The sequence below is a fragment of the Bos mutus genome, chromosome 6 (genome assembly GCF_027580195.1).
Source record: "Bos mutus isolate GX-2022 chromosome 6, NWIPB_WYAK_1.1, whole genome shotgun sequence".
Lineage (NCBI taxonomy): Eukaryota > Metazoa > Chordata > Mammalia > Artiodactyla > Bovidae > Bos > Bos mutus.
Genome location: NC_091622.1, coordinates 29,404,196 through 29,938,303, shown reverse-complemented (window position 1 = coordinate 29,938,303; position 534,108 = coordinate 29,404,196). Strand labels below are relative to the sequence as shown.

Sequence of the window (534,108 nt, the reverse complement as noted above, 5' to 3'; positions counted from 1 at the left end):
GGGTCTGGCCAGGGAGATCACTGAGGGTGCTGTGGATGCACAGCTGGGCAGAGTCCAGCAGATGTCCCTCCACACACTAACCATGAGCGGACCCTGCAGCTGGAGTAAGACAAACCAAAATGCAGCTCCTGAAACCAGAAAAGAAGCCCCCTGACTTCTGCAGTATTCCTTCAGTTTCCTTAGCTGACAAAGCTTCACGCCATGCTCACTGGAAAGGAGAAATGTTTGAAGAGTCCATGCGCTATCATGGAGCAAGTACTGAAGGGTAAATTTGGAACTAAAAATCAATAAACTGATAATTGGCATATATGAAGTGAAGTGAAGTTGCTCAGTTGTGTCTGACTCTTTGCAATCCCGTGGACTGTAGCCTACCAGGCTCCTCCGTCCATGGGATTCTCCAGGCAAGAATACTGGAGTGGGTTGCCATTTCCTTCTCCAGGGGATCTTCCTGACCCAGGATTCGAACCCGGGTCTCCTACATCGCAGGCAGACACTTTAACCTCTGAGCCACCAGGGAAGCAGGAGCAGGCTGTGGCCCACATCATCAACTCCTTATTGCCAAATTCAGACTTAAATTGAAGAAAGTAGGGAAAACCACTAGACCATTCAGGTATGATCTAATCAAATCCCTTATGATTATACAGTGGAAGTGACAAATAGATTCAAGGGATGAGATCTGATAGAGTGCCTGAAGAACTATGGACAGAGGTTCATGTCGTTGTACAGGAGGCAGGGATCAAGACCATCCCCAAGAAAAAGAACTGCAAAAAGGAAAAATGGTTGAAACTTCCATTATCCTATTCATCGAATGCCTATTCTTGATGAATCAGAAAGTAGAACAAGATATTCTAACTTCTTTATTGTCAAAATCCTCTGATAATTACTATACCATCAGTTTGCAAAGTAAACATATTGGCACTGACTTTTTTTTTTCAAGAGCTGCCATCTAAGTATGCAGTGCAACTGAACAGCTCTGAATATTTCAGAGATTTAGTTGGTACACCAGAGTTGGACACTGAGCAACTGAGCATGCATATCCTAAGATATAACCAAAAGTTTTTTAATGAATTTGTTTTATTATACTAATACTTGCCTGTGGTTTAAACAAGTAAAACATTCTTAATTTAAGGTTTGTGTTCATTAGAATTTCAGTTAATAGAAGTTTTCCTGTATAAACCTAAACCCCTATCAAATATTAACAGAAAAGGTTGATTGTTTTCATATTAGTAATAGAAAGCAAAGAAATTAATATTTTCCTCTTCACAATAAACCATGAAAGGTCAAGCCCAGTGGATCTATAATAATAACTTCTATTTATTTGTATAGTCATTGTAACTTGTATGGTATATTATCCCTTACATGAGGGTACACATACTCTCGAAGTTTCTAATAATTGGGGAAACTGAGAATCAAGTATTTTTAACTTGCATATTACAGATGAGAAAAAGAAAACTCAGAAATGATTCTCTAACAACATAGACTAAGACATTTTTAAAGATTAGGGAGAAAATTTATTATTTCATCCACATTCCTTTAGAGTTCCTCTTACTAACAAGGAGAATGCTGATATATTCCATTGGTAAGGACAGTTTTAGGAATTACTTAATTTTGATAGAATGTGTAAAACTTAAAAGCCATATCCATCTGACTTATACAGTTGCCTGCCACACAGATGTCAATATTTGGGAGGTTTGCAATTGGACCATCTGTTTTTCAAGGGTATCTGTGATGCAGTAGCCCCCTCTGCAATGCACCATTTGCTGTTCTGTGTGCTGCTTCATTTCAGAGAAGCACAGGAATAATGAGAGTAAATTATGTTAGTATGAAGTGGAGGAAACACCCAATGTGATACCAAACAAATCAGAAGGCTATAGGAAATGCAATTTCCATTACTTTCACACTCAGAGGTCAATAATAACTTATTTTTAACATCTTGGGAAACAGGTCAGAGTGGTTGACACCCAGTTCATTGTTACCTTTGCGGTGTGATGAAGTTAGTTCCAGGCCAAGAGTAAAGAATGGAATGTGATAAAGGTGAGAACTTGGTGAGAAACTGCATATACATCCAATTATGCCGACAAGGTTACCTAAGATTCTCATTTGAAATAAAATCTCTCTGCTATGTGGTAATGGCAGGCACCACTGCTAAGTCCACTGAAGCATAGCTGGAAAATCCAGCTGCCCTCACATCTGTTTTGCATGACCTTTCAATCATCAGCAAATACTTCTGCCTCTAGGAATGGAGGACTGGGTAGGATATGGCTATGTGACTCTCTAAGCTATCACTATGGAAAGCATATTGAAACAAAATTCACGCATGCCATGTACTGTGCCCAGAAATTAGAGGCTTGTCTGGATGGTGTTAAGGTTTTGACCTATCTAGAGTGTTCACACCTGCTTCTTACATTCATGCTGTTAATCCTTTGTTCACAAAATGAGACATATTATGAAATATGTGAATGGACTTCTCTGGCTGAAGTCTTAAATGTTTAGGCTCTTAAACTGGTTCAGACTAAAATAACATTCATGAAATAGTGTCTTTTAGACGTCTAATGATTATTATATGCAGAAGGCTGTGTGATTTGACTTAACTCTCTGCTTCCATGAGAGCCCTGACTTGATTACAGTACTTGAGTTCTTGGTAATCACAAAATGTTCTGAAAAGAAGGGGGAAAAAAATGACGAAAGAATCCCTTGAAAGGATTGTCATGAAGTTTACTCTTAAACTAATAAATTTCATTCTCACACTAATTTGATGAGAAGCCAGTAGTGGAAAAGGGGCAAGAACACAGTTTGGTTTATATCAAGACCAACTTTAGCTGTTGTCAAAGAGCAGCAGTTATACTGAACACAGTAGTTATCCATAAATATTTGAATTGAGCATTTAAAGAGAAGGAACTTTGTTTAGGAGGAATATTGTAGGTGCTGGAGGAATATTGTAGGTGCTGGCATTTGATAAGTCTCTCTGAGCTGAATTTTGATTACCCCGGGCTGAACTTAGGGCTTCCCTGGTGGCTTAGATGGTAAAGAATCCACCTGCAATGTGAGAGATCTGGGTTTGATTCCTGGGTCAGGATGATCCCCCGAAGGAGGGCATGGCAACCCACTCCAGTGTTCTTGCCTGGAGAATCCCATGGACAGAGGAGCCTGGTTAGCTGTAGTCCAAGGGTCGCAAAGAGTCAGACAATACTGAATGACTAAATACAGAACAGATTGAACTTATTTGTAGGATTGCCAGAGGCAGACTAATAATTTGGATAAATCAACAGTATTGCTTTTTAAACTTTTATCCAATATTTATGTGGAGGGAAGGTTGAGTACTTTGTTCAGGGAGAAGAGTAGGTCCAGGATCCCTAGAGATCAACCTTCTAGGATGCTCTGATCCACTTAACTCTGCCCCACACTTGCCCACCCTGCTCAGCAAAGCAGCCTTCAGCCAGGACTAGCTGGTGTTGTTCCAGAGTCTCTCTAAAGAGTCAGTCCCTGACGCTGTGCTACTTATTAAAGTATCTCATTCAACCCCATGAAGTTCTCTCCTCTAAAATCACCTCCCAAAATCACAGTCTTCTCCCCCTCACAGTGTTTCCAGTGATGTTCATAGCTTCTCATGGATGGGCACTCTGGACAACTGGCCAGCAGACCAACTTCTTAAACTGGTGTTCCCTCCACTGAGGAATCACTGATCTTGGAAAAGCTACAGAATTGGGTTGAGTCTATAAGACAAGAGTGAAAAAGTTGGCTTAAAGCTCAACATTCAGAAAACGAAGATCATGGCATCCGGTCCCATCACTTCATGGCAAATAGATGGGGAAACAGTGGAAACAGTGTCAGACTTTGTTTTTTGGGGCTCCAAAATCACTGCAGATGGTGATTGCAGCCATGAAGTTAAAAGATGCTTACTCCTTGGAAGGAAAGTTATGACCAACCTAGATAGCATATTCAAAAGCATTGCCAACAAAGGTCTGTCTAGTCAAGGCTATGGTTTTTCCAGTGGTCATGTATGGATGTGAGAGTTGGACTGTGAAGAAAGCTGAGCGCCGAAGAATTGATGCTTTTGAACTGTGGTGTTGGAGAAGACTCCCCTTGGACTGCAAGGAGATCAAACCAGTCCATTCTAAAGGAGATCAGTCCTGGGTGTTCTTTGGAAGGAATGATGCTAAAGCTGAAACTCCAGTACTTTGGCCACCTCATGCGAAGAGTTGACTCATTGGAAAAGTCTCTGATGCTGGGAGGGATTGGGGGCAGGAGGAGAAGGGGATGACAGAGGATGAGATTGTTGGATGGCATCGCCGACTTGATGGATGTGAGTTTGAGTGAACTCCGGGAGTTGGTGATGGACATGGGGGCCTGGCGTGCTGCAGTTCATGGGGTCCCAAAGATCGGACACGACTGAGCGACTGAAATGAACTGAACTGAACTGATGCTTTATTTTTTCCCCACTAGTGTGTCCTACCTCTTGGAGAATGATTATTCTCCAATGTCTTGGACAGTTGTTGAAACACATATGGGATAGTACATGTGAACATACTAGAACTACAATCCAGTCTTTTTTTTGAGGAGACAATAAGAGATATTACTCAAAATACAAATTCACATTTCTAGTCCTTTGTCCAGAAAATGAGATGTATTTTGTAATATCTGGATGGACCACTATAGCTTAAATCTCAGCTGTTCTCAAATAGGTTTGAAACTTGCCATCAACTGTCTCAGAGACTCACAATGCACATTGAAAAATCTTGCTGTGAAAAAGAAAAATAATTAATAGTTTAAACTATGTTTTACTTAAATATATTTGACCATGAACCCTTTTACTTAAAAAAAACTTTTAGGTATCCTACATAATACAATTTGGGAAATACTGGCTCATCTTTTTTCTTTTTGGGGTGAATACCCTTAGTCAACACCAAAACCAGATTGATTGCATTCTTTGCAGCCGAAGATGGAGAAGCTCTATACAGTCAAAGACCAGGAGCTGACTGTGGCTCAGATCATGAATTCCTTCTTACCAAATTCAGACTTAAATTGAAGAAAGTAGGGAAAACCACTAGACCAGTCAGGTATGACCTAAATCAAATCCCTTATGATTATACAGTGGAAGTGAGAAATAGATTTAAGGGCCTAGATCTGATAGAGTGCCTGATGAACTATGGACTGAGGTTCTTGACATTGTACAGAAGACAGGGATCAAGACCATCCCCATGGAAAAGAAATGCAAAAAAGCAAAATGGCTGTCTGGGAAGGCCTTACAAATAAGCTGTGAAAAGAAGAGAAGCAAAAAGCAAAGGAGAAAAGGAAAGATATAAGCATCTGAATGCAGAGTTCAAAGAATAGCAAGAAGAGATAAGAAATCCTTCCTCAGCGATCAATGCAAAGAAATGGAGGAAAACAACAGAATGGGAAACACTAGAGATCTCTTCAAGAAAATTAGAGATACCAAGGGAACATTTCATGCAAAGATGGGCTTGATAAAGAACAGAAATGGTATGGACCTAACAGAAGCAGAAGATATTAAGAAGAGGTGGCAAGAATATACAGAAGAACTGTACAAAAAAGATCTTCATGACCCAGATAATCATGATGGTGTGATCACTCACCTAGAGCCAGACATCCTGGAATGTGATGCCTCAAGTGGGCCTTAGGAAGCATCACTATGAACAAAGCTAGTGGAGGTGATGGAACTCCTGCTGTGAAAGTGCTGCACTCAATATGCCAGCAAATTTGGAAAACTCACCAGTGGCCACAGGACTGGAAAAGGTCAGTTTGCATTCCAATCCCAAAGAAAGGCAATGCCAAAGAATGCTCAAACTACTGCACAATTGCACTCATCTTACATGCTAGTAAAGTAATGCTCAAAATTCTCCAAGCCAGGCTTCAGCAATACATGAACCATGAACTTCCAGATGTTCAAGCTGATTTTAGAAAAGGCAGAGGAACCAGAGATCAAATTGCTAACGTCTGCTGGATCATGGAAAAAGCAAGAGAGTTCCAGAAAAACATCTATTTCTGCTTTATGGACTATGCCAAAGCCTTTGACTGTGTGGATCACAGTAAACTGTGGAAAATTCTGAAAGAGATGGAAATATCAGACCATCTGATCTGCCTCTTGAGAAACCTGTATGCAGGTCAGGAAGCAACAGTTAGAACTGGACATGGAACAACAGACTGGTTCCAAATAGGAAAAGGAGTACGTCAGGGCTGTATATTGTCACCCTGCTTATTGAACTTATATGCAGAGTACATCATGAGAAATGCTGGACTGGAAGAAACACAAACTGGAATCAAGATTGCCGGGAGAATATTGATAACCTCAGATACGCAGATGACACCACCCTTATGGCAGAAAGTGAAGAGGAACTCAAAAGCCTCTTGATGAAAGTGAAAGTGGAGAGTGAAAAACTTGGCTTAAAGCTCAACATTCAGAAAACGAAGATCATGGCATCCGGTCCCATCACTTCATGGCAAATAGATGGAGAAACAGTGGAAACAGTGTCAGACTTGATTTTCTTGGGCTCCAAAATCACTGCAGATGGTGACTTCAGCCATGAAATTAAAAGACGCTTATTCCTTGGAAGGAAAGTTATGACCAACCTAGATAGCATATTCAAAAGCAGAGACATTACTTTGCCAACTAAGGTCCGTCTAGTCAAGGCTATGGTTTTTCCTGTGGTCATGTATGGATATGAGAGTTGGACTGTGAAGAAGGCTGAGCACTGAAGAATTGATGCTTTTGAACTGTGGTGTTGGAGAAGCCTCTTGAGAGTCCCTTGGACTGCAAGGAGACCCAACCAGTCCATTCTGAAGATCAGCCCTGGGATTTCTTTGAAAGGAATGATACTAAAGCTGAAACTCCAGTACTTTGGCCACCTCATGTGAAGAGTTGACTTATTGGAAAAGACTCTGATGCTGGGAGGGATTGTGGGCAGGAGGAGAAGGAGACAACAGAGGATGAGATGGCTGGATGGCATCACTGACTCGATGGACGTGAGTCTGAGTGAACTCCGGGAGTTGGTGATGGACAGGGAGGCCTGGCGTGCTGCGATTCATGGGGTCGCAAAGAGTTGGACACGACTAAGGGACTGAACTGAACCCTTAGTCATGAAATTAAAGTCTCTTCTTACTCCTTGGAAAAAAAGTTATGACCAACATAGACAGGACATTAAAAAGCAGAGACATCACTTTGCCAACAAAGGTCCGTTTAGTTAAGGCTATGGTTTTTCCAGTAGTCATGTGTGGATGTGAGAGTTGGACTATAAAAAAAGCTGAGCACTGAAGAACTGATGCTTTTGAACTGTGGTGTTGGAGAAGACTCTTGAGAGTCCCTTGGACTGCAAGGAGAGCCAACCAGTCCATACTAAAGGAAATCAGTCCTGAATATTCATTGGAAGGGCTGCTGTTAAAGCTGAAACTCCAATACTTTGGCCATCAGATACAAAGAACTGACTCATTTGAAAAGACTCTGATTTGGGGAAAGATTGAAGGCGGGAGGAGAAGGGGACAATAGATGATGAGATGGTTGGATGGCATCACTGACTCAATGGACATGAGTTTGAGTAAACTCTGGAAGTTGGTGATGAACAGGGAGGCCTGGCCTGCTGCAGTCCATGAGGTTGCAAAGAGTCGGACAGGACTGAGCAACTGAACTGAACTGAACCCTTAGTCATGCTTGCCTTCTCATTTTAAACCAGGAGTTCTCAAAATTCTGTGCATATTAGAATCTCTGGAGGGTCTGACTCCTGGAGTTTCTGACTCAGGTCTGGAGCTGGTGAATATCTTTACTTCTACCAAGATCCAGATGAAGCTGATTCTCACCACTTGGAAGACCAGTCTATGAGTAGCACCTGTTTCAGATCTCGGACCCACGCTTCTCGCGTTAATATGCAAATAACCCGAGGACGTTGTGCCTGAGCCCGCCCTCAGAGATTCTGATTGGGTAAGACTGGGATGGAGTCAATAACCTCGCATTTCTGAGTGGCTCTGACGGTATTGCTGGCCCACAGACCACGCTGGAAGGAGGTGTTCTCTCGCTTGGACCTCTCTGAAGGTGAGGGACCTTAAGAAAATACAGGTAGAAGCCAGCGTTGTTTTTCTTCCTCTTGTCTAAGACCAGAGACACCCACTTCAGTTTCTGAAAATTAGATATGTTAGGAAATTATGCCCTACTCTGGGAATCCTGCAAGTTTCTTTTACCCTTTTTTCTTTGCAGGATTTTACGGCACTTGTGGAAAGCAGGGCAGAGACAACAGCTCCTACGCAGACCTGGCTTTTGGCCGAAACAGAACACTTTAATGACCCAGTGAGTGCGCAGCCCGGCGAGTAAGTGAGGAGTTAAATTAAATCTCAAATGGTAGAGGTTTCTCCCATCATTCCATATCGGGAGTGTTAATTTTCCTAACCTTTAAAGATAAACTTCATGGGAGGTGAGGGAGTGGGGTAATAAAAGAGCACGCAGGGAGCCAGGTGTAATGCATTTGGGTGTTTGGTCTGGTTGATTACTCTTTCTCTGATGCTGGAAATTGGCCTGAGTCCAAATCCTGACTAGACCGTCCTTCTCTATAAGAATTAACCAGGTCAGTGGCTCCTACATTTTTATCGTGTTAGTAGCTCCTCTGAACCAACTTCAGAAGCTTACACGTAGAATAGCCCACAGGTAAGCATTTCTCACGTTAATTTTTTAGTTTTTCTCTCTTTCTTTTTTTTAGTAAAAGATACTTTTAATTCACAAAACCACTAAAGAAACTCAGGGCTCCTCATGTTTTCAGGAACAGGGTTTGTAAGTCAGTTAACCAGAAGGTCGCCTAAATTTCTTCTGTTGCAACATTCAAGCACCTGTGAGGATTGCAGATTTGTTCTGGTTGATACACATCCATTGACATTATCTGCAATGACTTTGACTTGTAAAGAGTAGTTTGTTTTTAATCATGATTCGTGTCTTCAGTGCTTCCCTCTCCCCCAAACTAACAACCAGCGTTGTTTGTTGTTGTTACTGTTTTTTTTTTATTTTCAAACTATCGAAAACTATTTGGTCTGGGGGTGGGGGGCGCGGAGGAAAGATTGTCTGCAGCCGCTCAGGGAGGTCTGGGAGTTGCTCTGTTTTCTTAGCTGTGCTGTGCAAATGAACTGAAGGTTTAACACTTAGGTGCTGTTTGAAGATATAATACAACAGAGCCCAGAGGAGGGAGTCTGGGCCCGCCATTGCCGGCCTGGCCCAAGGCCCCTCGGTACAGCTGCTCTGGGGGCTGCAAAGCTAGAATTTGTTGCCATGGCTTAGACCTAAACAAACCCCTGCCTGTTCTGGTATGTAGATTATGTTCTTCCAGGACAGTCCTGCTCACTCATTTTGCGTCCATCTGTGGGACACACGGGTTTCAATCATTCCTTCACCGTCTCCCATTCTAAAGCTGCAGTTTGTTATATGATATAGTGCCTTGTCACTTAGCAGCAGACGCCACGGTGCTGGAATCGGCCTGTTCCTCCAGCTTTTCCCCAGCTATACTGGAACCTCTGTCCTCAGGGACCTTGCTGTGGGACCACCTTGCAGGCGTTAATACTTTTCCCACTAAACCCACTTGGCCAGAGGCCAGCCTGAATGCTGTTCTCAGTGGAGTAATTGAGATTCCAGAATACCTTTAGGTTAGTTTGGAGGCAAGAGAGCAGAGTATTTCTTCCCTCTTCCATCAGGGTCATCCTCTTTTAATTTCCCATTTCTCCCTCCCCATCTCAGTGTGCCTCTCTCTCTCTGCCCACCCTCTGGGAAATGACTCTTCTCTTGGTTTATTTGAGTACAGTGATATTTGGCATGATTTTTTATTTCCCTCCATTTCAGAGGACTCAAAAGCAATTTAAGAACCAGAAGGTCTCCTGGGAGACAGCAAAATAACATTTCTTCTAATTCCATGCAACATAGTACGGAGCAAGAAGATAGCATACATGTTTTCTTATCAATATAAAGTGTAAGAGCAAGTGAAGATTATAAAACTTAGAAAAAGCACAGATACTTTTAATTAGAATAACTGTGCACGTGGTTTCCCTGTATTCGTAACAACAGTGTTACTACATTGTTTCCCTGGCAATTAAGAGAAAAGTGGTATGTGATCTGTATAGTCAGACTGAAAAGATGCAGATACATCTCATGAGAAACGCTCTTGGCCCTGGGTTCTTGAAGGACCTTGTGTTGATCCTTGGGCCATTTTGTTCCCCAAGTCTCTTGCACATGTTTTCAGTCTTGAAATGAGTAGAACCATCATTTCTATAAAGTCATGATTTTATCAGCCTTTTCCTTAGAGCAAAATATGAACTTTCATCCCAGAAAACATTCTTGCAGGGGAGTTTAATATGGTCCGTATACATTGATGCCTCCTCCACCCTTTCACACGTGTGTTTATGGAACAAACATATATTGGAGCACCTAGCACTTACTGGGAGAAGGCAATGGCACCCCACTCCAGTACTCTTGCCTGGAAAATCACATGGACAGAGGAGCCTGGTAGGCTGCAGTCCATGGGGTCTTGAAGAGTCCAACATGACTGAGCGACTTCCCTTTCACTTTTCACTTTCATGCGTTGGAAAAGGAAATGGTAAGCCACTCCAGTGTTCTTGCCTGGAGAATCCCAGGGACGGGGGAGCCTGGTGGGCTGCCGTCTATGGGGTCACACAGAGTCAGACACGACTGAAGCGACTTAGCAGCAGCAGCAGCACTTACTGGGCACCATTTTAGTCACTGGGCATTTAGCACAAGTGTCTTCCCTCCAAAAGCTGACATTCAGTCAGAAGAGGCACAATGGACAAGGTAGCAATTGAATGGATAGAATAACAGATAGTGAAGCAAAATAAAGAAGAGGGAAAGGCAGGTTAGGTGTGGGTAAACCAGACAGAAAGGGCGGAAGGGAGTCACATGGATCTTTGGAAGAAGATTGTTCCAGGCAAAGGAAAAATCTTTGCCATGTTCAGAGAACAGTGAAGAGCCATTGTAGCGGGAGCAAGTCGGGGAGAGAGGGGTCTGGGTAGGAGGATAGAAGGGGATTGGGAGGCCCCAGAAGGGGGACCTGGGCTTTTATTTGAGTGGTAGGTAGTTAACAAGTCCTTTAAGATGGCATCTATCTCCCCTCCCTCCCCCGACTCCTCTATCCCGCCTTGTGAGGCAGGTCATTGGCAAGTGGAGGACCACATTCCAGTGTCTGAATGAGTGAAGTCCTGAGTGTCTGCAGCGTTACTAACCACCTTTGACTTTTACTATGATTTGCTTACAGGGCAGGGCTTCCTGAATACTCTATTTTGGGCTTGTATGAGAAATTATGTAGTTCTCATCTTGATGAAATTTCACAAGTCTGAACTCACTCTAATTTCCGTAATACAGAATTTAGGAGTCTCCAACTTTCCTTTTCTTTCTTGCTGTGTCTGGGCCTGGAGGAAGCTCTTTCTCACGGGGCTACCACACTATGAGATGAGCCTTCCATGACTGTCTGCTCAAATTGGCCCTTAAGCACAGGGAAGGGGCTTCTCCTCAGTTTCTTCGGGCCAGGATGATAGGGAAGTAGGTGAAACTGATGAGTTGCTGAAGGCCCAGGAGGTAAGTAGATGTACCTGCATCCACAGGTGAAGGGAGTAACCTCTGGCTTCTCATGACCCTTCAAAAGAGGTGTTACGGAACTTCACTTGGAATCATGACTCTTGTAGTTCGTTTTTCACTGATTACCTCTTCAAGTGTTGCTAATCACTGTTCTAGAAATCTGCAAAACTTTGGGGAAATCAGTGTAATGTCTACCCCCAAACATTTTTGTCCAGGAGAAATAACTGTCAGGAGCAGTTTAAAGGTAAAAGGGAGTCCCCTAAACAAATCTGGAATGTATGCATGTTAAGAGCATGAGGACTTGAAGACTGCCTCAGTGTTGGACTTGGTCAGTGGCGGAGGCTCTGAACTGGTGGTGTGGCTTGGTTAGCAGTGTCGAGAAGGTGGCTTCCTTGGCTGCCTCTTCCACCCTGCCCTCTCCTCCATCATCTTGAGTTACTGTCAGCTGGACAACATTCACCTCATTCTTCAAACTGCTTTCTGCCCACGCAATAGAGTTTTAAAATGTTCACAGACAGTTCTCTCTACACACACATAACAATGTTCTATACTCCGGACATTTGTGTTTGTTCCTTCCGAAATCCAGGCACATTGGATGCGACTGCCAATTTGTGTAGCTTGTTTTTTTGAGCTTCAGATTACAAACCGTTGACACGATCATTTGTCCCAAGTAGAAAGGCTCATTGGTATCGCGTCCTCCTTTACCACCCTCTTTGACCAATCAGTCATCAGGATGATTCCCCAGACACGCCTCTCTCATTCTGTTTCCATATCACCACCTCTGTGTGACATCATGGGAACTTAGTGCAAATAAATCTCCAGAGAAACCTGTGCTGGACAGATATTGAAATGGATTGCCGCAGAAGAGCATTGCTTATCTCCTTAGAGAGCAGGGTTTATCACTAAAACAAGGCTTTGACAAAAAACACTGCTAGGGCTTCCACCATACCTCAGTGTAGCCAAAGCATTTCACCATCAAGTCTGGACACAGCCCAGAGCAAGATGAGACAGAATCTTATTAGCAGCTCTGAACTAGGACTGTGTTTGGAGGACAAGAGGGAAGTAGCTGTGACAATACATTCTAATTATTATTGATACTATTGATGTTCAACCAGCAGGGTAGAAGAGGTTCCTAGCTGTGGCTATTGAAATTTGGTCCTTGAAAAAGTCAGCTGTTAAAAAGATACCTTTCTTCCCAATCTCTGAATTACCCTGAGTGGAAGTTTATATCACTGCAGTGGGAGTGTATGGTGTTTTATAGGATGATGCTTGAAAGTGAAGTCAAGTCGCTCAGTTGTGTCCGACTCTGCGACTCCATGGGCTGTAGCCCACCAGGCTCCTCTGTGCATGGGATTTTCCAGGCAGTAGTCCTGGAGTGGATTGCCATTTCCTTCTCCAGGGGATCTTCCCAACCCAGGGATCGAACCCGGGTCTCCTGCATTGTAGACAGACGCTTTACTGTCTGAGCCACCAGGGATGATGCTTAGGACTGATCAAACTTTGAAACCTATAGGATTTCTGAGCACGTCCTCTTTTCAAATAATTTCAATCTTTCTGAGGTTTTAATTTGAGAATGGGTGTTATTTTCAACACCTCCTCTTAAATCCAGAATGAGACAAAGGAACAACAGACAAAAAATTTAGGGGAGAGAGTGGTGGCAAAACTGAATATCTGTGGAGGATAAGGCTGAGAAGTCACTCCACATTTAGCTGGTCTGCAAGGACTGCCTAAGAAAGTGGGATAGTCAGGCCTTAACATTTTTACAAAATCCAGGAGAATGGGTGCAGAGAATACAGGACTGAAAGTGAAAGTCACTCAGTCGTGTCTGACTCTTTGCGACCCCATGGACTATACGATCCATGGAATTCTCCTGGTCAGAATACTGGAGTGGGTAGCCTTTCCCTTCTCCAGGGGATCTTCCTAACCCAGGGATTGAACCCAGGTCTCCCACACTGCAGGCAGATCTTTACCAGCTGAGTACAGGACTGAGATGTATCCAAAGATACTCCTAGTCTGGAAGGAATAGGGAAGTGTAAGAATTGGTGACTTTATTTTAAAGCTAGAGGAAACTGAGGTTCAAAATAGGTTATTATTTTTCCCAAAGTAACAAATGACAGTGGTACCCCACTCCAGTACTCTTGCCTGAAAAATCCCATGGATGGAGGAGACTGGTGGGCTGTAGTCCACGGGGTCGCACAGAGTTGGATGCAACTGAATGACTTCACTTTCACTTTTCACTTTCACACATTGGAGAAGGAAATGGCAACCCACTCCAGTGTTCTTGCCTGGAGAATCCCAGGGACGGGGGAGCCTAGTCGGCTGCCATCTGTGGGGCCACACAGAGTCCGACACAACTGAAGCGACTTAGCAGCAGCAGCAGCAAATAACAGAATCAAAACTTTCATGGCAGTCTGTCTTCAAAGCCTCTGTGCCCTTCCTTGTCTGTCAGAAGTGTTGAACTCACTTGCTCGTTCCAAGAACACAATGAAGAGAATGTTTGGGGCCCAGTAGAAGTCAGGGTAGGAGAAGGCAATGGCACCCCACTCCAGTACTCTTCCCTGGAAAATCCAATGGATGGAGGACCTGGTGGGCTGCAGTCCATGGGGTCGCTTAAAGTCGGACAAGACAGCGACTTCACTTTCACTTTTCAGTTTCATGCATTGGAGAAGGAAATGGCAACCCACTTCAGCATTCTTGCCTGGAGGATCTCAGGGATGGGGAGCCTTGTGGGCTGCCGTCTATGGGGTGGCACAGAGTTGGACACACTGAAGCGACTTAGCAGAAGTCAGGGTTATATGACAGTCTTGATCAGAAATTTTACCCTTTGTGTCAGAAATTGGAAATAGATAAGCAGTCTGCTTGCGAGTTGGAACCCTTATGTGGCCATCAGGTTAAAAATTTTAAACCTAGTTGCTGCTGCTGCTTAGTTGCTCAGTCGTGTCCAACTCTTTGCAAGCCCATGGACTGCAGCCCGCCAGGCTCCCCTGTCCATAGGATTTCTCAGGCAAGAACACTGGAGTAGGTTGCCATTTCCTTCTCCAAGGGATCTTCTCCATCCAGGGAGTGAACCCACATCTCCTGCTTGGCAGGTGAATTCTTTACCACTGAGCCACCTGGGAAGCAAATGTAGTTGCCCCCTGTAAACTCTAGACATTATATACCCAGAAGTCAGAGTTCTGTCTTGGCTCTAAAGACATAGCAGCTTTTGGCCTTCCAGGTGGGAAGGTGCTGGAATCAAGTGGCTGCTGTCCCTTCTTTCTCAGTTTGCTCCTGTGGCCCTGCAGGCTCTTCCCTCATCTTCAACATCTGCCTGACCAGGCAACCACTTGAGTGCCTGGCCCCTGATATAATAATGAAGAGCCATGGAGGGCTCTGAGTAGGAGAATAACATGATTAAAGAATTTTAAGAAGCAGGAGAAAAGAAAAATTGAAAATAGGTGAAAATAGATCTTCAAATTTGGTGCATATGGCACTTTATGCAGCTGCTGGCAGTCATTAATATCACCATCCTCCATTCAAATCTCCCCCTGAACAAGCTGTTCTGAGGAGTAGAGTATTATTTGTTAGCCTTGGGAGGTACACTAGCAGCTGAGTTCAACCCTTGTTTTACAGTTGAGGACAGAGAGGCCTGTATAGGAAAAGCGATGTCACCCAGGGTTGTTTAGCATGAGAGCTGTTCTCTGAATATATATGAGAAAATCCATTTATTCAAAATGATAGAAAATGATGCAGAGTATCAGATCTTGAGTAAAAGTCTCATTGGAACTATACATTTGATAATGTGCCTGCTTTTTTTTGTAATCTTTCATGTTTCCTTATAACCCTTCTCAGTGGATTTCATGGTGGGCTGTGGCTCTCTCTGCAAACCTGTTTGCCTTGAGATTGTGTCTGAGAACATGGAGAGGATATAGGCACCCTCCCCACCCCCATTCTTTGACAGAGGGTATGTCAGCTTTGTCTATGTCAGAGCAAACCAGTGGCCTGGAAAATAGAAACTACAGTCAGTCTTTGGTTCTGGTGCCTTTGGATTTTATGTAGCATTCACATTTCTTTTTTTTTTTTAATTTTATTTTATTTTTAAACTTTACATAATTGTATTAGTTTTGCCAAATATCAAAATGAATCCACCACAGGTATACATGTGTTCCCCATCCTGAAAGCATTCACATTTCAAAAAAAAAAAAACCCTGAGATTTAGAGGGTTCCAATTTTTAAACTTTTCAGATTGACAACTATCATTTCCTTATGGAAATCATTACGTAAAAGAATATTTTAACATCAAAGGTGAAAGACATGATATCAGAATAACCAACAACTTTTCCTCAGTAAAACTTATTGGCAATCTAGCCCTGACACATATGTAAAAACAAATGTGTATATGTACTTGTTACGTGTATAAAGTTATCTGATCTTGCTCTGAATGAGTGAACATTTTAGCAGAGTCTGGTATTTGGGAACATTTGTTCTAAACAGCACCCAACTACAAATTGAAATACTTTATGGCCACTGTGACTGAATTTTGATTATTGTTTTGTTTTCATGTTAAGCCATCTGCCAAGTTTTTTTTTTTTTTTTATCTGAAAGAACCTATTAAAGCCATGCTCAGAGCATTTCTCTGCTTGTAGAAATTGATGCATATATTTATAGTCTGAGCTCTGTGCCATTTCTGAATATACTCCAAAACCTTGCAGAAAAGGAGCTATCTGCCCTGTGTTCTCAAATTCACAGTTCTGTCTGGTTGTCGTTTGATTCCTTCTAATATAAGCTGTGCTGTTGAGGTGAATTTTGCTTGCTGGTGGTCATGGGTAAGGCAATTACAAAGTCTGACATTATTCTTGGAACGGTTTTAAGTAAAATATCATAGTTCATCAAAACCTGTCTGCAGAACGCCAGCAAGTTAATAGTCATTTATGTACAGAAGAAAAAAGTTACGGCTGCCAGACCACCTTCATGTGGGAGATTTGGCCATAATTTTAAATATCCATTGTGAGAATTACATTATGTGTAAGGAAATCAGCATCCTGCAGTTTTACTAGTAGGCCTAGAAGGGACTAATGTACAAGAAGTGTAAACAGGATAGGCAACTGAGGCGTCTCCAAAACTTCTGGTGCCTTCTACAAGGCTTTTGGAAAGAGCAGCGTTCCCAACACTTTTTTTTTTTTTTAATACAGAATGGTGTTATGGGGTCCTGAATGTTTTAAACTCTTTGCTACAGGATTTGAACACTTTCTATGTGCTGAGTATCTCTTTGGACCATCTAACAAAAGCTTTGAAAGACCCCCATGAGTTGTAGCTACTGAGGAAGCTGAAGTTCACTGAGATGGTAACTTGCACAGATTCTCAGTCTATAGGCTAGACTGTATCTGGCCATTGTATCAAATCAAAAGGCACCATCTTAAGGGTAGATGAATTACAGAAAGGTACTCCACTGAGCACCAGAGTTACAAAAAGGTGCCTGTCGGTCTATGTCCCTATAGCCCAGCAACAGGGATTCAGGTAAGACTTCTTAGGAATGTGGGTATTATCTTCATAACAAAGAGATGCCACTTCCTCAAAGCAAACACAGTCTTTCAGCAGAACACAAGGCTTTGGGAGCAGTGGGCTGAGTTATAGCTCCACTGACTCCAGTCTGGCCTAGCTTCTGCTGCAGCTGTGGTTTATTTTTTAATTGGAGGATAATTGCTTTACAATGTTGTGTTGACACATTATATCAATTCTTCCAGTTAGACCACATGGCAAGTAGAGGGCTTGGGAGTCGTACCTGGGTAGGACGATGCTAGAGGCACATGCTTAGGTGCAGTTTTCCCTTTCTTATCTTTAATACGGAGTTCGGGCCAGTGGGCAGATACCTCTGCATTCATGCTGAGGTCCCCAGAGTCGTTTCTCCTTTCTTCCCATCCTATTCCATGTACCTGGGTTGTGTATGCATGTGCATTCCCAGTGAATGGGAAATGAGCGCTGCCCTCAGAGAATTCTTGTTCTAGAGGCATCACCGTTTCCCAAGTCATTACATGAGTTGATGGTGCCAGTGGCAGGTGCAGGTAGAGGGAACATAAAAAGGAGCCATGAGCACACAGGGCAGGGGCCAGACCCTGACTCGACATCAAAGGACTTCTGGGAGCAGCTGCGGCTAAGCCTGGGACTTGGGAAGGAAGAACAGGAATCCAGCAAGAGAACGATGTGGATACGAGCAGTGGGTGTGACAGAGGCAGGCTATGGACGGAAGCAGGACACAGGTCTCAGAGGACTTCTGGGCCGTGTCAAGGAGTTTACACGTTATCCCAGGGCTAAGGGAAACCACTGAATGTTTTTAAGCAGAAACATGTCTTCTAAAATAATAGTCCTGTATGTTCACATGGTCATATTTTAAAATGACTTTACAACTTTGCTTTTACTCTGTTCTTATTCAGTCGCTCAGTCATGTCTGACTCTCTGCAGCCCCATGGACTGCAGCACGGCAGGCTTCCCTGTCCTTCACCATCTCCCACAGTTTGCTCAAACTCATGTCCATTGAGTCGGTAATGCCATCCAACCGGCTCATCCTCTGTCGGCTCCTCCTCCTCCTGCCTTCTATCTTTCCCAGCATCAGGATCTTTTGTAATGAGTTGGCTCTTTGCTTCAGGTGGCCAAACTGTTGGAGCTTCACATTATATACTAAGATCTCATCTCATTTTCAGTGTTTTTGAAAATGGTTTGAAATTAGTTCCTAGTGTTCCCCCAAGGGCTAAGTGACTTATCCTGGGTCTCCAGACTAGGTTTGACCCGTCACTGTCTTCGTCACAACATGTAGCATGATTACAGTGATGTATGTATTCCTATAGTGCTTTATTTGCTGCCTTCTGTGTCTGAACGTAAGCTCTGTGTGGACAGGGACCTTGTCTGTCTTGTTCACATAATACATTATCCAACAAACACTTAGGTGATGAATTAATATCCCATGTCAAGGGGCCCTTCTGCTCCCTGATATTTAGTGGCTCCCCAGCACTCCAGTACTCTTGCCTGGAACATTCCATGGATGGAGGAGCTTGGTAGGCTACAGTCCATGGGATCACAAAGAGTCAGACATGACTGAGCAACTTCACTGGTTCAGCATCTTCAGTCTTTGGGAGCTGGTGCCTGAGACATGAATTGTGAACCCCCTGTCACTGAGAGTTTACAACAGGCTCTTGGGTTGTGCATGGTTAAAATTGTTTAGTGCAGCCTTTCCAAAAATTGACATTACGTTGTCATCGTAGTTCCTTTTAGGAAGCCCATTCATGGAAACCATGAATGAATTCATGGTTTCCATGAATGGGCTTCCTAAAGAATGAAGTAGAAGTTACTGGAGGTTACCACCAGTCTCTGAAAACTAAGGCTTTAGTTACTTTAGCAGAGGGATGCCCAACATCATCCTGTTTGGGAGCACCCTAGAACTGAGGTCTTCACAGCTCATAATGTCTTAATATCTCTTTACACCTCATGTTGTGGGTCAGTCCAAAAAAAGTTCAAGTTTGTGTGTTTCTAGACATTGACTCAGGTTCTGAATTAATCATGAGCAGATAGTTGTTCTCTTTAGACTATGTGTTAGTTTCCTTTCTCTGGTATAACAAATTATCACAAAATTTAAACTAGTACAACTTTATTACCTTACATTTGTGAAGTTATAAGTTATTACATTTTAATATATAATATACATTCTTTGTCTGGCACAGGACTCCTAAAACACTTAGAATTTCCTTAGGAAAGATATCTTTTGTTAATGAGGGGACTTTTGGAAGGCACTTAAGGGAGGAGGGTGCTGTTTGCCCAGGGAACCAGCTGTTGAAACTTTCACTCCCACCTCCCTGCACCCAGACCTCTGAGGAGAGAAGAGCTAGAGATTGAATTCAATCACCAATAGCCAATAATTTAATCAATCATGCCTCTGTCATGAAACTTCCATAAAACCTCAGAAGGATAGGATTCTGAGAGCTTCCAGGTTGGTGAAGACAAAGATTTGGGGAGAATGATGTGCCCAGAGAAGGCATGGAAGCTCCATGCCTTCCCTCCACACATCCTTGTCCTACACATCTCTTCTATCTGGCTGTTCCTGAGATATATCCTTCTATAATAAACCCATAATCTAGTAAGTAAACTGTTTCTCTGAGTTCTGTGAGCCACTCTAGCAAGTTCACTGAACCCAAGCAGGGGATTGTTGGAACCTCCAATCTGTAGCTGGTCAGTCAGAAGCACAGACAACCCAATCTTATTTGGCATCTAAAGTTGGGGGCATGGGTGCACTCTTATAGAACTGAGCCCTTAACTTCTGGAAACCGATGCTATTTTCAGATAGTGTTAGAGTTGAGTTGAATTGTAGGATGCTCAGCAGGTGTTGGAGAATTGCTTGGTGGCATGGGGAATAAAATACACATGCATCATAACTGATACTGGTACAGTTGAAGTTCAAAATAGATCTTAGCTAAAAGCACAGGTTAGGCAGGGCTATGTTATACATCTGGAGGTGCTAGGGAAGAAGTCATTTCTTGTGTGTTTTTCAGCTTCAGGTGGCTGCCTGTAATTGATCACGGTGTTAATCTCTCCAGGACGTATCTTCTCACACTTTTGCCTCTGTCTTTAATGCATAAGGATCCTTGTGATTACATTAAGCCCATCTTCATAATCCAGGCTAATCTTTCCATTTCAAGATCTAGAATCTAATCACACTTCTAAAGTCCCTTTGCTGGGTAGGTACCATGTTCCTAGGTTTTAAGGATTAGGATGTGGGCATCTTTAGAGGATTATTCTCTGCCTACCTCAGCTGCTATGTGGTGCATTCACCCAACTGGTATAGGAAAGAACAATGAGTCAAACGAGACCTAACTCCAGTTCACTTCTCCCACTTACAGAAATACAGTCTTAGGAAAGTTACTTCGTTTGTTTCAGCCTCAGTTTCCTTATCTGTCAAATGGGAAAGATATTGTCTCACCTCAAAGAGTCACGAAGCTTATAGACAATTGTACAGGTATTATTTACTGCCTCTGTCTAGAAAACACTTAAAATGTTAGATGTTATCATTATTACCTTGTTTTCCTTGAGAGGGCATCTCTGATAGCACATGAGCCTTTTTGACTTGGGGAGATTTTCAGAAATTTATCATGGTATGTCACCATTCTCTTAAAGATTTTTGTTAACTTGAAATGGTACCGTTTTCATAAATGGAAGTTACAAAATACTCAATAGTAAGTTCAGAAATAGTCACTGAGAGCAATACAGATTTTGAAAAACAGCTTTCAATTCCAACAAGAAATTAATTTAGAGACTGGGTATGCCCTCAGAAATATTTTAAAAGTACGTCATTCCAATTTCAGTGGGTGCAAGGATCGATCAGCCTTGGGTACCTTGTGGTCTTTGCCTGCTTTCCTCTCTTTGAGCCTTGACAGAAATTGCTTCGGGACTCTTCCTAGAAATCATCATGACATATAGGGCATTGTAAATTAGACTGTGCACGCCCTGCTCGCCTCTAAAACTAAATTCCCATAGAATAAGACTCATTTCCTGGTGCTGCTTTCCCAACTGACTTTTGGATAATCAGTTTCCTATAAATTCAAAATGAGATGCCAATTTGCCATAAAATTTTTAAAAAGCTCCTCAACAGCTGCCGGAGCTTGCCTTGAGGCAAGGTTCTATCGCACCCTTTCATTTCCTTTCTCCTACTTCCTGAAGACTAAGTCTGCCTGCCGCAGTGAGAGCTCTGTTCTCCGCTGACAATGGGCATTGTCTCTACACAAAAAGCTGAGGTCTATGAGCATATTTTGAAAAACTTGAGTAGGAAAACAGTATGAGAATGGTAAATCCCCCCTCCTCCAGCACACCTGTTCACACATACATACCCATACATACACACACATACTCAGGAATTTATGAAGAATCCCCTGAATCTTGGTGCAGACTTGAATTGCCAGAATGCAAGAAATAATGTCTTTGTTGAGGCCATTTCTAGAGGCTCTGAGCTTTGGACAGGGACAATTCTTGGCTCATACTTTTGCCACAGAATTAGAAATCAAAAGTACAATTATTGAGTAATGAAGTTGTTTCTAAAAAAAATGCCAGAAATTCTGCGTTCACAGGTTGTCAGTCTTGCACTTAAAGGTATTGAGTTCAGTAGATATTGTTAAATGACCAGAGTTTTCACCCATGAGAAGTGTTAAACACTATAATTACACAATAAATGTAGCTTATTGCTTCTTTTACAGAATAGATGATTCCTGAAATACTTTGTAGTTAGATTTTTTACAATTAAGTTGTTAATAAAGTCCTAAAGGATCTAATCATTTTAAAACTCCTTGCAGTGAATCTTTTTATATAACCAATATGTTTTATAAAACAGTAATCGGAGTAGTGTTGACACAAGGATAGACAGACAAATCAGTTGAACCAAACAGAAGGTCCAGATTCAGATCTATGAACACATGAAAATTGGATCCATAACAGAGGTGTCTTTGCAGATCAGCCAGAGGAAGTCATCTTTTCAAATAACAACGCTGCTATTGGTTGGCCATATACAGGGAAAATTGGATTTCTATTTCTATATAACACAAATTTCAAGTGTATAAAGATGGAAATGTGAAAAGTAGATCTTCAAAAGTGCTAGAATAAAATAGAGACAATTTATTACTTGGAAGTAACATAAGAGTTTTAAAATATCACACATATATACACACATAAAGGAATTGCTACTGCTGCTGCTAAGTCGCATCGGTCGTGTCCAACTCTGTGAGACCCCATACACAGCAGCCCACCAGGCTCCCCTGTCCCTGGGATTCTCCAGGCAAGAACACTGCAGTGGGCTGCTATTTCCTTCTCCAATGCATGAAAGTGAAAAGTGAAAGTGAAGTCGCTCAGTTGTGTCCAACTCTTCCTGACTCCAGTCTCCTCTGTCCATGGGATTTTCCAGGCAAGAGTGCTGGAGTGGGCTGCCATTGCCTTCTCCACATAAAGGAAAATATTAATAAATTATCTTCCATTAAAATACAAAAGCCTAGTTTTGTCTAAAACCATTTTTAAAAGGTGAAAAAATAAGCCACAGTCATGGAGAATATATTTGCAAGGCAAAACTCAGCAAATCAATTAGAAGCAGTGTATTTTATAGATAATGGGTATGTACTAGAAACAAAACATGTAAATAATACTATAAAATATGAAATTAGGGGCTACATATTTTTAAATGCTGACATTCTCTATAACTTGATATATATGAACTAGGTGAAAATTAAATTCTGTGATACGTTCCAACGCACATGAAACATGAATGCTGAATAGTAGTTATAAGCATTTTATAATATTTTTTCAAATTTACTATACAGAAAAATCACAAGTTAACTTTAATAGTTGCTATTAACCTCCTACGTGTTTTATCCGTGTAGGCTCAAATTATTTCTTTTGACACAGGTCTACCTTATTCTCTTGAATTTTTAAACACAAGATTGAACAAAACTGAGAACTTGCAAAACCACAATTTTATCATTAATAATTATAATTTAAAAAAAATTCTATGTGCTTAGCATTGTGCTAAGAACTTCAAATGGAGTATCCCTTTTATTTCCTACAAACCTATTAGATAGGTACTGTTTTTAACAACCCTTTTTAACAGATGGTAAAACTGAAACACATGGATTATGTAATTTGCTTGCAATGGAATATCTAGTGAGTACTATTATTTAAATGATTTTGGTATGTTAGTGACTCAGTCGTGTCCGACTCTTTGTGACCCCTTGGACTATAGCCCACCCAGCTCCTCTGTTCATGGAATTCTCCAGGCAAGAATACTGGAGTGGGTTGCCATTTTCTTCTCCAGATTTTTGTATAGAAGATATAAAAACTTCCATTGTTACACTCCTCTCTGACATCCTTAAGTGAAAGAACTAAGAGCAACAATGAAATAATTACTGTTTTTCAAAACACTTGTTTGCTAATTCGATATATTCTCTTTGCATGACTGCTGATAGGTCTTTAAATCACATTGATTTAAAAAACGAGGAAAAATTTTAAAAGTACTGTTTTCTAGTTTCAAATAACTAATAGATGGACTCTTACAGAAAGTTCCTGTTTAGATAACTTCTCTGAAAGAGAAGAAACTAAGATGGAAGATAATGTCTTATTCTACCCTGCTGTGACTTCTTCAGGTGGGCAATCAAATTGAGTCCTTTTAACACAGGTCATGTGCAAAAAAGGAAAAGAGATGTTTAATGAGATGTACTAGACAGAGAAAAATGAGGGAAATGCCATGTACCTCTCATCCCAATTTATTCTCTCCAGACTGAGGTTCAGCTCATACACCCCAAAAGGTAGCACCTACTCCTAAATTGAGGTTAGTTCATGCTGGTTTGAAAACAGTCGTTGCATATAAATCTTCTATAGGCTCAAGCTTGATTTCTGTTTCCTTCATCTGGAAAGACCATTAAGAAACATTTGCATATAATGGAACTCTTAAAAGGCATCAGCATATTATTAAAACTATATAGATGTTGAAGTGCTTTTTATTCTGTGCTATTTAAATTGTGAATTGTATTTGGAAGTAATTAAAAGAATAGCAGACACAATCAAGGAACATGCTTAAGTGTCTGTGTTGTAGATGCAATTAGAAAACATCTTTTATTAAAAACAAGCACTAGCAAGTGGTAAGTTCAGGATTCAAGTCTAGAAAGCCTGACTCCAGAGCTTATCTAAGTTGGATGGATGCAAAGAAAAGTTAATCAAAAGACCTGCCCCTTCTGATGGTAGAAACTGGTTCCATTTCTTCTTTTTGTTCTTGTTTTTAAATTGAAATGTGGTTGATTTACAGTGTTCTGTAATTACTGCTGTACAGCAAAGTGATTCAGTTCTACATATATATACACACATTCTTTTTCATATTCCTTTCTCTTATGGTTTATCATTGGATATTGAATATAGTTCCTGTGTTATTCAGTAGGACCTTGGTGCTTATCCTTTCTATATATACTAGTTTGCATCTGCTAATCCCAGCGTCCCACTCTCCCACCTTGACCACCACAATCTATTCTCTCTGAACCTGGCTCTATGAGTTCTATTATTTTTATATACCTATTTCTACACACCCTATGCCGTTCTGAGAATACTGTCGGAAAACTCAGATTCCATGTGTATTCTAACAATAAAGCCCTCCTTAATTTAGTTCTTTTTTTTTTGAAATTCAGCATCTAATAGAAACAATTCATGAATTTTGTTAGAGAAGTCTTTTACACTGTGAATATTTGAATAAATGACTGTCCTCTTTAACATTTCACAAGTGGATCACATAAATTAGTACATATTTGATTCACAAATTAGATTCACATTCTTCACAACATGATTTGATTTTCTTTACCTCATTAAGAATACAAATAACTTTAAAGCAAATAAATTGTGCATCATACTCTTAAGTTTGTTTTAAAGAATAAAGATTTTCCCTAGTTCAATTTTATCTTGAATTAAAACATCCTATCTTCAACCCTTGTTTTCTGCTTATCATACACAACAATGCAAGTAGGTATAATGTGCAGAACATCAAAAACACTTATTTTCTCATCCGTGACTAAACCATTTTTATTCAATAAGTCTGTCCTGTAAAATTTTCTCTTTTTCTTTAATTGTGGGAACTTTGGTACTATTGGCTCTTGATCTAATGCTTATAAGAGAATATTTAATGGTTGGTGGCAGTTTTATTGCCCCTTAAACATTTAATTGGTTTTCTGCATAATTTCTCAGTGTGTTCTTATTTGTTTACATTTTTACACTTTTTGGTATAAAACTGAAAACTTATGGTATTGAATTTTATGACATTGGCAGAATTCCTCCTCCACAGTTGTAGTATATACTTATTTCCACTTTATGTACTCTTATTTCTAGGAGCCAAAATATGAACTTAACAGTGCAACATGGCCTTGATCCATAAAGTTTATATTTAGATCACTATTACAAATCAAAACCTTTTTCTTTTTCTTCTTTACACGAATAAGATTGTAGTTTCCTTTTCTTAATTTTCATTTATTATAAGTACACTGGAAAAATTTGAAGCTACATTTTATTATAATTTTTTAAAGTTCAATGTAAGTTTCATCAGTTTTGTTTTCCTTGCCGAAGTATGTTCTAATAGAAATGGCACCAGGGAGGAAGTCAGGAAATTCAGATTCTAGTCATAACACCACCGTTCATTTAGATGCTCTGTGATCCTAAGCCTTAGTTTGGACAAGATCAGAGATTTCCAAATTTCTTTAGGCTAACACTCTGTTTAAACAAATCTTACAATATTAAAATCAGAACACAGTATCTGAAAGAGTGTAATTTGTGTGTGTGTGTGTGTGTGTGACTTTATAATCCTAGAACAGTACAGTTTACTTGATGAAGGAAATAAGTCCTGCCAGCAACTAAGGAGAGGTTTTTCAATTGTTTTAAATGACTAGTTTGCCCTTCATGGCAATTTATTTTACAAGCACAGAAATTAGAAGCTTAGAAAGTAAGATATATTTATAAAAACTTTCTATTAGTCTGTGTCCCCCAGTCATTCTACTGGTATTTATATTAACAATTTAGTGAAATTCAAAAGAAGCAGTTTTCAAAAGTCCACACTTTAAATGGGGCAAAAACCAGAATGATGATACTGTAAAAAGTTTTTACTCTCATATTTAGACTTTATATAAAGTGAAGAAACATAAATGTTTTTGTTCTTAAATTACATGTATGAGAAAATTCATTATCATTTCTTCTGTCTTTGGGGAAATGCTCCCAAGGAACCTGTCTGCATCTCACAGTTGATTTCAGAAGGCCATTTCACGCACAACTCAGAACGCACTGTCAAGAGACAGAATGACATAACTGTTTTACAGAAAAACTGAGAATGAATGCCCACTTTATCTTTTGCTCACACTCTCTGAAGTCGAGCTGTGACCAGCCCCCCTCATATCATTGGTGCCCCACTTTGGCCCATCTAGCCCCAGTCTCCACTTGCCTCCATAGCCATTCCCATAAGGAGGCCCTGGGGCTGCTCCTTCCTCTGGGAACAGCTACCCTGTTCTTAAGTGAAGTGTTCTTAAGTGAAGTGAAGTTGCTCAGTTGTGCCCGACTCTTTGCGACCCCGTGGACTGTAGCCTACCAGGCTCCTCTGTCCATTGGATTCTCCAGGCAAGAATACTGGAGTGGGTTGCAATTTCCTTCTCCAGGGGATCTTCCCCACCCAGGGATCGAACCCAGATCTCCCGCATTGCAGGCAGACTCTTTAACCTCTGAGCCACCAGGGAAGCTGTTCTTAATTTCATAGCAAATCTTGTAGGTTTTTGGTGCCTCCTTTGTTCTAGTTGTTTCAGCCTATCCTTGTTTTCTGATTTGTTTTGATGCTCCAAGCCTTGGTTCAGCCTCCCTCTCACCCAGGACTCCAAACGACTTTATTGTACTTGACTTGATCTTGGCCAGAACAGCCCCAGGATTTCCCTCAGTTCAGTTCAGTCGCTCAGTCATGTCCAACTCTTTGTGACCCCTTCAGCTGAAGCACGACAGGCTTCCCTGTCCATCACCAACACCAGGAGCTTGCTCAAACTCAAGTCCATTGAGTCCGTGATGCCATCCAACCATCCTGTCCTCTGTCGTCCCCTTCTCCTCCTGCCTTCAATCTTTCCCAGCATCAGGGTCTTTTCCAATGAGTAAGTTCTTCCCATCAGGTAGCCAAAATATTGGCACTTCTGCTTCAGTATCAGTCTTTCCAATGAATATTCAGGACTGATTTCCTTTAGGATGGACTGATTTGATCTCCTTGCAGTCCATGGGACTCTCAAGAGTCTTCTCCAACACCACAGTTCAAAGGCATCAATTCTTCAGTGCTCAACCTTCTTTATGGTCCAACTCTGACATGCTTGCATGACTACTGGAAAAACCATAGCTTTGACTAGATGGAGATTATTGGCAAAGTAGTGTCTCTGTTTTCCGATATGCTGTCTAGGTTGGTCATAGCTTTTCTTCCAAGGAGCAAGCATCTTTTAATTTCACAGCTGCAGTGATTTTGGAGCCCCTCAAAATAAAGTCTCTCACTGTTTCCGTTGTTTCCCCATCTATTTGCCATGAAGTGATGGGACCGGATGCCATGATCTTCGTTTTCTAAATGTTGAGTTTTTAGCCAACTTTTTCACTGTCCTCTTTCACTTTCATCAAGAGAATCTTTAGTTCTTCACTTTCTGCCATAAGTGTCGTGTCATCTGCATGTCTGAGCTTGTTGATATTTCTCCCTGAAATCTTGATTCCAGCTTGTGCTTCATCCAGCCCAGCATTTCACATGATGTACTCTGCATGTAAGTTAAATTAGCAAGATGACAATATACAGCCTTGACGTACTCCTTTTCCTATTTGGAACCAGTCTGTTCTATGTCTGGTTCTAACTGTTGCTTCTTGATCTGCATACAGATTTCTCAGGGGGTAGGTAAGGTGGTCTGGTATTCTCATGTCTTTCAGAATTTTCCACAGTTTGTTGTGATCTACACAGTCAAAGGCTTTGGCATAATCAATAAAGCAGAGTAGATGTTTCTTTGGAACTCTCGACACAACAGATGTTGGCAATTTAATTTCTGATTGCTCTGCCTTTTCTAAATCCAGCTTGAACATTTGGAAGTTTTTGGTTCAGGTACTGTTGAAGCCTGGCTTGGAGAATTTTGAGCATTACTTTGCTAGTGAGTGAGATGAGTGCAATTGTGTGGTAGTTTGAACATTGTTTGGCATTGCCCTTCTTTGGGATTGGAATGAAAACTGACCTTTTCCAGTCCTGTGGCCACTGCTGAGTTTTCCAAATTTGCTGGCATATTGAGTGCAGCACTTTCAAAGCATCATCTTCTAGGACTCAAAATAACTCAGCTGAAATTCCATCACCTTCACTAGCTTTATTCGTAGTGATGCTTTCTAAGGCCCACTTAACTTCAGACTCCAGGATGTCTGGCTCTAGGTGAGTGATCACACCATCGTGATTATCTGGGTTGTGAAGATCTTTTTTGTACAGTTCTTCTGTGTATTCTTGCCACCTCTTCTTAATATCTTCTGCTTCTGTTAGGTCCATACTGTTTCTGTCCTTTATTGTGCCCATCTTTGCATGAAATGTTCCCTTGATATCCCTAATTTTCTTGAAGAGATCTCTAGTCTTTCCCATTCTGTTGTTTTCCTCTATTTCTTTGCATTGATCACTGAGGAAGGCTTTTTAATCTCTCCTTGCTATTTTTTGGAACTCTGCATTCAGATCTGTATATTTTTCCTTTTCTCCTTTGCCTTTCACTTCTCTCTTCTCAGCTATTTGAAAGGCCTCCTCAGACAACCATTTTGCCTTTTTGCATTTCTTTTTCTTGGGGATGATCTTGATCACTGCTTCCTATACAATGTCATGAATCTTGTCCTTAGTTCTTCAGGCACTCTATCAGGTCCATCAGGTCGACCTGAATGGTCTAGTGGTTTTCCCTACTTTCTCCAATTTAAGGCTTAATTTGACAATAAGGAGTTCATGACCTGAGCCACACTCAGCTCCCAGTCTTGTTTTTGCTGACTGTATAGAGCCTGTCCATCTTTGGCTGCAAAGGATATAATCAGTCTGATTTTGGTATTGACCATTGGTGATGTCCATGTGTAGAGTCTTCTCTTGTGTTGTTGGAAGAGGGTGTTTGCTATGACCAGTGTGTTCATTCTCTGGGCAAAACTCTGTTATCCTTTGCCCTGCTTCATTTTGTACTCCAGGGCCAAACTTGCCTATACTCCAGGTGTCTCTTGACTTCCTACTTTTGCATTCCAGTCCCCTATGATGTAAAGGACCTAAAAAAATTTTTTTTTTGGTGTTAGTTCTAGAAGTTCTTGTAGGTCCTCATAGAACCACTCAACTTCAGTTTTTTCGGCATTAGTGGTTGGGGCATAGACTTGGATTACTGTGATTCCAGGACTTCCTTGGCCGCTGCCTACACAGTAGGAGTCCCAGCTGAAGTCCAGTGTCCCACTGAATCAGAGTCCCTTATAATCATGACATCACTCAATTCTAGACAAAAAATGAATTTATATTTTAAAGTCATTTTGTATTGATTTAATTCTTTTAGTCCAAAGGAGAGAAGACCCTTCCCGCCACACAGTTATTTTCATCTTTTTTCCCTTTTTGGTTTCAATCATCTAAAATCCTAAAAAGAAACCTTGCTTTTCAAAGACAATCTGATACAGATCCTTTTGAGATGAAGTTGGCCAATACTCAGGTAACAGTTTTGGACCCTATTTTATGTGTATACTGAATTAATTAAACATATTTTTATTCTTGATGAACTGACAGATACTTCATACACAGTTGTAGGATTGAAAGTATCTTGGATTTATGTAGGTGGGCAAGCGTCTAAAAATGCTAGAGTATTCTTTCATTGTTTGATAAAAACATTTATCAGGCATTTACACTCTACAGGATTCCATAGGGAAATGTTTGCAACCTAATGAGCAGATCAAGATAGTAAAAGCTCATACAAACAAGTATATTTCCTTCCTTACACAGTTATTATATGTTTATTTTTCTTCTTACAGTAAGGACAAAATCCTGTTTAAATATACTGTTTTCTCTAAATTGTGAAGTATTTTATGGTATAATTCCACATAAAAGCTTCAGTTCTTACACTGTAAAATATAGTATTATACCTTAAATCCTAAACATTCTTGCTTGTGAGCTGAAAATTAAGAATCGGGATCCAGTCAAGCCCTTCCAATTGCTTTTGGAACAGGTGCTGGGGCAAAGCTGTGAAAACAGAAAGCTGAGCGCCAGGAATTCCCATGGCTTTCAAAAATGGAACTGACAAAACCATAGGGTGGTCCAACAGTCACTGCCAAATGACATAGCTCACTCTAATCACTGTATATTTTGAGAGCAAATGCACTGGAATAACGAAACTTTTTTCCCTTATTTTTGTATTTTGGAAAATAGGAACTAGGACAGTTGTGAGAATTTTCTGTGTTGTAAAGAGAAATTATAGGGAGAGTCTGAAACTGGTTTTTCATTAGGAAAGCAAATGAAAGGCACAGGTCCCACTGCTGGAAGCTCTGAGTCTCCCAGAGCCTCACTTTCGGTTCCTGGGAGTCCTTCCCAGCCGAGCACACTTCTGGGAGAACTCAGGGACTGGCCTCTCCATGTGCTCTCCACATCTGCCATCACCCTGGGGACTGCTGCCCCCTTCTGGTGCCACAGCCTTCTGGGTATTGCGCTCTCCCCCTCATGCTACTGGAGCCCTTGGGGTCTCAAAGCTGCAGGGGCTCACTGTTAAGAAGCCCCCAGTCTTGTTTTGCTCCTTTGATCTGTCATATAACATCTCTGGGACTCAATTTCCTTTTCTGAATTCAGGATAAATAACAGGCCCCGTCCACACATAACATCTAAATGTACGTGCTAACTCAACATGCACTACTTTACAGGGTCCGATAAAGGAATGTGTACGAATGTGCTTCAAGAAGCAGAAATCTAAGATGTGAAGCTTGATATCTTAATTTGCACTGTGAACTGCCTGTTAATATAGTAAGATGTGCTTAGAAGTTTGAAAGTGAGAGTGATCATGAGCACAAAAAAGGTATTAAGATAAAATAATTGTGTGAGTTAAGACCAAAATAAAATGAGAGAATATCAAGTGGAAAATGGACAAGACGTCAGAAGTATGAGGTGAGCTCTAATGCCCTGTATGTACAGGTTGTCCAGTTACAAACAGCACACCCAAATTCGGATGACGCTACCGGAGTAAGGAAAGTAGACAGCCATGGGGAGCCAGGAGCGTGAGCAAAGGAGCTCTTAAGAGGCAAGAATTTATCAGTGATAAGCACATCATAAATTCCTGAAACAATCAGTTTCATCTATTGTACTTCACCTTGTACAGACAGGTGCTTCACTGGGTATAAAAATGCTTTTTTCTACTAAAATTAAGTTTTAGATTTTACAAAGTAAAAAGACATACACCTCTGACAATCTTAAGGAAAAGAAAAGGAATTGTTCATTGGAAAGATACTGAACAGCACACAGATCTAAGGAAGAACTGAAAGATGAGATTTGGTTGCAGGAATGACGGGAGAGTCTCTTCAGAGCACCATTAGTGGCAATCAAAATGCAGAACACTGGTCAAATTCAAACTTCTTTCCTCCTGCCTGGGATAAACTGGAAAGGAGAAAGAGCCCAGAGACCTTGTTTGTTTAAATTGCATGATTTCTTTTAATTTTTCATTTAGGAATAGTTTAGACTTAACAGAAAACTTGCATAAATAGTACAGAGCATTTCTGTATACCCGTCGCCCTGCTTTCCCTAATGTTGCTGCTACTGCTGCTAAGTCACTTCAGTCGTGTCCGACTCTGTGTGACCCCATAGACATCAGCCCACCAGGCTCCCCCGTCCCTGGGATTCTCCAGGCAAGAACACTGGAGTGCGTTGCCATTTCCTTCTCCAATGCATGAAAGTGAAAAGTGAAAGTGAAGTCGCTCAGCCTTATCCTACTCTTAGCGACCCCATGGACTGCAGCCCACCAGGCTCCTCTGTCCATGGGATTTTCCAGGCAAGAGTACTGGAGTGGGTCCCTAATGTTAGGATCCTGTATAACTGTAGTGCAGTGATCAAACCAAGAAATTGGCATTGATGCAATACTAATAACTGAACTGCAAACCTTATTCGGGTTTCACCAGTTTACTCAGAAATGTGTTTTATCTGTACAAAATCAAGTCTAGGACTGGACTATCTAACTATCAGGTCTCCTTAGTCTCCTCCAGTCTGTGATGGTTTCTCAGTCTGTGCTTTTGTATCATGACCTTGACATTATTGAGAAGTGTGGTCAGTTATTTTGTAGACTGTCTTGAAATTAAGTTTGGCTTTTTTTTTTTTTTTTAGTTTGAAGCAAAGAAAGGTTTATTGTAGGTGACTCATGCTCAAAACTCCCTGAACTATCTGGCATTTTATAGGAAAGCTTGTGGTGGCTCAGACAATAAAGGATCTGCCTGCAATGTGAGAGACCGGGGTTCAGTCCCTAGCCTGGGAAGATTCCCTGAAGAAGGGATGGGCAATCCACTCCAAAATTCTTGCATGGAGAGTTCTATGGACAGAGGAACCTGGCAGGCTACAGTCTACAGGGTTGCAGAGAGTCAGATATGAGTAGAAGAAGGTGACTAACACTTTGACTTTTCGTGTATCTTTGGTAAGAACACCGTAGGAGTGATGTTGTTCCCTTCTAGGTGTATCACATCAGTTTATATGACACTAACTTATCTTCTTAATGGTGATCTTTGTGGCTTTGTTTAATGTGGCATCTGCCAGGCTTCTCTAACATAGTTATTTTTCTCTTTGTTATTAAAAAAGTCTTGTGAGGAGATACTTTCTAAGGATGCAAATATGCTACATCTCATTATACTTTTGCTCACTAAATATGACATTGGTTGATGGTGTTTAACTTAACGCTTGCCTGCTGCTGCTAAGTCACTTCAGTTGTATCCAACTCTGTGTGACCCATGGACTGCAGCCTACCAGGCTCCCCCGTCCCTGGGATTCTCCAGGCAAGAACACTGGAGTGGGTTGCCATTTCCTTCTCCAATGCATGAAAGTGGAAAGTGAAAGTGAAGTCACTCAGTCATGTCCAACTCTTAGCGACCCCATGGACTGCAGCCTACCAGGCTCCTCCATCCATGGGATTTTCCAGGCAAGAGTACTAGAGTGGGGTGCCATTGCCTTCTCCCCAGTGCTTGCCTAGTGGTGACATTTTTGTTTCTCTTATTCCTTCTCCATTAAGAATCCCATGATTTCTTAATCAGTACTTGATTGGAGCATGATCATGATACCCATATTTAGGAAAATAGTATTTCTTACTAACACTAAGATGTGGTTATAGAAATCCAGGTTGCACTATTGAGACTTCATGCAGTTAATTGCCTCCAGTGCCTAATCAATTAGTTAAATACTCCCAACTGATTTAGCCTTATGAGATTCCATTTTAAGTATCATATAGAAACTGGGAATTTTATAATACTATTTTGTGACAATTAAAAGACTTACAGCTAGGGTAATTTGGTATAATGAGATAAAAACCACAGAATTAGAAAACTGTTGCCTGAAAAAACCTGGGTTGAATCAGATGCTTGTTTAAATGAGTTAATTGTTCAGTTTTGGTTGACATGGTATAGGAGGAAATATATTTTAAATGTATGTAAATAGATATAAAAAGGATATAGTCCCTTTAAGAAACCAGAGTGCCAAATGTAGGAAATATTCCAAGAAACAACTCTCAGGGTAGGGCAATCTTTTACATCATTTGCCACAATTTTGATAAAAGCAGAAAGTACACAGAGGCTCCGAGCTCTAGCCTCTAAGTCAGGAACAGCCCTGGGGGAGAAAAATTAAGAGCCTAGAGTAACTAGAAGGTGTTAAGGAGGCAATAAAATTTTTTCCTCTACATGGCAGCCAGGAACTGGCTGAAGGAGAAAGTGCCAGGGGCGATGAAAAGGTCCAATGACTTGAACCTGTGGCATTATTTCAGATAACAAAGTTTAGTTGGTACAACTGGTGAACACTGTGCATACAATTAAGTAAATATTCCTAACTTATAGAGTCATGGGGGAAATGAAATAAGCCATACTTAAGGATGACTGGTGTACAGTAAACAGTGAATAAATATGCATTTTCACAACAAACTCCACTGAGTTTCCATGTAGTTTTACACTAAACCATTTTGAACCTTAGTTTTTTTTTTTTTTTCAATAGCTATAAAAGTGATCATACTAACAACCTCTAAAGTGCCTTTTCACTTTAAAATGCTATGAATACACTGCCATAGGTGGATAATTTTAAACAAAAGTGCACATTTCACTTTTATAAAGGCCTAACTGCCTTCATTTATTTATTTATTAAGTACTGGCTATATAGCAAGCACTATGCTGAAGACTGCTGCTGCTAAGTCGCTTCAGTCGTGTCCAACTCTGTGGGACCCCATAGACGGCAGCCCACTAGGCTCCTCTGTCCCTGGGATTCTCCAGGCAAGAACACTGGAGCGGGTTGCCATTTCCTTCTCCAATGCATGAAAGTGAAAAGTGAAAGTGAAGTCGTTCAGTCATGCCCGACTCTCAGCAACCCCATGGACTGCAGCCCACCAGGCTCCTCTGTCCATGGGATTTTCCCGGCAAGAGTACTGGAGTGGGGTGCCATTAGAATATTTCAATGAATAGCAGTCATTCCCTGACTTAGCTCAGCCTCACGTTCTGTTCTGACAGATGACTATGCAAACTGTTAATATGTAGTATGGTAGAATAGTGGAAGAAAGGGTAGTGCTTCCTGTAGGAGCAAAGGCTGCCCTCGGAAGTGAAGACAGGAGCACTGTTCTGTGTAGAGCAAGAAGAAATTTACCAAGCAGAGAATGGTGCATAAGGTAGAAGAATTGTTTGTACAAAGAGATGGAAGTATGGAAGTGTGTGGTCATTTAGGAATGAGTGTGTTATACTTTGGGTGGAGAAGAAAGTGATTGAATATGAGTCAAGTTAGGATAAGACTAGAGTTTGACTTCTGTAAGCAACAGGAAGCCGTTGTTATTTGAGTCACATGACACATCATTGTTTTACGATGTATTTGCCAGCAGGGTAGAAAATGAAATTAGAATGACTGGAGGCTGAGAAAACAGTTTAAAAGACAATTCAGGTAAGGAGCAATGGTTTCAACTAGGGCAGGAATCATAGGTATAGAAGAGGAAGAGATGCCATAAATATTTTGAAACTAATGGTAGCCTCTAGGAGTTGCATATCTGTAACATGGCCATCAAAGTATTTATACTAACCTTTTCATTGAAAATATCTACAAATGTCAGTATGCTTGTGAATTTTTAAGCATCAAAATGCAAAAAAGTAAGAAAACATCAAGCCAAAAATCTATGTAAAAGACAGTACAGATAGGTTCAGCACAGCAGCTCTGCTTACCTAACTTAATTTATCGAGGCTTTGGGGAGAGTAAAGGGCAGAAGACAGAGCCCTTTTAATGTGAAGCTGGGAAGTCTAACAGATAAATTCCTTTGGGACCTCAAAGGGTTATGCCACATGTATAGGATATTAGGCTGAACTAATGATAAACTCTCTAAGTTTCTTCCATTTCCCCAACATCAGAGGATTGTTAAGAATTATAAGGAAAATCGTTGGACAAAGCAGGGTGTTGGGGAAAAAAAAATAATGCAATTCTTTAAGTTGTAATCACAAGCTTGTCCTAAAAGTATTTGATAGGTAAAATTCACATTTCCTGGGAGGCCCCCAAAAGTTTAACCTAAAGTGTTCCAGAATTGGTAGTACCCTAGAATACTTGAGTGAAGTAGATATCAATCCCCTATAGAGAAACCCACCTACATAGTAGGCCTCAAAGATTTTCCACAAAGAATTATTCAAAGGAAAAGTGTGTATGTGTGTCATACATGTCTGACTCTTTGTGACCCTAAGGACTGTAGCCAGGCTTCTCTGTCCATGGGGATTCTCCAGACAAGAATACTGGAGTGGGTTGCCATGCCCTTCTCCAGGGGATCTTCCCAACCAAGGTATCGAACTCAGGTCTCCCGCATTGCAGGTGGATTCTTTACTATCTGAGACACCAGGGAACAAAGATAATCAAGCACACAGGAAACAAGATACCATGGACACGTACCAGTAGAAACAGGCAGCAAAAGCAGACCTATATAAATGTTAATATGAGACAGATTTTTATATAAATATAAATTTCCACTTTAAAACAAATTGTGTTTAAGCAAAGAAAGACAAACCTAAAAGTACCTGAACCGAAAACTAATATTAGCAGATTTTGGTTGGTTGGTCAGTCACTAAGTTATGTTCAACTCTTTGCAACCCCATGGACTGTAGCCTGCCAGGCTCCACTGCCCATATAGTTCTCTAGGCAAGAATGCTGGAGTGGGTTGCCATTTCCTTCTCCAGGAGATCTTCCTGATCCAGGAAGGATTAAACCCATGTCTCTTGCACTGGCAGGCAGATTCTTACACCACTGAGCTACCGGGGAAGCAGATTTTTAAATAAACCAAATAAAACTAAACAAATGATAATTGAGTTAAAAACTCAGATAACTTTAACTGCAACTACAGCTGAAAACATAATTAGTGAAATTAAGGGTCAGGAAAGGCCTATTAAGAACCAGAGTTTACAAAAATCTAGGGCAAGAGTATTAAGATGGAATAAGCTTACATGTCAGAAAACAAAGGTGGCCAGGGATCTGGAGCATAGTGAAGGAGAAAGTGGTAGAAGTTGAGGCCAAAGAAGGAGATGGGGGCCAGAACACACAGAACTTCATGTGCCAAGGGGATTACTGCCGTATGGAGCTGTGTGTTATAAAATGTGATGGGAACCATTGAAAAAGAGATTTAAAAGCAAAGTCTGAATTACATTTTAATAATAACATTCTGATTATGTGTGTAGAGAAAGAGGACTATTTAGAATCCTATTGCAATAGTCTTAGATGATGGCTATACTGATGAAGATGGAAGCAAAGAGAAATTTGAATGTGATTTATGGTGGGAGACTGGGAGACAGTTCTTTCTGAGTTTTAGTTTTCTGCATGTCTTGCAAGAAGAGTCACTGATTGTTTTTGCTCTGGACTGTCTTTTCTGGCTTGTATCCCTGTGTAGGGTACAATCTTGGAGACTAGATAGTCTTCCAGTGGAAAAAGGGCAGGCATGCTTACTGTAGTTTTCCAAGTTGAAAGCAAACTACTGTGTTTGTAAGTATACTTGGCCCTCTTTACATTACCCTGTAGGAACTGGAGCTTCAGGTAAGAAAATGCCAATATTATGGCTATTTGTTGTTGTTCAGTTGCTTAGGTTTGTCCAACTCTTTGTGACCCCATGGACTGCAGCACACTGGGCTTCCCTGTCCGTCACTATCTCTGGGAGTTTGCTCAAACTCCTGACCATTCGAGTTGATGATGCCATCCAACTGTCTTATCCTTTATATAGGTCCATTTATATAGGTCTGCTTTTGCTGCCACTTCTCCTGCCCTCAATCTTTCCCAGCATCAGGGTCTTTTCAAATGAGTCAGCTCTTCCCATCAGGTGGCCAGAGTATTGGAGCTTCAGCTTCTGCATCAATCCTTCCAATGAATACTCAGGATTGATTTCCTTTAGGGTTGCCTGGTTGGATTTCCTTGCAGTCCAAGGGACGCTAAAGAGTCTTCACCAGCACCACAATTTGGAAGCATCAATTCTTCAGTGATCAGCCTTCTTTCTGGTCCAACTCTCACATCCGTATATAACTACTGAAGAAATGATAACTTTGATTATATGGACCTTTGTCAGCAAAGCGATGTCTCTGCTTTTTAATATGCTATCCAGCTTTTCTTCCAAGGAGCAAGCATCTTTTAATTTCAAGGTTGTAGTCACCGTCTGCAGTGATTTTGGAACCCAAGGAAGTAAAATCTGTCATTGATTCCATTCCCCCCACCCCCATCCATTTGCCGTGAAGTGAAGGGACCAGATGTCATGATCTTAGTTTTTTGAAGTTGAGTTTTAAGCCAGCTTTTTTATTCTCCTCTTTCACCTTCATCAAGAGGCTCTTTAGTTCCTCTTTGCTTTCTGCCATAAGGGTGGTATCTTCTGCATATCTGAGGTTACTGATTTCTCATGGCAATCTTTGATTCCAGCTTGTGCTTCATCCAGCCTGGCATTTTGCATGATGTACTCTGCATGTAAGTTAAATAAGCAGGTGACACTATACAGCCTTGACATACTCCTGTCCCAATTTTGAACCAGTCCACTGTTTCATGTTCGGTTCTTACTGTTGTTTTTTGACCTGCATACAGGTTTCTCAGGAGGCAAGTAAGGTGGTCTGGTATTCTCATCTCTTTAAGGATTTGCCACAGTTTGTTGTGATTCATACAGTCAAAAGCTTTAGCATAGTCAATGAAGCAGAAGTAGATATTTTTCAGAAATTCTCTTCCTTATTCTATGATCCAATGGATGTTGGCAATTTGACTATAGGTATTGGTTAATAAAGTCCTTTGTCTCTAACTCAAAACTCATGTCTTATTCAAACATCCATAAAACTGAAGCAGGTTAACTTGATAGCTTGCAAGTAGACTCCAGTACTAGAAGTGTGCTGGAATGCTACATTGGGTATCAAATTACTTAAAAGGGGAGAGCATGAGAAAACCCCAGCTTCATGAACTAAGGCATGCAGGGGCAGGGAAAGTCAGACAAGGAAACTCAAACTTAGAAGTAAATGTAGGTTTATAAGAGGTTGATCAATGAGGCAAAATGTCAAAGAGGTGAACATGCTGTGTAATTGTATTTGGCAGTGAATAATGAAAATGGAGAGCCAGAGGCATACAACTGGGACACCCACTGTAGGAATAATGTGGGGATAGAGTTTCGACCTAGGGGCACTAACCTTGCTGCAGGTGAAAAAAGAAAGTGTTGGTATTTCCCTTCACTAAAAGGGGAGGCAGATTATGGCTGAGGTTGTTTAAGTACTTATTATCTACTTCAAATCTGGATTAATATTAAAGCTAAGGGTGAAATGGGCAGATCATTTGTGGGATATAAGAAAGCTAGAGGTGTTAGAGGTCAAAGCTGAGTCAGAAAAGTCCTTTTTTATTCCCTCTTCTTGCATAAATGTCTTTCATGTTTCTCAGCATTGCATTCTACAAATCTTCCAAATTTGCTTCTTGTTTCTACCTTTCACATATTGTAAACACTTGATAAAGACTATGACCTGAGCCCTTTTTGACTATTGCTAAGGCATATTATAAAAACATTTCTTAAATAAGTTATCAGTTAATTTTGTTAGGAATACTTTCAACAAGAAGTAATAAGAATACCCAACTAACTGTGGCTTAAGCAGTAGAGACATTGGATTATTTCACACAGTAGGAACAGTGAAGGTAGGAAGGTTTCAGGAAGAAATGTCTGTATCACCAATGACTCTGGTTCTTTTTGCCCTCTAGTCTGCCACCTTCTATCATGATAACAATTTGGCTCTTATTGTTCCTCATTCAAGTGGTTCAAAGCAGGAAGAGAAGGCCCTGGCCTCATGAGACTGGATAGAAAATGTGTTTTTCAGAAGTAATGAGCTGTGGTTAACATCTCTTTGGCTAGAACTGGATCTATACATGTTAGCCCAAACTGGGTCATGTGCTCGTGCAGACCAATCACCAGCAAAAGGAAAGGGATTATCGTGATTGACATAGGCCAGCATATCTCAGATGTCACTGCACACTGAAATCACATTGGGGGCCTTAAAAACACTGACGCCCGGGTCTTACCTCCAGAAATTCTGATGCGATTGTTCCAGGTGTGACCCGGGCATCAGGTCTATTTGTTTGAGTTTCCCAGGTGATTCTGTGTGCAGCCAAGGTTGACAACTACTACTGAATACTTAAAATGCCAATTATGATCCCTTAGGGTTGGCGTAGGGGCCTAAGTCTACAAGTTCAAGGGATCTCAGCTGCCAACTGAATGAAACTGAGGTAGCAAAATGGCTGCTGGTAGCCTCAGACTCACATTTCTTTCAATCCGGCCAGCCCAGTGGGAAAAGGTCTCTTTCTTTTCCAGTATTTCCAGTAAAAGTGCAGAATTGAGTCCCACGGGGCTGTCTTTGGGTCTCTGCCATCCTCGAACTAATCCTTATGGCCAAAAGGATAGGAAACACTAGTAGACTGATTGTGGGTCACGTGCCAGAAACAGAAATCACACCAACAGAACCAAGTAGACTGAGTAGGAAAGGGGAAGAGGTTATTCCCCCAAAGGACTGTGTAGGTGCTGGTACTGGAAAAGGAGGAAGAAAAAACCAGAGGTGCACTTGTGTTCAATATACTGAATTTATTGAATGAATGAGCGGAAGAATGATCCTCGTTTTTTCCATTCCTAAGCAAGCAAAGGGAATAATTAGTACACTGCCCTCTCATTTAGTCTGACTTCTGTTCTTCAGAGGAACTCCATTGATGGTCAACATAAGGATCTTTGAAATATAATTTCATGTATTTAGGATTATTTCTATTCTCACACTGTGAACTAACTTCCACTAAATGGATAATGAGGAGAGATGTGTAGAAGATACACACATTCAGTAGGAAATAAACTTGAGTCTTTTGGCCCAAATTCACCGTGATCATTACAGTGCCAATTTTGCATATTTAATTGTCAAATACGTGGTATTAGAGAATAGCATACATGACTATCAAATCATCAAAATTAAGGTGTCTTCACCTGAAAATAAATAGTCGTTCAACTAAATCAAAGCATGACTTTATTGCTAACAGTGTATTAAAAACAACAAACAAAACCCCAAAGTAGGTATTATTGTGGCTTGTTAGCTTGGCTTTGTAGTCTCTTTGAATATTAGCATACACCAAGTTACAACCTTAGCAGGTGCTGTAGGATATCAGAGAACACGTGATGAAGAGTCAAAAAGAAATGTTAGGAGGCCAGAAGTGGTTCATTCAACCTATATCCTGACTCTTGACTTTCTACTTATGGATTAAGCATTAGCTTCAGGGTAATTATTTTCCAAAGGATATTAAAACACCAATTTCCATAGCCACCCTTACATGAGAGGGCAGTGAGGTGCTTCTTACAAATTGCCAGGAAGGGAGAATGGGGGAATCTTAGTTCCTGGACCAGAGATTGAATCCAGGCCAGCTGTGAAAGTGCTGTGTCCTAACCACTGGACTGTCAGGGAACTCCCTGTTTTATATGCCCAGGTTTATAATGTTATCATTTTGTTCTACAGAACACATGCCCATTCTTACTAAATCTATGTTTAAATTTATTTAGTGCTTCCATCAGCTCTTACCAAAACTTTCTTATCACTATATTCTGTATTTTGATTCAATTCTTAAAGGCTGGTTTTTATTGTCAAGTAATTTTTTTTTTCCAGTGGGGCTCATAGGGCTCTATTAAGTTTTTTTCTTTATTTTTGAGAATTATGACTGTTGTATTTATATTTAACCATTTTGGCTAACTATGGTAATTATGGGTCATCCTTTTCCTTAGAACTTGACAAATATTGTTTCATTGACTTCTAGCATTAAATCTTGTTATAAATTAGATGAGTCTAGAGTAATTTTCCCTCTGAATAGAAAATTTGTAAATATATATTCTTTGATATGTGACCTGAAGCCCTATAACTTAGGTGTGTGTCAGATTGGGTACTTAAAATTTCTGTATCAAACTTCCCTGAAATACAGTTTGTATCCTGCAAATATTGTTTTTCCCTTCACTTTAGAGACATTTTCTTGTATATATTATCCCTGAATATATCTTTTTTCCACTGGGCTCTTTGCTTCAGAGATCTTGATTATCCTTATTTTGGAACTGATTTCAGTTTTAGTCCCTGAAGCTATTAAGTTTGTATCATTTCAACTGCCATATTTTTAAACTGAAGTATAGTTGATTTACCGAGTGTTACTATCTACTGTACAACGACGTGAATTAACTATTAGTATACTCCATCCCCCATGAGCCTCCCTCCTTCCTGTCGCCCATCCCACCCATCTAGGTCATCACAGAGCACTGGGCTGAGTGCCCTCTGCTATACATCTGCTTCCCACTAGTTATCTGTTTTAAACATGGTAAAATATATCAACGCATTTATAGCATTTACATATATCAATGCTACTCTCTCAATTCATCCCAGCCTCACCTTCCCCTGCTGTGTCCACAAGTCCATTGTCTGTCTAAGTCTCTATTCCTGCCCTGGAAATGGGTTCATACATTCTTTTTCATTTTGTCTTTTCCATTTCTTTTCGTCTCACTTTGTGGTATAACCACATTTTTAAGTTCTTTAAATGGTTTGTATTTTGAATGGTTTGTTCCCATCCTTTTGCTCTGTTTTGCTGGTGGGTTTTCATTGCTTCTTGCCATTTTACTGTTAGCAAGTTGCAGGGTTGTCCTGCTGTTTCTTCTTCTGTTCATGCCTGAGTGACTCTCCACTCTATTTGCTCTGCTAATGTGAAGAGTGATTTCTTAACTCTTCCTACAGTATTTGAGGGTTTGTGGGTTTTTTTTCCCCTCACTTCCTACCTACAGCTTGAGATTCTGTATGTCCTTAACCTACCTGCCCCCCTTTTTTTCCTGTGTACTAAAAGAGTGGTGGGGAATGAGAGTAGTGTGCAGGCTGTGTCAGATGACCTGGGGTCTTGTGCTTTTTTCCTGAGATTTTATTACATATCCGGTTCAAGAGTTCATTTTAGTTAATTAGGACTCAATACCATTCACACTGGGGAGTTCTTCTGGGCTTTGCATCCCCTTCTGTTTCACTCATTTCTCCCCTTTAGTTCTTTTCCACTGTTCGTCAAATGAGGAATAGGATAATAAAACCAACTCAATTTCCTTTTCTCCATATTTGGAGGTATTTTGTGGGAATTCTCAGGCTTTTGTGAACCCACCATCATAGTTTCTGGAAAACTGAGGGCTGGATTCTTAGCCAAGCTACGTCTTTCATTCTTGTTTCATTTCAAAATAGTTTCTTACTGTAATAGATTATGCCTCTTTCCTTATTTGGTGGTTTGAATTTTTCTTTTTGTTGGATTTTACTTTTTTAAACTAGAAAAGGCAACTTAAGTAGAGTGCATAAGGCATGAACTCTGGAGTCATACTGCCTGGCTTCAGGTCTCTATCACTTGCTCATTCCGAGATTTGAAATCAGGTAAAGAGCTTCCATGGTGTTAGTTTCCCAGTCTGTCGTATCTTTCTCAAAAAATTTATTAATATTTGTTAACACAAGTAGAGCTTTTAAAACAGTCTCTGGCATATAATAAGCACTTAATGTTAGGTAATCTTTTTATTTTTATTATGGCTAACTTTGTTAAACATTCAGCCATGGAGAGTTCTTCCCAATCTACCCCCTTAAACCAAAATCTCTGATTCTGTTCTTCAGGTCAGTGTTTCCTAAAATTTTGAATCTATAATACACATGTTGCCTGTCTAATGTGCTCAGTGAGGCTGTTCTGTTTCCATTAGTCCAGACTCTCTGTTTATAAACTCAAATCAGATAAACATGCCATTTTTTTCCTCCGTCTTTTCCTTTTCTCAAATCTTTGACTTTTAGGAGCTTATTAAGCACTTATCAATATCTGGTGCCTACTAGGCACTGATCAATGTTTCTAAATAAGGATACCTAAGAACTGTTGCACACTTGGGTTTTTATGTCCCCTGGTGGGCTTCCGTATATGGGGTTGCACAGAGTCACACACAACTGAAGCGACTTAGCAGCAGCAGCAGCAGCAAGGGTCATTTAAGAGTCCATGCCATTCTTTCATATATTGAACATCCTGGAAAAAAAAAAAAAAAAACTTGATATCTAGACATTATCTTTTATTCTTGCATAAGTTAACATGGTATATTTTAAAATATTTATTTTTGGTTTTATACTTCAAAATACCTGATTTCTGCCAATGATTCCCAAATAATGGGTCCTACAAACTGGTTGCATGTAGGTGGTAATATTGATTCCTTTTGGCGGCTGGGCCGAGCCTGAAAAGCTGGAACTACCTGCCCTCAACATTCTCCGCTTAGCTCTACAACAAAGATCATCTTCTGTGTGTGCCACAATATGGAATATGTTGAAAGGAACGATACTCTGCAGAAGTTAGTTACAATAAAAAGTAACACCCCCCGCTATATGGACCCATGCACCGTCAGCTTAGAGGGCAAATGATGGGTTTGAGAAAGTCCACAAAACCCCTAGAATTGAGTGCAAAGTTTGTGTGTTCTTCTGAGGTAAGGCTATATAACTCTTAAAAAGTCTTGGAATTTTTCAGAATGCAATTTGAGATTCAGAATCATCTGAACAAAGCTTTATCAAAGATATGGACTCCCAGGACTCATCTTACTGAATATAAATGACTAAAGTAAAATCCTTTACTTGTCCAGGATATTTGAAATTTTTTTCTGTACAAATGTCATTTTTTTTTTTAAGTTGAGGCTGAGCATAGTGCTTGTGGCAAAATTGGGGAAAAATTATGCATTGTGTTTGACAGTAAGTTCTGGATTTATTGATAATATAAAGAGGTGATCATAAGTTGATAAGATCATCTGCTTTACTGACAAGAGTTTATATGTAGAAGAGATAAAAATGGCCTTTACTACTTCACAGACTATATCACACATAGGTTGTGTTCTCTCTCAGAAACTTTCTTTTATATTGCAGTTTTAATTGAGATAATTATAGATTCATGTGCATTTATAAGAAATAATAGAGGAATCTCATGTAGCCCTTACCTAGTTTCCCTCAATGGTAATGTTTTGCAGAACTCTAGTATAAATTCTGGAGAAGGAAATGGCAACCCACTCCAATGTCCTTGCCTGGAGAATCCCAGGGACGGGGGAGCCTGGTGGGCTGCCGTCTATGGGGTCACACAGAGTCGGACACGACTGAAGCGACTTAGCAGCAGCAGTATAAATTCAGTTCAGTTCAGTTGCTCAGTCATGTCCGACTTTGTGCGACCCCATGAACCGCAGCATGCCAGGCCTCCCTGTCCGTCACCAACTCCCGGAGTTCACTCAGACTCACGTCCATTGAGTCGGTGATGTCATCCAGCCATCTCATCCTCTGTCGTCCCCTTCTCCTGTCCCCAATCCCTCCCAGCATCAGAGTCTTTTCCAATGAGTCAACTCTTTGCATCAGGTGGCCAAAGTATCGGAGTTTCAGCTTCAACATCAGTCCCTCCAGTGAACACCCAGGACTGATCTCCTTTAGGATGGACTGGTTGGATCTCCTTGCAGTCCAAGGGACTCTCAAGAGTCTTCTCCAACACCACAGTTCAAAAGCATCAATTCTTCAGTGCTCAGCTCTTTTATAGTCCAACTCTCACATCCAATTGTTGACAAAGTAATGTCTCTGCTTTTTAATATGCTGTCTAGGTTGGTCATAACTTATATGTATATATTGCAAAATGATTATCAGAACAAATTCAGTTAACATACATCATCCCACATAGTTACAAATTGTTTTTCTTGTGATGAGACCTTTTAAGACCTATTCCCTTAGCAACTTTCAAGTATATAATACAGTGTTGATAACTATGGTCACCATGCTCTACATTACATCCCCATGACTCGTTTATCTTCTAACTGGAATTTTATACTTTTTGATCACCTTTACTCATTTTGCCCACACCTGCCTCTGGCAGTCATCAATCTGTTCTCTGTAAATATGAATTCAGTTTTTTAGATTCCACATACAATTGATTATCATATGATCTCTCAAACTTTGAAAATTATAGAAAACTAATTTCAGATCCTATAAAAATAACTTTCTCTTAGTCAAAGCTGCTTACTGATGGAATGGGCCATTTTGCAGAGCACTAAGTTTCCATTTTACTGTAGAGGGATTGAACATAAGGACAACTGTAGAGGGAATTCAAACATAGGCATATTGGGATTCCACTGTTTTAATAATCTACCTTGCCCTGCCACTCCAATATTTTAAAATGTTTTTTTTACAAAAGTAACATACTTATTGCAGAAAATTTAAAAATTAGAGACCAACAGGAAAAAATAGGAAAAAAAAATGTAATCCTATGCCATTCATAGATAATTGCTGCTAGCATTTTAAAGTCTTCTAGTCTTTTTATAGACATATTAATATAAATATATAGAAATATTTTATAAAATACAATTAAATTGTGCCTTATATATTATATAATATTATAAATTATTTTTTCACTTAATATTAGATATACTGTTAGAAACTTATTTAGAATAGTTTTTAACATCTACCTATTTCATTTTATGGATAGTCATACTCTATTGACTTTTTTATACTGAATGTTTAGATTTTTTTCTTTTTATAAGACAATATTACAGTATACATCTATATAGTCAAAGCTTTGTATATATCTGTATTTTCTACTGCTGCACTAAAAAACTATCCCACACTTAATAGTTTAAAGCAACAAACATTTATTATTTTCTGAGTCTGGAATTAGAGGCACACTGGGTTTTTTTTTGGCCCACGGTCTTTCATAGGTCATCAGGATGTCAGCCAAGGTTGTAGTAATCTGAAGTCATTTTTTAAAACTGTCCAGTACAGTGTCATTAACTATAATCACTGTTGTATATTAGATCTCTAGACCTTATTCATCTTATAACTGGAAGTTTGACTCTTTAACCAGCATCACTCGTTCCTACCCACCCCAGGCCCTGGTAACTACCATTCTGATCTCTGTTTCTGGGGGCTTGGCTTTTTTAGATTCCACATATAAGTGAAATCATATGGTATTTGTCTTTCTCTGTCTGAGTTATTTCACTTAGCATAATGTCCTCAAGATCCATCCATGTTGTCACAAATGAAAGAATGCCCCTTTTCATGGTTGAATAATATTCCATCAAGCATCTTCTTTATCCATTTATCCATCCACTGAAAGATGTTTCCCTATCTCGGCTATTGTGCATAATACTGCAGTGAACATCGGAGGGCAGATATCGCTCTGCTATCTTGTTTTCATGTCCTTTAGATATATACCCAGAAGTGTGACTGATGAATCACACTGTATCTCTAGCTTCAATTTTTTGAGGAAGCTCCAGAGTGTTTTCCATGGTGAGAATGTGCATTGCTGCAGCCACTAACACTGCAAAAGTATTCCCTGATCTCCACAGAAATTTTCTAACACTTGTTATTTCTTGTCTTTTTGATGACAGTTATTCTAACATGTGTGAGGTACGTCTCATTGTGGTCTTGATTTGCCTGATCATCAGTGATTAGTGATGTTGAACACCTTTTTATGTACCTGTTGGCCATTTGTATAATTTTTTAGGAAAATGTCCATTCACTTCCTTTGCCCATTTTAAAATTGAATGGTTTGGTTTTTCTGCTATTGAGTTGTGAGTTGTTTATACTTTTGGGGTATTAACCCCTTATAAGATATGATAGATTTCCTTTTTGTTTTGTTGATAGTTCCCTTTGCTGTGCAGAAGCTTTTTAGTTAGATGTGGTCTTGTTTGCTTGCTTTTGCTTTTGTTGCCTTTGCTTTTGGTGTCAATCCCAAAAATTCATTGCTAAGACTGATGTCAAGGAGTTTAGCCCCTACCTTTTCTTCTAGGATTTTTATGTTTCAGATCTTATGTCCAAGTCTTTAACCCGTTTTGAATTTACTTTTTTGTTTTTGCTGCAACACATGGCATGTGGGATCTTAGTTCCCTGACCAGGAATGGAATCTAGGGCCATGGCAGTGAAAGCACCAAGTCCTAAACACTGGACCAACCAGAAAATTCCTGAGTTGACTGTTGTTGTGTGGTGTTGGATAGGAGTCCAGTTTCATTCTTTTGCACATGGCTCTTCAGTTTTCCCAAGGCCACTTATTGAAGAATCATCTGATATCTCATCAGAGGCTGAATGCTGACTTTCATGGCTCCCTCTCATGGTCAACAAGTTAGCCAACTTGGGTTTGGGCGGCAGGTCATGTGGGCTCCTCCACAGGCTGCTTGAGAGTTCCTCCAATATGGCAGCTGACTTCCTGCCCCAAAGCAATTGATTTGGTAGAAAGCCAGACAGAGGTTGTTCTCCTTGTGAGCCAGCCTTAGAATGCATATGGCAGTCCTTCTGCCACACTCTTTCTGTTAGATGTGTCTTCACTGAATCTGGTTCATTTTCAAGACGAGAAGCATAAGGTTCCATCTTTTGAAGGGAGGAATGTTAAAAAAAAAAAAAAAAAAGTTTTTTATGAACACGTTATAAAAATCACCACACCAACTAACCTTAAAATAGATTCCTAAAGAAGGGACTTGAAGGATCAAAGGATACAGAACCTGTTAAGGTGTATACGTATTTCTAAATTGCCTTTCAGACAATTTATACTGATTTTACTCACATATGAGTTCCTGTTCTCCTGAACCTTAGCAAACACTGAGCATTCTCTTTAAAGCAGGGCCCCTGCTTGCCCAAGGGGCACCTTTGTAAGAATTAGAAAAAGATGCCTCTTTTCTGGGCAGGCACAGGGCCCCTCCAAGGTACATGGCTTGGCAAGAGGAGTGCCCACTGGATGTCAGCTTCCCTGGCCTCTTGGGCTGGATGCCCTTGTGTAGGCCACAACATGCATAATCATACTCCATGGCCCTGTTGAAGATTTTCCTTTTTCTCCTAAACTACAAATCTGTGTTTTTCTACTCATTAGATCTGATTTTGCTTCTCATTCTAATCAGCAAAGAATTGCACTAATTTACAGTTTAAATTTATTATGTATACCTGAGAATGATAAAAATTTACTTTCTTAACAAGTTATTCTATACATGTTTTATTAAACTGGTTTGGGTTTCTTATCCCTGCTTGGCGTGCCTCTCACCATCCTTCAAAATGGGGATTGGACTGTCACTGTATTAGGACAAAACTGTTTGTAGGTGTGATTTCAGTTTGTAATGATACAGGCAAGCTTATAAAATGCCAGCCAGGAAAGTTAAGTGTGTACTTATAAGCATCAATTGCCCTTGACCATATTCACAGCTTCGGCCTTTTTCTTTTTTTTTACACTTTCATTTCCTGTAAGGGGAGATGTGATAAACCACAAAATTGGCCATGAATCCTACACCTGCTCCAACTAGCCATTTGGATCCTGGCACTTATTTTTCATAAGAATATACAAACATATTTATGCCAGTTTACTGGAGAATACAGCAGCCTATTCACATGTTCTGTTAGAAGGAAATGTTGAAATTACGATTTTTATGCTGCCTAAACCAGGCTATAACTACCATCCATTTTAATATACCTCTTTCTGTTCTTGTACATCAGGCATCAATTTCTTTTACTGCTCAACTATCACTCATCTCATGTCCTTTTAAGACTGAAAATTTTATTCATTAACTAGTAAAAGAAACATTTGATAATTAAAGGTTTGGGAACCTTGACTAATATAAATGTGGATGATACTGTTAAACAATTTGACTGGTTTAACTAACCACAGTGGTGGTCTTTTTACATTAAATTGACTATTCCACTTAATCATAAACAGTAAAGTGGTTTATGTGGTTAGAGTTGAAGCCAGAAATATAGCTGCTGTTTTTCACCCTAAATATTTGGGTGTGATATTATCATATCTGATTCCTCACTAAATCTATGCTTGGTGGTAGGTTTAGGAAGCAACAAGAGCTTGGATTTACTTCCACAGGCCTCATGGGAAGGATAATTGGAACATTACTTAAAATGTAATTGCTTTTCCATCAAAAAATTTAAACAGATCACTTTTCCAGGTGTCTAAGCACTGAATTTTTTTTAAAAAAGTGAGTTGCTAACACTTACCAAAATATACTCTTTATATCAAATAAAAATGAGTTCCAGTCACTGCAGATGGTGACTGCAGCCATGAAATTAAAAGACGCTTACTCCTTGGAAGAAAAGTTATGCCCAACCTAGATAGCATATTCAAAAGCAGAGACATTACTTTGCCAACAAAGGTCTGTCTAGTCAAGGCTATGGTTTTTCCAGTGGTCATGTATGGATATGAGAGTTGGACTGTGAAGAAAGCTGAGCGCCGAAGAATTGATGCTTTTGAGCTGTGGTGTTGGAGAAGACTCTTGAGAGTCCCTTGGACTGCAAGGAGATCCAACCAGTCCATTCTGAAGGAGATCAGCCCTGGGTGTTCTTTGGAAGGAATGATGCTAAAGCTGAAACTCCAGTACTTTGGCCACCTCATGTGAAGAGTTGACTCATTGGAAAAGACTCATGCTGGGAGGGATTGGGGGCAGGAGGAGAAGGGGACGACAGAGGATGAGAGGGCTGGATGGCATCACTGACTTGATGGACGTGAGTCTGAGTGAACTCCGGGAGTTGGTGATGGACAGGGAGGCCTGGCGTGCTGCAATTCATGGGGTCGCAAAGAGTCGGACATGACTGAGTGACTGAACTGAACTGAAGCACTGAATTTTTTTAAAAAAGTGACCAAAATATACTCTCTATATCAAATAAAAATGAGTTTCACTAAAAAGCAAACAACCTCACTCATAAAAAATTTGTGTGAGTGGTTACCTGTAAATAGATATGTGATATAATGTTCATGAAGATGAACAAATTCTAATATGACAAAAACAGCCTACTAATGGCTTAGAGTCCATTCTGAAATAGTCCCATTTGATCATTAGATCAAGTAAGACTATTTTAACTTTATGGCAGTCTCTACTCTCAATATCCTCTTTACCATATTGTCAGAAATATTTTTGCCTCTAAAATGTTCCTGTCCTTTCTAAGTTGTCAACCTGGATTTTACATCAGTAGAGAGAATGGTGCGAGAAAAAAGCTTTCAGTGGGCCAAGGGTTTTGCTTAAATCAATTTCTGTTAAAGTGCTTTGCCATTTATCACCTCTGAAAGGACGTTTAACAAAGGCCCTCTGACGTAACTTTTGTCAGAGTACCAGGTAAACTGCTGCTTAAACATTAGCTTGGTCTTGAGACTGAGTCTTGGAGAGGGAGGGGCAGTCTTCAAACCTCAGTCTATATGAGGAAATGAATTTATTTGTGGAGTTGTTAGCTGCTTGTTTTAAAATGTGTTGCTTGGAACTTAACAGTTTCATGTCCACGGTGAGAATTCCCATGTGAAGCATGATCTAGGGGATTATGATACTTAAAGTTTAAAAAAAAATAGATGGGTGGATTGCTGGAAACATCCTTTCCAATGCAGCAGTATAAAAGGTTTTATGTGTACTGTGAACCTGGGATATTTGGATCTTGTTGGGGAAAGTTGACTTTGCTGGCAGAATGTCCTGATTTTTTTTTGCTTGTTTTTATGTTGTATTGGTTTGTAGCGTTGAAGCTGGACTTCAAAGTAAAATAGAGATTTTTATATTTGTGGAGATTAAGTCACTTCTATGAGGCATTTTCATAGGTTTAATTACATTCATGTAAGTGAATCAGAGTCCTAGGACAAAACAAGAATATTTAACAGAAAATGACACTTGTATTAAATGATGTTAATATTTACAGTAGAGTTGTTTTGAGGGTAAAGTGTGTCTGAGTTAGTCCCTCCCTTCTCAACAACACCTTTTTGGCGGTGACATTTTTGTGAATAGACCAAATTAAAGGTAGGCAGTAAGTTGCAACACAAAAGCAAAGATTACGCCTCCACCAAACCTGGCCACACCACCAATGTTTATTGGAACGTTTTGTTTTTCTAATACCACTTGGAATTTGGAAGGAGAGAGAAAATCTTTTCTGTTGTATCACTTATGCTGGATGTAGTCAGGTAAAAAAGAGCACCCAAAGGGATTTTAGTATTTATTTCTGTTAAATGAAAATATGAATAGGGCGAGAAAAACCTGGATGTGTTTGTGTGCACGCCCTTCTCCACCTTGGAAGTAGCTGCTGCTCAAAATGAGGGACTCATAGGATGGGATGCTGTATGGAGGGAAGTCTGTCCTTGTGGACAAGACTTCAGGGTGAACTGTGTTGACTTTTTTGATGTTTCTGGAAAAGGCTCTCTGAGAAATACATAGCACAGTATTCTGTCTCATTAGGTGCTCAATAAGTTTTTGTTTTTCTTTTGAAATAAATTATAACCCTAGACTTTGCCAGTGGCTCAGTGGTAAAGAATCCACCTGCAGTGCAGGAGATGTGGGTTTGATCCTTGGGTCAGGAAGATTCCCTAGAGCAGGCCATGGCAGCCCGCTCCAGTATTTTTGCCTGGAGAATCCCGTGGACAGAGGAGCCTGGCAGGCTACAGTCCATGGGGTCGCAAACAGCGGGACCAACTGAAGCAACTGTGCACACATAACCCAAGATCGTCTAGGCCCCAACTGTTAGGCCAAAGGCAGTGACTTGTTCTGTATGCTAGTTACAGGACCTTCAAGCTCCTTGAATGTTTCATATGGTGATTTCTAGGAGTCTGAAAGGAGCGTCTTTTTGAGTTGAAAAGCAGGCCACAGGTTAGAAACTGCTTGAGAGGCTCAACATGGCAATGCTAGCTTTCTGATCTTCCCTACAGGGCCACTGGAAGGCCTGTGTAGGACCGTAAAGGTCATGCTCCCCACAGCCTCAGGGAGCATGATTTCCACGTGCTCCAAAACGAATGACGCTGCCTGGAATTTTGAACAATTCTTTGCTTGCTCTCCTACAAGGCTTTGCTTGCATTACCTCTGAGTATCCAAAAAACGGTGCTGTATTTCAGAGAGTTCACGACGTGCCAATGGCGAGTGTTAGTGCAGAAATGCAGAGTGCACCCTTTGCTTCTCTGCTCTGACATGCTTGGACACCTGAGGCCTGAAGTAGCACTGCTTGTGTCCTCTGCTTCCCGTTAACAGCAGCTTCTGGAGACAGCCTCATTCTATACAAGTGCAGTGGGACCAAGATTTGAGGAGGATGAATAGCCAACCCCTTCTAGTCCTGACTCTCTGTGCCCGTGAAAAACTTTCACTCAGCTCTTAGGGACCCTAACACATTTACTTATTAAGCATGCTTGTCTTGGTTGATTCTGTGCTGGGAATCAGGTGTGGACGCTTGCTAGAGTTTGAGTATGTGAATAAATTCATGAATGACTGGATTTTAGTATCCATATATATATATATTTATTAAATTGGGTTTATGATGGGAAAAATCTGTATGTGGTATTAGTTGCCATAGTGGAGTTTGAACCCGAGATCTCTCATCAGGGTCTGTTGGAAAGATAAATTACTCATTCCTGTGTTTTTCTTTTTTAATTTAGTTAGATCCTCTCTGTATGATTTAATGGGAAAAGCTTTGAGGTTGATACAGAATCCTCACTAAACTTCCCAATAAACAAGCCATTAAATGGACAATGGGGGACAGCCTAACACATCCTGGAGAGGAATTCTAATAATTTCATAGTTCTGCTTGGTTTGCTTTAAATGATGCGTACCTAATAATCACCAGGGCATCTTTAACATAAATAACTTACTGTTAATTTTAAAACAAAACCTTGGTTACCCTTAAGCCACACAGGAAATTGTGGTTTTCTGTTCCAGGATGAATTAACAGTTCAAAGCACCCTGTTTCCAGGGTCTGTAACTCCCAGATGCAACGTGTCAGAGCCTCTAGCCAGAACACAGTGATCTACATACCTCCTCTCCAACACCACAGTTCCACCTCAGGCGAAGAGTTGACTCATTGGAAAAGACTCTGATGCTGGGAGGGATTGGGGGCAGGAGGAGAAGGGGACGACAGAGGATGAGATGGCTGGATGGTATCACTGACTCGATGGACGTGAGTCTGAGTGAACTCTGGGAGTTGGTGATGGACAGGGAGGCCTGGCGTGCTGTGATTCATGGGGTTGCAAAGAGTCAGACACGACTGAGCGGCTGGACTGACTGACTAACTGACATACCTCTTCAGCCCGAGGTCCTGCATCCAGAGTCTAGGGATGCAGCTTCTGGAGGATACAAAGGTTTTGTTTTGTTTTTCTCCTTTCCTGTGTGGTCTGTTTTTAAGAACAGCAGTTCTAGCCAGTCTCAACAACTTCTTTAATGTCTCCCAGTTAGAATGGGATACACTGATTGGATTGATTGAAACCTTTTGAAAGTATGCTCTGTTACTGATGGATAGAAATCTAAACTCCTCAATGTGCTAACAAGGCCCTCAGCCACATGACCCCAGCCCACCTTTCACACTGTTCTCTAACATCTCTGGCTGTGTAGACCATGCCCCAGCCTACAACAAATGCAGCACCACCACCCACATACATTTTGTGTATATCACGATTTTGTGATGGTGTGCAAGCCATTCCATCTGACTAGAACTTTCTGCCTCCTTTCGATAGTCACCTTCTTTCTTAATAACTGGCCATCTCTGGGGCTGTTTACAGATGATCAGTTTCTCCTGCCTTCAGGGATTTGGTAGTGTTCTTCCCCATCCCGTTTTAATTTAGGTATGGTCCTATGACTTTTTCCTTCCAGTATGTTGTGAGCAGATGTGCTGGGCTGCCAGAAATCTCCTGGTAGGAGTTGAGAGGAATGAGAGGTCCTGAATCCAGCCCCGCCCTCTGCCCCAGCACTCCTCCTCCCTGCTGCAGCTCTCAGGAAGGTACCTGTTGAGATGAAGTCTCTGTCAGCTGGTCCCCTGGCGACTGTGCTGGACAGTGCCTCCCAGCTAACTAGACCTTGATGTCTAATATGAATGAGATATAAATGTTTGCATCTGTGTTAACAGAAATATCTGTGGTGGTGTTTTCCATGGCTTAGCCTTGCCTATCCTGGCTAATAATCACTACCAAATTGAATTCATATCTTAGCTTATCTAAGAACTAAGATTTGCTGTTGCCCACCTCTCCTGGAAAACCACATTGATCACAATTCTCTTGGGCTTTCATGATGCCTTAGACATAACTTCATCATTACACTTGTCACAGTACATGGTAAGTTTTATTTACATGACTGTTTTCTTTGTCATCCTTTGAATCACCACGGAAAAGACTATATCTTAGTCACCATTACTATCTTCCCCTACGTTCTAACTTTTCTCATTTTCCGACCCACTGCCTGGCACTTGATTGATATTTAATGACCATTTTAAAATAAATGAGAAAAGGACAGTGGGAAAACCCACTTACCTTTTATGATTAGAAGAGGGTTTTTTAAACAGCTCAAACAGGGAAAATAAGCTCATCAAGTTATCTGGCCGAGATTTTTTTGCTGTTCGTTTGAAGTCAAGAATGTTAAGTTTATTTAAATATGGATTTTGTCCTAAATTAATTTCACAGGAGGAGAGTAAATCATTTTATTGGTAAAGTTCGCAATCAGCACCAAAATCTGCATCTCATATAATCAAGGTATTTTTAACTCTAGTCACATTGTTAATCCTCAATATTGTGTGTTTGCTTATGTTTCAGTCATTCAGTAAATATTTAATGATTGCCCCTATTGTGTCTGACACTATGCTAGGCACTAGATATGGTGAGTGAATAAAACACAATCCCTAACACTAGGGAGCTGATAGCTTAGTTGGACAACGATAGAAAAGGTAATTATAATACAATGTAGTATGGACCATAACACACACGGGGCATTATTTATAAACACAGAAGCATTCTTACAGCCTGAGGAGTCTAAATCAGAATGACATGATCACATTCACAATTCTGCTGTTTCACTCTGGTTGCAAGATGGTTTTTTTTTGCTATGTTGTATGAAGTGCCTGACCTTATGCAATGCTGGTAAAATGGACAAGAGGTAAAGCTGAAAATCTTCATGTTTGGGTTGAGGTCGGAGTAAGGAAAGGGAGGAGTCAGAAATGACATCCAGGTGCTGTCTCGTGGGATTGGGGGTATGATAAGCCCACATGAGTAGAAGCACATTAAGATAAAAGTTAATAAAACCGTTTTGACATACTGAGTTTGAGGTATGCATGGTTATATCCAGGCACTATAGCCTGCAGAAGGTTAATGATACAGTTCTGAGCTTGAGATACATCTGTGCTGGACATGTGGATTTGAGTTCCCAGCATTCAACGTGTCCTCAGAGAAGTAAGGAGTGGCAAAGAAATCCAGAGAATTGAGGCGTAGAGTGGAGCCATGGTTCTCATCAAGGGAGAAGGAGGCTGATGCCTAAAAGAGGGACAATTTCAGCCATCACAATGATTGGTAGTGCCCTTGGCATTTATTGTCCTACAAAGAAAGGACCGTTCTACACAGTAAAGAATAGTACATGGTTTTTTGGATGTCCTGCTGGACACTGATGCGGGTAAAAACTTGTTCTGAGCCTAGAAATTGACCCCATTTTATATGTAAGTAAGTTTTTCATGCTTTCTCTCTCTCTACATACACACACACACACACACACACACACATATGTATGTTAGTTGCTCAGTTGTGTCCAACTCTTTGCAATCCCATGAACTGTAGCCCACCAGGCTCCTCTGTCCATGGAATTCTCCAGGCAAGAATACTGGAATGGGTTGCCTTTTCCTTCTCCAGGGGATCTTCCTAACCCAGGGATCGAAACTGGGGTCTCCCGCATTGCAGGCAGATTCTTTACCACCTGAGCCACCGGGGAAGTCCTGGTGGAATGCTTTCAATATACATTGTTATATTTTTTAGCCTCCAGAAATGTAACTACCCAATAATTATACTTATGTTTGGAATTTTACCAAGAGTTGTTACCATTTTTGTAAATCATACAGTTGAAGATATCAACCATGGTATTTGAGTTATACAGCTATATAAATCTACATTGTAATTGTCACAATTGGTAATGAAAGAGGTTTAGGGATCTGATTACTTAATTATGGCTTACAGTGCTATTGAATCAAAGTATTTACATATTGGAATATGTACTAATTTAATATAAATTCTTATTTATATTAGAATATTTTATTTTACTTAATGTCTTTACATATGTGTTATGAAGATATACTATATTTAGCTTCAGGATCCTAAATGGGGCATTACATGATTATAGAGAAGGGGCTTTGGGGCTGAGGGATTTGGTGAACTATTTCCAAAACCTGTAAAGGCCTACAAAGCACTGTGCTTCCTTCTTAGTGGTGGCAGATATAATACATAACTTTTATTTTTGAGAGAATTTCCTTACATGCCCTTTAAAAAAAAAAGTCACTGATGCTGCAGACTTCTGAAACTTCATAGGGATTATCTCCCATCCTTTGGAGTTTATCCCATCTTGTAAGACAGAGACTTCTGACTCATGTTTAAAGAGGTTTAGGAATGCCAGCCTTCAGAGGAGAAGAGTGGGCCACTTTTACAGGGCCTACTCAAAGGGCCTGTAGAATCTGAAATTTCAAAGGCCTTGAGTGCACTGGCTGAGATATTTCTATCTCAAGTCTCACCCTTCCCCATCAGGGCACTGTAATTGAGCTCACTTGTCAGACTTGAGAATTCACACTTCTGGACTTCACTCTTCCTAATTAAATTTAAAGCCTGGTCCTTAGTGTCTTCTGTTCTCCAGCTGCAAGAGGTAAACTGCTTCATATGCTGCCAAGGAAGGTCTCCTAATCACACTTTTAAAATTGGTGATTCATCACCATTGTGCTTATTGTCGTTGTCTAGTGCATCAATAACACCCAGCAATAGCCATCTAAATCTGTGATCATTAAATCACTATTTCCCCCATAGTGCTGACATGCCCAAGATCACAGCCCCTTTCAGTGCATTCCCTTCCACTGGCATCCTGTACTCCTTCACAGCTGGTGAATGATTGCATTGCCAAGGGCTTGAGTATTCTGCCTCTAATCCCCCTCCATGGCTCTATTATAGAATTGTTTTTAGGACACTTCCAGTTTTAAGCTCTAGGTTGGATTTCCTGGAAACAGATTCTGAGATGTAGTTTTGCAAGTAGCAGGTTTATTGGGGAGTGTTTTATGGGCTTCCCAGGTGGCTCAGTGGTAAAGAATCTGCCAGTCAATGCAGGAGATTTGGGTTCCAGCCCTATGTCAGGAAGATCCCTTGGAGGAGGAAATGGCAACCCACTCCAGTATTCTTGCCTGGAGAATCCCAGGGTCAGAGGATGGGGCACAGTCCATGGGATTGCAAAGAGTTGGACATGACTGAGCAACTGAGCACACACATTTCTGGAGTAGCACCTGTCAGAAACTGAAGAAGTTGTGATTAGGGAAAGAGAGCAGTTGTGTCAGAGGCCCTAGCTGACCTCACAGGGAGCTCTGCAAGTTGAGATATCCTTCAGAATTGTCCCACGGTGAAGCCGGGGGCCCAAGGGACTGTTAAATACCACCTTGCTGCTGCTGCTGCTGTTAAGTCACTTCAATCATGTCCGACTCTGTGCGACCCCATAGACGGCTGCCCACCAGGCTTCCCCGTCCCTGGGATTCTCCAGGCAAGAATACCACCTTAACTAGTGTTTAAATGCAGGCAATCCCTGAGGATGGGATTGGACCTTGGATGAGGCAACTACCTCTGCTCAAAAGTAATTCCCCGAGAGGAATGCCATTGTGATCCATAGGCCAAATTATTGTTAAATTATTAGCTGCAGCATTGGGGGAGGGCAGGGCATGTGCCTTGGTCCTAAGGGGTTGATCTGGGTTTTGCAGCACGATACAGTAGAGTTCAGAAGTGCCATTTCAGAGGTGGTAAGAGAGGGAAGGGACAAAAAGATTCCAAGGAGGAAAAGATGAACAGGTTCATATCCCTCCCTGCTCGCCTTTTCATTGTTGTTGTTCAGTCGCTAAGTCATGTCTGACTCTCTGCAGCCCTATGGACCTGCAGCACACCTGGCTCCTGTCCTTCATGGCCATATTTTATTGCCACTTTCTAATTCAACCAAGATGTAGGGGAACGAGCACTAGCTTTGGAGCCAGGCCTGTTTTCAGATTAGAGTCTGCAACTTGCTAGCTGTGTGACCCTAGGCAAGGTATTTAAACTTTATTCTTTAGTTCTTTCATATGCAAAATGAGGTTAAGGTAGCCCCCTTTCGCATGCTGCTACTGCTAAGTCACTTCAGTCGTGTCCGACTCTGTGCGACCCCATAGACAGCAGCCCACCAGGCTTCCCCGTTCCTGGGATTCTCCAGGCAAGAACACTGGAGTGGGTTGCCATTTCCTTCTCCAATGCATGAAAGTGAAAAGTGAAAGTGAAGTTGCTCAGTCGTGTCCGACTCTTCGCAACCCCATGGACTGCAACCTACCAGGCTCCTCTATCCATGGGATTTTCTGGGCAAAAGTACTGGAGTGGGGTGCCATTGCCTTCTCCGCCCTTTCACATGGGGTTATCATAAAGATTAATAGTTAACATTTCTGGCATTCTTAGTGTAGACTGGGTGTTCTTTTTGGTATTTCATTTGCTAACGCTGCCAGGGAGGAATGATTACTAGTCATCTCCCAGATGAATAGACTGAAGCACAAAGATGGTTGATACCTTGCCCAAGAATTTCAAAACCAGTATGTAACAGAGTGGGAGATTTGAACACCCATCATCAACCTTATATACTTGATCTTTGATTATTGTCCTGTACCATTTGCTTTCTTTAAGTGAAATGTTTTATCAAAAGAGCTCATGGGTGTAGAGGACCTGTCACAAAGTAGGCACTCGGTAAATGTTAGTTTCTTTCCAGTCACCTTTTGGATGGATTTCTGGAATTGTCTGTCTAGATTGCTCTTCTGGTTCTGTTCTCTCAGGCCTCATGTGAGTCTGCATTCAAATGTTCATGAGAGCACTGTTTTATTCGTGCAGCGTGCTCATATATTGTGTGTGTGTGTGTTGCAAAATAGATCCTCAATTTTTTTAAATGAAAGAACAAATGACACTGGATATTTAAAAAAATAGTTTCTAGAGATATTGTAACATTATTATGGTGGTTCCACTACTAAGTACATTTGTCAAAACTTATTGCATTATACATTTAAATGGGTAAATTTTATTATATGTAAATTATGCCTCAATAAAGCAGATTGAAAAATAGTTTCAACTCTTAGTAAAACGAAAAAGAAGCCCCCTGGAATACATTTAATCACTATGGGATACTGAGACGAGTTCTCTACCACCAGAAAGGGACTCGAGTACAATTAGGTCATCCATTGTAGAAAGATTAAGTTTCTAGTTCAACCAAGATAATGTAACAACTTGGCTCAATGTTTCTTTAATTGATTTACTCTTTCCTCCCTGCTGCTTCTGTTATTCTGAGAATACTTTGAGTAAATTTTAATTTTAAACATGAGTTACCAAATTTTTTAGGAAATTGGGCCTCTATGGCACTGTCATATTGACCATATCCATAAAGCACAATGGCCAGGAAGTGGCATATTGGTTTACAATCCCAAATAGTCACATATAGTAATCTCAATCAGCCATGTTAACATGGGCAGAAATTCCATATTAATGATATGAAGTCTGGAGTAAGAAGACACATTCAGATGGTGGTTTTAATTTTCTGAGGGTTGGGGAGAAGTGTTTCAGCAAGCATATTTATGTCATTTTCTTAAGTTGTCAAACCCTAGAAATTTATTGTGGCTACAAAAAATATCTTTTATAAATATGTCATTATAAATACAAAAAAGATGTTAAAGTAATCAGATACAAGAATAAATCTTGACAGTTTCTATTTGCAGGGCTTCTCTTGTGGCTTATATGGTAAAGAATCCGCCCGCAATGCGAGAGACCCGGCTTTGATCCCTGGGTTGGGAAGATACCCTGAGTATTCTGGCCTAGAGAAATCCATTGACTCTATAGCCCATGGGGTCACAGAGTTGGACACGACTCAGCGACCTTCACTTTTATTTGCAAGAGCAACTTGGTTTTCAAAGTATTCAGTCCTTCTGCTATTTCTTTTCATATTGGGTCTTTCAAAAAACCATAGAATTGAGGGAAAACTTTCTTAAAATTATTGAGGGCAAAAATGTATCATAGTGTACTGAATTCCTGGTTTTTTGGTGTCTCCCATGTTTTCACTTATTTTTAAGCAGCAGAGCTACATATTTTTCATCTTTGTTTTCCTAGCCATAGTATAGCGCCAAGCATGAATTCGTGCTTGTTCACTAACTGAGGTGAGTGCAGTGGGCTGTCAGGTGTTATTTCAAGGCACACTGAAGACCACGTGGTCACCTCTTCGCAGTGGAGAAGCCGGGTTATTGCTGAAGAGGCTTTAGAAATATCAGGCAGATAAGTACAGCTAATTGAAAACAAAACAGGTCTAGAGAGGTGGTGGCAATTTGTTAAAGGTTATCTAGCAGAACCAGATCTAGAATTTAGGACTTCTGAATTCTGGTTCATTTATCTTTCAAATACCTGATATTGGCCTTACGGGTTTTTAAAATCATCAGACAAGCATTCACTCATTCAATAGTAAACAAATACTTAATTACCCTCCTATATGTCAGATACTGCCCTAAATATTTGGGATAAAATAGTGAAAGGTATCTATACCCTACTCTAGTGAAAGAGCTGGGAAGGAGAAACAAATACAAATATGCAAATGAACAATTACTAAAGATTGCTTTATTATAAAAATGATTGTAGCAAGCGTTTATTACTTATTCAATTAATTACTACATGTTCCAGGCACTATGCTGATGCTCAGAGAACCTCATTTAGTCCTCACTGGAACTCTTAAGTAGTTACTGCTTATCTGTCCTTTGAGGGTGGGAGAGGGAAGGTCCCTCAGGACGGATAAATTCCAAAGCACTGAGTTTGTTAGATGCCCTCCCCAGGTGGTATAGGCAGGCCCTGAGCCGGCACTGGAAATCTCAGTGGAGAGGAGGACTGCAGTCTGGGGCTCCAGAGAGTGAATATTCTCTTAGGCCACCAACTGTCCTCTGCCCTCAGTCCAGAGACCTCGTGTTTTTGCCCTTTCCACAGAGCGAACTTCAGTTTTAGTCTTTATTTTCTTTGCCAGGATGAGGAAGGAACAGTCACCTGGTTGAGTGGTACAAGTGTAAGGGGTGGAAACTGGGAAGCAAGCTGCTTCCTAAAGTGACTCGGAACCAGTCTTCCTTTCTGAGGCTTCCTCCTCCCATCACCTGTGCTGCCCCAGATAATAGTACATGTACGGTACATTGTGATCATTACATTTCAATATTTGGTATGTTTAATTATTTTTATTAGCTATTGGAAGTTAATATTTATAACATGTTGTAACAGAAATAGAATTACTATGGTAAAAGAACATGACAATTTTCAAAATTATTGGTATTGTTTGCACTTTCATATTTTCCTAAAGATAGTATGGGCTTCCCTGGTAGCTGAGCTGGTTAAAAAGTCCGCCTGCAATGCAGCAGCTACTGCTGCTGCTGCTAAGTCACTTCAGTCGTGTCCAACTCTATGTGACCCCATAGATGGCAGCCCACCAGGCTCTGCCCTCCCTGGGATTCTCCAGGCAAGAACACTGGAGTGGGTTGCCATTTCCTTCTCCAATGCATGAAAGTGAAAAGTGAAAGTGAAGTTGCTCAGTCGTGTCCAACTCCTTGCGACCCCATAGATGGCAGCCCACCAGGCTCTGCCCTCCCTGGGATTTTCCAGGCAAGAGTACTGGAGTGGGGTGCCATTGCCTTCTCTGACTCCAGTATATTCTGGCCTGGAGAATTCCATGGGGTTGCAAAGAGTTTGACACAACTGAGTGATTTTCACTTTAACAAAGATGTTGTTACCTATTCTGAAAATAATCTCCATTTTGTGTTCACATTTAAGTTTTAATCTATCTGGACTTTGTGATTAAGTAAATTTCTTCTTTCTTTAACTCATTCTTTCTCTGTCTCTCCCCTGTTTCTTCCCTTTTTTCCTTTTCATATGTCTGACTTATAGCCTTGACAGCATTTGCTATAAATCTATCTTTTCCCCAGTATTTTCAGGGCAAATTCTATTTAAAATCAAGTTTCCACAAATGTATAGGTTTGTTTCCTAATTCTTTCATTCTGTTCTGTAGATTACTTTTATATGATTGTGCTGCATTAGTTCCTGTAGTTCTATTAATATTAGTTACCTAGTAGAACAACCCCCACTGCCCACTCCTCAATTAGTTGTTTTTTCTTTATAGTTACTTGGTTCTTTTCACCTCCATGTAAATTCAGAAATGGCATGTCAGGTTCATGAAGTCTCATATTTTGAGTATTGATTAGATGGTGGTACTAACCTGCCTGCCAATGCAGGAGACATAAGAGACACAGGTTTGATCCCTGGGTGGGGAAGATGCTCTGAAGGAGAGAATGGCTACCCACTCCAGTATTCTTGCCTGTGGAATCCCATAGACAGAGGAGCCTGGCAGGCCACAGTCCACGGAGTCACAAAGAGTCGGACACCACTGAAGCGACTGTGAGCATGCATGTACGTAGATTTGTATTTAACCTATAGATTAAAAAGGAACATCTTTGTGATTCTGAAGCAATCTATGATCATGGTATTTTTCCTTAATTCCTTAATATCATACCAGAAATCCCTATGGTGTTCTTTGTAAAGACCTCTTAAAGATTTATTTCTAGGTACTTTGTTTTTTGATGGTATCGTAACTCTTTCTGACTCTTCTTGATGGTATTGTAATGGTATCTTTAAAAAATTGTATTTCTATTTGTTTGCTGGCATATAGGAATATAATTAACTTTTATATGTTTTGTATCCACCAGTCTTATTAATCTGTGACTTTTAATAATTGAAGATTCTTTTGCATTTTTTATGTAGGCAATGATAGCATCTGTGAAAAATTGTACATTCCATTCTTTTCCTTCTAATTCTTATCCTTTTACTTTTTTCTATTGCCTTATTCTGCTGGCTTGGACCTCTTCTGAGTATGTTTAAAAATTTGCCTTTCATATAAATATCTAAAATTTAGGGACTGGTTATGTGAGATCAATGAACTGACTACCATCTGATAGATTAAGGATTACCTGTCATTAACTTGGTGGTCCCTATCTAAAGAGAACATAGTAAATCAATTCAGACATAGCTCATGAAACCACATAACCCTTACCTTTTGTAAATCTGGAAAGCTGTATAATTATTTAATGATTGGCTTCCCTAACAAACCTTAAGAAGAGGAAGGAGTGGGGTGCTCTTCTGTTCATCATTGTTTTCTCCAAAGTCTAGCATATTTCTGGCACAGAATGAACCTCTAATAAATAGATAATGTATGTAAGAAGTCTTTTTGAGGCTGGTAATTAGACTTTCAGCTTCATTGGCTACATGAAGGCTGTAGATTTATCCCACGCTGATTGTCTTTATTCATCCTGCTCAAAATGATGTTGTTGGGCCAGCAGGATCCCCATCATCTTGGAGTTTGTTAGAAGTACAAAACCACAAACCCTACCCCAAATCTACTGTATCTGCATTTTAACAAGATCCCCAGGCAATTTGTAGGCTTTTAGTGTGGGAAGCCTTGATCTATGTGATGCCTGCTGGCTTACCTGCTCTAGGATCCTTTCAGAAGTTTAATCCCTATAGTTTTAGGCTGTGTCTGACTCTTTCCTGAGGAGGTCTGAAAATCCTCCTGCAACCAGTCACTCTGCCATCTCTCATGCATGCTAGAAGTTCTTGGAATTAAGTTAAAGCTCTTGTTTTCCTGTTCAAAAGACAAGGATTTCCTTCAGGAGCACAGTCAACGCCAGACAGAGATGTTTTTAGACAGGCCTGAAAACTTCCCCTTTTTATATCCATCAAGAAGATGCTGGGAATATTTGGCAGATAGTGTGTTCAAACGCATCATCGTCTGTGTGATTCCACCTCTTTGAAATGCATTAATGTTTGCAGTAAGTGGTAGAATGTTGGCAGTCTTTCCTGTGTGCTTGAAAATAATGTGTGTGCTACATTTGTTGAGTGCAAAGTTCTATGTATGTTTATTAGATCATGCTTTCAAGCTGTCACATTCATATTCCAGCCAGCAGTGAGGAGGATGGCAAAAAATTGGTGTCTCCAAACTTTGCTACTTTTAAGAAGTCTTTCTAGAAGCCTCATACAACACTTCAATGTATATCGCAGGGAGCAGGAATTACTCATATACCAGTATGTAGCTGTGTGGGAGGCAGGAAAATGCAGGATTTATTCTGGGTGGCAGTATGCCCAGTTAGCAATTGGGGTTTCATTCCAAAGAAGAAAGATATTTGTATTCATAGACGAGTAATAGTACTTGCTATATATAGGACAGAAATTCCCTCACCTCATTAATACAGTATTTATGTTTCTGTTTTTTGCTAGTTGAAACCTGGCTCTTCTAGAAGACACTGCTTCTGCAATAGTCCCCTTGCATCAGTTCAGTTCAGATGCTCAGTCGTGTCTGACTCTTTGTGACCCCATGGACTGCAGCACGCCAGGTTTCCCTGTCCATCACCAACTCCCGGAGCTTACTCAAACTTGCATGCATTGAGTTGGTGATGCCATCCAACAATCCCTTCCTCTGTCGACACCTTCTCCTCCTGCCTTCAACCTTTCCCAGCATCAGGGTCTTTTCAAATGAGTCAGTTCTCTGCATCAGGTGGTCAGATTATTGGAGTTTCAGCTTCAGCATCAGTCCTTCCAATGAATATTCAGGACTGATTTCCTTTAGGATGGACTGGTTGTATCTCCCTGCTGTCCAAATGACTGTCTAGAGTCTTCTCCAACACCATAGTTCGAAAGAATCAATTCTTTGGTGCTCAGTTTTCTTTAGTCCAACTCTAACATCCATACATGACTACTGGAAAAACCATAGCTTTGACTAGACGGACCTTTGTTGGCAAAGTAATGTCGCTGCTTTTTAATATGCTGTCTAGGTTGGTCATTGGAGAAGGAAATGGCAACCCACTCCAGTATTCTTGCCTGGAGAATCCCAGGGACAGAGGAGCCTGGTGGGCTCCCATCTGTGGGGTTGTACAGAGTTGGACACGACTGAACTGACTTACCAGCAGCAGCTAGGTTGGTCGTAGCTTTTCTTCCAAGGAGCAAGCATCTTTTAATTTCATGGCTGCAGTCAGCACCTGCAATGATTTTGGAGCCCCCCAAAATAAAGTTGGTCACTATTTCCATTGTTTCCCAGTCTATTTGCCATGAAGTGATGGGGCCTGATGCCATGATCTTAGTTTTCTGAATGTTGAGTTTTAAGCCAACTTTTTCACTCTCCTCTTTCACTTTCATCAACAGGCACTTTAGTTCTTCTTCACTTTCTGCCATAAGGGTGGTGTCATTTGCATATCTGAGGTTATTGATATTTCTCCCAGCAACCTTGATTCCAGCTTGTGCTTCTTCCAGTCCAGCGTTTCTCATGATGTACTCTGCATAGAAGTTAAATAAGCAAGGTGACAATATACAGCCTTGACATATTCCTTTTCCTATTTGGAATCAGTCAGTTGTTCCATGTCCAGTTCTAACTGTTGCTTCTTGACCTACATACAGACTTCTCAGGAGGCGGGTCAGATGGTCATGTATTCCCATCTCTTTCAGAATTTTCCACAGTTTATTGTGATCCACACAGTCAAAGGCTTTGGCATAGTCAGTAAGACAGAAGTAGATGTTTTCCTGGAACTCTCTTGCTTTTTCAATGATCCAACAGATGTTGGCAGTTTGATCTCTGGTTCCTCTACCTTTTCTAAATCCAGCATGAACATCTGAAAGTTCACGGTTCATGTACTGTTGAAGCCTGGCTTGGAAAATTTTGAGCTTACTTTGCTAGCGAATGAGATGAGTGCAATTTGAACATTCTTTGGCATTGCCCTTCTTTGGGATTGGAATGAAAACTGACCTTTTCCAGTCCTGTGGCCACTGCTGAGTTTTCCAAATTTGCTGGCATATTGAGTGCAGCACTTTCATAGCATCATCGTTTAGGATTTGAAATAGCTCAACTGGAATTCCATCACCTCCACTAGCTTTGTTAGTAGTGATGTTTCCTAAGGCCCACTTGACCTCGAATTCCAAGATGTCTGGCTCTAGGTGAGTGATCACACCATCGTGATTATCTGGGTCATGAAGATCTTTTTTGTATGATTCTTCTGTGTATTCTTGCCACCTCTTAATACTTTGTTTCTTTTAGGTCCATACCATTTCTGTCCTTTATTATGCCCATCTTTGCATGAAATGTTCCCTTGGTAACTCTTATTTTCTTGAAGAGATCTCTAGTTATTCCTATTCTATTGTTTTCCTATATTTCTTTACATTGATCACTGAGGAAAGCTTTTTTATCTCTCCTTGCTATTCTTTGGAACTCTGCATTCAAATGGATATATCTTTTCTTTTCTCCTTTGCCTTTCACTTCTGCTCTTTTCTCAGCTATTTGTAAGGCCTCCTCAGACAACCATTTTGCCTTTTTGCATTTCTTTTTCTTGGGGATGGTCTTGATCACTGCCTCCTGTACAATGTCATGAACCTCTGTCTGTAAGATCTAATCCCTTGAATCTATTTGTCACTTCTACTGTATAATCGTAAGGGATTTGATTTAGGTCAACCTGAATGGTCCAGTGGTTTTCCCTACTTTCTTCAATTTAAGGCTGAAATTTTGCAAAAGAAGTTCATGATCTGAGCCACAGTCAGCTCCCGGTCTTGTTTTTGCTGACTGTATAGAGCTTGTCCATCTTTGGCTGCAAAGAATATAATCAATCTGATTTCGGTATTGATCATCTGGTGATGTCCATGTTTAGAGTCTTCTCTTGTGTTGTTGCTGCTGCTAAGTCACTTCAGTCATGTCCGACTCTGTGTGACACCATAGACGGAAGCCCACCAGGCTCCCCCATCCCTGGGATTCTCCAGGCAAGAACACTGGAGTGGGTTGCCATTTCCTTCTCCAATGCATGAAAGTGAAAAGTGAAAGTGAAGTCGCTCAGTCGTGTCCTACCCTCAGCGACCCCACGGACTGCAGCCTTCCAGGCTCCTCCGTCCATGGGATTTTACAGGCAGGAGTACTGGAGTGGGGTGCCATTGCCTTCTCCATTGTGTTGTTGGAAGAGGGTGTTTTGTATGACCAGTGCGTTCTCTTGGCAGAACTCTATTAGCCTTTGCCCTGCTTCATTCTGTACTCCTAGGCCAAATTTGCCTGTTACTCCAAGTTTTTCTTGACTTTCTACTTTTGTATTCCAGTCCCCTGTAATGAAAAGGACATCTGTTTAGGGTGTTAGTTCTAGAAGGTCTTGTAGGTCTTCATAGAACTGTTTCACCTCAGCTTCTTCAGCATTACTGGTCGGGGTATAGACTTGGATTACTGGGATATTGAATGGTTTGCCTTGGAAATGAACAGACATCATTCTGTCATTTTTGAGATGGCATCCGAGTACTGCATTTCAGACTCTCTCGTTGGCTATGATGGCTACTCCGTTTCTTCTAAGGGATTCTTGCCCACAGTAGTAGATACAATGGTCATCTGAGTTAAATTCACCCATTCCAGTCCATTTTAGTTCACTGATTCCTGAAATGTTGTCATTCACTTCTGCCATCTCCTGTTTGACCACTTCCAATTTGCCTTGATTCATGGATCTAACATTCCAAGTTCCTATGCAATATTGCTCTTTACAGCATCGGACTTTACTTCCATCACCAGTCACATTCACAACTGGGTGGTGTTTTTGCTTTGGCTCCGTGTCTCCATTCCTTCTGGAATTATTTCTCCAGTGATCTCCAGTAGCATATTGGGCAACTACTGACCTGGGGAGTTCATCTTTCAGTGTCTATCTTTTTGCCTTTTCATACTGTTCATGGGGTTCTCAAGGTAAGAATACTGCAGTAGTTTGCCATTCCCTTCTCCAGTGGACCATGTTTTGTCAGCACTCTCCACAATGACCTGTCTGTCTTGGGTGGCCCTACACAGCATGGCTCACAGTTTCATTGAGTTAGACAAGGCTGTGGTCCATGTGATCAGATTGGTTAGTTTTCTGTGATTGTGGTTCTCATTCTGTCTGCCCTCTGATGGAGAAGGATAAGGAGGCTATAGAAGCTTCCTGATGGGAGAGACTGACTGAGGGGGAAACTGGGTCTTGTTCTGATGGGCGGAGTCATGCTCAGTAAATCTTTAATCCAACTTTCTGTTGATGGGCGGGACTGTGTTCCCTCCCTGTTATTTGACCTGAGGCCAGACTATGGTGGAGGCAATGAAGATAATGGTGACTTCCTTCAAAAGGTCCCATGCATTCACTGCTGCACTCAATGCCCCCAACCCTGAAGCAGGCCACTGCCAACCCAGGCCTCCACCAGGCACTCACGGGCAAGTCTGGGTCAGTCTCTTATGGGGTCACTGGTCCTTTCTCCTGGGTCCTGGTGCACACAAGGGTTTGTTTGTATCCTCCAGGGGTCTGTTTCCCCAGTCCTGTGTAAGTTCTGGCAGCTTTATGGTGGGGTTAATAGCGACCTTCTCCAAGAGGGCTTATGCCATACCCAGGTCTGTTGCACCCAGAGCCCTACCACTGCAGCAGTCCACTGATGACCCATACTTCTGCAGGAGAAGCTTCAAACACAGTCCTTTTGTATAAATACTACTTTCTCTCCTAAATACCACCCACCAAGGGAGTGGAGGTATGCCCTGAACTGCTCTCACTTCTGTAAACTATTTCAAGATCACTCATTAATTCTATCCCCCCCCCCACCTTTTTAAAGACCTCTTGTCACTTGAGCCACGTGCTACTCAGCTACATCAGACTTCCTGTCAGTCACTGTCAAGGTCAGTTTCCCAATGACGGCCATATTCACTAAGGAGTTGAGTTCCTGGGTCTTCCTTTCCACTCCCATTGTGATCCATCATCTCTTTTGACTTAATGTACACAGTGAACAGTAGTTTTCAAAGGGATCCTGGGTTTCTTTGAGACCTTTTCAGGGGTTCCATGAGGGCTAAACCATTTTTATAATAATTCTAAGATGTTATCCTTCTTTTCACTGTCATTTTTTCACAAGGACACAGTAGAACTTTCCAGAAGCTACATGGTGTGTGATATTGCAACACACAATGTATCCATAGAGGCAGCAATGAGACTCCAGCTGTCTCCTATTAAGCCAGAAATTCATAAAAAACAAAACAATGCTACTTTTATCTCTACTCTTTTAAGGTTGTTATTCATAAATATATTTTGTTTATGTTAGCATGTATTGGTTGATTTTGAAGTGAATTAATATAATTTTTGGTTTAAAATTTGAGTTTAAATTTATCACATGGTAAATATACATGATCGGAATCTTTTTAGGGTTCTAAAAAGTCTAAGACTGTTAAGGTTTCCTGAGACCAAAAAGTGCTGACACAGCTCCCCCTCCCAAAAAAAAGCCAATCCAGTATTTCAGCCTCTGAGTTCTTTGCCTTTACTGAAAGCACATTTACCTCGTATGCGTAATGTTCAGAACAAGGGGCAATGATTTGTGTCTGATCTTCACATTCAACTGTCCAGTACAGCAACTTCCTTTTTAATGTCTCCAATTAGATGTCTCATGGGCACGCTTGGGCTCATTGTGTCGAAGCTAAATTTCATCACTTCTTCACCAAACTAGTTCTTCTTCCACTTATACTGTTTCAGAAAAATGGCATCATGACCCACCCATTGCCTTAAACTAGAAGCCTGAAAGTAGTCTTCCGTGTCTCTTTCCTCCAAACTCATATTTAATAATTACCAAGTTACATCATTTCTATTGTCTGTGTGTGTTCATCATTATTTTGAAATTTTTTTATTTTAATTGAAATATATTTGACATATAGTAAAAGTTTAAGGGATATAGCATGTTTATTTGATATACTTATATATTGCCATACAGTTGCCCTTGTGGTGTTAGCTAACACCTCTGTCATGAATATAATTATCATTTCTTTTTTTGTGATGGGAATCATTAAAGTCTTGTCTTTAGCAGGTTTGTTTATAATACAGTAGTGTGGTCTATAATCACTTTGTTTTGCATTAGATGCCCAGGATTTATTTATCTACTAGTTACACCTTTGTATCCTTATGAACATCTTTCCTATTTCCCTAATTGCCAGCTCCTTTTTTTACTCTCTCTTTATGAGCTTAGCTTTTTCAGATTCTATACATAAGTGATATCATACAGTGGAAATCTTGCCATTTGTGACAACAGGATGGACCTTGGGGCATTATGCTAATGAATGAGTCAAACAGAGAAAGACACTTCTAGATTCTTAATGACTCCTGAATCTGTCCACTCACCTCCAATCCCATTGTCACTACTTTAGGTAAGTTCGCCATCATCTCAAATTCTGACTGCTTTGACAGACTGCCAGGTGTCTCCTTGTTCCCCTTAAGTCTGTCTTCCACATCTCACTCAAGTTGTTGTTCTGAACTAATTCTTGTCACATCACTTCCTCATTGGCAATCTTTTATTTCCCATTCACCTCAAGGTAAAATATAAACTTCATAAGGTAATGATCATTTTGTGAGCATACATTATTTCCTCAAGACAACTCCATAAAGTAGATACTGTTGCAACTTGAAATAAAAGTTAAAGTTGCTCAGTCCTGTCAGACTCTTTGTGACCCCATGAACTATACAGTCCATAGAATTCTTCAGGCCAGAATACCAGAGTGGGTAGCCTTTCCCTTCTCAAGGGGCTCTTCCCAACCCAGGGATCGAACCCAGGTCTCCCGCATTGCAGGCAGATTCTTTACCAGCTGAGCTCACCAGAGCTTACTATTGTAACTTATCATCCCCTTTTAAGATAAAGAAACTAAGGCATAGAAAGGTTATGTAACAAGTCCAACGTATCAGTCAGTGAAACAGACCCACTGTGAGTTATGGGATAAGAGGTTTAGAAGGCAATGGCACCCCACTCCAGTACTCTTGCCTGGAAAATCCCATGGATGGAGGAGCCTGGTAGGCTGCAGTCCATGGGGTCATGAAGAGTCAGACATGACTGAGCGACTTGACTTTCACTTTTCACTTTCATGCATTGGAGAAGGAAATGGCAACCCACTCCAGTGTTCTTATCTGCAGAATCCTGGGGACGGGGGAGCCTGGTTGGCTGCTGTTTATGGGGTCACACAGAGTCGGATACGACTGAAGCGACTTAGCAGCAGCAAAGTATAATGAGATGTCTTAGAGGAGAAGCTAGAAGTTAGTGAGAAAAAGAAGTTAGTGGAAAAAGCACACACAGCCCCTGTAGTGGGACTATGAGGAGGCTGGCGGGGGCATCTGTGGGAGCTGTCACCTCATGGGTCTGCAGTCAAGCATCTGGTAATTGTCCTGGGGCTGCGCTTGGTCAGTGGAGCCAGAGCTGAGGAGAAGAGCTCAAAGTGGTGAAACAGAGGAGGGTGAGGACCAGCTGGAACCCTCCAGGCTCCTCTGGGTCTGCCACCACCTCCAACCATTAGGACCTTCAGAGGGTAATGACTGCCACTTCACTTCCATCTCCTAAAATCTCTCAAGTTCCTCATCTGGCCAATAATAACAGAACTATCCAGTAATGGAAAATATGAAGTACGATTCTCAAGTTAACCATGTTGATAATGGAATGGTTAAGCACCCTGAAAATCACCAAAGCTTGTAAATACTTGAACCAGGCTTTGAACCGAAGCAGCCTGCTTCAGCTTCTGTGCTGGTCCACCTTCTTGTGGCTTTCCTGTTCTTATTCCTGATTCCTTTGGTTTCACAGATGCCTGCTGTACATCCTCTACTTCAGCCACATTGACCTACCTCTGGTTCCCTAACTTTGGGATGATTTTTAACTTTAGGACCTGTGCACCAGAACATTCTGCCTTTCCCTCGCCTTTGTCTGGCCAAGTAAAAGTTATTTTACTTTTGGGTCTCAGCTAAGCTGTCACTGACTCTAGAATGACTTCCTTATCCTCTAAAGACTAACTTAAGTACTCCCTGTGCGATAGGATCTAATGCTTAATGTTATCTTAGGACTCTTGACACACACCCTCTACCATAGCAGAGGCCTATGTGTCTTTCAGATTGCTGTATACCTAACACAATGGCTAATAATCCATGAGTAAATAGTCACACCTTTGAGTAGCTTATTTACTAAATTCCCTCCCTGGACTATAAACTCAATTGAGATGGGTTTTTGTCTTGCTTAATGTAACCTTAGCATACAGCATAATGTCTATTTATTTAATATATTTTGAATTAATGAGACCAAAAAATAACTGCAGAAGCTTACAATTCCAATAATCAATTGAATATGTTCTCTTCTTGGTAAATTAATAGAATATTATTTAGCTTAGATGATTAGACTCATTAATCACTCTGTTCATCTTTATAGATACAGTTACTAAGGTAAAATTATACTATGCAGTTCTAGTTATTTGTTCAGGTTTTAGTGATAACACAATAAAACCGACTTCTTTAAAAGATCTAAAGATAGCCAACTGTAAGGGTAAGAATGTGAATAAATTGTTATTATTAGAAAATGACAGAAACACTGACTTCTTTGAACATTTTGCTGATTATCCTGATAGACTTGACTACTGGGAGAAGGAATCTAACAGTTCTGCTTGCTCATGAATTCTGATAAAGTCCAGGGAGTGAAGTAATCATGGTGTTTCTTCAGAAGGAGGCTGCCCTCCAGATGTAGGATAGAAAGGTAGAGTTACTAATGTGTTTTCTATGAAAATACACTGGCTTCAGTAGGAAAACCAAAGTGAAAGAATATGCTGCACATTAAAGTGAATCCTAAATCTTCTAAATCCCTCTATAAGGAAAAAAACATGGAGGAGGAAGTTAAATGAGTTAGAATATGAGCTAGGAAAAGATATGTAATGTATATTTAATGGTCAGTGGTATGCCACAGGTGAAGGATACTAGCATTTCTAGAGGTGAAATCAACTATCAGCTGCCTAAGCCAGACATTAGGAGCAGATAAGTCTTTGAGAGATAAAGGAGAAAGTTTTAAATAAATAGCATGTCATGAAGTTTTACTTCTTTTAACAAAAATGTTGATCAGTGCAACTAGAAGTGTTGATTAGCAAGTTTATGAATCTGGGTTCTGTTTATATTCTCTTATGAAGGACAATTATTTGTTAGCATAAGATTTATTCCTTGATGATGAATGTTAACAAGCTCAAATATCGGCTGAGTTTGGGTAAAAGATGAGATGTTTACAATATGCCCACAATTGTGGAAATTAAAATGTAGAACTTTTAAACAAATGATTATAGTTAAAGTAGAAGTGCAAACAGAGCTATAATTCATGACAAGTCAATTCTTTTTCCTGCCATAGTCACAAGTTTTTCACCTTCCTAGTAACACCCATATGACTGCAACAAAATAGATCAGGACCAAAGGGTTTGGTAAGACCTTGCTTTGCAAGAAAATAAAAACAAAAATAGACAAGACATTAAGAAAAAGACTATTGAGTTGCTGTTTAATGAATTCCCTATACTTTCAGGACTACAAAGCTAGGCTATGGGAAATTGAACTGTTTGAATCTTCTTTTGTTTCCAAATCTGTTATACATTTATTGACACATTCCATGTATACATTATATAGATTAGACCCCGGACCTAAATGATTTCCTGGGAATTAAGTTTAAAGAAATGGAGATCTTGGTAGTAGGGCTTTCCATCTGTTACTATAATCAAGACCTGTATTATATGTTAGGAGTGTGTGGAATACACTTTAGCCTGGTTATGGCTATACAGAAATGAATGCTGCTTCTTAATAACAGAGTAAAATTCAGGAATCTTCAATTCAGAAGTCCATTATCTCAAAGGTATACTCAAATAATATCTTCAAATTGTTATTTATTAATTAGAACTAGAGTGACAAAATAGAATGGTAAGAAATTCTGAGATCATCATTGGTATAATAGATAATAAAGTTCGTATGTAATTGAATTAATTTTGACAGCTCCTGGGTGCATCACACATGAACCCTGGTCTGTCATACTCCCATGGCCATGCTGTCCTCCAGTGTGAAGGTCATTAAAACAATAACACTCTTAATCATCTATATGGGAGAAGTATCTAAAAGAAAACCAGGAAGTGGATATATGAATATGTATAACTGATTCACTTTGCTGTATACCTCAAACTAATACAACATTGTAAATCAACTATACTCCAATAAAAATTAAAAAAAAAACCCAAAACAATCAACATCCAAATTGTAGACAATTGGAAAAAGTGAAAGAATATAGTTAAGGAAAACAATAGCATCCACTAAAACAGTGTCTTGGTCAATACGTTGAGTGCCTTTATACTAATTTTATATATATTGTACACTTATATGTCCTCAGAGTACTGTACCAAACACAACTGTGAAGTTACTAAATATAGAAATATGAATATCAGTAATTTCGAGATTGTGGTGAGTTGCAGATAGAGTAGTTCTTGTGAAATGTTCTGTTGTATAATCTGGAAGTCACTAAAAGCTCTCGTAGTCATTCACTTTTTGGTCAGTTGCCTCAGGTGCTTTCTGTTTAAAAAGGTGCAGTGACTTGGGCAGCATAAGGTGGCAGCTTTATTAATGAGTAGCCTTTCTCCAAGTGGTTTTCTCATCACTCAGGGGAAATAGGCTTTATGAGTGTTAACACCATTCAAACTATTGTCTTTGGTTTTCATTTGTGAACAGCAGACTATTGTCACCCAATGTACCAGGCTTCTTGTCAACTTTGAGACCTCTATCTTGCAGAGCTAATACTTGAAGTCTGAAAGATAATCTGTCCTTATTTCAGAATTCATGTTATAACATCATTACAGCTGAACTTCATTTATCTTTTTCATTATGACACACACATACCTTCAACACATATAGATCAGAAAAATCAGTATGATGCTAAATTGAGACCAGAAATATGTGATTTATCTTTGTATTCATTAACATGTGAAATACTGATTAATATGATACAAGTATGCTAAATGCTGAGAACACCAAAATATACAGTCCTGACCTCAAGAGGTCAAGGGCTTCCCTTGTGGTTCAGCTGGTAAAGAATTCGCCTGCAATGCAGGAGACCTGGGTTCGATTCCTGGGTTCGGGAAGGGAAAGGCTACCCATTCCAATATTCTGGCCTGGAGAATTCCGTGGACTGAATAGTCTATGGGGTCTCACAGAGTCGGACACAACTGAGCAACTGTGACTTTCAAGAAGTTTAGCAACTTGTAGAGAAAGATAAAACAAAAGCTTAACATTCAATATAATTTCAGTGCTTTAAAACCTTTAATAAAACGAAAGGGGATCCTAAGTTAAAGTATTTCCTCACTCCCTATTAATGTTGGAATTTTAATCAAACATAAAAATGGCATCTTTAACAGTAAACGATGCTGATGGTGCTGTGTTGTCTGCATGGTAGTCTTCTCATAAACATTTCATGGTCCGTGATACCACATCCAAAGGCAATGGCAGTGAAGTAACTTTAATACAGAAAAAGGGTTAAAAACCTGCAGTCCTTAACAGTTTACTCTTTTTGGTCCCCAACAGAACAACATTCTAAAGTAAGTCCATGGTTCTAGAAAGATCTTACTAACAGCAAGGAGAACTAAACAGTAGATTCAGTTAGAGGTATTTTACTCAACCCATGCATCAGCCTGCACTTTTGACTTGTGACAGTATTTAGAAGATCTGGGGTAGAGGGTGTTCCGGTTAAGAATGTGAGCTCTTTGTCCTAAAAAATTTGGATTTAAATACTCATTCCAAGGTATGCTAGCTCTATATCTTAGCAAGTTAATTGCTTAAAACCTCAATTCTGGACTTCCCTGGCAGTCCAGTTGTTAAGACTTCCAGCTTCCAACGCATGGAGTGTGGGTTCAACATCTAGTAGGGGAACTAAGATCCCACATGCTGTGTGGCACAGCCAAAAGGAAAAAAAACCAAAAACCCGCACACCCAATTTTCTTCATCTGTAAAGTTATGGAAATAATAGTGTCCATGATTAAATTAGATAAATTGCTATAGTACCTGGTACATAATAAACAGTGAACAAGTAATAGCCATTATTTATACTGTACTATTACTGTTCTTATTCCAGCTCATCTCTAATTTTATTTGACCTATAATAGGAGCATGTGTGAGAGAAGAATTTATCTGTTCTTATACTTCCACAAGAACATTTGGTGGGTGCAACAGTAATGTTATAAAATTGATGCATGTTTTCATGTTATATTTATTCATTCCTCATATATTAATCAAATGCTGAATATGTTCCAGGTTACTGATTGTGTGTCTGCATCCTGAAGGATCTCCTATTTACATCAGAAAGTATCCTGAAACACTCTGTGTTCAGATACAAGTGCTCTGAAAATTTGATAACATTCTCAGCAAATCATCAGATTTGCTGGCCGTTTCTTACCATTTAGAGATGATAGTGATTATGGTCTGAATGTCTGTGTCCTCCCAAAATTCAGATGTTGAATCTTAACCCTTAATGGTAGTAGAGGTTGGATCTTTGGAAGGTAATTAGGTCAGGAGGGTAAAGCCTTCATGAATGGGATTAGTTTCCCAGGTGGTTCAGTGGTGAAGAAATCATCTACCAATTCAAGAGACTTGGGAGAGGAGGGTTCAATCCCTGGGGTTGGGAGGATCCCCTAGAAGAGGGCATGGCAACCCACTCCAGTATTCTTGCCTGGAGGATCCCATGAACAGAGAAGCCTGGCAGGCTATAGTTCTTGGAGTCACAAAGAGTTGGATGTGACTGAGCACGCACACACACGTGAAGGGACCAGAGCTCGCTCGCTCTTTTTTCTTTGCTATGTGAGACAGTCAGTCAGTCATCTGCAACCTGGAAAAGAGCCCTTAACCTGATCTCAGCGTTGCTAGCTCCCTGATCTCAGACTCCAAGCCTCTAGAACTCTGAGAAAGAAAATGTTGTTTAAGCCACTCAGTCTGTGATATTTTTGTTTTAACACCCTGATTGGGCTAAGATAATAGTCTCCGAATTCCTGAGCAAGGACTGAAGAAACTTTGCCCCTGAGACAGTCACTCCCACACCTGACTGAACTTCCATTATCTGGGCTCTCCCAATCCGACACTCAATCCAAATTGCAGATTGGTCCGCCCATCGCTTGCCCCGATCTTACAGTTAATAAACTTGTTTTTTTCCTTCTTTTGAAAATCTTTTCCTATTTTTAATTTTTTGTTTTGTTTTTATAAATCCCTAGCAAAACCCCATATATCCTGCTTCCCAAACAACCCATGTGTGGGATGTTACTTGTTATTTCAGAACCTTTGAGTGGCTGATACAGTTGGGAATCTATGTATGGTTCTAAAACCTGGTCTCATGAGTCTGACATAATTGTGAGATTTCATAGTTTTGTCTTCCTTTAACAGCAAAGATACATGGAACATCTATTATTACTAGACACTGTGCTATGTTAAGAATATAAAAAGGTATAAAATATGAGAGTGGTAGTGCCAAAGCTTGAGAAGATGTGACTAATATGCATGGGGAAATAAAAACATGTTTTGTGGGAAGGAAAAAAGACATTTGACTGGGACCTAGAAGGTGAACCTCAGATGAGGAAGGGATAGCAGTCAGGGGGCCTGATGATATACCAGGAGGGAGAGATGGTGGGAAGTGAGAAGATACTTGACAAGCAGCCTTGGAGGCTGGAGTGTTTGGCAAGAGATGTGGCTGGCATGGGATGCTGAAGTCAGGTTGTGATGAGCCCTGAAGTTTCTATTGGGATGCATAATTTGTAGGCAAAGGAGAATCCCACCATTTTGTAAGCAAGTGCGTCACAAGATCATCCACATTTCATGTGTTCAGACTTAATATCTAGCTTAACTTAATGAATGGTGCTACTCGACAAAATCACAAATGCTGTGTGCTAAAACAGAATTCTGCCAAAAGAAAAGAGATATTTTCTAATTGTATTTATTTTTGACGGTGCTGGGTCTTTGCTGCTGTGTGGACTCTTGTACAGTTGCCGAGCGTGGACTTCTCCTTGCAGTGGTTCCGTTTGTTGTGGAGCACCGGCTCTAGGGCACAGGGCTTCACTTGTAGCACATGGGCTCAATAGTTGCAGCTCCCAGACTCTCAAGCACACATTCATTCAATAGTTGTGGCTCAAAGGCTTAGTTGCTCTGTGGCATGTGGGATCTTCTCAGATCAGGGATCAAACCCGAGTTTCCTGCATTGGCAGGCAGATTCTTTACACTGAGCCACCAGGGAAGCCCTGAAAAGAGCTATTTTAGAACGTAATTTTTTCTTGTTTCCTCCTTGACCTTTTGCTTCCTCATTCTTGCTATTTTTTGTTACTTGGAGGACTTGTTTTCTCTTTAGTCCTTTCCTCCTTAAACTTCAGTTCTGTCATTTTTCCTTTCCATTAATAGTAGTGTGAAATTTCCAGGATTTATTGAAGACTGCCAAGGAAAGCTGTGGCTTTACCCTGCAGTATGCCCTAGAAATAATCAACCTAGCTATTTGATTTTGTGGTATAGAAATCTGAATAGCTTTCAGTGTTCCAGTATTGATGTCTTCACATTATGTGATTTTAAAGCATAGATATTCTTGTAATTAGTAATGTTAATAAGAACTTCGTAAAATGTCATCTTTTAGTTCACAGGGTTATATTCAATATTGTTCTGACATTAACACAGTGTTAAATCTTTATGAATTTATTGACATGTAAGGCACAAAACTCTGAATTCCTGGAACAGAGGTTAAACTTCACTAACTTAAAGCAGTTCTGTTTATTGGAGAATATATGACGGAAAGAATAGGCTTTTCAGGTAGTTTAATTGGAGATTTGCTCTTCATATGTTTTCATTTCCTAACTTTTCTTTTGTCTAGTATAAAAGGAAATAGTCGCCGTGTATTTCTTCCTGAGATACATGCTGTAAATATACTGTGAGTCATGAAAACACCAAGAGGTTCCAAGGCTGGCAAATCATTTTAGAAGGAAAAAACCATTGGGAACATGAGGCTCCAAAGAAACAGATGTAAAAATTTTTATAAGTTTCATTGCAGAATTTTTTCCTAATTTTTCAGTTTTAGGAATTATGTAGGTGTATGGGTCAGAGTGGTTCAGAAAGAAAAGATGCTCAGGCTGTAGAAATTTTTAAAAATTGAAATGCAATAACATTGTATTCAAATCCAATTTCAAAGGGATTAATTTATATCAGGCCCTGGATAATTTGGCAGCATATAAATAGGTATATATTATATCTGCTTTTATTAAGAAAAATTGGAACAATGCTGACAGTAAAAGAAAGTAAAATCATTTTAGCATTTCTACTTCAGATTTTTTTCATGGTTTATTTCTGTTTCAATTGAGAAATTCTATTTTTCTTGAACTTACATAGTAGACAAAATGAATTTAGTTCTAGTTATAGAACTTGAATCTGCCTTTTTCCTGTATGTAATCACAGTTGTTTTAAATAAATAAAGAGAACAGCAGAAAATACAGTAGATGTTTCAGGATACAGTATGGAAGTAATCTGTGTATTTTAATTGTGAGATTATCACAGACATGCATCAGTGAATTATCAACATATTCATTCATATTAAAGTTATTTAATAGCCATTTCAGTACTATGAGCCTTAATACTTATGTGAATTATATATGTCATATTTATGTTGTATTTGTGTTACTATTTTAAGTTACTAACCTAACTACATTAAATATAGACTTGGAAAGTAGAGAGGGGTCTTAGAGATTTTTGACTTTCCTTCCTACCCACTGTAGGAACCTTTTCCACAATATTCCATCTCCGCCTCAGCCTGAAAGCTTAGGAAGGGACTCTCACTACCTTATGGTGTAATCTGCTATCCCATGTGAAAACTTCTGACTTGTGCTAAATACACTCATATCTAGCTAGCAAAAGTGGTTGTGTTTTAAAAAAACATGTGGTTGCAGAGAGTAGTGAAAGACAAGAAAGGGATCCTCAGGAAGTTTACAGTTTGGCAGCTGGCCTAGCCAAAAGCTTTAAATGCTGACCCAGAGAGCGACATTTCAAAAGCCGCAGACCCTACTGCTTCCCACGTTCCTGGCATCGTCGGCTTTTAGCCCAGGTGCTAGTCTCTAAGAAGCTTGGGAAACTGTTTAACAAAATATAAAGGACTCAAGTGCTTTACTTTTCCATCCGTTCTAGGATCTGAATCACAGCTTATCTAACATTCAAGATCTTTAGGTATTTTTGTCTCGTATCTGATCATTGGATACTTAAAAATGTGCTCACTGCTCGAGTAGTTTAGTAATGCCGAATAAGCCTGAAGTGCTGTAGTGACATTGCCTGGGTTCATATCTTACCTCTCCCACTTGGTAGCGTGGCCTTCAGCATGCTAACTTCTCTGTGACTCAATTTCCTCATTCGTAAGATTGGGAAGAAAATAGTACCTACCTTATTATAGACTGAAATGTGTTCATATGTATAAAGTACTTTGTAGTATGCCCAGCACACAGTAATTAATAAATTGGGCTTCTATTATAGAAGCTATACATGTTGCCAGTATTTACATTTTTAAGTTGGGTTTAAATACTCCAGTTGAGAGGTTTAATCTCTTATTTTGTGTATGTAGTCACTGCATTAGTAGTGGATTCTAAGAAAACCACAGTAGTATGAATTATAGGGAAAGAAAAAGATTTCTTTTTCTGGAATATTTCTTTCATCTAATTCCTAAGGTAACTCAAGAAAGAGACTATTTTATGCCACATCTAGGGAGAAATAACTTAAAAACACACACTCCAGAATGTTACTTATGATGGTATACCTTTCTTAGGATAAAATAATAATGGTCAGATCCCTTATAGTTACGGAAGGGGGGAAATGGAAGAGGTAAAGATGTGGAAGTAGCGAAATCCATGAAGAGGAAACAGTTGGGAAAAAGGGAGGCTGAGATCACAGAAACAAGCTTACCAAATCACTTTCTCATGTGTATCCTATTCAGTTGCATGTAAATTCCACAAATAGGTTTGAGTCCAACAGAGCTGGGTAAATGTCTTATTCAATGGGAAATAAGCCAGCAAATTCCATGAGAGTTCTTGCTTTTGCTGCCCTGGGGTCCTCTCCTGAGATCCTAGGAACTTTTCCTTTACCTTTACATTTGGATAAAAAGAGAAACTGTACTTATTCTTAGATTTGTCATCTCACCAAGTAGCCTTTCCTTCCTCTTCTCAACAGCTTCTCCCTGAGTGGTCCCTGTTGCCTTTAAAAGGACCACCAGCCCAGGTTGCAAGGCCAAGGAATATGCTTCTACAGCTCAATGTACTTGAGATAAAGTATTTTTCCAAGTCTGCTGGTGATCTTGGTAGCCACATCATTATCTTGGTTCGGATCTTTACTCTTTACACAGCAGACCCCTAACTGGTTCTGTGCTTCCATTTCTCCTTCTCTAGGTACTTCAAAATGATCTTCTGAAAGTCCCAGTCCACTATTTAATTCCTTGGTTTAAAAATCTTCATTGCTTCCACATTACCTGATAAGGAAAAATCTATTTCATTGGCTTATCTGACCAGGTCATTCCTGAACACTGAGATTCATCTCTTGTACCTTCTCCTGATAACTTGGGTAGCAGCACTGAGCTACCAAGCTGTGCCCTAAGTGTACTATGCTTTTTCATTCTGTTCCCTTTACTTAGAATGCTTATTCTCTGTCTAGCTGCTTTTTGGTCTCTGAAGATCCTTCAGGGCCCTGATAAAATGTGGCTGTTCCCTGCAGTTTTTCCTGCCATTCCCAAGCAGAATAGTTCCTTTTCCTGTGTACCAGTAGATGTACATTCATATACTAATTACTGTATTTCTCTCAGAATATTCTAATTTAAAAAATATGTATGTATGTATGTTGTCTCTTACAGGTTTCAAGAAGGGACAGACAGAATTTAAAATCTGAGACACCAGTGCATGGCATACCATGGGTACTCAGTGAAAGTAGATTGTTGAATTGCTTATACCCCAGATTCCTCATCCCTGCTTATTGAAATGCTACCTTCCAAGGTGTACTTCAGTTTCCTTTACTGTCCTCTCTGATTCTCTCTCACCCAGAGTGCTTTTTAAAAATTTTTTAGATTTCTTCATTCCTCTGATTTGGAATTTTAAAAGTATGTTATTTAATCCGTCTTCCCTACCCAGAGATGCATATACTCTTTGAATTAGTGTGTTACGTCCAGTATACTGTTTGTTTGCAAGGATATTTGCTGAATAGATTTGAGTCCATTCTTAGCACAGTTTCTGAAAAGCTGTACCGTAACCCACACACTCTCTGCTCCAAAACTTCTTTAATGTGTCATTTATTTCACAGTATTTTGTGAGGATTGAAACTCTTAAGAGGAAAAAATAGTCAAATCAAAGTTACCAGTAATTCACACAGTAGAGGGGATCGATTTAATCAGATTTATTTCCTCTTTAAACCTAGTTAATGTCAGAAGATGGAGATGATAGGAAATTTGAGGACACTGAGGAAGGTAATTTAGGAGCACAGAGAATTTGGTAAGGGTAAAATGTGTGGATTCTACCTTGGGATTCTGGGGAGAGTAAGATGATTACTTGTACTAAGGACTAGAATGTGGATTGAGTAAGAGGGGTGAGGCGATGCCAATGACAAATGTTTTGGAAAATTTCTAGTGTTATACTCAGCAGAACTTTCCTCATTCAGTCTGGCACCAAGAACCAGAACGCAGGTTAATCCTGATAATATCATGGTCCAGATATGTATTGGGGGCAAATAGACTTCTGTGGGGACCTTAACATGTCCTTGGGGAAAATATGCCTACATTTTACAGGCTCATCAATACATGCCTGGATGATACATCCAGGATGTATCATGGATGTATCCTGGATGATACATCACCTGCTCTTGAGTGGGAGTTGCATAAAATGTATTTATATATAGTTGAAATTCTTATAAGTTCAAAGGATTGTATTTAATGTTTAGCATAAAATCATTTAATGGGAATAATTTAAGAAAAGGGAGGAGGTGAAAAGAAAATGGTAGGCTAAGAATTAGACAATAGAGACATATGAAAAAAGTTGGAAAACTACGTCAGAATGAAATGGTATTAAATGATTTGAATCACACCCTTGGTGCCTAGAGAAGGTTTATCAATATATATGGAAGATGGAAAAATTTTACAAAAGGAGGAAATTAATTCTGGAGGGTAAATAACTGAAAGACACTGGGAGGAAAAAAGTATTTGGAAGTTATTATATGTCTCCCTGGAAAATACTGTGGACAAAATAGCTGATTTTAAAAAGTTAACTCTTATCCCCAAGGTTCCTGAAAGACTAGCTTAATTTATATTTACCTCCTTAGAAAATACTTCAACACTTAAAGATTTAGCAAGGAAATAACAAAGTAAAGAAGTTACATACTTTCCTGAAGTAAACATGCTGATTGTAAAATTTCATCAAATACAAATGGAAGATGTTTCCTTTTTTGTTTTTGACAATTTTAAAATACGTGAAGAAAGGAAATATTTCTTTTCCCTAGGAGGCCCACCTGTTTCAGGGTTCCTACACTCCTCGTCCAAAACTGCAGGCATAATTTGCCGTGTAAGTGTACTTTTTACGAGGTGTTTTAAAGTTTTTATCAACTTCTCCAAAGTGTCAATGGCCTTGATGAGTTTCAGTCCACTGAGCTAGATCAGTTTTGGGAGCCCCTTCCAAGCTCTCGGTGTACAGTAATCCCACCTTTGTTCCTCAAACTTGTTTTTTTTTTTTTTTAAAAAACCCCTTCTTACACATGACCGAGAAAGCATCTGTGATTGAAGCCGAGGTGAGGCTCTGAGAAGCAGACCGAGCTGGGAAGTGCCCCGCCTCGATTCAGGGGATGCGGGGCAGTAGAAGGGCGGGAGGCAGCCGGCTCCCCAAGTCCGCTCGCCCTTCCAGACACAGGCGGCGGCGCTGGGGCAGCTCCAAGTGCGTCGAGAAGTGTAATCCCTCCGCTAAGTACTTGGCTCTCAGGCTCCAATCACTAGTGGGAGCTGGAGAGGGCAAGTGAAAAAAAAAAAAAATTCCAGAGGCAGCAGAGGAGCTAGAGAGAGAGAAAAAAAAAAGTCCCGAGGCGGCGGCAGAGCGGCCACGGCGGCCAGAAGTTGACGGCGCGGCCGTGCGCGGGGCGCGGAGTGGGCGCGGGCCTGCGGGGCGCCGAGACGGGCGGGGACCCGGGACTGCGGGGCGGCGGCGCCGAGGACGCCAGTGCCGGGGCGCGGCGGCGGGTAAGGCGCGCGCGGGCAGAGGACCGGAGGGCGGGAGCCCGGCTCGCGTGCGGGGGGCCGTGGAGCCGAGCCCAGCCAAGCCGGCGCGATCAGGCGGGCTGAAGGCGGTGCGGGACGGGCTGCACCCGGGCGCAGGGCTGGGCGGGCTAGCCGATGAGCGGAGAGCTAGCCGCACGCCGTGGGGGCGGCGGCCGCCCAGGGGGCTTTGTGCGCGGGCAGCTCTGCCGGGATCCCCGGCCCCAGTGCCTCAGTCCAGGGGCAGAGGCGGCTGCGGGTGGGACACGTGCTCGGGGTCGGGAAGGAGGGACGCACCGAGGCGGGGAGTCGGGACCTGTGCGCCCAGGGAGCGGAGGGATGGCGGGCGGGAGGGCAACCCTGGAGTCGGGGAGACCGGGGGAACCTAGCCGCCGCTGGAGGCGCCGAGCCCGCCGAGACTGGACTTGGGGGCCCCAGCTCCGCGTGGAGCCACCTGCCCCGGCTGCCTCCCGAGACAGCCTGCGGCGGGAGAAAGTGCGCAGTGGGCCGGTCCAGTCGCCTGGGACCAGGCGACACTGCCCCTGGTGCCCCTCTTCCTGTCTGTTGCTCTCTTACAAGTTCTCAATGTTTCTCTGCCTTCTTCCTTCCATTCTCCCTCTATTTCTTTCTTCCTCTCCCCACCCACACTCTCTCTCTCCCCCTGTTTCTTTCTTGTCATCGTCTTTTCTGTTTCTCAGTGTGTCCCTGCCTATCGCTTTATCTTCCACCCAGCCTCCCAGACTTTTGCCTCTCTCTCATTTAGAGGCTGACTTTCTGCCCGTTGTCTCACTCTCTCCTCTCCGCACCCATCCATCTACTCTCCCGTTTCTGTCAGGGCTCCGTATTTGTCAGTCCCTTGCGGTGTTCGGATTATTTGACACAGAGAAGATCCTCTGGAAGTTGTCTGGTGTGATGCCTTATTCCTTTTGAGCCGCACCTCTTCATCTGGGTCTTGGACCCTTCCAATTTGTTCTCCACGGAATGAGAACACTGGTTTCCTTGAGTTATTAGGAATTGTTCTTAGTTTCCTTCTCACCAAGGTGAGGTCAGTGACAGAGCAGACACAAAGGTGCCAGTGAAAGAAAACAGGAGAGAGCTGCTTACTGCCCCTGACATATAAAGAGAATGTATCAGATGTATGCACAGTGAAGCAGATCCACCTGAGAAAAGGCTCCTAGATTCTGGAGAGAAACACAAGAGGCTCCATCAGTAACGAGAGGAGTTAGCTAACAAGTATTTGAAAATAATTTGAAAGAGCGCTTTAGGAAATTTCTCCCTGTCCTAAACTGTTGCCAACTAATAACTGTTTTTCTTACATACTTTTTTTAGGATCCTAGTGACAGCTCTCCTAATTATTGTTTTGGGAAAATCATGGGAAATGTCCTGTGTCAACTGAGACATTTGTCTTTAAGAAAATATTCAGTCTTTGTACTCCTATACCTCTTTACACTCTAGTGATCAAGAAGAATTATTTCTAACTGCAAATAAAATAGAAAAGGATTTGTCAGTCCTTTTAAAACACGAGACATTCCAGAGATCAATAATTTCTTTGGAAAACTTTCACTACAAGGATGTTTTGAAGGATATTACATCTTAGTGAAATATGCAAGTTATTACACACTTAGATCATTGTACGATGCCAAAAAAAAAAAAAAAAGATTGCATGCTATAAGCAAATCATAGCAGTGATGGTTTTTTTTTAAATTTTTATGGGAAACATAGCTGGAAATTAATTGCTCTGATTTTCACTGTTTTCTTTAGTCATGCATAATGTACCTTTGTTTTTAGCAAAATATGGCCTAGGGCTACAAAACTTGATACAGTGTGTTATTTGTCCAATCTGAATTACCATTTAGAAAAACCACCTTTTCCTTTTGGTCACAAGATATGAGTTGATACGATCTCATTACTCATGTGCTGGGGTCTGTTGATGAATTTTAATGGCACTGACTTGTGATTTTAAATCAAAATGTTAGTTTTTGGTGAGTTAAAGTCTTGATTTATGTCATGTTAGTGAATCATCACTATTTATAGGGGCTTTGCCACCTTGTCTGCCAGGTGCTACACAGCGTTCAGCCTGGGCAGGGTTGTCTGAAATTGCCTGTTAGATCCGTGCTCCTGAGTGACGTGCTGCCTCTACTCATGGTGTGTTCATATATGCCCTTCAGAATGTTCTAGTTGTTAAAGATTTATCAAAAAGAAATTGACTTATTTTTTTCTTCATAAACTTTGAAAACTGTGTGAGATGGCCTGATAACTTATTTTTATTACAGTAAATACTGATTGTATTATTTACTTAAAAGAATAAGGCAGTTTAAAATGTGATTTGTTTTTGAGGGGGATACATAGAGTGCCCTTCACTTTTCCTCAGCACTCATATTTATTTAAATCTAAAATCAGTTTTCATCTACTCCAACCTAGCACAGCCTTCCCTAATTTTTTTAAGCCACCTTATCTCTGCCTCTCTGAGATGGGATATTGTCCTTTTCTTAGCTTCTCTGGGTTTCAGATGGCCCAGCACAGTACCTGCCACATGACACTCAAAAAATCCTTCGAGAATGATTTGTTCTCTTCCAATTTGTCTCTAACTTGTGATGCTTACATTTTGTAGATGGGGTAGCTCCAGGGAAATACTTTAGCATGGTATAATAGAGCATAGACTGAGGGTTGAGTCCTCAAGAGCATCTCACCACACGTTAATATTAACATTGAAGCAGACAAGCCCCAAAGAATTTGAAAACCATGCTCAGAACTAGACAGTGAAGTCACGTGGGCCATAGAACTGAGACCTTATATTCACTGTGCCACAGTTTTGTTTCTTTTTTTTTTTTTACTGGACTCATGCCTGGCTTTTTCCACTTGAAATGAGTATATCTGTCTGTTATTAGAAGCAAACAGTTACTTAAACTCTGAAGATTCTTTCTCAGGCAAACCAATAAGAGTCATGTCTGAAATGTATCAATTTGCAATAACTTACAGTCATATTCTACATATGCATGGAGGTAATCTTTCAGAACATTGCCTAAGTGCTCTTAGGTGTTAAGCATTATTTTGGATGCTGTGTCAGCTTGTGCAGACTGATTATTTCTACCTGCAAAGATGATTTAAGCTCTCTGGACTTAAACTGTCTCCTCTGTAACTTCCAGTGTGTATGTTGAAGAGGGCCGAGGAGAAAAGAAAGGAAGTTTGGACCAGATTAAGGGCTCTTTTTGAAGTCTCTTCAGAGACCACCAGTTGAACTCCCAGAACAACTGCAGATTCATCTGTTTTACATATCAGACTTCTCTGTGAGCTTTTGTTTGAAAGAAGGCTAACACAGTTTTAAAAAAAATCTTGAAGACCGCTTCACTTGATGTTTTCCAATCTTCCTTCCAGTTCTTTAATTTAATGATCAAGATCATTTCTGGGTTTTAATTCTGGGTATCTGAAGGATGGTTGATAAAAGTGTTAAGAGTAGAAGGAGAAACTGCGTTTGCCTGAAGGATACTAATTTCAGGTTTCCATATGCCAAATGTGATGTGATGGCAGAAATTGAAGTAGAAGTGTTGCAGTATATAGAGGCAGGCCAGAATTCAGGGAGAGGAAGGGGCCAGAGCTAGACATAGAGATTTAAAAGTCATTCACACTGAATTAATAATTAAAACTAAGGAAAATGGAAACTTTTTAGGGGTAGTCTGGAGAGAAAAATGAAGATTTGGAGTGGAAAAGAGGGACATTTTATATTACTTCTGATTATTTTTAAAGTTCATCTTTAGTATTAAAAAAGCCCTTTGCTGTCCACCTGAAACTATCACAACATTGTTAATTGGCTATACTCCAATATAAAATAAAAAATTAAAAAGTAATTCATGGTTTACATCCAGCAATAATCTGTTTTCATGAATTTTAGAACATCCACATACATGCTAATCATCTTAATTACATTCATTTTTACTTAAATGTTTGTGCCTGGCATTACTGTATACTTCGGGACATTGCAGCCAAGAGAGACATAAGACCCTTGCTGTCATTGAACTCTCATTGTAGAGAGTGAAAACAGTGAATTATAAACAAGCACATAAGATAATTTTCAGTGGTATAAATTGCCATTATGAAAATAAGGCAGGGTGATATGATAGTTCAGTGACTGGGGCTGCTTGGTGTGAGGTGGTCAAGGAAGGCCTCTTTAAGGATGTTTCTGAACAGGAAAGAGCCAGCCCAGTGAAGATCTGGGAGAACTTCTGTCAGTGAACTTCTGGGAATCATAAGGCTTTCACTATAGCAGCAGCAGGCTGGGCACCCTGGCAGTCAGGGGAAATGGTAGAAATGAGGTCAGAGAGATTGCCAGGGTGGTGTTAAAAAGTATGCATTTTATTCAAAGTACATTTTATTGACCTACCCAGGAGGATTTTAAACAGAATTGAATGAATGTGACTGTAGTGTGAGCAAGCATGTCTGAAGATGATGCAGAAAGCTGTGAGAAAGATCTGGCCGAGTTTGGTGGTTTGGCCAAGGGTGGAACCCTGAGAGATTGATCAGACATTGTTCTTATCACTGAGTAAGAGTCGCTGGGTTGAATCATGAGTCATAATGTGTGGCCTCCATCCACTCATCACTCTCCTGCCCCCACCGTTGATCTATACTGCAGCAGTCCACTGGTTCAGTAGTTGCTTTTGCTTTGAAATTGCAGACCTTAGTACCTCACAGTTCCCACATGTCACCTCTTTGAAAAATGTTAGTTGCTCAGTCATGTCTGACTCTGTGACCCCATTGACTGTAGATCCCCAGGCTTCTCTGCCCATGAGATTCTCCAGGCAAGAATACTGGAGTGGTTTGCCATTCCCTTCTCTAGGAGATCTTCCCAACCCAGGGATTGAACCCAGGTCTCCTGCATTACATACAGTTTCTTTACCATATGAGCCACCAGGGAAACTTCATGTCACCTCAAGACCTTCAAATATGTCCTGGGCTGGAAGCAAGCTTCTTGACTCCAAGGCTGCAGAATGCATTGGGAAGTGTTGTGGCGGGGTTCTTTCAGACTCAGAGTGAGCCTTGGACTTCCTGGGGATGCTCAGCTAACCTCTCTTCACTTCAGTATACATCAAGTTTGTGTTCCGGTTACAAACGAAAGGAAGCAAGTTGGAATTTCTCTGATCATGTTAGTGTGTCATATTTTTCTGCCCCTCAGCTTTGAAAACTTTGTCTGCTTCTTGAAAGACTTCACTGTGAAGTCCACATTTTAGATTTGGGTCTCATCTGTCATACCCCAGCCTTTGCAAAGAGCATACAGTAAACATTCAGTAAATATGTGTGGAATGCCGTTGGATGCAATCTACTAGAGACCCCTAGTTTTGATTCCTCTGACTTTATTTTTCCTGTCTTTCAACAAGTATATGGCTGCATGTGCCTTCAGCTTACAAGGTAATAAGTAGCAAGTTTGGAAATGATTTTTCTGCAGTTTGCATTTACTTACTGGCTGAAGGAAAAGAGATACAATCCAATATATCTCTCTATAAGATTTCTTGCCTGGCTGTCTTAAGATAAACATTTTAGTCATTTTTATAGCAGTTAGATAGATACGGGTTTAAACAAGTACAGACACGTCTGTCATTCGTTAATTTGTTGATTTATGAATCTGAGGTGATTCCAAGGAGGTCTGTAATGATGGTGCCTTTGTCTAAATTAATCTCTTGATAGAGATCAGTGAGTTTTATCTAACTAAAAGAGTTTACAACCATCTGTAAAAGATACTAAATTATCATCAGTATCTTTTCTGGAAACAAGCTACTTACTGTTCTGCTGTTGTCCAATAAGCATTTAGCCACACTGGTACACATAATGGGGGATTATCCCTAAATCCTTTTGTTAACAAGTGTGTTCTGCTCAGATGGGCTTACAGGCAAGTTGGTTGGTTGTATCTAGCAATTCCACTTCACTGTTTCTTTAGATCCTTTTCAGTTAAGCTGTCTCTTCTGTATCTGAATGTCCTCTCTTCCTATCTAACTTCATTTTGCTAAAACCTCTTGCATTATAGCCACTGGCTTCTGTGTGAAGTGCCTTCTGTCTGCCTCTCCAGGTCTGCTCTCAACCCTTTTACTTTATGTCCTCTGTCCAGGATGATACCTGGCTGAACTGTGTTGATTTCCAGATGGCTTATGTCGCTGGGGACCTCTGGAGAAAGATTAGAGGGACAAGGGTAGAGAAACGGGTATTGATTCTTTGGTGTGCTCCAAGTTGATGGATCAGCCTGGGCTGCCTGTGTCTCTGCTCAGAATGTCACTTCTGCTTTCAGCTAGTCTTCTCTGTGTCAGTTTCTTTCTCAGGACTCCAATAATCTCTGGAGTTAGCTCCTCTGTTTTTATGCCCCTGATTTATTGCACTATCCTTCAGGTTCTTTTACACTGCACCTATACCATATTAAATTGTTTGCAAATAAATCCTCTTCAATTTTTCAGAAATTTGTAATGATTAAGGTCCTGTTTTCTGTTGATTAGCTTCTGAAAAGCTGCCTCCTTTTCGGAGCCTTCTTCAATTGATAAGAGCAGTCAACTCCCCTTACCTTGTTGGACACCCGCTTTCCACCAAATTTACTTGTTCTATCCGTGCAACAGTGACACAGAAAACTTACACTGTTCTTATATAAATACTTTTCTCTCAACCAGTTTATTGGTTGCAATTCTTTGCTTTATAGTCTGTAAATTTTCACATATGTGCTTTGGTTTCACTCACTCTTTTATTCATTTATTAACATGGTACATACTTAGAGAGTTGCCACTTAGAACTTAGAACAATGCACTGTACTCAGCGTAGGTACAAAAAGGCAGATGTTTGTCCTTACTTGGATTGAAGACTGGGGAGGAGACAAGAAGTAAAAAACTCAACATTATATTTACCAATCAAGTTTGTGATTTATTCAGTGACCACAGAGAGCAAAAACAGTCTGACCAAATTTCTCTTGTTTAGCAATTCTTGAAATTTTTAGGTCAAACACCATGGCAAGTTATTTCTATCTCATCATGTATTCAGTGAGAAATTGGAGTTCGAAGCACTATGAGTTTATCCAACTAATTCAGATACACAGTTTACATATACTAGTGTATTTTAGTTGATTGCGTTGTTTTCATGATATGTTCCAATGGAACAGAGGTTTTTGGGATGTCAGGTTGTATAGCTCAAGAAGGGTCACGTGGGTGGCAGCCTAGCCTACTGCTGAACTGTGAGGGCTCTGGAGTTTGACTGCCTTTTTCTGTCACTTAATAGATGTGTGGCCTTGAACAAGTTGCTGAACCTTCTGTGTTTCAGCTTCATTATCTGTAAGATGGAAATGGCAATAATAATGATTATGTCCTCGGTTTGAGGATTAGAATAGTGAATATTTGTAAAGTGTTTAGAACAATGTCAGGTACATAATAACCACCACAGAGTCATTCAATAAGTAAATGAATGATCAGAGAAGTCTGGGAGTTGCTGATATGTTTAAACTGAAGCCTTGTGTGAGCCTTAATTATGCTAATGTGCATTGTGACCATCCCCACAAGGGGTGTTTTGATCTTGGGGCTTATTTATCCCAGCATATATCATTGGACAAATGTTCCTCAGAACAAACTTTTGGAAAAATTGATACAAATAATTGGCTAAATATTTCACCAATCTGTTGTCTCCTGAGAGATGGGACTTGTTCCTCTACCTGTCACACTTGTTAAGAGTGGGAATCCAGTTCTTGTTCCCCTTCCTTTCCCCCTTTTTCTTTTTAAAGGTAAAATGAATGATTTTCTTCATTACCAAGAGAAAGACTTTCTGCTTGTATAGATGTAAGTATACTCAGGGCCTCTGGGGCTCACAGAGCCAAGGTTTACAGTCTTCTAAAAATCTACTAATTGTTTTATTTTTCTAATAAAGAATGCATATTCCTTGAAGTGAACTTGGGAAGTACAGAGAATTCTAACAGTTAAAACCACTCTTTTCTACCACACAGATAGCTTATTAACTTTTTGGGTCTCTCTCTTTTTTTTTTTTTTATATAATTAAGAGTATAGTATAATATGGTTTTGTGTCTTGCCTTTTTTTTTTTCACTTTACTTTATATATTATTCTCAATCCCAGACGTGTAATGACTTCTGGCCTTCAGATGATTGGTAATCTACATTTCAAAAGAGCTTCCTTCCCTACCTCCCCAGTTCTGTGGCCAGAGACAATATGAAAATAAAATGGTGTATCTAGAACGAGTTTCTCATTTTAAGTATTCTCGGAAATTGGAACCACCTGGTAAGCAGCTGGCAGTTCTGTTTAAGAGACCTGGAGTAGGTGACCTCAGGTTGCTTCATTTATGAGTCATTCCAGTGTTCTAGCCGGCAGCCAGATGGACACACCAGAACCCATGACCAGGCTGCTTTGGAGGCAGTACTTAGTCATCCTGAGTGCCTGAGTGAACTTATATAATGTTGAGATTAACTGGGAAAAGTTATACAGGGAAACCTGAATTATTCTGGGATAAATGTAACCGTTACTCAATTTTTAAATGATACTTTCTTCCTTCCATTGCATGTTTGAGTTGTAGGATTCTAATAATATACTAATGTGTGGTTCTCTGTTTTATCTTGTCTTGTAATTTTATATTTTAAGTGAGAAACAATGTTGCATCTGTATGTCAGTACATAATGTAAAGATGTAAAAAATACTAAATGTTGTAAGTTTTACTCTATGTACTTTATTAAGTGAGGGATGCTGTTGTGGTTAAAATATGTCTGTTCAGTAAGTCCTTTCCCATTCAAAATATTTCAACAGTTTTGAATCTTTATCTCAAGATTAACTCAATCATGCTTTAAAACACTTATCTTTAACATCTGTAGCAAATGAAAATGTTTAAATTCTTTCTGAAGAAGAAAACCATGCTATACTGTTTAATTGAATTAAATTAGCTTTTCATGGAAATTTACCTAGGAGCTGTTTCTGGAACCAATTTGGAAAATGATCTTTGTGTTCTGTGGCATTTATGTTTGATTATGTTTTTTTTAGTAATTCTCAGTGGATGTGATTCACTCCTTGCTTCAGTTGTCAAACTCTCCCAATTTTTGTAGGCAAATTAGGCATTTCCTACTCCATAATTATGCATATTTATGGAATAATGTATGCTTGCTTGTTAAGTAAAGACAATATAAGCAATTCCTAATCATATAACTTAAAATTATCTAAATTTTTAAATCATTTTTAGCATTCCATAGAGTATGTTAAAGCTGAGATAAAGTCATATATAAATTAACTTCTTCCAAAAATGTCTTCCAGTTTGTTTTGACACCTTTTACTAAGAAAAACAGGTGTTATTGTTTCTAAAAATAGCAGAAAATCTAAAACTTCTTGTAAATACATTGCCTTGAAACAGTCTGTACTTTAAGCACATCAAAGATGTGCCTACATTTTCTGTACTGCATTTTCTGCATTCTCTTAGATTGTTATTTCACAGAGTCATGAAGAATTTGAAAATTGCTCAGAAAAACTGAAGTTTCAGATTCTTCTAACTGAAAAATTTATCCTTCGGCATCAAGAGCACGGCGGTGTGTTTTATATGCTTGAACCAGGGCTATGACATAATACCTTTATTTCTTGAATACTTCCTACCTAGGAGTTTAAAGATATTTAAAGCATATTTAACTTTAAAAAACAAAACAAAAACAACAGCAAAAAACCTTTGCCAGTATCTACAATGATCTGTGTGTTGGAATCGCAGCTCGTTGTCTCCTCAGGTCTGTGAATACACGCATGCTCATTTCTGTTCTCTCCTACTCTCCACTGTCCCAGTCGTGCCTCCCCCCTTTACTTTTTCTCAATTTTGCACTTGATTTGGAAATACTGTTTCCTCTACTTTTCCTGAGCCAGAGGGGATTAAAACATTCTCATTTCTATGATCCTTAATCTCCATTAGAGTATTTTCACGACCCTTTCTGACTTTTCCATCCTCTGATTGGAGTTTTGACGGAGTTAGTATAATTGGAATGATGACTTGGTATTCTGTAGACATAATCTTAAAATACTATAATAATGTTATGGAAATGATAGTAATAGCAAGATGAATTTTTATTTTATGAAATTACTTATTATATAATTTCACTCATACTATTTTTATGAAATGTCCATGCTTGAAACATTTAAAGAAATGGATTCTAGTGGCTAAAGTTAAAAATGGCACAAACATATGAAATGTATTGCTAGATATGGCTTGAATCTACAGTTTTCATTCCTTTATGCATTTCTTTGATATAATGCACTTATAGATGTTTGTATAGGTTTTTATCAGATACTATCTAGCTCCTCTTTTATTTGAGATTTTATGTATTTATAATTGTGGTTTGAAAGGTGTTATTAAGCATTCTTAGATGTTTTTCTAATAACTTACTAGCATGCAGCTGACTTACCATGAGACCATAGAGTCCTTTTTTGGCTCATTTCTCCTAACCCTGGAAGGTATAATGCAGTTTAACAATAATATTTTACATCTTCAGTTTGTGAATAATGTCTTTTTTACAAATGGAATTGTTAAATATTTATGCAGTATGGATAAACTTCATGCCATATGTGTCAGAGATAACCTGAGTCTTACTCTAAGGGGAAAGATGTTTAAAATCATGGATGATACACTATCAAAAAATAAACGCAGAACATAAACAGATGTAACATGGGAAAGACAGGGTGAAAAGTCGATGAGCACGTTGATGAGGTGCCACGGTGAGTCAGTCTATTATTCTGTCTTTAGGCGATGCCACTGGGGACTGTGTTAGGGAAGGTGTGACTGGTGTTCCATGATTTCACTTTTAAAATTTTGTATTATATCGGATATCTTAGTTTTCCTCAAGACACACCATTGCTCTCTTTTTGGAACTTATGAGAATTCTTCAGTGTAACTTCTTGACTTTATATTTGTATTCTAGTTGAATTGACAGCTGCAGTTCTTTAGCTCTGTATGTCTTGTCCGTACTTTCCTTTGTTACACAGAGCCTGTTGAGTTTTGACATGTTCAGTGTTTCCTTATAACCATCACCTGTCCAGACTGAAAGAATGCTCATCTATCTTGTTTTTCTTCACAGGTCTGTCCTGTGGTCCACTCAATCATTTATTTTTATTCACTTGGATTTTCCTCAGTTTCTAGATCTTTATTTCCCCTTCTTTCTTGGTAAAATTAGAATTATAATTTTTCATCCTTCAGTAGGTGGTGGAATGTTAGACTAGATCTGTGTGTAGTGTTTTAAGTAAAAATGAACTGTGGTTTTAAATTGGAGGGAAAAGCATGTTTTTTGTTCTTGAGTGATGTCAGTCCCATTGTTAGCTTTGTTGGCTGTGGGAACGCAGTAACACAGTGACTTCTGTGCTCCTATTTATGATATCTAAGGCCCATTTATCCTAAGAAGTACAGTCTCTCTGCTTCCTCCCTTACATGTCTAACCCTATAGTTTTCCACTTTAAGTCTTATTTGATGTCTTCCTCCTAGTAACTCATAAAGTTTCAGAAACCTTGTAGGTTATCCCACTGACTTGGCATCTCACATACTGGAAAAACTTAGTATCTTTTGAAATCCTGGAAAATTTTTTATCTACATTTCCTCTTCTACATCATTTAAAAAGATGTTGAATAAGACCACTTCTAGCACCTTCCCTATTTTTAGTTTTCTTGCCAAAATAATGTCTTTTTTTTCTTTTTTACGGTCGTCTTTGTTTCTCCAGTTAAAAGTTCATCTAATCCTATGATGACTCAGTTCTAATAACTGTTGTGGTAGTACCTTGTCAAGGGCTTTAAAAAAAAAATAGGGTGGATTATATTCACTGATTTCTCCCTTGAGGCTCCATACAGCTTTTAGTATTCCAAGACATGATTAGCCCTAAAAAAGTCAAAGCTAGCCCCCACCCCCTTACCATTGTTTGCTAAACTCCTTGGTGACCTTATGCTTTAGCATATATTGACCTCATAAATTTGCCAAATTGCCAAGGAATAATTATAACATTATATTGGGAGAATTTGAAGGGCTGAGGATAAAGGAGATGAAATTTTAGCATTAATGTGGATGGCTGAAATACAGTTATATATAAGCAGGCAAAAGATAGAGGTTACTATGTTTGAGTTTTTCCTATGTTCCAGAAAGTGAGCTAATAAATAGGCTCATCACGGTTGAGATCGTGATTGCCAGCTCCATTTTTCAGATGAAGGAACTTAAGACATAGTGAGGTTCGGCAGTTGTTAGTGGGGGATTCTAATATAGGGCTGTTTGATTTTAAATCTGTACTTGAATATTGGAGGGCTCTTAGAGCCAGACATGTGTTAGTTATTGATGGTACAAAGATGAGCAGAGATAAGCCCATGTGGTCCAAGAGCTTCGAAAGACTCTTGGAAGAAGGAAGAGACTTGTACACAGTTGTAAGAGAGAAAATTGCATGTGGAAGATGTTGTGAGCGAACTTACCACATTTTTACTTAAACTGACTTCCATTTGATCCACATTTTTCTGTGTTGTGCTTTTTTTTTTTTGTGAGGGAGGGGGAGAGGGACATGAAGTTATTAACATGGGTTAAATGTAGTGACATGTTTTAGTGGATTTGGGAAACCAAATAGCTCAGGTAGTTTGCTAAGAATATACAGATGCAAATGATGAAAATTATTTAAAATTAGTTTATCTGAAATGACATTAATAAACTTAAATTGTTTTGAAAGAACCACCATAATATAAACCTAATAATAAACATTGGATTTGGGGGCTTGGCAAAAATCTGCTTATTTGGAGGGACCAGAAAGTTTCCACTAAAAATACAATAAAAACCTTTGAGTAGAGTTTGATCTTGAAATCACTTTTTCTAACATTGAAATGGACTCTAGATCATCTATAATAGGGATATCACATATATTTTGTCTCTATTTTTATTAGACTGTGTTGGAATGAAAATGAAATTAATACAGTGGCTTTCAAAGAATCATAAAACCTCTTCTTTAAGTGTAATACCTTTATTTTTTGCATGTTTAAATGAAAGGGGTCTGTTGGCTGTGGCCATAGAGCTTAGCTGAGGTAGAGTTGTTAAAGAAATCTTTAGTTTCCAAAATAATTAGTTGAAAAATATTTTACATGGAGCAGAAGTGCTGTGGGGAAAGCAAAGTTTAAAATGGATTTAGGCATTAAAAGTGAAATGGTAAATTTAAAAGTTAATATTATAAATATTACATATAAGTTAAATCCTCACATTTTTGCTAGTCTGGTAATCACCATTTGATTTTCCAAAGGCATGTATAGGCCACAAAAACATTAAGTTATAGTATAATTTGTAACAAAGAGAAAGCTTCCTTAGTGACTCTTTATATTCCAAAATATAATTTTTCCATTATGGAAAATTATATCTATGTTGAACATAAATAATCGGATATTTGCTTCACTAATGATCCAGATTATTTTAAAATCATGTTACTGGATTTAACGATGCGACCTCTGTTCTGTGACCTTGTGTATTCTGGAGGCTTGTTATGCATGTCAAGGGTATTTCCTTTTATTTGTTTTAATTTTACCTGCCACTGAAATCATTGAATAACCCTTCATAATTTTATTATGAAACCATATAATAAGGAAGGACTAGTTGATTATTTTTTACTTTAACTTTCATAATCTCATATAGTTCAGATCTTCTTTGTGTTCTCATTTCTCAGGTCAGATAATTCATATTTTGCAGTGTCTCATCACAGTAATGGATGAGATAGGGTAATATGTTTCAATACATTTATTATTATTTTAGCATTTTAATTCTGTTCTCTCTTTCAAGGGGAGAGAAGCAAGTAGTTTGTTGAAAATAGCACACAATTGGGAGACAGGAAAGGCCATAATTAGTTTTGTAACCTGAGACTGATAAGTTAAATAAAAGATTGGCCAAGCTCTCTAAGGTCTTTCTGGCTTGAAATGCTATGATTCTATAACCCAGATGGGCAAATCGTATCATGGTTAATAATTACACTGTGACATTAGGTTTCTTAAGAGCAAGACACTGTAACTAATACATCTTTGTGTCCTTTTTTTTTTCTTTAGGTAGTTTTTTAAATTTCTGAGACAAAACAGTGTTCACAAAAGTTCTTTCCAAACCTACTCACCTTTGGTATTTTAAATTCTTTAAATGAGAGACTGATACTTATAAATCATATAATTATACTGTGTACCATTTTATATACTTTTATAAATAAACCCTTGGAAAGTGAAAGTGAAGTCACTCAGTCGTGTCCAACCCTCTGCGACCCCATGGACTGTAGCCCACCTCCTCGGTCCATGGGATTTTCCCCGCATGAATACTGGAGTGGGTTGCCATTTCCTTCTCCAGGGGATCTTCCTGGCCCAGGAATTGACTCTGGGTCTCCTGCATTGCAGGCAGACACTTTACTGTCTGAGCCACTAGGGAAGCCCAAATAATTTTTGTTAATAGGAAGTTACTCTGCAATCAGTACTGTTGTAATACATTCTTTGAATTATTTTCTAAGAACTTTGAAGCAATAGTTGAAAATAGTTTTGTTCAGAAATCAGATTCAGTTTAAAAGTTGACTGTATTGGATTATGGGCTTTCCAGGTAGAGCTGTGATAAAGAATCCACCTGCCAATGCAGGAGACACAGGTTCCGATCTCTGGGTCAGGAGGATCCTCTGGAGTAGGAAATGGCAACCCACTTCAATATTCTTGTCTGGAAAATTTCATGAACAGAGGAACCTGGTGGGCTACAGTCCATGGGGTAGCAAAGAGTTGGACACAACTTGAGCAATTAATTGGGCACACATACTCATACTGGATCATAGTGGGTAATTTTACTAGAGATAAAATATGCAGAGAGAATAGCATTGAAACATGTATATTACCATATGTGGACTAGATCACTAGTCCAAGTTCAATGCATGAAACAGGGCACTCAAGGCCCGTGCACTGGGACAACCCTGGGGGATGGGATCAGGAGGGAGGTGGGAGGGGGGTTCAGGATGGGGGACACATTTACACCCATGGCTGATTCATGTCAGTGTATGGCAAAAACCACCACAATATTGTAAAGTAATTAGCCTCCAATTAAAATAAATTAAAAAAGAAGAAATATGCAGGACATCCCAGCAATATGATGAATTTGATTTGATGATTATAACTTTTCACCGATAAGAGATTGTTTCCCTGTGCCTTTTAGCTAATTTTGTTTTTTAAATGCTGCATACTAAGTAATCTCTTTTAGAGCTCTTTTAAATATAAAAACAGGACTGAACTAGGTTTAAGATGTTGTGCAGATAATCTGGTTCTCCCTGTGAGAAGTTAATCCCCGTACTATTCTTTCTAAAATATTCTTTCCTTATATTGTTCCAGGATTGACTTAATATTCAGATGCCTTTAAATGTCTAGGCAACTTGATACATTCTTATTATTTTCAAGTTGATTAGTAATTTCCTTTTAAGAACTATAGTTTCATACAACAGTCATCTGTTATTTTTATATGTTTCAAGGTTTCAGTGATATATTCTAGATTATCCATAACAAGTTTTTAATCCCAGCCCACTTCTGTGCAATCTGTGTAGTATGTCTGTATGTGTTGAAAGAGTCTATGCTAAATAAAGGTATACTTACCAAATAAAGTAAAATAGGTTGAGAAAATTATGCTTACCCAGTAAAATAAGTAAAATAAGATAGAGGACGAGATGGTTGGATGGCCTCACTGACTCAATGGACATGAGTTTGAGCAAGCTCTGGGAGATGGTGAAGGACAGGGAAGCCTGGTGTGCTGCAGTCCATGGGGTTGAAAAGAGTTGAACAGGACTGAGTGACTGAACAAAGTAAAATAAAATTGAGGAAACAAATAATCACAGCCCCTACAGTTCATCCTGGAGCATTTGCTGTTGATATAAAGCAGGAAGCCTCCACTGAAAACTGTAGAGTTGTCTGTTTTACATGAATTGTTTGCTCTTAAGAGATTAAGGGAAATAAGGAAAAAGTTGAAGTTCTTAAGTAATGCTGAAAATGTTTTGTCCATAGTGAATGCATTAGAATTCATGAAGCTAAAATTCCTGAATCAAAAATGAGAAAGTGTGAAGCAGAATAAGGGAAATTCTCTTTATGTGGACTCTTTCTTGGAAGTTGGAGTGAAAATAAAAAAATAGTAAAAAAAAAAAAATTATAGCTAACATATATCACTTTACATATGAATTTCTCACACTGATGCTGTTCTAGCATTTTTCCCTTTGGCAAACAGCTTCATTTTCAGAAGAGTCTATTAATACCATCCCCCTGGACTCGTGTGTGTATATTAATGCATAGAATTAATGTATTCTATGAATACATACCCCCTGGAGGTAACTTTTCTTCCAGTACTTTGTACCCTCTTCCATTCTAAATATTCTGCACTGCATCAATTAGTAATTACTAGTTTCCTGGATTGTTAGTGTAATTAGCATCCTCACCAAAAGCTGCCTTGTTTCTCTGTTTTCCTCGTGTTTCACAATATGGAATATAGCACACAGAAGATGCTAGGTCAGTGTTGATTGATTGATTGCCTTCCTTACTTTAGTTCTTTATTTCCATGTAGTTATGGAAATTTTCCCTTTCAGAATATGTGAGGATCCTTAGGGTTTTTAAAAATTTACCATTTGTTTAATTTATAAATACATTCTAGGACATGAAATGGGAAAAAAATTCTCTTCTGTATTTTGACTAAAACCAACATAGATGCTCTGCAGTGGACCCTGCAGTCAGATACCCAGGTTTGTATTCTGGCTGTTCCATTCAGTGCGCTCATCTGTAAAATGGGGATAGTAGGAGTAGGACTCCGTAGGGATGCTGTGGTAATTAAATGAAGTACCCAGAACTCTGCCTGCTGCTGCTGCTGCTGCTAAGTCACTTCAGTTGTGTCGACTCTGTGTGACCCCATAGACATCAGCGCACCAGGCTCTCCTTCCCCTGGGATTCTCCAGGCAAGAACACTGGAGTGGGTTGCCATTTCCTTCTGCCTGGCATACAATAATTGTTCAATGAATGTTCACTCTTGTCCTTTGTTTTAGATGTCTTTAAGTGGCAGACACTCAGCCTACTTTGGGAGGAACCTATATGAGACTGTTCTATGAAAATGGAATGAAGAATATTTACAGAATTAATAGATCAATTTTTAACTAAAATATTTATTTATTTTGCTGCAGCACAACATGTGGGATCTTAGTTCCCTGAGCAGGGTTGGAACCTGTGCCCCATGCAGTGGAAGCACAGTCTTAACCACTGGACCACCAGGGAGGATCCTAATTGGTCAATTTTAATGAGAAATGATTTTCTTACAAAATGTTTCCAAATGCAAAACTTTAAGTCACAGATACTCATTAAAATAAGTGCATAGTTAGAAACAAGAAGCTCTTAGAAACAGTTATTTCCTTCCCTTTTTATTCAATTTGGTATACTTACATCTCTATTTCTAATACTTCTAAAAAAGAAAAAGTCTGTATAATGAAATAAGAGGATAAATTGTATCCATTTATTAATTTGAATGACATTTTCCCTTGGATGAATTATGAAAAGTCTGGTTAAGTTTAGCACTGATGGAGCTTGAAGAGATGTCAGTATTAAGCAAGTGTTTAGTTGCATGACCTGATCAGTTTACACTATTGCAGAACCTTAATTAAAGTTTTATTAAACTGTGTAAACTATGATCCAGTTTGGATTTGAAAGTAGATAGACATCTGTTTCAAATATTATTACCACAGTTAGAAATTAATAGCTTTTTTCTGAAAGTCTCAAAGTTGCCCTTTTGAAACTGTTATTTCTGTCTCCCCACCATTCTCTGTACTAAAATATTTTTTTGAGATATTAAGGTTATTTTAAAAATCACATTCATAATCTATAATATCTATACAACAGAAAAGCAGAGCAATGTTTGGAAATACTTTATTGAACTAAAAAACAAGACTTCTCTGTTTTATGTTAAAAGCAAATTTCTGTAGTGATGCATCAGAGGCATTGAAGCCAACTCTTCGATTGGGGACCTTTTGTACCTTCCCCCCCCCCCCGTCTTTCTGTTTTTTCTTTATGAAATGAAGGCTAATTCTAGTTAAATTTGGTGTCAGTTTGCTCATTGACAGTAAACAAAAGTGCCCAATTTTTTTCTTTGCCTCAATTACATTAGAAAATTCTTCAGCAAATGTACTTCTTCAGTTGGTTGTGTATACGTTTATCCTTTGTTCTGGAAAGGAGTCTTGATATCATTTCATTCAGAGTATTTAATGCTATCTAGATAAAAAACATCAGAATTTAAATTTTCTTTTAAACCTTGCTCACCTATCTCACAGTTAAGAATTCATTCATTTACTATGTTGCTGTGTCTTGGTTCTGTAAGAACTTATTATTAAATCAATGTGTGTTTGATAGAAACTTTTTAAAACATAGGAAGAAGTCAAAAGGAAAATTTCTCTACTTGAAGTCTGTTAATTGTTTTCATTTTGATATATTTATATCTCTCTTTATCATATAATCTTTAGATTTTAAAGAAGGGATATTAACATTTTAATTTTATGTTTTATTTTGCTTAAAATTATGAATATTTTCTTTATGCTTCTAAATATTTTAATGACTAGAAAATACTAGTATTCCTTTTTAATATTTTTCCCATTTTTTATTATAAATAATACTGCAGTGAGCATCTTTATGAATAGATCTTTGAATATTTTTATAAAGGCCTTTATATATAACACCAAATTTCTTTCCAGTCAAGTCATTCTAATTTATAATCCTACCTGCAGGGTATCTATTTAATTTTACTCATATTCTTAGTAAGTACTTCGGTTGTATCCATTAACTTTCTCTAAGGATCAGAAAAAGACAAAATGTAAAAAACCCAAACAGTAGTTTTGAATAAACAGGAACATGCTTCACATTATTTGTATTAAAAAAAAAAAAAAACAGGAATTTTTACTTCTTATGAATACTGACCATTACTCTTGATATATAATTTCATAAAATGTATACTACTACTACTACTACTAAGTCGCTTCAGTCGTGTCCGACTCTGTGCGACCCCATGAACGGCAGCCCACCAGGCTCCCCCATCCCTGGGATTCTCCAGGCAGGAATACTGGAGATAAAATGTATAAATAAATACAAATTAAAATGCCAGTCTTTTTTTTTTATTATGGTTCTTTGTAACAATATAAATGATTTAAGGAAAAAGCAATTAAATTACATAATCCTTAAAGTCAAAGGCAGAAATGATGGTAGGAAAAATATCTCGTGCAAATTATTTGATATGTAAAATAACATTTAAGGTGGTTTTGTGCCTTGTGAAAATACCCTTGTGTTGGAGCAGAGCTATAGAAACTAAGTTGTCTGATTCCTGTAGTTTTTTGATATACGTTTTAAAAGGAAACATTTCTTCCGTACTTAAAAGTATATATTTTAAGGAATGACAGAGTGAATGTATTTATATCTGCTAGTCATTTATGAAGCAAAGTAATACCAGTACCGTTTAAACCTCCTGTGTACTCCTCAGTCACATTTACTCCTGTCCTTTCCAGCTGAATAAAAACTCACTTGAGTTTTGTCTGCATTATTCACTTACTTAAAAACAAATTTTTTTTTATGCCGTATGCTTGTGTATCCCTAAACAGTGTATTTAGAGCTTTAGAAAAATATCATTCAGTGCTGTTGTATATTTTTACTTCCCCTTTCTCAAATTTATGTGTTTAAAACTTATCTATGGTGCCTAAAGCTATATTTCACTTATTTTCACTACTTTGTGATACTCTTTTTGTGAGTAGACCACAGTTTAGTTGCCATTTGTTGATGGTTATTTCTTTAATTTTTGCTATTAGAGCAAATGATGTTATGGGTTGCTTATGTCCTCAGTGCACAGGCATAAGGAACATGAGATTGCTTGGTTACACAAAAGGTGCATTTTAAATCTGTAAGATTACATTCTATTTTCCAAAGTAGTTCAAACTCCTACCAGCAGTATAACATAATTCGCATCATGCTGCTTCCTATCCTGTGCTTTCTATTGTCAAATTTATTAAATGTTTTCTAACATCCAAGATTAACATGCTACCTTACTAAGATACTTTCAAGTTGTGGATACGAGTAATTTTTAAAACAATCAATTAAATTCTTTGCAAATATCTTCTTACTTGTGGTTTGTCTATTTTATGTTTGTATGGTAGCTTTTAACCACAGAAGTTCTCAATTTTAATGTAGTCAAAATTTTCCAGTCCTTATGGCTTACATTTCAGTTCCTTGTTTAACTTTTGCTTACCCTAAGGTCATAATGATGTTTTGTTATATCCTTAATCCATCTGCAACTGAATATTGTGAGGTGTGAGTTAAGGTTCAATTTAATTGTTTCCATATGTATCACCTGTTGCCCATTCATTTCAGAGTGGCTCTCCATTTAATTCAGCTCTTTTATATATGTGTGTATCTATATGTATGTTATAAATTCTATATGTTGTGGATGTGATACATATCTGTTTTATGTATATGCATCTATATATATAGATATGTACATCTCTTTTTGAGCTTTAAAATTTCCATCGGTCTAATTTTCTCTTCTTGTAGTAATACTACACTGTCTTAATTTAAAAAGTTTATTGTGAGACTTTATTTTTTTAAACTGAAATATAGTTGACATGCAATGTTAGTTTCAGGTATACTGTGTAGTAATTTGACATTTGAATAGATTATGAGATGATTACCACTCTAAATCTAATAACCATCAGTTCACATACAAAGATTTTACGGTGTTGTTAATCTTATTCATTATGCTTTATTTTACATACCAGTGGCTCATTTATTTTACTACTGAAGGTTTGTTTTGTACTTCTTGATTCCCTTCACCTAGTTGTCCCCCCCCAACTCTCTCCCCTGGCAACCATCTATGTGTCTTCTGTTATCTATGAGTCTGTTTTCCTGTTGCTTTGTTAGATTCCACATATGAGTAAGATCATAATGGGATTTGTCTTTTTCTCACTTGACATAATGCCCTCTAGATACATCCATGTTGTCACAAATGGCAGGATTTCTGTCTTTTTTTGTGACTGAGTAGTATCCTCTCTGTGTGTCATACCTTCTTTATTCATTCATGTTTTGGACACAGGTTCCACATCTATGCTGCAGTAAACATTGATGTGCCATATGTCTTTTTGTGTTAGTGGATTTTTTTCCCCCTCTTTTGGAAATACTCAAAAGAACTTCCCTGATGGCTCAGTGGTAAAGGATCCACTTGCCAATGCTAGAAACGTGAGTTCAATCCCTGGGTCAGGAGGATCCTCTGGAAAAGGAAATGGTAACCTATTGCAGTATTCTTGCCTGGGAAATCATGGACAGAGCAGCCTGATGGCCTATAGACCATGGAGTCTCAAAACAGTCGGATATGAATTAACAACAAGGCAACAAAACAACAGATACTTAGAAGTGAAGTTGCTGCATCATATGGCAATCCTATTTTTAAATTTTTTCAGGACTGTCCGTAGTATCTACCATAGAGGCCATACCAAGGTACATCCTTACCGATTGTGTGCTATGATTCCCTTTTCCCCAAATCCTTGTTAATACTTACGATTTGTTTTCTTTTTGATGATAGCCATTCTGACAGGTGTGAGGTAGTAGCTCGTTGTGATTTTGACTTGCCTTTCCCTGATGAATAGTGATGTTGAGCATCTTTTCATGTGCCTGTTGGTCATCTGTACGTCTTGGGAAAAATGTCTAAATGATTATTTAAGTTGGTGATGTCTCAAGTTCAAGCATTTTAATCACCCTATTTTTTAAATCCTCTCATGTTTAACATTTTTAACATAATATTTGACATCTTTGTATCCCTCAACTACTTACTGTGGCTATAATATGATTTTACTACTTGTGTCTTACCTTCCTGCTAGCTTTCTAACTAATTGATCTACCTTTACTGAATACTATGTTGGCCAATGAGATTTTTCCTTTCGTGGTTTTTATATTTCTATGTGATCTTTTCTTTTTTGCTTGGAGGAGTCCCTTTTACATTTCTTAAAAAGTGAAATAGTGTTGCTGAATTCTTTAAACTTTTCTAATCTGTAAAACTCTTGGGTGAGGTGGACATCCCAGATAGCTATTTGCCCAGTCTAGGGGCAGAGCTTGGGGGCTGGTGCTGGCCTGCTGAAGGGTGGGGCTGGGTCCTCAGCACTAGTAGGCTAGAGGCATGAATCCAGAATCATATTTAATAGTGCCAGTGTTGTTGCTATAGGGTGACCTTTCAAAAATGTCTGCTACAGCTCCTCTGTCCCCAGGGTGAGCTCCAGTTGCTGCCTGCCTCTCCAGATGACTCTCCAAGATCAGCAAGTAGGTCTGACCCAGGTTTCTTTCTGCAGTGGGATTCAGAAAATGTGAGGTTTCACGTGCCCATTTAAGGAGGAGTCTCTGTTTCCTTCTAGCTCTTTGGCTCTCCCAAACATAAATCAGCCTTGCTAGTTTTCAAAGCTAGATGTTCTGGGTACAGGACCCCTGGGCTGGGGTGCCCAGTGTGGCTCTTAGACCCCTTACTCCTTGGGGAGGACCTCTGTCATTGTGGTATTGCTTCTCTTTGTGGGTCACTGGCCCAAGGGTGTGGGTCCTAACTTTACCACATCTCTGCCCCTCCTACCTGTTTCATTGTGGTTCCTTCTTTATATCTTGCACTGTGGAAAACTTTTTCTGCTAGTCTTGAGGCGGTTCTCATGGATAATTGCTTTGCAAATTGTCATAACTTGGGTGTGTCTGTGGGAGGAGATGAGTTCAGAATTTGGCCACCTCTTAATTATCTTCTTAGTAGACTGCTAATACAGTATCTGATTTTGGTTTGCTAATACAGTATCTCATTTAGAACTTTCACATATATGTTCATTGATGACATTAACCTTTTTCTCATAATCAATTTTATTGTTCCCTGTAACACACTCAGCCCTAGGTAGCCAATAATATAATTTCTGTCTCTATACATTTTCCTTTTTAGATGGTCAGTATAAACACAGTTATTCAATATGTGATTTTTGTGACTGACTTTTTTCACTTAGTACAGTATTTTCAAGGTTCATCCGTATTTTAACATGGGTTAGTACTTAGTTCTTTTCTATTGCTGGGGAACATTCCACTGTATGCACATCCCACATATTTATCCATTTAGTAGTTGATGGAAATTAGGATTGTTTACACTTTTAAACTTATATTAATAATACTGCTGCTGCTAAGTCGCTTCATTCGTGTCTGACTCTGTGCAACCCCATAGACGGCAGCCCACCAGGCTCCCTCGTCCCTGGGATTCTCCAGGCAAGAACACTGGAGTGGGTTGCCATTTCCTTATCCAAGGTCTTGTGTGGGCATATATTTTCATTTTCTTGGGTGTATACACATCAGGGTACAGTTTCCTGGCCATATGGTGAACTCTATGTTTAACATTTTGAGGAATTTCTAGATTGTTTTTCAAAGTGGTCTCAGGATTTTATATTCCCACCACCAGTATATAAGTGTTCCAATTTCTTAATATCCTCATCAATATTTATTATTATCTGTTTCTTTGGTTATAGCCATGTTAGTGGATGTGAAGTGATATCATGGTTTTAATTTGCAGCTTTCTGGTAGCCAGTGATGTTATGCATCTTTTCATGTACTTATCATCCATATGTATATCTTATTGGAAGAATAAGAAATATCTTTTTTTCTATAAGAAACAGAATAGAAATATCTATTCATATCCTTTGCTCACTTTTAAGTTGAGTTATTTATCCTCTTATTAAGGAACCATGTATTCTTTACATATTCTAATTAATGTCTTTTATGAGTCATGTTATTTGCAGGTATTTTTTCTTGGTTCCTAAGTTTTCTTTTTCACTTTCTTCATGGTGTCCTTGGAAGCAAAAGTGTTTTAAATTTGAAGTCCAATTTAATCTATATTTTGTTTGTACTTTTGGTATCTTATTTAGAGACCATTGACTCATCCCAGGTATGTATGTTTACCTCTGTGTTTTCCTATGAGTGTTTCACCCTCATACTTGAAAGATAGTTTTCATGGATACAAGATTAATGATTGACAGTTTTTTTTCTTCTAACACATGGATATTATCATCCCAGGGTTTTTGGTTTCTACTGTTGCTTATGAGAAGGCACCATTAATCTCATTGTTGAGCTTTGAATTACTGCTTTTAATTAGATTGTTTTTCATCAAATTTGGGAAACTTTCTGTGATTATTCCTTCAATTTTTTTTCTCCCTTCTCCTCTCCTTTTGATAGTCTCATTACCTGTGTATGTGCTTAACATCATTGTTGTTATTTAGTCGCTAAGTTGTGTGTGACTCTTTTGCGACCCCATGGACTATAGTCCACCAGGCTCCTCTGTCCATGGGATTTCCAGGCAAGAATACAGGAGAGGGCGGTCATTTCCTTCTCCAGGGGATCTTCCCAACCCAGGGATCACTTCCCAGCCCAGTGAGCCACCTGGGGAGCCCCTGTATATGCTTAAAGAGTCCCACATTTCTCTGTGGCTATGCTTATTTTTGTATAATATCTGTTGATCTGTCCCTTATACTTTTTAAAACATAAGTTATTACACTACGTATCTCCAGAATTTACATTTAAAAAGTAATTTATCTTTATTGATAAAATTTTTCATCCATGTTTGGTTGGACGCTGTCATCATGTTATCTTTTACTTTTTAAAACACAGTCTTCTTTAGTCCTTTGAGTATATTTATGCTGCTGCTGCTAAGTCACTTCAGTCGTGTCCGACTCTGTGCGACCCCATAGATGGCAGCCCACCAGGCTCTGCCATCCCTGGGATTCTCCAGGCAAGAACACTAGAGTGGGTTGCTATTTCCTTCTCCAGTGCAGGAAAGTGAAAAGTGAAAGGGAAGTGGCTCAGTCATGTCTGACTCTTCTCGACCCCATGGACTGCAGCCCACCAGGCTCCTCCACCCATGGGATTTTCCAGGCAAGAGTACTGGAGTGGGGTGCCATTGCCTTCTCCAAGTATATTTATAATGGCGTTGAAAGATTTCTTTGTTAAATATGACACCTGGACCCTCTTGCCAATAGTGTCCCTACTATTTTTTTTCATGTTTATGGGTCACTTTTCTGTTTGTTGATACGTCTTGTAATTTTTTGGTAAAAAGTGGATGTTTTATGTAATATAGTAATTCTCAAATCTGATTTCCACTTTCCTCTGGTACTTGGTTTTGTTGTTATTTGCTTATTTCTTTAGTGACTTGGCTGGACTTTTTGAATTAAGCATTTCCCCCTTGCAGTATGAAGCTTCTGCTATCACTCTTCAGAAGGTGCAACCTTGAACATGTGTTCAGTCACCCTGGGATGACAGTGTTTTCTTAATGACTCTCTCTTTCCCGAATTATGCTGTCTGCATCTCTTGTCCTAACCTAGCTGTTAGGCTCCACTGGTAGCTGACTGATATACCCATTGTTTGGGCCAGTGCTCTGAAACATAAATTTGTTCAGTCTTGTTAATACATTTTTGACTACTTTGCAGGGGTAGTTTTTAAGGCTAGTATTAGGAGTTTGTTGTGACCTTAGGAAGACTCTTCTTAGGTCTTTTCCTAGTTCTCTGTGATAAACTAGGTGGCCTATCCATGCCAAGTCTCTCCAGTTGTGTCCAACTCTTTGCAATTCTGTGGACTATAGCCTGCCAGTCTCCTCTGTCTGTGGGATTCTCCAGGCAAGAATACTTGAAAGGGTTGCCATGCCCTTCTCCAGGGGATCTTCCCAACCCAGGGATCAAACCCATCTCTCTTATGTCTCCTGCATTGACAGATGGGTTCTTTAACACTAGTACCATCTGGGAAGCTTATATGTCTCATAGACCTGTGTGTGCATGCTAAGTCATTTCAGTCATGTCCAACTCTTTGTGCCTGTATGGACTGTAGCCCGCCATGCTCCTCTGTTCATAGGATACTCCAGGCAAGAATACTGGAGTGGATTGCCATGTGCTCCTCCAGGAATCTACCAGACTCTTATTAATTACTTACCACTAAAATCACAATAAACTGTGGAAAATTCTGAAAGAAATGGGAATACCAGACCATCTGACCTGACTCTTGAGAAACCTATACGCAGGTCAGGAAGCAACAGTTAGAACTGGACATGGAACAACAGACTGGTTCCAAATTGGGAAAGGAGTATGTCAAGGCTGTATATTGTCACCCTGCTTATTTAACTTTTATGCATAATACATCATGAGAAACACTGGGCTGGAAGAAGCACAGCTGGAATCAAGATTGCCGGGAGAAATATTAATAACCTCAGATATGTAGATGACACCACCTTAATGGCAGAAAGTGAAGAGGAACTCAAAAGCCTCTTGATGAAAGTGAAAGTGGAGAGTGAAAAAGTTGGCTTAAAGCTCAACATTCAGAAAACGAAGATCATGGCATCTGGTCCCATCACTTCATGGGAAATAGAGAAACAGTGGAAACAGTGTCAGACTTTATTTTTTTGGGCTCCAAATCACTGCAGATAGTGACTGCAGCCATGAAATTAAAAGACGTTTACTCCTTGGAGGGAAAGTTATGACCAACCTAGATAGCATATTCAAAAGCAGAGACATTACTTTGCCAACAAAGGTCTGTCTAGTCAAGGCTATGGTTTTTCCTGTGGTCATGTATGGATGTGAGAGTTGGACTGTGAAGAAGGCTGAGCACGGAAGAATTGATGCTTTTGAACTGTGGTGTTGGAGAAGACTCTTGACCGTCCCTTGAACTGAAAGGAGGTCCAACCAGTCTATCCTAAAGGAGATCAGTCCTGGGTGTTCATTGGAAGGCCTGATGCTAAAGCTGAAACTCCAATACTTTGGCCACCTCATGTGAAAAGTTGACTTATTGGAAAAGACCCTGATGCTGGGAGGGATTGGGGGCAGGAGGAGAAGGGGACAACAGAGGATGAGATGGCTGGATGGCATCACTGACTCAATGGACATGAGTTTGAGTGAACTCCAGGAGTTGGTGATGGACAGGGAGACCTGGCGTGCTGCGATTCATGGGGTCGCAAAGAGTCGAACACGACTGAGTGGCTGAACTAATTGAACTGACTAAAATCTTTATTTTTTCTCCCGTCCTTAAGCTTAAGATTTCCTATACTCTGGTGTTCCAGCTTAAGTTAGTCTCTCTGCACAATAATGCATTCAGTCAAGAATATCCATTTTATTTCATACTTATGTGGTATTTTAATTTTTTTTGGCCATAGTATAGATGATCCAACTGTTGGTTAAATTTGCCAACATGAAGTATTAACACTGGACTGAATGATTTACAGAAAATAAGAAATGATTCCTACTTGGCTTATGTTTTTATTCACCCAGATTTCCTAGACTTGTCAGTAAATTTCTATGCAGACATTTGGTTATATATTGTTATCAATGCCTAGAGGACTGCAGAGTAGAAGGAAACCCTCGTCCATCTCTATTTTTTAAAATAAAAAATCCTTTGCATGGGAGGGAAATAGTCTCTTTGGCAAGAGTTTTGAATCCCTGTTCTTACAGACCTTCTCTCCCTCTGGGCAGAATCTCTAGGCCCCCTACCTGGAATGTGGGAGGGAACAGTGGAGGCCTCCTGGAGTGATGCCACTGTTTGCAAGCATGGTGCTGGACTGAGATAGTAGCCTCTGGTCTTCTTATATTTCCTCTCCTGATGTAGAACCTTTATACCATGAGCCAGACAGGCTGAGGGCCTTCAGAGCCCCGGTATTCTCTGCCTGCTTTGCTTGGTGTGGAGCCTCAACCCTGTTGGTAGAGGAAGGAGGCATTAGCCTCGTGGCTGACTGCTCTCACCAGGAATTTAGCCACAAAACTCAGAGCTAGAGGGGTGGCAGATGCTGCTGGCTTCTCCCTCACGGTGAGATAGTGCCAAAAGCTGAGGAAAAACAAGTACCATTTTCTTGGCCATATCCACATTGAGTAGAGTTTTCATCAGCTTGAGCTGTGGCTCCCATTGCTGTAGACTCTGTCTTTACCTTGGTTTAGTATTTCTTTTTTTAATAAATGTTTCCTGATCTCATTATGCCCTTAAGACAATATACAGAGACTTTGAATGGCCTAAAATTTTTTTAAGTTTTCAAATACTTTTCACCAGTTACATTTTTGGGGTAGGGGAGTAGGTCTGTTGAGCTTCTCATGCTGCTGTTCTGGAAGTGGATTGTTGTGAGATTAGCTTTTAATTTTCTTATTTTCCATGAGAGATTTAGGTATCAAATTTATGGTAGCCCAATGGGATGATGTTGGTAATGTGATTTTTCTATTTTTTGGATGAACTCATTATGGACTGATGGGTATTTGTGTCCTTCCCGAATTCTTAAGTTTAACCTTACTCCCTTGATATGGGATGTAGGTTCAACCCCTAGGTTGGGAAGATCCCCTGGAGAAGGAAATGGCAACCCACTCCAGTATTCTTGCCTGGAAAATCCCCTGGACAGAGGAGCCTGGTGGGCTACAGTTCATGAGATTGCAGAGTTGGACATGACCTAGCAACTGAGCACACAAGCTTTGTGTGTGTAAGCTAAGCCTAAGCTCCCAGAGTGATGGTATTAGGGGGTGGGGGCTTTGGGGGTTAATTAGATGAGGTCCTGAGGGTGGAGCCTTCATGAATGGGATTAGTGCCCTTCTAAGAGTCACAGTAGGACTTGCTTCCTCTCTTTCTCTGCCATGTGAGAATGTAGTGATGTGTCGGCAGCAGGCACCCTGAAGGAGGGCTCTTGCCAGAACTTGACCTTGGTGGCACCTTGATGTTGGACTTGCAGCCTTCATAACTGTGAGAAATAGATTTCTCTTCTTTTTAAGCTTCCCAGTCTATGGGTCTTTGTTACACTGGTCTGAACTAAGAACTTGTGTAGGGTTAGAATCTTATGTTCCTTGGAAAAATTATATAGATCTTTATAAAATCATCTGAACCTATGGGATTAGTTTTAAACTGCTGATTATTAGTTTTAAACTGCTGATTTATTTGTTGTAGGAGTATTCAGGCCTATTTCTCTGATTCTGTGTTTCCAAAGTTATAGATACATAATTTTTTGAAAGTTGCTCTTTTGTCTAACTTTAGTATATTGGCATATACTCTTGGCTTCATTCTTTCTCTCCTCAGATTCATTTGGCTCCACCAGCCCCTCAGAACTCAGCTACAGGCCCCAGTTTCTTGTCATAGTAGTCACAGGGGTCATGCCATTCTCTGGTTGGAGAGCCTGGCCATCTTCATCATAATTTCACCTTTGACACTGTAGGTTATCTGAGCCACCTCCTCCATGTTTCAGTGCAGACTTCATATGATCTTTGGGCTGGGAGCTATAGCACATCCAAGCCAAGGTCTAACTATTTAGATCTCCAGAGTCTCAGCCCCCCACAGCAGCTACTAGAGGGGCTAGATATCAGCCTGGGCATGCAGACGACTTGCCGTGCTCTGTAACTGACAGTGACCAGTGAGTGAGGGACACAGGAGGTAAATGCTTCCACTTGGCCTCTCTGGAGTTGTTCCCAGTGACACTGAACCAGCCGTGATTTCTTACACAGCTGTTGTCAGCTTGCTAATGTGTCACCTTATCATTTTGTTTTCCCTCCTGTCCTGCCTCACTTTCCCTTTACCCTCACTCTTTCCTGTACTCTCTGAAAAATCACTGGCATGTAAGCTTTGTTTCGAACTCTGATTTCTAGGGAACAGAAAGAGAAGCAGATATTTGCTTCTAAATCTTAGTTGGGATTTATAGTTGGATTGCTTACCTCCTTGAAGCCATAAGGACTGCTGGTTTTAAGGGAGCTGATAACGACCCCCAGTGTGTAGTGGTATCACAGTGATACAGCTTTCAGCTCTGAATATTTGGTGTGAGAGGTAAAATGTAGGGTGACTGAGCTTGACTAATCACAGGGATGCAGATAACTATAAAGATTTTAATGTTTTGGCATCATCAGAGCCTTTGAAAAGAAAAAGGGATAGGCCCAAGGCAGCTGAGAGTCAGCTTCAGACACAGAGGGAAAGCCAAACTTATACTCATTTCTGCATCCGTAGTGAATACTGTGCTGAAAACCAGGCCCAGAGTGTGATTATAAGGGCGACATGGCTGCTAAGCAGACTAAACACGGGATACAGTTTTAACAGGGTGCCTATGTTAAATTCAGAGACAGAGCAGGACTCTGAGATAAGGAATTTGATATGCTGAGGTGGGTGTGCTTGACTATATCGAACCCTCAAATTGCCCTGCATTTCTTGGTTGGGGGAAAACACGCTCCCTTCATCTGGAGTCTCTGCGGTGACACCACCTGAAGGTAATGCTTTGCAACTTGCTTAAGCTCCTCAAACTTTGTTCACATTACCTCTCATTACCTCCAGGTTAACAGCCTGAGTTGGGGGGACTACAATCCCTACTCCAAGGAGAAATGGACTCTACATCAAAATAATTACCTGACAATATGTTCTTTCAGGGATTGCATATTTGTGGGAGTAGATGTTGAGGGTATTAAAAGATGGTGGGACATGGAATACAGGGTGTTACTGGGTGAATTAATTATTATGTGGATATGTAACTATAATTTGGGAGTAAATGATCAGACCAGGATGTATAGAAATATCAGAATTTCTTTGGTATGTTGTTGAGAAGGGAGTCAAAAGTCTTAGTGGACAGGAATACTGGAAAGGATTCACTTTGTAAGACTTGAGAACCTATCAGTTAGTTTCCTTAGGACATTCTCTTCCTCAAGACAAGGAATGTATTCCTGAACCTTCTGTTGAGTGCTAAACCTACTAATAAGCAGACCCGAAGCCCTCGATATGGCATTATCCAGCCAGTCTCTGGTGGCAGATGGGTTATTTTGGACACCTTTGAGCTTGGAAGAGGTAGCAGATTGTTCTTATCAGAATTGATATGTACAGTAGGTTTTTATTCACCTTCCTATAGAAAGCTGTGGGTATTACTATCTTAGTGTTCAGTCCACTGACTGGCTGATGAATATGTCAGTTTGGGACTCCATGTAAGATTTCCTTGGACTAAGGGACCTGTTTATACTTGAGCTCATGATTGCAGGATTCAGGGTCTCATTATGCCTTCCAGCACCCAGAAGCATCTGGATAAGAAGGGTGGAAGGCCTGTGGAAGGCAGGAGAGGTTCAGGGAAGGAAGCAGCTTGTGGATAATTCTGTGGGTGTGGATGTACTGTACTACTTATGGTGCTGATTTGATAACTGATAGTGCTGAATTCGTAACAGAAGAATCTGAAAACATAGGGGTGGAGGTTAGACTTGGCTTTTGACCATCCATCTCAGTGACCCACTTGCAGACTTTGTACTTTGTGTCCCGCGGTTTTAGCCTCTGCTGGTTTAAAGGTTCTGATTTCTGGAGGGTGGGATGAAGAACAATTTAGCCGGAGGACATTAAGAGTTCCATTGACTGAAAGCTGTGATATCACCTGTTCTCTTTGGGCTTATGATAGTGCACCAGTGGGCATAAAAGAAGTATCAGCTATTCCATTCATTTTGAACACCAGAAGTTAAGGTTACTGCTATCCGATGGGTACGGGGAGCATTGTCTCTGGCTTAGGGGATTCACTGGGGCATCTTTGGTTATTTCCTTGCCTTGGGGTAACTACATTTTGAACAACTTAAACAACCATAGCCTGACAAAGTCAAGGTAATTATAGGTCCAAGCCCATTGGGAATTAATGTCTGGGTCACCCTATAAGGCGAAAGCCCAGATTACCCAGAGCACTGGTCAAAGGTGAAGAGAATCTGAAATGGGAGGTGGAAGAGGGGAGGATAAATATCAGTTTATAGAACCTGGTGCAAATGGCACACACTGCAGCTTGGTTACTAACTCTTTTTGGCACATGCGAGTTGCTACCTTGAAGAACTGGACTTGTACCTCCTCTCTTGGAGAAGGTTTAAGAGCAGTCACCTTGTCGTATGAGATCTACGTGTCTTGAGAGCATGCCAGACACCCAAGTGGCACAGGGGGAGGGTTGCCCTAAAACTGGCGTCTGTGCTTTTCAGTCTTGTGAGTGCCACTGCCCATGTCTCAAAAGCTTGCTCTGCCGTTTCTTCAGAGCAGCCCCGGGGTATCTCCAGTCTTGACTGGGGCGGGGTAGGGGGGCGCCCTGCCTCTGCCATCATCAGTTCATCTTTGTCACTTCTACCTCAGATTCCTCTGAGGGGACCAGGTCTTGGCTTCTGCCCGCCTCCATCACTCATATGGGGATATATGAATGTCAGTATGTCCAGTGCTGTGGTGTTGGAGAAGACTCTTCCAAGTCCCTTTGACAGCAAAGAGATCAAACCAGTCAATAATAGAGGAATCAGCTCTAAATATTTATTGGAAGGACTGATGCTGAAGTGGAAGCCCCAATACTTTGGCCACCTGATACAAAGAACTGACTCATTGGAAAAGGCCCTGATGCTGGGAAAGATTGAAGGTGGGAGGAGAAGGGGACGACAGAGGATGAGATGGTTGGATAGCATCACTGATGCAGTGGATATGAGTTTGAGCAAGTTGAGTGAGTTGGTGATGGACAGAATCCTGGCGTGCTGCAGTCTCTGGGGTCTCAAAGAGTCAGACATGACTGAGCAACTGAACTGAACTAATGTCCAGTGCTGGGTACCACTTAAATGAAGAGGATGCAGCTTTCTAGGAAGCTGCCCAGATGGGCCAGGAAGTACAACCTGTAGTGTGAAGGGGGAAACACTCTGGGTGGCAAACTTTGCCTAATAAGAGATGGGACATGGGAAGGAGACAGACAGTCGCTCATCTGTCTTTTCTTCAATAGATCCTTCTAAGATGCAGTGGTCCCATCCACCTTTCTGTATTGTCAGTGATGAGTATATATTTAAGAGGTAATCTGAGACAAGAGGAGAGATACTTGTTCCAAATAAAGGACAGCAGCCTCTGTGGTATTTTTAAAACTTCCTTAAAAATTAATTTTTATTGGAGTAGAGTTGATTTATAATGTTGTGTTAGTTTCAGGTGTCCAACAAAGTTGTTCAGTTATACAGATACACAATATCCACTCTTTTTTAGAGTCTTTCCCCTACAGGTTATTACAGAGTATTGAGTAGAGTTCCCTGTGCTACACAATATGTTCTTATTATCTGCTTTATATATAGTAGTTGTATATGTCAATCCCAGCCTCCCAATTTATCCTTCCCCCCTTTTTCCTTGGTAACCATAAGTTTGTTTTCTACATCTGTGACTATTTCTGATTTGTAAATAGGTTCGTTTGTACCATTTTTTAAAGATTCCACATATAGGCAGTATCATAGGATGTTTGTCTTTGTCTGACTTCACTCAGTATGACCCTCTCTAGGTCCATTCCTGTTGCTGTAATCTGTGGCATTATCAAGATAGGAAAAGGTGGCCTGTTATTGAGGAACTGAAATAGTTTGAGTTGAGATCATAGGATAATTGGCAAACATGAGATTTGAGTGGCAGATTAAGGCCTGATCTTTACAGTTTACACTCTATCCTAGAGTTTACTGCTGCTGCTAAGTCGCTTCAGTCGTGTCCGACTCTGTGCGACCCCATAGACGGCAGCCTACTAGGCTCCTCTGTCCCTGGGATTCTCCAGGCAAGAACGCTGGAGTGGGCTGTCATTTCCTTCTCCAAGAGTTTACTAGTGATCTCCAAAATGGTATGTTTGTTCACTGGGGTGTAGGAGGAACTTACTAAAACTTCTATTAATATCACTTTTAGTGTCATCCATTATAAATTTGTTTTATGTATATAAATATCTTAGTACAGTAAGTCATATATATAACATAAAATAATTGAAAGATGCCAAGGAGAACTGATATGAGTTGTTACTGTTAGAACATAGTGGACTAATATCAGATATTGGTTTTAGAAAGATAACTTTATTTTCTGGGATAGGTTGCTGGGCACAGGTTATTGGGATTCAGAAGGTAGGAAGACAAGCTGAGAGGTGTATGACTTCCAGACGCTGAGGTCCCAGTCTTACTCCTTTATCCCTCCTGCTGTGGGCTCTCAGTCTTGGTCTTGGCCTGGATCTTTGTGACTTTCTGCAGAGTTGTCCATCAAGTAGGAGTCTCACATTTTAGGATTCATTCTGTGCTTTTCCACTGTCCACACTGAAAAAGTTCTCACTGTATCTTTCTACAGTTTGTTAAGGTAGAAGTAATTTCTCTTTTATCTTAACTTTAAAAAACAGACTATTTTTAAAGAGCAATTTAAGGTTTGAGGGCTTCCCTGGTAGCTCAGATGTTAAAGAATCTGCTTGCAATGCGGGTTTTAGCTTTAATCAAGATAATTTGAGAACAAAAAGAAAAGGATACCTTTTAGTTTTTTTTTTGTTTGTTTTTACCTTTGGTTATCTTTAGTATCTTCATGATTCATCACAATGAATGGCTCCTTGTTGTAACATCTGTTCTGTAGACATTCTATGTAGTCTTCCTTGACTTACATTCTGGCATTGCTTTTAATAACATTTTAATAGTTTTACTATGAAGTTTTCCAAATTTCCCGTGTATCTTTTTATTATTTAGTATTACTATGATTTTATTTGGAGAAGAGTTAAGATTTTATCTCCATGAAGTTTAGAAATGATCACTGCTTCATGTTCTTTTGCTAGTGTCTTAACTTTCTGGAGAGAGCTGAAAAGTATAAACTATTTAAATGCTTAAGAAAGAGTTTTGTCTAAGTTATGCTCATGTTAAATTTTAAAATAATGAAATTGAGTCTTCTAATCACTTGCAAAAATACTTAAATTATCTAACTTAGTTTTTTATTTACTTGACTTAAAATATAAAATGATATTTTGTTGTTAAGTCATATTTTACTCTCTTGTGACTCTGTGGACTGTAGATCTCCAGACTCCTCTGCTCATGGGATTCTCTGGGCAAGAATCCTGAAGTGGGTTGCCATTTCCTTCTTCAGGGGATCTTCTTGACCCAGGGATAGGACTTGAGTCTCCTGCATTGCAGGCAGATTCTTTACCACTGAGCCATGGGGAAGCCCCAAGGGGTCACAGAAGAGTCTGACACAACTTAGCAACTAAACAGTAACAACAGAATGTTTTAGGAAAAGTTGACCAAAAGCAGCCAGAAGTGGCTTCCCCTAGTCCTGGCTGTTTTCTGAAATGAATGGTTCTTTATTTCCTAACCTATCTTTACCTGTTGTTTTAAACCTATTCTTTCTTCTTTTGATCCGGGGCCTAAATTTTTTGTTATGTGGCAATGTTTGATGTATACTGTATCTTGAAAAGAGGTTTAAAGGTTTAAAATTACTAAATTGAGTGATTTCTTACTTATCTGGCATATTTAAATAGTGAATTATTCAAATTAAGGAAACGTCTCAATTTTTATATCTTATTAAAATATATACTTATCATTGATAGGCAGCTTAAAATATATATGCTTTCTTGCCTCATAAAATAAGTTATATTAAGCTAATTTAATCTCTCTTGATTACTCAACTATTATTATAGAAATCTTCTTTGAAACTCTGCTTTCATAAATAATGCTGGTATAAATAGGCTCTTTGTACTCTGAGTATTCTCAGACTGAATTCTGTCAATTTGGCCTCTGATTTTTGTCATTTATTTGATGGCTGCAGTATTTTTGCCTCTAGTGGACCCATGCCAGTTCCTCTCTCCTCCTTCCTTCCCCTTCTCATCACTATTTTTTCTCCCATAACACACCATACATAACACATACACGCTTCTTTTGTTGTTTGTATTTCTTTTATGTCCAGTATATTGCAAAATAAGGGCATTAATCTGAAGCCAAGCAATTCTACTATTTGTAAAATATCCAAGTCTCATTGTACTTATCATCTGGCATTTCTTTTAACTGGTTAGTGGCCTTGTTTAGTATGCTTTTCAGTCTTGGCTAGGCTAGAGAGCTGAATTTTCTCATTAAATGTGTCTTTAGGTTAACTGAGAAGCTGTTGTAAAAATACATTTTTTTTTGGTAGTTACATATGAATTGTGAAGCACAGTTGATTATGGAAGCATATCCAAGAAAATTGTCTTTTAAAATAGTGTTTACTAAACAATATGGCTTACCTGGTGGCTCAGTGGTTCAGAATATGCCTGTCAATGCAGGAAATGAGAATTCTGTCCCTGGGTTGGGAAGATCCCCTGGAGAAGAAAACGACACCCACTCCAATATTCTTGCCTGGGAAATCCCACTGACAGAAGAGTCTGGTGGGCTACATACAGTCCATGGCATTGCAGAGTCAGACATGACTTAATGACTAAATAACAAACAACAACATAGACACAAAACTTCACTAAATAATATTCAAAGCAACTTAAATGGGTTCTGCTTTTAATGTCTCAAAGTGATGGCATTATTCAGATAGTCACAAAAGGGGGAGAATATGGTTCAACTAATTTCCTATGGAAGGATATATAGAAAACATCTTGTTGAAACATTAAAAATATAATTTGGTGTAACCAGCAAGGATCTCATTCAAATATGAAGGAGAAGTCAAAAGCTTTACAGACAAGCAAAAGCTGAAAGAATTCAGCACCACCAAACCAGCTCTTCAACAAATGTGAAAGGATCTTCTCTAGACAGGAAACACAGAAAAGGTTTATAAACTTGAACCCAAAACAACAAAGTATGGCAACAGGATCATACCTATCAATAATTATCTTAAATGTAAATGGGTTGAATGCCCCAACCAAAAGACAAAGACTGACTGAATGGATACAAGAGACCTATATATGCTATCTACAAGAGACCCACCTCAAAGCTAGGGACACATACAGACTGAAAGTGAAGGACTGGAAAAAGATGTTTCATGCAAATGGAGACCAAAAGAAAGCAGGAGTAGCAATACTTATATCAGAAAAAATAGACTTTGAAATAAAGGCTGTGAAAAGAGACAAAGAAGGACACTATGTAATGATCAAAGGATCAGTCCAAAAAGAAGATATAACAATTATAAATATATATGCACCCAACATAGGAGCACCACAATATTTAGGCAAATGCTAACAAGTATGAAAGGGGAAATTAACAGTAACACAATAATAGTGGGAGACTTTAATACCCCACTTACACCTATGGTTAGATCAACTAAACAAAATTAGCAAGGAAACACAAACTTTAAATGATACAGTGGACCAGTTAGACCTAATTGATATCTATAGGACATTTCACCCTAAAAATATGAATTTCACCTTTTTCTCAAGTGCACGCAGAACCTTCTCCAGGATAGATCACATTCTGGGCCATAAATCTAGCCTTGGTAAATTCAAAAAAATTGAAATCTCAAGCATCTTTTCTGATCACAATTTGGTAAGATTAGATGTCAACTACAGGAAAAAAACTATTAAAATTTCCAACATATGGAGGCTAAACAACACACTTCTGACTAACCAACAAATCACAGAAAAAAATCAAAAAAGAAATCAAAATATGCATAGAAACAAATGAAAATGAAAACACAACAACCCAAAACCTATGAGATGCAGTAAAATCAGTGGTGGGGGAAGGTTCAAAGCAATACAAACTTACCTCAAGAAACAGGAGAGAAATCAAATAAATAACCTAACTCTACACATAAAGCAACTAGAAAAAGAAGAAATGAAGCATCCCAGGGTTAGTGGAAGGAAAGAAATCACGAAAATTAGGGCAGAAATAAATGCAAAAGAAACAAAGTGGACCATAGCCAAAATAAAGCTAAAAGCTGGTTCTTTGAGAAGATAAATAAAATAGACAAACCATTATCTGGACTCGTTAAGAAAAAAGGGAGAAGAATTAAATCAACAAAATTAGAAATGAAAGTGGAGAAATCACAACAGACAACACAGAAATACAAAGGATCATAAGAGACTACTATCAGCAACTATATCCCAATAAAATGGACAACTTAGAAGAAATGGACAAATTCTTAGAAAAGTACAACTTTCCAAAACTGAACCAGGAAGTAGTAGAAAATCTTAACAGACCCATCATAAGCATAGAAATCGAAATTATAATCAGAAATTTTCCAACAAACAAAAGCCCAGGACCAGACGGCTTCACAGCTGAATTCTACCAAATATTTAGAGAAGAGCTAACACCTAGCCTACTCAAACTGTTCCAGAAAATTGCAGAGGAAGGTAACCTTCCAAACTCATTCTATAAGGCCACCATCACCCTAATACCAAAACCTGACATAGATGCCACAAAAAAAGAAAATACAGGCTAATATCACTGATGAACATAGATGCAAAAATCCTTAACAAAATTCTAGCAAACAGAATCCAACAACATATTAAAAAGACCATACATCATGACCAAGTGGGCTTTATCCCAGGGATGCAAGGATTCTTAAATATTCGCAAATCAATCAATGTGATACACCACATTAACAAATTGAAAGATAAAAGCCATATGATTATCTCAATAGATGCAGAGGAAGCCTTTGACAAAATTCAACATCCATTTATGATAAAAATCCTCCAGAAAGCAAGCATAGAAGGAACATACCTCAGCATAATAAAAGCCATATTTGACAAACCCACAGCAAACATTATCCTCAGTGGTGAAAAATTGAAAGCATTTCCCTTAAAGTCAGGAACAAGACAATGGTGCCCACTCTCACCGCTACTATTCAACATAGTTTTGGAATTTTTAGCCACAGCAATCAGAGGAGAAAAAGAAATAAAAGGAATCCAGATTGGAAAAGAAGAAGTAAAACTCTCACTGTCTGCAGATGACATGATCCTATACGTAGAAAACCCTAAAGACTCCACCAGAAAATTACTGGAGCTAATCAATGAATATAGTAAAGTTGCAGAATATAAAATTAACACACAGAAATCCCTTGCATTCTTGTACACTAACAATGAGAAAACAGAAAGAGAAATTAAGGAAACCATTCCATTCACCATTGCAACGAAAAGAATAATAATACTTAGGAATAAATCTACCTAAAGAAACAAAAGACCTATATATAGAAAACTATAAAACTGATGAAAGAAATCAAAGATGACAAAAATAAATGAAGAAATATACCATGTTCATGGATTGGAAGAAAATTGGATGAAAATGAGTATACTACCCAAAGCAATCTATAGATTCAGTGCAATCCCTATCAAGCTGCCAACGGTATTTTTCAGAGAACTAGAACAAATAATTTCACAATTTGTATGGAAATACAAAAAACCTCAAATAGCCAAAGCGATCTTGAGAAAAAAGAATGGAACTGGAGGAAGCAACCTGCCTGACTTCAGACTATACTACAAAGCAACCGTCATCAAGACAGTATGGTACTGGCACAAAGACAGAAACATAGATCAATGGAACAAAATAGAAAGCCCAGAGATAAATCCACACACCTGTGGACACCTTATCTTTGACAAAGGAGGCAAGAATATACAATGGAGAAAAGACAATCTCTTTAACAAGTGGTGCTGGGAAAACTGGTCAACCACTTGTAAAAGAATGAAACTAGAACACTTTCTAACACCATACACAAAAATAAACTCAAAATGGATTAAAGATCTAAACATAAGACCAGAAACTATGAAACTCCTAGAGGAAAACATAGGCAAAACAGTCTCTGATGTAAATCATAGCAGGATCCTCTATGACCCACCTCCCAGAATAATGGAAATGAAAGCAAAAATAAACAAATGGGACCTAATTAAACTTAAAAGCTTTTATACAATGAAGGAAACTATAAGCAAGATGGAAAGGCAGCCTTCAGGATGGGAGAAAATAGCAGCAAATGAAGCAGAGAATTAATGTCAAAAATATACAAGCAACTCCTGCAGCTCAATTCCAGAAAAATAAGTGACTCAATCAAAAAATGGACCGAAGAACTAAACAGACATTTCTCCAAAGAAGACATACAGATGGCTAACAAACACATGAAAAGATACTCAACATCACTCATTAAATGCAAATCAAAACCACAATGAGGTACCATCTCATGCTGGTCAGAATGGCTACTATCAAAAAGTCTACGAACAATGCTGGAGAGGGTGCGGAGAAAAAGGAACCCTCTTACACTGTTGGTGGGAATGCAAATTAGTACAGCCGCTATGGAGAACAGTGTGGAGATTTCTTAAAAAAACTGGAAATAGAACTGCCATATGACCCATCAATCCCACTGCTGGGCGTACACACCGAGGAAACCAGAATTGAAAGAGACATGTGTACCCCAATGTTCGTTGCAGCACTGTTTACAATAGCCAGGACATGGAAGCAAGTTAGATGTCCATTGGCAGATGAATGGATAAGAAAGCCATGGCACATATACACAATGGAATATTACTCAGCTATTAAAAAGAATGCATTTGAATCAGTTCTAATGAGGTGGATAAAACTGAAGCCTATTATACAGAGTGAAATAACTCAGAAAGAAGAACACCAATACAGTGTATTAATGCATATATATGTAATTTAGAGAGATGGTAACAATGACCCTATATGCAAGACAGCAAAAGAGACACAGATGTAAAGAACAGACTTTTAGACTCTGTGGGTGAGGGTGGGATGATTTGAGAGAATAGCATCGAAACCTGTATGTTATCATATGTGAAATAGATCACCAGTCCAGGTTCAATGCATGAGACAGGGTGCCCAGGGCTGGTGCACCAGGACAACCCTGAGGGATGGGATGGGGAGGGAGGTGGAAGAGAGGGTCAGGATAGGGAACACATGTACACCCATGGCTGTACACATGTACATTCATGTGAATGTATGGCAAAAACCACCACAATATTGTAATTAGCCTCCAATTAAAAAAAAAATAAATTCTTATCTAATAAATTCTATCTAAATAAATTCTTATCTAATCTAATTAGACTTAAATAAAAACACTGAAAAGAAAACAAAATATATATATATAATTTGGGTCTGGATTAATATTCAAAAAAAAAGTAAAAACTTATACCACATGTCAGTACACTAAAGTAGTTGGGGAGTTAGATGACAACAGGGAGAGCCATTCATTCAATGTTTAGCCTGAGACTTTGCTTTTTGGATTTTATGTTTGGTAAATTGACATTGCATTTGTAAAACTGATATTACTTTGTGTAGTTGGAGATGGTCAGTAAATTGTCAGGCCAATTTTATGAGTTTAAACAATGCTTTCCTGTTCTGCACACATGCTGTGTAGATAATAGTAGCTAGGTGAAGTTGTGTTTTAACAGTACATTTGACTCGCTTCTGCTAAGCAGCATTGGGTAAAATCACAGACTTGTGGTATGTTTGTGGCATCAATGTGTTTCTGAGTAGCCTGGACAAACAGTATCAAGTCTGTATTGAGTAAAAGCATAGTTTGAGCTTTTTCCAGATTATATGCAAATAGGAAATAATTTAAACCTTTGAGAAGAGGTTTTTAAAAATACTTTTGAAGTTTTACGTTGAGTAAGGATTGGGACTGGATAAATGAAAATAAGAGGTGTTATTTAAACACATCTCCTGATTTCTCTTCCATCTCATTAAAGATAGACTGTAAAGTAACAGAAGTTTTTTCCTAGAAGAGTGTTTTTTTTTCTGTTTCAGTTCTTAGGTTGCCTATATGTCTTCATTGGACTTCCTTGAATTTCTGTTAATGATATAGTTCTAGTAATTATCTTCCAGTGCTTCTTGAAATTGTTTGTGTTATAAGAAGGCAACAGAAACAAAATAAGCTCCAAAGTAATTTCTGCTTATTTCTCATTTATCTTTAGTCTATAATTGTGGCCAGGGTTAATGGATTTACTTTCTAGTTGAAATATTGAGTATAATATGGAAGTGTATAATAATTTGGCCTCTGGAGTACTCAGAGTTCAAGAGATATATGTGTAAGAAATAAATACAATTTAGTTAGAAGCACTGTTTCTCTATTTCTAAAGACTGTTTTGAACGTGCTCAGGGAAGTTTTTTAGAAATACATACAAATTACTGAGGTATCTGTTCTGTAAGTTGAAGTATTGTGATTGCATGTGTTGTACAGAAGAAATCATGCAACTTAATATGAATTCAAAAAGTGCAGGGGATTATTGAGGCAAAAGTTGTGACCAACTTAGATATAGTGGTTAATAGTGAAGTGAATTCATATTGACCCCAGGTGGACTATGCAGTATTTTTCAAATTTGTTAACAAAGCGTTCTTGGGTAGTAGAGGGTATGTGTTTTGAAACACATTTCTGGTTCCTTTCTGAAGAGATTCTGATTGAATAGGGTTTGGATGAGAAACCCATGAAGTTGTACTTTTTACAAGTGCCCTAGGTGATTCTTGTTATTAAGTATGTTTGGCAGACACTGTCATCGTTTGAAGAGTTATACTGGCAAATAGTGTCTGTTGACTGCAGCAACCAAACAAGGTATTGGTTTTACGCTGTTAGAGGACTGTTTGCCATGTTTGTGGATGAGTTTATACTACAGATGATGGAAAATAGCTCTAGTCATTTAATTGCATTTTTCTTAAACATAATGGTATTTATTTAGGGTTTAAGATGTGTCATACATCGTGTTTATTGATTGCATGCAGCATTTGTGATTATTATTTTGTATATCTTGTTTTAATCTCATTTCAGAGTTGAGGAAATCAAGACTGAGAGTTGTGACTTAATTAGGGTCAGATTTAATGAGTGGGGAAGGTACGATTTAACCCGAGATAGTCTCTCCGTTGCCAGAGTTAGTATTCTTAACCTAAGTGTAGGTATATTGTATGCTTGATTCCCTCTTTTTTTTTTGTTAAGCGTTTGTAATTCCGAGGTCCTCAACTCCAGCATTCCTATAATAGGAAAGCAATTCTAGCAAGACTCAGAGTTGGCTATGGGGAGTTGTATGAAGGGACTGTTGTCATTCCCAATGAAGTCTGTCCCACAGCTCTCAAAGAGTGCCTTAGTATAAGGAGACACCTTATACTAGTGGTGTCTAGTATACACGAGTGGCCTGAGATGGCCTAGAGGATTCCTCATCCCTAGTTGTGCTGCGTTGTGTGCTAGGTTGCTTCAGGCTCTTTATGACCTCATGGACCGTAGCCTACCACGCTCCTCTGTCCATGGGGTTTTTCAGGCAAGAATACTGGAGTGGGCTGTCATGCTCTCCTCCAGGGAATCTTCCCAATCCAGGGATCAAACCCACAGCTCCTGGGTTTCCTGCATTGCAGGTGGGTTCTTTACTGCTGAGCCACCGGGGAAGCCCCATCCTTAGTTCGGAGTCTCCTAATAGCAGCTGAGAGTTGGATATACATCCACCACATCACTATTACTCCCCAAATCCCATCGTATCAGTCCTCCCACACAAATATTCTTGAAGCCAGGCAGCAGTGTCTGTCCTTTACATGTGTTTTCACTTACTGACCGACCTTTGGTGGGCTTAGCTGCCTCAGTCCTAAGTGATAACTTTTTGTTGACATCTGCCTGTTGGAGTTGCTGAATAGAGAGTTTAATCGGGGTGCTAATAATCTAAGGTGTTGACTGTGAGGAAGGTCAAGAGCTGCAGAGTGTGATTTACCCTCTAAGTTCTCAGGATTATAAATACTGAAGGTTTCTCATCTCCCTCTCCTACCCTCTGTTTTTAAAACATTAATTAACCTTTGAAATGAGAATCTTTTCTCTCATGTTGCTCTTTTAGAAAGCAGTATCCAGAGAGGAAGGGCTTCCCTGGTGTCTCAGTGGGAACTTGAGAACTTGCCCGCCAATGCAGGAGACACGGGTTCGATCTCTGGTCAGGAAGAGCCCCTGGAGAAGGAAATGGAAACCCATCTCAGTATTCTTGCCTGGAGAATTCCATGGACTGAGGAGCCTGGTGCACTGCAGTCCATGGGTTCACAATGAGATGGACACGATTAAGTGACAACACAACAACAAACACATTTCTAGTCAGAGATGTCATTTGTATAAGAACAACTTTTGAGTCCAGATGTGAGATCTTATTTTAAAGTTTATATTGGAAGATTGTATAGGAGATGATTTATGACATTTCAGAGATTAGGATGTAGACTGAGCATAGAAGAATTATTTGGACATTCCCCTGTGGTGGGAAGCAAAACTATTTTAAGGTCTTCTAGTTGTTTTCCTCTTTCCTTTGGTCAGCAAATGGGCTTTTAGTGAGCAAGACAATGACTTTTAAGAACTTGATATGAGTCTGGCGCTCTTCTGGAATATACGTGGGCGACTGTGGGGAAGGTGTGAAGTCACCTTGTTGCTCCTCATCTGTGTGACCTCAAGCCAGTCCTATCTCATCTCTGGACTTCAGTTTCCTCAACGTGAAATGGAAACTGTCCCTTCACAGACACTAACTGTTGCCTTTTGACCTGCATACAGGTTTCTCAGGAGACATTTATTATCCTCATTTTATAAATAATAATGAAAATCCCTGGGACTCGGAAAGTTTAAATAATTTGTCCAAGATCCTTTAATAATACATACTGGGATTGAACTAAGCCTGTGTGTCTGTTCTTTTCAATGCTGGAAAGCTGAAAGCTAATTTTAACTATTTGATTAAAACATTTTTTTACATATAAATAGGAGAAAAACAATAGGACAAGAGTAGACTTTGGAAACGTCAATGCTTTTTTCCCCTTCTTGGATTTTTGCTCCTGCAAAGCAATAGATAAAATGAACCTTATGATTAAGTAAAAGATCAATAATATATTGAGATAATTAAGAGTTAATTACGACTGACTCAGATTTCAGGAATATATTTTTTTCTTTTCACTGTGTGAGACACTTTATGTAAGTCCAAAAAATTCCTTATTTTGGTTATTGGATTCTCTTATTTCATATTTTACAAATGAATATATACCACGGCAAATTGAGTAATCTTTCAAAAGTTCTTTTATTTTTAGCTGGGAGGAACACCTTCCCTGAAGGCAAGGAATGTTTTGTATTAGGTTGTAGATGTTGTGGTTGCCTACTGTAATCGTGAGAGACAGGTGCTGTAGACATCGTGTTTATTGGATGTTTGACTTCCTGCTTTTTTCCAGGTCATTGGTTCTGGCTGAATCCCCAGCATTTGTGTCGACATTGGTCTGGCTTATGATTTTGACAGAGCCTTTCCCCTTGGCAGCAGGGCCGGGGAGAGACCTGGGAGCCTCAGGAACTGGGTTAAGCTGTGCTGTTTGGGGAAACTCCTCAGCGTTTCTTTTAAAGGCACGTTGTCATCTCAGGAGCTCAGTTATCTTGCCTAAAATTATTTTTGTCCAAGGAGATCTGTCAAGAGATGATCGAGACAGAAGACTCTGTGATAAGTGTCATTACGCAGTCTCCTTGGGTAATGATACTTTTTTCTCAGGTATTTCACCCTTCTTCCTAGCTCTTCTCCAAGATGGCAAAATGTAGGGGATAGTGGGTGTGGCAGAGGGACTTGCCTCATGCCCACTGCCCATTGTCTTTATATGTGAAGCGACTTCTCTTCATTGCCTGGTTGCTGGATGCCTCATTGACCTACAGTGCTCATGTTTGTGACTGATGAAACTCATGATCCACTAAAATTTTTTAATTCTCTCATTGGGTACATACTGGCTGGCTCCAGTCTTCTCCTTGGCTTTTGTCGGACCCTGGAACCCTTACTGTGATACCCACTTGGTCATGTCCTGTGAAGTCCACCTTGCAAATCTTGTTTCAGAGCAACCTCAATTTGTGGCAGTGATCTCCCTCTGAGAAGCTTCTTGGTCTGATTCATCACTGACTCAATGGACATGAGTTTGAGCAAGCTCTGGGAGATGGTGAAGGACAGGGAAGCCTGGTGTGCTGCAGTCCACAGGGTCCCAACGAGTGGGACACAACTGAGCGACTGAACAACCACCACCACCACACAGAATCTAGCACAGTTCAGGAAAGCTAAACCTCACTGATCCCCTGCTGGCCAGTTCACTGTGGTTTCTTTTAATAGTTCCACTCAGGTCCTTAGGGGTATCATGAAAATGGAGAAAGGAGCTTGTGAACAGGTCGGGACTAAAAGAATTGACATGTCTGCTCATCTCAATGCCTCCCTCCCGTTCTTTCCCCACAGTTCTTCCAGTGTCAGAACCAGGCAGATTTTCCTCTCAGGTCTTCCTTATATAGGAGTCTGTAGTTTAGCTGAGCAAAGATGGCAAAGGAAGGACAGTCTTCTCTCAAGATAACGATTTACAAGACTCTTATACTGCAAAATCTTATTTTCTGAATCTTAGAAGTTGAAAGTTTCTTCTGTATTGGTCCTTGTATTTGCAGTTATTCCATGATAAGCCTTAATTGGTCCAAGCTGTAAGCTTGGGGCAGATTTGGGAAAAATAATGTGTTTAAAAAAGCTAAGGTAAACAAGTACATTAACATTTCATAGTATTTGTTAAAAGTGGTAAAAAAGTGACTCTGGAAACTGACCCAGGTTCTTTGAACTAGATGTTCCAGGCTCTGTCCTATAGGATTAGTTAATAGCATGTGTAAGACGATTCCTTGCAAAAGGGATATATGTCCAGATACGATATCTGCCTCTTAAGAGAATCAACAAATACTGGTTTATTAAAGGTTCTGAAAAGTCCTTCATAAGAAGAGTATCTGTTACATTTTGATCATGAGGCTTCTAAAAAGTTCTTAAATACCTACTGATTCTTAGTGGAAAACAGCTTTTGGCCCTGGTTGACCTAAATACAGGGCATGTTCATGGCCTTGCCAGTTAGAGTCTAAAACCAAAGAGAAATCAGATTTGAATGGCTGTTCACACAACTTGCTATGTAATGCTTTTTCTTGCCAAGGACCAATACTGAACCTCTAATGAATGGATTTTTTTGAAGTAAATCTGTATTTTAAACCTGTTCATCTAGTATTTGTTTTGAACTGAACTTCAGGTAGAAATAATTTTCTTTGGTACAGATACTTTTTTTGTAAAGTAGTTTATGTGATGTGGAAACTACTTCATAATATTTATGCCTAAGCAGGGAGCCTTTTGTTAGAGCCAGTTATTAATTGTTTTCTCTTTTGTTTAAATGTGAGACTCTGAAATTGTTTCATTTGGCTGCAGGCAAGCAAATTCATTTGGGACAGCTTCTGCATCAGTTTTCTGCAGATGAGTATAATATTAATAATATTTATGTTTACATGATTCTGGAATTTATTATGGATAGAAATAGCCAAGATGTACATTTGTCTGAAGTAATATACCAACTTACAGTGCTTATTTTAGAGTTCTTCTAAATCTACAAAATGAAGAAGATGCTATGCTTGCTAACGGGATAGAGAATTAAAGACATGAAGGATTTTGGAGCTGGAAGAAACTAAATTGGTGCCTCTGTATACCATATATCAAAGCAGAGAAATGAGGCTAAGAGAAGTTAAATAACATTTTTAAGATTTTGTAGTGAGCACTAAAATATAAACTTGCTTTTGGTAAGCTGCATGATGATTTAACATTTTAGGTAGCTTTGCTTTTGGCTAAAACATTATACCAAAACTCAAGGAATCTGACTCCTTTAAAGATCTTAAATCAGATGCTCATCGTGGATGTGAAGTCCCACATCGTCTGTATATATTTTACTCCCTGAAAGGAAGTATATTTATAGGGCTTATAAATATGTGGTGAAACAGCCTCAAGTTTTAATTTATTTTGAAAATAAGAGTATTTTTTGATTGATGATAAATGAAAGCTACAGCTTTATTGCTGAAGGCTTTTATTCACCAGTTGGGGTAATTTGTATTCACAAGTCACAGTGGAATGAATTTATAATGCAGTTATAAATCATACTTACATTATTGTTCCCAGCAGTTGAAATGGTTTTGAATAGAAAAGTCACAGAATAATTATATTGCATTGATGGGGGTAGGAGAATTACTCTGGGGAGTAATGTGGAAACTGGGAAAAGAGTGTGGATGTAATAGATGGAGATTCTGGCAAAACCTTGGCTCTTAACCTAAAATGCCCTGGGAATGAATGCATCTGTTAAATTTTGTCCTTAACTTTTGTTCTTTATGTTCAGATCTCCATATCTTAACACATGGTAGCAGCTGAAAAGTTTGTATACATGAGTGCATGAAGAAAATGAGTAAGTGAATAAATACAGATCTAGAAAATTGTAGCAAATAATAGTGTAAGAAAAGAATTCCATGTAATTAAGTTTTAACACTCAATTTTTATACAGTACATTCATCTGATATTTTTACTGCCTGGATATAGCAATAACTATATTTTCTGAGGTGACTTTTACATGTAGTTCACTTTAGCTTTATTCAAGAAAACCAACCTCTTATTGTCTAAATGGGGTATTTTCCATATTGTGCCCAGTCGCTCTTAAGGGAGTATATGTACAACTTATTAAATGCAGGCTGAATCATGACACTTTTGATAATATTCAGTGATTTCAGTCACTGTTGATAGCGAGTTTCTATATGTCAGGTCCAGAGTTAATATTCTTCTGCATCATTAGTTGGCTCATTCACTTTGACTGTGTTCCCCATTGTTTGTAGCAGTTTGCTGCTGGATCTTATAAACTAGTTACTAAGCTCACAGAGACTGTTTCCTCAGTAGTTCAATGAGGGCAGTACCTGTCTTGCAGGGTTTGAATGAGGATGACATAGATCATCTGATATGCCAACTGCTCAGCACAGTTCATGCAGAGGTTATCGCACCAGAAACTAGTAATTCCTTCTATACTTTCCCTTTCTCATATTCTTTTACTATATTGCATGTCAAAATGTAAATAACTGAGTTAATTATGCTTCCAATGCTTTAATATTTTCTTCATTAATTTCTAGGGCTGCCAGGTAAAACATAGGATACCCAGTTAAACTTGAATCTCAGGTAAACAGTAAATAAAATTTTACTGTGAATTTGTCCCAATATTTTATGGGACATGCTTATACTAAAGTATAAGTCATGTTTATTTGAAATTCTAATTTAATTGGAGTATCTCATGTTTTTATTGTCTAATCTGGCAACTTGATTTCTACATGCCAAATTTTACATTATTAGCAATTGATGTTTCTTAATAAAAACATTAAGTAAGTTACGATGAAAAATAAATATTAGTTGCTGGTTATCTGTGTATTACAAATTATATATTATAATGAAAGTCATATATAGTAAAAGAATGAGACTTGATATAAAAAATTTGGTATGTTGTTTTCATTGTTATGTTGTTATCATTGCCTATGTTTTATTTCTTAGGACTCCAGGGAGAGAGGGAGGGAAGGAGGGACAGAGAAAGGGAGGAAGGTGAGAATCCAGTAGAGACATTTTGAATGTGCTTTTAGTTGTAAATCAATTAACACAGGAAATGAATCGCACTTAGGTAATTCAGAATGATTTAATTTAACTTGAAGGAGTGAGATCTGCTGAGAGCAGATCCCATGACCGTGTCTGCCATACCTGAGATATTGTGACTAGAGAGAATAACATGGTGTTTTGTAATCTGTGGAGAATAGGAAGTCAATTCAATATGGCTCCAGCATTGTATTTAATGGAACTTGGGTTTATAATGCTTCAGCATTTGAGCTGATAAAGGAAACAAATATTTTTTTATAGCAACAGTGTCTCAGCACTTACAATATCTTGTAGTTATTTGTGATTGTTACTTTGTACCATCTCTAAAACTAAATGAACATATTTGTTCCTGCTGCTGCTAAGTCGCGTCAGCCATGTCCGACTCTGTGCGACCCCATAGACGGCAGCCTACCAGGCTCCCCCGTCCCTGGGATTCTCCAGGCAAGAACACTGGAGTGGGTTGCCATTTCCTTCTCCAATGCAGGAAAGTGAAAAGTGAAAGTGAAGTCGCTCAGTCATGTCCAACTCCAAGCGACCCCATGGACTGCAGCCCACCAGGCCCCTCTGTCCATGGGATTTTCCAGGCAAGAGTACTGGAGTGGGTTGCCATTGCCTTCTCCATATTTGTTCCTAGTGCTAGTATAAAGATTTTGCATTTTCTTTGCTGCTGCTGCTAAGTTGCTTCAGTCGTGTCCGACTCTGGGTGACCCCATAGATGGCAGCCCACCAGGCTTCCCCATCCCTGGGATTCTCCAGGCAAGAACACTGGAGTGGGTTGCCATTTCCTTCTCCAATGCATGAAAGTGAAAAGTGAAAGTGAAGTCACTCAGTCGTGTCCGACTTTTAGCAACCCCATGGACTGCAGCCCACCAGGCTCCTCCATCCATGGGATTTTCCAGGCAAGAGTACTAGAGTGGGGTGCCATTGCCTTCTCCACTAGACAGGTATTATATACCCAATTTGGAATTTACAGAAACTTAGAAAAATTATGGTGCTATTACATGAGGAAAACAACTAGTATCTTTTTGGTATTTTAGTTAAATTTTTAAAATTGAAATATAGTTGATTTACAACATATTAATTTCAGTTGTATAGGTTAGTGATTTAGTATTTTATACATTATACTTCATTAAGTTATTACAAAATAGTATAATTTCCTGTCCTGTACAATAGATCACTGTTGCTTATTTATTTTATACATGGTGGTCTGTATTTCTTAGTCCCATACTCTTGTTTTGCCACTCTTTCTTTCTGTCTCCCCACTGGTAATGAGTTTGTTTCCTGTATTTGTGAGTCTCTTTCTATTTTGCTAAATACATTCCTCTTGTTTTCTTTTTTAGATTCCACATGTAAATGATACCAAACATTATTTGGCTTTCTATGACTTATTTCACTAAGTGTAATATTTTCTCGGTCCATTCATGTTGTTGCAAATGGCAGAATTTCATTCTTTTGCCTGGATAATAGAAGTTTATTAATTTTCATCCCTGACAACATGAAGTTTTTCATTCTTGGTGACAACAGAAATTAGGAAAATATTTTGCAATATTGGTGTTCGTAGTAAACACATAATTAAATACATATATATATATACACACACACATAAAAGATTTTTAAAATTTAATTTTATTAAAAAATTGTCCAGTGTAGCCTGTTGAGCTATTTGTTTCTGCTTCTCCATTGAAGCCTCCCTTGATTAGTTTCTAATGGTTCCCCAAAAATCTGTCTTATCTCTAGGCTTATTTCACTTATCATGTATATGACATGATATTCAGGAAAATAAAATGTATTTTAATAATTAAAACAGCAAACTCAATCATCTAGGTAATAAGAGTCCAAATAAGCACATACAATATCTAATCTTCAGCAAAACAGTTGACGCAAAGTTCATATACAGTTGACCCTTCAGCAACAACGGTTTGAACTACACAGGTTCATTTGTACCCAGATTCCTTTCACTGAATATATACTTCATGATCTGCAGTTGGTTGAATCTGGTGTTTCAGAACCTTGGATATGGAGGGCCAGCTATAAAGTTATGTGAAATGTTGCAACTGCAGGAAGGGTTAGTGCCAGTTATCCGTGCATTTTTCAAGGGTCAAGTTGTACTCTATTTTAAAAGAAAGTATTAGAATCACTCTCAGGAACATAGTTTAAGACTACTGACTTCATACTAAATGAAAACGTTGATTTTTGCAAAGATTATCCATTTTTTAAAGTAAAACTGTGTTAGAAAAGATAGCTAACTTAAAGTTTCCTCATTAAACTTCAGTATAAAGTAGCTTATATTCTTTAGAAAATTATAATTACTGGTCATTTAGAATATTAATTTCAGATCATTTTGGATCATTTAGGATATTACAATAATTCTGAATTTTTTTCAGATGACAATAGAGGTATGTAATAATTTTTATTTTAGTAAATAGTATATAGGTTTGATACTGAAGGGACAGACAATAGAGATTTTTAAAACTATCACTCAATGAATAACAACTGCCTGCAATTTCTGAAAATGAGAAAGACTAATTTTTGGGGTAGGCAGAATAATGATCTCTCGAAGATGTCCATGTCCTAATTCCCAGAACTTGTAAGTGTGCTATTTTGTATGACAAACGGGGCAAGGCTCTCATTCATATTTCATGGAGAAATAAAAAGTTTTCCAGGCAAGCAAAGGTGAAGGGAGTTTATCACCACCAAACCAGTTTTACGACAAATGCTAAAGGAATTTCTCTAGGCAGGAAACACAAGAGAAGGAAAAGACCCACAGGAAATAAACCCAAAGGAATTAAGAAAACAGTAATAGTCTCATAGCCACCAGGGAAGTCCCATACATATAGATAATTACCTTAAATGTCAATGGGTTAAATGCACCAACCAAAAGACAGACTGGCTGGGCGGGTGAAAACGTGCTTGTATGCACTTCCACTTACCATATCACTCTGCTTGACCCCCCAGATTATATGTAGTTATTTTATATTGTTATGTTAGTCATGTTCTCATTATGGCCTGCAATTGTCATTATCTTTTATTTTTTGTCTGGCTATTGAGTGTGAAACTGATAAACATTTTTTACTATTGTGATTATGTAACTGTTACTCAATACCATTGTATCATGATTGACCAACAGAAAAATAATAGAATTCTCTATCATCAAAACTACCACTTAATAGGAAAACCTGTAATCACTTTTTAAAATCCAGATGCATATCAGAATTATCTTTGAATTTTTTGAAAAATACAAATGCCCAGCTATTGCTTTTTTCCTCCAAAGTTCCAGATGTGTTTCTAATGAGCAGCCATGTTTATAAACAAATAAACTGTGTGATGATCTTTTACTTTTATCTAACTTGTTTCACTTTTTCTGTTTCATATTCAGTGCTCCCATTTCATTTAGTTTGTTTTCCAGTTTCTCCATCTCTTTTTTTTTTTGATGTTCTTTCTCAAGTTTTTATCAAATATAGTAGAAAAACTTTTGTGTGTATATATATGCTCAAACTACCGCACAATTGCATTCATCTCATATGCTAGTAAAGTAATGCTTAAAATTCTCCAAGCCAGGCTTCAGCAATACGTGAACCATGAACTTCCAAATGTTCAAGCTGGTTTTAGAAAAGGCAGAGGAACCAGATATCAAATTGCCAACATCTGATGGATCATCAAAAAAGCAAGAGAGTTCCAGAAAAACATCTATTTCTGCCTTATGGACTATGCCAAAGCCTTTGACTGTGTGGATCACAATAAACTGTGGAAAATTCTGAAAGAAATGGGAATACCAGACCACCTGACCTGCCTCTTGAGAAACCTGTATGCAGGTCAGGAAGCAACAGTTAGAACTGGATATGGAACAACAGACTGGTTCCAAATAGGAAAAAGAGTACGTCAAGCCTGTATATTGTCACCCTGCTTATTTAACTTTTATGCAGAGTACATCATGAGAAATGCTGGGCTGGAGGAAGCACAAGCTGGAATCAAGATTGCCGGGAGAAATATCAATAACCTCAGATATGTAGATGACACCACCCTTATGGCAGAAAGTGAAGAAGAATTAAAGAGCCTCTTGATGAAAGTAAAAGAGGAGAGTGAAAAAGTTGGCTTAAAGCTTAACATTCAGAAAACGAAGATCATGGCATCTGGTCCCATCACTTCATGGCAGACAGTTGGGGAAACAGCGAAATAGTGTCAGAGTTTATTTTTTTGGTCCAAAATCACTGCAGATGGTGATTGCAGCCATGAAATTAAAAGACGCTTACTCCTTGGAAGGAAAGTTATGACCAACCTAGACAGCATATTGAAAAGCAGAGACATTACTTTGCCAACAAAGGTCTGTCTAGTCAAGGCTGTGGTTTTTCCTGTGGTCATGTATGGATGTGAGAGTTGGACTATAAAGAAAGCTGAATGCCAAAGAATTGATGCTTTCTTTTTTTTAATTTTATTTTTAAACTTTACAATATTGTATTGGTTTTGCCAAATATCGAAATGAATCCGCCACGGATATACATGAACTGAGGTGTTGGAGAAGACTCTTGAGAGTCCCTTGGACTGCAAGGAGATCCAACCAGTCCATTCTAAAGGAGATCAGTCCTGGGTGTTCGTTGGAAGGACTGATGTTGAGGCTGAAACTCCAATACTTTGGCCACCTCATGAGAAGAGCTGGCTCATTGGAAAAGACCCTGATGCTGGGAAAGATTGAGGGCAGGAGGAGAAGGGGACAACAGAGGATGAGATGGTTGGATAGCATCACCAACTCGATGGACATGGGTTTGGGTGGACTCTGGGAGTTGGTGATGGACAGGGAGGGCTGGTGTGCTCCCGTTCATAGGGTCGCAAAGAGTCGGATACGACTGAGCGACTGAACTGAACTAAATATAAATAGTATGTAGAATATATATATTTTAGAAAACTTACAAATTTTTGCCTAACTATATAAATTTATGGCATTTTGATTCCACTTGATTTAATATGAATAGAATGCTAGATTTCTAATTTAAGAAAATAGATATGTAGCAAGCAACAAAGGTTTTTACTGTGTAGCACAGGGAACTATAATCAATATCTTATAATAACCTATAATGGAAACTAACCTCAAAAATAATACATGAGCATATGTATAATGGAATCACCTTGCTGGGCACGTGAAACATGTACTTCAATAAAATATATATAAAAAAAATTCAATGGATTAGCAACTGAATTCCATCTGTAACTCATTCTTTTATGACTGAGTAATATTCCACTGTGTATACATGTATCCCATCATCTTTATCCTTTTATCTGGTGAGGGACTCTAGGGTTTCTTTCAGATCTTAGATATTGTAAGTAGTGTTCCTATGAATATTGGGGTGCATTATCTGTTTGAATTAGTGTTTTCATTTTTTCCTCGGTTTGTACCCAGGAGTGGAATTGCTGGATCATATGGTAGTTCTATTTTTAGTTTTCTTAGGAAATGTCATTGCTGTTTTCCATGGTGGCTGTGCCAATTCACATTCATACCAACAGTGTATTTGGAAAAATTATACTGTGGTTCTGGAGTGTGTGTGTGTGTAAAGGTCTCTCAGTTTTGTCTGGCTCTTTTGACCCTAGTCTGCCAGGCTCCTCTGCCCATGGAATTCTTCAGGTCAGAATACTGGAGTGCGTAGCCTTTCCCTTCTCCAGGGGATCTTCCCAACCCAGGGATCAAACCCGGGTCTCCCACACTGCAGGCAGATTCTTTACCATCTGAGCTACCCAACATTTGTTATTTGTAGCATTTTGATGATAGTCTTTTTGACAGGTGTGAGATAATATCTCATTATGGTTTTGATTTGCATTTCTCTATTAGGCATGTTAAGCTTCTTTTCATGTGCGTGTTTGCCATCCATATGTTTTCTTTGGAAAAATGTCTATTCAAGTGCTGTGCCCATTTTTTGATTGGGTCATTTATTTTTTTGATACTGAATTGCATGAGATTTTTGATATCACCCTTCGGTCATACCATTTGCAAATATTTTTTTTCCTTTTCAGTCGGTTGTCTTTTCATTTTGTTGGTGGTTATCTTTGCTGTGCAAGAACTTTTAAGTGTGATTACATCTCATTTGTTTATTTGATTTACAAGAGGAACAAAAATAAATAGAGCTGTGTTAGTGTTCTGTGCTCTCTTCCGGGAGTTTCATGGTTTCAGATCTTACATTTGGATCTTCAGTCCATCTTAAGTTTATTTTGCATATGGTGTCGAGGCATATTCTAATTTTGTTCTTTTACCTGTAGCTGTCCAGTGTTCCGAGCACCAAGTATTAAAGAATCTCTCTTCTTCAGTGTGTGTTCTTGACTCCCTTGTTGTTGATTGACTGTAGGCATGTGGGTTTCTTTCTGGGCTCTCTGTCCTGTTTCATTGATCTGTGTGTGCTTTTGTTCCAGTGCCATGCTGTTGTGATTACCGTGGCTTTGTAGTATAGTCTGAAGTCAGTGGATATGATTCCTCCAGTTTGTTTTTCTTTCTCAGGATTGTTTTGGCTATTTGGGGGTCTTTTGTGTTTCCATATGAATTTTAAACCTCTTTGTTCTAGTTCTGTGAAAAATGTCTTTGGTATTTTGACAGGGATTGCATTGATTCTATAGATTGCTGTGGATAGTATGGTCACTTTAACAACACCGAGTCTTCCTGTCCAAGAACATGGTATACCTTTCCATCTGTTTGAGTTATCTTCAGTTTCTTTCATTAGCATCTTACAGTTTTTGAAGTTCAGGTCTTTTGCCTCCTTCAGTAGTTTTATTGCTTGAGTATTATTTGCAGGCAGGACATCATATACAATTGTCCTCATTGAATACTTTCTAGTTTCACCTCCTTTACACCATTATAATTGTAAACAACAACAACAACAACTTGCACAGGTTCTCTTGGAATGAGGTTACCCTGTTAAAGGTACAGAATATTAATTCTTTTCTTATGTATAAGCTCTGGATGATATAGCTTCAGGTGAATTTACTTTGAACTCTCCAAGGGTCATGCTGATAATAAGTCAGTATAAGCAAAAGGTACCTAGTACAGCTGTTTTCTTCTCAATTACTAGTCTCATTTAATGCTTCTTTCCATTGATTTTTTCCCCTCCCTTTTGCATACACTATACAGTCCCTCCCTGCCAACTTGAAGAAAAGAGAAGCAATACTTTGCATGAATAATTTTTTTCTTCTCTTTCTAAAACACATTTGTTTTACTCTTCAGAAACAGAGGCCAACAATCTGAAGAACTCAAGAATACCAGTCAGCTTTCTACTGTAGGAAAAAAACTTTTGCATCAAGCTAAATATCCATGTGGTCTCTGCTTTTGTCCGAGATTTGAGGCATAAGTACAGCCACGTGTTCGCCCATGGGGAAAGGAGGAACTCAGGTGGTTACTGTGATTCTTCTTTAGAACGTGACTCTTGAAGGAAGCATGTGCGTTGGTGAAGGTGTATTTGTGCCACCTTTCAGTTGTTTTGCACTTGTATGCAAGCGCAGAAGAACATGTGAATTTACAGCTTTTTTGTCTCTAAAACAAGTTGGCAATGGACTAAGGTCCAAATGGCACGGTTTTTTTTTTTCTTTTCTTTCTGCGTTTGTGCTTTAAAACGAAACTCTCAAGAAATAAGGAAAGAGAATTATGCAGGCTGTTGCTATCAACTCAAGGTACATAGCTTTTTGAGTCAAGTTCCTTTATTATGTATTTGTTGGTGTTTATTTGCTTCCAAGCCAAAGTATTTTTATTGTTTTGTGTTGAAGACCTGCTACAGTCTGTTCAACACTTGTTGGGCATATTCTGTCTTTAATGAATACCATATTCTTTTTTTTTTTTTTTTTTTATTTGTATTTGCAACACCGTTCATTTATTTTTCACTGACAGTTAAATTACCACTTGAGAGTATCTGTTGACTAGAAAACAAATCCTCTACTTTTAATAAACCAGGAATCCTTCAGAATAACTCCCACACCAATTGAAAGAAGGGGTCAGGGAGAAGGTATGAGTAGTGGACATGTGTAGCTGAGGTATACAGCCTTGCCATCAGACACAGCTGTGTTGGAGTTGGTGCTCTTTGAAGATAAAATGGTCAGTGGTTAGTGTCCAGATCATCTTTGTCTCAGATGACTAAGTGCCACTGCAGGGTTCTTTAATGGGTACCATATTAACTTGGTAACACTATAGGTAGGCATATAAACAAATACTCGCCATAGTTGAATAAATCCTTTTGTTCCTTCTAGAGTTGAATACGGAGAAGGCAATGGCACCCCACTCCAGTACTCTTGCCTGGAAAATCCCATGGATGGAGGAGCCTGGTGGGCCGCAGTCCATGGGGTCGCTAAGAGTCGGACAAGACTCAGTGACTTTGCTTTCACTTTTCACTTTCCTGCATTGGAGAAGGCAATGGCAACCCACTCCAGTGTTCTTGCCTGGAGAATCTCAGGGACCGGGGAGCCTGGTGGGCTGCTGTCTATGGGGTTGCACAGAGTTGGACACGACTGAAGCGACTTAGCAGCAGCAGCAGCAGCAGCAGCAGAGTTGAATAGGTCCTTTTGTTCCAGGAATAAAAGTATCTACTAGATACTAGTAGTATCTAGTAGTATCTTGAGTAGGTATCTACTCGAGTAGTATCTAGTCATCTTCCAGAATTAGAAATTCAGTGCAGCAGGAGAAGGTATAAATTTGGTCTGTGAATGGAAATAGGCAGCAAATTGTATTGTTGTCCCAAGGTCAGAAATCTAACAAGATTGGTATGCAAGACTACATCAAACATTTCATTACAGAGACAAACCAAGTGCAATTTGATTTTTAATTTAAAAAGTCTTAGGTATGTTTTTTACAATAAATAAAATATACTTCATATCTAAATCTCTTCTGCTATAAAGATAAAACCTAGACTGTTTTTCTTGAAGCTGTCGATTACAAGTGGTCAGAATAAACATGCCAAGTATACATTTCTGGGGTGTATTGTGTTGTTTTCACTCTTGTGTCTTGAGTGGCTTCCTCAGTGTCAGGCACATAGTTGGGTAGTTAACTGATCTAATTGGGTATGTTTGGCATGATTCTTTCAAACAGGGATCAGATATCTTTATTATATATATTGTATATAATGTATAATATATTCAGTTTATAAAGTATGTATTTAACATGTAAATTATATATATTTGTATCTTTATATCATGGATCAAATATTTTGATTATTTGTATCTAATATGTAAATATGTACATAAAATTCTTTTAAAATAGTCCATAGCATAGTGTTAGGAAGACTGGGTAGAAAATTTACTGGTTACAAGGAAAATCAGATATTTACATGTTTCCTTGTGAAGTGAGAAAAAGGTAGCATAATAAAGGTAATTGAATACTTATCAAAGTTCTCAAATTGCTAATTTTCGGACTCAATGAACGTATTTAGTTATGATAATGCTTATTGTTGCATAATGATGATTGCTTAAAATGTATAGTGCTCAACTATTAGAAAGAACAAAGAACAAATTTATTTCTTCATGTTAAGTTCACAACAGGTTTCCTGATTAGCAGATGGTTCTTTGATTAATGATTTAAGGACCCAGGCTGACCTTATTTTATGGCTCCATGATTTTCCAGGTATGGCTTCCATGGTCCTTATGTGCTTCAGGCTGAGGGGAGAGACCAGGGAAGTTGCACGTTGGAGGTTCCATGGGCCAGGAGTAGAGGAGCTGCCTCCATTAATACTTGTGCTCACATCCCATGGGCTAGAACTCACCACGAGTACCTAACTCGTGGGTCCTCCCCTGCCTTCCAGGAACTGGGAATATGGTCTAGCCATGTACTAGACCATGGATAATCAACTGCAATACACTCTTCTTTCATCACTGTTTCTTTTCATTAATCAAATGACTCCAGTAGGGCTGTTATACTCCAATCTAGCCTGATCATCAGGAGAATTAATGGCTGTTTTAAAAATCAAAGCTAACTGAATGTTTGAGTACAAAATTCCTAAGTTTAAGAACTGCTAAGCTTCGATACCTTGGTCATGACAGATTTCTCCAGTGCCAGGGAGGGAACCTTTGAATCCAAATGTTTTCTCTGTATAAAAGGCCCACCCACAATAACATTCATTTGCAGAAGGAAATGATTTATTGCTCCCTGTGAATGAGTGCCAAAAAAAGTTTTCTACTGAAATTTGGTGCCAGTGTTTCCATATAAACATAATTTTACTATATTTGGAGATGTGGAAATTTATTTTTTCCATAGAATTTATAGGTTTTGTGATGTAAAGGGTTTTCATAAAGTCCTTGTGCAGTTTGAAAACTTGAAAATATTTAACTTTTATAGTTCAAAAATTTATGTTGTAGAAATGATATAAACAAGATCTAGAGGACATTTAAAGCTTTTTTCTCCCAAGTTACTTGGTCTGCTTGGCAAAGGATATTGTTTTATATTCTCATTCATTAAACATGCACTAGGTACCAGCTGTGTATTGTGTCATGGACACACATTTGTTCCCTAGTCCTCTAGAATTTAAAGTCAGGTTGAGGAGAGAAGCTCTTAATCTATGAACTCAACACATAATCTATTCTGTTAGAGGAAATGGTGAAGGAGAAAGAGACCTATTTTTGAGGAGAGTTTCTGATGTTTTCATAAAGGTGACATATCATCTTGGCCTTGTTTTAATAGTCAGTTGTTATTTACCTGAAATAGAAGGGCTTTAGAGTATTCAGGGCAAAGAAAAGCACGGGCAGTGATGAAGGTTTGGACAATTCATAACATGATTGGGATCCTGGAATTAGTTTTCAAAGGCTGGGAGTTTGGCAGGTTAGGGAGTAAATGTGGGCTGTGTGCCCTTCCCAGGAGATTGGACTGGCTTTGCAGAGCACACTGAGGCTTTTTACTTTTTTCCATAGGCACCAGATAGGTCTGTGAGTTTTCAATATGGACAATGATACAAGCTGTATTTTAGAAAGATAACTCTGTTAGCTGTGTAAATAATGTGTTAATGTTGAAAAGACCAGAGGAGGCTGAGAGAGAATGAAGGCAGTCTCTGGGAGTGGAGAGCCCAAGATGATTAGGGGAGAGAGTCCACAAGTAGAATTGCCCAAAGTTTGTCATCAGTTTCTAAAAGTGGTTTTTCGGTTTGTCATCAGAAATTGCAAAGATAATAATAAGTAAAATTGAGTAGTATCTTTGACCCAAAGTTTAATACATTTATTGTAAATACAGTTTTTGGATTTTGCATTATATGTCAAATACAGAAAAACAAAAGTTAACAAAATACAGGAAGATGAAGACAACCTTTATTGCTTCTTATTATGAAAATAATTGATGTTTTACTTATGGCTTCTTCCTTTACTTCATCTCACATAAGGATTTTAACCATTGTTCTAATTTTAGTAGCAAACTGGTTAATTACACAGTTATTTACAGAATACCTACATGTGCTCAGAGATGATCTAGTTTATGAAGATGAACTATAAATCTCCTGCCAGTGTGGAGTTGAATATTCTCTTAAAGGAGACAGATAATATATAAAATAAATAAGAAAATCTACATACAGTGGCGGGTGTTCATAACACCCATGGAGAAAAATAAAACAGAGGAAGGGGCATGGCAACCATGGAAAGGTCTGTTATTAACTAGTGATCAGGGAGGGCACTCAGAAGGCAGTATATGAGGAGAGACATGAAGGTTATGAGGAAGCAAGCTATGTGGATTCCAAGGGAAAGGATTTCCAAGTAGAGGGAACAGGCAGTGCTCAGATGGAGGAAGGAAACTGGGAGACCTGTATGTGAGGAACCAGGATGGCAGTGTGGCTGGAGAAGGACAGAGGGAAGGAGACGAGGTCTGAGAGGGAGATGGAGGCCATCTTGCTGTAGCCTTGTAGGCTGCTGCTGGGATTCTGGGATTTTCCCTGAATTAAATGAGGTGGAGAGTTTTGAGTAGAGATGTGACATCATCTGGCTGACGTTTTCAAAGGGTAGCCTTGGCTGTTACGTTGAGGGCAGATTGTAGTGGGCCAGGATGGAGGCGGTGAGGAGGCCACCTCAACAATCCAGTTAAGAGAGAAAATACTGGCTTGGACTAGAGTGATAGTGGTAGAGATGGTGAGGAATGGTCATACTCAGACCGTATATGCTGACCAGTGGCGTACGTGGTGTGAGAGAGGAGTCAAGGATGACGCCGAAGGTTTTTGCCTGTACAACCGGAAGAATGGAGTTAGCAATGTCAAAATAGGGAAAACAAGAATCCAGAGTATAGTTTGAGCATCACAAAGTTGCTCTGTCTATAAGATACACGGGTGAAAACGCCAAGGAGGTAGTTGCCAGATACACTACCCTGAAGTCCAAAGGTCAGAGTAGCATTTTGAGTATGCCAGAGAATTTTGAGTGTTTGGATGGAAAATAGAGTTAATTTAAAACTGGTTTTAAATAACCCAAATATCATCTGTTTATAAATATTTAACACTTAGAATGAATTGGGATATATTGTAATGACAAGAAAAAAATAGATCATCTCTATAAAAATTTATTTCTCAAAGACTTTTTCCTTTTTTATTCATATTAAAATTCTTTTTTTAAAAAAAATTCTCATTTTTATAAATCCAGGATTCAGTAAAGGAGAACTTAAGAGATGGTTTTTCTTTAATTTGAGCTCAGAAAATAAGCTTTTCCTAAAAACACAGCATGTTACTGCCATATGTAAACATTATGCTTACCAGTTGTTTACCTATGTCCTTATTCTGCTTTCCAGTAATAAGAGTTTCTGACAGGGTCACACAGTGAATGCCAGAGTAGAACCCTTAAAAGAGTGTGGGCTCTGAAACACATCCCGATTTTGCAATTTATTAGCTGGCTGAACTTAGGCAAGTTACTTAGGATCCTTCTGCCCCATTTTCCTTATTAATAAACTAGAGATAATGCAACTGTAAGATTGGATTGTTGTGAGGATTTAAGGTATTAATACATATAAAGTCCTTAGATAAGGCATATAGTAAGGGCATAAGTGTTAGATATTATTATTTGCTATTGATTAAATGTTTAGTATATGTAAAAATTTTAGTGGATACATTGCATATATTGTACTGTATACTTTTAAACATTTTCTGCACAGAATATATTTATTGCACAAAATAACAGTATTAATGGGAAACTAAAAAAAATTAGTGTGAACTCTACTACTTCAAATTAATGAGGCGTTTTTATTTCTTTCTTAGTCCCTCTCAGACATGTTCTCTTGAATATTTAATGTACCTTTCTGTCATTTTCCATGTTGTAATATGGTCATAATGATTATACATTTTAATGTAATAAAAATTATTTGGTTATACTTCTGATGGATATTTGGACTACTATAACTATAAATAGTGTTATTATATAATATTGGGAATTATGCATATTTTCCAGCAAATAATTCTCCTTTATTTCACTTCCTGGGATTATAGGACTAAAAGTAGAATTACTGGGAAAAGGAATGTATGCTTTGGAAACATTTTCCTAAGTTTCTTTCAAATCTATGCAGTATATCCTCCTATTAATGATGTATCGTCAATAGTTGTCATTTTTGTTTTGATAATTTAGTGGTTATTGGTAATATTGATAAATAGATATTAAACTATTAGTAAAAATCTTACTTTTGCTAATTTGAGGGGCTTCCCTCATAGTTCAGTTGGTAAAGAATCCACCTGCAATGCGGGAGACCCCAGTTTGATTCCTGGGTTTGGAAGATCTGCTGGAGAAGGGAAAGGCTACCCAGTCCAGTATTCTGGCCTGGAGAATTCCATGTATAGTCCATGAGGTCACAGAGAGTCAGACACAACTGGGTGACTTTCACTTTCACATGATAGAGAACATGGGTGTTGGGGTTAGGCTGTCTGCATGTAAATCCCAGAATCACCCTTGAGTAGATGTGTGATCTTGGGAAGGGTACTTACTGTTCTAAGCATTGGCTTTACTGGACTGTAAAGTGTGAATAATCCCATAGCCTGCCTACTGTGGCTATTGTAAGGATTAAGTCAGATGATATGTATCAAAAGAACATAGTGTCTGATGTTTTGTAAGGTTATTACTGTTTCACTCAGTTTTTTTCTGAGTGCTTTTGATTCTCAGTATGAACAATTACGTCAAACAGTTTTAATATTTGTGTACATTTTTATTTTGTGTGGATTTTTTTGGAGGACTTAAGCATATTTTGTGCTAAATGATATTTTTCATAGCATATAGTATATATGTACGTTTTATTGATATTTTGGTACTGTATAGTTTCTTTGGTTTGTTGGTTTTCCTTTCTTTCACTTGTGTATTATTTTAAAAAGGCATGTGTCATTACAACCTCTTCTCATATACCTAATAAATAGTTTATGCTACTGTTTATGTAATTTGAACTGTTTGGATGTAACTCGTTCATTCTGTTTGGGATTTGTTGTAAAATGTGAAATATGGATCTCAATTAGTATTTGAGAATATATTACCATTAGTTTTTACTTTGTCATTGTTTTTAATAGCTCAAGTTATTTTTCTGTAGAAATAAAAATGAAGACATGAAATGCTTTTTAGTAAAAATCTAGCTATTGCATTGTTTTCTACATTTTATTTTCTAAAAAGTGAATTTCACAGAAGTTAGTCATATGACTTAGAAGGCACTATTATCAAGGAAAACAAAGTGGTCCAGGCTTATGCTTTTCTTAAAATCTTTTTTTGGAAAAGATAGGTACAAGTAATTTTCCTTCTCCATCTGTCTGTCTCTAAAGATAGTAATTGCACACCTGTAAAGTCCTTTGAGAATTCATGGTCAGTATAGAAGATAACAGTTTGATTCTAAAGAGAATGCACCACAAAATCCCTAGAAAACTTGTTTCCAGGTACTGAACTTTTCAAATACTCAATGTAATTTCCTTTTCACAGTTTCATAAATTTCCCCTTTCCATTCTTTGATTAGATTCTTGCTGTACTGTTCCTTAGGCTTGTGGCTTTTGACATATTATCTTCACAGCCTCAGTTTCTCTGCCTGGTCTACAAAATGGAAATCCTAATGACAGTTGGTATCATTTTGTTGATTAGTGCCTGTGTCTAACTAGTTGCTAAATACTTTAAAATGTCTTTTGCTTCTCAAGAATGAGAGATAATATCTGCTGTATGCTCCAGGGTCCGGAGGTAGTAATGGGAGATAGATGCATCTCAAGAGAAGTTAACAAGAGTGTATAGAAAACCTTTTCTGATGTTGTTGTTCAGTCCTTAAGTCATGTCTGACTCTTTGTGACCCCATGAACTACAGCACACCAGGTTCCTCTGTCCTCCACTATCTCCCAGAGTTTGCCCAAGTTTATATCCATTTAGTTGGTGAGGCTGTCTAACAGTCTCATCCTCTGCCTCCCTCTTAGCCTTTTTGCCTTCAGTCTTTCCCAGCATCAGGGTCTTTTCCACTGAGTCATGTGTTTGCATCAGGTGGCCAAAGTACTGGAGTTTCAGCTTCAGCATCAATCCTTCTAATGAATATTCAGGGTTGATTTCCTATGGGATTGACTGGTTTGATCTCCCTGCAGTCCAAGGGAATCTCAAGAGTCTTCACTAGCACCACAATTTGAAAGCATCAATTCTTTGGCACTGAGCCTTCTTTATGGTCCATCTCTCACATCCATACATGACTACTGCAAAAACCATAGCTTTGACTAGGCTGACCTTTGCTGGCAAAGTGATGTCCCTGCTTTTTAATACACTCTCTAGATTTGTGATAGCTTTCCTTCTAAGGAGCAAGTGTCTTTTAATTTCGTGGCTGCAGTCACCTTCCGTAGTGATTTTTGGAGCCCAAGAAAATAAAATGTCATTGCTTCCCATTCTTTTTCTCTTCCAGCCACTTTCACAAGGAGGTTCTCATATTGGATGGCATGTGTTATATGCCTAAAATGCACTGAGGTGAAAAATATTGGAATCCGCAGTTCTACATGGATGGTTCTTAACTATCCTTCCCAGGAAGATCACTAAAAGAACTTCAAAAATTTAAGTCAGAAACCGCAGTGGTGCCTAGGCATTAGTGTTTTAGAAAGCTCAGCTGATGATTCTGTTGTTAACATAGGTTTAAGAACAAATACTCTGAATTAGTTTTATGTAGTGAGAGCAGTACTGCTCTTTGTATTCACTCTTTTTCATTTTACTGAGGACTTCTTTACAGATACCCCTGTGATCAACTCATTACAGTATCTTTGTCTTGTGCTTTTATTTATACTCTGGCTATTTTAGTTTAGCCTTCTAGGTATTCTCATTTATTCAACGGACAATAATAATATCCAGTATTTACATACTGCTACTTTTGTGCCAGGCAGTACCACAAGTACTTTATATATTTAACTCATACATTTTCCATGACAACTTTATAGGATAAGATACTGTTATTGCCCCCATTTTACATATTAAGAGACTGAGCCACAGAGAGGCTAAATACCTTGCTCAGGGTCATATAGCTATTAAGAGCCAGAGCTGTACCTCACTGGTAGAGTCTAAGCTTTACCTTCTAGGCAGTGCTATTTCTGTGGTTGGAGTGCTTGCTCCAACTGGAGTACCTGGACTACCAGGGACTCTCTGGGGTGCTGAGATGAACCCAGTGGACAGAACAGAAAAAAAATCATACCAATGGGGAAATTCTAAGGGTACTGCTGATTTTTAGGCAAGATCTAGTCTTAAAATGCTCTACCACGAAGCTATCCAATATAATTACTTATAATTTTGTATAGTTGAAAATCTATGGTATCTTTACTTCAAGAAATGTTTTATTAGTCTAGACTGATTTTGGGGGGTGATGAATAACTGGACATTTATGGAAAAAAAATTCCACACTCATTCTCTAGACAGGTTCAAAAGTGTTTAGTTTTCTCTTATAGGGTTAGCCTTGGGCCAGAGGGTACAATTTTATAGTTGGAACTTGCTCAGTTCTCTCTGGATGAAGGGACTTAATATATTTTTCCCTCATTTTTTTTTCCTAACGGGAAAAAACGTCAAATACATATCCAGGCATTTGTTAATCCTCATTTACCTTTACAGCTTATCTTCATGGTCTCTCATTCTTTGGGCACTGTTGAGTATTATGGGTGGCTAATGAACAAAGCTGATTTGAGCTAAAAATTTGGCTGATAATAGTAACGGAGCTACCCATGCTGATACCAGTTACGTGTATGCAGGAGTTTCCATTTGAGCTCCTGTGGTGGGACTGTGGGAATTTCAGGTCCTGTGGCACAGCCGATGGAAGTATTTTTAGCTCAGAGGCTCTTTCATCAACCCCTGTGTCACACTGCTTAAACAGCTGCTTACTCTGTGTGTGTGTGTGTAAGCAAGTTCTTCTTCGTCCTCCCCAATGACCTAGATCTGAGACCCTAATTCAGTCCTTCATAAATATAGCTTTGGTTGTGACCTTTAATCTGGGTGCTCTTGTGATTTTCAAGTACATGCTGACAGAGATTTTATGGGAATATAAAAGTATCTGCTTCATGGGTGAAAAAAGATTTTTTAACAAGGAGCTCCCCCAGTACACAGTCACAGACACAAAACCTTAATAGTGGGACAGAATTTACCTAGTAAGAACTTGTGTTTTGAAAGGTTGACTTGAAAGCATTGTGTTCTGTTATAGTCAGAGGAGCACTTTCCTGCCAAAAGGAACATTTCCTGAAACAGTCTGTCATTCTGAGCTTTTGTTCACTCCTGCTCCTTTAGTTTGCTTCAGGATTACTGAGTAGCTAAACAAATTGAAATTGCCTGGATTTCATATCCATCTTTGCTACAAAACTGTGATGCTTTGAAGCCTGGGAAACAAGTGTATTATTTCACTGCCGCTTCCACTGAGGCCGAGCGAGACCCACATTGTATAACTTGTGAGAAAAGGGGTTAGGGAAGCAAGAAGGAATTTTCCTAGGGTACTAGACCTTTTTACCAGCAGGGTTTTAACTCGGTAGTCTGATTTAAAGTTTATGATTTAACTTCACCAAAAAAATCAACTATGAAGTGAATTAAAAAAAAACCAAACCATTGGAATGTGCTCCATCTACAACAAACCTTTGTTTTCTTGGAGAGCTTTACCGAGCTCATAAGTTGTGAGCAGTTTGCCAGTGCCTGTATGTAACCTGATTGCTGGTCTGCCTTTCCAGTGGGACTGTAAACTCCTCCAGGGCAAGGAGACTGTTTTGTTCATTGTTTATTCCCGGGACTATGCAGAGTGTTCCACAAAAAAGTGTTTTAAATTACTTAATGCCTTGTTGTGATGAAAACATTTTTCTCATAAAGATACAGTAATGATTTGAATCAACAACAAGAAGCCTTTTTCTCTGAATACTTGAAAGATCTCAGAACTTTAAGACAGATACTAACTCAATCTCAAAGGGCGTTTGTATCTAGGATTCTTAACTCAGGTTGTCAAATCTAAACAAAGTCAAAAGTGTAAATATATTTGCAGCTCTTACAAAGTGTTAACAACATCACACAGATGCCTAATCTGATTTATACTCAGAAACTTCATGAATGAAGAGAAGTACATTTAAACTGTCAGGGAAAAAAGAACCTGATTCATTCTACTTTTAGCATTGACTTTAAGCATATAATATATGTTGCTAAAACTGGACTTTTTCAGAAATATGGTATTCACAATAATTCGAATAGCGGATTCTGAGAGAGATCATTAGTGCTCACAATATGCTTTAACTCTTACCAGCTGTGACAGGCCACACCATTGCTGTTCCTCAGATTTTGCCTAGAAGCTTTGAAAGAATCTGTTTATAAACTGGAACCAATACTTAAGTGTCACTGGATTAACACTTCAGAATTTCATGTTTACACGTATATTTCACAACTCTCTTTAATATGCTTTAAAGCTGGCTGAGACTTATTTATGTGTTACACAGCTATACTGGGTTCCATAATCTATACCTACTTTCTTTTGAAATTAAATTTACTGCCACAGAAAATTGTGGCGAAAATAAAGCCAAAAGGTGTTGCAGCCTACTAATTGAAAACATGCATTCTGTAACTGGTAAGCATTAGTAGACACTTAGGAGGTTAAGTTTTATTTAGTATTCTTAAAATTTAATACTAACAGAAAACTCAGATTTAAAAATATTAGCAAAATATTCTCAAATAAGCTTAGCTAGAACATACATACATATACATACATATATATATATAAAGAAATTTTGTTTTAAACTTAAAACAAATGTAGACTCTATTCCCAAAGAGAATTCATGCAGAAAAGTTAAGATTTGGCTTAAGATAGTGTTGGAAGTGATTCCTGCCTAGAAGGATCTTAAATCAAAATTAATAGAGGTTCAGTGAAACAGTAGTATATATAAACTATTAAAGTTAATTCCATAAAACTTTTGAGTACCTACTGTTTGATGGACATTGTGCTCGGCAATATGGATATAGTAATGAACAAGATGTAAGTGCTAGATCGTATGGATTTAGTCATAAATGTAATAAGAGCAAGATTTATAAATGTTTTCTTGTGGCCTAGGTGGAACTATGTGTTGGCAGCTGCTTAAAAAAAAAAATTAGGTGGCTTTTGGCAAATTCATACCATATACATCTATTTAGGTTATAGGTAAGTGAATCTTTCAGCTCCTTTCCTCCTTCCCCAGTTAATGAAACACACTATATGCTGGTACCAAGCTTGGTAGTAGCACTAACTTTACTGTGTGGTAATTGCTTATCTATTTGATTAGTTCTTACTGGGCTGTGAGCTTTTAGAAAGTAGAGAGCACTCATGTTTACAGGCCAGAGCTTCCTGACTCACTGGACAGATTTAACTATGGTTAGGTAAGATGTGTAAATTAGTAAGTTGGAAAAGGAAAATTGGAAAAAAGAGAAGAAAGAATAAGGAGGAAGATGGGCAGAGTGGAAAAGAAAGAAATGAGGAATACTGAGAGAAAATAGGAGGTGGCTGGCTCCCTCTCTTCCCTGTCTTCTTCAGATGAGCCCAGCTGCGACCTTCTGTCTCAGGGCTCTGGGGAGCATGGTAGCAGTGGCAGTAAAGCCCGGTTTGGACTGAGGTGAGTCTCTAAGTCTTATTGAAACACTACTGCTGTAGGTGTGGTACCCGGAGGACTAAACCACAGCATTCTAGCAAACATTCCAAGCCAGGCAGATGGGGGACCTGTTTGTTCCTAGTTGGGCTCCTGAACAGCAGCATTCCCTGATCAGCTGCTCATAAAGTGCAAAGGAGACCGAGGCTTTTTTAGTGTGATGCTCACCAGTCCAGCATTCTTCTCACAGTATAGTGGCAGCATCCTAGAGCTAAGCTTTGAATGATGATTGCATTTGAGTGGGAAATGATATTCCTAAATGTGAGCTTAGATAAAATTGTATTTTTGCCTCCCAGTTAAAAAGTGTTCATATCAAAAGACAAATGTTTTCAAGTTGATTTTTGGCATCAACATTTGGCAAGCATTTCTATAGGCAACCACGATGCCATACTGTGGGCTCCCCTGGTGGCTTGGTGGTAAAGAATCTGCCTGCAGTTCAGGAAACCACCCTGAGTTCAGGAGATGCAGGCCACCCGAGGGTCTGGACGATCTCTTGGAGAAGGGCATGGCAACCCACTCTAGTATTCTTCCTGGGAAATCCCATGGACAGAGGAGCTTGATGGGCTGTAGTCCATGGGGTTGCAAAAGAATCGGACATGACTTGGCGACTAAACCAACACCAGGCCATATTGCAAGCTTGCTTGTTAGAGATTCTTTGAAATGGTTAGTTGAAATATGGTGAAATAATTTCTTACTGAGGTTGTGGTGCCCTTTCTCGTGGCACATCCTCAATTTACCTCATGGAAGAGCAGCTTTAAATTCTGAGACAAAGCTACTCTTCAAAGATTTTGTTTAAAACTAGAGCAAAGTGGGCAAAGAGGAGGGGTCCATTGCTGTGGACACGTTGGTGGGAGAAGTGACTTAATGGAAGGTGATCTTTGGTTCATGTCCCTCCATGCTTCTCTCCTCGTGGGCTGCCAGGCTCTGTGATGGATGTGTGTTGGGGCAAAGCTGTGTTTCCGGTCTTGCCTTTGGGCAACTCTGCCTGTACTTTGGGGGACCAGTGGCTGGAATATAGTTTTAGAGACAACTAGCAGAGAAGGGACTTGTGAAGAAAAAATAGAAAGACATGAAATAACATACTGGGAGCCCTTTGCTGCGTACACAGTCCACCTCTGTCTGTGGCAGAGTACTGACTCTCCATTTATTTCCCAGGGTTACAGTCTGCCTGAGATAGGGAGCAGAGAAAAGGTTAGAGGTGCCAGTCTTAGCAGCCTACAGATTGAATTGTTTTTATCTTAGTGTCCCTTTCATTTTGGGAGTTCAGAGTCTCATTTGGTGTTTAAATTTCTTTCAAAATTGTGGTGAAGTAAAATCAAATGTATGATGGAGCTACTAATTCAGGTGCTTAACAGTTTAAACCATTTTTGTTTGGGTTTTGATGCATCAACTCAGTTCATCATTTTGGTTAGCCTGATCATTGCTGACACTGTCCCATGCACCTCGTCAGAAAGGAGCTCAGGAAATCTTTCATATCTTAACGTTCTTCTCTGTCGACTCTCCATGAGGTACTCCTTTTGTGTGCTGGTACACAGCTCTGTGGTAGCGCTTACTATCTGGAGATTGTTCTGTATCCGATTTCTTTAGTGGATCCTGAGCATGTGACTGAGCAGACATCTTCATCACCTATGAATCTTCTAAACTTTAACCACTGCATGATTATCGCCATATGCCTGCACCAAAATAGTGCATCCCCGTGATGTTTGGACTAATATAGGTTTTTTGACTTGAAGTACAGTTGGTTTACAACATTATGTTTCAGGTGTACAGAAAAGAGATTCAATTATACGTATATATTGGCTCTTTTTCAGATTCTTTTCTAATCTACATTATTACAAGTTATTGGATATAGTTCCCCTAGCTATGCAGTATTGTTTATCTGTTTTATATATCAGATCAGATCAGATCAGTCGCTCAGTCATGTCCGACTCTTTGTGACCCCATGAATTGCAGCACACCAGGCCTCCCTGTCCATCACCAACTCCCGGAGTTCACTGAGACTCACGTCCATCGAGTCAGTGATGCCATCCAGCCATCTCATCCTCTGTCGTCCCCTTCTCCTCCTGCCCCCAATCCCTCCCAGCATCAGGGTCTTTTCCAATGAATCAACTCTTCGCATGAGGTGGCCAAAGTACTGGAGTTTCAGCTTTAGCATCATTCCTTCCAAAGAAATCCCAGGGCTGATCATCAGAATGGACTGGTTGGATCTCCTTGCAGTCCAAGGGACTCTCAAGAGTCTTCTCCAACACCACACTTCAAAAGCATCAATTCTTCGGCACTCAGCCTTCTTTACAGTCCAACTCTCACAACCATACATGACCACAGGAAAAACCATAGCCTTGACTAGACGAACCTTTGTTGGCAAAGTAATGTCTCTGCTTTTGAATATGCTGTCTAGGTTGGTCATAACTTTCCTTCCAAGGAGTAAGCGTCTTTTAATTTCATGGCTGCAGTCACCATCTGCAGTGATTTTGGAGCCCAGAAAAATAAAGTCTGACACTGTTTCCACTGTTTCCTCATCTATTTCCCATGAAGTGATGGGACCGGATGCCATAATCTTCGTTTTCTGAATGTTGAGCTTTAAGCCAACTTTTTCACTCTCCACTTTCACTTTCATCAAGAGGCTTTTGAGTTCCTCTTCACTTTCTGCCATAAGGGTGGTGTCATCTGCATATCTGAGGTTATTGAGATTTCTCCTGGCAATATTGATTACAGCTTGTGCTTCTTCCAGTCCAGCGTTTCTCATGATGTACTCTGCATATAATTTAAATAAACAGGGTGACAATATACAGCCTTGACGAACTCCTTTTCCTATTTGGAACCAGTCTGTTGTTCCATGTCCAGTTCTAACTGTTGCTTCCTGACCTGCATACAAATTTCTCAAGAGGCAGATCAGGTGGTCTGGTATTCCCATCTCTTTCAGAATTTTCCACAGTTTATTGTGATGCACACAGTTAAAGGCTTTGGCATAGTCAATAAAGCAGAAATAGATGTTTTTCTGGAACTCTCTTGCATTTTGTATGATCCAGCAGATGTTGGCAATTTGATCTCTGGTTCCTCTGCCTTTTCTAAAACCAGCATGAACATCTGGAAATTCACGGTTCACATATTGCTGAAGCCTGGCTTGGAGAATTTTGAGCATTACTGTACTAGCGTGTGAGATGAGTGCAATTGTGCAGTAGTTTGAGCATTCTTTGGCATTGCCTTTCTTTGGGATTGGAATGAAAACTGACCTTTTCCAGTCCTGTGGCCACTGCTGAGTTTTCCAAATTTGCTGGCATATTGAGTGCAGCACTTTCACAGCACCATCTTTCAGGATTTGGAATAGCTCAACTGGAATTCCATCACCTCCACTAGCTTTGTTCGTAGTGATGCTTCCTAAGGCTCACTTGACTTCACATTCTAGGATAGTAGTATATATCTGTTAATTCTAAACTCCTAATTTATCCCTCCCCCTCCCCTTTTGATAACTGTAAGTGTGTTTTCCGTGTCTGTGAATCGATTTTTGTTTTGTAAATCAGTTCGTTTGTATCATGTTTTTCTAGATTCCACATGAGTGACACCATATGATATTTGTCTTTCTCTGTCAGACTTCACTTAATATGATAATCTCTTGGTCTATCCGTGTTGCTATAAATACCATTGTTTTACTCTTTTTATGGCTGAGTAACACACACACACACACACATCTCATCTTTATACATTCATCTGTCAGTGGGTGGGCATTTAGGTTGCTTCCATGTCTTGGCTATTGTAAATAGTGCTGCTGTAAACATTGAGGTACATGTATCTTTCAAATCAGCTTACTCTGGATATTTGCCCAGGAGGGGATTGTAGGATCATATACTAGTTCTATTTTTAGTTTTTAAGGAAGTTCCATACTGCTCTCAGTAGTGACTAGATCAATTTACATTCCTACCAATGGTGTAGGAGGACTCCTTTTTCTCCACACACTCTCCAGCATTTATTATTTGTAGATATTAAGCACCTTTTCATGTACCTGTTAGCCATCTGTGTGTCTTCTTTGGAGAAATGTCTATTTTGGTCTTCTGCCCAATTTTTGATTGATTGTTATTTTTTGACATTAAGCTGTATGAGCAATTTATATATTTTGGAAATTAATCTCTTATTGGTCATAATACTTGCAAATATTTTCTTCCATCCCATAGGTTGTTTTTTGTTTCATTTATGATTTTCTTTGCTGTGTAAAACCTTTTAAATTTATTTAGGTCCCATTTGTTCTTATTTCCATTACTCTAGGAGATGTATTCAAAAAGTTATTGCTGCGATTTATGTCAAAGAGTATTCTGTTTTCCTCTAGGGACTTTATGGTATCTGGTCTTACATTTAGATCTTTAATCCATTTTGAGATTACTTTTGTATATAGTGTTAGAGAATGTTCTAATTTCATTCTTTTACATGTAGTTGTCCAGTTTTCTCAGCATCACTTATTGAAGACAGTGTCTTTTCTCCATTGTATATTCTTGCCTGCTCTGTCTTAAGTTAATTGGCTATAAGTACATGAATTTATTTCTGGGCTTTTTATTTTGTTCCATTGACCTGTGTGTCTCTTTTTGTGCTAGTACCATACTGTTTTGATTACTGTAGCTTTGTAGTCTAATTTGAAGTCAGAGAGCATGATTCCTCCAGCTTTGTTCATCTTAAAATGTTTTTGATTCTTTGGGGTCATTTGTGTTTGCATAAAAATTAAAGCATTTTTTTTTTGTCCTAGTTCTGTGAAAAATGTCATTGGTAGTTTGATAGTTATTACATTGAGTCTGTAGATTGCCTTGGGTATTATGGTCATTTTTAACAATATTAATTCTTCTAATCCAAGAACATGATACATCTTTCCATCTGTGTGTGTCATCTTTCATTTCTCTTATGAATGTCTTAAAGTTTTCAGAGTACGGTTGTTTTGTTTCCTTAGTATTTTATTCTTTTTGATACAATAGTAAATGGAATTATATCCAAATTTATCTTTCTGACATTTCAGTGTTATTGTTTAGAAATGCAACAGATTTCTGTATGTTAGTTTTATGTCCTGCAACTTTACTGAATTCATTGAGCTCTATTAGTTTTCTGGTAGCATCTTTAGGATTTTTCTATGTATAGTATCATGTCATCTGCAAACAATGACAATTTTTCTCTCCTTTTCCAGTACAAATTCCTTTTCTTTTTCTTCTATGATGGCTGCATCTAGGAGTGCCAAGACTATATTGAATAAAATGACAAGAGTGGACATCCTTGTTTCCTGATCTTAGAGGAAGTGCTTTCAGCTTTTCATTGTTGAGTATGATGTTAGATGTGAGTTTGTCATCTATGACCGTTATCATGTTGAGGTATGTTCCCTTTGTTGGGTTCCCAGATGGCTCAGTGGTAAAGAATTCACCTGCAAATGCAGGAGACGCAGGAGATGTGGGTTTAATCCCTAGGTTAGGAAGATCCCCTGGAATAGGAAATGGCAAACTGCTCCAGTATTCTTGCCTGGAAGATTTCATGGATAGAGGAGCCTGGCAGGCTACAGTCCATGAGGTCACAGAGTCAGACATGACTGAGCACACATGATGTTTCCTCTATGACCACTTTCTGTAGAGTTTTTAAAATCATAAATGGATGTTCAATTTTACCAAAGCTTTTCCTTCATCTCTTGAGATGCCCATATGGTTTCTATTATTCAATGTGTTAATGTGATGTATCACATTGGTTTATTTGCAGATACTGAAAAGTCTTCGTATCCCTGGGATAAATCCCACTTGATTATTGTATGTGATCCTTTTAATGTATTGTTGGAGTCTGTTTGCTAGGATTTTGTTGAGGATTTTTGCATCTATGTTCATCAATGATACTGGCTTGTAATTTTCTTTTCCTGTGAAATTTTTGTCTAGTTTAGGTTTTAGGGTGACAGTGGCCTCATAGTATAGATTCTCGCGTGTTTCTTTCTCTACAGTTTTTGTACTAGTTTAAGAAGGATAGTTGTTAACTCTTCTCTGAATGTTCGATAGAATTCACCTGGGAAACTGCCTGGTTCTGGTCTTTTGTTTGTTGGGTGATTTAAAATTACTGATTCAGTTTCAGTACTGGTAATTGATCTGCTCATATTTTCTATTTCTTCCTGGCTCAGTCTTGAGAGATTGTACTTGAGAATATGTCCTTTTCTTCTAGTTTGTCTGTTTTATTTGCATATAATTGCTCTTAGTAGTCGCTTAGGGTCCTTTGTATTTCTGTTTTCAGTTGTAACTTCTCCTTTCTCATTTCTAATCTTACTGATTTGAGCCCTCTCCTTTTTTTTCTTGATGAGTCTGGCTAAAGGTTTATCAATTTTCTTTATATTTTCAGAGAACCAGTTTTTAGTTTCATTGATCTTTTTTATTTGGATTTTTAGTCTCTATTTCATGTATTTCTGCTCTGATCTTTATGGATTTCTTCTAACTTTGGGTTTTATTTGTTCTTTCTGTAGTTTATATATGATTAGGTTGTTGGATACTAATGACTGGCTTATCCTTATTTGTATTAAAAGATGCAGAAGAGTAAATCAGAGTGTCTCCTATAATAGATAAATCTGTACTTGCCAGGTACAAATTTAATGTGGTCTGTGGAATATGGAAGCAAAATGGATTTCATTTTATATCAACAAAGAGTTTTATAAGAAATTAAAATCATATCTCATAAATATATATTTATAAAGGATTAAATACTACTGACAAAGGGCATTTTTTCCCCTGGTTTCCTAAACTTTGAAGCCAGGCTCATGATAACATTTACTTTTTAAGTCCTTGCTTTTGCAATTAAGAATGCTAGATTTCCCCCCTGTGCCATTCGTTACTGGGAGAGGATCTAGAAGTTTATTTTTATTTGTGGGAAAATGTTTTTAAACTGTTGAACCTCATAAGAAGGATATGAAATCATATTTTCTTTGATAATAGCCAGTCAAGATAAATGAATTGACAGGATGGTACAGAATGTAGAACTTAGATTTTTTAAGATATATTTGAAACATAAATGAAACATTAACAGAAATCTCACAGGAGACTTTTGGCTGCAGTCTATTGCTGGTAGTTTATAGCTTGTGAAGAATGTTAAGGTTAAATAAGGGTTGAAGGGATATTGCAGATGTTACTCTTCTGTCAAGTATAGTCATTTGCACACCTGCAATGCTAGGGTCTTCTTTTAATGTGGATTAAAGCTCACTAGGGGCCAGACTGCTTCCAGATTTATTTCCTGCTCACTTTGTTCTCTTTTCCACTGTGCTCTTCTGTGTCCTCACTCTCATTTATTTAACCTATTTTTGTAGAGGAAGTTGTTCTTGTGGATTTTGGATTTTCTTGTAATATAAAAAAATATGGAATCATTGAGATTCCTATTAAAGTTATTTTTGCTGTCCAATTATTGTTATCATTAGTAAGGTGTTTATAAAGGGAGCCTAGTAACTGTATTCTTTGGGGAAAGAGGAACATCTGGAAAATTCTGTATAATAGTAAAAATGGAAACAGATGCATAATTGCTAACCTGCCTCCTGTCAGAAATCTGTTAGTAATAATTTAGAAAAAAATTTTATTCTGCTTACCCATGAAAGATAAATATGTACTTAAAATATTAAATTGGTGAAAGTGAAATGAATAGTTTTATAATAGTATTAGTGATTTTGGTGAAAAGTCTTACATTTCCAAAAGTAACAATTTTGCCCATAAAATGTAGGAGTTAAAATACAATAACTTTTGATATGACTTGCCAAACAGATATAAATTCTTTAATAATTTATGTGGTCAAAAATGCAGCATGTTACCACTTTCAAAAATGATTTAATTATAAAAATAAACCAAAAATACAGAGTTCTTAAAAAAAAAAAACTAGTTTCAAAAATGATTTAATTATAAAAATAAACCAAAAATACAGAGTTGTTAAAAAAAAACTAGTTTTTTTTTTCTTTTTTTGAAATAATTTTTCTTTGTGTGCTTATTTGCTAAGTCATGTTTGATTCTTTGCAACCCTATGGACTGTAGCCTGCCAGGCACCTCTGTGCATGGGATTTCCCAGGCAAGAATACTGGAGTGGATTGCCATTTCCTTTTCCAGGGGATCATCCTGACTTGAGGATTGAACCCAAGTCTCCTGCATTGGCAGGTGAATTCTTTACCACCTGAGAAGCTCTACTTTTCTTTATATAATGTTATTTGACTCCTTAAATGTGTGCTGTTCCTAAAATGGCATTCTGTTTGATAGGTGTCCCCTGTACCCTACTCCAGATCTCCTGCTGTGTTTCTCTGGTGAGTTGTTTAAGACTTGAGCAGCAAAAGCATCCCCTTTTATAGGGTAAAAGCTTTCAGTGGTAGATCCTCTCTCCTTGACATTAGACAGTATGATTATGTTATCAAGTCTGTATATTGCCTTTTGGAAATACATTGACAAATAGTCCTTTTAAAGCAAAGTTTATACAGAGAACAAAACTCTCATACACGTATTATTCACATTTCTGTGCTGCTTTAAATTGATGTTTGTCAGTCATTTTATTCACAAATTCAACAAATTATCTGTGGAATACCCAGTGTGCCAGCTCCTGGGTTAGGCATCAGAACAGACAAAAATCTTTTTCTCATGGAGCTCATGTTCTTTAAATCCTATTACCTGTTAACTGATGCTTTCATTCAGAATTGGCTTTTTTGAAAATTCCCCTAGTAATTATTTATTGCTATTCTTACAGCTTCCCCAGTGGCTCATATGATGAATCCATCTGTAGTGTGGGAGACCTGGGTTTGATCCCTGGTTTGGGAAGATTCCCTGGAGGAGGGCCTGGCAGCCCATGGAGATTCTCTTGCCTGGAGAATCTCCATGGACAGAGGAGCCAGGCGGGCTACAGTCCTTGGGGTCACAATGAGTCAGAGACGACTTGAGTAACTAAGCACCTTCCTATGGCAGCCAGCAGTGCTGAGCTGCTTAGTAGAAGTTGAAGGTATCTGTGCTATAATATGAAAGATTTAACTCACATGAAATTTTTGTGATTAAAAGGAAAAAGAGAAAAGTTGCTCAATGAACAGGATGAGTATACAAGTTACCACTGAGACAGTACAGTATAATGGAGAGGTGACTGGAATGTGAGTCAAAAGACATTTCGTCACTTAATTCTGTGAATTGGTGACTCACTTTTCTGCTTCTTTTCTCAGCAGACTAACTCATAGTAACAGAGAGAAATGCCTGCCATATTAGCTTCATGCAAGGTGTTTATAAACACTCGATAAGATCGTATATGAGAAAACATTTAGATCTGAACATATTTAAGGTCTTTTATAACATTGCTTAAGCATTTTATTAGGAAATGTGAACACACAAGGTGGATTTGTGGCTTTCAGTAATTTGAATTTGCAATGATGTTAAATTATCCATAACTTCTAATTAATGGATTTAATGATTGAAGCATTGTAAAATCTTGGTATTTCTTCACACCAATCGCTACCGAAGTTACTGCAAGAAATGGCATACATGATTGGATGAGATGCTATTTTATTTGGACAGGAATAACACACAGTAAGAAGTTGGATTATTTACAAAGACAGAATTATGTTCTGATAGAGTACATTTAAGGAAATAGTTCCAAAGTGTCAAAGGTAGATTTTTTCCAAAGTGTATTCTTATTTTAAAATTTTTACTGCTTTGTAACTTTTGAAATAGAGTTGATACACAATGTTGTGTTAATTTCTGCTGTACAGTATAGTGATTCAGTTATTTTATATATATTCTTTTTTAATATTTTCATTATGATTTATTTTAGAATATTGAATATAGTCCCTTCCTATACAGTAAGATCTTGTTGTTTATCCATTCTATATATACCAGTTTGCATCTGCTAACTCTGAACTCCCAATCTATCCCTATATAATCCATATTTAGTAACTTACATTTGCTAACCTGAACCTCCTGGTCCATTTCTCTTCCTTCCTACCCTTGGAAACCACAGATCTGTTCTCTGTGAACCTGTTTCTGTTTCATAAAAGTTCTTTTGTGTCATACTTTAGATTCCACGTTTAAGTAATATCATATGGTATTTGCCGTTCTCTTTCTGACTTTCTTCACTTCTTATGACAATCTCTAGTTGTATCCATGTTGCTGCAAATGGCATTTCATTCTTTCTTATGGCTGACTAGTATTCCACTATATATGTGCACCACATCTTCTTTATCCATTCATCTGTTGATGGGCATTTAGGTTGCTTCCATGTCTTGACTCCTGTAAATAGTGCTGCCATGAACATAGGGGTGCATATATGTTTATGAATTATATTTTTATCTGGATATATGCCCAGGTGTGGGATTAGGGAATCATACGGTAGCTCTATTTTTAGTTTTTTGAGGAACCTTCATACTGTTTTCCATAGTGGGTGCACCAACTTACATTCTCACCCACAGCGTAGGAGAGTTCCCTTTTCTCCACACCCTCTCCAGCATTTATTGTGTGTAGATTTTTTTGATGGCCATTTCCAATGTGAGGTGATCATCATTGTATTTTGATTGCATTTCTGTGATAATTAGCAATGTTAAGCATCTCCAAAGTGTATTCTACAGAGCATGGTAAGATGTTAATGGTTGCTTTTTGACTCCAGGGTTAAATAATTAGCTATTAATTTATTGTAAAACTTATCAGAGCTTGTAATATGCTGATATGTATAGTGAAATTTTCAGAGGGCTTACAAAATTTGTGGCATTTTCCAGCAGTATTTAAGAATGGGTATTTTGTGGTCCTGGTACCAGCAGGATCACCATCACTGGGACTACACCCCAAACCTCCTAAATCAGAATTTCTGAAGGTAGGGCTAATACTCTGTTTTAGTAAGCCCTCCAGGTAATCCTGATGTATGTGAGAACCATTGTCTTGGGTTCTAGGAACATAGTTTGGAAAGTAAAGAGCTAATGAAATTAAAATATGTATGCTTCAGCAAGCCATTGTTTTATTCTGAGTAGTAATATTTAGGACTCAAGATTTCATGTAGGGGTGTGTGTGTATGTGTGTGTGTGTGTGTGTGTGTGTGTGTGAGATCATCAAAGGAAAAAAAAAGTAAATTCATTCTTGCCAAGTAAGATAGGTGTGGTAGAATTAAAAAGGTGTTGAAAGTTTATGATTCAGGATTTAGCAAAAGTGGAGTTGGATTAGCTTTAGATTATACATCTCTCTCTATAATACCACACCCTGACAACTTCAGATTTATACTTTTGTAAATTGAAAATGTGCATACTTGCATATTTTGGACTACAAAATGCTCAGGATTTAAATTTTCATAAAGGGTTATGCTGTTATTCTTTTTGTTTGTTTTTTTTAAAGCTTCCTGGCTCTCTTAGTTTATTCCAACATGTTACAATTTTCTTATGATACTCTTAGGAATGTTTTTTAACAGTTCCTTATTGGCTGCTTAGTAGGGGATTGGTAGGCGCTGTGCTAAGTCTTGAACATACGTTTGTAAATACAGTGCTGATCATCACAGAGCTTGTAGAGTATGGGAAGGTGGAGGCCAGGAAACAAGATGCTGCCTGAGGAGTGAAGTGCCTCTCTGGTAAGGAAGTCCAGGATACTAGACAAGAAACAAGGACACGTGATCTAGACCTTTGGCATTATGTAAGGTTTCTTGGAGGTAATGTTGAATAAAATGTTGTGATTTGATAGAAGCAGTTTATTAAATTTCACAGCATTAACTTGAAAAATAGTGCAGGAATATTCTAACTCATTTCTAATTTGGGAAGGAAAAACAGTACTTACTTTGGGAGCATTTCTGATTAGTGGCCAGTTGATCGTGTGGGTTAAAATGCAATGCATCTGTTGATTGAAAAAAACAGAGATGTTTTTTCTATCATCGTAAAAACAAAGATCATATCATCCTGAATTTTAAAAAATTGGAAATGAAACTTCATCATCACATGTGTGTTTTATTATCCAAACATTCTGATAAGTAATGTATTTAGTCTGACATAATAAAAAATATTTACATCAAATAAATATGTAAGTAATAATTTTTTGGACACCTTCAAAAGGGAAAATCCCAAAATTTATCAAAAATAATATTAAAAGTATTTATGAGTTAAAAACCTTTTCTAGGAATGCTAATGTGTAAATACCATGTGTGATTATAGAATTCTACTCATTTATGTATGTACTTTCGTGTGGTACAGTGTATTTCTTTTTATGAATATAATTTTATCTCTTTAAAGGAGTAAGCTATTCATACTGTGTCAGTAAAGCTAGTGTTAATTTTAAAATTCTAGTGTTTAATATATTTTTTGAGTCACTGGGTTTTATTAGCTGTTAATTATATCAGCCCTACAGATAGGATTTTATTCTGTGTAGTTTATCATTTTAGTTTCTTCCTCCCTTCCTGCTTAAAAACTCTACCAGGTACTGTTATTGCTGTGGTTTCCTTTTGGAAAATCACCTCTAGATACTGCCGTATTGTATCAGATAGTAGAGGTAGCTGTAATGATGTTGATAATTTCCTGGATTTACTACTGGAGGTAAATGACACTATAATGTCATTTAATACCAGACACTATTAATACTCCAGATAATCAGAGTCCCTAAGAGTTGATGGAGGAAGGTTTATTTGTACCTTAGAGGAGCTGATGACTTGATTGAGGTCAGTAATCATGTAGAAAGGGAGTATGAAAGTCATACTGCATAGGTTACATAGGCACTGAACATTTACATTAAGCACATGATTTAGCTTTTCTGGGCATTAGTTTCCTCATCCTTAAAATGTACCTGCTTTATAGACTGTAATGAGCATTTTGAAAGTTAATTAATGTAAAGTACTTAGATTGTGGCACATAGTCAATGATCAACAAATGTTAGGAATTATCATGTTTCATTTAGCCTTTAATAATCCTTCATTTTTAGGGTAAAGAAGATACTGTTGTTAACAAGGCCCATAAAACAGCCCCATATTCTGTCCAGTGTCCCTTGCCCACACCTTTTCCCCCCTGAATGTTCAAGCTACTTTCTATCTTTGGGAGGTTTTATAGCTGTTTGTTACTGTCTCTCCTGAAATATTTTTTTCTTCATCTTTTCTTGGACAACTGATTTTTTTCTTGTGCTTAAAGTTTGAGCTCAAAAAGCAAATTCTTAGCTTAACCTTTCCAGATATTACCCCACCAGCCCTCCATACCTCCAATCTAGATATTGCTCCCTGTTCCTAGCTGTATTCATATAGAATTTTAAGTTTATGATGATGCAATTAGTTTATTTGTTGTTTCTTTACTCCGTAGCATACTATGGACCCCAAACTGTTCTTAGCACATAGGAGATGCTAAATAAATATTTGAATGTGTATGTGTGGAAGGGAGTGAGTAACATGAATGAATGAGTTTCCCTGTAGGTACTTGAGTATGATGCATGTTTGGGTACTGTAAACACTGGTACCAGATAATCCTGATACATAAATGAGACATTTTTCATTGTTCTTGATTCTTGAGAAGATAAATGCGTCACTGTATGCAGGGGTATTTGAGAACTACCAATACAGAGTAAGTGGGCTTGGTTTGACTGATTAAATGGTGAAAAAGTCTTCTTTGGTTTTTGCAAATCATGTGAAACAGAGTAGAAGTATTTGTGTTTGAAGTATGCTAACAGTGGTATACCTGGGCCTTTAAATATCACCAGCTTCGACAGTGTCCCCAGGCTGCTGTGGGGCTGCAGGAGGCACAGTTGTGTTCCCTGGTATGCATCTGCAGGTGATCACCCTGAGGCCGTTGGCCTGCAGGAAGTCGTTGAGAATCAGTAAGCTGGACTCTGAGGCTCCTGCCTGAGCTTTACAAGTACAGATTTGTTTGCAGGAGAGACTAGTTCCATTAGGTTGAATTCATTAGCTGCTTATCTTCCTTTTCTCCTGTCCTTTTTCCCCTTATACGTACAATTCGACTTTAGGTGGTTTCTCCTTTCATATCCCAGCTTCCTCCAATTTTGCATACTTGAAAATATCTTTTTCCCCCCTTTCTCCCCCTACAACTTACAAGCAGTGAAAAACTGATCAAAGTTAAACCATTTCAAAGGCATTAAACTCCTGTTTGACTGAGAGATTAAGGTTTGGCACACGAACTGAAATTCTATAGTTTAGAATCTTGTGAACCAGAATCAATAAAATGGTTCATCAGAATGGGAGTGTTTTCTACTTTCTGGATCACTGATTATTTAGTACAGAAAGTTTGGCATCACCAAAGCACATCGTTTAGCTGCTCATCCATGCCTTACTCTGAAAAGGAAATGGCAGTACCTACTTTGTTATTTTCTACTCGCTAAGCCGTGTCTGACTCATTGTGACCCCATGAACTGCAGCATGACAGGCTTCCCTGTCCTTTACTATCTCCCGGAGCTTGCTTAAACTCATGTCCATTGAGTCGGGGATGCCATCCAACCATTTCATCCTCTGTTGCCCCCTTCTCCTTCTGCCCTCAGTCTTTCCCAGCATGAGGGTCTTTTCTAACGAGTCAGTTCTTTGCATCAGGTAGCCAAAGTAAACTGGAGCTTCAGCTTCAGTTGTTCCAATGAATATTCAGGGTTGGTTTCCTTTGGGATTGACTGGTTTGATGTCCTTGTAGTCCAAGGGACTCTCAAGAGTCTTCTCTAGCACCACAATTCAAAAGCATCAGTTCTTTGGTGCTAAGCCTTCTTTATTCAACTCCAACGTCTATACATGACTACTGGAAAAACTATAACTTAACTATATGGACTTTTGTTTGCAAAGTGATACTTTTTAATACACTGTCTTGGTTTGTCATAGCTTTCCTTCCAAGGAACAAGTGTCTTTTAATTTGATGGCTGCAGTCACCATCTGCAGTGATTTTGGAGGCCAAGAAAATAAATTTGTTACTGCTTCCACTTTTTCCTCTTCCATTTGCTATGAAGTGATGGGACCGGGTGCCATGATCTTAGTTTTTTGAATATACCTTCTTTAGATATTTTGATAATAAAAGGGACTGATTTTTCCTCCACTGATTGAACTCAACAGTTCCTAAGAAAGAGGCTGACATTATAATCATAGAATAATCTTTGCGATTTTTTTTTTCTTTGAAACTGTCCTTCAGAAAAGCTATAGTAGTAGTCCTTCTCCTCACTGGGATGAGGCCTTATCCATTTTAAAACCATATTCTTGTGCAATCTCTAGGCCTGTTTGGGAAGACATTGATTAGTTTGTCTGAGTCATCTTTGGTTATGTAGATAATCATAAAGAGTTTTCTGTAGGTGTTTTGGTTTTCTGTAGCAGCAAGTGTTAAATACAGCAGTGTTAAAATAGAAGACATAATTTATTCCCTTTTTTGGGGGGCATTTTTTTGGCAGCAGTGTTCACAGAAGAGCTTCAAGTACAAAGTCATTCCCTGTGCATGCTAACATTGAAGTTGTTTTCTTAAATGACTTCTAAAAATGGAATATTCTTCTAGTAAGGTTAACAAGCTTTCAGAATTGCAATAAATTAATCAGTTGGCAAAATATTTTCTGTTGATATAGTGATAATCTCTTTGGTGATAAGCAAATATGGCCATAAAGATACAATTATATATATATATATATATATACACACACATGTACATATTTTAGGTGCTGGTTTATATTGAGAATATTTATTATGTGTAAGTTTTATAAAACTGTACTATATAAAGATTCTATCTCCAAAGATCATGATACATTTTATTAAAATGTGAGATTGCCATTCACTGAAAAGCCATCATGTTTCCTACCGATGGTCGTTAATTGGGGAATGAGGAAAGTAACTGCAAATGAAGTGAATCTTAGTAATGTTTCTTAGTAGGTTTTCTAATCTTTAGTAATCGTCCCTAGTGAACCACTTAAAGGAGATAACTGCTGGAAAAATGGAAGGGCATTGTTCTAATAATGACTCACTTACATGTGTTCCTTTAGCATGGACCTTTTTAAAGCCTTGGTGCAACAGAATAAAAAGTGCTTAGAATTTGCTTTTTTTTTTTTAAAGAATGATTTAACTTACTAGATTTTTTAGATACATGGTACAAAACTCAAAAACTACAATGTGAACTTCCTCCTCCTCTTCTATACACTCAGAAGTCCTCACAGAGACAAAGACTGTGACGGAGAGATTGTATGTGTACATGTACACATACATATAAATGGAAATATACAGAACAGTGTATATAGCATGTATAAAATGTTTTATATGTGTATTTCTTGCTTTTAAATATAAGGTAGGGTAGCTATACATATGTTCTGTATCTTCAGTTCAGTCACTCAGTCATGTCCGACTCTTTGAGACCCCGTGGACTGCAGCACGCCAGGCTTCCCTGTCCATCACCACTCCCAGAGCCTGCTCAAACTCGCGTCCATTGAGTCGGTGATGCCATTCAATCGTCTCATCCTTTGTTGTCCCATTCTTCTCCTGCCTTCAATCTTTCCCAGCATCCAGGTCTTTTCCAGTGAGTCAGTTCTTCACATCAGGTGGCCAAAGTATTGGAGCTTCAGCTTCAGCATCAATCCTTCCCATGAATATTCCGGACTGATTTCCTTTAGGATTTGATCTCCTTGCAGTCCAAGGGACTCTCAAGAGTCTTCTCCAACACCACAGTTCAAAAGCATCAATTCTTTGGCACTCAGGTTTCTTTATGGTCCAACTCTCACATCCATACATGGATACTGGAAAAACCGTAGCTTTGACTAAATGATCTTTGTCGGCAAAGTAGTGTCTGTGCTTTTTGATATGCTCTTTAGGTTTGTCATAGCTTTTCTTCCAACAAGCAAGCGTCTTTTAATTTCATGGCTGCAATCACCATCTGCAGTGATTTTGGAGCCCCAAAAAAGAAAGTCTGTCACTGTTTCCATTGTTTCCCCATCTATTTGCCGTGAAGTGATGGGGCCAGATGCCATGATCTTCATTTTTTGAATGTTGAGTTTTAAGCCAGCTATTTCACTCTCCTCTTTCACTTTCATCAAGAGCTTCTTTAGTTCCTTTTCACTTTCTGCCATAAGGGTGGTGTCATTTGCATATCTGAGGTTACTGAAATTTCTCCCAGCAATCTTGATTCCAGCTTGTGCTTCATCCAGCCCAGCGTTTCGCATGATGTACTCTGCATAGAAGTTAAATAATCAGGGTGACGATAGACAGGCTTGTGTACTCCTTTCCCAATTTGGAACCAGTCCAGTGTTCCATGTCCTGTTCTAACTGTTACTTCTTGGCCTGCCTACAGATTTCACAGAAGTCAGGTAAGGTGGTCTGGTAATCCCATCTCTTTCAGAATTTTCCACAGTTTGTTGTGATCTTCACAGTCAAGGGCTTTGACGTAGTCAATAAAGAAGAAGTAGATGTTTTCTGGAACTCTCTTGCTTTTTCTATGATCTGGTGGATGTTGGTAATTTGATCTCTGGTTCCTCTGCCTTTTGTACATCAAGCTTGTACATCTGAAGGTTCTTGGTTCATGTACTGTTGAAACCCAGCTTGGAGAATTTTGAACATTACTTTGCTAATGTGTGAGATGAGTGCAATTGTGCAGTAGTTTGAACATTCTTTGGCATGGCCTTTCTCTGGGATTGGAATGAAAGCTGACCTTTTTCAGTCCTGTGGCCACAGCTGAGTTTTCCAAATTTGGTGACATATTGAGTGCAGCATCTTCTTTTAGGATTTGAAATAGCTCAACTGGAATCCCATCACCTGTAGTAGCTTTGTTCATACTGATGCTTCCTAAGGCTCACTTGAGTTCAGATTCCAGGATGTCTGGCTCTGGGTAACTGATCGTGCCATTGTGGTTATCTGGGTCATCAGGATCTTTTTTGTATAGTTCTTCAGTGTATTCTTGCCACCTCTTCTTAATATCTTCTGATTCTGTTAGGTCCATACCATTTCTGTCCTTTATTGAGCCCATCTTTGCATGAAATGTTCCCTTGGTATCTCTAATTTTCTTGAAGAGATAGATCTCTAGTCTTTCCCATTCTATTGTTTTCCTCTATTTCTTTGCATTGATTACTTTTTTCACATAACATATAAAGCTATATCATTCCTTTAAACGCTACGTACAATTATGTTAAATGTCGTGTATAGATATAATGTATTTGGTTTTTCCAGTCATTTGTTTTTCATGAACATGTGTGCCTGTAACTTCAGGAACATTTCTTAGAGCATAGAGAATTGTACACCAGATAGTTTGTGCCCATTCCATGCCCGCCCACAGTATGTGATAGTTTCTGCTACAGTGAACATTTTATCAAACTCTTTAAATTTTTGCAAAGCTTAGATAAAGAAAAAATGCTGTCTCTTTGATGGTTTTACTTTGCATTTTTCATATCAGAGGTGCTGTGCATTTTTTCATATACTTAACCACTTATGTTTGAATTTTTGTAAAAATATTTCCATAGTGATTATTTTTAATACATTGTTGCTGCTGCTGCTGCTGCTGCTAAGTCACCTCAGTCGTGTCCGACTCTATGCGACCCCATAGACAGCAGCCCACCAGGCTCGCCTGTCCCTGGGATTCTCCAGGCAAGAATACTGGAGTGGGTTGCCATTTCCTTCTCCAATGCATGAAAGTGAAAAGTCAAAGTGAAGTCGCTCAGTCATGTCCGACTCTTCGAGACCCCACGAATTGCAGCCCACCAGGCTCCTCCGTCCATGGGATTTTCCAGGCAAGAGTACTGGAGTGGGGTGCCATTGCCTTGTCCATCATACATTGTTGGTCTTTGTTTTGGTTTATTTTTAGGACCTTTTTGTCCTTTGTGGTGAAAGTATTTAGTCAATTTGTATTTTGACTTCACTTGTGATTTTTTTGTTCCCGAAACACAGGTGACATTTCTTTTTTGCCATTTACTCTGTGACACTCTTTTAAACCATTTAATTTGTCCTCATAAATGTAATCTTTAATAAAATTTAAAAATCCATGAGAAATTAAGTAACTTGCCTACAGTCTCAGAGTTAAGTCGAACTCAGATAGTCTGACCCCAAACCCTATCCTCTTAACTACTATACTATACTACCTGTTTGTTTTTCTTAAAGAATAAAGATGTAATTTTCCTGAATTAAAAAATAATCTTAATTCATGAGATTTTTTTCTTCTTGATATGGGCCACTTATAATTAGCAGATATATATTTTAATTATTTTTTTTCCCACAAATAGAAGTACAGGGACTGATTTACTACTTACTTCAAAGTAAAATTGAGAATTATTTGTTCATGGGTTAGAATTCTTATTTACTCTGATTGGATTTTGCTGTCTTACTTTAATGTTTTTTTCAGCGTTTTCACAAAACTGTTACATGTTACAGAAACTGCCTCTCAGACTCTCTTAAACAGTGAAAGAAATGTATTGGTTCACAAAATAAAGTTCAGGGACACCAGGCTTCAGGCAAGGTTTGATCCAGAGGCTCAGGGCGTTCTTGGGATCCAGCTTTGTTTCCTGAGATACTCCAGACTCTGCACTTTGCTCCATCCCCAGACAAGATGTCCTCGTTACCTCACATATTCAGGTCATACTGTCCAAGTGTAACAGTCAAGTGCATTCACATCAGAAATTCTAGTGAGAGTACTGATGCTTACTCTGATTGACTCCAGTTGGATTTCGAACTCCATCCTTGGGCTGGGAATGGAGTTAGGTTTCCTGGGATTACATATCCCTAATGGAAACTGGGCCTTATTGGGTAATGGGAAAACAGACTGATGTTACAGCCAAATTCTGGTTGTACCAATGGGATGGGGGAGGGTAAACACACATCCTAGTACTTTTGGGCAAGTAATGTGAAGCACAAACTTTTATTTCAATGTATCCTTTTTTAAAGGTAAATATTACAATTTTACATTATATTCTATATGACAGTCTTGTATATATCAACATTCTTTCAGAGTTTTGAGTAAAGTCTTTGAACTGTCCTTTAACCTGACTTCAGGCATCCCTTGGTGTACCAGTATGTGTGTGTAAACAAGTCTTGCATAATCTTAATGTAATGGACTCTTAATAAAAGCACATATTTGATGTATAGAATAGAACAGTGATAAAATAGAACACTGAAAGATTTAGTCAGTCCTATATCCTAGATATATTTTAAGCCATGATTTTTATAAAATATTGTCCATTTTAAGGGTGTTTTCCATAATTGACTATTATTTGCAACTACCTATAACAACTGGCGTTAACCACTTCTTGGGTACTGATAATCATTATAAAAATATCAGAGGATATTTTTTAGAAAACATTCTTTGTACTCTTGGTCATTAAACTTAGTCTGAGAATGTGTTTAGTAGCTATAACCATGTGCAGGACATTTTAAAAAGTAGAATTGAACTCTCAACCCCAGGTTTCCCCTGAGATAATTACAGGATGAAAAAATGACTGAAGGAAAAAAAAAATCAATTTATCTTTGTTAATAAAAATGCCTGAGTATTGTTCAATATCTTTTAATTTTAATGATACTTTCATTTTACCTACACAAATGCCTACTTAACATCTGTCTGTTTTTAGAAAAAAAGTTATTTTCTGTGATCTCATCTGAGACTTGGATAGTAGAGAAAAACTTCTAATTATTTTCAAGCAAAAGTAGGACTCACTGTGTGCCAGCCACTGTTTTAATGTTTAAAATATAATTACCTCTAATACTTACAGCAGTCCTAAGAAAGTCAGGTTCTAACATGATTAAATAATTTGCCCAACATTGTTTACAGAGCTGGTAAATAGTTAAGTGGGAGAAGCCAGGCAGGCAGACTCAGGAGGCCATGATCTTAAGTACACAGTGTGTTGATTCCTAGTTATTCTATTAATAAAAAGGAAACCTTTGCCAGGTAAATCTCTGGAAGTTCGTTATGAAAACAATTTGTGGTGATACTGTTTGTGGACTCCTCTGGTTTGAAAGTGAACGACCAACCCAGTGTTTGAGCTCTGGCACCGTTGCAGGCTATTTCCCAGAAACTCACATCTGTGCTGTACCTTTTGAAGTCATGCTTTGCTGGATCTTTGATGTGTTTCTTCTGTCCAGGTTCCTTTCAGGTGTCTAACTTCAAATGAGTGGTAATGGTGCCATTCTTCACCAATAACATAATGGAACTTGGGTTCTTTTATCCTTGTTGTTCTGTCGGTCATAATATGCTGGATTTATTTTCACTAATCAAAATGTTGAGTTTGAAGGTTTATCTTTTGGTTGGTATTTTGTGTATTTATCCATTCAGTGAGAGATTAAATTAGAAACTTTTACATGATATTTTTTGAAACACCAGCTGCTCTTCAAAAGAAGTGTGGTGCATGAATTACGTTTGTGTTTTGGTAAGCAGCAACTGGGTGAAAACCTTAAATCATTTTCTCTCTCAGCCTCAGTTCACCTCACCTCCTTTATTTTGGATACTCGCCTCATGCTTCTCTCACTTCTATAACGCGCTTCTAGTCTTGTGGGAATAGTGAAGAACAAGCTGTGGGGCTGTAACTTGGAAAAATATTGAATAAATGTAAAAATAGCTCTCTATTTTCAATTGTCTTCCACCGTGGCTTGCTTTTTCTTGTCTCTTCCCTCTGTTGTACTCCAGCCCCACTCTGTTATAGTTACAGGAAAAAGAAACCAATCTTAGATTTATTGGAAGTGAATTCAGAGTGGCTCAAAGGAAGAATTGAAGAATCAGGCTTTAGGATTGGAGCCAGTTGCTTGCTGACCTGTGTCTAGACATCCTTCAAGTTCATGACTCATCTCTGGTCACCTTCTCAGGACTGTAGCATCTGGGGAAAGTGTGGGAGGACCCAAGTCAGTCCCCCCCACCCCCCAACGCTGTCTGTGGACTGGAGGGATGGGCTGTACTCTTGGAGGAGCCTGCCCCAGAGGATGTAGAGCTGGCTAGGTTTCTGTCTCCCCATTCCTCCACCTCCCCACCCCTGACCCCGCCCTGGGTCTCTCTGGATTCCATGTACACTCCCAGACATAGGCAGTCTAATTTGATTTTGAGCAGAATTTTGCTCTAAGAAAGAAAGACTTGCTAAAAAAAAGAAGTATTCCGAATCAATTTCATATTGATCTCTGGATAATTCTCAGTCATGATTTCAGTAATCAGGCATGCAAATTGATAAGATTGATGAATGTGGCTAAGACGATAAAAATGGGTGATAAATATATTTCTACCTGTGCCCTTCCTCAGAGAAAACCCAGAGAGGAAGGAGGGAGAAGAATTGGATTAGTAGTTTTGCTTATTTTTCTGGTTTAGCTTTTTGCAAGACTTCTCTGCTTTTGCCAACTAAGAATAGAGAAAAATAGAATGTAACACTAAAAGAGGAGAAAAGGAAAATCATCACAGAATGTTGATAATTAGAATTTTATAAAATGCTATCACAGATGACATATTTTGTAGAGGACTTAACTTCATGATTTAAAGAGTGAGTGGGCAGAGTGGTATATGAGAAAACTTGTACTAATAATTTCTGTTTCAGAAACTTGCTGAATTTAAAGCAGTTCAAAATAAATTGTTAGGTTAAAAATTATGAGACTGACAATAACCAGGAAATTAAGGACTAAAGAAGAAAGATTGTTATCAAAACTTAGACTCATTTATTTCAGTCACAAGCTGAAGTTTCTACCTCATTTATATCCTATATTTAAACTCTACAAAAGTCAATTTTTTATTAAAATTCTGTACATGTCCATTTACATGTAAACCTTTAAGAAGAAACACTAAGTGTTATTATTTTGATGTAATATATACATCAGGGTATAGGAAACAAATTTGGAAGAATTATTTCCTCTCTGTGTACTGTGCTTGTTGCCCAGTTGTGTCCAACTCTTTGTGACCCCATGGAGGGTAGCCCAGCATGCTCCTCTGTCCGTGGGAATTCTCCAGGCAAGAATACTGGAGTGGGTTGCCATGCCCTCCTTGAGGGGATCTTCCCAACCCAGTGATCGAACCCAGGTTTCCCTCCTTGCAGGTGGATTCTTTACTGTCTAAGCCACCAGAGAAGCCCAAGAATACTGGGTAGCCTGTCTCTTCTCCAAGGGGTCTCCCTGACCCAGGAATCGAACTGAGGACTCCTGCATTGCAGGCAGATTCTTTACCAGCTGAGCTACCAGGGAAGCCCATTTCTTCCCTAGAAATCTGTATTTAAATTTTGTTACCTTATCAAATATATTGAAAAATGCCTTTATGAATTGCAGTGAAAGTAACCATAAGTTTTCCAGTTTAATACAGTTGAACATTGGTAAATAAGTGCTATGCTGGTGTGTCATAATCTTAGGATTCAGCTAGGAATTCAAAGAAAGCTGAAGCTAAGTTTCAGTTATGGTATTTCGTGGAGTCTATGAACATCTATTTTGGGAAAATTAACTGCTATATATGACAGTTCTCTATAATTGATCCCCAAAGTACCCAACAGGGACATTTTTCATTAATGGAAGTATTAAAAAAATGGGATAAAGGTTATTTTTTAAAGAATGAATTGCTGTAGCTATTTTCATGTAATAGAAGTGAGGCCTTTCAGTCATTTCATCCTGTGTTGCGGGGAGATGGTCCTGACAGAGTGAAGAGCATGTCCAGGTAACACGGGTAGCATTGTGACCGACAGGCTTGAAGGCCAGCATGCCTGAAGTGGCCAGCATGGTCCAAGGGGAGAGGACTAAGAGGGCATCAGAAAGTCAGGAGGTAAGGAGATCATGTTCAGACTTGTAGGCAGTCTTAAGGACCTTGGCTTGTATTTTTAGTGATATGGAAAGTCATTGGAATGTTTTAATCAAATGAGTAACATGAGTTGTCATTGGCTTAAAAAAGATTGTTCTGGCTCCTGCATCAGAGTAATGTCAGGACCAAGGACGGCAGTTGAGACACCTGCTGAAGTTTCCCGTAGCAATCCCAGGTGAACCAGGGTGGCGGCAGATGAGAGCTGATGAGAAAAAGTAAAACACAGAGTGTATTTCACAGGAAGAACCAAACGGATTGGAACTGGATGTGGGAGGTAGATAAGAGGGAGCTGTCAGGAACAAATGCAAGGATTTCTCCAGATCGAAGGCTGAAGTTTCCATTTGTGAGGCCAAGGGGAGGCTGAGAAGTAAAGGTGTGGGTTAAGTCAGGAGTTCATTTTGGGGCATGTTGAGATGTCAGTTAAAATGGGTATGTGAGACTGGAGTTCAGGTAGGAGTATGGCTGAAGATACAAATTTGAGTTTCATTTGCACGTAGGTTTTGCCTAAAGCCACTAGACTGGATGAGACTATTTAGGGAGTGAGTGTTGATAGAAGAGAAATTCAGACTGATGCTAGAGAACTCTGAGGGTTGGAAGTCAGGGAGATGAATAATCAGCGAAGGAAGATGCAGAGTGAGGTACAAAGGTAGTCGGGACATTGTATGTATGCTGGCAGCCACGTGGTGAAGGCATTTCAAGGAGAAGGAATTGGTAATCTTAGTTAAATCCTGTTTAAAGTTCAGCAACAAGGAGGGTCAGCTGGCAACCTTGACAGAAGCAGCTGGTGGCACTGAGGGAAGGCGTGACTGGATTGGCTTCAAGAGAGGGAAAGAGTTGAGGGGGGAATTGCAGGTAGCAAGTATGTATGTCTATACTTGTGGAAAAAAGCTGAGAAATGAGTACTATTTGGAAAGGAAATGAGGCCGATATAAGTTCTTTTTTTTTTTTAAACGAAAGTAAATTCAGCACAGAAGTGATCCAGTCTTGAGCTGTGCGGGTGGGGGTGTATGTGAACTCCTATGGTTCTGTCCTTCAGGTAGCCAGGAGAGATGGGATCTAGTGCAGAAAGGGGACCCTGGGGCCTGGGGTGAGGGGGTCAGTGGAGAAGGAGGTGGTCTCGGATAGACACACAGATTATTTATTCACTTAGGGAAGGTGGAATATATGGGCACAGATGCAGGTTGATAATTAGGTGTGTGGGGCAGGCTAAAGTAGGAAGGTTTTTATACTGTGTGTTTTAAAAGTTTATTTCGTTTTTTACTTTCTGCGGGCTGTCCTGGAGAGAGGACTGCAGGGTGTGGGAACAAGAAGGATTGTGGAGAGAAAAGCTAGAAACCAAGTGAAAGACTCTTGCTCAGTGGAGTTTAATAGCAGCTGCTGCCTGTCCTGGAATATATTGTATTCTCTCCATTTGTTCTGACTCTTCAGTCAAAACCAGAAGCACGTGAAGGATTGTCCCTTGACTGACTTTTCTTTCCCTTCCTCTCAGTTCTTGCTCTTGCCTCTCTTCATCCTGAACACAAGGCCTTCTGTGTACAGCAGGCTTTGCCTCAAGAGTTGAGACAATGGAGCGAGATTACAACATGATCCTTCCTGCCTTAATTTTAAAAAAACCCTTTCCCTCTTGCTTCAGAGCAGTTGTTCTTCCTTCTTTATGCTCTGGAACCTTTTGGCAAACTAGGAAAAGTGTATAGATGCCCCTTCCCCCCAAAAAATGTTTTTTTTTTTTTTTTTTGAAAAAGTTCATAGTATTTCAGAGGAAACCAATTAACAAGCTACAGGTTTTTAAATATTAAAAAACATACTTGTGATACAATATGAGTCTTTATTGTGCCTTCAAGGATGAGCTCTAGTAGATGATCCCATGACTACCTAATTTCAAAGTAGTCAATGAGTAAATAATATTCTTAGATATCTGTAGCATCTGAGATATAATATGAAACCATGATTTCCTCTAGTGACAAGATCACAGGTATTGATACTGTGATTTGTTGCCTACTTTAACAATTAAAGGAAGTGCTTAATTTCAGCTAAAGGGTCATAAAAACAGAGATGAAGTATTTTCTCCCATCAAGTTCTGTCCTACAATCTGTGTGTAAACCTTTTGGAAGTCTGGACTTCAGCTAAATCACCCTTGCCTCAGAAGAAATATTGCACCTCTCCTGTCCAAGGCTGATCCCATCACCCATGATCTGTGTTTCTATTCTTTATTTTCTCTAGGACCTGCTCCAAACAGATATCCCAGATTGCTTTTATATCTTGAATCTTTTTCTATCCATTGGTTTCAACTTCCTTTTTGAAATGGACTTGACTTTCCTTTTATCTTTTGTTTCCCCTGAGGGCAATAAATAGCCTAAGTTGCCTGGATGTGGCCAGTTCAGGGCTGGCATGTGCGCTTTAAGTGTTCACTGCTGTAGAAGTGCTCATTAACTGTTAAGGATAAATAAATAGGTACTTCTCTTTCTGATGGAAATTCACAGACTTTTGTTTCAATTAGCAGATGTTATAACTGTCTTCCTTCTGGTAAATGGAAGATCCTCCCAGCATTAGTGAACATCATGTACGCCCCAGTGGTAAACTCAGTAAATTCATCAGTCTGTTGGTGAAAGTTAATATTCTCCTGGAGGGATATGTTAGATTTCCAAATTTAAGTGACTTTGTTAAAAGAAGTTGAGATTGACTCTTTGTCAAACCAGTTCATAGGTTTCCATGAAAATCTGATAAAATATTGAATGATTTATAACTTGTAACTGTATGTGTAAAATATAGTCTGCCTCAATTTTGTTAAGTTGGAAATGTTTAAATGTGTATGTTTAAAAATATAGTTCTGAATTAAATTTTGCATAGATTAATAGAGACATGAGTTATTTTAGATTACAGTGATACAATTATGACAATAGAATTTAGTTTGGGAGAATTATTTACTATTAGTATTAGCACATGTTTTTGTCCTTGATATGAAATTACTTTTGTCAGTTGATACAGTCTATCCTGGATTGATTTACTTTTCTCATAATCCAGTATCTAATATACTTTGAACACATACTTCTAATTTATGTAGCTATAAATTATATTTTTATTTTATAATACTTGTCTCTGGTTTACTATTCCTTAATTATTGAAGGGTTTCTTGTATTTTTATATAGATATATTTATGCCAACATAAATGAGTCAGTTGAAGTAACTGCAAAGCTGTTACATTGGTGCTTGGCACATAATGAACACTATACAATAACATTAGGGACCACAGACATTCTTTCCAACTAGATTATAAATTTGTGTGTAAACTCTTTGAACGTGGGACCTTATTTTTCTTATACATCACCTTCTCCCTGGCATACCTGGCACAGTGTTTAGTCCAGAGTGCCTATAAATAAATATTTGTTGCATGAATGTAAGCCCCTAAGGAACAGTGGTCATGTAAGGTGGGAAGAGGTTGCAGAAAGTGGAGTTTTTCTGGTAACTCATGACAAAGATAAACACATTTCCTTCTCTTACCTATTTTTATTTGGTGCAACTGATATATCTTACAATTACAAAATGACTATGGTTATTGAAAGTGGATGAGGTGTCATTAAGCCAGGACACACTGACATGGCTGTCTTCTTTCTGGCCAGCTTCCATTCTCATTCAGTATATATATTAAAGGCCATAGTTGGTAGCATTTTGAATATTATCTGTGGGCTTAAGTGAATATTTGGGGGTCAAGTTATTCAATTAAGCTGTGTGGATAGAAAAAATATGCATACACACATATACAAAGGGAAAATCCTGAGAGAATTAATGAGCATCGTGCAAGCCCTGCTGATAAATGCTGTATGTCTAATTTTAGGCAGTGATTGATATTTTAGCATATATAAACCATTAATGTATTAACCTTTATAAATTAGTAAGTGATGTTTTAATATTAGGAATGAGATATTTTAACATATGGAGTGTTACTTTTTATAGTTCCAAATGGCAGTCATGGTAATGAAATAAATTATAGATTTTATTACATTTATGTACTTGCCAGTTCAGTAGAGAACTCAGATATTTTATAGGGTCATGAAAATTAATCAGTCACATTTTCTTCTTGTAATGATAAGCACCCATATTAAAAATTATCACATTTCAGGTACTTTATTTTTTGATCATCATTGTCTTATCTTTCCCCTTTAAGAAAAAGCAGAGCAACTACTATACATATATAAAGTAATTTTATACTTGCCAATTGATCTTCCCTTGGGGGCTACTGTAATTTTTATAAATAGCTTGCTGACTTCGAAGAAACATAGTTCTGTCCTTAGGAACTCATCTGGAAAGGGCATTTCTTTGGGGATATGGAGACCATGTGTGGAATTTCAGCTACAGGAAAAATCCTGGGATTTAAACAAAGAAATATTGCCTAGTTTAAAATTGAAGGTCTGTTTGTGAAACGTTGCCTTGCTCTTAATAGCAGTATTTTGTTTTTAGACCCTAATATATTGTGGAATTATAGTCCCCAGTCTGGAGTTTTCAAACTCCTAGGGACCTGCAAATAGATTGGTGCCACTGGTCGTATTATCCTGGTCAAAAGTACTGATTTGAAGTAGTTTATCTTTGACTTATTAAAAATGAGCAAACATTTCTGATTTAAAAATGGCAGTTTGTTTAATTCACTAAATTTCTCATAACATGGAGTTCATGGAGTAAAAATAATGTAAAGTTCCTTTGGGAAAGACTCATGTCAGCCTGAGGCCTAATCTCTGCAACTGTCATATATGTAAGATAGTTGCCACTAGAGATTTTACTGATTGAGTTAATGTATTCATTTGTAAAGCTAAGAAGAAAGACTAGTTAAGTGTATTTTACTTAAAAAAAAAATTGAGGTGTAATTGATATATAACATTATATTAGTTTCAGGTGTACACAAGCTCTCATTACAAAAAAAAAATATAACTGTGTGTGGTGACGGAAGTTAACTGACTCGTGGTGGTGATCATGTCACAATATATACAAATATAATGAGAGCTTGTTAGATGTACTCTTAGCAATTTTTAAATATATAATAGAGTACCATTAACTGTGATCACCATGCTGTATATAGTATCCCCAAGGCTCATTTATTTTGTAAGTAGAAGTTTGTGCCTTTTGACAACCATCAAACATTTCTGAATTTTACTTTATGGTAAGGTTTAATGAACTACTTTTTATCCCACATTAAAATTTTTAATAGAAGATGCAGGTGGTTTTATGATATTTCTGTGATGAGAATACATGTGAAGGTTGATATATCTTGTATATATTATTATCCTTAATGCAATGGATACGTGATACTAAATTCATATTTCTTAAAGTAACTTTCACTATCCTTGGATTAAGAGATATCCAAAATAATACCCTTTACTGTTTTAGGACCAGCATTATTTTTTCCTTTTTGTTTGTTTTACTTTTTTTCTTTCTCTTTGAGGAAGAGGAAGAGGTCATCGTTAGACTAGTAGCACATGCCCACATCAGGCTTCAGACCCTCTGCATGTATATCACACTCCACCCCCAACTTGTAAAAGCGCTAGAGCTGTTACTGAAGACTCATTTTCTATGAATTCACTTTGAAACACATACAAATTAAGAAAAACATTAAATGAATAATTATAGAATTACCCAGTTACAGTCCAATTTGATATGGTGATAAGCAAAGCATTCTTATTCTTACATGGCTTAAATGTGCTGATGGAATTTCTCATTCTACTGATACACAGTTTTGTTCTTCACGATGGTATGTAAAATACCTAACCTCAATTCTTTCTTATTGCGAGGTAAACTAATTCTAGTACAGTCTATGGTTGGAGGGAAATTAACTGTGTTATTTGCATTTTCTCTAGGCTGCCTTCCCTGGTAGCTCAGATGGTAAGAGCATCTGCCTACAATGCAGGAGACCTGAGTTCAATCCCTGGGTTGGGAAGATCCCCTGGAGAAGGAAATGGCAACCCACTCCAGTACTCTTGCCTTGAAAATCCCATGTACGGAGGAGCCATGGATGGAAACTACAGTCCATGGGGTCGCAAATAGTTGGACATGATTGAGCCACTTCACTTTCACTTTCATGAAGCTCTTTATTCTTGTTAACTCTGTTCTCTCAAACTCCACACTGTCTTGTCTATTTTATAGCACTCCTTTAGTATCCTAAAATAATAGCATGATATGAAACTCTACTTTAATCCTATTGTATAAAGGAAAAAGTTACATTAAAATTTAATTTTTGTAAAAAATTGTAACAAATACATTTTCAAAAATAACATGAATTCCAATATGGAAATGCTTCAGCATGACCATAACAGAAATAATTAACAAATTAGGTTCTTGTACTCATGTGTAGTATCACTATATGCCATGGATACAAATACAGGCTAAAGAAAAAGTGGTTGCATCAGTGACTCAGAAAACAATAAATGGAATTGAGAATGTGGGTGTGAATTTTTGATATGTTGAATCACTTTTGACAAGGCTCAAAATGTAATAAACCCTTTGAATTACATAGGGGTTTATTTGAAAAATTCAGTGTGTATTAAAAATGTTTCATAAATACTATGTTTTTGTGTAAAATGGAGTAAGATTGTAGACTCAGGTAATTATCAGTGTATTTTTCATACTCCTGAGTCTCCAGCCGTTCATTAGGCTTGGGAGCCCAGGAACAGTCTTTGTTTGGGACTCTCTTGTGTATTGCAGCAAACATAGCAGGCTTCTTCTCAGCCTATGAAAGGAAACAATATTCCCTAGTCACTATGTAAGCCAAAATGTAATCACTTATTTTCAGAAAGGCCAGCGCTAGGTGATTCTTTTGGGAAAGGACTTTTGCTCTAGGCTGAGGTTTTAAACCTTAATGTCTGTTTTCTAAAGCATAAGTAGTTTTTACCTCTCCTGTAGACTGCCCACTTTTCTTCATTATCCTAACATAATCAATAAAAATTCATGTTTGTTTATCTAAGAATATGCCTAATAGACAATGGTGTGACTATAATAATCTAGGTGTACAAATAAAATTTCAAGCAAAGTACCAGTTACTAATAAACCACTGTGGGTGAGATCCTTTCATCTTCTTTAAGAAGAAGTCTAGTACCTGAACTGAGAACTTCCGTATATACAAGCTGGCTTTGGAAAAGGTAGAGGAACTAGAGATCAAATTGCCAACATCCATTGGATCATAGAAAATGCAAGGGAATTCCAGAAAAACATCTGCTTCATTGACTGTGCTAAAGCCATTGACTGTGTGGATCACAACAAGCTGTAGAAAATTCTGAAAGAGATGGGAATACCAGAATACCTTATCTGCTTCCTGAGAAACTTGTATGCAGATCAAGAAGCAACAGTTAGAACTGGACATGGAACAACAGACTGGTTTCAAATTGGGAAAGGGATATGTCAATGCTGTATATTGTCACCCTGCTTATTTTTTTAAAAAATTTTATTTTTAAACTTTACAATATTGTATTAGTTTTGCCCAATATTGAAATGAATCCACCACAGGTATACCTGTGTTTCCCATCCTGAACCCTCCTCCCTCTTCCCCCACCAATACCCTCCCTCTGGGTCGTCCCAGCACACCAGCCCCAAGCATCCAGTATCGTGCATGGAACCTGGACTGGTGACTCATTTCATACATGATATTATACATGTTTCAATGCCATTCTCCCAAATCTCCCCACCCTCTCCCTCTCCCACAGAGTCCATAAGACTGATATATACATGAGTGTCTCTTTTGCTGTCTCGTACACAGGGTTATTGTTACCATCTTTCTAAATTCCATATATATGCATTAGTATACTGTATTGGTGTTTTTCTTTCTGACTTACTTCACTCTGTATAATAGGTTCCAGTTTCATCCATCTCATTAGAACTGATTCAAATGTATTCTTTTTAATGGCTGAGTAATACTCCATTGTGTATATGTACCACTGCTTTCTTATCCATTCATCTGCTGATGGGCATCTAGGTTGCTTCCATGTCCTGGCCATTATAAACAGTGCTGCGATGAACATTGGGGTACACGTGTCTCTTTCAATTCTGGTTTCCTCAGTGTGTATGCCCAGCAGTGGGATTGCTGGATCATAAGGTAGTTCTATTTCCAGTTTTTTAAGGAATCTCCACACTGTTCTCCATAGTGGCTGTACTAGTTTGCATTCCCACCAACAGTGTAAGAGAGTTCCCTTTTCTCCACACCCTCTCCAGCATTGATTGCTTGTAGACTTTTGGATCGCAGCTATTCTGACTGGTGTGAAATGGTACCTCATAGTGGTTTTGATTTGCATTTCTCTGATAATGAGTGATGTTGAGCATCTTTTCATGTGTTTGTTAGCCATCTGTATGTCGTCTTTGGAGAAATGTCTATTTAGTTCTTTGGCCCATTTTTTGATTGGGTCATTTCTTTTTCTGGAGTTGAGCTGTAGGAGTTGCTTGTATATTTTTGAGATTAGTTGTTTGTCAGTTGCTTCATTTGCTATTATTTTCTCCCATTCTGAAGGCTGCCTTTTCACCTTGCTAATAGTTTCCTTTGATGTGCAGAAGCTTTTAAGGTTAATTAGGTCCCATTTGTTTATTTTTGCTTTTATTTCCAGTATTCTGGGAGGTGGGTCATAGAGGATCCTGCTGTGATGTATGTCGGAGAGTGTTTTGCCTATGTTCTCCTCTAGGAGTTTTATAGTTTCTGGTCTTATGTTGAGATCTTTAATCCATTTTGAGTTTATTGTTGTGTATGGTGTTAGAAAGTGTTCTAGTTTCATTCTTTTACAAGTGGTTGACCAGTTTTCCCAGCACCACTTGTTAAAGAGATTGTCTTTAATCCATTGTATATTCTTGCCTCCTTTGTCAAAGATAAGGTGTCCATATGTGCGTGGATTTATCTCTGGGCTTTCTGTTTTGTTCCATTGATCTATGTTTCTGTCTTTGTGCCAGTACCATACTGTCTTGATAACTGTGGCTTTGTAATAGAGCCTGAAGTCAGGTAGGTTGATTCCTCCAGTTCCATTCTTCTTTCTCAAGATCGCTTTGGCCATTCGAGGTTTTTTGTATTTCCATACAAATTGTGAAATTATTTGTTCTAGCTCACCCTGCTTATTATATGCAGAGTACATCATGTGAAATCCTGGGCTGGAGGAAGCACAAGCTGGAATCAAGATTGTCAGGAGAAATATCAATAACCTCAGATATGCAGATGATGCCACCCTTATGCAGAAAGCAAAGAGAAACTTAAGGTCCTCTTGATGAAAGTGAAAGAGAGTGAAAAAGCTGGCTTAAAACTCAGCATTCAAAAAATGAAGATCATGGCATCTCGTCCCATCACTTCATGGCAAATAGATGGGGAAACAATGGAAACAGTGAGAGACTTTATATTTGGGGGCTCCAGAATCACTGCAGATGGTGACTGCAGCCATGAAATTAAAGACGCCTGCTCCTTGGAAGAAAAGCTGTGATCAACCTAGAAAGCGTGTTAAAAAGCAGAGACATTACTTTGCCTACAAAGATCTGTCTAGTCAAAGCTATGTTTTTTCCAGTAGTCACATGTGGATGTGACAGTTTGGACCATAACGAACGTTGAGTGTCAAATAATTGATGCTTTTGAACTGTGGTGTTGGAGAAAACTTTTGAGTCTCCAGGATATGGTGGAGGACAGGGAAGCTTGGCATGCTGCAGTCCATTGGGTCACAAAGAGTTGGACATGACTGAGTGACTGAACAGCAACAACGACTTTGTGTAAAGATTAGGCATTTATTTATATTTTAAAATATGTGAGGAGTTAATCATAACACCAGACATTTATAGAACACTTAAGTAGCAGTTATGTTGTTTGCCTTATCTATTTTTAGTTTGCTAACCATCTGATAAAGCAGGCATTGCTGATATCTTCACTTTTCAAAGCAAACTCAGAGCTGTAGGGAGGTTAATTACCTTGCTCAAGGTCACACAGCTATTAACTAGTAGAGGCAGGATTTAAACTTGTGTTTTTCTTACTCTAGAGTATTTACTTTTAAATTACAATGGTGTTCAGATGAAACCTTTTTGAAAGTAGATCACCACTGTTAACACGTCTAACACAGACCTTCAGAGAAGCTTTCCTAACTTTTAAACATACTTATACATGCTTTAGCAATACGTGAACCGTGAACTTCCAGATGTTCAAGCTAGTTTTAGAAAGGCAGAGGAACCAGAGATCAAATTGCCATCATCCACTGGATCATAGAAAAAGCAAGAGAGTTCCAGAAAAATATCTATTTCTGCTTTAATGACTATGCCAAAACCTTTGACTGTGTGGATCACAATAAACTGTGAAAAATTCTGAAAGAAATGGGAATACCAGACCACCTGACCTGCCTCTTGAGAAACCTATATGCAGGTCAGGAAGCAATAGTTAGAACTGGACATGGAACAATAGACTAGTTCCAAATAGGAAAAGGTATACATCAAGGCTGTATATTGTCACCCTGCTTATTTAACTTATATGCAGAGTACATCATGAGAAATGCTGGGCTGGAGGAAGCACAAGCTGGAATCAAGATTGCCAGGAGAAATATCAATAACCTCAGATATGTAGATGACACCACCCTTATGGCAGAAAATGAAGAAGAACTAAAGAGCCTCTTGATGAAAATGAAAGAGGAGAATGAAAAAGTTGGCTTAAAGCTAAACATTCAGAAAACGAAGATCATGGCATCTGGTCCCATCACTTCATGGCAGATAGATGGGGAAACAGTGGAAACAGTGGCTGACTTTATCTTTTTGGGCTCCAAAGTCACTGCAGATGGTGATTGCAGCTATGAAATTAAAAGATGCTTATTCCTTGGAAAGTTATGACCAACCTAGACTGCATATTAAAAAGCAGAGACATTACTTTTCCAACAAAGGTCTGTCTAGTCAAGGCTGTGGTTTTACCAGTGGCCACGTATGGATGTGAGATTTGGACTGTAAAGAAAGCTGAATGCCGAAGAACTGATGCTTTTGATCTGTGGTGTTGGAGAAGACTCTTGAGAGTCCCTTGGACTGCAAGGAGATCCAATCAGTCCATCCTAAAGGAGATCAGTCCTGGGTGTTCATTGGAGGGACTGATGCTGAAGCTGAAACTCCAATACTTTGGTCACCTCATGCGAAGAGTTGCCTCATTGGAAAAGACTCTGATGCTGGGAGGGATTGGGGGCAGGAAGAGAAGGGGACGACAGAGGATGAGATGGCTGGATGGCATCACTGACTCAATGGACATGAGTTTGGGTGGACTCTGGGAGTTGGTGATGGACAGGGAGGCCTGGCGTGCTGCTGTTCATGGGGTCGCAAAGAGTTGGACATGCCTGAGCAACTGAACTGAACTGATAAATGCTTCCTGTTAGTTTCCCTTTTTGGGGCACCTATATGGGATATAAAAGGACCTATACACAGAAATTCTACTTGCTGGTGTTTAAATGTCAAAGTGGCAATGAGAAATTGATGATGACCAAGTGCTTCAAACCTGCCAGGATGAAGTATGATCAGGATGCTCATCAGTCAGTCAGTTCAGTTGCTCAGTCATGTCCGACTCTTGGCAACCCCATGGATTGCAGCACGCCAGGCTTCCCTGTCCATTACCACTCACAGAACTTGCTCAAACTCATGTCCATCACATCAGTGATGCCATCCAACCATCTCATCCTCTGTCATCCCCTTCTCCTCCCACCTTCAATTTTTCCCAGCATCAGGGTCTTTTCCAATGAGTCAGTTCTTTGCATCAAGTGGCCAGAGTATTGGAGTTTCAGCTTCAGCATCAGTCCTTCCAAAGAATATTCAGGACTGATTTCCTGTAGTATCGACTGGTTGCAAAAACAACACCCAGTTGTGGATGTGACAGGTGATGGAAATAAAGTCCAATGCTGTAAAAAGCGATATTCCATAGGAACCTGGAATGTTAGATCCATGAATCAAGGCAAATTGAAAGTGGTCAAATAGGAGATGAGAAGAGTGAACATTGACATTTTAGGAATCAGTGAACTAAAATAGACTGGAATGGGTGAATTTAACTCAGATAACCATTATATCTACTACTATAGGCAAGAATCCCTTAGAAGAAATGAAGTAGCCATCATAGTCAACAAGAGAGTCCAAAATGCAGTACTGGGATGCAGAGTGAAAAACAACAGAATGATGTCTGTTCGTTTCTAAGGTAAACCATTCACTATCACAGTAATCCAAGTCTATGCCCCAACCAGTAACGCTGGTTTGCATCATGAAGTTGAATGGTTCAGTGAAGACCTACAAGACCTTCTAGCACTAACACCCAAAGGAGATGTCCTTTTCATTGTAGGGGACTGGAATGCAAAAGTAGGAATTCAAGAGCTACCTAGAATAAGAGGCAAATTTGGTCTTGGAGTACAAAACGAAGCAGGTCAAAGGCTAACAGAGTTTTGCCAGGAAACACAATGGTCATAGGAAACACCCTCCTCCAACAACACAAGAGAAGACTCTACTCATGGACATCACTAGATAGTCAATACCAACATCGTATTGATTATATTCTTTTCAGCCAGAGATGGAGAAACTCTATACAGTCAGCAAAAACAAGACCGGGAGCTGACTGTAGCTCAGATCATGAACTCCTTATTGCCAAATTCAGACTTAAATTGAAGAAAGTAGGAAAACCACTAGACCATTCGGGTATGGCCTAAATCAAATCCCTTATGATTATACAGTCAAGTGACAAATAGAGTCAAGGGATTAGATCTGATAGAGTACTTGAAGACTATGGATGGAGGGTCATGACATTGTACAGGAGGCAGGGATCAAGACCATCCCCTAGAAAAAGAAATGCACAAAAGCAAAATGCCTGTCTGAAGAGGCTTTACAAATAGCTGAGAAAAGAAGAGAAGCTAAAAGCCAAGGAGAAAAGGAAAGATATACCCATTTGAATGCAGCATTCCAAAGAATAGCAAGAAGAGATAAGAAAGCCAGGCTGCTCATCAGTGATCAGTATGTGAACTTAGTCTCCCTGTGTCGTCTAGAATGATAGCAAATATAAAAGCACTGTCATGTACTTGACAAAATCTACAAGAATAATAAAACCCAGAAGGTACCAGGATAATGCTTATTTTTTTGTTAAGCACCTTCAACTTCCAACTAATGGGAAAGCCTACTTGAAATTTCTTCAGATGCCAGTTACCAGTGTGTGTATGGCTGCCACTGGTGATATTTGTGACTTTATTGTGTAAACAGTGCCTTTTAGTCTTCTCTGTGTTATTCCTTTCAGCATTAATAAATTTATTTAAAATAGGGTCATGTGAAAGGATCAAATGAATCTTTCTTGTGCTTGGCAGTGAAGTAATCAGAATTTTTACTTATTTTAGATTCAGAGAGGCTTCTCATTAAAAAATAGCCTTTTTCATAGTTGCTGATTCTGCCTCTTCCACTTTGCTGTTGGAAGACCAATGAAGACTTTGAAAGAAACACACACCATATTGGAGGAAGAAAAAGACTAATTCTACCAGAAATTTTGATGCATTTCCTCCACCCAAAAGGAACTGAACTGGTTAAAACCAGATTGTCTGATGAAACAGCCTAGCCAGTTTAAAGTAGGAAATGTAGTTTGCTGCTTTCATAACATCTGCTGCTTGTTCAAACGCCTCTAGTCTTTAAACAGTGAGAAAACGAGGCTGCTCTCCATCTGCTGCAAGGAGGCTGTTTTTCTGAGGAAGCTATAGTATTACCATCACTTAGGTCTCCATTCTCTTATGTCTCTCTACATCCGTCCAACAGCTGTATGAACGATAGTAAGCAGCGAGGGTATGAAGGGTAGAGACAGTTGGGGCTGCCCACTGCTGCATCCCAAATGGATGGTGTCTCCTCAGATAGAGGGCTCAAGATGGGAATGGAGAACTAAATGGTAGGCATTTTACTCTTAGATGATCCTTTTTCAGACCAGCAATATATAAGGAGAAGGTCCCTCTGCAGTCCAGAAGACCAGCAGTAGAATAATGCCTGCAAGGGACTTCCCTGGGGGTCTAGTGGTTAAGACTCTGAGCTTCCAGTGCAGGTGGCCTGGGTTTAATCCTTGATCAGGGAACTAGATCCCATATGCCACAACTAATAAGCCCATGTGCCACAATTAAGACCTGGCACAGCCGAAAAAAAAAGGTTCCTGAGAGTCACTGAGAACTGGGCTTATAACTCTTGCCGTTCCTGCTACAGAATTGAAAAGGGGGTTCTGTAATTGTCCAAGAGCGAAATGAGCTAGGCCAGTCCTCTATTGACAGTGAACAGCACCATCATCATAGAAGATGCAGTAGTAAAACTCAACAGCATGGGATCTGTTGACAGTGTATACTTCAAGGTGAAGATTGATAATCCTGAAGATGCAAGAGAGAAGCTTGTTTTGGGGAAATATTTACAATGATTAGAATGTTTACTAAACAGTGTACCATAAGAGAACATCTTCTAAGGTATGGTATCTATGGAACTGCAGTGGGGAACTCTAAGAGAACAATTTCATGTTTTAGTAAAAGTGAGCAGAGAGTGTAAGGAACACTGGAACTGAGAGCCGGATTTAAGTATGCAGAGGAGGCAGCATTATTAGTCTTGAAAAACTAAGTGATGTGAAGAACAAATCTGAAGAACTTTCTTAGGTTTTAGAGAAGGATCAAGAAGTGAAAAGATGGGGGGAAAAGCTGAAATCCAAGCTAAGAAAGGCAAATATAAATGGCTGATAAAAATATGAAAATAATTCAGCCTTATTATGCAGGGAAATGTAAATGAAAATAAAAATGAGTTCTCACTTTGCACCAATCTAATTTATTACTCAAGTGATAATTTTCACACAAGACCAGTAAAAAGAATACTGTTTAAACTGAACATTTATTTAATACTTAACACAGTGTTCTTAAAATATTTAACACTGCGTTTAAAATCAACTGTACTTCAGTAAAAAAAAATGTAGTCATTTAGATAGTTTGATAACATTTTCTTAAAGAGGTTACCACTTTATCTAAAGGACTAATGCATATGTAGTAAGATTTATATATAAGGGTAATAGAAATGGGAAAAAAATCCAGTAAACTATGAGAGACTTAAACCTAGTAATAATTTATATCCTTAATATGTGATTTTGAAAATAGTGATATGGAAGTGTCCTTTGCTAATAGTGTAATTTCAGTGTTTCTCAAGCTGGATGCTAATAGTCAAAAGAGGAAAATATATTAAGTGGGAAATAAATTTTGGAAGCTGCTTATGACCTAAATTTGTTATGACTTGCTTCCTGTCTTTTATTATGATTTGAAAAATCATAGTAAATGTTAGCACATTATAGGCTCTGAGAAATCCTTCAATAAAGACATCAGCTAACTTTTCTTAATTTGTTTTATACTGTTTACACCACAAAACACTGCTTTTAGTGGAAGAGATACTAACATCTCTCAGACAGTGTTCAATAAATACCAGTTTGGGAAACAATGTGTTTATGAAATGGAAGTAAATACACCAAATAACTTGAAAATATCTCTGAATAATGTAATTGTTTTATACTTACATGTAACTCAACTTTTCTTCATAAATTTCTTCAATAAGAATGCAGTACTTTTTTTAACATAAAGAAATACAGCAAATGTATTAAAAAAAATTGGATACTCCAACTATAAAATTTAGAAGTCATTAGAGGAACCACCATTATCTTGAAATTCATGTCACACTTAACTTCTGTAACTTAAAACTTTTACAGAATTTTGGATTAGGCCTTTATTTTAAAATCTGGAGGGAGATATTTTAGTTCCTCCTTGACTATGAATGATGGATTTCAATAGACTAACAAATTGGGTTGCCTTGAGTCAAAATAGAATGAAAATAGTTATTTGTTTTAATCAAAGAACTAAATACAGCTGTCATCTTACTTGTTATTAACCTCAAACATATGAAAAATAGGACAGGGAGGTTATTTGCTGTTGATGGTTGAGAGGTATGTGTGTGCATGTATGCATTTAAAGTTTCTAACTTCTTCATTTTCTTCATTTTTAATACATCAAAGTGAAAAACCTTGTAATCCCACCACTTTAGAGTCTTTCTCCTCCCTTTCCAGATCAACTTAAATTCTTCTAATTATTCACAGATGAGATTAAAGTCCAAAGAATTTTTGTCCACATTATGCTGTTTCTCTTCTTTCTTTTAGAGATGACTACCTTTCTTTTTGTAGCTGTATTAATAGATAAGTACATCAATCTAGTTTACTCTTGCCCTAATCATATTTTATTAATGCAAGAAGTTTTAGACTAACAGAGGAAAATCTGGAAGTGATTTAGATCTTGCCTTTTTGAAAAATGTGAATCGTGGTCCCATCAGACTGTCCAGAGCAAGTTCAGTTGGGAGATGAGAGAGGTAAGCTTCAGGAGGCTACGCTTTGTTAGAATAGATAATATTCACTGTAAGTTGTAAAGTGAAGTTGAAAAATGTGTATTTTAGTCTTTTTTTTTTTTTTTTTTAAACAGCTTTCCATCTTTTCAGTTAAACAAATGAGTTTTTTATGCTTTAGACTAAAGGCTATGTAGCACACATGAATACCCATCCTGTGAGGGCTGCTTTAACGCTGTCAGTAGACCAGTCTTAATTTGTATACTGATAGAGGTAAAAGAGCATCTCTTCTCCAACATTAATTTGCTAAGTAAGACATAATTTCAGAAGGCCTTCTGCACATTTACTCTAAGAACAAAGATGGAAAGTCCTGGAATCCTCATATGTTTAACTCCTGCATTCTTGACGTGGTGAACACTTTGATCACTGTAGTGTGGCAGTTTGCAGCCAAATCCTAACCCAGGTGGCATAAAGATGATGAACCTTAAAACAATGGGCTTCAGTGACAAGGCTTTCAAAGGGGGTTAACATGCCGGGAAAATAATAGACAGGTCTGTGAAAATAAACATTTTGAGTTATTTTGGTTGCCCCTGTGAGCAAAAATTATTTAATTGCATATCAATAACTAAAGGGTGGTGTGGTTAGGATTTCAAAAGTTAAATCATTTCCATTTCATCCAGTGAAAAAATCTTCTTCGTGAGTCTCCAGAAGCTCAGTTAATGTTTTTCATTGTGATCAATGTGTCTTTGGGGATTTTCATCTGTAACTAAATAAAACTTATTTTTTTCTCTTAATTTGAAATTCCAGTTCTTGGTGAAATTCTCTAATTGGAATAAGAGAAGCAAAATTTCTGACCCCATTCTCCCTTCACAAATAATTCCCTAAAACTTCCTAAGCTGGGTATAACACTGCCGATGAAGGGAGAAATTGAAGGTTGAAAGAATCAATGTAGCCTGTTACTTTATTTTGTATCCAGATATTGTTTGCTGCTGCTGCTAAGTCGCTTCAGTCGTGTCCGACTCTGTGCGTCCCTATAGACGGCAGCCCACCAGGCTCCCCCATCCCTGGGATTCTCCAGGCAAGAACACTGGAGTGGGTTGCCATTTCCTTCTCCAATGCATGAAAGTGAAAAGTGAAAGTGAGGTCGCTCAGTCATGTCCGACTCCTATCGACCCCATGGACTGCAGCCCACCAGGCCCCTCCGTCCATGGGATTTTCCAGGCAAGAGTACTGGAATGGGTTGCCAGATATTGTTTACTAGGGGAAAATTGATCTCTTTGGGTAGGGAAGAAATAAAGAGAATTATATATGCTACAAACTTCAGGAGCAAAAATTGTGTACTTATAAGCATTTAGAGATTCAGAATGTCATTAAAAAGCTGAACAAATACTGTTCCCCAAATAGTCATCAGACATTAGAGAATGAAATCCATAGTCACAAAGGGCAGCTCTTGGGAAAAAGGACTGTTTATTTTTTTAATTCATAGGTCTTTAATGGCAATTTTCAAATAAAAGGTTTGCTTAAATATCTATTAAGAAAATAAAAAAAGCTGAGGCATAAGGATTAAATTTATGAATTAAATTGAGTGTTTTAAATTAAACTTGTTCTATCTGTTAGTGTCTTACAGCCAGGCATCTTTTTTCTTAAGGAAGAGGTGTTTGCTACTCCATTTTTTAAAAAAGTTTTGTAGGAGTTTGCTCTACTTCCTATTAGTAAGTGTTGAGATTATATAGTAAAGGAAAGTGTTTAATAATAGTTGGAACCAGCTTTTAAGTTTGGCAGACATGCAGCTTCTTGATCCTAGGCATTTTTGCCTCAGTCTCTTCTAGAAGTTCTTGGACTAAGTCAGCCTAAAACTTCATTTTTATGTGACTGTCTCTTTCACAAATCCAATTCCATTCCATCCCATTTCATTCTATCCCATTCCTTTCTTCTTTCATATATGTGAATATACTTTTCTGGTGGCTCAGATGGTAAAGAATCCTCCTGCAATATAGAAGACCAGAGTTAAATCTATGGGTTGGTAAGATCCCCTGGAGAAGGGCATGGCAACCCACTCCAGTATGCCTGCCTGGAGAATCCCATGGGCAAAGGAAAAGCCTCTTGATGAAAATAAAAGAGGAGAGTGAAAAAGCTGGCTTAAAGCTCAACATTCAGAAAACTGAGATCATGGCATCCAGTCCCATCACTTCATGGAAAATAAATGGGGAAACAATGGAAACAGTAAGAGACTTTATTTTCTTGGGCTCCAAAATCACTGCAGATGGTAACTGATAAGCCATGAAAATAAAAGGTGCTTGCTCCTTGGAAGAAAAGCCATGACCAACCTAGACAGCATGTTAAAAAGCAGAGACATTACTTTGCTGACAAAGGTCCATCTAGTCAAAGCTATGGTTTTTCCAGTAGCCATGTTTGGATGTGAGAGTTAGACTATAAAGAAAGCTGAGTGCCAAAGTTGATGCTTTTGAACTGTGATGTTGGACAAGACTCTTGAGAGTCCCTTGGACTGCAAGGAGATCCAACCAGTCCATCCTAAAGGAAATCAGTCCTGAATATTCATTGGAAGGACTGATGCTGAAGCTGAAGTTCCAATACTTTGGCCACCTGATGCAAAGAACTGACTCACTGGGAGAGACCCTGATGCTGGGAAAGATTGAAGGCAGGAGGAGAAGGGGATGTCAGAGGATGAGATGGTTGGATAGCATCACTGACTCGATGGACATGAGTTTGAGCAAGCTCTGGGAGTTTGTGATGGACAGGGAAGCCTGGTGTGCTGCAGCCCATGGGGTTGCAAAGAGTCAGACACGACTGAGCGACTGAACTCATATGTGAATATATTTTCCATTTTTGTCTTGAGAGATATATAGTGTAGTGCAGTTATTAAGGGAAAGGACACTGTGACTAAAGTGGATTCAAACTCCTGTTGTGCTATTTACTAGCTGGATGATTTATGATAAATTATTTAAGCCCTGTGTCACTTCCCTGGTATGTAAAATAGAGATACTGATATCACTTACCTCTCAGAGCTGTTGTAATATTAAATGTGATAGCACATGTAAAGTGCTTACTGCTGCTACTGCTAAGTCACTTCAGTCGTGTCCGACTCTGTGAGACCCCATAGACGGCAGCCCACCAGGCTCCCCCGTCCCTGGGATTCTTCAGGCAAGAATACTGTAGTGGGTTGCTATTTCCTTCTCCAATGCATGAAAGTGAAAAGTGAAAGTGAAGTCGCTTAGTCGTGCCTGACTCTTAGCAACCCCATGGACTGCAGCCCACCAGGCTCCTCCGTCCATGGGATTTTCCAGGCAAGAGTACTGGAGTGGGGTGCCATTGCCTTCTCCGTAAAGTGCTTAGAACAATGTATAATGCGCATCTAAATCCTTTTGTCGATCTTTGAAGGCTGATTAGAACTTGATATTACCTGTTCCATCCCAGAGTTTTTCTGGACCCACTTTGATGGTCATATTTCACTTCGACCACGTTTGAATTCTTCCTTTGGTCTGCTCCCCATGCCCTGCATGTTCCTAGAATACTCTCCACATTGCTCCAGCTACTTGGATTCTACATGTCAAGCCTCCTATCCTTCCCTTTTCTTACTACCAAAGTAAAGTCATAGTCCCTGAAATTAAAACTCATATAGACTGCAAACCTTTTAAGTACAGACAGACATTGTTTTTTGGTATCCCAAAACATCCTATATTGCAGCACTGAGCAAAAATGTTACCAAATAAATACATGCTGATTATAAAATTGTGCTTGTTGCTAATCTATTGATATTTAACAATGGAGAAATTTAGAAATGATATATAATAATATAGGTCAGAATAGGCATTTTCTATGCAAAAAAGAATCCTCTTGCAATGCGAGAGACCTGGGTTTGATCCCTGGGTTGGGAAGATCCCCTGGAGGAGGGCATGGCAATGTATTGCCATGCTCCTGTATTCTTGTCTGGAGAATCCCCATGGACAGAGGAGCCTGTGTGGACTATAGTCTGTGGGTTCTTAAAGAGCCGGACAGAACTGAGTGACTAAGCACAGCACATACAGCAGGTTTTTTTCTATTTACAATTTCAGTTGTGTGCTAATAGATTAGGAATTATCAGAGGTGGTTTTCACATTGTATATATTCCCTGAACCTATTGTTTGAGTAAAATAAGATCATCCTATGTTAAATTTCATACAAGTAGGTGAATAGTTTGTATTTAACCACTTTGTGTAGACTTAGTTGTAAGGAAACTATACATTTTATTTGAAATAATGGTAACTTTGCTGTACAGAAGAGACTAATGCAGCATAATCAACTATAGTCCAATAAAAATTTAAAAAATAGTAGCAGTTAACTTTATATAGTGTTTACTGTATGCTGCACAGTCCCTGTTAGATGGAAAAGTAAAAATAAAGACAAGGTATCTTGGGGATTCCAAATTTAATTATAAATGTTAGAAACTTTTTTTTTTTTTTTTTAATGAGAGATTTTAGTTTAGAGAGTTTTACGTTGAATAGAAATGGTGCTTCTAGATGGCTCACCTGTCTGTACCTGACCCTGAGGAATCCCCACGGTGGTGGTCACCCCCAAGAAGTAAAGTGAGCAGTGGAGGGCACTGGCCTTGCAGCCTGGCATGGTGAATAACAGTTCTGGGGTTTTCTTTTCCCTTGAAAATCTCTCCGAGGTCTTCAGGCTATTCAAAGAGAAAAGTGAAGAACATAGTAGCACTCTGTATTTATTTTGCAGCTGCTATTTGGTTTCTAATTTAGGCTGTGTATTTTCCTTTAATGTTTCATTTTGACGTAATGTATTTTAAAATGGACTTTTCCTGTGGATAAACATTTTATGATATGATTTTCTCAAGTTCTAGGCGACAATGTGGCTGTGTTTTATTTACTTGAATCATTTGTGATGAGAACCAGACTCAAACTTATTTCAGAAATAGTGGTAATTATACAAATGAAAGAGGCAGGTATCTGTTTTTATTCACAGCTGCTCTGCAGTGCATTCCTGAAACTATATCTGAATAATCATATATCTGCTAAAATTGGTAGATATGTTATACTTGTCCATTGGAAGTTATATGTAATTAGGGTGATATATGGTTGTCAGACAGAATAAGATTTAGCATATGGGTAGCTACAGTAGTCCCCTTTTACCTATGGTTTTGCCTTCCAAGGTTTCAGTTACCCACAGTCAACCACAGTCTGAAAATATTCCAGAAATAAACAATTCCTAGATTTTAAAGTGCACACCATTCTGAGTAGTGTGATGAGGTCACACATCATCCCACCTGGGAGGGGAATCATCCCTTTGTCCCAGGCACCCATGCTGTACACCCTACTTACCAATTAGTCACTGAGTATCTGACTTGGTTATCAGATGAACTGTTGAGATATGCAGTGCTTAAGTTCAGGTAGCCCTTCTTTTACAATTTTAATTGTGGCCCCAAAGTGCAAGAGTAGTGATGCTGGCAGTTCAGATATTCTCACTGTGCCTGATTTATAAACTAAGCTTCATCATAAGTATGTGTATCTAGGAAAAGACATGGTGTATGTGGAGTTTAGTACCATTCAGTTTCAGGTGTCCACTGGGGGTCTTGGAACATATCCTCCATGGATCAGTGGGGGAGTACTGTAAGATATGGTAATGAGGTTAGAGGTAATGAAAGATACAAATGTACATGAAAAATTGTGTGCTTAAATTGTTCTTTTAAATTAAAACTGTAGGTTTTAGTTGATCTCCTACTTGCATATATAAATAAAAAAAGAAAGAAGTTGGTAGGTCTTGTTATGGTCTCAGGTGTGAACATTTGGAGTAGACAAAATTCAAGGCATATGTGTTGCAGTAGCTGTACTGTGGTCTGTTGCTTGAGCACCCATCACAGTAATTATTGGAATCTAGTCTCCAGAAGATCCTCTCTGGGATACAGTCCCAACGTGAATCACAACCTCTTCCATTTTGCATCTCCTTCATGGCAGGTGGACAGAAATAGTGGCATTTGGGAGGGTGTCAGGATAAAAAAAATCAGGGTGTCAGGATTAACAAAAAAACAACTTCATTTTATTAAAAAAAATCAAGGTATTGCTTAGAATATTTTAGGGGGAGGAGTAGAGGTGTAAGGATTTGGAGTCATTTTGGATATTAGGGTGACTTATCCTTAGGAAGGAAATGTTTATTAGGTGCTGTTTCTGAGCCACACAGTTTTGTTTTTCTTTTATAAATGGGTCATTTAATAAGAGTCAAAGGCTTATCAAAAGATTAAGTTGTATAGAAGTAGATAATTTCTTAGAATTTCTTGATTGTAGATTAGGGACTCAGTTATCTTAGGTCATTGTATTTTGACAAGGGTACAAGCTCAAGGAGCTTTAAGTGTGTTTTGGAACTACTAGGACTGAAGGCTGAATGTGAACAAAAAGTCAGACTTACTTGATCACCTTTTCATCAACTTTATTTAAATCATATTTAAAATTTTAAATCCTGAACTTAGCTTTTTCTGTTTAAATATATTACATAAATGTATTTTATTTTATTTATTTTTTCATAAATGTATTTTAATAGCTTCATGGTATATGGAGGTTTGTTTTATAATCTACCAATGATATACTTCAATATAATTTATAGAATAAAAATGAGTTTATGGATATCATGTAGATTAATTCTGAAATAGAAATGTAGATTTTATTTTGTTTATTAAAACTCATAAGAATGTAGTACATAGTTCAAAGCAAATCTGTTCACATTGTTTTCTACATAAAGTTTTCAGCAGTTCCTGTTGCCTTCACAATGAAGTCTAACATGTATCTAGGAAACCTCATCTTTTTCATTTATTCATTCGCAAAAGCTTTTATTTGTCCCCAGTCTGCTCCTTTTCTCATTCCTAGTAGAGATTTTGTCACTATCTGTATTCTCAAGTGTTCTACCTTAACATATTTCTGTAGCTTTTTAGAGGATGACCATTTCTTTTTACTGAGAAAATACAGGTCCTCAGAGATGACTATCAGCTTTCTGCTTTTGTACCAGTGCCCACTCCTGCACCTCTTGATACTTAAAATAACAATATTCTTATTCAGTCATATTCTCTCTCTTTTCCTGTCCTTTTCTTTGCTAACTCCCTTTTTACAAACTCTTTGCCCTTCCCTGATTCAATCTCAACATCTGTTACTCTCACTCTTTGGAAAGAATCTGTGTATGTTCCTGACTGCCCATTCATTGTTTACTTCATTGTCTGTAGCTAGAATTTGTTCATTTGCTTAGTTGTGTCTGACTCTTTGTGACCCGTTAGACTGTAGCCTGCCAGGCTCCTCTGTCCATGGGAGTTTCCAGGCAAGAATTTTGGAGTGGATTGCTATTTCCTCCTCTAAAGGATCTTCCCAACCCAAAGATCGAACCTGCATCTCCTGCCTTGTCAGGCAGATTCTTTACTACGGAGCCACCTGGGAAGCCCCATAGCTAAAACTGCTTTCATCAGATTACTAATGACCATCGATTTGCCAAATCTCAGGGATTTGTTTCAGGCACTAGCATATCCCCTGTATCCAGTGGTGCTGCATATTAAGACACAAACAATTTGTTAAAATAATGACATTTTTCACTTGTATTATCTTCTTTTCGTTTATCTGACTTCACCTTCTCTAGGTTCTCTTGTGCATGCTAAGTCGCTTCAGTCGTATCTGACTCTGCAGCCATATGGACTGTAGCCACCAGGCTCCTCTGTCCCTGGAAATTCTCCAGTCAAGCATACTGGAGTGGTTTGCCATTCCCTCCTCCAGGGGATTTTCCTGACGAAAGGATCGAATCTGTGTCTCTTACATTCCCATCATTGATAGGGGGGTCTTTACCACTAGTGCCTCATGGGAAGTCCCTAGGTTCATTTATTGGCTCCTTAAATATCTGTGTTCTCTGTAAGGTTCTGAGAGACCACGTTCTCATTCCACCATGATTTTTACTGTTTGGATAGAAGGCGTCCATTTACAAGCACGCCTTCCAGTGTAGAGCACGTCTCTCATCTTAAGTCTTGGCCCATATTCAAAGACAATCTCTGTGTGTGTTCATGGAGTTCCGAACTCAGGATCAGTCCCCAGAAGTACAGTCCTTCTAGGTTATTTCTTATAAGTGACTTCACCAGATGCGCAAACACTGAAACCAGATCTGAAACAGCTCTATAATTCTTGCTGCCTCTGATACCTTAATTTTGAGTCTTCTTCCTCTCTTTATTCCTCAATCTTAGGGTCTAGGTTAGCGCCATCTCAGTTTTCACCTGGAATGTACTTAGTTTAGTCTCTTTGCCTGTCTCTCTAGTTTTGACTGTCTGTGTTTTATGTTTCTTCTTTTTAACCTGAGTAAAAGATTTTAGAGTTTCAATGGGATGCATACATTTTCTTTTCGGATTGGATCAGATTGAAAATGTTTGTTTGTGAACCCTTGGAAAAAACAGAACTTTTCAGGACCTTCAAAAAGTGATTGGTACATTACTCAATGCATGTTTATGATTTTGATATAGTGATATTTTTTGAAGCTAGTTTTAGCTGCATATTAAGATCATGATTTACTTCTTTATTCAGTTTAAAAGAACTTCTTACTGTTGTTGGCTTTGCATGGGGAAACTAAGAGGATCACATTTCCTTGGAAAGGGCTGAGAAGTGTCTTTTGTTTCCAGTGTTGGAGAATAAGCATGACTTTGACAGTTGTATATGACAGGAGGACCATTCTCTGCAGAGGGAAGACAAAAGCCAATGCTTAATGCCATGAAAAAAAACAGTGAAAATATTCTTGGAATGTGAAAATGTTTGAATTTATGCAAATGCATAAGAAGATTAATATTTGTATTTGTCTAGTCTCATTAATTTATTTAGACAAATATTTTATCTCAGGGATTCTTAGTTTGGTAGACTAGATATGATGGATTGAATTCTGCTCTTTAATTTCTTCTGTAACTCCTAATATCTTGTTAGTACTGTTTATTTACATAGTAATATGAATCTCCATAGAGTCATTATTTAGAAGTCAAATGTTAGAACACTCTGATGAGAGGGCCAAAAATACAAAATTGAATCTTAACTTTGTCTAAAACCTCTTAAAAAAATGGCAGTAAGTCTGTACTTTGTTTAAAATAATTTATCTTTCACACATATACACACACGTAGAGAGGAATGCTAATTTGTATTTCTACTTGCTAGATAACTTGTGAATTTCACTTTTTCTATAATGTAAAAGGTAAAGCCTCCATAGGTTTTCTTTTAAAGTCTAGAATCATTATTCATATAATGTATGAAAACAATTTTACACTTTTTTTCTTCAATCCATTTTCCTTTATATTACTAAGCACCAGAAGAAAGGCAAATTTTTCCTGTGATGCTAAAATTTCTTCCAGATCACATGCAGAAACACCCTTTCCTTTTCCCTTTGAGGTCGTTCTAAGTGATCATTTATAGACTTTTAAGTATATATGGCCAGGTCTTTAATCTGAGCTACTCTGTCTAAATTTAAACTGTTCAGATAGTATGTATCTTCAATGTTAGGCTTTGCATATGGTCTACACTTTAACCAGGTATTTTTTTTTTTTTTTTTAGATTTGACTGAAATTAGAGGTGTGTTCCATCTATATTGTATGGAACATTGTATATTGTATGCTTGATTTTGAAATACTCTTTTATTCGTTATATAATAGAATGTGCCTGTGTTTCTAACTGTACGTTTCCTAATTAGTACTACTTACATTATTTTCCTTGGATTATGTAGGCATTTCTTTTTAAAAGTTTAGTTTTTATAAAATGCTTCATGTTTTATATATGTTTGGCTTTCTAAACGTTTTTTCTGAAGATGTGAAGCTGAATGAATTTAAAGAACAGCAGTTGCACTTTCCCCTTTGAGACCTGGTCAACTTTTGCATAAGAAATAGCAAATGTCTTACAGATTGAATAAATTATTAGTAGTACTTTTAAGGTGATATTTAGCAAACTTTATGGGTAATTGAAAATACATGTAGTCTATATGTTATAAAATTACATTACTATAGGGAAAAAATTGCAGAGACATTTAGATCTTAAAGAAATGTATCCTGTTGTCCTAAACAGCCTTTTAAAATCCTAGTTTTATAAATCCTGATCAGTCTTCGCTAAATTTTGCTTTTAAAATTTTGAATGAAAATGCATGATGCATGAGTTCCTTCAGTGTGGAGTTTGTGTTGTCCTTGGGCTTGTTTTTGTGATTTTCTTCCACTGAAGTTGGAAAGGAGTCTTGAATAGGTTTTTGGCTCCCAAGGGCCATCATAGTTATATACTAATTCTTAATCACTGTGTCTGTGGAGTATATCCCTGTTGTAGGCCTCAGCATATTGACTTGCCCTTCTTCTTATTTCCAGCCAAGATTTTGGAAATGTCTTAACCGCGCCCCCCCCCCCCCCCCAAAAAAAAAAAAAAAGTACACATTTTCCACTTGGAATGGAAAGCATCTTTACTTGGTTATAGTATTTGCTGTATGATGACTGAGGAATTACTGCTATAAATAGAAACTGTCAACTTAGTTATCAGTGTGCATTTTGAATGAAAGGATCCATAGCTTTTATTTCTTCTCAGTCCTTTTTCTTCTAGATAGTGGAGAATGGGGGAAAAATAAATGGTTTAATAATGCAACTTTTTGTGAGTATGTGAAAATAAATATGAATGCCTTTGTTACAGTGAGGTTTTTACATTATAGATGGATTTCATATTCTTTGAAATAAAAATTTGTGCAAAATTTAAATTGCACAAATTATCCTGTTAGCAGAGCAGATTTATAATGCTCCAACATTATTGAAAATCTTGCACTGAATTCTTACCTGACTCTGCAAGTTTTTTCTCTAAAACTGAGATGATACAAAAAAGGTTAACATGACTCAGAATTTGTGATTTCCCATATCAGCACTGGAAGCTGTCTTCTTATACAATCTTGAACGGCAATTGTGAAGCAGTGGCAATAACCGTAGATGAGGAGCTAGGTAACCTGAATTTTCAAGTAGACTTTGTTGTTTTCAAGTTTCAGAACTCCAGTGTAAATAATTTTTTTTTTAAATGAGAGGTATTATGTTAAATACTGCATGTACATTATCTTAATTCTTACAGTGTAAGTTAGGCATTATCTCCAGTTTATAGATTAAGAAACCAAGGCTTAGTAAAGTTAAGCAGCTTACCCAAGATTACACAGCCAGGAAATACAGAGCTGAAATTCATACCCAGGGAATATTTGGCTCCAAGGCAAATTCTTCCCTGTATTCTCTGTAGAGTACCATGTACTTGTGGTGAGGATTGTTGTTGTTATTTAGTCACTCAGTTGTGTCTGGCTCTTTGGGACCCCATGGGAGCAGCATGCTAGGGTTCTCTGTCCTTCCCCTATCTTCTGGAGCTTGCTCAAACTCATGTCCATTGAGTCAGTGATGCCATCCAACCATCTCATCCTCTGTTGTCCCCTTCTCCTCCTTCCTTCAATCTTTCCACATCAGGGTCTCTTCTAATGAGTTGGCTCTTTCCATCAGGTGGCCAAAGTATTGGAGCTTCAGTGTCAGTCCTTCCAATGAATATTCAGGGTTGATTTCCTTTAGGATTGACCAGTTTGATCTCTTTGCAGTCTAAGGGACTCTCAAGAGTCTTCTCCAGCACCACAGAACATAAGCATCAATTCTTTGGTGCTCAGCCTTCTTTATGGTCCAACTGTCACATCCATACATAACTATTGGAAAAATCATAGCTTTGACTATATGGATCTTTGTTGGCAAAGTAATGTCTCTGCTTTTTAATATGCTGCCTAGGCTTGTCATAGCTTTTCTTCCAAGGAGCAAGCGTCTTTTAATTTCATGGCTTCAGTCACCATCTGCAGAGATTTTGGAGCCCAAGAAAATAAAGTCTTTCACTGTTTTCATTGTTTCCCCTCCTGTTTTGCCATGAAGTGATGGGACTGGATGCCATAATCTTCGTTTTTTGAATACTGAATTTTAAGTCAGCTTTTTCACTCTCCTCTTTCACCTTCATCAAGAGGCTCTTTAGTTCCTTTTTGCTTTCTGCCATAAGGGTAGTGTTATTGATATTTATTGTTATTTCTCCCGGCAGTCTTAATTCCTGTGCCTCATCCAGCTCAGCGTTGCACATGATGTATTCTGCATATAAGTTACATAAGCAGGGTGACAATATACAGCCTTGACGTACTCCTTTCCCAATTTGAAGCCAGTCTGTTCCATGTCTGGTTCTAACTATTGCTTCTTGACCTGCATACAGGTTTCTCAGGAGGCAGGTGAGATAGTTTGGTATTTCCATCTTTTTTAACAATTTTCCACAGTTTATTGTGATCCACACAGTCAAAGTCTTTATGTAGTCAATGAAGCAGAAATAGGTGTTTTTCTGAATCCTCTTGATCCAATTGATCAAGTTCTATGATCCATCTGATGTTGGTAATTTGATCTCTGGTTCCTTTTGTAAAGTAAGCTGTTAGTCTTGGTATAGTAAAACATGGCATATTTGGAATTGGAACTGTTGTGAATCCCTTATGCTATTTTAAGGTTTTATGTTTACTTTGTAATTTTTTATATATGAATACTTTATATCCTCAGGATTGTTTATGTTTTGTCAGTGTCATGTTTTTTGATTTATGAAGTATTCATGTTTTTTTTTTTTTAAGTTACTAAGAGGGAAGGAAATCTGTGATTCCCTCCCCCTGCCCTTATTATTCATGGAATTTTGTTCTGGAAAAAAGAAAAATCAATAGTTTTACCTCAGAATCTTATTTAGGATTTTTTGGACTTTAGAGCTTAATAATTTTTTAAAATGATTCACTTGTAATTTCCTGGAGAAGGATAGGATCTTTTAACACTCCAGCATTCTTCTTTTTTTTTTTTTTTTTAAACATTCCACTATTCCTTAAAAAAAAAGAAAGACAAGGTAAATACATTTTTAAAAAAATTGATTGCTTTGGTGAGAATAGTGAATGGTCAAAGGATTTTAAACAATTTAGTTTACTACCTGTATATAGACACTATTTTGAGTGTTGTGCATTACTGAAATACTTGAAGGCCTTTTTTTGGTATGCATTGCTGAAATACCCTAAGGTTTGATTCTAGAATGCTTGAAAAAATTTAAATTGCAAGAGAAAAACAAATGAATGCTTACTCATGTTGTAACACTTTTCTATAATTTCCCTCAATTTCTGAGGTTGTCCTTTGTTACCTTTTATTCAGGTTAGGAATGGATTTTAAGTACTCTTGATTCCAAGTAATTTGTTTAATTGTCTTAATGCTATCTTTGTAATGACTTTAAGCTGTGGTGCTCTGTGAGCTAGCGCCCAAGGGCTGGATAATTGACATCCAGGCAGTGAGGTCTGCTTTCTCTTACTGATCTCTTGCAGCCTCTGTGACCTCACAAGGGCATTTAAAAAAAATGTTTTAACCTCTAGTAGCTTTGAAGGCAAAGTTCTAGAATATGGTTTGGGAATTCAAAATTGATCATTTAAGTAAAACTAATGTAAGTACATATTTATAGACAAAACCCTCGAGTCTAAATTATAGTTTAAACACGCTCTAAAAGCATGCACTTTTTTTTTCAAGATTATTTTTTTAAACCCAGGAGCAATATAGTGTGAAAAGTCCCTATCAGTATCACATATTCAGTGATGGTTGCCAGTATTTGTTTGAAATATAAATTTTGAAGTTCTGTTTTTTGATTAAAGTAGATGTATATGAAATTATTAACCTTAATTTTCTGATGGAAAATAAAAAATAATTCTTCACCTTTCATGAATAGTATGATGGATGAATCTACAGCTTTTTGTTTAAGATTCTTCTTAACAATTTCAAGTATTTAGCAAAGCTCTGTGTAAACATTCACAATAAATGATCACTTATTGCCTAGTTACTTGTAAATGCTTTCTGTAAGCATAAAACTGAACTTAGAATAAAGGATATAAGACACAGTTTGTACTCCCATTAGGCTCCTCTGTCCATGGATTTCTCCAGGCAAGAATCTTGGAGTGGTTAGTCATTTCCTTCTCCAGGGGATCTTGCCAACCTAGGGATCGAACCTGGGTCTCCTGCATTGCAGGTGGACTCTTTACCATCTGAGCCACAAGGGAACCGCCCCCCCCCCCCGCCCCCACCAAGCCTGGAGCAAAGAAATTTTAATTTGAATCAATTTAAAAGTAATGTTGGGAGAAGTATCAATAACCTCAGATATGCAGATGACACCACCCTTATGGCAGAAAGTGAAGAGGAACTAAAAAGCCTCTTGATGAAAGTGAAAGAGGAGAGTGAAAAAGTTGGCTTAAAGCTCAACAGTCCAAAAACTAAGATCATGGCATCTGGTCCCATCACTTCATGGGAATTATTAGATAGGGAAACAGTGGAAACAGTGTCAGACTTTATTTTTGGGGGCTCCAAAATCACTGCAGATGGTGATTGCATCCATGAAATTAAAAGACGCTTATTGCTTGCAAGGAAAGTTATGACCAACCTAGATAGCATATTGAAAAGCAGAGAGATTACTTTGCCAACAGTGGTCCGTCTAGTCAAGGCTATGGTTTTTCCTGTGGTCATGTATGGATGTGAGAGTTGGACTGTGAAGACAGCTGAGTGCCAAAGAATAGATGCTTTTGAACTGTGGTACTGGAGAAGACTCTTGAGAGTCCCTTGGACTGCAAGGAGATCCAACCAGTCCATCCTATAGGAGATCAGTCCTGGGTGTTCATTGGAAGGACTGATGCTGAGGCTGACACTCCAATACTTTGGCCACCTAATGCGAGGAGTTGACTCATTGGAAAAGACCCTGATGCTGGGAGAGATTGGGGGCAGGAGGAGAAGGGGACGACAGAGGATGAGATGGCTGGATGGCATCACGGACTCGATGGACATGAGTTTGGATGAACTCTGGGAGTTGGTGATGGACAGGGAGGCCTGGCGTGCTGTGATTCATGGGGTCGCAAAGAGTCGGACATGACCGAGTGACTGAACTGAACTGGAAAGTAATGTAAGTCTGCACTAGCTTTGAAAGATTTTGGACAGCTACTTAGTTAGGTTGCCTGTGAGGTCCCTCAGGCCCATCTCACATGTGTAAAGGCTATATTTAGAAATAGTCTATCTGAATTTTATTTGCCTTCAGTCAAACTTCCTGGGTCATCATTGATCAGTCTTGTAGCAGGTATTACTGATGGCATTCTTTTGCCTCTCTGGTCTGTCTGGCGAGTGCTTTATTTGTTCTTTCACTTCAGAGAGTCTTCCTTGAGTACTCACCACATTATCAAATGATCCTCAATCCACTTGTCAACTTGCATCTGGGCCACTTTTCTCTTATTTGCCTGTTTCCCTGGATTTTTGCATTCCTCTTCCTTTTTGTAGGTTGGGTCTTCTGCCTGGTCTTTCCATTCCTCCTCCTGCTTTTCTAAATCTTATCTATACTTCAAGGCTATGAATTATGAAGCAATGAATTATCACTTTGTAATATCACTTTGTAATTATCACTTTGTAAATTCATGTATGTTAATTATTATTACCTATGTTTTATTGTCTTTAAAATTTTTATAGAAAACACAAAATTTGTCAAGTTAACAATTTTTACCTGTGAAGTTCAGTAATATTAAGTATATTCATATTGTGCAACAGATTATCACTACTTCGTCATCTTGCAAAATTGAAACTCTCTGCTCATTAAAAAGCTTCCCATTTCTCCTGCCCTTCAGCCTCTGGTAACTGCTATACTACTTTCTGTTTCTGTGAGTTTGACAGCTTTAGATATCTCATGTCAGTGAAATTATACAAGGTTTGTTTTTCTGTGACTGACATATCACATTGCATAATATTTATCCATGTTGTGACATGTGACAGAATGTTCTTCTTTTTTAAAACTGAATAATATTCCAGTGTGTGTATATACCGCATTTTGTTTTTCCGTTCATCCATCTGTGGGCATTTGGGATGCTTTTACCTCTTGGCTACTGTCAGTAATGCTACTGTGAACATGTGCACATATTTCTCTGAGATGTGCTTTCAATTCTTTTGGCTACAGACTCAGAAGTGGGATTGCTGCTGGATCATATGACATTTTTATTTTTAATTTTTTGAAGAACTGCCATGTTTCTTGTTGTGGGTGTACCATTTTTTATTCCTACCAACAGTATATCAGGGTTCCAGTTTCTCTGCATCCTTTCTACCTCTTGTTATTTTTTTCTTTTTTAATGGTAGTTATATTCATTCTTATGGGTGTGAGGTAATATCTCATGATTGTGGTTTTTGGTTTTCATTTTGCTGTTGATTAATGCTGAACATCTGTTCCTTTGCTTGTTGGCCATTTGCATATCAAAAGTTTGGAGAACTTTTATTGAAGTCCTTGGCCTGTTAATTGAGTTCCTTTTTTGTTGTTGATATGTAGGAGTTGTCTATATGTTCTGGATATTAAACTCAGATGCATAATATGCTAATATTTGCTCCCAGTCTACAGTTTGCACTCTGATGATTGTGTCCCTTACTGTGCAGAAGCTTTGTAAGTTTAGCATAGGCCTGTTTGTTTGCTTTTGTTGTCTGTGCCTTCAATGACATGGCTAAGAGCTCATTGTCAAATCCAGTGTCTTGATACTTTTCTTTTGTATTCTCTTCTAGGTATATTAGTTGAGTCTTTAATCCATTTTGAGTTAGTTTTGTGTAAGGCAAAGGTCTGGCTTCATCCAACTTCTTTCAAATGTGGATATCTAGTTTTCCTAGCACCATTTGCTTAAAAGACTATAGGTAAGTTAGACTTTGAAAATTGTCTGCTCATTAATCATACTGAAGCTGGCCATTGACAGGCATTTTTGAAACGCCATGACTTTTTATAGATGAGATTGAAGCACAGAGGAATTTCAGTAATTCATCTAAGGCCCAGATGAAATATGTTTACAAATTCATTAATTCCTAGTTACTTAATAGATGTCTATTAAGTACCAAGACTGTGGTTTTTTGAAACTATTTTTGACTGCATCAGGTCATAGTTTCAACAGGTGGGATCTTTTGTTGCAGTGTACTGACTCTGTTCTTAAGTGAATTGGTCTTATGTTGGCATTTAAGGTGAGATGCTTGGTATTTAAGCATTTCAGTTTGATGCTGTGTTTGATTTATTCTGATTCTACTGTTTATTAATATTTTTGCATATTATTTGAATGCTCTTAAATGTAATAATTGTAAAATAGCATTAATTAAAAAGTAAATCATTAATTCATACTTGGCATTATAATCTCATACAATTTTGTTTTTCAGACTATTAAAATGTCCTAGTTTGTGAATCCAGTTTAAGGTCTGTCCTGATTTGGGAGAGTTAAATAAAACTGTGTTCTAACAGAGTTCTGTTTGTAAACTTGAACTCTGTGAGAAATGGATTTTATTTTACTTTGAGATTGTGGGAATTTTATTATACTAATCTGGCAGTCAATTCAGTTTGTCAGTTTAATTCAGATATAAATTTGTTTGCCTGCTTAATCGGATACCATTACAATGAAAAATACCTTATTTTTTACCTTACTGGACCACACATTTTGCTTTTAGTCTTTGTCTTTATTCTTTGTCTCTCTTATGTGTTTTAATTGGAAAAACGTATTTCCTACCTAATTAAGATCTAATTGTGGTTTACAGAAATTTTACTAGAATTGGGTGATATGAATACTATCAAAGGACTATTAAAATCCCACTGTTTTTCTTGCTTCTGTTTTTTAGTAAACAAACTTGGTTCGAAAACTGTTATAGATAAAATCCAGTATACATAATGACTCTTGTCTGTGGCTATCCTTTTATATAAGTAAACTCTTTAGTGTTACTTATACTTATTATTAGCTTCATTTTGGAAATATACCAGACAAACTTTGTATGATATTTGTAATTTTATTATATGGAGTACTGTATTTTCTTATGTTTGCATGCTAGGAGCTCAAAAGTTAGAGCTATGAGGTGCTATAATACAAATATCTTTTTCCCCAGTTTAAATATGTATTCAATTGGCTCTGCATTTGTATTGATGAAACATCACCCACCTTTTTCTTCAACTAATAGGTTAAAACAAATAATATCTCCATTTTTTTTCTCCCTCTGTTGACAGAGTGGATTTCACCCTACTCTTAGATGTGAAAGGAAGGGGAGGTTATTGCATACTTTGCTGATAAAAGTAAGGTCATAGTAATTACTAAAGAGTTTAGGATGTTTGGACATCATTATTAGTTTTTAACATTTTGACTTTGGGGTATGCTGAAGTTAACAGAAACTTAATATATTTTATACAAAGAATGGAATGTATGTTTGGTCCTTTAGTTATCAGTAAAAACACATAAGATAAGGAAACCAGTATAAATCAACACGACAAAGATGTGATTTGTTATATAATGAGAAAGTAACTTGTACCTTTCATTTGAAATGTTGGCTTACACACTTAGTTTGTTCATCAAACATTTACACACTTGGTAATACCCTTTTTCCAAATGTTACTGATATCAACATGATAACATTTTTCAGGTTAATAAATAAACTAAATTACAGAATTATGCTGTTTTCAAGCCAATCCAATCCATTATATTTTTGGACTGATAGTTCTAGTTGGCTTCACTCATTTGAGAGGGCAAATGTGAGACAGGTGTGAGCACTTCAGAGGCCCCAAGCCTGAAGAGATTGCGAGGAACCTTAGTGAGTGTTCATGTGGAGACTCTTTTCTAACCAGTTTATCCCTGTGTATAGTTACTTTTTATAACGTGCTTCATTGTTCAGGCAATGCTACAAATCCTTCATATATATATATACACACACACAAACACACACAGAGACACACACACACATGTATATATATATATATATATATATTTGTGCTTGCTTAGTCGCTCAGTCTGTGTCTGACTCTGTGACCCCGTGGTCTGTAGTAGCCCGTCAGGCACCTCTGTCCATGGGATTCTTCAGACAAAAATACTGGAGTGGGTAGCCATTCCCTTCTCCAGGGGATCTTCCCGGCCCAGGGATTGAACTGGGGTCCCCTGCATTGCAGGCAGATTCTTTACCATCTGAGCAACCAGGGAAGCCCTATATATACACACACACACTCACACATACATGTAGATAAACATATATTTAAGTACAGTGTATTTTATAGAAAGATATTCAGTATTCTTTGCAACATTTTCATTCCCACTTTAAAGATGATAAAACTGAACATTGGAAGGTTGAAAAAGCTAAAGATAACATAGCTAGTAAATGGTAGACCTGAGATTAAATCATGACATCATGCTCTTTACTGCCAATGTTATACTTAAAATCTATAACACTATTTAAACAGTTACCCTAGGGCAGACTCGTGTGTGTGTGTGTGCTTGTGCTAAGTAGCTTCAGTTGTGTCTGACTCTGTGCAACTCTATGGACTGTAGCCCACCAGGCTCCTCTGTCCATGGGATTCTCCAGGCAAGAATGCTGAAGTCTGTTGCCATGCCCTTCTCCAGGGGATCTTCCTAATCTAGGAATTGAACTGGAGTCTCTTATGTCTCCTGCATCGGCAGGCAGGCTCTTTACCACTAGTGCCACCTGGGAAGCCCAGACCCTTGCTTCAGTTCAGTTCAGTCACTCAGTTGTGTCCGACTCTTTGAGACCCCATGGACTAGAGCATGCCAGGCTTCCCGGTCCATCACCAACTCCCAGAGCTTGCTCAAACTCATGTCCATCTAGTTGGTGATGCCATCCAACCATCTCATCCTCTGTTGTCCCCTTCTCCTCCCACCTTCAGTCTTTCCTAGCATCAGGGTCTTTTCCAATGAGGCAACTCTTCGCAGGAGGTGGCCAAAGTATTGGAGTTTCAGCTTTAGCATCAGTCCTTCTAATGAACACCCAGGACTGATCTCCTTTAGGATGGACTGGTTGGATCTCCTTGCACTCCAAGGGACTCTCAAGAGTCTTCTCCAACAGCACAGTTCAAAAGCATCAATTCTTTGGCGGTCATCTTATTACACATCAACCCTTGCTTATTACACAGCAACTGACAGCTCAGCTGCAAACTCAAATTTTGATCAGCTTCTACTTTTTAGTAAAATTCTGTACTTCAAAAATGTCTTTTAATTTTTGACTGCCTAATTTGTTTTCAGCCAAAAACAAATACCTAAAAATTTTTCTGTGAAAATACCAACTTAATGACTCTGTAATATCCATAGTTCTGTCTTTGTTTTAGAAGACTTAAATTGTTATAATGAGAGGTGAGATAATAGTAGGAGAATGTATATTTTCACCTTTTGATTAGTGATTTATCATTTTCTCATTTTCTTTTAATTCTTCTGGAAAATATTTGCTTCATTATTTCATATTTCTTGGAATTTGCACAAAACGTTGCAAAATACTAATGGGAAATTCTGTGAGAGAAAATCACTGCATATTTCTTTGAAAATGAAATACTTAGGAACATGAGTTAAATATTATTGGAGTGAAAAGTTCACTTTGACAAGACTGGTTTTAAAGGCAGGGCATGTTGGTCAGAAAAGCCGAGTAGAGAGTATAGGAGACCAAGGAGGTCTGTACACAAGAGCTGGGCTATTTGAAAAGCTTGTGGATGTCAATAATTTTTTAATTGCTGTGTTTTTATATATTTCTTAAAAATCTCCAGAAACCATGTGCCCTTTTTTCTCTTTCTGTAATGAAAGGTAGCACCATCCACCTAGTGGCAGAAATTTAAAGTATAGACCTTGGACAGGGAGGAAATAAGAAGGCTCTAAGTAATGCTCAAAATTCTCCAAGCCAGGCTTCAGCAATATGTGAACCGTGAACTTGCTGATGTTCAAGCTGGTTTTAGAAAAGGCAGAGGAACCAGAGATCAAATTGCCAACATCCACTGGATCATGGAAAAAGCAAGAGAGTTCCAGAAAAACATCTATTTCTGCTTTATTGACTATGCCAAAGCCTTTGACTGTGTGGCTCACAATAAACTGTGGAAAATTCTTCAAGAGATCGGAATACCAGACCACCTGATCTGCCTCTTGAGAAATTTGTATGCAGGTCAGGAAGCAACAGTTAGAACTGGACATGGAACAACAGACTGGTTCCAAATAGGAAAAGGAGTTCATCAAAGCTGTATATTGTCACCTTGTTTATTTAACTTCTATGCATAGCACATCATGAGAAACGCTGGACTGGAAGAAACACAAGCTGGAATCAAGATTGCCAGGAGAAATATCAATAACCTCAGATATGCAGATGACACCACCCTTATGGCAGAAAGTGAAGAGGAACTCAAAAGCCTCTTGATGAAAGTGAAAGTGGAGAGTGAAAAAGTGGGCTTAAAGCTCAACATTCAGAAAACGAAGATCATGGCATCCAGTCCCACCACTTCATGGGAAATAGATGGGGAAACAGTGGAAACAATGTCAGACTTTATTTTTCTGGGCTCCAAAATCACTGTAGATGGTGACTGCAGCCATGAAATTAAAAGACCCTTACTCCTTGGAAGGAAAGTTATGACCAACCTAGATAGCATATTCAAAAGCAGAGACATTACTTTGCCAACAAAGGTTCGTCTAGGCAAGGCTATGGTTTTTCCTGTGGTCATGTATGGATGTGAGAGTTGGACTGTGAAGAAGGCTGAGTGCCGAAGAATTGATGCTTTTGAAGTGTGGTGTTGGAGAAGCCTCTTGAGAGTCGCTTGGACTGCAAGGAGATCCAACCAGTCCATTCTGAAGGAGATTAGCCTGGGATTTCTTTGGAAGGAATGATGCTAAAGCTGAAATTCCAGTACTTTGGCCACCTCATGCGAAGAGTTGACTCATTGGAAAAGACTCTGATGCTGGGAGGGATTGGGGGCAGGAGGAGAAGGGGACAACAGAGGATGAGATGGCTGGATGGCATCACTGACTCTATGGACTTGAGTCTGGGTGAACTCTGGGAGTTGGTGATGGACAGGGAGGCCTGGCGTGCTGCAATTCATGGGGTCGCAAAGACTTGGACACGACTGAGCGACTGATCTGATCTGATTTGATCTGAACTTAAATCTTTTTTTGACAACCAGCTACATCTGAGGTGAAAAAGTGCCTCTTCAGCATGGGACAGAAGGTGTTAGATGAAGAGAACAATGATTGTGAATTAATAACTCTTAAGGATCTGATAATTTATTAGTCAATTTAAAGCTTCTTAATTTCTTCTTGGTAATTTGAGATTGGGCTTCCCTGATGGCTCATCAGTACAGAATCCGCCTGCCAGTGCCGGAGACTCAGGTTCGATCCCTGGGCCAGGAAGTTTCCCTGGCGAAGGAAATGGCAACCCACACCAGTATTCTTGTCTGGGAAATCCCATTGTTAGGTAGGTAGAATAGGGAAAGGAGTCCAAAATGGTGGTGGCTATAAGACAAGGAAGATTAAAGGAAGGTCTGAGGACCAGAGTGAAGACTTCAGGTAGGACAAACAGAACAAACAGCACTCCTGGCTAAGCCCAATTTGCATAGGGCAGGCCCAGGTGGAGGAAAGAACATATAAAAGGAGGAGCCAAAGCGCTTTCTCACGGACTCTCTCTCTCCCGTGCGCTGGGGCGCTCTTCTCCTCCTGTCTTTGGATCCATGAGCCCTCACGCCTCGAAGATGGATTTTCCTGCTATCTTCTAAATAAAATAGAGCTGTAACACTGAGCTGTAACACTGATTTGTCTAAGAGCTATAACACGGTCCTTTTGAGACCTGAGAGCTATAACACAGTCTATCCAAGACCCAAGAGCTGTGACACGCTGAGGGGGCTTTAATGTCCGTCACTCCAAATCTTTGTTGTGACGAGACAAAGAGCCAAGGAACATACACTCGTGTGACACCATGAACAGAGGAGCCTGGTGGGCTACAGTCCATGGGGTTGCAAAGAGGTGGACACGACTTAGCAACTAAACAGCAACAGCAGTTAGAGAATGGGTGAAATTTTAGTGGAACGTGAAAAGAGAATGAAAAATTTTCACCAGGTGCTTCAGTGAAATTGTTCCAGTTCATTTTCCATAAGAAGAAGAAAATAGATTATAAAAGTGTTGGTTGACACTTTCTCTGTGTGAACAGTGCAGGGTAAACTGGTTCCATAATAATGGAGAGATGGGCTTTGTTTTCTTATGTCTTTTCCGAAAACAAATGAGCAATGGGGAGAATAAAGTTAGATTTTTAAAATGCGCTTGACTTTAATTTACTACAGTGAGCTCTATCAAAATTTTTTATATTTTAAATCATTACTGAATATAGTCAGTACAGCTTTTGAAAAGTTACTTAATATAAAAGATTCCATTACTTAAAAATAGCCATTTTAAAAGATGACAGGATAATAGTAAGAATGAATAAATAATGTAACTTATAAGTATGATTTTTACTGATTTTTGGGCTATCAGGAAAACCCTTAGGCTAGGGAAAAAAACGAAACTAAATTTTCAACGTGGTAACATCCAGAGCCACCACCTTATGCCATCGTACTGAAAAACACATGTTGACGTGGGTACCAGAATCGTGGAATTTCCCTCATGGGGAAATGATGGGAGAGAAGGCTAGAAGCAGTAGGACTTGATGTGGCTGCTGCTTTTTTTTTTTTTTTTTTTGCAGAATGACATCTGGGATATGGGACAGGGCATCAGGGAACTCCTACATGGACAGGATGTGGACTTTGGAAAAGGTTTCCGTCCACTTTTTAGTCATGCTCCCAGTTGTTGATGGGATCAGAGTTAACTCCAAGGAAAGAACAGGAGGTGTCTTTTATTGGATTTGGAATGGGTCAGAGAACTAGTTTGATGTGGCTGCAGAGTTGGGATTTCTGCTAGTAAATGAACTGGAGTAAATCAGAAAAGAGGGAGAACCTTAGCCTGTGGACCAGACCCTCATAATTCTGTTGGGAAAGTGTGTGTGTGTGGGGGGGGGGGTGGTTCTTATAGGCTCTGCTCCCTAGGAATTAGGTTTAAAATTAATCTAGACTACAGAAGTAATCTCAGTCTGACCCTCCAGGGTGTGAGGACTTCTAACACAAGGCTTCATGAACATATGCCAGAACATGGTACTTGCTCATTACAATTAGCCTGTAAATTAAAATTTTAACTCTACTTGTTAAACAACAAGCTTGAGAAAGGTAGAAACTGATATGCATGTGTGTTTTTCCAAGGGCATCAACTATCAAATGTGTTGGCTTTCATTTAATATGCAGGTGACTCTGGTTTAATTCCTGGGTTGGGAAGATTCCCCTGGAGAAGGGATAGGCTACCCACTCCAGTATTCTGGCCTGGAGAATGCCATGGACAGTGTAGTCCATATCGCAAATAGTTGGGCATGACTGAGTGACTTTCATTTAATATATTGTCTAGAAATGCAAGATTAGGACAGTTGAAACATTTTATTAGTGAAAATAATCAATGCTTATTGTAGAAATAGTAGAGGTAAAAGGAGTTCTATAACCTCAAAGTTTGAATTTTTATATTCTCCCTCCATCTATTCCCTTCGCCTCCCTCCCCACCTTGTAATTGGAATCATATTGCCTTTGTTGCTGCATGGTTTTCTGAAACAGAATTTTAATTAAAGACTGTATGGTCTTTGAATATACTGGGTCAGATTATATCTGTAGAATATGTTACTAACAGAATAACTAGATCAAAAAATAGGAATTTTTTTAAGGCTCTTAAAATATACTGTAAAATTTTTTCAGAGTGCTGTATGATTTGTATTTGTTTCAGGAGTTTGAGGGGCCTGGCTCTACTGGCTAGTATTATGAAAATCTTTGTTAATTAGATGGGAGATTTGTGTTCTATTTTGATGTTCTATCCTTTGATCCCTTCTGAGGTTCTACTTTTTCTTTTTTTCTTTAACTTCTAATGTATTTATTTGGATAGACATTTGTATTTCATTTTGTGTGATTTTCCTGTTCATGTATTTGCTAATTTTAGCTTAGCAAAAATTGCAGTTTTGCTATTGCAGTTTTAGCTTATTTCTAACTTGAATGAGATTCTTATGTAATGAAAGTGATTGCTTTTTTTGCTGTCTTGTCAAATAGTCTTAAAGCTTGTTGCTTACGTTCAATGTAAATGAATATACTGCAGTTTATAGGTTTCACATTGAATTTAATGAAGTATAAAGTTTTCACATTCATGGCTAATTTTTTTTTTTTATAACAATTTCTTCTGGTTTCTGGATTTAGAAAGCTTTCAGATGACCATTTTGATGGTGATAAGAATAGATTTGGCATGTACTGTATTTCCAGACTTAGTCTAACATTCGCTGTAACAGTCTTAGGAAGTAATTGGCTGCTAGTACTTTGTTTTGTGAGCTTGTTTGGTGAATGGATGGCAAAACTAAAATAGAGAAAATAAGTTATTTGAGTTAACCTAGTAAGTAAATGACAGAACTGGCCCCACACTTCCCTAGAACAGAACAGACAAGCATACTCTTAAAATGATTCAGGTATTAATGGAAAGTACCATGAAAGATACTTGATTTGTCTAATATTTGATATTTGATACCTAATATTTATCTAATATTTGATCCTCATTTTTCTAATATTCAGTGATTTCTTTCTTCTTTCCATAAACTCTGTAAAAAATTCCATCATTATAGAATTGGAGTAGTATCTTACAAAAATACGTAGTTCATATATATTTCAGTGTCATCAAATTACTGTATGACAAGAATTGACTAGACAATTAAAAATTAGTTTTTAATACAAAGTAAGATATGTTTTAAAAAAAAACTTCCTATATTTCAGTTACATGAACCATATGGAGTATTCAAAATTCCTAGATTAAATTTGAATTAAAGTACTTAGTTTTTGTGTGTGTGTGTGGCTTTTATCCAGTGTCTAAGAGAAGTGATTATGATATGAACAGATTAATTTTTTATGGAACATACTGTTATATAAAATGTCAAAACAACAAAAATCCTTCTAATTTTACTTCTTAAAAAGTATAAGACACTGTTGTATTTATTGTTGTTGTTATTTTCTAAAAAGACAGAATTTTCGTAGCAGGAAAGTCCTTCTTTAAAGTAGCTAAACACTTGGCTGCCTATTTGAGTGGTTCTCATTCAAGAACTGGCAGAATTTCAGAGTACTTTGTAAATCCTGATTGTCTCTATAAATTCAAGGCAGAACAGCTACAATTTACCCTCCATACAAGGAATTAAAGTGCTATTTTAATCAACTTTCAAAGATAGAGAACCATTCTTTTTTCTTTTTTTTTCATTCTTTTTTCTTTCAAAGACTTGACAGTGAAAAAGATGCCATGCAAGAATTTGGCAATGAAAGGAGCTGGGTTCAAGTTCTAGGCTTAGGCAAATATTTTAAATTCTCTAGGCTTCCTTTTCTTCAGTTGTAAAATAAGGCCATTGATTTCACCTCAGTGGGTGGCTGTGGTCCCTTCCAGCTCTAAAATAATCTGAGATATCCTGGAGTAATTTATAAGTGAAATGAAAAACTCATCGTGGTAAGACAGTGAACCCTGAATGTTCCCACGACAAAATTTGTGAAGCTTTGAAAAATGCTGATTCCCTTTGCTGGGAGATTTTGATTCCAAATTCTGGTTTCCAGACCAAGGACTGTGTGTTTAAAAACAAAAACCAAAGTTGTCATGTGAACCATTGGGTAGCCAAGTATGAAACTGCTCTAAAAAGGGCTCCTCTGTTGCCTACCTTTTCTATTCTTTCTCTATTGAAAGGCTGGGGAGGAGGACGTCTTTCTGTGGATTCTTTCAGTTTAAAATATTTGTCATCATTTCCATAGAGGAAGACATTTTTAACAGCTTGCAGAGGAAAGTGCGTAGTCTTTTGTGTTTTTTTCTATTCCAGGAAGCAAGAACTGTTCTATTACCAGATAAATTTCATATGGGAACACGTATAGCTCTGTCTTGTCTTGCAAACAAGAATCATTATTCCCCTCATATTGTCCTCAGTTCAGCTTGGGGAATGAGGAGTAGCAGTGGAAATACATGAAGATTTAGCTGAAGGTTTACCGTTTGCCTGTCCTCTCCTTTGTTGTTGTTGCCTACTGAAATTGTCTTCTACTTGTCATGCTATGCTAAATTCCCGGCATACTTGTTTCATTTCATCTTGTCAGTGACTCTTTGAGAGAAGATACTATAACCTATTCTTTTTAGAGATGAGGAAAATCAGAAGCAGAGACTTCATCTGCCTGGTCCAGATAATCTGGCTAGAATTGGTAGAGTGGAGATTTGAATTTGAATGTAGGTCAATCTGGCTGTACCTTTAAAGGTTACAGTGTCTGGCTTTCAAATAGGGTTCTTCAGATTTCCTCAAGGATCAGGAAATATGGGTAAAACAAAGGTCTTCTATAAAAGGCATTTATTATATCATAATTATAAATATAGAAATTAGTAAATTATAAACGTTATCACTGCTCAGATTTGGTTGGCAGTGCACATTGAATGAACGGCTCCTTTTCTTCAGAGTTGCTAGTATGTAGAATCAGAATTGGCACCAGGCAAAACAGTGAGACACAGTGCAGACACCCCCTTGCCCTTCACCTCCTTTTTCTTCTTCAGTGACCTTGACATTTTTAGGCAGTACTCAGTTGTTACTGAGGGTTCTTTCTACTGATCTGCCCTTCCTGACAGTGTCCTGTAGGAACACTGAAAACCAACCCTGGAAAAGTAACACAATTCTGTTGATAGTTTACCACCCCTCTTCCACTGACCAGACAACTGTGCTAGCTGGATTCTAGTCCAGAGCTTGCTCTTTTATAAGGTCGTTGGGAATATGAGCGAGCTTCTTGGGACCGAGGGTCTGCAGACTCTGATGCTATCTATAGTCTAAATTTGTCTGTACGTTTTCTGGTCCATAACTTCATCAGAGTCTCCAAGGAGCCAATGGTCAAAAAACAAGATGGAACGAAGAGTTTTTGCATTTCATCACGTTGACATTCTAATCAGTCTTTTCTTCTCCATCTCTGTTACTAATCAGATATTAATGTGATAGTTCTTTCCCCAAGGTTTTCTTATTCATTACTGGTATACGTGCTCATGTATTTGCTGTTTATACCTCTGCTGTGGGCTTCCCTGGTAGCTCAGCTGGTAAAGAATCCACGTGCAATGCAGGAGACCCCAGTTCGATTCCTGGGTTGGGAAGATCTGCTGGAGGAGAGGCATAGGCTACCCACTCTAGTACTCTTGGGCTTCCCTGGTGGCTTGGATGGTATAAAGAATCTACCTGCAGTGCGGGAAACCTGGGTTTCATCCCTGGGGTGGAAAGATCCCCTGGAGGAGGGCATGGCAACCCACTCGAGTATTCTTGCCTGGAGAATCCTCACCGACAGAGGAGCCTGGCGGTGTTCGTAGGCACCGTACACGGAATGTCGTAAATTCCATGGTGTCGTAAAGAGTCGGACGTGACTGAGCGACTAACCACAGCACAGCACCTCTGCTGTATTTTCATAAAGTATTTGGGACTGTTCATGTTAAAACATTAAACAACTTATTAATAACTTGATTTTTATCCAAGAGTAATACTTTTCATAATGTAATACATTTCATAAGCTTTTTACTTAACATACTTAAAAAATGGTTTCTAGATGGAGAACTCTTTATTGTGGTATGCTCAATACATATGAAATATATTAAAAATATATGTATATGAAATACAAGATGCAGAATATAGGATTTATTTAGTTTGTTTTTCTTTGTATTAATTATTATTGCTTCATTGTAATGATTTTTCCAAGTTTTAGTTTCACTCTTTTCCTAATCCAGAGGTTGAAAACTTGAGTGGCTTGAGAGTTGATTGGGAGTAGAGTGGGTTGAGAGCAGAACAATATGGAGTAGTGGGAACTATGATAAAATAGAAAATAATTGCACTGCTAAAGCATTTACATTCATATTGTAAGAGAAATGCTGCTAGCCTCACAACTATGGACAAGGGCAGATGTCTGACTGTTGATCTGCTCCCTTTTTAGAACTAGAGATGTGTCAATAAGTTGGGTACATTTGCAGTTAAACTATTATAGGATAAAGCAAATGATCAGTCATAATTAGAGGAGTATATCTTTTTTTTTTTTTAAAGATCTGTTCTTCAATAAGTTGAAAATTCCATGAGTAGATGAACTATTGACTCCTCAGACCTACTAGAGTATTTGGCCCATAGCAGTGTGTTGAAAACACATTTAGTAGTATAGTGAGTTCTGCCTCCTAATTTCCCACCAAATCTGCTTATTCCTTTGCATCGCTACCATCAGTACTCTTATCTACAGCACTGCTGTAACTTATAAGTTACCAAAATAATTTTTCTGACTCTAGTTTGGTTCATGTGAATCTTTGCACACTGAAGCTGGAGTGATCTTTGAAGGATTCAGAACTAATAACATACCTCCTTCAATTAAAAGCTTTTGATAGATTTTAATAGTTAAGATTAAATCTAATTTTAACTAGCTGCTTGGTCTTCTAGCCTTCTTGTATAAAAATCTGACCTCAAGTCAGCTAAAAGGATCCCTCTAATATAGATAAGATTTATGACCACTGCAGGATTGTATCAGTTTTTCATAATCTTATTTAAGTGTTATGGAATTTCTAGATGCTAAAAAAGATAACATCTTATGAAATATTGACTGCAAACTTAAATTTCATATTTACAGATTATGACTTATCCAGTGCAAAAATGGCCCCAGTTCTCTTCTTCTATATTCTCTGCAATGTGACTTTACAATTCTTCCTGTTAAGAAATAGAGTCTATTTCCTACCTCTTGAATCTGCTGGCCTTGTGATTTGGTTGAGCCAATAGAATGTGTAAGGGGTAAGGGTAGGACAATTTTCAGGCTTAGTCTTAAGAATCCTTGTTGTGTCTATTCCCTTTTGGAACCTTGCCACTGCCAGGAGAACAAGGACAGACTAGCCTGATGGAAGAACATCAGCCAAGTGGACAGTTAAAGTTGTTATACTCAAGCCAGTCATTCTAGGCTAGCCACCATCCAGCTGACCCTGAGACATATGAGAGCCCAGCAGAGATGAGCAGAGTCGCCTCCCCAACTTGTACCTTACCACGAAATCTTTAATGAGCCCAATTGACCTGAAGAACCTTCCAAATGATACATAGACTCCTGAGCAACAATTAGTATTTGAAGCCGCTGAGTTTTAGGGAAGTTAATTTTTGCATCAGTTGCTAATAGATACAGATACTGGTACCTTTTTCATCCAGTTAGTGAAAAGAAGACTTAATTAATTCTCTTTGTTTTTAAACTGGAACCATTAGAGCTAGCACATTTATTATCAGAGAAGAAACTAATACAAGAGACATTTTGCCAAAATGTCTCATTGTCCTGTACTTGAAGGAAATGTTATGTAGTAAAAGAACACTTGACTTCCATTTTTGACATTATGGCAGAATATTTTTTTTAATTTTCAAGATTTTATAAATACATAATATACAAAGTACAATCTACTATTAAATATAATTTTAAGTGCATTGCTGAGCTGGCAGGATACTAAGAGAAATCTTTGGAAGACAAAAATAAGAGAACATGAATCCAGAAAAATAAGGAGAGCTCTAAATTTGACAGCCTTGGTGTTTAAATCCTGGAAATTTAGCATTCTCAGTGAAAGGATGTACTTGAACCAAAACTACCCCATAAAAGAAAGCTTAGTAAACCTTACAGGACAGATCAGGTGAACAAAAGATCAATAAATAGAAGATACAAACAACCTAATCTGTAGGTTAGGTCTTATAGACATAATTTTAATGTAAACTCTACACCCTAACAGTAGAGATTACACATACTTCTTAAGTGCTTATTGCATTCACAAAAATTGATAACATTCACAAACAAAACATTAATTTTGTGAAGTAGAAATATGGCAAATAGCATTCTCTGATCACTATGCATTAAAAGAATTTCTTAACAAAAACAGAACATATTAGTAGCTTTGAAGGAAATAGAAATGATCAGTCTATAGAGAGAAGGGGCTTCCCTGGTGGTTAAGACAGTAAAGAATCTGCCTGCAATGTAGAAGACCTGGGTTCACTCCTTGGGTTAGGAAGTCCCCCTGGAGGAGGCCATGGCAACCCACTCCACTATTCTTGCCTGGAGAATCTCCACGGATAGAGGAGCCTGGTGGACTACTGTCTATGGGGTCGCAAAGAGTCGGACATGACTGAGTGACTAACCATAGCACATAGAGAGAAGACCAGGAACACATATGTACCAAGTTTGTAGAATGATGGGGGCATGGATCTTCATTGATGTCAAAGTGATAGTGCTGTTGGTTTCTTTTTTTTTTTTAAACCTATCATAATAGAATTGAGTAAAAATTTTAATTTACCACTATTAGTGCTAAATTCAGCAAACTTTGTTTTTTCTCCTCTGTGCAAAATACTGCGATGAAAACCTCTTTGCCTTGAAGAAACTCCTAGTAGAGGTGGGTAGTTATGATCATTATTACAGTGGTAGAATTAATCAAATACTACTGGAGAAGAAAATGGCAACCCACTCCAGTATTCTTGCCTGGAGAATCCCAGGGACAGAGGAGCCTGGTGGACTGCCGTCTATGGAGTCGCACAGAGTCAAACACGACTGAAGCGACTTAGAAGCAGCAGCAGCAGCAGCATGAGACAATACTCAGCATCTAATATTTCTACAGTTTTGATGCTTGTTGAGGAGCAGGGTCTTCATATTGGGTTTTCTTCTGTACCTTGTGGCCTGGATAACACAAATCCTGTTTCCTAGCCTGCATACAGTAAGATATTCAGTACAATTAAAACCCAACTAATGAGTCAATCTCATGTCTGTAGTTTTTTAAGGAATTTATATCACCTTATTATTTATACTTTATGATAATTTAAACAATGAAACAGTTGAAAGTGAAAGGCTGAAAGTGCTAGTCGCTCAGTTGTTTCTGACTCTTTGCAACCCCATGCACTATATGGCCCACCAAACTCCTCTGTTCATGGAATTCTGCAGGCAAGGATACTGGATGGAGTGAGTTGCCATTACCTTCTCCAGGGGATCTTTCTGATCCAGGGATCAAACATGGGTCTTCTGCATTGCCAGCAGATTCTTTACCGTCGGAGCCATCAGGGAAGCCCAATTTTTAAAATAAGATTATAATTTGTATATGAGGACCTTCGCGTGAGCAGATCTTTTTTGAGATGCTTCCTGCTCTAGGATCCCTTTTACTCATTTTGAAATAGCAGTGAGAGGACTGACTGTCTTGTTTTTATTTGTTTAAAAATAACAAAAAAAGACTTTGCCTTTTTAAATAACTGAGTTAGACTTGGTTATTTTACAACATTTAGAAAGTCCAAAGTATGAAAAGAAGAACATATTTCCACTAACTGTTACCCAGATGAGCATTTCTCATATTGTGATCAGTATTCTTATTCCTTTTCTCTCTCTCCTATCGTCATTTTTCGTTAGCTTTTTTTCCCCTCTTTCTTCTCTTTCATTTGCACCTTCTATATGTGTACAATTAAAATATTTTATGTATCTGCTGTTCTTTTACACAGTGTGATGGTGGGACCAGGAAGATAAATTGTAAGTGGGCAGATTGAGGAAGGCCTTCTTGGAGATGGTAGCTTGGTTATGGAATGCACATTGGTGAGCATGACATCCAGTTGAGGCCAAGCAAACTGAAACATCAGAGTTTGGAGCAGAGAAAGATTTATTTCAGGGCTATCCAAAGAGAGAGGTGACTAATGCCCCCAAAGCCCCAAACTCCCTGAAGGGCTTCAGCAAAGCATTTTTAAAGACAAGTAAGGGAGGTTTGGGATTGGTTATTGCAAACTTCTGTGGGGGAATCCTTTGTTCTTATGGCTGTTAGCTGCCCCCCATAAGTCAGTTTCCTATAAACTTCTAACAGGAGAAATGTTCTTTCTTGTTTTGAATGGAAAAGTGTTCAACTCTTAAAGGACAAAGTCTTGAGAATGGGCTTTCCTGTATATTTCAGGTTATTTTTAACTTGAATCAAAAACAGCAGAATACAAAGGTTGAAGAGCTAATGGGGAGTCAGATTTATTTTTCCTTATTATAGTTTTTTTTCTGATCTGGGTTTCAGAGAACTGGGAGAGATGTTTGACAGGCAAAAATGGGGACAAGATCATGGTTGGTAAAGTTCTCTTACTAAAGGCACACGGGCAGGGAAATTGAGACTGTGTTTGAAAAATGCAAATAGTTGTGAATGTATGTTTGTTCACCATGATAAAAGCCTGAATAATAGCAATAGTTAATGATGATACAAAGCACTTTCTATGGGCCAGGGACTGTTCTAACCTTGTAAACATTATTTAATTTTATCACAGTTAAGTGAGGCAGATTCTATTATTAAGTATGTTACAGATAAGGAAACAAAAACATCGTGGGATTAACTAGTAACTTGGCTCCAAATTGGTAAGTAATAAAGCTGGGATCAGACAGAGGAAGGCTGGCTGTAGATTTGTGCTTGTACCCATAAGCAAGGTACTTCCCTGGTGGCTCAGCTGGTAAAGAGTCTGTCTACAGTGCAGGAGACCTGGGTTTGATCCCTTGGAGAAGGAAATGGCAACCCACTCCAGTATTCTTGCCTGGGAAATCCCATGGACATAGAAGCCTGGTGGGTAACAACCTGTGTAGTCTCAAAGAGTCGGACACGACAGCGACTAAACCACCATAAATAAAGTGACTAGTAAACCAGAAATTTCTGATCTTGTTCCCATTTCATATGTTTTTCTAAGGTTATTTACATGGGATTTTTTTTTTTTTTTTCATTTTAAAGTTTCAGAAAAGATATTGATAGATTACTAAGGCAACTACATATTCCATTGTTTCTTATACTGTAAACCTGACTTTCCACCAGTATTAAAACAGTCTAAATTTTATAGTACTCTATTTAATAGTTAAAAATATATATATAGACTTCAGGAGCCTTATTTTTTTAATTTTAAATGTATGCTGGAGCCTCAAAGAATGAGAAATTTATAATGTAGTCCTTTCAGGAATTCAGTACTAAAAGTCTCTTTTGTGGAATCCAAGGGAGATCTTCCTTCTAATGAATTCTTATTGTCCCTAGTATAGTGGTGATGTTCCACATGTGTAATCCACAAGGCAGTTTAGTGGAATTTTAATAAAGATATTTTATCTCTTGCCTTCCTATATTTTTATCTTCATTTGCCTATGGTTACAATATTTTTTCAATAATAACATTATAATATACTTAGAATTTCTCAAGTATCTTATGCATGATAGGCATTTTCTGAGTCAAACATTGCTAAGCCCTATGGCAACTCTGTATAATCTGTTTCCCAGTTGAAGTAACTGAAGCTTAAACTGGCACAGTGAAAACAGGTGAAGATTAAAATTTAGGATTGTAGAGCTCCAGAGTTCATGCATGTGGTGTTAAAGCTCTGGTTCTTTCAATACAAAAATTGGTCACTAGATAAAAGGAAAAGGTTTCGCCCTTTCTGCTGATGTGAACAGAGGAAGTGCTTATTAGTTCTAAGTCTCCCCCAGTGATTTTCACTGATGCTGCTGTCCTGCTGAGAGCTTTCCCATACAGTCACTATAATGTACCACAGCACCGGGCTTCCAAAACGGGAAACCTGAGAAGGATCCACATTCTTCCTGTAAGCAACAGATGGTTACTGTTTAAGTGAGGGTAAACTCTGAATCTCATCTCTAAAGGGATTTTAGGTTTTTGCAGGGTGGGCGGGTTTAGAGGGTTACTCAAGAAAATCAAGCTAGTAACAAAATTGAGGAGGAAGAAATAACAAACCAAATTTGCCTGTAGCTCTTTTCATGATATATACTCTTCAGTTACAGTCATGTGGTAGGTTGTATTTTTCTGCCCCTTCCTTACCCTAATAGAGGAGGAGGGATGATGGGAGGGCATGGCAGACTGTTGAAATTTGTAGTGTGTTGGCATCTAGCAAGTGAGTTTTGCTGTGGGGTAAGTCCTGTGGCTTGTTTTCTGCCTTCGTGAATAGAGCCTTTCCATCTTTGCCAAGCCTGCAGTTAATGCGGTCAAGGGATTTATTATGAAATGTACTAAATCTTGGCATGGAGCTAATTGCATATAACAAGAAGCGTGCTAGGGGCTTGGACCTGAGAAGTGACACATGCAAAAAGCATTCTCTTTCTGATGCTGCTGAAAGAGGTTTTGTGTAGGGAAATGTCTGCATGTCTGCACTTATTGCTAATGAGGTAACCCGTCACCCAAAGCATATTTCTGAGTTACTTGTTAAAATAAATGCAGAGGTCTACCTCTTACTCTGAAATTTACCAACAAGTGGCAATTGAAGAATATTTACTAGCTCCAACTTTACTTCTAAAACTCTTACTATACCATAAAAATACACTCATGGCAGTTTAAATTACATAATTACAACTTAGAATAATTCTTATATAAAGGTATAAAAGGCAACCAGAAAGGTATTGTCTTAACTCAAGCTACCATAACAAAATACCATGGAGCCTGGGGCTTACGCAACAGAAATTTTCACATAGCTCTGGAGGCTGGAGGTCTGAGGAAAGGGTATCAGTATGGGTGGGTCTGATGAGGGCTCTCTTCTTGACTTACAGATGAATGATTTTTCTTTGTAGGCTCACTTGGAGGTGGAAGAGGGGAAGAATGGGAGATTCAAAGAGAGCTTGAGCTCTTGTTCTCTGGTGTCTCTCCTTATAAAAGCACTAATCTTATCATAAGCTACCTCCTACTCCCTGCCAATGACCCTGCCAGAAGAGTCTAAACCTAGTTATCCCCCAAAGACCCTATCTCCAAATACCATCATATTGAGAGGTGGGGCTTCAACATACAAATTTGGCAGGGACACAGTCCAGTCCATAGAAGAAGAATTCAAAGGATAAAACACACAACACATCTTTTTAAACCCACTGTATATCCTTAAATTTTTATTTTAAAATTTCCTTTAAAGGTAATTGAATAACCAAAAAGTAAAAAATTGAATAATATTTTGTCTTTTTCTATTGTGTTTGTGAAATGGTTTTTTAAATGAAATGTCTCAAAGCTCTATTGAGATATTTATAGTCCTCACAACACTCTAATGTATACAGTGTATATAGTGGGTGCTTAATACTTGTTTGGTATATTAAAAACCTAAAGAGGTTTAGCACTTTCCCACAGTACATACCACATTATGTATTAGTTTACTGAAATATACAGAGAGGAGACCAGTAAAACTTGGTTTAATGAAAGAGTCACATCTTTTTTTGACTATTAGTAGAAACATTTTTTGCAGACAATTCTCTTTCCTTCTGATACCAAATTCTGATTAACAAGGTATGTTTAGGAAATAGTTTCATATTTTCCTAGATTAGTAATTTTTGTACATGTAAAGCTGAGACTGATACTTAAAAAGTAAGTGGGAAGTGATAAATGGGATGATTGTAGTGGTCCCCAGCATACAGTTAACACTAATCTTGATGCTAGTGGTTTTTAAGTGGCAGTAGTTCTGACTGTAAAACAAAACAGAAGCGGTCACCCATTTTAATCCTGGCACAGCAAAAAGGAAATGTTGAAATGAAAGTGTTTGTAGCCTTTGAAAAAAAAAAAAAAAAGTAGCATTTGAAAATAGAAGAGCAAAAATATCATTTGTATGATCCCTGTAACATTGCAAATTCATTAATATCCAGGGCTTACCAGATCAGTTTGAATTTTTATCAAGTGCCAGAACTTGGCACTGATCAGGGTGATAAAAACCTGATGATTTACAGAGAAGGAATGGTTTGCTTGTTCATTCATTCATTCAAAATTAATTTATTGAGGTTCTCCTGTGTTTTGAGGCACCATGCCAAACACCATACGAGAGAGACAAATCAGTGATAGCTTTTACCCTTGAGTACTTAATTTTGTAATTACTTAACTAACATTGAGTCTCTCCTACATATACAGTACTGTCCTGTCTCTTGGGATTGAAAATATAAACATCATTAAAAACCGTCCTTTTTAAAGAAGCTTGTGTCTCATCTAGGGAAATACACATAAACACATAATTGCTGTTAGTTATTAAGTTTAATAACTTGAGATTTGGTGCCAGGTCTAAATAGAGGTTAACATTCAAGTGGAACGTATGGCTTTCCAAACCATTCACCAAATCTGGTAAGTGTTGTTGCAGTAATATATGTCTTTTCTACCCAATGGGTGGTCTGAGAACCAGCAGCAATGTCATCACTTGGGAGACAATACTGGAAATGTATACGAATCTCGGGTTTCACTCCAGACCTACTGAATCTGACTCTCTCGTTGGTTAGTTGCTCAGTGGTGTCTGACTCTTTGTGACCCCCATGGTCTGCAGCATGCCAGGCTTCCCTGTCCTTCACTATCTTCCGGAGTTTACTCAAACTCATGTCCATTGAGTCGATGATGCCATCCAATCATGTCAACCCCAGGCATAAGATCTCCACGTGATTCATATACACATTGAAATTTAGGGAACTTTAATATAAGATTTGACTTGTATTCATACTTAGATAAAATTTTATCTGATCTCATAGCAGAGTTGTTTTATTTGCACATGTGTTCTTTTCACAAGCATTTAGTGAACACAAAATTTATTAAACATGTACCAGGTTCTGTATTGGGAGCTAAAGACAAATCAAACAACTTTTAGCCACAATTGCTAAATAAATTCTATAACTTTGTAAAGAAGTAATTATATCAGTATGGAGAGGAAGAAAACATTCTAGAGAAGACGTAATACCTGAACCAGATCTGAAAAGGTGGGCAAGGATTTCTTTAGGAGAGGGAGAAATATCCCAGGTTCTTTTCTCAGAATCCATTTATCTGTCAGCTTTTGAACAGGTGAGTTACTAGAGATAGGTTATTGAGTCTTTTAAAAATTATTAGGTAGCACCTAAATTAAGGTTTGTGTATTTGGTGTATTTTGTCAATAAGATGAGTATATTATTTCTTAAGGAAATGTCATGTAATGAGCATTGAAGTTCAATGTGAGTAACTTCACGCTGAACTGAGAGTTTTCTGTTGTTGTTTTTTTCATCTGTAAAATAGTGAAGTCAGTTTTGTGAGATTTTAATGAAGATTATTGGTGCAAAAAATTTAACACTATGGAGTCCAGTAAATTTTAACTGTTTTTAATGATTATAAGGACAATTTTTGACATAATGTTGCTAATTTATTTTAGTAAAAGGAAAATATAACAATGTGACCCGTGTAAAGTAAAAATATTCCCCTACAATAATAATAGCAATAAATCCTCTATAATCTGAGATGAAAAAATTAAAAACAGAAATAATGAGTCATAATGTCTAAAAACTGAAAAAAATATTTTCACCTTCTTAAAGAGGAAACTTGTGAACTCAACATTCTCCTTTGGCTCTAGACTCTGCACTTCGGTGTTTATAGTCAATCCCAGGACAGGCCCTCTCTGTCTATAGTAACGGACCATTTCAGTCCTTCTTAATGAGGCTTCACCTTAATGCCTTTTAAATATTTGAATAGCAAATTTGTCTGAAGTGGACTCTTCAGCATGTTGTGTGTGGGCTTCCCAAGAAGAAATACATCCATGTGTTCTTAGAGAAAATATGACTTTTTTTTATTTCCTGAATTTGAAAAAACATGTTTAAGTTCCAAGCTAATGCAGAGCAGCTGAGCCTTTCTCTCATAAACAAAAATTGAAATTGGCTTTCTCTAAAAGTTTCTTTATTCAGTTCTCAGGAACTGGAGTACTTGCTTTTCTATAGCTGGAGTCTCATACGACTTAAGGCAGAATGTCTTGGTGCCTTTCCATTCATTTAAAATGGCCTTCTAAGAACCAGCAGTAGAAGGCAGATGTCACTGGGCGGTATTAATCTGAGTAAAGGTGAGAGTAGTGCAGAGAACCTACTGCTGTGTGGCATGGTCAGAAACGGGTAACAGCATAAAGGGGGCTGAGGGACAGAATTTGAGTCCCACAGTGAAATGTGCTACTCAAGGTAAACAATCCATTGTTGTTGTCTTTGGCAATTCTTGAGAACCTTGTCATGTTAATGTAGTTATTGAAATTGAATTTCAAGATTGTACTGTTGTTCTCATATTTCACTTAAAAACAGTACTGCTAACTCCCACCTTGAGAGATCACATGTATCTCATAAGCAGGGCACTGCTAATATTTTAGTAACCCCACAAGAAGGATGGTGAAATGAAATACTGTGAAAACACAACCGACTTGTGTTTTCTTTTCCCAACTTGCTTGCAGTAAGAAGCGTAATGTAAAAATAACCCAGTACCAGATTTACTTCAGAAATGCACAAATGGTACCCATTGTGTGTCAGAGATCACCCTGAGTCTCTGTGACCTTGGCAACATTTCAGGGGTTACATTTTCGCACGAATCAACGTTTCTTGAACAGTTTCTCCAGTATATTGGCACAGACCAGCTGTTCTTAAACAGTAAGCATTTATACCTTTTCCCCACCTATTTTTCCTCACTGAACATAGCTATTATAGTCTTTATAAGAGAGAGAGAGAGAGAGAAGAAAAAAGGAAGAGAGGAAAGCAAGGAAGAGGGGTGGAGAGAAACAGAGGAAGAAAAAGATAAAGGAAGAAAGGAGCCCTAATTACCGATTTGTGCTAGAAGTTTCCACAATGTCAGGACAGTGGTGTCATACTTGATCTTAGTTCACATTTGTTCCTTTAAAAAAATACTTATTTATTTATTTTTGGCCATGCTGGGTCTTCACTGTTGCGCAGGGTCCTTCTCTAGTTGTGGTGAGCAGGGGCCCCTCTCTAGTTGCAGCGTGCACGCTTCTCATTGTGATGGCTTCTGTGTTGCTGCTCCCCGGATCAGAGGTTGTGTCTCATGGGCTTAGTTGCCCTGCGGCATGTGGGATCTTCCCAGAGCAGAGACTGAACCCATGTCCCCTGCATTGGCAGGTGGATTCTTAACCACTGGACCACCAGGGAAGCTCAACTCCCCTCCCCCACCACTGCCTTTTGTAATTTTAAAAGATTGGCTCCTTCAGGATTTCCTTTTGATAATATATTGCTTATTGCTCCCAGTAGAACGGTTAAGAGGGATATTTATGAAACAGGATGTGTATTTTCATTGACATATCATTTGATTGATTTTCTAATAGGGAGGAGTTATAGATTTGACTTTGGGGTATTTCAGAATTACTTGAAGAAAGGAGAGTTCTTATTTCTTTTAACTTGCGCATCTTAGGCGCTGAATATTGAAAGAGATTGCTGTTTTATGTTCTGTACTTTCACATTTTAATGTACTTCTTCTTATGACTATAAATAGAGTGAGTCTTTTGATCATTACTGGATTTTTAAAGTTATGTTAAATCCATCATGAAGCTACTGATTTCTTCTTGGTTTTCCGAGGATTAGGCAGAATAGTTATTCTGCAAATACCATGATAAAGAAAAATGATATTAGAAAACAAAGTAGTTAATATCAATGTCTTAAGTTTTATAAAGTAACTTTACATTGGAAAGACTTGGTAGTATGATGTCTAGCTATTAATGTAAACAAGCATCACAAAATACTCTTTTCTTTTGGTTTTAGAGTTGTATAGCTCATCCAACATTGAAAATGTGTTGTTCTTGAAAGAAAAATATCCCTCATTGCCTAGATTAATGGTGCTTCAAGGCATGTTTACTCAAAGATGGCAGCAAAGAGTTGAACAGGCTAAATGTTCTACATTAGCGAGCACTGTGTCATATACAACAGATGGAGCCGATGGACTGTTTATGTAGCTGCCTTCAATTTTTCCTTGATTTATAGTCTATGAGAAAATTGAAATGTTTTTTCGATTTTTAAAGAAAAACAAAAATAAGGACATTTTACACAAAAATCTGTTAATTCTAAAATTTGGTTCATGAAAAATCTTAGCCTGCTATTGTACATCAGGTCTAATGTTAAGTTGTACATTCAGGTCCTTTTCAAGAGTTGCTCTATGAGACAGCTGAATCAAGGAAAATTACCTTGATTTTGGTATCCTATAGGCAGCTTGTAGTATGTACCTATAATCCACTGGCTAAATTTAAACATATGGCACTTGCAAGTAATCATTAAGAATTACGCTGGTGTTCATGAAAACAGAACATGAAAGGTATTAGAAATATGTTTTATATGTGTTTGATTTTAGAGTAAAACAATCAAATTTCCTAAACTGGTATGTTTCTTTTGTGTCCAGTTACTGGAAAATCATGGTATGAGCATTCTAAAATAGGAAAAGTGATTTTACTGTATACTTCATAATGCTAAAATGTTACCCAAACGTGCCACTTGTTAGAGAAAACAAAGGAACGTATCTGTGTTTATCTGTAGGATTTCTTAAAAGAGTTTCTGATTGGTATTTGAGTTTGAAGTCTACTGTTGACATTAACATACATATTTCAATGTTTTATGACCAATCTCACTAGTAGGGCTTTGGCTATTAGCAGTATTCTTTTTAGCAAGGATAGCAATAAAGACTTTCTACTTTTAGAAATTTATTTTTTCATTTAATGATGTAGTCCTGGTTGAAAGCTCTTTGGGAATTTATTAAAAAAGAAAAAAAGTCTACTACTTACTCAAAGGATAAAAGTGAATAGTATCTTTAGAGGTTTGAAAAAAATGTTTATCTTCTTATTGTTGAAGTTGATATAACTTCTCAAATTAGTGATACATATGTGCATGGCCACATAGCCCATGAGTAGAGTATTTTTGACAGATTTAGATTTAGATAGATGATCAAAATATCTATTCCAGACAGAAAGATAAAATTTTGAGAATGGAGTATTTTAAATTGATATTTGTTATTTAGTCTTACGTGATTAATCTCTGATGCTCTGAATTTGCTGTATATAAATCTGAAAGTTGAAAATTAGCTCTAATTTGAATGTAATTTTTATACCAATAGTTATGCATATAATTTATTTGGTTATATTTTAATGTGAAAGAACTTATCAAAGTTAAAACTAAAATAGTAAGGTTCTGTAGTGTATATTTACAAATATAAAAATATTTAAAATAAATTTGTAATATAAATTTACAGATATAAAATGTCTATGAATTGATTCTACAGTCTAAATGAGAATGTAAACCTTTTGAAAAAATCATACCTAGTTATAATACTTTTTTTTTTTTTTAACATATTTCGGGTTACATTAAGTCTCTAGAGTTTTGTAGGAGTTATTTTTTCGTTTGTGCCAATAAGTGAAATTAAAGTTTGTCAAGAATTGTTGGCTTTCAGAATATTAGAATATGTCATAAAATGACAAAGTGTCAAACTAAGACCCTATTGTATGGAGAGGCTTGGCCAAAAAAATTAATATAAACTATATCCTAATTCAAAAATAAGTGAAATGAAAAGATAGTATTGATTTGAAAGATTGAATATCTCTTATATTTATGTATAGTAGGCAATGTATAGTAGGTTATATATAGTAGGCAATATTTATAAAATTCTGGTTTAGTTATGTCTTGGCTTACTCATGAGTCTGAAAGATTACAAGCAAACTTGAGATATTTACTGATAGGATTTCCATACTTAAATATCAGCCAGCGAGAATACGTTTGAGGCCTCAACCTTGTTTTTCTAAAGCCTTCTGATAAAGTTGTCCTCTCGCCATGGCTAAGCCTGCTACACCACCATCACATGGAAGGGGACTCAGCCCCCAGACTAAAATGACATATGCTGTGGCTTTTGTCCTAGCTCTTTTGCTTTTGTAGGATGACCTTGAGTGGCCTCCAAAACTTCTTGTTCTCCATTGTAAATAAGAGATAGTAATATGTATTCCTGCATAATTCACAGATTAAAGTCATTGTAGACGACGCAGTGCATTTGAAGGCATTTGGGAGACTTGTCTGGTAAGGCATTATTCTTATGTCTTCCAGTCACCCAAAAAACTGGAACATTTCTATCTGCCAGCTACCCTTTTTTCAGCACATCCTGCCCTCAAAGTATCTGCTGTATTTTTAGTAAAAGTTAAAAGGAAAAAGTTGACCGTAATCCTGTGTATTTCTTTCTGGTCTTTTTTCTGTGCATTTAAAATAAGATTAAAAGCAACAATGCATATATTCTTTTGTAAGTTCCTGTTTATGTATAACATAAATTTTTTTCTTGAATTCTTTTTAAACATTATTTTTGATGGATATATAAGATACTTATCTGAGAAGACATACTGTGTTTACTTAATTCTTGTTCTGTACTTGAAAGGTTAGATTGTTTCTAGTTTTTTTTTTTTAATGCACAGAAAATTCCTTATGCAAAATTTTTGTAAAATTTTGTAACTCATTAAGGCCTGGAAAATCCCATGGATGGAGGGGCCTGGTGGGCTGCAGTCTATGGGGTCGCACAGAGTCGGACACGACTGAAGCAACTTAGCAGCAGCAAGGTCTTTTTAAAATATTTTTTTCCCATTGTGGTTTATCATAGGATACTGAATATAGTTCTCTGTGCTATATAGTAGGACCTTGTTGCTTATCATTCTGTATATAACAGATTACATCTGCTAGCCACAACCTGCCAGTCCATCACTCCCCCAAGTTTCTCCCTCTTAATAGCCACAAGTCTGTTCACTATGCCTGTGAATCTGTTTCTTTTTCACAAAAGTTCATTTGTGTCATAGTTTAGAGTCCACGTATAAGTGATGTTGTATAGTATGTGTCTTTCTCTTTCTGACTGGTTTCACTTAGTATGATAGTCTTAGTTGCATCTGTGTCGCTGCAGATGGCACCATTTCATTCTTTATGTGGCTGAGTAATATTCCATTGTGTATATGCACCACTTCTTCTTTATCCATTCACCTGTTGATGGGCATTTAGGTGGTTTCCCTGTCTTGGCTTTTGTGACTAGAGCTGCTATGAACATAGAGGTACATGTATCTTTTTGAATTATAGTTTTGTCTGGATATATGCCCAGGAGTGGGATTGCTAGATCTTATAGAAAATCTAAGTTTAGTTTTCTGAGTAACTGTCATACTGTTTTCCATAGTGACTGTACCAACTTACATTCCCAGCAACTGTGTAGGAGTATTCCCTTTTCTCTGCCCCCACTCCAGCATTTGTTATTTTTAGACTTTTTGATGATGGCCATTCTGACCAGTAGTACCTTACTGTAATTTTTTTTTGAAGATTTATTTATTTTTGACTGCACCAGATCTTCATTGCTGTACTTGGGCTTTCTTTAGTTTTCCCGCAGCATGTGGGATCTTCCTGGACCAGGGATCGAATCCCTCTGCATTGGCAGGTGGATTCTTAACCACTAGACCACCAGGGAAGCCCACCCATTGTAGTTTGGATGTGCATTTCTGTAATAGTGATGTTGAACATTGTTTCATATACTTATTGGCCAGATTATTTCTAGTTTTGATATAAAAGACATGTACTATAGGAACATCTTACTCTGCAAAATTTGATCTGATTTTGGCTGCTTTCTAAATATTTATTCTTAGCAGTGGAATTACTGAAGCAGGGGGTATAATCATTTTCATGTTGATAATTACTGATAAATTATTTTCTGAAAGACTTTAAATGTAGTTTCAGTTATTCCCCTGGATTAGGCATTTTCTTTCTTTTCCTACTTTAAACACTCTTCATTTTTCAAGGCCTATTTTTTCCTAGAACCCTTCCTAGACTCCTCACAGCACCCTTGAAGAAGATCTATTTTCCAAAGTGTCTGGAGCCTCCTTAGACCCAATTTTATTATTTTGAAAATTCATTCTGTTATTTTGAGATAATAGCAATTATAGTTGTATTAGTTTCCAGGGCTCCTGCAACAATACACCACAATTTTAGTGGTTTAAAACAGCATAAATGTTCTCTTACAGTTCTTGATGGTAGAAGTTCTCTTACAGTTCTTGATGGTAGAAGTCAAAAACCAGTTTCACTATGACTCAGTGAGTCCAAATCCAGTCTGGAGGCTGTAGGGGAGAATCTATTTCTCGTTTCTTCAAGCTTCTGGTGGCTACTAGCATTCCTTGATTTGTGGCCACATCCCTCAGTCTGTGTCCATGGCCACATTACCTTTTTTTCTTTGTGTGTAACATTGGCTTCACTCTTCATCTTATAAGGATGCTTGTGATGGCACTTGGAGTCCACCCAGTTAATCCAAGATATGCTCCCTGTCTCGGTGTCCTTCATCACAGCTGCGAAGATCCTACTGTATAAGGGAACACTCACAGGTTCTGGGTGGTAGGACCTGATGTTTTGGTAGCCAACATGAAGGCCCCTACAGTGATTCATCGCTAAATGAGTAGGGCAATTTGAATGATGATTTGGATTTTTAAAAATTTTTATATATTTAAAACAAAATAACTGATCCTGTTGGGAAATGATATAGTTGAATATGAAGTATGACTATAGTATCATCTCTTACTAGTATTATGTGACCTACTATTAAATGTAGTTTATATGTATTTATGGAAATTTAGCAAAAGAAGGGGCTTCCCTGGTGGCTCAGTGGTAAAGAATCTGCCTGCAATGCAGGAGACTTGGGTTTGATCCCTGGGCCGGTAAGATTCCCCTGGAGGGAGGGTATGGTAACCCACCCTAGTACTCTTGCCTAGAGAATCCTCTGGACAGGGGAGCCTGGCAGGCAGTATATAGGGTCGCACAGAGTCGAACTCGACTAAAGCGACTAAGCAGCAGCAGCAAAAGAAGACTTGATATTTATAATTGGTGTTTAAAAACTTTTCAATAGAAATGTGAAATATCCTAATTCAAATTCATGAAAAATTCCTGAACAAATTTATTATAGTCACTGTCAAGCAAGGTACTAAAACTTTTCTTTTTGACCTGGAATGTTTTTACTAGAATTAAATTGGGCATTTTCCTCCAAGATACCTGTGACAGTAACTGAGTTTCCCTGTTCACCCACACATAGTTATCATTTCAGGTATCCATTTCTTTAAATTTTTTTTAAAAAAATTGAGATGTCACTGATAAAGTATATATTTGTGACAGTCCATGCCAGGTTCAGAGCTTGCCATTCCAATTGCTACTGTACCGTTCCAGAAAACAGCAGGTTGTTACTTAGACTCCCAGTATGAGAGAGGAACTCAGGGAAAGTGGGAGGAATAGGCAAGGGTTAGAAATAACCTGCAGTTCTAATCTTCAGAACCTTTGCATAAACAAGATTGGAATAAAAACAGTATTGTTGTTTTTCTTAAATTTGGAAACCTGTAACTTATCCAATCATAACATTCCGTGCTGAGTGCATGCACACTTTTAAAAGACACCACACTGAAATGCACTAGGTCCCCACATCTGCTTCAGTGCTGCCTTTGTGTGTAACTTAAACTTCAGACGTCAATTGGCTGGACACTGTATTTTTATATCGCATCCAGTGAAATGAAAAGATAAAATAGCCAGCAGAATATAGTCGGCATAGCACTAGTAAGTTTTAAGAACATTTTATGTGTTGATCAGAATGTTGGGTCCTATATTTTTAATGCAAAATCATAAAGGTACAATCATTTAGAAATTTTCACCACTTAGGATTAGCGTTCTACCGTCGAATACAGTGAAAGTTTATTAAAAACAAGGGGGCAGAGTTCTGAGAAAAAGAAAAATTAGCCAAAAATGTGATTTAAAATTAACGGAACATTCTATATCTGATAGTTTTGTTCAAGAATGCAAATGTCCATATTCTCTGAGGCAGTATTTGGAGCAACATAGAAGCTGTCTGAATTATTTGCTTAACAAAGAGTATCAGTAAGTTGTTTGCCTGCTTCCTGGGGGCATAGAAACAATTTTGCTTTTTGTTATGGCAAATCTTGAAAGTGAAATAACATAGAAAATAAAGTATGCTTTTAGGCGTATTCAAAATACACCCCTGGTCCATATCTCTCTGGAATGTAAAAGACAATTTACCATAACACAAAACAACACAATCCTAGAATAGTAAAAATAGCTCCTAAAAGTACTCCTCAGGAGTGTCAGACCTGCTGCGAGCCTGTCCTGTGCGCATCCATGTGGAAGGTAGAATGAGATCTTGTCACAGCAAAGGGCTGAGAGGTCTGGACCTCTGGGCACATCCCGTTTAGGCATATTTTGCTATCAGTGTCTTTGTGTTGTGGGTAGGGGGCCTCAGTTCATTATAGGTTGAAACTTTAAATGTATTCTCTTCTGTCTAGGCACTTTGGGCATAGGAAAGATCCAGTGTTTTTCAGACTGAGTATTGTGATGCATAAATAGAGTTATGACATCAATTTAATGTCTCAATTAGCAATTAAATACATTGAGATGCAATACAATAGAAAATATCAGAGCGCCTCACTGATAATGTAAGAGTAAGCATTGTTTCGCATATTTGCTTATATTCTGCAATGTAACATACAAATATTCTAATCAACTCTTCTGAGATCTCTCCTCAGTTTGGAAGTACTCTAATATATGACTAGGTCTTTGTGTTCAGACTGTGGGAAGGGTGGAGACACCAGTATGACAGTCAATTATTGTTGGTACATTGATGAGATAGGAACAGATGCAGAATGACCTTAAGAGATAAACTATACTTATGTTGGGTGAGAGATTTTTCTCTGTGTTCTTTGACCAGCTATTCACTCTCCTGAAATTGTGGATTTAGTCAGCTCAAAAGGTTGTTCCTAATCTATGAAACAGAAAGTAAAACAGCAATGAAATACCACTTTATACCCATCAGATCGGCAAAGTAAATCTGATATCCCCAACTTTGGCTTGAATGTGGCAATAGAGTAATTATTTTCCATCACTTTGGAAGGCAGTTTGACCCATCCTGGTGAATTTGAAGGTGTGTGTGTCCTCTGACCCAGTACTTCTTTGGCTGTGTGTCTGCTGCAGAGGAAGGAACTCTCTCACATATGCAGAGAGCACTTGTGCCAGGGCGTTTATTACACCATTCATATATATGCCTGCATCTCCATATTTCTAAATAGATATATGACTGTGTAGATGCAGAGATCTGATCTCTTCTATATTGTTTCATTTCAACAATGGGATGATTTAAGAGGGTAAAGCAAGATACTTTGATTTTGTTTTTCTTATTCTCAGTTCTCTTTCTGCAAACTGTGTGTGTATGTATGTAAAGGAAACAACCTGACTATCCCTTTACTGAGGAAGAAATAACAAACTGAGGTTATCTATGCTATAAATATGCTATAGCAGAGTTGGAATGAATGGGTTAGACCTACCTGGACCAAGAGTGAAGTTGCTCAGTCGTGTCTGACTCTTTGCGACCCCATGGGCTGTAGCCTACCAGGCTCCTCTGTCCATGGGATTTTCAGGCAATAGTCCTGGAGTGGATTGCCATTTTCTTCTCCACGGGATCTTCCCAACCCAGGAATCAAACCCAGGTCTCCCAATTGTAGACAGATGCTTTACCATCTGAGCCACCAGGGAAGTCTCTCTACCTGAACCAATGGAACACATCAAAAATAACAGGGAAGACAGAAAAGAAAATGCAGAGAATTCACATATTTTAATGCTACTTCTGTAAAACTTTGATATATAAAATAAAACATAGTATCTATTATGCATATACATTCATATTTATTTAAAACCTGAATGGAAAATAGAATTCTGAGGTTTGATCAACTTGGTAGAGGGAGAGAGTGAGAATGGATGGTGATAATACTTAGTCGTGCTTGGTGATATTTTAGCTCTTATCTGTACCATTTGTGGCCAAAAAGATAAAGGTTCTGAAGAACAAGAGTGTGAAATGAGACTGTCATGCAGAGTGAGTAAGTCAGAAAGAGAAAAGCAGAAATAGTATTGGGTTGGCGGAAAAGTTTGTTCTGGGTTTTCCATAAGGTGTTACAGATTAAGTTCATCTGAATGAACTTTTTGGAAACCCAGTGTATATCATTTATGTGTGGAATCTAGAGAAATTATATAGATGAGCTTGTTGGCAAAGCAGAAATAGAGACACAGACATAGAGAACAAATGTATGGATACCAAGGGGAAAGGGAGGATGGGATGTGAATTGGGAGATGGGATCTGACATATATACACACTACTATGTATAAAATGTGGCTTCCTGGGTAGCTCAGCTGGTAAAGAATCTGCCTCCAATGCAGGAGACCCTGGTTCAATTCCTGGGTCAAAATTTCCCCTGGAGAGGGGATAAGCTACCCATTGCAGTATTCTTGGGCTTCCCTGCTGGCTCAGATGGTAAAGAATCTGCCCGCCATGTGGAAGACCTGGGTTTGATCCCTGGATTGGAAAGATCCCCTGGAGGAGGGCATGGCAACCCAATCCAGTATTCTTACCTGGAAAATCCCCATGAACCGAGGAACCTGGTGGGCTATAGTCAATAAGAGTCGGACAGTACTGAGCAGCTAAGCACAGCACATGTATAAAATACTTCCCAGGTGGCGCTAGTGTTGAAGAATCTGCCTGCCAATGCTGGAGACACAGGAGACACAGATTTGATCCCTGGTTGGGAAGATTCCCTGGAGAAGCAAATGGCAACCCACTCCAGTATGCTTGCTTGGGAATTCCCATGGACAGAGGAGCCTGGCAGGCCACAGACTATGAGGTTGCAGAGTCGACACGACTAAGTGCGTGTGTGCATGTGTTTGTGCGTGTGCGCACGCACACACACACACACACACAAAATAACTAATGAGAACCAGTTGTATAGCACAGGGAACTCATTATGCTATGGTGAACAAATGGAAGGAAATCCAAAAAGAGGGGATATATGTATATGCATAGCAGATATACTTTGTTGTATGATTGACGCTAACACGATATTGTAAAGCAAATATACTCCAATAAAAATTAACAAAAAACTCTGAAATATTAGTATTTGCTACTGTGGCTTGTAAGTACGTGGATATATTGTTCTCTGATTTCTCTTTGTCCAAATTGCTAAACTACTTAAAATGTAGTCTATCCTATCTTTAAAAACTGGAATTTTTAAAATCTTCGACTTGTAGATTAATTTGTTTGAGTTTCCATAACTCTTTAAATACATTCACTTAATAATAATATTTTAAAGAAAAGGCAAACTTTATATCTCAACAGTCTCATTTGCTGATCTCTGCTATATTTGGCTTCATTTCATTGCAGGAATGTAAAGAAAGTAATGTGAAATGTTTTGATACTTTGTTCTTGCTTATTCATTCTCTGCGTTCTCAGTGTACATTCACTGCAACAGAAGCTCGTGAAGGATGGGATTTTGGTTTCTGGTTTACCAGCATCTAGAAGAGTTAATGCCTGGAGCTAGTAGGGCTTAGTACTTTTTTTTCAATGAATGGACTAAAGAATAATAATGAATCTCCAGCTGTGAATGCTTTCTCCTAGTCTGTTAGTATGCATATAGCACAGCCAGTGCATATTACATTCTAAATGAAATTACTGTGAAAGACATTAGAAGATACTTTTATATTAATCCATTCCTTACTTTCCTGTGAGGGCTTACTGTCAGGACAAAATTTCTTTTGTTGGACAAGCTTGCTTTAAAAGATAACCCAGTTCACTCCCACGCTTACCTTTTGTTTTTATGCCTCATTTTCTGATTAATTCAGAGCTAAACCTATTGTCTTTTGGGTACTGTAGAATGAATTTATGCATGCCTATATCTTCTACAGTGTCTAATGGTTTCCAGTTTTTGTTTGATTTTTTCTATTTGCTGTTCTACTATCATATTTCATATTGTCTTAACACTGTAAACGGTCTCAAATTTTTTTTTGGAAAAAATGTTATTTCCACAAAAATCACATTACTTTAAAGTTGTATATTACCTACTTTTTTTTGAAAATGCATCGTTTAAAATGTACCTGAGGTCTAATATTTTTACCGGAAATTGGTTATAAACTTTATAAAGTCAATGCTTACTTAATCTAATTGGCTGAGTTGTACCCCCCCCCCCCCAAATTCATATGTTCACATACTTTAGAATGTGACTGTATTTGGAGATAGAGTTTTTAAAGGGGAGTAATTAAGTTAAAATGAGGTCACTGGGGCAAGCCTTAATCCAATGTGACTGATTTCCTATAAGAAGAGATTAGGACACAAACAATACAGAAGGAACACTGTAAAGATACAGAGAGAAGACAGCTACATGGAAGCTGCAGAAGTTGATTAGAAGAAATCAACTGTGTCAACAATTTCATCTTGGATTCTAGCCTCTAGAACTGTGAGAAAATAACTTTCTGTTGTTTAAGCTACCTAGTGTGTGGTATTTGCTATGCAGAAAACTAGAAAACTAATATTCTTGGTAAAATGAATGGATATATACACATTTATCTTTTGTTTACCAAATTTTAATAGCCAATAACCTACCATTTACATCTTATGAAAAAACAGAATCTGTGAAAGTGAAAGTCGCTCAGTCGTGTCTGACTCTTTGTGACCCTATGGACTATACAGTCCATGGAATTCTCCAGGCCAGAATACTGCAGTGGGTAGCCTTCCCCTTCTCCAGGGGATCTTCCCTACCCAGGGATCTAACCCAGGTCTTCTGCATTGCAGGCGGATTCTTTACCAGCTGAGCCACAAGGGAAGCCTGAGAATACTGGAGTGGGTAGCTTATCCCTTCTCCAGTGGATCTTCCTAACCTAGGAATTGAACTGGGGTCTCCTGCATTACAGGCTGATTCTTTACCACCTGAGCTATCAGGGAAGGCCGAATAAGGAAATAAGAATAAGGAAATAGAAAGATGTCAAATATGTGATCTGTACAGTCTTACTTTGTTTATATAGTTTTTTAGTCTTTAAATACAGTGTCATTTGGACGGACCTAGAGATTATCATACTAAGTGAAGTACCTCTGAGAAAGACAAATACTATATGATATCAATTACATGTGGAATCTAAAATATGACAAAAATGAACTTATTTGCAAAACAGAGACAGACTCACAGACATAGAAAACAAATTTATTGTTACCAGAGGGGAAAGGGAGGGGGACAGGGATAAATAAGGAGTTTGGGATTAGCAGATACAAACTACTATATATAAAGCAGATAAACAACAAGGCCCTACTATATAACATGGGAAATTGTATTCAGTAGCCTATAATTGGAGAAGGCAATGGCACCCCACTCCAGTACTCTTGCCTGGGAAATCCCGTGGATGGAGGACCCTGGTAGGCTACAGTCCATGGGATTGCAAAGAGTAGGACTCAACTGAGCGACTTCACTTTCACTTTTCACTTTCATGCATTGGAGAAGGAAATGGCAACCCACTCCAGTGGTCTTGCCTGGAGAATCCCAGGGATGGGGGAGCCTGGTGGGCTTCCATCTATGGGGTTGCACAGAGTTGGACACGACTGAAGCGACTTAGCAGCAGCAGCCACCTATAATTAGCCATAGTGGAAAAGAAAAAAATATAAATACAGTGTCATACATCATCTCCTTAGGTAGCATTCTGACATTCCAGTACATAGCAGCATTTCAGTATACATTTGGCCCTATATCCTACTCATGTACAGTTCTTTAATATTTAGTGCCTATGATAGGGACTTTAAAGTACTTTTCACGCACTTTGCCACCTCAGTTAGCCTTAATGTTAATTTACGTCTAATGTTTGAAAAAGTGGTAAACAATGTGTATTATTAGTATGGTAGCAAATGAGAATACAGAACATTAGTTCAGTTCAGTCGCTCAGTTGTGTCCGACTCTTCGTGACCCCATGAATCACAGCATGCCAGGCCTCCCTGTCCATCACAAACTCCCCAAGTTCACTCAGACTCAAGTCCATAGAGTCAGTGATGCCATCCAGCCATCTCATCCTCTGTCGTCCCCTTCTCCTCCTGCCCCCAATCCCTCCCAGCATCAGAGTCTTTTCCAATGAGTCAGCTCTTGGCATGAGGTGGCCAAAGTACTGGAGTTTCAGCTTCAGCATCATTCCCTCCAAAGAGATCCCAGGGCTGATCTCCTTCAGAATGGACTGGTTGGATCTCCTTGCAGTCCAAGGGACTCTCAAGAGTCTTCTCCAACACCACAGTTCAAAAGCATCAATTCTTCGGCGCTCAGCCTTCTTCACAGTCCAACTCTCACATTCATACGTGACCACAGGAAAAACCATAGCCTTGACTAGAAGGACCTTTGTTGGCAAAGTAATGTCTCTGCTTTTGAATATGCTGTCTAGGTTGGTCAAAACTTTCCTTCCAAGGAGTAAGCGTCTTTTAATTTCATGGGTGCAGTCACCATCTGCAGTGATTTTGGAGCCCCAAAAATAAAGTCTGACGCTGTTTCCACTGTTTCCCCATCTATTTCCCATGAAGTGATGGGACTGGATGCCATGATCTTCGTTTTCTGAATGTTGAGCTTTAAGCCAACTTTTTCACTCTCCTCTTTCACTTTCATCAAGAGGCTTTTGAGTTCCTCTTCACTTTCTGCCATAAGGGTGGTGTCATCTGCATATCTGAGGTTATTGATATTTCTCCCGGCAATCTTGATTCCAGCTTGTGTTTCTTCAAGCCCAGCGTTTCTCATGATGTACTCTACATATAAGTTAAATAAGCAGGGTGACAATATACAGCCTTGACGTACTCCTTTTCCTACTTGGAACCAGTCTGTTGTTCCATGTCCAGTTCTAACTGTTGCTTCCTGACCTGCATACAGATTTCTCAAGAGGCAGATCAGGTGGTCTGGTATTCCCATTTCTTAGGTTAGCTCAAATTGCTCATTCATAGCTACAGTTATTTGGTAAATATTTTTCTACAGTGGTTTTACAGTAACTACTTCTCCTGGTTTCAATTCATCTTCACCAAGTGATTTGTGAATTACTAATAAGAAAAATCAATGATTATAAAACGTTAATCAGTGGTGAAACATTCTTTTGCTTCTAAAATGAAAAAATAGTCATTAATATTGTAGAACATTATTTTTTCTGGTAGCAAGCAGGGAAGTAAGTTTTCTGAGGTTTTAAGATGATGAACCCTAAAATATGAAAAAGGTTGTATTTGAACCTACTTGCTTTTTAACATTGGTTTGCTTTTATTCTTCAACTTGGCAAATATCAAGAAAAGCAGGCTTGACTTATCTCTCATTTCACTATTTGTTTTTCTTCATCGTCTGTCACAATTTCATGTGTACACTTCAAAAACTACCAGAAAATTAAAAAAAATATGAAATATTCTACCCCAAACACTATAAGAAAATAAAAATATATGAAATAGTCTACCCTAAATTTTCAGTCTTCTCTTTTGAGTGACTTTGAGCTGTAAAGGCCTGGGAATCCTTAAATAATCTCTATTTTCAGCAGGCGCCATGAAAATTGTTTTGTAAATTATTTTAAACTATCTCATATAACTCGTGAAACTGTTGGTGAATTCGTTTATAAAATCTTTTAAAGATGGTACATTTTTCCTTTAAGATGGTCATGATTTTTAGTGTTGTTAATTTCTTAACTATTGGTATGAATGAATTTAAATGAATTTTCTCACTTTTATTAATTCAGTAGCAAATTATGTCTCATTTTTTATTGGACTGCTTGAAATTTTCTGGTTTTCATCATACTTAGAATATGTAGATTTTACTACCTTAGTATTGCTTCTGCAGTGAAGGTAACTAATTTCTAATGCAGAACAGTTGACAGTTTAAAGTATAGACCTCTTAAGATCAGTTTATAGTCTAAAAACAACTATATTGTTTATGCAGGTTAATCAGTGAAAATTAATCTATACTTTCTGTCAACTTGCATTTTGTTCAAGTCAGACTGCTTTTGACTAGTCACATCATCCGTTCACATAGCCTTCCTTCCGTGTTTCTCCTTTGAGTAACCCACATTCCATTTGCACCCAAAGGATAGTTGGTGTGATCATGTTGCCGTGCTCTGCCCTCCTGTGTATTCCTCAGAGCTGTGGTGCTAAGGTCTCCCTGCATAGAATGCCTACCTGCCTCTGGCCGCACCAGCGTACCTAATGGTAAATGTGTCACAGCTAGTCATGTGGAGGGCAGGGTGGTATATTTCTCTGATTTTCTTTGCATTTCCTTTTCTGTCTTAATGTAAAATTTGGAATTTTAACATTTACGAAGGAAGCAATTTAAATGGAATTCATTTTTTTAAAAACTGTTCATTCTGTTTTTAATAGAGATTTATTTCCCTTTGGGAAGGTATAAGGCTACACAGGAAGACTGAGTGGATAATAAAATTAACAAAGTAATATTGGTGATTAAAAAAAAAAAGTATTTCACAGCTAAGGTTGGTTCTTGTGAAGGAAACTCTTAGTTTCTATTCAGCCAAGATTTTTCTCTTCTGAATAGTGTTTGGATGTAATTCACATTATCTCCAGTGACTCTACTTTTTCCTGGCTGCTAAAGCCGAGTAACTCTTCAGATTATTTTCTTTCTGTAGGTATTTTGATAAATCAATCGGTTTGAGTTGTCTGGTTGGTTTGGGAACTCAAATGAGTAAAACCTTTGAAAATGTCTCCAAAGACCAAATAAAATCAAAACCTTTTTTTCCCCTTTATATTTTTTATTTTTGTTATGTCGAAAACCTAGTTCAAATACCAGTGCATTTCAGACTAGACATTTGAGTTTTATATGGGTAAAAAAAAAAAAATCACATAAAATATTCATACTTGAGGGGCAATAGCCAAAGGCAAAAATGTTTCATGACTCACTATTAGTCTTCCTGACTGTTCATCCAAGAAAGACATATCCTTTCCTCTTACATCTCTCTGGCCTGATTTCTTAATGCGAATTAAACTCTTGATGACAATCATGTATCTTTTATTTTTACTTTTTAGGGGATAGTTCACATTTTGTCTCTTTAATAAGAAGAAGGTCTTCTCTATTGTAATTTGGTTAATTTCTGGATTTTATAGAGCAGCTTTTTTGGATTATAATCTCTGCCAGGATTATTCCTCTCCATATCCAGGTAGGTAGAACATTTTACCAGCTGTCATCTTTGAGTTCCAACTGGTATAATGTTTATGCCACAGCCTTGAGCTTCGGATCAGTAACTCTGAGAAGTGTAATAGAATCTGACATGCAGGGAGGTTTTTAGAATGTGCATGCCTGTGCCCTATTCTGGACATACTGCTTTAGAATTTTAAAGGTGGTAACTGGGCATGTGCAATTTGCAAAACCTCTCAGTATATTGTGATGCACTCGCATGGTGAAGAGACATTGAGTACACTATAAACCCTGAAGATGTGTCATTGATAATATTCTTCATATAACTGCGAGGAAGGCGTCTTTTGTTGTTTCTGACCCAGAATGGCATTGCCTATGACTGGTGAAAGGAAACTAAGCTATATTAACAGGAAACAAAATTCATTCGGCATGAATTCACCTATGCAGGAAATAAAGTGATGTGGTTGGAGCATTTAGGATTCAATGCTTAAACCATAAAGTAATTGCCTATTCTTATGCTCAGCCTCTATCTCAAACTCCCCTCTTTTCCATTCTCTCTTTACCTAACTCTCTACTAAGACATGCTTCAGGCAGTGCCATCTTGTTTCACTGATACCCTTACCAGAACCTCTAGGTAGAATGAGAGGCCACCTCTATAGCTCTCTACAGTCTTTAGCACATGACTGTCATCTGTGTGTCATACTGTACAGAAACGTTATTTCTTATGACTTGTGTGTGTCCCCTCATTAACCTGTGAATTCATCCAGGGAAGGGACAGTGCCTTACATAATAGCTGGGGAAATCTTTGTTTCTCCAATGCTGAAGTGTCATAGGTGGTCTTAAGTGTTTGCTGAGTGACATTACTTTTTCTATATAGTAGTAGGATTAATGAGAATGCTCATGTCTGGGATCTTTACAAGTTAAAAAGCCTTCAGGGAGGGTCCATGCTAAATAAATATGGAAAGTTTCACCTGCTCACCTTAAATAAGAGACAAGATACTTTTCATGAGAATTGGTCTTTCTAGAGTGAACCAGAATTTTGATACTGTATTAGAATTTCAGAATTTTTTTCTTATTTATTTATTTAATTTTATTTTATTTTTAAACTTTACATAATTGTATTAGTTTTGCCAAATATCAAAATGAATCCATCACAGGTATACATGTGCTCCCCATCCTGAACCCTTTCAGAATTTCAGAATTTTGTAAGAGTAAATTTGGCATACTAGTGCTTGTCTGATATTTTATATACTACATTTGAATTGGATTTTTCAATTAGTGTTGATTTATTCAACAAGCATTTCAATGTCCTTAAAACACTATTACCATGTTTTCTGTTATATCATGTTTTCTCTGTTATCTTACTGCTCTTAGCTCTTTGAATCTTTCTTATTTCTCATCCTAAACCTCTAAATGTTAGCGCTCCTCAAGGTTTTCTTTATATCACCTTCTTTTCTTTTTTTGTACTGTTATCTGTAATGATATCACTCTTTCTCAAGGCTCTCCATGCCATCTATATGTTAATGATCCCCAGATTTTATCTTCGGGTTCAATTCTCTTATTATAGGTAGTAATTTATTTCAAAAGCTTAGTCATAGTAAAGGGTAGGCTGATGGATATCTGTAAATGAAGACAGGACTTTTCATCAGATCCAGTGGTGTCTCATTAATGCATTCATGTCAGATATCTTCTATTTAAATGAATTATGAGAAACCCATAATCTTGATTAATTCTTCTTTTATAGTCCTTAGGTGTTCCTCGTGAACTTATTTTTATTGAGGTGATGATGATTTGTAACACTGTATGTTTTATGTGTACAACAGTATAATTTGACATCTGTATACTCTACAGTCGGCTCATCAGCAAAAGTCTAGTTTCTGTCACCATTCTGTTAACCCCCTTTATCCATTGCACCCTTCTTCAGCCCTTCTTTCTTTCCCACTCTTGTAAGCACCAATCTGTTCTCTGTATCTATGAATTTGTTTTTATTTTGTTTATTGTTATTTTTAATAATAATAAAATATTCTGGTTCTTAAATGGGAATACCACCTTACCTGCCTCCTGAGAAATCTGTATGCAGGTCAAGAAGCAACAAGTTAGGGGGGAAAAAAAAAAAAGGAGCAACAAGTTAGAACTGGACATGGAACAACGGACTGGTTCAAAATTTGGGAAAGAAAGTGAAAGTGAAGTCGCTCAGTCATGTCCGACTCTTTGCGACCCCATGGACTGTAGCCTGCCAGGCTGCTCTGTCCATCGGATTCTCCAGGCAAGAATACTGGAGTGGGGTGCCATTGCCTTCTCCAGGGGATGTTCCCAACCCAGGGATTGAACCCAGGTCTCCCACATTGCAGGCAGACGCTATAACCTCTGAGCTACCAGGGAAAATTTGGGAAGGAGTACATAAAGGCTGTATATTGTCACCCTGCTTATTTAACATATCATGCTTTGAAATGCCAGGCTGGATGAAGCACAAGCTAGAATCAAGATTGCCAGGAGAAATATTAATAACCTCAGATACGCAGATGACACCACACTATGACAGAAAGCAAAGAAGAACTAAAGAGCCTCTTGATGAAGATGAAAGAGGAGAGTGAAAAAGCTGGTTTCTTAAAACTCAACATTCAAAATATGAAGATCATGGCTTCCAGTCCCATCACTTCATGGGCAAGTAGATGGGGAAACAATGAAACAGTGACAGACTTTATTTTCTCGGGCTCCAAAATCACTGCAGATGGTGACTGAAGCCATGAAATTAAAAGACTAGCTCCTTGGAATAACAGTTATGACAAACCTAGATGCTATATTAAAAAGCAGAGACATTACTTTGCCAGCGAAGGTCTGTATAGTCAAAGCTATGATTTTTCCAGTAGTCATGTGTGGATGTGAGAGTTGGACCATAAAGAAGGCTGAGTGCTGATGAACTGTGGTGTTGGAGAAGACTCTTGAGAGTCCCTTGGACTGCAGGAGATCAAACCAGTCAATACTAAAAGATACCAGTCTTGAATATTCATTGGAAGGACTGATGTTGAAGCTGAAACTCCAATACTTTGGCCACCTGATGCAAAGAACTGACTCATTAGAAAAGACCTTGATGTTGGGAAAGAGGGCAGAAGGAGAAGGGGACGACAGACGATGAGATGGCTGGATGGCATCACCGACTCGATGGACATGGGTTTGAGCAAATTCCAGTAGCTGGTGATGGACAGGGAGGCTTGGTGTGCTGGAGTCAATGGGGTCACAAAGAGTCAGACATGGCTGATCGACTGAACTGATATTTTAATTCCACATATAGGTGCATTCATATGGTATTTCTCTTATTTTACTTATGACATACTCAAGGTCCATTCATGTTATCACAGATGGCAAGATTTCATCTATTTTTGGCTGAGTCGTATTCCATTGTTTGTGTGTGTGTGTGTGTTTATATCACATCTACTTTATCCACTTATCTGCCCAAGGGCACATTTCGGGTGTTTCTATATCTCAGCTATTGAAAATAATACTGCAATGAATAGGGTGCATATTTCTTTCTGTATTATTAGTGTTTTTGTATTCTTCAGACAAATACCTAGAAGTGGCATGTCTGGATTATATGATAGTTCTTTTCTTAATACTTTGAGAAATCTGTTTTCTGTTTTCTATAGTGGTAGCACCTACATTTCTGTCAATAGTATATAAGGGTTTGCCCTTGTCCACATCCTCTCTACTACTTACTATTTCTTGTCTTTAGATAATAGCCTTTCTAACAGTCATAATGTCATATTTCATTGTGGTTTTGATTTGTATTTCCATAATAATTAATAATGAACATCTTTTCATGTACCTGTTGGCTATCTGTGATCCTCTGACCGTTTTTTAATTAGGTTATTTTTGGTATTGAGTTGTATGAATTTTTTATATAGTTTGGATATTAACCCCTTATACGTGATTTGCAAATATACTCTTTCATTTGGTAGGTTGTGTCTTGCTTTATTGATGGCTTTCTTTGATGGGCAGAAGCTTTTCAGTTTGATGTAGTTCCACTTGTTTGTTCTTTTGTTTTCCTTGCCTGAGCAGACATATCCAAAAAAATATTGTTAAGACTGATGTCAAAGACCATCCTGATGCTTATGTTTTTTTCTGGAATTTTTATGGTTTCAACTCCTACATTCAAGTCCTCAGTCCATTTTGTGTTAATTTTTTTGGTATAAGATCGTGGTCTAGTTAAATTCTTTGGCATGTTTCTGTCCAGATTTCCCGACACTCTATAAAGAGAGTTTCCTTTCTCAGTTGTATTTTTTATGTCTCTTTTGTTGTAAATTAGTTGTCCATCTATGTGTATGTTTATGTCTGGGCTTCAAATTTGGTTTCATAGATCTGTGTATCAGTTTTCTTTTTCCCCCAATACCATGGTTTTTAAAATTATTATTATAGTTTTGTAGTGTAATTTGAAATCAGGATTTTAATGACTCCAGCTTTGGTTTTTTTCTCAGGATTGTTTTGGCTGTTTGGAATCTTTTGTGTTTTCATGCATTTTTAGAATTTTTATTTTTGAAAAAAATATCCTTGGAATTTTAATAGCAATTGCATTGAATCTGTGGATCACTTTAGGTAAAATGGACATTTTAACCATGTTAACTCTTACACTGAACATGGAATAGTTCTCCATTTACTTGTGTCTCTTTGAATTTCTTTCAACAATGTCTTACAGTTTTCAACATACAGGTCTTTCACCTCCTTAGTTAAATTTATTCCTAGGTATTGTAGTGATTGTAAACAAGCTTGTTGGTGCACAGAAATACAACAGAGTTTTGTGTATTGACTCTGTGCCCTGAATGGTGTCCATTTATTGCTTCTAAATTTCTTTGATGTCTGTAGGTTTTCTGTGTATAAAATGCCATTATACAACAGTGACAGTTTTTCTCCTTTGCAGTTGGGATGCCTTTTATTTCTTTCTCTTGCCTAATAGGGAAGTACTTCCAATGCTGTGTTGAATAAGATTGGTGAGATTGAGTATCCTTGTCTTATTTCTGAACTTAGAAGGATAGCTTTTAGTTTTTCATTTCTGAGTATGATTTAGCTGTGGGTTTGTAATCTGTGGCCTTTATTATGTTCAATATTTCATCTATATTTCATCTTTCATTTTATCGAATATTGAATTTCATCAGATGCTTTTTCTGCATTTACTGAGATAATTGTATGATTTTTATCTTTTGTTAATGTGATGTATCATTGAATGATTTGCAGATCTAGAATCATCTTTGGATTCCTGAAATAAATCCCACTTGATCATGGTGTATGATCCTTTTTAAGTATTATAGAATTTGGTTAACTAATACATTGTCGAGGATTTTTGCATCTATGTTTAATCGGTGATACTGGCTAATAATTTTCTCTTTTTTTTGGTTGTCCTTGTCTGATTTAGTATCACAGATACTGGCTAATAATTTTCTCTTTTTTTGGATGTCCTTGTCTGATTTAGTATCACAGTAACATTGGCCTTGAAAGCTGTGTTAGAAACATTCACTTTTCTTGAGTTTTTTGAGAAGGTTTTGAGAAGAATAAGTAGTTAATATTGAATGTTTGGTAGAATTTGGCAATGAAGCCATCTGGTCCTGGAGTTTTGCTTTTTGGGGGGGATTTTTGACTACTGTTTCAAACTTCTTAGTGGTAATCAGTCTATTCAGATTTTCTGCATCTTCCTGATTCAATCTTGGAAGGTTGTATGATTCTAAGTATTAATCCATTTCTTTTATTAATCCATGTCTGTTTTGTTGGCTTATGGCTATTCATTGTAATCTGTTACAGTCCTTTGTATTTCTTTTCTTGTTTCACATTTTATTTGTTTGAACTTTTTTTTTTCCTTAGGGAATCTAGCTAAAGACTTTTTAATTTTGTTTATCTTTTCAGAAAAATCAGCATTTTGTTTCATTGATCTTTCCTATGATCCTTTAAGTCTCCATTTTATTTATTTTCCTCGATTTTTATTATTTCCTTCCTTTTATTGATTTTGTTCTTTTTCTAGTTTAAATTAGATTGGAATCAAAAGTAGGAAGTCAAGAAACACCTGGAGTAACTGGCAAATTTGGCTTTGGAGTACAGATGAAGAGGGCAAAAGGCTAATAGAGTTTTGCCAACAGAACGCACTGATCATAGCAAACACCCTCTTCCAGCAACACAAAAGAAGACTCTACACATGGACAACACCAGATGGTCAGCACCGAAATCAGATTGATTGTATTCTTTGCAGCCAAAGATGGAGAAGCTCTATACAGTCAGCAAAAACAAGACCGGGAGCTCACTGTGGCTCAGATAATGAACTCCTTATTGCCAAATTCAGACTTAAAGAAAGTAGGGAAAACCACTATTCAGGTATGACCTAAATCAAATCCCTTACAATTATACAGTGTAAGTGAGAAATAGATTCAAAGGATTAGATCTGATAGAGTGTCTGATGAACTATGGACAGAGGTGACATTTTACAGGACATTTTACAGCAGCCAGGGATTAAGACCATCCCCAAGAAAAAGAAATGCAAAAAAAGTGTACTGGCTGTCTAAGGAGCCCTTACAAATAGCTGTGAAAAGAAGAGAAGTGAAAAGCAAATGAGAAAAGGAAAGATATACCATTTGAATGCAGAGTTCCAAAAAATAGCAAGGAGAGATAAGAAAGCCTTCCTCAATGATCAGTGCATAGAAATGGAGGAAAACAATAGAATGGAAAAGACTAGAGATCTCTTCAAGAAAATTAGAGATACCAAGGGAACATTTCATGCAAAGATGGGCTTGATAAAGGACAGAAATGGTATGGACCTAAAAGCAGCAGAAGATATTAAGAAGAGGTGGCAAGAATACACAGAAGAACTATACCAAAAAGGTCTTCATGATGCAGATAATGACAATGATATGATCACTCACCTAGAGCCAGACATCCTGGAATGCGAAGTCAAGTGGCCCTTATGAAGCATCACTAAAACAAATCTAGTGGAAGGGATGGAATTCCAGTTGAGCTGTTTCAAATCCTGAAAGATGATGCTGTGAAAGTGCTGCAATCAATATGCCAGCAAACTTGGAAAACTCAGCAGTGGCCACAGGACTGGAAAACATGTTTTCACTCCAGTCCCAAAGGCAATGCCAAGAATGCTCAGACAACTGCACAATTTCACTTGTCTCACACGCTAGTAAAGTAATGCTCAAAATTCTCCAAGCCAGGCTTCAACAGTACATGAACCGTGAACTTCCAGATATTCAAGCTGGTTTTACAAAAGGCAGAGGAACCAGAGATCAAATTGCCAACATCCATTGGATTTTTGAAAAAGCAAGAGAGTTCCAGAAAAACATCTATTTCTGCTTTATTGACTATGCCAAAGCCTTTGACTGTGTGGGTTACCACAAACTGAAAAATTCTGAAAGAAATGGGAATACCAGAGCACCTGATCTGCCTCTTGAGAAATCTGTATGCAGGTCAGGAAGCAACAGTTAGAACTGGACATGGAACAACAGACTGATTCCAAATAGGAAAAGGAGTATGTCAAGGCTGTATATTGTCACCCTGCTTATTTAACTTCTATGCAGAGTACATCATGAGAAACGCTGGGCTGGATGAAGCCCAAGCTGGGATCAAGATTGCCGGGAGAAATATCAATAACCTCAGATATGCAGATGACACCACCCTTCTGCAGAAAGCGAAGAAGAGCTAAAGAGCCTCTTGATGAAAAGAGGAGAGTGAAAAAGTTGGCTTAAAGCTCAACATTCAGAAAACAAAGATCATGACATCTGGTCCCATCACTTCATGGCAAATAGGTGGGGAAACAGTGGAAACAGTGTCAGACTTTATTTTTGGGGGCTTAAAATCACTGCAGATGGTTACTGCAGCCATGAAATTAAAAGACACTTACTCCTTGGAAGGAAACTTATGACCAACCTAGACAGCATATTAAAAAGCAGAGACATTACTTTGCCAACAAAGGTCTGTCTAGTCAAGGCTGTGGTTTTTCCAGTAGTCATGTACGGATGTGAGAGTTGGACTATAAAGAAAGCTGAGTGCCGAAGAATTGATGCTTTTCATCTGTAGTGTTGGAGAAGACTCTTGAAAGTCCCTTAGACTGCAAGGAGTTCCAAGCACTCCATCCTCAAGGAAATCAGTCCTGAATATTCATTGGAAGGACTGATGTTGAAGCTGAAACTCCAATAATTTGGCCACCTGATGTGTAGAACTGACTCATTTGAAAAGACCTTGATGCTGGGGAAGATGAAGGTGGGAGGAGAAGGGGATGACAGAGGATGAGATGGTTGGATGGCATCACCGACTCAATGGACATGAGTTTGAGTAAACTCCGGGAGTTGGTGCTGGACAGGGAGGCCTGGTGTACTGCAGTTCATGGGGTTGCAAACAGTCGGACACGACTGAGCGACTGAAGTGAAATGAATTATATTGTTTGAGTTTTTTTTTGTTTCCTGAGTTAGGCCTGTATTGCTGTAACTTTCCTCTTTTGCTGCATCCTATAGATTTTGTTATGTTCTTTTTCAATTTCCATTTGTCATCCTGCATGTTTTTATTTATCCTTTGTGTTCTCCATTGACTCAAGAGTTGTTCAGTGACATTTTGTTTAGTCTCTACACATTTGTGATATTTCCAGCTTTCTTCTTGTAGTGGGTTTCTAGTTGCCAACCACTTTTTGTTATGACTTTAGTCTTCTTAAAAGCTACTGAGACTTCTTTTATATCCCCAAATGTGGTCTATTCAAATGTCTATATGCATTTGAAAAGAATGTGAATTCTGCTGCATTTGGATGAAATGTTCCGTATATATCTATCAATTCTATGTGATCTAATGTTTCACTGAAGACCTGTGTTTCCTTATTGACTTTCTGTCTGGATATTCCAGCCGCTGATCTGAATATGGTGTTAAAGTTCCCTCTTATTACTGCACTGCTGTCAGTTTCTCTCTTTAGATGTGTTAAAATTTGCTTTTTATATTTTAGTGCTTTTATGTTAGGTGCATATATTTAATAATAAATAGTATGTTTTCTTGCTGCATTGCCCCTTTATCATGATGTAACATCTATTTTTGTCACTTTTTATCTGTTTTGTCTTAATGTATATTTTGTCTGAGTGAAGCTCCACCCACTTTCTTTTGACTGCCATTTGCTTGCAGCATCATCTTCCATTCTTTCACGTTGAGCCTGTATTTGTCTTTAGAGCTGAAATGAGTCTCCTATAGGCACACGTGTACTTGGGTCTTATTTTTTAATCCATCCAGCCACTCTGTGTCTTTAGATTGCTGAATTCAATTCATTTTCATTAAGAGTGATTATTGTTAATGAAGAGGTAGTATTGTCTATCTTTGGTTTTTGGTTTTCCTATATTTTTATTGTTTCTTTTTCTTTGTGTTTCTGTCTGAAGTTTTACTGTGGTGGTTTTCTCGTGATGTTTTTCTCAGTGTCTTTTCTGTTTGTTTGCTTCATGTCTCTGGTCTAGGTTTTTGTATTGTGTTTATCATGGTATTTGTATAAAACATCTCATAAATAACAGTCCTTTTTCTGCTGATCGCATCTCTTCATTTGTGTCTACAGGTTTTGTCATTTTCCTTTTGAGTTTTATTGCAGATTATTTCTATTTTGTTGTGCATTTGTTACCAAATGAAAGTAGCTATAGTTCTTTGGAAGGAATGATGCTAAAGCTGAAACTCTAATACTTTGGCCACCTCATGCGAAGACTTGACTCATTGGAAAAGACTCTGATGCTGGGAAGGATTGGGGGCAGGAGGAGAAGGGGACGACAGAGGATGAGATGGCTGGATGGCATCACCGACTCGATGGACATGAGTCTGAGTGAACTCTGGGAGTTGGTGATGAACAGGGAGGCCTGGTGTGCTGCGATTCATGGGGTCGCAAAGAGTCGGACACGACTGAGCGACTGAACTGAATAGTTATATAATGGTGTTAACTTTTGTGCTATAATTGTTTAACAACTTGTCCTGACATAGAGTTGCAATTTTCTGATTCTGTTTACACCTTACTTAAAGTCTTACATACTTTTGCCTTTTGTTTCTGATAAAAGAGCTCCTTTCAACATTTCTTGTAATGTAGGTCTAATGGTAATGACTTACTCAGCTTTTGTTTGTCTGGGAAAGCATTTTCTTCACTTTTCTATCTGATGATAAATTTGCTGGATATTCTTCACTGATAATTTTTTGTCTTTCAGTATTTTGAGTATGTTATTGTACTCTCTTCTGGTTGGTAGAGTTTCTGCTGAGAAATCTACTGATAGTCTGATGGGGGTACCTTTGTAGGTTATTGTCTTTTTTCCCCCTGGTTGTTTTAAAAATTATTTCTTTGTTATTGACTTTGGTTATTTTAATATAATGTGCCTTGCAGAATGTCTTTTTGCACCAAGATAATTAGGTGTTCTATTAGGTTCATAGACTTGTATACCTGATTCCTTTGCCAGGTTTGGGAACTCTTCGCTATTGTTTCTTTAAAGAAGCTCTCTGCTTTCTTCTCCTCTCTTCTCTTTCTGGGATACTTAATATCCCTATGTTGCCTTTTCTAAAGGGACTTAGATAGTGCTTGTGGAGCATCTTCATTTTTAAAAAAATATCTTAGTTCTCTCCCATCTTTCACATGAATTATTTTTAGGTTTCTATCTTTCAGCACACTAATTTCCTCTTGTAAATGGTCTGCTCTATTTCCAGTGCTTCCTAATGCATTCTTCAGCTCACTTGTTGAGTTCTTCAGCTCTAGATATTGTTTTGTTCTTCTTTTTCAGAGTTTCAGTCTCTTCATTAAAATATTCCTTCTGTTCATGAATTTTGTTCCTGAGTTCATTGAACTATATTTGTGAGGTTTTTTAGCTTGTTGAATTTTTTCATAACAGCTGTTCTGAATTCTCTATCAGATCACAATCTTCTGTGACATCGAGTTTGGTTTCTGGAGAATTTTCTTTTTGTGATACCATTACTGTGATTTTTCATGTTGCTTGATGAGCTGCTGTTCTAATGGCACATTTGCAATAGTGAATACTTTTATTATTTAAGTAAAGCTTTTTTACTTTGATTCTAATAGTTCAACAGATTGGTATTAGAGGTCCTTTTTTTTTGTTTCTCCTGGTGGGTTGACTGGTAAAGAATCTGCCTGCAATGTGGGAGACCTGGTTTTGTTCCCTGGGTTGGGAAGATCCCCTGGAGAAGGGATAGGCTACTCACTCCAGTATTCTGGCCTGGAGAATTCCGTGGACTGTGTAGTCCATGGGGTCACAAAGAGTCAGACACGACTGAGTCACTTTCACTTTCTTTTGTTTTTCAGTAGATGGAGCTATAGCAATAGTTTTTTTATTTCTCTTATCTGAGTTGCTTCTATTTTTCCTCTGAGATATCTCTGAGAATTGGCACTATCGGCCCTCTATCACTTCTGCTAGAGGTGTTACCAGCTCTCTGGTCCTCACTGCTGGTACCTCCAGGGTCTCGGGTGCTTTGTTGCTATAGCTGATGTTTCTACTAAGGACACCATGTTGGTAGGCTGCTGTGCTGTGACCAGGGTTGCCTGGGTCATGGACTGCCATGGTGTGGAAAGGGGATTGTATGGGGGAGCTAAAGCTGTCAGGTTCATGGGCATTACCGCTTTAGGGGATGCAGATTTGCAGGCACTGCAGTGGCTGGGGGGTTGGGGTCCCAGGCCCTAACGACCTCTGCTGCTTGGTTCCCTGTCACTTAGGTGCTGCTGAGGCTGAGAGGCTGCCATTTCGTGTGCTGCCTCTGCTGTTGCTACCGAGGTCTTTGGGGTGTGAACTCAGCTGTCATGGCTAGGGTCTGGAATGGGGCACTGCCTTTGCTGAACCCTTAGTTCTGCCTTCTCTATGTGGCCGGTCCAGTCATATTTAGATGTCTAGATGTGTGGATCTCTCCTGCATAATGTATTGGGCAGAGGATACTTTTTTGAGTTATGAGTGTTTAGCTAGTTGTAGATTGAAGGGGTTAGACAAAGGGAGCATCTCATTCCACCATGATGCTGACGTAATTGTCATAATCTTATTCCCTTTATTGGTTCCCTAAGGTTGCTGTAAGCAGTTACCACAAACTTGGTGGCTTGAACAACAAAAATGAATTTGGTTATAGTCTGGAGGCCAAAAGTCTGAAATCAGGGTGTTAATCATAGTGCCAACTCATGAAATTGTTGTAAAGATTAAAAGGTTTAATATGTGTTTGGTGCCTGAAATACCTCGCACAAAGTAAGCACATTTTAGTGTGTAAGTGCTGTCGCAGTCAGTCTTCTGACTTAATAGGCCTGTGAGGGTGTTTTCCTGATAACTTTCAACTTAATTTCTCCTCCCTTTTCTTCACCTTAAATACTATTCAGTTGTGATCATTTGTGAGGTAATGCGAGAGGTATACTACAGTCGTGTAGATGGCCTTTGCACAGTCAGGGTCAGCTCTGGACCATCCCACTAGGAGCCTCTACACGGCTGAATGGTTAGAGATTGTGGGGCCTATTGTGCTTTTAAATGCATGTGGTTGCATGGGATCCCTGGAATGTTAATTAATTTTCATATTTCCCTTTAAACTACCTCTGTAGCTGGAACAGAGAGTTTCTGAGCTGGGTCCCAAAGTGGCATTCTCATTCACAAACACCCTCAAAGAAGATTGTACTTGAAGTTTTCCTGTAATTTTAAAGAGTCTATAAAAGGCATTCTAGGTTTGCAAAACTGGTTTAAAATATGTTCCCAGATCTAGCAGTGGACTTTTGGTCGTATATTCATACTAAAGGTTCTGGGATTACTTAAGACAGTGTCCTCTGCGAGGCTGAGGTGCATTTATGGCAACTGAGGGACTGTGAGATAAAGAATGATACTCTCAGATTTCCTCTGAGAAACTTCTGGCCTTGTTAGAAGTGATTCTATTTCAAAGCATGTCTCATTTTATATTATTCTCTGTGGTATTATTTTTCTCTTAAAATTAAAGAACCCCTGATGTAGTTATTGAAGTAAATTCAAGTCTGTTGAATTCTTGTCTGTCATTATAGACCAGTGGCAAGAAATGAGACTCAGTCAGGCCTTGTAGATTATACACATAAGTTTAGTTGATCAATGTAATTTATAAATGTGTGTTTTTTAAAGATAACTGCTTACTTCTATTATATTTTTAAGTTAAACAACAGTATTGAAAATTTCAGATAATTCAGGGTAAAAATTATTGACAAAAGAGAATTTATTAGGTTAAATTGACTCATACAGTACTTATGTTTCACTACTGCCACCTGGGAAGCATAGAAATTTTTATTGATAAAAGAGGTTATTAAATTGACTCATCCGATACTTATATTAACCGCATGTACTGTATCCTCCTTTCTACCTCATTGACTTGCTTTTGGGTCTTTCATACTTGTATTCAAAACAGACTAGTTTCTTGTTTCTGTACAGTGAGATGCGCTGAGAAAATTATTCATTCACCAATATTCATTTGGAGTGTACATTTTACTGACTTGGTCCCAGCCTCTGAGATGAATGAGACTCAAACTTTTGCTTAGTGAATCTAGAAGAGAGAATCAATGTGTAAACCATTGAATTACAATATCGTATGAAAAAGGCAAGAGGTTGCAGTGATTAACTATCTAGGATTGAGGGTGGGGAGAAGTTTGCAAAGAGAAGGTAACACTGAGCTGTATTTTGAAATATAAAGGAAGCTTGTTGGCTGATATGAACAGAGAAGGAAGTGTGCATCATGAATTATGATGTGTGCAATCAACTTGGTTTTGATGTTTATAATTTATGGTTGCTCTATTTCTGGAACTCCTGGTAGCTGTGTTTTGGTGTAGTTTGTGGAAATTTTGGAAGTTTCATTTACTTTATACCTGCCAAATAATTTGATGAGATAGTATAATATCAAATTAATATTTGCATTGTGTAGTCTCTAAGTTGTATCTGACTCTTTTGCAGCCCCGTGTACTGTAGCCTGCCAGGATCCTCTGTCCATGGGATTTCCCAGGCAAGAATACTGGAGCAGGTTGCCATATCCTTCTCCATAAGTGAATGTAAATTAAGCCCTGATAATTGATATCACAATTTCAGAGGTTTGAAATGTATAATACTTTTAAAATACTACAATCATAGTATTTTCAGCCCCTTCTGCTCCAGTACATCTGTGTAAGGCACTCTTTCTGTGGCTTCGTGATGGCTCACCATGGTGATAGCTCTCAATCTTGGGCAGTGGGGTAGGCCCACATAGAAGCATATACTTACTAAGGATAATCCAGTCCTTGTAACATATAAATCTCTAAGTGCAAGTGCATTAATATGATAGGTATTTATTTCTCACCTACAGGATGAGAATTTTTGACTGGTAAGTGGATGTGGGATGGCTGGAGATTAGGTAGGAGGCGAGAGGGTTTGGTGCCTTATCGTTGCTCAGGGATCTAGGCCGATAGACATTCCCCTGTCTCTAGCATACAACTTCTAAACTTGCCATGCGTGTTCCCATCCAAGTTCTGTTTGGGAGAAAAGAGAAAGTGGAGAAGGCCTGTCAGCTTTGTATCTACCTAAGCCCTGAAATGATATACATAACCTCTGTTCCTGGTCCATTGGTAAATATCAGCCAGAAGGCCCCACCTAAATGTAAAAGAAGGTGGAAAATATTGTCCCCTGCTGGACCACTGCTTCTCAACAACTCAGTGCTATGGAAGATGAGCATAAATGTTTGCTGGGAAGTCAGCTACCTTTGAACTTCCTTCGTAGCTCAGATCGTAAAGAATCTGCCTGCAATGCAGGAAACCCAGGTTTGATCCCTGAGTCAGGAAGAACTCCTGGAGAAGGAAATGGCAACCCACTCCAGTATTCTTGCCTAGGGAATTCCATGGACAGAGGGACTTAAAGAGTCAGACAGGACTGAGTGACTACCATTTCACTTTCATTTCAGCTACTTCTACAACCAAGGTATGTTAGAATCATTAATGAGGGAGTAAGAGGGTTTTGGAAGTGTAAGTAGCTTGAAGAAGCCTCACAGGTGATTTGCGTATGTCTTCGGGCATTTTTCTTTTTTTACCTTGAGTATTAATACTAGCCAGATGTCTTCCTGTGTAGGTGATGATTCTGAAATTCAGGGAGTTTGTCTTAAAGTTAAATGTTAAATTTTGGCTTAGTATTTCATGTACATCATCCTGACTTTATTTTTCTACCATAGTGTGCTTAGTATGCTGAGTTTTTTTGCCTTTCCAGCCAGTTTTCAAAGTCCATTTTTCTTAAAGTTTTAAATTCCTACAATTCCCAGAAAAAAACAATTTTAAATACATATACACTGCTTTTGGAAGAGGTAACAATCCTTGGATCTAGGGAAGGTTTGATTTAATGCTTTATTTGACTATAATTTTAGTTATAGTTGTGGAGTAGTATACAGTATAGTTATAGTAAGTAGGACATAATTGCCAGGTAGATGATATATGTGCATTATTTCATTCATAAGTAGAGATTGAGTGCATTCTGCTTTCCATCTCTATTTCAGTGACAGATGCTGTAAGATTTATTAATACATTAGTAACATAAACTTATCCAGGAGGTGATAATGAGTCCTAAGGTTAATAACAACAACCATACCTCCCTTGGAATGAGATTCAGAATTTCTGCCAGTGCTGATAATTTTCCCTTTTATAATTTTTTAAATCTGTTTTTGGCTGTTGTGGGTTTTTGTTGCTGCACAGGCGTTTCTCTAGTTGTAGCGAATGGGGGCTACTCTCTGGTTGTGGCACACTGGCTTCTCATTGCAGTGGTTTTGTTGTAGAGCACAGGCCCCAGGGCACGTGGGCGTCAGTAGCTGCAGTGCATGGGCTCAGCAGTTGTGGTTCTCAGGTTGTAGAGCATAGGCTCAATAGTTGTGTCACATGGGCTTAGTTGCTCCATGTGGGATCTTCCAAGACTAGGGTTAAACAGGTGTCTCCTGCATTGCCAGGTGGATCCTTTACTGTTGAGCCTCCAGGGAAACCCAATTTGACTTTTAAGAAGTCACTTCTTTTCACTAGTTCTTAAAAGGATTGGAACTACTGCAGTAAATGAGATTCATAGTGTGGTGAATTTGAACCACAAATGATTTCTGGTTGTAGTCCCACTATCTTATGTTCATTATTCCTCAGTTGTGTGTGTGTATGTGTGTGTGTGTGTGTGTGTGTGTGTGTAGCCTACTCTTTTTCAGGCCCTCTATATGGGCTAGGTTGTGGATGGTGGGTATAAAGTGCTCTCACGCAGCTTCAGTTCAGTCACTCAGTCGTGTCTGACTCTTTGCGACTCAGTGAATCACAGCACACCAGGCCTCCCTGTCCATCACCCAAACCCATGTCCATCGAGTCAGTGATGCCATCCAGCCATCTCATCCTCTGTTGTTCCCTTCTCTTCCTGCCCTCAATCCTTCCCAGCATGAGGGTCTTTTCCAATGAGTAAGCTCTTTGCATCAGGTGGCCAAAGTATTGGAGTTTCAGCTTCAGCATCAGTCCCTCCAATGAACACCAAGGACTATACTCCTTTAGGATGGACTGGTTGGATCTCCTTGCAGTCCAAGGTGCTCTCAAGAGTCTTCTACAACACCACAGTTCAAAAGCATCAATCCTTTGGCTCTCAGCTTTCTTTATAGTCCAACTCTCACATCCATACATGAATATTGGAAAAACCATAGCCTTGACTGGATGGACCTTTGTTGGCAAAATAATGTCTCTGCTTTTTAATATGCTATCTAGGTTGGTCATAACTTTCCTTCCAAGGAGTAAGTGTCTTTTAATTTCATGGCTGCAGTCACCATCTACAGTGATTTTGGAGCCCAAAAAAATAAAGTCTGACACTATTTCCACTGTTTCCCCATCTATTTCCCATGAAGTGATGGGACCAGATGCCATGATCTTCGTTTTCTGAATGCTGAGCTTTAAGCCAACTTTTTCACTCTCCTCTTTCACTTTCATCAAGACACTTTTTAGTTCCTCTTCACTTTCTGCCATAAGGGTGGTGTCATCTGCATATCTGAGGTTATTGATATTTCTCCCAGCAATCTTGATTCCAGCTTGTGCTTCTTCCAGCCCAGCGTTTCTCATGGTGTACTCTGCATATAAGTTAAATAAGCAGGGTGACAATATACAGCCTTGACAAACTCCTTTTCCTATTTGGAACCAGTCTGTTGTTCCATGTCCAGTTCTAAGTGTTGCTTCCTGACCTGCATACAGGTTTCTCAAGAGGCAGGTCAGGTGTTCTGGTATTCCCATCTCTTTCAGAATTTTCCACAGTTTATTGTGATCCACACAGTCAAAGGCTTTGGCATAGTCAATAAAGTCATAGTCATTTCCCCTGGAGAAGGAAATGGCACCCCACTCCAGTATTCTTGCCTGGAGAATCCCATGGATGGAGGAGCCTGGTAGGCTACAGGCCATGGAATCTCAAAGAGTTGGACACGACTGAGTGACTTCACTTCAGTCAATAAAGCAGAAATAGATGTTTGTCTGGAACTCTCTTGCTTTTTCCATGATCTAGCGGATGTTGGCAATTTGACCTCTGGTTCCTCTGCCTTTTCTATAACCAGCTTGAACTCTGGAATTTTATGGTTCATGTATTACTGAAGCCTGGCTTGGAGAATTTTAAGCATTACTTGACTAGCGTGTGAGATGAGTGCATTTGTGCAGTAGTTTGAGCATTCTTTGGCATTGCCTTTCTTTGGAATTGGAATGAAAACTGATCTTTTCCAGTCCTATGGCCACTGCTGAGTTTTCCAAGTTTGCTGGAATATAGAGTGCAGCACTTTAACAGCTTCATCTTTCAGGATTTGAAATAGCTCAACTGGTATTCCATCACCTCCACTAGCTTTGTTCATAGTGATGCTTCCTAATGCCCACTTGTCTTCACATTCCAGGATGTCTAGCTTTAGGTGAGTGAGCACACCATCGTGATAATCTGGGTCATGAAGATCTTTTTGTACAGTTCTTCTGTGTATTCTTGCCACCTCTTTTTAATATCTTCTGCTTCTGTTAGGTCCATACCATTTCTTTATTGTGCTCATCTTTGCATAAAATGTTCCCTTGGTATCTCTAATTTTCTTGACAAGATCTCTAGTCTTTCCCATTCTCACATTTTAGTGTAGTGCTATTAATTGTGATGGAAATGTTGTATATCTGTAGTATTCCCTATGATAGCTGTTATCTTCGTGTGGCCCATTAGGCACTTAAAATGTAGCTAGTGATATTTTACATGTGACATGTAAAATATCATGTATGAAACGAGTTGCCAGTCCAGGTTTGATGCACGATACTGGATGCTTGGGGCTAGAGCACTGGGACGACCCAGAGGGATGGTATGGGGAGGGAGGAGGGTTCAGGATGGGGAACACATGTATACCTGTGGTGGATTCATTTTGATATTTGGCAAAACTAATACAATTATGTAAAGTTTAAAAATAAAATAAAAATTAAAAAAAAAGCCAAAAAAAATGTAGCTAGTGAAACTGAGGAATGGAATTCTTTCTTTATCACTTCAGTGTTATTGAGATATAATTGACAATTGACACACAGCACTATATAAGTTTAAGGTTTACAACCTAATGATTTGACTTACATATATCATGAAATGATTGTCTCAAGTTTAATGATTATCAGTCATCTCATAAAACATTAAAGAAATGAGGAAAAAGTGGGTTTTTTTGTTTGTTTGTGATGAGAACTCTCAAGATTTAGTCTTAATTTTCATGTGTATCTTGGGCTCCAAAATCACTGCAGGTGGTGGCTGCAGCCATCAAATTAAAAGACACCTGCTCCTTGGAAAGAAAGCTATGGCCAAACTAGACAGCATATTAAAAAGCATTACTCTGCCAACAAAGGTATGTCTAGTCAAAGCTTTGGTTTTTCCAGTAGTCCTGTATGTATGGATGTGAGAATTGGCCTATAAAGAAAGCTGAGTGCCGAAGAATTGATGCTTTTGAACTGTGGTGTTGGAGAAGACTCTTGAGAGTCCCTTGAACTGCAAGGATATCCAACCAGTCAATCCTAAAGGAAATCAGTCCTGAATATTCACTAGAATGACTGATGCTGAAGCTGAAACTCTAGTACTTTGACCACTTGCTACTAAGAACCGACTCATTAGAAAAGACCCTGATGCTGGGAAAGATTGAAGGTGGGAGGAGAAGGGGACAACAGAGGGATGAAATGTTTGACTGGCATCACCGAGTCAATGGACATGAGTTTGGGTAAACTCCAGGAGTGAGTGATGGATAGGGAGGCCTGGCGTGCTGCAGTCCATGGGGTCGCAAAGAGTCAGACACGACTGAGCGACTGAACTGAACTGCCTTCATACCCTGCTCCTCCTCTCTTCCTCTGTTAACCACAGGCGTGATCTCTTTTTCTATGAGTTTGTTTTTGAAGTATAATTGACCTCTAGCACTGTATTAGTTCCTGATACACAACGTAGTGATTTGATGCATCTATACATCACAAAAAGATCACCGTGATAAGTCTAGTTGTCCTCTGTCGCCAAAAACATTACATAATTATTGACTATTTTCCCCAATCTGTACATTTTATATCTGTGACTAATTTGTTATAAAACTGAAAGTTTATGCCTCTTAAGCTTCCATTTTCTCCTCCCCAACCCCTACCTTCTGGCAACGACCTGTTTGTTCTTTTTTATTGATGATTGTTTGGTTATATTTGTTCACTTGATTAGCTTTTTAGATTTTACATAAATGAAATCATATAGTATTTGCCTTTCTGGCTTATTTCACTTAGTGTAATACTTTCTAGGTCCTTCCATGTTGTTGTAAAGGGAAAGGTTTCCTTTTGTATGGCTAAGTAATATTCTATGTGCGTGTATGTATGTATATATTATGTGTGTGTATGTATAACAGAAAACATTCTGTTATACAAAATAGACTAAGGCGTGCTCATGGAGGACAGAAACCTCCCGTGGAGCAGAAGGGCAAAAGCTCGCTTGATCTTGATTTTCAGTATGGATACAGAATGTGAGAGTGGGGCCTCTTTAAAAAAATAAAAACAAAACAAAAACAAAATAGAATACATATATACTAATAGGATATAATAGAATACAATATATTCTGTTATACATACATATACACATGCATGTGTGTGTGTGTGTGTGTGACATCTTCTTTATCTACTAATAACAGATGGGCACTTAGGTTGCTTCCACACCTTGAGTATTATAAACATTACTGCATTGAATACAGGGGTGCATATATCTTTCCAAAATAGTCCTTTCACTTTCTTTGGATAAATACCCAGGAGTAGAATTGCTGGATCATATGGTAGTTATATTTTTATTTTTTTGAGGAACCTACATATTGTTTTCCATTATAGTTTCACCAATTTAAATTCCCACCAACAGGATGAGGCTTCCCTTTTTCCCCATCACCCTGTCAACACTTGTTATTTGTTGTCTGTTTGATAATAGTCACTCTAATATGTGTGATATGATATTTCATTGTGGTTTTGATTTGCATTTCCCTATTGCATAATGATATTGAGCATCTCTTCATATGCTGTTGGCCATCTGTATGTCTTCTTGGGGTTGAATTCTTAATTTTATTTGATTTTAATTAAAGTTTAAACAGCTACATGTGTGAGATATTGGCTTTCTAATTGAACTGTACAAGTCTAGGGGAAAATTACACATTGTTCAAATAATCACACTATGAAATGTAAAATTGAAAGATTGATAAATGGTGTGATATATACACAATGCTTTGAGCACCTGTTGAGTTTTGACTTATGCAGGTAGGTCATTAAAAGCTTAGGTTTGGGCAAGGCTAAGATGGAGAGAAATGGGTAAATTTGAAAGATAAATACCATGTAAAATGAACAGGATCTGTTGATAGTTTCCAAGTGCCTTCTAGATTTCTTGCCTGTACAATTGAGAGATGAAACTTATTCACTAAGAGAACACTGAAAAAGAGTAGGTTTATGGGTGAAGCAAATGAGCTTGATTTTATAATACTGGGTTGGAATACACTGGGCTGAGAAACAGAATAGAGATTTAGGCTGGAAATAGACATATGGTAATTGAAGCTATGAGCCAGAATGTGTTCTCTTAGAAAGCAAAATTTGAGACAGTGAGAGTGCCATGGACTGAATTCTTGTGCTTGATTGTGGGTTAGCATGTAGAGGAAGGAGAAGGATAGTGGATTCAGAGAAAACTAGGATTCAAGGAAATTGAGGTTCCAGTGAAGTCAGAGAATAGCCTTAGTTGATACAGTTGGATGAGTAGGCCTGAGGACAGAAGGTTCTGGTTTAAGATGTATGAATAAGTGAATTTTGAGATGGAATATTTAGTAGTTGTAGTAGTGTTAGTCACTCAATCATGTCTGACTCTTTGCGACCCAATGGACTGTGGCCTGCTGGGCTCCTCTAACCGTGGGATTCTCCAGGCAAGAATACTGGAGTGGACCACCATTTGCTTCTCCAGAGGATCTTTCCGACCCAGGGATCGAACCCGGGTCTCCTGCATTGCAGGCAGATTCTTTACCATCTGAGCTACAAGGAAGATCCAAGCTACCAGGAATATTTAAGGGTCATGATAATTTTCAGGCACTGTCTGTGGGCATGGATGACCAAAATAAAGCAGAGAAAACCGTAAAGATTAATTATAATGAAAGTATTTAATCCCATTTTGACAAAGGCAGTCTAAAGCTGTCTCTTGTTAGAATTAAAAGATATTAAAATGTGTTTCATAATGTGTATATATTTAGTAATATATGCATGAGATACTCATTTGTTATGGTACATAATCAAGCTAATGATAATATAACATCTCGTAGGGAGCTTTTGATCATTCAAAATTTGAAGATTTGTTGTGGAAAGTCTTTGAAAATAATTAAAGATGATTTACCCTGTTTTTTTTTTTTTTTTACCCTGTTTTTTAAAAAACTTATATGACTCCTCAATCTTGGTAGATACCAAAAATGCCTTGAATTTTGCATTTGTGGCTTTGAATGTATGAATGTTATTGCAAATTAAATCACCTGTCCATGATTTGAAATATGTAAAACTGAGCATTTGACCATTCATTTTTCATTGGCATTGACTTTTTAGCAGCTCTTACATTTTTTCTTCCTTTTATAATTAACTGAAACTGCAACCTGGAAAGAACATGAGTTATTTGAACCTTATGATGAAAAATCCCCAATGAAGTTTTAATAACTTCAGGGAAGTAGATAGTTATCAAAATGATTTTGATTTACTATCTGTGAACCAGTTCTTACACCTCCCCCCATGCTTGCAAAAGCACGCATGAGTTAACCTTTCTAGTTCAGGCTAAATTGTAGAATATAATTCTAAAATTATTTAAAAATAGTTTTTGAATATAATTGCTCAGTATGACAAATGTTCCATTTTTTTTTCTTGGCTGTCTTTAGTTTTGAAATGAAGACATATTTAATTAATGAAGATATTTAAAAAAGGATATGGATGTATCAATGTAAATACCAATTTCAGTTGTGATTTATATGATTAATGTTTTGGTACTTAACATATTACCATCACTACCACTCCAAATATGCAGATTAAGTATGTGATTTTAGCATTTTTAATAATTTATGTGTAATCGACATTCTACATTATATTTAATTGGAGAAGGAAATGGTGGCCCACTCCAGTGTTCTTGCCTGGAGAATCCCAGGGACGGTGGAGCCTGGTGGGCTGCCGTCCATGGGGTCACACAGAGTCGGACACGACTGAAGTGATTTAGCAGCAGGTGTAAAACGTAATGATTCGATATTTGTATGTATTGCAAATAATCATCACAATAATTCTAGCTGTCATCCATCACCAGAATTCTTTTTCTTGTGATGAGACCTTGTAAGATTTATACTTTTAACAATTTTCAAATATGCAATATAGTGTTATTAATTCTAGTTGTCATGTTGTACATTCCATCCCCATTACTTATTTATCTTATAAGTGGAAACTTGTACCTTTTGATACCCTTCACCTGTCCCACCCACCCCTTTCCCCTCTGGCAACCACCAATCTGGTCTCTGTATCTGTGAGCTTGTTTCGTCTATATTTTAAGAATTCCTCATATAGGTGAGATCATACTGCATTTGTTTGTCTTTGTGTGACTTATTTCATTTAGCCTAATGCCCTCAAAGTCCGTTCATATTGTTACAAAAGGCAAGATTTCATTCTTTATATGGCTGAAGTGTGTGTATGTACCACATTTTCTTTATACATTCGTCTGCCAATGGGCAGTTAGGTGTGGTTTCCGTATCTTGGCTATTGTAAATAATGCTGCAGTGAACAGAGGTGCACATATCTTTTCAAGCCGTGTTTTCGTTTTCTTTGGATAAATTCCAGAAGGGGAAATACTAGATCATATGGTAGTTCTATTTTTAATTTTTTGAGGAAACTTCATGCTGTGTTTGATTGTGACTGTACCAGTTTATCGGAGAAGGCAATGGCACCCCACTCCAGTACTCTTGCCTGGAAAATCCCATGGATGGAGGAGCCTTGTAGGCTGCAGTCCATGGGGTCGCGAAGAGTCGGACATGACTGAGCGACTTCACTTTCACTTTTCACTTTCCTGCAATGAAATGGCAACCCACTCCAGTGTTCTTGCCTGGAGAATCTCAGGGATGGGGGAGCCTGGTGGCTGCCGTCTATGGGGTCGCACGGAGTCGGACATGACTGAAACAACTTAGCAGCAGCGGTACCAGTTTATATCCCACCAGTAGTGCACACAAATGTTCCCTTTCCTTCACATCTTCTCCAACACTTATTTCTTGACTTTTTGATACAGCCATTCTAACAGGTCTCGTTTTGATTTTCATTTCCTTGTTGATTAGTGTTGAACATCTTTTTATGTAGCTTGGCCATCTGTATATCATTTTTGAGAAAATGACCATTCAGGTCTTCTGCCCCATTTTAAATCAGATTTTTTTTTTTTTTTTTGCTTGAGTTGGATCTTCCTGACTCAGGCAGGGATCCGAACCTGGGTCTCCTCCTTTTGAGCCACCAGGGAAGCCCCAAAGTGTTAGTTGCTTAGTCGTGTCCAACTCTTTGTGACCCATGGACTAGAGCCTGCCAGGCTCCTCTGTCCATGGAATTCTCCAGGCCTGAATATTGGAATGGGTTGCCATGCCCTGCCCCAGGGGATCTTCCTGACCCAGGGATAGAACCCAGATCTTGTGTATTGCAGGTGGATTCTTTATGATGTGAGCCACCGGGGAAGCCCTATATTTTGAGTGTTAACCCCTTGTCATATATATGACTTGCAAATATTTTCTCCCATTTAGTAGGTTGGCATTTCACTTTGTGGATGGTTTTCTTTGCTCTGCAAAAACTTTAGTTTCATGTAGTCTCATTTGTTTGTTTTTGCTTTTATTGCCTTTGATTTCTATGAAAAGTGCAAAAAATTGTCGCCAAGACTGATATCGAGGAGCTTACCACCTTTATTTTTTCTGGGAGTTTTATAGTTTTAGGACTTAAATTCAGGTCCTTAACCATTTTGAATTAGCTTTTGTGTATGGTATATGATTCCACGCTTTTGCATTTGTCTGTCCAATTTTCCCAACATCACATATTGGAGAGACTTTTCTCCATTGTGTATTCTTGATTTCTTTGTCATAAATTAATTGACCATGTGTGTGTCAGCTTATTTCTGGGCTCTCTATTCTGTTCATTGATCTGTTTTTCTGCTGGTAGCATACTATTTTGATTAATATAGCTTTGTAATGTAGTTTGAAACCAGGGAGCATGATGCCTCCAGTTTTGTTTCTTCTTTCTCAGTATTGCTTTTGGCTTTGGGGTCTTTTATGGTTCCCTCCAAATTTAGGGTTGTTTGTTCTTTCCTGTGAAAAAATGCCATTGGCATTGTGGTTGTGTTTTCTTTAAATATGTATATTGCCTTAGGTATTATGGGCATTTTAATAGTATTAATTTTTCCAGTTCATGAGCACAGCACCTTTTTCAATTTCTTCCTGTCATCTTCAATTTTTTATCAATATCTTATAGTTTTCAGTGTACAGGTGTTTCACTTCCTTGCTTAAATTTTCTTCCATGGTATTTTATTCTTTTGAATGAAATTATAAATAAGAATGTTTCCTTAATTTTTCTGATAGGTTTATTATTAGTGTACAGAAACAACAGATTTCTGTATATTGATTTTGTATCCTGCAACTTTACTAAATATAAATTATTCTAATATTCTTTGGTGGAGTCTAGGTTTTCTATGTATAAGATCACATCATGATTATATATATTGCTTCATAGTTGCCACTTGTTTGTGTATATGTGCAAACACACTTGATCATCTTCCCAAACTCTGCATGTAACAGCAAAAAAGTTTTTTTTTTTTTTCCAATGAAATTATTCTAAAATGAAGATACTATTCTATTCTCTAATTTTCTGAGACTGAAGTATTGAGGCAATGCTATTAAAATTGTATAAATGTGCATATTATATCATGTTAATTAGAAATTAAGTTCTTTATTCTTACTTGTGGCCTCACTTTAAGTGGTAGATATAGCAAGAGGGTAGTTTTACTCTTTACTATTTACAAAATGTGCAGCTTCTACCTATAATGGATTTCAATTTCCTCGTGAACTTGCTCTGCCGAGTAACTGGTTATTAAAAATATAATCTTGCCAGTTAATTTTTTAGCCTCTTCTGAATTAAGTCATTTCCTGTTGATTCTGTTTGGTGTAAATGCTCAGTCTTCTGTTTTCTCTTATTGTATTACTCTGTAAGATGCATCTGTACTTGTCTCCTATGACAGTCTGGTCAGTTTCTTCATTGTTGTGGTGAGTTCACTGCTGGGAGCCTAGTTTGTTGTGATCTATACATGTGTTTGTTGAGGGGTGCCTGGTTCTCACTGGCCTTTTTGATTAACGTGTAGTTGTGTACTACTAAAGTCCATGATCCCAGCTATTTACATTTAGTTTTGAAGACCTCAGATAATGCAACCCTTTATGCTGAGCCTAGGCCTCTGCCAGCCCACCAGCCCTCTCAGTGGGCTTTACTCTCAGGAGGACCTGTGAGAAGTTCTGAATCCCTTGCAAGCCACACTGAAATCACGAGTACCCAGTGCATTGCTTTAGGTATATCTGTCACTGCCCTCTTCCAATCTATATTCCCATGTTATTTACTATGTGCAGTTGAACTGATATTTGTTCTTCTCCTAGGGCATTTGCTTTCACACTATCAGCCTATGAACTATAATAAATACATTTAAAACTGTGGCATGGAAACAAAAGTTTCATAAATCAATATTTACCTTTCCTACTTAAGAGAAACTTGATATCTTCTATATTATTATAATAAAATTTTTAAAATGCTACTTTTGACCAAGTAATAGGTCTTTGCTTGCTTGCTAAGTCTCTTCAGTCGTGTCCGACTCTGTGCGACCCCATAGATGGCAGCCCACTAGGCTCCCCTGTTCCTGGTATTCTCCAGGCAAGAACACTGGAGTGGGTTGCCATTTCCTTACCTGAAGTTTAATGAACATTGTTTATAGAGGCCTGCAGCCTCCCCCAGGTTATGCCTGAGATGCAGGTCTCTAAGGAAGATGTTCTTTGGGTGCCTTATATCAGACTGGATGTACTAACAGAGACACTTCTTTACCTACCTCCCCCCACCCCTGCCATTTTTCCCATATAGAAGGTTCAGGCCATACAGTCTGGTTTTGTAATGATCTCCTTTCTCTCCATCTGTCTTTACTTTCCATACTCTCCCATGGTCAAAAGGGGCAGACCTTCTTCTGTGTGTTGGGGTTTTCTTTTCATCATAAACTGAGCCCTTTCTGTGTTAAATGGGTAAATTCTGTGATGCAGTCATCCAAATTTTGGTGTGGGCTGGGGATTACCAATAAAACTAGGTTACTTTAACAAAAACTGTCACCCCTAATAGCATGGTTAGGATCATGCTATTAGGTTAGGATATACTTTTTTTTGTTTGTTTGTTTTTAATTCCTTTAATGGTAATAGTGCTGCTTAGATTTTTTTTGATTCATCCTGGATTCAATTTTGATTACATATTTTCCTTAGAATGTATTAATTACATCCAAATTTACTAATTTATTTATTATCTTCAAGTTATTTATTGATTTCTTGTTGTTTGATCTTAGCATCTGTAGTTATATCTCCATTTTCTAAAACATTAACTTGTGCATTCTCTTTTGTTGCTTATTTTGATTCATTTCTTTTGGTTCATATCTTTTTACTTTCTTCCTATTTTTTCCCTTCTGCTTGTTTCTAGCTTCTTTTTTTCCCCAGTCTTTTAAAGGTATAATTAACATACAACATTTTCTTATTGTATCTTAGTTTCAGGAGCACAACATAATGATTTGATATTTGGATATATTGCAAATCATTGCTACAACAAATCTGATTAACATCTGTCATCATACATAGTTACAAACTTTTCTTTTTATTTTGATGAGCACTTTGAAGATCTACTCCTAGAAACTTTCAAATATGCAATGCAGTATTTGAGCTATAGTCATCATATGGTACATTACATCCTCATAACTTATTTTTTTTATTTTAAATTTTATTTTATTTTTAAACTTTACATAATTGTATTAGTTTTGGCCAAATATCAAAATGAATCCACCACAGGTATACATGTGTTCCCCATCCTGAACCCTCCTCCCTCCTCCCTCCCCATACCATCCCTCTGGGTCATCCCAGTGCACTAGCCCCAAGCATCCAGTATCGTGCATCGAACCTGGACTGGCATCTCGTTTCATACATGCTATTTTACATGTTTCAATGCCATTCTCCCAAAGGATATACTTTGAATCATTTTTTTTCCATTTGAAAAAGCTGGTGAATTAAAGTGGGGACAAGGACTTGGTTGTCATATTCTTTATTCTTTAAAAGTAATTGTCTTTCAGTTGTATATGAATATTAATAATTCTTTAAACTCTGTATTGAGTTGTTGTGCCAGTAGTAGAAAAAGTGTGTTCTTGCAGGTTTTCACTGTTTTTGGGTTCAGAATTTCCAGGAGACTTCAGACTCAGTTTTGTATGAAGTTTAAAATCAGATGTGGCAGACTTATTTATCTTAGAAACTGGAGGTTGGTGCCTTGACTGCTTTCACCCATTTCCTCCACCCCCTGCCTCTGGTAACCAACCAGTCTGTTCTCTATATCTGAGAGTTCAGTGTTTTGTAAGTCTTGGGGATATGATGAGCAGTATGGTGATTCGAGTGAACAGTACCATATTGTATATTTCGAAGTTGATGAGAGAGTAGATCTTAAGAGTTCTCATGACGAGAAAAAACAACGTGTGTAACTCTGTGTGGTGATGGATGTTAACTAAACCCAGGTACTCATTTCATAATCTGGACGTCTATCAAGTCGTTACGTTGCACATCTAAAACTAATACAATGTTTTATGTCACTTGTATTTCAATGAGAAAAAAGTAATCATAAAACAAAACCAGATGTGGTGGGTACATTGAAAAAAGGAAAAGGGTTCTAATTGTGTTTTTTCTATTAGCTAAAAGGCGTTCTTCTAAATGTGAGAGCAAACAAAACCACTTTGCTCATACACAAGGAAAGCCCTCTTTCTGAAGAGCAGTTATTTCCACTTTTTTATAAATGTAAAAGATTGCCCAGAGTTTTAACGTTTTTATTGCTTTCTGATTATTTTTTATTGAAATGCTTCTTGTTTCTTGTTAAATAGCTGCTTTAATTATACAGCAGTGGCCCAGCTTCTCAACCTTTTCCAGAAGAAGCCCCCAGTTTCCATTAAAGAGTTTTATGGGGGCTCCCCACACGTCAGATTTCACACAGCCAGCTACATTGGCTTTTTATAAAGGTCTTTGAATGCAATGCCAAGGCCTCCCACTAATTGTTTTATGGGCTCGGTGTGGGATCTGCATCCCTGACTGAGGAAGCCCCATGTTAAAAGACTGTGGGAGTGAGTTGTCAAACATACCCAGAAAGAGCAGTTAAAAAAAAAATCCTGGTTAGCTGTACTGTTGTTGCCAAGGAGCATAAGCAGAACGCAAAACATGCCAAATGGTGACTGATTTTAAACAGCATCTCCTATTGCAGAGAATACTCACTTCATTACATTTTTGACAGAAAATCAAATTACAAATAGCTCCATAATTGATTTTAATGCTCTTTGGAAAGTTTGGCACTGGTAAATTGCTGTTTTTTCTTAAAGTGGTTAAAAAAACACAACAGACTTAAATATTTTTATGTGTTCTTTCAAGGGGAGATAACTCATCACGATTATCTGTGAAGATTTAGTCTTGGAATAATGTGTTCAAAGTTCTTTGCTTCATTATCTTTTTTTCCTCTGAAAAGTTAAGGAAGTATGTTTTTGCCCCTCCCTTAATGGTTTTGCCCCTTTAATGGTTTTATTAACCATTAAAGTACATGTATTCCACACTAAAAAGAAGTACTTTCTCAACTTTAAAGAAAAATTTGTAGTAGCAGAATTAAAACTCTTCCTCCCTCACCTTGTGTTTTTTCTATCTCAAGCATCTGCTTGGCATTCTGAGCCTGTCTTTCTAGACACAGAAACAGGATATTTGTGATGTACAGTTTGAACTTACTGTTTTTAGCTTGGTTAATGTTGACATGTGAACAGTCATTTGAGCCAAACTTCATTAAGGCCTAGAGTAGAAATACTGTATTCTGTAGGAGGGTAAGTACAAAGTGTCTCCTTGCAGGTTGATAGCATTAAAACTAAATGATGTATTGGGATTTTTGTGAATTTTGAAATATCTTCTTGGAAGTGGTGAGGGAGAAAAGTGAGTAGAGTTATTTTCAGTAATTGAAATGTACTGATTAAAAAAAGATTCTCATGTTTAAAAAAATCTTGAATTAGCAATTATTTATGGAAAAAAATTCTCTTTTTCTTAGTGTTTCTTATGTTGTTGTTCAGTCTCTCAGTCATGTCTGACTCTTTGCAGCCCCATGGATTACAGCAGTCACTTCAGCATTCTTGCCTTGAGAACCCCGTTAATAGTATGAAAAGGCAAAAGTGTTTCTTATATGTATGTGTAATATGTGGATATTTCTTGTGTGTGGTATATGTGTGTGATACTTATTAGTGGTGAAAGAGCATAGCATAATACAGTATCAATGTGTATAGGGCTTGCCTGGTGACTCAATGGTAAAGAATCTGCCCACCAGTGCAGAGAAGACTTGGGTTTGATCCCTGGGTGGGGAAGATCCCCTGGAGAAGGGAATGGCAACCCATTCCAGTATTCTTGCCTGGGAAATCTCATGGACAGACACTCTATGGCCTTGCTAAGAGTCAGACACAACTTAGCGACTGAAACTAAACAACCACCATCAGTATGTAATCTATAGAGCAAACCACAAATAAACATTGTGTTAAGTACACAGTGAGTTAAAGTGTGCTAACTACAGAAGGTAATCTCAGTTGTCTGTTAATATATTGATGCTTTTGAACTGTGGTGTTGGAGGAGACTCTTGAGAGTCCCTTGGACAGCAAGGAGATCCAACCAGTCCATCGTAAAGGAAATCAGTCCTGAATATTCATCGGAAGGACTGATGCTGAAGCTGAGACTCCAGTACTTTGGCCACCTGATGTGAAGAGCTGACTCATTTGAAAAGACCCTGATACTGGGAAAGATTGAAGGCAGGAGGAGAAGGGGATGACAGAGGATGAGATTATTGGATGGCATCACTGACTCAATAGACATGAGTCTGAGTAAAGTCTGGGAGTTGGTGATGGACAGGGAGGTCTGGCATGCTGCAATCCATGGGGTCCCAAAGAGTTGGACACGACTGAGCAACTGAATTGAACTGATTCATATAACTGTTACATTTTTCCTTTCAAAATTGACATAAGATTGCAAAACCTGAAACAGAAAGAAACCCTTGATGGTAATTTCCTTATCACTGTGACTCTAAAAAATTTTAATTTCAATTTTAATATATGTTATAATTATCTATGTAAAATAACTTTAGTCAACATGCTGTTACCAAGTGTGTGAAAAATCACTCTTTAAAGCCAGATATTCTCTCTGGATGATCCCTTGTATGTTTATTTTGAATAATAATCAAGTTAGTAGTATGAGCCATAAAATCAGCCATACCGTGTACATTAAAGATAAGTTATCTTTTACAGCTTCTTTTATGAACTTAAATTTGTCATTTTAAATTCAAACTGCAAAATATGAAATCTTTTAACCATTGGCAACATTTCTGCTGTCAGTTTTGCTAAAATTTTCCCTACGTTTTGAATTCTGAGGGGCCAAATTACATAGAGTGATTGACACTGCTTCTGTGCTGCCCTAAGATTCTTTCATCCCAGTGGAGCTCACATCTGAAGTGCTATTTCATTGACTCATTTTTCTATTATAGTCATGCAAAATCTCCTTGCTTGTAATTAACCCATGTATAACCAGCTTGCTTTTCTTCATCAGATACTTTGCTCTTTCTGTAGTTGTTCTGTTGATATCTTTGTGTGCATTTTTTATGTCCATGATGATAAAGTTTGAAAAGGAAAAAAAACAAAGCTGTGCCACTGCATCAGTTAAAGAATCCATAATAATGTTCTGATTTGTTTTCAGTTAATATTATAAATTAACATATATTTAATACTTTGTCAATTCCAAGTACACTTTGTATAATAGATATATTTTCTACTCCTGTATCTGTAGCCTTATATCATTCCTATTTCCAGATGAGAAAATTGAGTCTTAAGAGAGTTAGGAAAATATCCCAGTCACATAGCAAATAAACAGAGTCATGATATGAATGCAACAGGCATATTATATATAGTCACCACTCAGTATCTGGGGAAGAGAGATAGTTGGTCCAGCGACCCACTGCAGATACCAGACTCCATAGGTGCAAGTCTCATAGTTGGCCCTCTGTGTCTATGGGTGAGGAACTGTGGATGGGGAGGGCCAACTGTATATGTATTGAAAAAAATCTGTGTGTGAGTGGATCCACGCAGTTCAGATTCATATTGTTCAAGGGTCAACTGTACTACAGAGTTTTATGTTTGTGAAAGGAAGTATTGCAATTAAAGAGATTGTTTGGATATTTTGATTTATTTTTTTTATTTCTGGTGACTGGTATCTGGTTTACAGAGAGTGTTCTCAGGTAACTACTAATAGTATATGCACAGTAATTGTTGAATGAACGCCAGAGCACTGAGTTCAGGTTCTGACATTTAGACTGAATATTGATAAATATTGATTGAACATTCTTGAACTTAGGCTTCTCACTTTAAAAAATAATGTATTTAGGCATTGGAAAAACTGCACATCCATGTACGAAAGAATGAAATTGGATTCTTATATCATACACAAAAATCAGCTCAGAATGGATTAAAGACTTAAAACATAATCTTGAGGCTGTATACCTCCTAGAAGAAAACATAGGGGAAATGTTTCATAACATTAATCTTGGCAATAATGTTATGGATGTGACCCACACAGAAAACACAGGTAGCAAAAGCAAAATAAACAAGTAGGCCTACGAGTACTACTCGGCCAGGCAGACAACAGACTGAAAAGGCAGCCTGCAGAATGAGAGAAAATATTTGCAAACCATTTATCAGATAGAGTTAATCTCCAAATACATATAATAAACTTCTACAACTCAACACCAAAAAACCTAATAACCTGATTAAAAATGGATTATGAACTTGAATAGTTATTTATCCAAAGAAGACCTAAAAATGTCCAACAGGTATATGAAAAATGGTATCACTAGTCATGGAGGGAAAGGAAATCCAAACCGTGATGAGATCACTTCATACCTATCAGGATGGCTGTTTTTTGGAAAGATAAAGTATTGGCAAAGATGTGGAGAAATTAGAATGCTTGCATGCTGTTTTGGGAATGTAAAATGGTGCAGCCACTAAGGAAAGCAATAAGGAGGCTCCTCAAAAATTAAAAATAGAACTATGATATGATCCAGGCATCCTACTTCTGGATATTTATCCAAGGAATTGATGTCAGGATCTCTAAATGATACAAGCTCTCCCATGTTTATTGCAGAAGTATTTGTAATAGCCAAGATGTGGAGAAAACTTAAACATCCGTGGACAGATGAATGAATAAATAAGATATGGGATATACATATTGGAACACTATTTAGCCTTAAAGAAGGAAGTTCTGCTGTATGTGACAGCATGGAAGAACCTGAGGATATTGCATTAACTGAGAAAATCAAATCAGAGACAGATGCATGACTCCACTTAAACGAGTACCTAACACAGACAAATTCATAGAATCATAGTGTGTAATGGTGGTTGCCAGGGGCTGAGGAGCAGGGGAAATGAGGAGTTACTCATCAGCAGACGTAATGGTTCAGTTAAGCAAGGTGAACGAGCTCTAGGGGTCTGCTGTGCCACATCGTGCCCAGAGTCAACCCCACTGTGTTTTACACTTAAAATTTGTTAACAGAGTAGATCTTGTGTTATGTGTTTTTACCCACAGTAAACTAACATTAAAAACTTTCTTTTAAACATGAAAGAAGAGAAGTTTATCTGAGCTATTTTGTATCATGGATAAGAACAGACATACTCTTCTTAGAGATATATTGATAACAGTGGGATGAGAGAGTGGTCATAAAACTTCCTTTGCTCTATTTGTCCCTGCCCCTAGGCAGCTGAAATATACTAGATAAGGTGATCTTTCAACTCAAAGATAATTTGGGTTCCAAATCTCTTTGGCCACAATCTCTTGAAAGGTCTGGCTTGGACAGGGTCTTAGGAGAATCTACAGTATGACGTTAAATAACATGATGAGTAAACCACTCTTGGGGGTAGGGATGGGGTTGCCTTCAACACTCAGTCCTTTCTAATTATTATGGGATCCAGTGTAAGGGTGTAATGTCTTGACTGGCGTATGCCCTTCTGGGGATGGTGGTATTCTCTTTTACTTTGGGAATACATTTCTTTTCCTTTTGCAGATAATTTTCCTTTTCCTCCCTGCCTTTGGGCATTTAAAACATTTACTTGGTATATGCCTGTTACTCCTACTTGGCAACTGTAGTTACGTGTCTTCACTGTTTCTGGGAAAGCACTGTATAGTTGGAGCTGTAGGATTACTGAAATCATCCTATCACCTGAACTGTTAACTTGTATAGTGACTTCTTGCTCTTATATTTCTAGGTAAAACTTAACTGTACTCGTAAATTAGAGAAAAATGATAATTTTTTTGCTTTATGTTTCTTGAGACTATAAAAGTTGGGAAGGTATCAGAGCCCATTGGGAGACGTAGTCCACTATAAAGTTAATTTGGAGTAGGGACATTTGGGGGCATTTTGCTTCATTTCAGTGTAAATTTATTCTTCTTTTACCTCTCTGTAATCTGTCAAAACAGAGACGTTTAAAAGAGCAGAGCCAAAGTCTCAGATAGGATCAGAATGTGTCCCAGGCTTGATTGGTAGGATGGATTCTTTTCCTGCCTCCCCAGCATTCATTTGACAACTTTTCTCCCACTAATAATCCATGGTTTCCTTCTGAGTATCCATGAATTTCTAGAGAAGCCAACTTTACTTTCTGCATACATTTTAGATCAAGACAATCAGTGTATTTCATTCTTCTGGCTCTAGTGATGGATACAGGGTGTGTATGTGACCTAAGCCAATTCATCCAAACTGAATCATAGAGGTTTGTTCAAGCATGTCAGAACAACAATGATTTCTTTCTTGGCAAACTTGGGGAAGGGGAGTATTTTGCCTTTGGCGTTGCTCGTCTCAGTGTTGGAATAATGAGCTAAAATGGTATAGTGGAGAAATGGTTTCTTGGTTATTTCATGAAGCATTGTATCAAACCTTATCTGAAGCTCATCCTACTTAACTTTTCAGTTATGAGAACCAGTAAATCTCTTTTACATGTAAGCTAGCTTGAATAAATCACTGCCACTGAATGAATTTTGACTGATACATGTAAACTTTTTGTACTTTTGCCTAGACCTTCCTAATTTAGTTTACTTTCCTAGAAATAAAAATGTCCTGTCTATTTAGAACTTAGTTTCCTCATCTATTAAATGCAGAGTTTGAATTGGACTGTATAAAGTATCTGTTGGATCACTTTTTCTCTCTTTTTTTCCAAGTAGTGGAGCTTGAATCTGTTAGATCAGAAATGTGCCAACTTCTCTTTTCCTGTTTAAGAAAGATCTATCTTGCTGAAATCTAGACTCTAGGAATGTGGATTCCTTCAATACCGCACATAGAACAGCATGAATATCATATATTTTTAGTCAGTTTCACAATGTATGATTAGCTCTATTTTTACCCGAGAAATAAATATTTTTTAGAGATGCAAGTTTAGAGAAATAGGTGAGCATAAAAATGATGAAGAATTATTTTCCCATTGATATTTCCATTAATCTGTAAGAAACAACAGGTGACTATAGGGAAGCAAGGAAGTAATAATGCCAAAAATAAGCAGTATGTCCTTATATAAATCATTTAATTTTGCTGTGTTTTTTCCCCTAATAAGAGACTGGCTGCCTAACCTTAGCCAGCTATATCTTAACTGTTGTCTGTAGTTAAAGTTATTAGAGAGTAGTCACAGATCAGCCCAAAACTTTAACCCACTATTAGAAAAACAACTTACAGCAGATGTCTTAAAGATATTGTAAGTCCAGGTGAAATTCACATGTAAGGGAAAGCACAGAAGTGCATTGAAGCTTGGACATGGTACCAGGGGAATTTTAATGGCGTTTGGATATTCATAAGGACTTTAACCATCTGTTCCAATAAGGTGAAAAACTGAGTGGATTTTTAAAGCTCACTGGTAGTGGGTGGAGTGTTGGTGAGAATTGGCTTCTGTTGAAATGTACTGAACAATGACAGGCAGCAATCAGCACTTTATATGAATTTAGTGAATGATACTTTGTTACTTGCAAGGCACTAATTTGTGTCTTTTTTTTTTTTTTTTTTACGCTGAAAGCGACAATTTTGATATGTGTGATTCAACGATAAATGATAAAAATAAATTCAACGATAAATAAATGATAAATAAATGTGTGAAATGCTATTCATGAGAAATAAGTGTATTCCTCCTCCAGATTGCACTGTAGGACTTTTAATGCTTTTTCTTCTGAATAGGTGTTTTTCAGGTTTTGCAGACTTTGTACCAAATTTGTCTTGGTCTTATCTGTAAGGAAAAATTAGTTGAACATAGTTAGGCCTAATATTGCTCTCATTTTTCTGTTATGCTTGCTAACTTGACCTTAGCAGTGAGTTTTCTTATATTTTAAAGTATTACTGAAATTAAAGATATTTAAATTTTACTATTTTTCTTTCAGGCCAACCAAAACATTAGCCTAGAGGAGTTTGCTCTGGAGTTCAGATGCATCTGCCATTTTGAATGGATGCTCCAGGGACCTGTCTTATTTTGTTTCTCTCAAGAACACCTTGTTAAATTTGGCAATCATGTCCAAAGTCAGCAATACATGCTGAGTTTCATGAGTTATTTGGCTATACATTGGGTTGCCTTTTTTTTTTTTTTTTTTTAGAGCTGTCACTATTTTCATTGAATCTTATAGTGTTATATTGATTTATAGTTTTGTGTGCATATGTGAGCAATAGCTACATTTGCTTCTTGTAGTTTAAAAAAAAAATAGTTAAGAGTACCTTTGCCTAGTGTTCACAATGTGGAAATCTAGTAGATAAAGTTTAGAAAACAGATGACCTCAAATTATGTGTTGGCTTTTAAAAAATGTTTAATTTAAAGCATGTTTATTTTGACACTTAATGAAAGGATACTTTTCCTTGTGGTGGAATGATAGGAGTTCCTTTGAAAAAGATAGTTCCTCTCTTAAAATTAACCTGGTATTTACTTTCTTTGCTTCAAGTTTTTTGGTATATAATCCATTCATCAAAAGAACTTAAGTTTCACTGACGATAATTGGTGAACTTGGATGAAACTGCATGTGACCAGTGCGAGTCCCAGTCTTAGCGTCCAGGAAAGGGGCAGTAAACGTGCTAGTGGACAGACCAGTTCATTCACTCTTTGATGAGTTGGTTTGCTTCCAAACCTGCATTAATGCATTTACATTTTCAACCAAGTTCTGCAAATACTGACAGTGTTCCTATGATCAGACCATTAGGTGCCTCTAGATGAGAAATAGCTGTGGCACATTTCCTGTCCCTCATGGAGCCAGTGGATTACTAATGGCATAATGTAAAAGCAAAAATAAACAATGTTCAGGACATATTTAGAAACTATACAAGACACAGGTGTTCTGTGAGGGCATGGTCAGAGGTGGATGGGGAAAAATAAAATTATGAATTAGCCAGTGTTTGAGATCATCACTGAAATATCAAGCAGCCTTTCTGGGAAGAGGATATGGGAGAAAGGGACATTCAATGAGCAGAAATGCCATGAGTAGAGGTAGGGAACTATGACTAGGAAATGGTGGAGAAATGAAGTTTCAGGATAGTAAGCCTTAAGTAGGTTCTGGATGAAGAAAACTGCCATGTACTGAGTGGATCTTAAATGCCAAGGGGTATTCACTTAATTTTTTTGGTGGAGGGGAACCACTCAGGGTTGAAAATAAAATCACTTGGAACAGAGCTTTGTGCAGAGCAGTTGGGGTTCTGCTTAGGAAGAACTGGAACACTTTTGGAAGTTACACAGATGGTAAAATGGTGAACTTCATGGTGGCCAAAGCAATGGAAAGAAAGGGACAAATTCCTGACATATTGAGTATGTGGAATCTGTTGTGGTTGGCAAATATTTGGGTATAGAGGATGAGGGAGACTGGTGTGAAGGATAACCCCAAAGTTTTGAGGCTGTCTCTGGAATGTTGGTTATTTTATTAATGGAAATTGAGATGTCAAAAAAGAGCTGTTTGTGAAGAGAAAACATAGAAATTAGATAAAAGGGACTTCACATGTGCTTTATTTCATGGCTATAACAGGAAAAAGCTTGATTTGATGACTAAATACATGTGTTTGTTTTTTTTTTTTACATTAGTTCTACAAGTTATTCTGTGTGTGAAATTCTTTAATATGTTTCTTAGATTTGGAGTTATATGCCAAAACTTGTACACAATGGCAGACCAATTACACTTTTAAAATATCTGTTTTAATTTGTTGAAGTATAGTTGGTTTATAATGTGTGAGTTTGTGTTGTACATCCATGTGATTCATATTATTTTTCAGGTTCTTTCCCATTATAGGTTATTACAAGATACTGAGTATATATGTATATGCCCTGTGCTATACAGTAGGTCCTTGTTGGTTATCTCTTTTATATATAGTTGTGTGCAAATTCCTAATATATCCCATCCCCCTTCCCCTTTGCTAGCCGTGTTTGTTTCTGTGTCTTTAGTCTATTTCTGTTTTGTAAATACGTTCATTTGTATTATTTTTTTAGATTCCGTACATAAGTGATATATGATATTTGTCCTTCTCTGATTCACCTCCTTTAGTATGATAATCTCTAGGTCTATCCATGTTGTTGCAAATGGCATTATTTCATTCTTTTTTATGGCTGAGTAATATTCTCTTGTATGTGTCACATACCATATCTTCTTTATCCATTCACCTGTCGATGGACATGTAGGTTGCTTCCATGTCTTGGCTGTTGTTAGGAGTGCTGCTATAAACAGCCCAATTACACTTTAAGCTTGGTAAACTAAAAACATTTCAAAGATTTGAGACCTCTCTCTAACATCTGATTGACTCTTCTGTGGCAATACTAGGTGGGTCCGCCTCTTGCTATGTTGTCATACAAATGAAATGAAAGGGCTAAATTTTTTTCTAGATGTTCTGCAGTAAAACAAAAGGAGAATATTGTTTGGCCAGACACTATGGAAATAAACAGCTGGCTAGGACTACTTTTTTCTTTCTTTGTTGTATAAGTTTCAGGTGTACAGAATTATAATTCAACATCTGTGTACATTACATGGTGATCACCACCATAAGTTTAAATACCATCAATCACCATATACCTAACTTCCTCTACCCATTTTGTCTATGCCAGGCACTACTCTGGTCTTGCCATAGATAGTAAAACATGTTTAGGAAGATTTGTAATGTAGAGTCCTTGGTTTTGCTTTTTGAGCTTTTGTATTTGACCTACTTACGTCTTTATAAGCACTTTAATGTATCAGTTTTATTTACGAATGATAATATGCAATTCTTTAATTCTTAAAAGCTCCTATACCGCATTTGAAATGTGTAATGGGTGATATAAGGAGACAAGTGAACTCGTAATGAGTACTTCCTGTCGTGCCATTAATATTTACTAATCATCAATTGAACAACGGATTTGGGTAACTTTAAGTTGTATAGAACATATAGCATGATTTAGTTTGATATTATGGTTGTATTTTATATTTTACACTTAATATACTTGCATATTTTAAAGATATTGTGGGTTCAGCTCCAGATTACTGTGGTAAAGTGAATATTGCAATAAATCGAGTCACCTGATTTTTTGGTTTCCCAGTGCATATAAAAGTTATGTTTACACTATACATGCAGTTTGTTAAGCATGCAATAGCATTATGTCTAAAAAAGTTATATACCTTAATTAAAAAATATACTATTGTTAAAAATATGTTGATTATCATCTGAGTCTTTACAATGAAATTTACCCATTTATTGACTCTTCCTTTCATGAATAGTTTCTTTGTAGAATGCAGTGCTATTTGAAAGCGGTTTACCTTCAGTAGAACTTATTTAAGAATTGAAGTCAGTCCTCTCAAACCCTGCCACTGCTTTATCAACTAAATTTATGAAGTATTCTAAATCCTTTGTAGTTGTTTCAACAGTCTTCACAGCATCTACACCTGGAATAGATTTCATCTCAAACTATTTTCTTTTTCATTCTTAAGAAGCAACTCCTCATCCATGAGGATGGAGAATCCCCATGGACAGAGGAGCCTAGCGGGCCTATAGTCCATGGGGTCACAAAGAATCGGGCACAACTGAGCGACTAAGCACATACACACAGTTCTTCAGATGGTGGGATCTTCGGAATAAGTGAGCATTGGCTTCAGCTTAAAGCACTAGCTCCTACCATGACAATCAGTATGTCCTTTGAAGCCAGACATTGACTTCCCTCTAGCCATCAAAGTCACTGATGGCATCTTCTTTCAGTAGAAGACTCTTTGCTTAATATTGAAAATCTGTTGCTCTGTGTAGCCACCTTCCTGAAGTGTCTTAGCTAGATCTGGATAGCTTGCTACACCTTCTGTATCAGCACCTGCTGCTTCACCATGAATTTTTATGTTATGAAGATGGGTGTTTTCCTTAAACCTCATGAACTAACCTCTGCCAGCTTCAAACTTTTCTTCTGCAGCTTTCTTACCTTGGGATTTGTAGACTTGAAGAGATTTCGGGCCTTGCTCTGGATTGAGTTTTGGCTTAAGAAAATGTTGTGTCTGGTTTGATCTTCTATCCAGGCCATTAAAACTTTAGTCTATGAGCAATGACTGTTTTGTTTCCTTATTATTCATGTGTTCACTGGAGTAGCACTTTCAGTTTCCTACAAGAACTCCTTGCATTCACAGCCTAGCTGTTTGACCCAAAAGGTCTAACTTTCCACCTGTGTTGGCTTTCACCATGCCTTCTTCAATAAGCCCAGTCATTTTTAGCTTTTGATTTAAACTGAGAGACTTGAAACTCTTTCTTTCACTTAAACACCTAGAGGCCATTGTAAGGTTACTAAGTGGCCTGATTTCAATACTGTTGTGTCTGAGAGAGTAGGGAGATGCAAAGACAGAGTGATGGGGGAACGGCCAGTGACTGGAGTGTTCATAACACATACGGCATTGATTAAGTTTACCATCTTATATGGGTGTGGTTCACGGTGCCCCCAAAGAATTAGAATAGTAACATCAAAGATCACTGATCACAGATCATGACAAGAATACAATAATGAAAAAGTTTGAAATATTGGGTTGTCCAAAATGTTCATTCAGGTTTTTCTGTAAGATGTTATGGAAAAACCCAAACAAATGTTTTGGCCAAACAAATTATTTCCACAATTACAAAAATATGACACAGAGGCATGAAGTGAGCAAATGCTGATGGAGAAATGGTACCGCCAGACTTACTCAATGCAGGGTTGCCACATTCAATTTGTTAAAAACAAAGAACTGTGAAGCACAATAAAGTACAATAATATGACATATGCCTATATTTCCCAAATGTTTTGGATAGGGATAAAGTGATCTTATTTATTCCCTTAAGGTTCATTAAAATACAGTGACTTATGACACAACTCATTGAATGGTTTTCGTAACACATGCACTTAAAATCAGCAGAAGCCAATGTCTCCTCACAATTCAGCTTCCTTAGACTGAATAACATTAAACTTGGCTTGGGTAATGGGTTAAGAGATTCTCAAATAACAGGGAGTGTCCTAGAGCACTTCTCTTACTTCCCAGTGAGATTTCAATTGTAGTCAAAGCCATCATTAAACATTTGTTTGGTATCACTTTGGGGTATTGTGGCATATTTTAAAAACTTGGGTAGGGTGACATGCAGTGGAGTGTAAATTGGGAACAGTTGGAACACTTAATATGTTCCAGGAGCTATGCAATTTTTTCTATTCCCACATTGTATTTGTTCTACAATAACTTTTGCACCACTGTTTTCTTACTGCTGAAACTATCTTTTCAAAGGTCATAAGTTACCTCTCTTGTTGCAAAATCTATTGGCCTCTTTTAGTCCTTTGGCTAAGAGTGATCACAGGATCATTTGACACTTAGGTGTTCCCTTCTCAAAACTCTTTACTCTTTAACTCACTTTTCACCACCTGTGCTGCTTCTTTTGTTTCCTTTATATGTTTCTTCACTTACTCTGCCTCCCTTTTTGTTGTTCCCAGGAGTTTAATCTGAGGCTTTTTTTGCCGGCCCTCTCCTGGTTCACTCTGTACACACTTTCGTGACTTTATTTGCCATTATTAATGCTGATGGCACTCATATTCCTGTTCCCAGAACAGATCTCTTCTACACACAGCAAATCATCTTGTACAGTTTCTAAAGATCCTCCTTGGAATGGATTTTCTCAGTTGTCAACAAGGTGATTTCCTTGAATATTTGCCTCTAGTGAACCAATGGTTTCCAAGGTATTTTCAGTTTTTGGCCTCACCAGATGTGCTCTCTGCTTACATCCTGGAATGTGAAGTCAAGTGGGCCTTAGAAAGCATCACTACGAACAAAGCTAGTGGAGGTGATGGAATTCCAGTTGAGCTGTTCCAAATCCTGAAAGATGATGCTGTGAAAGTGTCGCACTCAATATGCCAGCAAATTTGGAAAACTCAGCAGTGGCCACAGGACTGGAAAAGGTCAGTTTTCATTCCAATCCCAAAGAGAGGCAATGCCAAAGAATGCTCAAACTACCACACAACTGCACTCATCTCACACACTAGTAATGCTTAAAATTCTCCAAGCCAGGCTTCAGCAATATGTGAACCGTGAACTTCCTGATGTTCAAGCTGGTTTTAGAAAAGGCAGAGGAACCAGAGATCAAATTGCCAACATCCGCTGGATCATGGAAAAAGCAAGAGAGTTCCAGAAAAACATCTATTTCTGCTTTATTGACTATGCCAAAGCCTTTGACTGTGTGGCTCACAATAAACTGTGGAAAATTCTGAAAGAGATGGGAATACCAGACCACCTGACCTGCCTCTTGAGAAATGTGTATGCAGGTCAGGAAGCAACAGTTAGAACTGGACACGGAACAACAGACTGGTTCCAAATAGGAAAAGGAGTTCGTCAAGGCTGTATATTGTCACCCTGCTTATTTAACTTATATGCAGAGTACATCATGAGAAACGCTGGGCTGGAAGAAGCACAAGCTGGAATCAAGCTTGCCAGGACAAATATCAATAACCTCAGATATGCAGATGACACCACCCTTATGGCAGAAAGTGAAGAGGAACTCAAAAGCCTCTTGATGAAAGTGAAAGTGGAGAGTGAAAAAGTGGGCTTAAAGCTCAACATTCAGAAAACGAAGGTCATGGCATCCGGTCCCATCACTTCATGGGAAATAGATGGGGAAACAGTGGAAACAGTGTCAGACTTTATTTTTCTGGGCTCCAAAATCACTGCAGATGGTGACTGCAGCCATGAAATTAAAAGACGCTTACTCCTTGGAAGGAAAGTTATGACTAACCTAGATAGCATATTCAAAAGCAGAGACAGTACTTTGCCAACAAAGGTCCATCTAGTCAAGGCTATGGTTTTTCCTGTGGTCATGTATGGATGTGAGAGTTGGACCATGAAGAAGGCTGAGCACAGAAGAATTGATGCTTTTGAAGTGTGGTGTTGGAGAAGACTCTTGAGAGTCCCTTGGACTACAAGGAGATCCAACCAGTCCATTCTGAAGGAGATCAGCCCTGGGATTTCTTTGGAAGGAATGATGCTAAAGCTGAAACTCCAGTACTTTGACCACCTCATGCAAAGAGTTGACTCATTGGAAAAGACTCTGATGCCGGGAGGGATTGGGGGCAGGAGGAGAAGGGGACGACAGAAGATGAGATGGCTGGATGGCATCGCTGACTCGATGGACGTGAGTCTCGGTGAACTCCGGGAGTTGGTGATGGACAGGGAGGCCTGGCGTGCTGTGATTCATGGGGTCGCAAAGAGTCGGACACGACTGAGCGACTGATCTGATCTGATCTGTTCTGTTTCTTTAATACTTTTTATGGGTGTCTGCCATTCTCTGTTTTGATTACTACAACCTTAGTTGAGAACTCTATCATTTCTCACCTAAATCATCATCATCATGAAATTAAAAGACGCTTGTTCCTTGGAAGAAAACCTATGACCAACCTAGACAGCATATTAAAAAGCAGAGACATTACTTTGCCAGCAAAGGTCCGTCTAGTCAAGGCTATGGTTTTACCAGTAGTCATGTATGCATGTGAACTATAAAGAAAACTGAGCACCAAAGAATTGATACTTTTGAATGGTGGTATTTCAGAAGACTCTTGAGAGTCCATTGGACATCAAGGAGATCTAACCAGTCCATCCTAAAGGAAATCAGTCCTATTCATTGGAAGGACTGTTACTGAATCTGAAACTCCAATACTTTGGCCACCTCATGTGAAGAGCTGACTCATTTGAAAAGACCCTGATATTGGGATTGATTGAAGGCAGGAGGAGAAGGGGACGACAGAGGATGAGATGGTTGGATGGCATCACCGACTCAATGAACATGAGTTTGAGTAAGCTCCGGGAGTTGGTGATAGACAGGGAAGCCTGGCGTGCAAAGAGTCATGGGGTCGCAAAGAGTCAGACACGACTGAGCTACTGAACTGAACCATTCTCTGTTTTGATTACTACAGCCTTAGTTGAGGACTCTATCATTTCTCACCTAAATCATCATAACCATCTCTTCATTGGTCTCCCTGCTTTTCAGGGAGAATCAGTTTTGTTTCTTCCATTCTGGTATCCGTTTTGTAGTCAAAGTGACTTTTCTAAAACATATTCTTAAGTGGTTTCCTAGCATAAAGTATCAAAATCCTCAGTATGACATAGGAGGGTCTTGATATATGGTGCGCTTAAAAATTCAAACCTGGTATTTCATCACATGTTCTGTGGTTAACTCCCAGTAGTCTTCAGAATCTGTCCCACTGTAGCCTGGCCTGTTCCCTGATATTCCAGGTGAGGCCTCTGTCACTTCCTTGTGTTCCTGTGGGACAGTTTAAGACAATGTATTGCAATCATTTGTTTTCTTTTTCTTTCTTACACTTTCCTTTTAATATTGATAGAAAAAAGCCTTTGGCTTTTTTCCATATATACTTGCTGTAAGTATTTAATATATGACTAATAGATATACAATGAGCATTGAATGAATTAATGATTAACCACACTAAGATCAATAAAACCTACATTCTGTTCTCAAGTACCTCATTGTGTGGTGAGGAGTTTTACAAGTACAAATAATTTTAAAAAGCCATCAACAAACAATTACAATGTAGTGTGGTATGAGCTATTAAATATAATGTTTTTAAGTAGGAAGTCATTAAATGCTAATCTCTCAAGGGACTGTCTCTTGAGGATATATAATAGAATTAAACTAATTTTCATGGCATTCAACCATGTTTCTTTGAAATGAGGTCTTACTGTAACACTTAAGGTATTCAGAGTACTTTACAAAACATTTTTATTGACTCTGTAAAACTTTACTTTGTCTTTTGTTTTGTCAGTTTTATGAGGGCTCAACAAAAGTGAGGCAGGTTGTATTAAGTTTCTAGACATCTTATTTGCCTGGTTAGGAAATTATGAAGATCATAGCTTAATTTTCTTTTCCTTTCTGGGCATACTACAATAATTTCTATTATCTAACAAGATTTTACATGACTTTATGCTTTATAGTTAATTAGCTAATTATAAGAAACAGTGTTTTTTTTTCCCTCTAAAGCAATTTAAAAGGACATCATGCATTTTTAAGAACTTGGGCCTGTTACTTTTATGATCTCTAAGATTTACGAATGCCATTGTAACATAATTTTCTTCATAACAATGGAGTAAAATATTGTTGAAAAACTTAAGTTACCTCTTCTGATTTTTAAAGTTTTAAGTAATATGTGTCATGGACTTTTGGAATAGTCAACATTGTGAATATTAACCTGGTGATTGCAAGGGCAGGATCTGCTTAACTGGTTTTCAAATTGTGTCCCTCAGGACTCTAGCTTTCTGAGGGGTGTGTGAGGAGCCCTGTGGGGAAACTGAGGAGTAGGTGGACTGACTGGTGAAGTTCTGTACCCCTCACGCATCTTCCACTCTCCAATCATATTTGCTGCTTTTCTATTATCTGCTGGCCTTTCTTTGTAAAGGATATTGTTTAAGGAGAGGAAAACTTCAAAAATACCTCAAACCATTGATTCACTTGATGCAAATATTCAAGGAAATCCCCTTTTAACAATTGAGATAACCTATGAAGGTGGAAAAAGTACAAAATTTTTGCATGTGTCACCTTCTGTGAGATCCTGGAAGACAGTGAAGGAGAGCTGTAGACTTTAAAGTGCTGGGCGATGTGTCCTATCTCATCTGTTTTCCATCAAAGGCTTTCAGTCACCACGTGGCATTTCCATCGTCTGGTCTTTAGAACCTGTGAACCAGGGCCTGACTAGATTTAGGAGGAGCTGGAGGTGGAAATTTTGAGGATGGGAGATTTAAAATTTAATGCTTCTAAAGAGCAAGGGAAAGGTTTGCTGATCTTGCCAGTTCCGTGGTGTTCACATCATAAGGCTAAGTACTTTATGCCAGGAAGCTGAAGGGTCAGGTCATAGTTTTATAGGTTTTGGCCAAAGGCAGTTTCAAGGGAAAAGTAATTGTTTAAAGGTGCTGACCACTACCCGAATGTAGTCCTCCATTCTTTTGGTCTCTTGTTTCTCTCCCTTGCCCCAAATAGGGTTATCCTGGGTGCACAATTCAGGTCACTACCATAGTAACCACAGACACAGAGCACAAAGGAGTGCAGTTTGCTTTAATTTCATAAGGATGAAAATAAAACTTACAAGGAGATGCTTAGAGGTGACATAGATGATGGTATAAAAATGTGTCAATAAGAGATATGTTGGAATGGACTTTGCCCATAAAATAATTTTATATCTTAAGCAGAATCTAGGGAGTAACTGCATCTTTTTAAACACTTAAAAAAGTTGGCAGAGTTGATTCAAAGTGCTATTTAAAACTTACTTTTATGGCAAAACCAATACAATATTGTAAAAAAAAAAATGAAAAAAAATAAAATGACCCTTTTTTTGGGAAACTGTCAATTTGAAGGATAGGATTCTTTTCAGCAGCACTTGTAAAAATATTCATTTACATATCTGAGGCAGGTTTAGTGTAGTTTGTCATAAAGAGATGAGCTTGTCAAATGCACACACACACACACACACACACATATTCTCCTTTTTGGCCTCAGAGAAGAAATTCCAAGACCGTAGATAAATACTGTGCATTTCTACAATACATCTCAAAGATAAGTAGACTTTTGATTCATACACATATTAAGATGAAATAGTTTAAGAACAGGGATTAATCATATCTGGAACAAAGATATTACTGGAGTTTGTTTGTGGACTTGGAGTTGGGGTCCTAGGAAGTGGTTGAGAAGATATCACTTAATGATCTCCCTCGCCTTGTTGTACTGATGACTTATACAAGGAACATGATCTTCAACTGTGGTCAACTCTACTTGGTGCAAAAAATCGTTGTGGCTACTATATCTTCATTTCTAATTATAAAAGCAATATATGTTTGTAATTAGAATTGTGTTTAGTTCTACTAAAAGATAACCTCTGGGAACATGTTGGTATGTCTTATTTTCTCTTTTTTGTATGCCTGTGCATATGTATTAAAATTGGAGTCAAATTATGCATGTAGTTTTTGTATAGGTTTTGTACACTGCATTTTTATTTCCTTTAACAGTTTTTCAATATGTGCCTGCTGTAATCTAGGAATTTTTTTGTGCCATTAAATTTACCTCAAAAGCATGATAGTCAATGACTTCTTAATATTCCATCATATCACCATTTATTTCAGTATCTTACCCTTGGACATTACATTGTTTTAGCTTTTTGCTATTATAAATATAAACATTTTTTTTTACCTCTAGAACTCTTTTCTATTTGAATATATCTGATTACTTCCTGAAGAAAAGAGATGTAACTATAGATTTTAATAATCCTTGATTTAATAGCACTGTAACTGGGGAGAATTAGATGACCCTAAGCTTTCATAGAGCCCAAATAATAAGACGTTTAGAAAATGTAAGACATAGTTACTCTGACTGACTTTTCAGTAATCAGCATTCTGGATGGATTTTAAATGGTCTAGTCATCACCATCATTTTAGTGTAGATGTATCCCGGTTCTAAGATAGTGCTATTGCTCAATAGGTAACAGACATTTGTTAGGACAGTGTCGTTGTAAACTGTGTCATTTCTCATTACTGTTCGCAAATACCTGAGACAGTCTCGGCACCCAATTCTTATTGCATACAACTTTTAGAGCCTCATATCTTACACACATCTGGATCGTTGATGCTGTGAAAACACTCCACTGCACCATAACCCCATTGAATAAAAGAGGAAAAATTTAAGAGAAAAGAAAATTCCTACACAGTGTAAAGGTATTTTATTGTGCTCTATGATAATCAACAAATTTTGCTTTTACTGCTGAAGTTTGAACTATGTCTGACATTTTTTTTTCTTTTCGATACACCTTGCAGTAGCGAATGGCTGTAAGATGAAAGATAACTGATAATTTTCTCTCCCTCCTGTCCTCTCCCTCTCCCCATGTGTGTGTTTTGTGACTCAGGTCTATTTTTTTCAAATATATGATTTGGTTCATTTCTGTCATCTGTAGCATCCACAAATATTTAGTCAAGTATTTAATCTTCCCATGAAATGCTTCAGAGATTTGTCATATAAAATCACTGGTTTCTCTTTAGTGCTAAGTCATAGCAAATTATCATCTTTTTTAGGTTGATTTCGTAGAGTGTTAAGTGCTGTTTAAATTCCACTTCGATATGGAGCTATTTATTTTTCTCCTAATCACTTAAAATAGCAAGAGCTAATCAACTGGAGTTTTTCTCCTTTTTATGAATACATCAGTCTACCCCTGACTCACATACATGCTTCTGCCTTTAGGTCAGTGGGAACTTTTCCCAGCTATGTGTTTTTTGTTTTTTTTTTTTGCCCCCTTCATTCCTAATTTCTCTCAGGAACAAATGGCAGCATAGTTAAGCATTAGAAACTTGTTGCTAAAGGTGCTAACCTAAACATCAGTGCCAGGATACGACTGAGACTTAATAGACTAATTAATTTGTCTACTGCACCTCTGACCTGGGAATTACGTACAATGGGCTACACTTCCAGAACTAAGAGTTTGGGATCCAAAGTAGAGAAAAATGCAACTTTTGTGTGCTTTATACATCAACATGCAATTAATACTGGGTTCTTTTAGAAAACAGATTTTGAAAATGGAGCTTTCATCCATCACGTTTTGGAAGTAAGATATTGCAAGATTCTGTGTACCTTATCTCAGTTTTCTTCTTTTACATTTTATGATGGTATTAAGCAGAGCCCTCACATTACTTGATCCAAACATGCTGCTGACCTCCAGAGGAGCAAATTATATAGACCACGTTTTCTGTTTTATCTATTGCAATGTAGTGTGCTCAGATAAGAACCACAGTCACTCAGAAAAAAAATAGGAACCCGAAGCTTGAATAACATTTAAAAAAAGTGTTTGTGTTTTAATTCCTGACTGTGCTATTTATGCTTCTATCAGTGAGAAGATTACTTTTATTTTCCCTTGTATTCCTTTTCTCCCTTCTTCATTTTAGAGATAATTTGACTATTTATTATTCAAAGGGCAGGTAACATTTGACTGCCACTGAATTCTTATTGTCCACACTGGATAGAAGCTGAAATGAAAAATAATCTGTTTATATTAGCCTGTCAGTGTCTGGTTGGAGGCTCCTCAGGTGGCTCATGGTAAAGAATCTGCCTACAATGATGGAGATATGGGTTCGATCCCTGGGTTGGGAAGATCCCCTGGAGTAGGAAATGGCAACCTACTCTAGTAGGCAACCTACTCTACTTCCGTGGACAGAGGAGCTTGACATGGGCTCATGTGACCCCAGTCCATGGGGTCACATAAAGTCGGATATGATTTAGTGACTAAACAGCAAAAATGTCTGGTTATGCATCTCTCTGGGTCTTGTGAACTCACAGAGGTACCAAGTAAGCCCTTTTCTGTTAAGATTTTATTTAGAGCGGGGTTTTAATATTTTGGTGGTTTGTGGATTTGGAAGGACTCATCAGGCCACCAAATGTTTGTTGAACACATGGCAGACACTATTCTAGACACTGCTGCTAAAGCAGTGAACAAGACTGATGCTTCTGGCTCTGCAGAGGCTTACAGTCCATAGCAGTAGTCACACACAAAGTAAGTACTAAGAGTAACAGTGTAACTCACAACAAGGCTATTTGTTACGTACACAGCAAAACAAGCTGAAAGGATAGAGCCATGACTGGAATATGTGTGAGGGGCTATTTTAGCCAGAGTATTAAAAGAGCTCTCAGGGAGGAGGTACTAGAGCTGAGAACTTAACCATGAGATGGTAGCTTGTGGGTAGGTGCTGTTCTCTTTCAGTTACTGGCAGTCATTTACCAGGAAGATGCAAGATTTCATATACTTTTCAGTGTAGGCATAGCACATGGATAGAGCAGATACTCACAGGCTATGAGGATGAACGAAATAGATAGATACTGGCCTATGATTTGAGAGGCAAATGCTTTTACCTTTCTAAAGTAATGTTGCCTCCAGTAGTAGAGTGAAAGTTTTAGATTTCATATGCATGTTGTTGTTGGCATTGTTGAAATGTAGCGTGAACATCACATTGAATTATTTATTTATTTACTAGGTTTCAGCGTGCTCAAGAGCGTGAATGAACCTGAAGTGGATGTACTGTGCATAAATCATCAAGAACGTCCTACACTTTGGTTATCAGCAGCTTGTTTATCTGATTCGTATCTAAAGCAAGTCAGATTTGCCATGATAGTTCATCTCATAGTAACTAAATCATTGATTTTAAGGAAGAAGCCTTAAAATGACTTTGTGTGGCAAGTTATGCACGGGCAGTTTGCCATATGTCTAACCAAGTCACAGAGAGGTTAGTTAAGGTGTTAAAGCAGTAATCTGAAATCTGGGGTAGGGGGCAAAGGTAGGGGCTAGTGAAGGCAAGAAGTCAAGTTGTGTAGAGGCCGGACAGAAAAAGCAACATAGACTCTATTTACTGCCTTGCTTTTATTTGTACCCATTTCAAAAGAAAACCTGATGAACAGGTATGTTTGCTATGCCTTCACTTTGACAGGTTGGGGGTGGTTCGGTGGGGGAGATGGAATTCTGTTATCTCTGAAGACTTAGTGTTTGAAAGACATTCCAAGATCAGTAGATAGATAAACATGGTTTCCAGTTTAGGCTTTACAATGCTAATCTTGACCTGTTTCTTCTTGTTTATACACTGAAAACTGAAGTTTTCAAGATAGAAGAAATATTTATTCACAAACTGAGAATGGATTCGACTTTCAGTAAAGATTCATGTTAAATGTCAGTGCTGCACAGAACCTTTTCTTGGCTTCCCCTCTTCTCATACAGTTATTGTTTCATGATAATTCATATTATATTACTTTCATTTATTGTCATTCCATTTGCTTCATCCCTTATTTCAAATACTCATTGTTTCTCAGTTATATTTTAAAATAACTTCTCAGATCCATCTACTTTATCCCATTCCAAATTCTCTACCGTTTCATCAGCAGAAGGAATACTGACCATTCTCTCTTCATGACCTCCAATGCTTCCAGGATTACATTCTGTAACATATAGGGCCCTTTAACTTCCTCAGATCCTTATATGTCCTCATCACTTGGCACTACTTTTTCCAATCCTATACTTAAAGCCTATGAATCTTTTATGGTTCATCAGTTTATCTGCTTGCTCATTCATTCACGATTCTGTTCCTTTGCACTTGCTGTTTCCTCTGAGTTGAACGTCATTCGCACTCCTTATTTTCTTGGCACATTTTTACTTATCTTCATGATTCTATTTAAAGGGAAGATTTGTCTATGATTCTTTCCCTGGCAGAGTTAGGAACTTCCCATCTGTCATCCCATAATGCTGTGACTATCTCTGATTTGAATCTCAATATAAAAGTTTTCATGGCTCTCTCAGTATTTAGTAAACCTTTTATGGACAGATACTGCCTTCTGTTTTCCTCTTTATCCCCAGCCCTCAACACATTAACTAGCAGTGATTCACTGTCATGCGTTGAATGAATAAATCGATGACTGCTTTGTGTTGTACCACCATGCTGTTTATAGTGAAGGAAAAATGTTAATAATATGATTGATTAGTTCCTGTGTTCAGTAAGCTTGTGATTTCGTTTGGTGGACAAGACTTAAACACATGAAATAATTAGGAAAAACAAGCTAAAGCATAGTATACAAATGGATTATTTTTATCTTAAAAGTATAGCATACACATACATGTATATGCACATGGTGGTTTGGAGGAAGGGCAAAGGTCAAATTTAAGTTATGAGTTAAGCTTCTTGGACTAGATAAAGGTTTCATGGGATAGTGAGGGAGCTGAGATTGGAACATGGTCTGAGGCGTGAGCAAAGTTGTTATTTGATTGAGTCCTATGCATGTTTTTTCTAGCTTATTTTTAGTAAGTCTTAGATAGTTTGTGTACATTTACTATAAAGGCAAATGTTTAATATTTTTATTTTGTAAAGGGCCAAAAATCAAATAGGGGAAATTAGAACAAGAAATGAAAGTTGACATGGATGCTGTATATGCATTAGAAAGAGATTAATCCATATGAAGCAAAATCTGGGCTGAATGAAGTCCTAAATCCAGATGCCCAGGTAGGAAATGCAATAACTGACAGAATTATCTCATAATGACAATAATGTAAAACCTCCCTTTGGTTGGGTTTTAAACAATATTTGTGAACAGGATTTCCTGGGAACAAAGGGGTTAGGGCTAGAACACACTCCACCTGTATGGGGAAAATGAAAACCAGAGAGCAAAAATAAGCCAAATTCATTAGTTTTCAGGTGTTTAAATTGAGTCAGGCATGACTGTTTGATGGAAGAGAGACCATCTCATCATCTTTCTGGGCAGTTAGAAAAGGGAATACGTTCAGTGGGAATGTGCAGAAGGTTCACAGACTGAGCAACTAATTAAGTAGGTTAAGTAGTCCCATAAAGGCTGAAATCTATAGCCACAAACTGTGACTATACATTTCTCACTCGTATATTGGTTCCCTGAGTGCATTGAAGATAATGCTGCCTTAGTCTAGGATATGTGAGTCAAAGAAATTTAGGAAACTCAAAGCTGTATTCTTCCGTTTGGGGCCAAAGGTCCCTAGTTAGTCATCTCCGCTGTACTTTTCATAGTCTTCTTATGTGCCTTTTTAGATGATGTTCAGAATTTTTAGTTGTAGTCATCTAGTGGGATAAGGGCCTCCTGGTAGCTCAGATGGTAGAGAATATGCCTGCAGTGCAGGAGACCTGGTTTCCATCCCTGAATTGGGAAGATCTCCTGGAGGAGGGCATGACAACCCACTTCAGGATTCTTGCCTGGAGAATCCCCGTAGACAGAGGAGCCTGGCGGGCTACAGTCCACAGGGTTGCAAAGAGTTGGACACAACTGAGTGACTAAGTGCAGCACAACACAGTGGGATAAACATGAAGAAATACTTATATCCATTCCAGTCCAGAATCACTTAGGTTTTTAAAAGTTTCTATTTGGTCTTCGGAATTTAGGATTAGAGTATGTTGAATGTTACTTCCCTGGTGGCTCAGACGGTAAAGCGTCTGCCTACAATGCGGGAGACCTGGGTTCAAGCCTTGGTGGGAAAGATCCCCTGGAGAAGGAAATGGCAATCCACTTCAGTACTATTGCCTGGAAAATCCCATGGGCAGAAGAGCCTGGTAGGCTACAGTCCATGGGGTCGCAAAGAGTCAGACACAACTGAGCAACTTCACTTCACTATGTTGAATTGATAGCTTTTCAAACATAGGGAGATAATATGCTGTGGATTCTTAGGCACCAAAAGACAAACTACAATAATAGCTACATTTGCCATATGCCAAACCCTCTGTAAAGCATGGGGCTTCCCTGGTGGCTCAGATGGTAATGAATCCACCTGCAATGCAAGAGACCCAGGTTCAATCCCTGGGTTGGGAAGGTCCCATGGAGAAGGGAATGCAACCCACTCCAGTATTCTTGCGTGGAGATTTCCATGGACAGAGGAGCCTGGTGGGCTGTGGTCCGTGGGGTTGCGAAGAGTTGGTCCCCACCAAGCGACTGTCACTTTAACTTTCTTTTCTACCTCTGCCCTCTGTGGACGGAAAGCAGGGCAAAGAGAAGTTTTTAAGCTTTACCCAGGACTCCAGACCTGATTCCATAAACTCAGCTTTTAGTTACTGTGTTCCCTTTACCATTTGATGAATAAAATTTCTTAGGACTCTGACATCCTAAATTGAGTATCACCGACTTTCAGCAAAGGATTACGGAAATTGGTGATGGAACCAGATGCTTAAAGTGATAGACTGAGAATTGTGTATGTGAGTCACAAAGAACTATCACTGCAAACTTGAGCTTTTCCCTCACTTCTCCTTTCCTCTAGAATAATTTTTATGGTTCTCATAATTAGGGAGTAACCAACACTATCAGGGTAATAACTAAACTCTTCAACATAGAGGTGATAGTTCTGGATAGGCTGGTGGTCTGTGATGTTATTAGGTTGTCATGAAAATTTAAATATCAGTTTGAAAGTCAGCCTGAGGGTCCACTGTACTTGCACATTTGCAGAGTTTTCCTGGATTAAGGTAGTATGAGTTTCCTGACTTTCTCAAGTTTGTAAATTTCATAAGCTTTATTCATTAAAGTCAGATCCAAAGCAAACTGATAACTAACATTTGCTATCTCGTCACAGCTTTCTTATTTTCTCTTAATTTCTTGATGGAAACCATCAGTACAGGTGGCATGTTGCTAACACACTTCGGTATATATGAGGTGAAAAACCTCATTTGTTATTTTCCAGTTTTTAGATTTAGTGGTTATATTTCCTGATTTTCATAGTTTGATATAACTTTCCAGATATTAATTAGGAAAGTATCTTGTTTTGGTTTAACACATTTTAAAGCCAAAACCACTTTAGGATACATTTGCCACAGTTGAAAGAATGCAGCAGTTGTGAAAGGACCTGGAGAATTTCAACAGTATTCTAGTTAGTTGGTGTGGTCAGTGCTTTAATATGAGTTGTTTGTTTTGAATTATATACTATTACAAATTAATACTACTCACCCTTTTTTTGTGTGTCTCTAGGAACTAAACCAGCAATACTAATGCATGTGGGTGTTATCATTATGGTGACGTAAAAATCAAACATTTATGAACTAACAAAGCAGGAATTGTTCAAGATACAATGGGACACTGGGTCTGGTTAATTTTTCCACCTGACTTCTTATAAATTCAGGCTTCTGCAACATTGCTTATGATATTTTCAACGTGTCATAATTCCTGGTGATAAAAATTTCTGTAGTTTTGCCAGTTTTAAGTTCTTAAAGATTTTTTTTTTGTCTTTGTCACAGTTGTTGAACTTGGGAAGAAATAGTATTTACTCAATTGTACAATATCTATAGGCTGATTTACTGTGGGGCCACTGGATTGCTAATCAGCTTAGATTATCACTCATTTCAGCATTTCTCTACCATATTGTTAGCTATGCACTGAGACTGACGTAATTGCACCAAACTTGTTCCTCTCCTTTACCTTGAATTGAAAGTATTACCAAGCTCTGTTACTCTGTCCTCTGTTGGTCTCCAGAGGTAACCCCTAAAATTTATTCTCACTTTCACAATCCTCTCCAAGGCTTTTATCCTCAAATGACTGAATTTTAGCACAGATTTTAAAAATTTATTTCTCTGCTTCTGTTTTTTCCAACTCCATGCAGAAAAGTTGATCTGAATTTTGAGGTACATGGTAGTAGGTATATTATAAGGAATCAATAAATGCTTATTGATTGGTTGGAAATGAGTTCTCATTGGTAAAAAGTCAGATACTTCATTTGAATATTTAAATGTTAATGATTGAAGCCATTTTTTGTTTGTTTTGGTGAAAAGTCTTTCAAAGTTCAACTAGGTTCTTTATTTATATACCTTCTACATTTTAGTTGTGAAATGTGCATCCGGGTTCTCCTACAGGTGCTAAAAAAAACTAAAAAGTGCTGGTTACAAACTTTGAGTAATCATTTAGCAGTTCAAAATAGTAAAGGTAATACTTCCTTTCTAGATATTTTCCGTTTTTAGCTGTAAAATATATTTAGATATTTAAAAAGGTTAAAAATTAAAGTGAGAGTTAGCAGATGGTATAGGCAATATAAAGAAATTGAAAAAAGAGAAAAAGTAGCATTTTATAGGACTTTCTCACATCTGTGAGATTGTTGACCTAGTAACAATTCATTTTGGGGAGCTTAGTTTCAGTGGGTTGATCTCTGTTTTCAAGAAGAATATGAAAATGGTAACCTAACTGTAATTTGTTGCTTTTTCACCAAAGTCCTTGAGTATATTTAAAGTTGTCTGAAAAGTGTGCAGTGAAAGTTGTGTGAACAGTCCTTTAGTTTCTATTGTTTTGTGTTTCAAACATCACTCATCTACTTTCAAATATTAACAGGTGTTCTGCCAGCTGTGCCGAAAATGTTTCAAATGATTTAGAAGCTGTTTCCACACTTACCTTGTATAGGGGCTATTTACTGTGAAAGGAGTTCTCTGATTACAGAGTGCTTAGATACAGGCGAGGGACTAGAAGCCAGACAAGCAAGTCTAATTTGAGGTCTACCTGCCTGTCATTGTTGCTTCAGAAGGAGAAAAAGTGGGAGGACTAGGATTGGTTTTTATGTAGCACTGGTGCTGATAAATGGATTTTTCTTTTAATCTTGCATACTTTGGCATGTGTATTTATGTTGTGGCAGGAAAGAATTTAAATGGTATCAGAATAATTTTATTTTCATGGCTGCATGAAGATGCAAGGAAAGAGTTTGAATTCTCAGAGATTTTAGAGCTATTGAGGCCTATTAAAATAGAGGAATAGACTCTGTATTTTACCACTTTAGTAAAAAAAAAATATGTAAGGTCTTTTCTATCTGTAAAGTTAACTGATTAATGACCATAAATGACTGGGAACATGTAGGAAATTTTGTGATTATCTCACACTCTTGTCAAGACATTAAGCTTTAGAATTTATGAATATTTATGTTTCACGCCACTGAGATTAAACTATTCTTTGCTTACTTATTGTTAACCAACCAAATAAGCAAGTCTCAATAGGTAGTAAATTAAAACTGTTTTCATGCTAATAAGTAGGGTTTGCCTTCACTTATAAATAATCATGTTTGAAACATTTCATTTTCAAGCTGTAGTTATATGCAACAAATACCATGTTTAAATGTCATCTTATAGCTAATATCAAATTTAATTGTTGCTGTCACTTTATGGCATACCATTATTGGACTGAATTCTAGCTTCAGAGTACAACTCCAGATATAAGCAGATGTTAAGAATTTTTGCCTAAGAGTTACAGGCATAGGATAGTGTGTCCATATGATATGGTCTTATTTGTAATATTGAGAACATGTTTGCGTTTTGTGGATGAAATAAAACTAATTAGGAGCTCTAGGGATTATCACAGAGAAGGCATCCCACCCCTGTACTCTTGCCTGGAAAATCCCATGGATGGAGGAGCCTGGTGGGCTGCAGTCCATGGGGTCACTAAGAGTTGGACATGACTGAGCGACTTCACTTTCACTTTTCACTTTCATGCGTTGGAGAAGGAAATGGCAACCCACTCCAGTGTTCTTGCCTGGAGAATCCCAGGGACGGGGGAGCCTGGTGGGCTGCTGTCTATGGGATCGCACAGAGTCGGACACGACTGAAACGACTTAGCAGCAGGGATTATCTAATACTTTCTTTGCATATTGTAGTCTATTGTAGAGCTGCTGTGATCTAAAGCACTGTAGTATCTTCAGTCAGCAAACCTTCCACTCTTAAATTTTTATTTTTCCTTATTATTAGAAAATTAAAACAGCCAAACCTCTTCATTCCTAAGAATATCGCAGTATAATGCGGTCAGGACACGGCTTAGTGACTGAATAACCAAGTATGGTCATGAAAAAAACTGGTCCTAGAATCAGCTGCTGCTAAGTTGCTTCAATCGTGTCCGACTCTGTGAGACCCCATAGACGGCAGCCCACCAGGCTCCCCCGTCCTTGGGATTCTCTAGGCAAGAACACTGGAGTGGGTTGCCATTTCCTTCTCCAATGCATGAAAGTGAAAAGTCAAAGTGAAGTCGCGCAGTCGTGTCTGACTCTTCGAGACACCATGGACTGCAGCCTACCAGGCTCCTCCATCCATGGGATTTTCCAGGCAAGAGTACTGGAGTGGGGAGCCACTGCCTTCTCCAGAATCAGCTGGCATGGATGTAAATGTTTACTCTTCTTTCCTACTTATCTTTACCTTTAAATGAGGATAATACAAATAGTACTTAACACATAGGTTTGTTTAAGTGTTAAATGAATTCATTTATTGTCTTTACCTCTAAATGAGGGCAATAATAATAGTATGTAACAGATAGGTTTGCTTAAATGTTAAATGAATTAATGCATTCAGTGTATAGGACAGTGCCCTGCATGGACAAGTACGGTTGAGCCATCATCATTTAGAGGCTTGGTCCCCCCATGCTGCTAAGTCGCTTCAGTCGTGTCCGACTCTGTGCCACCCCATGGACTGCAGCCCACCAGCCTCCTCCGTCCATGGGATTTTCCAGGCAAGAGCACTGGAGTGGGTTGCCATTGCCTTCTCCTTGGTCCTCCCATACCTGATGCCTATTGGTTGAAAAATACTAATGTGGGAAAATGGAACTTTATATACTGTCATTTCTCGTGGTTTTAATTTTTAAAGTAAAGGAAACTGAAATTGAGTGCTGTTAAACGAATTGTTTAAGATTAAACAAGTACTTAGTGGCACATTTGCCCTAAACTAGAATTTAGGCCTTTTTCAATGTTTGGCATCTGCTCTGTTTTTATCTCAAGAGCATTTAAATAATTTTAATAGTTATCTTTTGTACTTTTGATGTTTAGAATTTTTCTTTAATTTGTAATTTCATGAGACTCATTAAAATGCTACAGAGGTATAAAGTAGAAACTATTTTATATTCATGTATCTCTAAAATTACTTTAAAATTTCTCTTTTGGAAGATGGTTTGTATGTCTTGTTGTATAGCCATAGCCATGTCACTCAGTGGTGTCCGACTCTTTGCGACCCCATGGACTGTAGCCTACCAGGCTTCTCTGTCCATGGGATTTTCCAGGCAATAGTACTGGAGTGGATTGCCATTTCCTTCTCCAGGGGATCTTCCCAACCCAGGGATCGAACCCGCATCTCCCGCATTGTAGACAGACGCTTTACCATCTGAGCCACCAGGGAAATCCTGTCTTGTTGTATAGGAACACTGAAATACGGGAACCAGAGTGCACTTTGACATGGTGTCTTCTCTCGGACATGGTCGGAAGCTTGACATTCTGTGCCAAAGCAAATGGTAGCAGGGTTTAAATTCATAGGTTAGCTCTTAACATTAATAATGCATTGTTACTTTGCATTTCTCTGAAGGCCAGGATTTAATTCATCACACTTCCTATGTAGATACAGGTCATAGCTAAAGAGAAATTGTTTGTTTAGATGACCTTGTATACTGTCCATCAAGAGCCTAATGATTTATATTGTAATTTTTACAAAGTACTGTGATTCACAATAGGGTGTCAGGCAGTTAGATGGTGACATGTGTATTTTTTGGGTAGTCCCAGTGGTAAGTGAAGCTTCTGAAGGCATAACTATAAATAGGTCCTAATTACCTGCCCTCGGTGATTTTTTTGTATGTGTATATTGAACTTTCTGACTTATTGTAATGCTACCACGGTGTTTATGGTGCAACTGGTATACCTGTATTGACTGGAGAAATTGAATGACTGTCTGGTACATGAAATAGATTCCAGCCTTTTTCCGTGACATCATTATTATAACAGACTTCCTTAATATGAACAGCAGCTGTGCACTTTTGTGAGTTTTACATTATGAACCATAACAACCTTTTCAGCTCTATACAAGTGATAGGGTAGCTTGATGCTTAACAAATGAAGCCAGACTCTGAGCTGTGAAACTGTTAACAGATCTAGTAATGACATGGGCCCCTGTTTGGAACATTTCATAATACAACTGGGGAAAACAGGAGTGACCGCCATTTAGCACATTGGCAAAGAGGTTTTTCTTTACCTCTTGTTCTGTATAAGTCCATGGAATTAATGAGAAATTGATTTGCAGTTTGTGTCAGTAGATCTAGAGTCTCTTCAGTTGAATTTTATTTCGAAAATACCAGATTTTTCAGCATTTGAACATTCTATTTCCAGCCTTTAAGCAGAAAATCAAGTAATATTTTCCTTGACTATCAAAAAATAGTGCTTCCTTTTACTTATAAAGGTAAGAATCTAGTGTGATGTGAAAAAATATCTTGATTAAACATCTATGGGTTATATATGTGTAGCAAAATAATATCTGTTTTTAATCTGAATAATAATAAAGCAAAAATAAATCATTTTAATAGAGAAATTTAACTGTTATAGGCTTACCTGAAAAATTCCTTACATATTCTGCCTTATTAACCTTTTTCTCTTTGAATAATAATTTATGACTGCAGTTTGCAGTGACAAATTATATAACTTCCATGTGTCTATTTTTATAGTAAAAAGAAATAAATAACTTGGAATAATGTCGTTTCCTGGGATTTGTAAAATTCTGCAGAGTGTTTTAAACAAGAGAGATCAAAATTCTTGAGATGGGAAAATTTTTAGAAGAATATCCTTTATAATTCCCTGTCTCATTATAAATTTATGCTCTTAAAAGAACAGTGATTTCACAACTAATCATGTACAATCCTTGCTAAAAGAAGTGAGTGCTGCCATGGAATATTGATGCGTATATTAGAGTTACCTCTTATGACCCTTTCAGCAACAAACTCCTATTTTTTAGACTGTCATTGTCATCACTAATTTTTTTTTGAGTGGGAGTTGACAGCTTCTTTGTTATCAATGAAAGAATATAAAATATTTTTCAGATTGCTAGTGAAAAAGAAAAATTGTGGCTTGTAAAAATGTCAAATCTTGAATTTGTCAGGGAATTGTAATTCTAAATTTTATCAATTTTGCCATTTAGTTCAGATATCATTTAGGTTGATGTGAGGGTTCATTTTTATGAATGAGACATCTAATACTTAGAGGACAAATTGATCTGCAGAAAGCTTTATAATATGGCTTCTTACAGAAGGGACTGGGGCAAATTTGAAATAAGCTTCATATAATTGAATTTTCAGTGACAAGAATTGAATTTATACTACATATATTTAACAATAGCCTAAAATTTTGAATTATGAATTTAGTTTTTAACTTCAATTACTAAAGTTTTTAGTCAAGCAAAAAAGCCAACCTTAAATAATGCTGTTTCTTTTCAAATGCTGTCATTTGAGATTATAACTCATAGTTTATATAATAGTATGCAAAAGTGCAAATTCAGAGAACAATCCTGACTTTAGTAGAAAAAATATGGCATCATAATCAGTGTATTATTGTGATTAGGTTGATTACTGTCACTCAAAAATGAGAAATTTAATGATAGATATGTTGAATAAATCTGGGAAGAAATTTTAAATATAACCTTTCTTGAACCCCTATAACAAATATTTTTTATTTAGGCAAATTTTACTTGATGGGCTTAACAGTACTTATGTGCTTATCTAGAAGTGAAGGTAGCTTTAACAACCTGAATAAAGTGAAATATTTGCTGGTATAACTTGATTAGGAGTATTGGTATGGAATAAGTCCATTTTTAAAGAACAGTCACAATTCTTCACAGATGTTTGCTTTTTTGAGCTAATTGGTGGCTGGCTGTCTTTCAGGTGAATTAATCTTTGTTTGATTAGATTGTAAAGTCCTTGAGGGCTGGATTCTTGCTTTCCTTGTACCTCCCCATGATTGGGGTAGAGTAGGTATTTAGTACACATGTGTTAGCTGAAGTAATGGTCTTGTTCTAAGCAGGATTTTGAAGTCAGATCACATGCCTTTGTGTGATAGGACCAGCCAGCCAAATAGCCAAGGGTGGTGTAGTTGATTGAATTTTATGGCCTGTCATGGCTCCTTTAGCACCATTTCTTCTTGCAGTTTCTTTCTGTTCCTAGGAATGAAGCCTCCTGCAACCTGCAGCCCCTCTGGCTGTTGGTGGATTTAGTCCTGAACCACAAGTGTGCTGTAAGGCTTCTCTGAGTTCTTATAAATTCAGATTCTACTACTGAACCCCTGGCTGCAACTTACTGACTTCTCTTAGGTGTTAAGTCCTTTACATATGCAAATTTATTTAATTCTCACAATCCTGTGAGACAGGCATTTTACATGCCAGAACAAGTACCCTGTCTAGTGACTCACACCAGACTGGGAAGAGATCAGATGTTCATCTAGGACTTTCTGACTCCAAACTTCTTTCCTTAAATCTCTTCCTGGTCAAAGCTTTTTTTTCTTCTGTCAGACCAGGTACTTGCTCTTCTCTTAACTGTAGTTGGGTGCTTACAGTTCAGACCCTTCTAAAGTGACTTGGTCATTACCAGGTGGTAGTTCCCACAGCACCACCACCAGAATCACTCTGAAAGATTCTAGAAGAACAGGCGTGTTGAGAAACATAAGGAAACGTGAAATGAGCAACATGAAAGAAGGAGAGGACGCTCAGGATCCCTGTGTCTTGCCGAAGTGCTCAAGTTTCCAAGACAAACAATGTATTTAAGCTCAAAACCAGTATTTCTGCCTGAAATCAGCACTTTTTAAGGTATCTAATCCTTCTCATTCAGATAGAAGTTAAAAATAAAGGAAAAGGAAACAAAAACAAAAACCAACAAGGAGCACGAAGAAGAGGTGAAGCTTTATATTTCCCGTGCTTGAGCCCAGGCCCTTGAAGAATTCTAAGGTCCATATAATCTGGGGTCCTTCTTAGCTGACTGTAATGTTAGCTATTTCTCTTACTCTCTGAGTTTAAATTACATCCTTTGTAAATTGGAGATTATAATTCCCCAATCCAGGGTGCACAACAGAATTTCCTGGATTGTTTTATTTTTTCCTTTCTCTTTCCTTCTCGCCCTTTCTCTTCCCAGGTGTCTCGGATTCAGCCTAGATTTGCTAATCACAGTCTTTGCCTGGGCTTGTGCAGAGATAGGGAGATGTGACTGGATGGGAGGTGGTGAAGTGTGCCTTGCTAAGGAGTGTGGGCGTTGCTGTGCAGCTGGTTGGGAGGCTGTGCAAGTTTTAAAGCAGTTTATTAGTGTCTCTGACAACAGTGAATGAAGGTAGGCAAAAGGTGTGCCATCAAACAGGTAAATATGTCTTTATTTTGTGAAATGTGTAACTTAAGGTAAATGTATTCGTTAGTAAATTGTATTTTGAAAAGAATAAAAGGTGAAGTCGGTAAAGAGACCGCCTTTCTTTTCAAGGATGGATTTATATTTCTAATTTGTCTCCAAATGACAATTCATTCATTCTTTCACTCAGGAATGTTAATTGTGTGCCAGATACAAATTATGTTACTCCCTCAGAAAATAATTTGGTCTTACTGAGCTGCTGCCTATATGTGGAATAATGGAAAGGGGTAATTTTGAATCTGGTGAAGAAAGACCCTTTAATTATTAGACAAGAACTATGTTAATTACCTCTGCCTCTCATTTATGTTTTCCTCACATATTGGTACTTAAAGGCAACTGTAATTTTTTAAAAAAATCACAATTATATCAACATCTTAAAAGAAAAATACTTGGTTTCATTATCAAGTACAGAAGAACGTACCACCGACTGCTTAATGTCACTTTTACGGGTTATTTATTTTTGTCCAATCTCCAATTCCTGTTGAGCATTTGGAAATGGTTGCATTTCTTTTCCAGAAACCTTATTGTTGGGGGATAAACCAGTCTCATTTAGACTTTGACTTGAGTATTTGCCATTACATTTCTTTCCTCGTTGCCATTGAAATATTGGGATTCCCTTTATGGAATGTATTTTTACAGTAATTCAGAGGCTTCTGAAGCTAGTTCAGCTTTCACTAGTAGTTGATAGAAGCGAGTACCTGATGTAGGCTTTCCACTCATTTTCTGTTATAAGAGCCAGAGATCACAAAAGTCCTACTCAGATTTATGAAATTGTTATTGAACTAAGTGATGCTTAGAGGTTTGACTTGATGGTTTAGTGGGGCAAAAAGGAGTTTTGAATTTGCAATCATATGTCTCTAAGAGGCTTAGAGATAGCTAGATCTTCACCTTCATAAGTTCCTTACATGAATTTCTTAACCAGGACTCAGTTTTCTCGGCTGCAAAATGGATGTGTTAATTCCTATGTGATAGAGTGGCTGAGGATAAAATGACTTATGAAAACAAGTATCAGACTTAATATTAAGTCTTAATAAATGTTATTTTTCTCAAATAGTTTTCCAGCATCCAAATAGAAGCATGAATAAATACATCATATGTGCAGATCATAAAGCCAAAAAGCTCTTGTATGTTTTTATTTATATTAAGCCTATTTTCAAGAGCAGTTTTAGAGTCACGGGAAAATTGAGGGGACGGTATAGAGATTTCCCATAGCCTCCCTGCCCCTACAAGCATAACATTTCCTCATTATCAACATCCCCCTCCAAAATGGTACATTGTTACAATTGGTGAACCTACATTGACATAGTATAATTGCTGCTGCTGCTGCTAAGTCACTTTAGTTGTGTCCGACTCTGTGCGACCCCATAGACAGCAGCCTACCAGGCTCCCCTGTCCCTGGGGATTCTCCAGGCAAGAATACTGGAGTGGGTTGCCATTTCCTTCTCCGATGCATGAAAGTGAAAAGTGAAAGTGAAGTCGCTCAGTCATGTCCGACTCTAGCGACCCCATGGACTGCAGCCCACTGAGCTCCTCTGTCCCAAAGTCTATACCTTATGTAGCAGTTTAGTCTTGGTGCTGGGTATGGACATTCTATGGGTATTCTATGAGTACGGACAGATGTATCCCATTCTGTGGGTATGGACAAATGTACCATCACTGCACTATTTTTACTGCTATAAAAATCCTGTGTACTCTGCCTGTTCATACCTCTCCCTGGCAACCACTAATCTTTTTACCGATTGTGTAGTTTTGCTTCTTATAGGATATCATATAGTTGGAATCATACAGTATGTAACCTTTTCAGATTGGCTTCTTTCATTTAACAATATGCATGTAAGTTCCCTCCATACTTTTTTAAGACTTGAGAACTCATTTCTTTTTAGCACTGAATTAATACCTTGTTTGCATATACTACAGTGTATCCATCTACCTACTAGTGAAAGACATCTTGATTGCTTATGTAACGTTTTATATTTTTTAAAGGAATTTGCTTAATTTTTGGCTGTGCTGGGTCTTTATTGCTGCATGGGCTTTTCTCTATAGAGAACGGGGGCTACTCTCTAGCTGTGGTGCGCAGGCTTCTCATTGCCACGGTTTCTCTTGTCGTGCAGCATGGGCTCAAGGGCACACAGGCTTCAGCCATTGTGTGTGGGCTCAGTAGCTGCAGCTTTCAGGCTCAGTTGCTCCGCAGCATGTGGGACTCTTCTGGATCAGGAATCAAACTTGTGTCTCCTGCATTGGCAGGCGGATTCTTTACCATTGAGCCACTAGGGAAGCCCTAATGTTTTATATTCTTACTTGAGTCCTTTTTTTCGTAGTCATTTGAAAGGGTTTTAAATAGTACAAATTTAAGTATAATAAATACAGTTAATTGTATTCTATTTTGTAATTCATTGTTCTTACATTTTCCTTAAAGCTATTCTGAGAATTTAGAATATTACAAATGCAAAATGAAACAACATTGTATAACACAGACTCCAGCTGATTTTGAAAACTTTACTGAGTTCTTATCCCACCCTTTATTCAATATTCCTTGCTTCTCCATTATAATGGGCTCTAACATCCTGTAGTTGTTAAGAATTTTTCTATTTCCCGGATACTTTTATGTCCATTAATGAATTCAATCCCATGACAGCTCTATTTTAAGCTCTTCTTTCTGCCTTTGGTTTAGATCCTATCCACTGCTGCCATCTTCTTGATGTTGACTGAGCCTTCAGTTCTTTGTTGCTTTTTTATTTTTTATTTTTGTTCCTTTGGAGAAGAGATTGTCTTGTAATATACTGCTGGTACAGTTACACAGTTCATCCTTGTAATATAATATTGGGAGGCTCAGCTCTTTGGAACAGTGATGTATACACTGTGCTTTTCAGGAACATTCAGTGGCTTTTCTCTCCCATTCAGAGCATAGAGATCAGATGGCAAATGAACTAAGTATCTTTATCCTTTGTCTTTACTCTTGATCAAACCAAAGTGGTTTACTCTTTGGGTCGAGAATAAATTTTGCTTGTTATTACACTGTCTTTTCATTGCTGATTCCATGTCTGAGTGAAAAGAGTGAGACTGACTATATTTCAGATTTTGATTGTTTAATTGTGCAACTTGGGCTAAATTATTAAACTTTATACCTATACAGTGCAGATCATTATGGCTGCCACACGTGGCTGCTCAGATGGTACACTCAGACGGCACAGCTTGAGGGACTCTGTTCATATAGATTACAATATTTGGAATGCCCCACATCCTTTGAAGGGTTGTTATGAGAATTATATGAGCTCATAAAGAGAGTAGTATTACATGATGATAAAGAGTCTGGATTTCAGAGCCCCAATTCCTGGGATCATAACTAAGCCATTCCACTTATTACCCTTATGATCTTGGGAAAATCATTTAACCTTTTCTGTGCCTCACTTCTCATTTAAGATGGAAACAGCAGTGACTCTCTCACAGGGATATTTTGAAAATATAATGTATTAATATTAAAAAAAAAAGCACTTAGAATAGTTCCTGGCATATACAGATAGTTCCTGGCATGTACTAAACTCCTAGTATGTTTTAACTGTTTTTCTAATTATGTGAAAATTATTTACTGTCATGTTGATGCTCTTTATCTGTTAGCTCCTTATATAAGGCTTACTTTTCACATTTATGGTCCTTCTCCATTAGGTCTTTTCTAACCCTTATGCTCTGATTATCTTCTTTAGAATTATACACAGTAGCAATTACAGTAGGCATGTGATTTAACTTTGAACTTATGCTGTATTATAGCATGTGTGTTTCTCTTTCTATAAGGCCAGGACCCTCATCTGTATCTTTAAAGTGTTCTCAGGTTTTATCCGGAGAAGGCAATGGCACCCCACTCCAGTACTCTTGCCTGGAAAATCCCATGGACAGAGGAGCCTGGTGAGCTACAGTTCATGGGGTCTCTAAGAGTCAGACACAACTGAGCGACTTCACTTTCACTTTTCACTTTCATGCATTGGAGAAGGAAATGGCAACCCACTCCAGTGTTCTTGCCTGGAGAATCCCAGGGACGGGGGAGCCTGGTGGGCTGCCATCTATGGGGTCGCACAGAGTCGGACACGACTGAAGCGACTTAGCAGTAGCAGCAGCAGGTTTTATCAGCTTCTGCCTCACTTGAAATGGTGTTGGTGGAAAAGGATCCAGTGTTGCTCTCTGCTCTGTAGGGAGCTCTCTGCTCTCCTAAGAGTCTGAGGCTTGAGAACCAGAAAAGACAGCAAAAATGATATACTCATGGTCTCCTCATTTTAAAGGCTTTTATAATCCATTTGATGATTTAATTTTGCATGCTTGACAGTGAACAATTGCAATGTTATTAAATTCTCTGGTGTATGTTCAGACTAACAGAAAGCAGTAGGAGTTGAGAAGAAAGCTGTGTCTGTAAGAGCTGGGTTAGTGAGAAGAGGTTTCCTTGTGGGGTGCAGCTGAAATGGAGTTTGTGTGAATTGATTGAGCTGAACTAGACCTTCAGATGGTGCTGATAATGTTAATATTTACGTTGATACTGATAGGTGGTGGTTTAGTCACTAAGTTGTGTCTGACTCTTGGAACCCCATAGACTACAGCCTGCCATGCTCCTCTGTCCGTGGATTTCCTGGGCAGGAATACTAAAGTGGGTTTCTGTTTCCTTCTCCAGGGATTTTCCTGACCCAGGGATTGAACCCTCATCTGCATTGCAGCCGATTTGTTTACCAACTCAGCCACTAATAGCTAATATGTGCTAATATTAATCCAAAGAGTAAACATTAACGCAGCTTGCTATGCTAGACATTGTTCTTAGTGTTTTACACATATTTACACATTTAATTCTTACAATAAATCTGTGAAGCAGGGACTACTACTATTCCCATGGTAAAAATAAGGAACTTGATATGACCAATACATTTATTGAGTTGTGATCATGATTATGAATTTTACTTTATTTCACAATAAATGAAAGCCTTTACAGTTCCTTGAATGCCAACATTTTGAAATTATGTTCCATCATGTTTTCTTTCATCACTCCATGTAATCTTTCTTTTTATTTATTTCTTTTTAAATGAAAGTTGTTTTTATGTTAGCTCCCTCCTGATAAAGACATAATATAATTACCAACAACAACACAAAAAGATAAAAGGCTTTCCTGGTTTGGAATGTGGGGTAGCTTATTTTATAATTTTATAGCTTCTTTTATAGTTTAGGTCAGCACATCAGATTTTAATGGTTTCTTATTTGTCTGATTGAAAACAACTGGTAAAGCTCATCTCTAGCATGATGAAACAGTATTGAGTTTGCAAAATATTTATGGTGGCGGAGTTCTGGATTGAATTTCGAGATACTTGGGTGCCAGTAACAGACGAGAATTTGCTTTATAACAACGTTGATGGACTTGGTGTACTCCTGTCTGACTTTATAACATCAATTGTGGATTATTGGCAAATCCCATCAGTAGTTTTCTGGGCAGGCTTTTGGGGGAAATAGGCTTTGATTTTTATTGTGTTATTTAAAGGAAAAAATTGAAATTAATCTGTCATTTTTTTATTTATCAAAGAGTCTGTCTTGGTTTCAATTTGTAACTGCATCTTTTTCTAATGAGACACAGGCTATATTTCTTGTGATGTCAAAGAAAATTGTTTAGTTTCTAATAGAAATAGAAACCATTTAGGAGGTTGCTGAAGATGAACAAACTTGAATGTGATTTAAAAAAAAAAGTCTCCAAGTGTGGGCTGCTGTGTTGATGCGCACAGCATCCAGTCGTTACTGGTTTATTCATTTGCCAAAGTAACAGAGGAATAATCTGTAGGACAAGTGTTTGCTGTTGAGTCCCCAACTAATTGGGGCCATATTTCATGTGGGTGTTTACCTATCTTACTTTATTCTCATCCACAGATCTTGCTGTGCATTAGTGTTAACAGCCCTGTGTTTGAGCATAGCTGTGAAACTCGATGCCTCACACCAGAGGCCGGCGTCTATGGCAGCATAGAAGGTGTGATTATAAAGTGTGAGACTGGTTTCCACTTTATGGACAGACTGTGACCATGCAGTCTGCCTCTGTTGTGTGGTTTTTTCCTTTTTGCAGTATGTGGGTGGGAATGTATGTAGGAATTCTTTGCGGCTCTTCCCTCTCCACCCCCCGCCCCCCGCCTACCCCACCCCCACGAGGCTTTAGGATGTTTGAATAAACATTTGTCTTTCTATTTTTCTTGTCCCGCCCCCGCACCACTGCCCTGTTGCCTTCACTGCAAATGTAGATGGAAAACATTTTCCTTTGACCTACCTTTTCTATATTACTTTAGTTCATCACAAGGATGCTTCATACATGATACTATAATCATTCATTTTTTTACTCAAGTCTAGGCAGTTACACATAACTTCAGTTAGTGAATTAAAGTATTTAATCAACTCTAAGATATAAGATACAATCTGATTTCAGAGATATAATAGTGTGAAAACATGCTTATAGTGGTGGTAAAGTGTTACTGATTTAAGTTGTACCTTTTTCCAGGATGTCACAATGAAAAAAGCAGGCAGTTGTATCAGTGAAATGTGGTAACTTTTACTGGGCCCTGGCTACTGTAGGTTATCACTCATATTTGATATGAATTATGCACAATATGAATGGAACCAAGATAAACATATGTGTGCCAAATTCCAGTTTTTGACCACTTTTAAATACACCATTATTGATTATGGAACCTGATTATCCCATATGTTCTTAAAATGCTTATGAAAGAAAAGAAAAAAGGAATAAACGAAACTTTCTACTTCTCAGTCTGTCAATTCATCACCCATTAGCATTCTACTGAAAAAGCAGTACAAGTGGTAATAACATTATCTTTGGATCATTCACACATGATCAGTGAAACATGGTGTATAATACCATGAGCTTCAGAGGAAAGTAGACCTATACTCTGCTTTGTCCTGGGGTCTACTTTGAAACCTTGAGCAAATTGCTTTTTTCTTTCATTTTTCTCGAAGGAGAACCATACTTAACACATCGAGCTGTGTTGAGGATTAAATTATTAATCTAAGGACACTTTACACCTTGTTCAGACATATGACTGGGATGTTAGTTTGCTAGGGTGGCTGTAACCATGTACCACAGACTGGGTGACTTAACAACAGAAGTTGATTTACTCAGTTTTGGAGGCTTCAAGTTCAAGGTCAGGGTGCAGGCATCAGAGGCCTTTCTCTTGGGCTTGTGGATGGCTGCCTTCTTGCTACCTCTTCCCATAGTCATCCCCTTGTGTGAACACATTTGTGGTGTCCTCTCCATGTCCTAATCTCTCCTCCTCTTAAGGACAACAGCCTAGCAACTGTCAGCAATCTTAATAACCTATTTGTAATTTAATTACCTCTTTAGCGGCCCTATCTCCAAATATAGTCATATTCTCAGGTATTTGGGGGCTACAGCCTGTGAACCTGCTGCTGCTGCTAAGTCGTTTCAGTCGTGTCCGACTCTGTGCAACCCCATAGATGGCAGCTCACGATGCTCCCCCATCCCTGGGATTCTCCAGGCAAGAACACTGGACTGGGTTGCCATTGCCTTCTCCAATGCATGAAAGTGAAAAGTGAAAGTGAAGTCGCTCAGTCGTGTCTGACTCATCACGACCCCATGGACTGCAGCCCACCATGCTCCTCCATCCATGGGATTTTCCAGGCAAGAGTGCTGGAGTGGGGTGCCATTGCCTTCTCCACTGTGAACCTGGGGGGACTGCAATTCAGACCATAACAGCAACCCCACGGATTTGTTATTATTCAGAAATGATTACTGCTTCTGTGAGGATTCTCAGGTGGTGTCTGGTGTCAGAGTAAGAGTGGGAGTGTAGTGAAATGAGAGTCCTTGTCCCAGGTTAGCATGGTCAGCATAGGTCTCCTGAGAACCTTGGAGTTTTTCTGGTGGTGAGGATGGTAGTGCAAGTTTAAGCAAAAGATCAGTGGTTATAAATGAGGTTTAAAATGCTAAATTTGGAATGAACACGGTACGGTTGGAAAAAATGTGAGAAAGTCAATTTGGCAGGGAAAGAGCATCACATTGGGAAGTCATGAGAGGTTAAGTGTCTATAAGAAAAGAAGAGACCAGCTTTTACAGTTGCTCGAAAACCAGGCTGGGTTTGTAAACTCATGTTAAAGACTATTAAACTGTAGTATGACATAAAAAGAATTTTCAGAGGGTCAGAAAGTTGTTTTTTTTTAATATACTATACAAATTTCTGTATATTTTTAATACACGAGATGAGCATATATTTTACATATTGCTCATGTCTTTAAATACATTCGAAAGCATTTGCAGTGGCCTTGTTAGCAATGCATGGTAATGGTAGGTAGTCAGCAGTTTCATAAGACATGTGGTGTGTGTGTGTATGCTCAGTTGCTCAGTCATGTCCGACTCTTTGTGACCCCATGGACTGTAGCCTGCCAGGCTCCTCTGTCCATGAGATTTCCAAGGTGAGAATACTGGAGTGAGTTCCCATTTCATTCACTAAGACACGTGAGTACCCTGAAGTAATGTGTTCAGTTCCTCTGCTCTCCTCCATCTCTGTGAGAAAATGTAAGGTTTAAGGATCCTTTCTAGACAAGTCATATTGGACTTGTGGATAATCCCTGAGAGAGTTTGTAAGCATTTTATGGTTTATCTTGAAAGTTGAATATTCCTTTGGATTATTAAAATGTCTCTTCTCACCTTTCTTTTAAATATTTTTACCAATATTGTTTCAGCCACATGTGCTGTCTTTATAAGGACAGCATTCTTTCTTGAAATGTAATATAAAATTTCATTACAAAATGCTCACTTGGGTTCCATTTCATAAAGTTAATTTACTTCACAGAGCTTTGGAAATGCTTTGTCTCGTGGAGTTTTTGATCTTTGATTAAAATGTCAGGTAATAAAAATATTATGTGAATTGAGATATATCTGAAATCAAATCTAGGGTAGAGAATATAACTTTAGTTACAACATGGAAAGTTTTGTGCATTCGTTATTATTTTTGAAATCCCCTTAAAAGTGAAAAATAAAGAGGTCAGTGTGATGATCTAAAAATTAGTTTTCAGAGATTCATATGTTAATTGAATTGTCTGCGTGTTTTCAGTGTCAGAATAGAAGTTTAATAGCTCTTGACTTATTGTTTAAATTAAGAGTTAGTAGTGACACATCTTGAATTATTGCATGATCTGCACGATATGCAGATGACACCACCCTACAGCAGAAAGTGAAGAGGAACTCAAAAGCCTCTTGATGAAAGTGGAAGAGGAGAGTGAAAAAGTTGGCTTAAAGCTCAACATTCAGAAAACGAAGATCATGGCATCCGGTCCCATCACTTCATGGGAAATAGATGGGGAAACAGTGGAAACAGTGTCAGACTTTATTTTTCTGGGCTCCAAAATCACTGCAGATGGTGACTGCAGCCATGAAATTAAAAGACGCTTACTCCTTGGAAGGAAAGTTATGACCAACCTAGATAGCATATTCAAAAGCAGAGACATTACTTTGCCAACAAAGGTCCATCTAGTCAAGGCTATGGTTTTTCCTGTGGTCATGTATGGATGTGAGAGTTGGACTGTGAAGAAGGCTGAGCGCCAAAGAATTGATGCTTTTGAAGTGTGGTGTTGGAGAAGACTCTTGAGAGTCCCTTGGACTGCAAGGAGATCCAACCAGTCCATTCTGAAGGAGATCAGCCCTGGGATTTCTTTGGAAGGAATGATGCTAAAGCTGAAACTCCAGTACTTTGGCCACCTCATGCAAAGAGTTGACTCATTGGAAAAGACTCTGATGCTGGGGGGGATTGGGGGCAAGAGGAGAAGGGGATGACAGAGGATGAGATGGCTGGATGGCATCACTGACTCGATGGACATGAGTCTGAGTGAACTCCGGGAGTTGGTGATGGACAGGGAGGCCTGGCGTGCTGCGATTCACGGGGTCGCAAAGAGTCGGACGCGACTGAGCGACTGATCTGATCTGAAGGACCTCTTAACTTATAGAAATTGTCTGGGATGCTAAATTTTTATCTCTTTTTGCTAATATGAAGGCAATGGCACCCCACTCCAGTAGTCTTGCCTGGAAAATCTCATGGGCGGAGGAGCCTGGTAGGCTGCAGTCCATAGGGTCGCGAAGAGTCGGACACGACTGATCGACTTCACTTTTACTTTTCACTTTCATGCATTGGAGAAGGAAATGGCAACCCACTCCAGTGTTCTTGCCTGGAGAATCCCAGGGATGGAGGAGCCTGGCGGGCTGCTGTCTGTGGGGTCACACAGAGTCGGACATGACTGAAGCGACTTAGCAGCAGCCGCAGCTAATATGAAGGACCAGGAACTTTGCAGATCTTTTTGTTTAATGAGGACAGTTTTAGTTGTAAGTCATCTTTTAAGGAAAATGAAATTATATTTCAATAGTAGGAAATAATATTTCCACGTTACCAGTTCTGAGGGAATTATCTCCTCATTAGGGCTGTAGTATTAAGACTTTTGGGCTTCCCTGGGAACTCAGCTGGTAAAGAATCTGCCTGCAATGCAGGAGACTCTGGTTCGATTCCTGGGTCAGCAAAATCCCCTGGTGAAGGGATAAGCTACCCACTCCAGTATTCTTGGGCTTCCAGTTAGTAAAGAATCCGCCTGCAGTGCAGGAGACCTGGGTTCAATCCCTGGGTTGGAAAGATCCCTTGGAGGAGGGCATGGCAACCCACTCCAGTGTTCTTGCCTGGAGAATCCCCTTGGACAGAGGAGCCTGGCGGGCTATAGTCCATGGGGTCTCAAAGAATCAGACATGACTGAGAAACAAGCACGTTGAGACTCGTGCTTATCTAAGCATAATTTCATAGTATAAATCTCCTGTATACTAGACCCTTTAAGAGATCATTATGGACATTGTTATTTTTCCTGTCACTCATGTCAGTGAACCATTTTCAGAGGCAGCTTGAGTCAGTAACGTCAAGTCTCTTATATATCCACGTGGTTTAGGAATAAGTGATAGTAATGTTAGAGCATAAGAAGAGAGAACTTTCGGGCATTCTGAGGCAAATTAGGTCTAAGGGGCTGCTTTAATTTAAAAACAAAAGCACTACTGTTTCTATCCAGAAAACCAAATATCTTGGAGTTAAACATGGAAAATGTTTATAGTGTTGTATAGTTTTATTACTTCAGACAGAAGGAAAAGAGTTTATTGAGTAACCTTCAGCCAATAAGAAATTTTATACAGGCCAACAATCAAGAGGTGAACAAAAAATATTTTCTGGTTTAGGGAGAATGAGTAATAAAGGCTTAAGACCTTAGCTGTTTGCTTTGAAACAAGTGCAGTCTTTCTGTTTTGTTTTGAACAGTGGACAGCTAGCAAGTAGAAAGGCTTTGTGACTTAAAGAATGGCTCTCAAAGTGTAGGTTGTGCCCTTTTCTACTCTTCTTCCCTTAGATTGCTAATTTGGTGGTTGAACTTCAAGCAGATGTCTTGAACCAAGAACTAAGAGTTGTACGTGGAGGATGGTGTGAAATTGGTATTGGAAGAGACTGGGCTTTTTAGGATTGTGGAATTGCCATACCAAACCTCTCTGTTGCCTAGGGATTTGCTTCTGATAGAGAAACAAACTTTTGTTTAAGCCACTGCTGTGTTAGGCTTCCTGTCACTCATGGTGAATGTAATTGTGACTCTGATACCCTCCCCAGCTCTGTTTACTTGTTGTTGTTGTTCAGTCTCTAAGTTGTGGCCCACTCTTTGTGAGTCCATGGACTGCAGCATGCCAGGCTTCCCTGTCCTTCACTGTCTCCTGGAGTTTGTTCAAACTCCTGTCCACTGAGTCAGTGATGCTATCTAACCATCTCATCTTCTGTTGCCCCCTTCTGCTGCTCTCAGTTTTTCCCAGGATCAGGATCTTTTCCATTGAGTCGGCTCTTCTTATCAGGTGGCCAAAGTATTGGAGCTTCAGCTTCAGCCTCAGTCCTTCCTGTGAGTATTCAGATTTGATTTCCTTTAGGATGGACTGGTTTGATCTCCTTGCAGTCCAAGGGAGTCTCAAGAGTCTTCTCCAGAACCACAGTTCTGGAGCATCAATTTTTCAGTGCTCTTTGACTCCTAGAGCCAAGTGAGCTATGTTCTGCTGGTCAAATCTAGTCCACTGCCAGTTTTGTAAATAAAGTTTTATTGGAGCACGGCCATGCCCACTTGCTTACACATTGTGGCTGGCCGTGGCTGCTCTCCTGTTAATGTGGCAGAGTTAAGTAGCTGTGTTAGAGACCATGTGGCCCCGAAGGCCTAAAACTTTTATGATGTGCCCCTTTATAGAAAAAAAATTAACCAATCTTATCTCTTGATTGACCTCATTTTTTTTTTTCCTTTGCAAATGTCTCTTTCATTCATTTTTTTCCTGTATTTATACAGGTCCATTACCAGGCTGAACATTTTTAGCTCATGTTTGAATTACTTTAGCTGTCTTGTTGCAAGTGTTCTTAAATCATTTGTAATTCTATCATTTATTCATTCTGATATGCCTTAACATGGTAAGCTTTCCTAGACATATTTCCATTATGTCACTCCTCTGATGGAAAACTTTCAGTGACTTCCTCTTTTCTACAGCATCAGGTCATAAAATTTTTGCTTCTCTTTTATGATTCCTTATATTCTTTGCCTATCCTGGCATGACAGCATTATTCTTTTATTCATTTATTAATCATTTAACAAACTTTTAAAATACCAACCTGTGCTAGGAAACATAAAGTGAATCCACAGTTCTAGTGATCCTTTGTAAAATAGTAGCAGCTTCCAATTGGTCTCGTAGCCACTAGTCTTCCCTGTTCTGGTCTTTTATCTTTCTCAGTGCTTTCTGGGGAGTTTTCTGGAATGCAGTTTTGAATATGTCACACTCCTGATTACAGCCTTCAGTGACCCCACATCCCCTGCATGGCAGCATGTGCAGATTAAATCTCAGTTTGTAGTGTAGAATATGAGGCTTTACCTGGTTTGGCCCTTGCATATTTTTTGTAATTCTAGTTTTCCTTTGAGACGACCTTATACTCTTTCCTTGAGAGCTTGCCCTTTTTAAAATTTCTGCCCAATTTCTGTTCCTTTTGCTCGTACAGTATAGCTGTCTGAAGAATCCTTCTTTTTCCCTCTTTCCTGCCAGCCCTTTTCTACAATAATAACATGTCCTTATTAAGTCTTCCTAGATGAAGCATGAATGACACCTTCATCAGAGGTGTCCCTGCCCCCTCCAGCTGAGCTCATCACGGCCTCCTCTATGTTAATAGAGCCTTGTGCATACTTATTATTGAGCACTTATAATTGTCAGAGTTGCTGGTTCAAACAGTCATTTCACTTCTACTACACAGTGACTCCTTAAAGTTTCCTGATCACATGTTCCCCTTGGTTCTTGCCACTTTCCATCATGCCCGTTATCATAGTTGTGTGTTATATTTCTTTGTATTGCTATTGGATTAATGTCCTTCTCATTCAGCACTTATCCCACCCCCAGCCAGGTCGGCAGCTTTGTGCTCATCATTTCATTTCCCAGTGTAGAGCTAAGTACCTGGCATACAACATGCTCTCAATTCTGGTTGTTGAGTAAGTATTCTAGTTTAATACTAGAACACTAGAATAATAATAGTATTCAAATTTAATTTGAGGGCAAAAGACTGTTTTTCCTTTTGTGTTTGTGTCTGTGTCACGTAGCACAGAACTCAACAATGTTCATCGCTAATGAAGCCTTGAAGAGTACTTAAAGAAAAAAGAGAGATTCTTTTCTTCAAATAAATCTTAACAGAATCTCAACATATAAAAGAGAGAAAAGCAGAAGTACCATGTGTGATTACCCTCCCCCTGCTCCTCACTGGGCTCCTGAGGGAACTTCCCAGAATCCCTTGGCCTCACCTCAGGAATGATGGTTGGGAAACCAGTGGTAGAGTGGAAATAACATTGTCTAAAATAGCAGGTGAGCAGTGTTTTTCATCAAGTTCTGGCTGTCCCCGTGTGTCTGGGCAAATTGTTTAACTACTCTGGGACTTGGTTTTCTTGTCTTTGAAATGAGAAATTTGAACTAAAGTTCTTGGTGTATCTTTCTAGCTGTGTAAGTGTATTTAAAAGTGCATGTTTTTTACTGGCCTTTGGTCTTCATTTAGATATACATATTCTCTCATTTTCCCTTTTTTAAATTTCTGCCCAATTTCTGTTCCTTTTGCTCATACAGTATAGCTGTCTGAAGAATCCTTCTTTCTCCCTCTTTCCTGCCAACCCTTTTCTGCAATATGCCCTAGTGCTGAATTTCTCTCAAGACCATGCCAACTTTCAACTCATCTAAGAAGTACTCCCCAGCTACTCCTTTGCTTAATACACTTGTTACATTCATTGTCCACAGAGCACATAAGCTAGAACCTAACATGCAGAGTTTTCCCAGTACAGACTTTCCATGCCAGAATGTGTTTTAGCAGGTAGATTGGCCAGATACCCATTTTGCTTACCTTAAACAATATTGTTTCAAGATATTAAGGCATGTTCTTTCCAAATGTATGTTACTTACTTTGTGATAAATATATTAATATATACATTTTATTGGAACACTGTAAAGTTTCTTCTATTGATCAATTATCTCTGTTAGCTTTATCTGCTTGATTGCACAGACCTCACATTTCCATGTGTATCTTATCATTTACTATTGTTGATTGATCTTTTGAAAATTAAGCCCCTATTTAGTTGTCCAAGTTAGAAGAAATAGAGGGAGATATACTTAGCATATTATTTAGTGAGACTGTAATTCAAATGAGATTGTATTTACTTATACAAGAGTTGGGCCATAAAGAAAGCTGAGCACCAAAGAATTGATGCTTTTGAACTGTGGTGTTGGAGAAGACTCTTGAGAGTACCTTGGACAACAAGGAGATCAAACCAATCTATCCTAAAGGAAATCAGTCCTGAATATTCATTGGAAGGACTGATGCTGAAGCTGAAGCTCCAATACTTTGGCTACCTGATACAAAGAATTGACTCATTGGAAAACACTCTGATGTTGGGAAAAATTGAAGGCAGGTGGAGAAGGGGATGACACAGGATGAGATGGTTGGATGGCATCACCGACTCAATGGACGTGAGTTTGAGCAAGCTCTAGGAGTTGGTGGTGAACAGGGAAGCCTGGTGTGCTACAGTCCGTGGGGTCACAAGAGGACTATGCGAAAAAAAAAAAAAAAAAGTTGGACATGACAATAAAAAAAAAGAGTCAGATAGGACTGAGCGACTGAACTGATACAAGAGAGACAATCCATTAAAATCATCTCTATTATTCATTAGTAAAAGAGCAGAACAGAAGACAGACAAGTTTTGCTCTCAGATCTGAATTTGAATCGGAGCTTTGTGTGGCTTTAGGCAAAATAAAACCTCTCTGATTTTAGATTCCTTTATTTAAATGGGGTAATGCCTTCTCAGGGTTGTTGTTAGGATTAGAGCTAAAGCCATGTCTAAAGTCTATCACATAGTAGACATCCCACCAAAGTTAACTGTTCATGGTATTTCTTATCACTGGAGAAATCTGAGATAAGCTCCCTGTAGTCAAAGAAAAAGATCCATGTTTTTGATAGGGTCCATGCACATTCATTTATTTTCTGGCTTGGGTTATGTAAGAGATTTTAGATTGAAGTTAAGAGCTTTTTTTTTTTCATTTTCCCTTCAGGCAGATTTTCTCTTGGTTTAAAACTGCTGAAAGAAATTGGAGAAAATAAGGAGAATTGGTAACTTTCATGAAAGTAACTTTCATGTTCATATTTTGTGGGACTGATTTTTATCTTCTGAATTTCCTAAGTGGTACACTGAATGTCTTTCAAAGAAATGTAGTCTGTTTTAGACTAAAAGTAAAGTGTGTCTGTGTTCTCATGTTTACATATATGCAGAGGAGCATTGATATGACACATCTTTAGGCTCTCAAGAGCCCTGAGCAGTATGTAGAGCAATGACCCTGTGATCATCAATGAAGCATTTGTGGACAGACATTGGAAAGCAGGTTCACTGGCAGATAGGGAAAGTGTGAACCAGCAAAGCGCTTAGAATGGACGTACGACCACACAGTTGTAGAAAACAGAGTTTGAATTTCTCAACACAGTGTCTTGGCTTTGGACTCCCAGAGTTTAAATATTGACTTTTAAAATGAGTTGAAAGTTGATATATGCCACCTTATAATATCTTTCTCAGCACACTATGTTCAGTGGCGGTAACACAGCCTTGATGAATAGCTAGTTCTGTGTTGTTTCTGATTTACAGCCCTGGTAATTTTTCTTGTTCTGGGAATACATTGCATGAGAACACATGTTGAAGTTAAAATTAGCTTTAACCTATCTAAGTAAAAATGAGAATTCTGCTCATATAAACCAACTTAAAAATATTTAATTTAAAAATAGTGTTTCAATATATAGATTTTATTCTCTTTCTCAGAGAAATTATCAAAAGAATAAAAAATATAAGCATAGAAACAAAAATAGAACTGAGAGTATTAAAATGAATGATATATCAGTTTTAGAAGAAAATAGAACATTTAAATACCCTTGGAAAAAACAATGTAAAAATTTGCCATAAGAAAAACAGGCTTATGTCTTCTTACTCAAAGGTAAAAAATACACTATAATGAAAAAATGCAAACTTCTTAATTGGCCACAGTGGTTTTTTTTTACAATGAATAATTATTTTAAGTCATGAACCCTGTATAATGAGCTATATGGAAAATCTCCCTATAACTGGGTAATTCCAGAACCTTCACTTGGCTGTATATATTTGGTATAAATATTCTCAAGAGAGTTTATGACTTAATTGTCATGCCTAAGAAATATTTGCATTTTGTTAGATTTAACTTAAAGTACAATTAAGAATTGAAAACCTAAAGCTCGATGACTCCATTCAGATTATGTGCAGTCATTGAAAAATACTTTACTTGCTATGTCTATACTGAAAAATTGTCATGAGCACAACCAGCTGTATCCTAAGAGAGAGTGTGGGAAAGTTTAAGCAGAGTTTCTAGAAGTTCCATGAAGGGTATGAGGGCCCTTGGAGACATATTAGACATATTAGTCAGTCTGTAATAAAGAAATTATTTATCTTGGGAGGTGACAAAAAGAGGCAGAAACTAAGCATGTGAGATATTTTTATATAATACTGATGTGTAGGGAGGAGATAGGAATTCGTGATAAAACCCCAAAGGTTGGGTTATATTCAAACTCTGTTAGTTTACAGAGGAATTAAATTAATTAAATAAAACCATTGAATTAAGGGATAATTTCCTCTTTTGACCTAGAATAAGCCTTTTTAGACTTTTTGTGCAGTCTTCAACCCTGTTAAGTAGACATACACATACCTTTAACATCTTTCTTAGGTTTAATGACTAATGTAATTTGAATTGAGAAGACTGCCTAGAATCAGCCGTTCAGAAAGTAGGAAGTATTATAAATGCAACATTCTCATTACACAGTATGTACAGCAGTCACATTTATTGTAAAGTGTCTTTCTGTAATTGAAAATAGAGAAAAATTCCATTTTTATTAACTTATAGAACAGATAACTTCAATTTACACGTGTTTTGTCCATGTGAAACAGATAAATTTTCCTTTGGCCATTTAATAAAATAATAAGAACATTAAAAAGTCTGATTGTGGTACTCTAAAAACTCAAGAAAGATCTGAAATTTTATTAGAGAACATGAGATACCACACATGACCATATTTGTTATCTCACTTGGAGGGTATCTCCATAAAGGCAGTGATAATGACATTTTAGTGGTTTGATTAATTTCCCTATTAGCTGTCCAAATATAAACTGTACTTGTAACTTTACATTCAGAGAGATTTTGTTTCTTTTCCTTTTTGTCCTCGTTGGGCTTTCCTGGCATCTGTCCAGATGCTGTTACTTAATAATATCTGTATGGCTTATTTTCTGCTCAGAAAGATGTAGCGAAAGACCAAAGTGGTCACACCTTGCTGGCAGTGGTGGCTCCACAGGCCCCATGTCTCCCTCAGTCCTTAAGGCAAGGTCTCACTGAGCCTCCACAGAGGAACCTTACAGTGCTCAGCTCTGGGACGTGGTGAGTACTTAATTAAAAAAAAAATAAAAGCATGTTTAAGAATGCTGTTTTTCATGGACTGCCCATTACATGAGAAAATGAAAATGCTATGTCGAGTTCTGGGCCAAATTTTAACATTTATTTAAAAATTAGGTATTTTATTTTTTTGGACTGAGAAATGTCGGAAAATTTACACTGCCAGTTTAGACACTGCAATGTTAGGAGGATCATTTGAGAAGCGGCAACCTCAAAGTAATTTTATACTCCTTGAGTTACTTTTCACTTTGATCCTTACTCTGGCACTTGAAGGCAGCTCATGGAGTTGGGCAGGTGGCAGGCACAGAGCCATGGACCTCTGGTGTTTGAGACAACTCAAAAATCCATCCTGTGCTAAGTCAGTGAGAATGGAAGATCTTCTTGATTAGTGAGTTTTACCACTGGCACCATTATATTCTTGTACCCTTGGTCCATGTTCTAAAGTAATTAGGTCTTATTCCTGGAGATCCACCTTCCCTCACTACTCCATTATCTACTGTCAAATGTCCCTCATGTTCTCCAGGTTCTATCCAGCTTCACTCATACTTATTTTGTGGGTTTTCTAGCAGTTTTTCTGGGCAACTATAGTTCATCCCTATATCTCAGGTCATCTTGATCAGCTACATTCCACCCATCCCTGTGTCTACATTCTAACACTGAGACAAATGCTTGTATAGAAGCCTACAGTTGCCAGGCTAGTAAGATAGTAAAAAATCCGCCTGCAGTGTGGAAGACCCAGATTTGATCCCTGGGTCAGGAAGATCCCCTGGAAAAGGCAATGGCTACCCACTCTAGTATTCTTGCCTGGAGAATCTCATGGACAGAAGAACCTGGTGGGCTGTAGTCTATGGAGTCACAAAGAGTTGGACATGACTGAGCAAGTAACACACAGAGACTAGGTTGTTCGTTCTATTCCAAAGCTGAAGGACTTTATTTTGACATTGGGTAATACCCTCAGAAAAATTATAGCCCATCACAAAGCATTCCCCTGCCCCATGTTTTATCCTAACAAAATTTTGATTACTTTAAAAACATTTGGATTTTAGGATTAGGAGCCTGTGTTCTTACTGCAATGATAGAATCAAAGAATAGAAATCTTCTCTGATTTAGTTTCCTTCTCACCAACATGATATTTCACATTGAAATCTTGTTGTTTATTCTTATTATCTACCCACTACAATGTGAGATCCACTTAGGGAATTCTGTCTGCTTTTTTCCCCCTCTGTGTCTTCAGTTCTTGTAATAGAGCCTGGTGTACAGTACATGCCCAGTAAATATTTGTAGACTGAAATTCTAACTTTGTCAAATAATTAGGTATTTAAGTTTAGAAGTCTACTAAAGAGTTAACGTTTACTATGCTTTGATTGCCTTGCAGTTTTTTAAGAAATAAAAGTGATACTTTCATGAGTTTTTAAATGTTTGCTATATTTCTCAATGTTTTAACATTTACTATTCTTAAGAACAGGAGAAGGCAATGGCACCCCACTCCAGTACTGTTGCCCGGAAAATTTCATGGATGGAAGAGCCTGGTAGGCTGCAGTCCATGGGGTCGCTAAGAGTTGGACACGACTGAGCAACTTGACTTTCACTTTCCACTTTCATGCATTGGAGAAGGAAATGGCAACCCACTCCAGTGTTTTTGCCTGGAGAATCTCATGGACGGAGAAGCCTGGTAGGCTGCAGTCCATGGGGCCACACAGAGTCGGACACGACTGAAGCAACTTAGTAGTATGCTTAAGAATTATAATTAGAGATTAACTTTTTAGTTACTTGGAAGCCTAGGATTATATTTTTGTTATATACTTGTTTTATGTCTTCAGTTCAATTCAGTTCAGTTGCTCAGTTGTGTCCGACTCTTTGTGACTCCATGAATCGCAGCACGCCAGGCCTCACTGTCCATCACCAACTCCCGGAGTTCATGTCCATCGAGTCAGTGATGCCATCCAGCCATCTCATCCTCTGTCATTCCCTTTTCCTCCTGCCCCCAATCCCTCCCAGCATCAGAGTCTTTTCCAATGAGTCAACTCTTTGCATGAGGTGGCCAAAGTACTGGAGTTTCAGCTTTAGCATCATTCCCTCCAAAGAAATCCCAGGACTGATCTCCTTCAGAATGGACTGGTTGGATCTCCTGGCAGTCCAAGGGACTCTCAAGAGTCTTCTCCAACACCACATATCAAAAGCATCAATTCTTTGGCGCTCAGCCTTCTTCACAGTCCAACTCTCACATCCATACATGACCACTGGAAAAACCATAGCCTTGACTAGACGAAGCTTTGTTGGCAAAGTAATGTCTTATAGCCTTTTAAATTCTTTTTTTTTGGCTCTTGTAAACCCATTAAAGTAAGCCAAGCATACTTATTGATCCTAAGACATACAGTATTAATGTATTTTATGATCACTGAATTTGGAATATGGTTTAATGTCATCATATGACAATCACAGCGTTTTTTTTTTTTTTTTTTTTCTTAGTGTTAACATAAAATGGTGGTGTGCTGCATCATGTGAATAATGATGTTTTGTGTTTGAGGAAATACTTTAGTTACACTTTAAAGTTTTCGATACTGTTTGAAAATCATTAAAGTTTAATTTCTAGAGTAATTTTCCATTTGAATCACAAAGCTACTGTGAAAAAAATCACAAAAACACTTGATAGTCTTCTTCCCTACACTTCATATCCCTCAGTTACACTAGCAGAATAATAATTTGAAGGGGGTTTGCTATTACTAAAATGGAACTAGAGGGAGTGATTAATCACTTGACAGCGATTTCAAGGTACCACTTCTGACAGTGTGTGTAATGGAAACCTGTCCGTTTGCAGCTTCACACATGATCTCAGCCTGTTGTGTGACCTCCTCTATCAGGCACGGTTTCCATCTCCTAAATAAAGCAGAGGTGTCCTCCAGAGGCCATTCAGCTTTTGATAGAATATTAGAATCCTGTGTTAACAAGTTTGTGAGAATCTAGAATGTATCTCCCAGGCAGGAGGCAAGGGACTTTAAGAGTTGTCAGAGAAACTATGTAGAGTTGTCAAGTTTTAAAGAAACTATTTGACACCTCTGATTCACTGACTGACATTGTAGAAAGTCACCCATCTCTGAGCCTGTTTCAATACTTGCAAAATGGGAGAACTGGCCTGTAGAATGATAAATAAAAAAGTTGTCTCCGTAGGAATGGATGGATGTGTTTTAGAAAGAGTCACTTTGATTTCAGCAAAAAATTTGTTTGAACATTCATTGATTGGAAAAGACTGATCATTTGTTGGTTGGAAGAGGGTGATCCCAATAGTCTTTGAACTTAACATGTTTATTAATTAAATTAGTCATTGTTCCGAACCAAATGTTACTAAGATAGTTTATTATTCAGTCTGTCACTTTAAAGAAAAACAATTTAGACCTCACCTCTATCACGTAGTCATTTAACTTATGTTTAGTTTCACATGACAATTAAAATATGATGGATAAGCATGCAGTACCCTAATTTAATTCAGAGATGCCTCAGCTGCAAGCTGTAGCTCCATATCTATTTACCTTCTTGATCTTATCAAATATGACACCACAGAGATCAGATTTAATTACCATTTTTCTCTTACTGCTTATTCATTGACAGATTTATTACCTTCAATATTTAATGTTACAGAATATTTTGGATTGATTATTCCAACAAAATTTAAGTTTTTAAAGCATCAAACACTTCATATGTAAACTGTAATAATGAGACTAATATAAATGTTGTTAATAAAATTTAACCTAATTTAATGTATTTGTTGCCACAAAATAGGAATTTGTGACACAATTTCTCTCTTATATAACATTATAATCTTACTAATGTAGTTTTGCACTTAAAATATACTTCATGTCTTAGGCAAAAGTGCTAAAAATAAAAGTTATAGAAGTAATCTTATTTAAGAGTGATAATTGTAAATAAGCTTCCTAAATGATTTTAAGATCATTTGATTTTCTTTGACATTGTATTGCATTTGTATTGAAGGTTTGGGTGATCATTTATTATAAATATTATAAATAATTGTGCTCAGAATCTTTAAGAAGTTAGAGGAATATTTAAATGGTGTTAATGCAAGATGTAGTTTATATAATATTCTTTAATATTTTTCCCCCCACAATAAATAATAAGGTGAAAAAAAATCATTCAGGCTATGGATAACAAAATCTTCTTTGAAGAAATTTTATGAGTCATCTTTACAAAGTATTTGGGGGAGAATTAGGTTCACTTAAAACATATAATTTGCATTCAGTGTCTTGCTAGCTGTAATTTTAGCTAACTTGTTTTTTATAACTTTATTTTTACTCATACTGATTTTTCAGATCTGTTTTTATTTTCATCTGATATTTAATTCAATAATTTTTTTTCCAAACGAACAACTTTTCATTGAGGTATCATTGATTTTCAGTGTTGTGTCCGTCTCAGGTGTGTAGCAAAGTGATTCAGTTATATATGTGTATTTTTTCAGACTTTTCTCATGGATTTTTACAAGATACTGAATACAGTTCTCTGTGCCATACAGTAGGTCCTTATTGATTACTTTATATATATTAGTGTGTTTCTGTTAATCACAAACTCTTAACTTATTTCTCCCCCACCTCTTCTCCTTTGGTAACTGGAGGTTTATTTTCTGTAACTGTGAGTCTATTTCTGTTTTGTACATAGATTCATTTGTGTCATTTTTTACATTATACATATAATTAATATCCTATGATATTTGTCTTTCTCTGATTTGCTTCAGTTACTATGATAATCTCTAGCTCCATCCATGTTGCTGAAGAAGGCATTATTTCATTCTTTTTCATAGCTGAGTAATAATCCACTGTATGTTTATACCACATTTTCTTGACTCATTCATCTTTATTCATTCATAGACATGTCCTGGTTATAAATACTGCTGCTGTGAACATTGCAGTGGATGTATCTTCTTGAGTTAGAGTTTTCATTGTTTGTGGATATATGGCCTAAATGAAAAACTTTATATGATATATTTGAATATGAAAACAATCTGCTGTCTGTAGTACATTTGGGAAATGCAGACAATAAAAAGAAAATAGGTTTGTTCATTAGTTTCATCATCTCGGGTAACCATGGATGTCATATTGGTTCATTTCTTTCCATTACTTACTTATTCTAGGTGTGTGCATACATCCATGTGTTTTCATAAGTGTCTTGTAGACAGGCATACTACCCTCTCCATGGTGGGATGGGAGATATTATTGCAGTTATCTGCCTCTGGCCGTTCTTTGACCACACCTTTACAGCCCTCTTACATTTAAAAAATGCTTATGTTTGTCATCAAAGCCCTCCTCCCCCAACTAAGCTTCATTCCATCCTGCATTACCTTGGAGTCTAGGATCTTGTCTTGTAAATCAAATCCAGGTGCAGATGAGGCTCCTTGAGTAAGGCTTCAAGTATTGAACATTCTTGAACTAGAGGATTTTCTGAAAAACTTTGAACTAAAGATGTAAGTTATCTGCCCTTTACATAGCCAACATTTTATGGTATGACAGGCACAGGAAAATTCTGTGGTCCCACCTGTTCAAAGACAGAGAACTGAGAGGCTGCTGTATTCCACAGCAGATATCAAACCCAGATGGTCTTGCTGTCATTTGCTTAAGTTGGGGCTCAGTCTTTTTCTGGGAATTGTCCTCCTGACTCTTGATTCTTCTCACTATGTCTGTTTTTCCATCGTCTGAATTGTCATTCGTTTTCCAAAAAAACATGGCCTGAATTTGTTGCTGACAAGTTTTCTCAAGCTTCTACCTGTGCATGAAAGTTTGGGGTCCAAAATCCACTTTTTATTTTGTGGTGTTTTTGTTTGCTTTTAGCTCCAAATTTGCTAAGAAATTTTTAGAGTTTCTTATATGTTAATTTATAATTCACTCTGTTAGCAAAAGCCACACTCCCCAAATTTCTGAGGTAATTGCTCTTTTACCAGAGGTTTCCTATGTGATGTGATAACACCCTTACTTTTTTTTTTAATTGAAGTATAATTGACTTACAATATTATGTTAGTCTCGGGTATATAGCATAGTAATTTGATATTTTAATAAATTATACTCCATATAAATTATTATTGACTGTTGCTTTATTCCCTGCACTGAACATTGCATCCTTGTATCTTATTTTATACCCAGTAACTCGTGGGACTTCCCTGGTGCCTCAGATGGTAAATAATCTGCCTGCAATGCAGGAGACCTGGGTTCAGTCCCTGGGTTGGGAAGATCCTCTGGAGAAGAGAATGGCCACCCACTCCAGTATTCTTGCCTGAGAAATCCCATGGAAAGAGGAACCTGGCGGGCTACCATCCAAGGGGTCGCAAAGAGTTGGACACAACTGAAGAACTGACACTAAAAACTTGTACCTCTTAACCCCTTACCCCGACTTTGCCCCCCAACCCCATTCCCAATCTTAAAATGCTTAGTAGTCCTGTTGCTTAGAGGAGAAAGTTGTCTTCTGTTCCCTTAACATCCTTAGAAGTTGTTTTATCTACTTTAAAGAATCTATGAGGCAACCATCTTGATATTGCTGAAATTTTGATACAGAGTGTTTATAGTCACATGCTTACCTTTACTTGTAGACCAGATTTTTCTGACATCACCTGGCATTTTATCTTTTCCCTGAGGCTCCCTTTTATTTTGCTCTCTGAAGCGATAGGAAATGAAAAATAGTTCTATTTTCAAACCTAGAAAGTTTGGTCTTATTTTTAATAGTTCCTCCAAATTTTGCTGAAAACCAAATAGTTCCTTTTTGAACTCATCCGTCTCTGGCAGCATCATGTCCTAAGGAACAAAGGGGAGGCACGTGCTCCTTTCAGTATGCTGTTCAGAAGTCTCCTTAAATTAATTCCTTGGTGTTCATTAGGTACATTTTCTATTTTTTTACCTCAATGTGAGCAATCATATTTTGCTAAATGTCCTTCAACCACTTAGCAAGAATCTGCTTTTCTCTGCCTTCAGAAAACATAACTCTTGTTTCTCTGGGGCCCTCACAGTCAAAACTCTTTGCGGCACATCAAGGTCTCATTGACAGTCTCATTCCAGCTTCCATCTGCTGTCTGGTCTAAAAGTCAGTACCATCAGTTTTGAGTTCACTTCCCTTTATTGTGCTACTTTTACTTCTGATATCAAAGTATGTTCTAGTTACATATTGCTTTCTAACAAAGAACTATAAAACACAGTGGCTTGAGACAGTAAAAACCAATGTTATCTCCTGCTTTCTGTGGGCCAGAATTCTGGGCAGAGCTTGGTTAGGTGGTTCTGACTCTGTTTCTCTTGAATTTGAAGTCTTTGGTATCTGGAGCCAAAATAGCGGGAGGCTGAAGCAGCTGAAGGTGTGGTCCAGGCATGTCTCTATTCACGTAGTCTTAAGGACTCTGTGAGTTCCCCCCGTTGGCAGTTAGGTCTTTTAGCATCATGTCCCCTGCGTAGTCAGACTGCTAAAGTGGTAGCCAGAGGCTTCAAGAACATGGGTTCTGATGAGTCAGGTGAGGGTCGACCATATTTTAAACTCCTGGTCTTGAAGCACATAGTGTCACTTTCACTGTAGTCGTCAGCTCATCCAGATTCAAGGAGAATTTAGACCTCGCCTCTCAATGGGATATAAGAAGAGCATTTGGGATAGGAGATATTGTTGTGGCCATTGTTTGAAAATGAAATCTACTGTGCTCTGTATCCAGTCTTTACAGGTCAGCTTCAAAATTTATGGAATATAGATATAGATGTTGATAGAAATATAGATAGAACCTTTATGTATTAAAAAAAAAACACTTAACATCCTTGCTTTCATCCTCAAATTTTGCTATTTAAACATTCATTGAATTTTTAGTTATAGCATTTAATGGGGATCTAAATTTAATGTTTTTCTCTTGACTAAGCCAAAATTAGGATTGTGGGTGGTACATGTTTTAAGTTGTATCAAGTTCTTAGGCATGCAGAGTTTATGAATAGTAATAGTTTTAACTGGCCAGCTATTGAAACCTTGTGGTTTTGTAAAAGAAGAAAAACGTTTCCTAAAAATTAAGAAAAATTACATTTCTTCCTACAACCTAGCTCTGCAGAAGAACGGACAGATTGTCACAGTAATTCTTAAAATTAATCTTTTGAAATACTCAGAACATATGGTTGAACTTCATGAATATGAGCTGTGAGCTCTTCCATTAAAGGCGGTGAGCGTGCAGCTGCCAGCATCTCCTTTCTTCTTGGTCGCATCAGCTTAGTTTGTCTTCTGTCACTCTATAACTGAGCCACATGTGCTTTGGAAAATTTTGGACTGTTTCGGATGTTTAGTCTGCATGGGCTGCACCCTGTCCCTGCATCTGATTACTTCAGCTCTCGCTCTGCTTTCAGCAGCAGTGCTGTCCAGCCAGCTTTTGTAGGAGTGCCAGGCCTGCAGTAGCTTGTGAAAGCCGAGGACCAGAAAACTGTGAGCTCTGTGAAACTCGACCGTGTCTTCACAGAACTCCTAAGAACCAGTTCTACTTAGCCCTCTTAAATGGATCTAAGGTGATATAAAATGAATAAAAAATACCAGAATGAAGTATCACAGTTGATTGCAATTATTATACCGAGGAAAAAGTATAGCACTTTTTAGCAATCAACGTGGCTTATCAACAGTGAAAATTCAGTATCATAAAAACAAAGGTAGCGTTGCGTGCATGCCAGGTCGCTTCAGTTGTGTCCCACTTTTTGCAACCTCATGGACGGTAGCCCGCCAGGCTCTGTACTTGGGATTCTCCAGGCAAAAATACTGGAATGGGTTGCCATTTCCTTCTCCAAGGTAGCATTGCTTAGTGAAATATTACCTGTAATTTGAATGATCTTTCAAAATATATTCAAAATGTGTATAAGTTCTAACATAGGATTGCATATTACATGTCATAGTTATAATTTTGCCTCAGCAATTCACCCTGAGTAAATTTCTCTGTGATATAAATTCCAGCAAGCAACCTAGTAGCGTCGATTTGGTCATTTAATATCAACCAGATTTTTAAGACTATTGAATTGTATTTCAAACAAAAGAACTCAGATCATTAGGTAAGTAGTAGTCCTATAAAAGCAACAAATGACAAAATAATATGACAGCATTGAAAACTGGGTCATAAAGTAACATAAAAGTAACATGAGATAAGAAAATAATTGGAATGTCAGATTGTGATAAATATTTTCAGCTCATTTCAATTAATTCACTTAGCATTTAATTGTACTATAAAGGGTATTAACAGTTTAATATTATGACTTATTCATGAAAATTGAACTTATTCATTTAAAGTTGAAATGCATATGTTCCATTTAATAGTTTCCTACTCATATTTTACAAGTTATTATTATTTTTTTTTTTTTCTGAGCAAGTTGGTAACTCATTGATTGTCAGAGTAGTGACTGTGTTAGGCTTATGTGTTCACCATTATGCAAGATCAGATGAACCGAAATTTATTAATAATTTTAGAACAATCTTTTTGGGCCTTTATATTTTTTGCCTACTTCCCCTCCTACCCATCTGCACACTGCTTTATAAATCTTCTTATGCCACATGGATTCTTAAAGCCGCTCACTGGTTTCTCATTGCCAGGAGGATGACAGATATAAAAGCCCAGGCCCTCCATGATTAGCTTCTTCCTCACTTTCTTGCCTTGTCTCCTGCTTCTCCCTCCACTGCAGCCTCTGCTCCATCCACAGAGACTGCTTGTCATTTTTTGCGCAGACTGTACTATCTCTCACAGCTCTGCCTCTTTTGGGATGGATCCATCTCTGCCTGTTTTCCTAGACTAATTCTACTCACCCCAGTTAGGCTTTCCTTTCCTTCCCAATGAATTAAGCGCTCTTTTGGGATGGATCCATCTCTGCCTCTTTTCCTAGACTAATTCTACTCACCCCATTTAGGCTTAGTTCCATGACTACCTTTCCTTCCCAATGAATTAAGCGCTTATATTTTTTCACTTACATACAGCTCTTACATTGGTTTTATTACTATACATTATAGCTTTTGCCGGTGTGCTACTTGGAGACTGGACTTGTGTCATACTTAGGTTTATGTTATCGATGGCGGGCATATATTAGATATTCAAAATTGTTTACTGAAGGAGTGAATGATTGAACGAATTTATGGCACATTTTATTTTTCATTTACATCTGCAGTCTTAAATCATCGAATCCTCTTTTTCAATGGGTCTCTTTTCTTGCTGGGAGCATAGCAGTACCTCTCATTTCACATTTCAGCTTTTTCACATTTTTTTCATATTCCTCACTTTTTTGTCCTTTTACCAAGGAGGAGAGAGTGGTAGGCACCAGGGCCTGTCATTGGTAATGTATATTTGTAGCTCCTTCCAGCACTTAGCTGCTTTATGTGTCTTACGTTCAGTAGTGGGAGGCTGATAAGTCTGCATTATTTCATTAATTAGGTGTTTGTCTAACACCACAAAGGATGGTACTGTGAATGTGCAAAAGTGCATAAACATAGCTCTTGATGTCAATTAATGTATTGTCTACTAGAAAAAAGGAGACAGATACTTAATACAAGATGGGGATGCTGTGGGTTTTCAAAAAGCTATAGAAAGAATGCACAGGCTATTTTGAGATAGGTTAACTCAGCTAGCTTTATCAGATAGAACTTAAAGAAGATAGGGTTGAATAGAAGTTGTCATTTCTTTTGACTCGCATACTGTGAATTCCATACAGATGGACTGTGCAGAAAATGTATCTACTGTCTTGAAATTCCTTTAAAGAAAAATTGGTGGTAGTACAGTACTTAACATATGCAATTTTGATGAAATATTGTCTTGGGTAGGCAAATTGAGAAATATCTTAAGTTTATTTCCTATGGAGGGGTTGACTTTTTAAATAAAATTCCTTCATGTAGCTCATGTATTTTAATATCCTCATGAAACTGGTGGAGATGGTATCTCAGCAGAGCTTGTAGGACTGTAGAGCCACATGATAGTTGAGTCAGTTTTTAGCTGATTGGTTTGCCTGCCTGAAATGGGACCAGGACTTGATTGCTTTTGCTTTTCTTTAATTTTGGTACCTTAGTTTATGCATAATTATTAGCTGTTACAAAATAAGAACTTAGGTTGACACTAAGAGCTGGAAAATGAGACATTTGACGACTGTTAGGAAACTTTTTTCTCTGTTAAATGCAGTCCAAAAAAAGGTGTTCTAGTGTTTATTTGAAAATAGAGATGCCATCTGCCCCTGATTAATATGTCTAAATATTTTAACCCATGATGAGTTTCTCAGGTTACAGCAGTTCTAAATAAATCCCATTTCTCCTCAAAGGTTATTTTCCAATGCAGTGCTGGTGAGCAAACTCTTAGCAGAATTATATACTACAAAATGATGTGCCATTTACAGTGGATGGGACATGTGGTCTGCACTAGAGAACTCCCACGGTTAATGCTACAAATAGTCAAAAAGAATAATGTAAGGAAAATTCAGAAACCATCTCCAGTGTTTTGTGTATCATTTTTTTTCTTCAGAGACACAAAGTTATTCACAAATTATAAGCAAACATATTCTAGGATTTACAGGGAGAATTACATTAAAGCAATGAATCAGGAAATGGGTATAACTGAGTGGGGCATTACCCAAAGAACCATTATTCACCTAAATTATTTGAATTTCTAGAGGTACCTGTTTCAAGAATTGCTTTCATTTTTATTGTTCTTTAGAAGAATTTGCTTAGGAAACTAATGTATTCTTAAGGCCTATTGTTTCTTTTCCCCAGGTATCCAGATAGAAATTAGACATTTAAGTGCATGACAGAAATTTCAGCTCAAATTTAATCTTCCAATGACTGTTTATGTAATTAGAATCTTTCCATGGCTTAAATTAGTGCTTTAGCTGGGTGGCATATCAGAATCCCATGGAGGGTTTCCGAGAACACTTGATCACTGGTTCCTGCTTCAGTGATAGGTCTCGGATGTGGCCTAGGCATTTGGATTTTTAAAAGCATTACAGGTGATTCTCATGCGCAGTACAGTTTAAGAACCACTGGCCTAAAACACCTACATCATTCAGTACTAATTATTTAACTTCATTGTGTATCTCTGCCCACCTCCCCCAACGTTTTTCGTGTTTGTCATTTTTGTTGTTATTGTTGTTTTTTGTCATTTGAAAGCCAAGGATTGTTCTTACCCTGGGATCTTTCCATTAGCAGTTCCGCCCTCCTGGAATGCTCTTCCTACAGATCCTTATATGGTTTATCTCCTTCTCATCTTTCAGGTCTCAGCTCCATGGGCTCTTCAGGCAAAGCTTTTCTTAATTCCCCGTCTCCAAAGCTTTCTTTTCCCCAGCATTGTCATGTTATTCTGTTGTATTGTTGCCATTCTGAAGGGACCATGAGATGTTTCATTCATTTGTTAGTCCTCTCCACCCCCAACTATAAGGTAAACCCCAGGTATGTCTGGTTCACCATCATATTCCCAGCATTAAAAGCCAAGCCTGTCATCCAGCAGTTCCTTGATAAATATTGTTTGAATAAGTGAATTAAAATGTCAATAGAAAAAATATTGTGGGAATATGGCTCCCTGGAATATGCCTCCTGACTCATTTGAAAAGACCCTGATGCTGGGAAAGATTGAAGGTGGGAAGAGAAGGGGACAACAGAGGATGAGATGGTTGGATGCCATCACTGACTCAATGAACATGAGTTTGAGTACACTCCAGGGGTTGGTGATGAACAGGGAAGCCTGGTGTGCTGCAGTCCATGGGGTCGCCAAGAGTCAGACACGACTGAGCGACTGAACTGAACTGATGGCTCAAGCGGTAAAGAATCCTCCTGCGTGCAAGGAGACCTGTGTGAGCCCTGGATCTGGCAGATCCTCTGGAAGTGGAGATGAAACCCACTCCAGTATTCTTGCCTGGAAAATTCCGTGGACAGAGGAGCCTGGTGAGCTACAGTCCATGGAGTTGCAAAAAAGCTGGACAAGACGGAGCGACTAACACGGCTACTCTAGTACTATATGTAATTATCTTTTCCTCTCCAAAAACAAAACCTAATATGGGATCACATTTTAAAAATTAGAAGAAAGTTTGAAGATGAAATTAGTGAAAATGTCAACAGGCAGAGAAGAAATAAACCTTGACATTTGCCCCCCCCCACCCCCCTTGTACTGAAACCTCTGGGTCAGTGATATTAAGACTGGGCTATTTATTACTACTGGAGGCTCTCACTGCGTGGCTGTACTTTGGGTCTTAACCATCATCCCAAAGTGCCACACATGTGAAATCTTCACATACTTTCTTCTATTACTTCATATAGTTTACTTCTATTAGAGGAGCTCTCTAATAGCACCTCCTCCTCCATAAAGCCTTCCCTGAGCTCAGTCTCCACGAAGAGCTGGTTTCCTGTGTTCTGCTTGCTTGCCTCAGGCTGTCGCCATGCTGTGTTATAAAGATCTGTCACCAGTCCCTGTCTCCCTCACCAGCTTCCTGAGAGCACTGATTGTGCTATAGTACCAAGCCCATCACTGGTTCTCAGCAAGTGTTATGTTGAATGAAAGCATAAATAAATACAAAATACTCCACAAGAAGCATTACAACTGCCAATTAAAATTATACAATGGATTTGTCAGGAATATAAGTAAGTTAAAGTGGTTTTTAATAGAATAAAGCAATAAATAAGGGTATTCTAGGCCAACTTGGGGGTGTGATGTTATGCACAGTTAGGAAATTAAGAAAACATTCTTGGTGCCAATAAGTCTGAGCACAGGCTTCCAACTGATACGGGGCTTGTCATCTATACAAGGTTTTCATCACTCACTTGGGACTTTTATACATTATTTACCCTTTATGATAAACTTCGTTTCAATAGCTGCTATTCAGATGGATGCATTTTCCAGTAACACCTGATATGCATTTTAAAATGTAGCTTTTAATTGGTATTGATTGCCAGTAAACCCAATGATAACTTTCTTCAGTGTATTTTGAACTTCATTATTCTGCCCAATAGAAAATGGAGCAATCTTTGGGCATATAAATATTTAAAATTCTCTAGGTAGATCCCTGTTAGTTCCATGGTACCATTGTTATCATTTTAGTTTTTGAATACTTCTTAGGGTCACTCTTTCAGACTGTATCCCACTTCAAAATTGCTATCACTATGCATAAGTTTACCAGAAAGCTAGATTTTTTAAAAAGGAAAATCATGTAATTGGAGTGAACATTTTCAACAGCATTGTGGAATTGTTCATTGCCTCATTTTATGTCACAAAGATGATAAAACAGAGAAGTGAATACTCAGGACAGAAATGCCACAGACCATCCTTAAGTGCAGTGTTACCACTGCTTTGTTGCTGGCAGACTCCAGATTGGTACTTGCTTTTCCTTTCTGCTTTTAGGAGGAAGCACTAAATTTGTCACACTTCTAAAAATGAGACAAGCAAGAAGGAGTAAGGAGTTTTAATATCAGCCTTACAGCACCCAAAGAAGTTTGTTTGTTTGTTTGTTAATCTTTTTTTTTTAATTTTTGAGTTTGCATTCCCACATAGTTGGATCTAGTTCTATTATACCAGCTCAAATATTACTCTGATGAAATTTAGGGTTCAGAGAATTTTGTTTGTTCTTGAAAAGATACAGAAACTTGTAAATGCTGCTTCACAGGGCATTTCTAGTGAACATTTGGTTTGGTGTGTTAGGTGAGTGTAACATGGGATTTGTGTTGTGGGCAAAAGGGAAATGAAACCTAAAGGATAAGGCCAGGTCGAGATGGCTGAGTGGCCTCTGTTCTGTGCTGAAGGCTTGAATCCTCTGTCGGCAAGATGAGGTGTTGAAATTTTGTAACCCGTGGAAGCAGCGTAGAAGACGGACGGAGAAGGCAGAGTGGTGACAGGAGAGTCGATGGTGAGTCTTTCAGTGTTTAAGGTTACATAAAAGTTAGACCTGAATTTTGGTAGGAACAGAGGGAAGGGTAGGAGGCATGAACTTGAGAGGTATTCCAAAGCTAGACAGAGTAGTAACTAATTAGAATTGGGGGAGAACAGAAGTAGAACACTGACATTTTTGCTGAGTAATGGTACTGTCATTACCCAAGTCATGGGTGTGTGTGTGTGTGTGTGTGTGTGTGTGTATGTTGCCATTATTAAAAAATATATATATTTGCCTCAAACTGGAATACTTCAGTTTATCCATTAGGTGTGATTATTTTTTTCAATAGGAAAATCCATACTGAGGGAGGGTCCCTCAGGTGTTGTTAAAATGTGTAGTAATACAGGCCAAGGGTTTAATACAAAAAGTCCCAAATTCAGTTTCTGTCTATATTTCTTTAAAATGTTGGCACATTGGGCTGTTCCTTGCCTACTTTGGATTTCCATTTTTGCTTATGTAAAGTAGGAATTTTTTCTCATTGGCTTATCCTAATGATCAAATGAGAAAGCATATGAAGAAAGACTCCTTAAAAACATGCCGTATAAATGTGCGTCAATAGATTTGTACAGAGTTGGCCAGCAAGAGGGGGAATACCCCATCAATATGGGTCCCATGCCCTGAGCGTGATCTGAGTTCCTGTACTTCTGAAGTGTTCCTTTATGTTCTTCACTGATGTGATTTAAGTATCCGGAATGAGTGGCAGTTTGTATATGCTTTTTCAAAGATGGATAGTTATACAAAGCAGTTATTTTAATTTAACAGTTCAATACATATTCTCTTCATAATAAAATAGAAATATAATCAGGTTGATTCCTAAATTGATGTGCTATTTGTTAACATTATTTCATTTCTTCAGTGGATTATGAAAGAATATAAGGATATTCTTTCTTTACCTTTTCTATGCACATGTAGAAGTCATGTCCAACTCTTTGTGACCCCATGGACTGTAGCCCGCCAGACTCTTTTGTCCATGGGATTCTCCAGGGAAGAATACTGGAGTGGGTTGACATGCCCTCCTCCAGGAGATCTTCCTGACCCAGGGATTGAACCCAGGTCTCCTGCGTTGCAGGCAGATTCTTTATCATCTGAACTAGCAGGGGAGCTCGTTTATACTTTTACCTCCCACCTATCCTCAACCTAGTTCCAGCTCTGATCTTGGCCAATGTAAGCTGAATACCAGGATGAAGCAAATTAGAGGAAGGGAAAAAGCACCTCAAAGGGCACTCCTGTGCAGTTTTCACCTATTCCAAAGTAGTCTAATGAAATCAGAGCTTACAGAAACTAGAAAGATTGCTTTAGTTCACCTCAAAGTTTATTTAACTTACTGTTGGAAATATATATGACAATATTCAGATCCACTAAAATACAGAAGTAAAAGTAAGATTTAAAATATTTTCGTCTTTCTTTCTGCATTACTCCTTATTTACTTTTGACAATGCATTTCAAGAAAATATCAAGCCCTGTCAAAAGCAGGACAGCCAATAGAAACAACCCCATTTTATGTGTAAACCAAACGAGAGTAATAGATATATCATTCATTTCTTGTTAAAATTGGTTGGCTTTATTGTTTTCTTCCTATTTCTTCTCCTTTTTTTGAGACATATTTTGATTAGAAAAATGTGGCATTAAAGTGAATAATGATATTCTTTGGCTTTACAAATTTAAATCTTGCATATGAGAACAGATAGATCATATAGCAGTAAAATAAACCAGTGATGTTTTTATATTCTTTTATGAATTTTAATAATTCTTTTGTGAGATTTAACATATATTCCTATTTTCCGTGCTCGTTTAATTATTCAGTGATGCTTTTATGACTTACTGTTGTGTGATTAATAGTAACAAAGGTCAGCTTAAATGTGGTAGATAGGTATTTCCCTCCTCCACTGAACTGATTTTTGCTGAATTCTTCCTGGCTGGGATTTCTCCTTTTCCATCCTAAGGAATGCATGGTGGTAGCTTGTCTTACTGAGTTCCCCAATCTCTCCTGCTCTCCTTTTAGCTGACAGAAATCCTTCTGGTAGGGGCGATTTTAGGATCACCCTGCCTCTCCTGTCTTGGAGAGGGCGCTTAGTTCTTTCTCGGGATATCTGTTCCTCTGTTCAACAAAATATACTCTAGTTGTTTCTAGAAATGTTCCATTAAATTAATATCACATTGCTAATTATGGATATCTGTATGAATAAAAAGATCCTCAAATGAATTGTCCTTGAAAAAGCAACAAAAGCTGAGAGTTGAGATCTTTTTGGTGACAGAAAACCTTTGTTTCCAGTGTTGGGTGATCATCTGAAATATTAGAGCTACTCAGCAATTAATGGAATTAAAAATTCTCAAAGATTCTTACTGTTAGATAGACAATCTAATTTTCATTTTGAACTGATTTTAGAGAAATTTGAATTAGTGAAGTTAATTCCTTAAATTTAAGAAATAAATATTAAAGCTATGTAATGATTGTAAGACCTGTACACTTTTGTAAGAGTAGAAAATTCCTGAAATTATATTGCAAATAAATACTATATTTCCAATATTTTTGAAATTGTCCTTGGTGTTATATAAATATATATGCCATTAAGAGGAAAACAAATGGAAATACTGGTATGTAGCTGAGAACTCAGCTATTAATATTAATCATGAAGAGAGACATTAGTATAGTTTTATATGAGACCAATTAGCAACAACTACAAGAATAACTCGATAATCTTGATGTTTTTCACTCTTTATTGTTACTTTTTTTTGTTAAATGTTATTGAGCTTTTTTATTGATTATGGTTATATGCGTTCCATGCACTATGAATTTCAAAACAATTTCTATTTATAAGTGATACAATGTTTAGTTTGTCATTTGTTTGTTTGATGTCAAATACAAATTTAAAAGGACTTCTATTCTTTGCTCTATCATTTTTCTGCTTCATATTTTTCCCCTTTTAAGTTTATATACAGCATTGTTCTGATTGAAAGAGCCTTTTTCATTAATTATGTAGTCAATACCTTCAACTAATAATGGATAGGTACTTAGAATAAACTGGCAGCAGTAAAGGTTAGTAGACCTGTGTATGATTTTCCTGTGGGGTCCCGGGAGCCCAAAGTATTTATTACATGAGAACAAAGAACCTTAGAGTTAAAGGTAAGTGACTTTCTTTATAATATGACTAATAGGAGACCTGTGTTCATTGGAAGGAGTGATGCTGAAGCTGAAACTCCAGTACTTTGGCCACCTCACGCAAAGAGTTGACTCATTGGAAAGGACTCTGATGCTGGGAGGGATTGGGGGCAGGAGGAGAAGGGGACGACAGAGGATGAGATGGCTGGATGGCATCACTGACTCGATGGACGTGAGTCTGAGTGAACTCCAGGAGTTGGTGATGGACAGGGAGGCCTGGCGTGCTGCGATTCATGGGGTCGCAAAGAGTCGGACACGACTGAGTGACTGATCTGAACTGAAAGGAAAAACAAGGAGAAAACCATCCATAGTTTGTTTCTAACCAGGCATATTATAGAATCAGTTTTCTTTCTCTTCAATCTTTTACATGGAAAGTCACATATTTCCTCGGTACTTTTGAAAAATCATGGCCAATTTGGATTACTAATATTTTCCTAGAACCCATTGCCCCTGAGGAGTGTGTCATTCTTTATGGTGTTGAGTAAATTTGTAGCCTTCATGATTAAGTTTGTCAGCAATGTATTTTAAGGTCATTCATTTCTTAATCAATTTTTTGCTTTTTCTCCACGTCTAACCTCAAGGAAGCATTAAAGTATTCATATAACAGAATTACAGTTCCAGTTTCCTAGCACTTATCTAATAGAGTACTTAATTATTACCAAATTGAAAATACTAATATAGGTATTCATCATAATACTGAACAGAGGGTTAGTACCTATTCTTTGTCATTACAAATTTTAAAAGTTTCTTTACTAAAAATTCTGTTGAAAATGCAGAGGAATTCAAATTATTAGTTTAAAAATGGAAGCAATATACCAATAAATCACATGTCTAATCCCTAATCTTTCATTTGTTGATTAGTTTGTTCATTTATTCAGCTAAGAAGTAAGTGATCATGTCTGTGTCACATATAACTTGAAAATATGCCTTAAGCTTTATTCAGTCCTGAGCTTTTTTGAAATTGTATTTACTGAAAAGAGTAAATGTTCAAAAGGCCAAGAAGCACACGAAAAGATAGTGAATGTTTTGTCATTAGGGAAATGGAAATTAAAATCACAATGAGATTGTGCTTTATACTTAGGGTTGCTGTAATAAAGATAGTTGATTACAGGTGTTTATAGGAATGTGGAGAAATTAGAACCCTCATACTTTGCTGGTGGGGATGTAAATGGTGCAGTCACTTTGAAAAGCTAAAAGTGAAAGTGAAGTTGGTCAGTTGTATCCGACTCTTTGCAGTCCCATCGACTGTAGCCTTGCAGGCTTCTCTGTCCATGAGATTTTCCAGGCAAGGGTACCGGAGTGGGTTGCCATTTCCTTCTCCAGGAGATCTTCCTGACCCAGGGATCAAACCTGGATCTCCTGCGTTGCAGGCAGACACTTTACTCTCTGAGCCACCAGGGTAGTAGTCACTTTAGAAAACAATTTAACAGTTCTTTATGTTGTTAAACATAAAATTACCATATTACTTAGCAGTTTCACTCTTGCTGTTTACCCGCGAGAAATGAAAATGTAAGTTCACCCAAAAACTTGTACATGAAATTTCATAGCAGCATTTTTCATAATAGCTCAAAAATGGGGACAACCCAAATATCCATCAGCTAATGAGTGGATAAATAAAAAGCGTATTTTAGACAGTAAAGTATTATGACACAGTAAAAAGAAGTGAAGTACTGATACTCAGATCAGAGGTACTATATGAAACTCATCTTTTTGATGAGGAAACTAAGGTTATATAACTTGTAACTTGAGAAAGATGAAAACTCAAGTCAGCTTGACTTTAGAACACTCAGTCTCTACACTGTGATGAGTGGTTTGTTGTTTTAAATCATTATCCCCACCTGTCTTTCTCTTCTTTTATTGTAGCCAAACTTTTTGTAAGAGTGATCCTACTCAATGTCTCATTTTAATTGCTTACCTTTCTTCTCCTGTGGAAACAGTTTAGCCACCATTGATCTTTCTTTCTTTTTAAATACCTGCTTTATTGAAATATAATTCATATACCATTAAAAGTATCCTTGTAAAATGTACAGTTCAGAGATGTTTAGTATCACAGTGCTGTCTGAGGGCTGTGTATTATGGGTTGTTTTTAATTACTTTAATGTTGGATCTTTCTGTGGTATTTGGATTTGCTGACCTCTCCCTCCAGAATATTCCTTCCTCATTCACTCTGGGTCCCATTCTCTCATTCTTCCCCTACTTAACATTCATAATTGTTTTATGGTCGTTATGGACTTTTCTTCCTTGACCCATTTCTTCAGTGTGGATTTTGGGTGTCTTATAATCACTAAGAGGCCTTGTGACTTCAGGAACCACTTGTATTGGTATATGGCTCACAAGTGCCTATTTCAGTCATTTGTACCATACATATTTATTGTGCATTTATTGTGTGCAAGGCTCAATTTAGGCCCTTGAAATGTGTGCTATCATTGAATTTGCATTCTGTTGGAAAGAGATTTGTCTTTTCCAGAATGTCATATATTTGAAATCATACATACATCGTTCTCTTCAGACTGGCTTCTTTAACTTCAGTTCATTTCAGTCGCTCAGTCGTGTCTGACTGTTTGTGACCCCATGAATCGCAGCATGCCAGGCCTCCCTGTCCATCACCAACTCCCGGAGTTCACTCAGACTCACGTCCATCGAGTCAGTGATGCCATCCAGCCATCTCATCCTCTGTCGTCCCCTTCTCCTCCTGCCCCCAATCCCTCCCAGCAATGAGTCTTTTCCAATGAGTCAACTCTTCGCGTGAGGTGGCCAAAGTACTAGAGTTTCAGCTTTAGCATCATTCCTTCCAAAGAAATCCCAGGGCTGATCTCCTTCAGAATGGACTGGTTGGATCTCCTTGCAGTCCAAGGAACTCTCAAGAGTCTTCTCCAACACCACAGTTCAAAAGCATCAATTCTTTGGCACTCAGCCTTCTTCACAGTCCAACTCTCACATCCGTACATGACCACAGGAAAAACCATAGCCTTGACTAGATGAACCTTTGTTGGCAAAGTAATGTCTCTGCTTTTGAATATGCTATCTAGGTTGGTAATAAATTTTCTTCCAAGGAGTAAGCATCTTTTAATTTCATGGCTGCAGTCACTATCTGCAGTGATTTTGGAACTCCCAAAAATAAAGTCTGACACTGTTTCCACTGTTTCCCCATCTATTTCCCATGAAGTGATGGGACCAGATGCTATGATCTTCGTTTTCTGAATGTTAAGCCAACTTTTTCACTCTCCTCTTTCACCTTCAACAAGAGGCTTTTGAGTTCCTCTTCACTTTCTGCCATAAGGGTGGTGTCATCTGCATATCTGAGATTATTGGTATTGATTCCAGCTTGTGCTACTTCCAGCCCAGCGTTTCTCATGATGTACTCCGCATAGAAGTTAAATAAGCAGGGTGACAATATACAGCCTTGACGTACTCCTTTTCCTGTTTGGAATCAGTCTGTTGTTCCATGTCCAGTTCTAACTGTTGCTTCCTGACCTGCATACAGATTTCTCAAGAGGCAGGTCAGGTGGTCTGGTATTCTCATCTCTTTCAGGATATGCATTTAAATTTCATTCATGTCTTTCATGACTTGATAGCTAATCTTTTAGTACTGATAATATTCCACTGCCTAGATGTACCACAGTTTATTTATCTAGTCACTCACTGAAGGATCTTCTGGTTGCTTCCAGTTTTTTGCCAGTTATAATTAAAGTTTCTATAAACATCTGCATTTTTGTATAGGCATACGTTTTCAAATCCTTTGGGTAAATATGAGTGTGATTGATAAATCATATGATAAGAGTATGTTTAATTTTGTAAGAAACCTCCAAACAGTCTTTCACAGTGGCTGGATCATTTTGAATACCCACCAGCAGGAAATGAAAGTTCTTCTTTCACATCTTCACACCACCAGTTACACACCTCAATCAGCATTTAGTGTTGTGTGTGTTCTGGATTTTAGTCATTCTAAAAGTTGTATAGTGGTATGGCATATCGTTGTTTGAATTTGCATTTCCTTGATGACAGATGAATTAGAGCATTTTCCATATGCTTATTTGCCATCTGTATATCTTTTTTTGTGATATATCTATTAAGATCTTTGGCTCATTAAAAAAAATTTTTTTTGGGGTTTTTAGAGTTCTTATCTTTTAGATAACAGTCCTTCATTAGATGTCTTTTGCAAATATTTTCTGTTTGTGACTTGTGTTCTCATTGCCTTGATATTGTCTTTCTCAGAGGTTATTAATTTTTAAGTTCAACATACCAATTATTTTTTTTTATGGGTCATGCCTTTGTTGTTTTATCTAAAAAGTCGTCATCATATCCAAGGCCATCTAGGTTTTATCCTGTATTATACTCTAAGAGTTTTACAGCTTTGCATTTTACATGGAAGATCTGTGATCTATGTGTAGTTAATTTTTGTGAAGGGTGTAAGATCTGTGTCCAGATTCAGTTTTTTGCCTGTGGATGTCCAGTTGTTCCAGCACCATTTGTTGAAAAGATTGTCTTTGCTTTATGGTTTTGCCTCTGCTCCTTGTCAAAGATTAGTTGACTTTACTTAAGTGAGTCTATTTCTGTGCTTTCTGTTGTGCCATTGATTTCTTTTCTTTCTCTAATATCACACTGTCGTGATTACTACAGCTTTATAGTCAGCCTTGATGTTACTGTCAGTCTTTCATCTTTGTTCTTACTTACTGTCGTTGGCTATTCTAGGTCTTTATCCTCTCTGTGTGAACTTTAGTATGAGTTTGTTAATATCCAAAAAGATGGATTTTGGTGGAGATTACATTGAATCTATAAATAAAGTTGGGAAGAACTGATATTTTGGTAGTGTTAAGTCTGCACACCTTTGACTCTATGTAGTCCTTACCCTTCAGTCAAATCAAAGACAAAACCCTTCAGGCTATTTTTTATAAGGCATATCAATCATTTTAATTTTGTCCACTGATTCATTTCTTCATCTCATCTTCTTGCTACCCTTTAAAACTCAAAATTCTAGGAGTTTCCTGAGAGAACTGTATGATAAGGCTTTAATTCCTTACTGACTTCCTGAGGGCACGGTGTAGTCCTCTTCCTTGCTTAGCCTTGGCTTCCTCTGTATAAGTAACTGATAGAAAGACAGTATGTGGTACTATAGTCCAGTCAGACAGGTGTGACCTGAATCCCAGATCTACTGATTATTAGTTGTATGACTTCAGACAAGTCACTTTATAACCCCAAGACTCATTGTCTTTTTCTTGAAAAAGGCAAAAGCATACTCATCTGTCAGAGTTTTAGTGTTAGAGATAGTTCTATAGTTTCTATTAGGCAATAATCACTCAATAATATTCTCTTTTAGACCACATGCTTCAGGAAGTCAAGAGACTTAACTAAAGTTCCTAATTTTCATTAGGGCTCTCTCTTTGTGATGATTCTGTCTTGCCAAATGTGTAATGTCATGTATCTACGATTACAGTGTCAAAATAAAGCCAAAACACGTAGCTTCTCTGCCCTAAAATTCCCTGTGCTCCATCTGCTCATTCCCCCTCCCCACCCAAACCCTATAGCCTTTTCAGACTAGCTTCTTTCACTTAGCAATTGAATAAATGGTTTTAATGGAGTGAGTGTCCAGAGTCTTAACTTTTACACATTAATTTCTCTTAATATTGATTTAGCTCAGAACAATGCTTTATTCACAGCAGTCTCTCTCTAACTTTACAAAAGAAAGATGTATACCTGCTGCTGCTGCTAAGTAGCTTCAGTCGTTTCCGACTCTGTGTGACCCCATAGACAGCAGCCCACTAGGCTCCTCTGATCCCTGGGATTCTCCAGGCAAGAATACTGGAGTGGGTTGCCATTTCCTTCTCCAATGCATGAAAGTGAAAAGTGAAAGTAAAAAAAAGTGAAAGTAAAGTTGCTCAGTGCCCAACTCTTAGCAACCCCATGGACTGCAGCCTAACAGGCTCCTCTGTCCATGGGATTTTCCGGGCAAGAGTACTAGGGTGGATTGCCATTGCCTTCTCTGGCATATACCTATCCATCCCAAATCATACTATGGTGCATTGTAGCTAAGATCATAGAAAACTTAGCAATTAAACAATTTAAATTAATGTCTTAGATTTTTTTTGTGGAAAAGTAAGAATATTTTTTTTGTTGTGGAGAGGTTTAGGGTGAAAAATGAAAGAATTTTAGTTACAAAATACATTATGTAAGAATTCTCCGAGGAAGTGAGATGGAAATAAAGGTTGATAAAATAGTAATATAAAATTTTCAGATTGAAAGAAGAGTCTATTCATGTATTTTTAAAATGCATAACAATTTTATGACCCTGAATTTAGGTTCTATTGCATATTCTTAAAATAGTTGATAGAAGTTTTATTTTAAAATGTTTAAAATGTCAGTATTTCCAATAGAGTGGAAATTAAATTCTTTTCAAGTGCATATTTTACCACAGGTGAAAAATTGTAGGCATTAACTTGATAATGTGTTAATGGTTACATATTTTTCAAAATTCTTTTAAGGGTCTGTGAATAAAAATAGTTGAAGACTACTCACCTACTATATAAAACCCAGTTTTTTAACCTGGTATATATAACCCTTCATCACCTTTCTCCTTCTAGTCCCTTTTTTTTTTTATTTTTTTGGTCATTTAACCATTTCCTGCTTTATATTCTGTGCTCCAGTAAAAGAAAACTTGGAAATTCCATATCATTTTTTCCTTGCCTCCTTGTTTTCATTGTGTTATTCCTTCTCATCTTTGTCTCATTGCTGTCTATTCATTCTTTTTTTTAAAATTTTTTATTGGAGTGTATCTGATTTAGTATGTTGTTAGCTTCAGGTGTACAACAAAGGAAATCAGTTATCCATATACATATATCCACTCTTTCCTCTGCTATACACTGTGTTGTTATTAGTTTATTTTATATACAGTAGTGAGTATGTGTCAGTCCTAATCTCATCATTTATCTCCCCCTCGTTTTCCTCCGGGTAACCATAAGTTTATTTGCTGCATCGGTGACTCTATTTCTTTTTTGTAATTAAGTTTATTTACACATTTTTTTTTGTTTAGATTCCACATGTAAGTGATAATAACATTTATTTTTGTCTGTCTGACTTTACTCAGTGTGACTCTTTCTTGGTCCATCTGTGTTGCTGCAAATGGCATTAGTTCATTCTTTCTGTGGCTGAATAATATTCCGTTTATATATGTACCACATCTTCTTTATCCATTCACCTATTGGTGGACATTTAGTTTTCTTCCATGTCCTGGCTATCATAAATAGTGCTGCAGTGAACATTAGGGTGCTTGTCTCTTTTTGAGTTATGGTTTTCTCCAGGTTTTTGCCCAGCATCTATTTCTGCTTTATTGACTATGCCAAAGCCTTTGACTGTGTGGATCACAATAAACTGTGGAAAATTCTGAAAGAGATGGGAATACCAGACCACCTGATCTGCCTCCTGAGAAATCTGTATGCAGGTCAGGAAGCAACAGTTAGAACTGGACATGGAACAACAGACTGGTTCCAAATAGGAAAAGGAGTACGTCAGGGCTGTATATTGTCACCCTGCTTATTTAACTTATATGCACAATACATCATGAGAAACACTGGACTGGAGAAGCACAAAGTGGGATCAAGATTGCCGGGAGAAATATCAATAATCTCAGATATGCAGATGACACCACCCTTATGGCAGAAAGTGAAGAGGAACTCAAAAGCCTCTTGATGAAAGTGAAAGTGGAGAGTGAAAAAGTTGGCTTAAAGCTCAACATTCAGAAAACGAAGATCATGGCATCCGGTCCCATCACTTCATGGGAAATAGATGTGGAAACAGTGGAAACAGTGTCAGACTTTATTTTTCTGGGCTCCAAAATCACTGCAGATGGTGACTGCAGCCATGAAATTAAAAGACGCTTACTCCTTGGAAGGAAAGTTATGACCAACCTAGATAGCATATTCAAGACCAGAGACATTACTTTGCCAACAAAGGTTCGTCTAGTCAGATCAGATCAGTCACTCAGTTGTGTCCGACTCTTTGCAACCCCATGAGTCGCAGCACGCCAGGCCTCCCTGTCCCTCACCAACTCCCGGAGTTCACTGAGACTCACGTCCATCGAGTCAGTGATGCCATCCAGCCATCTCATCCTCTGTCGTCCCCTTCTCCTCCTGCCCCAAATCTCTCCCAGCATCAGAGTCTTTTCCAATGAGTCAACTCTTCGCATGAGGTGGCCAAAGTACTGGAGTTTCAGCTTTAGCATCATTCCTTCCAAAGAAATCCCAGGGCTAATCTCCTTCAGAATGGACTGGTTGGATCTCCTTGCAGTCCAAGGGGCTCTCAAGAGTCTTCTCCAACACCACAGTTCAAAAGCATCAATTCTTTGGTGCTCAGCCTTCTTCATAGTCCAACTCTCACATCCATACATGACCACAGGAAAAACCATAGCCTTGACTAGATGGACCTTTGTTGGCAAAGTAATGTCTCTGCTTTTGAATATGTTATCTAGGTTGGTCATAACTTTTCTTCCAAGGAGTAAGCGTCTTTTAATTTCATGGCTGCAGTCACCATCTGCAGTGATTTTGGAGCCCTAAAGTCTGACACTGTTTCCACTGTTTCCACATCTATTTCCCATGAAGTGGTGGGACTGGATGCTATGATCTTCGTTTTCTGGATGTTGAGCTTTAAGCCAACTTTTCACTCTCCACTTTCACTTTTCATCAAGAGGCTTTTGAGTTCCTCTTCACTTTCTGCCATAAGGGTGGTGTCATCTGCATATCTGAGGTTATTGATATTTCTCCCGGCAATCTTGATTCCAGCTTGTGTTTCTTCTAGTCCAGCATTTCTCATGATGTACTCTGCATATAAGTTAAATAAACAGGGTGACAATATACAGCCTTGACGAACTCCTTTTCCTATTTGGAACCAGTCTGTTGTTCCATGTCCAGTTCTAACTGTTGCTTCCTGACCTGCATACAAATTTCTCAAGAGGCAGATCAGGTGGTCTGGTATTCCCATCTCTTGAAGAATTTTCGTCTAGTCAAGGCTATGGTTTTTCCTGTGGTCATGTATGGTTGTGAGAGTTCGACTGTGAAGAAGGCTGAGCGCCAAAGAATTGATGCTTTGAACTGTGGTGTTGGAGAAGACTGAGCGACTGATCTCATCTGATCTGATCTAAAGATTGCTGGATTATATAGTAGCTGTCTTTTCAGTTTTTTAAGGACACTCCTTATTTTTCTCCTTAGTGCCTATACCAATAGCATTGGTATATATACATTGGGAATATACAGTCCTATCCCCAGTGCAAGGGTTCCCTTTTCTCTGTATCCTCTCCAGCATTTATTGTTTGTAGACTTTTTTGACAGTGGGTGATCTGACTTGTGTGAAGTGATACTTCACTGTAGTTTTGATTTGCATTTCTCCTTAAGTTAGTGATGTTGAGCATCTTTTCATGTACTTTTTGGCTATCTATATGTCTTCTTTGGAAAAATACCTGTTTCAGTGTTCCACCCATTTTTTTGATTGGATTTATTTATTTTTTTTTTATGTTAAGCTGCATGAGCTGTTTGTATATTTTGGAGATTAATCCCTTGCCTGTCGCTTCATTTGTAAGTATTTTCTTGCATTTCCAGGGTTGTCTTTTTGTTTATGGTTTCCTTTGTTGTGCAAATCTTTTAAGTTTAATTAGACCTTGTTTGTTTTATTTTTGTTTTTATTTCCATTAGTCTAGGAGGTGGATTGAAAAAGATCTTGGTACTGTTTGTCAAGTAGTGTTCTTCCTGTGTTCTCCTTTGATAGTTTTATAGTATCTGGCCTTACTTTAAAGACTTATTTAGGTCTTTAATCCATTTTGAGTATATTTTTGTATATGGTATTAGTGACTGTTCTAATTTCATTCTTTTACACATAGCTGTCCAGTTTTCCCAGCACTGTTTATTGGAGAGACTGTCTTTTCTCCATTGTACATTCTTGTCTCCTTCGTCATACATTAGGTGATCGTAGGTGTGTGGTTTTATCTCTGGACTTTCTAGAAATTTTGTTCCATTGATCTATATTTCTCTTTTTGTGCCAGTACCATATGGTTTTGATAACTGTAGTTTTGTACTATAGTCTGAATTCAGGGAGTCTGATTTCTCTGCCTTCATTTTTCTTTCTGCAGTTTTCTTTGGCTATTTGGGGTATTTTGTGTTTCCATACAAATTAAAAGCTTTTTGTTCTAATTTTATGAAAAATGCCATTGGTAATTTGGCAGGGATTGAATTGAATCTGTACATTGTTTTGAATAGTAGAGTCATTTTGACAGTATTGATTCTCCTAATCAAAAAATGTGGTATTTCTCTCCATCTGTTTGTGTCACCTTTAAAGTCTTGATTGAGGAATTTCCTGTGTCCCCTCACTTCATACTGGCTCAGACTCTCATGTGCCAGGAACCCCTGCTGCCCTCCTAGTTTGCACCCCTGTATTAACATGATGTTTTGTCATTATTGGCGCCCCCCCCCCCCCGACCCCTGCCATGAGATTGGACTGAAAAGGCTCAGAGTAGGAACTGTGTTTCATCTTGGGCTCCTCAGCACCTAACCAAGGGGCACCTAACTCCTCAGCACCTAACATATACCTCTCCTGGTATTAAGTTAATTTATTGGGTAAATATTGATTATTAAATGAAGCAAGAAAAAGTAGATTTCAACTGTTAGAAAGCTAATTCTTGTATATAACTTTTTCGTAGGGGTTGTCAATTACACTGTTAAAGACTATTTTTGTTTTATGCTGGTTATTTCTCTAGCTGTAATGTTTACATTTACTGATAAGGCTTTTGGTAAGATTTCATATGAAAATCAGGGTTTGAACCTAAAAATGAATTTAGGAACCTTTTTTAGTAGAAGGAGCACAACTTTGTGAGAAATAGAGCAAGGGCTTCTGGTTTCAGCCCTGCCACAAACTTGCCATGTGATTGTGTAAATTAACCAGGCTGGAGGTGACTTTTCTCATCTATTAAATGAGTGAGTGACCAGATAGTTCTTAAATTTCCTTTACTCTTTATTTAATCGAGATGACATTTCAATTAGGTAAACATATGATTAGTCTCGACAAGAAGAGTAAAAATATATGCTTACTTTATTTTCTAATTATTCATACTGTGGACATAATACGTGGGACAGTAGATGATGGTGACCTTGTTTATATCACCTACAAATTATATAGTCATGGGTTAGATTTTATCCTTAATTAAAAAAATAAAATTTAAATTGTCATCATTGAAAATCTAGAAGTATTTCATATGTTGATTCATATAATTTCCAGATTATATTTTAGCCTCTTTCAGAAAGTACTTAATTTGATCTGATTAATATTATACTTTCCTGTGCACTTCAATCAGTCTAGAAATGAATTTATTCATGTTGAAACATTTCTTTGTGGTCAGTTAGTCAGTGCAGCCTTATTCAATGAGGAGCAATATTAAAAACAATTGCAAAAACGCTCTCCTACGTCTTTTGGTTATTCATAGTATGTAGTAATTCAGTTTTATAAAGCTTGATTAAATGACATTAAGGTATGACTTTTATAAAGGGTTTGAAATTATATTGTTTGGCCAAAACAAAGGCAGTATTTCCTTTCTTGGCTTCTACTCCATCCAGCCCCCCTTTCCTCCACCTGCTTGAGGAAAACTGTATTTCTTCAGACAAACCTCATAATTGCCCTTCTGTGCCTGATTTGGGCCTCAGGAAAGGCCCATAGCATCTGTAAAGCTGGCAGAAAAATGGTATTTCCAGGCAGGCACAGGGTTGCTGGGTAGTGAGCCAATCCACAGCTTTGTCTGAGCAGCTGAGAACTTTGCCGGAGTATTACCACGGTGTTCAGTAACACGGACCTGTGCCATGAGCAAGTAAAGCACTGAGCAAGTGTCAGGGTCAATATTTATAGACCACTACGTAGCTGCCTTGCAGAGAGAGAAAACGAGAGAGAAACACGCACGCAGAGGGCAGGGAAAGAAAGACTGTACGGGAGGGAACTCTAATTTCCCATTTTTGTCTTAAAACATTCTTTTTGATTGTCAGGTTCAAACTTCTGCTGCATCACAACCATTTTCCGTTGAGCTATGACAAGAGAGGATACAAAAAGTTAAACAAGCAAGCCTGTCATACGTAGAAGGTAAGTAATTAGCCAGCTCAGTCTTGCTTTTGCTCGTAAACGCCATCTCCCTTTTGGCTGCTCTACATCAGTAAGCAAAGGGCTGTGTGACATGTTAAAGCTAATGAGGAAAGGCTGCCTGCTGGTTGAGAGTGTTCTTGGTGGCAGTATACTTTTGTGTTCTGCTCTTCAGAATGTTGTGTAGGTTCAAAATGCACTATAGTGTCGTGGGTGGTGGGAATGGCTCTTCAACACTGATTCCGTGGTGTATCCTGTCAGTAAATTTCTGTGTCTTCATTCTCTCATACTTGAAGTCTTCTGATTGGTAAATTTGTGTTTATTTTTTATATTGGTATTGAAACATGATTATTAATAAGTTTATAGTGGATGCTGGTTTAGAAATGGAATAGGGGAAAAATTCAGATGAATGGTTGAAGATTTTGTTGACTTTGTGAAAATGTGTAGACTGTGAATGTGAGATGTGAGAAACATAAGGTCTTTTTGAAAGAAATCCAGTGTCCATTCGGCAGTCCATTAAAATGAAATAATGACTACTTCTGGGAACAGAGAAAAGTGGGAGTGATGAAAAGTCAGAACAGGCTTCTTAATCCAAGATGCAAAGAACTCAGTGTTTAGGAGAATTTCTCTGCTTGTTAAGTGATGTGCTAGATTGGGTCCTCACAAAATGTGGTTCATTACTAAAGACATTAAGTTAACATCCCCTGCTCCACATCATAGTTTTTTCTTTTTATCCCCCTTTCATCACAGGCAGCACTTGGACACATGATTCTCTATGTGACTATAGTGCTTTTGTCTATTCAGTTATCATCATTGTTTTGCATATCCCAGATTGACATTAAAAGCGGTGTTGCTAAAGGGGACAGAAAGTACTTGGTTTCTATGTGTTTTCTGATTTAGGACACCCATGAATTGATACACTTGTGTTTTATGTCTACTGCACATGATTTGGAAAGTAATATGTTGCTTTGCTGTAGGTTTGGCATTAACTAGATGAAGTTTGTCAACCGACAGATTGAAAATTTCCCTGTAGGTTTTTTAGTTGTGGAGTAACACTAGTGTGGTATTTAAAAATGTTAGGTTGGATGATAGATGGTGATTACTCTTCCAAAGATTTTTTGTATTACATAAGTATTTGTATTACATATTAAATTAAAAACAAAACATGAATGCTGCAGTAGAGCTTAAACTGCAAACCAATAGAGATACAAGAAAAAGCTAATACTCTGGATAGGGAGATACAAGAAAAAGCTAATACTCTGGATAGGCTTTGTATTAGAGTTAATATTCAGGAACCAACTCATTCTAAAACTGGATAAACTTATGTCCAAAACAGTAGGTGGAATATCTTAAGTAAATATCTTAAAATGAAGCCAATAGTTGTAGAATATCATTGCTGTTGAATCACATAAAATTTAAAAAATAATGCAAAATGCTTCAAAATCAGTTTTACTAATTCAGATGTGCTTTAAGGCTAACCTGATATCTAAAGTTAAACTGTATTTGACTTTCATTTAGTGCTTGTTTTAGCCTCTGCAACAAGCTTTTTTTTTTTTTTTTTTTTTTTAAGGTATTGGCTCCCCTTTTATTAATGGGTTTCTGTAGACTTGTTTATTTTGAAAATGCAACCATGGTTGATTTAGAATGGGTGTTTCTCAAAATTTTCTTTGCTAATACATTTGGGTAATAACTCTTGATCAAGATTGTAATTTCAGTTCTTTAATATCTTTTACTCATTCATTTTATAAGTTACATAAATAACATATTCAATCAGTGATAATTGACTTCTTAAGCCTTTTAAAATTTGTTTTATTTTTATTTGTTATGGTATCTTGTTTCTGAAGTACCCTATGGAAACTTTGGTTAGAAAGCAAGCTAACAAAACTACTACAATAAAATAAAGTTTTCCCTTTAATCAAAAGAGGAAATAGAAAAGTGTGGTATAGATTGACAGTGTCTAAGATGGGATATATATGGTTGAAGGCTGGTTGAGCATTTTAAAACTTGAAACACTATCTCAATATTATTTTTGAATGTCAACCCTAATATTGGTTATTTGTCATATTTGTAAATAACATTCCATACTTAAGTAAAAGCGTTAGTCACTCAGTCGTGTCCAACTCTTTGTGACTCCATGGACTGTAGCCCACCAGGCTCCTCTGTCCATGGAATTCTCCAGGCAAGAATACTGGCATGGTTAGCCATTCCCTTCTCCAGGGGATCTTCCTGACCCATGGATTGAACCCAGGTCTCCCACATTGCAGGTAGATTCTTTACCATCTGAGCCACCAGCCACCGTGAAATGGGGAAGCATTTCATACATAGACATATTATAAAAATGGATAGGATCTTTTGCATCATGTTTTGACTATCTGCTGAAGTAAAGTTAGTGAATTTAGCTTGAAATGTTAATGTTGGCCTCCTCTCACTGCCCCTGTCATTTGCTGTGCTCCTAGTCCATATGCTGTACTATCCTTAGAGGGATCCATCTCCCACCATGATGAACTCTCTACTTTTCTTGCTAAAGCCCTCTCATCCCTGGCCCTCGTTTGCTCATAGATAGAGGTCAGGCTTCTTGGCACAGTGAGTCCCTTCTTGAAGAGTCCCTTCTGATCTGGCTGCTACTTTTGTTCTGTATTCGTCTTTTGATGTTAGTTCTGGGCTGTTTTCCACATCTCTCTTTTGAGCGTATTCCTTCTCCCTCTGCTTTATGCTCCAACGTTATTGGAATATCTTACATTTCTAAAGCAATCCATGCTGTTTTACTCCTTTCTGGAATTGTTTATGTTGCTTCTTCTGTCATGAAACACCCTCTTCCTGGTCTTTGCCTTTCAGGCTTAATGAAGTTATCCCTTCCCAGATGCCCTGCTGGTCCACTGTCAGCCGCTATGGTCTGGTCTCCTGTTCAGACCATGGCCTCAGCACTTCTGCAAAGTCGATGATACACTGTTTTGTCTTCCCATATGAGTTTGTGAGCTATGTACATAGCCAGGTTTTAAAATTTTATTTATTTAATTTTTGTAGCAGAATTAAAGTTTATTCCACTTTTTCTTACAGCACAAAACTTAAAAACAGTATTATTTAGCATTTAATGTACATGAACTAGGAAAATATGAGAATCCCAGATGTCAGATGTATTATTACATTGTGGGAAGAATGACCTCAAATATATAAAAATGCACAAAGCATTAGTCTTCCTCCTTTACTGCTTAGAAAGATATGATTGTTTCTCAATTTACAAAGAAGAATCAGGACAGTTTAAATTATTAACAATTTTGCATACAGAACACTGGAGTGTTCTTATGTAGGAGGGCATTCTCACCAGCTTCTTCTATACACAATTGAATATATAATTTTGTATGATTTTAAATGAATTCTTTTGTGTTCTTCCAAGACCTAACGTAAAACAGATACTCAAGAACTTGAACTAAGGAAAACCTTTATCAAATTTATTTTAAACCCACTTTTCTTTATAGAGTTTATTTTAATGTAATTTAAAACCTTGGTTAACTGGATTGAAGGAAAAGCCTTTTATGAAGTTGGTAAATGCTTTTGAAACAGTAGCAATACTTAAATTTGTTTCTCTCCCAGCAATTATAGTAGGGCATATTCATCCATGCAAGTAGATATTTTTTGAACTAATAACCTATTTGAATGACATTCAGAATTATCTTGGTTAGTACATACAAATTCAGGATATATTGCCTGCAGATATTTAATTAATTTCATGAAATCTATCAACAAAATCAGCTAGTTGCTGCACTCCTATGAATTGCTGTGATAAATTAAGTGATGCTGTGGCAAATTGAAGACAGAGTTATACCTTCCAAAAGGTCCAGAGAGAGTTTCAGGAGAGAATGGGTCCATCCTCATGTATATTAAAAAATTACAGAGTGGAATGACTCTTCAATGTTACCAATAAAGTTACACCTTCTAATTTTATTTCCTCTTGTAGAGAAAGTTAAGGATTTAAGGAAGTAATAGAAAATCATGACTTAAAATTTCTCTAAACTGAAAGGTGATACTTCATTTCAGTCAGAAGAATTTGCCCCTCAAAATAGAAACGTTCAAAGAAAAGGATGGCAATGTTTAAAAAAGTAGTTGAAAAATAGCATCTGTTTCTTTGAGCTCAGATAGTGAATAAAATTTTATTTTCTCTTTAATTGTGTTTTATTTCCCCACCATACATAAAATATTTACTTTGTATGTGAAATAATTTGTGTGCCAGAATCAAGGTATAGCTTAATGCACTGTTTAGAATAATTCAAAACTTTCCTTATTTTGGTTATTTTTACTTCTCTGTGTGCTCTACTAGTGTTTCCACTGCAGTTGAAGTCTGATAAACCTCTCCCAGCTGTTGAATATGACTCTTGCATTTGTTTAACCTTGAATTGTATCTGTCTTAGGAATGAAAACAAGATTGGGTATTTTCACAGGAAATATTGGTAGCTTTTTAATTTGCTTGGTATGGACCATAATTCAATCTGTAATTTTTCTTCAGATTTATTTTGCCCACACAACTACCTTGTAGTTAATTAAATAGGTATGATAAGGTATCTTATCAAAGAGTTATAGGTATCTTACTGACTTATCAAGTGATATAAACGTTGTAAAATAAGAAGAGCAGAAGTTATTGTGGTCATGGATTTAGGAATGTACCTTGTTTCCATCAGCCAGTGATGAGAAAAACCTGTTTGCCTCAATATTAAAAAAATTACAGCAAAAACAAATGAAGGCAAAGAAAATACCATTACTACCACCAGCAAGAAGTCAAAAAAGCATAGAAAATTTTGCTAAAACAATTAAATTTTTATTCTTGTTAGCAGGTTAGCTTGCTAGTCATTTTCTTTGTATAGCTATGCACGGCATAGAATTCACAGAATGTGAGAGGACAAAAATGAATTAATCATTAAAGTAGAAACTTCAAAAACTTCTTCTTTAACTTTTATTTTATAGATAAGGACAAATGTTGTACAAAGTGGCAGTGTAATTTGCCAAACATCAGCTTTTAAAGTAGCTAGTTAGGATTTTGATTTAAAAAAAAAATGTAAGGCCAGTATTTTATCATTGTGACTTTCCCCATCTGTTTATAATTGCCCTTTTTATTCTGTGTATTAGATGTAAAGCCTAATTTGTTGTATCTCTGAGTTTTGTCATGTATTCACACTCCTTTGCATTATTTCACAACTCCTGAAAGTTAAAGCCAGTAATTATTACTCCCAACTGAGATGGAGGTCTTTTCCACTCATAATCATAGTTAAACATATTTATTTTTAAATAACAGAAACTCTTTTTCTGGCTTCCCTGATTTCTCCCACTCTGTTTGGTAGTAGAGTTAGATTTATGCCCTCACAAACATTCTCTTTTTCAGTAGGATATGGCAGATAGTCCTGAAGCAAAAGACAGAAACTGCAGAAACAAATTTAATACTTTCATTATATCTTAGCCTCTAATAGGGAATATATAGTTATATATTGTTTTATAGCTTTAAGATGACCATTAATTATATTTATAGCTGGAAAATTATTGAAAATGAAAATCGAAGAACCAAATGTGCTTTTCTAGATTATATAGACTTTCATCTTAGAGTCTTAAAAAATATAAATAATTAAAGGGTCAGAGAGGAGTAAAACAAGCTTGTTTTGTACATCTCATCTTCTTTTAAGACTTTGCTTCTCTATTCCTGTCCCCATCATCCCCGAAGGAACTGGAGCTCTTCAATTCTTTCCATTCTCATTTCTGGAAACAGTTGCTTGTACTGAAAGATGAAAATGTTTTTGAGCAAGTCACTGGAGGCTTGCCTCAGCCTCAGCCTATGATTTCTATACCTTCTTCTTGTCTTCTCCCTCAGTTTAGTGACTGCTGTACCCAACCTTTCCAGTAAATGAAAATAGTCTGACTATTCTCCATCCCTTAGTATATATCTTCATTGGATTGATACTTTTCATTTTAAAGATGTATTACCTATCTACTCAAACTCTTGGTGCTCAGAGATTTATAATTTTAAAATCTTTGCTAATATGATAGAGGAAGGTGATATTTATGTTTTTAATTACTAGTAAACTTGAGCCTGAGGGGGTTATTAGTTATTAGCATTTATTTTTATCATTTATCTATTTATATAGTTTTTTTTTTTTTTTCCCCCAGAGGCTGTATTTCTCTTGTTGGCTTAAAAAGTTTGGGTATTTTTTTAAGTCAAAGAATCTTGGTTCTTTAAAGCCCTGTTAGTTGTAACTGTTTTCATAAGCTTCTGATCACTTTAAAATTTTGTTTTCTATGGTTTGAAATAGGTGTATTGGAAATACCTTTATTAATCCTAATTTGTATTTTCTTCATCTCCTTTGAAGCTTATAATGTTTTTTACAATCCAAATATATGAAAACTATTTTTTAAATATTTTTATGGTTTGTTGTTGTTCAGTCTCCCAGTCATGTCTGACCCTTTGCAACCCCATGGACTGCAGCATGCCAGGCCTTTCTGTCCCTCACCGTTTCCTGAAGTTTGCCCAAGTTCATGTCCATTGCATTGGTGATGCCATCCATCCATCTCATCCTCTGATGCCCTCTTCTCCATCTGCCCTCAATCTTTCCCAGCATCAGGGACTTTTCCAGTGAGCCACCTGTTTGCATTAGATGACCAAAATCCTGGAGTTTCAACTTCACCATTAGTTCTTCCAATGAGTATTCATGGTTGATTTCCCTTAAGATTGACTGGTTTGATTTCGTTGCTATCCTAGGGACTCTCAGGAGTCTTCTCCGGTACCACAGTTCGAAGGCATCAGTTCTTCAGCACTCAGCCTTCTTTATGGTCCGGCTTTCACAAGTGTACACGACCACTGGGAAGACCATAGCCTTGACTACACAGACCTTTTTTGGCAGAGGAATGTCTCTGCTTTTCGACACACTGTCTAGGTTTGTCATCGTTTTCCTGCCCAGAAGAAAACATCTTCTGATTTCATGGCTGCAGTCACCATCGCAGTGATTTTAGATACCAAGAAGAGGAAATCGGTCACTACTTCCAACTTTTCCCCTTCTGTTAGCCATGAAGTAATGGGGCCAGATGCCATGATCTTAGTTTTTTGTAATATTTAGTTTGAAGCCGACTTTCACTCTCCTCCTACACTCTCGTAGAGAGGCTCTTTAGTTCCTCTTCACTTTTCTGCCATTAGAGTGGTATCATTCGCATATCTGAGGTTGTTGATGTTTCTCCTGCCTATCTGGATTCCAGCTTGTAACTTAACAAGCCCAGCATTTCTCACAATGTGCTCAGTGTATAGATTAAACAAAGAGGGTGACAGCAGACAGCCCTGTCGTACTCCTTTCTCAATCTTGAACCAATCACTTGTTCCATACAGGGTTCTAAGTGTTGCTTCTTGACCTGCATACAGCTTTCTCAGGAGTTAGGTAAGATGGTCTGGTATTCCCATGTCTTTAAGAGCTTTCCAGTTTCTCATGCTGCACACAGTCAAAGGCTTCCGCGTAGCCAATGAAACGGAGGTAGAAGTTTTCTGGTGTTCCCTTGCTTTCTCTGTGATCCAGGGAATCCTGGCAATTTGATCTCTGGTTTCTCTTCCTTTTCTAAACCCAGCTTGGACATCTGAATGTTCTTGGTTAATTCTGTGATTCACAAGGGACTTATTAACTAACCACTTCAATATTTTCAGTCCCCTTTCCCACTTTTTAAATGAAGTTATCTCTTGTGCTCCTTTGATGCAAATTTAAATCTTTATGCTACCTCTCAACTTGTATTGCATTTAAAATTTTGTGTCTAAGAAATGAAATTTCATGTTTATTATTAAGTAAGATTTAAACATTGGAACATGTTAGGGTGTTGTGGGACTTAACTTGGTGTGTGCCTTGAAATTACTGTAGACAGGCTGCATTTATTACTTATGTTAAAGCAGACTTAAGAATCTGTGAGTGAGAAATTATACATTAATAATAGTCACCATTTATCAAGGTTTTCTGGATAATATATCTGGCATTCCACCAAGCATTGTAGCTATGATTTCATTAACTATTATGATTTCCTCATAAGTTGAGTGACTTACTCTGATTTTTTTTCAGGATAAACTGAGACCCCAAGATATAAAGTAGCCTGATGGGTCTCACATAGCTAATAAATGATAGGGCCATGATTTAAACCCAGATCTGACCAAACTCCATCTTTTAAGGAATTATTACCAAATAGAGAAATTATGCTTTTGCCATGAATGTTAAGAGATGCAGGTCTGTGGGGTCAGGTGTTAAGAACCTTCCTGACTTGGGTCAGTCTATGAAGAAATGAACTCAGGAACAATGACTTTCAAAGGACACCAAGGAAATGGGTGATATGAGGAGGCTTTTATTGTTTGGAGTTAGTAATGAAGACACAAGAATCTCAAGGTGGACAGAAATAACTCTGGAATTGAAATCAGCTAAAATCAGTTACATTTTTTAGAACAACTTCAGATTTTAGTACCTGTTGATGCTGGGAGGGATTGGGGGCAGGAGGAGAAGGGGACGACAGAGGATGAGATGGCTGGATGGCATCACTGACTCGATGGACGTGAGTCTCAGTGAACTCCGGGAGTTGGTGAGGGACAGGGAGGCCTGGCGTGCTGCGATTCATGGGGTTGCAAAGAGTCGGACACGACTGAGCGACTGATCTGATCTGATTGATTTTTATAATTTTCTTTCATCCAAAGCCAGCTTGCTCACTTCTCCCCCATGTATAAAATACACAGCACCATTCCCTCCCTCACATACCTGCTTGTGACCTCAGCAAGGAAATCGGCACTGGGCCGCCAGGCCAGCAGGACAGACTATTCCATCTGGGCCTCTGTTTTTATACTACAAGCTTCATTCAGGGAAGACATGAGTCTCCCTAACTGGCAGCCTTGGCTATCATCTCTATTTTAACCTACTAAGTTAAAAGCCTCCCAGGTGTTGCTGTGGTATTTACAGCAGGAAAGGAAATTCTAGATATTTTAGTATCATTAGAACTCAGTACTTTTGTGCTAACTGGTTTACCTGGAGTAGTGTGAAAGGATAGCTTTATCTGCTGTGAATGAGCTTAAGCGATAAGTACAGTTTGTATATGTTGGAGGCAGGAATTCCTATATAAAAGTTTATACAAAGACGTTTGCTCTCTTATTTGTTTATTATACATTTGGCCATCAGGAAGTAATTTGTTTTCCTCTTAAACTCAAGGCAAACCATTTTGCTTCAAGATAATACAGGATTTTCTTTCTCCCTGGGTCACTCTGCTCTTTGTTGATACATTGGTGTTATTTATGCTAAGATTTACAGTACAGTTTATTGGGGTTTTTGCAGCTCTGCCTTGAACACTTGAAGATAACAACCTTTTAGTTAATAAGCAGGATATTTTTGTATTATTACTTGGAAAGTATGCATTAGTCTATATATGTACTCATTAACAGTTTAAAAAATTCTACATAGGTTATTCATATATTTTTTATTCATCTTTTATAGTTTCCTATTTTTCAGTTCAGTTCAGTTGCTCAGTCGTGTTAGATTCTTTGTGACCCCACAGACTGCAGCATGCCAAGCTTCCCTGTCCATCAGTAACTCCCGGAGTCCACCCAAACCCATGTCCATTGAGTTGGTGATGCCATCCAACCATCTCATCCTCTGTCATCCCCTTCTCCTCCTGCCCTCAATCTTTCACGGCATCAGGGTCATTTTAAATGAGTCAGCTCTTTGCATGAGGTGACCAAAGTATTGGAGTTTCAACTTCAACATCAGTCCTACCAATGAACACCCAGGACTGATCTCCTTTAGGATGGACTGGTTGGATCTCCTTGCAGTCCAAGGGACTCTTAAGAGTCTTCTCCAACACCACAGTTCAAAAGTGTCAATTCTTTGGCCCTCAGCTTTCTGTATAGTCCAACTCTCACATCCATACATGACTACTGGAAAAACCATAGCTTTGACTGGATGGACCTTTTTTGGTAAAGTAATGTCTCTGCTTTTTAATATGCTGTTTACATTGATCATAGCTTTCCTTCCAAGGAGCAAGCGTCTTTTAATTTCATGGCTGCAGTCACCTTGTGCAGTGATTTTGGAGCCCCCCAAAATAAAGTCTCTCACTGTTTCCATTGTTTCCCCGTCTGTTTTCCATGAAGTGATGGCACTGGATGCCATGGTATTCAATTTTCTGAATGCTGACTTTAAAGCCAGCTTTTTCACTCTCTTCTTTTACTTTCATCAAAAGGCTCTTTAGTTCTTTTTCACTTTCTGCCTTAAGGGTGGGGTCATTTGCCTATCTGAGGTTATTGATATTTTTCCTGGCACTGTTGATTCCAGCTTGTGCTTCGTTCAGCCCGGCATTTCTCATGATGTACTCTGCATATAAGTTAAATAAGCAGGGTGACAATATGCAGCCTTGATGTACTCCTTTCCCGATTTGGAAGCAGTCTGTTGTTCCATGTCCAGTTCTAACTGTTGCTTCTTGACCTGCATACAGATTTCTCAGGAGGCAGGTCAGGTGGTCTGGTATTCCCATCTCTTGATGAATTTTCCACAGTTTATTGTGATCCACACAGTCAAAGGCTTTGGCATAATCACTAAAGCAGAAATAGATGTTTTTCTGGATCTCTTGTTTTTTCGATGGTTCAGCAGATGTTGGCAATTTGATCTCTTGTTTCTCTGCCTTTTCTAAATCCAGCTTGAACATCTGGAATGTCACGGTTCACGTACTGTTGAAGCCTGGCTTGGAGAATTTTGAGCAATTACTTTGTTAGAGTGTGAGATGAGTGCAATTGTGCAGTAGTTTGAACATTCTTTGGCATGGCTTTTCCTTGGGATTGGAATGAAAACTGACCTTTTCCAGTCCTGTGGTCACTTCTAAGTTTTCCACATTTACTGGCATATTGTTTACAGCACAGTATATAGTTATAATTCCATATATGCTTTCATACATTAATTCTACAGGTAAATATTGACTTTTTCTCTGTGTGAAATTCACTTCATTGAGTGTCTCTCTCTTTCATTCCTCTCTATACCACTTTTAACCTCAACAGCAAATTAATATATTATTCGCAGTAGTATCTTAACTTACTAACCTTGAAATTTATTTCTATCTTTGTTATCAGAGGCTTGTTGGCAAATCAAATAGATAAGGAATAATAGAGAAGGAAAGAATGGTGACCTAGGACACACTATTCTACAAAAGTAATTCATGCTTCTTTGAACGTGCAAAAATATTTGTTGAAAATTAGCTAGCGTACAATGTGTATGGTCTTTGAGTTGCTCATTAATACTCCACGTGTAATCTTTTAAAATTATTATTGGTAGAAATAGAGAATTACTTAGAATGACTTTTTTTCTTTTACTGCATCAGTATAAAGTAGATGGGTACAGCTTTCAGAGCACAGTGTGAGCTTAAAATAAGACTGCTGAAGTCATGTTTCTTAACTAGCGGAGCCGGTTTTTTGGTCAATTTTAAGCTATTTTTTTTTTTTTTCCCACTGAAATGTAGTTAATTTACAGTGTTGTGTTAGTTTCTGGTATACAGCAAATTGATTCAGTGATTAAATCACTGGGTCAGATTCTTTCCTATTACAGTTTATTAGAAGATATTGAATATATTAATAGTTCCATGTTCTATACAGTGGAACCTTGTTGTTTATCTATTTTATATATAATAGTGTGTATTCGTTAATCCCAAACTCCTAATTTATTTCCACCACCACAGACTTTCCCCTTTGTTAACCATAAATTTGTTTTTGATGTCTGTAAGTCTGTTTTTTGTTTTGTATGTTAAGTTCATTTGTATCATTTTTTCTAAGGTTCCACATATAAGTCATAGTATATGATATTTGTCTTTCTCTCTCTGCCTTCATTTAGAATGATAATTTCTAGTTTCATCCATGTTGCTGCAAGTGGCACTATTTCATTCATTTATGGCTGGGTAATATTGCATTGTGTATATATACTACATGTTCTTTATCCATTCATCCGTTGGTGGACATTTAGGTTGCTTTCATGTCTTGGCTATCGTAAATAGTGCTGCAGTGAACAATTTGAAGCCTTTCTTATACTGCACATTCTCTCTAGTAGAAGAGAAATGAGATGCTTATGCCAACATGACTTTAATTTCTTAATAATCTAAATTGCCTAATATGATTTGCCCAGAAGTTGAGAATCTGTTTTTTTTTGTTGTTGTTGTTATTTGTTTCTTAATTTTGGTAAATTTTGATGAGGTATTTTCTGTGATATACCTACTTTTATGATCATTAACTATATATTGTCAGTGGTATAAATTGATGCTTTTAGAGCCATAAAGCATACTGAGATCAAACACTGGTTCACAGATACCATAGGCATGTGGAACTTATGGCATAGCTCTTGTCCTTTGCACTTCTATCCCATACATATTGTGAAAGTGAAAGTCGCTCAGTTATGTCTGACTCTTTGCGACCCCATGAACTGTACAGTCCATGGAATTCTCCAGGCCAGAATACTGGAGTGGGTAACATTTCCCTTCTCCAGGGGATCTTCCCAACCCAGGAAGTGAAGTGGGGTCTCCTGCATTGCAGGTGGTTTCTTTACCAAGTGAGGTTTCAGGGAAGCCCATACATACTGTAAAGTGACTCATTTCTACATGTTGAGCAGTTCAACAAACAGGTTGACCTGGGTGACCTGGTGTCCAGCACAGGATCACCTGTCCAGCCGCAAGTCACGCAGGCTGTCAGCCCCCTCTTTATTTCCCACTTTGTCTCTTTATCCCCACCCTGCCTCCCTACTTGTTACTATCTTCCTTTCCCTCTTCCTAGTTAATGACCATATTAAATGATTGATTTTAACTTCAGCATTTCCCTTCCCTTCCATCTTTCATCTATTTCCAATTATTTCAGAAAATATATTTTGTGTAATTTTAAGAAAACATTTCCAGTTTTAAGATAAATATTAATGCCTGGAAGTAAGAGAAACCTATATCATAAAATGATATTTTTATTTTTAAAATGATATTTCACAATTTCCATAAAGTCATTTACTCTCTGGTTTTATAATTAATAATAACTTGGTCAATGTTTTGCCATGAATATTTGTGTTTATCGTAATTTCATTCAGCCCTTATAATAATTCTGGGAGATGGTTATTTTTATCCTGTACTTAAGATGAGGAAATGGAAATCTGAAATTAAATAGTGACTTAGGTATAATCATGCCTGTGATCACACAGTTTGGAAAGTAGGACACGTAGGATTAGAACCCAGTTCTTTCTGACTCGGGAAGCTTTATAGTATGATGTCTCACTTTCTTTTAAAATAGACAGTTTCACTTTCCTTCTCCTGCACGTGTCTACAGTTTGAAAAGTAGTGCATCAGTGCAGATGGCTTCCCAGGGTAACGGAGGTCCGAGTCAGAGGGCAGCAAGATCATAAGGAGGACTGGCTCTCTTAATAGTTAGCAACAGGAAGAGAAAATCTCATTTTTAAATATATTATTTTTGTTTAATTCCATGTTTTTCTCACTTTTGTAACTCCACCAAGGTTTCTTTATGTAAAGGGAAAGCAAAACAAGTTCTTAGAAAACTATAATCTTCCAAATACATCAGTGCCATGGTTTAGCATGTTGTTGAGGCAGGTCAAAGTTTCATCTGTAGACTATACATTCTCGATTTCAATTGAATTCTAGTAGACTTGCTTAGTTTTAAATCACACTGATATGGCATGGATTTTTAAATCGCACCATTATGAAAATAGATATTTTCAGATTATTTGGAGATGAGTTATATTGCTTGTATAGATTAACTTTGTGTTGCTCTACTTTTCAGGAACTTTATTAGAAATTATGTGGGGTAGGAAATAACATTCAACCAATAAATTTTAACTTTAGTTGAAACTATTTTTTAAAGACTGGATATTGAAAAAACTAAAACTATAGATAAAGCTGACTTTTAGGAATTACCTGTTGATTTTTTTTTCATGACTTATGAAAAAACCTATTTGGAAGATATAATTTAAGGTTATTACATAATATAACTTCTGTTTGCAAAATGTTTTACATTTTAAAAGCATTTTAACACCCAGTGTTCTTTTGACCTTTTGCTCCCCAAAATGCTTTGAAGCAAATTATATGCAGTTTATGGATGGAAAAGTTAACATGAAGTGAGCATAGGGTGACGACCCCCAGACTGGGGAAAGCAGTGTTTTGACCTTACCAGAATAGATATTGAAGTTGGTCATTTTAATTTTAATATATGAAATGTAAAGAAATAAGTATGTATTCAATATATGTTAACCCACACCAGACTTTAGAAGCAATAATGAGTAGCAGGTTTAAGTCATTTAAAACAATTATGTCTGTTAATATTGAGAAAATTTTATAAATTTAGTTATTTATGAAACTGAGAAAGGAATTTAAGAGTATAGTGGCAGAACACCTGCACTGAGTTTGTGGAATTATGTTGGAGTCTAGTTTGACAACCACTGAATTATCACATAAAATTCTTAATCAGTATATAGTGCAATAGTAATATTTTTCTCAACATTTTCATAAGCTGTGTTGGAGTATCAATAAAGAGTTTATAAGGAATACTACTACTACTAAGTCACTTCAGTCGTGTCCGACTCTGTGCAACCCCATAGATGGCAGCCCACCAGGCTCCCCCGTCCCTGGGATTCTCCAGGCAAGAACACTGGAATGGGTTGCCATTTCCTTCTCCAATGCATGAAAGTGAAAAGTGAAAGTGAAGTCCCTCAGTCGTGTCCAACCCTCAGCGACCCTATGGACTGCAGCCTACCAGGCTCCTCCATCCACGGGATTTTCCAGGCAAGAGTACTGGAGTGGGGTGCCATTGCCTTCTCCCTTAAGGAATACAGACTAGTTTAAATAAACTTCTAAATGTTGTCTCATACTGTATGGGGTGAAGTGGTAACAGCATGACCAATTACATAAACTATATACAAATCATATAAATGTGAAGGGAGTGAATTTATCAAATTGATGTTCAGAGTTTTCAGAATTTCCCAAAATCTATTTGTTCTTTCATCATGCTTTATGATGGGGGCTTCAACTTTAGCACATCCATCCTAGCACATCTGTCCTTTCTTCTTTTGAGTCCTGGTGAGCCTTGAATCAATGTTGCCACTACAATCGGTGATTAGCTATTCATATGGGAAACTAAAATTGATCTCTAAACACTTCATTTCATAAATGGAAACAAAATCTGTATGGAAGAATTAACTATGAGAAACAGTACTATTTTAAAATATTGAGAAAAGGATATATTTATCTTTTTGGGGTAAGATAAGAACTTTAAACATAAACAGAAGAAATCATAAAAAGATTAATAAATTTAACAACATTAAAATTTTAAAAGTATGTTCATCAAAGAGTAAAAATGGCTAAGAAAGTCAAAAAGCCTGGTTTGGTGTGTAGAATATATTTAAGATTCTATGAATTAATAAAAAAGTGTGGTCAGCTAATATAAAAATGAACAGGAATTTCAAAAAGAGAAAATTCAGATAGTAAACATGTGAAAGTTTGCTGAGCCTCATTAATAATTAGAGAAATGTAAATTACAGCTGGAGTAATATGCTATTATATATCTGTCATGTGTTAAAAATATAAGAGTCTGAAACATACCAAATGTTAGTGTGGCTGTGAAACAACAGGGACTCTCATATACTGTGAATGGGAATGTAAATTGGTACAATTGAATTGGCTCATTGAAATTGAGCATAGTATACTCTTTTTCTCAGCAGTTCCACTCCTAGGAGTATATCCTATAGAGATTCTTGCTCTTATGCCTTAGGAAATAGGAACAAGGTTTTTTATTGTAGTCTTGTATATAATAGCAAAACACAAGACAAATTTGCAAACAACAGAAAATAGAATGGATAAATTGGAGAATATTCGTCCACAGTGGAATTAACATAATAGCGAAAATGAATGAACCTGAATGACTGCCAAAAACATAATGTTGGATAAAAACAAGTCTCAAAAAATACATACAACATGACTCTAGTGATACAGGGTTTGTGTGTTGTGCTGTGTTAAATCTCTTCGGTCGTGTCCGATTCTTTGCAACACAATGAGTCGTAGCTCACCAGGCTTCTCTGTTCATGGGATTCTCCAAGGAAGAACACTGGAAACTTTAGACAGAGACAGACTGAGTAATATATTTTTGTAGACTCATTATGTATATGCATGTACATTATTATTTAAAAAATCACGAAAAAATTAAAACAAATTGAGGCTATTGAGTGTTCTAGTTGGAGGGAAGGAGTTGGGTTCAGGGTAGACACAGCCCAGAGAGCTTGCTGCTGCTGCTGCTGTTGTCGCTTCAGTCGTGTCCGACTCTCTGGCAGCCCACCAGGCTCCCCCATCCCTGGGATTCTCCAGGCAAGAATACTGGAGTGGGTTGCCATTTCCTTTTCTAAGGCATGATAGTGAAAAGTGAAAGTGAAGTCGCTCAGTCGTGTCCGACTCCTAGCGACCCCATGGACTGCAGCCTACCAGGCTCCTCCGTCCATGGGATTTTCCAGGCAAGAGTACTGGAGTGGGGTGCCATTGAGCTTGGGTGATATATAAATGGGCGATCCTTAAAATTTTTGTTTACAAGTACAATTATGAACAATTATGTATATTATAATTGATTATTATAAACAATGGATTTATAAGTAACATTGTATCAATAATTATATTATTAAACTGAAATTACATAAAGTGCACGCATATAAAATATTTCATAATACAGTAAAAACAATTGTAAGAAAGTATTTCTTCCTCTTTTTCTTCAAAAAACCTTTTAAATTTCAAGTTAATTTTTATGAATATTCTATATAGCTTTTATATGGGTCCTTACAAGTTTGAATTTTTCATATTTTATACTTAGTATGAGTCTCTTGCCTGTTGGCACTAATGTCCAGAAAGTTATATAATTTGCATTGATTTCTCACCGTCGTGCTTTTCTACTGGTAACCTTGTTTTCCAGTGGTGCCTGTACCTCACTAGCTTCTGGTCCTTCCCAGATGTATATTTAAGTGTTATCATTTGTTTGTTTGTTTTTATCTGCCCCGGATCTTCTTTGCTGTGCATGGGCTTTCTCTAGTTGCAGCAAGCTAGTTTCTGATTGTGGCGGCTTTTCTTGTCGCAGAGCACAGGCTCTCGGCTTGCAGGCTTCAGAAGTTGCAGTGGATGAGCTCAGTTGCCCTGCAGCATGCGGGATCTTCCCAGAACAGGGCTCAAGCCCATGTGCCCTGCATTCACAGGCAGATTCTCAACCACTGTACTACCAGGGATGTCCCATTCATACTTCTTTAGCTCATTGACTCCCATGTGTTCAATAACAGGTCTTTTATTACTTTTTTCCATTTTTTTTTCCTTCTACAGTATTTCTGGGATCCTCAGGAATTCCCATATTTGTTCACACACATACCAGGGTGCCTATGTGGACTAACACTCTGTCCGTCCTCAAGGCCGTCCTTCCTAACTCCAGGCTGACATTCTTGAGCACTACCACTGTGTTTCCAGCACTCTTCTCACAGCTGCACCAGGCACCTTCTGTTGGCAGATGTTGCTGCTTTAAATCATTGCTGTTCTTCACTATGCTCGAGATAGTTTTGCTGCTCCTGTTGATGGTGGTGATCTGTCCCTGGCTACCAGAATATTTCTGCATCTCCAGACTGATTACTTATTCTGGATCCTGCCTGGGACGTGAGGTCTTGTCCAGTACCCATCAGTCTTCTTTAATGCTTGAACCCTGACGTTGTACTGCTGCTGCTGCTAAGTCGCTTCAGTCGTGTCCGACTCTGTGCGACCCCGTAGACGGCAGCCCACTAGGCTCCTCTGTCCCTGGGATTCTCCAGGCAAGAATACTGGAGTGGGTTGCCATTTCCTTCTCCAATGCGTGAAAGTGAAGTCGCTCAGTCGTGCCTGACTCTTAGCGACCCCATGGACTGTAGCCTACCAGGCTTCTCTGTCCATGGGATTTTCCAGGCAAGAGTACTGGAGTGGGTTGCCATTGCCTTCTCCGCTGACGTTGTACACTCTGTTGCAAACGGAGAACAGGAACAGCAGCTGCCTTCCTCCTGTTAATTGTTAATAGCTCTTGTTTGAGGACCTACAGAATGTTTGCATAGGCCTCAAACTGTTGTGGGTTTTGTGGAATTGTGTATTCTGGTTTTACCTCTGTTCTTACAGACCACACATGCCCCAAGGTAGATGGATCAATAAGGGTTATAGTCACATTTATCAAGTTATTACCAGAAGCGTTACCCTCCTCTGAATCTCTGGTCTTATTGCCAAGTCTAACTTGCCATTTCACTCTTCCCTGTAGATAAATTGTCTCTCAGAAGTACTGGTTCTAACTTAAAAATTTGCTTTTAGAAATTGTGCAATTCCATTGTAACTTCAGACCTGATATCAACTGATCAGTTAATCAATGAATCGCAATCTCTTCCTCTCTCTTTCTCCCACTTCCTTTTTTCACTTTGTTATACGCACATATAGAACTCTAGATTCTTTGGCATTCAGACATGCCTGCATATGTCAAACTCTTATTGTAGATCAGGTTTGAACTGTTTCTCAGGTAGTTCTTAGAGAGAGAATTAGGCCCTAACATATGTGTCACTGCATGTATCAGCATCTAAACCCTGAACTCAGCCTGAATACCAATAAATAACAGTAACCATTATAGCAGCAGAGAGTAGCAGCAAGGATAATTACATTTCATATATTATTTCATTTAAATTGTATTAAAGACTGTGAGTTAGATTTTATCTTTCCCATTTTATGGACAATGAAGCTGAGACTCAGATAGCATAAATAACCAAAATTTGGATAAATGGTTAAAAAAAAAAATGGAATTGTGCTACAGAATAGGTCTACCTGATTTGAAAGCCTATGATTTTAACCAAAAATTAGATTTAAAAAATGTTAACACAGATTCAGTTCAGTATATTCTTTAAAATGTGATTTCAGGTACTGTTTAGCTTCTTATTTTGAATAATCACTCAAATTTTTTCTATAAGAATATAATAATTTGTTTGAAAATAGTAGCTCAGCGGTGTAACTTATTTTTATGGGCAATGTTCAGTTTCATAACAATCTGTTGTATTAGATGTTACTCTGTACTTGAGAATCCATTCTATAAAAATTGGATATCCTGCCTACTAAACTGTAATCCTCACAAGCTGCAGTATTTACCCAGCCAGTAAAATCTCTTTAGTCAACATTTGATTATTTTATCATTAAGGACTATTGAGCTTCCATGAAATACTGCAAGTAAGTTTAATCTTTCAGTAACCTTTTAGTAACATGTCCCCCTGAATTATAAGCAGTATAAACTTCTAGACAATAAGGGAGGGGCTTCATTTTTTTGAGATTGGGTTATCTTATAGAAAGATTCAGGGAGGAATCAAAGTGATCAAAACTCTGTGATAAAAAATCTGAATCTTTATTGTCACATTGTAATGGAAAATATTGAAGTCATCTAAATACTCATTCACAGTAGAATAGATAAATAACTCTACATAAAGAACTGTATAGTTATGCAGTTGAATGACCTGAGCTATGATTATCGACATTGATTAATCATTAAAATATAAGCAATTGAACAAAATAAGCTACTGAAGGAGACATGCATTACATCATTTATAGAAAATATTTTAAACATTCTGTAAAGAGTATATATGGCTTATAGATACATATATTCATAGGCATATACATGCATGTATACATATAAATATATATACATAAGACTCACAAACTCACAGATATACATTAAAATATGCCTGAAAATGGTAAACATCAAAATCAGGGTAGTGATTACCTATAAAAGGGGTAAGAAGGCATTTGATATTGGAACTGGCTGTACAGGATTGTATCTATAATGTTTGCTTTCTTAATCTTAGTAAAATACATGGGTGTTCAATTTATGTTCTCTATCCTTTTGGCATAATTGAAATATTTCATATTAATAAACCTGAGCAAACAAATTTTCAATGTTTGAATGGCTTGGCAAAGTCAATATGCTTTCCCAAAGGTATTGATAGAGCACTTAATTTTTAAAAATAACTTTATTTTCTTATTTTTTCCAAAAATAAAGAGAAGCCAAAAGACAGAGGAAGAGAAAGCTGTGGACCACATGCTTCCTTTTCCCTTTCTATTATGGTCCATTATATTACTACATACCTCACAAATGGTTTCATAAATACCATATTTTTCCAGTTCCACGAGGCCAACTTCAATCTATTATTAGCTTTTTCTGAAAGGAGAAATTCTACTGTACTAAATATACATTTATGCATTTTATATATATATATGTACTTTACGGTTTCATTAATGAAATATTAATATTACATATGTATATGAATATAAATTAAAGAACAAATGAGGATGTTTTGCCACATTTTGCTGAAACAGTCACTACCTACCCAATTAAGCTTGAGTTTGCAATGAACCTTCATGCCCTAGTAGAACCAGGCTCATTTTGCTAGTCTTCCTTAAGTTAGGATGGATTTACAAAAAATTATTTCTGTTTGTCAGCTAATCTGTTTGAATGAAAGTGGTCTAGGCTGCCACGTGTTTAGTTACATGTAAAGTTTTCCCTGTGTGACTAAGGTGTACTTAAATTCCCAGTCCAGTTTTTGCATAAGAGCACATTGTACCTGCAGTGTTATAGACATTGTTATTGACAGCTGCATTTTCTTTCATCCTAAGGTGGATATTCTTTCACATACTACCATTTATCTTATAAAACACGCGTGCTCAGTCACTCAGTCATGTCCAACTCTTTGCGACCCTATGGACTGTAGTCCTCTAGGCTCCTCTGTCCATGGGATTCTCCAGGCAAGAATACTAGAGTGGGTTGTCGTGCCCTCCACTAGGGGATCTTCCCAACTCAGGAGTTGAAGCCACATCTCCTGCATTACAGGCAGATTTTCTACTGCTGAGCCACCAGGGAAGCCCCTTATAAGGCATACATATGTATTTAATGAGGTAGTTTCTTCTTCCCAAAAGAGAGCTCAAAGTAGATTAGAGTTGACTTCATGTAATTGGAAAAAAAGTGATGTTTAAGAAAAAGTTGTAGAATATGTGGCAGGTCCAGGCATCAGTTTTCAATATAATCTCAATGTCTGCTCTGATAATTTATCTGATAAAGGCTCAATAGTTTTGTGAGAGATTAAAGGGTAAGTTATGAAATTAGAGAGCCTAGGGTCTCCACCAACAAGTCACTGTATGAACTTTAACAAATTAGTTAACCTTCTGGGGCTTCAATATCCTCGTTTGTAAAGTGTCCCCCCCCCCGCCACTTGAGAAGAGTCTTGGTGTGGAGAATGAGTGTACTTGAGTTAAAGAGTCAAGTCAAAGGGCAGGCACCATGCAACAGATGGAGACCCAATGAAGACATTTGCTTAATTGAGACAAAGGCAGAGAACTGGAAGATATGGGAAACTTTAAAGACCTAGAAAAAGCTTACATCAAACAGATTTGAGGGACACAGAATAGTGACATATTTTCATGTTGTCTGACCTGGCCAATTGAATGGACGCTGGGTATGTATTCATATCAGATCAGATAAGATCAGTCACTCAGTTATGTCCGACTCTTTGCGACCCCATGAATCGCAGCACGCCAGGCCTCCCTGTCCATCACCAACTCCCGGAGTTCACTGAGACTCACATCCATCGAGTCAGTGATGCCATCCAGCCATCTCATCCTCTGTCATCCCCTTCTCCTCCTGCCCCCAATCCCTCCCAGCATCAGAGTCTTTTCCAATGAGTCAACTCTTCGCATGAGGTGGCCAAAGTACTGGAGTTTCAGCTTTAGCATCATTCCTTCCAAAGAAATCCCAGGGCTGATCTCCTTCAGAATGGACTGGATGGATCTCCTTGCAGACCAAGGCACTCTCAAGAGTCTTCTCCAACACCACAGTTCAAAAGCATCAATTCTTCTGTGCTCAGCCTTCTTCACAGTCCAACTCTCACATCCATACATGACCACAGGAAAAACCATAGCCTTGACTAGATGAACCTTTGTTGGCAAAGTACTGTCTCTGCTTTTCAATATGCTATCTAGGTTGGTCATAACTTTCCTTCCAAGGAGTAAGCATCTTTTAATTTCATGGCTGCAGTCACCATCTGCAGTGATTTTGGAGCCCATAAAAATAAAGTCTGACACTGTTTCCACTGTTTCCCCATCTATTTCCCATGAAGTGGTGGGACTGGATGCCATGATCTTCGTTTTCTGAATGTTGAGCTTTAAGCCAACTTTTTCACTCTCCACTTTCACTTTCACTTTCATCAAGAGGCTTTTGAGTTCCTCTTCACTTTCTGCCATAAGGGTGGTGTCATCTGCATATCTGAGGTTATTGATATTTCTCCCAGCAATCTTGATTCCAGCTTGTGTTTCTTCTAGTCCAGCATTTCTCATGATGTACTCTGCATATAAGTTAAATAAACAGGGTGACAATATACAGCCTTGACGAACTCCTTTTCCTATTTGGAACCAGTCTGTTGTTCCATGTCCAGTTCTAACTGTTGCTTCCTGACCTGCATACAAATTTCTCAAGAGGCAGATCAGGTGGTCTGGTATTCCCATCTCTTTCAGAATTTTCCACAGTTTGTTGTGATCCACACAGTCAAAGGCTTTAGCATAGTCAATAAAGCAGAAATAGATGTTTTTCTGAAACTCTCTTGTTTTTTCCATGATCCAGTGGATGTTGGCAATTTGATCTCTGGTTCCTCTGCCTTTTCTAAAACCAGCTTGAACATCAGGAAGTTCACAGTTCAAATATTGCTGAAGCCTGGCTTGGAGAATTTTGAGCATTACTTTACTAGCGTGTGAGATGAGTGCAATTGTGCAGTAGTTTGAGCATTCTTTGGCATTGGCTTTGTTTGGGATTGGAATGAAAACTGACCTTTTCCAGTCCTGTATGTATTATGTATGTATTGTATTATGTATGTATTATGTATGTGTATGTGTTATCAAGGTAGAAAATATTGGAAGGGCCCCTTTTAGAGGGAGAATGGGTCCTTAACATTTCCATGTGTAAGTATATTCATCTCAGACTTAAAAATTACACTTATCATCTTTTCTACTCTGTACCTGCCACTCTCTGTCACTGTTGAAAACTGTTTAAATGCATTCCAGTGGATGTCGTTCATTGCTGTGTTTTCTATTTCTGCTGGCATGGTTGCTTGCTTGCCCTGAAGTGATGCTCTGTCCGTTTTGGAGAAGCTTACATCCTCAGTTACCTGTTATATCGTAAACATTCTCTAACAGCTCCATCATTGGGATGATCTTGATGCGCTTTCTGTTTCTTTTTAATGTCTTGGTGTCCTTTGCTCTTAGAATCATTCCAGTTCATTTAAAAAATTCCAAAACTACCTAATTTCAAAGAGAATGGAATTAGGATTCTCTTTCTTAGGAATTACTTGATCCATTCAAAGAGTTATTTAGCCACTCCCTTAGAACAGTTGTTTAAACTCCAGGGAATTGGGATAATCTTTGCAACCAAGAGTTCCATAACCCGTTAATCCAGAACAATGATGTATCTTCACTTTATGTCTTGTAATAAGAAAACCACTCTAATTGTTCAGTAATAGCTAAGGAAGATTTGTTTCAGGCTGAGTGTTGGTGTCCACATAAGTTAAAGGTATATCAGATTTATAACAGTTATGTATAGATTTATATAAAGATGATATGACTATATTATATGGTAGAGGTGCAAGGGTCACCTTATCAGGCATATATTTAGCTTCTCATTGTGGATCTATGCTTTCTATCATTTAGGAATTACATTGGATGTAATTAATGGGAACTAGAAATGATAGAAAAATAAAAGATTATTTCTCTTTCACCTAAAGTCCAGAGGCAGGCAGTCCAGATAGGTTGTGGCAGTTCCAGAGACATCAGGGATCCATCTCTTTCTAGTTTCCTATTCTACCAAGCTAGCATGTGGCTTCCATCTCCAAAAAAAATTTTTTTGGTCCTTAGTAGCTATTATCATTCCTGCTGCATGTCTAATTTCTAGGTCTCTGGAAAGAGGCAGAAGTAAGGGACAGATCACATGAACAAATAATTTGGTCAAGTACCTTTTTGTGAGCAGCAGTTCAAGATTCTCAACTCTGGTTAAATTTCATGACAAACTTTGAATCAGAGGACCACATCACAGTCTTCTAGCTGAGTACGTTGCTACCCTCAAAAGCCAGGATTCTGTTGCCAAGGAAGAAGAAAAGAATGGTTAATGGGTGATGACTAGCCTATTTTTGTCTCATGAATTCAACTGAAGATATTGATGAAAGTAGAAAAATGAACATTTTTCTTTGGTTATAAATTTTACATACAGTTGCCTCATCTTAAAATGTCCCTGATAGATACCTTTCAAATTCGTTAACCCCATTGAAAAAGGAAAAAGATAATCCTATCTTATTCTTAACACATTAAGTCAAAATGCATGGTTTCATGAAGAAATTTGAATATTTCCATGAATATTTTAGACTGAGATTTATTCTAATTGAGGAACTAAGGAATCAACTGGAAAAGTTCTGTGTGTGTGTGTTAGTCACTCAGTACTGTCCAACTCTTTGCGATCCCGTGGGCTGTGGCCTGGCAGGCTGTAGCCTCCTCCAGGCTTGCATGGAATTCTCAAGGCAAGAATACTGGAATGGGTAGCCATTCTCTTTTCCAGGGGATCTTCCCAGGGATCAAACCTGAGTGTCCCGCATTGCAGTAGATTCTTTCCTGTCTGAGCCACCAGAGGAATCTATGGATGTACACATATATCCAGAACCTTAGGTCTGTTCTAGGAACTGTATATGCTAGCATGTGGCTTCCATCTCCAAAAAAAGTTTTTTTTGGTCCTTAGTAGCTATTATCATTCCTGCTGCATGTCTAATTTCTAGGTCGCTGGAAAGAGGCGGAAGTAAGGGACAGATCATATGAACAAATAATTTGGTCAAGTACCTTTCTGTGAGCAGCAGTTCAAGATTCTCAACTCTGGCTAAATTTCATGACAAAGTTTATGAAAGCAAGGCATTTATTTGTTCAAGATCACAAGTGAATACATTGTTGATTATTTCAGTCATTTACAGTGCTATTAATACAAGAGAAGTTGAATCTTTATATATTTCATTTATTTTTATTCTTAAGCATAAACACTAACCCGGCCTATAGATTCTTTGATATGATTGTACCTATGCTGCTTCTAATTAATATTGATTTGAATTAACATTACATAGGACAGTTATTTTTAGTACTTTACCAGCTGTGTAAATATCCTAATTGAATAAACAGACTAAAATTAATCACAGAATTTACTGTACTAGCAGTATTTACAACTTCATTGTGAACTGTGTTTTAAACATCTGTCCTTCATTAACTATATCTTAAACACAGACTTTTATAATGCTGGTCAAATTAAAAGTATTTGTACAAAGACACTATAATACAATAGTACTTGGAGAAAAGAACAGAATTTCTGAGAAAAGAGTATCTTAATAATTAACAAAGTTTGGGTTAGTGATGCTGTCTCTCATAAAAACATATAAGAACCTATCAGAGATAAGAAAGAAAGCATTTTTAAAAGAGCTCTCAGAAGACTAAACTCTATAATACTGACAATTTGAAATCAGGTTTCTGAATAGGATATTTATGTTGTTATTTTAAAATGTATTTGTCTTGTGTGTTGCAACTTTTTCGTTGAATAACTGGTTACTGAATTGAAAAACATTGTGTGGTCTTTAAGGTGAATTAGGATATACAAAATGGAGAAAGAGATGTAATAAATCTGACTTTCAAAAGTTATTTTCCCCTCCAACAATAACTCTATGTCTGTCCAATTCGATTATGTAAAAGTCATAGTATTTTATTTTTATAGTTAATTTTCTAGCCTGAACCCTGCAAGGCTAGTTCCTCATGTATTTCCTCCAACTGATTTTATTTTGGATATGATGATTTTTATCTGATTTTCCTTTGAGAAAACATGAACATTTGCTTCCTTGGCTGACTTACAGGTACGGGTGAGTACTAAAGGACCCACATGAATGGGCTTCATAAGAGAGAGCCCACCCCATGCAGAGATGCTGCCCGAGGCCAACTATTTGTGCTCTGGAAAAAGCTGACTTGCCTGAGAAAATAGGTAGTAAGACTACCCTGCTTTTTCGTTTTGTTCTGTGTGTGTATATGTATGTGTGTGTGTGTGTATATATATATATATATATATACATACATACACAGGGTAGTGAACGATGCTTTTAACAATAATTAGAGAAAACTAGAACATGTAATGGAGAAGGCAATGGCACCCCACTCCAGTACTCTTGCCTGGAAAATCCCACGGGTGGAGGAGCCTGGTGGGCTGCAGTCCATGGGGTCGCTAAGAGTCAGACACGACTGAGCGACTTCACTTTCACTTTTCACTTTCATGCATTGGAGAAGGAAATGGCAAGCCACTCCAGTGTTCTTGCCTAGAGAATCCCAGGGACGGGGGAGCCTGGTGGGCTGCCATCTGTGGGGTCGCACAGAGTCGGACACAACTTAAGCGACTTAGCAGCAGCAGCAGCAGAACATATAAAACTTTCGGAGGAGTACTACTTATACATGGTATAGAAGAAAATAGTAAGGGTAAGGAGGTGATAAATTAGAAAATAGATACAGTGTGATGTCATTAACCTACATTGAAATCTAGGTATATGTTGTACTTGTTATTTTATTTTGTAAAGTTGGCATTTTTATATTATAAAATTATATTCTGTATTGTCTTTCTTAATTAGATGATAGTTTTTCTGTGGAAACTGTTATCTTTTATTTCTCTGGGATCTCCTGTAGCATCTGGCATCATGTCAGACACTTTATAAGCCTAAAAAAGATATTTAACTGAATCTGAGCGCAAATTTGATGAACAGTGATTCCTTCATGCAAGTTTCCCCAGTGGCTCAGTGGTAAAGAATCTGCCTGGAATGCAGGAGACTCAGGAGATACAGGTTCAATCCCTGAGTTGGGAAGATCCCCTGGAGGAGGAAATGGCAACCTACTCCACTATTCTTGCCTGGGAAAGTCCCATGGACAGAGGAGCCTGGTGGGCTACAACCCGTAGGGTCGCAGAGAGTCAGACACAACTAAGCATGGCATGGCACAGTGCCTTCATCCAGTGCTTTGAGGATTCTGAGGCTGTGTTGGTGTCAGTAGGAAAAAAATGTGGTGTTAAATTAGACCAGGGGCTGTTTTATATATCGCAGTGCCTGGAGCTTATAATGGTGCCTGACAGGCTGTAGGTGCTAAATAAACATTTGTTAGATGAATGAATAAGTGTTTCTGCAATAGTTGAGAGAGCAAGAAAGAAAGGCAAAATATTTGACTTTCTGTTACTAAGTTAACTCTAAAGTTTCTTCTAATTCTAAATTCTATGATTGGCATAAACATTTGTTAATTTAGCAAATGTTATATCAGCATCCAAATTCAGAATCCAGACTATCTTATAGTTGGCAGATTTTTGTAGATTCAAAGCTATTAATAATAATTAGATGGATAGAAATCATCTTTTCTGGGGTTTGCCTACTGTGATTTAAAAAACAGTGAAAAAACTCAGCTATATGAACTTGATGAAGCTATTCAAATTTTAATATTATTCTGTACCCCAACTAATACTCAACTGGTTAATTGAATTACATTCCTCTTCAGTTTATATTGCAGTTTACAAAGTAAAAGCTCATTAATCTGGCTGTGGAATATTTTGGGGGGTGATTGAATACTCTGTTTTATGTAGGGTGAGATTAAACTGGCTCCTTTATCTGATTTTATAACATCAGCATTTTGAAAGAGACTTTATACGTCTCTAAATATTTTAGACATAAAATGGATTCCTGGAGGTTATGTGATTAGAATTGTAGGTTTTTATTATCAGGCTTAATTAGTACTCAGATCTCCTGATTTCAGTACTAATGCCTTTTTGAAATGTCAGTGTTTCCCAGTGACTTTTTCACTTAAATATAGGCTAAAAAAGATACACTCCACTAATAACAGAATGGTTCAGCATTCCACTGAGCATCGTCCAGAAGGACTTTGGGGGAGCAGGGGCTGTGAGGTGATGCACATTTGTCCCAGTGGGAGCCCTGACGCATGAAAAGAGGGGCAGCCAGGACTGTGGCTCTTAAAGTATGGCCTGTGAACCCCTGGGAGCTCTGAGGAAACTTTTAGGGCATTTCTGAATTCAAAACTACTTTAATAACAATACTTAGATGTTATTTGCCTTTTTCACTGTGCTGATATTTGCTCACGTGGTTTAGAAGCAATGGTGGGGAAAATGTGGATGTCTTGGCACCAACCAAGGTGATGGCTGCAGATGTATAATCACCACTGGGCTCCTCACTGCCAAACCCTTGAAGAAAAAAGAGAAAAATGAACATTTAACTTAAAATGTTCTTAATAATAGTAGTAGAAATCATCACTTCATTAAATCTCAACCTTTGAGTGCATGCCTTATGTTAATATTCTCTGTGATAAAATGAAAGTATGCTTGACCTTCTCCTGCATAGAGCAGGATGATGGTTTTATTTAAGGAATTGTTGCAGAACTAGCTCCTTTTTAATGGGTCATCACTGTAAGATGGAAGAATGACTGACACACTGTGACAGTTTAGACTTGGATATTTGGACGTTTTCTTGAAAATAATGAACTAAGCTTATCAAGAAAAATAATGGACTGTGTTTGTTCTACTGATAAAAATCTGAGCTTTCAAGTGAAAATCCAAATAAAAACTCAGATTTTGGAAAACTTTTTCGTCACCACGAACTTGAGAGTATATAAATTTTTAGAATCTCTTTTAATGATATTGGTGCTGATATTAACAAATGTGACCTTTCTTTTGTTATTGTATAAGGAAATGTGTTAATGTTTCCAAGCTCTGTGTGGATCAATGTGTGATATTATGCAACTATAAATGAATAAACGATCTACTCAAAGTGCAAGGGGGTAGAAAGATTTTAATGTAAAAGACTACAAATATTTCATTGTTACATTTCAGATTCTACATTACAACTAAACTTTAAGAAACTACTCCATGCTGAGTTGTGGTGTAGTAGTATGGAAGAATATCCACAATATAGGAAAAAGCTTTTAAAATATTTCCCTCTTTTAAAGTTTTTTTAATCTCTGGGAGACAGACTTGTCTTCATATACTGCAGCCACAACAACTTATCACGTAACATATTAAAAGCAGAAGCAAAGTTGAGAGTCTATCTTCTGTTAAGCTAGATACTTCTCACCAAATTATTTTTATTTGAGGAAACATGGTTATTTTTATGAAAATATTACTGATAATATATAGTAGATATTTTTATTTTAAAATGAATTAAATAAATATTTTATAAATGCCTCAGTTTTAATTTGTAGTATGGTAAATCAAAACCCAAACAAGCATAAACAAAAAAAACAAAGTTTTTTTTGGTTCTTAGTATTTTTTAAGAATGTAAAAGAATCCTGAGACTAAAAACTTTGATGATGCTTGTCTAGACTCTGGATTAGATGATGCTAATTTAATCTAATCTAATCTAGACTCTAGTCTTGCACTATTTTTGTACATATGCAGTTATATACAGATTGTAGGAACAAGAGACAAGAGCATGGAAAGAGAGAGATGAAGGGCTGTATCAAAGTACTTACAAAGTATTTTCCAGATCTATTCTTAACTTTTGCAGAGGCTATGGGAAGGCTACAAATGGAAAACTACATACTTTATGTCACGATATTTAAAATTTATAAATTAAATTAATATACTGTTAAGTAAAATATGTTTATCCTCATGCTCTGACAAATATACCGTTTAACCAACGATTAGGAAAATATACATAAAGAATCAGGTTATGCCAAATAACTGTGTGTAGCACAAATTCAAAATAATTGCCTTTCCACAAAGGACTGTGGTTTATCTTAGGGAGACCTCATAGCAATGTTCAGACAAGAGAAGGACAGAGAAGAATATTCTCCTTTTTTGCTTTTCCAGCATCTTCTTCCAATCAACTGACAATTCCAGGGAAAATGCCCACTTTCTCTTGCTTTGTGTGAGAGGAGGCTCTACTCTCCACCCAGGATTCAGCTGCTCATCCATTTTGTGCTCTTTCCTTAACCTCACTGTGCGTGCTAAGTTGCTTCAATTGTGTCCAACTCTTTACGACCCAATGGAGTGTAGCCCACAAGGCTCCTCTGTCCTTGGGGATTCTCCAGACAAGAATACCGGAGTGGGTTGCCTTTTCTTACTCCAAGGGATCTTGCCCACCCAGGGATCAAACCTGCATCTCTTAGGTCGTCTTCTTTGGCAAGAGGGCTCTTTACTACTAGCACCACCTGGAAAGCCACCTGCCATGCACGAGACCTAAGAGACACGGATTTGTTCCCTAGGTTAGGAACATCCCCTGGAGGAGGTCATGGCAGTCTACTCTGGTATTCTTGCGTGGAGCATCCCATGGACAGAGGAGCCTGGTGGGCTACAGCCTGTAAGGTTGCAAAGAGTCAGGTACGACTGACGCTACTTAGCACAGTACAACCACTGTACAAGACATCAACTAAAAAGCCCAAATAAGTCTGCAAAGTTACTCTTTAATCATCAGCAAGCCATTCAGTCAGTGCCCCTCTCTGGCAATACTGCTTTTTAAAGATTTTCCAATGAGACAAATAGAAAGTCCAAGTTTCACTGTAGGGTTCCCAGATTTACTTGAATTTTGTGTTGGACTACTGCGGCCTTAGGAGAGATGATCTGACCGTGGCCAAAACACACAACTCTTGTTCTTCCTCCCACCTTCTTACCACAACATAAGGCATTTATCTTGCATATACATGGACGTCTCAGCCTTCTTGTCTGAACTCTGTCTCGCAGGTGTGGGTGTGTTCGTGCCGAGTCGTGTCTGACTCTTTGTGACCCCAAGGATTGCAGCTCACCGGGCTCCTCTGACCATGGGATTCTACAGGCAAGAATAATGGAGTGGGTTGCCATTTCCTTCTCCAGGGGATCTTCCCAACCCAGGGTTCAAGCCCCTGTCTCTTGTGTCTTCTGCATTGGTAGGCAGATTCTTTACCCCAGGGCCACCTGGGAAGCCCTTGGGCAGTAACTGATTACTCTTGGCCATCCAAAGGCTGTATATTGTCACCCTGCTTATTTAACTTATATGCAGAGTACATCATGAGAAATGCTGTACTGGATGAAGCACAAGCTGGAATCAAGATTGCCGGGAAAAATATCAATAACCTTAGATAGGCAGAAGACACCACACTTATGGCAGAAAGCAAAGAAGAACTAAAGGGCCTCTTGATGAAAGTGAGAGAGGAGAGTCAAAAATTTGGTTTAAATCTCAACATTCAGAAAACTAAGATCATGGCATCCAGTCCCATCACTTCATGGCAAATAGATGGGGAAACAGTGACAGACTTTATTTTTTTGGCCTCCAAAATCACTGCAGATGGTGACTGCAGCCATGAAATTAAGATACTTGCTCCTTGGAAGAAAAGTTTTGACCAACCTAGATAGCATATTAAAAAGCAGAGACATTACTGGCAAAGGTCCGTCTAGTCAAAGCTATGCTTTTTCCAGTAGTCATGTATGGATGTGAGAGTTGGACTATAAAGAAAACTGAGCTTCGAAGAATTGATGCTTTTGAACTGTGCTGTTGGAGAAGACTCTTGAGAGCCCCTTAGACTGCAAGGAGGTCCAACCAATCTATCCTAAAGGAAATCTGTCCTGAATATCCATTGGAAGAACTGATGCTGAAGCTGAAACTCTAATACTTTGGCCACCTGATGCAAAGAACCGACTCCTTTGAAAAGACTCTGATGCTGGGAAAGATTGAAGGTGGAGGAGAAGGGGACGACAGAGGATGAGATGGTTGGATGGCATCACTAACTCGATGGACATGAGCTTGAGTAAACTCCAGGAGTTGGTGTTGGACGGGGAGATCTGGCGTGCTGCAGTCTATGGGGTCGCAAAGAGTCAGATACGACTGAATGACTGAACTGATCCAAAAGATGTACACTCTGGTTCTTTAGGATAAGAATTCCAGGGTCCTAGGTATGAGTCACTTATGTGCATGTATCCGTGTAAGAAAATTTACATTTTAATTTTGTTGATAATTTGCATTTAGAGTACATTTTTATTAAGAAGTAATTTTAGATTTCCAGAATAATGAGAAGTCTATAGAGAAGTTATGAATCAAGTTGGGAATTGTATGGAAATGAATATATTGTTTTTGGAAAGTATTTTTAAAAAGAGTGAATAGTTAAATTTTAAAATAACTAATAATAGTTCCCATAAAACCAGTAATGAAGCCATTTACTTTAAAAAATTCCGATCTTGGGCCTCTGAAGTGCTCTTGAGTAGCAGGGGGCAGGTGGGAGGGGGTGCTAGTTGCTACTAACCATACAGTATTCTAGTTGTTTCTCAGAGTTAATATTAACTACCATAGATTTGTAATTTATAATGTGGAAGTATTTTAGTCACTGGTATTACCTGCGTTATTTGGTATTCTGCATCCTCGTGAAATACTGAATGGCCCCTTGTTCATGGAAATACATGAACTTTGGGATTGGCTATTTTGGGAATTATTTTATACAACAGAATTGTCTTCTTAATGATAATGTTTTTCTTAAAAAAATAGTCCAAGCTTTTATTTTGACTTGCATAGTTAAATCAACATAGTATGGTTAAGACATGCGACCTGAACTGGAAGGGTTAATCTTCAAGTTCAGCTTGAGCTGTGTTTACTGATCCTTTTCTGCTGCTTGTTAATTGGCACCTCGGACTCCATACTAATTACTGGGAGAGCAAGGGGCAGGTGGCGCTGTTTTATTTTGATAATCCTTGTCAGCAATGTCTGTGTAATCTTCTTATTTAATTATAATGAATGTGCATTTGGGGTGCATGAACTTTCAACAGCTTTTCCCTGAAAGTTCACTGGACAAGGACAGATTTGCAGTTGTCAGACACTGCTACAGATTGCATACAAAGCCAGTTGTTTCACCATTTTAGTTCTGAACTCATACAAATGGAAGTGACTAATGGGCATGCCTCGTGCTTCTTTAAAGCCACACAAGGGTAACTATCCAGAGAAATGAACTGAATCTATGCTTCCTATAATTGTGCCCCTCTTTTTTGGAGTGAGGGTAAGAAATATGCTTAAATAGGGACATTAATTTTAAGAGTACTTAATAGATGAAAATATTAGAGTAATGTTTTTTCTGGAATGAAGAGCCTAGGCAGGAAGTCAAAATAAATGGAACTGATTTACTTAAGAATTTGCAAGTTTTAGCTGTGAAATGACTAGATAAATGATTCTTTTGGAAAGTAGGTACTTACTAGCAGATGCATATTTTACTAATTTCCATTTTAAAGAGAATGTTAGGCTTTCAAGTATAAGGATTTAGGTAAAGATTTCAAGTATATAGATTTAGGTAAAAATAAATTCATAATAATTTTGAAGTCTGGGGCCCAGTCTTAAAATTGTGTTACAAGCAGTGCATTATTTATTTGGGGGAAGTGCGAGAAAATGAAGGAGGAAAAAATCAAAAAACACCTCCTTGGCTGTTAATACCTTGAAACTTAGTGGAAAGGAAATAACACCCAATTTATAAGAACTCTAATGTAAACAAACAGGAGCTATGATAGGAAATAGCACTAGGGCCAGTTTATAAGACTTGGTCTATGTTCATTTTTTAGATAAAACTTCCTGTACTTCCAGCCATTTTAGTCCAGACCAAAACCAAAATAAACCTTACTCAAATGGTGAAAGGAAGCATTTAATTGGGTGATATTTTTGGAAAATCAAAAATAGTTACTTCTGTTGTTGGTACTTTGATAAAAGTTTCTGTTACTGATAAAAACTTAAGTGTTATTTGAGATATTGTAACACTTAAATATTATTTGAGTATTGATAAAAACTTGTGTTATTTGAGTATTGTTAAAAAATTTGTTTTATTTGAGATAAAAGTATAGATTTATATGAACTTGGATGTTAATTATATACTTATAGTTTACAATAATGACATTTCATAATACTATTGTTGTGCCTTATCAGAGAATATTTACTTGACTTAATTTAAATTGACAATTAAAATAGAAATCCAAATCTGTGGTTCTCAACCCAGGAGCAGTTTTGGCAGTCTCAAGACATTTCTTATTTTTACCACTGGGAAAGGATACTATTGGTGTCTAATGAGTAGAAATGATGGATGCTGCTAAAAACTCTCTAAAAGACACAGGACAGTTTCCCCATGAAAAAGAATTATGTGTCCCCCGAATGTTTATATTACTGGGATTAGAAATCTGCCCTTTCACTCATGAAACACTACACATTTATAATCAATGGATTGTGAAGATTCCGGAGAGTTTATAAAGAGATGCTGTGTTTAAGGAAATAGTTATATTGGGCTTCCCTGGTGGTTCAGTGGCAAAGAATCCACCTGCCAACGCAGGCAATGCAGGTTCGATCCCTCGGTTGGGAAGATCCGCTGGAGAAGGAAATGGCAACCCACTCTAGTATTCTTGCCTGGAAAATGCCACGGGTTGAAGGAGCCTGATGGGCTCCTGTCCACTGGGGTTGCAAAAGAGTAGGACATGACTTAGCCACTAAACAACAACAGCAAATCCAAGTATTGGGTTGTATGGGATTGATCAATAAATAACATATTCCTAATTTTTATCACTTTCTCTGCCTTTCAAATTATAATTTTATACTGAAAGAATAAAAGAGAATAAACATTAGCTACAGTAATGCAAACTAAATGGTTGACTAAAATGTGGTAATCATTTAGCAATATATGTGTATATCAAATCCTTATGTTGTTTACCTTATACTAATACAATGTTATATGTCAAGTACGTCTAAATAAAACTAGGGAAGAAAGTTACTCTGGTGGGGAGTAGTCTAAAATATAGGAAAGAGCAGTTACAAGTTCTCTAGGTTTTGTATCAGGTTTTACTATATACTCAAAATTGAAGAAAGTGTAGTGTTAACGTGGCCAGAGAAGAATACAGTGTGATCAGTGTGGTATGCGCCATGTTGTATGCTGTTGTATTTGTAAAGCTTGTGTGGTTTCCTGGGTGTAAAGTAGCTACGTTAGAGATTTTTAAGTGGGTTTTAACCCAACAACTAAAATCAGGCTTCAGTTCATCTGATTTGAAAAATTGATCCTCATCTTTTATTCATATGTAATTTTTTATTAACCTATGATAAGTGGATAGAATTTAAATCAGGTGTTTATTTACTGTAAGAACAATAACCTGATTCCAGGTTAAACAGTTTGTTTCGTCTGCTCATTATTTTTCTTTCATGACATTAATGCAACTAAATATATCCTCAGCACTATATTTCAGATGTTTTTTTTTGGCCTGCTAGTATTCATCATTGGTCTTTTAAAAGTCACTAAATCAGTTCCTACTGACTTTCGTATGTAATAGGGCAGACATGCTATGTAAAATGTTTTAAAGTATGTAGAATTTTACATATACTATATATAGGGCATCTGTAAGCAAATATTTCTGAACCCACCATTGTACATAAGAAATTTAGAACTAACATTATGTTAATGCTGTATGAACATTGGTTGGAATAGGGATGCTTGTTTGCTTTTGGAACTGGCCTATCTTCAAATATTATTGGTAAAACACATATTTATAGAGCTCAGCAGAAAATGAATGTATCCTGAGTGTGTGAGGAGTGGATTATGTATTCATAAAAGATAGCTTTCAAAGTAAATGAGAAGTAGCTTGTTTGCAGAACAATTCAGTAGTTTATGTATATATATATCTTATTCCCTGGGAGAAAAGAAATAGGACAGACAGTGTGGTCAGCGGTGAGGTGGAGAACTTGTTCAATGGCAGGAGGTTTTGTCTACAGAACACGAAGGCTCACTCAGCTGGGTCTCGGCAGTATATTTTATAAGGAAACCTGTGTGTAAAAATAGATGTGAATGAAACTTCTTTTAGGGCACAGGGTCCTATGGTTGTTACAGAGCCACTTTGTTTTAATGGAAAGAAAATATGAAAACTCTCCATTTGGAAGCAAGTCTTAGGGGAGTGGCTTTGAAAAAGTATCTTTTTGTGCACTGTTACTAGTAAGCAGCCAAAACAGGTGTGTTTTCTAACCACACTGATTAAGTAACTACCTTAATCAGCATTTCTCAGATTCTGTTAGGGTGTACTTCGTTTAGAATACTAGAAATCATATATAATGATTTGGTACACTTTTTCTGTGAATTTTGGCAGATAATTCAATATTTGAAACAAAAGATGAAATTGAAGGAAATTGTGTTGAAGTTCTAGGTAATCTTTGCTATTTACCCTTTAAAAAAATCACATGATACACCCAGTCCAGAGTTTGAATGTTATTGTCTATGACAAGAAAATGCTTTTATTTCTGTGGTGTTTATAAATGCCTATATTTACAACTCTCTTTGTAACATCGGTGGAGTTTCTGAAATTTGAGTTTATAAAAAGAATATGGAATTAAGTTAATATATGACTATTACAATATTCAAGTAATATATACATAAATCTACTGCTAGTTTAAATCAATTAGAGGGATTTAATTTAAAGTCTGTTTTCCTCGTGACAGGACTAAAGAGAACAACCCTATTTATTGCAGGAAGGTCTGTGTTATGGATTTTCAATAATGTCTTGGAGCTCAGGTTAGATACAGTGAGTGGAAGCTACTCTGTTAGTATCATACTCAAGTTAAAAATGAGAAAAACTTTCAATGCTTTCTTTACCTCCATAGTGAAAGTCAAAGTCACTGGTCATGTCCGACTCTTTGCGACCCTGTGAATTCTCCAGGCCAAAATACTACAGTGGGTAGCCTATCCCTTCTCCAGGGGATCTTCCCGACCCAGGAATCAAACCAGGGTCTCCTGCATTGCAGGGATTCTTTACCAGCTGAGCTACCAGGGAAGCCCAAGAACAGGTGTATTTTCTTTACCATAAAATTGCCACTAACTTTATTCTCTTATGTGAAATTACTTACCATTTCTAATGAAGAGTCCATAGGGCTGAAGATAAATCAAATCTAACACATTTAAACACACATACCCCCCAAACTTTGCTCCATACCTTTCTTTCCTCTCCTTAGAGACTTCAGCCTTCTCCTTTATAGCATGCCTGCCAACAAAACTTCTCGTATGGTAAAATGTTTTCAATTTATATGTTCTTTCCATCTCTTATGTCAGAGACCCTTGAAGTTACTTCAGATCTCAAAGCAATGATGGCAAGCCTTCAACACTCACTTCTTTTAAAATAAGTTTATATGCATTTGTGTAATACATTTTCTGGTTCTCTGGCTTTGAAGCCTCTGCCACAAATGAAACAGACCTCTCACACAAAATACATTTTAATGTATGCATGCTTATACACATGAATGAGAACGTATATAATACAAGAAGTCCTAATGTGAAGATTTAAATACTGAACAATATCTTACAGGTTACAAGCTTTCACATATGTTCTGTCGTTTGTTCAGTATGACAATATTGTGAGGAATAAGGGGATTTCTGTTTTCTAGCAAGAACTGATGCTAAGAGGGATTAATTGTGGTAGAGATGGAATCTGTGACCCTTAGTCTAATGTACTTTTTATTAGACCACACTAAAAATTCTATTTTAAAACCCAGCAAGATGACACTGCTTATTAATAGAACGGTTGAATTAAGAATTGTCGAATCTATCTATAATGTAGCCTATGAGGCCAACACTTTTAGCTACTTGAATAATGATTCTAGCAGCTAATATAATAGAGTCTATATTTGCACACTGCATAGCCTTTGTCCATTAAAGGAAAATGTAACATTAATTGATTTATTGATTTTGCTTTTAGAAAACTCCATTTTCTCTTTGATGAGAGATGATTGGTCTTGACAGTTGAAGGTATTTATTGCATTTCAGATTAAAATTTTATCTGCCAGACGAGTGTCTCAGCCTCATAGGGTTTCCCCACTCTCTAGGATTCTACTGGCTTCTTCTCCTTCCAAGATCAGTGCTGTTGCAAACTTAAGAAGCCTCGTGGTATTGAGAGAGGTGTGTCCGGTCCTGGTACTATCCTATGTAACCCGCTGCATCTACCTCTGTGAGGACTGCCCTCCTGTTGGCTCAGTCCATGGTCTAAGCTATTCTAGAACACAGTCCACAAGCGATGGTATCTGTAAATGTAGTATCAGCACAGATAATACAACTTACTTCATCCATCCCATAGATGTCAATTGTGTCTGTTGTGTGCCAGGCACAGTTACAGATGCTTTGGATTTTGTAGTGACCATGACAAAGTACCTGCTTCCAAGTGCTGATATTTAGAAGGAAATGGCCAATAAATACAAAACAGAGATCCTCAAATCAGACATGACCTGAAGAAAATGTTAGGAAAGTTGGCATTTATTTTTCTTAGGCTGGCCACAGAACTGAAATCTAAATAAGGAGAATAAGTTAGAGGGACAAGTGAAGGGACTGTGAGATTAAAGGAGTGTGTTGTGCTCGAGGGCTAAAGAGAACAGCATTCAGAGGACATTTTGGGCAAAGGGGAAAGTGATAGGAGATGAGGTCAAAGAAGCAGGCAGAGGCTGAAACATGTGGGCCACAGTAGCAAGTGTGGTTTTCTTTGTAATTGGAGGTTTTAAGTAGGAAAGTAGCATGTGATTTACACTTTGCAGATGTTTCTTTGGTTGCTGAGTGGAGTACTCCCTCTGAGGCAGGACGTATGGAATCAGTATCCTAAAGGAGGCTATTCTATGAGTTTCTGCAGGACTGTAATTTAGTCTAGAATTTTTGCAGTGGAAGTGCTGAAAAGTGGTTCAATTTAGGATATATTTTGGATATAGTACTACCAAGTCGTGATATAATGTATTGAATATAAGACCTGAGAGAAAGAGAGGAATTAAGGAAGATCTAATGATTTATTAGATCTAATTCATTAAGACAGATCTAATGATTCCCTAGTGAAGGTCAGGGAAGCCTGGCGTTCTGCAGTCCATGGGGTTACAGAATCAGACAAGACTGAGTGACTGAACCACAACAATGATTTGTGAACAGAAAATATCTCTTGTAAAGGGTTAAAATGGTAACAGCTTACCTGGCTGGTTTGCTTTCATTCACTCGTTCATTGTTGTGGAAGTGTGAAGTATCTTGATAGAATCCGCACTTTACACTCAAATTGTTTCCTAGAAGTTGCTGCTTCAGTTGGTTCAAACACACCTATTAGCCAGAAGAAGAGAAAATGGGATACATGTTGGAATGCACTTTTCAATTTCGAAATGGTTTTCAGAAACGTTATTAGGAATCATATTTTGAATATCTGTTGTAGAACTGTGATCAAAGTGTCAGTTCACTAAAATGGTTTTCTGATGACCGTAGTTTTATTTACCAAGAGAGAAGGTAAAGAACATTGCTCATATTTGTGCTATGAATTTGAAAGACCTGATATGGTAATAATAACCTATTTTAAGATAGCACATATAATCATTAAACCTTTGTTTAGGTTTTAGCATGACTAGCATAGATTTGTGATTGTGTTTTTTTGGGTCACAAGTACACTTGACATTATGTCAGCGCCCCTTGTGTAATCAATGTGTAACAGTGTATCTTTGCTCATTTTATAGAACATAACTTCATGATATGCAGGTTGATATTTGTGTCTTCTAATTTATAACATTTTCTTCATACAAATCATCTATTTGATTTTGTAATCTTAATGAAGAATTAAACCCCAAATGATAATAGAAAAAATAATTCAGTTATTACACAAAGGTATAGACTTCAGAATATCCTTGTAAAGCTGTACGTTTGTAAAGTTACCAAATAACTTTGTGTCCATACTGACTCCATCCACTTTCAGCATGATTTCTCACTATTTCTTAGTCCAGGTACTTTATATATTATATTCTCAGTTTTGTTACTCATTAAAATGAGTAACATTACTCATTTTTTAAAATACTTTTCCTTTAATGTTTATATAATTCTTAGATACCATTCGAAGTTGTCCCTATAATGTCTATATTATTTTAGATAAAAATAATAATTGCCAGATTACTCGGGATTTAATTTAAAAAATGAGTGAAGTATACCATAGTTATATATCTATATAGTCTGTGCTTTTAAAAATGAAAGGCAAATTTTTCTTAGCTAAATTCTTAAAATTATCCAGCTTATTACTTCTTTCTCTGTGGCCAATTAAAAAAGAAGTAGTACTCCATGGGGTTGCAAAGAGTCGGACACGACTGAGTGACTGAACTGAACTGAGTACTCTCTAGGGTCAGAAGACCAGTTAGCATTGTTTGTCAAACAAAATGAAAAGAAATATTTGATTCCAAACTGAGAAGAATCTATTTCTCATTTAACTTATTTTTTTCTCATGTGTTTCACTTGATTTAAAAAAAAGAAAAATTAAAATTATAATACTAATTGATTTGTCAGTTAATCTCTTAGAGTCTGAAATGTTTAGTTATCTGAAGTTATCTGATTAAAAATGTTGAAGGGGGAAAACCAGAATTTCTCCATTTCTCATGACCAAATCCTACATGCTTTTCTCTCAGAATGTGGATCTGAGAGGGAAACCCAGCTTGCTTTATTATTCATCTTTCCTTTTCAACTGGATGATAAAGGCTGAGCCATCACATCAAGCCTATTCTGAAGATGTCCTGAGTAACAATAAACCCTTTGTGATGAAAATAGCACAGGGTAGCTATTGACAAAGTTAAAAATCCTGAACTTACTTATAATCTATATTACAATGTACTTTGCACATCAGCAGTCTTCTGCTTATTGACTGGGAAAATATAAGTTAAAATGGATTATCTTAAATAGAATATAAAGTTTTTCATTTTCAGCCTTGTACTTTAACCACCAAACCACTCAGATAATTAAGTTGGTAGATGAGATGCCGGCTTTTATGCACATATATTGCCTGATGTGTTCTATACTTTTTATTAGGGGTGGTAATAATTAATCATCTTTTATCTGTGTGTTACTTTCTACTTGATGATACTTTTTGCTATGTCAAAGATTGTTTTGCAGAAATAACCTGACCACAGTGGAAGAACCCCTAGAGTAAAGGAAAGCACCCTAAGATTCAGATGAATTAACTTAATGAAGATGGTGTCTTCAGTGCAGAGGCAACAGGAAGGCAGGACCAGAAGCATTTACCCCAGGAGGTTATATATAGGATGATTGGAGACATTCCTAGAGACAATGAATCACTGGCATTTATTTAAGAGAGAGGCTATTTCACTCAGAGGGCTCATGCTGGAATTAACTGGTGTCATTTTGAAGGAGGGTTTTGCTAATTGGCATCTCCCAATTGTATATAATGCCAACACCTTTTTGTATTAATTATTTCCTGTAAGCATAACTCAGTAAAGGAAAACTCGTTGCAGGTTTATAAAGATTTAAGAGGAACTGTTGCAATTTAATTGGTTTCCAAAAGCCCTATGTGAACCAAAACAGTTGGTTGGCATTATTTGTATAATGTTTTGTTGTTTGACGTTGCGAGCATTATGTTCATGTATTGTGGTGATGGCCTGCTGAGTAATTGCAAGGTTCATTATACTACCAAGACTGTCAAGGGGCATTTATGGATATTCATGTGCAGTGAACCCTTGAACTTGAACTGGTCATTCTTCTCTCCCATGTCTGAAATTGTGTTTACTCTAAATGGCAGGAGAAACTTTAATTATGAGACTAGTAAAGAGGAAAAATTACCTAAGTTAAAGTTTAAAGTGATAAAAAGTGATCAATGTATTTAAAAATGTACCTGCAATTTTTCCTTTCTACTATTAAAATGTTATAGTGCTGACACATAATTGCATGTTAATAAATACATATGTATGTTTACCCACACATACCTCTTGAGTTTTGCTTTTTAAATTTCTTTGATATTTCAAAAGTTTTTGAATCAATGTGCAATGCTTGGATCATATTTTTAAATTTCACATTAATATTTTCAATTTTTTATTAATATTTGGCCAGTAAATAGAATTTCTACAGTATAAATAATGGATTTCTAATTTTTTACATTGAAATATATTTTGGGTGCACATTTGTCATGAAACAGTATGTCTTTGAAATACTTTAAAAAGCTTAGATTATGAGTTTCTTTGAGAGTACAGATGACATTATTATGGTAGAAGGGATTTCTTTATGAGTGTCCCTCCACTAGACTTTTAAATTCTTGAGAATAGAAGCATTCCATTAACTAATCTATGTATCCTGTCTCCAAGTGCTCAATGCATAGTGCATGTTCAATGAAATCTTGCGGAACTGAACTGAAGAGAGCTGAGAGAAAAGCAGGAATATAAGAGAAAATTGTAATTGAAAATACAGATACAAGTAGAATGTGGAGCACATGGAAACTGGTGGCAAGAGATGAAACTGGAGAATGAGGCGGGGCAGATGCTTCTGTTGCAGGTGATTGGATCAGATAGAGACAATGTTATGGAGCCACTGCAGGATTTTAAGCAGTTAATCATTCTTCACAGTGTTACAGAGGATGGAAATGGGGCAGGAGTAGATCAACTCTCTGATTCACCCTGGCTGGGATATAGTATTTTGGAAGCCTGGGTTGGGCAAAGGTTGTTTCCCCCCACCCCCTTAAAAAAAAACAAACCTCTTAAAAAAATTAATTTTGGTAAAACATACATACAATAAAATTTGCTACCTTAATGATTTTTACATGTTACAATTCAGTAGTGTTAAATATGTCCACATTATTGGGCAAAGTTGAAACTCATTCTGTTCAGGCAGTCGTAGCATAATACATCATGCTGAGTGACTTAAGCGACCATGGACATCTATTTTTCACAGTTCTGGAGGCCTGAAAGTCCAAGATCATGGTGCCAGAATATTGGATTCCTGGTGATGACCCCCTTCCTGGAGTTAGATTGCTGTCTCCTTATAGAGCAGAGAGAGACAGAGAACACAACAGAGTTAGCTCAGATCCCTCTTCCTCCTCTTATAAAGACACTAATCCCATTATGGGGGCCTTACCTTCATGACCTCATCTAAGCTTGATTATCTTCAAAAGGCCCCACCTTCAAATACTATCATATTGAGGGGTTATGGCTTCATCATATGAATAACAGCATTTATATTTTTGTGACTGGTTTATTTCACTCAGTATAATGTCTTTAAGGTTCATCCATTCTGTAGTATATGTCAGAATTTCCTTCCCTTAAAAGGCTGAATAATGCATCATCATGTGAACATTCCATATTTTCTCTATCCATTCATCTATTGTAAAACTCTTGAGTTACTATTACCTTTTAGCCCTTGTGTATAATGTTACTATGCACATGGGTGTGTAACTATCTTCTCAAAATTCTGCTTTCAATTCATTTGGATATATATCCAGAAGTAGAATTGTTAGATTATAAAGTAATTCTGTTTATGATTTTTTAAAGAGTTACTCTTTTCCATACCAGCTGTACCATTTTACATTCCCACCAACAAGGGTTTCAGGTTCTTCACATCCTCTCCAAATAATTATTTTGTTTTTGTTGATAATAGCTATTCTGTTGGGTATGAGATGATATCTCATTGTGATTTTAATTTACATTTCCCTAGTGATTAGTGATGTTGAGCGCCTTTTTGTGTGCTCGTTGGCCATTTATATATCTTCTTTGAAGAAATGTCTATGTAAAGTCTTTGCCCATTTTTAAAATTGGGTTGTGTTTTGTTTTTGTTGTTGTTGCTGCTGCTGCTAAGTTGCTTCAGTTATGTTCGACTCTTTGCAACCCCATAGACAGCTGCCCACCAGGCTCCCCCATCCCTGGGATTCTCCAGGCAAGAACACTGGAGTGGGTTGCCATTTCCTTCTCCAATGCATGAAAGTAAAAAGTGAAAGTGAAGTCACTCAGTCATGTCTGACTCTTCGAGACCCCATGGACTGCAGCCTACCAGGCTCCTCCATCCATGGGATTTTCTAGGCAAGAACACTGGAGTGGGTTGCCATTTCCTTCTCCAATGTGTGAAAGTGAAAAGTGAAAGTGAAGTTGCTCAGTTGTGTCTGACTTGTAGCGTCTCCATGGACTGCAGCCCACCAGGCTCCTCCGTCCATGGGATTTTCTAGGCAAGAGTACTGGAGTGGCTTGCCATTTCCTTCTTCGTTGTTGTTGAGTTCTAGGCATTCTTACATATTCGGGATAATAGCCCTTTATCAGATATATGATTTACATGATTTCTTCCATTTCATAGGTTGCTTTTTCATGCTATATTAAGTTGCTTTTTCATGCTATTGATTGTATTCTTTGATGCACAGAGGTTTTAAGTTTTATGTTTACTTTATCTATTTTTTAAATTGCCTATGGTTTTGAAATTATATCCAAAGAATCATTGCCCAATGAAGGAATGTGAAACGTTTCCCATATGTTTTCCTTTAAGAGTCTTATACTTTTAGTTCCTATGATTAGTTCTTTGATCCATTTAGAGTTCATTTTTGTATGTTGTATAAGGTAGGGATTCATCTTTACTTTTTACATGTGGATATTCATATTTTCCCAAAACCACTTGTTTAAAAGACTGTCCTTTCCTTATGGTTTTGACAGTCTTGTTGATGCTTCCTGCTGGAGCAAAGGAAGAAAAGGGCCTTTGGTGCATGGAAATGAGAAATGGACTTAAGAGACAGAATCTTGGAGAGACACCAGAAACTTCCTAAATAAGATAATCCTGGAGGCAATTTCAGGAAAAAGATGGTGGAACCTTTAAAAGCACAAAAGGGAAGATTTAGAGCAACTTCTAGAGCCAGAAAGAGTGAGAAAATAATGTTTTGTTTGTTTTCAAAAAATATGTGAAGTAAACAAGGAGGGAAGTGTAAAAAGTGTGGAAAAAGATGAATGATAGGCAGTTTACCTTAAGGAAATATAAAGTGTCCTATGGAAAACAGTAGGCATAAATAGTTATAATGAAGGGTGAGGTAATAAGATATGTGTCATAGACATGTCAAGTACTATGGAAGTTTGGAAAAGGAAACAATTATTTCTACCAAGGGAATGAGTTGGGTCTTCCTGGATATATTGCTCAAAATTTCAGGTTGAAAGCAACAGAAACCAACTATGATTAATTTACACAGAAAACAAAGCTACTAAGAGGATATTTGCTAGTTCATAGATTATCCAGGAAGAAATCTGGATTCATCCAGGAGGTGATGTAATTCCAACTGAGCTATTTCAAATCCTAAAAAGTGATGCTGTTAAAGTGTTGCACTCAGTATGCCAGCAAATTTGGAAAACTCAGCAGTGGAGACAAGATTTGAAAAGGCCAATTTTCATTCCAGTATCAAGGAAGGGCAATGCCATAGAATGTTCAAACTACCACACAGTTGCAATCATTTCACATGCTAACCAAGGTAATGCTCAAAATCCTTCAAGCTAGACTTCAATAGTGCATGAACCGAGAACTTCTGTATGAACAAGCTGGATTTAGAAAAGGCAGAAGAACCAGATATCAAATTGTCAACATTTGTTGCATGGTGGAAAAAAGCAAGGGAATTCCAGAAAAAATCTAGTTTTGCTTCATCGACTATGCTTAAGCCTTTGACTGTGTGGATCATGATAAACTGTGGAAAATTCTTCAAGAGATGGGAATACCAGACCACCTTACCTGTCTCCTGAGAAATCTATACACAGATCAAGAAACAGCCATTAGAACTAGACATGGAACAATAGGCTGATTCAAAATTGGGAAAGGAGTGTATCAAAGCTGTATATTGTCACCCTGCTTATTTAACTTCTATGCAGAGTACATCATGTGAAATGCTGGGCTGGATGAAGCTCAAGCTGGAATCAATATTGCTGGGAGAAATGTCAGTAACTTCAGATATGAAAATGACACCACCCTAATGGCAGAAAGTGAAGGAAACTAAAGATCCTCTTGATAAGGTTGAAAGAGAAGAATGAAAAAGCTGACTTAAAACTCAACATTCAAAAAATTAAGATCATGGCATCCGACCCCATCACTTCATGGCAAATAGATAGGGAAAAATTGGAAGCAGTGATAGACTGTTTTCTTGGGCTCCAAAATCACTGCAGTGGGTGACTGCAGCCGTGAAATTAAAAGATGCTTGCTCCTTGGAAGAAAAGCTATAACAAAACTAGACTTTGCATTAAAAAGCAGAGATATCACTTTGCTGACAAAGGTCTGTCTAGGCAAATATATGATTTTTCTAGTAGTCATGTATGGATGTAAGAGTTGGACCATGAAGAAGACTGAGTGTTGAAGAATTGATGCTTTTGAATTGTGGTGCTGGAGAAGACTCTTGAGAATCCCTTGGACTGCCAGGAGATCAAACCAGTCAGTCCTAAAGGAAATCAACCCCACATATTCATTGGAAGGACTGATGCTGAAGCTGAAACTCCATTACTTTGGCAACTGATGCAAAGAGCCAACTCATTGCAAAAGAACCTAATGCTTGAAAAGGTTGTGGGCAGGATGAGAAGGGGAAGACAGAGGATGAGATGGCTGGATGGCATCACCTATTCAATAGACATGAATTGGAGCAAACTCTGGGAGATGGTGAAGCCTGGTGTGCTGCAGTCCATCGGGTCTCTGAGAGTTGGATACGACTGAGCAATTGAACAACAACCAGGAAGAAATGAGAACCAAGTCTGGAAGACACACTACCTAGAACTGTATTTAAAATTGCAGCTCAGTATTCATCTTGTAAGAAGGACAGCAGTGTCACCAGTTCAGCATGGGCATTCTCACTTACCTGCTCGCATCTTCAATGCTAGGTCCAGATGTTACACCTGTACCTGGTACTGCTGCTGCCTTTGGAAGCACTGGTCAGAATGTATGCCCTGAGCTCTTTGGTAGCTTTGTGTAAAGTCTGGGAGAGGCACATCTGATTTGGAAGGTTTTGGTCCTATAGTCATGTCCTAGCTGCTAGAGAGGCAAAGAAAGTGAATCTGTGAAATTTTTTACCTTCTATTTTGGTAGAGTTCTGTCTCAAACAAATGGAAAATGCCCAACACTTAGGAATTGAGAAGGGCTTAAAGCTAGGTGATTGCAAAGCATGGTAACATCCACAGGGTTAAGAGAGGTAGAATTTGGAGTGCTGTTAAAGTAATGATAGTATTTAGACTTGCGTTTGTAGTTGGAAATAGGGGAGTGGTGGTTCAAAAAAATAGGTTTAGCCTCGTAGTCAAAATGATACTAGCTGAAACCTGGGCTTTACAAAGGAAAACATTTGAGAGAAGAAATCATTGGGAAAGAATCATGGTTATCTATATTATATGAACATGAGAGGAAAGAAACTTGGATGAATAGGCCCTCATTATGAAAACCAAATGAAGAGCTTCTAGTGAGACCTTAGTAAATTCTCTGTGTTCAATTTACTTTTAAATGAATGAGGATTTTAAGAGGGAAAGTAGAGACAGTGCCACATGGCCAGGGGACAGAAAGGATTTGTTGAGTTTTGAAAGAAGAATTTCATTAGAATGGTGGTGATAGAATCTAAAAGCAAGTAGAGATTTACAAGGAAAAAGGAATTGGGTTGAGAGTAAAGTGGCAGTAAGGGTCAGGTGCTTGAGGAAGTGAGAGATAAGGCTCGTCAAAGAAAATACTTGGGAAAAAAGATTAATTGAGCATCTACCGCATAGTAACCGTTGCGAGTGCTTGCAGAATCTAAGTGAACAATGGACAAAGATCAGTGCCCAGGGGGTCCTTATTCTCTGCAAGGGTGAGGGGAGCCAAGTAGTTAACAATAAAAATAGCTAGTTTAATTTTATAGTGGTTAAAGGTGGTAAGTAGACAAAACTAGTAAAGCAGAGTAAGAAAAATTAGTTGGATTTGTTCATCTTTGAAAGAAGAATTTCTTTGGAATGGTGGGAATACAGGTCTAGTAGGGACTGGTTGGAGTTTGGGGAAGGGAGTGTTGCAGTGGTTCATGGGGTATAGGATAGGCTTCACTGATTTGAGAATGGAACCAAGACTTGAAGAAGGTGATGGAGGGAGCTAAGTAGATATCTAAGGAGGGAGTGTTGCAGGCAGAGGAATGGGAGACCCAGAGTTCTGAGCCGGGGCATGCTTGATGTGTTTGAGGAACAGGATGAGGAAGGGGGAGAGTAGAGGAAGAACCCAGTGAGGTATTTGGCAGCCACCTTTTATATGACCTTGTAAACCACCACAGGGACTTCAGAAGGACATCCTAAGCGTCTACTCTAGGACTCACAGCTTTTTGATACTTTTTGTAGCCCACTATGGGGTTAATCTGAATCTTCATGTACAATTCAGAAAGACTTCAAACTTGCTTTTCATAGGCTATTTTTATTTTTAACAACTTCCAGAAAGAGATACTGAAAAACCAATAAAGATAATGTTAAAAAAGAGATGCAAAGTGAGGCAAGATTCTTTACTGAAGAGACAGAAGGCAAACTGCGATTTAGTTTTTTTTTTGCCTCAGAGTGAAGTGAACATCTTGTTCAATTGTCAATTTCTGATTATATACATATAATTTAATGAAAAATTGAACACCACTTTTAAACAAGTGTTTCTAAAAGAGCAGCTATTGCTTTTGAACTTCCTCTTTTCCTTTTTTTTTTTTTAAAACAAATTTTTTAGTAAAGGTGCTAATGAGATGTATTGAGGACTCAGAATAGAAATTATGGTGACTATTTAAATCAGATTGATCATCTGGATTGGCCTTAAATCATCTGAATAAATTCAGGTTTTACTCATGTCAATTAAGGTTGAATTTGAACCTTTTGGCATAATCCTGAAGATAACTCTCTGGTTGACTAAAATTTTCAGTTTTCAGTTGGGTATTTGATAGTAACAGACATGGCCACACAGGTTGTTGACTAACTATAGTATAATAAGAAACATAGAGCAAAGTGAACAGATAAAGGAATGCCTGTGTAACTAAGATTTTTGTATTATACAAGAGTGGTATTAGAATTTCATATATTTTCATTAGACTAGTGGGGATTTTGTTTCTAATATGCCACTGATTTTATCTGCTATTGTGGTCTGTAAAGCTCATCTTTTTCATCTCCATAATTTAAGCATCTTATTTTTGTCACTTCATGTACATTTAGTATCCTCTGATTTGGCTATAATGCTTTGGATGGAGCATGGAAGAAAGGGTTTCACTAAGACTGAAGTCTGATTTCGCTGTACGGTGATATACTCTGATTGAATAAGGTCTATGTGTGGGGTTTTTTTTTTTAATTTATTTATTAAAAACTATTGGTTTAAACATTCAAACCAACCCTGAAACTTGCGAAAATTCTCCAGATATGGGGTATATTAGACAGGCTTTAATGAAGCTATTATAGAAAATGTTTCTTCTCATAAAAAACTCGAAACACTAAACAGCTGTGCTTTGTATCTGGGGACAGGTGAAGGAAGATAGGGAATTATATGCATGCGTGTGTATTTATACAAGATACAATATATTTCAGGCATCCTTTTGGTATCAACCATCTGTCATTAGGAAAGTATTTTCAATATACACAGTTGACTTCTGGCTGGTAGAAGAGATGACAGGTCTAGCATGTTATGATTCTGAACTGAAAATTGTGACAGTCTTACTTCTCATATTTGAAAATATTTTTGCATGTACATAGATTTTCAGTGTCACATTAAATCAAAATTAGCTTTCAGTAACCCTTGTATTTCTTCTACCATCAATTTGTAAAAGACTACTAAGAGCTAAGTCTGCTAAGAAATGTGGAAATCATATACTGGCAGCACGACTGTTGAAAAAATACCCTGAAAAAGCTGATGGATGCTAAATAAAACCAAACTTTTCTTTGTTATAAATGTCTTCTCTTTTACATTAAGAAACTTTTCCTCATGTGATTCCTTATATACATACTTAGGTATTTTCCAAAGAGTGGAAAACAGATTTTCTAGGAGCTGGCTCCATATGGTATGTGAACTTAAGCATATATTCTTCAAATGTTTAAATAGGCCTATACTTTAACTCCTTTTATATTTCTTTATTTGTGTAAACTAAGATGCACCTTCCTTCTAATTTATATTCAGAGGAATTTACAAGGAAACATACAAAGTAAACATTTTTTGTATAATAACTTAAATATAAATTCTTATTTTCAGTTTAATACCAGTTCAAGTTGGATTTGCATGAAATCAATGCATAATTGACTCTAGGATGAAATAAGAGTAGAGTGATAGTAATTGTCTTTAAGAATTGATTTTTAAATGATGACTTTTATAATGGCTAACAAGAGATGCAGAGAGATACTTGGAGGTTTTGCTTTTATGCTTAGGGGTGCATTAGTACTAATTTGATAAGATAATATCCTTTGGAAGAGAGCTTCAGGTAGGACAAGTTAGTAGCTTCTGTGGTTCATTATTTTCCCAGTGAGTAACTTTAATACTGAAGAGACTGGGGCCAAAGTATTAAAACAACAAAAATCCTTTTCGCACACAGTTCCTTGCAAGTGGGGTGAAGTAGATCTTCTCAACAGCTTTCTCATGTGTGAAGAAGATAGCATCTTTCATTAAAACAAACTTGGACTCATCTGTTGGAGTGGGGAGTGCATTACATTGTCCTGGTGACTTCCTGCACCCACTTTTTCTTTCTAAGTTGACGGAGTTGCCGCACTATACCTGCTGAAGCACAGGTTGACTGAAGGGAAAACAGTCTTTGCTCCCTCACCTTAGCTGCTTCACTGGTTTGATAAACGTACCCTGAAGGGCTGCTGGAAAAGTTAAAAAAAGATGTATACAAGACACTGCTTTAAATCAATGAACATAAGCTTATGTTTTAATTATTATTAATACACTTTTTATAAACAACTAATACACACAGTCTAGAGGCAAGTTACATCTCTCACTTTTATCTGAAACTGCTGACCTCTGAATTCACCGCTTTGATTACCGGAGTGTCTCTTGTCCCATTCCTCTGAATCCACAGGTTTAGGATTGAAGGTATCTGATCACTCATTTGCTCTAGCCTTCAGAATTTCTGGTAGTCATGTTCTTTGAATGAATCTTATCAGCCCATGTCTCTGAGTCTTCCATCAACTGAGTGGATGGTTTCTGCCCCAGTTATTTCTTGCAGAGCAGGAGCATGTGAGTCTCTAGCCAGTGAAATACTGGTGACTGATCCTATCTACCTGTGACCAGTTCCAGGCCTCTTTGGCTCAGGCTTACTCTGTATTCTCATCTGTAAGTGGGAATGATATCCCTGGTGGCTCAGACAGTAAAGAGCCTGCCTGCAACGTGGGAGACCCTGGTTTGATCCCTGAGTCAGGAATATCCCCTTGAGAAGGAAGTGGCAATCCATTCCAGTATTCTTGCCTGGGCAACCCCATGAACAGAGAGCCTGGTGGTTTATGTAGTCCGTGGGGTCGCAAAGAATCAGACCCAACTGAGTGACTAACGTTCACTCCCTCACACAAGGAGCAGTGAGGACCAATGAGGCAATGTATGTTAGTTACATAATGTAGAGCCTAAAGAATAAAAGTTCACCAAGTGGTGTGTAACATCAATAGCATCATCATCCTATAATCTTTTAGAAATAGCCTATTTATCCTCCCTGGGTTACTTACTTTCCAGCTCCTGTCAAGACATCTCCCTCTCATTCAAATTTAGCTTCTTATCTGACGTAGTCATACTGACCAGGTGATGGACTGAATAGCATGCAGTGAATAGCATACAGAATAATCTCACATTTATGTATCACCTGGTTCCCTATTCCTGGAGCACAAGTGTGACCTTCAGTTCAGTTCAGTCATATTCTTTGGCACTCAGCTTTCTTTATAGTCCAACTCTCACATCCATCAGTTCAGTTCAGTCCAGTTGCTCAGTCGGGTCCAACTCTTTGCAACCCCATGAACTGCAGCACACCAGGCCTCCCTGTCCATCAACTCCCTGTCTAACTCCCAGAGTTCACCCAAACTCATGTCCATTGAGTCGGTGATGCCATCCAACCATCTCATCCTCTGTCATCCCCCTTTCCTCCTGGCCCCAATCTTTCCCATCATCAGGGTCTTTTCAGATGAGTCAGCTCTTTGCATGAGGTGGCCAAAGTGTTGGAGTTTGAGCTTCAACATCAGTCCTTCTAGTGAACACCCAGGACTGATCTCCTTTAGGATGGACTGGTTGGATCTCCTTGCAGTCCAAGGGACTCTCAAGAGTCTTCTCCAACACCACAGTTCAAAAGCATCAATTCTTTGGTGCTCAGCTTTCTTCACAGTCCAACTCTCACATCCATACATGATCACTGGAAAAACCATAGCTTTGACTGGATGGACCCTTTGTTGACAAAGTAATGTCTCTGCTTTTTAATATGCTGTTAAAAGTTATGACCAGCTGGTCATAACTTTTCTTCCAAGGAGTAAGTGTCTTTTAATTTCATGGCTGCAGTCACCATTTGCAGTGATTTAGGATCCCAAGGAAATAAAGGCTGTCACTCTTTCCACTGTTTCTCCATCTATTTGCCGTGAAGTGATGGGACCGGATGCCATGATCTTCATTTTCTGCATGTTGAGCTTTAAGCCAACTTTTTCACTCTCTTCTTTCACTTTCATCAAGAGTCTCTTTAGTTCTTCTTCACTTTCTGCCATAAGGGTGGTGTCATCTGCATATCTGAGGTTGTTGATATTTCTTCCGCAATCTTGATTCTCGCTTGTGCTTCCTCCAGCCCGGAGTTTCTCATAATGTACTCTACATATAAGTTAAGTAAGCAGAGTGACAATATACTGCCTTGACGTACTCCTTTTCCTATTTGGAACCAGTCTGTAGTTCATGTCCAGTTCTAACTGTTGCTTCCTGATCTGCATACACATTTCTCAAAAGGCAGGTCAGGCTTTCTGGTATTCCCATCTCTTTCAGAGTTTTCCACAGTTTGTTGTGATCCACACAGTCCAAGGCTTTGGCATAGTCCATAAAGCAGAAATAGATGTTTTTTCTGGAACTCTCTTGCTTTTTTGATGATCCAGCGGATGTTGACAATTTGATCTCTGGTTCCTCTGCCCTTTCTAAAACCAGCTTGAACATCTGGAAGTTCACAGTTCACATATTGCTGAAGCCTGGCTTGGAGAATTTTGAGCATTACTTTACTAGCGTGTGAGATGAGTGCAATGGTGCGGTTGTTAGAGTGTTCTTTGGCATTGCCTTTCTTTGGGATTGGAATGAAAACTGACCTTTTCCAGTACTGTGGCCACTGCTGAGTTTTCCAAATTTGCTGGCATATTGAGTGCAGCACTTTCACAGCATCATCTTTCAGGATTTGAAATAGCTGAACTGGAATTCCATCCCCATCCACTAGGTTTGTTCATAGTGATGCTTTCTAAGGCCCACTTGACTTCACATTCTAGGATGTTTGGCTTTAGGTGAGTGATCACACCATCATGATTATCTGGGTCATGAAAATCTTTTTTGTATAATTCTTCTGTGTATTCTTGCCACCTCTTCTTAATATCTTCTGCTTCTGTTAGGTGCATATCATTTCTGTCCTTTATTGAGCCCGTCTTTGCATGAAATGTTCCCTTGATATCGCTAATTTTTTTAGAGAGATCTCTAGTCTTTCCTATTCTGTTGTTTTTCTCTATTTCTTTGCAGTGATCACTGAGGAAGGCTTTCTTATCTCTCCTTGCTATTCTTTGGAACTCTGTATTCAAATGGGTATATCTTTCCTTTTCTCCTTTGCTTTTCTCTTCTCTTCTTTTCACAGCTATTTGTAAGGCCTCCTCAGACAGCTATTTTGCTTTTTTGCATTTCTTTTCCATGGGGATGGTCTTGATCCCAGTCTCCTATACAGTGTCACGAACCTCCATCCATAGTTCATCAGGCACTCTGTCTATCAGATCTAGTCCCTTAAATCTATTTCTCACTTCCACAGTATAATCATAAGGGATTTGATTTAGGTCATACCTGAATGGTCTAGTGGTTTTCCCCACTTAGCCTTTCTTTGCATCACACTGAAACCAGGTATTAATAGAATTATGCCTGTATGGGGTTCAGAGGTCCTAGGGCAGTCTGGAGGTTTATTATTGTTTTTTTTTTACGTTATACCTTATCTTAACAAACTACCTGAGTTAATTTTCATTAGTACTTTAATTGTGTAAGTTGCCTTTAATTCTCTGGTACTCTTTAATGTTAATTGGTTTTTTTTGTGTGTAGTATTCTTATCTTGTATGCAGGCTCTACAGGTCCTTGTTATATTCATGGTCTGACATAGGCTTTTTAAAAAAACCTCACAATCTCTAGGTAAATGATAGTGTCCTATATTTAAGATATTATTCTGTTAGAAAATTCCATGAAATATCTTTTTGTAATGGGTTTGTGCTGATGATCAAATTATACCCTCTAAGTCCATAGTGTTACATTATTTTAGGAGAATAAAGTTTGGGCTTATTTATTCTCTTTTATAAGCTCTCAGATCCCTTTACTGAGTTGTGAGGAGTAGCAATGATAAAAGACCAACACTGAAAGCCTGTATCAGAAGATATTATGTCTATTTCATAATATTGGGATTGTACCCTGTCCGTCCAGTCAAGGCTATGGTTTTTCCAGTAGTCATGTATGGATGTCAGAGTTGGACTGTGAAGAAAGCTGAGCACTGAAGAATTGATGCTTTTGAACTGTGGTGTAGGAGCAGACTCTTGAGAGTCCCTTGGACTGCAAGGAGATTCAACCAGTCCATTCTAAAGGAGATCAGTCCTGGGTGTTCTTTGGAAGGAATGATGCTAAAGCTGAAACTCCAGTACTTTGGCCACTTCATGCGAAGAGGTGACTCACTGGAAAAGACTCTGATGCTGGGAGGGATTGGGGGCAGGAGAGAAGGGGACAACAGAGGATGAGATGGCTGGATGGCATCACCAACTTGATGGACATGAGTTTGAGTGAACTCCAGGAGTTGCTGATGGACAGGGAAGCCTGGCGTGCTGTGATCCATGGGGTCGCAAAGAGTCAGACACGACTGAGCGACTGAACTGACTGACTGACTGACCCTGTTAATAATGATCATATTTTTATTAGGTAATAATGGCTTATGCTATTGATTGGTATTTAATTTCATTAAGATATGTTCAGAGTATTTTATCACAAATACTCTATTACTTTTATAAATGGCTCAAAAAGGATGCCTTCTATGATGGTTGTTATAAAATTCATAGTTTTAGTTTTTGATATATATCTTTAGTGAACAATTATTTCAGGAAAAAATATCAATCTGCTAAATTTATTGACCTTGTTTATAAGTAAAGGTTTGGAAATTTTAAAGCTGAAGTGCAATCTGGTTTTCTCTTTTTTACTTGTGTGTGAAATTTTTTTGTTGCTAGTGGTAACTGTAGAGAATTTTTTTCAAATAGCACCCTTTTAATAACAATGGTCTCCCCAAATATACTGTGGCATAGCTTTAAACTTTATTAAGTCTGTCTTGGACTCCCCCTTCCTCTCTCTGAGTAAATGGAAGAAAAGTTTGGCAGGCTCCATGCTGTGCACTTGATTGATGTCCAGAACATCTGAAGGACTTTTGTGTCCTGCCTGCTCTCCATGAGTGCATAATGTGTGAATACTTAAAGAAGGTCAGCCCTTATCACATGTAATCTAGGCCTGAAGGCAGATCAGCAGTGACAGTCATATCCCGTAAGTAAGAACACAAATCATCCTCTACATGCTTTAGACAAGTTGTGGGATATTTTTTCTCTCTTTTTACCCCTTCCCACTCATGGGGGGACCTTGGCAGAGCCATGAAAGCAGAGAGAAGACGTGCTCAGAATAATATGTCACTCTTCCGAGGGAGGAAGGGATTGTTTATTTGTCATGATGTGATGGTCTTTCACTGTGCAGCTGAAGGGAGCTTTGGGTTGTTAATGACTAGTGATGTGGAATGCTGCAAATTAGAATGGGGTGGGGAGGCAAGAGGCAGCCTGAAAGCCACTGAAGTTGTGGCCTTTGTAAACCCCAGAGTCAGGAAAAAAGGTTTTTTGCACACTTGAGTTCTATTGTTTATTTTTTCTCCGATAAGGGAGTAACTTTTTATATTATTTTGTAAGTGTAAAGCTGAAAATCAGAATGACAAGATGCATTAGCCAGTACAATTGTGAACACAGTTTTCTATTTTTTGTGCAACTAGTATGAAAGTATGAAGACTATTTTACTGCAGAACTCTGTGGCATTGTAGGTACTTAAAATGCTATGACTTCTAATAGGAGCAAGGAAAGAACTGTTTTTTATGTGTCTGTGTGTTTGAACAGAAGTTTAAAAGTAAACATTCCAAACAATATTAGCAGAGATGTTCAAGTGTTAAAATAACACTCACCTTATTGTTCTCATGGAGACTATTAAGGATATTGTTGCATTTTCTTACATAAAAAGGAAAATATTTTTCATCTAATCTCAAAAAGTTTACTAGTTTCTTTTGAAACCCAATCAGCTGCAAGAAGTAGTTGTGGTCAGGTCATACAATGAAAACTGCAGACACCCCATTCAGAGGCCGAGGCATTGCTTCCTATGCATGTAAGATAAAATCAAAAATCAAATTAGGAGCTATAGGGCCCTTCCTTCCCAATGTCTCTCTCCCACTCTGCTTTTCCAGCCCAGTTTCTCTGCTCTCAAGGCATATACAGGATTTCATGTTCTCAGCAAACATTGCTCTTTTTCTTGCTCATAAATGTCTGTACTGTCTGTCCTCTGCTTGGAATCCCTCTGCCTCCCTTCACGCAGTGAATTCCTACTTATCTTTGAAGACCCAGTTCAAATGCCTCTTCCCCACAAGTCCAATCCCACCCCCGGCCAGAATTAATCTTTGTTTATGCACTGTATTCTCCATGTTCCCTCGGCAGAGCCGGCCATGTCTGTAGTGCCTTGTCATGATTTGATTGTGTCTGTCTGCGCCCACTACAAGGTAGGCTTTGTCCTAAAGGCAGGTATGGTGTAATGTTCCCATACCCCCTTCACTTGACACAGTCCCCCACATATAGTTTAAAAAGCTGTGTCTATATATAAAATCAGGAGATTTGGAGGAGTTTTATGTGAAAATAAGTCACAAGTTGAAACTGTTAAAAAGTAGTCTCATATTTTCAAACTGCTTCTTGTATTTCTTCAATTGCATAATGACTTAATAAATGAGGTAAATAAAATAATTAAATCAATATTTGCCTTTGTGAGTATAATATGAATTTTTAAAACTCAATTATCCTAAGATATATTGTGTGTGTGTGTGTATGTGTATATATATATATAAAAATATCCTTGTTTTAATGATCATATTATTTGTGACAGGAAGAATTTGGCAAATGTCATATTAAAGAACATTATTGTTAATAAGGATTTTTTTTTTTTTGGTCAAGAGGCAGTAGAGTGATTAGTGAAAGTTGTCAGGAAGTTGACTATTTTCTGATGTCCTCCTATGTACTGGGCACTGTATTCAGTAACTTCTGTTCATTTACTTGTCTATTTGGTATAACAATGTTAACAGGTACTGAGCAGATTATAGGACAGAGAGTTTAAATAATTTACTTAAGATTACACAGATGACACAAACAGACTTTCTCTATAGATGGATCCACAAACCTAGAGTGAGTGCATCTGTGTATGAATTCTACAGATTATGCAGAGTGATGACTCGTATTCATATTGGTAATACTAGCTGCAGTCTTTTTTTTTTTTTCCTTGCCCCTCTCAGGTGTACAAATTCAATTTGATACCTTTCTTTCAATATTCTCTCAGAGCTTTCTTTGAAGCCTCATTTGGTGTGTACTTTACAGTGAGTGGGCTAAATCATATGCAAATATGGATTTTTTTTTTCTTTGCTAAGTCAGATTTCTGATCTGCATTACAAGACTTTTTAAAGATCTTTTGAGCCTGTTTGTCTGGAATCGAAGTGTGTGTTTTATACAACATCTCCTGCATTGTTGGTACCTAAAAGAAAGGTGAAAGGATTAGTTGCTCAGTTGTGTCTGACTCTTCGCGACCTCATAGACTGTAGCTCACTGGGCTCCTCTGTCCATGGAATTCTCCAGGCAAGGATACTGGAGTGGGTTGTCATTTCCTCCTCTAAGGGATATTCCTGACCCAGGGATTGAACCTGGGTCTCCTGTATTGCAGGCAGATTCTTTATCATTTGAGCCATCAGGGAAACCTGGCATATGTTAAATGGTAACGGCAAAATGGAGGGAATTAATAGGGCTACCTCTTGAATTTCTTCGTATAAGTTAAAAAAAAAAAAAAACAATCTGTATTGCCAAAAACTTTGACTAAATGAAAAACTGTCGTCAGTCTTCTAATTTTCACTTCTATTCACATGAGTGAGTGTGTGAGAATTGCTCAATCATGTCCGACTCTGTGAGACCACATAGACTGTAGCCCGCCAGGCTCCTCTGTCCATGGAATTCTCCAGGCAAGAATACTGGAGTGGGTTGCCATTTCCTTCTCCAGGGGATCTTCCTGACTCAGGGATCGAACCTGGGTCTCCTGCATTACAGGCAGATACTTTACCATCTGAGCTACCAGTGAAAGTGAAAGTCACTCAGTTGTGCCTGACTCTTTGCAACCCCATGGACTATATAGTCCATGGAATTCTCCAGGCCAGAATACTGGACTGGGTAGCCTTTCCCTTCTCCAGGGGATCTTCCCAACCCAGGGATCGAACCCATGTCTCCTGCATTGCAGGAGGATTCTTTACCAGCTGAGCCACGAGGGAAACCCTCTACTCACATAATTGGAGATTCAGGTTTACAGACTCATCTTATATTCTGAAATCTTAAACCTTTATAAAAATTCATTAAGCCAGTTCATGCTCAAAAGCCTGTCGGTTATTTATATGATATATAGCCTAAACTCTGTAACCTTAATTCAGAATCCTACACAATCTGCTTCCACTCTGTCTGGCTTTCTTTCCAACCATTTACTATAGGAGCCATCTGTTTCAGTAAGATTTTTTTTTGTCTCATGCTATTGCACATATAAAATATTTAATCCTGCCTCTAATGCTTGCTCATATAATTTCCTCTCTTTTCATCTTCTCTATCTCTGTATAAGTTCAATTCATATTTCAGCATCCAACTCTGCCTTCAGTGTTGGGCCCAGTCTAATCCATCCCTTACTCTGATTTTCCATCTTTATTCCATTTGAAGACACTTCATTTTAAAGTGACTACTGTTTTTTACTTAGTTCTCTATTACATATACACTGCTTTTTCTATGGTACTGTGAACCTCTTGAGTGCATTTACTTCAGCTAGCACATAGTTCATCAGAAATGGTTGCTGGTATGTCTTGTTTTGAACTGAATTAGGATTTTGGGGCAAGAGCAACTATTCCCTCTTTATGCTTTGTACCATTTGTGGATGCCCGTATTGGGGAAATGTGAGCAGTGGGAACTGTCCCACATTTTAGCCATTCACTCGTCATCCCAGAGCTTAAGGCTAGGTTCCAATTTGGCAATGGAACCATGTTGTGATGTGGCACTGAGCCGAATGTAGAAAGTTTGGACAAGAGGTTCTATTTGATTTTGGTTTGCTCTTCACTCACGTGACCCCTTTGATCCTGATCTCTCTTACTCATTTTAGTATGCTGCAGTCTCCCTAAAAGGAATATGGATAAATGATACTGAAAGATTATCTCATTTACCTCCCCAAACTTCTATTTTCCTGAGAAGTAAGGTCTGTGGATTCTGTGAAATGCTTAACATGTAGTTAAAGCTTAGAATATTCCAAAAATTTCTATGTGGTTATGTGTGAAATTCCATTTCATGAAATGGAACTGAGGATGTTGGCTTGATAGTATTAATAGCATTTATTAAATCCTAACAAGCAATTGTTCAGCTACTCTAAGACAGAGAATAGATTTGAATGCCATCCATTAGGATAGTGCTGGGAGTTGCTGGTGTGTGTGAAAAGAAGTGGGGGTGTCTCTTAAGAAGGGGAAGATAGCAGAGATTTTTTTTTCCAAGAAAGTTATTCTTAAAATTTCAAGTAAACTCATTCTAATGCTATCTTAGATATAACCATTGAATTATGTCTCTGCTCTCATACTCATATATCCTTTATCATGCAAATGGATTAGATTTAATAACTACTTTTGTTTCTTTCTATAACACTGAAAATTTGTTTATATTTTTTGCTGTTCTTTAATTATCAACAGTTCCCAGAGTGAATCAGAGTCTTGTAGTCCCTTAGTATCAGACAGGTCACTCAGAATATCATTAGAAAGTTGAAATATTACAAAATATTCATAGTTATATTGAGGCACAATTATAATTAATGTGTAAAACATTGAATAACTTACCTTGGTTTTATTCACATAATAAAATAGGTTAGGTCACAGTACTTTTTTTTTTGCTCTGTAGAAAACTTCAAACTATAGTCATATCAAATTAATTAATGAATAGCTTAACTGAAATCTTTCAACTTGGAATATTCATTAAAGATGGCTTTTGTATGGGACCCTTTTTTGTATCCATGCACTTGATTCAGAAGCATTTGCCTCATTATATAAATGTTGATGTAGTGTGAGAAAATGCCATAACGTGACACTTGGATGTGTTGCAACATTTCTATCGTATTATCAAAGAAAAAATTTTTATTTCTCTTTGTCTTTCTATGATTCCCAAAGAGTTACCATTCATGGCAGAGGGAAAAAAAAAAAAAGCAAAAACCCTTAACAGAAGAAATAAGCAGTTGCATGTCAGCACAGTATAGGTATGTGTATCTGCGGAATGTCTCCACAGCTGCCCAGGAGGTGTGGGGACTTCGGCATGGTCAGTCCGGAGCGAAGTCCCGCCTGCCCTGGCCTCTGTGTGGACAGCTGGGTCAGGCTCCTTTCTTAAGAAAACAACCCGGCCCGGGGTCCTCACCGCCCTTTGTTGTCCTCCCCACGAGGTGATCAGTTGAAGTCTCCGTGGTGACAGAACCAGTTTGTAACAGGCTTGTCTTTCACGGTCCTGTCTAGGGCTTGCTGGCAGGCTTGCCGGAAGCTCTGACAAGAGTGGCAGCAGAGGAGTCTCCGTGAAAGAAGGAAAGGCAAGAAACAGGAGGCTTAAACAGGCAGGTCACATTGACTGCTCTCCTGCTGCAATGGGTTGGCTGGACAAACTAAACTGGCAGCTTCACATTTCCTTGCTCATTCTTCTGTCTATGCACACGAGGGGTAAGAAGATCAGTGCCCCGCAGTACAGTGCTGACAGGGGACTCCGTGAATGTCTGGTTTCGTGGTTTTTATCACAGAAGGGAAAGTTCAGGGCAGAAGTTCAACGGCTAAACATTTCCAGCTCCCATCCTCCAACTGCTCTGTAACCTTACTACTTTCTCTGTCGGGGCAACGCTTTGTAGAGTGTGTGTCAGAATAATTTTAAAAGGGATGCGAAGTTTCTGTTTGTTCTAGCGATTAATTACGTGCAGTCTAATTTGGAACTCTGAGGATGAGGTTGAGTGTCAATATGCTGTGACAGTTTATATGATGAATTTAAGAAAACAGTGTAATAACCTTTGTTTTGATCATTTAAATTTATTTGAGTATTGTTAGGTTTTTTATAGTTAGCTAATTAACTTTGAAGTTCATTGTAATTTTACATGGATGCATTGAGTAAATCTGTAGTTTTATAATGGCAATAATTGTAATTTGTGAATATGTCATGTTTACCCATATTTAAGAACAGGGGCTTTCTTAAATGATCATTTTGTTCAGAAGAATTATTCTTGTATAAAGTTGCCTAAAGGAGAAAAAAAAATTAAAATTATTTTAAAGAGCTAAAAGAGTAATTATGAAAGTAGCTGAACTATTTTCAACTTAGAAGAAGGATAACTTAAAGTGGAACAATTATCTGTGATAGTGATTGGTAGTGAGGAAGTCACAAAGTTGTAAATAAGGAAATAGCCCTTTTATAAAATTCAGCCAGGTGACAAAGGGAATATGTGTGAGGTCGAAATGCATTTACAGGTCAGCCTCATATCCTGTGAATGCATTTAACAGAACTTGTTTGGCAGTACTGTTTACTTGAGAAGCATGTATTACCAATTGGCATATATTTGGATTGACACTTATAAGATTAATTTTTCATAATCTCGCAGTGTTCCATGACACTATGTAAGTATTATATTTTGTTGCTTGGCTCCATGAAAAAATGCTTTTAATTTCTGGTTATAGATACGTGTAATTCAAAAGACTTTTGTATGTTGATATGAGGAAACAACATGTAATTCATTTACCTGGTTGGCTAATTTATTTTCCAAAAATTGTCATAATCTGGTACCTTCTAGAAGAGACAGAAAGACCTCAGGGAAACTTTCTTAAGAATGTCCGAAGAAACTCAAAGCATGATATATATGAGGTGAAAAATCTTATTCCTCTACTCATGCTACCACTATTTCTTGATTGCCTAAGGGCAATTTTTCATTCCCTGTTTATCATTTTCCTTGAAACCTATGAATACATAAACTATTTATCGTTATGTCAGTCAAAAGTGAAGAGGCTATATGTTACAGACTGAATCTTTGAATCATAAATATTAGGATTAGAATACACCTTAAGATAGTATTGTGTGGTTGACTTTTCAGTGAGAAGGTTGAAGCCCAGAGACATTCCCTGCTTCTTTCCGTGAAGCATAACCTTTTTAACTCCCTGTTCAGAGCCCTTTCATATGAGTGCCCATGTGGGTCTGTGTGTGTCTACTAATTTATTTCGTAGCATAGTGGTTAAGTGCATGAACTCTGGAACAAGAATGCCTGGGTTTGAATCTTAGCTTCACCACTTACTAGATTGTAAACTAAATGAGGAGTCTTATTGGTGCCTTGATTTTCTCAACTGTGAAATGGGCATAATAATAATAACTAACCATAGGATTGACTTGATTACTAAATAATTACTAGATACATACAAAGCACTTAGAGGAGTGATAGTGCATACTATTGTCTAAGAGTTTGCTATTATTAGTGTCATTAGGAATAATGCTAATCTGTGTAGGAATAGGAGACAACCAATCTGGAAATGGAAATTGAGACAAGACTTTGAAAGAATCCCATAGCTCATCTTAGTGTGCTGTGCTTAGTCACTCAGTTGTATTTGCCTCTTTTTGTGACTCCATGGACTGGAGGCAACCAGGCTTCTCTGTCCATGGGAATTCTCCAGGCAAGAATACTGGAGTGCGTTGCCAGGCCCTCCTCCAGGGAATCTTCCCAACCCAGGGATCAAACCCAGGTCTCCTACATTGCAGGTGGGTTCTTTACCTGCAATGCAGACTGTGATTAACGTACTGAATCTCACTTTTTATTCCTAGCTTTGTCACTAATGAAATTTTCACTGTTTTTGAAGAATCTCTCTACCTGTAACCTTGTGTAAAATAAGTTTCATTTTTTTTCTGGAAAAAATGTATTTTCCTGTATGAAAACAGAGTGTACTATAGAGAGAGACTATGAGCTCAACCAAGACCAAGTAACTTTGACTACTGAAGTTAAATATTCATTGACAACTTGTAATGCGTTATGATCATTAATTAGCATGTACTTCAGAAAGAATGATTACCACTAAGATAGGTATATATGAAGCACGGACCTATGTAGTGGTCACGACTTATTAAGTGAATGACAAAGCCAAGATTAATGTTCTGAGACCTTAAATACGTTTTTAAAGTAACTGTGTTTCAAAATGACAGCTTGAGACATTTAGAGAGTGTGTGCTTCAGGCTAATACAAATATTTAGTTATTTAAATATATGGAAACCTAAACATTCTACATGGAAGGAATATGTCCATTATTCCAATTCTACCTTAAATGGTACTGCTGCTGCTGCTGCTAAGTCGCTTCAGTCGTGTCCGACTCTGCGACCCCATAGACAGCAGCCCACCAGGCTCCCCCGTCCCTGGGATTCTCAAGGCAAGAACCCTGGCGTGGGTACAAAGCTCTGCAAAGTCACAGCAAGTGGAACAGAGTAGCTAGGTTGGCCTGTGTGGGGGGTGATTCATCAGCCTAAATCTTATCACTGCTTAAATCTTATCTTAAACGTTTTACTTGAGGAGACATAGCCTTAGAAAAAAGGGAGAAAGGGTACATGTTGGTAGGTTTTGAACATTGTGTTTTTTATATTGGCACATTGTGATTGCTTTAGGAATGTATTTTTTAAAACTCGAGATCATGAAGTGTGGAATTGCCTCCTTCTAAAAGTGAAAAGACGGCCTGTAATGGTAAAGAGCTGTAGTGTTCATTTCTGCTTGAAATATAGTATTTTAGAGATTGATTTCTTGATGCCACCCTGCCCCTTGTTTCTTAAATCACAGTAGGGAATTACAGGCGATCCTAATGAACACAGTACAACGTGTAGACAGTGTTTAGCATCATTTTGGCCACTACCATTCTTGTGAAGTTCTGCCAGAGGAATATAGTGAGGTTATAAAGGTGATAGATTGAGGGACCTAAAAGGTAAAGGATGCTTTCTGTTTGTTCTAACACATCGGTGGCAACAATGCACCCTTCCTGACAAGGATGTTCCTCACGCTCTGGCGTTTTAAGAGGTGAGATGTTTATTTGGCTTCTTGTTAAACGTATATGTGAAAATTTTCACAGTGCCTGTGCCCCCCTCCAGAAAATCATAGTAATAGATTATTACAGCAATCAGATTAAAATAAAAATTGGTAGCCAACTTTCGGTCTTTAGGAGTAATTCTATATCAATGAAGAGTTACTGGGAAAAAAGGCAAGATAGGAAGTAGGTACTAGCTCTTTTGGAGTAGAGGAAAACCCCCAAACCCAATGAACAAAAGCAGGTCCCAGTCTCCATGGCCCCTGCAGTTTTATATAACCAGGATTTTACATCCTGCTACTTCATTGCCAGGTCGTATTTCGTACATTTCCTACTGTAATATTTGTGTTTGATCTGGTTGACACTAATTTAAAACTGTTAAAAAAAAATCTACGCTATTAAATATTTTCAGTAGAATTAAGACAAATAGGAAATGCAGTAACAGGAGGATAACAAACATTGCTGCGAATGTGTAGTTTCAAAATTAAAATGGTACTATTGGTATAGGGCATTGATTTTTGGTAATATTTTTAAGTGAAAAATGATCCTTGTTGCCATATGGCACACTATAGTGAAAATCTGAGCTGTTAGACCGACACATCTGTTAAATGCATAAACAGGGGTCTGTGTTTAAAATGTTTTCTACTGCAGCTATTATGTGGCACTTCCAACAATTAATCTTGGGCTGTTAATCGGGAGTAACTGCACCTTGTGGTGAGCATCACAGATGTAAGAAATTTGATCTCTGTGGCAATTTACCTGGGAGGAAAGTGGCTCAATTATAGTTCTCAATTTAAATTCTGCAGAGTAGACTGGATTAAACACATTCACATTACTATTGAGTATAAACTCAAATTATTTAGTTTTATCATTTGTTATGAGAAGTTATCTTCTTTAAATATGTAGTGATGGCTACCATGTATTTAAGGCATATGTATCTTTCAATATCTGTGCATACATAATTTTAACCTTTAAATTACAAATACATGAAAACTTCTGAAAAAATATTAATGTTATAATAGATCAGAGTTCAGATTAGTTGTTTTTTTTTTTTTTTTTGTCTTTGTGAGCCAGTTGAATTTGAAATAACATTTTACCAATCTTTTATTGACTTAAAATAACTGCTAGGAACAAATTTATGAATATGTTTTTTCTGCTAACTTTTCAAATGTGTATCTCAGTTTTAGAATCAGACAGGACATTAGGCAAATCTTTAAGACAGTGTACTGACAATTAAAATCAGCTACATTGTCTATCAAGCTTTCTTATGCTACATTTTAAGTTCAGATGGACCCTTTTGGTCTTGATTATTATACTTTTTTCCATCTGTAAAATAATCACTCTGCTCATCATAATAGACTTGTGTGTGTAAATATTCATATTAAAATACCTAAGGATGATTTTTTGACTATGGGCTCAGAATAACCTCATTCTTATTTCTAGGCCCTGCTACTTTTCACTTTATGCTAGAGGAGCTGTGGCTTTTGGATTAACTGATTTCTTGCTTGATATCAGCTCCATCATCACACTCCTCCCAAAACTAATTAGCTTCCATATTAGTTAATAATGTGTCTAAGATCACATTAGTAGTATTGATATTTTGGGCAAAAGAACAGAAACTTAAGAAGAGGAAGAAGTTGAATGGAGACCTAAAGAAAAGCTAAAGGAAACACAAGCCTCATGGGACCCAGAGAGGCCACAGGACCTGAGTTTCTACTCATCCATGTCTGTGAGGGACCTCATGGACATTGCCTTCTTTTCTCTGTGTGTCTTTTCCCTTCTTTCTGTCTACAAGTCGTTACCAGACATTCCATGCATTATAAAATCCAGACCTTTCTACGTCCTTCCAGGTTTGCATCAGTGAGGCTCTGACTCCTTTGCAGCTCATCTCACTACTCAGTGGTCAGCAAGCCACAAAGGCCTTTCCTGTCCGGAAGGATCCAGACTCCTCTTCCTTTCCACATATGTAGTTTCCATAGCCCAAAAAATTCTTTCTCCTCTACTTATTCATTTGCTTAAGTATCACTAAGTTTTCCTTAACAATCCAAATTAAATGAGATCCATTTGCTATAACCCCTCATTGTAAGTTTTGTTTCAGTTTTATAGTACATGTGATGTATCATTATATGTGTCACTCTCCTGCTGAAAGCCCAGCTTCTCAGAGGAAAAACCACGTCCGTCTCATTTATTGCTGAATTCAAGTGCCTAGTACAGTGCTTGGCCTGCAGAGGAGTCTACCTCCTTAGACATACTCATTATTTTGCGCATGACCCAAAACAGTGTCTGCATTTTATGATATTTGAAGAGCTTCTTTGCTTAGCTCTCCAAACTTAACTGATAAACATTTCACTGTTTCTTGTTTTTAATTCTTTGGAGAGAGAATTTGATTGACTGCTGACCCTAAACAGTAATCAGATGTGAGTCAAATAGTATGCATAGTCATCCGGTGCCAAGATGGGCACCAGACAGTAATTGACACTGGGGACAGTGGAAGTTTGTTCTAGAAGAAGTTTTGGATTAGGTTGACAATCAAAAACACCTAATATAACTGCTACTGGAATTTAAAATAGCAATAAGAATACCTCTAGTATTCCTTTGCTTATAATGAACTCCTATTGGCTACTAAGTGACTTATTAGCTATATGAGTAGAAAAATTATAAAAAAGAATATGTATAATATCATATAAGAAACGAATCACCAGTCCAGGTTCGATGAAGGATACAGGATGCTTGGTGCTGATGCACTGGGATGGCCCAGAGGGATGGTACAGGGAGGGAGGTGGGAAGGGGGTTCAGGATGGGGAGCATGTGTACACCCGTGGCGGATTCATGTTGATGTATGGCAAAACCAATACAATATTGTAAAGTAATTAGCCTCCAATTAAAATAAATAAATTTAAATTTTAAAAAGTACTTTATTTTTTACATCAACTTTGGTATTCAGGAAATGTCACTACAAAAAGTTGTTGATTTTAATAGTAACTGAAGTGGTATGATTTTCTTTACTCTTTAAGAAAAGATGCTGTGGAAACTCAAGATACTAAAGGTGGTGGCAAAAATAATACATGAAACAAGTACTGTAATCTCTTGGCAGATTTAGCTTTGTCAGATTGTTACATATAACTTTCACTCCTTTATTGAAACAAGTAGTTGCACATCATATGTCTCACAAAGAATATCTCATAAATTTTACATTTTGATCCCTAAAAAGGCCACAAGTTTGTGGCTAGCAGTATATGTTTCATTAGATTAGATTCTGGGAACTTGAGTGTCTGAAACTATGCTTTTGATCCCTTTTGGAGTCCAGGGGAGAATGAATATACATAACAAATTCACTTTTTAAAAACCTCTTAAGTACATGCAGAAGACTGGTTTTGGTGCGTAGGTTTTTACTGCTTGATAGTATCCTGTGGTCATAATGCGAGGACCTAATGTCCCCATATTTATCTTAGTATCTTCACAATTTTAACGGGAGTTTTAAAGGTAAGGAAATAGCTACTGATATCAGTTTTGCATCAATTGTGGAACTTCGGCGTTGTGGGAACTGCATTGATAAGATATCAGCCAAGTGTGAGAGAATTTAATATAATATGGCATCTTAAAATTCTTTATGATTATTTCTGTTTTCCTTTAAACTATGCCAAGGCCAATAGTATATAGCTTCAGAAAATCTGAGGCCAGGTTTGTTTTGTAAACTTTGCATAAAATTATCTTTCTGCTATTATGTTTGTAGAAATATTCATGTTGAAACTATGTCTTTGCTAAAATCTTCAGCTTTATTTTGGTTTCTCTAAAAGAAAACTATGACAATATTTTTCAAATCTGAAAAATAATAACCTGCCAATTGTAATTGTGTGTACTTTTAATGATGGTGCACTTTTTATGGGGCTAAATCTCAATGGAATGTTTATCTTGGTTAGAGTCAATATGCTCAATTGCTTATTGTTTTTAAATTCCATTATGATTTATATGTTTCTTTTTTGAAAAAAGTAAAGGTTAATGTTGTAAGAGTAATATGCTGTATTTGCCCATTAACTATTAACTCATTTAAGTGAGGGGATGTGCAGCTCATTGGAGGAATATTCAACTGGTTCTGAGTTTAACTCAGGCGCTTAAATCAGCTGAGTTATCGAGAACTGTGCAGTGACCTGGAAAACAACAAAAATGTTTCATCAGGACGTAACAGAAGAAGGGTAGATGCCACTTAATTGAGGTTACTAAACAAGTTGCCTTTTTACTTCCATACTTTCTTATACATATTATATATATCTGCATACATATGTTTCTTATATGCATGTTTTCATAGGGTTATTACAGTTTATTGAAATCAGACACTATCACTAAATATTTCCTACTTAATTTCCTATGCCCTGAATGAAAATGTGTTCAAATTGGGGAATGGGTTTAAAGGAAAAGGACCCTCATGATAAATTGAATGATTTTACTGACATAAGACATTCTTTCAGTGGGTATTTTTGAAGATTGTTTTGGGCTGTATTTTTAAAAAGACACTAAACAGTTTATTCATAAAATGCATTTTGGTAGTTATGAATATTGTTAATCTACCCTACTTAACCTCTTCTAGTGAAAAATATAATTTTCTGTCTTTTTTTGTTAGACTTAATGACAAACATCTTGCAAATTAGATTTTCATATATTTCATCTCTTTCTTATGCTCAATTTAATCTATCAAAGCCACACATTGTAGAAGACATCTGGTATTGAGCTTAGGCAGCTGGGTTTCATTTGTAAAGGTTTTGAGCAAATTTCGGTGCTTGCCAACAATAATATAGCAGTTGGCCAATGTGTTTTCTTTGTGGCAGCTTGGTGCCGTGTGGCAGGAGAGACCTGAATTCAGGATCAGGTGATTTTCTGGCCTCTTCCTGGCTTGACTGGAAGGACTTGAGGATTTTATGCAGGTGTTGCGGTGACCACTGGCTGGGTGAGGGGCCTGCTGCAGTGGCTAGTGAATGAGAATTAGTTGATGAGCAGTGGCAATCAGCAGTGATCCATTCGAGAAACCAGGAGTCTGCAGTTTTCCTCACAGCATGGTTCAGTGTGTTTCCGACATCAGAGTCACTGAAGGTCATTTTAAAGATGCAGTCCCCTATACCCCATCCCAGATCTACTGAACCAAGTATTTGGGAGCTGAGCCCAGAAAGCTGCAGTTGATTAAGCTACCTCAAGGGATTTGGCACACACTGCATTAGAGTTAATAAATTTCAGTTCATTCTTTACCTGCAGACAAAACCTCTAACCCCCCTTTTCTGACCAAGAAACTTATTTATATTAATGGTATTTAAAAAGAATTGTCAGAGTTTGTTTCAGAAATAACTTACCTACATACCTGGTTTTGGTGTTCTTTCTTAAGATACTGCATTAGTATAGCCTGTTGTTTAATGAAACAGTTGTCCTGGCATTATTAAAATATTGTCCCTAATGATGAAGAAGGGATCCTAAGTCTTAATTTATTTGGAAGAATCCAAATCTGGAATGAAGGATTTCTTGGAGGGTGAAACAAAAATGTGAATCCCAAATTAATGTACATTCAGGTACATTAATTAAGTCATTTCTCTCTCCAGATTGTCATAGGACATCTGGTTGGCTCTTGGAAATCTTTTCAGAGTTTGGCTCTGTGAACCACCTTCAGAAAGCTCCTTATTGTTGTTGAGACGCTTCTGAGCCCTGTTGTTGTTGAGTTGCTAAGTCCTGTCCAACTCTTTGCGATCCCATGGACTGCAGCACTCCAGGCTTCCCGGTCCTTCACTATATTCTTTTTTTTTTTTTTTTTCACTATATTCTGGAGTTTGCTCAAACTCATATCCATTGAGTTGGTGATGCTATCTAACCATGTCATCCACTGTTTCTTCCTTCTCCTGACCTCAATCTTTCCCAGTGTCAGGGTCTTTTCCAAAGAGTTGGCTCTTTGCATCAGGTGACCAAAGTATTGGTGCTCCAGCATCAGTCCTTGCAATGAATATTCAGGGTTGATTTCCTTTAGGATTGACTGGTTGGATCTCCTTGCAGTCCAAGGGACTCTCAAGAGCCTTGTCCAGCACCACAGTTCGAAAGCATCAATTTTTCAGCACTCAGCCATCTTTATGGTCCAACCCTTACATCGATACATGGCTACTGGAAAAACTATAGCTTTGACTAGATGGACCTTTGTCAGCAAAGTGATGTCTCTGCTTTTTAATACACTCTCTAGGTTGATCATACCTTTCCTTCCAACGACTAAGCGTCTTTCAATTTCATGGTTGCCATCACCGTCCACAGTGATTTTGGAGCCCAAGAAAATAAAATATGTCATGGTTCCCTGAGCCCTGTACCCCCCTCTAATTATATTCAACATGTTATTCCTAATGCAAATAGTTTGTCTTTGTAGCAATGTAGGCGGTTTTGGTGACTGTTCTGAAATAAACCAAGTCATAACTCTCTTCCTTGCTTCTGCTGGAAAAGTTCTATGCCAGAATTCTTACCTAGTGTTGTATTTTTGTTTTATTGGTTCTGAGTCCAGAATTGAGTTTTCCAGACAAACACTTATGAGTTCCAGGGCAGTATGGAAACACACCCAGGGAATGTGTGGTTTGAAGTGAGGATTGCCTCTTTAGAAGTGAATAGGGTAGTGACTGTTGTTGAAATGTCATTAAATGGAAATGTACTTTTCACCTTATCTTCCTTTGGAAGTTAGCACTCAGGATAGTCACTTTAGAAAGTTCCTGCATCCCCTCAGGGACCTGATTTACAATAAACATACACATAGTGCTTAATGTAAGCAGCCAGCACCCCGGAAAATACAGCATGAAAAAAGGGTAAGAGAAGGGGCAGTCTGAGTGTTTGAGAATGTCTCGTTTTCATGATCCATGTCATGCATGGGCTACATCTGCAGCTTTTTACAGTTTTTGGAGGAAGCTCAGCAATGCAGCTGTCTCTAATGTACTGTGAACCTTGAAAAGGAATTTCCTTTCAAGTAAGAGCGGAAGTAGTTCGTGTGTGGGATGATGGAGCTGAAGGTTTTCTTCAACAGAGAATAAAGTGCCATTATATAAACAAACATCTACACAACCTCAAGTAAGCCCAGTAAAAACAAATGCTACGGGCTCCTACATTGCTGTTTGAAAAGACCTAGTTAATTTTAACGATCTACTTGTGTTCTCTCATTTTCACAAGGGAGGAAGCATGGGCACACAGTTGTTAGGCAACTTACCCAAATCTCACTGTTACTTCTAGTGGCTGAACCAGAATTTGGAGTTGCAGAGGTTTTGTTCTTGTTCTTTGAGGAATTACATTTAAATTGGACTTTATGATTTGTATTTAGGCTGAATCTTTGGAAGTCAAAGTCTTTGCCACATGAACAATTTTATTTAAGAGACACATAGAAACACACACCACAAGTACCATAAATGAATATTCCAGGGTAAGAATAAAGCTCAGAGATGATAACTTCTGCTTAGATTTTCCCACTTACTATAATATGTAATATTTTGTAAAAAGTACCATATATTCAGCCACATTTAGACTGTCATAATTTAGTGCTTATATTTCCCTGGTGGCTCAGTGGTAAAGAATCCTCCTGCAATATAGGAGTCACGGGTTTGATCCCTGGGTCAGGAAGATCCCCTGGAGGAGGAAACAACAACTAATTCCAGTATTCTTGCCTGAGAAATCCCATGGACAGAGGAGCCTAGAGGGCTACAGTCCATGGGGTTGCAAAAGGGTCAGATATGACTTAGCAACTAAACAACACAACAATTTAGTGCTTACAGAAATGCAACTTATGTTCAGTTTGTTCTTAGCCATAGTACTTCGCCATCGGAGGTGGGAAGGCAAAATTAGCAACACAATTGAGTTATTTTCTAAGGAAAAAAAAACCTATCTTGCTGTGAAGAATGGAGCATCCTTCCCTTTTTCCTCTTCCTAAGATTTTCTGCAAATGTTATTCTAAAGAGATTACTTGTGAAGTATCCTGAGTAGCTCTGACTGCAAATAAGTAATATGATATGCAGCTTTACACAAAAGTGAATGCTCTCATCTCTCCAGATTTATTTCTTAATGCTAAAATTACAAGGTCATTGTTCCTTCCTATTGCAGGGTATCACTTATACATGGATCCTTTAGGTTTACACATTGAGTTTTATGGTCAGGAGCAGTAGCTGTAGAATGTTTTAGTATAATCGATGAACTGTCTTTACCAGATAAAATTGCTGTGGTGTTTATACTAATCTCTTCTACCTCTTCCTCAGTCACTGTGAATCCACACTGTGATTTTGCAAACTGAATACTTGGTCTTTTGTTCTGGGGCTTTGTTTTCATTTTTTAATTTCTTTTTAAGGAATTTTTGAATTTGTGCTGAAGATTTCTTATCACCTATTTGTACTTGGTGTGTGAGCATAATTATACACCCCATGAAAAAGTTCTGTAATGTTTTACTTCTTTGTCTAGATTCTTTGTTTATTATCCCCTTGGCTTTCAATAAATCAATACTTTATTTACAAAATAATCAAAATGGTCTAGGGCTTAAAAAGAAAAGTGTATACTTATAGTTCTGTTAGGTACTAAGCTAACAGACAATATTTTACTTGTGATTTTATAATTCACAAATCCAAGGATACAAATATCTGCATTGTAATCCATTCACTTGTAAATGCCTGTGTTTGTAGATAGTAAGCACTGAGCAAGTTAGGTATATTTGCTCTTCTAGATATAAAAACTTACTATGATTTTATAGTTTAATAGCTATAGTAATTAAAATAGTGTGGTTATGGCCCAGGGTAGCCATAGATTTGTGGGACATGATACAGAATCATATATATAAGGAAATAATATATCAGAGGGGACATTAGAGATCAGTGGGGAAAGGTAGACTTGTTTGAAAACCTCACTTCATACCATGTATAAAATTCATGAAACAGGAGAAAAATAATCGTCTCCAAATATGTCGTAAAGCTAAAGGTGAAATTCAAAAAGTGAAAATGTTTAGAAGAAAATAATAGCTCATGTTCCATGTATTGTTATAAACACTTCATCATTTAAATGCACACAACATGAGATAGGTGCTCTTATCCCCCTATCTTATAAATGAAGAAACAGCTTCAGACAAGTAAATTTGTTTCAGATTACACAGTGATACATGGTAGAATATAGATTCAAATCAAGACAGATTGGTTCTTGTGTCCATTCCATTGGTAGCTATATAATACATTGTCTCTTAGAGAAGAACATTTGTATGTGAAGACGCTCAGTCATGTCCAACTCTTTGCGACCCCGTGGACTGTAGCCCACCAGGCTTCTCCGTCCATGGGATTCTCTAGGCAAGAATACTGGAGTGGGTTGCCATTTCCATCAACATTTGTATAGCTTAAAGTTAAAAAAATGCAAAGATCACAGAACATAAAGATATTATTTTAGAATTTCTAAGCAGTTTAATTATTGGTAGTTCAACAAAGCAAATAACAAGCCAAAGGATGGCTTACATACTTGGAAAACATGTTACAAGACATGTAACTGAGAAAAATTTAATATCAATTATATATAAAGAATGTCTTCCTAAATGAGAAAAATACCAAAAAAGGGTCAGAAGACATGAACAGGCCATTGACAGAGTAGATGGAAGTACAGGAAAAGAAACTAAATAAGTAAAGTTAAAATAATATGAGCTACCAAGTTAAAATTAAGGAATAGGCAAAATAATCTGAGGTTATCAAGCCTTGGCAGGCATATGGAGAAATGGGAACTTTCAAGCACTGCTAATTGGAATCTAAGTTGTTCTCAACCATTTTCAAAAGTAATATATGATTTTTAGGTCTGGATCATATTTATATAGAAATATTCATAAGATAAAGCAATTGAGATATGCTGTCAAAAGCACAAGCAGCAATAAAATAATGTATAATACAAAGGATCATCAAAGAAAAATACATCATCAAGAAAGTGAGAGAAGAGCCCACAGAATGGAGAAAACACTTGCAAATCATATATCCAGTGTTGGACTCCATTCCAGATTATATAAAGAACTCTTAAAACCAATAATAAAAGGTAATTCTTTTTTAAAATGGGAAAGGATTTTGACAGAAATTTCTCTAAAGAATATGTAGAGATGGCCAATGATCATATGAAAAGATGCTCAGTGTCATTAGCTATCAGTTCAGTTCAGTCACTCAGTCATGTCTGACGCTTTGTGACCCCATGCACTGCAGCACGCCAGGCTTCCCTGTCCACCACCAACTCCTGGAGCTTGATCAAATTCATGTCCATCGAGTTGGTGATGCCATCCACCTCTGTGGCCCCTTCTCCTCCTGCCTTCAGTCTTTACCAGCATCAGGGTCTTTTACAGTGACTTAGCTCTTCCTATCAGGTGGCCAAAATATTGGAGCTTCAGGTTCAGCATCAGTCCTTTCAATGAATATTCAGAACTGATTTCCTTTAGGATTGACTGGCTTGATCTCCTTGCAGTCCAATGGACTCTCAAGAGTCTTCTCCAACACCACAGTTCAAAAGCATCAATTCTTTAGCACTTAGCTTTCTTTGTACTCCAACTCTCACATCCATACATGACTACTGGAAAAACCATGGCTTTGACTAGACAGACCGGTATTGGCAAAGTAATGTCTCTGCTTTTTAATATGCTGTCTAGGTTGGTCATAGCTTTTCTTACAAGGACCAAGCACCTTTTAATTTCATGGCTGCAGTAACCACCTGCAGTGATTTTGGAGCCCCCCAAAATAAACTCAGCCACTGTTTCCACTGTTTCCCCATCTATTTGCCATGAAGTGATGGGACCAGATGCCATGATCTTTGTTTTTTGAATGTTGAGTTTTAAGCCAGCTTTATCACTCTCCTCTTTCACCTTCATCAAGGGGCTCTTTAGTTCTTCTTCACTTTCTGCCATAAGGGTGGTATCATCTGCATATCTGAGTTTATTGATATTTCTCCTGGCAGTCTTGATTTCAGCTTGTGCTTCATCCAGTCCGGCGTGTCTCATGATGTACTCTACGTATAAGTTAAATAAGCAGTGTGGCAATATACAGCCTTGACGAACTCCTTTCCTAGTTTTGAACCAGTCCATTGTTCCATATCCAGTTCTAACTGTTGCTTCCTGACCTGCATACAGATTTCTCAAGAGGCAGGTCAGGTGGTCTGGTATTCCCATCTCTTGAAGAATTTTCTCCAGTTTGTTGTGATCCACACAGTCAAAGGCTTTGGCATAGTCAATAAAGCAGATGTTTTTCTGGAACTCTCTTGCATTTTCTATGATCCAGCAGATATTGGCAATTTGATCTCTGGTTTTTCTGCTTTTTCTAAATCCAGGTTGAACATCTGGAAGTTCATGGTTCATGTACTGTTGAAGCCTGGCTTGGAGTATTACTTTGCTAGCGTGTGAGGTGAGTGCAATGGTGTGGTAGTTTGAACATTCTGTGGCGTTGCCTTTCTTTGGGATTGGAATGAAAACTGACCTTTTCCATTCCTGTGTCCAGTCCTAAGTTTTCCAAATTTGCTGGCATATTGAGTATAGCACTTTCACAGCATCATCTTTTAGGATTTGAGATAGTTCAACTGGAATTCTCTCACCTCCTCTAGTTTTGTTCGTAGTAAGGCTCACTTGACTTCGTATTCCAGGATGTCTGGCTGTAGGTGAGTGATCACGCCATCGTAGTTATCTGGGTCATTAATATTTTTTTAAACAGTTCTGTGTGTTCTTCTTAATATTTTCTGCTTCTGTTACGTCCATACTGTTTCTGTCCTTTATTGTACCCATCTTTAGCTGTCAGTGGCATTCAAATCAAAACCACGAGATACTTGTCCACCCACTAGAGTGGCTATAATCAAAAAGATAATAGCCAGTGTTGGCAGAGATGTGGAGAAATTGGAATCCTCATACACTACTTCTGGGAATAGAAAATGGTGTAACCGCTTTTGAAAAAACAGTCTGTCAGTTCCTCACAGTGTTAAACATTCAGTTACCATATGCTCCAGATGTTTCACTCCTGAGTATCTATCCAAGAGAAGTGAGAACCTAATGTCCCCACAGAATTTGTACATGTTCACAGCAGTGTTATTCATAATAGCCAGTAAGTGGAAAACTCGTATGTCCAGCAGCTGATGAATGGATAAACAAAATGTTGTGTATCTATATAGTAAAATATTCTTTGGCAATAAAAATTATGCTATAACTTGAATAAACTTTGAAAACATCATGCTATGTGAAAGAAGCCAGATTCTAAGAACACATATTGTCATATTGCATTTATATGAAAAGTCTAGAATTTAAAACTATACACTGATGTAAGAGAGGTTAGTAGCCTTAAGTTGCCTGGGATGGGGAGTCAGGGGCAAGAATAGGGAGTGACTGTTAATGGCTATGGGACTTGTTTGAGGGTGTTATGAAGATGTTCTAAAATTGCGTGGTGATATAATTGCAAAACTCTGTGCTAAAAAGGATTGAATTGAACATGTTAAATAGGTCAGTCTTACGGCATGTGAATTGTTTCTATAAAGCTCCGAAAATACTCATTGTTGTTGTTGTTCATTCACCCAGTTGTGTCCAGCTCTTTCGACCCCATGGACTGCAGCGTGCCAGGCCTCCCTGTCCCTTACCATCTCCCGGAGTTTGCCCAAGTTCATGTCCATTGTATCAGTGATGCCCTCTTATTCTCTGACGCCCTCTTCTCCTTCTGCCCTCAATCTTTCTCAGCATCAGGGACTTTTCCAATGAGTCGTCTCTTCGCATGAGATGACCAGAATACTGGCGCTTCAGCATCAGTCCTTCCAGTGAAGTAGGCTATTTATCTACTACTATGAAATATTCTAGTAGTAGATAAAAAGCCAATTTATGATAGTGGTGAATATGGTGGGAGAAGGGGTTGGTCCTCAATCGACTTTATTCTATAATTTATTCCTTTATGATAAAAAAATTCCCTGAAGACTGAACCCAATATTCTCTTTTTTAGTGTATTTGTAGAATTTTATGTAATAAAAGAGATAACCCATAACAAAATTGAGTACATAGCCACACCCTTACCTTCCTTTCAGCTAGAAAGCACTATGGGTTTTTCTTTCCTCTAAAAATTAAAGGAGCTTTGTAGCTGGTGCTAGTGGTAAAGAATCTGGTTGCTAATGCAGAAGACATAAGAGATGTGGGTTTCATTCCAGGGTTGGGAAGATTTCCTGGAAAAGGTCATGACCACTTACTCTAGTATTCAAGACTTGGGTTCCAGAAAATGTTCTCTACAAGGAAAACACTAAATTCAGGTTCCTGTGTTGACTGTTATTTTCTTTTTCTGATATCAATTATAATAGTATTTTACTTGTGAAATCAGAATTTTAGTGAGGAGGCTTTGTTATTTTATTTAGTTGGTTTATGAGAAAAATTACTTGTGATTAAGAGTTACCATTAGTTCTGGTTAAGATCATATCATTTTTCCTTTGTTAAAACTTAGCAGAGTAGCCCACCTGCAACTCTGCTTGTTCAGTTATTGCTTTTGGGGACAATTGGTCTTCATAATTCTGTATGTGGGCCTTATGGGGATCTGTTAATTTGCCTATGAATCTTTATCATTAACTGTCTCTACAGAGATTAATAGATCGTCCTAGGGACAGAGAGCATGCCTATAGGCTAGGAAGCCTCTTTCCAAGCTTTTCTCCTTGTTTCTGTAGCAGAAACGCCTTTCCTGTAGAGTAGCTGGAAAACTGCCCACACTGACAAGCCCTTCTCAGATAGCAGTAACTCATAGTCATAACAAAAACATTTTTCCCCCAGAATATTGTTTCATACTTCTCCCACTCAGGGCCATGGCCATCATTAGGATGGGAAAATGACCCCAGGGCCTTGAGGTTTGTACATCAGAGTATTAACAACAAGTGATGCTAAAGCTGATTCAGGATAAGCTGGCATGTGGTTGTGACAGCATTCAAATACTGTTGAAATATGTTTGCTCTATAGAGTACAGCTTAAGCAAGAGTTCTTTTGTTGAATTCTAGAACCTATAAATATAAGCGTGATTGGAATAGTTTACTTAGAGTCAAAGGATGAAAAAATGTGCAGAGCCAGAAGTCTGTGTAGGGAAACGGATGACACATGAAAGCTAGATTGTGACTAGACAGCGAGTGGTTTTCAAATTGTGGTCCCTGCATCAGTGTAACATGGGGACCTGTTGGAAATATAAATTCTCGTGTCCCAACCCAGATCTACTGAATCAAAATCTCCAGGGAATGTATCCAGAAAACTTTGTTTTTAACAAGCCGTCCGGTTGATACAGATGTGTGGTTAAAGTTTGAGAACTTTGAACTAAAATTATGTGGCTTTGTGAGTAAACTTGAACTTTATCCCACAGGCAATGGAAATTCATGGAGGGTTCGTGAGCTGAGTTATGGTATGATTGGTGTTTTAGTTAGATAATGGAGTCTTCTGCCTTCTTTTTCTAATAAAGGAATTTCAGTTTAGAAAAAATTAAAAATGCTACCACATCTAGCTATGTGATTGATTGCATATGTTTCAGAAGTGTCTATTATTTTGTAGTATTTTATAATTAAATATGAGTTGTTTAAGGACTTAATAGAACTTTGGAAGTTTCAAACTTGAATGATTTTTATTCTCTATAAATTATAAAATGATGCTTTCTTTTGTATGCTGTTTTGTTCCCTACACTGAAAGCACTTTGCAGTTTTAATAGGACCTAGGTGTCCTCTTAAATTCTAAAGATATTCTCCAAATAATTTTAGAAAATGTCTGAGGGCGTTTCCCAGGTCACTTTACTGTGTAATTTTTTCCCAAGTATGTTTTGCCTTTTAAATGTTTTCATTTTTCCTCTTAATCTTGTTATGCATCAGTAACACATGATGTGTTGGCATCTTCGGGAATTGCACATTTGTTCCAAGTGAAAAGGACTAGGTTCAGAAAATCTAGTCAGCCAGAAAATTTACCCAACAGAAACCTATATTGAATTTAAAAATAATGTGCTCACATTTTCCATCAGAACTAAAATGGATTGAAGTCAGGAAGCCTCTATGAGAAGTTGACTGGGCTCTGCCCTCCATGAACATGGCTTCTGGTGTGGCTCAGTGGTAAACAATCTGCCTGCCAATGCAGGAGACGCAGGTTCTATCCCTGGGTTGGGAAGATCCCCTGGAGAAAGAAGGCAGTGGCACCCTACCCCAGTACTCTTGCCTGGAAAATCACATGGATGGAGGAGCCTGGTGGGCTGCAGTTCATTGGGTCGCTAAGAGTTGGACACGACTGAGCAATTTCACTTTCACTTTTCACTTTCATGCCTTGGAGAAGGAAATGGCAACCCACTCCAGTGTTCTTGCTGGAGAATCCCAGGGACAGGGGAGCCTAGTGGGCTGCCGTCTATGGGGTCGCACAGAGTCGGACACGACTGAAGTGACTTAGCAGCAGTAGCCAGTATTCTTGCCGGGAAAAATTCCATGGACAGAGGAGCCTGGTGGACCTCAATCCATGGGGTTGCCAAGAGTTGGACATGACTGAGCTGAGCACACATGTGCTACCTGAACAGCATAACCAAATATGTCGTTTAGTCCTGTAACTTGTAGACAACGTGGCGAAAAAGATCTTCTTTCCAGAAGTCTGGCATGGGGCTGACTGTAAAGATCTGATTTTTATCAACCCTCTCTTTACGAGTCTTTAAGATTTAAGATTCAGTACAATGATTTATTTTACTTCCAGATGGTCTTATTTTTATGTTAACTGGAATGCTGGTATTAAGATCCAATAAGATGGGAAGGAGGAAGCAGGAGAGGAGGGACAAATTAGGAGTTTGGGATTAACAGATACACACTACTAATATATAAACATTGCAGACCTACTGGATAGCACAGTATCTCTATTGAATATAGAGAAGTGTATTCAGTATGTTATAATAACCTAAAGTGGAAATGAATCTGAAAAAAGTGTGTGTGTGTATGTATACACACATACACACTTTGTTGTACATCTGAAACATTGTAAATCTACTATACTTCAATTAAAAAAAAATGCAGTAAGCATTTTTAATCTTTAATGATCTAATTCTATAAATATCCTAACACATATTATACTCAGATCTTGGCTCAGAGTTAACTATTTGGGAGAAAGCAGGAGTCTTTTCTGATGGGATTCAAAATAATTGAATTTTAATTGTTTCCCAGCTACTGAATATTATGTGACTTTGGACATAAGCTTCAGTGTCTCAGGATGAGGTGACACGTTAAAATATTTAAATAGTTCATATGAGAAGTTGGTTTGGGGCACAGATACTGTTTTAAAAATAAACATAGAATGACTCGGAGAAACCACTTATTCCTTAATTTAACATACTTTAATTGCATACCTAATATCTTCCAGTGTTGTAATATGCCCTTTGGGTTCAAGAAAAATATTCCATGATTACATCCTGGAGGGGAGGCAGGCACATACAAAGACTACTTTGGGAATGGGTGGGTGTGTATCTAACTTAAAAGGAGATATCTACTGAGTTTCCAATTAAAGGCTGATAAGGAGTTATTTGAGCAAAACAGATAGCCAGAGGGACCAACCTGAGCAAAATTCCAGAGAGCCCCGAGAGAGCACGGTGTGGCCAGAGGATTGAGTTTATTTAGTATAACTGCAGAGTTAGAGGTGAGGGGTAGTGAGTGGCTAATTTGAGATTGTAAGCAGGGCTGAAGAGATGAAGGTGTGTGTGAACCGGAGATGCAGAGATCCATGACTACCTTTTAGAAGGAAGTAACATACATAATCGTATTTCCCACTGTCTTTTGGTTAATGGCAGTTTCCTGCCTGCAGTTAATTAGGAGCAAACCTTGGCATTATCCTTATCTCTTCTTTATGTCTCACGTAGTGCATATAGTCCATTAGAGAATTATTCCAAGACTATTTTTTAGGGCTCCATGTACTCCACTTCAGAATCCTCTTGAGACTACCCCTTCCTGCTGTCATGGGTGTGTGTGTGCTCAGTTGCTTCAGTCGTGTCCGACTCTTTGCGACCCTGTGGACTGTAGCCTGCCAAGGTCCTCTCTCCATGGGATTCTCCAGGCAAGAATACTGGAGTGGATTGTCATGCTCTCCTCCAGGGGATCTTTCTGACCCAGGGATTGAACCCCCGTCTCCTGCATTGCAGGCGGATTCTTTACCCACTGAGCCACCTCTTGTGAAGGCATTGCCCTGTTTTATGAAGATGAAATTGGACACTCTCTTAACCTCTTGGTCCCCTGCCTTGGGGCTTCTTTAATGCAACACGAGGAAGCAATGTGTGCTGACACACAGCTTGAAAGGAAGGGCCATACACGACCAGTGGGGTATGGTAGGAGCCGAGCCAGAATGGAGATACTGAGATTCATGTCATGGTACCTCTGGCGAGGTGAGCTAGTTAACTCATCCTCAGATTGCCTATGTTTTTTCTTTCCTGTTTCACAGCCCTGGCTGATTCCTGGATGACATTGCCGGTAAACTGCCTGTTGGCAAGCAGTTGTCTTAGGCTCTACTTTCTTGGAAATTAAAGTAATAATAATGCCTTCAAAACACATCTTGAATTTGACCGCTTCTCATCACCCCTGCCACTGCCATCCGTGTTCAAACCACAGTCAGCACCCGTCTGAATCATGCACTCACTGCTTCACTGTTGGTGCCTGCAGTCATCTAAGTGCTCTCTGCTTTGATTTTTGTCCCTATAGTCCATCTTTAGCACAGCAACCAGAGGAAAAAGTTCCCACAAGGCCCTCTCAGATCCATCTCTTTTTCTTCTATGACCTCCCCTCCTACTACTGTGCCTCTTTCTGGACAAACCTGTGCCTCATGCTCTTCAGTGACCCCAGGTACACTTCCACCTCAGGGCTCTTGCTTTCTTCTGTCTGGAACACTCCCACTTCATAGCTCACTCTCACCGCCTTTCCCTTCCCAGAAATGACTGCCTCAGAGAGGAGATTCTGACTGTCCTCTTTAAAATAACCACGCCCTACATCTTCTATCTCCTTTCTCTGCTTTATTTCTCCACATTGCACATAACATAATGTGCTTTCATCTTGACTTGACTTCTCTTCTCTTTTCTCCAGTAACTGTCAGCTTTGTCAGGGCAGGGAATTGTGTCTTTTTCTGTTCATTATTACATCCTTGGGCAGAACCTGTTACCTGGTAGGTGTTTCCAAATAACTGTTTAGTTAAGCAAATAAATGAATGTGTATTTTAGAAAATGTAGTTCTGGTTATAGTATAAGATGGTTAGAGGAAGGTAGGGCTAGAGATTGGGAGCCTATTGTAGACCACCAGGTAAGAAATGGTGAGGGCTACATTTGGAATCTTTTAACAATATCAGTAGAGAGTTAAGGAAGGATTCCAGAAAAATTTAGAAGATTGAAATGATTGTATTGCTAATGGATTGGATATAATGGATATAGAGAGGGAGACATCCAGGAAGATTCTTGGGTTTTTCTTTGGCAGCTGTGAGGATGATGGGTATGCTTATCAGAAAGAAACTGAAGACAGTTTAGGTTTAGAAAGAACAAGGATAGGCTGGAGAGGCTTCAGGAAGGAGGAAGAACTTCAGATTTAAATACGTTGAGTTTGGTATATCAGCAAGACCTCTTAGCATGAAATGTTAGTTTCATAGTCAGTTGACTATAAAAGGACTAGAGCTCAGAAGAGGATACTTGTGTCTAATAAGTGGATTGTGTCTTAAGATGGGCCTTACGCAAATCAAGCAAGGGAAAACCGTGCACTACAGCATGTTCCTATAGGAGTATAGGAATGCCTACTGTTGCCAGAGGGGAAAGTGGCTCTTGTTTTAAAAAAGTTTGAAAGAAGAAATCCTTGAAAAAGAGAAAAGAAAAAAGGGAACTGTCTGATTCATTTTTGTTGGTACACTTTGAAAGAATGAAAACAGCATTTATCTTCAGTGAAGTGTCTAAGTACCTCTAGAATACAAAGAAGTTAGCCTTTACCTTGCCCTGGCTAGCCTCAAACACTCCGTTTTACTTTCACAGCCATCTTCTTTTATTGAAAACACGTTGAAGTACATTTTTTTCCTTTAGTCACCGGAAATGAGTACGTTCTTTAGTAAAACATCCAGAATGCATGTAATGAAAAATGTTTAATGTTTCGAGTAAGATTTCTGGTATATATGTATCTATTGAGTAATATAAGTTTTCAGTGACTGTGTTCTCCACTTATATGCTTTTCACCTATTTTGAAGCTCAGATTTTTGCCAATAGCTTTCATACCTCTGGTGATTTTTATTACCTTATTTAGTAGAGGAGAGGAAAGCATCTTGAACTGGTCTTCAGCCTAGACATTTATTTAACAATTTGATTTCTCAAGGGGCAACACTGTTGGAAGAGATTACTATACACAAGTCTCTGGGCCGAGAGTGGATAGAGATGAGAAAGATACTGCCAAGGAAATTTATAGAAACAAAACCCAAATCACTCTGTGCTGTGATCATCTTGTAGTTGGTGAGTGCATCTTAGCTTTGGTTGAAATCTTGGTCTTGCTATTTGAATTTAATCCTTGCTGTTTGATCTCATGTGGACAATTTACATTTCACTAAGATGTGAATGATCTTATAGTCTTAGCTTTCATTGGGCAGAGGGGCATTAGTGGCTGCACTGCCTGAATTGCCATCAGTAGAGCATGGATTCTGAGGACATGTTGTTGAGTTGCCATGTCCTTCTTTTGTGACCCCATGGACTGCAGCAGCATGCCAGGCTTCCATGTCCTTCACTATCTCCTGGAGTTTTCCCAGATTCAGGTCCACTGAGTCAGACATACAGTGAGTCTGACATACAATGAGTCACTCACTGAGTCTGAGGACACACATTAGATCTCAACTATATTGCTGATAGTGAAATTAAACTTTTTATTAGGTTGAAACCACAATTCAAGGGCCCAAGGTAATTCAGATTTAATTAAAAGAACTTTTTATATTTATTTAAGAAACTTGGGTATTTTAGGAAACTTTGAAAACCAAGAATAACTGAATCAAGTTTCTCCATAGAAATACCACGAATAGGAAGCATGTGTGTGTGTATATTTTCGTCAGGAACTGGTCCACATTTTGATGGGGGCTGGCAAGTCCGTAGCTCGGCAGTCGACAAGCTGCAGACTCAGGAGAGCCAGTAGTATAGTTAGAGTCCAGACAGAGATACAGAGATCAGGAGTTTAAGACCCAGGAAGAGAGCTGATACTCCAGTTGGAATCTGAAGGCAGGAAAAATGTGACGGCCCAGCTTGAAGACATTAGATATGAGGCATTCCCTCTTTTTTGGAGAGTCAACCTTTTTGTCCTGTTCAGACCTTCAGCCGATTAGGGAGGGCAATCTGCTTTCTGCAGTCTCTCAGATGTTAGATTCATCCCAAACACCCTCCCAGAAATACCAGATAATGTTTGACCAGATATCTGGTACCCACAATCCAGTCAAGTTGGCATATAAAGTTAATCATCCCAATAACACTATTTTAAAATCTATTCAACTACATTCAGTTAATAAAGCGTTTAGGTATAGCTCTGTAGATTCAGCAGAGAGTAAGACATTTTGAGTATCTAAAGAAGTAAAGAACAGGTGTCAGGTAATGCTTAATAAGACTAAAATAAAGTAAATAAAGTAATAAAAGATACAAGTTTTTAGTATTTATGTTCTTCACCAGGATATTTTTCATGTATATTGAAGCTTACTCAGTTGTGTCTGACTCTTTGTGACCCCATGGACTGTAGCCCACCAGGCTCCTCTGTCCTTGAAATTCTTCAAGCCAGAATACTGGAGTAGCTAGCTATTCCTTTCTCTAGGGGATCTTCCCAACCCAGGGATCTAATCCAGGTCTCCTGTATTACAGGCAGATCTTTACCATCTGAGCCACCAGGGAAATCCTGAAGCTTACTACATGGGACTAAAAATTAAGTTTCTTATTCTGAACTTTAAATTATTAAACAGATATTAAGAAAACCATATACTTACTTTTCCATTTTTTAATTCCTTTTTAAATTTGTTTAAATCACAATACATATTCGTCTGGAAGGTGGTAGCATAATCATAAAGAACCAATAAAAGCTTAGTCTGTTTAAAAAAAAAAAAAAAAGTGCTAGTGGATACCACAAAAAAAATTTTTTTTTTAATTTTGATTTTTTTTTTAATTTTTAAAAAATTTTAAGTCCTCTATTATTCCTTTAATTTTCACTTTTATAACCTACTATTACTTTGCAAAAAAAAAAAGACCTATTTTTTTAAAAGCAAACTTCATATATATATTTTTTATAATTTTTTTGATCTTGTTTCTTTTTTTTTTATCTTCTTTTCTTTAACATTGTATTTTTGAAATTCCAAACTGTACTCTAGATTTTTAATTTTAGCTTTTTGGTATTTGTTATCAATTTTGTACCTATATATATATATATATATTTTTTTTTTTTAGAATTTTTGTGACTTTTTTTTCTCTTTTCTTTCTCTTCTTCTTTTATATAACATTGTATACCTGAAATTCCAAACTCAACTCTAGATTTTTAATTTATGCTTTTTGGTATTTGTTATCAACTTTGTACCTATATTTTCTTTATAATTTTTACAACTTTGTTTTTGTTTGTTTTCTCTCTTTCTTTTTCTTCTTCTTTTTTTTTTAACATTGTATTTTTGAAATTCCAAACTCTACTCTAGATTTTTAACTTTTGCTTTTTGGTATTTTTTATCAATTTTATATCTATATTTTCTTTATAATTTTTGCAACTTTGTTTTTGTTTGTTTTTTTTTCTCTCTTTCTTTTCCTTCTTCTTTTCTTTAACATTGTATTTTTGAAATTCCAAACTCTACTCTAGATTTTTAATTTTTGCTTTTATGTATTTGTTACCAATTTTGTACCTTTAAGAACCCAATCTTCAGTACCCATTTTTCACTAGGGAGCGAGATTACTGGCTTGACTGCTCTCTCTCCCTTTGGACTCTCCTTTTTCTCCACCAGGTCGCCTGTGTCTCCTCCCTAACCCCTCTCTACCCAACTCTGTGAATTTCTGTGTGTTCCAGATGGTGGAGAACACTTACGGAACTGATTACTGGCTGGATCTGTCTCCCTCCTTTTCATTCCCCCCTTTTATCCTCCTGGATACCTCTGCCTCCTTCCTCCTTCTTCTCTTCTCTGTATAACTCCGTGAACATCTCTGAGCGGTCCAGTTGTGGAGTGCACATAAGGAAGTGATTACTGGCTAGCCCACTCTCTCCTCTATTGATTCCACATCATCTCATCCGGGTCACCTCTAACTCCCTCCTCCCTCTTCTCTTCTCCACGTAACGCTGTGAACCTCTCTGGGTGACCCTCACGGCGGAGAAACTTTTCATCTTTAACGTAGATGTTTTATCAATGGTGCTGTATAGAAGGAGAGGTTTTGAAACTACTGTAAAAATAAGACCGATAACTGGAAGCAGGAGGCTTAAGTCCAAACCCTGACTCCAGGGAACTCCTGACTCCAGGGAACATTAATCGACAGGAGCTCATCAAACACCTCCATACCTACACTGAAACCAAGCACCACACAAGGGCCAACAAGTTCCAGGGCAAGACATACCAAACAAATTCAGCCCTGAGCTCCAAGATACAGGCTGCCCAAAGTCACCCCAAAACCATAGACATCTCATAACTCATTACTGGACACTTCATTGCACTCCAGAGAGAAGAAATACAGCTCCACCCACCAGAACACCTACACAAGCTTCCCTAACCAAGAAACCTTGACAAGCCACCTGTACAAATCCACACACAGTGAGGAAACGCCACAATAAAGAGAACTCCACAAACTGCCAGAATACAGAAGGGACACCCCAAACTCAGCAATTTAAACAAGATGAAGAGACAGAGGAATACCCAGCAGATAAAGGAACAGGATAAATGCCCACCAAACCAAACAAAAGAGGAAGAGAGAGGGAAGCTACCTGATAAAGAATTCCGAATAATGATAGTGAAATTGATCCAAAATCTTGAAATCAAAATGGAATCACAGATAAATAGCCTGGAGACAAGGATTGAGAAGTTGCAAGAAAGGTTTAACAAGGACCTAGAAGAAATAAAAAAGGGTCAATATATAATGAATAATGCAATAAATGAAATTAAAAACACTCTGGAAGCAACAAATAGTAGAATAACAGAGGTAGAAGATAGGATTAGTGAATTAGAAGATAGAGTGGTAGAAATAAATGAATCAGAGAGGAAAAAAGAAAAACGAATTAAAAGAAATGAGGACAATCTCAGAGACCTCCAGGACAATATTAAACGCTACAACATTCGAATCATAGGGGTCCCAGAAGAAGAAGACAAAAAGAAAGACCATGAGAAAATACTTGAGGAGATAATAGTTGAAAACTTCCCTAAAATGGGGAAGGAAATAATCACTCAAGTCCAAGAAACCCAGAGAGTCCCAAACAGGATAAACCCAAGGTGAAACACCCCAAGACATATATTAATCAAATTAACAAAGATCAAACACAAAGAACAAATATTAAAAGCAGCAAGGGAAAAACAACAAATAACACATAAGGGAATTCCCATAAGGATAACAGCTGATCTTTCAATAGAAACTCTTCAAGCCAGGAGGGGATGGCAAGACATACTTAAAGTGATGAAAGAAAATAACCTACAGCCCAGATTATTGTACCCAGCAAGGATCTCATTCAAATATGAAGGAGAAATCAAAAGCTTTACAGACAAGCAAAAGCTGAGAGAATTCAGCACCACCACACCAGCTCTTCAACAAATACTAAAGGATATTCTCTAGACAGGAAACACAAAAACGGTGTATAAATTCGAACCCAAAACAATAAAGTAAATGGCAACGGGATCATACTTATCAGTAATTACCTAAATGTAAATGGGTTGAATGCCCCAACCAAAAGACAAAGACTGGCTGAATGGATACAAACACAAGACCCCTACATATGTTGTCTACAAGAGACCCACCTCAAAACAGGGGACACATACAGACTGAAAGTGAAGGGCTGGAAAAAGATTTTCCGTGCAAATAGGGACCAAAAGAAAGCAGGAGTAGCAATATTCATATCAGATAAACTAGGCTTTAAAACAAAGGCTGTGAAAAAAGACCAAGACGGTCACTACATAATGATCAAAGGATCAATCCAAGAAGAAGATATAACAATTATAAATATATATGCACCCAACACGGGAGCACCACAATATGTAAGATAAATGCTAACAAGTATGAAAGGAGAAATTAACAATAACACAATAATAGTGGGAGACTTTAATACCCCTCTCACACCTATGGATAGATCAACTAAACAGAAAGTTAACAAGGAAACACAAACTTTAAACGATACAATAGACCAGTTAGACCTAATTGATATCTATAGGACATTTCATCCCAAAACAATGAATTTCACCTTTTTCTCAAGTGCACATGGAACCTTCTCCAGGATAGATCACATCCTGGGCCATAAATCTAGCCTTGGTAAATTCAAAAAAATAGATATCATTCCAAGCATCTTTTCTGACCACAATGCATTAAGATTAGACCTCAATTACAGGAGAAAAACTATTAAAAATTCCAACATATGGAGGATGAACAACACCCTGCTGAATAACCAACAAATCACAGAAGAAATCAAAAAAGAAATCAAAATTTGCATAGAAACAAATGAAAATGAAAACACAACAACCCCAAACCTGTGGTACACTGTAAAAGCAGTCCTAAGGGGAAAGTTCATAGCAATACAGGCACACCTCAAGAAACAAGAAAAAAGTCAAATAAATAACCTAACTCCACACCTAAAGCAACTAGAAAAGGAAGAAATGAAGAACCCCAGGGTTAGTAGAAAGAAAGAAATCTTAAAAATTAGGGCAGAAATAAATGCAAAAGAAACAAGACAGACCATAGCAAAAATCAACAAAGCCAAAAGCTGGTTCTTTGAAAGGATAAATAAAATTGACAAACCATTAGCCAGACTCATCAAGAAACAAAGGGAGAAAAATCAAATCAATAAAATTAGAAATGAAACTGGAGAGATCACAACAGACAACACAGAAATACAAAGGATCATAAGAGACTACTATCAACAATTATATGCCAGTAAAATGGACAACGTGGAAGAAATGGACAAATTCTTAGAAAAGTACAACTTTCCAAAACTCGACCAGGAAGAAATAGAAAATCTTAACAGACCCATCACAAGCACGGAAATTGAAACTGTGATCAAAAATCTTCCAGCAAAGAAAAAAAATTTCTTCAGCGTGTTTTGCCCCTGTGTTGCATTATTCTGTTCCTGCATAATATTTGTGGTCCCCTGTTTGGTGCCATGTGTTTCTGAATTCAGGTAATATAAAATGTTTCTGTGCTTACTGGATACTGTAGGTAAACCAAATTTTGATATTATTTAATTTTAAAGGAATGAGAGTCTTTATAACTATATGTATAATTATTTAGCCACAGAGCATAGCTTATTAAATGGCCATTACAGATGTGTTTCCTCTTCCCATCTCACCGTCCCCAGTTCCAGCTAAACTTTAGGAAGTGAAAAATACAAAGCAGCTGGGAAAATGATTGTAAGAATTTAACAGCTGTATTTGAATGACTTAAATATTTTAGAGTCAAGTACAAAATAAAAATTATCTGATTATTGTTTAATAAAATTTCTTAAAGATATTTAAATGAATTAGGTCTTTGAATTTGGCTCATTTTTGGAAATTATAGAGGGGCTTCACTAAATAAACATATTTACTTTCTTCTGTCTTAATTTCCCAAAATTTAACTGAGGTATCTTTTATTTCTGGTTTTATGATAATGACAAAGTAGTTATTTTCACAATTCATGGACTTTGGGGAGGTCTTTTTATAGAAACATATTTATCTCTCATTGAGGAAACAACAGTTTTAAAAGGGGAAAAGTTATTGCTATATGTCTGAAAATAACAAACATGTTTTCCCCTTTCTTACAGTAAATCAGATGGGGTGGGTTTTGGAGAGACGTGTTCTCATGGAGTTAATATTTGACTTTCCAGCTCATTTGCATTTGGCTGACCTTGGGAACTCTGGCATGGCCTTGGTATCTTGTGAGATCTCCCACCTTTTGGCAATGGGAGGAAATATTTGAGGCTACGGCTTCATCAGAAGTCAATCATTATGATAATACACTCCCTGACAGCTGTGTAGGATTAATGTAAAATGCAACACTTTGGTGAATGCTTTCTTTGAAGACTCAAATCCAGTGTGAAAACATTCTTTAATGCAAAAGATTTGTGGCACTTTCATAATAGCTGGGCCTGCCCTGTTGATTTAGATCAAAATCATTTCCTCCCAACATCATAACTATTTTACTGTTCAGTGGTGCAGAAGGCATCATCAATAGTTAGTGAAGTGTTTTGGATCATTTGGAATTGGATGACTGATAAAAATGAAAATGTCTCCAACAGATTGTGCTGTGGTGGACTTCTTACAAAGGCAAAAATAAAAGTTATTGCTACACTAAGAATTTTCTTAAGTGTTCAAATGATACGAACCATTTGGGTAAACATCTAATACAATACTGAATGTTTACAATTCCATTTAAGACTTTCATCATGCCTACTCTACTTTGGAATCTTAACTGTTTTCTCTTTCAGCTTTTAGGGAAAGGAAACACCACTTCTTTTACTGTATAATGAATATTTATGAAGTCCTTTGACAATTAGGGCTCATTAAAATTCACTTCAAAAGAAAATAGATAAAACACTTTTAAGACCAGAGCAGAATGTGGTGGCAAATAGTAACTCACATCTCTCTCTCCTTTAAGTCAGAAACACTCTGCAAATGAACTGATAGTCTTAGTCCAGGTTCAATGCATGAGACAGGGTGCTCAGGGCTGGTGCACTGGGATGACCCAGAGGGATGGGATGGGGAGGGAGGTGGGAGGGGGTTCAGGATGGGGAACACATGTACACCCGTGGCTGATTCATATCAATATATGGCAAAAACCACTACAATATTGTAAAGTAATTAGCCTCCAATTAAAATAAATAAATTAAAAAAAATAAAAATGATTGTAGGTTTAAATATGGTGGATGTCTTTGATTATCACACGGTGACTGTGATTTTGTATTGACTGTTGCCATGGTGAGTCTTTTTTCTGTAGATACTAGGAGATCCTGTTTTAATATGGCATATCTGTTAATGGGAAGGAGACCAGTCTTTGTTTGGAGTCAGACTTCTTGTTTAAAATCTGTTTCAACTCTCTCTTGTTCTGTGACCTTGTGCAAGTTGTCAGGGCCTCAGTTTCTGCATTTTAATATGGGGGAAATAACACTGTAGGACTCATAAGCTTGTTGGAAGAAGCAACAAGAGTTATTGCAGAAAAACACTGCAGATAGTTCCTGGCGCATTAGTTTTCTGTTTTGAGAAATCTTTTCTTTCAATTTGAAAAGATCTTTGTTTCTCCTGGCTGAGGTTGTGCAAAGGAATCGTCAGTGAATCCTCACTTCTTATGGGTAGCATTTTAGCTTCCTTTTTCATCTCTGTTTTTCTCCATTCTTTCTTCCCAGGACCCCAGGCCTCTGTGTCTTGCCACTTGCAGCTACCTTAGACTGCAGTCTTCTCTTAGTTCAAATATGTCACACAGAATATGAGGATGCATAAATATATATTCAGTCATTTACCAAAGCACAGTCTTTTTTGAATGAGAAATTGCTGAAGTTAAGGTATTTTGAAGTAAGAGCACTTGTAACATCTTTGCTATTATTCCATGTATATCATTGTTATTTGGTAATGGAAGTAAAGAATACCTGGACATGAAATCAGATAATGGCCCAGAAAATTACATGCCGGCTCATCATCATTTTAAATTTGAAATGGAGTATGCGTTGGATGAGTAGAAGAGTACTAAGGAATCCATTGACATATTTCTCTTTCTAAGATGCTTAACATTGCAGAAGTAAGCACTGACTTGGAAACCAAAAATTTGTATTCTGTTGATAAATGTATTCCTCTCAAGAACATCTCATTTATTCTTAAGTAATCTACCTTATACTAAGGTATAAGGTAGATTACTTACACTCAGTAATCTTATACATCTCTCTTATACTAAGAAATCTTAAGTAAAACACTATAGGTCATAAGTTTAAATTTGTCTTTGTAAAGTGCTAATTTCTGTTATTTAATGCAAACCGTATCTTTAAGACAAGCCTCATAAATTGAATAATAGTCATAGTTTCCACTGGAATTTTTGCTGCTTTCATTATTTGCTCTTTACAGTCTATGAGAAGACCTATGCAAGATGTTGGACCTGTTTTACGGTAACTGAGTAAACTTTCGCTTCTAATAATTGTTTTCTATTGAAAGTGCGATGACTCTATTTACTATTTTTGAGAAGTGAAACTGCCCGATTTGATTGTTGTTAAATCTGTCTTTATGGTTTTTAGCCATTGAGTCCTCATTTTGGAGTGGAAACTTTCTAAAGAAGACACTGAATATTTCTGTATTTTCTGTATACACGCTCTGTACATGAATAGTGCTCAGGCTGCCTTTGCTGTAAAAAGGCTGTCATCTCCCAGTTCAGTGAGATCTGTGGCTTCCTTCTCCCCTAACGTCGCTGTGAACAGCCATGAGGCGGATGCTGAGAGGTAAAAGGTCACAGTTGTGAAGGTGTCTAGTGCAAAGACAGAGAAGGAGACGCAGATGTTGAACTGTGAATGTCCTGTTGATGTAAAACAGGCTTAGTTTCTCTGTATGGATGGCAGAATGTTCAGAAAGCATGTAGAAAGTTCCCAAATTGTACCAAGAAGTAAGAAAGTCCAGTGAATAATCTTGTCTCTATCCAAGAGACCTACGTTGATGTATAACCCTCCTTTCACGTCTGTGTCATCAAATTATAGGATGAACTGGTACTTTGCTGGAGAGATGAGCTTATTTTGTGCTCTGCAGGAATCCATTATGATAATGTCTATGTGTATGTGTAATATATATATATATAAATATTATATACATGTAATATATATATATTTGTCCTTATAAAACTACTTAGAAGACTTATAAAATATTATGTTTTAAAATGTTCTTATACTTAAAAACTTAAATATCTTTCCTTCAAAAATTTACAAATGCTAAAATCAGAGTTGAATGAGAATGTGAGGTAGTTAACACCAAACAATGAATTTCTTTGATCAAAAATTTCAGTGATTAATAGTATATGAATTGTTTACACTAATATCGAACAAACTCCTTAAGGAACTGTTCTGAGTATTTTATACATACAAATGAATAAATGCCATTGCCCTCATTTTACCGATGAGGAAATTGAAGTTCATGGAGGTTAAGTAAATTGTCTGAAGTCACACAGCTAATTATTCAAGTTAATAATCAGTTGGGTGGCTCACGTGTAAATGAACTGTACTACTTGCCATAAGAGGGTGATAGTTGATAGGCCAGAATATGTGTGCAACTAGCTGTTCTTCAATGTAGAGTAAAATGTGTAACATGGCAAAGTTCCTAAAAAGATGCATATACTTCTGATTGTGAACTGTATCATAGATGATAGAAACGGAGGTGGCTATAGTCTGAAAATTATGAGCAAAGACATGGGAATATGAAAAAACCTGGGGAGAGTGATACATATGGACAGAGAGCTGGGAAGATAGGTTGAGTCAATTAATTTTTCTTTTTAGGTTACCGGGTCGTTGTTGCTGTTGGCAGGCCTTCTCTAGCTGTGGCCAGAGAGAGCCGCTCTCCGGTTCCATGCAGTTGTCTCGTTTCAGTGGCCTCTCTCGTTGTGGGGCATGGGCTCTAGGGCACGCGGGCTTTCGTACTTGTGGTCCGTGGGCTTAGTTGGCCTTTGACACGTGGGATCTTCCTGGACCAGAAATCAAACCTGGGTCCCCTACATGGCAGGTAGATTCTTAACCGCTGGACCACCAGGGAAGCCCAGGTTGAGTCAATTAAAGTACCTTGGATGCCTTTTTAAGAACTTTGGAATTACAACTTTTTATTTCACTTTAGCTTTTTTATTTTCTCAAGTTTATGCATGTGTATTGCTATTTTTAGATTACAGTGAAAATAATGACCATAGAAGTGGGAGAAAGATCAGAGATTTAATTGTTTATATGGCATAGCAAAACTGTCAGCTCAATCCTAAGACTTTATATCTGAGCCTTGCTCATCTATAAAAATGGAAATAATTGTACCTGCGTTGCTAACTGTGGTGAGAATTATATGAAAATGTGTGAAAACTCTGAGAAGAGTGTTTTGCCTGTGGTAAGTACTCCATAGCTTGCTTGCTTTCATTTGTGGCTCATTTCAGCAATTTTTCTTTACTTCCCTGAAGCATACAAACCACACTGTGATAGCCTTTGTATACAGTAAAGGGTTAATGGACAAGCCACTTTCTCCATGCAATTTTTAGATTGTCTTCATACATTGTAAAGTGAGTGCCATATTACCTCTTTGTTCTTTTAATTTTCTTCCTTTTAAAAACATAGGACATTAGAGTCTGGTAAAGTTATATAACTGGCTGTATATGATTATATATCAACAGAAGATCTGAGATACATGATTAAATGTCGGCCAATTTTAAATTTTCATAACACTGGATGTTATAGAATGCTTATGTGTATAATTTCTGGATCTGTTTAACACACATATGTTTGTTCATGTAAGTGTCTTGCAAAGTGTAAGTTCTAAAGATACAGAATATTGTTAAGAAGTAGTAGCTAATGCTAACAGTTGATAGCAACTTGAATTGAATATGACATACAAGGTATGCTATTCTTAAGACGTGTGCTCAGTCGTGACTGGCTCTTTGCGACCCCATTGAATGTAGCCTGCCAGGCTCCTCTGTCTGTGGAATTTTCCAGGCAAGAATATTGGAGCAGGTTGCCATATCCTTCTCCAAAGGGTCTTCCTGACCCAGGGATCTAACCTGCATCTTCTGCATTGGCAGGCAGTTGCTTTACCAACGCACTATCACGTAAAGTGCTGTGAAGGCAAAGTTGCTATGACACAGTAAACAAACCTCAATATGAGTAAGTATTGTTGGTATACTTCATGAGTTGCATAATGTTCTATAGTTTTTTCTTTGAACAGTGCTACATTTATTTATCACTGCTAGCAGGAGCCATGCTAATGGAACTTCCATGTGATTTCTTCCAAATAGTGAAACTAATTAAAAAAAAATTATAAAGTGGTTAAATTTGTTTGAAAATTAGAAATATGAATTAGTACCTGTAGATAGTACCAACGATAAATTCTAGAAAACAGTTGTGTGTGCATATTTTTTTCCTTCAGTCACTTTCTTTTTTATACAGCTTTTAAAAGTTACTTTTAATTTACAGTTATTACAGAATATGGGGCTTTCCTGGTGGCTCAGAGGGTAAAGCGTCTGCCTACCATGCAGGAGACTTGGGTTTGATCCCTGGGTTGGGAAGATCCCCTGGAGAAGGCAATGGCAACCCACTCTAGTACTCTTGTCTGGAAAATCAGATGGACTGAGAAGCCTGGTAGGCTACAGTCCATGGGGTCGCAAAGAGTCGGACATGACTGAGTGACTTCATTTTCACTTTCACTTTCACAGAATATTGGCTATATTCATTGTGTTGTACATCCTTGAGCCTATCTTACACCCAATAATTTGTACCTCCTGCTCCCCCACATCTATATGGTCCCTCCTGCCCCTCCGCACTAGTAACCATTAGGTTTTTCTCTAAATCTGTGTCTGCTGCTTTTTTGTTATATTCACTAGTTTGTTGTATTTTTTAGATTCCACATATAAATGATATCATATAGTATTTGTCTTTGTCTGACTTATTTCACTTAGCATAATGCCATCCAAGTCCATCCCTTTTGCTCCATATGTTAAAATTTGGTCTTTTTTATGGCTGAGTAGTGTTCATTGTATATGTACCATATCTTCTTTGTCCATTTGTTTATTGATGGACACTTAGGTTGCTTCCGTATCTTGGCTGTTGTAAACAGTGCTACTGTGAACATTGGAACGAGTGTATCTTTTCAGATTAGTCTTTTTGTTTTCTTGGATATATACCCAAGAGTGGAATTGCTGGGTCATGTGGTAATTCTATTTTTAGTTTTTTGAGACACCTCCAAACTGTTTTCCACAGTGACTGCTTCAATTTACTTTGCTACCAACAGTGTACAAGGGTTTTCTTTTCTTCATATCTTAGCCAGCATTTGTTATTTATGTTCTTTTTGATGCTAGACATTCTGACAGGTGTGAGGTGATTCCTCACTGTGGTTTTGATCCGCATTTCTCTGCTGAGCATCTTTTCATGTACCTGTTGGCCATCTGCATTTCCTCTTTGGAAAAATGTCTATTCAATTCTTCTGCCCATTTTTTAATTGGGTTGTTTTTTTTTTTGATGTTCAGTTGTGTGAGTTGTTTATATATGTTGGATATTAATCCTTTATCAGTCATATCATTTGTGCAAATCTTCTCTCATTTAGTAAGTTGCCTTTTTGTTTTGTCAGTGGTTTCTTTTGCTGTGCAGAAGCTTTTAAATTTAATTAGATCCCATTTGTATATTTTTATTCAATTTCCTTTAGGAAATGGATCAAAAAGTTATTGCTGTGATTTATGTCAAAAAGTGTTTGCCTAAGTTTTTCTCTAGGAGTTTTATATTATGTGATCTTACATTTGTGTCTTTTATCCATTTAATTGCTCTGTCTTTAAATTGGTTCTGGATTCTGGTAGTCACTTTATAACTTACATAGCTGAGGTGAAAGATGTATCCTTTTCTATGTTACAAACTTCGCAGTCATTACCATCAAGTTTTAATCCATAGATTTCTGGAAAATCAAGGCAACCTACATTTGTTGGGAATTTACTCTGTCTCGGTCACAGGGCCTACACTAAGTGCTTTATAGAACTTCATTCAATCTTAGCAATAACTACAAGAGAAGTAGACATGCTTACTCCTGTTTTCAAGATGGAGAAATGGAGGTCCAGAGAAATGACTGAGTTTTTCGCAAGGTGTACAGCTCATTAGCCAAGTGGGGCATGATCTCTAGCCCATGTGTCCTCTTCTCTGAGTGCTGTCCAGGTTACACTGGCATCACAGACAGTGTTCAGAACCTTCCTTTCACACTCCTGTTCCCATGCTTCAGTCCTTAGTAACCTAAAAAGTAATTTACTTGAATTTGCTCTGTTAAAGTGGGGTCAATGTCTTTCTTGAGCTTGAAAAGTATATGTAGAGGGGACAGAGGAAGTATCAGAAAAATTTAGCTGCATTTTCACATTATGTTTTCAATTTTTAAAAGTGGAAATTTTATCAAACAGCAATCACAATAGAACATACACACACTCCCCTCTCTGAAATAACATAATCATAGGTATAATATGAGATAACATTGTAGCTTCCCTCACATTAGATAATCCTCGAAATCTTCATAATAGGGAAGTTGTTTCACGTAAGAGAGGAACAATTTACACATGCCTGCCAGTGCCAGGCATTATTCTAGATGCTGAGGTTGTCTTGGTTAAACCAAAGAGATATAACTCTTACTCTGTTAAAGTTTATATGCAAAATACGTATTTCATTTGAGTGTTAGTAATCACATTTAAGACCTCATATAAGAAATACTGTTTCTCCATACAATATTTTTAGGTGGGAAAGAAGATCTGCTAAGTGTACCCCTTGTTTAAGACCCTTCAGTGATATAAAATCTAACTTTTCCTACAAACAATAAATGCTGGAGAGGGTGTGGAGAAAAGGGAACACTCTTGCACTGTTGGTGGGAAGGTAAATTGATACAGCCACTGCGGAAAACAGTATGGAGTTTCCTTAAAAAAAAAAAAAAAACTAGCAATAAAACCACCATATGACCCAGCAATCCCACTCCTAGGCATATACCCTGAGGAAACCAAAATTGAAAAAGACACATGTATCCCATTGTTCATTGCAACACTATTTACAATAGCTTGGCATTTCTTGGTGGCTCAGATGGTAAAGCGTGTGCCTGCAATGTGGGAGACCTGGGTTGGATTCCTGGGTCGGGAAGATCCCCTGGAGAAGGAAATGGCAACCCACTCCAGTATTCTTGCCTAGAAAATTCCATGGATGGAGGAGCCTGGTGGGCTATAGTCCATGGGGTCGCAAAGAGTCAGACATGACTGAGCGACTTCACTTTCTTTTCTTTCTTTCTTACAGTACCTAGAACACGGAAGCAACCTAGATTTCCATCGACAGATGAATGGATAAAGAAGTTGTGGTACATATACACAATGGAATATTAGTCATAAAAAGGAACTCATTTGAGTCAGTTCTAATGAGGTGGATGAACCTAGAACCTATTATACAGAGTGAAGTGAGTCAGAAAGAGAAAGATAAATATTGTATTCTAACACATATATATGGAATCTAGAAACTGGTACTAAAGAATTTATTTGCAGGGCAGCAGTGGAGAAACAGACATAGAGAATAGACTTATGGACATGGGTATAGGGAGGAGAGGGTGAGATGTATAGAAAGAGTAACATGGAAACTTACATTACCATATGTAAAATAGAGAGCCAATGGGAATTTGCTGTATGCCTCAGGAAACTCAAAACAGGGCTCTATATCAACCTGGAGGGGTAGGATGGGGAGGGAGATGGGAAGGAAGTTCAAAAGAGAGGGGATATACATATACCTATGGCAGATTCATGTTATGGTTTGACAGAAAACAACAAAATTCTGTAAAGCAATTATCCTTCAATAAAAAAAGTTAATTAAAAAAATCTAACTTTTCTTAATTCAGAATTGGCTGTTTCCTGCAGCATGAAGGAAAAATGGCTCTTTGGAGATCAAGAGACTTAAAGTATGTTCAGATCAAGACATGCACATAGTTAAAGTTAGAGAAAAGCTTGTCTCATCGTGGTCAACCTCAGAGTATTCAATATGAAAAAAACACAGAACCATGCAGAAGAAACAGAAAATCCTGACTATGATAGCTTACAACCAAAAAGCAAAGCAAGCACATATCAACCAGAACTCATTAGTGCCACATTTAACAAATTATTCTTCTCTTCTTAATTACTTTTCTGAGAATGTGAACTTTGTGTACCTGTTTATTTTACTTTCATATTAATGAATCACTTTTTGCTTTTCTCAAGTGTTTATCGGTATTTCATAACTGGCAGCAGCTAAGTGGTGACAGCTTAATTTTCAGTGCTCTGTGTCATTTATGTTTTAATTGATCTCTTAAGTTTATATTAATAATTGCTTTCATATCTGTCACATATAATATTTTTGTGAGCTATCTAGTGTTTCCAACAGAAAATCTCTCCTTAGATCTCAAAAAGGTTCAATAATATATATATATACACACACATATATATGTTTTACTCACTTTGCCGTCTTGAAATTATCTCTTATGCTCATTCCCTTCTCTTCCACTGTTGTTAAAATTTCTTAGCTTATCTTAATATATACATAGATTTTATATATCTAGTGACCAGGAGTTTGTCATCTAGTGTGGCAGTTCTCAAAAAATGATTCATAAGGATAGTAATAAATTGATTTATTATTAACATTTTCACTGATGATACAAAAGAGAAATAGTGGTTAGAGCTGTTGATAGAACCTTAGCGCAAATGCAGATGGGGCATCAAACTGTACTTACGTTCCTCTCTGCCATGTATTCAGCGTAAAAACAAACCATCAGTCACGCCAACTGACCAAACACCAAACCAGCGAACCAAACACCCACCACCCAACACCAAGCAAAAAGCTTTATTGTTATTTAATAATCCCTTGGTTAGATAATATCCTGAATGAAGCTGTTAAAATTCTGATGTTTATTAAATTCCAGCCTCTGAGTCTATTTCTTTTTAATATTCTGTGTGACAAAATGTGGAGAATACATAAAGAAATTCTTCAGCATCCTGAAGATTGATGGTTACTCAATGACTTATTTCATGAAAGGCAATTTTTACTATAAAGAATGACTGACAGACAAACCGTTGTTCTTCAGGCATGGGTATTTGCAGGTGTATTCTCAAAAAATGAACAGAGCGAGCCTCTCACTTCAGGGAAAACAACTGCCAGTATTTATTGCTAATGATCAGATTCAAGCTTTCAGACAAAATTCAGGATCTGGAAGCTTGCATGCACAGGATTGATCTGCATAACTGAGTGAACCAACTGGACAACTAGTGCCCATTGTTTCATCTTCATGCATGTATAAAAATCTATTCAAAGTGTATGACAGTAGATTTTATCAGATTATGCAAATTTCATTGATAGGGTTTCACACTTGAATCTAACTTTGAAGAGATGTCTACTTGTCCAGTGTTTGTGTAGTACTCCAAAATAATCACTATTATGAAAAAAGTCTACTAAAATATAGGTCTTTTTCCAACTACATATCTGTGGCCGTACATTCTTCGTATATGTCAGACACAATATATTGCAAAAGATATAATTCAGAAGCAGATACCCAGTTTCTTAAGTTAGACATTAAAGAGATTTGCAAAAATGTAAAACAGTACTACATTTTTCGTTTTTCTGAAAGCATATTAAAATAAATGGGTTCCCAGGTGGCACTAGTGATAAAGAACTCACCTGGTGATGCAGGAGACATAAAAGACACACGTTCGATCCCTGGGTTGGGAAGATCCCCTGGAGAAGGGCATGGCGACCGACTCTGGCATTCTTGCCTGGAGAATCCCATGGACAGAGGAGCCTGGCAGGTTGCAGTCCATAGGGTTGCACAGAGTTGGACATGACTGAAAGCGACTTAGCAGCACACATACATATTTAAAAACTGTTCAGTTTTAATTCCTAATTGAGAATCATTTAATTCCTAAATGATAGCTATTATCCATAATAAAATTATGGATAAATTTTTATTTATAAAAATATGATGCTCTTAATAATTTTTAATTAGGGAAAAGAATCTTGAGAGCAAAACATTTGTGAACTGCTGTCTAGAGGAGTCATTGCTTTTCAGAGTCACAGAGCCAAGAGTTTACCTCCCACTTTTGTCTGCTGCTTACTTGTTTGTTTTCAGAAAAATAACCTCTCCAAGCCCTAGTCCCTTCATTTATAAAATGAGCATTTTGAGGATTATATTATATGAGATTTATCAACACATAATTTGGGACAGATAAATGCTTTTTTAAATTAAATACTTAATCCCCTTGAGACTCCTTGAGGTGGAAGTCCTGTAACTATGAAGTGTTTGAGATTTTTAAAAAATTAAGAACTGACCTAAGGTCACACAGCTAATACAAGGGAGTACTAGAATTCTTATATTTTATTAATATAGTATTCAGTACCCTCTTTTTAGGCTATAGATGCAAAAAAGAATGTGTATCAGCAATGTGAAAGTTATGTGGAACCATACTACGTCTGAAGTAGGAGGGAGGTTAGAGAACACACTTTCCTAACATCTCCTTTTACTGATAAGGACATTCAGGGCATACAACTATATCATTGTGACCCCTGAATTGCTTTGAACCTGAAAGTATTTTTAACATAATTTTTATCATCCTTTCTTACCTCCCATTCTTTGCTTGGCTGGACTAAAAGAACTCAATTATCTTTGGCAAGAACTATTCTTACCATCCCACACAGATGGTGATGAAAACAAAAGCACACGAAAGAAAGAAGATAGAAAGGATATGGTAAATAACCGTAACCTTCTGTGTCTACTGGCTGATCTGTTTTTATTTTGTTCATTATTTTGATTTTTTTAAACCTTGAGAACTCAGTGTTTGTTGGAAATTTAGCTGAAGTAATTTAAGAAGGGGATGTTTGGGGAGACTTGACACTGTAATAAAAAAGAAGGAACTGGCTGTGTTTGGAACAGGAGAATGTATATGCCAGTCAGCGCCAGACAACCCATCTCTGCAGAACAGGCTGATAAGACTCCTGGCTAACATTCATTTGGTAATTTCTAGAGAGGAAGGCGTAGTTCTTTACTACACATGCTAAAGCTTCTCCTTCTCCTCACCCACAACCCCTTGATACCTTATGGACACTGGCATTAAGGCTTGGTGCTGCCACGTTATTATGGTTATTCTTTCTTTGTTTCATCATAATTTGCTCCCTTTGAAAACATGAACTTAATATACTCTATCAAAGTAAAATCCAGCCTTTATTTAAACATAGCTTGTATAAATAATCAGCTCAAGGGAAGTGAAAGTTATTTCCAGGCTATTGTATGTGTTAGTTTAATTTTAGAAATTCCCTACTGCCGTTCAGTTTGGGCTCTTTGTCCTGTCCCCTTTCCCCTTTCTCTAATATAATGCAATCTCCTTTCACATTTATTCAAATTCCTTTTTCAGTAAACTCATTAATGCAAGCCCACAAGCGTACATAATTTAGTATGCATGTAATATTCCCTAAATATGTAAAAATAGACGTCAGCCTTAAAAAATCTGCCTGAAAGTAGATAGGTGAAGTCAGGGGCATCCATATATACCGCCATATTTATTACATAAAGTACGCGTACTTGTTATGAATGATTTTCTGTACTTGTTGCCAGATGGGCTTGGGTTGATTTTTATTCCTTCTGTCCATGACTAGTTATGATGTTAGGCAGTGGGAGGTGAGATGCCCTTTTTCCAAATTGTTTATTGAGTTAGGGGAGAACTGGAAGTAGTTAGTGATAGAACATGTAGTATTTTGGAATATTCGGGTCACCAGAGCAACTGCTGCTTTCTGCACAGATTCTTTTCTTTAGAAACACCCCCACCACTCTCTTTGTTACCCATCCAGGGAATGCGGTCATGGGAAAAGCAGTCATCGTGTGGTACTGATGTGTTATGGTGCTGACTCAGGGTCATTTCCTTCACACTGAGTTTCTAATCTAGACAGGTATGTTTGGCTGAGTCTTTTCTCGTGATCTAACTCATTCATTGGTATTCCTTCCACAAACACATCCTGAGAACCTGTGTTTACTGTCTATACCTTATTTGGTCAACCATCACTGTGCTGGTTTTCCAAACAAAACTTTCTGGACATTCTGGAGATTTTCCAAGTTGATAGCAAAACTCGGGCTACACAATTCCTTCACCTGTTTGGAATCTAGTTATCCTGTTATACGTGTGACTTGGCCTATTGTAAGATGAGTTGGTGCTTGGTTACATGTTCTGTATAAGTTACTACATTTTGATATAGGGCACAAGCATCAGCATCTCAGGTTTTCCTTTCAGGGCTCCTTTGCACTTTCTTCCAAATATACTCATTTTCTCTTTGTCCTAAAATCCTTTTCCAGCTGGGCTGATCTAGCCTGGGAAAACTGTTCTTTGTTCATAACCCAGGAAGGAACGGATGCAGGCCAACCATCCTCTGTGAGAAACTGGTCTCGGTTGTGCATCTGGGTGTGTGAGAAGAGCCGGGACCCAGCAGACAAATGGCAGGGTGGCTCCCCTGAGAGGACAAGTAGGGATGAAAGCTCCCACTTAGGATGTGTGTGTTGAGTGGAGGGGGCAAACAGAGACATTTCACACCTGGTGTTTCCTGTCTTCTCAGTGGGAATGGGAGGGAAGAAAGGAGACATCTGGATCTTCAAGAACAGTGGAGTTTTTGAGAAGCCATTGCGGGTTGGGAGATAAATGAGGATGGAAGGTAGGAAAGAGTCTCACGGTTTTTTTTTAGACAGGACTATTCTGCACAAACACTCGAGCGGAGGGCCCCTGCCTTCGTTTTCCCTGTGCGTTGTAGAATGTTAGTGGTGAAGACCTCAGGGTTTGCTGCTACCAAGCAGAAAAGTAAAGCTGAGAAACTTGGCTTGTGTCGATTTAAAAGCACATTCATCAGCCACTACCGGTTATGCTGCAGAAGTGGAGAGTGCCCTGTGCATCCTGCTCTGAGCATCAGCTCTTGGCCTGACTCAGACCCTGGGTGATGGACTGAGGAAAGGAAAAATGCCCTAAAGTTTCTGTTTTTTGATTATTGCCTGGGGGAGGGTGTTCAGTAGTGAGACCTTGTTTGAGGTTTGGAAAATACTAGGAATACCTGGCAAGAAGTTGGTTTTACGGTAATAATTTGCTACTTGTGTATCTTCATTGTGAACATACTTGTAGGATGTATGTGTGTATATGTGTGCGAGAGAAAAGGAAAGGTTATATAAAATAGTAAATCTTTGGAATGAATGTTTATGGTTGATATGATTTTTTAAATTCTAAATTGATATGTTTACCTTCAATTATTAATAACCTCAGAAATCTATGGCTATTAAGTCTTTAATGGTAGGCAGAATTTTTCTGATCTTGATTCATTTAATAGTAAGAATTTCCTTCTAGTCACTAAAAAAGATTAAGAACATGTCACACTTACGTTACTGTTTGAGTTTAATATAGGTTTTGAATGGTTAACTACAGTTTTTTTTTTTTTTTTTTTTTTTAAACACAGGCTCTGGTAGTTTCAGAATTGAAATACTGTTTCCATCTTTCTATCTCAGGCTTGGTTTCCTCAAGACCAGATGGCTATTAATGTGAACCAGTTTTTCTTAAGCATTTGTTACTGATATCCTAACGTTTGGTTTTTTGTGGGTTGTCGTAGTTTTCATGATGTGACAAAAACTTAATGTTTATTGATATCAAATATTTTATTGTTGTTCAGCCTGCTGAATTGTCAGTGAAGTAGAACAGAAGAGGTGATATTGAAGAAAACATTAAAGGTTTGCTAAGAGGTGGCAATAAATGTGGTATTACTAGCAGAGATGCTTTTGAACAATACTGCTAAGGAATAGGTCTAATGAGATTTGGGACGTTGTTTAAAACTAGTCAGCATTAGTGTAATGTTCTTTCAGGGAACGTTTGTAATGCCCACAAGAATGTGTCAGTGGAGTGATCAGATTCCAGACGAACCTTCAGTTGCTTTCAGTAGTTGACATAACACACACCTGTGTGTTCTCTTTTCTGACCTCAAAATTGTTTTGAAAAACTTCTGACATCTGGAAGTGTGAAAAAGAGCAGATTTTGATTTGTTTTCTGACAAGTGGGAAGAATAAATTCTAAATGTAGTGTGTTTCACTTGTATATGGCACTTGCAGAAAGCACCATGTTTATCTCATAGCCTTCTAATCAAGCACAGAATAAAACCTCTGAGTTATATGATAGATTAATATTTTCTTGCAGCATTTTAATATGCTAGAGATGGAAATATGTATATACATACACATTTACATAATATTATAAATGTAGATAAATGAGCAGTTGCACTCAGTTGTATTTCTTTTTCTTGGAAGGAGTCATTTAGGAATTTTCTATCAAAACAAATTGTGAAGAGGAATACTATTGATAAGAAAACTGACCCAGTTCAACTTTAACTTTTACACAGTGACAGGTAAAGCTTTCCTTGATAACATATATTTGCTCAACCTCAGTATTATCATAAATGCTGTCACTTAAAATAAAATATCAAGTTATCAATAAATTTTCTTTGAACTCGAATTACTCTGCAATAACTTTGGTAACTAAATCAGTTGGTCCTTTAAAATATATGCTCTATGTTTTATATATTATATTATAAAATAAAGTGCTTAATGATTTTGTGTGTTCTGGTATCCTAGATTGATTTTTATTAAATCTTCAGATTTTTCTTTTCACAATTAAGCTTCACTTGGTTTGGCATCAGCAGCTTATTCCTTGCAATCTATTTAATTGAATAGCTTCTGCTGTTTATCCTAAAATGCAGATAAATGGCTTTCAGCACACTGTTTATAGTTTAGTAGTTCCTGAAGTGAGTCAACATTATCTGCTAGCGTCTACATGTCATAACTAATGATCTCTCTGCTTATACTTTCTTGCTGGTGAGGAGACACTGAACTCTACAGAGGAGAAAGCCCTGAACACTTGGGGGTGGGGGGGCTTATTTGGGATGGAGCCTATTGAACAGCTTTTTTCCCCCCCTTATTGGTATGAAATGGGAAGAGAAATATTTCCTTTACCATGATTTCAATTGCGCAAAAGCAATCACAAAGTCCTGTATTCTAAGGACTGGGATGAAAAATTGGGGGGATGTAGCTACTAGAGGGATTTGTTTTATTCCAGATTATCTCTCTAATTAATAATTAGCACAATTTTGATCCTTTCCTGGCCAGGCTGTTTGATATGATGGTAGAGACGGAGAGCCACTAGGAAATTTTCATGTTACCACCAAATAGTTACTGTGGTTTCAGTGATGAAAGCAAATAGTTTTTTGTCTGCAAAGAAAGATGAGAAGAAAATAAGTAACCTTCATTGTTGAAAATAAATAACCATCATTTATCACAAGTGAGGTCTATTCATTCTGAAAGAACCTCATGCTCTTTCTTTAAGGAAAATAAAAAACAAAAGTCAGTGAGACTTCACTCCTACTGAGGATCAGCAGGCTTGATGGCTGTTACAGTTAAAGCTGACAAAGTTTTGCCAATCTCTGATTCATTAAAAAATGAGAGTTCTTGCCTCCCATACTGAATATCTGAGTTTTTAGGTAGAGATAAGACCTTCTGTAGCTGAACTTAGAAAAAGACTTCTTAATAACTGAAGAACAAATTCTTTAATTTTGGTAAAATATTTTGCTTGGTCTTAAATATTCTTTGTCAAAGTGGGAAACTTTCTAACTGAAGTGGTCATTTAAAATAGCTACTGTCCTTTTCTCCTATATTAATGTTATTACTAATTGTTGGGAGTACTTTGATCATTTAAATAGAACATGAGTAAGTATATATTTTTTATTACTCTGATACTGAAATTTAAAATCATATACCAATTTATCAAAATATTTCAGGGTGAAAAGAAAAACATTATACACAAAGATATGTCTGTCTTTTGTTGTGTGGCTGAGAATAACCATGTTTGTGAGAGAGAGTTACTTGTAGCATCTTAGATTCAGGGGTTTTTTGGATGGTTTGGTTGAGATACCATATTGATAATTATTTTAAAAAGGAGAAAGAAAACATTTTTACTTTAGAATATGATGTATGGGCAGGTAATTTTTGGCAACATTGAGGAGTTACAAGTTGGCTGAAGAACTACAAAGAAGGAAAATTTGAAGGTAAGATCAGACTTTTCAAAACCTGGGCCATTTAGTTTGCTAGGCTTTATACAATTACAAAATTTAAAAAGTAAGATTGCTTTTGAAGAATGTTTTGAAAACTGAAGCCATTTGTTTATTGAAAGAGGGAAAGCTTGAGAAACATCAGGCCAGAATGTTCCAATGTATGTCATACCCAGATTTAAGATAACAAAATCATTACAATAACAGAGTCTCAATTCAGATCTTTCCTTGGTGTTTCTGCTCAAACATCAATAAGACTTTTGCCTTTGACAATCTTATTCCAAAAAATCAAACAAAGCTGATGGTGGTTCAGAATCTCAATACTATTTTATGGTCAATTAAGTATAATTTCAGAAAAAAATTTTTTTTATATTTAAACATCAGTAGTCTATATATATTTTTTCTAGTCATATAAATACCCAGAGCCCAACTCGGTTTTCTTGTTTAGTTCTGATGCACAGACCAGAGTATGGGAATAGTTAGGAAAATATTAGTACAACGTTTTGTGGCATACTACCACAAACCTTGATCCTTCTCCAGTTAGCCTCACAGTGTTATCTGGAACTTTAAACGCAGTATTATCTTTAACACTGCTGTCCAAATATAAAGGAAAGCTCTAAGACGTGTCAGATTCTAATGAGGGAGAATGCTTTTATGACCATAGGAATTTCCTTTGACCCTATTACTCCTAATATATATCATATGTAATTTTTCTAGTGTTTTTATATACTGTTTTTCTTAGTAGGTAATTAATGTCTAAGTAATGAAAATAAAAAATATTTTTAAACATTTTAGTATATACTTTATATATAAGATTTTAAGTTGATATATTTTCTTCATTTCAACTCTTTTTGTATATATAAATGAATGTTTAACCATCTGCTACTAGGAAAGGGTGTCTGGTTTTTGGGTAAGTTTTTAGATTATTTAAAATGGCATGGACACTGGCCTAGGGGACAGATGGTTTTGTGTTTATGTAATAGAGTGTAAATGGAAAAAGAGTGAAAATTTTGGTATGAGTGAATGGTCAGCAGCCCTTTTATGACAAAACAACAACAATAACTGAAAAAATAACTTTTATTCACTTTTCTGGATTAGATTTTAAGGTTTATGAGTTAATGGCCATTTCTTCACCTCTATGAAATCAGAGTGCTTTGTAGATAGCTTTGTGTATGATAAATATTTCTTAAATCAATTTGGACTTGCCAGCAATTTAATGCTGGATAAAATAAATATTTTCTGCTGTCTTAAGCCACCCATGATGAATAAGATATTTGTGTTTCAAATATAAATTTTATATAAAAAATTCTGAGTCAAGTCCAGTGATATGGTGGACTTAATAAAAAGATAAAATTAATGGTAATCATTTGGTTTCAGTTTTGCCAGCAAAAGGAGTTAGACATCTAGAATAGGTAAACCTCTTTAAAGAAAGATTTTTAAATGTTTGTGTAGCTGATCAATTTGTGAAGTTATGCTTATTTTAAAATAAACCCAAGAGTTGCATGTTGATATACCATTCTAAATGTCAAAAGGATAATGTCAAAAATAGATTTCTAGATACTTGAATGTTGTATGTTTTTCTGCCTTGCGTATAATCAGAGGCAGCTTTGAACCATCTGGAAATGTTACATAATACACTGTGGTCAATGATTTTTTCTTTTCTTTTTATTTATTTTTTTGATTCTAAGGTTTCTTTTCTCTTTCACCTTTCCACTGTCATATGCCATGTATCTTGAACATAGCTCAGTGCCTGAACAGAATAATCTCTCTTGCCAGCTCATAATCAAAGGGAGTACTGAGAAAAACAGCTGAGCTGTATTAGGCAACCACCGTCTGGACTGCATTTCTTAACTGGTGAATAACACATCACAGGTGCAGGATTAGAGCTGCCTACGGTGCTGGGCTCTTTAGTGGACACCCCTAGCAGTTCTGTGCATCCTCCTCATGTCTCATCCCAGGGAACCTGGCAACGATCTTAGCAAGCATACAGAAATCGCGAGTGAGTAGTGGGAGATGCTTTTTATCTTACAGAGGCTGTTTATCCCCCTCCAGAAATGTAAGCCAGACCAGTTAAGATGCTTCTGGCTCACACAAAAGGGATGATGGAACTTAGTCCTTCTTGGCATAGAGGGTGGAGAACAGTACAGTTTAGGGGGTTCAAAAACTTTGTGCATGAAAATTACTGTGCATGACAAGCAGTTTAGCTTAGCTGTCCCTGCAGTGTATGATTGAAGTTACTTTTAAACTGCTAAATATTGTGCATACCTTATTTCAACTTCTGTGTTGTCCGTGTGTTGAGTGGGGGCCTGTGTTTGCCCTTACACATTTTCCAGTACGGTCATGATTAAAATCAAGTGTTATGGCTGTGTAAAGTCTTTGTGGTATAATTTGTAGTTTTTGACATAGTAAATTCTTTTGCTATCTGTGACATGTAAGTCTCAATTCATAGATTACAGAAGTCTAAGTTACTTTCTCCCAAGTGCGATATTTACAATATAAAAATATTTTAAAGTATGTATTAATGATTTAAATATTAGAAGGAATCAGTGTTTTGAAGATTTAGTTTCTAAATCATTTAATCAGGAAGGTTATAAATTGTTTTACAGTAAAGTATACAGTCAGAGAAACTAAGACAAGTATTCTTTAGTACTTCATGTCATTTTTGCTATCTTAGAAAACTTTTCTATGAATCATAACACATAATTTTAAACAGAACCATGTAAACAGCACTGCAGGTTTTGTATAGTTGTTTCTTTAGTTTTTCTGTTTAAACTCCATATAATAGCTTTCTGATATTCAGATTTTGTTTTAATTCATTTTGCTGCAGGTTATCATTATTCCATGTTGTTTCATCATAGACTTTAAACTCGTTGGTGATGATAGTAGTTAATATTAGTGTATTGTAAGTTAAGTTTTAAAATATACATATTCTATTTTATTCCTCAAACATTTAAACGTTTGAAACAGCAATATATTTGCATTTTTAAGGTCAGTAAACTCCTCACTAAAGTATCCTTTAACCATTATCCAATTAGAGGATACAGAAAGGATTAGAAACAGAGAGAGATCCTAAATGCTTTCCAGGTTTTTTCTTTGGGGAGAAAGAATAGCATGAACCTGGTGATTTGATTTCTGATCTATCTGGCTTCATTGTCACGTCTCTTCTTTACATGGATGTCTGTTCAAAGTAGTTTTACACATCAAGCTGTCTTGGGAGTGCTTTGCAAAGCTGTGGAGTAAGTTTTGGTGTGATGGCAAGTAAAACATCCACTTTGATTAGCTTCAGAACTCTGTGAAACAGAGCATTGATAGAAACATCACGGAATAAAACCAAAGCTCCTGGCTTGGCAGTCTGCCATGTCCTGGTGTACATTATTGTCAGAGAGGCTATGGTTCAGTTTCTTTTCCAAAAATGTGGATTTAAACAGACATACTAAGTATTTTAAAACACAGAGATATTTTTGACCTTTAAAATGATCCTATTAGCTGTGATTTTGCTTTTTTATGAAGGTAGATTCAGTTTGATGTTAAACTATCTTTAAACATGGTGGTTACTTGCTTGTAAAGTTTATTATTTCTTATATTGACATTTTTACTAAGATACTTGTAATCATGTTGTGTTTTAGAGTGTTTTCAAAGGTTTTTAATATCTGTGAACATTTTGGTTGAGCTTCTCAAAACTCAAAAGCATTAAAACCTGAGGGAAAGGTAGCTACTGTTTTACCCTTAAGGAATATAAATGTGATGTCCAAAGAACTATAACTCCTATTACAATCAATTATGATGCTTACTTGGGCTCATAACTCTATATCAGTTACCTGGAAAACAAATGTACATGTTGTATGGTCCCATTTATGTAATATTTCATTTTTTAATGATCTGCTCAACTCATAGCATCTCAGAATATAAAACAGTTGAATTATTGAAGTTTTCACTTTTTACCCAGATGTTGTAGGGTCTCTGGGCAGAGCTTGCATGATATAAAATGTTGAAAACATGATTGTCTTACAGAAGCTGAGTGATGTGGTGATATGGATGTGTTAAGTATAGTGAAGAGAGAAACAATTGCCAGCAAATGGAAACATTTATAACAAAATATTTTATTATTACGGCCCTGGTTTCTATAGTCTCTAGCATGTCTCTAACATTGTAAAACTAATGTGTTTTTCTTACCCTATTCAATAGTGTCAACAATGAACCACTGAAATGAAACAACTGTCAGAATCCCTGGTTTTGGTGCTTATGTTTTCCATAGAAGTTATTGGTTGATTACTGCCACTCCTGGCCATCTTCCCTCCTGTGTCTCCTACCTGAGACTTAGTTATATTTGACAATTCTGTGTGGCACTGTGACATCCATTTTATTGTTTGCATACACTGTTTTTGGTTTTCCGTATGTAGTTGATTTGTCTCACTCTGTTCCACATGCAGTCGATTTGTCTCACCAGCAAGATTGCTCTGTTGCTGAAGGTACTTCCAGTGCTCTTGGCCATTGTGTTATGTAGATGGAATGAATTTAATGATTCATTTTTACCACAGGGAAAAAAGAAAATGAGTAACAATGTATTAGCCACGAACAAACTATCCGTGTTTCTTAAACCAGAAAGCTCAATATTTTTATAGACTTTTTGTGTGCAGTGATGAACCTAAAAAGGCAGTTAATGGAAATAACATAAAAGAAAGGGGAATTAAAGAAAAAGAGAGAAATCAGGGTGAGAAAAAGGATGGGGAAAGAAGAAAAGGAAGAGAAGTAGAAACATTTAGGAGATGAAGCCTTAGAGAAAAGGGACAAAAACAGTTGAGTGAGGGAAAGAGAAAAATATGAACAAAAGCAAAAAAAAAAAAAAAGGCAAAAAACAGAAGCTTTAGCAGCACAGATAACAATGACAATTTACTATTATTCACTCAGTATGTTCAGGGAACTGTGATAGGTGCTTTCTTTGAAATAGCTCATCCAGTTCTCATAGAAAGCCAGTGTGTTCTAACACTCTCCACAGCCTCTGTTAAGCAACTTGCTAAGGCCACAGAGCAAGGCAATAGCTAAACCAGGTTTGAACTGTTGTAGCCGATATTCTGGTCAAGTCTGTGTCCGCTGCTTGGGGCCCACATGTGACACGGTTTCTCACTTGGCATTCCATGCCCTTCTATAGCATGCTAGCCCCTGGACTCACCACCACCAAGCCTCCATTGTCTCTCTCTCCTATGACTTCTGAGACTCTTGAAGGAGAAGGACACTCCTGAGCAGTTAACATCACTATTAATAATTGAAAGTCTACTCTTTTTTAATAATGCATGAGATTTTGCTTTGATATTTTTGTGTCTAAGTTGTATTTATATTTTGTTTTCAAGAGTTTAGCCACATATTCAACTTTTTATTAATGATTGAGTTTCATGTTGTTTATATATATATTTTTAAGTTCTGTTGCAAACAGCATAGAAAGCTTGTTTGAAAATGTCTTAGTGTGAAAGAGGGCTAGGCAATGAAAATTGAAGTCAGGACTTGTGAATTGTATATACTTGTTAGATAGTAATTTGAATTATTAAATTGAGTTAAATGATTCAAGGCTTAGGTGATAAAAATAAAAATAAGTTATCTATTTAAACCTACGATTCAGGATCACTAAAGCTTAAAAATTAATATTATTTTCAAACTCTGATTCACATTTTATTCCTGTGTATTTTTAACCAGTATACCCTTTAAACCAGTTTTGGTTGAGAAAGGAAATGGGCATTGATTCATATTATTTATTATCATGGCACTGTGGACAGTGTAGAATGGATCATTCTCAAAGCACTACTGGACAGCGTGGTGCTTTCGTATTTTCTTCCACTAATCTTTTTACCCAAGATACTTGAAGTACAAACTTGTATGATATGAATTTCAGTTTCTCTTCTTGCTCCGGCCTGCCCTCTGGTGAAGATGAGGTAGAACAGAGAAGACACTCAAAATTTTGTTAATTCTGGAGATATTTGGAGATCTAAAGAGAAAAAAAAAAAAAAAGAAAATGAGAGCAAAATAGATTACTAGTAGATTCTGTGGCACCAGATAATTATATGTCATCTTTAAATGAAATTTGAAGAGTCACAGCTCTTTTTTAGTACATTGCATATTTGAGATTTAATTTTCTTGAATTATCCCTATTCATAAAGATTGTTCTTTATGTGTTTTAATGTGATAGTGGATTCTAATATTCTCTTCACTGTGACATATAAAACAATATGTATATCACAAATTTAAAATGATTTATTGTAGTTTTGAAATGACAAGAATGTTACCAAGAAAAAAAAATCAAAACTAAGTTTAGCTAAAGTGTACTTTAAGATATAATAAATGTACTGTAGGATAGGGCTTCCCTGGTAGCTCAGACAGTAAAGTGTCTGCCTAAAATGCGGGAGACCCAGGTTCCATCCTGGGTTGGGAAAATCCTCTGGAGAAGGAAATAGCAACCCACTCCAGTATTCATGCCTGGAAAATCCCATGGACCGAGGAGCCTGGTGGGCTACAGTCCATGGGGTCGCAAAGAGTCGGACACAACTGAACGACTTCACTTCACTTCACTGTAGGATATGACCTGTTAAGCCTTTGTAATTGAACGAAAGTCACACTGCTGCATGATGATCATTTTTATTTCATGAAGTTTGAGCAATTTGCCTGAAAAATCTGTAAATCTATCTCATAGGAAAATATGTGTTGAAGTATGTTCTTTCTGTACTTGTTGAGAGTTCTTTAAAAACACAAATGGATGTTAAATTTTGTCAAATGCTTTTTCTTCATTGATTGATATGATATGATTTTCATCCTTCATTTTGTTAATATGGTGAATCGCACTGGTTGACTTGTAGAAATTGTAACATCCTTACATCTCTGGAGTAAATCTCATTTGATCATGGTGTATAATCTTTTTAATACATTGTTGGATTCGGCTTGCTAATATTTTGTTGAGGATTTTTAGATATGTTCATCAAGGATATTGACCTGTAATTTTCTTTTCTTATGGTGTCCTTGTTTGGTTTTGATATCAAGGACATTTTCGCTTCATAACATGATTTTGGAAGTGTTTCCTCCTCTCCTGTTTTTAGAAGAATTTGAGAAGGATTGATATTAATTCTTCTTTGGATTTTTGATAGAATTGACCAGTGAAGCCATCTGAAACTAGACTTCCGGTTGTTGGGAGGTTTAAATTCTTGATTCAGTTTCCAGATCTTTCTGCTGCTGCTAAGTTACTTCAGTCGTGTCCGACTCTGTGCGACCCCATAAATGGCAGCCCACCAGGCTCCCCTGTCTCTGGGATTCTCCAGGCAAGAACACTGGAGTGGGTTGCCATTTCCTTCTCCAATGAATGAAAGTGAAAGTGAAGTCGCTCAGTTGTATCCGACTCCTAGTGACCCCATGGACTGCAGCCTTCCAGGCTCCTCCATCCATGGGATTTTCCAGGCAAGAGTACTGGAGTGGGGTGCCATTGCCATATCTTTCTAATAGCTACATAATCTTTTGTGTACTGTACACAAAAAATTAACTCAAAATGTATTAAAGATATGAATGTAAGACCTGAAACCATGTAACTCCTCCAAGGATACATAGATGATAAGCTCCTTAACTTAGGTCTTCATGATTTTTTTGGATTTGACACCAAAAAAGACAAGGAAAAATAAATGAGAGGGACTGCATCAAAAAAAAAAAAAAAAAAGGCTCTGTACTGCAAAGGGAAACCATCAACAAATGAGAAGGGAACCTACTGAATAAAAGAAAATATTTATTAGATGTATATCTGATACGGAGTTGATGATCCAAAATATATAAAGAGCTAATACAGCTCTTCCCTGGTGGCTCAGCAGTAAAAATCTGCCTGATAATCCAGGAGACATGGGAGATGTAAGTTTGATCCCTGCGTCTGGAAGATCCACTGGAGAAGAAAATAGCAACCCATTCCAGTATCCCCTAGACGGAGGAGCCTGGTGGGCTACAGTCAATAGGGTCACAAAAGAGTCAGAAACGACTTAGCAACTGAACAGCAACATGCAACTCATTAGCCAGAAAATGAATAAAAAACCAAAGTCCTATTTTCAAAAATGAGCAGATGATCTGAATAGTCATTTTTCCAAAGAAATACATATGGATGACCAACAGGTACATGAAAAAAACATTTAACACCATTAATCAATAGGGAAATAGGTATCAAAACCTCAATTCGATATCACTTCACACCTGATAGAATGGGTATTCTCAAAAAGACAAAAGATAAACAAATCCTGGTGAGGAAGTAGAGAAGAGAAAACCCTGTGCATTGTAAATTGGTGCAGCCACTGTGGAAAACAGTATGCACATCCCTCAAAAAACTGAAAGACAGAACTACCATGAAATCAAGTAATTCTACTTCTGGGTGTTTATCCAAGGAAACAGAAACTAACTTGAAAAAAAGAATATCCACCTCTGTGTTTACTGCAGCATTATTTACAATGACCAAGATACAGAACAACCGAAGTGCCCAGCACGGGATGGATAAAGGAGGTGTGGTACATTGTTGTACGCCTGACACTAGTATTGTATGGCAGTTGTACCACACTTTAGATTTTATAATCTTTTTTAACTCTATTCTTAAGCTTTTAATATGAGTCTAATCAAATGTATTTATTCTCCTGCTACTGCTTCTCTTACCCCATTCTCTATTTAATAGTCTCCAAATTATCAATGACTTTAATTTTATCTTGTGTTTGGAAATATTGTGAATTGTTTGATAACAATTTTCATTTCATAAGAAATTAAGACATCTATACGAGTAACTGACTCCTAAGTAGTAATTATACAATTTACATAGATTACTCCTTTGATTATTTTAGCAAAAGCAAATAGAAAGAACTCTTTGCCTGTCTCAGATTTGCATTTAATTTTTTGCTATTGATAAGTCACTTCAGTCATGTCCGACTCCCTGTGACCCCATAGACGGCAGCCCACCAGGCTACCCCATCCCTGGGATTCTCCAGGCAAGAACACTGGAGTGGGTTGCCATTTCCTTCTCCAATGCGTGAAAGTGAAGTCGCTCAGTCGTGCTGACTCTTAGCGACCCCATGGACTGCGGCCCATCAGGCTCCTCCATCCATGGGATTTTCCAGGCAAGAGTACTGGAGTGGGGTGCCATCGCCTTCTCCGTGCATTTAATTATCCATTTATTTAATGCTTCTTAAAAGCAATCATTTATCATCTCACTGCTTTTAGTCGTTTGGGTCACATTATATGAAGGCAGCCTTTATATGTTGTTTCAGTGTTGTCTGTTAACTCAGTTTGCAGAGATGAAATCTTTAATATGAGCTAACTGTACTTTTTGTTCTTGTGAATGTGGTTTTGTTAAGATAGCATGTATTTTGACTACATGTTAAAGTGTTAAGCATTTTAGAAAGATTATGCAGCAATATTTTATCTTTGCAATCTGTATAGAAAGGATGATTCTTAAACCTTCTGGTTAGCATGTTTTCCTTCTTAGTGTCTCCTCAAGATTCCTTTTCTATTACTAGCTATTTGTTTTAACCCTTTTTGTCCTTGTAGTGGAATTTTGTAATTAAAATGTTCTGTAAACTATCCCTTTGTACAAAAATTATATTTTAACAGTCTTTCTTGTCAGTAAATATACTTCTACATCAACATTTCAATAACTACATACGAATCTCTTTTTAAAAATCTGATTATACCCTTGGTAGCTCAGCTGGTAAAGAATCTGCCTGCAATGCAGGAGACCCTGGTTCAATTCCTGGGTTGGGGAGATTCCCTGGAGAAGGGATAGGCTACCCACTTCAATATTCTTGGGCTTTTCTGGTGACTCAGCTGGTAAAGAATCTGCCCACAATGCGGGAGACCTGGGTTCGATCTCTGGGTTGGGAAGATCCCCTGGAGAAGGCAATAGCTACCCTCTCCAGTATCCTGGCCTGAAGAATTCCATGGACTGTATAGTCCACGAGGGTCACAAAGAGTCAGACACAACTGACTGACTTTAATTTTTTTTTTTTTTACAGATTGTTAATAAGCAATATTGTGAAAAGACTCTTTCTAGCTCCATTTTATATCATTATTTAAGTTAAAGTGAGAGAATATCATAAATCCTTTCTTAAAATACTTCTTACAAATGTCATCTTATTTTCAGTAGTTTGAAGACGTTCCTTTTCTACCATAGAGCATTCTATGTGAATATTCCATTTAACAACTTTTCCCATCAGACGGTAAATTCTGTGTATGTTCAGTTCATCCTACATACCTGGGCTATGTCTGAAACAAGGTAGGCACCCAGTATATATTTAAGAAGTAGACATATGTGTAATATTAATAAATGAATTTTTATTATTTTGTTTTAAAAACTTCAAAGAGCAGGGGCCTGGTATGGAGGGAAGCAGGATGTAATAAGTTTTAAATATCTTACTTTCATCACTGTGAGTTACTTTGAGGTTCCTCAGGTCATAAAGTTAGTAAGACTGAGAACCACATTTATAAAGAAGGAAGTCTGTGGTAGGGAGATATATAGACATACCGACACCCACTGCACCTGGATATCAAGCAATGCTAGGGCGTTTATGCAGGTTTTAAATACAGCATGCGAATGTGAACTGTGTTTTACTTCACTTTCTTTTGGAGTTTTAACTTATGGATGAGCACCATATTTTATAGAAATAATAAACACCTATCGGGATTAAATATTTTTAATCTAGTCCTAGTTTTCTCAAAGTGGAGTTGCACGTCATCTGTCTCAAAATCACATGGGGTCTCGTTGAGTATGCCTTCTCTTGGCTTACCTGAGACCTGTAGAATCAGAATCACTATGATGGCCCAGGATTCTGAATAGAACAGACTCTTAATATAGTACAGTTTGTATATCTTCTACAGACTAAAATTCAAGGAACTGTTCAAGAAAGTTAGGTGCACATCTTACATAAATTTCAAAAATCTAATGAAATATTAGAATTAATGATTGGGGAAATTCTAATAAATTGATCTAACAGATTGTTGTTTTCCTTTTCAATTATTACTCTAAGAATTCAACTAATTGTTATAGCACTGAGAAAGTCAGAAAACAACATCACAGATCTTTTTTTAAACTCCTCATTCTCTGATCTAATAATGGTTGGAGGCACTGATTTGTAGTTAAAAAAATAGCAAAAGCATACTGTACACATCTATTGTGTATACTGTACTTCAAGAATTTCAATTTTTTAACCCAATGCCTTTCAGATAATATTTTTGTTGAAATTTTATTTAACTATAGGCAAACTGGATGTGCTGTGAGATTTTAAATCATTTCTCAGGGTGACGATTTCTACAGTGACATAGCATGTCTGAGAACTTTTACCACTATGCCTGAAACTTAATAGGTGTCAACCCACGCTTCCTCGAGCATCATTATATCCCAAAGGTGGTGGTAAAGAAGAAAATATGAAAACAGTCTCAGGGATATGTCACCCTATGTTGTGAAACATTGTCTTGCTACTTAGAAGGTAAAAAATTAGATTTTTCCAATAACGTTACCTAATATTTATCAAGTAATAGCACATAACATACACACTCTAAACTCTTGACATGAACATGACATAGGTGTTTATAATTATCTTCATTTTAATGATAAGAAAAAAGCACAATGAGATTATTTGTAAAGTTATTCAGGGTCAACTAGCTGATAAACAGTGAAGTGTATTTTTGAACCCAGAAAAATATGTCTGTAGACATTATGTCTACCATCGTTTCTTCCACTTAAACTGAAGATGTACAATCACTGCTAATAGGTAGTCCCTTTTGCTTGTAAATACTGATGAGGGAGATTTATTTTTTGAAATATATCTTGATAATTATCAATATCAATATAATATTTTTTGAAATCTATCTTGATAATTAAGTTTCTATCTTCCTACGAATTTCACAGATTAAATATTTCCTATGATTTCTTTTAAAAATACTTGATATACCTAAAGTAAAAAGACTAGTAGAAGTTTTAGGGCCCAAACAATCTGGATTTAAATCCTGTATTCATGACTTATTAGCTGCGTGCAGATCACTTAAATTTCAAATCTTAATTTTCTCATCTGAAAATGGGAATGATAATATTTACTCACAGGATTACATACAGAGATAATCTATATAATAGTGTGTCATTGAACTGCTTGCACTCAGTCAAATACAACTATTATAGCTTAATGTAGAAACTACTACTCTGAAAGGTTTATGAGAACTTCTAGTGAGACCTATCTATATTGTAGAGAAAGTATAGTTTTTCATATCAGAACATCAGAATGTGTTCTCTGTTTATATCTTTAAGTGTCATGAATACTTACTATTTTGTTTAACATCATAATTCTTTGGACAGAAGACTGTGGCTGGGCTATCCCAAATATGCTTAAATTCTTACTCTTTCTTCTTTTCAGCAAACTTCCTTGATAACATGCTTTTGCGAAGTTCAGGAAAATTAAGTGTGGGCACCAAGAAAGAGGATGGTGAGAGTACAGCCCCCACCCCTCGTCCAAAGATCTTGCGATGCAAATGCCACCACCATTGTCCAGAAGACTCGGTCAACAATATTTGCAGGTTGGTCATTATCAATTGTTCAACTCCAGTTTTCACAGAAAGGCATCCTTTTTTGACTATAGAATTTTAGGCTAGTTCTCCCAAGAACACATTTTGGGTAGTAGGGCCTACTTCCCTTACCTCTCAGAGCTGTGCCTGTCTTAACTATTGAATCCCATTTTGCCCTGAAATATTGTTCTGAAATCATTCTTCCACCAAATATCACTTGTGCACATCAACAGAGAGTGCAGATCCCAGGGTCCTTGTCAAGGAGCAGAGACTAATTATTTTCTTGCAAAAGACCTCAGCCCCCAAATAAATAACTGCAACAGCAGGAGCTGTCAAATGTGTAGGGGTTTTTGTTTGTTTTAATCATTTATGTTGATGGTGTTAGTATTCTGGAAAGAACAACCTAAGCTGTTGACTTCCCAGGTGGCGCTAGTCGTAAAGAACCCTCCTGCCAATGCAGGAGACGTAAGAGACAGATTTGATCCCTGAGTTGGGAAGATCCCTGGGAGTAGGAAATGGCAACCCACTCCTGTACTCTTGCCTGGAGAATCCCACGGGCTGAGGAGCCTGTGGGGCTGCATTCCATGGGGTCACAAAAAGCTGGGCATGACTGAAGTGACTTAGACTGAGTGACTGTCACTGTCAAGCTGTTAGGAGTATTCATAAACAGATTCTGGGAAACAGTGTAGTAACAGAGCTTATGGGAGTCCCCAGAAGTTAGAAGGACAGTATCAAAGTACTCAAGAATGGGCTCCTTAGTAGGTAATCAAGTTTGTATAAATACTTTCAAATATTTGAAACTAGGCTTTTTGCTTCTTCCTTCCTTACACATCATGGTGCAGCTACATCCATCTTGTTGGTGACTGTCACTGCATTTATTCCCCCTGGTGAGGTCGACAGTAAATACAGAGGCTAGAGTATGCCCAGGGAGAAGTGGGTGAGATAACAAGACATGTGTGGGTCTCAGGAGCTGAAGTGTCAGAGAAGCAGAGTCTCCCTCGAGGAGGGTAATGAACCCAGATAGGGAGCTAGGCTGCTGCTGGGTTGGAACTCTGGGCAGAATGTCTGGACAGCTGTTTAGGACCTCTAGTTCTCCAGGAAGGAGCATGAAGCTGAGCTGAGTGTTTTTTCTTTCATACTGAGAGTTTTCAAAAAAAACTTCTTATGAAGTGGGAACTATCTAATAGAAGCTTACCAGTGTATCCTAAAATATATAGTTCAAGTAATATGAATTGACAGAATGATGCAATGAGGAGATTCGGGTGTGTTAATAAATATATGTCTCATTTAATCAGCACAACAATGCAGTGTGGTAGAGAATGCTCATTTCTTTCCCTTAGACCTAAGGAGTTCAGGGCCCAGAGAAGTCTAGTAACTTGGCCCTTGTATGATAGCACCAGGTTGCAAGTCTTACTCCAAGTCTTAAACCAGGATAAAATGATTCCAAAGCTCAGATAGTATTTCCTAGGAAATGCTTGCAGTAAACAGAAAAAAGTATCAGAAAAATCACACAGTTTTCTGAAGAAGAGAAGCAGGAATTAGCATGTTAGGGAGATATTCTACTATTTTGTCTAAGCCTGTAGTGATTGTGAGTGAGTCTGTACGTGCCCTTTGAGCCATAGTTGTGGGGATCATATGTTCAGATTTTCCAGAATTATCCAAAATTACCCCGATTTCAAATATTTTGTCCTGTTTTCCTCATAGGCCATTGAAGTGTCCTAAGTTGCTTTGAGAGGAAGTGTTGAGGCACTGTTGACTGCGATGCAAGTGCTCTGTGGTGGGAAGGGGGAGCTCGGCATGTTGGAGGAGATGTGGTGGGTTTGAGCCTGGAGATGGGAGAACTTTGGCCGTGGCCTGAAGGAGCTGTTTAAGCAGGAGTAGCAATGGAGATTGATGTGATGTGATTTGCTTTTTTGAAAAATTATCTCTGCTGCAGAGTACTCAGTGTATTAGAGGGAGACAAAAGTGAATTTGAGAACAACAGCAGCCAGGTGAGAGAAATTGAAAAGTGGATTCAGGAGAGACATAAAACTAATGTTTATTGAGCTTTTACACTACTAGAATGTTTACTTTCATCTGTCTTTAATCTTCATACCATTCCTGTAAAGAATGTAGCATTATCTGTATTTTCCAGGTGAGAAATCTGAGACTCTGAGAGGTTATAAAATTTTTATTAGGTCATTCATTGTGCACACCCAAATGATTGAAGAAAAAAATTGTGACCAAGGTATCAAGATTCTAAATTTCTAACTAACAGCTAACCTCTGACACTCAAAGGAGCAGAAATATTCACTCTTGGGTAAAAGGTACATCCATTTTGCTAACAAGATATTGATTCCAGTTGAGTCTCCTGTGAGCTGAGGTCAATCATGTCTGAATCACAAGGCCTTTTTCTGTTCTGTGCTCTAAGACTTAAGAACAGATCCAGGCCTTTCTGCCTCCATCCCTGTAAGCCCTTTAAATCAGATAGTTCTCAGGCTATGATGGTGGTGGTTTAGTCACTAAGTCATGTACAATTCCTTTGCAACCCCATGGACTGTAACTTGCCAGGTTCCTCTGTCCATGGAATTTCCCAGACAAGAATACTGAAGTAGGTTGCCACTTCCTTCTCCAGGGGATCTTCCCAACCCAGAGGCTGAACCCACATCTCCTCCATTGCAGGCAAATTTTTTACTGCTGAGCTACCAGGGAAACCCTTCTCAGGCTCTTCTGTCCATGGGATTTCCCAGGCAAGAATACTGGAGTGGGTTGCCATTTCCTTCTCCAGGGGATTTTCCTGACCCAGGGATCAAACCTGGGTCTCCTGCACTGCAGGCAGAGTCTTTACCATCTGAGCCACTAAGGAAGTCCCTTCCCAGGCTGTACCTCTGGTCAAAAATTTTTCCCAATAAGTTGAGCACTGATACTTTCTAAAGTTCAATAAAAATGAATTACTGGAAAAATTAATTAAAAATACTTACAGATTACATTCTTCATTTTTCTATTGTCTGTTAATTAAATTCAAGGGCTTCCCAGATGGTTCGACAGTAAAGAATCCACCTACAATGCAGGAAATGCAGGATACGTAGGTTCGATCCCTGGGTTGGAAGGTCCCCTGGAGAAGGTCATGGCAACCCACTCCAGTATTCTTACTTGGAGAATTCCATGGACAGAGGAGCCTAGTGGGCTACTGTCTATAGAGTTGCAAAGATTAGACACAATTGAACGACTGAGCATGCATGCATTAATTAAATTCAACAGAGCTGGAGTTACTGCGATACAAATTTCAATTTCTATATTAATGTACTCACAGACCAGTAATAAGTAGTTTTTGAGGGAGCACACTTTGAGTAATACTGCACTGAATCTTGCCCTTCTAGGCAAAACAGTTTTAAACATAAGTCCTTGCTTATGGCTTGGATGAAGGCTGGTACCAGGCAGATTGTAGCCACGCTGGATAGCCTAGGTAGAGTGCATGCTCATTACCACTCCCACATTCCTGTAGAGAATAACCCAGAAAGTAGCCCAAATCAAAAGTGCATCACACTTTTTCAGAGATTCTGAAATCCCCTGAAGATCCAGGGAATCTTCTGACCCAGGGATCGAACTCACGTATCCTGCATTGTAGGTGGATTCTTTACTGCTGAGCCATCTGGGAAGCCCTTGATGGGATAATTCAGAGAACATGCACAAAGCATAGAGGGTTTTGTCCTTTGTTTTATTATTGTGTTTTTAACTCTGTATGAGTACTTTTTGGCCTTGATTGCTGATCCGTTCCATTTACATGGCCTAAAGGCACGTATGTTAGATGCAGTGCATACATATCCTGCTGAATAAAGTAGTAGGATACTTTTTTAATATCCATAATTCAAATTAAAGGATGAAACCGTTGTCTAACCTCCCTCAATAAAATATTGATCATCTAAATTCTTTTCAGTTGTTACTTTGCATTGTTTATCTTTCTTATTCCATTTCTAGATTCTATTCCTAGGACCTCATACTATCACAGTATGCTTCAAAAACTGCACAGTCTCCTTAATTAACTCTTTGTGTATGACTTCCACCATGTCAATCTTCTATTTTGTTTTCCTGTCCTAGCAAGCATTATCTCAGTCTTATTTATTTTTTTTCTGTATATAATCTGGTCCCACTTTATGTATTCTTCCTTGTTTTACTTGACATGATCTGTGATAGTCATTTTTGTCCCTTTCTCACCACTTCTCTCAAGTTACTCTCTCATACAAGTCTATCCAGTTCTTCTTCTTTTTTTTAACTCTTTTTCAAGGTAATTTCAAATATTTCCTTATTTATTTGACCAAAAATACTCCTACCTTGGCAGTTTTCAGGGTTTGTAGGTATTATAAATCATATTGTATGTTTGCATAGATGTACAAATGATTCCAGGTGCCTAAATGACAAATTAGATGAGTCTCTAGCTGTTTCCTGAAGAGTCAAAGAGGGCAGAAGGGAAAGCTTAGGGGTTTAGTAGGAAGTGAACAGTGTAAGGCTTTTTACAGCTATACATTGAGAACCACTGAAGATTTCTGAGTAAGAAGGAACATGTAAGATCAGGCGATGCTGTCCAGAGCCCTTTTATATAGTTTGTGTTGACTCAGAGCTTCTAAACCTTCTGCCAAATGTGACGATGTGTGCTTTCAGAGAGATGCTCCTGACCCAGGCCTCAGAGTGCTTGAAGCGAGCACTGTTCTCATCTGTGTGTATATCTTCTGTTCATCCAGTTTATTCCACTGTTGCCCAGACCACCTGAACATTCAGCTTTATGATCTTTTTTTCCCCAGTAGAAGATGTTGAGTTAAAACCATTTCACTTGTGAGAATGTTCTTTCTGTGGAACAGATCACTTAGTTGAATGAGGATATAGTTTCAAATTCACTTGTGAAATCTTTTATAAGGAATAACTCTGCTTTCGTGTCTCTCGTTAACCATGAATGATTCTTAAATGGATCCATTTAGTGTTGGACTTAATAGAAAGTGAATAGTGTTGGGCTTGGTACAGTTATACATAGAGAATCATTGAAGATACTTGAGCAGGAAGGAAGATGGAAGATTTTTCAGGCAGTACTGTGTGGATTGGGTTAGAGACTAGAAAGAGGAGAGGGGGTGTCCAGCTAGGAGGCTGTCAGAGTAAGGTATGTGAGAGGTCTGTACAGGCCTGCAGGAGTGAGAACATGCAAACGTGTATATAATACAACAATTGAGACAAGTTCAAAACAATCTTGTACCTCCTAGGAAGAAAATGAACAAAACATTAGATCACGTGGCAAGGCTGCCAGAGGAGGATGTATGGCGGTTACACTCTCTTCAAGATAAAGTAAAAAGACCCTTCTCACATTGGAACTTCACCACTAATGTAACTTCAGTAACTTCAGCTTCCCCCAGTGCTGTGACATCTCAGAGGAAAAGCCAGAAAACAGGAGCAGTGACGGTCCTAGCTATCTTACCATCTTTCCCTCCACCACCATGGGAACACACCCACCTAAGATCATAAGGGGAAACAAACGAAAGAGAAAACGAAAAAACCTCAGGACTCCATGACTCTGGTGATGACCTTTGCTCAGCGTTCTTCTTTGCCTTCCTGCCAGTCAATAGAAAGCACTTAATTAGCTGGTGATTTCTGTCCCTGCTGAAGTGGAATGACTGTCTTTCCTAGGATTGGTGCATAGATGTTGAACTCCTTGAAAACAAAGGTTGCATATTCCTCACCCTTGATTCTCAGCATCTGTCTGAGGCATAGTATGCTTAATGTGTGTGTGTTAGTTGCTCAGTCGTGCCCAACTCTTTGCAACCCCATGGACTGTAGCCCACTGGGCTCCTCTGTCTGTGAAATTCTCCTGGCAAGAATACTGGAGCGGGTTGCCATTCCCTTCTCCAGGGGATCTTCCCGAACCAGGGATTGAACCCAGGTCTCCTGAACTACAGACAGATTCTTTACCATCTGAGCCACCAGGGAAGCCAGTATGCTTAATAGTTTGTAAAAGTAACTGTAGTTAAGCAACTTTCAGCCGTTTTAGTTAACTGACTAAAATCTACATGACTTAAACACAACTTGAAAAGCTGTATCTTTATTTACCTATAACAGAAAACTTTATTTATTCCCTTCATTGTGAAATAGATATTTTAGAAGACAGTGTCCTCAAGGATCTACAATTCACCTAAAACAAGCAGCCTTTCAAGTAGTTTCTGACCGAAACTTAAAAGAATTTTGAAAGAAATTTAAGAATGCTAGTATTTCTTACACCCTGGAAAAAAAGTGGAGTAAATAATTTGATTCAATTTGATCAGGATAAATAGATTGATTGGTGTAGAGAACTTGAATCCTTGTGAGCAGATGCACTTGAGCAAGTTTTCATTTATTTAATCAGTTTTTTTTTTCTTGCCTGGAGAATCCCAAGGATGGGGGAGCCTAGTGGGCTGCCATCTGTGGGGTCACAGAGTTGGACATGACTGAAGTGACTTAGTAGCAGTAGCAATCAGTTTTTGTCAAGGGAAAAATTTTTAACTATTTAATAATTAAGCCAAATTCAGACTTAAATTGAAGAAAGTAGGGAAAACCACTAGACCATTCAGGTATGACCTAAATCAAATCCCTTATAATTATACAGTGGAAGTGAAAAATAGACTTAAGGGCCTAGATCTGATAGACAGAGTGCCTGATGAACTATGTTCGGAGGTTTGTGACATTGAACAGGAGACAGGGATCAAGACCATCCCCGTGGAAAAGAAATGCAAAAAAGCAAAATGGCTGTCTGGGGAGGCCTTACAAATAGCTGTGAAAAGAAGAGAAGTGAAAAGCAAAGGAGAAAAGGACATATATAAGCATATGAATGCAGAGTTCTAAAGAACAGCAAGAAGAGATAAGAAAGTCTTCCTAGGCGATCATTGCAAAGAAATAGAGGAAAACAACAGAATGGGAAAGACTAGAGATCTCTTCAAGAAAATTAGAGATACTAAGGGAACATTTCATGCAAAGATGGGCTCGATAAAGGACAGAAATGGTATGGAACTAACAGTAGCAGAAGATATTAAGAGGTGGCAAGAATACACGGAAGAACTGTACAAAAAAGAGCTTCACGACCAAGATAATCACGATGGTGTGATCACTGACCTAGAGCCAGACATACTGGAATGTGAAGTCAAGCGGGCCTTAGAAAGCATCACTATGAACAAAGCTAGTGGAGGTGATGGAATTCCAGTTGAGCTATTCCAAATCCTGAAAGATGATGCTGTGAAAGTGCTGCACTCAGTATGCCAGCAAATTTGGAAAACTCAGCAGTGGCCACAGGACTGGAAAAGGTCAGCAGTCCTAAAGAAAGGCAATGCCAAAGAATGCTCAAACTACCGCACCATTGCACTCATCTCACACGCTAGTAAAGTATTGCTCAAAATTCTCCAAGCCAGGCTTCAGCAAAATGTGAACTGTGAACTTGCAGATGTTCAAGCTGGTTTTAGAAAAGGCAGAGGAACCAGAGATCAAATTGCCAACATCCGCTGGATCATGGAAAAAGCAAGAGAGTTTCAGAAAAACATCTTTCTGCTTTATTGACTATGCCAAAGCCTTTGACTGTGTGGATCACAATAAACTGTGGAAAATTCTGAAAGAGATGGGAATACCAGACCACCTGACCTGCCTCTTGAGAAATGTGTATGCAGGTCAGGAAGCAACAGTTAGAACTGGACATGAAACAACAGACTGGTTCCAAATAGGAAAAGGAGTTCGTCAAGGCTGTATCTTGTCACCCTGCTTATTTAACTTCTGTGCAGAGTACATCATGAGAAACGCTGGGCTGGAAGAAGCACAAGCTGGAATCAAGATTTCCAGGAGAAATATCAGTAACCTCAGATATGCAGATGACACCACCCTTATGGCAGAAAGTGAAGAGGAACTCAAAAGCCTCTTGATGAAAGTGAAAGAGGAGAGTGAAAAAGTTGGCTTAAAGCTCAACATTCAGAAAACTAAGATCATGGCATCTGGTCCCATCACTTCCTGGCAAATAGATGGGGAAACAGTAGAAACAGTGTCAGACTTTATTTTTCTGGGCTCCAAAATCACTGAAGATGGTGACTGCAGCCATGGAATTAAAAGATGCTTACTCCTTGGAAGGAAAGTTATGACCAACCTAGATAGCATATTCAAAAGCAGAGACATTACTTTGCCAACAAATGTGTGTCTAGTCAAGGTTATGGTTTTTCCAGTGGTCATGTGTGAATGTGAGAGGTGGACTGTGAAGAAAGCTGAGCACCGAAGAATTGCTTCTTTTGAACTGTGGTGTTAGAGAAGACTCTTGAGAGTCCCTTGGACTGCAAGGAGATCCAACCAGTCCATTCTGAAGGACATCAGTCCTGGGTGTTCTTTGGAAGGAATGATGCTAAAGCTGAAACTCCAGTACTTTGGCCACCTCATGCGAAGAGTTGACTCATTGGAAAAGACTCTGATGCTGGGAGGGATTGGGGGCAGGAGGGGAAGGGGACGCCAGAGGATGAGATGGCTGGATGGCATCACTGACTCAATGGATATGAGTCTGAGTGAACTCCTGGAGTTGGTGATGGACTGGGAGGCCTGGCGTACTTCGATTCATGGGGTTGCAAAGAGTCAGACACAACTGGGCGACATGAACTGAACTGAGTTTCTTGGTGATTTTTAGATTATTTTATTACTGCTTTTAAAATTTCCTATCACCGTGATTGAGCAGATCAGATAAACTCCTTTTTAACTACTACTTTAAAAATTATATTTTATAGTTAAATTAATCTTTATAAGGATCTAAACCAGTTAGAAGAAAATTTCTACAATAGTCCCTTCTCAACTGTGGTGGTTATATTTTTGGACAACTTGAGGTTTATAATAAAGAAGCATAAGATCTTAGTGGAAGAATAGAATTAAAGGGACAAAGACTTGCGTAAACCTTATAAACCTTGCCCTCACTCTGCAACGAATGAGTTGGGGTCCAGAAGTGAAAGTGAAAGTGGCTCAGTCATGTTCGACTCTTTGCAACCTCATGGAGGCAGCCCATGGAATTCTCCAGGCCAGAATACTGGAGTAGGTAGCCTTTCCCTTCTCCGGGGGATCTTCTAACCCAGGGATCGAACACAGATCTCCTGCATTGCAGGCAGATTCTTTACCAGCTGAGCCACCGGGAAAGCCCAGAAATGCTGGAGTGGGTAGCCTATCCCTTCTCTAGCAGATCTTCCCAACCTAAGGATCGAACCCAGGTCTCCCGCATTGCAGGCGGATCCTTTACCAACTGATCTACTGTTTATAAATCCATTTGACCCCAAATGAAAACAGGCAAAACGTCCAGGCTCAGGATGCACAGCCACCTAAGGAGTATCATTTGGTCCCTCCAAGCTTTAAACTAAGTGTATCCCTTTCTTGCTGCTGCTGTTGCTAAGTCTCTTCAGTCGTGTCTGACTCTTCGAGACCCCATGGATTGCAGCCTCCCAGGCTCCTCTGTCCATGGGATTTTCCAGGCAAGAGTACTGGAGTGGGGTGCCATTGCCTTCTCTGATCCCTTTCTTACTTACTAGTAAATGTTCACAGGCACACTGAAAATCTCCCAAGGCAGTTTATCCTCAGTGTTCTCTCAAGATGTTCCAGATTTCTTTGCTTTTGAAATACTGGGCATATTCAAGGAGGCATGAACCTGTAGAACTATCCAAGGTTGTAACAGAGGTTTTATTATCTACTTTGACCTCATATGACATTTACTTTTTCAAATGCTTTGCTTTTTCATGAATTGGCCTTATGTTGAGAGGCATTCAGTACTGATGACTGATAATGTTTATAGGCAACTGTTTTGTCAATTACTTTTGCTGACTTTATAACACAGGGGCAGAATTTTTGAAATGTCACATCAGTTGTCTTTTTTATTGACGTTTGGTTGATTTATAGTATTACATTAGTTTTATATATACAGCATAATTATTTAGTATTTTTATAGATTGTACTGCATTTAAAGTTATTATAAAATAATGCCCATATTTTCTAATGCTGTACAAATATATCCTTGTAGCTTATTTATTTTATACATGGTAATTCGTACCTCTTACTCCCTGCCTCTATCTTGCCTCTCCTTCCTTTTGAATTGTCTTTTAAAATTCATTATCATTACTGTAATCAAATGATTCATCCTGCATTCATATATGCATCTCACTGCTTTCAATTTTGTATAAAATTATTTCACCTTTTATTTTTCTCATGATTCTTCATCTCTTGTTATCACTTTCAACACTCTAGGGATGACGGGTAGCAATCTATATAAAACATTTGAAACCTGTACTTAAATATGGAAGCAAGCAGCAGAATGTTGAGATAAGCCCATAGTAAAGTCAGATGCCTTTGGTGACATTCAGCAGCCGTCTCTTAGTGGTGGGTGGTTGATCGGCTTTGATTCCAGAGTGCAGTTGTGTTTATATTTGTGCTTGCTCGAGAGTTGAAAGTTCTCAAGTAATTTTTAAGTGTCTGTAATTGCACTACTGGTTTCCAGTCAATGGCCCTTCCTAGCTAGCAATTTCAGTAAGAAGTTTATAAATTATTTTTGTCTTATTGTCAGTAATATGCACTTGAGATGGTTCTCTTGCCCTCTTGCTTATCCTCCAACTAAGTATTTCAATTTGTATCCAGATTTATAACGTATAGGACACCAACTTCTTTCTCTAGGGCCTCTCTCCCTCTCCACCCCCTTTTTAACATTTATATTTTTATTGAAATAATGTTGGTTTATAACATTTCATGTTTCCTTGTACATTTTATTTCTACTTCTGTATACACTACAGCATCTCTCCATCAAAAATCTTGTTTCCATCCTCTATTTTAGCTTCCTCCTCTTCATGGATAAGGGAGTGGCCCCTCAGTACGTTTTTAAAGCTTGGATTTACTCTCCCTGATGTTTCTTTACATTTAACAGGACATTGTAAAAGTAACATGCCAACAGCTTTACCAGCCTTTTCTTTTTTGATTCTTAGAAGTTGCGTCAAATTACATTTCTCTATACTCAGATTTTGACTTAAGGGGACCTCCTGGATAAGGAGAAATTAGTCTTTTTAGATTTAACGTATTGTATCAAACTTTTTTAGTCATGCTATGATTTCCTAATGTCAGAAGCTTAAAATAACTTTATTCTTAATTCCTGAATTTTACTTTTGATGAGAAATGCAAGTTACACACAGAGTGTAAGTATATAGGAAAGGGATAAAAGAAATGTATAGGAAAGGGATAAAAGAAAAATCACATGGTTATTGTTTGCTTATATTGTCTGAAGTAAATTTCTAAGGGATGGTTCTTTCATTTATTGCCTTCATTTTAGGTCTGTGTAGTCACGCCTGTGTTGGACGCTGACCATGGACATACATCTTTCTCTCAGGAAAGAGATGGGGATGTAGTTCAGTAGTTTATTTCTTAGCACAGGCAGTAGTGGTTTATGACTTATTTTGGGAGTCTTTTTGCATTCATCACCCAAACTTGTGAAGTAATGTCTGTTTAAAAATTGTTCTATATATAATAGTCCTTGTTTTTCATTTTTAATCCCTGGAGGGACTTTGGAAAAGCTATGAGAAAGAAGCAAGAAGTCCTTCATGCTACACATGATTCTCTATCTGTTTGTTTTGTGACCTTCTACAAGTATGTTAGACTCTCATAACCTTTAGTTACCTATTTGTGAAATAGAAATATTACTTGTCATTATTCATGAGAGGATTAAATGAGATTCTAAGCAAAAGTTCTTTTTAGTGTAGAAAACCAGACAAAAATTAAAAATATTGTTTCTGTGGCTTTCATATCATGGTAAAAGCCCTTCTTTCTGCTGTCCATCCTTACCCCACACTCAAATTAAGACCAGACTTGTTGCCACAAAGCCCAATGTTTTCATATGCCATCCTGAAAGTAGAGGGAGGTACTGCATGGCACAGTCTTAGTCTCCTCACTTAGGCTGTGCTGACTCCAATTCCTACTTCTCCGTAGTCTGTAAGCCCCCTGTATGCCTTGGTGCTAAGTCACTTCAGTCGTGTCCGACTTTGTGCAACCCCATAGATGGCAGCCCACCAGGCTCCCCCCATCCCTGGGATTCTCCAGGCAAGAACACTGGAGTGGGGTGCCATTTCCTTCTCCAATGCATGAAAGTGAAAAGTCAAAGCAAAGTTGCTCAGTGTGTCCGACTCTTAGCGACCTCATGGACTGCAGCTCACCAGGCTCCTCCGTCCATGGGATTTTCCAGGCAAGAGTACTGGAGTGAGGTGCCATTGCCTTCTCCCCTGTACGCCTTAGGAAGAGATAAATTGACTTCACTACCTCAGAGCAAGTAGAACCAGAATAAACACTCACCTGCATGGGTTCACCCCAGTTGTGCCTCTCACTAGCTGTATGGCCTTTGAGAAATCACTCAAGATCTCTGAACCTCAGTTTCTTCATATAGAAAGTAAGCATATTATTACCTTCCTCTTGGAGTGGATTTCTGAAGGTGATAGCTATGAAGGGCCAGAAATGCTGTTAATTTATATGTTATATGGAAATGTTGGATCCTTTCTCATGAGTTTCTAGACAGAGGATATATGAGTACATAGTTTATGATAATTAAATCAACTCAAAAGGAAGTTTTGGGATTCTTTAATCAGATAATAACCTGTTATATGATCTTTTACTTTCTTCTTGTTTGTAATGAAACAAATGATTGTTGTTGTTGTTTAGTCGCTCAGTTGTGTCTGACTCTTTTGCAATGCCATGGACTGTAGCCCACCAGGCTCCTCTGTCCATGGGATTTCCCAGGCAAGAATACTGGAGTGGGTTGCCATTGCCTTCTCCAGGGGGTCTTTCTGACTGAAGGATTGGAACCTGAATCTCCTACATTGGCAGGTTAATTCTTTACCACTGATCCACCAGGGAAGCCCCAAACAAGTGGTAAACATCTTCAATTCCTTTTACCCTGGACACGCTCGCTGTCTCTCATGTGCACACACACACTTACTTTGCCTGTTTGATCTTTAGCACAGATGGATATTGTTTCACGATGATAGAAGAAGATGACTCTGGGATGCCTGTGGTCACTTCTGGATGTCTAGGACTAGAAGGCTCAGATTTTCAGTGTCGGGTAAGGAAGATACCTTGCTTCCACTTTGTAACCTTTTATTGGCAAGATTGCAAACAGCTAAGTTTCAAGCAAGATAAAATAGAATTTTTTTTGACTCGCTTGTTTTCAGTAATTTGGACAATAATTAGAAAATTTGCATTGGGTCAGTTCTCCCTTCATTTTGAAATCAAGTAGTCATTTTATTTTTGCTGTTAACTTTTGGCTTAGGGACTCATTAGATCATCTTGCTCAAATTCCGATTTGGTTAATTGCATTAAGCCAAGCCTTCTTCCTGAGTTTATACTATGCATACTGGTTATTGCAAATAGTAATTTTGTGGAAGTGCAAGTTGCAGTAAGAATATACATGATGATTTGAAAGAAATTACCTAATACGGCATTTCAGCATGTCTGAATAAAATTATTAGAATTTTAAGTCAGTTCTGTAAAGAGTGTTAATTTGCTAGTTTTAGGTGATATGGCTTTGAAATTTGGGGTAAACCTATTAATAGCTGTCAGGTTTCAATTTCAGGACACTCCCATTCCTCATCAGAGACGATCCATTGAATGCTGCACAGAACGGAATGAATGTAATAAAGATCTACATCCCACACTTCCTCCGCTGAAAAACAGAGGTAAGGAGAGGAAGGCTCACAGGCTGGAAAAGTTTTAGGCATAAAGAAGATAAACACTTGAATTATTCTCTTTTCCAAATGTATCTACCTGAACTGTTTTCTTACTCCTGGCCCAGAGGGCCGAGACAAGATGACAGTGAAACTGACATTCAGAGATGAATACAGGGAGTTATTGGGAAAATAGTCACATTTGACTTCACTCTTAAGATTTACTTCTTTATCCTGTTCTTACTTCCCTCAGAAAACTAGTGACTAGAGCTTGGAGTGGGTTTCAAGAGGATAGAGGAGGGAGAAAGTGTTTTTTGTTTACCCCTAAATGTTATTCAGAAGTTGTGCTTGATTCAAAGACTGCTATTTGGCTACATTTGTTTTAAAAATAAGGACCTTATAAAGCTGCAGTCTCCAGCCTTTTTGACACCAGGAACTGGTTTTTTGGAAGATATTTTTTTTTGCAGACTGCAAGGGGAGGTGGTTTCAGGATAATTCAAGTGCATTACATTTATTGTACACTATATTTGTATTATTATTACATCATATCCACCTTAGATCATCAGACATTAGATCCCAGAGGCTGGGGACCTTTGTATAAAGGGTTAATTCAGATCATTTGCTTCATGGCATTTCCTTTTATTTATGCTAGAGTAACTACCTTTTAGTCAATTCATATATATTGATAAAATGGAGAAAATATCTAGAAAGTTTAGTTCTAAGACTTACACATTTAGTGTTGCTCATTAAAAAAAGACACACACCGCATCCCCAATGACTCTTGGTTAAAAACAGCCCCCATGTTTCCTTTTTTCTTGGTCTCACCACAAAATAAATGATTTGTGATTGTCATAGTCCTAAGTCTTAAAAAAGTAGCTTAAGATGATTTATCATCATTGATTTTTATTTCTTAACAGAATATCTTCCCAACAAAATACAATGACCTTATTGTGTTCTGATGATATTTTATAACATTTGTTCCTATAGCCTAGCTCTGTAAGATTGATTCATAATAGTTCACATCAAAAAGTCACAGGCAGTTTTTCTTTTTTAATTTTGCCAGTCAGCATGCTAGGTGTTAGGGATCAGAAATGGATAAAGAAAATTCTTGCTTTCAAGACTAGCACACTAGATTGTGAGAGAGAAACATGGAAATAATTATACTCAGAAAAAATCTCAGTAGAAACGAAAGAGTGGCTCATTTTGGAGTAGGAGGATGTCAAAATACTGCATAGATGTGATACTTGAGCAAATTTTAAGGATGAACAGAAGTTTGCCAAGTGGGTAAGGCAGAAATAAACAATTTAAAAATGAAAATGGCTAACATAAGCCAAGAATTATGCTAGTAACTGTGACATTAATTAAACCATTTGAGCTTCACAACAATCCTGTCGGGTATTTAGGATTTTTAGTCCCCATTTAAATATGAGGCTTTTGCAGCACTGAGAGGTTAATTCACTTCCCCAAGGTTGCACAGCCTGTGAATAGCAATGACTCTAAACAGAGGCAGTCTAATGTGTGTAATATTTGAGAAAGATTTGCAAAATGCAGTTATGTGAAATAGCATAGCTGGTTGGGAAAAGTCTAATTCAGTTGTTTGACGCCTCGCTGTTCAAAGTGGGCCTGTGGATCAGAAGCACCGGCATCACTTGAAACTCATTAGACATGCAGAGGCTCAGGCCTCACTCCAGACTACTAAACCTGCATTTTTAATGAGATTTCCCAAGTGATTTATATGCACATTAAAGTTTGGGCAACACGTTTGGTAGAAAAAGACCTGTGTGTGGATGTGGCTAGCACCACTGTGTCTCAGTGTGTGTTTGACAACACCTTGTTCAAAGAGAAGTCCACTGATTTCAAACTGCTATGAAATTCTAAATGTTTGTTTTGTTTTGTTGTTATTCCCTCATGAATCAGTAGCAAAAAGTAGGCGATCTATAGGCAGCAGTTTGAATAGCACTGATACAGGGGCTGATGTGTTGGGCTTGGGGCCGGGAGGTGGGTAAAGAGTGCAAGAAATGAAGATGGATGTACTAGAATCACTTCCCTCAAGGAGGAAATCCTACCAGTAGGGATTAGGAAAACGGACTTAAATGCTGAAAGGGCTGCAGTTCTCATACTGTCCTGTAGGTGGAACCAGATTCCAGTTAGGACGTGGCAGACAGGCGGGGATTCTCTGAGGAGGTTGAGTGTTCTAGAGAACTGAGTGAAAAGGTTTTGGAAAGAAGAGCAGTTGTACTGGGAAGGCAAGTCCTCTGTTCAGGAAAGTGGATGCTGATGTGGCTGGTGGATTATGTGAGAATTATACTAGGTGATAGATTTGAAGGTGCGGAGTTTAGTGGCTTTAAAGGTTACTGTTTTGAACTCCGAAGATCCTAGGTATGCCTAGGTGAGGTCTGTGTAGGTTCCACCTCACCATTTTTGGTGCAGTCATTTTGGGGTCCAGTAAAAGTCACTGAAGACTGTGGTCTGAGAGCACTGGTCATGTTTACATAAATATACCACAGAGCTGCTGGGTTGTTGTTGGTTTTTTTTGCCTCTACCGTGTATACATGGGCAGCATTTTTACAGGAAGTATATTATATATGTTTACTGAACATCAGTAATGCCTTGGTCAGAAACATTTGCATTTCAGCCTTATGTATATATGTCTACATGTAGTTGTATTGGAGACATGTGTATGTATGTTTTGGTATAAAACCCAAAATAAAGAAAAGGGGTGTTAAAGAGACATGGAACTGTCTTATTTTGATATTTTTCATTATAGCTGCTGTTGTAATACTTAGGACCAACCCTAACTTTTGTGGAGCTGGGGCAATAATATGAATGGAAGATCACATACCATTTACCTAATTATTTAGAACTCATAATCCAATATAGCAGACTGGTAAATAAAATACTTTCCATTAACTGAATTTAACAAGTGTATTTTTATAATGGCGAAGAACACCAACTTTGCATTTAGAATGCTTGATTTATTCACTGCAGTGTGGGAGGGGGAGTAATGGGGATCCTGCACGGGGAGGAGCCTCTCACGCAGGCAGCTGGACACCTGTTCGTGTCTGTGGTAGAGATACTGTTGGTTTGGAATGCTTGAAGCACCTACCTGGGTCCACACCACTCTGGCAGCCCCCAGACATTTCTTCAACTGGAGCCAATGTTGTGACTAGACGGCCCCATGTGGTTCTTATTATATAAAACTCACCTCAGCAGCCACTGTCAGAGAAATCTGAGAGAAAAGATGTATTATTTGCAGAAACTAGAGGTTACACAGCACACCTGAGGGCCACACAGCAGGGTCACAGGCATTTGGGATGGGGACCTGGGCTTCTGCTTTTATTGGGGTCAAAAGTAGGGTGCCTAGGATTTCATAGGTTCACCCTTTATTGGCAAGTTGATTAATTAACTTAAATGACTGAGTTATAATTGACATATACCATTATATTAGTTTCAGGTGTACAGCATAATGACTCGATATTTGTATGTATTGCAAAATCATTACCACAATAAGTCTAGCTAATGTTTGTCACCCTACATGGTTACAAAAATATTGGCCAATTTAAAACATAAGAGTGGGGATGAGGGTATAGGAAGGGAAAGTGGAGTTCTTAAGGTGGTCAGTTATCCAGGGAACTTCGTTGGCAGGTCACCTGCTTTCTTCCTAGTTGTTTTACCGGTAGTTGCGTCATGCAGCTGGTAATAACGTTTATTCGAGATAGAGGTTTTGGAATAGATGCCTCAGTAATCAGAAGCTTAATGTTGGGCAAACACCTGGCCCTCTGGTTTATGCTCCGCCCACACGTCTTGCCCCAGCCAACCTCCGCCACCTCTTTGTCAAAGGTTAGGGTAAGTACACTAGTTCTTCAGTCCACCTTCAAGGAGACAGGGAGCCGTACAGTCCCCAGACACAGGCCTGGGGCCATTTAGGTAGAATTTCAGACTTTGGGGCAATGGCCAGTGTTTTAAATGGAGAGTGGGATGGGACAAATCTGGATGGACACTTCACTGGAGTTTTGCAAACCCACTGCTCACCGGGAAGAGGTACAGTTGAAGGGAGCCAGAGCTCAGAGCCCAGGCCAGTTTTGTGGGTGAGGGCAGTGGAAGTTATCATCATAACCATGATAATCACATTTGCTAAGATGGGTGGAGTGCTTACTTACCATGGCCCTTTTCTAAGTTGTTGTTGTTGAGTCACCCAGTCATGTCTGACTCTTTGCAGTCCAACGGATTGTGGCAAGCCAGGCCTCCCTGTCCCTTACCGTCTCCTAAAGTTCACCCAAGTTCATGTCCCTTGCATTGGTGATACCATCTGGCCATCTTATCTTCTGATGCCCTCTTTTCCTTCTCCACTCAGTTTTTTCCAGCATCAGGGACTTTTCCAGTGAGTAGACTGTTCACATCAGATGACCAAAACACTGGAGTTTCAGCTTCAGCATCAGTCCTTCCAAAGAGTATTCAGGGTTGATTTGCCTTAAGATTGACTGGTTTGATTTTCTTGCTGTCCAAGTACTTTTCTAATTACTTTACATATACTAACTGATTTAATCCTCATAACAGCTCAGTGGGGAAGGCACTATTACCATCGTCCCCATTTCACAGACATGCAGCTGAGGAGCAGTGAGGTCAAGTACCGTGTGAAGGTTATACAGCTAGAGTGAGCACTGGAGATGGGAAGTGGGCCTTGGACCACATCACCCTGAATCGTCTATAACAAAGAAAAGGGAAACAAAACCCTGAAAGACATTGTTGGGAAAAAGGCTTTTATGTATCTAAGACTTGGAAAGCTCTAAGTAAGTAGTGGCTGGTTAGCCATATCACAAAATAATCAGTAAACAACAATATGATTACTTCAACGCCTTCTGTTTATTATGTTTGCTTTGCACAATTAGCAGTTTCTTCATTCTAGAATGGGCTTCCTTTGTGGCTCAGCTGGTAAAGAATCTGCCTGCAGTGTGGGAGACTGGGTTCCATCCTTGAGTTGGGAAGATCCCCTGGAGAAGGGAAAGGCTGCCCACTCCAGTATTCTGGCCTGGAGAATGCCATGGACTGTAAGTCTATGGGGGCTCAAAGAGTCAGATATGACTGAAGCAACTTAGCATGCAGGCATGCACGTACCCCTACACTTAGTACTACTCAGATCTATAATAAAACCTCACCTAAGCCTCTTTAATTATAAATACCTACAAGTAAGTTTGCTGATTAAAAAATAAGCAAGAAAACCTTTTCTATCTATCCAGTTTTTTTCCCCTTACCCCCTACCCCAACTTGGATGCGTTTGCTTAGCAGGATATTAGAGATACAAAACCGCATCCAATAAATATTTATCAGTGTATATTTAGAAGCTTGAAATTTTATTTGTCATCTTCTATTTCACAAAAAAGATGATGAAGGGTGGCCAGAAAGCAGCAGAAATTCTTTTATGAATATTAGTTTTCTTTTTCCTTTGCTTATTTTATATCAGCACCAGCAATGCATAATACCCTGGGATGATATTCTTTCTCCTGAAGAAAGAATTATAAAAAGTAATTAGATCAAATGCAGCACCTTCATCATAAATGATGAAGTTTGATTCGGGAAGCCCAGTAACACTGCAGTTAGTGCTAAGAGGAGGGAGAGATGTCTGTTTTGATGGACAGGCTTGTAGGGAGAAGTCGTGGTGCCCTGGTGTCGGGCTTGCTGCCTGCAGAATTAGTGATGAAGGGGCCCCGGAAGAATGATGTATACCTACACTCTCAGCATCACATGATCTGACCGAGATATTGTGAGTAAAATGTTCTCTGGAAATGATATATAGGCAGGAGAATTTGGTGAGGTTTCTTTTCTCCTCTCAAGTTACTTATTTTTGTTTAAATTTTTTTTTCAAATGAGCACTTAAAGGAGTGGAAGACTGGTGTTAAAGTGAACAGAAGCTTTCCTTTATTAAATGGGATCCTCTAATTTAGGTTTTACAAAACCAAAGTTCGTATAATTTTTTGGAATAGGTGTGGGTTTTTGTGTGTTTAAATATGGGAATTATGTATACTGCGTATATACTTCATACAAAATGTGTCAGAAACACCTTTTTGTTTGTTTTGAAATAGAATAACTTCCAATGTAGGTTAAGTAACATTATAATACAGGATGTCCTAAGCTCAACTTTACCTTCTGATTTCTTATTCAACTAAAAAAATATTTTGAGCACTTTACAGATTTGTTTTAAAATGCTGTTACTTAGCTTTGGTATTATCAATTATAAATTAAACTCAATAGAGTAACCTGTATTTAACCAATGAAACAACTCCCTTATTCTCCACAACACACATAGGTCAAATATATGATAGAATGCAAAGTTGAGTTGCAGAATTCTCCTTCTGACACATGTATTATACTTGTGGTAGTATAAACCACTCTGTGAGCCTGAGCTGAATTCCTTGACAAGGAGTAGCCTCAACATTTCTTGAAATGTGCAGCTTTTAACTTTTCTGGAAATTCTGGTTAACTTTGTATTGGAGGCATATGGAAGGAATGTAGAAATCATTTGTCTTTTTTAATCTGAATATAAAAATTCTTTCTTGACTTCCTTTGTTACCAGGAAATAAAATTCTAAACTTTTTCTGCAGGGAAGTGATTAGAATATTATTTCTTTGTTCTTATAGTGAATGTATTTCTAGATGTTACCATAAGATGGCATACCAATATATGAGGAAAATAGATTACAGTATTATCTGTTGACTAAAAACCTCTGACAAGACTATGCTTTTCAGGTACTTTTTGCTCTAGTAATAGAAAGATGTCTCCAATTTATCTGTGATTATAACATTGAGAACACACATAAGGATGTCTTCCAGCATGTGTTTCCAAGTCTTTCTAGCTATTTAGGTTTTTATTTCTTCTTGCAGTTATGAGCCATATTCTAGCCTTATGAAAACAGTCCTGGAATTTAAATAGCTGCAAACCAGTTAATTATCAGAGAGGAGACAAGTAGTGACAATACTATTTTGTTAGGAAACCGCTGGTGATTCTTTTTTGCCTCTCAGAGTGAACCAGACTTCCCTGGAGAGTTCTCCGATCTACTTCCCTGAGCAGCTGGAGTGACAGCCAAGTAGAAGCCTGCTGCCCTGGAGAGAATCGGGGGCTCTGTTCTTTCCTGATAGGTATCTGGTAGTGTTCGCCTTCTGAAACTCAACAGTGACGTGAATGTTTACATTGTTAATGCCCTGAGCACAGGTAATGGCAGACTAAAACATGACTGGCGTGACCAACAGAAACAAAAGGTTTATTGATAAGGCAGTAAATTCATGGCAGAAGACCAGGAGGCAGGTCCTGAGGCTCAGGGCCTAGGGTTATTGGGGCAAAGAAAAGGAAAGTGGGAAGATGATGCTAGCCTTTTTTAAAACAGTGCTTGATGATAAGGAAAAATCCCTTAGATTCTTTCGGTGTCATGGCTCTCATCAATCAGAAATCTGTTAAGATGAGTAATAACTATACTGTTCTTATAGCTCAGAGTATTCTGCATTTACGTGGAAAAGTGAAAGTCGCTGAGGCTTTCTATATTTGTATACTGATAATATGTTATGCTTATGTAGTTAGTTCTTCTAGTTCTGATAGAGTATCCAGGGATCTCTATGATTTTCTACAAAATCAGGCCTTTTGCTTTCTTGTCCTTAAAACTGGAAATAGATTTTAAGTTGTTTCCAGTGCCATTATTTGCTCCATGGCATTTGCACACCTGCATTGTCAGTTGCTATCTCACTGGAATGGGAACTCTCTAAGGGAGTGTTGGAGTCCTTTACCTGCACAGTTTTCCTATAAGACTGAAATTATTTCAAAATAATTAAGATGTATGTTCACATTGGTAAAAAAAAAAAAAGAAACTGTTATAATCTTTTTAAAGGATATTTTGACAATGTGTATGATGAAACTTAAAATATATATCCTTCAACCTAACACTTGTATTTTTTAGAATCTAGATTAGGAAAATAATCATTGACATGTGCAATGATGTATGTGTAAGAATGTTCATCACAGAATTTTATGTATCACAGCAAAGATGTATTATAACAAAATCTTCCCAATCTCCTAAATATACATCATCAGAAGACTGACTTTCTAATTAGAATGTGTTTGTATGTATACCATATAGTCTTTGAAACTCATGTTGCAAGAAAAATTTTATTGTTTTAGAAAATGTCTACAATATTATAAATGAAAACAATCTAGGTACAAGGTAATTATGATTTCCCCCCAGTTTTTTATGTGGTGAAATACACAGAACAGAAAGTTTTCCATCTTAATCACTTAGGTATACAGTTCATTGATAGTAAATATGTTTATGATGTTGTGCAGCCATCACCACCATCCATTTATATAGCTCTGTTTATCTTGGAGAACCAAAACTCTTACCCATTAAGCTGTAGTTTTCCCCAACTCTCTTCCCTCCTAACCCTTGACAGTCACCATTCTTCTTTTTGTCTTTATGATTTTGACTTCTCTAAGTATCTCATATAAGTGGAGTGCTCATCTTTTTATGACTGGCTTATTTCACTTAGCCTAATATCCTCGAGGTTCATTCATGTTATAGCATCTGTCCAGAATGCCTTCCTTTTTAAGGCTGAACTACATCTTATGTAATATACCACATTTTGCTTATCCATTTGTGTGTCAGTGGACATGGTTCACTTCCATATTTTAGCTGTGAGAATAATAGAGCTGTGGGTTTATAAAGCATTTTTGTGAACTATTTTGCTCATGAAATTTTTTTGTTTGTTGAAATGAGACTGGAAAGACATATAATAAAATGTTAGTAGTAAGTTTTCTAAGTAGTGAGGTGATGGCAGTTTTATTTATTTCAGTTAATTTGTGCTATTCAGTTTTTCTTCAGGGAATGTATGATGCTTTTGAATGAAAAAAGGAAGTTGCATTGAGTGGGATGAGGTCCCCAGCCAGAATGTTCAGGTAGCCGAACAATGAAAAGTGCATAGCACAGTTAGAAAACATCTTGTTTGTAGGTAACAAAAGTAATAAATTACAATACATGATACCTTTTAAAGTTAAGAAGCAGCAATGATTCTCCCAAGGATGGGTGGTGCCCTTAATCAGAATGGTGGTAATTCTGTTACTATGTAAGTGCACCTGGCTTTCAGTCAGTTTTCTCAGGAAAAAAAACGTATGTTCCAGAGACTACTGCATATAAAATCACCTGGGATGGTTGTAAAATAAAAATAAAATATTTTGAATAAAAATCTCTGGTGTTGAAGTCAGTAAAGCAGCATTTTTATAAAGCTCTTCTAGTCATTCTTATTTTTAGGAATTTTGAAAAATCATGCTATAAGTAAATCTTATTTGTGAAGAACTGGAATTAAAATAGCATGAATACTATTTAATAATTTGTTCTTTAAAAAGATCACACCATAATTCTTTGAGTAGGCACATCCATTCTTTTAAAAATTGATGCCATTTATGAAAAAATTAGGTATGTATTTTTGAAGGGCATCTTTGTTTAAAATATTGCACATCCGTGTATTCTGTTTATTTGCCAATATTTGAGGAATTGTGTTCCTTTGTCTCCATCATAGGATTGCTTTGCTTTTTATGTACAATGAATAGAGATTCATTTTTTATCCAAATTTATGATGTAGAGTGCCCCAGAAACCACATGAGAAGAGTCTGGAAACCCATCAACTGGATCTGAAATAAAATACCTGCTTATATTTTAAGGGTATTGGTCCATTTACATTTATTTATATTCTGTGCTTTTATCCTGTGTCAAACCTGTTCCTTCCAAAGAGGAAGAAGTGCATACTCTTGAAGTGAGTGCCTGGATGAACAGTGATGCATGTTGCTCAAGCTCGTTTACTCAGATTTTGAGAGTATATATTTATTTCTTATCAATGAGCAGATTAAAAGAACCGCACATCTACACATAGAGGTTAGCAAGCAGTTTGAGGAAAGACTTGCTTCCTAATTTTTAAGTAAAAGTAATCTTGTATTATGCCTCTCTTTACTTCTATTTAATTTCAGATTTTGTTGACGGACCTATACACCACAAAGCTTTACTTATATCTGTGACTGTGTGTAGTTTGCTCTTGGTCCTCATCATTTTATTCTGTTACTTCAGGTAAGTTTCCAACACATGGATGTAGACTTTTGAGTTTATAAAATCATCCTCATACTGTTCTACCTGTTGATGTTTTTCATCACAGCTTTCCTTGACCTAATTAGATATTAGATTTCACTGACAGTATCAGTTACTGTTGATAATCATTTGTCCTAATGAAGTTATTAATAGATAGTTGTCTTATTTCTGCTTCAAATATCAAGACTACCCAGAAAAATTTCGTCTCTAAGAAACTTATGGTAGCTAGGAAATTCAGCAACTAGTTGCTACTAACCTTTGATTCAAAGCAAGAAATGACCATGTTGACTTAGAATCACTTTAGTAATTCCTTATTTTGTAAGCTAACAGTATTCCCTTATTATCGAATGATTATAAAAGATAGCATATTAATTATTAAGATAGACTATGTTCAGTTAGTAGATGTAGATTTGATCCATGGGTCAGGAAAATCCCCTGGAGAAGGAAATGGCAACCCATAATCAATATTCTTGCCTGGAGAATCCCATGGACAGAGGAGACTGGCAGGCTATAGTCCATGAGGTCGCGAAGAGTCAGACATGACTTAGCAAGTAAGCAGCAACATTACAAATTATTTTCAATCACCTAAGAACTCATTTTCTAATTTATGAAATATCAGGGACCTTTAAGTTCTTATCATTGCCCTTTTGTAATATTTATGTTCAGTTCAGTCGCTCAGTCGTGTCTGACTCTTTGCGACCCCATGAATCACAGCACGCCAGGCCTCCCTGTATTTAGGTTACTATTCTACAAATAAGAGTTGACTCAAATATCATCAATTCTAACTTAAGACATGATTATTGACAAAAGCTTTTAAAGTTTCGGTTTATCTATACTATCGCTTTATACGTTGCCTTTTATGAGAAAGTTACAATGTCTTTTGTAAACTAAAAATCTGCATCTTTAGCTAATTAGGGACCTTGTAAGAAAAGATTGTAGGGAAAGGATGTTAGAACTATCCTGGCGAAGGAAATGGCAACCCACTCCAGTATGTTTGCCTGGGGAATCCCTTGAACAGAAGAGCCTGGTGGCCTATAGTGCATGGAGTGGCAAAGAGTCAGACACGACTGAGAGACTACTACTACTATTGGAACTATATAAAATTGTTAATGGAATGTAGGCCGCTTGGATATATGCAATCAAAAGAAACAGAGAAAATGAAAGATGGTTTTGACTGAGTGAAAATTTGAAGTTTAGTTTAAAAAATAGGTTAGAACACTAATTATGACTTTGTGTTTTGGAAATCATAACTAAGGATAATATATATTGAGCATCTAATCTTGTATTTACGTGCAAAGATGAACCTGCCGTGGTTCTGCGTGTTCTGTCCCTGTCCTTGCAATCCCGTGTCTAACGTTTTCTTCCTTTGTGCATCTTCAGGTATAAAAGACAAGAAGCCAGACCTCGGTACAGCATTGGGTTAGAACAGGATGAAACTTACATTCCTCCTGGAGAATCCCTGAGAGACTTAATTGAGCAGTCGCAGAGCTCAGGGAGCGGATCAGGCCTCCCTCTGCTGGTATGAGAGGAACATACCTTGAATGTAAAGGAAATGTCAGTAACTGCTGGGTGTCATTTTACTGAAACGGATAGGGCAGTGGACAAAGGAAAGCGCTCTGCAGTCAGACATCAGATCTCAGATGCAGGGTTTCCAGATAACATTTTGACATATTGGGGGTGAGGTCATTGTTCTTTAATGTAAGTGTATGGTTACAATCCAGACCTCTGCGCTCTGATAAAGAGCAGATTAGAAAACATTCGACATGGGACCATCTTCCCTCTGTTTTCAGGAAGGATAATGTTACAGCACTTTGGCCTGGCTTTTGAAGGCAAAAGTATTACAACCAACTGGGATCTGAATACTTCTAAAAGGGAAGAAGGCTGCCTCTCAGCTGGAGGGTTTATGTTTCAGGGTGAAGCCCTGGCTTTTCCATTCAGGAGAGTTTTAATTTTCTGATGGTCAGCGCTGCCAACTTGGAAGAAAATATACAGTGAATCCAAGGCACTTGCTTTAATGAGAAAAGCATTTGGTTACTTTATGGACCATGCACAAAGATTGTTGGGACTTGAAATGGAAATAACAATGAGAAATATTTTCCTTTATAAACTTTATAAATTCTGAGATTGATTTTCCTAATGTTTATTGTCTGGTTCTGACTTTGGATGTCTTGTTTACTTGATTCTTTTGGTGACCTTTTATTTAGTACTAAAAGTAACTTAAAAATCTCAAGCCAAGAATTTATTTTATAACTCTTTTCCTTAGCATACAAAAAGCTGTATACATTTAACATATATAACTTGAAGAGTTTGGAAATAAGTAGGTGGCTCAGTCGGTAAAGAATCTGTCTGCAGTTCAGGGGACCTGGTTTTGATCCCTGGGTTGGGAAGCTACCCTGGAGAAGAAAATGACAACTCACTCGAGTATTCTTGCCTGGGAAATCTCATGGACAGAGGAGCCTGGTGGGCTACAGTTCATGGGGTCACAAAGAGTTGGACACCACTTAGTGACTAAACCACCATACACCCCTGAAGCCATAACCACAGTCTAGGCCATAAACATATCCATCACCTCCAAAAGTTGCCTCCTGCCCCATTCATTATTATTATTTTATGATAAGAGCCCAGTGTAAGAGCTAACCTCTTTGCAAATTTTTTTAAGATTATAATACATATATATTAAATAGAGGTGATAGCTAGTGCTACTGTGATAATCATATCTCATTATTTAAATATATCAAATCAGCATGCTGTATACCTTAAACTTAAAAAAAGTTATATGCTAAGTATATCTAATTAAAAATAAAATGAGTGTCAACTTTTTGCTTCAAACTAAGGAAAAAAGAATGCAACATTCCATTAGTAACTATAGGCACTGTGCTGTGTGGCACATCTCTGGGACTTATTCATTTTGCACAGCTGAAACTCTGTTCAGTTCAGTCGCTCAGTCGTGTCCGATTCTTTGCGACCCCATGGACTGCAGCACACCAGGCCTCCCTGTCCATCGCCAACTCCCAGAGCTTACTCAAACTCATGTCCGAGTCAGTGATGCCATCCAACCATCTCATCCTCTGTCCTCCCCTTCTCCTCCCGCCCTCAATCTTTCCCAGGATCCGGGTCTTTTCAAATGAGTCAGTTCTTCGCATCAGGTGGTCAGACTCTGTACTCTTCAACTAATACCTCCCATGGAGGTAATACACCAGACAGAAAACCACTTGTGAAGTAGCTGTTATGACCAAACTGATGCTACTTAGGATATAAATCTTTTTTTAATGTAAAGTTCTTATCAAATTGCTTGACTTTTTATTCTTAGAATTTAACTGATATATAACAAATACCATTCTTACATTTAAAAATGTTTTATTACACTTCAAGTACAGATTAAAATTCCCTTTGATATTAATCAATCAGATACTTACACTCTTAGAATTGGAAACTACTGTCTTCCTCCTTCTAGCCCATCTTTCTCATTCCTGTGGCGTTCTCTCTCAAATCTTTGACCTTGCCTCTTTCACTTTCCTGCATAACACACTCAATATCCAGTCATGATTGTGGGTCTTCTTTCTTAGCTTGATAAGCATAGCATCCCTCTCCTCCCACCTCTTCCCCACTGGATTCTTAAGCTCTTGCATCAGCCTTGAGTAATTGTTTTGAAAATACAACATGTTTTTTTTTTTTTTTAGCTTTATTTTTTTAAATTTTATTTTATTTTTAAACTTTACATAATTGTATTAGTTTTGCCAAATATCAAAGTGAATCCACCACAGGTATACATGTGTTCCCCATCCTGAACCCTCCTCCCTCCTCCCTCCCCATACCATCCCTCTGGGTCGTCCCAGCGCTCTAGCCCCAAGCATCCAGTATCGTGCATCGAACCTGGACTGGCATCTCATTTCATACATGATATTTTACATGTTTCAATGCCATTCTCCCAAATCTTCCCACCCTCACCCTCTCCCACAGAGTCCATAAGACTGTTCTATACATCAGTGTCTCTTTTGCTGTCTTGTACACAGGGTTATTGTTACCATCTTTCTAAATTCCATATATATGCGTTAGTATACTGTATTGGTGTTTTTCCTTCTGGCTTACTTCACTCTGTATAATAGGCTCCAGTTTCATCCACCTCTTTAGAACTGATTCAAATGTATTCTTTTTAATGGCTGAGTAATACTCCATTGTGTATATGTACCACTGCTTTCTTATCCATTCATCTGCTGATGGACATCTAGGTTGCTTCCATGTCCTGGCTATTATAAACAGTGCTGCGATGAACATTGGGGTACATGTGTCTCTTTCCCTTCTGGTTTCCTCAGTGTGTATGCCCAGTAGTGGGATTGCTGGATCATAAGGCAGTTCTATTTCCAGTTTTTTAAGGAATCTCCACACTGTTCTCCATAGTGGCTGTACTAGTTTGCATTCCCACCAACAGTGTAAGAGGGTTCCCTTTTCTCCACACCCTCTCCAGCATTTATTATTTGCAGACTTTTGGATTGCAGCCATTCTGACTGGTGTGAAATGGTACCTCATAGTGGTTTTGATTTGCATTTCTCTGATAATAAGTGATGTTGAGCATCTTTTCATGTGTTTGTTAGCCATCTGTATGTCTTCTTTGGAGAAATGTCTATTTAGTTCTTTGGCCCATTTTTTGATTGGGTCATTTATTTTTCTGGAGTTGAGCTGTAGGAGTTGCTTGTATATTTTTGAGATTAGTTGTTTGTCAGTTGCTTCATTTGCTATTATTTTCTCCCATTCTGAAGGCTGTCTTTTCACCTTGCTAATAGTTTCCTTTGATGTGCAGAAGCTTTTAAGGTTAATTAGGTCCCATTTGTTTATTTTTGCTTTTTAAGATCCATGTCTTTGCAAATATAATGTCTTTCTGGAGGGTTCCTCAGATTATGCCCCATGTTTTTTCTCTGTGACAGATTAGACTGAGCCAGTTTGTTTAACTTATGTCATAACAGAAGTTTGCACAACCAATGTAGCAACCAATATAGCTTAAATGTTTAAAATAACATTGAAATTGGTATTAATGTACCTGTGTCTTTAGGTGGACTCACATCTCTTTTGAGGTGGAGACTACATTTTGTCACTTGGCATCCTGGGATGATTAAAGAGGCTGCTCAATTATTTATTTGTTAAAAAAAAAAGAAAACTTTCAACTCCCAACTTTTGGTATCTGTGAAAATACTATCTTATGTCTGTAATCTGGGTACCAAACAACAGTGTTTGGCTATTAACCATATACGGTTAAGAGCAGCCAGGTTTCCAGAGGTCCAGCGCTGGCCAGATTATGGCCTTTAAAGGATGATCTCATTTAATCCTCATAGCCGCTGTGAGGTGGTGTAGAAATGTATCCTGTATCACACATCAGGGGCCCAAGCCCACTGGGGTCAACCAGCTGGTCCATGGAGAAGCCAGGAGTCAAACCCGGGTGATCTACCTTTAGAATCTGTGCTCCCAGTGCTTGTGAGCCAAATGTTAAGTAAAATTAAGACCTGCATTTGATAACAACAGGATGGGAAGAAGGCTCCTATCACTCACTTGAGCGAAGGGAAAGCCTCGGTATTGTTTTAAGATTTGTTTTTTAAGATAAACAGTACAAAAATGTTCAGTAGTCTCTCTGTGTATGATGTGAGTGAGTATCTCACCTTAATTCCACTTTGTCATTTATTTCATTAACATAAAGGGAAAGTTCATGTCTTGTGTATAAACACATACTTGGAACTAATATTTACTAAGTGACTTTGTATATAAATCCTCTAAGGGAGGAATATCATAGAGTGGTTGTAAGAATTTTCCCTGATATATATATACACACACACACACACACACACACACACATACAGACATATAAATATGCCTGGCATTTTGAATACCTGCATACTATGTATTTAATCAATAGTAACACTATTTATTTATACCATATTTATCTGACCTTGTAAAGGAACAAAAGGTGAAAAATCTGTCCAGTATGCAACATTACCATGGTCTTATTAAGCAGATATGTTAAACAGTGTTTTTGTGTGTAGGGGTGTGTACTTCGTTAATTCAGGGACATAGAGCACAGAGGTTTCTAGGGTCCACATGGGCTTAATTTACCATTGGACACTATCAGATAACTGATCACTAGATAGAAAGACATTTCTAAAATAGTGATAACCCTTATAATCCTTACACAGTGAGTTGTCCTCACTTTACATGACATAATTCTTCTCTGTTTTGAATCACAATTATAATGATTGTATTGAGTTTGTATAATCTAACTTTCAAAATTGATATCTAAAGATGTCATATAGAAAGAAAGTTTGAGTACAGAAAGATCTGAAACATTAACTAAATCAAATAAAAATGCAAATAAATGACATAGTTAAAACATTTTTCAAAATGTATTTTTGGGTCCATAGATGTTATAATAAATCTCAAAAGAGAAGTATATTTTAAATTTCTGAATATAGTTTAATGAGACTTTTCATTTTGAGATAAGTTGCTCCTGTTCTTGTGAACGTTGCCAATTTCATCTGTACTCTTATCAAATTCATTATATATGTCATCATTAGAAAAAAAGTGGACTTAAAACTGTTTATATTAGGAAATGATCTGTGGATTTACACAAGCAATGCTTTGTAACAACTGTAAATCAATAATACTTCTTTAATCAATGTAGGAAGTCTCCTCTCAGGCCAGTAGTTTAACTGCTTACAGGTGGCCCTCAGCTGCTCGGCGCTCTTGATGCTTCTGCTCCCTTGTTTGGGAGGGAAATGGACTGACTGTCTCCTGCAGGGCCTTTCGACTCCTAAAGGGAGGGAGGCTCGTCTACGCGTACATTTGATGCCTCATTTCCTTCAGCCTGAGTGGCTTAACGGCATGTCAGCAATGCTTTTATTCTTTAATTCTTTTAGAGGAAAAGAAAAAGACTTTATCTTGTCCCCAAAAGCTTTCAGTCTGATATTAGTGCTGTTAATGATTCTGGCAAAGGATAGCATTACGTCTTGAATTGATGAAATCATTCATTAGACAAAAACAGAACCCATCCCAATTGGTAGACATCCGTGGTAGTCAGAATGCTAGCCCCCACAATGTCCATGTCCTTAGCCCTAAAATCTGTTGTTTTACAAGGCAAAGGGGAATTAAAGTTGCTCATCAGCTGGGCTTCCCTGGTGGCTCACATGCTAAAGTTGCTCATCAGCTGACCTTGAGATGAGATTATCTAGGTGAGCTCAGTATAGTTGTTGTTGTTCGGTCACTAAGTTGCATCCAACTCTTTGCGACCCCATGGACTAGAGCACACCAGGCTTCCCTGTCCTCCCCTATCTCCTGGAGTTTGCTCAGGTTAATGACAGTAGCTCATATATATAGTTAACTCAGTATAGTTACATGACCCTTAAAAGTATAAATACAGAAAGAAACACTTTAAATTTACTTAATGCAAAGCCTATCTCTGGGAAGAGTACATCCCAACTTTCTAAGCAGATCTTATGAGAGTTCTATGTTTGATTTTTTTATATCTCCCAAATTATGTAAATAGTCACCAACACTTAGCCCCTTTAGTCATGGTGTTTTTAAAAACCTAAGCACAGATTGAATGCTGATCATGTGTAAAGAGACATTTAACCCCTATGCCGCTTGAACCTCTTGTTTTCCTTCTGCCTGTCTCTGCTGCACTTCGTAATTCTCCAGAGCGCTCTCATAGCTTTGCTTTCTCCCCAGCTCTAATGGGCTGTTCTCCCTTTCCGTTTTACATTTTTGGTTGTGACAGCCCTTCCACCTCAAAGCATAGTTTTCAGTGATTTCTTACTCCTTGCTTATGTTTCATTCTGTCTCCTACTCTTCACGTTCGTCACACATCTCACGCAGTGTGGCATTCTGTATCTGATGTTTCCAGTATCTGTAATCTGAAGGTGTTAAGTCTATTTGGATTCTTCCTCTTGCCTCATTTGCAGTGGGTGTTTCCTTTTGTTTTAAGGCATTTACCCTGTGGGATCCTCTCTCTTTCCTTTCCCTCCCTCTATTTTCTTTCTTCCCTTCCTTCTCTCCCTCCCCTCCCCACCTTGGGGATTTCCTTTATTCCCTTGTGAGCCCAATAATGCATTACACTTTTTTGTTTCTTTTATTTTATCCATGACCAAGCTGTCGGGTGGCAGGAGCTCCTTCAGAGGCTCTAGTATCCTTCCATAGTAGTGGAGTGAAGCATATTCTGTAATAATTTCCTCAAGAGAGGATTTGTATTTGTTTTTGCCAGGAGCCATGGTGGTGGTGTGCTAGCAAACTAGGGCAAATTTGGTCCCATTCAGTGGTTCAGGCTTAATGCTAAAGCCCAGGGTTCGGTGTTTCTCATTTTTAAAGGGTCAGAGTTCATCATCTAGATCTCAAGGCTGGTGTTATTCTTTGCCCAGATAGCAGCCTGGCATTTGTATATGCTGAATGCTCATCTAGCCCCGCGCTCTTCTTGACTCTTCCCTTCCTCTCTTCCTTCCTCTGCCTACACCTCCCGCTTAGAGATTTCCTCTGCGAGTATTTCTGAGTATGCCCAACAGTGCAGTACCTTTCTGTTTTGTTGTATGTTATCGAAGCATATAGTGGTATGGTTCCCTTCAGAGTATCTAGTGGCCCACGCTAGTGGTAGAAGTGAAAAGTATTCTTTTCTGCCAGTTACTGTGAACCCTTCAAGTGTTTTTCTCTGTGAAAATAATAATCGGTAAAATGAAATAATAATTTGGAAACAATACTTCAAGCACTCAAAACCAACAGTCTCAAATGTATATTTAAAAGAGGGCAACATAAATTAATAAGTAAAATTAATAAGTAAATAAAAATAACTTGTCTCACCAGTCTCCTCTGTCCATGGGATTCTCCAGGCAAGAATACTGGAGTGGGTTGCCATTTCCTCCTCCAGGGGATCTTCCCAACCCAGGGATTGAACCCGAGTCTCTTGTGTCTGCCGCATTGGCACACAGATTCTTTACCACTACTGCCACCTGGGAAACCCATATAAAGAAAAACTACTGGCTAAATATATTTTACATGCAATTGTTTTCTTCTCTGAAGGAAAAAATAAAACATTTTAAACAAATCTGTACTGCTGTGAATACACTAACAGTGTGTTGGTGGATTTAACAGGTCCAGAGGACGATAGCAAAGCAAATTCAGATGGTGAAACAGATTGGAAAAGGTCGCTATGGGGAAGTTTGGATGGGAAAGTGGCGTGGCGAAAAGGTAGCTGTGAAAGTGTTCTTCACTACAGAGGAGGCCAGCTGGTTCCGAGAGACAGAAATATATCAGACGGTGTTGATGAGGCATGAAAACATCTTGGGTGAGTATAAGTCTGTATTAGCGATGTTCAGGGTTTCCTAGCTTTCCTCGCTTTTTCTGTTAACATCTGCATATTAACTCATCTGTCTAGATCTGCTATGAAATATATAGACATTTTCTTTTTGGCCTGAGCCCAAGAATGTCATGCACATCTAATGGGAGACCTCACAGGAGGAATGACGAAGGCACTTCTATGAATGGATGGTGGGCTTGAAATGAAACATGTTCAAATTATTTTTTTTTTCTTCAGGGACAGCAAATGCAAATGCAACACCAAAATTTCTCAGATTTCTTAGGGATTTGAAGGAGCACATTTTTGTCTAAGTACTGTGAAGTTATGGGAATTTTATCTGCAGGGTTTATTTATATCCAGAGTTTATACTGAGAATTGATTTCCTTTTTAAGTTAGAAATGATCTAGCTGGATTATTCAAGTAGAAAGTGTGTCAGCTAATCCTGGAGTGTGTGCCTGTTTTGTAAACAGTGTCTTATGTGTAATTATAATACCATGAACTATTTACTGTTAACTTAGAAATAATTTAAATATCAGCTGCTGATTAGAAAGGTATCCTGTCTTCAGAAACAAATGCTTAGTGTTTCTCCACCCCTGCTGTTTTGGTTATCTGTGATGGGCTTCCCAGGTGGCTCAGTGGTAAAGAATCTACCTGCCAAGCAGGAGATGCAGGTTCAATCCCTGGGTCGGGAAGACTCCTTGGAGAAGGAAATGGCAACCCACTCCAGTATTCTTGCCTGGGAAATCCCATGGACAGAGGAGCCTGGTGGGCTACAGTCCATGGGGTCACAAAGAGTCAGACACGACTTAGGAACTAAATTGCAACAATGATGGGTATTAGTAATTTAATGCTCTCATAAGCACAATCAGAAAACCGAATGAGATGCCGAATAAAAGACACCTATGACAAAGGACGATCGTTGAAAAAATGAATTATCCTGGTAGTATTTAGAAAACACGTAGCTTCAACCCTTTTTGTCTTCTTTCCTTTTAGGCTTCATTGCTGCAGATATCAAAGGGACGGGGTCCTGGACACAACTGTACCTAATCACAGATTATCATGAAAACGGTTCCCTCTATGATTACCTGAAGTCCACCACCCTAGATACTAAGTCGATGTTGAAGTTAGCCTATTCCTCAGTCAGTGGCCTGTGTCACTTACACACTGAAATCTTTAGTACTCAAGGCAAACCAGCAATTGCCCATCGAGATCTGAAAAGTAAGAACATCCTCGTGAAGAAAAATGGAACTTGCTGTATAGCTGACCTGGGCTTGGCTGTTAAGTTTATTAGGTTAGTATCAAGGTAAACAAATATACTTTTTATGGTTCTTTTCTATCATTTTTTATAGATGATGCATTTTGTCACTCAGGGCTTCTAGGATATTTAGTGGAGGAGGAATGTTGCTAACTTTGACTTTTCCTGGAGGGGAAAAAGAAGAAACATCTTCTTTGCAACAAATAAACAGTGTTTGGGTCAGTTCTATTGTTTCTAAGCTTATCAGTGACCTGACTTCAAGACATTGTTCACATAGGTTTGAGCTGTCATGAATCTGTTAAGAAAAGAAGTTGCTAATGCCTGGGATTGTGTGCTCAGAATTCTGCATAACATTTGTTAGGTAGGAAGAGGTTTCAGGAAAGAGCTACAATTATGTAGTGATAAAGGCATTTTTTATGTGTTATAAGAAAGATAACTTGCAGAGGTATTCTATGAGAAATGTTAGAAATGAATAAGCAACGCAGTGCCAGTATTCAGCACTGCAGCTTCTGCAGGATGGGCAAGAAGAAGGCCCATAGCTGGGGTTCTGGTTTGCTTACCTTTGTTGTATTCATGGCAGCTCCTTTATCGTGTAGGATTTAATTAGAAAGATGATTCTTCTGCTTTGAAAACAAAACGAAATGAGTTTGCAAACTACAAGAAAAGAGGGATCATCTTATACCTGCTTTTTAAAAATTCAGTTTAGGCCCAGCTTTTATTAAACTATTGGACCTTATTATGGATTTTTTCCCCCAAAGAGACTCTGTAGAATATGGAGAAGGACATAAAGGAAAAGCCAAGACAAAGAATAAAACTGACGAGAAAGGACTAAGGGATTGGTATTTTCACCCAGAAGTAAAGATGGAGAGGTGATAAAATGATAAATCCTAAATATATAAAGGTCTTCACCAACTGGGGAAGGTAGAGGGTAGCAAATTGAAGTCCTTGGTCTTTAAAAACAAAGCAGGAGGAAATGCTTTGGACTGTAGATTCAAGTTAGAAATATGAGCTCCTGCTAATAAAGATGATTTGAATCTTCTCTCTCTTCTGAATTCTTTTTTCTGACCTACACCCTTTTTTAAGTCTCATCTACCACAGGGAACTTTCCTTGATGCTTCTTAAATCGCCAGCGTTTCTCCTTCCCTCCCTGTGAAATTTCTCAAGAATTCTAAAGAGTAATTTGCTTTCACAGTCCAGCAGTTCCTGGTATTTGCAGTTTGGCTGCTGCTCCGTCTCTTCTGAAGCTCCTTTACTGAAGGACAGCATGGATTTTGTCACCAGAAGCCTTTTTTCCCATCGGCCCACCTCCCCTGTGCCCACACTTTTCTTGCTCCTGTGTTCCTAGTGTGTTTATTCCAGGTTCTCCTCCTTTCTCTCTGTGGGTTCTGCTCTCTTTTTCTTAAGCATTTTTCCACTTCTCAATATCATGCTGCACATGCTCTCTCTCCCCATTTCCCAGTTTTGGTGGATCCATTCTAAAGTGTGAGGCTCGTTCCCTTTGTTCCCTAAGATTGCTCAGTTGAATGAATTCTGTCTCCATGATATTCCCGCTGGAACTGGGCCAGTTGGGGGCCTCCTACCATTTTTCTAGATTCTGGAGTAAAGCATTTTGTAGTTATTTCCTCTTCCCAATTTGTCTTTTGCATACTGCTGCCAGATATACTTTCTTGAAGCATAATTTTGGGCATCATCGTAATTTCATCATTTGCTCTGGCTTTGGGTTAAAATGTAATTTCTCTCACACCTCTGAGTGTTTGTAATATGCTTTTATCTTTATCTGAATACCCCATATCCTCTCCTTTATTTTAGTAGCTACTACTTCATAATTTTATCCTTTAGAACCCCTATTATCATTCCCTTACAAGCCTGGCTTTCAGTGAGTTTCTGTTGTATGGTCATCAGTGACTGCTTTTCTGTCATTGTCAGTGGAGACGAAGTTCCGTGAAGGTAGATACCATGTTTTTCTTAAATTTACATCTCTAGTCTTTCCTTGGTGCTCATTATATAGGGGTTGCTTCAAAATTTTGTATAAAGCTTAAATGAATGATTCCATATGGACTATGGGATGAAGGGAAAAAGCATTTTTTTTTCCTCTTATCTCCAGGGATTTTTCACACGCTGAATTAAATATGCCTTTCTATTTTTATGTCCAATTTATATGGACATAAAACTCTCCAATTTATATGCTTTATTTTGCAAGGCTGAACTTATTTGTGTGTTTTCCATGTATACTCCATGTTTGCTACTGGTTTGCTTTTGGCTGGACAGCATATAGCACTCCAGTACTCTTGCCTGGAAAATCCCATGGACGGGGGAGCCTGGTGGGCTGCCGTCTCAGGGGTCGCACAGAGTCAGACACGACTGAAACGACTTAGCAGCAGCAGCAGCAGACAACATATAGCTTGGAATGCCCTTGCGTCTCCATGTTACTTAATCCAGTCTCAGAGTTACCTCTAAGTCACTTTACTCATCCCCCAGGTAGGAAGGATGACATCATCTCTTCTACTCCCGTGATAATTTTCTGACCCTTGCCTGCCTGACCCTGTAATTATTTTAGTGCATGCCTCATCTTACCCTCCTCTTCACTGGGCATCTTGAGAGTCCATGTCGTTATGTGATGTTTCTCATTTGACATGACATAGTGAGTTACCCATTAGAGATATTATTTTGAATCAGTACTCGTTGGCAGTATCAAAGTAATTAAGAACTCATTGTCTTAATAGACCTTAAAAAAAAAAACCAGGAAAATGAGTATCTATTATATTTCTGAAACTTAGTTCTGCTTAATGGGAATGAACTAAATGAACTCTCAAATTTCATACAAACCCAGATATAAGCAGTGGAAGGAAATACATTAAGGGATAATTCAGAGATTTATTTGGCATATATTGACTGTTTAATGGAGAGAGGAAGGATATGAGGATACTAGCTCAGATGAACAACTTCAATAGCTATCGCAAAGACCTCATATGGCTAACTAGCAGCTGTGGGATCATTTGCCACCCTGGGCCTCAGTTTCCTTTATATTAAATGGATGTTGAATTTGGTAATTGGAAGTCCTTTTCATGTTTTTATTTCATATGTTTCAGAGGAACTTTGGTCTTCTCAATTTTTGAGCCTCACTTTTAAACCTTGCTGTACACAGTTCTTTGGTTTTCACTCTGCCCGACTTTCCTGTTGCGGGGGAGTATGAAGCATATGTGCACAGATATTTACAGCATTGTACTACAAGTGGGGTCAAAGCTAACTCAGTGTTGAGTTCTCAAACTTCACATGTGAACTTCCTGTGAGAACTTAATCTTTGCTGTGGTCTCTGTGTGCTAAGTGTTCTCTCAGGCTTTTAAATCATTTTGGGGAGGTTTCCAGTGATGTTTGGAGAAGGAAATGGTAACCCACTCCAGTATTCTTGCCTGGAGAATCCCGTGGACAGAGGAGCCTGGTGGGCTGCTGTCCATGGGGTCTCACAGAGTCAGACATGGCTGAAGCGACTTTGCATGCATGCATTGGAGAAGGAAATGGCAACCCACTCCAGTATTCTTACCTGGAGAATCCCAGGGACAGAGGAGCCTGGTGGGCTACCATCTATGGGGTTGCACAGAGTCGGACGTGACTTAGCTGCAGCAGCAGCCAGTGATGTTCACAGAGGGTGGACAATGCGTTAGAGGTTTCCTGCTCACTTAACTTCTTTATGCTGTATTGTTTTCTTCGTGCACACTCTTGAAAATGATGTAAGTGCTGATGCATCTCATCAGCCGAAGGGAGATGGAATCCGGGTGATGCCACGAGAGACACTCCCATTAACCTTAATCTCTCGGGATAAGAAAACAGTGAAACATGGAATCTCATGAAGGAACTTACAGAGCTTTCCACCCTGCCCTCTGGAGGATCACACAGCCCCTCTGGTACTTCAAGGACAGAATGATATGTTTTCTTAGTGAGGGAGTAAGTCCTGCCTGGCTTATGGCCTTTCAGGTATTATATTTTATATAGAAAGCCTACAGTGAAGACTGGGCTGTAACACACATCTCCAGATTGATGCCTGCCCATTTGTCCAAGTGCAGAGGAGATGGAGAGTCTGGCCCAGAAGGTTCTCAGTGTTCTTTGTCTCTCAGTGACATATACACCACTGCTTCTGGTGTGTATACTTAGTGGTTTTCAAAAAAAGGGACATGGTTAAGTCACAGACCAAGCACGAGTGGCAGCACACCCAAGCAGGGTTTCTGCAGCCTCATCCACCTTCTTGAAGAGTTTCCATGTCAAGCTTCTCTTTCTAAGAAACCCTGAGATGTCTCAGGGTTTACTCATAAGAGCAGTGAATTCTGTTGGTGCTGCAGAAAACCCTTCTCATTGGTTAACATCTGCCTAGGCAGAGCTCAGTTCAGCAAGTCAGTTCAATAGCTATTTGCAAGATACAATAGGAGAGATGAAGGATGTGCATAGTCCCTTCTTCTATGAGAATATTTCATGCTTTGAAAGGTCATTTTTGTCTTTCTAACAAGTGATTCAGTATTCTCTGCTGTGGTTCATGTGTGGTTAGTTTCTTGCAAGAAATGTGTGGTAACATTCCTTGAAAGAATCTCTGCTTATGGATTCATAATTAGAAGCTTAATTAATATGAAAAAAATTAATATAAGGTTAAGATAGATATTATACTTTTAAATACCTGCTTTATTCCCTGCCATCAAAATAAAATTCTTTCTGTCCTTTTTCCAGTGCATGAGACCCTAGAGTTTAAGGCACACCCTGCTCCACTGAGTTGGAAGGGTGCTCAGGTTCATTCTCTGGTCTCTTAGGATCCTGGAAGGAGGCCCCACTTCCAGCCTTTCTGCATCCACAAGGACTCTTTGATTCTTTTCCTCAGTTCTACCAACACCTGCAGTCTACACGCCGCTGTAGACACCAGTATTGGGCCACTGCAGGCAGCTGCCTGGGCACAGGCAGTAAGAGGCTGCCCGGTTTGTAGACAACATAACCCATTAAAATGATCTCCGTGTGCGGAAGTTCTAAACAGTGTCAGTGATAAGATGCCCTCTCCCAGGAGAGGGCCTCACCTCTACCATCCTCTCCTTAGTACATATAGCCTTCTTGCACTTTCAGAGAGAAAAGCCTTGGTTTTGTATCTTTTTCTTCTTCTATGTCTGTCTGTCTGTCTGCGTTTTCCCCACCCCCCTTCTCTCCGACACACACATACATACCCTAAGTCATCTTTGCTTTCCTCCCCAACCTGGAGTAGTTTCCTTGAAATCTCTCACTTGCTTTGTGGCCCCAAATAAGAGGTGCTGCATCCATCTCTTCTTGCCAAACTCTTCTCTTGGCCCTCCCATCCTCCACGGAAAAGGAAAGCAGGGGATGGTGAGGCCACCTGCCCTCGTCTGCTTCTTTCTCTCTCCTGGGGCCTTTCCTTCAGGTACTCATACCTGTCCTTAAAGATCTGCATCTTGTCCTAACGCTGGGCCTGGGGAAGAACCCCTCTGATTGTACTTCCTGTCCCTTCTGCTTTCTTTGCTTTTGCTGCCCCAGTGCTAAATCGCTTTAATTTCTCTTTGTGACCTTGAACATGAATACAAGTTCCATTTTTCTCTCCCCTTATTTGGAAACAGCTAAGATGATGTGACTGAATACCTGGGAGAGAAATGTAGTTTAATTACTTTCAAGTAGGAAAACCCTCCTGAGGCAAAAGGGACAGAGCCGGATGTCTTGGAGAAACTAATACTTTATAATGTTGGATGGAAATTACTTATAATAAGTATGTTTGTTCTTTAACATATAGCGCTGAAGGCTTTTGCCATTGGGTTGATAGTCCTGTACAAAATTAATTTGCTGAACAAAATGCAATTTATCTTTCTACATGGCTGCAATGTTTCATTTTATGGCCTATGTATAATAGAGATTTTTAAGTTTTTCTTTAAATCATACATAGAAAAGTTTACTATTAAAAAACCTTTTCCTTCTTTCATTTAAAGTGTATTCCCTACTGCCATGTGCAAGACACGTGGTGAATGGAGACGGAGTGGAGACCTGCTCCTTAGGGACAAACCCAATGATTATGATGTCATTCAGGGCTCAGAGGAGTTTACAGTCTTTGGTTGGAAGATGAATATTCATTGAGATGCCACAAAGGAGAATATTTATTCAGGTTCTTCTAGGGGAAGATATTTATTCAGCTCTCCCGGGGAAGATAGTTATTCCAGCGCTGGTGGGAGGGCACTTAGGATGGAGAGCGCAGGGTGGGAGAGGGACAGTAGTGGCTAGGGTACTGTGTAAGTAAGGAGCTGGTTTTGGAGCATCTGATGGACAAGCAAAGTCCTCGACCGAGTGTTTTTTCCATGTTTGAGGGAATGAGAGTCTAGAGAACTATAAATAGTCTGGCCATCACAAATCCTAAATCTGTTATCCTCCAGTACCAATTAGTTTTTAGTTTTCCCATAGATGTCTCCATGCCACGCATTCTGTTAGCCCTTCTTGACCTCCCAAATCCAACTAAAAGATTAAGGACTAAGTATAAGAATGGAAAAGAATTATCTAAAATCGTTACCAACTGAGGTTATGAGAGTATGCCTTTGGCCTAAATGTACTCCTGTGGGGCCCATGTTCTTGGTTTTCTTTCCCAGAACATGTTCTGGCAGATGATTTAAGCCGTTCGCCGTCTTCTTTCCATCTGCAAACCCCCGTGCTCGTTTCTCTGCACAGAACCCAGAATCCTCTGTCCAACCCAGCACTGGTTTCCCCCAGTGGTTCAAGGTCATAAACTATAACACACACAGGTTACACAATAATGAAGAACCCGCTGTGTGTTCACATGAGAGGTGTCAGTGGGTAGAAGAGGAGGAGAGAAATTGCTTTATAATTGAAGGGGGAGCCTCTGTGGCATCTTTGACATCTGTTATTTTCCCACATTATCATTCAGCCTCTTCTCTTTTGTGTTTCTTACTATGTACTCTTTAGGTACACGGGTGACCTTTTTCTATTATGTCCTGCTGATAAATACTGTGATTCATATTTTATACTCTTTCTAGCCTTAGAAAAAAGCCTAGAGCACTGAGACCTACATTTGCTGATGGAAAGGAGTATGAACTCTTTTTTTTTTTTTTCATTTAAAAAAATTTCCTTTAACTGTTATTTTAGGAAAATGGGCTCCTTCAGAGTTGTTGCTTTTAAAAGATCTTGAGGGGCCTAATGAGTATCCTAGTGACACATCTGGTGAAATAGCTTTAGCTAAAGAATATTAGATGGAAGCGAATTTTAAATGGTAGTAAGAATGAAGCTTTATAAGTTTTAGTAAATGTTAACAGTTTTGCGATCTACAGCGGGATAACTGCCACCCTTCAGATTTTCCCAATGACACTGTGTTTTATGTTTTTGAAGATAGAGATTGAGGCAGTAAGATCCGACCCCAAGCTGTTTTTTTTCTTCCCCCAAAGCCACTGTGTGGTGGTGGTTGCCCAGTCGCTCAGTCCTGTCCACCTCTTTGCCGCCTCGTGGACTGAAGCACACGAGGATCCCCTCCATTATCTCCCAGAGTTTGCTCAGACTCATGTCTACTGAGTCGGTGATGCCATCTAACCATCTCATCCTCTGCCACCACCTTCTCCTTTGGCCTTCAATCTTTCCCAGCTTCAGGGTCTTTTCCATTAAGTCTTCCCTTTGCATCAGGTGGCCAGAGTATTGGAGCTTCGGCATCAGTCCTTCCAATGAATATTCAGGGTTGATTTCCTTTAGGCTTGACTGGTTTGATCTCCTTGCAGTCCAAGGGACTCTCAAGAGTCTTCTTCTGAAACACAATTTGAAAGCATCAGTTTTTTGGTGCTTAGCCTTCTTTATGGCCTACCTCTCACATCTATCCATGACTATTCGAAAAACCATAGCTTTGACTTTACAGACCTTTGTTGGCAAAATGATGTCTCTGCTTTTTAATATGCTGTCTAGGTTTATCATAGCCCTTCTTCCAAGGAGCAAGCATCTTTTAATTTCATGGCTGCAGTCACCCTATGCAGTGATCTTGGAGCCCAGAAAATAAAGTCTGTCACTGCTTCCATTGTTCCTCTTCTGTTTGCCTTGAAATGATGGGACTGGATGCTATGATCTTAGTTTTTTGAATGTTGAGTTTCAAGCCAGCTTTTTCACTCTCCTCTCTCACCCTCATCAAGAGGCTCTTTATTTCCTTTTCACTTTCTGCCATTAGAATGGTATCATCTGCATATCTCAGGTTGCTGATATTTCTCCCAGCAGTCTTGATTCCAGCTTGTGCTTTGCTAAATTTGCTGTTGTCTGTGATGCAGTATGATGAACAGTGTGGTATTTGATATATGCAGCTGTTTTCTGCATTGAGGAAAAAGAACAAACATATCAGTGGTTGAGAGTGAGTGGAGTCTGATGAAAAAGAAAAACTCTTGGGAATCAAGAGAAAGGAAGGTTTATCACAGATTTTCTAGAGACTTCAGGTTAATCATGAGGGTTTTTTTTGTTGTTGTTAATCTTTTCTGTTTTGCAGTTGATTCATCCATCAAAACAGGGGTTCATTGCTCCATATTTCCACTAGTTTCTTTTGAGCTGTGGGACTTGTTGAACTCGTGATGCGTGCTTAGCATTGTGCTGGAAGTGATGTTACATGTCTCCTCTCATTAATTGTCAGCTTCTCACGCAATCATAGTTTGGCAGATTTGCAAAGTGGGTTCACAGCTCCGGCTCCAGCTCACTGCACTGAGACCATGGTTCCCACATGCCAGCCTGCAGATGACTGTCCTTCCATCAGGAATTTTCTCCCTGTCTATGCAGAATAATAATAATTAATAGATCATGTTGTGAAATCATCTGGAAGCTAAAGATAATATATTCAGTTATTTTCCTTTTTATTAAAAAATACATGTTATTTGGTTTATGAAATAATAGTGCTAGTAGAAATCCTTTTTATAGGTCTCTGCTTATCAAAGTAAAACCTTTGCAAATCTTCGTTGATCCTCTCCTCCTGTCCCTTCTTACTTGTTTGTAGCTGCAAAAGCCTCCCAACACTTGGCTTAAGAAATACTGTCTCAAATAAACCAAATTCACATGTGCATCTGCCAGTTTTAAGGGCTAATATATGAAGGGATGGACGGTGATTTTGACATTGAATAGGTATTTATTCATAGCAATAATGTAGAGTTTACACTGATCTTGTGGCAGTGCTATCTTACATGTTGTAGCTTCATTCTGCTTGTCATCTTCATTGGGTTTTGACCTGTGATTATCGAACTTTTGGCAAGAAATTTTTTAGGGAAACGTTACACCTTGAAAGGATATCCTTTCTCACCGTTCACTAAAGCACCGAATTAGGAATCCCCCGACGTGTCATTCATTGGTCCTCTTCAAAGCTGATAGCGCTTTGCCTGCCTTTCTCCTTAGTGACACAAATGAAGTTGACATACCACCCAACACTCGAGTTGGCACCAAGCGCTACATGCCTCCAGAAGTGCTGGATGAGAGCTTGAACAGAAACCACTTTCAGTCTTACATCATGGCCGACATGTACAGCTTTGGACTCATCCTTTGGGAGGTCGCTAGGAGATGTGTATCAGGAGGTAAGTGACAGTGATACTCCTGGAGCTGCTGCAAATCCTTTCTCTCTGGTCAGAAATCAGAGTTATTGCATTGTTTACTAAATCAGATTTGATTTGATTTTCTCCTGTATTTCTGTTGATGCAATCACAGTCCTCCCAAACCATGGGATTTAACATCTTAGAACGGTCTTCGCCACCTTCCCTCCGCCTGCTACTACTGCTGAGTCTCTTTCAGGCACACTGCCAGCTTCCTCTGGCCTTTTCAGAGCTCACCCCCTTCTACCATGTATATTGTCTCCTTTCTCTCCTGAGCTTTTCCTCCAGCAGGTACTCCATCAAGTCAAACCCCCTTTCCTACCCCTTCCAGCTTCTGGCCTCACCCCGAACATCAATGGCCCCTTCCCTGTGGCTTCCTCTGTACAGATGAAGGGAGACACATCAATGTGGGGGGACACCCGTTGTTTAAGCCCCTAATTCTTGAATTTCTATGATACGTCCTCATAAACGAGCTTGAAAGCATCAGTTTGTATCAAAAGGAAATTAAAGCATAAGAGTGTCATTATTGTTCATGATAACTTTTCTGTAAACATAAGGATTCCTTAGTAAAACTAAGAAAAGATTTTTTTAAATATTCAGAGGTAATACTTTTGTAGTGTTTCATTTATTGCTGCATAATTTGCTCTCGGCAGATTTGAACATCTTTTAGGTGAGGAGCTGAGTTGCAGGCTTTTCCGTATCAAGTGCCCTGTTTATGCCTCTACTTTTGGTTGTGCTGGTTCAGAAAGTAACATTGCTGCCTTTCCTCAGGATGGCTGGTTCCTCACTTTCTCAAAAATTTGAGCTTATCCAGGGATCTGATAGAGCAGCAGGCGCTTAACTAGTACAGGGATTTTTTTCTTGGACCTGCCATTTATTTGTGAACCTTTGATGCGTTACTAAATTTTTCTTTGTTTCTGTTTCCTTATTGTCAGAAGGACGTGAATGATTGTATCTACCTCAGATGGTTGTTGTGAGGTTTCAATGATTGTAAAAAAGAATTAAAACTGCCTGGCGTATAAAGAGCACTCAGTACACGTTAGCTATTATTTTTACTTTTCATTTTGGTTGGTAGAGACTTAACTTATGTTTAGAGTCATATTTAAATACGAAGGAGAAACAACAGATCAACAGGTATTCATACTTTCATAGAAAGATCATCTTCAATGATGCCTTCTAATCACTCTGGGAACTCTGTGCCTCGTGTAAGCAGTTAAAAATAGAAAACTTTCCCTCTGAAATAAGAGACGTCTTTAGGTCAAAAGGAAAGCAAATGCAGGACAAGTTTCCTAAACAGACATTTTATAAATCTCCTTTTGTAATTATGATTTCATGCTTTATTAAGAGTAAACGAGTCTGTTTTTGAATAATATGCTTACACTTATTTTTTTATTAAGATAGGTTTACAGAAGTTAAAGGAGTAGTAGAGTGTAGATTACTTTTCTAATTACGTTTTCTTGAACATCTAAAAGTGAATAGGGCTACAAGAAGCCTTTATTTGAAAGCTTGTGTGCAGGAATACAGGAGCCAGGATTCTCTACTTAGGAAACAAGCCAACCTTATGTAGACAGCAGAGTATTAGTTGCTTTTCTAGGGCTGTCTTTGCCTGTGGGGGTTAGAGAGGTACTAACATGTTCCCTTATCTCCATATGAGATTGATGTATATTTGTCAGAAAGACCCGGCTCTGTCTAAGACCAACTGTATGGTATCGGGCAAGTTACTTAATCTTTCAAAATCAGCTTTACTCATCTGTATAGTGCTATCTTATAAACATAGTTTTGAGAATCTAATAAGATAAATTATAACATATACTATTCATGCCTGCAGATCATAGACTCTCAGCAGATGAGTTTCTTTGCTCTTCCAGAGGAGACAAGCACAGAGATTCTGTTCTCTAACATTCTCCTTTGTGAGGATATTGGAAATTTGGGATTTATCTTTCTAGTCTGGATACTTTTGGGTGAAGCAGACATATCCAGGTATAGGCCTTTCAGACTTTGGGAGAAAAGAGAAATTTTTGAAGTTTCAGACACAAAGGCAGCAGTTGTGGAAAATTTTGATAATGTTACTGCATGGTAAGGAGAGAGGAGTAAGGCCTAGAGCGCAAAGACAGACTCCTGTGAATTGATAATTTTGTGTGGTTGGCTCTGTGTCTGTGGTGGCCTGTACACCCACCCCACCACCATGCATCCGTCCAGCCAGGTAAGGCACGAGCATTAGGCACCAAGGAAAATCTGAGCTGAATGAGATCAACAGCATCCTCGCTTAAGATTTCCAGAACCATCATTTTGAGGATTAGGAAGGGAGGAAGAACGGGAATGAAATGAGCGTCTCCTGTCCAGGAGACCTTTGCTTTCATTGTCTTATGTGGAGATGACACACAGCAGAAGGAATTAGTAACGTAGATAGTACATATATTTTTGATCTGTAATCTCAGCAGGGGACAGAATAAATGGTGAGTTGGAGTGATCTGAGAAAACTTTTGAACCTTCTGGTCCTTCATGATTATAAATGGGTTTGAATTTACAACAAAGGACATAATAAAGTGTTAGTCACTCAGTTGTGTCCAGCTCTACGACCCCCATGGACTATAGCCCACCAGGCTCCTCTGTTCATGGGATTTTCCAGGCCGGAATACTGGAGTGGGCTGCCATGCCCTTCTCCAGGGGATCTTCCCAACCCAGGGATCAAACCCATGTCTCTTATGTCTCCTGCATTGGGAGGCAGATTCTTTACCACTAGCACCACCTGGAATACAGTATTCTAAATTTTCAGTGTGTAAGAATACATTCTGATTAAGCAGAAAAAAAGTGTACATTTGACGTTATGTTATACAGCCATGAAATTAAAAGACGCTTGCTCCTTGGAAGGAAAGTTATGACCAACCTAGATAGCATATTCAAAATCAGAGACATTACTTTGCCAACAAACGTCCGTCTAGTCAAGGCTATGGTTTTTCCTGTGGTCATGTATGGATGTGAGAGTTGGACTGTGAAGAAAGCTGAGCACCTAATAATTGATGCTTTTGAACTGTGGTGTTGGAGAAGACTCTTGAGAGTCCCTTGGACTGCAAGGCGATCCAACCAGTCCATTCTGAAGGAGATCAGCCCTGGGATTTCTTTAGAGGGAATGATGCTGAAGCTGAAACTCCAGTACTTTGGCCACCTCATGCAAAGAGCTGACTCATTGGAAAAGACTCTGATGCTGGGAGGGATTGGGGGCAGGAGGAGAAGGGGACGACAGAGGATGAGATGGCTGGATGGCATCACTGACTCGATGGACTTGAGTCTGAGTGAACTTGGGGAGTTGGTGATGGACAGGGAGGCCTGGCGTGCTGCATTCATGGGGTCACAAAGAGTTGGATACGACTGAGCGACTGAACTGAACTGAGGATACACTGCCAAATTTATTATGAGATTCATAATCTCATATTGCAGTAATAGAAATAGTTACATATTGTACAGAATGAGTTTGGGGTGTGTCTGCCAAATTTGCACAAGATTTATATAGATTTTTAAAATTTTGGCACAGAGTACAAGAGCATTTATAAAATCAGAAGTAAATTTGAGATGTTTGTTTACTTAGCTTTTAGAAGTTAGGAAAAAAGGCTTGAAAGTGTATAATAATTTTTCCGTGTGCTTTTTATTCATTTTTTGAATATTGTGTCATTTGGGCCCATTTTTTCCAAGGTTGGTGGGTTTTTGTGGCTTTTTTTTTTTTTTTTTGCTGTTTTTCAACCTGAACTTGTCTTTGGTGCTGATAGAAATTTCCTCTGAGAACAGTGTGTGTGTTAGACTTTTGTTTCCTCTTCACAGAAAATAATAACCTTATTAAGATCGTATTTTCAGGTATAGTGGAAGAATATCAGCTCCCCTATCATGACCTGGTGCCCAGCGACCCCTCTTACGAGGACATGAGGGAGAGCGTGTGTATCAAGAAGCTGCGGCCCTCCTTCCCCAACCGGTGGAGCAGCGACGAGGTGAGGTTGGAGGTCTTTTCTCCTTTTGCCAAAATTCCAAATACTTATTGCAGGAATTCGTCTTCTCTGTTGGGACGATAATGGTGTGTCATTGCAGGAATTTATTTGGAGATAAGTGCAGTATGTTACATTATCTGTTCCTTTCTCCTGTTTGATTTTGCTGCTTCCAAAATACATTGAATGGGTCAGTATTTAGCCGACATAACTGATAACATGGTTTAATTTACTGGTGATGTCCTGACACTTGCATAGAGGCTGTTACTTCTCCGAATGTGCGTGTGTAAAATATCGTGAATTTTCTCCATGACAGACTCACATACAGCATTCTCTCATTTAATGAGAGAAGAGGTAGGCATCTGAAGAACTGAGTTTTCTGTACACCGAAGTGGTACAGGGTGACCTAGGTGAGATGCCTGACTGTGCTGTGGGTCTTCCTTAATAAGGATGACGTGATGCTGTGGGAACAAACCCACGCTCAGTCGGGCTCTGAGTGCGTCCTGGTGAAACCTACACAGCAGGTCTGAGAGGAGCTGCCAGAAGCAGGAAGTGAGCCGGCCAGCCTTGCCTCTCCTGCCCACTCTGCGCCTTGCTCACCCCTTCTCCATCCACCCTGGGAAACTCTGGACCCCTCAGACCTGGAGTGTCTGGCAGCACTTGGGGGAGTGCCACATTCTGAGAGGAGTTTGAAGCATCCCTTAAAAAAAAACCCAAAAAAAACAGTATCCAAGCCAGTGCAGACAAATGGACAGAACACTGTTTATAAACTAATTCTTCAGTGTTAATTGCATTTAAAAATAACTTTTGGTTCTTTGGTTTTGCGGCCAGTTACTGAAATGCTAAATAATACATATGTTTCCCAGTGAGCTGTGCAGAAAGCTTTATAAGATGCTGGAGATTATATTATTTTGAAGGTGATTATGGGCATTGATATTGCTGAGTCCCTTCACTGAGGATTTCTAATGAAACGAAATGGTGCTTTTCAACAGGAAGGCCAATAATTGACATGCCACAGGAGAACGCAGGAGAAACTTGTAGTGAGGCTGTGCACAGGTCATTAATCTTGTTAAATGGTATAGTGTGATGCTATTATTGTAGCGGACAGCTATGATTGAGGAATAACCACGTTTGTTTGACTAGTATGGAATTAGATAAAAGATTTAAGTTCATCGAGTGTTAGAGACAGTCCGGGAGTGTGCAGCGGAATACAGGCTCCCTGGGTATTTCTGTATTTGTTTAATCTGACTTCAAAGACACTCTTCGACAATCAGCAAAGCCACCTGCTTGCTCCTATCACAAGGAAGACATGAAAATTTGTTTTAGTCCTTTAAGATTTGCATGAGAAAGGAATTTTTATGGAATTTTATGCCTACATGCTTTTAAGACTATCTTTTAAAAGTACATTCAAATTTCAGAAACCCAGAACTAAAACCCAGTATCGAGTGCCAGCCTTACAGATCATACGTTTCTCTCGTGTAAGTCCAGTTTTCCTTTTCCTTCCTGCAGTGTCTCAGGCAGATGGGGAAACTCATGACGGAATGCTGGGCTCACAATCCTGCCTCAAGACTGACAGCCCTACGGGTTAAGAAGACACTTGCCAAAATGTCAGAGTCCCAGGACATTAAGCTCTGAGGCAGGAGTAAGTGTCTCTGGACAAAGCCAGCAGATATTCTTCTGTTTGTGGGCAGAGCAAAAGATGTTCCAGAAGCATCCACAGTACCAGCCTCGCACATCCTCCTGCTCCCCAGAGGGTGTATTCTTACCTCTCAGGGAGCAGCCTGGACAAACAGAAGTTTCCAGAAGCACGGATTCCTCGTGTCTGTCTGTAGGAGGGAGAAACTGCCTGGGTAATTTGTTCAAGATATGATGCATGTTGCTTTCTAAGAAAGCCCAGTATTTTGGGATTGCCTTTTTTTTTTTTTCCTCAAAAGATAATTTTGCCAAAATAAAACAAAAATGTAAATGTTTCAAGGTATATACTATTTTAGTTTAAAGAATAACAACTAAAGTTCTTCCCAGAAACTCTGCTGGAAGGTAAATTAAAATATGTGTTTCCATTGGTAAAATGTTGTTGCACTCTACCAACCAAAAGACAATCGTTGAAGCCGGAGAACCGAATGGAACTCATCTTAAAAGCCCCGACGTGCCCCTGCCTCCTCAGACCACTCTGGCCAGCCCTGCACTGGGGCAGCCGCAGCAATGTGAATGCACCTGGGTGCCGGCACCGCCTGTGTGGGACCACCTCTGGGGATTCCCACCCGTGACCTCCTGCAGCTTCAGAGGATGTGGGACAAATGAAGGTTTTGCGTGACTCTACTAGAAGTAAATGTTAACACTGTTCTTCAGAACCACTTTGTATTTCTGATTCTGTTAGGGTTTTTCTTTCATTAAACACAAAGCTTTTGTGTGTAGGACGTTGAACCCCTGCATGCTTTTGATCTCTCAAATGAAAGGATCAATATTAAGTGGCTGTCAGTTGTGTCGAAGACAAGGCGCTTTAAAATAGAGATACTTTGCTCTTGTGCTCTAAGAAGATGGTGTCAGAAAAGTAGGCGGTGAGGATGGAGGTGCACGTGGCTTACGTCTTAGGTGTGCAGAAGAGACCTCCTCGGGCGCAGGGGGAAAGGTGTGCATGACTTACTGTGTACGAAGAGGGTTTCTTTGAGTTATTATCTGCCTTTTCTCTGAGTTTAGAGGACAGGAAACTTACATCAGGTTAATTGAACTAATTTTAATTAGATAAATATAACCTCCAAATGGAACAGCAGAGGAATGCTAGTGGAGACCACAAGATATTATGGCTGTCGTGACTGAGTCTAGAATAGATACAGATGGAGGATGTAAGTCTTAGGTGATAGCATCACAGGAGTGCTGACTCAGTTTATTTTTATTTTCATGATGTTCAACTCACTTTTTAATTTATTATTGTTTTCTTCTCCGTGGCACTTGTGCAGAACATCTCTCCAGCTATTCAGTTATGTAGGCATAAAAACTTTGGAGCAGCAGGAGTCAAATCATTGACAGGGCTAGTATTCCTTAACAACAGGAGCATAATAAAGGGTACAATTGTACACATCCCTCTGAACCTTATTCATTTGCTTCCCGACTGTGGTTTTTTTTGCTTCTTAGAATTCTGTTGTGTTTAGCAAAGAATTGGGAGGCCCCTCCTCTTTGCCCTTAAACACCCCCGCCCCCCTCCCCTCGCCCCGCCCCGCCAAAACAGCAATTCTATTCTTCCCAGAATACTCCAGGGGGCAGTGTTTTATAACGCATTTTCATTTCCCCACTTGGTGGCTGAAGGATGGAGAGTTTTTGGAAATGTGACAGCTGCATGAAAAATGAGAAAATATTTTCCTGACTTCTGAAGTGAGCTTGCAGCTGGTGACTGGTTCCTCCAGAAAGCCTCCGAAGGCAGAGACTGACTGTGAGCTGTGCTTACCGTCTGGGGGAAGCAGTGTTCTGTATTCAGCATTCACTCCCCAATGCTTCATAACCACAGCTCCTTTGTAACAATATTTGCTTAATCCTTGAATATGAAAAAAAAAAAGTTTCTGCTTTTTCAAAGATTAAAAACAGTTGGTTCCAAATATGATTAGAATGCTGCTTTTACTGATATTAAGATAACCTGAATAATAGTGTAAATGTTCCCTTTTCTTAGGTCAAATATTCTTTGTGATTGCTTAGAAGGGAGTATGTGGCTAAAGCTAAGTGTAATAATCATCTGAGCCTAGGAGAGAAACTTCAGTGCCTCTAATCAGACCATCTGCAAAACAAATAAGTACACATTTATGTCAGTTAAGTGGGGGCATGTTTGTGTTTCTTGATTTTCCCTAAATTTAGGTGATGTTTGGGCTTAGTGCTTAGGTAACAATGTGGTTTTGTTTTTCATAAGTTCTTATACATGGATAACTTCAAATCAGAATATACTGTGGAGAGGTGATGATTTGAAGGTAAGCTAGATTTCTAGGGATGTGTTGGTTCCTGTGAAAAATGAAAAGAAATTAAGATAGTGTCCAAATTTCTTTCATATAATTTGTTTGGTTGCTTTAGAAAAATGGATAGCTTACTCTCTAATTCCCAACCTGGTATACTCACTGTGGACATTTAAAAATTATTCCTGGTATACTTAAAAAGACATGTTAATTACTATTGTGTTTTAATGATATAAGAATTTATTTATGAATAGATTTTTTTTCCTGTCTTACCAAAATCCACCTCACTTAGGAAATATTAAATTGTTCTTAAAGAGACTACCTACTCACTTCCAAATAATTAATTTTGATTTTTACATTTCTGGTAGCTCAGAAGTGAATTTTATTTTTTTGTTTTGTCTCTCAATAGAATAGTGGGGACCTGGAAATAATGTAGATGATTGCTTACTTTCAGGACGATTTCAAAGACTAAAATTTTCTTCTAACCTTTTCCCTGCAAAGGAATCCTAAAATATTACTTGTTAGCTAATATAAGTTTTGTATGCTAAGATATTTGGGTTTATAGTTTATGTATGTGTGTGTATATTATATAAATATATGTATATATAAATACTATGTTCAGTTTGGAGTCTGGCACAACTCCATTATGTGGATTAGAGAGTAAAATATTATGGATGATAAAGTACTAAGTGAAACATAATATTTATTTATATAAAAGGGTGTAGATTGTTACATCACAGGCAGCAGTGTTATATGAACATTGTGTGTGAGCAGACAGGTCTCTGACCTCCTGAAACGCGCTGCTTGAAAGACACTAGTGACCATTCTTTTTATTCTCAAAACAAAACTTCTTATAAAATACGCTAAGATTTTATTTACAGGGAATTCTTCGACACGTTTCAATTGCTGCGTAAGCAGGTAGAGCGAGGACTGAATGCTGATCGACTCTCATGTTTCTAGAGTCATGCATATTCGTTAGAAGTGACAGTGTTTTGTGTTGTTGGTCTGTTCTTCTTTGTTGGTAGGTGGAAAGGCACTGAAAGAAGTACAGTTTTTTAAACTTGAAAAATTCTATAGTTATAGCTCCTTAGAAAACTTAGTCACATAGCTGTGGAAAGGAAGGAAGGCATCAGAAGTGACTTAATTTAGCACTTATGATTCCTTTTGTAAAACAAAACAAAACAAAAATGCCATATTTTTTGGAGAAAAGTTAGACTATATAAGGGATTTTGTTGTCTGTTTCAAAAGAAGACTCATTTGTGTTCTTTTGGGGAACCAGTGCCTTACTGAATTTGTATATACTGTAATTATTCAGAACTAGGGAACAAACAATTGTATTTGTTACAAATTGTATATGGCTTTGTTTTAACATTCCCCCTAATAAAATGGTTTCATTCTCCCCTTGGAAAGAACACTCTGTTGTCCTATAGTTGTGCCTGTTCTCTGTCTGTAAAAATGTCACGTTGTAACGGGCAGGAGAGGTGGCCGTGGACAGCGACGCGGGTGAGTGTGTGCCGTGGCGGCAGGAGAGCAGGACGAGAGGTCTGATGGCTCCGATTCTGTCTGTTATGAGGAGGCACAACCATCTGTTGAGAGGGAGAGGAAAGGTAGGAACCTTGGTGATGAGGTCATAGGCAGCTGCTTACAGGCAACGCCCAGGGCCCCGTTGAGACGGAGAAGGCTGACTGTGGCTGGTGACCAGGGTGTGGCCGCTGGGCCACCAGACAACTGGCCTGTGAACCTGGGCCCCCTCGTTCTCCCCACTCTGTCAGGGTAGCCCTGTTTTGACCTCTTGAAGACACGGCTTCTTCCCCTTGAAGACAAGAA

The 534,108-nt window shown here is 38.0% G+C and overlaps 1 protein-coding gene across 24 annotated transcripts; it reads left to right on the top strand.

Moving 5' to 3' along the window:
• Positions 1 to 84,509: 84,509 nt before the first annotated feature.
• On the top strand, positions 84,510 to 533,709 carry BMPR1B (bone morphogenetic protein receptor type 1B). 24 transcript variants are annotated; one of them, XM_070372131.1, is made up of 16 exons: positions 84,510 to 84,842; positions 360,492 to 360,585; positions 436,280 to 436,353; positions 466,095 to 466,192; positions 467,819 to 467,884; positions 469,664 to 469,886; positions 480,283 to 480,442; positions 493,411 to 493,508; positions 494,019 to 494,121; positions 504,109 to 504,205; positions 505,604 to 505,742; positions 513,341 to 513,533; positions 514,539 to 514,836; positions 524,182 to 524,357; positions 528,222 to 528,352; positions 529,856 to 533,709. In XM_070372131.1, exons 7-16 carry the CDS (start codon positions 480,349 to 480,351, stop codon positions 529,979 to 529,981), a joined length of 1,455 nt encoding a protein of 484 aa, XP_070228232.1. In that variant the 5' UTR covers positions 84,510 to 84,842; positions 360,492 to 360,585; positions 436,280 to 436,353; positions 466,095 to 466,192; positions 467,819 to 467,884; positions 469,664 to 469,886; positions 480,283 to 480,348; the 3' UTR covers positions 529,982 to 533,709. The 24 variants fall into 24 exon arrangements, with proteins under 24 accessions (XP_070228232.1, XP_070228236.1, XP_070228235.1 ...); XM_070372121.1 differs by lacking the exon at positions 469,664 to 469,886 and adding an exon at positions 478,020 to 478,151 and having other exon boundaries at positions 84,511 to 84,842; positions 493,406 to 493,508; XM_070372115.1 differs by having other exon boundaries at positions 84,511 to 84,842; positions 493,406 to 493,508.
• Positions 533,710 to 534,108: the final 399 nt, after the last annotated feature.

Bases quoted from the DNA above. Each gene is read 5' to 3' on its own strand.
- BMPR1B (XM_005907859.3), top strand. From the start codon at position 421,537: ATGGGTTGGCTGGACAAACTAAACTGGCAGCTTCACATTTCCTTGCTC. The intron at 494,122-504,108 runs GTAAGGAGAGGA...ATTTAATTTCAG, and splicing joins TCCTCCGCTGAAAAACAGAG to ATTTTGTTGACGGACCTATA. The intron at 514,837-524,181 runs GTTAGTATCAAG...CTTTCTCCTTAG, and splicing joins TTGGCTGTTAAGTTTATTAG to TGACACAAATGAAGTTGACA.